This window comes from Chelonia mydas, chromosome 5, assembly GCF_015237465.2.
Source record: "Chelonia mydas isolate rCheMyd1 chromosome 5, rCheMyd1.pri.v2, whole genome shotgun sequence".
In the NCBI taxonomy this organism is placed as follows: domain Eukaryota; kingdom Metazoa; phylum Chordata; order Testudines; family Cheloniidae; genus Chelonia; species Chelonia mydas.
This window is the reverse complement of record NC_051245.2, coordinates 13,809,900-14,297,486: the sequence shown is the minus strand read 5'-3', so window position 1 is coordinate 14,297,486 and position 487,587 is coordinate 13,809,900. Positions and strand designations below refer to the sequence as shown.

Below are 487,587 nucleotides of genomic sequence, written 5' to 3'. Positions count from 1 at the left end.
CCGAGTGGGGTGGGGGAGGAGGGAAGGACAAGGCAACACTGCACTTCAAAACTTATTGAATGCCAGCTTTCTGTTGCTTGGACAGTCCTCTGGGGTGGAGTGGTTGGGTGCCTGGAGTCCCCCTGCATTCTTGGGAGTCTGGGTGAGGAGAACTTGGGGAGGAGGGCGGTTGATAACACAGGGGCTGCAGTGGCGGTCTGTGCCTTTCCTGCACCTCAACCATATGCCAGAGCATATCAGTTTGATCCTCTAGTAGCCTCAGCATTGCATCCTGCCTCCTTTCATCATGCTGCCGCCACCTCTCCTGTTGCTCCAGCCATCTGTCCTCGCGTTCATTTTGTACTTTCCTGGACTCTCCCATTGTCTGCCTCCATGCATTCTGCTGGGCTCTTTCAGTTTGGGTGGACTGCATGAGCTCAGAGAACATTTCATCGCGAGTGCGTTTTTTTTTCCTTCTTATCTGCGCTAGCCTCTGGGATGGAGATGCTAGTCGCAGCGTTGAAACATTTGCAGCTGTGGGAGGGAAAAAAGGAAAATTAAAATTGAAAAAGACACATTGGCCATTTAAAAGGAGGGGCTGATGTTTTCGGGTTAATGTGCATCACAAACCCAACTAACACTCCCCCCCCAATTCTCTGGAATGATCGCTTCACCCCTCCCCACACCACCTGACTAACAGCGGGGATGATTTCTTTTCAGCCACAAGCAAACAGCCCAGCAGGAAAGGCCACCTCTGAATGTCCTCTGAATAAAATTCCCCTATTTCAATCAGGTGACCATGAATGATATCACTCTCCTGAGGATAACACAGAGAGATAAAGAACAGATGTTGCTTGAATGCCAGCAAAAACTGGGACCACACACTGCCATGCTTTCTTATGCAATGATTGCAGACTATGTGCTACTGGCCTGCCGTGGTAAAGTGTCCTACCATGGAGGATGCAATAAGGCTGCCCTCCCCAGAAACCTTTTGCAAAGGCTTTGGGAGTACCTCCAGGACAGCTTCATTGCGATGTCCCTGGAGGATTTCCGCCCCAACCTCAGACATGTTAACAGACTTTTCCAGTAGCTGTACTGATTTCTTTTCAGCCACAGGCAAACAGCCCAGCAGGAACGGCCACCTCTGAATGTCCTCTGAATAAAATTCCCCTATTTCAACCAGGTGACCATGAATGATATCACTCTCCTGAGGATAACACAGAGAGATAACAGATGTTGCTTGAATGCCAGCAAAAACCGGGACCACACGCTACCATGCTTTCTTATGCAATGATTGCAGACTACGTGCTACTGGCCTGCCGTGGTAAAGTGTCCTATCCTGGAGGAAGCAATAAGGCTGCCCTCCCCAGAAACCTTTTGCAAAGGCTTTGGGAGTACCTCCAGGACAGCTTCATTGAGATGTCCCTGGAGGATTTCCGCCCCATCCTCAGACACGTTAACAGACTTTTCCAGTAGCTGTATTGGCCGCGAATGTATCCCAAGTCTTCAGGGAAAAGTAATAATTAAACACGCTTGCTTTTAAACCGTGTATTATATTTACAAAGGTACACTCACCAGAGCTGCCTTCTCCGCCTTCAAGGTCCAGGAGCCCAGGTTGGGAGGGTATTGGCTCCAAGGTGATAAACAGTTCCTGGCTATCAGGGAGAATGGTATCTCCACTTGCCTGGTGTGAGCTATCTTCCTCGTCCCCAAAATCCTCATCCCTGTTGCGTGAGACTCCCCCCTTGCAGGGGTGGGGCAGTGGTAGGGGCACCCCCTAGAATTGCATGCAGCTCATCATAGAAGCAGCATGTCTGGGGCTCTGACCCTGAGTGGGCATTTGCCTCTTGGGTTTTTTGGTAGGCTTGCCTAAGCTCCTTAAGAGTCATGCAGCACTGCTGCGGGTCCCTGTGATAGCCTCTGTCCCTCATGCCCTTGGAGATTTTTTCAAATATTTTGGCATTTTGTCTTTTGGAATGGAGTTCTGATAGCACGGATTCATCTACCCATACAGCGATCAGATCTAGTACCTCCCGTTCGGTCCATGCTGGAGCTCTTTTGCGATTCTGGGACTCCATGGTCACCTCTGCTGATGAGATCTGCATGGTCACCTGTGCTGATCAGCTTGCCACACTGGCCAAACAGGAAATGAAATTCAAAAGTTCGCGGGGCTTTCCCTGTCTACCTGGCCAGTGCATCCGAGTTCAGAGTGCTGTCCAGAGTGGTCACAATGGAGCACTGTGGGATAGCTCCCGGAGGCCAATACTGTCGAATTGCGTCCACACTAACCCAAATTCGACCCGGCGATGTCGATTTCAGCGCTAATCCCCTCGTCGGGGAGGAGTACAGAAATCGATTTTAAGAGCCCATTAAGTCAACAAAAATGGCTTCGTTGTGTGGACGGGTGCAGGGTTAAATCGATCTAACGCTGCTAAATTCGACCTAAACTCGTAGTATAGACCTGGGCTTTGACTCTAGAACGCTGATGGAGTCAAAAGGCTGCTGATGGGTTTAGGAGGCAGGACATGTATTCCGAGATCAGGGAGCAGCAGCACGTTCTGTCTGTCAAACACAGGGGTGTGTTTTACATCTGCTTGTTAATTTGAAAATAATCAGGGCCAAATGCGGTAACTGGTGAGCAGGCTAAGTGCTAGGTTGCTAGCTAGACTTCTCCATGAGGGTCGGAAGGAAACCTCCCCAGGAAGGCTGCAGGGGGGCAACACTACAATTAGTACTCCAACTTCTGTAGCTGGTGCACTCCCTCTCCATGGGGGAAATTGACTGGTGGATCCTCACAGTTGCTGATCCGCTAGCCCTGACTGCAAATCCTTGAGGCACGGAGAGGTGGGGGGCAAAGTCAGAACAGATCTTCATGACAAGCAGGCTTTGTGGATCCTTGGTGGTGTCTACAAATCCTGCCCCAACTTTCTGCAGTGGAAGCACTCTTCTGTGTCATTAGAGGAGGCTCAGGATTTGACTCTCCAGTTCTTTCTAATGGGAACCCCAATGTTTCAGTCCTAGGGTCCAATCCTACACTTAGTTATGGAAGATTTCTATTTAAATCAATGAGAGTTTTGTCGAGGTAAAACATTCAGCATCAGAACCCTAGTTTGGATAATTAGATGAACAAGGTTATCGGTACTGCAGCAGCCCCAAACCAGGATCAGAGCCCTATTGTGGTAGGTGCTGTTCACACACAAAAGATACACTTGAGAACAACATACCAAAAAAACCAGTGGCTTGATACTAAGTGTCTCTGTAAAATATGAGGGGAGTTTGTTTTCTGGCCCAACAGTGTTTGAAGATATTCTGGAAATGTCCTGGCTTTGGATTTAGGTATGAATAAAAAAACAAAAACAAATGACTGACATGAAGGATGGAGTATGCAGCAACTGCTTAATGTTAAAGTTCGGAGCACTCTGGTATGACTCATCATATGCTTACTGCTCTCTGAAAGCTGGAGGACAGGAGCGGAAGGAAGCGGAAGAGAGGAAAGAGGAAGGGAGGAAATTGATGACATTCAGGGTTACCAGATGAAGCTCAATGTAGGTTACTTTCTGACTGATTTGGGTAAACTTCACATGAAAAATAAACAAACTGTCAGATGCTCATCTTTTCTTCCTTTTGCAGCAGAGACAAATGAGTACTTGAACTAACCTGATTCAACAAAGAGAGGAGCTGTGGAGACTTATCAGCCTTCTCATTTTAAAGAATAGATAGGATTTATTTTAGTTATTTATCTACTTTCTGAGAGCCAAATCTTACTCTCTCTTGATGTACTCACAGGAGGTTGAAGAGCAGCCCAGGAAATTCTGCAAGAGTTACCTCATTGTGGCTTCAGGGGTGGCATTAGCATCTGCAGAGGATTCAGGGAGTGTAGCCTCCTGATCTTAAGATCCATGGAAAAGGACACATCCCACTCCCATGGAGGATCTTTTTCTCCATGTAGCTATTCCGCCTCCCCACACATCCTTTGTAAGCACAATCAAGAATCCCTGTACCAGGTAGCATCCACACACAAGGGACCAACAGCAGCAGCTGTTGCGAAAGAAACTCAGTGGGAATTCATGCTGCTCAAACATCCCTAACTCCCAATGAGATTTCCCATAAAAAACCATAAGGTCAGCAGGGAATAATGCGCCGGATAATGTCTATTTCCCTGCTCTGCCACTTTGCATATCTAGATCTACACACATAAATCTACACACATAGACAGAGATCTACACGCGTAGAGCTCACTGAAGAGCACCCCTGAGGGTCACCGTCTCACAGAGAGGTGACAAAGTTATAGAGCAGTGGCTCCCCTCTGACAGCAGGGACCTGGGGTATTTCATCTTCTCCATGTATGAGGGCTTCTTTAAGGGAACAGAGCAGTTTGTCCATCCTTCAGGTTTACTCCAGAGGGAGGGTGATTTCCAAAGTAAACTCTGCACTGCTCATTAGCCACTGTGAAAATCAGCAGAGCTGGCTGTACTGGGAATGGAAACGGACTGGTGCTGTTTTTGTCTGTGTTTGCAGCAGTTTGACCAAGAGACCCAAGAAACCCTGACAGAAATTGTGTCAGTCTGCTCTTTAATTGGGCAGAAGGTAATCATACCATCAAATATATTGGGGGGGGGGATTACATGGGGGGGAAAGAGTGATTTACACTAAAGGACAATAATGGCACAAGGAAAAGGGTATAAACTGGCCATGAAGAAATTCAGGCTGGAAATTAGTAGGTTTCTAACTATCAGAGGCAGGGGTGTGCAAAGGAATAAAAAATGTGGCTGCTTCTGGAGGAGCACTTTTTGTGCCCTCCCCACCACCCCGCAGCCAGAGGAGCTGCCTCCCCTCCCCCCGCCCCCATCTGGAAGAGCTGCCTCCTGCCCCCGCTGCAGCCCTGGCGCTGGTGGAACTGCCTCTCCCTCCCTCCACAGCCCCAGCAGCTGGAGGAGCTGTCATCTCCCCCCACAGCCCTGGGGCCGGTGGAGCTCGCTCTCCCTGCTCTGGCCCCGGAGGAGTTCTGTGCCCCTGCTGATTGGGGGATGGGGGGCATACCTTCTGGAACAGCTTTCCCTTAGGAGGCATGGAGGCAAACAAGCTAAGGAGTTTTAAGAGACAGCTTGATAAGTTTATGTTTGGGATTACATGAGGGTTGCCCCCGATAGCAGGGAATTGAACGCAATGACCCAGAAGGCCCCTTCCAGTCCAATGTGTCTAGATGCCTAAACCAAAACACAGCCATGTACTGCCACCTTCACCCATCCCTGCCTTAGGCTCTGCCATTGTGGAGCATGAGGGGTAAGTCTGCACCCAGGACAGGTAGCATCCCTCTCAGCATGGCTGCATGAATATAATTTTTATTCCTGGGCCCTTTCCTCCCAACTTTTCTTTATGTTTCCACTTCTCTTCTCTCTGCCTCCCTCCCTGCCCTCTGTTCAGTGAGCTTACTTCTGGATTAGTCTCCTGCCACCACGCTGTGCTCAGGCAAAATTCCCACTGGCTTTTACTCGAGCACTCCTGCAGTGAAGATTACAGGGTTTATTTTCTTATTATTTAACCTTTACATTGCAGTAACCACTGGAAGTCACAAGCAAGTCGGAGCCTCATTGTGCTCGGTGCTGTACAAACAGAGGAAATTACAGTCCCTGCCTCAAAGAGTTTACAGGCTGAAAGAAAAGACACCAGGAGGAGGAGAGAAACAAGTGAGAGGGGGGGAGAAGAGTGGCCAGGAGAACAGAACGAATAGGATGCTCTTGCACAGAGAGCTCACACGGGCAATTCTTAGCCAGGCAGTTGCCGCCAATCACAGCTTTACCACCTGCACATCCAGTACCCGAGGCCCATTTGCCCTGCACTGCGGCAAAGGGATTTGAAGGAGAATAACACGGTGGCTTTACAGATTTCGGCGGGGAGTTCCCCCAGGCCTAAGGGGCGGCACAGGCAAAAGCACAAAGGTGCTCAGGGTGGGAGAAGCGGGCAAGCCCGGCTGGTAGAGGGAAGGCGGGAGTCAACCTTGCAGCAGCAGCGAGGAGAGACAGAAGGGGGCTAAGCTGCGGAGGTCGGGCAAGGAGCCTGTGCTCGATGCGAAGGCGCCGTGCCCCTGAAGAAGTGGGGTTTTTACCCAGGAAAGCTTATGCTCAGATAAATCGGTTAGTCTTTAAGGTGCCACCGGCCTCCTTGTTGGTTTTTTTTTTTTTTCAGCCTGAAACCTGTGCCCCCCCCCGGGGTGCCCTCCGCGGGCCGGGTCAGCTCCGGCCGCCCCGGCTGCAAGGGGGAAGGTGCGGGGCTGCGCTGCAGCAGACGGGAGAGAGTCGGGCCGTAGCAAGGGCTCCCGCCAGCGGCCCCACGGGGCACCTCGCCCAGCCACTCACTCATCTGGGCTCCGCCTTCGCTTCCCCCCCCGCCCCCCACGCTGGCCCGCGCCCTCGGCCCCTGATTGGCTCCTTCCCGCGTCAGTCGGCCTGAGTTTATTTGGTCGCGTGGACCTGTCAAGTCCGGCGCGTGTGGTGGGGGGATGTGCCTTGACCGGCCCTCCCCGCTCCCACGTGGCAGGCTGGGCTGGCACCGGCGGCGCGTCCGAGGCCAGGTCTCCCGCGGCTTTTGCAGGCCGGCCGGGGGCAGCGGAAAGTCTGAATCAGCGCAACCAGGGATCCGGCCGCCTGCCATGAATCAGTGGGAACTTCCCCTGCCCCCCGCAGAGCGCTAACGGGGCCTCCCGCTGGGCAGTGAAATCCACCCACCCCGCTGGGACAGCCCCCCCTCGCTGTTAGCAATTAGCTGTGCAGATACCTGGGAGAGCCTCAAACCCCCTCCCCCCCCCCGTTAGCAATTAGCTGAGCAGATACCTGGGACAGCCCCCCCCTCGCCGTTAGCAATTAGCTGTGCAGATACCTGGGAGAGCCCCCGCATCCCTGGTAGCAATTAGCTGAGCAGATACCTGGGACAGCCTCAAACCCCCCCCCCCCCCCGCCGTTAGCAATTAGCTGAGCAGATACCTGGGACAGCCCCCCCCCCGCCGTTAGCAATTAGCTGTGCAGATACCTGGGACAGCCTCAACCCCCCCCCCCCGCCGTTAGCAATTAGCTGTGCAGATACCTGGGAGAGCCCCCCCCCATCCCTGGTAGCAATTAGCTGAGCAGATACCTGGGACAGCCCCCCAGCAATGCACGGGACCCCCGGCTGCAATGACTAAGGGAAACCCTGCGTGCCGCGCCTCCCGGGGAGTTCCTCGCGCCAAGCCCAGAATTGAGGGAACCCCTGGCGTGCAGTGACTCAGAGGGACCCTCCTTTCTACGCTGCGCTTTCAGGAGATTCCCTTGTTCCCACCCACACACCCAACCGCAGGGAAACCCCCGGGCCCTCCGGGACACCCCGGGGCTCGTCTGTTCGTTGGCTGCCTTGAGCGCGGGGTTCGCACGGGCTGGCCCATGTCCCCCCCAGCCCTGGGCAAACTTCTGCCTGCTCCGCGGGGAGGGAGCCCACCGGAGCCCCCAGCCGGCAGCATCCCCCACCCCCTGGGCCCGGCCTTGCCCTGGGTCGCCAGAGCTGCGCCCCTTCCTCCAGCCCCTGTGGGTGCCCCACTCCGGCAAGCCCGGGGGTGGGGGACAGGCACAGGGGCGGGAAGGGAGCGAGCCTCCGCAGGGTCTAGCAAGGGGTGGACGGCGCGCCTGGCCCCCTTCCTCCGTCTCTCCCAGCAACAGTTTGCCTCTCAAGCCCTAGAGGGAAGAGTGTGCAGAGGCGACACGCCGAGTGCATGTGTGAACGGGGGGGGAGGAAGAGGGGAGGGGAGGGAGCAGGCTACAGACATCCGGGCCCTTTGCACATTCCAGTCCCGCTGCCCTGTGCAGCCACCACCTCCGGGAGACGCTGCCAGCCGCCAGCAGAGCGAGCGCGGCAGGGCTCGAGCCCCGCGGTGCAGCAGCAGCGGCTGCCAGCGCCCGACGCTGCCAGCCCGGCCAGAGCCGCAGCTGGTGCCGGCTGCGCGGCGGGGAGACGCTGACAGCTGAGCCGCTGCCGCCTCCGGGCGAGCCTGACAGCCGCGGCAGCCGCGCGCCGAGTGAGGCGGGGGCGCTGCGCCCGCAGCTGGGCGGCGGGCGGAGAGGAGCCTTCCTCCACCACCCAGGTTGGTGCCCCGGCCGCGCTCCGCACGCCTTCCCCAGACCCCCCGCCCCCGCCCGCGGCTCTGTCCCACCCTGGGGTCTGGTGCCCGCCGGAGGGATGCTGCCATGCTTGCGGGAGGAGGGCTCGAGTGGTTCTTTCAGGTCCCTGGGGGAGGGCTCTGGGCTGGCATTAGTGGGCGAGAGGAACGGGGGATGGCTGGGAGGCAGGATCTTGCAGCTGGAAGCAGGGGAAGGTTGTGTCTGCAAAGGGCGGGGGAGGGGGGAGCATTTGCAGAGCGATCAGACAGGTGGTTTTCTTGGGAAGTTTTGCTGTAGTTTGCGTGGAAACCATAGTTTCCAGAAGTCTGCCTGGCATTTGGAGGCGATTTCCTGTCCTGCCCTATTGGAGTTTATTTATTTACAGAGGCTGTGCCGGAGCCATGGAGCTGCCTGCAGCTGGGCAGTGTAACAACAGCTCCTTGGGATGGCTAGTGGAAAGGTGGGGATGAGGGGTGCTCCTGCTGTAGTAGTGAGAGGACAAAGCTTTCAGCACGTCCCTGGGGTCCAAGGCACCCAACAGGCTGTAAGAATTGGCAACTTGTTACATTTTACAGCAGCAGTTAGAATTTTATCCTTAATTGTTTTTAGTGCAGACTTCTAGATGGGCAAAAGATGTATAGCGTCTGGTTTGGTGACATGAAAGAGAAAAAGTAAAGAACTAAGAAATTGCTTTAACAAGTCTCTCTTGGCTTAAAAATCACGTACTAAAACCAAACCCCAAATCTCTTTACCTACGTTGTTAATAACACCGTCAATTTTAAAATCTAAATGGATGTTAATTTTGTAGACAGCTTTACTTTTAGGATCTTATGTTCTAGTGCAATGCTGTATGTTTTGGTAGCAAACATTGGGCAGGGAGTGTGTGTGTGTTTAAACCCTATTTATAATGGTTTCTAAAAAAGAGTGAAAACATTTCTGTTGCTTTTAGTTTCTGTAAATTCTTGTTTTTACAAAATCTAAATTTTCAGCCAGATTTGACCCCAAGACTTACTGTACCTTTAAGCATCCACAATGTTCATGCCACAATTAGGAATGAAATGGAAAGATAAGTATATCCTTTCACTGATTTGCTCCATAACTTGATGTAAATGGTTAAAAGAAATCCATCAAAACTCTGCTAACGCAATGTGTTTTTGTACTTACAACAAATGGAGGAACAGTCTCTGATTGTAAATTTGTATCCAGAAGGGAAAGGCTGGGCTTGTGGTTAAGGCACTGAATGTGGCTCAGGAGACTTGGATTTAACTCCCAGCTCTTCCTGTGTGACCTTGGACTTGCTTCATTTTCTGTGCCTCAGTTCCTTCTCTGAAAATGGGTTTTAATAATATTTCCTTACCTCGTGGGCATGCTGCAAGGATAAATCTATTAATATTTGTGAGTGCACTCAAGATATTCTGGTGAGGGACCTGTGTAAGTAGATATAACTGAAATTGCATTTCCCTCTTGTCTATAATCTAATGGGATGAAGAAACATCATCAAATGGAAATCCTCCTAGGGGACTGTAGGAGACCATTGAAGTCTGTAAATTCTTGTTTTGTTTGGGCCTGAACTTGCAGTCATTGCACATGGAGGTTAAGGACTGCTGGGTCAGTGATGAGAGCTGCCTTGAGACCTTCTGGAACAGAACTTTGTATCGGGGGGGAGGGGGGAACTGAACACCTAGACTTTACTAGTTACTCCCAAGCAAAGCCCTTTAGAAGGAAGTCTTGCTGTTTCAGTATTCCAGCAGGGATTAAGGAACGTGTCAGCCTCGTGGATTAGTTTATTGTCGGCACAGATGTTAAATTCAAGGATTTGGACACCTTTCTGGATTCCTTTTTTGCAATAGTTTAGAAGCTTGCAGATGAAGAAAGATGGGGCTATCCTTTCACAGGGCTATTGTGGCTTTAGTTTATGTAAACACTTAAGTAAATCAACAGGAAGCATTATTCTCACCTGAAGATTCTCTGCTACTTTACAACAACTACGTTGCAGACCCTGAATCACAGATAGCTGAGAAGGCAGAGAACTCTTTTAGTTATGTTGTCCATCTCCCAGCTAGCTGAAAACTTGTTGCACCTTGCAGTATTCTTGAGTATTCTCCCTGAGATTCAGGGAGCAAGTAAGCAAGCCAAAGACTAGATTGAAGCTGACTAGGTAGAAGGTGCTCAATTTAACAGTGCAGATAACTAACCGTTGGAACAGGTTGCCAAGGACTGTGGTGTATTCTCGGTTTCTTGGACTCTTTAAATCAAGACTGGAAGTGTCTCTGAAAGGTAGACTGTAGTTCAGACAGAACTTATGGGCTAGATGCATAACACAAGCTATGGAATTTCACCCAGTGATTCCTGCAAGAGGTCAGACTAGATGATCCTAATGGCTTTAAAATCTATGATTCCTCCCCACCTTGATGGCCCAATCTGCTATCTTTATTGAGACAACACTCCTGCTGAAGTTGCTGGTAACAGTACTTAATTTAATAGCTCTTACACTCAAGCAAATATAACCTTGAATGAGAACGTCTGTTTCAGTTAATATAGCCTGCCATAGAGCAGCCTGTAACTTACAAGATGTTCTTTTACTACTTGTAAATGATACTGTCTTCCTATTTTATGCCCTCCAATTTTGTGTTTATGGGGAGGTAGCTCTGCTGCAGCAGATTGCTGCCATGAATTATCTATCACATCTCCTTTGCTCATCCTCTCAGCACTAATTTCACAAACTCGCTTTACAATGGAGGGGGCCCAATCCTTTTCTCATTGAAACCCACTGCAGGACTCCCTTTGACTTCAATGGGAACAGGACGAGAACCCTGTTTTGTGTACTAGCTTTTCAAATTCACTGCAGGCCAGATGCTTCCTTCTGGTTGTGGGAATGGAGGGGAGGCTGAAGCCATGGGTCTCAGCTGGGAGGCAGAGGGAGGGAGCGAAAGCTGCATAGTATTCCCTCCTGTGTAAGGATAAGCCTTGTCTGTGGGAGCTCATGGAGCTTCAGCCAAATGGGTAAGGTGGGGACTGGCTGGAGCAAAAAGGGGTAGAGGAGCAGCTGGACTCCACTGTATTCTTCTCCCCCTTCAAGCCCATAGGCCAAGCCTGTGCCCGCTACTGCTCTGTGCATGTACAAATGCAGTGGCTCCCCTCAGCTCTGCATGGATGCAATGACTCCTTGCTTCCAGAGTATCTTCTACAATGGACTGTCCCTGGAGCTCATGGAGAAGTAGGGGAGGTTCTGTTGGTCCAAAGTCCACACCTACGTTTACCCATAATGTCTAATGGAATGTGGACCCAGGTTGGGGTGGGGATACAGCTGTGGCTCATTAAATGGCAGGACCTGCATACAAACTTATTAGTTGACTCTTGTCCTGTAATTGGATCCATATGTGTGGAATGGTCAGTGGCGCTCAGCATGTGTATCGGGGCCCTCCTGTGTAGCTCTGATGGCTGGATTGCAGACTTGCATGGTAAATTCTTGGAGGCAGAGACGGTGGGTGAAATCCTGGCTCCGCTGCAGTCAATGGGAGCTTTGCTACTGACTTCAGCGAGGCCAGGATTTCACTCCTTAACTTGGGTACTGTGTATATATACAGCACCTAGCACTGTGGGGCTCTGAATGGAATCTTTGGGCACTGCTGAATTTCCAGTACTACTAATATTACTAAAAAGTGGAAAGGATTGGCTGAGAAGTGGAGTAGGGAAAAGACTGGACTCCTGCTGGACAGCGAATACATTGCTCTACTCTACCATGGAAAGGGGAGGGGAACTTTGTGGGCCGCTTTCAGTGCTGATGACGGAGGGACCTTGCCTTTGACAGGTCTGTTAGCATTCGCAATTACCAGGATGTACAAGCAGTGGTTAAAGTAAATTGGAACAGGAGGGGGAGCTCTCAGGGCATCAGTCAGGGAGGCTGGGGAGCTGGGAGGAAGCACTGCTTACACAAGCCTGATGTAGCTCTCTCTGCTTTTAGCAAAGGAGGGGCACCTGTGCTCCTCTCCCTCCCCCACCCAATTCCCCTTACTTTAACCTGCTGTATACTGAGAAATATTAGTCATTACCTTTGACTTTATTATTAAGCCTTAAGATGCAGGTTTTTTTTTTTTAAATCTAAATATTGCAGGCTATACTATGCCATTGATTTTTTTTAAGTCAAACTCCGCACTGAAATCATTAAAGCTTAAAAATTGATGGTACCATATGGCCTTTTATTAGCAACATAACTTTCTTTTTTAATCAACACAAAAGGGCAGAGTCTAAGCTCAGATTTGTGTTCCACATCTCTGCAACACTCAGACAATGCCCCCTCCTCTGCAGAGCAGTTCCATAGCTGTCAATGCAGCTTTACAAGGCTATTCTTTAGGAAAACATAAAGAAGAGAATCAATGTCTGCGAGGTCCCCTTTTCTATTCTCAAAAAGAAAAGGAGTACTTGTGGCACCTTAGACACTAACCAATTTATCTGAGCATAAGCTTTCGTGAGCTACAGCTCACTTCATCGGATGCATACTGTGGAAAGTATAGAAGATCTTTTTATACACACAAAGCATGAAAAAATGGGTGTTTACCACTACAAAAGGTTTTCTCTCCCCCCACCCCACTCTCCTGCTGGTAATAGCTTATCTAAAGTGATCACTCTCCTTACAATGTGTATGATAATCAAGTTGGGCCATTTCCAGCAAGAATCCAGGTTTTCTCCCCCCACACACAGACCCACTCTCCTGTTGGTAATAGCTTATCTAGTGGGTCTGTGTGTGGGGGAGAAAACCTGGATTTGTGCTGGAAATGGCCCAACTTGATTATCATACACATTGTAAGGAGAGTGATCACTTTAGATAAGCTATTACCAGCAGGAGAGTGGGGTGGGGGGAGAGAAAACCTTTTGTAGTGGTAAACACCCATTTTTTTCATGCTTTGTGTGTATAAAAAGATCTTTTATACTTTCCACAGTATGCATCCGATGAAGTGAGCTGTAGCTCACGAAAGCTTATGCTCAGATAAATTGGTTAGTCTCTAAGGTGCCACAAGTACTCCTTTTCTTTTTGCGAATACAGACTAACACGGCTGTTACTCTGAAACTTTTCTGTTCTCCTCTTCCAAGGCCTTAGAATGTGGGGAATGGTTCTATGTGTTGTTTTAAAATGAAAATAGGTGAACATTGACTTTAGTGTTCTATTATTTGTTATGTCTCTCGCTGCTCATGCAGAGACAGAGTTTCTGGTAGGAATGAACTTGCTATTTTAGTAACTGTGGCATTTTCCTCAAGGGAATCCCTCAGGGTTAGCCATTATGGTGTCGTACTGTAGCTCAGTAAAAAGATGGATTCGCTGGATGGATCTCCTCAGACATGATTCTTTCCAAATGGCAGGTTTCAGCTATTTATGCCTGCACCTGTTATAATACTTAGCACTTATATAGTGCTTTGCATGTTCAAAACCTTGCACATTCACTAGTTAATCCACACAAACACCCTCTGAGAGGTAGGTATATATTGGTGTCCCTTCTCAGCTGGACTGATCAAGGTCCAGGGTTGCCAACTGTTGTGATTTTATTGAGTCTTGTGATATAGTTGATTTATTTAAAGCCCCCACTCCTGGAGTCAGGTGAGCACATCAGAATCTCGGCTTTTATTATTTTTTAAAAATGAGTGTCTAACCACAGAAAACCTTGCAAATGGGACCTGAGTGCACCCCAAAAGGCTCAGAAGCCAGAAGACAAATAAAAAGAGCCCAAAATGTATTTTTTTCAAGTCTCATGATTTCTGAGGTGGGGAGATTGCAACCTTGAGGGTCACATATCTAGTCAGTGCCAGAGTAAGGATTAGAAATCACGAAGACTAGGTACTAACTTGCTGTGTGGCTTTGGCCAAGCCATTGCTGCTCGCTGCCTCAGTTTCCCCAGGTGTATAAAGTGTGTGTTATACATAAAATTGGGTTTCTAGCTCTCACTGCTATAGTTATGTGAGTGCTGCACGTTTCCTTGCCCTATCACCTGAACTGGCTCCTGCACTCCACTGTTCTCAGGGCTCCTAGTCTTCTGCTGGGCAGGGTGTGGTATACCTCCACCCTGAAATGCCGTCCTGCTTCCTGCCCACACCTGCTCTCCCATAGCAGGAGCAAGAAAATCCACCCCTGAGGTGACTGATGTAGCCTTTCTTTCAAAGCAGCTGGAATTGCGAGAAGGATTTGCTCTCTCCACTTGAATAGCAGCACTGGTTTCAGGCCTAACCTGCAGCTGGGGAAAATGCTGCCCCCTTCCAGTGGATAGTGGATGTGCTGTTCGTCTAGTCATCCTGTAGGATATACCCTGGGAATCGTGGGCTGTTTGGAACTGATATTCAATGTTAGGACTTGATTATGCTCAGGACTCTTAACTCCCTCTGATGTTGGCGGGAGGGGAGAGTTCTCAGTGCTTCTTAGGATTCGGGCCTTGGTTTGTGGTCTTGACTGTCAATTCCTGTCACTTTATTAGCACCTGGCTGTGAGCACAGTGGGCTGATAACTCTGATCTGGCTGAGCCAAGTGCAGGACTACATAAGGTAGAGCAAAGGTGGCCTTAATTATGCAGTGACTTGTGAGCTGGAGGCCAGCTTGGCTCCTGGTGCTGCTTAAAACAGAGGTGACTTAAGGAGAATGTGGACTCAATTGTGCAAACCTCGCTTATTGCTGGGAGTAACCCTTATTCATAGGAGTGGTCTGCCACTGCCTTCAATGGAACTGTTTGGGAGAATGTGTGTTTTTCACGAGGCTACGGCTTGCAGAATTGGGCCCTGTGTGAGAAATTCCTCCTTCAGAATGGAGGAATGCACACATTATAAAATCTGGGGACTATTTCACTGCCGATAGTCACATGCCCCTACAATCTGTAACTATTATAGAATACATCCAGACTGGGAATAAGGCATACGTGTTTAACAATGAGGGTAATTAACCACTGGAACAACTTAACAAGGGCTGTGATGGATTCTCCATCACTGGCAATTTTAAAACCAAGATTCGAAAAGGTCTGCTCTAGTTCAAACAGGAATTGTTTTGGGGGAGGTCTCTCGCCTGTGTTATGCAGGAGGTCAGACTAGATGATCACACGGGTCCCTTCTGACCTTGGAATCTGAATCACACTCTGTTACTGAAAATTGCAAAGCCATAAAGCAAGAATGGGGCTTGTATAAGCCAGGCTGTCTGGAAAACTAATGAAAAGTGTGGTGATGGCTTACTCAGAGTGACTTCTCTTATCTCTGTGGTAGGTAAATCTCCTAATAATGTTACTTCACTTTTTACAAACAAGAAGAAATACAAGTAAAGACGCTGGAGGTGTAGAGTTTTTTTTATCACGTTTTTAGGACTGTTATTTCCACACCTGATTATGCAAATGGGTAAGTAACTTTACTCTGGTGAATAAAGGCATGTGTGTGTTTGCAGGCTTGGGCTTGTAATCAGTATGGGGAGAGGTCAGAAAGGGATTTTGGAAAGTATGTAAGTGACTAAGGAGCACAGGACAATGGGAGTTGGGCACCTAAATCACTTCTGAACATCGCACCTCTTTGATTTTGACCCTTGAAATTATATATAAAAGCAGGATGAGATTTTTCATAAGTGTCTGCAGGAGTCAGACGCACCAGGCCATTGACTTTGAATGGGCGTTGAATACCTAACTTCCTTAGGTGGTCATGGAAGTCTGATCCTATTATAAGGAAAAGGCAGAATGAATTCTCCAATGACTTATTGCTCACCTGTACCCTGAAGATTACATGGTTTACTGCCCACTCTTCAGTTGCTTGCTGGAAACAAAGTTTCTTACCCCCAGTTAGAGTAAGCCAGAGATTTCACATTTCTTGGTCAAAATCTGCTGACGAAGAAACTTTTGAAGACAAAGTGAAACTGAGGATTTTAGAAACGAGGCCGAGGAACATAAATATCACTTTCAGCTACTTTTAAAACTTCAACGCCCACATTTGCAAACATGGGTGCTTACAGTTACGCACCTAAATCCAGATTCAGGCTTCTACAAGAAAGTGGCCTGATTTCTTTTCATAGGTGCTAAGTACCCCCAGCTCCTAAGGGACTCCGTGAGAACTGTGGGTGCTCACACCTTTGAAGATCAGGTCATTTATATTTAGGTGCCTGCACATGGCTTTAGAAGCCTAAAGTTAAGCACTAAGTTTGGAAAATTTTGTCTGGTATATCCTCGTTTACTGCCAGACCTTAACCACATTTGCAGTGCTGCCATTCTCCATCACCTGTCATTTAGATGAGGTTCACTGGAACAGACATTTAGTGATAGAACATGTGCATTCAACTAGAAGTACCTACTGTCATTGTTTTATTCTGTGTTTGTACAGCGCCTAGCACAACTGGATCCTGCTCTGTGACTGGGGCTCCTAGGTTCTAGGGTAATACAATAATAATAATAATAATAATAATACTTTATTGCAGTAAAATGGAGAGTTCTTCTTACTAGCTTATCTCACATGGGTGCTGTGAGCCTTAATTAGTCTTAGCAAAATATTTGGGATGATCAGATATACCATGCTACATACATACAAAATATTATAGTTATTGGTTTTAAAAAGTATCCAGGAAGACAGCAAAGCTCTTTAAAGGCCAGACCCAAGACCCATTGAAATCAGCGGAAGGATACCTGTTGCCTTGGGTAGGTGTTGGATCACGTCCTAAGAGTACATTTACACTGCAAAAAACAAACACACACACCCCTCTCCCCCCCGTAGCAGCGAGTCTCAGAGCCGGGGTCTGCAGACTTGGGCTCACAGGGTTTGCGCTATGGCGCTAAAAATAGCAGTACAGACGTCCCTGCTCAGGCTGGAACACGGACTCTGAAGCCTGGCAAGCAGGGTGGGTCTCAGATCCTGAGCTCTAGACAGAGAGGGAATCTCTACACTGCTATTTTTAGCAGTGTAGCGTGAGCCTCAGTCTCTAGACCCAGGCCCTGAGACTCGCTCCCACAGGTTTGGTTGGGTTTTTCTGTTTTTGCAGTGTAGATGTACCCTAAGTGTCTTACCTTACATGTGAAGAGCTATAGCCTATGCTAATTCTCAGGCTACCATTTCAGGTAATAAATGGAAAGGAGGAAAACCCCGTAATCGTTAGAATAGGGAAGTTACCGGATTATGGACTGTCATGTGTGCTTCTGTGACAGAGTGCTGGGCAAAAGTACCTGAGCCAGCACTCTGGTTACTGTAGCTGAATTCATTACACCAGAGCAGACCTCATTAAGAAGAGCCGTGCCTAACTGATAGGCTGAGGAGTACTAAAGAGGCTAATTAGACATTTAGGGAATGATACAAAAGGCACAGGAAGGAAATGGGATGGGAGGAAATTGGGAGATTGCTCTTCCCTGCTTGCTTCAGGAGCGGAGGACTCCCCAGGATTGTAGGTTCAAGGCTAAATAGCATACAAGAGTGGTGGAAACCAATATGGTTAATAAACTGCATGGGGTGTTTTACCAGCAAAAAGGTCGCTGAGCTGTTTGTGAACTTGAGCCAAGGCAGGAGCAAGCAGGCCCTGCCACATGCTGATATAATGCATTGTTTGTTTTTTCATTGATTTGTTTTAAATTAAATCGTACTAACTCTCCTAACAAAATAAAGAATAGGCCTTAGCCTGCATTCTTTCCATGCATGCCACTCCCACTGAAGGCAATGGGAATTCAGCATGCTTTTGGACAACAAGATCTAGATGGCGTATTTCAATGCTTTGTATTTCTGCAGTGCTTCCTATCTGAGAATCTCAAAGTGTTTTGCAAGCATTGCTGTGGTGCCAGATCTCCTGATTTATCCTGAGTCTTGCAACATTTGATGGTTTTCTTGAGGCCCCAGCTCCTGGAGTCATGGGAATATGAGAATTTCAACTTTCATTTTTTAAAAATGTTGTAGCCCTCATGGCTGTAGAGAAAATCTTGAAAATATGATCACAGTGTATCTCAAAGGTATAAAAAACAGAAGGTGGAAAGAACTTAACATATACTATTAACATTTTTTTAAAGCCAATTTCATGATTTTTGAATGTTTGAGTTTAGCAATACTGCATTAGTAAAGCCTTGTCATAACTCTTTCAGGCACTATTATAGCCATTTTACAGATTGGGAAGACTCGGGTACAATGGTGTTAAAAGGGCTTGATTCTGTGAGGCGCTAAGCGTCCTCAACACCTCACTTAGGCTCAGGCACTAAGATTTTCAATGCTTGGTGCCTCAATCCAAATTTAGGCAGCTAAATACAAGTGGCCTGAGTTTCAAAAGTACTGAAATCAGTGGGAGCAGATGAGTGCTGAGCACTTCGGAAAGTCAGACCACTTATGTTTAGATGCCAAAATACGGATGTAGGAGCCTAACTTCTGGCTCGTGTTTTTAAAAATCTTAGTCAAAGTGACTTGCCCCAGGCAATTCAGGGAGGCTGTGGAAGAGCTAGGAATGGAACCCAGACTATATGACACCCCAGGCTGTGTTGTTACCACAAGACCACTCTTTCCCTCTTAGGGCTCGTCTACACTTAAAATGATACAGCAGCACAGCTGCGCTGCTGTAGCTCTTCAGTCTAGATACTGCCTATGCCAGTGTGGGGGGGGGGGAGGAGGTGTTTTCTCCCATTGCTTTAAGTAATCCACCTCCCCAAGAGGCGGTATCTAGTTTGATGGAAGAATTCTTCTACATTGGACTTAATTCGGCTTAACTGTGCCGCTCAGAGGTGTGGATTTTTGGCACCCCACAGTGACGTTGCTATGCCGACCTAATGTTTTAAGAGTAACAGCCGTGTTAGTCTGTATTCGCAAAAAGAAAAGGAGTACTTGTGGCACCTTAGAGACTAACCAATTTATTTGAGCATAAGCTTTCGTGAGCTACAGCTCACTTCATCGGATGCATCTGTGTACATCTGTGTAAAGAAAAGTACTCCTTTTCTTTTATGAAAAGTGAGAAAGTTCTGCCACTGATTTCAATGGAAGCGGGGATTGGACTCTTAAATGTGGTTTGTTTCAGAGTAGCAGCCGTGTTAGTCAGTATTCGCAAAAAGAAAAGGAGTACTTGTGGCACCTTAGAGACTAACCAATTTATTTGAGCATAAGCTTTCGTGAGCTTCAGCTCACTTCATCGGATGCATACTGTGGAAAATACAGAAGATGTTTTTACACACACAGACCATGAAAAAATGGGTGTTTATCACTACAAAAGGTTTTCTCTCCGCCCACCCCACTCTCCTGCTGGTAATAGCTTATCTAAAGTGATCACTCTCCTTACAATAACAGCCGTGTTAGTCTGTATTTGCAAAAAGAAAAGGAGTACTTGTGGCACCTTAGAGACTAACCAATTTATCTGAGCATAAGCTTTCGTGAGCTACAGCTCACTTCATCGGATGCATACTGTGGAAAGTACAGAAGACGTTTTTATACACACAAACCCTGAAAAAATGGGTGATTATCACTACAAAAGGTTTTCTCTTCCCCCACCCCACTCTCCTGCTGGTGCCAAAAGTACTCCTTTTCTTTCTCCTTACAATGTGTATGATAATCAAGTTGGGCCATTTCCAGCACAAATCCAGGTTTTCTCCCCCCCAAAAAAACCCCACTCTCCTGTTGGTAATAGCTTATCTAAAGTGATCACTCTCCTTACAATGTGTATGACAATCAAGGTGGGCCATTTCCAGCACAAATCCAGGGTTTAACAAGAACGTCTGAGGAACAGTGGGGGGTGGTGGTGGGAAGGAGTAAACAAGGGGAAATAGTTTACTTTTTATAATGAATCAACCGTTCCCAGTCTCTATTTAAGCCTAAGTTAATTTTATCCAATTAGCTATTACCAACAGGAGAGTGGGGTGGGGGTGGGGGGAGAAAACCTGGATTTGTGCTGGAAATGGCCCACCTTGATTATCATACACATTGTAAGGAGAGTGATCACTTTAGATAAGCTATTACCAACAGGAGAGTGGTTTTGGGGGCGGGGAGAAAACCTGGATTAGTGCTGGAAATGGCCCACCTTGATTATCATACACACTGTAAGGAGAGTGATCACTTTAGATAAGCTATTACCAGCAGGAGAGTGGGGTGGGGGGAGAGAAAATCTTTTGAAGTGATAATCACCCATTTTTTTCATGGTCTGTGTATACAAAAACATCTTCTGTATTTTCCACAGTATGCATCCGATGAAGTGAGCTGTAGCTCACAAAAGCTTATGCTCAAATAAATTGGTTAGTCTCTAAGGTGCCACAAGTACTCCTTTTCTTTTTGCTAATGCTTTCATGTAGGCCAGGCCTGAGTGAGGAATTTCTGTTCTCCTCTCCCATAAGCATGGACAAAGAACAACCCTAAGCTTATACCATTTTCTCCAGGCAAGATTCTCGTAAGCTATTATTTTGGGTACATTGTTTGTTTGTTTGTTTTTCAAACAAGATAAGTTTTCATTGTGTTTGAAAAGCTCTGGGGTTTCCTTTTCCCCTCCCCCTCCTGGATAGACTTTTATAGACTCTGGCTATAAAAATGGGGAGGCTCCATCCAGGAAGTATTAGAATATAAAAGGAAATATTTCAGTTCTGTAATGAATGAAGCTTGGCAAGTCCAGAGAGGATGTGGAGAGAAAGGGGAAAAAAAAAAGTGGCAGGTGTGTTTAGAGGGAAGGGCGTGCCACCAAATATATTTTAAGCTCTGGAAGTTGTGCCACTCATTTTACTGCACTCTGGAGAAAAGAGATTTGGTTGCTTTTTTTTTAATCTCCTTGTGACACACTTTAAGAAACAACGTTAGCCGTTCTTTTATCTTGTTTCAACTCATCAAATGAATCAGAGCTTCGGTTATCTCTTGTGCTTTTCAAGGGAGATGCCCAAGGTTTATTTAACAAAGAGCTCTTGCCTTACAGAACACAAGTTTGCATTTTTGTAGGAAATGGCGTTTGGGGGAAATATTCTACCCATAAGGCTGCCCGCTTCCTCTGCTGGATCCCGAGGGAGTGGCTACAAAGGACCTGGGTTACAAAGGAAGGCTTCAAAGAGCAAGATGAAATGAGCAGCTCAGCCGGAACGGGGGAGGATTGGAGTTAGGGCACTGCTCCTGTTGAAGCTGATGAGAGAATTCCTAGGGAGCAGGATTGGGCCCTAAGGTTTTTGTCAAAGAAAAACTGTATAAGGGAAGCCAAATGGAGCGCAGGGTGCTCAGCACCTTGCAGGACCAGGCCCAAAGATGTAGGGAACCAGCTGCTTGTTCTTACATTCAAGTAGGAGAATCGCTTTCCAGTGTTTAACTCTTTGACGTTCAGAATACTGCAGTGAGGCACTTGCATGGGCTGATGGCATATGATCTGCCCATCCACACGGACTAAATCCAAATTAGGGGGAGGGGGCAGAGGAGGAGATGTGGCTAATGTGGGAAATATGCAGGATGTTGGGGAGAGATTCTCTAGTGTGCAGAGAACAATTATCCTAACGAGTGCAAAGCTGAAGAGCCTCTTTTTCCGTGACTGGGTTTGCAGAGCACCTCCCGGGGGGTGGACTGATGCTGTTGTACAGGTGAGTCGTATCATACGCGCATTTAACTTACACGAATTCAACTATACGCGCTCAGCAAAAAAAAAGAAAAATAACAAGATACCTGTAAATAGTGCGGGCGATTCCTCCCACCATTCCACTCAATGAGCGTATGCCCCAGAGTGAGCGTGAAATGGGAGACATGAATCTGGTGTTCCCTCAGTCGGTCTCAGTTCCCACGTGCCTGTCATAGTGTGAGCATCTCGCCGCGCTGAGTGTGATTCTAGTGTTTAAAGATACTGTACATATTTTTCGTACAACTTGGCCCCTAAATGCAGGCCAACTACTTCAACTGGTGCTCAACTGAAGAAACAGCGATCTGTTCCAACGTTGGAGGAAAAACTGGCTGTGTTGGACTTATTGAGAGACTGTATGTCGGTCTCCAACGTGGCGCGTAAATATGGCCGCAATGAATCTAGCATCCGTGCCATCAAGATTTGAGAGAGAGAAATTCATCAAACCGTGGCATCAAGTGCTCCAATTACTGCTAAGGTGACAAGCCAGGTGCATGATAAGACTTTAGTGAAGACTGAAAAGGCATTAAACTTATGGCTGGAAGACATGAACCGTAAACGTGTGCCTATCGATGCGAGAAAAGGCTCTTGGCCTCTTTGCGCTGTTAAAACCTCCCGCCAAAGAGGGACAACCTTCTGATGAGAAGGAATTCAAAGCCAGCCAAGGTTGGCTTAACAGTTTTAGGAACCGCTTCAACCTCAAAATGTGCAGACTACTGGTGAAGCTGCATCTGCCAATGAAGAGGCAGCAAAAGCCTACCCTGAACAATTAAAAGAAAATCCTAGAAGAAAAGGGCTACCTTCCAGAACAAGTTTTTAATGCTGACGAGACTGGGCTCTTCTGGAAAAAAATGCCCAACCGCACTTACATTTCGAAATCAGAAAGACAAGCCCCTGGTTTCAAAGCAGCTAAAGACCGTGTGACTGTTGTTTTGTGGCAATGTGGCTGGGCATTTAATAAAGCTGGGCTTGCTCTACAGGGCTGCAAATCCCCGTGCCCTAAAAGCCAAGAACCAATATCTCCTGCCTGTGTTCTGGCAATCAAATAAAAAGGCTTCAGAGTAACAGCCGTGTTAGTCTGTATTCGCAAAAAGAAAAGGAGTACTTGTGGCACCTTAGAGACTAACCAACTTATGCTCAAATAAATTGGTTAGTCTCTAAGGTGCCACAAGTACTCCTTTTCTTTTTGCAAATAAAAAGGCCTGGGTGATGGCAGCATTATTTCTGGATTGGTTCCACAAGTGTTTCATTCCGGAGGTCAAGCAGTACCTCGAAGAGAAAGGACTTGACTTTAAAGTGTTGCTGATCGTAGACAATGCTCCTGGCCACCCTGCAGCACTCCGGTTTGCGCATAACAATGTTGAAGTCGTCTTTCTCCCCCCCCAATACCACCTCTATCCTCCAACCTCTCGACCAAGGTGTGATTCGCTGTTTCAAGACCACGAGGCTTACGTTCTCACGGATACGTAGCGCTATGGATGCTGATCCCAATCTTAATGTGATGGAGTATTGGAAGTCCTTCAACATTGCCGATTGCATCACTTATATTAAACAGGTAATGGATGCAATCAAGCCTGAAACAGTCAATGCATGTTGGTGACACTGATGGAAAGAAAAGGAGTACTTGTGGCACCTTAGAGACTAACCAATTTATTTGAGCATAAACTTTCGTGAGCTACAGCTCACTTCATCGGATGTATACTGTGGAAAATACAGAAGATGTTTTTATACACACAAATCATGAAAAAATGGGTGTTTATCACTACAAAAGGTTTTCTCTCCCCCAACCCCACTCTCCTGCTGGTAATAGCTTATGTAAAGTGATCACTCTCCTTACAATGTGTATGATAATCAAGGTGGGCCATTTCCAGCACAAATCCAGGTTTTCTCCCCCCCCCCCCCCTCCAAAAAAACAAAAAAAAACAAAAAAAACCACTCTCCTGTTGGTAATAGCATTTAGCTGGAAATGGCCCACCTTGATTATCATACACATTGTAAGGAGGGTGATCACTTTAGATAAGCTATTACCAGCAGGAGAGTGGGGTGGGGGGAGAGAAAACCTTTTGTAGTGATAATCACCCATTTTTTCATGGTTTATGTGTATAAAAATGTCTTCTGTACTTTCCACAGTATGCATCCGATGAAGTGAGCTGTAGCTCACGAAAGCTTATGCTCAAATAAATTGGTTAGTCTCTAAGGTGCCACAAGTACTCCTTTTCTTTTTGCGAATACAGACTAACACGGCTGCTACTCTGAAACCTGTCATTATGATGGAAAGAATGTGCGAATGATTTTAAGGGTTTCCCAACCATTGAAAAAGAAGTGAAACGCATTGTTCAGGTGGCCAGGCAAGTGTGTGGTGATGGCTTTGTTGACATCCTTGAGGAAGAAATTTAAGAATTAATTGAGAGCTATAGAGAGACAATGACTAATGAAGAGTGAGAGGAACTGATCAAATCGTCTACAGAAGACAAAGATGATGACGACGAACAGGAAGAACCAGCAAGTTGGAATCTTCATAAATTTGCTGAAGTGTTCCAAGCAGCGAAACACTTGAATGATTTAATTTCTGAATACGATCCCTCTATGGAACGAAGCCTCAAAATCACACGTCGTATTACGGATGATTTGAGACCGTATCAAGACATGTTTGAGCAGCTCAAGAGACAACAGCGAAAGTTGCCGATCACCATGTTTTTCAAGGAAAAACAACCAGCAGCAGATGAGCCTATGCAATCAACTTCTTGAGCTGAGCAAGAGCCAACCACTTGGTCTATGACTCACTCTCTGTCCCTTCTGTCTCCTGGATCGACATCAAGCCCTGACGACCCCCTGTAATTAAAAATACAGTACTTTAAAATGTACATTTTGCATATGTACTCTTTATTATATACTGTACATTACTGTGTACATTATACATGCATACATATTACTGTACAGGGTTGTATACACAAAACCATGTACAGTATACTGTACTTTATGGGCGATTTAAGGGATTTTCAACGGTAATTTTGACTGTATGCGATTTTTGCCTTACGCACTGACTTTAGAACCTAACCCCCGCGTAAGATGCGACTCCACTGTATTGTTTGTGTCATAATGCTGGTGCTGTCATAACATAGGCTCATGTGTTGATGCAATAACACAGTACAGACATCCCAATATGACAGGACTTTGGGGCATTCTGACCCCCTAGTCTCCCTGCCTGAAATATGGACTCCATGCCAGTCACATGTGGAAGGACAGTCTTATGGTTAATGTATTGGACTGGTACTCAGGAGCTCTCGGTTCAGTTTCTGGCTCTGCCATAGCCTTCCTATGTGACACTGGGCAAGTCAGTGTCTTTTCTCTGGGCTCAATTCTCCATCTGTAAAATAGAGATAATCATACTTTTTTATTTGTCTTCTCTAATTACATTGCAAGTTCTTCACAGCAGGGACTGTCTCTTACTATTTGTGGGGATGGTGCCTGATACAACGTGGCCTCAATCTTGATTGGCACCTCAAGGAGCTACTGTAATACAAATAAATATTAATAAAGTAGCATTCAAAAGAGCAATGGGTTGAAGATCTTACATATACAGAGGGCCTTTCATCAGAAATGATGCCAAAGTGTTCACATAGGCATGAAATGCTGCTGCCAGCGCTGAAATGTAGCCATCTCTGGGGTGGAGGGCAGCAGCTACCTAACACAACTAACACAACAGCGTAGGACCTACAGTATAGAACGCTGCATCCGCTTGAAACGGTAGGAAGAATGTAGTTCAACCAATGTAATTAACCAGATTGGAATTTGGCCAGGCTACTACTGCTAATACCCAACTCTTGTGAAAAGTGTCACAGGATCTTTATTGCCTGTCGTTGGGCATGACATTGATTTTATGGATCATCTGACAGTTTTGACCTTCTGCAGCACAGTGATCCCTGCAGGGGCATTGGGTCTTTGGGATCCTGAGTGTCAAGCTGCTATATAAAGTGTGGAGTATTCTCATTTGGTACTGACTCACAGGGAAAAGTGCTGCCTTCTGAACTGCTGTCCCCACTTCCTGTAGATCTTGGGTTTTCCCCATATAGTGCACACCTAATTTACCTCTGCTTAGCTTCTGCAATCTGGTGCAGTCGCATCTCTTTCAGTCTCCCTAGTATGTCTGAGCTATAAGAGGGACAACTGTGCAATTTGAAACAGCCCTTAGCAGCTGGTCTAACATACGTACAGGGAGGGGTAATTGTTTTTAATGCCCAGTTTACTTAGGGCAAGTCTACACTAGAAACACTATAGCACCTGCACTGCAGCTGGGCCACCTTAGTATAGACATTTACACTGACGGAAGGGGGTTCTTCCATCGCTGTAGTAAATCCACTCTCTGAGAGGCGGTAGCTAGGTGATAGAAAAATTCTAATGGTGTCTGTAGTGGGGTGTAGGTTGGCTTAATTATATCGCGTCGGGCGTGAAATTTGTCACCCATAAATTTGCGTTTCTTTTCTTTGTGGCTATTTGACTGTAGTATTTTCTAGCCGAATGTATTATTTTTTATTTTACAGTTGTGCTTTGGTGTGGAGGGAGGGATATGGCCATGTGTGAATGCATAACTTCTGGTGTTAAACAGTAGCTGCGTTCCACTCCAGAAGTAGCTGCAGGAATATTGGGTGGAGGGATTCTTGTTCCATAAACCATGCATGGAGTGGTTTGGGATCTCTTGCTATATAAATCCAAATTACTATGTCCTGCTTTCAAATACAAGCTACTGAGTAATCACACAAGTAGGTACTTATTCTCCCCATAATGTTTATAACAGCCACAAAAAGAAAGAGACAGACTTGATGGTATTAATGGGGACCATGTGGTCCAGTTGCATGCTCTTACATGGAAGGTTAAAACAGCTGTAAATGGACTCTTATAAAGCAACCTGATCAAAAGGGCAGGCAAAGAGAAGACTGTTTTTTGTTTTTCATTGTACTTTTTTTTTTTTTTTTTACATGGGCTGGCTTTATGATAAACACAAGATTAAAATGAAAACCCCAAAGTAAAAATAAAAAAGGGTGGGCAGGAACACAGTGACCTCAAGTAGACCGTAAATGGGCTTGAGGTTAGAGTCCCAAAGGGCCTGAGACATGAAAGTCTGTGACTGTTTACAGTTTAAGGATTAAATTTCCTCTCTTGGTTTCCAGAAGTCAATCTCTGTGACATGAAGAAGGATATGAAAGAAAACATTCTGGGTATTCATTGTCACTTTTAAGCATGCTGATTGTCAATGAAATAGAGGAGAAGAGAAACATGACTGATGATAGTCACTTAAGTTGCTCAGTAGGGATTTGTAGCTGGCATTATTACTGCAGTGCCGTCTGCCAGCAGTCCTATAGTTGAGATCTGTCAGCATTTCCATTATAAATCTCTATTTTCAGAAGTTCAGAACCTGATGGTAAAATTTCTCTCCAGGCTGAAATTTGGTAGAGGAGACCTCAGTCTATCAGATTTCAAATGGGAAAAAAAAAGGGTAATTTTTAAGTTGTATAAATGCAAAAGTCAAAAGACTACATATATCCTGCTAATCTTTCTCATGTGAATTGACTCTGATCAGTGATGACTAGTGAATAGGACTTAGACGAGTGTAATGGATTTTGCTGCTGTCTTGCAACTTAAACATATCTTTGTTTTTTTACTTCTTTTACATGAAACTTCAGGCGGGCAAATCCTTCTTGGTGAATGTATTGAAAAGTAGGCAGCTGAGAGATGGAATTTAAAATAAGGAATGAAAATGGAATGAAAATTAACAAGTAACTTCATTTCTTGACAGGTTTTTTTATTACAATATTTCAAATTTTGGGTCCATAACATGCATGTAAATGCACACTGTTAACGACACACATTCATAACCTACATTTGGTATATCATAATGTATATTGTAAATGCGGTTATGTACGTTTATACACATGCGCACCTACACTTGAGCATACAGGTACAAACCATCCCGATGAGTCGAAAGAATAGTAAATATGGCAGGCCACCAGCTTGGCTTAACGGTGAAATCCTAGCGGATCTTAAACATAAAAAAGAAGCTTACAAGAAGTGGAAGGTTGGACATATGACCAGGGAAGAGTATAAAAATATAGCTCGGGCATGTAGGAATGAAATCAGGAGGGCCAAATCGCACCTGGAGCTGCAGCTAGCAAGAGATGTCAAGAGTAACAAGAAGGGTTTCTTCAGGTATGTTGGCAACAAGAAGAAAGCCAAGGAAAGTGTGGGCCCCTTACTGAATGAGGGAGGCAACCTAGTGACAGAGGTTGTGGAAAAAGCTAATGTGCTCAATGCTTTTTTTGCCTCTGTCTTCACTAACAAGGACAGCTCCCAGACTGCTGCGCTGGGCATCACAACATGGGGAGTAGATAGCCAGTCCTCTGTGGAGAAAGAGGTGATTAGGGACTATTTAGAAAAGCTGGACGTGCACAAGTCCATGGGGCCGGAAGAGTTGCATCCGAGAGTGCTAAAGGAATTGGCGGCTGTGATTGCAGAGCCATTGGCCATTATCTTTGAAAACTCGTGGCAAACGAAAGGCTAATATAGTGCCAATCTTTAGAAAAGGGAAGAAGGAGGATCCTGGGAACTACAGGCCAGTCAGCCTCACCTCAGTCCCCGGAAAAATCATGGAGCAGGTCCTCAGCGAATCAATCCTGAAGCACTTAGAGGAGAGGAAAGTGATCAGGAACAGTCAGCATGGATTCACCAAGGGTAGGTCATGCCTGACTAATCTAATCGCCTTCTATGATGAGATGACTGGTTCTGTGGATGAAGGGAAAGCAGTGGATGTATTGTTTCTTGACTTTAGCAAAGCTTTTGACACGGTCTCCCCCAGTATTCTCGTCAGCAAGTTAAGGAAGTATGGGCTGGATGAATGCACTATAAGGTGGGTAGAAAGCTGGCTAGATTGTCGGGCTCAACGGGTAGTGATCAATGGCTCCATGTCTAGTTGGCAGCCGGTGTCAAGTGGAGTGCCCCAGGGGTTGGTCCTGGGGCCCGTTTTGTTCAATATCTTCATAAATGATCTGGAGGATGGTGTGGATTGCACTCTCAGCAAATTTGCGGACGATACTAAACTGGGAGGAGTGGTAGATACGCTGGAGGGCAGGGATAGGATACAGAGGGACCTAGACAAATTGGAGGATTGGGCCAAAAGAAACCTGATGAGGTTCAATAAGGATAAGTGCAGGGTCCTGCACTTAGGACGGAAGAACCCAATGCACAGCTACAGACTAGGGACCGAATGGCTAGGCAGCAGTTCTGCGGAAAAGGACCTAGGGGTTACAGTGGACGAGAAGCTGGATATGAGTCAGCAGTGTGCCCTTGTTGCCAAGAAGGCCAATGGCATTTTGGGATGTATAAGTAGGGGCATAGCGAGCAGATCGAGGGACGTGATCGTTCCCCTCTATTCAACATTGGTGAGGCCTCATCTGGAGTACTCGCAAAAAGAAAAGGAGGACTTGTGGCACCTTAGAGACTAACCAATTTATTTGAGCATGAGCTTTCGTGAGCTACAGCTCACTTCATCGGATGCATACTGTGGAAAACGCAGAAGACATTATATACACAGACACCATGAAACAATACCTCCTCCCACCCCACTCTCCTGCTGGTAATAGCTTATCTAAAGTGATCATCAAGGCTGGAAATGGCCCAACTTGATGATCACTTTAGATAAGCTATTACCAGCAGGAGAGTGGGGTGGGAGGAGGTATTGTTTCATGGTGTCTGTGTATATAATGTCTTCTGCGATTTCCACAGTATGCATCCGATGAAGTAAGCTGTAGCTCACGAAAGCTCATGCTCAAATAAATTGGTTAGTCTCTAAGGTGCCACAAGTCCTCCTTTTCTTTTTGCGAATACAGACTAACACGGCTGTTACTCTGAAATCTGGAGTACTGTGTCCAGTTTTGGGCCCCACACTACAAGAAGGATGTGGATAAATTGGAGAGAGTCCAGTGAAGGGCAACAAAAATGATTAGGGGTCTGGAACACATGACTTATGAGGAGAGGCTGAGGGAACTGGGATTGTTTAGTCTGCAGAAGAGAAGAATGAGGGGGGATTTGATAGCTGCTTTCAACTACCTGAGAGGTGGTTCCAGAGAGGATGGTTCTAGACTATTCTCAGTGGTAGAAGAGGACAGGACAAGGAGTAATGGTCTCAAGTTGCAGTGGGGGAGGTTTCGGTTGGATATTAGGAAAAACTTTTTCACTAGGAGGGTGGTGAAACACTGGAATGCGTTACCTAGGGAGGTGGTAGAATCTCCTTCCTTAGAAGTTTTTAAGGTCAGGCTTGACAAAGCCCTGGCTGGGATGATTTGATTGGGGATTGGTCCTGCTTTGAGCAGGGGGTTGGACTAGATGACCTCCTGAGGTCCCTTCCAACCCTGATATTCTATGATTCTATGTGCAAAATATTGTAAATTCAATATTAAAGTTGCAAATTTAAAATCACAAAATAGTAAAGAAATATCAAAAATGAAGGTTCCAATAACAACATTAACTTGACCACATTGTATATCTTCTGTATTTTATAAGTAATACATTTTATGACATAACTTCAAAATATTAAGCTACCCGTTTAACAAAAAGAAAAAGCCAAGATAATCTTGATTTTTTTTGTGGTGTTAACTGTGCAATTTTTAATATTGCATTTGCTGATTTTTGCATTTGTGTGTGTGTATAATATATAAATGCATGTGTGTATAACATTGCATTAATGGAGTTTTTGTATGTAATTTCGTAGGCTTTTAAAAAGGAAAAAAATAAAATAAAAATGCCTGTACCTAATAAAGTTAGTATTTTAAGCGTCTTTGTTTAGAAGTTGCATGTCTTTGTATTACCCAGGTCCTCCATTCCACTATTGCCATCGTTCAACTAACTTTGACTCTGATGTTTTCTGTCTCATATTATAGCCCAATCTTGCAAACACATACTGTACTGTGTGCATATCAGTGATTTCACTTCCATGTCCCATTGATTCCAGAGTCATGTCTTTCAATTGGAGGACCTTTGGAGTCATGTGTACGGGATGGTTCCAAAACCCATTGACTTCAGTGGACCTTGGATCAGATCCTATAAAAAACTGCGACCAGATTTTGGGTGCTGTGTAAATCATAAATAATCATGAGCAAAAATGATCAGGAATGCAGTCTCCTTGAGAATCAAAGCCAACAAACCATTTAGGCCATCAGAGAATAGAGATCACATGCAAATCCAATACTTTAAAGGATTCATCTAATGAAGAAGCATCTAGATCCTGTTGCAGATTTTCAACAGCAACTATTCAAGCCTTTCCAATTCTTCTAGGGTTCTTATAATAAGAAAACAAAACAAAACAAAAAACCCAAATCCACCCTTCCCTTGAAGCAGTCTAAAATAACCAAGAGTTTACATATAAAAAAGGATGTTCTTGTGGTAAGGGACTGGGCTGAGAGATCTAGGTTCAAATTGAACTCTGCCACAGCCTCCATATGTGACTTGGGCAAGTCACTTAGCGTAACATGTTCAAAGTGTGTAAGTGATTTAGGAGCTGAAAAACTGTAACCCTTTTCTGGGTCTCAATTCCTCATCTGTAAAGTGGGGATAATCTTACATCCTTTCTCACACCCTCTGTCTGGCTTGTCTTTTTAGATTGTAAACTCTTTGGGGCAGAGACTGTATCAATGTGTATGCAGAGTGCCCAGCGCAATGGGGCCTTGTGTTCAGTTGTGGAATGCTGTATACTACAGTAATATTGCTAATAACAATAATAAAAGCTGGGGGAAATGTGCTGCTTGAGCCGCAGTCTGAGAGAATTTTACTTGAAGAAAATATAATTATCTTGGCTTGTTTGTTTGGTGAGAGAGACCGAGCTGGAAATGTGTCTGTCTTCCCTTGTAAAATACCTGTTTGTTTACTCTACTACCGACACATGAAAAGGAAAAGGAAGAAAAACTAACTTCACATCTCTGCAGAAGATCTTCCATTCATATCAGTTTGAGGGAAACAGAGGGTTGGGGAGGGGTGTGTTATAGGTATTCTAACCTCATGAATGGCTCAAATTTAAAATCAAGTAACAGCTCAAGCCCTCCCCCCCCCTTGCATTATGGCTGGAGTTTACCTCAAAGCCCCCTTGTTCACTATAAGTACCTGATCCTGCAATCTTTGGTTGTGGAAAACTTCCATTCAACTAGGTGGGAGTTTGAACAAGGGCCACGGACAAGGGCACTGTATTTGAATGGTGTATTCTTTTGTTATTTTAGTAAGAGCCACACAGTTGTAACTGTGGCTGCAAATGACAGCATTTTACGCATTTAAGCCCAAATCCTACCATCTGATCTGCCTGGGCAGACTCCATGTCCCTACGCAAAGGCCCACCGATGAAGTGAGCTGTAGCTCACGAAAGCTCATGCTCAAATAAACTGGTTAGTCTCTAAGGTGCCACAAGTACTCCTTTTCTTTTTACTCTCAGGAGTGCGGCCGTAGTTACTTGATTTTTGGGTGCAATCAAGTTGTGAAACCATATAGAGCCAGATCCTCAGTTGGTGTAAATTGGTGTAGCTCCATTGACTTTAGCAACGCTATGCTGATATACATCAGCTAAGGATCTAGCCCATAAATGCTGTCGTTTGCACTGACACTTAATTGGGGAAGCGAGTATGTGTGGGATCAAAACTGTGCCTGCAATAGTGGGAACTGGGCTTTTGGAGCTAGATTTTTCAAGGCTTTAGCAATCACAGTTGGAGCCAGATTTCTGAGTGCTCAGCAGCTCTGCAACACTTCTGCCCAGTTTCCTAAGCAGCTGTGCACCCAACATCTTGATCTCTTTCGACAATCTGGCCCATTTACAGCAGTGCCTAAAAGGGAGCTGAGCTCTTCTGAAAATCTGGTCACTGGACCACAGCAGAAATGGCTTAGCTACCAACTGCTTCTTCAGATGGGCACATAAAATGATTTTTGCTAAGTTAGGAATTTAACCCCTCGCAACCAAAACAGTGCAGCAAATTTACTGTGTCTAAAGCCTGGAGAAAGTGGGTATTATGTTATCTCATAATGATGATATTGGGCAGCTTTAGTTCCGAGGCCAACCCCACAGCAGTTAACATGATGATAATGTTATTTATCACATTACCTCCACTTCCAGTGGACGCATTGCCGTGAAACTAGATGGAACCTTAAACAATGTTTGCATTAATGATTTTCATCCCGTAACCAAGCTGCACTGAGGGTTGTTTGGTTTTGGGGGCTTCTCCTATTTTAAAATAATGCATAGAGTTTGTGCAGAGGATGATGCGATATCACTGGTTATTACTTCCTTCCCTTGTGCACCCCGTACAATGGGCAACCACAGAATGTTACCAGGATAGCCAGACCTTACATCAAGACAAAGCTTTCCTTGGATATTACCGGGCAGTTTGGATGAAGGATTTGTTCTTGGGAGTTGTGGCCCAAAGGCAAAAGCAAAGTTTAAAAAAAAAAAAAAAAAAAAGCCGAGGAGGAAGTTAAAGTAACCTTCCACTCTTAAGCTAGTTTCCTTTGTTGTGTTTTTTGGCAAGAATTGGTATAGCACTCAAGGGGAAATTTGCTGTAACTTTCCATTCTTGCTACCCATTGTCCTGCCCGTGGACACCAGATAAAAGGGACGAAGTGGGGGTGGAGGGTGGGGAATTGTTGGTAGAAATATCAGGAGATTATACTTCTTTTAACTCTCTGATGCTCACCCCATAACAGTGTCCAATTATGGGCAGATGGATCTCATGTTTGTTGCACACACCGTTTGCTTTTCAGGTTTGTACTGTTTTAAATGAAATTAATTAATTTGCTTTCCCAGGTCATGTTTCTATGAGAAGCAGGGGGCCTAATATCATGATGCTCCCTGTGGGAGGTGTAAAACTGGGGAGAGCTGGATACTCAACACAATCCCTCCTTTGCCCTAGGCCCAGAGGGAGCCCATCCAGCAGGGCCACCCCAGAACCCGAGATCTGTAGGTCAGGTTGGGCAGGTTTGGCATCTTCCCTTTCCCTTCAAATCTTTGGGGCAAAACGGCAGAGTCTGCTGTCACTGGTGCAGCTTTCCCCTCTGTAGTATTAACCCCCTTCCTGAGTCCCTGAGGCCAGGGGCCATAGAGAGCTAGTGTGTCGGACAGTTCTGCAGAGGCAATGGGCTTCTCCATGGGTAGGCCTTATCTTGGTAGATCCCCCGTGCAGATCTTGGTGGATCCAGAGCTTTAGCAGGCTGAGCCTCTGGTCTGTTCCCCAGATGTAGGAATACCACTCTGCTCCTGAGGAGAGCAGCCCAGGAGCCACAGTGGAATAGAAGTCCATTCCTATTTCCACCACACCTGGGCATTTTCAGCTGCTTTCTAGTCCCAGCCCCTGTGTTTCAGCAGCACATAGGGTTAATGTCGTTCAGTAATGAGCCTCTTCTCACCCACCTTAAACTGTTGCTGTGATTTTGGCCCTCTTCCCTTTTGTCTCTCGCCTTTGCCTCCTGGTTGCCTGGCAACCCCATTGCTGTTGATGGGACTTAGTCATTATATGTTACTCTTACTCCCTCTCCCCCACCCTGTACTTCTCAAAAATAGAAAAATGTCCCACGCTGGATTCCAGCTGCCTTTGAGGAACACTGCCCTGGGGAGTGCCGAGCGCCTGCGTGGCAAGCAGAGGTGACTTATCACATGTCCAGGTCAGCTAGAGGACTTACCTCTTCAGGAGTCACTAGCTAATCTTGGGCCACATGTTACGTCTCTGCAGGGGTTTCCCTCATGGGTCTTTGGAAGTGGCAGGCACTTCGTCTGCCTAAACCTACCAATGTCCTGAGAGCTGGATGGAACTTAGAGCACCTTACAAGGAGAGAAGCATCCACCTTTCCACAGCAACCTTGGCTCTTCCCTGCTCCCTGGGGAACCATGGAGCCACGTAGGGGGAGCAGTCACTGGATCTGCCCACACCTGAGATAAGCGTACCACAAAAAAACAGGTGCTTCGTGCCTCTTACCCATACTCCCCATTAGGCACGGATCTCCAATCCTGGGACGGGCCTCAGGGAGGTCTGAGATCAAGTGGGAAGAATGCAACAGAGCCAAACCTCTCCCCCTGACTTTCAGTGGCACTTGTGGTCCTTCAGCGCATCTAAAGATCCCACCTCGGCCACTGGCTTGGTGCAATTTGTCACCCTCCAATCCCGATAGTGAAGGGTAGCATGCCCCAGTCTGGCAGTCCTTGCCTCAAATGGAGTCTGTGGGGAGTTTTTTCTGACTAAGGGGTATAGAATCAGGCCTAGAGAGGGAGCAAGTGAGAACAAGGTTGCTGCCTGTTCAAAGCCAGTGGGGATGTCTTGTCTGTTTCTGACACTGACTGAGCACACAAAACACACACTATAAACAGTACTCTAGATGGGGCCTCACCAATGCCGAATAGAGGGGAATGATCATGTCCCGTGATCTGCTGGCAGTGCTCCTACTTATACAGCCCAAAATGCCATTAGCCTTCTTGGCAACAAGGGCACACTGTTGACTCATATCCAGCTTCTTGTCCACTGTAACCCCTAGATCCTTTTCTGCAGAACTGCTGCCTAGCCACTTGGTCCTTAGTCTGTAGCACTGCATGGGATTCTTCCTTCCTTAGTGCAGGACTCTGCACTTGTCCTTGTTGAACCTCATCAGATTTCTTTTGGCCCAATCCTCCAATTTGTCTAGTTCCCTCTGTATCCTATCCCTATCCTCCAGCGTATCTACCTCTCCTCCCAGTTTAGTGTCATCTACAAACTTCCTGAGAGTGTAATCCATGCCATCCTCCAGATCATTAATGAAGATACTGAACAAAACCGGCCCCAGGACCGATCCTTGGGGCACTCCGCTTGATACCGGCTGCCAACTAGACATGGAGCCATTGATCACTACCCGTTGAGCCCGACAATCTAGCCACTTTATAGTCCATTCATCAGTCCATACTTATTTAACTTGCTGGCAAGAATACTGTAGGAGACCATAACAAAAGCTTTGCTAAAGTCAAGGAATAACACATCCACTGCTTTCCCCTCATCCACAGAGCCAGTTATCTCGTCATAGAAGGCAATTAGGTTAGTCAGGGATGACTTGCCCTTGGTGAATCCATGCGGACTCTGCCTGATCACTTTCCTCTCCTCTAAGTGCTTCAGAACTGATTCCTTGAGGACCTGCTCCATGATTTTTCCAGGGAACGAGGTGAGGCTGACTGGCCTGTAGTTTCTCCCGATCCTCTTCCTTCCCTTTTTTAAAGATGGGCACTACGTTAGCCTTTTCCCAGTCATCCGGGACCTCCCCCGATCGCCATGAGTTTTCAAAGATATTGGCCAATGGCTCTGCAATCACATCCGCCAACTCCTTTAGCACTCTCGGATGCAACGCATCCGGCCCATGGACTTGTGCTCGTCCAGCTTTTCTAAATAGTCCTGAACCACTTCTTTCTCCAGAGAGGGCTGGTCACCTCCTCCCCATACTGTGATACCCACTGCAGTTGTCTGGGAGTTGACCTTGTTCATGAAGACAGAGGCAAAAAAAGCATTGAGTACATTAGCTTTTTCCACATCCTCTGTCACTAGGTTGCCTCCCCAATTCAGTAAGGGGCCCACACTTTCCTTGACTTTCTTCTTGTTGCTAACATACCTGAAGAAACCCTTCTTGTTACCCTTAACATCTCTTGCTAGCTGCAACTCCAAGTGTGATTTGACCTTCCTGATTTCACTCCTGCATGCCTGAGCAATATTTTTATACTCCTCCCTGGTTATTTGTCCAATCTTCCACTTTTTGTAAGGTGCTTTTTTGTGTTTAAAATCAGCAAGGATTTCATTGTTAAGCCAAGCAGGTTGCCTGCCATATTTACTATTCTTTCTATACATCAGGACGGTTTGCTCCTGCAACCTTAGTAAGGCTTCTTTAAAATACATCCAGCTCTCCTGGACTTCTTTCCCCCTCACATTATTCTTTGAGGGGATCCTGCCCATCATTTCCTTGGGGGAGTCAAAGTCTGCTTTTCTGAAGTCCAGGGTCTGTATTCTGCTGCTCTCCTTTCTTCCTTGTGTCAGGATCCTGAACTCGACCATCTCATGGTCGCTGCCTCCCAGGTTCCCATCCACTTTTGCTTCCCCTACTAATTCTTCCCTGTTTGTGAGCAGGAGGTCAAGAAGAACTCTGCCCCTAGTTTGTTCCTTTAGCGCTTGTGCCAGGAAATTGTCCCCTACACTTTCCAAAAACTTCCAGGATTGTCTGTGCACTGCTGTATTGCAGGATTATAACTGGGTGAAGTTCTCTGGCCTGTGTTATGCAGGTGGTCAGTGTAGGTGATCTAATGGTGCATTGTCGCCTGAAATTCTAGGAATCTACAAATTGATTAATACCCCTGTGATACAGACAAATATGTCATACCCTTCTCACAAGTGGAAAGCGAGGCACGGAGAGGTTAAGGGACTTACTCAAGGTCAGAAAGTGTTTTCCACCAGTGGTAAGGCTAGGAACAGAACCTAGGAATAGTTCCTTTAATCAAACCAATCAGATCATTTATCTTAAGAATATTTCCTTGAGAGTCATAGGGTTGAATTTAAAAAAACGCATGCTTGCAAAAATGCTTCTAATTGGCCAACTGCATACCCATTCATAGTAACTTTATATGCAGATTAAGTGCTGTTTGCATTCATTCTGTACATGCATTGCACAATCTGTCCTGCCAAATACAAACACCATGTGATACCAGCATTAGTCATAAATGAGGGAAAATTGGTTCTCCTGAAGACTGAAAAGTGTTGACCTATTGAAATACACAGGGATGAAAATGAGCCCATTTCTCCATAGGATCTGCATAGTCATGCACTTCCTCCCCATGCAGAAACTCATATATAACTGATGACCTGTGGGAAGAACTGTGACACCCATGAGAGATCCCCAGATGTTTTTCATTATTTAGGGAATGCAGGTCATTTTGTATTGCGATATGTAAAAGGGAGTCTGGAGGGATAACAGAAGAGGCTCCTCTTAGTCTGTTTTGTTAAGTGGACAATAGTTTTTTAATTTATGATCAGAATAAGCATAGGAAACTGCATAGGTCATGCATGCTTCATCTTAGGCCTCTTTGTTCTACCAAAGGAGGAGCATTTATACATGATTTACTTCCTATGTTATCCAGAACTACTGTTATTGATTTATGCTCCAGAGGTTGACACCAGGTTTAAACTATAATTCTCTGTTTCGAATTTCAGTTCATTGCATCTTGAGGCTTTTCCTTTGTAGGAGTCAGGGCTGCTCTAATGAGCTTTAAAATATTTCCCACCCTCTATTTACCTAATATACCTGCATTTGTATGGAATAATTGATGCTTTAGGGCTCACCAGTGATGTCTTGACTGGGCCACAGTTGAATTGTGCAGGTTATCCCAAACAATGCCAACAAAACCTTTCTGCCAACGCTGCGCCATCACACATTATGTGTGTGCCACTTATTTTACAGAGATCATTTTAGAAACTCGTCAGTGTGTTTGGATTTCTTATTGGTACAATTTCCACTGGGAAAGCCAAAAATCTCTGTAGAACTGTGAGCCCAACTGTACAGGGCTTGGAAGGAAAGGGAAATTATACATTTTGGACACCACTGAAAATTACCTAAAATAGATTTTCTATATATAATGATGATGTGGTTTTTAGGGTTAGGTATCTCGGAACCTGCTAGGGCTGGAAGCTAGTATCCCAGTGGAAAGGCAAAATCCTCAGCTTTCCGGTGAAGTCAGTTTCCCATTTTTAATCTTCATGTGTTTAAAGAGTCAGGAAATTCAAACTATTCCGGGGGCAAAGCTTACTGTTTTCTGTTGTCCCTCCTGTCCTTTAGGGCCTGTATAATTTTGTAAGAGAAAAGTCCATATTCAGGGGAAATCAGGAAACATTTTTTGGCAGGATTCTGTTTTCTTTAACAAAATTAATAGTTGTTTTGAAGTGGCTCAGACATTCTGAATGTTAGAATAAATTCTGGGGGAGATGAGTTAGTGGTCAGAGTGCAACTGATTTGTCAAAAGGGCATAATAAGTGTACTTTCACATGGGTCTGCAATTTATCCCCTGGATACATGGAATATATATTTATAAATTAATGGCACAATATCTGTGGTGAAACTGTGACTGCTTCCTACCATGCTGACCAGTTTGGTCTCATTGTTCCTTATGCTTTCCCATCTGCCTATCTGTATCCACTTTGGATTGTAAGCTCTTTGCGGGAGGGACCGTCTTGTGCTGTGTTTTTACAGCACCTGGCACAATGGGTTCCTGGTCTATGATTGGGGCTCCTAGTGCTACTGCAATACAAATAATTATGGTCTGGATCCACAAAGAGACTCAGGCATTGCAGTGCCGAGAGCATGCCTACCTGATCGGGCCACGGAGGCAAAATAGATGGGGCAATGGCTGTTTATCCCTTTATCCCTTGTTTGATGATTGTGTGGGAGCTGAGATGCAGTCTGCCTGAGGAGCAGAATCTTGAGCATCTAGGGGATTTTTACAGCCAAAATGTGGATGCTGAGTGAGTTTAGATGCCCACAGGGTTAGGAGGCAGCTGAACAAGGGTTTTATGGATCGCAGCAGTACCTAAAACTGGGACTTAGGCAGTAAAGCCCTTCGTTGATCTGGCCCAATAAAACTACAAATTTTGCAGATCCACGTGAACCAGTTTGGTTTCTTCAACTAACTAGAGTAGGTGGCTTTAATTGTATGTTTCCTACATGACTTTGGTACAGTAGAACCTCAGAGTTACAAACCCCTCAGGAATGGACGTTGTTCATAACTGAACAAAACATTATAATGGTTCTTTCAAAGGTTTACAACTGGACATTGATTTAATACAGCTTTGAAACTTTACTGTGCAGAAGAAAAATGCTGCTTTTAACCATCTTAATTTAAATGAAACAAGCACAGAAACAGTTTCCTTCCCTTGTCAAATCTTTTTTTAAACTTGTCCTTTATTTTTTTAAATAGTTTACGTTTAGGCCAGAACTGTATTTGCCCTTTTTTTTTTTTTTTTTTGGTCTCTGCTGCTGCTTGATTGTGTACTACTGGTTCCAAATGAGGTGTGTGGTTGAGTGGTCAGTTCACAACTGTGGTGTTTGTAACTCTGAGGTTCTACTGTACTGACGAACAAGCGTGGATAGGTGACTGAGATCAGCAGTAATACAATAATGATATCTGTCTCTGAGCCATGCAATGGCATTTTTGTGATTACCTGTATAGCATTACCTGCACACGCCCTTTGAGCTGATAGCATTTTACTGGAGCGCCACTGGCCACAAATTCTGTGTCTTTGTGAGTGACTGTTTTGTTTAAATTGAGGGAGCACGTCCTGATTCATACAAAGTACTCACAGCAGGGAGGGATATACCACCCGGTGCCGCTGTGACAAACGTATGGCTTTGGTAGCAATGCAGCAGGGAATCTGTGGAGAGGTTTGGAGAGGATATAAACCCTCATGCTTCAGGGCATGAGCTGACCACTCACTGCAGGATTTAGGAAGGAACTTCACCTATGGGCATGTTATTCCATAATTGCTCATTACAGGGTTTCTTTCATCTTTCTTTGAGACATCTGGTGCCACTGGGGACAGGACACTGGACTAGATGGGCTGGCACTCTGATCCAGGGTGCCTGTTCCTATTTCCCCTATCCTCCTAGAGATGGTTCTAGACTATTCTCAGTGGTAGAAGAGGACAGGACAAGGAGTAATGGTCTCAAGTTGCAGTGGGGGAGGTTTCGGTTGGATATTAGGAAAAACTTTTTCACTAGGAGGGTGGTGAAACACTGGAATGCGTTACCTAGGGAGGTGGTAGAATCTCCTTCCTTGGAAGTTTTTAAGGTCAGGCTTGACAAAGCCCTGGCTGGGATGATTTGATTGGGGATTGGTCCTGCTTTGAGCAGGGGGTTGGACTAGATGACCTCCTGAGCTCCCTTCCAACCCTGATATTCTATGATTCTATGATTCTATGGCAGGGGGGCGGAGTGGGTGGCTAGCCTGTTAAATGCCTGCTTACACTTCCACAAAGATCAGCTCTCCCTGTCCCCGCCACTTGCAATCCCAAGGGCGCCTCTTCCCTAAGAAGAAAAGTGTGTTGTTAACTAACATGAGGTAAAATCCTAGTAGAGACAAGAGACACCTTAATAGGTTGAGGCAAACGCTGTGGGGGAAGCCTGGGGTTTACCTTGACCTGCTAATTTGTTTGGAAACTGCAAAGTGCCTTGTCTTCACTAGGATTTTACCTCCTGTTAACTTGTGCTAAGGACACACCTTTTTTCCTAGGGAAGACAATGAGGAGCAGCCCTGCCTAATCTGAGTGAAAAATCAGAGGGACTCAGGCCAAGTTTACAATATAAACTTACATCGGTATAACTCTGTCACTCGGGGGTGTGAAGAATCCACACCCCTGCGCCGACCTCACCCCTGGTGTAGTCAGCGCTATGTCAATGGGAGGGCTTCTTCTGTCATCATAGCTACCGCCTCTCGTGGAGGTGGATTAACGATGCCATCAGGAGAAGCTCTCCTGTCGGCGTAGTTGCGTCTTCACTGAAGTGCTACAGCGGTGCCGCTGCGTTTTAAGTGTAGGCTCCTAAGCGGCGTTTGAAAATTTTACCCAAAGTGTCTCCGTGCCCTCAGGGTTCCATGTGTAAAATGCGGGTAATAGCGCTCCCTGCCTCCCAGGGAAGTTGGGAGAATAAATACACTAAAGATTGTGAAGCGCTCAGATACTACGATAATGAGGGCCATAGATAAATAGATACTTGGTGCAGATCTTGATTCTGTTTGTAGCTTACACAGCGAGGGCCTCAGTCAGTTCAGGAAATAGCAGGGTTTGGCTGCCTTTTGTGAATAGGCAGAAGACCAGCAAGGCCTGTTGCAGGACAGAAGGGCCCGGAGCCTCCGCTGGGCCCCCTCTGCCATTCCACAGACTTCAGTGGAGCTGCACTGGTTGACCCCCGCTGAGGGCCTGCCTCAGCAGACACCCAGCTGTGCAGAGTGCAGAGCAAGACCTGTGCTGTGGCGGAACGGAGCCCGGGAGTGGATGTGGGGGATCTGACATGATTTCTGTGTTACAGGAAGTTGTCTCTAATTCAGGCTCATAAATAGACTGAATACAGGTGGCTAGTTTTGCTTTGCTTGGTTAATTCTCTGGAAAGGTTTCAAGTCCCAGGTCTGAGCGTTGCCACGTGTGTGCGCTTGGGGAGGGGAGCTGTGCAGATAGAGTGACTGCTGTAGCTGGCACTTAGTCATACCCCCTTAGGAGCAACCAAAGGGCTCTTTACACATGAGAGTCAGTCATGGAGCATCACTGCAATACCGGGTAGGTGCCTAGTCCTGTAGCCCTCATTCACGTGCATAGTCCCATTGATTTGTGTGCGATGACTCATGAGAGCAGGAGCTAAAGGATCAGGCCCTTTGATAAGGGTGCTATTAATCTCTGCTAATGCAAGGTGCATGTTCCACTCAAGGTCGCTGTGACCCAATGTGATCCACTCGCAGGGAAGGGCAGGGGGTGTTTTCACTGCTGTGCTTCCTTGAAGTGTCACACTGAGCGAGGGCAGCTTTATGTTCCACTCCATAGGAACCCCGCTGGTGATGGGCTGCAGCAAGGATGCACTGATTGGGGGCATCTCCAGCTAATTTAGCAGGGGTCCTACCTCTGCCAGTGACCCCAGAGGTTACAGCTGTTGGCCCTTTGCATCTCAGCACCCGCTCTCTGCCGTGGGCCTTGCACACCTGCACAGACTCTAGAATGAATCTGGATCAAGTCAAGATTGGATGTTTTCCTAAAAGATGTGTGCTAGTTTGAACAGGAATTATTTCAGGGAAATCCTCTGGCCTTTGTTATACAGGAGGTCAGACTAGATGATCGCAACAGTCTCTTTTGCTTTTGTAATCTATAAATCTGTCTATGTTGTCAACTGATCTTTTTTTAACCGAGAGATTTTGAGATGAAGTGTGGGGAGTAGAGGACCAAGCCATGCTGCTTATGCTCCCTTGTTTGGTTAAAACCGTTTCAGTTTGTTCAGGCCGTTCACCACCCTCATCTTTGTTTCCCACTCCCAAATCCCGTTAGCAAATGAAGAACCTAGTCAGGATTACTTGTGGCACCTTAGAGACTAACCAATTTATATGAGCATAAGCTTTCGTGAGTTACAGCTCACTTCATCGGATGCATACTGTGGAAAGGACAGAAGATCTTTTCCACAGTATGCATCCGATGAAGTGAGCTGTAACTCACGAAAGCTTATGCTCAAATAAATTGGTTAGTCTCTAAGGTGCCACAAGTACTCCTTTTCTTTTTGCGAATACAGACTAACACGGCTGTTACTCTGAAACTAGTCAGGATTGTGTGTCTTGCGGGTTTTTTCTAACTGACTAATTTTAAAAAAAGCAAATGTGTTTGCTTGAGATTCTCTGCCACAATCAGCTTTTGTTTGTTAGTGTTTGTAAAACAGAAATAATCTGGAGGCTGCCTTTTTTTTTTGTTTTTTTAAAAGGGAAGGCACCTCTCTTGTTTGAGGTGAAGGGGGTGGGGGAGGGGGAACCACACAGTGGGACGATGTCTGTGGCTAAGGCCCAGAAGTGCCTGACATCAGCGCTAGTTTCAGTGCCCCTGACTCCCACTGTCTAGAGGAAGCAACTGACATTTCCTGTATTTTAAACTTTCAGACCAAATAATCACAGAAGCCGTTTTTCGAAACTCACAAATAGGGCACAACTCCTCCACGGTGTAAGTCTTGGTGGAATCGCACCAGAGATGAATTTGGCCCATGATATTCGTTGGCATGTCGTTCTCATGCTCTAAAATTCATCCCCTTGTTTAATCTCTTTTGAGCCCTTTTGAATTGCCTTTATGATGAAGCAGGAGTTGCTCAGAATTTGTCTACGAACAGTTGTTTAGTTTTGGTTCCTGTGGGGTCTTCTTTTTAATAACATATGCCATCCCACAGCAATGGAGATTCCGTCTCATTGCGTCTTAAGGTGGGAATGAGTTTCTGTTCTTTCTCTTGCCAGCCTTATGACTCTGAGTTATAAGTAAATTACATCCACGTCTAACTCCTGCTTATTATCATGGTTACAATGAGGCCAGAAGGGAGAAGGCCGTGGTAATAAAGGCAAGACCAAGATAATGGGCTAGAGTTATAGCACTGGGGATAGTAAGGCAAAGGTGAGGTTTTGCTTTACAAAGAAGAAGAAAGTGTCAGGCTGGATAGAGAACAGGAAAAGAAAGAGTGGGGTCAAAGAAACAGGAGATGGGGAGAATAGGGGGATGGTAAAGAAGGGAGGAGGCGAAGGAGGATTAGGAAGAAGAATATGAAGTTTGGTTTTGGGGAGGCTGAGTTTGAAGTGGGAGCAAGATGACGTGGGGGAGATGTCTGAGAGACAGCTGGGGTTGCAAGGCTAGGCAGAGGGGCGGAGGCTGTGAGAGGAGAGCTGAATTTGGGAATCATCTGTAAAGAAGTGACAGCTGAAACCAAGGGGGCAGATGAGGCTACAAAGAACCCTGTCCCCAACAGGTAGGGGAAGAAGAACAGCCATCAATGATGCTGCTGCTGGAGCCATCACCAAGGTGAGAGCAGAGTCAGGAGAACACAGACCCATTGAAGCCAAGGGAAATGGGAGTATACTGCAGCCTACTGCGTCTGGGGCAACAGCGAGACCAGGACCAGTGAGAATAGAGAAGATCTCTGTTGCCTCACCTAGGAAGAGGGCATTGGGGACACTAGAGGGAGGACAGGAGCCAGGCTGCTGGGGAATGAACCAGGAGCTGGAAGAGATGCTGTGGGAACAGACACGCATTTTAGGATTGTGGAGGCGATAGGAAGTGGGGAATAGGATAAGGATAGGAGACTGAAGGTAGCAAGGTTGTGTCTAGAGGGGAAAGGGGTCGAGCAGATACAGAGAAACAGATAAGGAGGCAGAGACGGAGCGAAGGAAGTGCAGAAGTGGGAGGGTGTGGAGCCATGGGGACAGGCTGGGCAGGTAAATGCAGATGGTAGTTGAGAGATCTCAGGGTCTGAGACAGGGAGAAGGTGGGACTGAGGGCCAAGGTCAGAAAGGGGAGGCCGAGGAGATTTCATAATGCTTTGTTCTGGATAAGCAAGATCTGTGGCAGGGCAGGGTGTGGAGGAGTGGCCTCGCTGGGAGGGAGCTTGCAGGAAGGACAAGAGGATGCTGCCAAAACAATAGACCCGGACCGTCAGACCCCGGAGAGGTGGGGAGCGACTAGCAGCTGTGTGCGCACATGTTATTGGTGAAGCATGCATCACTGAGCTTCTGACATATTCGTGCTCCAAGGAGAGGTGCGATTGGCCCTAGGAGAAGGAGAAAACCACACCCAAATCTGCTTGATGAACCTGCTCTCCCCCCCGCCCCATGATGAATTTGGAATCAGCCTCCATTCTCCCATCCTTTCTCCTGCCTCTCCAAAGCAGCGTCATCTTCCAGAGCAAGTCCTCTGGTGGAGACACTGCTGCTCCTGCACGGCAGAGTACTGGCTGCTGCTCCCCTTTTAACCGTCTGATACATGAAGTAGCTGGATGGATTTGTGATTCGCAGGCTGGGTTTTTGAAGCCTGCCATGCCCTGCAGCACTGGTCTCATTGTGAAATACCATCAAAGGGAAGAGCAAGGTGCTGCGCACAGCCGATGCCTTTAGTGTCGGCTAGTTGCCCAGTGGGAGGAGCCTGCAAATATGATGGGGCACATTGTGCCAGCTCCTGTATGGATTTACAAGGAGAGGCGGGTGCAGGAAGCCCTGGCTTCACTTTTACCCCCTGCTTGGCTGCTGGGCACAGTTACAGCCCCTACCTTCCATGTTGCTCCTTCCTAGTTCACCAATCACCACAGAGGATGCCAAGGCCCGGCTTCCCCTCCGTATCAACCATCAGGTCTTGCCGTCTGTGCAGCGTGGAGTATGCCAGGGTGTAGCTGCAGGTGTGACCCTGCTATGAGACAGTGAGCGCCAGGAAGGAAACTGGATGTCAGGGAGCTCAGGGGGCAGGGTCCACCCCAGAATTTCCCCCACTCCCCAAGCTTGCACAGTGGAGCCTGATGCCCTACTGACTACCCCAAGCATTCAAAAATGAGTCGGGTCCCTCTCCCCCAAAATTGTAAGATTCGCTTAAAAATCATAAGGTTTAAAACTAATTCATCTTGGCTCCTTTTTGTTTTCTTTCTGGCTTTGGGGCCTTTCAGGTCATGTTTTCAAGCTTTTCTCTGAAATTACAAGGGCTAGAAACTTTTTTTTTTCCCATGAAAGGTGAGATTCCCTCATCATCCCCAGACTCTAGGAGCTGGGGCTTTAAGCAAGACACTGACTGTTGCAAGAGTTGGCAACCCTGCCCAATGCTCACTGCCACAGCAGAAGGGGAATCTCTTCTCAATGCGGGGCTGCTTCAATGAATGGGGATCCCAGTTACTCGGAGAGCAAGGTCAGCATTATTGGGCCCTGCTTATTTGCTTTTAACTGAGCGTGAAGGGCTTTCATGGCTTGTCCTCTCTGCTGCGGCCACAACTTCTTGCACTGTGAAATGCTGAGGAGCTGGAGATATTTATTGGTCAATAATATGATGAATGTTCATTTACAACTAGAAGAATCAGTGACAATGAGTTCTCGGGGATGATTTCTAACAAAAGGCAACAAGAAGCCGCGCTTTCCTATGGAGGCCTGGGGGAAGTGTAAAAATATATAACCAGACTCTTGTCCTAACATGAACCTACAGGCACATATTACCAAGTATCCCTCCATCCATGTATGCAGGGGCTGCAGGAGGTAGCTGCATGCAGACTGCATGGGGCCACTGAGCCAGAATAATCCATTTTGGGTTTTGTTTTTCTGGACCCTTTTAATCTTACCCGTTGACAAAAGCAGGCTAGTACGGTAAGTCATTTCCTTTCCAGCAAGCATTCAGCGTGCCACCCCTGGGCTCTGCCTCCCCCACCCCCATGCCCCTCTGCACAGATCGCTCCTTGTTCCATATTCTGTACCACCCAGGGCTTCCTTTCCAAGTTTTCTCACACCCTTCTATATTTGTGCAGAAGAAATTTTAAACTTTTTTTAGACTTTTAAAGTCACAAAGCCTGGTAGCTGAGCATTCTAAAGGGTCATCTTAAAAACAGGCTCAATTCTCCACTGAGCTCAGGCGTGGTGGAGAGGAGGGTCTGACAGGGCATCCTTAAAATGTTTACTGCAGCCAGGAATTAGGCATAGGGGAGCCTTGCTATAGAATCATAGAATATCAGAGTCGGAAGGGACCTCAGAGGTCATCTAGTCTAACCCCCTGCTCAAAGCAGGACCAATCCCCAATTTTTGCCCTGATCCCTAAATGGCCCCCTCAAGGATTGAACTCACAACCCTGGGTTTAGCAGGCCAGTGCTCAAACCACTGAGCTATCCCTCCCCCCGAAAGGTACATAGCAGAGGATGGTTTCAATCCATCGACCTCTGGGTTATGGGCCCAGCATGCTTTGCTGCGCCACTCTGCTCTACAGTGCAGGGTGCAGTGGTGATCCCTCTACCAGGTTTACATCACCAGAAGTCCCAGGGCAATCTTTGGTTTCACTTAATGTTGGTTATGTAGTACAACGTGAACCTGGTGGGCCAGAGGGAGTTACCAAAATCACTTTGTGACATTGCTGGCCCTAAGGCTGCAGGCATTTCTGTTAGCAAGCCAGTTGGAAGATGGGAACAGGACAGGATTTGTTAGTGCATGCTAGATGAGTTGTTAATTATAGTATAGTAGTGCCTAGAATCTCCAGAGAAGATCAGGGCCCCATTGTGTTGTACGCTGTGTATATACACATCAGAGACAGTCCCTTACCTAAAGAATTTACAATTTGAATAGATAGTCTCATTATCCCCCTTTTACTGACAGGGAATTGAGGGCCATATTTTAAAATGTATTTAGCTGCCTAAAGATGCAGATAGGTAACTAATGAAATTTTCAAAGTGCTGAGTTGCCGTACTTTCATTGATTTCAACAGGAGCTAGGTGCTTAGAAGTTTTTGAAAACCCCACTAGGTGCCTAAATAGCTTTGTAAATCTGATCATGAGCAACATGCCCAAGGTCATGCAGAAAGTCTATGGCAGAGCTGGGGCTAACGCTGGGGTCTCTCAAGTCCCAGGCTAATGCTCTAACCACTGGACCATCCTTCCACTCTGGGCCCAACTCAGTGGTGACATAAATAAGAACATAAGAACGGCCATACTGGGTCAGACCAAAGGTCCATCCAGCCCAGTATCCTGTCTGCCAACAGTGGCCAATGCCTGGTGCCCCAGAGGGAGTGAACCTAACAGGTAATGATCAAGTGATCTCTCTCCTGCCATCCATCTCCACCCTCTGACAAACAGAGGCTAGGGACACCATTCCTTACCCATCCTGACTAATAGCCGTTAATGGACTTAGTGAGGATGTAACTCATCAGTCTAGTGCCTTAACCGTAAGACCCTCTTCCCATCCACTTTTATTGTACCTCAGTGCTGGCGTTTTTTTGAAATTTAGGGTTTGTGCTATTTTATCCTGTCCTCCTCCTGTTTTATAGGTTTAATTTCTGCCCTTTCCCCATCTTGTGTGTGTGAGAAAGAGAAGGGTGTGAGACTGAGAGCACTGTACACCTAAGGCCTTTGCGTATCCCCAGAACAGATGTGATGCAGACTTCCTCGCCCTGCGTAACAGGAGCTACCTGTTAAGTATGTGGAGATAGTTCAGTTTCCATGGCCCATTCAGACCTTGGTCTATCTCCTAACACTGCCGGGTATAACGGTGGTTTTGCCGTAGACACCTGGCCAGTAAGAATTAGAGAGAAACCTGAATTTCAGAATTCAGATCCAGATCCAGATTTTGACCCCCATGTGCTCCCCCAAAATTTGGGCTCTTCAGATACAGGGTTTGTCATGGGCACAACTCCAGTGGGAGTGGAACTGAGGCCATCAACTCATTTCACTGAATTCACCACGAAATATCTTTTGTTCATTACTGACCTAGGCTGGAATTAAGCTTAGTGACCTAGAAATGAAAGACTTTTAAATTAAAGTCTGTATCTAATGTGTAATATAATGTAGACTGTTCCAGTGTCTGAGTCCTTATTACTAATATAGCACTACCGTTATTACTCTTTCTTACTCTTTTATTGCTAGTCATTCTTTAAGTTGTATATTGCATAGATGAAAAGGCACAAGATAATTTCTTCACATCAGATAAAGGCTTATTGCAAACCTCCTTTGCTGAAATCTTTGTGGCCTACACTCCAAATTCCCACTCAAGTTGTAGACCGTGTTATTGTTAAACTGTAATTGGTTACTGAAATATTGAACTGCACAGCTACCTCTACCAGGAACAAAAATGAACACTTAACTAGCAGTTGTCTCAGCTGGGAAACAAATATAGGGCACCGCAAGCCCAATCCCAGAGGCGGAATAATTCTTCAGTCTGTTTTAAAAGGGTTTATAGTTATTTTGTGAATGGAGAAATCATGCAGTGGAAGGCTTCTACCAGCAATCTATTAACTGCTGCCTTTATAATTTGTAGCTAGACTACCTGAAATTTGTACTTTTTTAGGAAGAGGTAAAATAAATCAATTCTGGGTCCCAGAAAACTAAAGCCTGATCATTGTCCTTTGGAAATCAAGGGTGTCTCTTCAATGCAGAGTTAACTTGAGTTGTAACTCAAATGTTGCCCTAACTCAAGTCCCACTCACAAAAAATGATAACTTGAGCACGGTGGTGCTTTTCACTCAAGTTGGCTGGTCTGAGAGGGGTTGTAGGCTACAGCTTGTCAGCTGCTAATCTGACCATCGCAGAATCATAAAATTATAGGACTGGAAGGGACCTCGAGAGGTCATCTAGTCCAGTCCCCTGCACTCAAGGCAGGACTAAGTATTATCTAGACCATCTTTGATGGATGTTTGTCTAACCTGCTCTTAAAATCTCAGTGATGGAGATCCCCCAGCCTCCCTAGGCAATTTATTCCAGTGTTTAATTACCCTGACAAGAAGTTTTTCCTAATGTCCAACCTAAACCATCCTTGCTGCAATTTAAGATCATTGCTTCTTGTCCTATTTTTAGAGGTTAAAGAGAACAGTTTTTCTCCCTCCTTGTAACAACCTTTTATGTACTTGAAAACTGTATTACATCTTATGTCTTGCTTACGACCCTCCTGCTAATACACTCCAGAATGATGTTTGCTTTTTTTGCAACAGTGTTACACTGTTCACTCATATTTAGCTTGTGATCTACTGTGATCTACTATGACCGCCAGATTCCTTTCAGCAGGACTCCTTTCTAGGCAGTCATTTCCCATTTTGTACATGTGCAACTGATTGTTCCTTCCTAAGTGAAGTACTTGGCATTTATCCTTATTGAATTTCATCCTATTTACTTCAGACAATTTCTCCAGTTTGTCCAGATCATTTTGAATTATAATCCTATCCTCCAAAGCACTTGCAACCCCTCTTAGTTTGGTATCATCCGCAAACTTTATAAGTGTCCTCTCTATGCCATTATCTAAATCATTGATGAAGATATTGAACAGAACCAGACCCCAAACTGATCTCTGTGGGACCCCATTTGATATGCCCTTCCAGTTTGACTGTGAACCACTGAAAACTACTCTCTGGGAATGGTTTTCCAACAAGTTATTCACCCACCTTAGTGCAACTCCATCTAGGTTGTATTTCTCTAGTTTGTTTATGAGACGGTCATGTGAGATGGTATCAAAAGCCTTACTAAAGTCAAGATATACGTCTGCTGCTTCCCCCCCATCCATAAGGCTTGTTACCCTGTCAAAGAAAGCTATTAGGTTGGTTTGACACGATTTGTTCTTGACACATTCTGTCATGTGGATGCAGGCTAGCGCCACTCCAGTAGCTTCGTAGAATTCCTCCTGTGTGCCCAAAGAGGGCAAGCAAGTTCTCCCGCAGTTTACTAGAAAAGAATTCACAGAGTGGCTCCGTAGCACAACGAACCATGGGATGTGCCCCCAGAAGTCTTAGTGCTGTGACTATAATGGCAATGAGGGCACAGTAACTTGAGCGTTATAACTCACGATGGCAGCTCTCCCTTGAGCGAGGCTAGCTTGAGGGGAGTAATTTGAATGTAAATAGCTTAAGTTAATGCTGCAATGAAGACCTTCCCAATGGCAAAATTCTCCTTGACTTAAATGGGAGCCGAATTGTACCATAAACCTTTAGGGGCTGATTTTCAGCTTGGCCTTCACCAGGCCGTTTTAAAGTTGCACCTGCAGTCGTGTGCACATAGGCATCCTACTGACAGAAAAGGCCTCTGCCAAGAATTACAGCTGCAAAACTGCACCCACAGTTATATTTGTCCGCAAGTTGCTGGCACAAAAATCCATCCCTTCAGGTTCAGAGAGAAGTTTTTATCTCATTGGTGAGTACTAGCATTAACTCAGCAATGAGCCGGAACCATCGTTCATTTGGAACCGTTTCAGTTCCAACCCTGCTATGCAGCTTCTTCTGTCCTTCTGGTGACTCTGTGTGCAGGAGTGTCTGAGAACTGCCCTGTGACCCTTCAGGGTTTGCTCTGAACTGGACTGTGAAGTTTTCTCCTCCGGCTGCCGACATACATGACTTGTTGGTGCTGGCTGTGGCATTGGGGCAGTATGAAGTGGCTACACCTCTCAAACAATTCTGCACCGTGCTGTTGACCCTGTTCTCTTTTAATTAAAATGTGAAGATAAATAACTTTGCTCGAGCACTTGGGGAAAAAAGGAAATGAAGGTCATTTGTACATTGGGCTGCTGTCAGCCTCAAGTTAGACTCATGCAAGAGCCATTTATCCTGGATATTGCTTACTCCCAGCTAGGGTGACCAGACAGCAAGTGTGAAAAATCGGAATGGGGAAGGGGGGGGTGTAATAGGAGCCTATATAAGAAAAAGCCCCAAATATCGGGACTGTTCCTGTAAAATCGGGACGTGGTCACCCTACTCCCAGCTACAGTGCACGTGGCAGTTACCTTCAGACAAGAGAGTTTTTCCACATTTGTTTTTTGTTTGTGTTGCTCATAGAAAAATCTAAACACACCCCAGGAAGCTGGCTATGTATTTTAGGGACATACCTGGCCCTCATTACTTTATTATTGCTGTTATTGTTATTTTTTACTTGTATTACCATAATGGTCGTGTTGTCCACAGATTGAGAAAGGAGGTGGTGGGGAGGCTTGGAGGAAGAGATTGAGAGCTCTGTTTTAGCCATGTTAAGTTTGAGCTGACACCTAGAAATCCACAAGGAGAAGTAGTTCAAATAGTAATGATAATATGTGGGTATCTGAAGAGCCCAGGGCTTGGGGGAATCCCTGGCTGGCACAGATTTAATGTAGCACCCGACTGCAACATCCCCAGACCCACCAACCTAGCCCTTAGTAAGGTCACTGAAAACTAAATTAATGCTCAGTGGAAAGAAGAGTGGTAGTGTTTAATTGTTATCACTGTCAGTGCTTCTTTGCTTTGCTCCCACCCAAACTCTATGTGCTAGCAAAGTGAGATTTACTACAGTTCTTTTTCTGAAATGAAGCAAGCCCAATTCTGTTGTCAGTTACCCTGCTGTAACTCCACGGACTGCAGATTTATATAGGTGTAATTGAGAGCAGGATCCAACCCCATGTTATAGAACTTTCCATTTATACCTTTTGTGCAAAATTACTCTTCCTGTGTGGAGTCGGCCGTATGGCAGCTGTGGTTATAAAATCTATCTATCTATCTATCTCTTAATCTTTCAAATAAACTGCCGAGACCTAGAGCATTCATGACTTCCTGAATGAGTGATATACAAAAAAATCACAATTAACTTCAAAGCACAGAAGAGCAAATTAGTTTGAAGGCACACTTCACTGACACCCGACTTGGGATCAGGAACCAGTGCTTTTCTTCATAGCAAGTTAGCTGTGACTATTAAAACCCTAATAATATTTTTAATCCTAATTTGTAGCATGTAAATTTCAACAGAGATCAAATGCATGTGTAGTGCAAGGAAGTGGGCCCAAAATAATCGCCTGCTCCATGGCATTCTTTTTATCACACCGGTAGGTAAACAAAGTATAACAAAAGATCCAGCCTCCTCGGCACCATGGCTGTTTCCATCACCTGCACTTTTCTGGTGCTATCATAACATGGATGTTTTTACGTCATCAATAACACAGTAAAAAGGTATCTTATGCTGGCAGGTTGCCAGGGCTGAAAAGGTTGGTGGCATGACACCCAGGCTTGCTTTCTTAATTCCACCTTGATTGGCTTAGCACTGCATTTTCACTCACTGGATGCCCATATTCTACAGCTGTCCTGAAAAGAGCTGAAATGTTCACACCATTTCTATGTGCATCATGGATACAGACAGCAAAAAGGCTGGTTGAGTGCCAGAAAATGGGGTGATCGTAAGCGTCTATTCTTTCTCCCTCTGCCTGCCTAAGCAGCAAAGCTTTATTGCTGAAATGGATATTGCACCAGATCCTCAGCTGGCGAAGACAATGGAGCAACTCTGATTTCCACCAGCTGAGGATATGGCCTATTAGTAAATTGTTGATCTTTGCCTTTCATACTTTACAGACTGCTCTCATTTTAATGCGTATTAAAGGACCTGGTATACTTTGACTGAGCTACTTTCCAGCAAAGTAGAAACAAAGCAAAACAAGAAAGAATGATCAAATGAGAGTCTAGAATCTCTGGGCCAGATCCCCAGCTGGTGCAAATCAGCATAACTCTATAGAAGTCAAGGGAGTTACGCCCATTTCCGTAGCTGAAAAGCCGGTTCAGAGATGGAAAAGATGTATTGAGTCATTTAACACATCTTCCTGCAAGTGCAGAATTGTTCCCCGCAGTTTTCTTTAATCTATTCTTTATCTCTAGTTCACTATTCACTATAGGATTTAAGCACTATATTCTCCAGTGCTTTGTCCACTCTAGTTTCCAGTGACCCAAGTGATTGAGCTTCCATGACATCCCTTACAATTCTTCTCCTAGCTGTTGAAAGATGTAGTTTTGTGGTGATATCGTTCAACTGTGTACAAAGACTTCAAGAGTGAGAATGTAATGGGGGGGGGCACTTGCTACTGAGCGCCTCGTAGTGGCTGAGTCCTTTTCTCACCCCTGACATGCCCTGCAAGCTGCTGGCTCAGCTTGGTGGGTCTTCTGTGGGTTGGCCCTCTGGCAGAGTCACAAAGCCGAATGAACCCCTTGCGGGATAATAAAGAGTCCAGTAAATTAACTGTCTATTTGCCCTCGCTAGAGACTTCAGCTCCAGCTCTAGCTCTGGGCCCTTTAAATTCAGCCCTTTGTTTGGGCTCTCAAATAAACCCTGTCCCCTTTTTGGGGTTTATGCCACTGTGGCTGGTAGGGGAACCTGGGCCCACCAACTACTCCGAGTTCCAACCCAGCGACTCTACACGGCAGCCACGCTCTGTTCAACTTCAGTTTCTTCCTTGGGCCTCTCCCTACCTGGCCCCTTTTCGCTTCACCCATATCTCAGGTCTTCTCTTCCTGCAAATGGTCTGGGCAAAAATTACATTGGGGAAGAAAACTATTAGAGCCTCCCCTGGGATAGTGCTTGGGGTGTGCTATAGACCGCTGGGATCTAATTTGGATATGGATAGAGCCCTCTTTAATGTTTTTAATGAAGTAAATACTAACGGAAACTACGTGATCATGGGAGACTTTAACTTCCCAGATATAGACTGGAGGACGAGTGCTAGTAATAATAATAGGGCTCAGATTTTCCTAGATGCGACAGCTGATGGATTCCTTCATCAAGTAGTTGCCGAACCGACTAGAGGGGATGCCATTTTAGCTTGGTTTTGGTGAGTCGTGAGGACCTCATAGAAGAAATGGTTGTAGGGGACAACCTTGGTTCAAGTGATCATGAGCTAATTCAGTTCAAACTGAACGGAAGGATTAACAAAAATAAATCTGCAACTAGGGTTTTTGATTTCAAAAGGGCTGACTTTCAAAAATTAAGGAAATTAGTTAGGGAAGTGGATTGGACTGAAGAACTTATGGATCTAAAGGCAGAGGAGGCCTGGGATTACTTTAAATCAAAAGCTATCGGAAGCCTGCATCCCAAGAAAGGGGAAAAAATTCATAGGCAGGAGTTGTAGACCAAGCTGGATGAGCAAGCATCTCAAAGAGGTGATTAAGAAAAAGCAGAACGCATACAGGGAGTGGAAGATGGGAGGGATCAGCAAGGAAAGCGACCTTATTGAGGTCAGAACATGTAGGGATAAAGTGAGACAGGCTAAAAGTCAAGTAAAGTTGGACCTTGCAAAGGGAATTAAAACCCATAGTAAAAGGTTCTATAGCCATATAAATAAGAAGAAAACAAAGAAAGAAGACGTGGGACCGCTAAACACTGAGGATGGAGTGGAGGTCAAGGATAATCTAGGCATGGCCCAATATCTAAACAAATACTTTGCCTCAGTCTTTAATAAGGCTAAAGAGGATCTTAGGGATAATGGTAGCATGACAAATGGGAATGAGGATATGGAGGTAGATATTGCCATATCTGAGGTAGAAGCGAAACTCGAACAGCTTAATGGGACTAAATCGGGGGGCCCAGATAATCTTCATCCAAGAATATTAAAAGAATGGGCACATGAAATTGCAAGCCCATTAGCAAGAATTTTTAATGACTCTGTAAACTCAGGGGTTGTACCGTATGATTGGAGAATTGCTAACATAGTTCCTATTTTTAAGAAAGGAAAAAAAAGTGATCCGGGTAACTACAGACCTGTTAGTTTGACATCTGTAGTATGCAAGATCTTGGAAAAAAATTTGAAGGAGAAAGTAGTTAAGGACATTGAGGTCAATGGTAAATGGGACAAAATACAACATGGTTTTACAAAAGGTAGATCGTGCCAAACCAACCTGATCTCCTTCTTTGAGAAAGTAACAGATTTTTTAGACAAAGGAAACGCAGTGGATCTAATTTACCTAGATTTCAGTAAGGCGTTTGATATCCTGCCACATGGGGAATTATTAGTTAAATTGGAAAAGATGGGGATCAATATGAAAATTGAAAGGTGGATAAGGAATTGGTTAACAGGGAGACTACAGCGGGTCCTACTGAAAGGTGAACTGTCAGGCTGGAGGGAGGTTACCAGTGGAGTTCCTCAGGGATCAGTTTTGGGACCAATCTTATTTAATCTTTTTATTACTGACCTCGGCACAAAAAGTGGGAGTGTGCTAATAAAGTTTGCGGATGACACAAAGCTGGGAGGTATTACCAATTTAGAGAAGGACCGGGAAATCATACAGGAAGATTTGGATGGCCTTGTAAACTGGAGTAATAGTAATAGGATGAAATTTAATAGTGAGAAGTGTAAGGTTATGCATTTAGGGATTAATAACAAGAATTTTAGTTATAAGTTGGGGATGCATCAATTAGAAGTAACGGAGGAGGAGAAGGACCTTGGAGTATTGGTTAATCATAGGATGACTATGAGCCGCCAATGTGATGTGGCCGTGAAAAAAGCTAATGCGGTCTTGGGATGCATCAGGCGAGGTATTTCCAGTAGAGATAAGGAAGTTTTAGTACCGTTATACAAGGCACTGGTGAGACCTCACCTGGAATACTGTGTGCAGTTCTGGTCTCCCATGTTTAAGAAGGATGAATTCAAACTGGAACAGGTACAGAGAAGGGCTACTAGGATGATCCGAGGAATGGAAAACCTGTCTTATGAAAGGAGACTCAAGGAGCTTGGCTCGTTTAGCCGAACTAAAAGAAGGTTGAGGGGAGATATGATTGCTCTCTCTAAATATATCAGAGGGATAAATACCGGAGAGGGAGAGGAATTATTTAAGCTCAGTACCAATGTGGACACGAACAAATGGATATAAACTGGTCATTGGGAAGTTTAGACTTGAAATTAGACGAAGGTTTGTAACCATCAGAGGAGTGAAGTTTTGGAATAGCCTTCCAAAGGAAGCAGTGGGGGCAAGAGACCTATCTGGCTTTAAAATTAAACTCGATAAGTTTATGGAGGAGATGGTATGATGGGATAACATGATTTTGGTAATTAATTGATCTTTAACTATTCATGGTAAATAGGCCCAATGGCCTGTGATGGGATGTTAGATGGGGTGGGATCTGAGTTACTACAGAAAATTATTTCCTGGGTATCTGGCTGGTAAATCTTGCTCATATGCTCAGGGTTTAGCTGATCGCCATATTTGGAGTCGGGAAGGAATTTTCCTCCAGGGCAGATTGGAAGAGGCCCTGGAGGTTTTTCGCCTTCCTCTGTAGCAGGGAGCATGGGTCACTTGCTGGAGGATTTTTTGCTCCTTGAAGTCTTTAAACCACGATTTGAGGACTTCAATAGCTCAGACATAGGTGAGAGGTTTATTGCAGGAGTGGGTGGGTGAGATTCTGTGGCCTGCGTTGTGCAGGAGGTCGGACTTTATGGTCATAATGGTCCCTTCTGACCTTAGTATGTATGAATCTATGAAACCGAACTAAGCAAATGCAGCCAGAAACAGACTCTGGCTATCCTGTAAGCTCCTAAGGCCAGAGAGGAGCACCCCACCTTACCCCTCTGGCGCCAGTGAGGGACTGACCTGCTCGGGCCCTGCAGCGCCTTTTATCTGAGCCTGTTGGGCTCTGATTGGCCGCTTCTGAGAGGCCTGTAGGCAGGCCTGCAGAACCCACCCTTTTTGTTTCCTGGGACAGGGTGTAGTAGGACCTGGGGCCTCTGGGAGCCGCAAAGGCCAGCTATACCCCTCACAGAGAGATATAGGGCTGGATCCGTACCAGACTCTGCAATAGCTTCCGCCATCGTAGACATTAGTAGTGGGTCTTGGTGTGCCAGAGCCCCCCAGGGGATGCAGTTGCAGTGGCTGCACTCTGGCTTGTACCAGAGAGGAGGAAGTAGCTGCGATCACCCTTGCACCAAAGGGGCAGTTACTGCCCTCAAAATGAGTGACTCAGGCCAGGCAGGGTGTGCAGGCAGAGCTCTGTGACAGGCCTCCCTGCAGCAGCCTCTACCTGTGCCTCAGTGGTAGGAGTTACAGCTGTGCCCTCTCAGAGGAAACCCTGAAAGTAGTAAGCAGAGGCCCTGTGTGTGGCTGACCTCAGGGGGAAGCAGGAAGCAGGGAAGAGTACAGGCTGTTATCCTCTAGGTGTAGGGTGAACATGAGAGGACTGAACTGGAAGTAGGTAAAGAGTAGGTTGAGCACTTGGAGAAGAACAGTAATATTACCTAGCTTCTCATCGGTAGATCCCATTGTTGAGGTTGGGGGAGACTAGCTCAGGTGGGCAGAAAGCCCAGGTGCAGCTAGCCCAGGTGGGCAGAACGGGGAAAAAAAGTCCCAAGAACAATGGAGTTTGGATAGAACATGGGATGCTGGGATGAGCAAAAAGGAGAGCCCAGGAGTAGTGCTGGAGACTCAGGATGCCAAGGTGAGCTGGGTTGAGACAAAATGATCATGGAAATATGGCATTTGCCTTTATAAAACAGAACGCATCAGCCTGCCCTGCTAGCTTAGTATTGCTTATTGTTACCATATTAGTGTTCTGAGTCATAATAATGAGGGCTACCAACCCTCCAGCGTTGTCCTGGAGTCTCCAGGAATTAAAGATTAAACTTTAATTAAAGACTGTCATGTGATGAAACCCCCAGGAATACATCCAACCAAAACTGGCAACCCTAATAATAAGAGTAATGCAGCCTTACCATCTTGCCTTAGGCAAGCAGCTTGTTTTGGCAACCGTCGTGGCGGAGCAGGTTCTGTGCCTGGGCTGGCTGCAACCAGAACAATGTTGGACAAATGGGAACTTAGGGTGGATTGCTGAGTTGATGGGGGGAGAAGCAACAAGCAGGCAATGATGGGAGAAAACAGAATGAAGGAATGAAACTGCAAGTGCAGGGGGAGGGATGAAGGGAGTTGGGATATTTTAGATTTAAAAGGTGAATGTTGTGGGCCAACTCCTGGCCGCAGCTGAAGCTGACTTGCTGTTCTTAAGCAGCACAAATCAGTTGGGAAACCGATCCAGCCAGATACCTGGGGATTCCCCTGCCTTAGGGGAATTCCTGGGTGGTACAGGACTGGTGTAATGACTCCTTGGGCACCTCTACTCCTAGCCCATTGGGTATGAAATCTGGCAAAGGAAAAGGGCATGTGAACATGGTGCCTCTGTGCCTGGTTGATTCCTAGGTGCTGCAAGAACCCCCTCGGGTCCATTGGCAGCTGGCATAAGATAAGTCAGCCCTGAGAGTGCTGTGTGTTGTATTGGAGACCAGGGCAAATGCTTATACTGGTCATGGGATTGGGGCGTGACCAAGGTGGTTTAATGCCCCCTTTGCTGCTCATGTCCATGGACCTGCCCTGAGCGCACCCAGTTTGTGGGTGGGGTAGGGGATTGGGCCTTTGTCTTTAAATCTTATTGGTGACATAACACAGAAAAGCAAGGCATGATAAAAAACCAGTCACTGAGGTTACTCAAAGGCCCACGATGGTTTGTAATAACATAAGAACATACTTAAACCACATTTTGGGTATTTCTTCACTGCAGAGTTAACCCAGGGATTGGCACCCAGGTCTGAGCAGCCAGGTTAGCCTAGCCACTCTGCAAAGCCCTACTGGAGTTACGGTGTCCTCACTGGCATAGTGCTCACCCGTGTGTTGCTAGGACTTCTGAGGGCATATCCCACAGTTCTTAGCACTGAAATGAACTGAGGTGCTCTATTATTCTTTTCCCGTGAATTGGGGAAGAAATTTTCTGCCCTTCTGGGCATAAGGGAATTGTGGGAAAGCTCTGGAGGACTTCCAGAACTCAAGTGCTTTAGCCTGCATCCTCACTGCAAAGTGGGCGGGTTACCAGTCTGCCTCATTTGGACTTTAGCTTATGCTCTCTGTTGGGCCAGCTAGCTTGGCTGTAAAGTACCTGCAAACTTTGGTGAGAGAGTTTTGTGTGGACAGTAGCTGGGTTAGGGGTAGCACTTGAGTATGAGCCCACGTTAACTCTGCAATGAAATCATTCCCTGCAAGACAAGTCACCTTAAACTCACAAGCCTCAACAGGAACCATGCCAGGTTCTTTACTGTGCATCGCTTGGCACTAGACTCCTGTCTTAATAACTGTAAAGATCAGGGTTGCCAAGGTCTTTCTGTTGCTATAGTGAGATTAGATAGCACAGGGCTTCTGAATTCCGCCTTCCCCTATGCTGAGGAAAACACAATCAGTTTGCTTTGCTTCACCAATAAGATTTTCCCAAGCAGTGACTCCTAACTGCACCCGAAATTCATACTACATGCCTTTCTCTCTCTTAATATTAAAAAAAAATTACTTATAAAGGCATTTTCCCCTTGAATCAATTTAAAATTCTCTCAGGCTGAAATGAGTTTACAGCTACAAATTGTGAAGTTAAAATATGTATTCATCTTCATATACATGTCAGTCCAGCAAAATGCTTCCTATCTGGGTAATTAGTGAGCGCTGTGTTAGTCCAACCAGCAGGCTGCTCTGGGACACAGCTTTGCCTTTCAAGTATGGGCGTGGTGCGGAGATGATTTATGAAATGAATTTGAGTGCTCTGAATCTGGTGAGACTGCCGAGGGGAATTGCTATTGAAATCAAGAGCTGGAGGGGTTGCATGCAGAAAATCGGGGCACAGTTCTTATTTTACGACATTGCCAGCTGTTCGTTGTCTATTGCACATCATCAATAACAATTTATAGCATCTGGCCCAAGGATCAGTCAAGAGTAAGACACAGTTTTATTTTAGGTTTCAGAGTAGCAGCCGTGTTAGTTTGTATTGGCAAAATTTTATTTTAATTTTCATGGTGGCTCTGACTACTGTCCCCTTTGTGTATTTAACAGTAATTCAAGTGAGGTTCCCCAAATGCAGGATCATGCTGGGTAAGAGGAAATTTTTTCCCCCTGTTTGTGTTTGAGATGTTCTTTACAAAGCAACGAGATTGAACTCTATGTGACCTGGTACTAAGTGGAGTGAGGCACATCCATCCCCACTTCAGTGACTGCAGAGGACCCACTGTGTTTCTGCTGCGTGTGTGCAGGGGGAGGGCGTTTGCATGATGTCTCTGTTCAGTGTGGGGCTTCAGTTCTGTGCACACCATGGATCCCAGCTCTGCAGGGATGTCCTTGCATCTTTGCTTAGTGTGCCTTGGGGGAAGAACAAGGGCTGGAGTAATGCATCTGGTCTCCATTGCCCCCCAGGGAGAAGAGAAACAATGGGGGCTACTCAGGGCTGCAGTAGTGTCTTCAGGCTGGCTCCACTCCTGGTTTGTGGCCCAAAGAAACAGGCTTCCTTCCTCAAGAGCTTGTGGAGGATCCCCCTATGCAAAGCCCAGCTAGTCAGGCTTGGCAAAGTGGGTGTGGGAGGATTTGCCTGGAAGATAGAGGTCTCTTTACAAGAAGCATTGCTTTGGGTTTGGCAGTCTCCCCATGTCATATGAGGCATAGACGTGGACTAACGGAGAAACACATTCTTGAAATGTTCACTTTAGAGTTGGGATGCTGGTCTAAAGACTTAATTCTCTGACTCGGGTGGAAGGAGCCCGAGAAATTTATGTCATCAAAAATGTTCTGTACTCACTGAGCAGAGGGAGACGTGTTAGTGAGGGACAAACTAAACACTGAGATAAAGATATCACCATCATTTAAGACACTGGCTCTCAACCTTTCCAGACTGCTGTACCCTTATTATGAATCTGATTTGTCTGGCGTACCCCCAAGTTTCACCTCACTTAAATACTACTTGCTTACAAAATCAGACCTAAAAATACAAAAGTGTCATAGCACACTATTACTCAAAAATTGCTGACTTTCTCTTTCTTACCATATCATTATAAAATAAATCAATTGGAATATAAATCTTGTATTTACATTTCAGTGTGTATCCTATAGAGCAGTATAAACAAGTCATGGTGACATTTTAGTTTGTACTGACTTCATAGTGCTCTTTATGTAGCCTGTTGTAAAACTAGGCAAATATCTAGATGAGTTGATGTACTCCCTGGGAGACCTCTCTGTACCCCCAGGGGTATGCATACCGCTGGTTGAGAACCAATGATTTAAGAGACTGATTCAGGGCTGTTCCTTAACTAGCGTAAATGATCCAACAGAGCTTACACCTGCAAAGGATCGACTCCCGAGTTTTTATGTTAGAGAGCCCATTCACACTAATGACATAGACATGGATCCACATAATCATGAGTGCAAAAGCTAGATTAAACATTGCATATGATACAGCCAAGACCATTCCAGTATCATTCACAGTATCACCTACCTTGCGCTCTCAAGACTGTCAATAAAATGGAGCTCCTTGCTGGTGCGCACTTGCATAAAGTGCTTTGGGGTCTGGAGGTGAAGATGTGCCAGACATTCAGCACATTTCACAGGTGGAAAAATGGAGACACAGAGAACCTGAGCGACTTGACTTTGTAGCGTACCAGTTGATCTCTAAGCCAAAAGACCTGGCTTCAAACCTATTCAATAGATAGATATATCCTTAGAGCTTGTTGAAAAATGGAGTTTTTTCTATGAAAAGTTTCAGGTTTTGGTGGAAATTTGAATACTGAAATACTTTGGCTGAAAACTGAAATATTTTGACAGGCCTGATGCATCATAGGAACTGTCGTTTCATTGCTTCCAGCTCCCATTCTCTTCTATAAGGTGAGCTCCCTGGTCTGATTACATCTCCCATAGAGTCATATTAATATGGGGCTGGAAGGGACTTGGGAGGTCATCTAGACCATCCTGCTGAAGAAGGGAGGTGGTGTATCATGGGAGATGTAGTCTGACTGGGGAGCCTGTCCCATAAAGGAAAATGGGAACATGAGGCGACCGAACTACAACTCCTATGAAGCACCATGGCAGCTGTTATAAAGAGGACAGCGTTTAGTTGCTCTCCATCTCCATGAAGGTAGGACAAGAAATAAAGAGCTGAGCTTAATCTGCAGCAAAATAGATTTAGGTTAGATTAGCAAAAACTTTCTAACTATAAGTGCAGCTAAGGACTGGAATAAGCTTCCAAGGGAGGTTGTGTAAATCCCATCACGGAACTTTGTAGGGATGGGTTGGACAAACATCGGTCAGGGATGGAATAGGTTTATTTAGTTCTGCCTCAGCACAAGGGGCTGGACCTGATGACCTCTTGAGGTCCCTTCCAGCCCTACATTTCTATGGTTCTATTATTTCCAAATCAAATTGTACAGTATCTGTTTTCAAGAGTTTGTTTCTTCAACAAAAAATTCCAGAATTTCAATGCAAAACACATTTTTACACATACACAAGAACTGTTTTAGTTGAAAATCCAATTTTCCATCAAAAAACATTTTTGACAGAAATATTTCAACCATTCCTATTTATTCTGCATCTGACACTTGTCATCTCTGTGGCTATATTTAATCTCTTTGCCTCAGTAACCCCTTCTGTAAAATGGGGCTGTACTTCTGCATTGACCTTTGTTGACATGTGAGATTATCACAGATTTTTCCTTGCATATTGAAAGGGTTTTATTGTAACCACTCTGCATTACATGCATGGCTGCTGGACCACAGAATCCATATAAACACAGATCCCAACCTTATCCTTGATCTCACCACTGCTTTTTTCAGTGCTGCCCTTCCTGACTCATAGTCACTTCAGGGTGGAGCTCTAAACGTACTATGTTAACATATTTTTTGTTGGAACTGTCATGACTTAATCTTATCATCATTCGGTGGCAATGGCTAAATGGCACTAAGTATGTTAAACAATTATGGCTTGCATGAGCTCTGTTAAAAGGTTAAGTCCTGTTGGTAAATGTCATGCCCAGGAAGTCCAATTAAAGCTGATATTTATGCAATTGCACTCTCTGATCCCAAATGATTATTTAAGAAGCGATCGGGGGCCTGTTTCTTCTCCCACTAAAGTCCAGCTATTTTGGTAGCAGCAAGATTAGGCCCCAGACATGTTGACTTTTCAGATTTCTGGGGATTTTTATGAGCATCTTCCCTGTCCTTTTTCTACAGCTGGTTTCCACTGTTCCCTCTTGCGTTGCAGCTGTCATAACAAATGTACTTGGATTAAGAGAACATGGAACTTTTGAGGAAGCAGTTTTTACTTGCACACATTTAAGGCCAAAGAGAAAAGCTTAGTTAAATATTCCCTAGGAGGAGGCGCATGATCTGTCACTGTAGTATCTGAGCACTTCACAGCCATTAATGGACTCTGTTCTCACAACCAATACCCCACAAGGGAGGGAAATATTAGCTCGGCTTTGAGTGAGGAGCAGCTGAAGCACCATGTACAATAAAAGCAACATTTTCCAAAGTGCCTAAATCCCATTTGGAAAAGTGACAAAGGACCAGATTTAAAAATGGATGTAGGTGCCTAAAGATGCAGATAGGTCCCTATTAGGGGCAGTGGTGGGAAAGAATGAGGTGACAAAGAGGAAGCCAATACCAGATCCCTGATGGGAATGGGAAGGAGAGTAGAGAAAATGGAGTCCAACTCCAACCAGTGGAGCAATCCCGTAGAGAGTTTTCAAAGCAAGGAGAACAGTTCATAACTGGATTGTGAAATGAATGGAGCAAGTGATTGGATTGTAGTAAGAATCAGGCTAGGAGTCCTTAATCTTGTTTGCAATTGATAACCTGCTCTATTATACTAAATATAAGTGCGGTACATCATGCATTTTTCTTACTCTTTGGGAGGGTTGATTTATGGTGTTTACAGGCATATTTGCTTTGAACTGTTAATACCCTAAATGAAACTCTTAGGAATCTTTTAAAGCCTTCCATCCTCACCCTGGCATGATGAAGTTGTTTATTACACAGCTCACAGAGCACTGCAAACAGTTGGAGCACTTGATTGTTTTAATGTTCAAATGTTATTAACCACATCCTACAACATGTCAAGCTTATTCTGCTGGTTGTTAAACTAATGTTATACTTCATAATGAGCACTAACGCCAGGAGGCCTACATTATGTATGGCCACTAATGCTTTCACTTTGTTACTTTGGTGTACAGGAAAGTCACTGATGGAGATTTAGGGGGCCAGTAGCATCCGTGAAACCCTGATGTGAAGAGCAGAATTTGGCTTTTTGGGAGCCACTAAGTTTAGGAAGGGAACAGTAAAGCTTCAGCCCTATGGATCCTAGGTATCCAAATCCCGGATTTCATAAAGAACCAATATCTTAAAATTATTTGCTTGTATTTTTAATCCTTTGAGACTTTGAACAGAGCCTATGTTACATTGTTACTTCCTCTGAGCTAGAGTTTAACTAGCCTTTGTGTGCTTTAGCTTGTTCTAGTTGCTTAGAGGAAATATAGAACAATTTCTGAGTTTAGTTTTCTGTGCTGAACCAGACTTCTAGCTCAGCTGAGCTCTTCTGTAATGACAGACAATCGGAATTTAAGATCCCAGAAATTCCAGGCGTGCGCGCGCTCTCTCTCTCTCTGTGTAATTATCAAAGCTCCTCTGACAGTTTACACCAGCTGAGGATCTAACCTAGGATATCGGTGCAAGTTTGGAGCCCTGCACTACTTTTATACTGGACCTTAAACTGGGGTGCTTCAGCCTTAACAGTGGAGCATCTACCACCGCTCTTGTAGCAAGAGGGATCTTGATTGCAGCAGAAAGAGCCACTAAGGCTGCACATTTCGGTCACAGTACACGTGCAAAATGCCCTAGGGTTTCTAGTAAACGTATTCTCAACACCTTTCTGCTTTACACAGAGCAGGATCATTTCTCTGCTCTTCAAAAACAACTTTCCATAGGACTGAGTATAGGAGTGGGAGTGCTGAGAGCCATTGAACCAAACTGCAAATCCTGTTGGATAAATAAAGGGGGGAATAGTTCCCTTTGGACACCCAGCCAGTTAGCTGTAAAATTCCTCTTGGTAGCTGTTCTTTACCCTTGCTTTACCTGTAAAGGGTTAAAAAGTCCCCCACGCAAAGAAAAGAAAGGAAAAAAGTGGGCACCTGACCAAAAGAGCCAGTGGGGAGGTTAGATTGTTTTAAAATGGGGAAAGAGAATTTTCCCTTTGTCTGTTGTTCTCTGGGCTACAGGGAAGGAGTAGTAATGCTATAAGCAGAAATGCTGTGTAAAGTTTGAACCAGGTATGAGAAAATATTTTCCATACCTAGAAGGAATAATGTGGATAGGGAATGTTTAGTTAGATGCTAATAGGTTTATTTCTTATTTTCACTTGTGGATCTCCTCTGTGCTAACCCCTGATGCTTTTGTTTGCTTGTAACCTTTAAGCTGACCCCCCAAGAAGCTAGTTTGGGTGCTTAATTTTTGGAATTGCTCTTTTAAAAATCTAGCAAGTGCCTAAATTCCAGATGTATTTTCTTTCTTTTTGTTTTAATAAAATGTACTTTTTTTTAAAGAACCGGATTGGATTTTTGGTGTCCTAAGAGGTTTGTGCATGTTGTTTGGTTAGCTGATTGCCACAGCTAATCTTTGTTTTCTTTTTCAGCTCTTTCCCGGAGGGGGAGTGAAAGGGCTTGAGGGTACCCCACAGGGAGGAATTCCCAAGTGCTCCTTCCTGGGTTCAAAGGGGTTTTTTTGCATGTGGGTGGTGGCAGCATTTACCAAGCCAAGGTCAGAGAGAAGCTGTAACCGTGGGAGTTTAATGCAAGCCTGGAGTGGCCAGTATTAATTTTTTAAATCCTCGCAGGCCCCACTTCCTGCACTCAGAGTGACAGAGCGGGGATTCAGCCTTGACACCTGTATATGATGGAAACCCTTTCCAGCCAGTTCTAGCACCTATAACTGTAAAGCTTAGAAACTACTGTTTTGAGAACGTTAAAAAGACATAGATATAGTTAAGAACCCCTCCACCTGATCACTGGATGTATTGTCTGTCTAATTTAGAATGTCAGCTTCTTGGGACAAGGACCATGTCTTTCTGTTTTGTATAGGAGCAAGCAGGCTGATGATGATCATCTGATGACCATTTGAGTACACTGACAATATTATGATGCCAGAGTGAAACAGCACTAATTCCTGCCTGCACAAGCCCATGAAGATGTTAACGTGTGTCAGTGTGAATGTGACGATGAAACAAGGTGATGTCAGAGTTAACCGGTGGAGCCTGTGGTACAGTGTCAAGACAAAACGGTCTCAGCGCAGCTCTTTGGAGACTGGAGTGGGAGGACATTGTAACATCTGATGTGAAGCAGTGTCAAGAAAGTTCTGCAACAGCAATGAAACAATCACCATCCCTTCCCCTTCTCCCAGCACAGGAAATCTCATACACACTATATTTCAGCCACAGTATATTGAAGGCAGAAATATGGAATAGCACAGCCCACTAGCAAATGGTAAATCCCACTGGGATACATTCATTATGGAAGGAGCTAGAAGCAAATGGTTTTGTGCACTCCTCTACAGTACATTTTTGATCCTGCTTACCTCTGTAAACAACCCCAGGGACGGGTAACATTTGCTTTGGCTCTTCCTATTGTAACTGTCCCAAACCTGGTGTAACTTGATGCCGTGGGCCTGTACTTTATTTCCCAGTTTTTCTGTGTGTGTGTGTGCGCGTGTGTGTGTGCCAGAAGTGTACTTGACAATGTAGTTTGCACAAGGGTAATCCCATCAGTGCAGAACCTAGTGCCATGTTGTTTTGTAGTTGATCTCACCCATAGCAGTGGTGCCTGATGACCATTTCCCCTGTGAGCACTCCTATACTCAGTCCTATGGAAAGTTGTTTTTGAAGAGCAGAGAAGTGATTCTGCTCTGTGTGAAGAAGAAAGGTGTTGGGCATACGTTTACTAGAAACCCTAGGGCAGTTTGCATGGGTACTGTGACCGAAATGTGCAGCCTTAGCGGCTCTTTCTGCTGCAATCAAGATCTCTCTTGCTACAAGAGCGGTGGTAGATGCCCCACTGTTAAGGCTGAAGCTAGTTCCCCTTTACAGGCCTGACTGAATTCCCGTTGAAGCCGAAAGGCTGCCACTGATTTTGACAGCCATTAGATCAGGTCCTAGAAGCCACATTTTCAAACCACTCCTAACTTGCACCAATGAGAAACCAGTCATCTTGAATCTTTGCATGCGGTCTCTTTTCCCATAGATAGAGGCTTTCCGGGAAATTTTGGTAAAAATCGGACTTTGAGTTTTGAAGTTATGGTGCTCCGAAAATGCAGCTGTAGTCTGCTTTTTAAAAATTAAAACCAAACCCATGATTCTAATGCTCAGATCATGTCTTCAGAGCAGGGTGGATTGATTTAAATCATGATTTAAGTGAAAAGTCTCAATTTTAATCATTGATATGAATCAACTTTTCCATTTGTACTTCAGTTATTTTCAAAGGATAGGTGCATTCTCGTTGGTTGACATAACCATTCAATTTTTTGGTTTACAACTAAATAGAGACTTTATGCTAAATTTGGTACATCATTTTGCTACCTGGGAGGGTATACTGTAACTATAGTGCTTAAATAAATGTATATAGCTTAATGTTTTCAGATTCTTGTCAGTTAATTGTAAATTTTAGTATGCTAGAAAATGGTGAGTGATATATTATTTACTAGATAATTGGCTTTTTGCTCATGATTTGTGTCAAGCTTCCTTAGGATGGTAACTGGAATTTAATTAAACACACAACAGTATATAATTTTTATTTTTATTAAACTAAACAAGCCCTTAATGCAGTACGTGACCTATTGTGCCATATTTATAAAGCTTGACCTCAAAAGTTAAATTATCTCTTTTCCCCCTGATTCTGTCATTATCTGGAAAAGCAGCCTTTAACTCGAGTTTTGATAGAGATTCATGGATTCAGCATATTTTTAAGAGATTTTTTTAAAGAGATTATAATAAATTTAGGACTTAATATATTTCATATTTAAATTCAGATTTCATTTTAAACAGGTTTATGTTTAAAAAGAAAACTAACAAAACAAAAAAACATCCAGCTTTTATTTTGCTGGCTGTGCTAGAAGACCTATTACAATAGTTTTTGGAGAGTTAATAGGAAGGGAGATTAAAAAGCTATGAAAACTTGATGCGTATAAAGAGCAGCGCCTGTGGTGTAAATGTTCATGAATATGAACTGATCTTCTGGCACCAGCTGCTGGACTGAGGTGGGAGGAAAGCAGGGGGAAATGCGGCAGGGCAGGAGTCCAAGATGGGTATGGGGGAAGGGCAGGAAACCAGGAGGGACATGTACTGGAGGGGGTAGCATGAGGCTTCCTGGTCTTGAAATGGGGGCATGAGGTGGAAGAGAGGACTTTAGAGGAGCTAGGAAGAGGGGGCACCAGAAGGATAGCAGAAACTGGTGGGAGGGGTGAAGAGACTGCAGGAATTCCAGGTGTACAGAGGAGGGGAAGCACAGAGAGGAGATGGAAGGAGGGAGCAGGGAACTGGGGAAGACCTAAGTACATGGGTGCAGTTGGCATGTGGAAACCCAGAGGGGACAGGGAAAGGCAGAGCGTTTAATACTTCTGCTTTGAAGGCATAATTATTTACTAACATACGAAAGCCTGCTTCGGCAACTTTTCAGAAGTTCACAGAGCAGGGCTGTCCTCCTTCAGGCCTTTTGCACTAATCAGCCTCACATTTTGTTGATCATTTAAACAACAAACCAACCCAGGGAATTTCATAAATGAGAAACTTTGTTACAAAGAGTTAATGCTCACGGTTGGAGGCAGTGTGGCCTACTAGGTCAGGTATTGGACTGGATGGATCTGTCTTTGACCTTCTGTGTGACCTTGGGCAAATCACTTCACCTCTGTCTCCCCTACTTTGTCTTGTCTGCTTTCCTGGTCAGTGCAGGGACTGCTTTTCAAAATTTGTTTGTACAGGGCAGAGCACAATGGAGCCACAATCTTGGTTGGGCATTACTGTATTACAAACAATTAATAATGTTTTTCAGTAGAGTCCAACTAATGCCCAAAACCAATAGGACACTTCTTTTGTTGTTGTTTGTTGCAAAAATTCTGTGCCACTTGAAAGATTTAAATGTCCGGAAGCCACCTCTGCCATATAATCCTTCGTCACCTACTCTCAGCCCATCCAAAGTGCACTTTCCACCCAAATGTCAACGTTCCCTCTTAAGAACCTTTGCAAAAAATATATGCAAAGGGCAAAATAACAAATTGCTAGGGTTTTATCATCTTCTTGTCCTTAGCCAAAGGATCGTAGAAGTTTGTTGTTTTGACCTTTGCATCTATTTTTGCAAATTTTATTGGGAGTTAATGAGAAATTTGGCTGGGTTGTGTAAATCAGCTGGAGTGAAATAAAGTGCTGAGGGACTATATGTAGGCTTGGGAGAATTAAATTTTTTTCTTTTATCATTTTGATGGATTATCAGTGTTTTTAAGCATTTTTTCCCCCAATTTTATCAACTTAAATTTTCACAGCTGTGCAAAGTTATGGAGGGTAAAACTATCTGGCAGTCAGACAATAATTAAAGGCAATAGATGTTGAGATTCAAAAAGTTAAAGTTTAATAACTATTAAAACACAAATGATCAACATCACATATCAAAACATATGAAGTAAAGTTAACTCAAACTCTTAAGTTCTCAAGCAGTGTTTTTCTTACTTTGCCTATCTGTAACTTTTGATTATTATTGATGGAAATATTTTTTCGTTGGTCTGTGTGTGTACAGTGAAATCGACATTTACCAGTTAAAAAACCTAATCCTTCCAACTCTAATTATATGGCAACAGGGGACTAGCTGGATCTCTTATTGTAGCAGGCAGGCAGTGTTCTCCTGTTAACATGAACCGTTGCCAAGTAGTTTTGATTCTGCTAGGAGATGTTAATATGATCCTGCTGTGACTCACTGGTGCAAGAGGTTTGTAATTCTGCCTGCATATAAGGGAGATGGGAATGGTGCTTTAGAGCGCAGGGAGGATCTAGGGTGTGGGCTGAGCAGTCATGAGGGAGGAGCCCCCAGAGCCGCCAAGTCTGGAGCAAGGTTTGAGTGAATTTTCGTGATTTCTATTAATAGACACAAATGCCAGGAAGGGGTGAGTTTTCACTGCATAGTAGATGAACTATGTTTAAGAGTCTGGTGGGAAAGGCTCAGACTCAGAAAAGGGGATGACTTTATTTTTTCTTTTTAAACCTAATGCTGTTGTTGCTATCGCTACCTTTCTGCATCTGCAACATTCGCCTCTTTTTAGTGAGCAGGGTGGTCTTATGATTAACACACTGGACTGGGACTTAAAGTATGCATTCAATTCATGACTCTGCCACAAACTTTTTGTGTCACCTTGGTACTTAGGCCCTGGTCCTGCAAACTCTTGGGCACATGCTTGACTTTAACCACCTGAGTAGCTCCATGTGGGACTGCTCATATGCTTAAAGTTAAGTATGTGTACAAATATTTGCAGACTTGGGGTCTTGGTTTCTTTGCCCTCAGTTCCTTATCTGTAAAATGGAAATTGCAGTTTCGGTGTCTGTTATGTCTGTTTTTGCTCATTTGTTCTTTCATTATTGGGGTATATGACTACTTTGTAAATTATTGATTGATTTCAGGTCTTGCAGTTTTCATAGACAGAAACATTCACAATCCAAAGAAAGTCAGAGCTTCTGCTACGGGGCTTTGACAAAGTGCAACAGGCAAATGACCAAACGGAGAGTGGGGAAGGACAAGGTAACTGCAAAAACAAACACGTTTGTATAAACTAGTAGTAATAGTGCTCTGAGGAGACAAAAGTGAATCTCAGAAAACAAAATAATAATTCTAACTCAGAAGTGTGTGGGAACTGCGGAGATGGGGTGCATCTGCAAAGGGAACCAACAATCCTATATACCCCTTCATCGAGGGGCACCAAGCTTTCTGGCATAGGGGTCTGAAATAGCCCTCACCTGGGCCTCTGTCCAGCAAAATACTCAAGAATGTGCTTAACTTTAAGTCTGTGAGTAGTCCAGTTGGTTTCATCTGGATCTGGGCCCTGAATCAGGTCCTTGTGAATCACGATGGTAGCAGAGCTCCAGTGCACTGTGGTGTTGCTGGAAATGCCAAGAGGCCACGAGAGCCTTGTTTTAGGCAGTTGCTTATTTTCATTTTTAATAAAAAGAAATACACTTTAATTGAAAAATGAGCCAGCGCTACTCCCCACACACCCTTTACAGTTCTTCCTCTCCTTTCCGTTTCCTCCTCCCACCTCCTGTTTCCTTCTTCCCACCAGAATCCACTCCCTGTTAAATAACTCACCCTGTCCCATTTTTAGCCTTATGGTATATACATTCGCATGGATCCAAGAGTCTCCATTTAAAAATGTTACAGTGGCTGAAAATATTCATTAAAGCAACAGATGTTACTAGCCCAGGAGGTTGGTTGGAGTAATAGGGAAGGAGCTTAAACAGCCGTGTGCAGAAGGGGAGCTATGGGGAACTCCTTGTTAGAACTTTGTTATGCAGCTGAAATGCAGATTGGGATGATTTTCTTGTCTCTGATGGATTCCCCCCTCCCTGCCCTCTCCTTCCATGCATCTTCCCTGGGGACATGGGGTTTGTCTCTCACTAAGGGGACCATTTTTTCTTTTTTTTGTGTGAGTAACCTGTTAAAATGCCCGCCGCACATCCCTTGGTGTTAGTCACTCTTGAAAGTGATCCAGATTCTACTCTCAGTCACAAGGGTGCAACTCCCATTGACTTCAAGAGGCACTTCACCCATTTATGGTAACCGAGGCGTATCCAGGGGTTTTATCACTTATTCCAAGCATAATTTCCAGGTTGTTCAGTCTCATGTCAAAACATCAAAACAAGATGTTTATCCGCCTTCATGCTGCCGGATTGTGACTTGTAGTAAAAACAGTGTGCATAGATCTCTCTCCTCTTACCCAGCTGCTGTATGACGGTCCTGTTGTACACACATAGTACATGGGAAGAAAAAGGTGTACAAGAAGCCACATGGTAGGGAAAAGAAATGCCAGGTGAACCAAAAGATGAATGTTATGCTGAATAGCTAGTTCTCACTGAGATAAATCACTAGGCCAATTTGTAACCATAACTGAAGACATGCGTCCTATGTGACATTTGAGTTGTGTTGCAATGTGTGGGTCTCTGTATGGAATAATGTAAAGTGTATACAACAAGACCCTGCCAGTCAGTGGAGGAAATATTGCTTCTCCGGAGACTGAATTGAATAGTGGGGCTTATAAGACATGATGTATACTGGCCTGAAAACATTTCCTCTGAATGTGAAACCATATTGCAGCGTAGAAGAAGCAAGTGCAGATATGTTCTTGTCAGAGGAGAAAGGAGAGGGAAGCAACTCACGTTCTCTTTAATATACATGCGCACACACATGTTAGAGCTGCTTGGGAAATGGGGTGGGGGGGAAATAGTTGTTGAATTAGGAGATCTATGAAGCCAAGATTCTCTCCTTTGTTTTTGTACAGCACCTTGCACAATGGGGTCCTTATCCTGCTTGGGGATTTGGGGAGCTGCTGTAATACAAATACATTATTGCTGTTAATTATTGTCTTGTGCAAGTATTTCACTGTAGAGTTCCATTGTTGCTTAAAATTTAGACTGTGCAACTAGTCAGTGAAGTCCCGAGAGAGAATAATGGTTTAGGGCCAGGTTCTGATGTCCATCGCCCCAAGGTATTTGAAATAATAACCCCTTCAAAGTCAGTGGTGAGTTGCTATTAGTTGGAATTGGGCAATTGCAAGAGAGACTCAGTTCTGAGATACCTGAGTAACTCTATGGCAGTTATTGGAGATGCTCCGTATTTACAGCATGTACCTGGGATCTGGATCTGGCCCAAAGGGGGGGAACTGGCCCAAAGTTCTGGCCTCCACGTCTGCTTGTCCACCAAACTGCCAACTTACTTCCCCTTTGTAATAAACCGGCCCCCAACCGCTGAGATCATTCTTGAAGAGATGCAGAGCAGTTGCTTGGTATATGGACAGTAAGTTATAATCAGTTCCCAGTATTGTGTGAAATATTGGGTGCATGCGCATGCATGATGTTTTTGGCTGGTGAAACGTGATTTTAAATGTCCTTGTTTCCTGTTTCACTTTTCTTAAGTGAACGGAGCGCCATCCAATGTTGGCATGGACACAGGATTCAAGGACACTGCCTGCTCCCAAGTGAACAAGGGACTGACTTCAGCTTCATTTCCCTCAGGACAAAGGTTGTAAGAGAGGGGGAAGCATGCCTTTTGGAAGGTTGGCCTCCCCATCGGGGGCGGGGTTGGGGGGAAGAAGGACAGGCTGAACTCCCAATCTCTGCGAGCTTTTGGTTTCCTTTCTGCATGTTAACTTAGTTTGCTTCCAGGTGACAAATACTATGCCTAGAGGAAAAGACGTTGCTGTCTGTGTGTCTTCTACAGAGATGTTCCACTAATTGACAATCCATCATCTGTGGAGGGGCCCGGGCTGCGAGTTAGTGAGCACCCTCAATTCCTACCGCTCTCAATGGGAGTGGAGGACACTTAGCACCTTGTAGAGTCAGGCTCTTAAACATGCTTATTTAAGCATCACCTCATAACATAGTATAGTCACTATTCAGTGATTTATATTTGTGCGGCCAGAGGTCAAATGGGTTGGAAAATTTGCACTGGGGAGAGGCGGCTTTGCGAAAGAAGTTAGGTTTGGGGGGGGTGTGTGTGTGTGTGTGTTTTTGGTGGTAGCTTCTCACCTTTCCTCCTTGCCCTAGTCTCTGAGTATGCATGTATGAATATAAGAATTCCCTCTTCTTTCCTTCTACTCTGGCTGTTGGCTCCTGGACAATACAGCATTTGCATGTGCTTCTCCATGGCTGTGACTGACTTCCCAAGCAGCTGCAATCATGAGAGGCAAGCATACATCATGTCTCCAGTGCCACAGCACCTGCAGTTTTAATCTCCTGCAAGGCAATATTTCTTAACCATGAGTGGCAGGTGCCTTCATTATTTGTCAGTTAGATACTGATCAGCACTCTCTGGGTATATCTGCACTGCAACTAAACACCCGTGACTGGCCTGTGTCAGCCGATTCGGGCTTGCAGGCCTTGGGCTAAGGGGCTGTTTAATTGTGGTATGGACGTTCGGGCTCGGACTGCACCCTGAGCTTTGGGACCCTCCCGCCTCTCAGGGACGTAGAGCCTGATCTTTGCCAGGTGCTACAAATGAGCTACATCTTCCCAGCCAATGAGTGGAAATGACAACTGTGTTGGACTCCTAGCTCTAGCCCCCCAAGACAGGGGTCGTGTCCCTGGATTGCCCATGTGATACCATGTCATCCACGACCCACCACATCAGGTCTATAATTCTAAATAAAAGCTCCATATCCATTGCACCTACACTTTGGTTTTTTTCTACCTCAAGATTAGACAGGCTGTGAGTCCTGCGTGAGTGGCCTTTACAACAATGGAAATAGCTGGTAATAGATACAGGTAATAGCAATAGGTCATAAATAAAATAACTGCCAGACAAATATAAAGGTAAAGCCTGTAGGTCCTAATCAGTCTTTTTAAAAACACACAAAACTGGATGGGGCCTCTAAAATATCCTTGGAGACTGGTTCTTGTTCTCTGTAGATCATTTGTGGGGCAGGATACTGGGTGGGTAAAACCTTTAAGTCCTTTATTTCCTTTCTTTATAGCCTTGGGACTCAGACAGAGTCACAAAAGAGGGATAGTCCAGTGGTTATGGCACTAGCTGAGGACTTGGGGAAACCTAAATTCAAGTCTCTGCTCTGCAACAAACTTCCTGTGTGACCTTGGCAGATCACCGAGTATCTCTGTGCCTTAGTTCCCAATTTGTGAAATGGGGTTCATCTCACTTCCCTACCTCACAGGGGTGTAGCAGAAGGCTCAGACTTTATGGCAATGGGTGCCATGTAAGTGCCAAAGGTAGGTAGGTAAAGCTACAGTAGAGAGAATGAACTAAATATTCTTTCTCAACCCCAGGGCCATGTTCTTCTGCCATGCAATCTGTACAACCTAATGTCATTTCTGAGAAAATGTTCCTTCCCATCCTGTTGAGGAGACTGAAGGAGGGGGAGATACAGTGTCATTCCTGTCAGTGCGCTAGGGAATGCAGTCACTTTTATTTTGATATTAAAGACATATTTTAAAGAAATGTCAACTTGTGAGTTGTCACTTTTTATGATAAAAAAAGATGTTTTCGCCCCCATCCGCTCCCAGGGGGTGTTTCAGGAGTAGCAAGGAAGAATCTGTTGTGGGTTAGCAACCGAGCTTTTAATTAATTTTAATTATTTTGAAAATGATGTCCACTGTACTCTGATACTTAATGGTCAGCCTCTAAATTCCCCCTGGATTGGGATCTGCGCTCTTGGCAGTGGAGTTGGGTATTATTGCTCGAAAATATTGTTTAGTTTAATCTTTCTGGTAGATCTAGTCTCCAACTGACACAAGAAGCAGGAAACACTAAAGGCAAAATTCTCTTCCCTAAATCATCTGTGAACCTCTGAGATTTCTAATGAATACTCTGCACTCCCTCCCCAAGGAAATCTTCCATTGCAGTGAGTTGCATAGGGACTGAGTGGTACATGCCATGTCTGAAATAAGACACCATGTCCACAAAGCACTTAAACCCATGCGTAAATCCCACTGAATTCAAAGTTCAGGTTAAGCCTGTGCCTACATGCTTTGCTGAATCAGGGCTTAAGAGGGAGTGTGAGGAGGAGGTTTCCTGAATTTATCAAGAATCACAAGAGATTTCTCATCCAAAAGTGATGTGATTAGACCTGTGCTTGGCCCTCTGAGAATGGAGAGAGGTGTGGTGTAGAGATCAGCTGCTAGATCAGGAATGGCTGAAACCCCAAACACATCAGGGTAAATCCTCAGCTCATGCAAACTGTCACTGCTCCATCGATGGAGTTTTGACGATTGACAGCAGCTGAAGATCTGCCCTGGTTCCTAGCCCTATCCTGAGTGTGTTGTACTTACCTCTGACACATGCTGGTTTGGGGGGACACGGGTGTGTGTCCCTTTTTTACACTTTGGCAACACTTGTGTGGTTTGTGGTGCCAGTGAAGCTAAATTAAATAGCATGTGGGATATACCATAGAGATCTGCACCATAGTTCCAAGAAGGGAAAACTTGGCTGAAATGTGGCATATGAAGAGAGGATAGTGGATTTGGGACTGAATTCAATGCAGCCAAATTATTGTTTTTGTATTCTGGCAGTGCCTGAAGCTCCCCACCAGCTTGGGGCCCCGTTGCGCTAGGTACTCTACAAACATAGAATATACGGCAGTCCCTACTTTTGGGGAGCTTACATTGTAAAAGACAAGACTGACAAACAGCAAAAAAGCAACTTGACTCAAGTCCAGTTGAGTCCCTTCCTGGTTTTCCCATTCTCATACCAAACCACCTCCCCTGTGCCTGGCTGCCAGTCAAACTTCTTCATAGCCCGTGCTCAGCTGTGCCTGGATTCATACCCGTTTACAGCAGTGAGTAATTGGATCCTTTTATTTTCCTTGCTTTTCATTCAACTATTACTCTCCTAAAAAAAAGTACTACTGTATTGTCAGATTACCCCCTCCAGGTATTTTCCCTAGTTGAATTCTTTGGGGCTGATCCTGTGAGGTGCTGAGTGCCTTCAGCTTCCACTGCCTTCAGTAGGAATTGAGTGCTCAGTACCACAAAAGAGGTACTCAGGATCACACATCATCGGGCCTCTGCACTGATTTTTCTGACTTCCTAATTCTTTCAATTAAGACACAAAGCAAATATTTTCCAATGTCAGTACAGTATTGTTGGTAGCACCAAGGGAGGCTCATAGAAATGTAGGGCTAGAAGGGACCTCAAGAAGCATCAAGTCCAGCCCTTTATGCTGGCATAGGACCAGGTAAAGCTAGAACATCCTTGACAGGTGTCTGTCTAACACAATGGTGGGCAACCTGCGGGCCGTGGGCCACATGCGGCCTCTCAGGGTAATCCGCTGGCAGGCTGTGAGACAGTTTGTTTACATTGACCATCCGCAGGCACGGCTGCCTGCAGCTTCCAGTAGCCTCGGTTTGCCGTTCCTGGCCAATGGAAGCTGTGGGAAGTGGCGGCCAGCAAGTCCCTGCGGCCCACGCTGCTTTCCGCAGCTCCCATTGTCCGGGAATAGTGAACCGCAGTCACTGGGAGCTGCGGGCAGCCATGCCTGCGGACGGTCAATGTAAACAAACTGTCACACGGCCCGCCACCAGATTACCCTGACAGGCCGCAGGCTGCCCACCGCTGGTCTAACATGTTCTTAAGAATCTCCAATGATGGGGATTCCACAACTTCCATTGGAAGCCTGTTCCAGATCTTAAACTCTCTAACTGTAAGGGTAGTTTTCCTCATATCAAACCTAAAACTCCCTTGCTGCAGATATTAAGCCCATTACTACTTCTCCTACCTTTAGTAGACACTGAGGACAATTGAACACAGTCCTCTTTATAGAATCCCTTAACATATCTGAAGACTAATCAGTAGGGCCCTACCAAATTCATGATCCATTTTGGTCAATTTCAGGGTCATAGGATTTTTAAAATAGTAAATTTCATTATTTCAGCTATTTAAATCTGAAATTTCACGGTGTTGTAATTGTAGGGGTCCTGACCCAAAAAGGAGTTGGGGGAGGGCAGGGGGGTCGCAAGGTTATTGTAGGGGGTGGGTTGCGGTACTGCTACCCTTACTTCTGTGATGCTGCAGTTGGTGGCTGGTAGCTGGAGAGCGGCAGCTACTGGTCAGGAGCCCAGCTCTGAAGGCAGAGCCCCCGCCAGCAGCAGTGCAGAAGTAAGGATGGCCTGGTGTGGCATTGCCAATTTTTACTTCTGCCCTGCTGCCTGCAGAGCTAGGCCCTCGACAGCCACCGCTCTCTGGCTGCCCAGCTCTGAAGGCAGCAGCGCAGAAGTTAGCAAAGCTTTTGACACTGTCTCCCACAGTATTCTTGTCAGCAAATTAAAGAAGTATGGGCTGGATGAATGGACTATAAGGTGGGTAGAAAATTGGCTAGAATGTCGGGCTCAACGGGTAGTGATCAATGGCTCCATGTCTAGCTGGCAGCCAGTATCAAGCGGAGTGCCCCAAGGGTCGGTCCTGGGGCCGGTTTGTTCAATATCTTCATTAATGATCTGGAGGATGGTGTGGATTGCACCCTCGGCAGATGACACTAAACTGGGAGGAGTGGTAGATACGCTGGAGGGTAGGGATAGGATACAGAGGCACCTAGACAAATTGGAGGATTGGGCCAAAAGAAATCTGGTGAGGTTCAACAAGGACAAGTGCGGAGTCCTGCACTTAGGACGGAAGAATCCAATGCACCGCTACAGACTAGGGACCGAATGGCTAGGCAGCAGTTCTGCAGAAAAGGACCTAGGGGTTACAGTGGACGAGAAGCTGGATATGAGTCAACAGTGTGCCCTTGTAGCCAAGAAGGCCAATGGCATTTTGGGATGTATAAGTAGGGGCATTGCCAGCAGATCGAGGGACGTGATCGTTCCCCTCTATTCGACATTGGTGAGGCCTCATCTGGAGTACTGTGTCCAGTTTTAGGCCCCACACTACAAGAAGGATGTGGAAAAATTGGAGAGAGTCCAGCAGAGGGCAACAAAAATGATTAGGGGACTGGAACACATGACTTACGAGGAGAAGCGGAGGGAACTGGGATTGTTTAGTCTACAGAAGAGAAGAATGAGGGGAGATTTGATAGCTGCTTTCAACTACCTGAAAGGTGGTTCCAAAGACGATGGATCTAGACTATTCTCAGTGGTAGCGGATGACAGAACAAGGAGTAATGGTCTCAAGTTGCAGTGAGGGAGGTTTAGGTTGGATATTAGGAAAAACTTTTTCACTAGGAGGGTGGTGAAACACTGGAATGCGTTACCTAGGGAGGTGGTGGAATCTCCTTCCTTAGAAGTTTTTAAGGTCAGGCTTGACAAAGCCCTGGCTGGGACGATTTAATTGGGGATTGCTTTGAGCAGGGGGTTGGACTAGATGACCTCCTGAGGTCCCTTCCAACCCTGATAGTCTATGATTCTATAGGTAAGGGTGGCATGGTATGGTATTGCCACACTTACCTCTGTGCTGCTGCTGGCAGGGTGCTGCATTCAGAGCTAGGTGCCCGACCAACAGTCGCTGCTCTCCAGCTGCCCAGCTCTGAAGGCAGTACAGAAATAAGGGTGGCAATACCGTGTTGCGCCTAAAATAACCTTGTGACACCCCCCCCCCCCCGGAAACTCCCTTTTGGGTCAGGACCCCCAATTTGAGAAATGATGGTTTCCCTGTGAAAGCACACAAAGACCAGATTTTTCAGGGGTAGACCAGATTTCATGGTCCATGATGCGTTTTTCATGGCTATGAATTTGGTAGGGCCCTACTAATCAGGTATCCACTCAATCATCTTTGCTCAAGACTAAACATGCCCAGTTTATTTTAAATCTTTCTTCATAGGCCAGGTTTTCTAAACCTTTTATCATATTTGTTGCTCTCCTCTGGACTCTCTCCGATTTCGCCCTTTTTCCTAAAGTGTGGTGTCCACACAGTACTCCAGCCGAGGCCTCATCAGTAACAAGTACAGCATGACAGTTACCTCCAGTGTCTTACACATGACACTCCTATTAATATACACCAGAATATTAGCCTTTTTTGCAACTGCATCACACTTGTTGACTCATATTCAATTTCTGATCCCTTCAGTGATTAATTTGTAATGAAAGAGGTGCCAGGGCTCAAGCAAATTTTTTACTTTCATAACTGACATGGCAAACCCAGAGGTGCCATGGCTCAGCCGTGGCAAACCCTGGCACACATTAAGCACTGGATCCACTATAACCCCCAGATCCTTTTCAGTAGTACTACCACCACCCAGTTATTCCCCATGTTGTAGCTGTGCATTTGATTTTTTTTCCTTCCAAAGGATAAGTGCAAAGTACTTCACTTATTGAGTTTCATCTTATTGATTTCAAACCAGTTCTCCAGTTTGTCAAGGTCTTCTTGAATTTGAATGCTGCCCTTCAAAGTGCTTGCAACCTTCCCAACCTGATGTCATCAGCAGATTTTATAAGCATACTCTTTTGCTAGTCTCTAAGGTGCCACAAGTACTCCTTTTCTCTTGTCCAAGTCACTAATGAAAATATTGAATAGATTGGACCCAGGACTGACCCCTGTGTGATCCCACTAAATACACCACCTCAGTTGGAACGTGAACCTTTGATAACTGCTCTTTGAGTACGGCCTTTCTACCAGTTGTGCACCCATCTTATAATAAGTTTATCTAGACCACATTTCCCTAGTTTGCTTATGAGGGGGATTGTGTCAAAAGCCTTACTAAAGTCAAGATATATTATGTCTACTGTTTTCCCCCATCCACTAGACCAGCAACCCTGTCACAGAAGGAAATTCAGTTGGGGTTTAGCATGATTTGTTCTTGACAGATCCATGCTGGCTATTCCTTAATCCTGTTATCCTCTGGGTGCTTACAAATTGATTAATAATTTGTACCAGTTTCAAAGTTAGGCTGACCAGTCTATAATTCCTGGGGTCATCTTTGTTCCCCTTATTAAAGGTAGATACTGTATTTGCCTGTCTCCAGTCCTCTCACAACTTACCTTTCCTCTGAGTTCTCAAGATAATTGCTAATGGTACCGAGATTGCTTCAGCTAGTTCCTTAAGTACTGTAGGTTGAATTTCATCAGGCCCTGCCAACTTGAATGCATTTAATTTACCTAAACATTCTTTAACCTGTTCTTTCCCTGTTTTGACTTGTATTACTTCCCCCTTGTTGTTAATATTAATTGTTGAGTATCTGGTCACCATTAACCCTTTTAATGAAGGCTCAAGCAAAATAAGTATTAAACACCTCAGCTTTCTTGATGTTATTAGCTCTCCTTCCTTGCTAAGTAGAGGACTACGCTTTCCTTCATCTCTCTTCTAATGTATTTAAAGAACCTCTTCTTATTGCCTTTTATGTCCCTTGCTAGGTGTAACTCACTTTGTGCCTTAGCCTTTCTGATTTTGTCCCCTCATGTTTGTGCTGTTCTTTTGTACTCCTCCTTAGCAATTTTTCCATGTTTCCACTTTTTGTAGCATTTCTTCCTGATTTTTCAGGGTCATTAAAAAGCTCCTGAGGGAGCCATATTGGCTTCTTCCTATCTTTCCTTTGCATCAGGATGGTTTGCATTTGTGCCTTTAATGTGGTCTCATTGAGAAACTGCCAGCTCTCCTGAATGCCTTTTTCTCTTAGAGTTTCTTCAATTCCTCCCTGTTGGTCAGAATCAAGTCTAAAATGGCGGTCCCCCCCACCCCCGCGGACCCCCGTTTACTTCCTAAAAGCGGTCCCCACAGGCTCTACCTTTTTTGCCACCCCAAGCAGGGAAGCAAAAAAAAAAAAAAAAAGCGGCCACTGAAGAAGAAAAAATGAAAAAGCTGCCGCCGAAGTGCCACTGAGGAAGGGAAAAAAAACCAAAACAAAGAACGCCGGAGTGCCGCCCCGAGAACGGCCAGAGTGTCGCCCCTTCTGATTTGCCGCCCCAGGCACCAGCTTCGGGTCCCCAATAACTTATTGGGAATTTTAAGTTTTACCATATTACTTTTGCAACAGATATCTGGGTAGTTACAGCCGCCCATTACTACCAGGCCTTGGGTTTTGTATGTTTCTGCTGTTCTAGAAATCTCATCTACTTCCTCTTCTTGATTTGGTGGTAGACATTTACATGACATCACCCCTATTTTTCAACCCTTTTATCTTTAACCTTTACCCAGAGACTTTCAGCTGGCCTGCCTCTCATTTTCTTGTGGACCTCAGAACAAGTGTATATTATGTTGATGTATCATGGAACACATCCTCTGTTTTTATCCTGCCTCTTCTTCCTGGACAAGCTATACCCCTCTCTACTACTATTCCGGTCATCAGACTTATCCAACCAAGTCTGACACCAATTAAGTCATAATTTAGCTTATGTACTAATAATTCCAGTTCTTCCTGGTTACTCTCCTTCCATACTCCTTGCATTTCTGTATAGACACCTAAGATATCAAGCGTATTCACTGATTTCCCTCTTCTTGCTCGCATGACTATATTGTAATTTTCCATGTCTCCCCACTTCCCCACAATATAAATCCCTCTGTTAAGGTCACCTTTTTGGTGCTTACCTGTGAGCTTTTGTCACCCGTGGGCTCATGACACAAACATCCCTGATTTTCAGTTTGATAATGGAAACCCATTATGATCCATGGAAGATATGTTTAGGAAACAAACAGGGAAACACTCCAAGACATGGAAAATTAATGTTCTTTCTGTTACATTTAAGGTTCTGAACAATCTCTCCTTACTGATAGAGGAAGTTCAGCTGGGCTAAAATTGCTTGAAGGAGGTATTAAAATGATATCTTTGTGCAAGTTGCCATTATGCATAGGATACATTCGTTTGGGTGCAGATTACTGTTGACCTCTCATTGATGCTAAGGGGAAAAGGGATTTCATGTGTTTTTCGTCAGCACCACAATTTAGCTGCAGAGTAGATAAATACTAATGCAACTGACAAATACCCTATTAGAGCCCACTGATACTCTATTATGGTCTGGGACCATTTCCAATTTGGATGAAATCTTAACAGGTGTCATAAGGTAATATTAGTGATGTCATGCATTTATAGCACCTTTAATTTCAAAGTGCTTTACAAACTGTGCATCAAGAATCTCTTCACCCACCACGGAAATAGTCACTTCTGGCATAGAATACAAGAGCTGCTTAGCAAGTAGATCCTTTAAATCATTACTCATGGAAGTAGTCGCACTGAAGTCAGTAGCTGCCATGGAAACTTCATTACCACAAGTGGTCATCGTCTCCATCTTACATCTCCCCCAAAAGGTGGCACCTCCACCAAAGCATAACTTTTTCAGATACTATGCTGGTGCATTAGTATCTCAACTCATGCTTGTTAAATCAGTGGAATGATTTCCTGCACTACCTTGTGTTTTCTGTTGGAGGGCTACTGGCTAAGTGCCACCCAGGCCTGACCTTGTACAGAAAACAAAATCTGGTGAGTTTTCAGCCTTAACTGAACAGAGGAGAACAGCAGCTGTGCCTAGCATGGTTGTGGCCAGTCAGTGTGTTCCATTCCTGGTCTGCATATATTGGATCAGGGCCTTATTTTTTCCAGGCATTAATTCTTTACTAGTTGAATGGCCAACTTAGTTTCAAAGTTGTTTCATTTAACAGTGGGAATTGATTTACCCTGTCTCCCACAGTATTTACTGGGAAGCAAGGTTTGGAGGTTATCCATCAGTGGGAGGGCATCAGCCAAAGACAGAAAATACATGGGGAGAAAAGACCCGAAGAGAAGAAATCTGTTCTCTGTCCCCAACCTCCAAAAAGAAGCTGTAGAGAGACCCAAAGAAAGAAGAGAGGCAGAGAGGAGAGGGAAAGGAGACATACATCTACATTCTTTGTAAAGATTCAATTGCATAAATTATTCTTCACTTCCATCTCCTAAAAGCACTGTTGTCATGTTGCATTATGCCTCACCCATTCCACTCCAGAGGTGGCTGCACATAAATGGTGAATAATGCAATTAGTGTAGACACTGGGCCAAATTCTGAACTAACTTACACCCAGTGTGGCCTCAAGTAAATGGGGATCACAAGATGAGGGAATAAATCAGCAAGGAATGGAGTCCACGGTCTGTGAAGCACCTTGCTATGGAAGCTGCTATATAAACGTGGAAGTTACTCTTAGTCCTCAGTTCTATGCTAAATCCTTAGTTGCACAGTCTGGAGTGGAGAGAGGAGATGAATCAGTGCTTCAGATCTCCTGCAGCCCTGGTCAAGGGCCTCATTGGAGGAGGCAGGCATGTTTTCTTATTGAATCAGACTCTTAATTATAAATCCAGGTGAGTGGACATTCCTGTGGTTGGAATGTCCATTTTTCACAGTTTTATCAATTGGTGCAGTGTGCTTTCATTCGGCGAAAATTACAGTATTAAAAAACAAAACAAACCCGTGGTACTATCAGAGGAACGCTAAAATGGGGAATGGACATTGATAATAGTCAGGGCTCTTTATTTCTATTTCCTGCAATGGGAAAGAGTTAGGATTTTGCTGGGTGTCGTTGGGCCAGATTCTAATACCCGTAGCTCATATTCAGTAGTAGGCCCATTGAAATCATGCTCACATGGTGGAACCCAGAAGACCAACCCTGCAACTCTTCCAGTCCGTTTACAACCTAGCACATGGCATTTGGGTGCTGACTGAGATCACAGGCAAGAGGGTTACTCACATGAGTAGAGGTTGCTAGATAATACCCTTGATTGTCATTGCTGGATTATTCCCATCACTCAAAAGTCTCACAAATCTGTCAAGGCTTGATATGTTTGCACATGTGTGTTGGGGGGAATTATTGGAAAAACGATATTTATTATCTATGATTACTGGCAAATAAATAAGGTTCTGACTTCCTCTGCCGTGCGAATGCTGAGACAGTTTTCTCCTGTGCCTTCAAATCTGGTGATTAATATAACAATTATTCCTCACGAATGACAGCAGTATATTAAGAATGAACCCCATGTCAAAATAAATGGAGAGGTTATTTTCAGGTCATAGGCCAACCCTTCTCTTCGTATATAAATATATTTTTACAGGGCAGAAGTATTTCCAGACTTGAGACATTTCCAGTGTTTGGTGTTTAAGGCATGTACAGAGATAGATCAGATGCACAGCGAAGATTTAAAACATGGGTTCTCAGCCTGGGGGTCATGACCACCCCTACCGTGCCCTTCCTATGTTGTTAGATGGGAGGGGGATCCCGGCTAGGTAAGGAACAGGTTGAGAACCACTGATTTAAAACATAGCGGGAAGGGGGAGTGGGGTAATCCAGAATAACACTAAGAAGTGAAGATCCTAAAAGTAATATTTTGTGAAAGGGAGATAGACCTAGAAGTAGATTAGATGCAATATATTTCTGCCTCTTCTGGTGACCAGGTGTGTAAGGTAGAGATTATGGGCTTGACCCTCCCTGGTGCAGGTGCAGGGTGTTGCATGTATCAGCGCAAGGTGAAAATGGATAAGCAGCCCAGGGAACTTAATCCTGTATTAATGAGATGTGTAGCTGCCCAGTTACTCCCATCTAGTAGCAGGAAGAAGGTCAGAGAGGTAACACAGAGCTAAGCCCCTCATGCATGCCGAGGACTGCATTTGAGCCCAGACATGCCCATTCTTTACACACCCTACTACTCTTCTCTACAAACAGACTTGTAAGTATGGGAGAGGGTCCACACAGGGCTTGAGACTCACTCCTGCGTAGTGCAGAGGATAAAGCATAACCTTGCACATTCCCAACCCTAACCCCTGCTCATCTTTACATAGCTGCACAGGTACAGCTTGCCCTTCCAGCAGTGCCTTCCACAGTAACTTGCAGAAACTAGCCTAACAAATTGAGCTGCCTGGAATTTTTTCATCAAAATGGTTTTAAGACCCAAAATGGAGGGTTGGGGTTTTTTCTGGTGAAAGTTGAAACATTTTTTAAAAGTGTCAATTTTGGCAAAAAGGCGGTGTTTTGATAATGTTGAAATGTCCCATTTCAACATTTTCAGAAGAGAATGTTTCAATTTTTTGTTTCCAAGTGACTTTTTGAGACAATTTTTTTAATATAAAGTAGAAATTGGAGTGGAATGTTTCCATTTTATCAAAATGAAACAACTTGATTGACCCAAAATGGAAAAAAAATCCAAAACTTTATTTTGCGGGTAATTTTTTCTCTTTGTTCTGTTGTAGAACAGATTTTTTTTTTTTAAATCGCAGAATTTCCCACAAAATGGAAAACCTGGTTCCTTAATAACTGGTTAGAAAGTAAAGCCTTCATGTGTGATCCAAGCAAAATTCAGCACTTCTTTGATAAGGGTCCATCTTGATTCAGGAAATCTTAAATAATATGCAGAAACACTGAACTTTCCCCTTGTATCTTTCTAAGGTACTTATGACAGGTTTCAGAGTAGCAGCCGTGTTAGTCTGTATTCGCAAAAAGAAAAGGAGTACTTGTGGCACCTTAGAGACTACTACAGAGACTATAAGGTACTTATATGGCCCTGTAGACAAGTGGTCACCTCATGAGGCCCCCTGGTGGCCGCAGGGCAGCTGTGCATATAGTCCTTCACCTCAAGTTTCCTTTCTTGGATCCCCAAACTCCACACTGGGTTTTTTCTGTCCAGTCACAACAGCCCTCCTGGGGATCTGATTTAGTAACTTAAAGTTCAAAACTAAACATAAAAGTCTTCCCTTCAGCATAGCCCAAGCTCCCCTGGTCTGGTCTGGTCAGGGTTCCTTACTCCCAGCCCTTCCTAGCTGCAGCAGGTCTCCGGGTCTTCCCTGCAGGAGCCTGTCTCAGGCTAGTCTCACTACAGCCTCCTGAGCTTCCCCCCTTACAGCAACAACCTCCTGCTCTTTCCAGGAAATGGCCTGATTCCCCTCAGGTGGGACACATTCTGTAATCAGGGTTGGCGTGGCCCAAGGCTCTCCAGCCCAAGGCAAGCCACCCTGTTACAGGTCCACAGTGTCAGAGTATTTGGTACCTCACAGCCTTGAATGTATTTATCTTCCCAGTGCTCCTGTGAGGGAGGGAAGGGCTGTTATCCCCATTTTACAGAAGGGGAACTGAGCCCCAGAGAGACTCAGTCATGTGCCCCTGGTCACACAGGGAGTCTGTGGCAAAGTAAGGAAATTGGGTCTCCTGAATCCTAGCCTAGTGCCCTAACCTCTGTGTGATGCTACCTTTCAATCCTGAGGCAGGAGTTTCCCAGATGACTGCTGCCCGATGGCTCCTCCCAGAGGGAAGGGAGGGAGCCGTATTCTGACAGATCTTGAGAGGGAGTCATTCCCCTTTCTTTTATTAACTTGGTTTATTTGCATTAATTCCCCTTGCTGTTTGTTCCTGGAGTACCCTGGAAGGGGAGAGACTTTAATGTGACTTGGCTGGAGTGCCAAGTTGGAGGAAGAGGTGGACCACTGCAGAGGCGGAGCGCCCATTGGCAGAAGACACCCAGCCAGGGGGTGGGGGGAGGAGAAGAGCTGCTACACCACACCTGGCCACAGGGTGGTGCGAGAAGTGTGTCACCCCCTTCACACCTCCCTGCATGCTGTGACTGGGCAAGGCCAGATGGCTATAGAAAAGTAGTGGGTGGGAGATATGTTAGGTCCAGGCTAAACAAATCCCTGGTATCAGGATAAGTTAAGTGGCAGCTGCGCCAGGTCAATTAAGACACCTGGGGCCAATTAAGAACTTTCCAGAAGGCAGGGAGAATGTTAGGTTGATTGGGACACCTGAAGCCAATCAGGGGCTGTCTGAAACTAGTTAAAAGCCTCCCAGTTAGTCAGGTGGGGGTGGATGTCAGGAGCTGTGGGAGGAAGTTGCGCTGTTGGAGAAACTGAACAGTACACACCATATCAGGCACAAGGAAGGAGGCCTGAGGTAAGGGTGAAGTGGAGCTTGAGGAAGTGGGGGCTGCTGTGGGGAAGTAGCCCAGGGAATTGTACGTGTCATGTTTCTAAAAGGTCAGCTACCATAGCTGATACTATTAGGGTCCCTGGGCTGGAGCCCGGAGTAGAGGGTGGGCCCAGGCTCCCCCTTCCCTCCCCTCCATCCCCCAATTAATCACTGAGACTGGGAGACATCAGAGACTGTGCAAGGGAGGATAGCTTCTCCTCACCTCCCTTTCTGGCTTATGATGAAAATGGCTCAGTAGAGTGTGACCCTTGTCTCTAGAGAGAGAAGGGTTAGGTGGAGGGTCACAGTGAGCCTCTGAGGCTAGCAAAATCTGCCAGGAAATGCGGGACCCATGGAGACAAGGACAGAGCTTTGTCACAATGCTTAAAGCATGATTGTAAACGATTCACACTCCTTCCTGTGGATGAAGCTCAGGGGACTGCTAAGTAAAATGAAACATATCATGTGCTTTTCTGTGGCAAGCATTAATTATCTCAGGAAGTTGAGGGCCTAATCCTGCTCTCGCTAAAGTCAATGGCAAAATTGCCATTGATGATAGTGGGAGATGGCCAAGTCCTTAATTACTATTTTGAGAGAGAAAATGCTCGATCTGTTTTTCCAGAGCTTTTGGGGTACAGGATACCTGTTCTGGAAGCCTGGAGTGCAGAATCATAATAGAGATGGGAAAGACCTATCAATCCTTGAGATTCTCCCCTCACCTCCCTGGCTAGTTCCCATCAGTGCATTTCCTGGCACTATGTTGAGCATCATTTTAAATATCTCAGCTAAGTGATGGGATATGCATGACTTCCCTTGCAAGAATATTCCACTGTGCAATAGAACAGGCTAGGACTTCTTTCCCTTTGATATTCAACCTAAACTTTACTCTGGTTACTTTCATCTGAGTATTCCTGGTTATGCCCTCTGGCTTGAGGTGGGAGAGGTCAGGAACCAGAATCTAAACCAAGTCTCCCACATGAATAAGCTGCTCTTTAGATTCACCAAGAGAACCTGGTGTGAAGCATGCTCTGATGGAAAAGCCCTGTAAAACTCAATAGGGGTGAAACCAACCCACTCATACAGAAATGTATTAAGGTTCTACAAAATGGCTCTGAAGATTCCATAGAATTTCTTTAACAAAGCATGGAATCCTTTCTGTTGTGTAATTTTTTTTTATAACTATCTTTTGGAATTGTATTACTGGGACGTAATTCTCTGTTAAATTCTATAGGATGGTCCAAAAACCTGTAGAAAAGAAACATGCTCTAGGAAATTCTATAGAGCTTTTCTATAGGGGGGGCTGCAGCTTGTGCATCAGCATATGGAGTTGCTGAGCAAGCATGTTTGAGCAAAAGAGGAGATGTCTGTAAATCCTTAATTAATAGGCAAGCTGCAAAGCATCATCCAAAAGGTTGGTATCCAAGTTGGCTAGATAGGGCTGTCCACTAGTCACACCATCTAATCACCAGAGTCCCAGTGCCTACCGGCAACTCTAGAACTGACAACACCATGGCATATAAGACAGGCGTCAGGAACCTCTGGATGAATGTTTCTCACAGCTTGGGGCGTCAGCTGTGAGCCAAAGCAGAGGTTTGGGAATAGCCATCTGTGTGGTGGTGGCATCCTATTGCCTTTTGTTTCTTTAATTACTAAGGACTAGATTGTACCGTTTTCGGCACAGCCTTGCGTTGGTGACAGCAGCAGGGTCAAAATATTTAATCTTGTTGCCTTGGTTTCCTCATCCGTCAGCTGAGGGCAACAATACTTACCTACCTCCCAAGGTGCTTGTGAGCACTAATTCAATAATGGGGCGCTCTCTTGCTCCCTTTGAATCCAGTGATGGATCTCTCCTTGATACCAGTGGTGTCCAGATTGGGTCGAGTGTTTGTAATGCTTTGGAATCTGAAGATGTCACATTCTAGGAGTTCGATCCAGACCAGTAAGGGGTTGTCACCACCTGCCCTGTAACCCTGGGAGCTTTAAATGCTCTACTGCTCTGTGTCACAGCCTGGACACCAACAACGAGCAAACAAGGATGCAGTTACCCAAGTGTCGTATGTTGGGCTTTACCTACCGCAGCCTGCCGACAACAGAACAGCCTCACCGAGGTCTCCACCAGCCTGGGTTACTAGTTGTAGAGTGACCCTAACACATCTCCAGTTCTGAATTTCCTGAAATCCATCTGCCCTATAATGTGCAGATCTCTCCTGGAACATTCAGAGGAATAATAAGATTTGTTGCTCCTTTTAAAGAGACCAAAGCAGAGCAGCTGGTTGCTTGAACTGGAGTTAACAGTCTCTTCAATTCAAACACAATAAAGGGTTGGTTCAGATTAAAAGTAAAAGAAGTTTAACAACAGAGATTTTAAGTGAGTTCAGGTGCAAGGGATAAAGACAAAATGGTTACAAGCCAATAAAATACACTTTATAATGGCTAAGAAGTGCTGCAGCCTTGATTCAAGGTACATTTCTTACTGATCTTTTTTTCTCTCCAGCCACGGATGATTTTCACAGAAGTACAAGGTGCTACTTTCCTTTGTCTTTCTCAGTGAAGGGTCTTTGCCTAAGTAGGTTTCTCACCTATATTCAGTTCCCAGAGACTTTAACCCCCTTGGCTGAAGGACCTATCTTAATCAGCTTGCAAGAGCTCTGTCCCCTTGTCTGTCCAGTGATGGAAGCCAACACGGCTTCTTCTCTCTCTCTCTTCCCTTATGTCTTCCCAAACTCACTGTTTTGTCCCCAGACTCAGGGTGACCTCATGCTGTTCTTCCCTTCCTGTTGGTGGGCTTCCCCTCTCCCTGCTGATGTGTATGTAAATAGGGTTTCCATTGTTTTTGGTCACACTTGGTTAATTTCATTGGCAGTAGGTATGTAGCTGCCTTCCTCTTGTCTGGGTGAGTACTTGTTTCTTCCTTTGTTTGGCCACAGACTTTAAACCATAATATCAGTGAGTATCTATAACTCCTCGTGTAGTGCTAATACTTACCTTTCACAATGATATTTATCACCAGGGTGTCATTAACTTTCATAAGAGACGTTACTTGAAACACTTTTATAATACAGCAATACTGTATACAGTCAGTTGATTAAATTACTTATCATTTGAGATTCAGACCTCCTGTCTTTATAGTCCAGTAAGCCATTGAAATGTATTCTCAGATAAAGATCCTTTTCTCCTTCTGGGAAGAGACACCATGCAGCCTGGTGAAGACTTCATGCTGGTTCCTCCCTTACTGGCGACAGTTGAGTCATTACCTCTTCCCCTTGTTAGCTTGATGGCATTGTCTACCTTTTATGTAAATGAACCTTCATTGTCTGCCTGATGACCAGGCTGGTCAGCCATGCAAACACATTCCCTTGTGTAGGGTGGACTGGGCTTATGCATTGCTTGCCAAGCACTTAATTCTAACACATATTTATAACTCTTTTTGTATTCACCTTGTGCATACATCACACAAGAATATTAGTGATCAATGATATATTACATGCCACCTCTTGGGTATATATAATGACGACAGTGTGTTAAGTGTAGTGATAAGAGTTGCTGATGGAGTAGTGAACCACAAATGGGCTTCTGTGTCACAGTAAGTGTGATTTCCCCCCCCCCCCACCCCACTTCCCTGCCACGCTCCAAGAGCTCTTCATGCTGTGCTTCCACTGAGCTGAATGAGAGTTTTGTCATTGACTTCAGTGGGAGCAGAGCGAGGCCAATGTTGAGTGCCTTTGAAAATCCCACCTGGTAAGTGTTCTGGATTGATAGCTTACTGTGAGTCAAAATACTTACAGCAGGTGCCAAGAAGATACTGAGCCACTTCTGCTATTTCCTCGAATGATCTCAGCCTGAGCACCACATGGACCCTTAAAAAAACCTGTCTACCTTAAAATAAATAAGGCGAAACCGAAACAAGGGCCAACAATACTTGAGTTGGTCTTTTCTCTTCACCTCACATTTTTGGCTGACTCACTTCTATTTTTCCAGCAGGCTCCTGAGCATTTATGCACTTTCAAAATGGATTTAACAAGCACACAACCAGGACGCTTTAAAACCCGATTTCTTGTCACAGGACTCTGCTTCAAAAGACGCTCTCAGGGCTAGAAGTTACGCAAAGATTTTGGGGTTCTGAAATGTGGCTGCTTTTCAAAGAAGACTAAAGGCTAAGTTCTTTCATTTTCCCATTTCCGTCAATAAGGCCTTAACCCTGCAAACACTTAAGCATGTAATTAGTCACATTGACTATTCTCGTGCTTAAGGTTAAGTACATGCCTAAGCGTTTGCAGGATCAGGGCCTAAGATTCCAAACTTCTGCTTAAAAAGTTAAGCACATGCTTAAGTGCTTTGCCGAATCAGAAGAATAGCCCATTTGCATCAGTGGGGCAACTCATGTGCTTAGCTGTATTAAGGGCTAACCGAGGACAGAATTTTCCTAACAGTATTTAAAATGACTGCTCATAAGGGCCACAATTATACATTCTCCTAATTTATACTTTCCAGATATAGCAGTACAGTATTTGTCCCGAACGAATGCTGGCTTGTTTAGCTGAAAAAAATCACTTGTGTCTATTTTGAGTGCCTGTGATTTTTTTCTTTATATAGTGCAGATGGTGTGCGTCATTTAACAGTGCAACTCAGAAAGGAAAATGCTACCAAACATTTGCTTGGTTATTCCTATGTGTTGGCACAGCAGAGTTTTCAGAAGCTTGACTGTATGTGGGGAAACAAGCTTTCTGTTTCTCGTATGCAGGGTAAACAGCTTCACTTTAAAAAAGTGACTTGCCTTTCTGGGGTGCTGTACGTATGCAGGGCCTGATCCAAAGCTCATTCAAGTCAGTGGTAAAACTCCCAGTGTATGCCTACGCAGCATTTTGGAGCAAGCCTCCCAACCCAGGCTGAGAGATCTGGGCTAGAAAAACAGCTGTGTAGACAGATAGCACTTTGAAGTTGCAGCTCAGCCTCTGAAGCCTAGGGAAGGGGGTGGGTTTCAGAGCCCGAGCTCTCGGCTGAGCTACAGCTTCAAAGTACTGTCTACACAGTGATTTTTAGAGTGCGAGCCTGAGTCCCTCCCGGAGCCTGAGTCTGACCTGGGATTGGAGCCTTGCTTCCACTTACTGCAAAATGCTGTGTAGACATAACTGAATTGACTTCAGTGGGCTTTGGTTCAGATCCATATTTAGTGAAATGCTTTGTAATCCTTGGGAAAGAATCGTGTTATAGAAATGTAAGATCCTTACGAGTATTAGCCCTTTTAATGTAGAATAGTATTCAACCCATAATAACAAATAATACAGTATCTTAGATTTCTAAAGCACCCTTTATCCTGAAGTATCCCAAAGCACTGCATAAATTGCATCCATACAAATCACCCTTTCAAATTCCAGCTGTTGAGCTTACTCGTATAATAGTATTTTTGTAGCATTTAGGAGCCCTAGTTGTGGACCAGGATCCCACTGTGCTAGGTGCTATACAAACGCAGAACACAAAGCCTGTCCCTGCCCCCAAAGAGCTTGCAGTCTAAGTATAACTGGGACCAAACTTATGTAACCCACTGGTTAGTGTGTGTGGTACTGGGCCCCCTCTGTGCCCAATCCACGAATGATATGTGCCCAAGATATGAATCTGTTGTGGCTCCAACTACAGAGCCATGGCTTTTTAGCTCAAACTGTAGCAGTTCATACTTTTAGCTCTGGAGGCCCCCAGTTCAGTCTCTGATGAACAACATGCTCACCTCCTCCCCCTGTCTCCTCCCTGGCCAGTGCAACTCCCCAGTAATGGTCTTTGCTCAGAGGATCTACTACGTGGCAGCTGAAGTAGCAACTAGGGGCCCATGCACGACTCATATATCAGTGTTCAGGCCTGTGAAATTGGGCAGTGGCATGTTCCCTGGCCTCTTCCTTTTCCTGCTCCAGCCTACCACCCCTATACTGCTTCTCAGGCCCTTCTTTCTTGCCTGCAGAAGGGATGGCTGGAGAGCAGCGTTAGGCCATAGTTTGACGTTTCCGTTTACTAATAACACTGGGCCAGATTCTTTCCCCCTGTTCTGGTCTTCACTACCCAGCTTTTTCCTGGACTGGGGTCTTTGGAGCTGCCATAAAACAGCATAACCAGCCCAGAATAGATGATATGGCAGGAACAGGAAGGGATTTGTCTGGGCCAGGGCCAAGTGTGCCTGAACGCCACCATTTCTCATTGGGCGTAAGGTCCCATGGAAACCATGGCCAACTGATGCAAGCAAGAGCAGCCCCTAGACTCCTCTAACAGATGCCAGAGTTGGGGTATCTTGAGAATCCGGCATCTGTAACTGTTTCCCTAACTGCCCTCCCTGCCCCTCCCTTGTGCTATGTGGATTATAGCACAGGAGAGAATCCGGGCCCCTGGATCTAAATCTGCCCTCAGACACTGAGGGAGAATCCTGTTGGAGTAGAATGTGAGTCTCTGAGGGCAGAATTTAGCCCTTTGTTTCTTCACCCGTGGTAAAGGACTGTTTAGAACTAAAATCTTCTGCAATACAGTGTGGTATTTTACGTTCTATTTTACGTTCCAGGCAACTCTGTCTCGGTGAGCCGCCCAGTAACATCCAGAGCAATAGTGAGAATGAGGCAAGGTATGAAAATGCGGTTCAGGTTCAGCTATAAATTAGCCTCTGCGTTCTGCCTCTCAGCCTGGAGTGATTTCCAGATTCATAATGTACCTCGCCAGGAAGCGCGGAGCCCAGAGGTGTTTTAGCCTTCATTTTGGAATGACCAATCTGGCAGCTTCAGTCACTCTCAAGTGGCAACGCTAGGCTCCTACAGAGATAACGGCTCAGGTAATCACACAGGTCCCAAACTGTGCGCCGCCTTATGTTGTCAGGGCAATTTGAAAATCAATTTGATGTCTCCCACAGGACCAGAGTGACATGCTGGGTCCACTCATTAGAATTCAGGGGGCAGCATTTTGTGCGAGCCAGAGGCTTGTGCAGTATTTTTCTGGGAAAGTCATAAAAATAAAGCATGACAATCATCTCCCCTAACTAAAGGCAACAGTAGCACGGACCACATCCCCGGCCCCAGCCGGTTACACAGCTGGATTCTGTTTGGGCTTCAGAGACGGGTAAAGCGAAGTGCTAACCACAGAAAGTAGTGTGATGAGCAAGTAAGAAAGCAGATGCTGCTACCCCCTCATTTCCAGCACCGGCGTGAGGGGGACTCTTTGAACAGTGGTTTAGTCAAGCGGTTAGAAGATTTGAGGTCAGAGTCTGACATGGCTAGTGATGAATTTGAAGGCAATGGAAGAAGAGCAGCAAATGTTATGAGTAGGCTGCATAGACTTTCATGGACTGACTCCTGAGGAAAGATTAAAAGTGTTAAATAGCTCTGTTGTGGCTAAGTGACAGTAATAGGGGCATAATTACAGTCCACAAGATACTGGAGGATATAAGAACCAAAGATAAAGAGAGATTGTTCAGAGTTGGGGAGGATGGTACTATGAGGGGTAAGGGGATGAAACTAAGCAAAGGAAAGTACAAGCTCAATTTGCGGACACTGAGATCTGTGAGGCTTTGTAATCTATACATTATATTAGGCGCCTTCTACATCATCTGCTCTCATGTCATTCCAGTTTATCACCCTCTGTTTTCAGTATAGCTACAATTACCTAATAAAGGGCTGGATTCTCTTCTCATGGATACTGGGGCGAATGCAGAATAATTCCATTAAACTCAAAGAAATCATAGTGTAACTGACATCAGAATTAAAGCCCACAGGAGCAACTCCTTTGAAAAAAAACAGGGTTGCCTTTTGTAACACTTATTATAAGGGATGGTGTCAAACATATGGCTTGCTCCCTGTATTGATATTCAGGATAGTCAGAATCTCAGTAAGTACATTTCTAGACTTGAAAGTTGAGAGAGACTCTAGAGTTGCAGAGTTAACCTTACAAATGGGAGTGTAGCCGACACAATGTCATCTTCCTGAGTCTGCAGGCAGCCTGAGACAATAATGAAAAGTGTGAACTCACCTGCCCCCTATTCATCTCATTGGGAAGCCAGTGATTTAACTCCCTTCTAGATCATCATTAACTCTTTCCATGTTGATTATTTTAGTATGGGAAAGGGAGGCTAAATTTTCAATCGTTCTACTAATTTTGCATGCCTGACTTTCTGAGTTCCCAGCATGAGACAGAGGCATCTGGCTTTGAGAGGTGCTTGCCACTTGCAGCTCACATTGACTTCAGATAGAGTTGTGGGTACTCCACACCTCTGGAAATCAGCTCCTTAAAAGTGTTTCCATATCCCACAGCATGTATGTTACGTCTACTAAGGGCAGGTTACACACAGGTTTTTTGCACTGGTTTAAACCCCTAATGTTGATACACTTGAAATGTCTAAACCACCTCTAAACCAGTTTAGCTTAATCCAATAATTTCCTGAATTGAACTGAACACGTATAAACACTGCATTTTTGTTAGGGGTTTGAAATCAATGTAAAATCACTTTAGTTGCACTGGTGCAAGTTTTCTAATAAAGCCCTGAGACCCCCTTACACACATGTACCTAAATGAAACTTACACAGCATTACACATCGCATCTGGATATGGCCGTTTGACCCACCACTGAAATTAGGTCATCATTCTTATGGAAAATAAAATAAAATGAGCCACTCTGTTTCCTGCTGCACTTTCATTTTCTTCTTGGTGCTGTTGTAGCAATGTTTGCTAGGGCCTGTGCCCACTTTTATTTCAGAGTTCATAACGTGTAATTGTGTTCAGGGCCAAATATAGGGAATGGAATTCTAGGGTGGGCTGCCTGCCTGTCACACAATAAAGCCTCAGAAAGGGTGTTGCCTCCTTTCAACATCCTCCTCCATAACCACTTGATCTGGTTGCGTGGTAACCCAGTGATCGTGCACAATTTACCTCCCCACCCTCCTTCCTTTTAACCCCCAGTCACCGCAACTGGCCTGATTTAGCCACTCGGCCTCTCTGGTTAATGTCAAATCAGCAAATGATATTTGTTGAGTTCTGTATTTCCTTGCCGAGTTTGGGTGGGGTGGAGCAAGAGGAAAAAGTGATCCAAAATATGGAACGATCTGCTGCATCACTGCACTCACTTCTCTGCTGCTCTATAGAGGTGTCAAGGAATTAGGAAGAGACCGTGCTAAAGTTCTGCAAGTTCAGAATGCATGGAACTCCTTCTGAAAGGCAAGCAATGAGTTAAGAAGAGTTTAATAACTGCTGTGTTGACACAGAAAGTCATTCTCCATGCAGAAGCAACCTGACTCTCTGAGAGGGAATGCATTTGCAATGCAATTCTGCATTCTCTCTCATTTCTAGAATGCCCATTACCATAGTATGTAAGGGCCTGATCCTGCACATATGCGTGCGAGTAACCTTATTTCTGTAGCAATCCTGTAGATTTTGTGGGAGTAAAGTTACTCATGTGCATGTTGGCAGCATTTGGCCCTAAGTCAGAATGTAACTACACACACAGGCATACCCACAGCTATGTATATCCTGAACAGCTCAGCTAGGAGAATAATCCTTTATATGTGCCCAAGTAAATCTGGGATTTAGGGCTGGGAGTTTCAAAGGACCTAAGGGTGTTAAGTGCCCAACTCCCACTGAAAGTCCATGAGAATTGGGGACTGAATCCTTTCCTAGATCCCTTTTGAAAATCCTTGTCTAGGTGGTGACCGCTGCTCCAACAAATGATGGTAGGTGTAAAGAAGGAAGCTGGGTTTTCCAATTCAGGCCCACTGAAAGCAGCAAACGTCCGCCTTTACAATGGGTCCTGCCAATTGATTGTATTCCAATATGTTTGAAATGTACCGGAGGACATAGGCACCGACTCCGTGAGTGCTCCGGGGCTCAAGTACCCTCAGGGCTGGATTCATCTTTTGTGGGCCTTGGTGCCCCTGCTCCTCCCCTGCTCTGCCCTGAGGCGCCACCCCTGCTCGGCCCCTTCCCACCGAGGCCCTGCCAACGCTCCGCTCCGAGGCCCCACCCGTCGCTTGCACAGGGGGAGGGGGCGGAGAGGAGCACCCACCAGGAAAAACAAAAGTCGGTGCCTGTCTGGGAATTCTGTGCTGATTAAAAGAGTATAATGTACAACTACAGCCATGATCTAACGTGTCGGAGCAGGAGTCAAGAGATCCGGGTTCTGTGCTGGGCCATGCCACACATCTGCTCCGTGACCTGTGGCACGTTAACTGAATTTCTCTGCAGCTCCGTTTCCCCTTTGGAAAAATGGGGATAATACCCATGGCACAGGGGTGGGCCTTGGTTCATTACTGTTCGTAAAGGTGCCCGAGGGAATAAATAAATTGTTCATTATTAATGATTATATGATATTACTGTTTATTGGTGTTAAGATTTGCCAGGAGCAGAATTTTTCCCCAGCGTGTTGTGTAACTCACAGTGATTGCCGATGGGAATTGTTTGAATAACAAGAGCAGACAAGGAGCCTGCAAAGTGTTTAAAGCCAGGGGGAAAAATAAGACTAAATTGGACCAAACCTGACAAAGCGCCATTAATGAAATTCTACAGCGGGCAGTGGGAGGGCACCCCAACACAGTCAGCAAAAATGAATGTGGGAGCATACGACTGCAGTGTCCTCCTTTAGGGAGCAACTGAGCGTCTTGGGGGGGCCGATCCAAGTTTGAAGCTTCACGTGTTGACGTGGGGGGGAGGGGGAGAGAGCTTCCTCAAAGGCCTGTGACGTTGCTGTGATTACCACTACTTTCCACAGTCAAGCGGAGCGACCAGCTAGTCTCTACTACTCAAAGGAAACACATGTCTAGGAGCGCATGGGCGGCGTGTGACCCCCCCAACCTCTTCGGGGAGGCTAGCTCGCTGGCCCCACCCCTTCCACCCAAAGCCCCACCCATACCAGTTGCCTGATGCGGGAGCCCTGGCTGAACTGCCCTGCTCCCCGGGCTGCTGGCCAGCCCGAGCAGCAGCTGCCCAAGTCTTGGCCTGATTCCCGGGCTGCCGGCCCGACCCGAGCCCCCACTGGCTTTGGGGGAGAGGAGGACCAAGGGCGGGGCCTCAGGGCGGAGCATGGGCAGGGCCATGGCTTGGGTTTGGGGAGGCTTAGCTTCCTCTGGACTATTATACCCGTTGTGCATGCTAGGAGATGGGAGATTCTGCACTCGGAAACCTATTTTGGGAAGAGCTGCTCTTCCCACTAGGAAAACTCTCTGTGCCTCCAAAGTTGTGTGCGCCTTGGGGTTAGTGAACTCATGGGATGGGTACCATGCTACCTGTAGTAGTGCCCTTGCATCCCACTGCTCGGGGCCCTGATTCCTCCATCTGCTTATCACCTGATGTTTCTGAGCTGCCTGAAATGTTGGCCTCCTGGCTCCTGCTTACCTGGCCTCAATTCTCCTATGCCTTTGCCTGCTGCTCCCCTTCTTCGCTGGCTGCTCTGCCTTCTTTTTCCTGCGTACAGGCTGGCTGTTAGCCGTTTCCTTGCCTCGAGTGCTATCCCCTTGCTTCCTCTGAGGCTGCTGCTTATTCGTCCTCTTCTGTTTCCCCACCCACCTGACCAACCCCAGAGCCCCCTGTGTTCTGCAAGCAGCAGTAGATGCATTGGTACTGTATTCCTGGGGTTGGAGGAAGATTACAGTTGTTCATTGTATTTATTCAGTGTGTAATAGCTCATGGGCTCAAGCCACAAAATTCAGATCCAGGTTTCAAAAGCCTCAGAGTTCCAGGGTGCTTGGATCTAGGGTTTTGGTTCAGGCCTATATCTCTGATTTAAGGAAACAATGAGACTTGATGTCTTTCTTCTGTGGACCTCAGCAGGGAGCAAAGGCTGAGAACTAGAACTGTGCAAAATGTTCATAACACAACCTGAGAACATCCAGAAGTCATGGGGCTCTGTGTTTGCTGGCAACTCGTTTGGATGAGCTTCGTAGAACAGTGCGTGATCCCCACCTGAATGGTGAGGGGTTCCCAAATCTGGGCCTGTCTATGGTTTCTTGCCGAATTCATGCTTTAAATACAAAACCAGGTGGAATGGGCTGGTTTACCTGAATTTTGCGTTGAATTTTCAGATTCCATCAAACGAGACTCAGAGGTAAACTTGAGGGGCAGAGGGGTGCGTATGCACACACACCTCTGAGCTGGATTCCCTCCTCCTGACTATGCCCAGAACCCCCATTGAGTCACACCCCACACCCTCCTGTGTTGAGATGCCTTTCTGATTAAGGAGATCCTTGGTGCACCAAGGGGCTGCTCTGTATGCCGCTGCTCCTGTTCATTCCCTTACGCTTCAAAGGCTGTCCTATGGGAAATTCCAGAAGACTCCATTCGAATCCTTCAGCTGATCTCTGGGGGTTCGAACTGGCTGACCAGTAGGAGCCCCATAACCAGCAGCCGAACACGCCCATCCATTGATCTGTCCCAAAACCTCGTGGTGACCTGGAGGCAGTTGAAAATGTTGAGCAAGAATTTCCACTAGCAACGACCTTGCTTCTGATGAAGGAGAGATGGACGTAACCGGGTGGAGCCTATCAGAGCCACTCTGCACAGTGTTTCACGGGGGCATGAGTCACTGCTTCTTCCCCCCTCCCGCTGTAGTGAACACGCTCCCTCATTGGTCCTGCCAGCTGGGCATTTTAAAATTAAGCTTGGAACCTGAATTTGCCTCTCCCCACAGGAACACATTGGTGTGCAGTCTCTTGGGGTATGTCTACACAGCGGTGTAATTCCCAGCCTGGGTAGATAGGTATGCGTAACTCTGCTTGAGCTAGCACCTAAAAACAGCAGCGTGGGCAGCAGTGCAGACTAGCCGCCTGAGTGCAATCCCACCCGATCGCTTGGCTGTGCACTTGGGGGGCTAGCCCAAGCTACTGCCTCGAGCAGAGCTAGTGGGTGTACGTCTACCCACACCGGATATCACCTCTCCCAGTTTCTGTGCAGAGGTAGCCTTCCTCTTTAGGATTCCCAGCCTCAGACATTCTTCTCATCTCCAAGTCTAGGTCACTGACTGGCACTGCTTGTCCTGTGCTCCGGCTTTTAATGTCTCCTGTGATTTGTAGTTGATGCGGGTACTCAGCTCCTCCTGTTCCCCATTCTGCACGGCAAACTGGATGACATTCATATTGGGAGCTGAATACCAGCTAACCCCTGAATAAAGTATCACCCAAACCCATACAGTCTCTTTGCTCATCCCCAGTGTTCCGGGCTGGAATGGGCCCCTTTGCTTTCAGGCCTGGGATTTGTTGATTAAGCTGGTTGGCCAATGGCTATTGGGTGAGGTTTTCAGAAGCACTCAGCACTGCCTTAGATCTCAGGGAAGGCAGCCACCAACTAGGGCCTTCTTCCCTCCCCCGCCCCCCCAATTCTCTTTTCCACCTCAGTGAGGGCTTTGACTCATCTGACCTGCAATTTACCCCCAGTTCTAGCAATGGGTGGTGAGTGAGTGAAGACAAAGCTTAGTTGGGTTCAGAGATCCTTACCACTGTGTCTGAGCCCTTTGGCAATGCTCCGCTCCCACTCTTCACCAGCACCCATGGAGCTATAATGCTGACCAATTATGGATTTTGCTTCTGCCAGAAGAGGTGCAGCTGCAGTGCCTTGATGGCCAGCTGCTGTTGTCCTGGAGCCACTGCAGAGAAAGCAAAGGAGAGGGGAAATAAGTCGAAAGGAAAGCCAAAGGACATTTAAATAAAAGAATCAGCCATAGAGTTTCTGTTGCCTGCAATGAATCAGCAGTAGAAGGTTCAGACGGCGGCAACGTCTCGTCTTGCCTGGCCGGTGAACCCGAGGCTGCCCGGCCTCACTAAGTGCATTGCCTGTCAGTGAAAACAGAAACACTGAAAACTGACTGGCAGGGAATGACAATTAAAAAAATGCATGTGTCACGGAAAAGAGCTAGACCAGCTAGAAACGTAGCTTTGCCTTTCCTTCACAAGAGCCTATGAGTTAAATGAGCACTTCTGTTAGAATGTAACGCATGGCTGTCACGGTGCAGCACTCCACGGCCACTAAGAACTTTGCAGACAAACTATGGACTCCAGACCACTTGAGCTAGAGGAGAATCTCCAGTAGCTACCAACAGTATAAGGCTTTTATGACACACGGTAGAAAAGTTCTGATAAGCTTTTCCTCCCACACCCTCCATCTGTCCCCAGGCTTACAGTTGTGTGCCTTTGTGCACCAGGCAGCCAAAATATGGTTTAATTTGTAACCAAATCCAAATGCAGTATTCAATGTGAGGCTGTGCCATTAATGTTTATGGTGGCATTATGGCATTTTCTGTTTTCATCTCTATAGCTTTCTTACTAGAAGTGAACATCAGAGATGTAACTACACTGATATAGCTGCAAATGCATCAGTGTACGCCATAGCTTGTACTGGTGCAGTTCACCGGCACACGCACACACACGTATGCTAGCACATGCCCTTCTTTGGGGGATTTTGGACACTGCGGGGAAATAGTTAACATTTGGTTGTTTAAGATATTTCCCTGTTGTCTGGGGAGGTTTCTGTCTGTGCACAGTTAGAACAATTACACTCATAGGTCTGCTCTTGTTATGAGGTCTCTTTTTATGAGTGGAATTGTGTCAAATATGAAATTGCATAACTACTAACTGCGGTATGTAATCTATCAGTTAAATCACCCTCTGCCCCAGGTCCGTGGAGGGTAGTTAATGTAACGGCTATTTTTCAAAAAGGCTCCAGAGGTGATCTTGGCAATTACAGGCCAATAAGCCTAACTTCAGTACCAGGCAAATTGGTTGAAACTATAGAAAAGAGCAAAATTATCAGACATAGATAAATACAATATGTTGGGGAAAGGTCAACACGGCTTTGTAAAGGGAAATCATGCCTCACCAATCTATTAGAATTCTTTGAGGGTGTCTATAAGCATGTGGACAAGGGTAATCCAGTTGATATAATATATTTGGACTTTCAGGAAGCCTTTGACAAAGTCCCTCATCAAAGGCTCTTATGCAAAGTAAGCAGTCATGAAATAAGAGGGAAGATGCTATCAGTAACTGGTTAAAAGATAGGAAACAAAGGGTAGGAATAAATGGTCAGTTTTCACAATGGAGAGAGGTAAACAGAAGGATCCCCCAAGGACCTTTCATGAATATGTTGAACATCACTGATCTGGAAAAAGGGGTAAACAGTAATGATACAAAGTTATTCAGATATAGGGTGACCAGATGTCCCATTTTTATAGGGACAGATCCGTTTTTTGGTACTTTTTCTTATATAGGTGCCTATTACCACCACCCCCTGTCCCACTTCTTCACAGTTGCTATCTGGTCACTCTATTCAGATAGTTACCGTCAAATCTGACTGCAAAGTGTTACAAGGGGAATCTCACAAAACTGGATGATGGGGCAACGAAAAGGCAGATGAAATTCAATGATAAGTGCATTACTTTGCACGCTGGAAAACATAATCCCAACTATACATATAAAATGATGGGATCTAAAGTAGCTGCTACCACTCAAGGAAGACATCTTGGAGTCATTGTGGATAGTTCTCTGAAATTATCTACTCAGTGTGCAGCAACAGTGTAAAAAAAAAAAAAGCGAACAGAATGTTTGGAACCATTAGGAAAGGGATAGATAATAAGACAGAAAATACCATAATGATTCCATTATATAAATCCATGGTACGCCCACACCTTGAATACAGCATGCGGTTCTGATTGCCTCATCTCAAAAAAAGTTATATTAGAATTGGGAAAGGGGCAGAGAAGGGCAAAGAAAATGATTAGGAGCATGAAACAACTTCCATAAAAAGACCAGGACTGTTCAGCTTAGTAAAGGGACGATGAAGGGGGGACATGACAGAGGTCTATAAAATCATGACTGAGGTGGAGAAAGTGGACAGGGAAGTGTTATTTTCCTCTTCACATAACATGAGAATTAGGGATCACCCCACTGAAATTAATAGGCAGTAGTTTTAAAACAAACATAAGGAAGTACTACTTCGCAGAACGCACAGCCAACCTGTGAAACTTTGGATGTTGTGAAGGCCAAAAGTATAACTGTGTTCAAAAAAGAATCAAATAAGTTCACGGAGGACAGGTCCATCAACAGCTATTAACCAAGATGGTCAGGGGTACAACCCCATGCTCCAGGTGTCCCTAAACCTCTGACTGCCAGATGTTGCGACTGGACGGCAGGATGGATCACTCGAAATTGCCCTATTCTGTTCATTCCTTCTAAGGCACTGGCCACTGTCAGAGACAGGATATTGGGCTAGATGGAGCATGGGTCTGACCTAATATGGGCCTTCTTATGTAGTTATGTGTCTTTGTTTAATACTACCAGAGTTAGAGCTTTTATTGTAAGTAACTATAAAGGTTAGAAATACACATGAACAAAGGACATTCCAGGTTAAGGCTGAAACCTGTTCCTTAAAGGGAACCTTTATCTTATTTAGGCCCCAAATTTAGGTATTGTTTAAATAAAAGAGAGGAGGAGGGAGATATTTACAAAAACTAATATTCTCTGAATAGAAAATGTATCAATATATTAAAAAATACATACAAGAAAATAGAGCTGGGGTGATTTAAATATTCTCCTGTAGCATCAGACAACCCAAGAAGAAGAGTGTGTACTAGTGTGCCAGAACCAGAAAGTGAAACCGACTATAAACAGAAAATGAAACTAACCAGTTTAGTTTCAATATCACCAGTGAGAAAAAGTGCAATAAATAAACAAATAAGCAAATGCCAACAATGGTGAGAGGTAAATTTTATGCTTAAAATTATTTCAGCTTTAATCATCTAAGATGTTTTTACCCTTATGGAAAAGGCCTATAGGATTTAGTAAGGATAAAACCAGTGGATTCTAGAGAAATGCAATAGGGATCTGCAGAAGCTACTCTCAAAATTTAAAGAATATAGAAGAGAATGATCGCTATGCCATGGGTTTTTGAACCATCCTATTCTTTTTCTCTATTAAATTTTATAGGAAGGTTAAAAAAAACCTGTAGAGAGGTAAAAAGAAAAGGAGTACTTGTGGCACCTTAGAGACTAACCAATTTATTTGAGCATAAGCTTTCGTGAGCTACAGCTCACTTCATCGGATGCATTCAGTGGAAAATACGGTGGGGAGATTTATATACACAGAGAACATAAAACAATGGGTGTTATCATACACACTGTAAGGAGAAAAGGAGTACTTGTGGCACCTTAGAGACTAACCAATTTATTTGAGCATAAGCTTTCGTGAGCTACAGCTCACTTCATCGGAGGCATAAAAGTGGAAAATGCAGTGAGGATGTTTTTATACACACAGATCATGAAAAAAAATGGGTGTTTATCACTTCAAAAGGTTTTCTCTCCCCCGACCCCACTCTCCTGCTGGTAATAGTTTATCTAAAGTGATCACTCTCCTTACAATGTATATGATAATCAAGGTGGACCATTTCCAGCACAAATCCAGGGTTTAACAAGAACGTCTGAGGATATATCTATTCAGGGGACACCATCACAGGGCTTAATAACATCAGCCACACTATCAGAGGCTCGTTCACCTGCACATCCACCAATGTGATATATGCCATCATGTGCAAGCAATGCCCCTCTGCCATGTACATTGGTCAAACTGGACAGTCTCTACGTAAAAGAATAAATGGACATAAATCAGACGTCAAGAATTATAACATTCATAAACCAGTCGGAGAACACTTCAATCTCTCTGGTCACGCGATTACAGACATGAAAGTTGCGATATTACAACAGAAAAACTTCAAAACCAGACTCCAGCGAGAGACTGCTGAATTGGAATTCATTTGCAAATTGGATACAATTAATTTAGGCTTGAATAGAGACTGGGAGTGGCTAACTCATTATGCAAGGTAACCTATTTCCCCTTGTTTTTTCCTACCCCCCCCGCCCCCCCCCAGTTCCTCGGACGTTCTTGTTAAACCCTGGATTTGTGCTGGAAATGGCCCACCTTGATTATCATATACATTGTAAGGAGAGTGATCACTTTAGATAAACTATTACCAGCAGGAGAGTGGGGTCGGGGGAGAGAAAACCTTTTGAAGTGATAAACACCCATTTTTTCATGATCTGTGTGTATAAAAACATCCTCACTGCATTTTCCACTTTTATGCATCCGATGAAGTGAGCTGTAGCTCACAAAAGCTTATGCTCAAATAAATGTGTTAGTCTCTAAGGTGCCACAAGTACTCCTTTTCTTTTTGCGAATACAGACTAACACGGCTGCTACTCTGAAACCTGTAGAGAGGTGCCATCGTCTATGAAGTTTTATAAGATTTTCCCATAAAGTTGCTTACAAACAGTATCACTGATTACCCGATTGTGTAGCTGCGCCTACAGTGGCAGAATTGACTCACCACCAGAGCAAGGGTAGACACCACAGTCTTAAAAACACCTGCGCCCTGTCTACACCACAGCTACCCTTGTAGCCAACAGTAGTGCAGCTGCACCAATGGTGATTTACAAATTCTAATTTTCCTGGGGTAGATACAGCCTTTTCATATCTCTAAACTGCAATACAATATACAGCCCATGCAGTATATAGCATGTGTTATTGAGTTGCAATACTATAGGAGAGGCTGTGTGGTCTAGTAGTGAGGGCATTGGATTAGGACTCAGGACTCATCTCTGTGGTGTGACCTCACACAAGTCACTTCACTTCTTTGTGACTCTCTTTTCCCTCCTACCCTTTGTCTGTTTAGACTGTAAGCTGTTTGGGGCAGGGCTTGTCTCTCTCTATGTATACACGCAGGGCCTAGCCCAATGGGTCTCTGATCTCATTTGAGGCCTCTAGGTGCTGCTATAACCCAGACAATAAATAATATTAATTTCAGAATCTCTCTGATTTTGAGGATTTAAGGTGATCCCTAGGTATTCTCTCAACCTGTGGGGGTGTGATTTAAGTGTGATGCTGCTTTTTTTCCTCCACTTAGATTAAAAATGAGACCAGGTCCATAGCGCTGGTAACTCAGAGTTGTAGGGACCTGCACTTATTTTAAGAGCCTGTAGGGCTCTCTGATCCATCCCATTCCTTCCAGCTCCTACATGGCTGCTGAAAAGGCAGAACTGGGCAAACAACAGTAGCTTTTTATATTTTGATCTTGTAGTTTTGATGTGATTCAGAGAAAATAAATGCTGCATCTTTAAGGATTGGCCTGCAGCTAAGTATAAGGGTGTATTAACTCCACCCTACTGCTTTTTTTCCCCCTTTGGTGGTTCCCCCCTCCCCCCCGCCCTTCCTCTCAACCATGAAATAACCAAAGTTTTAAAGCAATGGTCCTTCAGCATGCAGGCAGAGTTATCTGACTACGTGTGACCCACAGAAAGCTAAAAGAGTGGGACCTAGTGGAAACCAAATCTCATCTTCGTGTAAGTATTGTGCTCCCTTATCTGGTGCTTATGCAGTTATAATGAAGAGCTTAACAGAATATGTTGCTGTACTGAAGATATCTCTCAGAAAATTCCAGCCTGGTGGTGTGCTGATGTTAGGTAAATCAGGTACAACTATTCTCTGCTTGCAGGTGAATAGCTCTGAGCAGATAGAACTATGGTAGAGACAGGTTTTTAATTAGAACTGTGTGCGTTGGTAAAAGCTGTGGCGCTCGTGTGTCAGTGTATTTTCAATCAGTATGCTTAACGGTTTAGTCAATTCAATCTTAGTTTAGTCTATAGTTTTCGGCTATTGAAAGACCAATTAATTCCCTCCTCCATCCCATTCTTCTTCAGCAAGAATCTGTTGATTTATCAGCTATCTTTTAAAAGTGACGTTTGCTCTGATGTGCATCCACCTGCTTTTTATATGGTTGGTTAAGGTGTGGGCTCTTGCTCATTTTGTGCAGTTTTTTTTCTCTTGATAAGCCAAAGAAACTGCGGGACTAGAGACTAAAAAGCGCAAAAAAACCCCCACATGCTGTGCTATTTTGGTAGCAGCAAATTATGCGTTCTACAAATTACAGTTGGTTTTGAACAAAATGTGTCTGTCTGTTACCATATAACAATGTTCTGCCTTCAGATGGCCACTAATATATTTAAACTTATGATAATACCGATTGAAATCCAGTGCCCTCTTTTTTCTGAGTTCTGATTTATTCCTACCCGCCAATGTCATACTTAATTATACAGCCATAAAACTTATACTTCACAGATTGTTAGGCATTTTATTAGAAAGGACGTGGAGTTTAGGTTGTTCCTTGAATAGCTGGAAAGTTTTAGCTCCCTGGTTCGTTCGTTCTTTCGTTCTTTCGTTCTTTCTTTCTTTCTTTCTTTCTTTCTTTCTTTCTTTCTTTCTTAACTGTGAGACTAGAAAAACAGTTTAAAACTGAGGATATATACAGGCTGTTTATTCTGAAACACACAAATGTCAACCCAGAGATACTGTAAGCATTCAGAAACCACAGTGAGGCATTTGATGTATATATCTTGATAGAAAGAAAAGGAGTACTTATGGCACCTTAGAGACTAACAAATTTATTTGAGCATAAGCTTTCGTGAGCTACAGCTCACTTCATCGGATGCATTCAGTGGAAAATACAGTGGGGAGATTTTATATACACAGAGAACATGAAACAATGGGTGTTACCATACATACATACCATACCTTGATAGACACATTATATTTGAGAAGTTGCCCCACCTAAAATAGTACAAATTGACTCTAGCATTTGAGGCTTAACAGGTTATCTACCAGCTGTAATAAAAAGTAGTAATTTTCATTTGGTTTTTTTTTTTCCTGCAGAAGCTGGATAAAACCCAAGCTACACATATTCACTTGCACTCTCTCTCACACACACACTTACAGAAGCATAGCAGATCCATTGCAAATTTCAGTAAATTTTCAAGTTGTAATATCGAGATAACTTCAAATTGCAAATTTCTAAATTAATCTTTAATTAAAGAACAGAGGAATTGCCCTTCCTTTCCTGCCCTGCCAACTTTCCTCAGAACAATACTCCATCCAGCCGGAACCTTGTCCCACTCCCATCACCACCACATAACCAATAGTCATCTAGCTTGGTACCCTGTTCTCACCTGCCTCTCCCATCAGACCAATGGTCCATCTAGGCTGATACCTTGTCTTCAACAGAGGCAGGTACAAGATGCTTCAGAAGAATGCCTGCCTGGGATTTGTTGTGAGGCATGCGGCTGAAGGTTAAGACCTACATTTTCCAAAAAGATACTAATCTTAGGTGCCTCCATTTCTGGGTGTCAAACTTGAGACCTGATTTCCAGAGTCACTAAGCAGCTTCCATTGACTTCACATGGAGCTGTGGCTATTCAGCACCTTTGAGAATCAGGCCCAACCTGTGTTAAGTGGCAAACTCAAAAATGGAGACACTCAGAATGAATGGACTCTTGAAATTGTAGCTGTAAATTAAAGCTGGGTGGGAATCTTTTGAGATTTCAAATGATCTTCCTGTGCCAAATTGGGACACAGGCAAAATCTCAAGAATCTGCGGGGGGGGACAGAATGTTTTGTTTTGATTTTGACCTTTTTATTTAATTTTCTTTTATTGTAAATGAACTTAAATTTTGAAGTGAAAAAACAGAACTTTTCATAAAAAATGTTACAACATCCCATTGACAATTTCAAAACAATTTTATTCAAAAAATTTTCATCAGAAGTCACCCTTTCCTGAAAAAAATTTGGTTTCAAAGAATCAACATTTTTCCTGATAAAAAATAGTAAGTTGAAAAATTCCTGTCCTACTGTACCCTAAATGGCTTCATACACCTCTGGGCTTAGCTTACTCCTTACAACAGATCATTGCTTTTATAAATAGAGAAAGGGTAGGTGAAACTATGGTAATATGGTTACTAAATCCTGAGCCAAATGATCATGTTCTCCGGAGCACTCCTTAGCCAGATTTCTTCTTCTATGAACCTCACTTAATTGATTTAGATTTAAATAGATGCAGATAAAAGAACACTTCTCCTAGTTTCTAGGCACTCTTGCCATCAGAAGACAATACAGTTATCATTCCAGATCCAAAAGAGCAGCAAAACATACTACAAGCCAAAACCCTGCTCCTTCAAATACTTAAACACATGCTTAACTTTACTCATGTGAGGCTAATCCTCGAGTCTAGACCATGCTCTATACATGTACTGAGAATGGTGAATAAACACATGCTGAAAATGTCACCGTACTATTAGCTACTGCCACTGCTGCTATTTGATCATACCAGCTATGAGTCCCCGGAACAGATCTTGTCGTCTTGTTCCACTTTTACACCACTCATGGTTTCCTTTCCAACTTCCCCCGACCCACCTTCTTCACAGACCGCATCACATTTTAAAAAGGAAAACCACACACGCTTTGGGGGCAGAGCTGTAACACACGAGAGAGGACAGGGGAGACAGGGTTTATTTGCCCTGACGTTTTCATTCAAATTACAGGTGCCTTTTGCCTTGGCGGATGTGTTTCTCTTACAAGTAAGCGCCTCGTCATCGTTTCCCCAGTGCTCTCCCCCTTATCTGGTCTGGGCTTTTTGCTTTCCCTCATCTGCTCCCTGCTAGCCCATTATCTGTACTTATTGGAGTGCAGGAGGTTGGCCATTCTGCTGACTGCTTGGAGAGAAACCTGCACAGTGGCCTTACTTCATTCTGAGCACCCTCACTGTGATCCAGGCTTGGCTCTGCATTTATATGTTAAGGCTGAATTCAAAGTCGAGGGGGAATTCCAGGTCCCTGCCTTTTGTTCAGTAAACTCGATGATCCTTCAGTCACTGGGACTCACTCAAAAGATATTATTTACATGGGTGCTTCTGATTTCAAAACTCACGTGCTCACAGGATTATTGGCTATGGGATTGGGATAATAAATCCAAAACCGGTCCCCAACATTATAACAGTACTAGGAGAAACTATTGTAACTGCAGCTCCTGCCTGTCTTTTTACGTCTTTCTCACTGCTTCCAGCAGAGTTCGGCAGCCTCCTTAGAGCTCTGTTTATTTCTTCCAGTGGTTTCCATAAATGCTCTGAAAATGGGTAATGTCTACTGCACTTCACAGAGTTTTGAAGCATTTCAAGATCCTCAGATGGTAAATGCTGTACAGATCTGTCTATCTCACCCCTCACTGTTGCGTCCTCATCCATGTTTGATGATGGTGATTTAACATTTATATTGCAGCAGCACCTAGAAATCAACCAGACAGGGCCCCATTGTGCTAGGCGTTTCCTGCCCTAAAGGTCCTACAGGCTAAAAGACAGGACGTAACAGGGGGATGAGACAGGCACATGGTGGATGGGGGATATGGGTTGTTGAAGCTGAGGTATTACTCTTATTCCATTCAGAAACGTGTGAATTTGATTTTTTATGTCTGATGCATCTTTTTAATACTGATGAATAGACTACAAGTTAGATCCTGCCAGCGCAGACCAGCCCTAATACCAGCAGATCCAGCCACAGGGTCTCTCTCCTGTGCAGGGGGATCTTTGGGTGGAGTAGAGCTGGTGCAGAGGCTCCTAAACCATCCCCATTCCTGTGGCTGGGGTATTTGCAGTCAGCGAATAGCAAGGGATTCCCTAATCCCCAGCTGCTGCAGTGGCCTCTTGAGGCTCATGCAGTTTAAAGCAGCTCTCAGGCTGCTCCAGCATGTGCTGGAGAACCAGCCCAGAAACCGACAGGCTCAGAATTGGAAAGGTCCAAATGAGGCATGAAGCCACTGTGACAGGGGGGCATTCGCCTCTTGAGTGCTTCCTAGCAACTGTGTGTGGTACTGCAATCTTTTTTTCCCATTCCTGGCACCCCCTGTAGGTTGCTGATCTCATGAGGCGGGTCTCCAGTGGCTCAGCCCTGCAACCAAGTCACACAATCAAAAATGGATCCCTTCTACCATGGCAAAGAGTTCCCCAATCGGCCTGTCCTCGCCAGGGACTTCAGCCCCATCTCTGGGCCCTTTAAATCCAGCCCTTCGCTTGGTCAGCTAAAGGAGCCATGTCTCCTTGGGGCTAGGGTGCCTTTGCCAGTGCCTGGTGGGGAACCCAACCAGGGACCCTATAAACAGCAGCCACATCCTGCCTCCTTTAATTAGTTGCTGCTGCATTCTTGGGGCCTCTTCTCACCTGGCCCCTTTACCTTCACCTATTACCTTAGGATTACAGTTCTCAGGGCCTCTCTCTCAGGTCAGTAAATGCAGTCCCGTCAAGCTCTTCTGATCACAGAGGAGCCCCCTTCCTCACTCCTCTGCTTCCAGCCAGGGACTGACTTGCTAAGATCCTGCAGCTATCTGAGCCGGCTGGGCTCTGTTCGGCTGCTTCTGTGCAATCATTCTAAGCAAGCCGGGGAGACCCATCTTGCTGCTTCTCCCTGGGGCAAGGTGTGGTGGGACCGCAGGGTCTCCAGCAGGGGGCCACGAAGGGCTAGGTGCACTCCGTCACAGCTACTTTGCACACACCCCTCCTCAGCTGTGCTTGTAGCTGAAGAGCTGGCCCACCATTTTTAAACAAGCTCTCCCATACCACTGTGGTTTGTTCCGTATCAGCGTCCAAGGCCAGCTTCTCAGGTGCCGTGTGGCCACTTTGCATGTGATTTGTAGCCATGGAAACGCAGCATTTTGCCCTGGGAGGATCCCTCCAGAGATGGCCAATCCCCTTGAAGCAGAGAGTCTCCTTCTGCTGGGACACCCCTATGCTATGCTGGGACACCCCTATCCGTGGCTGTGGTTTTGGCTCTGTGGTGGCATGGCATGTACCATTTGTAGGGTTAGGGGAGTGCAAAGATTAGTAGTAGTATTTATTTGTACTGCAGTAGCACCTAGGAGCCCTAGTCACGGGCCAGGACCCCAGTGTGCTAGGTGCTGTACAAACACAGAACAAAAAGACGCTCCCTGCCCCAAAGAGTTTACAATGTCAGTGTAAGACAAGAGACAACAGATGGATACAGAGAGAGGAGGGAGTGCAAGGAAACAGTGAAACAATATTGATCAGCATTATGAAAAGGAGTACTTGTGGCACCTTAGAGACTAACCAATTTATTTGAGCATAAGCTTTCGTGAGCTACAGCTTGCTACATCGGATGCATACTGTGGAAAGTGTGGGTGGGGGGCGGTATTTTTTCATGCTTTGTGTGTATAAAAAGATCTTCTACACTTTCCACAGTATGCATCTGATGAAGTGAGCTGTAGCTCACGAAAGCTTATGCTCAAATAAACTGGTTAGTCTCTAAGGTGCCACAAGTACTCCTTTTCTTTTTGCGAATACAGACTAACATGGCTGTTACTCTGAAACTGATCAGCATTATGCCACCATTGTCCACTCCCACCTGCATAACTTGCCCAGAGTTCTCATTGGTTGTGATTTACAGCTGGTAAAAAAAAAAATTGAATTCCCATCCCACGGGAAATTCTGGGAATCTCAGAATGTTTCACGAACTGAAATACTCCAAAATATTTCATTTCAACCTTATTGAAATGTTTCATTTTGACTTTATCGTTTCCACACAGATTAAATCAGAGTAGATTCAAAATGATACAGTCAAAATGAAACAGTCTGACATTCTCTAAATAAAACGTTTGGATAATTTCCCACCGAAAATCTTGATGAAATCTGTATGTTTCCACAACACATACGAATTTAATCGAATAAGCATTTTCAAATGTTTCATGGAAACCTATTGTTTTCGGGGAAAATTTTGACCAGCTGTAGCTATAATCATGGATTTGGCCTTTAGAGAGCTAGATTAGAGAGAAACAGGAGTAAAACAAGATGCCTAGCTGTCTTACAGTCGGAGCTGGTGAAATATTTTTTGAATGAAACATTTCAAACAAATGAAAAATGGCCTTTTTTCAACAACAAAATGTTTTTCAGAAAATTTTGCTTTTCTTAAAAAAATAATCAAAATCCCCCCCCCCCCCCCCGCTTTTCCCATAAAAGAGAAAGATGGAAATTAAAAAATGTGGTGTTTTTTTAAACCAAAAATCTTTGCCACTGAAATAGGAAATAAAAACACAAACTGATTTTTTTTCAGAGTAACAGCCGTGTTAGTCTGTATTCGCAAAAAGAAAAGGAGTACTTGTGGCACCTTAGAGACTAACCAATTTATTTGAGCATAAGCTTTCGTGAGCTACAGCTCACTTCGTCGGATGCATACTGTGGAAAATGCAGAAAATGTTTTTATACACACAGGTGTTTATCACTACAAAAGGTTTTCTCTTCCCCCACCCCACTCTCCTGCTGGTAATAGCTTATCTAAAGTGATCACTCTCCTTACAATGTGTATGATAATCAAGGTGGGCCATTTCCAGCACAAATCCAGGTTTTCTCCCCCCCCCCACACACCCCCTCCCCCAAAACCCACTCTCCTGTTGGTAATAGCTTATGTAAAGTGATCACTCTCCTTACAATGTGTATGATAGTCAAGGTGGGCCATTTCCAGCACAAATCCAGGTTTTCTTCCCCCCTCCCCGCAAAAACCCACTCTCCTGTTGGTAATAGCTTATCTAAAGTGATCACTCTCCTTACAATGTGTATGATAATCAAGGTGGGCCATTTCCAGCACAAATCCAGGGTTTAACAAGAACGTCTGAGGAACAGTGCGGGGGGGAAGGAATAAACAAGGGGAAATAGGTTGCTTTTTATAATGAATCAACCATTCCCAGTCTCTATTCAAGCCTAAGTTAATTGTATCCAATTTGCTATTACCAACAGGAGAGTGGGGTGGGGGGTGGGGGGAGAAAACCTGGATTTGTGCTGGAAATGGCCCACCTTGATTATCATACACATTGTAAGGAGAGTGATCACTTTAGATAAGCTATTACCAACAGGAGAGTGGAGTGGGGGAAGAGAAAACCTTTTGTAGTGATAAACACCCATTTTTTCATGGTCTGTGTGTATAAAAACATCTTCTGTATTTTCCACAGTATGCATCCGATGAAGTGAGCTGTAGCTCATGAAAGCTTATGCCCAAATAAATTGGTTAGTTTCTAAGGTGCCACAAGTACTCCTTTTCTTTTTGTGATTTTTTTTTTTTAGTTTTCATTAAAAAAATATTTTTTTTGAAGTTTTCACAAAACATCCTTACAATTTTTCTACCCGTTCTGCTTACAACAAGACCTAGTGGTGGTGATGTCGGGGTTATTGTTAGTGGGCCTGATTCTGATTTCACACACAGCAGTATAAATTAAGAGTAACTCTACTGAAAAGCCAGGTGCTGCAGAAATCTCAATCAGGCCCAATTTCTTTCCTCCTGAGGGTCTCAAAGTGCACTGGGCTGTGTACTTAGGGAACACTGATATACCACTGGAAAGCCACCACACAACAATAAAACTACAGTTTAAGAACAGGAAGAAAGGAATATTTTTCCACTGGAAGTGCAGGTGGAGCTGTAGGCATTGTGATGAGCATTATTTATGGAGTGGTGGTTGTTCCTCAAACCTATAAAACGATAAAGGATGGTACAGTGGTTAGGACGCTAGCCCGGGACTTACTGTGTGGGTTCAATTTCTTGCTCTGTCACAGACTTCCTGTTTGGCCTTGGGCATGTCACTTAGTCTCTTTGTGTCTCAGTTCCACATAATTCCCTACCTCCCAGGGATGCTGTGAGGATAAATACATTTAAGATTGTGAGGTGCTCAGATATGACAGTAAAGGGGGCCATATATGTGTCTTAGATAGATGGCCTCTGCCCACGATACTTACAAAAAGTAGCCAATTTAAAACCATTTAGATGCACAGAATGTACCAAGTGATAATGCTGGCTCAAGCTGGGCAAGTAATCTTGCAGTGATCATTGTTGCTTTGCTTTGCTTTGCTTTGCAGAAAGACTGTGTTTCAAGTAGGCATGAGAAGGAAAGCTATCCATTGTCTTAAATAGACTGTGGATCATAGTTTCATAGAGATTAAGGCCAGAAGAGACCATTAGATCGTCTAGTCTGACTTCCTATATAACACAGGCTATTAAATGTCACCCAGATAGCCCTGTATGGATTCCAATAGCTTGAGTTAGACCAAAGCATTTCAGTCCTGAGGAGACTAAATTGTTGTGTGCTGCAGGCAAAAACTAGGAGAGAATGAGGGGCCACCAACAGCCAAGACCCCTGCAATGGGCGGGAATTGATTACATAAGATGTGTCCAGGTACTCCTAGCAGGTGACCGAGGCCCCATGCCACAGAAGAAGGTGAAAACTCCCCAAGGTCCCTGCCAATCTGACTAGGGGAAAATTCCTTCCTGATCATACCCATAATGCATGGGTGCACATGTAATGCCGACAGATCCTGATCGTCGGCAGGTGGTATCGAACGTGGGACCTCTGAAGCTTAGCATATGAGCCTCTACTGCATGACTTATCTGTCTCTAGCTGGCCTAGGTGCCACGAGAGGGGGACAGAGCGCCACAGTAAGCAGGCATGGGTTACACACACGCACCCAGGAGGCCGGCGGCAGAGGTGTGAGAGAATGGGATGGCTTGGAAGAAGTTGTCAAATGAGATTGGGAGAAGCCTGCAAAGGGAGAAGCTTGGTCAAAGTGAAAGAGGCGAGAGTGTGTGATTCAGTCATGTCTAGCAGAGAACAGCACCACCTACTGAACTACCAGCATCGCTCCCTGAAGCACCTACGTCTTCCTTGCCTTCATGTGACAAGACCACAGCCCCAGGTGAAATGGAGTCCTGACATCACAAGAAAGCAGAGTGAGAATTAAAGAGAACTACTAGGATACAGAGCATGGGGAGAATGGTCAGACAAAACTCCAGGGCATTTAACTTCCCGATCAGATTTCCACTTCTTCATGGACCTGATTCTTTAGTCATTTTTTCACCTGGATAAATCGAGAGTGAGTCCACTGAAGTCCGTATAGTCACAGCAGTGAACCACTGGGCTAAGTGTCAGGAGAATCAGGCCCAATAGTTAAGACCTGGGTTCAATGTCCCAGTGTGCCACAGCCTTCCTGTGTGACCTTGGTAAATCAGTGAGACTTACGTGCTTTTGCAAATGTTACCCTTAGTTGTTCCAGTTGTTATTTGTGTTACCCTAGCACCCAGGACCCCACTGTGCTAGGCGCTGCACAAACACAGAATAAAACAATGGTCTGTGTCCCAAGGATCTTACAATCTAAGTATGGGATAAAAGACTACAGACTGACCGACGGAGTAGAAGGGAACAAGGACAGTAGTGCCAGCCTGATCGGCTGTGGTCTCAGTGTGGCCGAAGGGGGTGTTGTGAGGATGGATACCTTAGAGATTGTGAGGTACTCGAGTACTACGATGATTGAGGCCCTGGCAGCAGCTGGAATAGATTATCTGTGTTACGGCATTGGCAAAATCCACATTCTCCCTCCAGCAGCACTCAGGCATGGTTTGTGAGGCTGGTGGGCCAGGCTCTCTAACGCAAAGCTCTGTTATATAGATTTCACGGAGTTACAATATCACACTCCTGTTTTTGTGACTCCATGACAAGCCTCCCAACACTGTCCGTTGCAGCTTTTATCGTTCACGCTGCAAGGCCCTGCCTAGCGTCTGGAAATGCACGTGTGAGTCAGCGGAAGAGAGAGGGGCCCAAATTCTGCTCTCAGTATCCCCCAGTTTATCCCCATTGCCTTAATTTGACAGGTGAGGTATAAAAAATTGAAGATGTGCCTTTTGCATGGCAGCCTGGAGAGGCCGTTGGCATCCCGCTGCAGCGCTAGGGGCTTGGCTCATGGGGGTGGTGGAGAGGAACGCCAGGGAGATTGTGCCTCAGGCAGCCTCTTCTGTTGATGCTCCTTGCATACATGAGGCGCACGATCTGTTCCCCTTCACGGGTCAGTGCAAAGCAGGGCCACGACTCTGCCTCCTTCAGCCCCCCAGGGTGCAGTGTGTGCAGGCATTGCTGCACACACTGGATGCAGAAGACCCAGGTGCAGACAGACTGCAACTGGGGAGTGGCTTCCCACTTGCCCTGGCAGGCCCTCAGAGCAGAGCGGGCTGAATGGGCTCTGTTGCTGTGCAGCTGTACCTCAAGCCTAGAGTGACGCTAATGGCCAGGCTGTTTAGAGGCTTGAAATGAAGCGAGCTGGTAAAACCTGAAAGAAAAAGCCAAGTCACAGAGACAAGAGCACGTAACACTGGTCTCCTTCAGATCAGCAGTTAACACAGCACAGATAGGCCCCGGAGAGAACGAAGTGTAGACAGTGTTGCCAACCCCAAATGTTCAAAAATCATGAGTCAGGCTCACCAAAAACCATGAGATTGGCTTTAAAATCTTGAGATTTTGTAAAAATAATAGCGTTCTTTTTGTTTGCCTTCTGCTTTTTGAGCCTTTAGGGTGCACCGGGGTCACATTTTAAAGCTTTTTCCACAGCCACGAGGGCTAAGAACTTGCTTTTTCCTTAAGAATGAAGGCTGAAATCATCACCTATCCACCTGACTCCAGGAGCTGTGGCTTTAAGGAAAACAATAATTATCATGAGATTCATGACAAAGTCATGAGTTGGCAACACTGCATAGAGCAGAGGAGGGCAGGCCGGTGAGCCGCAGACTGGAGCGCGGGTTTCAATCCCCTGGGCAGAGGGAAGATAACATACGCACACTCGCAGCGGATCCTAACACCTGGCAATATCTGCTCAGAACAGCCATTTCGAGACCACATTGAAGCAGAGAGCAAAGCACTTTGGGGCAACAGTCCCATGACTGAGTGGCAAACATGGACGCTTTATTCAGCAGCTAAGGAGATGGCGTGGCACATGCTGGGGACTGCAATGGACCTATCACTAAGGCTACTTAAGAGCTTGCTTTTCCATGGTAGCCACAGCAAAGGGAGAGAATTCTCCATTGCAGTGCGTTGGTTTGGCAAGGGCAGATTCATCTGAGCTGCCCTTGTGGTAGCCAGCCAGCCAAGAAATGAAAGAGTGGAGGAGGGAAACCCAGGCTGCCACATCACAGGACCCAGGGAAATTTCTATCTTTCGTCAGGAATCTGCAGCCTTGCAGAGCAAATCTTTCAGGGGACTCTGAAAGGAGTCACAGGGCCAGATCGTCGGCTGGTGTAAATCGCCCTAGCTCTGTTTCATCAGTGGGGCGAAGCTGCTTTACACCGGACAGGGATCTGGCCCAAACTGACTTTAGTATTTATCAGTCTGTCCAACACTGCCAGAAAATATAAGAGAGATTTCCTAGGGCACTGCAGACAGCCATTGTACCAACACTGACGGTGGTTGTGTTTGCTGTAATCCTCCCCCAGGGTCTACCCGTGGAGGTGACTTCCATGCACGCATCTCCCCATTCCTGTGCAGGGAGTCGGGTGTTTCCGTGGCACAGTTCTCCCTTCCCAGGAGCCGTTTGAGATCTCTCTACCATCTGAAGAGCTGCATGTGGGGAGTGGACTGCAGGAGCAGTGTGAGGGGGATCAAGGGCTGTAGGGGAGGGAAGCTCAGAGTTCCCATTCCCAATGAACCCTCCGGGTAATCCACGGAATTGTCCAATTGAGTCTGCCTTAGTATTGTTACTGAGCCCTTTCCATTCTGGGGAGCCAACTCCCTTTGTAGAAGCTCAGGGGGCAGCTATGCTGGGGCAGCATAGTTTATTTGGAGCTGGTGTGGAGGATCGTAGCCACGCTGTGGGTAGCCCTGGGCTTCCTGGACATACCTGTGGATCTAGAATAATCTGGGGGTGTTTTGGCTCAACCCCCTCCTTCTTCCAAATGGCAGAAGTGGGGCAACCCTCCCCCTTCAGATGATTTAGGAGGAATCTGTGCAGGTGGAACCCCTGTCCTTCATCTGCTCAGTTTCTGGGATGTGTGTACACAAATCGGTCTCTGTCCATTGTTTGAACTTGGTGTGGTACAAACATTTCAGGGAGATTCTTGTTGGTTTAGGGTTAGCTGCAGTAGATGTTGTTAAAATGGAAGCTTACTGCCTCCTAATGAAACCAAAGCAGCATCTGCTTGCAAATTTCAGCACATATTCAATAGCAAGCCAAAAAGGGTGTGTATGTGTGTGTGAGAGAGAGAGAGAGAGAGCGCGAGAGCACTACCTGGAACGGCAAATCTCATTTAGAAACCCAAGTGAGCCCTACTCTTCCATGGTTGCACAGTATGAAATTAACTTGGTTCTGCCCTGCCCGTTGTTCCTAGCCATCATATTAAGTGCTGTGAAGACCCTTATATAGGCAGCTTCTTTCTGTTCCCAATTAATAATCCCAGATGCATGAGCTTGTTCATTTGTACAGCATTTGCTCTAACAGCTATCACCATTCACCAATCTGTGGAGCAGCTACTTTACAGAACAATAGGACAATCAGCACCCCTGCAGTCTCAAGTGCTCATATGCTGGCCTTGAAGTGGCAGAAAAGAATTAACTGGAATAATAGTTTGACCATTTAGGTTAATTGATTCCAGGGAAAAGCCTTGATGGAAGATCAGGGCTACATGGGGTGTGAATCATAGAAACAGAGGTAACCTCCGCTTGCAAAATTTGGATGTGGATTTTAATTGCCCGAGAGTTGGGGCGCGTTCAGAGCGGGGGTTTTGGTTTCACATTATTCTGGAGGTGGGGATCAGCGGAGAAATTCAGAGTCAGGTGTGCGTTTGGGTTCTGTGCCCCACCAAAGTCTGGAAGAGTTTGGCTGCAGGGGCACATCTCTAGGGGGAAGGAATGCTGTGTCTATGGGCCAATGCTAATCCAGTGTGTAACACTGGCTAGTGAAGGCACTGCCACTAGGTCCAGGAGAGCGGGGTGCAAATCAGGAGGTAACTTGACTATGTCAGGGGTCTAGGCCCCAGAATAAGACTTTGAACAAAGGCCAGTCATTATGAGAGCAGATTGTGGCTAGTCCTCGTATGTGAGCACATCTAGGCCTTCCTTCCCCCTGGACAGCCTGTGTAAGGGCCAGCCTCATACTTGGCCTTTGGGGAAGTTAGGGGATGGGTCCACTCCCTCTGCATCTTGGGACATCTGGGAAGCAATTCACATGGAATAAGGATGAAGTTTTAATGACCAATGTCCTGGGGAATTCCAGGGCTAGAAGCTAGGCCTGTGTGTCTCTGGAAAACTGGGAAACTCCTTTTTCCAGTGGGATAATACTCCTCTTTGTGGCCCTGAGATACAAGAGTGTAATCCTTTTCCTGGTCCAGCAGGGAATATTGCCCATCTCATGCCTCTGGCCATTTTTGAGGGCTCACAAGCCTCAACCATGGGCTCACAAGTTAGGCCATGACCATCATCCGGCAGCTCACCCAAACGACAGGAGAAGGGGGCTAGCCGAGCGCTAGCTCAGAAAGAGCCCCGCCCACAAAGCTCCTGACTGGGGGAGACATCCAGTCCCACTGATTGGCTGGGACGTACTATTTAAGCCAGAAAGAGGCACTGGAAGGTGTCTGAGCAACTAGGTGAATTCCTGGTTGGCTGCTACTATGGTCCCTGCCATCGTGCCAGACTCCAGAGCCCGGCCTTCCCTTCTGATCCCAGACCCCTGTCTGTTCCTGGATCCTGCTTTGCTGCCTAACTCTGTGTCCCTGCTCCTATGCCTTGCTTCTGACTCCAGATTCGACCCTGGCTTGGTACCTGCCTCTGACCCCTGCTCCAGTTCCCGGCTCCTGACTCTAACCATTAGGCATGGCTGCCCATGCCCCAGTCCCTGCACCAGGTCAGTTTTGGGAAAACAACAACACATGGGTGAGAATGAGGAACTGTTTATAAGTCTAGTAAATAATATGAGCCTAACAATGGCTTTGAAGTGGCTGTTAGTTCTGGTTTCTTATTCTCCTTTCCATCATTTTGCTCTCACCCTGTTCTGTAATGGCAGCATGGGCTCTTCTGAGAGTTCACCCTTTGGGCTACTAGGCTGGTCCCCACTTAATTAATTAAGCCTCTGCCCTGGTCCCTAATGACATCATTGATCAAATGTAAGGCCTTTTGCTCCTCCTCCTCCTCTGATCCCAACTCCAGCTTCAAATGTGTTCCCCCTTCTCACTGCTCTTCCAGTCCTTAACAGTCATGAAACTGCATGACATTTACAAGTCCCTGCACTATGTTACTTGCTTCAGCCTTTCCCTATCAATCATGTGCTCTGCCCCGTTTTCTGAGTCACATGTCAGTCTGCCTTCAAAGTTGCCATTGCCTGTTGGCTGGCCTGGAGCTAAAACCGGCCGGAAGCTACCCAAATGACACCGTACTGTGTGTGCCAGCAATCTCTGCCGTTTATTAAAACTATAAAGCTTTTGTGACTTAGGTCAAAAGGGAAAACTAAAATTCCATTTACTTGGATGGAAAAGCAGGAGATACTCCATGACACTAAGGCTTGAAGCTGCTGTGAAATTAGCACAGTGCATCTGGAGCAGAGAGGAACATTCGCTTTCCTGTTCCATGGCTCTGGTAAAGCTAGTGTTAGAGATTTGGATAGCACAAGTGCATCCTTTGTTTCTCTGTAGGGGTGACACTTGTCCAGGGGAATTGTAGGAGCATATTTCCAGCAAAAGGGTTGCTGTCTGATGGGTTCTGGAGAGAAGCATCAGGTGTGTGGTTAATATGATTGTTCTGTTCCTCCATCTTTGTATAAGCCTTTTCAGCCCACATTACATTCTGGCAAGGAAGAGTGTGGGGGAGGCAGAGGAAAGGAAATGCCTTACAAAGTTGTTGCTCTAAGTAAAGATGGAACTGTATAGAGAAACTTACAAGCAGGCCTCTAGTCTGTACATCCTTTCATTAGGAAAGATCTGTAAAGCCAGGGCATGGTTGATGGCTCTTCCTGACTGATATTCTGTTTTCAGCATGCACTGATGGGAACACTTTGGTGCCAGTCACATAAATTACAGGCATGCAGAACATAGACAAGAAAGGACCCGGCTCCACCAAGGCTCACCTTCTAGAGAGTCTGGGTTGGGCTATATTCTCCTGATTCTAACTGATGATCCCTGTTTGATGCTCCAGAGAAGGGTGAACAAGCCCCTGAGATTTGCACCAATGGGGACAGTCCTTCCTGCTCCCTGGAGAGGAGATTCTGCTGTGCAGGAGTGAGGGCAGGATGAACCATGGCGCTGTGCTTTGCTGGAACATTAAGGGTATAGGAGTCCTGGATGATCAATGGGGCTGCGGCTGCACAGATCCCCCAGCCAAACCTCCCTCTGTGCAGGAGCTCCAGGCCAGCAGCCTGGAGAATGCAGTGACTGCTGCAGCCTTCAACGGAAGATTCCATTCCCCTGCAGTTGAGCTCTCCTCCGCATGGTCTGTTTACTCTGGCTCAGTACAGGGAGCAGGACGGGGCCCAGTATTCCAGAGGGAAATTCCTTCTTGCTCCCAGATTTGGTGATCAGTTGACTCCCCCTGTGCATGTGAGCTGGAATCACGAAGGCTAAGTATCTCAGAGCAGAAAGACAGGTTTCAGAGTAACAGCCGTGTTAGTCTGTATTCGCAAAAAGAAAAGGAGTACTTGTGGCACCTTAGAGACTAACCAATTTATTTGAGCATGAGCTTTCGTGAGCATCCGATGAAGTGAGCTGTAGCTCACGAAAGCTCATGCTCAAATAAATTGGTTAGTCTCTAAGGTGCCACAAGTACTCCTTTTCTTTCAGAGCAGAAAGTTACTTTCTCCATGTGCTTATTGTGCTTGGTAGAAAATAATGGCCTCTTAAATATCCATTTGTGCTATTACGGAGATGCCAGCTAAAGTGTAAAGAAAGTCAGCTATTGCCATGGGAACTATTGGTTAACCTTCTAAAGTATATACATAACAAAGAAGAAAAGCTTTTATTTATTGGCAAGTCTCTTTTAAAAATAGATTCAGATTTTTATTTTAACTTCCCAATATTCATTTGGAAGCTGATTTCTTAGGAACATAGGACTGGCTGTAGCAGATCAGATTAGGGTCCATCTATCCAGAATCTTGTCTCTGATAGTGACCGGTACTGGATGCTTCAAAGAAACCCCATAATGGACAACTGTGTAATAACCTTCCCAAAGAGGAAGTTTTCTTCTTATCGCCATCATTTGGTTATGTCCTGAAGCTTGAGGGCCTATATCTGTTATTTTTTTAAAAATTCTGTCTGAAGTAACTATTAGAGCAGTCCAGGGAACTGAATTACGCTTCTGCAGAAAATGTCAAGGTTTTGGAAAAGTTTTCATCCCAAAAGGGGATAAAAAGCCAAAACCTCCACACGTGCCATGGAAATGAAATTCTACAATGTTTCATTTTGGAAATGCCGAAACATGCCAACTGCAGGGGTGTTCTGGTGTTTTCCAAAAAGAAAGATGCTCTGCAGGACCCTGGAAGCTTTGGAATCCCCCACTCCATGGCAGCCCATCAGGCAGGCTGCTGAGGAAACCAGCCGGGATTGCATCAGGAATTTTGTTGAAATCTACACATGCCCATGGAACGTTTAGATTTTGAGGAATCAGTATTTTCCTACGGAGAAATGTTTCATTAGAAACTTTCCTACTAGCTGAAGTATCTGTGGATATTCTCATGAGCCTTATAAATAGCCAAGCCTTTTATGAAACCTATTAAGCTCTTAGCTTCAATGTCTTGTGGCAATGAGTTCCATTGGTTATAATTATGCATTGTGTTTAAAAAAAAAAAAAGGATTTCCTTTTATCAGGTTTAAATGTTGCCTTTCAGTTTCATGGGATATTCTCTTTGTTCTTGTCCTTAGAATTGCCTGATTTACCTTTCCGAGACGATTAATTATTTTATATATCCTCGTGTTTGTCACCTGTCTAAACTAAACTCACTCTGTGTGTGTGCGTGCGTGCGTGTGTGTGTGTGAAAGTCTTTTCCTGACCCTACTCATTTTTCTTACTCTCCTGTGAAGAAAATCTCCTATATCTGCTGTATCTTTTTCTGAGATGGGGCCACCAGAACTATGTACTCTATTCCAGATGAGGCTGTGCAATTGATTTACATAAGGACACTTGCCGTGTCTTCTCTCTTATTCCTTAATTCTTTATTTGCTCTTTTGACTGCATTGAGCGGGGTTTTTCACTGTACTGTCTGCAACAGTATTTTTTTTCTGAGTGGTTGCGGATAGTTTAGAAAGCAGCAGTGTGTAGGCAGGGTTCAAGGGATCCATTCCCCTGGAAATTGCCTGGCCTTGGTCAACCATAAATTTACTCGGGCATACTGCTGCCCAGTTGCTTAGCTTTTTTGGGTCCCCCTGGAGCTGTTCACAGCCTTCCCTAGCCTTGAAGACTGGAACATTATTAAACACTGTGCTAGGCACCAATTTCAGTTAGGGATAGAAAAAAGAAAGCTAACATGCAAAGGAGCTGTTTGTTTAAGCTGCTTTTCTTCACAAGGGTTGTGGTCACCTTGCCAGCACCCAGAAATAAGTCTGGGCTAGATCACTCCATCCCACAGAAAAGTCTCTGGGGTAAGGTCAGAGGGAGGAAAAATCTTCAAAGTGCTCTTCATTGCCAGATCGTTCTATCGGGGGAGAGGGGTTGCATCCTTTGGTTCATCTCCCACAGCCTACACCCTGTGAAACCCCAGAGTCCGTTTGGATCTTTTGTGCCCGACCTACTGTTGGCCTCCCTAGCCGCATGACTCCACTGGAGTTGTGCTATCAGGGAATGCCCCACTGCCTCTGGGAGAACAGGTCCAGTGCGGTCACACTGCCCCCGGGGACCTGGGTGGGGTGTAGTGGTTCTGCAGTATAGAGGGAGCTCAGGTCAAAGCTTGTGGAGCTTCAGGCAATATCAGCTCTCTCCTGGAATTTCTGTGGGGTGGCTGGGAGTGAAATGGGTCCCACTAACTCTGCTCCCTTTTGCTTTGTCCCTTTTCCCCTCCTCATGCGTGGGTCCCAGCCCCTGCAGACCTAGTTCCTGGGAAAGGGAAAAGCTGATGCTGTGGAGCTGGCTGAGACCTCCCTGCTCTCTCTGCTCAGAAACAGGGAGATCCCTGCATGAAATTTCTCCTTTGCATGTGAATCACGGGGACATCATCTAGCCCATTATAAATCATTAATACGACTTTGAGGAATGTAGATTAGATCAGAAGTGCAACAATTTGCCCTCTCGGTAACTGAGAAATGTTTCTTTCCTTGCCCATTTCATCATTTCCTGTTTGATAAGAATTCCCTTTCCTTATGTTTCCTCTGGGGCACAAAACAAGCCACTCGTTCGCTTCCTTGTGTGTCAAATAGGACATGGGCAAAGATGCCAGTGGTGATAAGGTTGGTAGATAATTTGTGCTTCCTTTGCTGGCTGGAGTTCTAGCTCTGTAGATGTGGACACAAATTGTAGCTGCTACAAAAAGAATGACTATTTTTTTCTCACTGAAGCGTGAAAGAATATCTACATATTTCGGGCAAGGTTTTTGAAAGTGACTAGTGATTTTTGGGTGCCAAGCTAGAAGGGGCCTAATTTTTCAGAGGACAGGTTTCTAAGCCCTTTCTGGAAACCAGGCATCTTTAAGGTTCTCAGGTTGGACACTCCCAAATTTGAGGCACCCAAAATCACTAGTCCCTTTTGAAAATCTTAGCCATAGATGCTGGAGTAGTAACGTGGTTATCAAGAAGAAAAGGAGGACTTGTGGCACCTTAGAGACTAACAAATTTATTTGAGCATAAGCTTTTGTGAGCTACAGCTCACTTCATCGGATGCATGCAGTGGAAAATACAGTGGGGAGATTTATATACATAGAGAACATGAAACAATGGGTGTTACCATACACACTGTAACCAGAGTGATCACGTAAGGTGAGCTATTACCAGCAGGAGAGCGGGGGGCTGGCGGGGGGAAGGGGGGGAACCTTTTGTAGTGATAATCAAGGTGGGCCATTTCCAGCAGTTGACAAGAACATCTAAGGAACAGTGGGGGGTGGGGAGGGATAAACATGGGGAAATAGTTTTACTTTGTGTAATGACCCATCCACTCCCAGTCTCTATTCAAGCCTAAGTTAATTGTATCCAGTTTGCAAATTAATTCCAATTCAGCAGTCGCTCGTTGGAGTCTGTTTTTGAAGTTTTTTTGTTGAAGTATTGCCACTTTTAGGTCTGTAATCGAGTGACCAGAGAGATTGAAGTGTTCTTCAACTCGTTTTTGAATGTTATAATTCTTGACGTCTGATTTGTGTCCATTTATTCTTTTACGTAGAGACTGTCCAGTTTGAACAATGTACATGGCAGAGGGGCATTGCTGGCACATGATGGCATATATCACATTGGTAGATGTGCAGGTGAACGAGCCTCTGATAGTGTGGCTGATGTGATTAGGCCCTATGATGGTGTCCGCTGAATAGATATGTGGACACAGTTGACAATGGGCTTTGTTGCAAGGATAGGTTCCTGGGTTAGTGGTTCTGTTGTGTGGTGTGTGGTTGCTGGTAAGTATTTGCTTCAGGTTGGGGGGCTGTCTGTAAGCAAGGACTGACCTGTTTCCCAAGATCTGTGAGAGTGATGGATCGTCCTTCAGGATAGGTTGTAGATCCTTGATGATGCGTTGGAGAGGTTTTAGTTGGGGGCTGAAGGTGACGGCTAGTGGCATTCTGTTGTTTTTTTTGTTGGGCCTGTCCTGTAGTAGGTTACTTCTGGGTACTCTTCTGGCTCTGTCAATCTGTTTCTTCACTTCAGCAGGTGGGTATTGTAGTTGTAAGAATGCTTGATAGAGATCTTGTAGGTGTTTGTCTCTGTCTGAGGAGTTGGAGCAAATGCGGTTGTATCGTAGAGCTTGGCTGTAGACAATGGATCGTGTGATGTGGTCTGGATGAAAGCTGGAGGCATGTAGGTAGGCATAGCAGTCAGTAGGTTTCCGGTATAGGGTGGTGTTTATGTGCCCATCGCTTATTAGCACCATAGTGTCCAGGAAGTGGATCTCTTGTGTGGACTGGTCCAGGCTGAGGTTGATGGTGGGATCAGTGTGTAAGGTAACACCCATTGTTTCATGTTCTCTATGTATATAAATCTCCCCACTGTATTTTCCACTGAATGCATCCGATGAAGTGAGCTGTAGCTCACGAAAACTTATGCTCAAATAAATTTGTTCGTCTCTAAGGTGCCACAAGTCCTCTTTTTCTTTTTGCGAATACAGACTAACATGGCTGCTACACTGAAATCTGTGGTTATCAAGATGTCAGCTGGGTTGCTCAATATGATGGATTGGAGCCATGGTCCACCCCTCCCTTCCTTCCCGTTTAGTTAGTGTGTTTTCCCCAACTCTGTCATGTAGTTGAATAAAGCAGCATGTTCCCAGCCTGCAGTCCTGTAAGGAAAGTGTGTTTCTTACGCACTGAGCGGTCCCCTCACAAAAACTGGAAAATGTTTCCCTCCTGGTGCCAATCATTTTGAAGAAGATCAGTACAGGAGCTTAAACTAGAGGGTGGGACTTTGCAAGGCACTCAGCATTGCCCTAACTCTGCTCCCACTGAACTCAGGGGGGGTTTAACCTTTACTTCGATTGTAAGCTCTTTGGAGCAGGGACTGTCTCTGTGTTCTGTGTCTGTACAGTGCCTAGCACAACTGGTCCATGACTGGGGCTCCTAGGCACTATTGCAATACAAATAATGAATCATGCTAATTAAAAATGCCATTGACTTCAAGGGGGGGGCATGGGCGTAGTGAGGTCGATACTAAGTGTTTGGATAAATCCTGCCACCAGTGTCTCTTTAAAATTTGTGAAAGATAAAATGGCTGGTGATCACCTTGCTCGACCCCAGCATCACCAGCTCTTGTGGGATGGTTATGAGTCTTGCAAGATTTGGTGTTTTTCTTAAAGCCCCAGCTCCTGGAATCATGTGCAAACCTGAGAATCTCAGCTTTCTTTCTTTCACCCTTCAGCTTTTCTGCCTATGCAGGAAAGGCGAATTGTTTTTCTGCAATGAAATTTTATATTGAAAAATTGAATGCTTCCTTGGTGTGCCTGGATGGGGGGAGCCCTGAAAAGCAGAGCGTGCGCTGGTTCTAATTACAGGTCTGGAGAGGCTAAGTGCTACAGTCCGTCAGGAATTTATACCTTTCCAGATATACTTGAAAAGAAATAGCCTTCTTAACAAATTCAAAGCAGGAGCCCAGCCTGACAAGCTTTCTTTGATTTGTGCTTATGTTAATGCTTCATCTTTGAAAATGTTCAGAATGGAGAAAATGAGCCAGGCTGTTTTTAAATTGGGGGTCGACAAAATGTGGGTGTGCCCCAGTTGTACTTGCCAACTCCCCTTTCCCGTGCTGGATGTATGCAGGCTGGCATTGATGGGTGCACCTTTATTAGTGGCATTCATTAGTAGTAGTGTGCGTATTATGGTAGTGTTCAGAGGCTCCAATTAGGACTCGGGTCTCATAGTGAGGAAGGATGGGTTTGTAGGTAAGCCATGGGGCTGGGACTCAAGAGATTTGGGTTCAGTTCCCTGTTCTGTTGCAGACTCCCTGGATACATCTATACATCCCCCCTCCCCCACCCCCCACCCCAAAAAAAAACATAAACCCCGTACGGTAGTGAGTCTCAGAGCCCAAGCTGCCGACTTGGGTTTGTGCTACAGTGCTAAAAATAGCCGTGTAGACGTCCGACCTGAGCTGGAGTTCAGGCTCTGGAGCCTGGGGATGCAGGTGGGATTCAGAGCCCAAGCTCCAGTCCGAGCTGGAACATCTACACGGGTATTTTTAGCAGTGTAGTGTGAGCCGGAGCCTGTAGACCCAGGCTCTGAGACTCACTGCCACAGGGTTGGAGGGCTTTTTCCTGTGTAGACGTACCCCTTGTGTAAGATCATCTTTATCTTGCTGTGCCTCACTTCCCCACTTGTAATGTGGAGATAATAATCCTTCCTTTCTCCCACTCATTATGCGTCTCATCTATTTAAATGGAAACTCTTTGGGGTGGGGGCTCTTTTGCTGTGTGTGTTTGTACATCACCTAGCACAATGGAGGCGGATCTTAGCTGGGGCCACGAGGTGCCACAAACACATAAATAACCATCCTTATTCTGCTGAAGGGTGTACCGACAAGTAGTGAAAGACCATTCCTGCCCTGACGAGCTTCCAATCTAATTTAAGCCTAGTGGCTTTTACAAAATAGTGGAGTGAATGGGGGAGGGAGAACAATGATAACAGTGATAGGAAAATGTGATTCCATAGACTATTTGCACAGTTAGTCAGTTTAGGAATGACCAGAAGGAGCAGCCTAGCCATTATCAGCTGGCAGCTGACTCTAGGCATTGCAGTAGAAGTGAGTCAAGGTAAGTGATTGTGAAGGAGGACAGGGTGGCTTTGTGGACTAGCCCAAGGAGGGCATTCAGTGCGTAAGGAGCAGTATGGGAAGGGAGTGTGGAGACATTTGGGGGTACGAGAGGTAACCTGGTAACGTGGGCTGGCATTGTTGGGAGAAGGGAAGGAGCAGAGATGGCACGATGTACCAGAGCAGGCCTTTGCACACACACATCCATATGCATATGGTGCATGTGCCATTCAGCTTGCCAGTTTGGGTAATGTGGCCCCATCCTATAAGCTATATCACGTGACATTTTCATTTCCTGGGATATAAAATTAAGTATGAGAGCTCCAACCTGCTGGATCCAGCTGCTAAGATGGGCTGAAATCACAAAGCTGCCCATGTGGGCCCCATTTTGAAATCTGCATGCTAATGAAATACAGTCCAGCGGTCTCCTTTAGTTATATCGGGGACTTGCCGTGGTTGAAGCCAGGGTGTAGCTGCACCAGTGCAAAGCCCTAGTTTAGAAAGACAAAGCCACTGGATAAACTCCACTGGTGCAAACAGTGGCTTTGCCAGTGTATGCTAGGGCAGCAGTTCTCAAACTTTAGCAACCCAAGGATCCCCATTTTGATTTAAAAAAATTGCGGACCCCCTAAGCTCCCTGCTCAGCCCCAGGACCTGCCCCCACTCCACCTCTTCCCCCAAGGCCCCACCCACCCCACCTCTTCCGCCCCCGCTCCACCCCTGCGCCTCCTCCTCCCCGCCTCTTTTTGCCCCCTCCCCCGAGCGCACCCCGTCCCCACTCCTCTCCCGCTCCCCTAGCACCTCCAGTTCCCCAGCGTGCAGAAGCTACTCCAGGGGGTCCGCCGGCCCCGTTGGTCAACTCCTCCCCCTCCCTCCCTCAACTTCTCCCCCTACTGTTCCCCGTCATGCAGGGGGTGCTGGGAGGGAGGGGGAAGAGTTGATCAGCGGGGCCGGCGGACCCCCTGGAGTGCCCTTGTGGGCTCCCAGCAGCCTGCGGAGCCCGGTTTGAGAAATGCTGTGCTAGGGGGATGTACCAGTGCACTGACACTTGTTTCTGTCCAATGGCTGTAATAGATACTCATCCCAAGTGTAGGCAAGGCCTTAGTCACTGCTAATGTAATAATAATGCTACTCACAGGAACTCTACTGTGGAGGGAATGATGAGTTACCTACTCCCTAGGAAGAGGGAATGCCCCCATTTGAACTGGTTCTCGGGGGTATCACCCTATCCTTTGAGCTGCGTTTCGAGAAAGGCACCACTGGAATCATTGCAGAGATTTTAAGCGCTTCGCCAAGGAGTCGAGGAGGAGTCTTTGCAACTACTGAACCCTTCAGCAAAGGTTGGCTGTTCTGACACACACGGCAGATGTTAGTCATGCTGCTTCATGCTCTTGCGGAAGGTGCTTCGATACCATGGTGACGAGGAGGGCGGCATAGGAACCCAAACAGAAGAGAATAGCCAGGGAAGGAATTTTGACACACTCACTGTGTAGCTTGTGAGTGTGTAATGTGCCATATACAGTTCACAATGTGTAAACCCCATTGTAGTGCACAAAAGTGCCCATGGTCCATTGCACACATTATACAGTGGGCACTGAATAATAATACTGTTGCTTTCTAACACCTTGTAAGGTGCAAAAATTGTATGGGGATTGCTATTAGGATTGCAGTATCATCTTGGGACCCTTATCCTAGACCAGGGCCCCATTGTGCTAGGTGCTGTACAAACCCATAACAAAGAGAAAATCCCTGCCCCAAGGAGTTTACAATCTAAGACAAAGGAGAACAGTTGGATACAGCAAAAAGACGTAGCACAAAGAAACAATGAGACAAAACTAGTCAGTATGAAAAGCAGTGGTCACAGAGCACATACACAGTAGCACACAGTACTGCAAGATGCTACATATGTATATCTAAGGGAATAGAGAAAATGCATCATATTCTATTGTATTATTGAGAAATAGTGTGTAATCATGTAAGTAAAGGGTTGTGTTGCAACGGATACACCCCAGGGGAGAGTTAAGATTGCTTATAAACAACCTTAACTCTGGCATTTCCTAGCTCTGGATGGCTCCATCGTGCAATTTTAATGTTGTTCTAATGTAGCTTTTTATGGATATGTTGTAGTAATTGCCAAATAATTGATAATTAAAAACAAATATATTTTAAATTATAAATCCCAGAAGAAAGAGTTAAAGCTGAACTTTGCACTATAACTCTGCATTCTGTTTTTCAAACCTACCTACGTACTTGTACTCTCATCCTCATGTTGTCTGTGTGTTTGCTTTCTCATTCCCAAGACTGCTAAAATGCAATATTTTTTGCATGGAAGAAATAGCACATACACGGTATGTTCGCCACTAGAGTTATGTTTTCTTAGCCCAATCAAGGGTGAAAGAGCATATTTAATAGACACAAGCTAGAAGTAGTTTACAGCTCCTCAGCTGCATAGATCAAGGATTCTGTAAGGAGTGGTGCTGAACTACCTTTTGAGAGGATTAAGCTGTGGATTAATGAGAATAGGGGGAAGAGTTGGTACAGTCAATATTTTGATTTTGAAGGACAGCTTAAAAGCACAGACTTGTTCACTGTTAACATCAAAGGTGTAGGTGGGAGGCTATGAATGGTTGTGATCTAAAGGCTGAATATTTTACTGTAATAACCAAGTGTATCTGAGTTTTTCTCAGCTGTAACCTTGGATGAGCATCTTTTAGCATGACTTCGGCATCTGGAGGATTTCATTCAGCACGTGAGAACTGCGAGCACAGGGATGTTATGACATGATAGGAATAAGAGCAGAAATGGTTTATAGTGTATGGTTTATTGAAATTCAGCCTGGGGGAGGAATAGAAACACATTTTGGGCCATATCCTGTTCCAGTGTCACTCCACTGTCAGGGATGCATTTGGCCCATGATATGTTGCACTAAGAGGTAAGGTTGGGATTTCCAAAGAGCCAAAGGGAAGTGGGTGCCCAAATCCCACTGAATTTCAATGGGCGTGGGTGCCTAGCTCCCTTGGGCTCTTTTGAAAGTCCCAGCCTTAATTTTGTCCCTGTGCCAAGGGAAATCTGTGTCCTGACAGCTAGGCTTGCCAAAAGGGATCATCCTGGGACGAAGAATTTCCAGACTGCTGGGCAGCCACTAAGACTCCAGTAGCCCGATTGCCCCAGCCAATGTAAGAGGCAAGCTGCCAAATGGATCCACACAGCAGCCGATCCACCATTCCCTTCTTTGTCCCCTATCCCATTATGAGGCTTGCATGAGGATTCCCCATATAGCGGAGCTTTGAGTTCTCCTCCCCAGTCAGCTTCCCCAGATCCTGCCCCCCTGCTCAGCCGGGCTGCATTGTTTCCTGTGGTATCTCACTAGGTGCACCTAGCTCCCTCAGTTTGGGTTTGTAAGTTTATTCCTAAGCATTCCTAAGGTTCCTGTGGCGAATAGTCCAGACAATTCCCAGAATGCACATGGGGAGGGAGTGGCAAAGGAAAGGAAGAATGTGAGCTCTGCCAAAGAATGAGGGGAATTTACTTTACATTTGAGTCTTCCTCAGAAGGGTTCAGGTACAACGCAAACCGGCAACGAGCCTAAAAGAACCACAGAGGTGCAGAAATCTAACTTAGCGAAATGCCTCACGACTCCTGCTGCTGTGATCTGCTGTTGCTGCTCCCAGGGAAACTCCCCAGGCCTAACGCAGCTTGTTGAGGAGAGCAATTTACAGGGGCAATTCTTATTTTTTCATAATGCTCCTTTCCCCCAGCTGGCACGTTCCTCTGCAATTCTGAGTACCCCAGCTTGGAGAAAACCACAGAAACCACCCGACAAGTGGAAAGTGCCATCCACTGTGCTAAGTCACTTTTCACGACACCAGCCCGCACAGGCGAAGGCAGTCCAATACAAGACTGCAACCCGCAAAGCTCCTAAGTCTACGTCCTCGGTGCCTTTACTCTCCCACACACCACGTTGCTCCAGTGCTACAGATGTGGTGACAGAAGACAGACTTTCAAGGGTGTCCTTCCAAGAAATCAGTAAGCAAGAAGAGTAACAAAAAAGGATATTTTGCTGGAGTCTGTAAGTCTGCCATCAACGTTGTATCTGGAGTTCTCAGAGATGAGGATGATGGCCAACTGAATCCTGAGGGTGTTCTGAAGGTGACAGGAGATCACTGAGCACTCCACGCTGCCAAGTGCATGTCAGCGGCCATGAGATGAGGCTGTTAGCAAATTCTGGTTCATCTTACACTATAATTCTTAACCAGCTCCACACTGTGCTATTTGCCAGTTCCCAACCTGAGGTATGTCCTCCAGAGTTATACCCTGAAAGGTACAGGCGCCGACTTACTCAGATCCCAGGGGGTGCTTGACCCCTGCTCCACCCCAGGCCCCACTCCACCCCTTCCCCCAAGCCCCCACCTCCCCCTGCCTCTTCCCACCCCCTCCCCCTGCCTCTTCTTGCCCCTGCTGCTCCTCCTACCCTCCTCCCCCGTGCCTCTACACCGCTGAGCAGCTGATTGCAGCAGGTGGGAGGTGCTGGGAGGGAGAGGGAGGAGCTCATCAGTGGGGCTCCCAGCAGGCATGAGGTGCTGGGAGGAGGGAGAGGTGCTGATTGGGGGTGCTTCCAATGCGTGCTGAGCACCCACAGTTTTTTTCGGTGGTTGCTCCACGGAGTCAGCGCCTATGCTGGAGGGAATGGTGGATCTCCCCTCCCCATAAATGTCTATTTTACAGCTACCCTTAAGTACAAAGACCGTAATGCTCCAGGGAAAATCTGTGTAGTCCAAAACAGAGTTTCTATTTCAGGGTGGAATCATCAAAGGAATCTTCAGATAGTCTTAGATATGAATAGTACAGAACCTGTCTTGTAAACTGAAGATGGGATACAAGAGGAATCGTCTCTGACTTTCTAATACCACAGGTGTTGCAAAAAAGTTCAAGCACAAGATCCACCTAAAAACAATGTGGTGTCTGTACAGCATAAAGTGCAAAATGTATCAATTGCACTGAGACCACTGCTTAAGGAGGAGATTCTGAAATTATGCAAAGCAGATATCATTGAACCGACTGATTCATCAGAATGGGTTTCTCCTGTTCTCAGCAGGAAGCCTACTGGTGCTGCCAGCATGTGTTTGGACTTGAGAGATTTAAACTCCAACATTGTGGTGGATTGTCGTGCTCTAGCCAACATCAGTGAAATACTGCTCACCTTGAAGGAGGCAAGAGTCTTGATGACCCTTGGTTTATCCTCCACTTACCACCAGATCCCCTTAATGGAAGAATCCCACAAGTACACAGCTTTCATCATTCCAGAAGGTTTGTTCCAATTCAGAGAGGTGCCATTTGGGTTAGCCTCTGCAGCATCTGTATTCCAGAGAATGATGCATGGGATCTTTAGAAAGACCCGGGGGTGTTACTTACAAGATGACATTGCAATCTATGGCAAAGATGAGTCCAAACATGATATCATCCTTAAAAAAAGTTCAAGAAAAACTTCAATGAAATGGACTTTCCGCAGCAAGAAGAAATGTCAATTCCATACCAACTCAGTGACCTATGTAGGACATACGATCTCTCAGAATGGCATAAGCCAAAACCAGACTTAGTGAAAGCCACACCAAAGCCTGACAACAAGGACAAACATTGATCATTTTTGGGATTGTGCGAGTACAATTCCAAGTTTTTACAGCAATTTGCTATGAAAGTAATTCCTTTGCGTCATCTCCAAAAAAGGATGTGAGGTTTGAATGGGATGAAGCATGCACGCACAGCTTTAATGAGATAAAACATGCATTTTCCACCAGCCCAGCTCTTGCCCTTTTGATTCTGAGAAGTATACAGTTGTCACAACAGATGCTTGTGAGTATGATCTTAGTGCTGTCTTGACTCAGCTAAAAAATGGATGAGAAGTCACCATTGCATTCACCTCCAGAGCCCTTACTGATCCATAAAAATCCTATTGTGTCACTGAGAAAGAATCTCTGGCATGTTTCTGAGCAGTAAGATGCTTCAGAACCTACCTGTGGAGTAGGAGATTTATCTTAAGATCTGATCACAAAACTCCTTCAGCTTTATTCACCACATGAGGTTCTGGATGAGCAATACCAAGAATTGCTGAATGGGCCACCAAACTAATGGACTTTGTCAGGAAATCAATGTAACTGCCATGTGCCAAGAACAACTCTGCAAATTGTCCTTCTCACCTACCCATACCTTATCACGAGGGTGCAATAAAGATGATGAAGAGACTGTCATTGCACAGATCTCTGCTACAACTCAAGGAATGATCACAGTCTCAGAGTGGGCAACAGCCATGAGCGAAGATAAGGTATGTCAGGACCTAAAGACTTACATACTCAATGGATGGCCTTACAAGATAACACCAGAATACTTGCAGCCATATAGATAGTGTGACAGAGTCAGGCCAGATGGCTACTGAAGAGTGATAGAAGGCAGATATATAAGTCCAAGATTAAGTAGATCCCTTTCCCCTGAGTAAGGTAACGGGCAGTTCCAGAACAAGCAGGAACTTGCTGGAACCAGTCAAGGCAGTCAGGCTAATTAGGACACCTCGAGTTTTTAAGGTCAGGCTTGACAAAGCCCTGGCTGGGATGATTTGACTGGGGATTGGTCCTGCTTTGAGCAGGGGGTTGGACTAGATGACCTTCTGAGGTCCCTTCCAACCCTGATATTCTATGATTCAATTAAGAAGAAGTTGCTAGAATCAGTTAGGACAGGCTGGCTACTCAGGGCACTTGGGCTTAAAAAGGACCTCACCTCAGTTAGGGAGAGGCTCGTAAGGAGCTGGGAGTGAGAAAACGGGCTGCTGGAGGACTGAGGAGTACAAGCGTTATCAGACACAAGGAGGAAGGTCCTGTGGTGAGGAGAAAGAAGGTGTTGAGAGGAGGCCATGGGAAGTAGCCTAGGGAGTTGTAGCTGACACCCAGGTGTTACACAAAACACTGTAGACAGCTGCAATCCACAGGGCCCAGGGCTGTGAGTAGAGGGCGGGCCCGGGTTCCCCCCAAGCCTCCCAACTCCTGATCAGACACAGGAGGAGTTGACCTGGACTGTGGGTTCCACCAGAGGGGAAGGTCTCTGGGCTGTTCCCCGACCCACATGGTGGATCAGCAGAGACTGTGGGGGTTGTTCTTCTCTTTCCCCCCATGCTGGCTAGTGATGAGGTTATCTGAGTGAACGGCAGATCTGAGTCATGAAAGTGGCCAAACTGAGGGCTGCCGTGAATCTCTGAGGCGAGCAAATCTGCCAATAAGGACCCACCAAGGCAGAGGAGGAACTTTGTCACAATACACATCATATGAATGGTCCCTTGTAAATTAATGGATTTTGAGAATTGACCATCTTGTTGTGCCTACACTTCTGAGAGAATGATTCATTCACCTGAACATGAACGACATCTGGGGAAGAGTCTAATGAAAAGACAACTGCGACAAGACTTTTTGTGGCCAGGGATGGAGAAGCAGGTTGAGGAAATAAGAATTTCCTGGCTGGTGCTAGTAGTAATAAGTCAGAGAAAACCTTCAGCATCTGTTGCACACCTGTTAACTATTCCACTGTCCATGGGAGAAACTGACTCTCGACACAATGGGACCATTTTAAAAGCAGCCTGTTGCGCAAAGGTTTGCCATAGTTATGGTAGACTATCCTTCAAAGTGGCCAGAAGTCACATCCCCTGGAAAGGTTATCACTGAAATAGTGATTAAGTTCATGTCTAAGCCTTCACTTGAGAAGGATTTCCTAAGGAATTGGTACCTGACAATGAAATGCAATTGACCTCCGCTGAAATGCAACACTACCTTAGTAGCAATGGTATCAAGCACGAAAGGGTTTCTTTATACCATCTGAGAGCTAATGGTCTACTTGAGAGAATGAACAGATTAGTGAAAGAAAGTTTGCAATTTACCAGGTTGCAAGTGAGACCAGAGAAATCAGCTTTATATGAAACACTGTTTGCTTACAGGACCTCTCACCACTCAGCAACAGGAGCATCACCTTTTGAACTGTGAAGAGGATGCACGGCCAATATATGACTTGCTACCTGTCAAGGGCTTACACATTTTCCTTTTTAAACCAAAACTTCTAATGGAACTATTTGCAAATGTGTTAAGAACAAGCAGGAGAAATACAGGTAGTGTGTAGATTGTAAGAAAGGTGATAAACCTCAAGTTTCAAATTGGAGATTTTGCTTATGTGAAGCTGCCATAGAGAGTCAAAAAAGGATGTTAAAAATATTCATGTCCTTTTCAGATAACCGAAATCCAAGGTGATTCTGCTGTATTAATAGTAGGAAAGAAGTGGAATATTTCAAGCTCATCAGCTAGCAGCTGAAAAAGAGAATGCTGAACTCCACCTTGGACCAGAGAACGTCAATGACGCTGATAGTGATGATGGACAATCTATGGTAGCAGGAATTGCTCCACCACCTAGTCTCATTCCTGCCTCTCCAGGTATCAGGAGACATGTGAGACAAAGGGTACGGCCTAAAAGATTGGAAGATTTTGTTACTGGAGTCAAGTGACAGCGGGAAATGATTGTTTAAAGTTTTACAATGATTATTCTAAGGGGAAAGGGTGTGTTGTATTTAGCTAAGTGCAGATGGCTACTCTAGTTTGTGTGTTTCTAGGTGGTTCCTGTACCTTAGAGTCCAGGGACTACAATTCCCAGGATGCACCAGGGAGAGAGAGGAGGAGAAAAAGGAAGAACGTGAGCTGTGTGAATGAGGGGAATAAACCTTACCTTTGCTGTTATCAAGCCACTCGAGTCTTCCTGTAAGGGGTTCAGGTATGCAAGTTCTTTTGCATTTGGGGCCCTCTAGTGGATTTGCAACAACCAGAAATGAAGGTGGCATCCGAGTAGCTTGATGTATCAATCTGGTTAATCACCTGGCGAGAAGCGAATTGGATTGGAAGGTGAAATCCACAGTGCTGGTTGGTGGTTCTGTGCCTGCTACGGGAGGTGGCCATCTTGCTAAACTGAATCAAAATCATGATCTCTCTCTGCTGGATCGCGTTGCCTCCCATCCAGTCACAGGCCTATCGTAAGTCTCCCTTGGTGTGTAAGTCCCCATTCAGAACTGGAAAAGATTATGGAGCACTGCACTGATGGAGGTCGTGCAATTGTCCTTTTGTCGTGTGCTTGCTTTTTAAAATACCAGTCTGAAATTAGGAGTATGGAGACTGCAGCATCATAACTCACTGCAGAGCTACAGTATAGAGCCCTGATCCAAAGGCCATTGGAGGAGATGGGATTCTTTCCACTGACTTCAGTGGGCTTTGGATCAAACCCTAGCTTCTTCTCTGTTCATTAAAATAGCTCAGGATCCAGACAGGCTGTTATTTAGATCCAGCAAAGCCAAAGTCTCCCCTCCGCATAATGCATCTGTATCTAACTTAAAGCTCCTTGATAAGTAGGTCTGGCAACTCTTGCTACAGATAAAACCTCACTGGCCTCACAGCATCCTCTCCTGAGAATTCCATGCCTGCCTCCCTCCCCTCTCCCCCCCAGCTCAGGTTAGTCATGTTGGAGCAATAAAGGGGGCAGGTAGGATGCTTTTCCCCTTTTCTGCTCTGTATTGTGTTGTTGGGTGCACTTCACAAGAACATGGACAGCTTCCTTTCTTATCCTCTGTTTCCAACAGGACAAATTCATCAACCCCGGCCAACCCAGAGTAGTGGTTGTAGCAAACAATGAGTGTGGCTTATCTGTATTCCAGTAGCGCCCCTAGGTGTGATTACAAATGGCCAGTTAGTATGATGGCAGAGATGTTAGGCTGCATCTGCGCTAAGATGCTAAGGGGGGTTTCAAGTCATGTTAGCTAACTTGATTTGCAAAAGTGCCTCTTTTCCTCGTCTAGACAGACCCTTAGCCCACAGGGGAGATTTCTGAAGGCAGAAATGGCAGCGAGGTGCCTAACTCCTGTTGAAAGTCTGAAAACCTACCCACTTGTCTAGACTATTTTTAAGGTGTCTTGATAGAAAGTGTTAGGGTTCAGTCAACCAGTTTAGCACGTTAGTCTACTCTGCCTTGTCTACCCCTGACACTAGGACCTGTTCGGTGGAACGTGTTAGTTACCTTCTGATGATCCCCTACTCAAGAAAAGGCCTAAAAGGGACTCCAGCAAGACCTGATTCTCAGGGGTTGTGCATGTGTATCCCCACAGCAGGCCTTAATGTTTGGCCTGGTTTAGCCTCAAAAGACTCCAGCCATGGGGCTCTCACTGCTTCTGTCCTGAGTGCTGCTTTTCCTCTGGAATGAGGGAGCAGGGAGAATTCCCTGTTTCCTTTTTTGCTTTGTCTCCCCCTTCTTTCCCAGGCGTGTCTCAAGCCGTCCCCTGGCATTCCTTTTCCCGCCCACCCTCCTGCAGAGCAGAGCCCTGCTCAGACCCTACCTCCTGCAAGTGGTGGAGGAAGCTGAACGGTCTGAACTGCTCCCCCTGAGTCACTCCCTCCCAGCTCGCCCTCAGCACTTTTCAAGGCCTAGCACATTTGTTGGGAACTCCAGTCCCGCTGCCATAAATTTCAAATGCAGCTGGAGTTGACACTGTGCGATTGTCTGGCAGAGTCAATCCAGCATGAGGGGCCAATGTTTTCTAACAGCTGAAAAGAAGAAAAAAGACTTTCCAGTCTATAATTGCCGGTGCCCTGAGGAATCAAGAGCTCTGTGTGCCCAGTTCCCTCCCACTATGGCTTTTCACTTCCCTCCTGGCAGGCGCCCACCAGCCACAAACCCTGTCAGGGTTTCTGTTTGTTTGTTTCACAGCCTGCTTTATTTCCTGCTTAGGAAAAAGAAGCAACTCTAGGTTTTAATTTCTCTTTCAAGGCCTGCTCCTGCTCCACTGAAGTCCATAGGAACAGGATAGGGCCCACCAGTCTGTAATCAATGTGGTTGCTCAGAGACAAATGTCTTTTGCAGGGCTCACTGTTCCTTCCAACGCCAGTTACTTCTCATGTTCAGTGTTAGCAGTATTGCCAACTCCACGTGTTCAAAAATCAAGCCCCTAACCAAATCATGAGATTGCTTTAAAAATCATGATAGTTATAGTCAATAGTAAGTTTGGGGTTCTTTTCATTTGCCTGCTCTTGTCGAAACATTTGGGGTTCAAGTTTTCAAGTTTTCCTCTGCAAGGGCTAAAAACGTACTTTAAAAAAGAAAATGTAAGCTGAGATTCTCAGGTAATAAGATAATTCGAGCAGCTGCAGTTCTAACCAAAATCACGAATATCAAAAGACTCAGGATAAAATCGTGAGCATTGACAACACTGCTAGGGATTTTTGTCTTGGGTTTTTGGAATTGCTTACTAGTAGGGCTGAGCTACAAAAGCATTTGCACTGTGCCCAGTTCTGTAGCCCTTACTCACACTTAGAACTGCTCAAATTATTAACTCTCAGCAGATGATTCTGCAAACACAGCTTTTTGTGTTGTTTTTTGTGACTCATCCACAAGTGGGTCATGACGTTTTCTGCTTTGTTCGTCATTCTCAGCAGATAGTTTGTGTTAACAAATTCCAACCTCTGGATTGTTAACCAGCTGTTTTTCTTATTCATTGCATGGCCTGATTGGTCACCTCAGTCACGTGGTGTCGCCTCTGTTTCCTGGTTGGATGACCGTTGCTTTATAAGCAGGAGGTGTCTGCCTTTGTGTTTGCAAGCATTTGTAGTTATCTGACAAACCTGTTGCACAAATAATAATAGCTTTTCAAATGCTCTTACAACTGAAGTCAGAGGGAGTTGAGGATATCTAGAATCTTCCAGCAGGCATGGAGGGCTCTGTACAGAGTTAGACTCTGTGTCACTGGAGATGATGCACCAATAATTTACCGTACATGTTATTGGTGCAATGCTGTCCAATGGCTGAAGAGCCTGATGCAAGGCTGATGCTAAGGCTAGACTTGAGGTTGGATTTCTTGCAAGATAGTATGCTGTCTGGCCGGACACAGCATAGGGCCACGTGCAGTTGGATGCTACATACCCAGTTGTGGTTTCAAATATGATTTTGAGTATTTTCTTTCTGAATATGCTTTAAAATGCATCTCTCCAGGGGAGCAATCCAGCACACTGTGGGGCTAGATCCTTAGCTGGACGCTATGCCAATTTAGACCAGCTGAGGATCTGGCCCATTGTTCTGCCTTGTAGATAAAGCAGGATTTTGTGAATAAAAACAAATCTAAAACTTTGCAGAACAGTTTTGTGCAACTTGTAGTTTCCCAAACCATGGTCCTTGCTCCACCAGGGCTCTCTAGAATGCTTCCTGTGGTTTACAGGATTGACCATGCTGAGACCCAAACCATGGACGGATAGAGAAGAGATGGGTGGGAGAGAGTGGAGAGACAGAGAAGAGAGCAGTGGTGGCTGGAGAAGAGAGATGGGTCCATGAGAAGATCTCTCTCACTTAGTTATCCGCTGAATGTAAACTCTGGACAACCCTGGGTGTAACTCATTCCTTTGTGTGGACCAGATCCTCAGGTGGGGTAAATCCATTGATGTAAACAGCTGATGGTCTGTCTCATTATTTTAGAAGGTTTTTGTTATGTTCATATAACCATATCTATAAATGTAAACCATATATTTTTTAAAGCTATAGGGACAAACTCGTTCTCAAATTAAACTATTTCTACATCTGTAGAAACACTATTGACTTCAGCGGAGTTACACCGGATTGATACACTTTTGTTCATTTTTCAGTGCACGTTAAGTTGCTAATCACTGTTGATTAACCTTTTGAACACTACAGGCCAGGTTCTCAGCTGGTATAAATCTCAACACAGTTCAAAGGAGCTCTGCTGATTCACACCAGCCAAGGCCTACCTCTCTAGCATAATCATGACCTTCCTTTTTGTCAAATGTCCATCAGGATTTGGAGCATGTACCACAGTTTGTATGGACCCCAGGTTCTATTAGTGCCCCTTCAAGATATGTAGGCTGTACTCACTGGATCACCCAAGGAGGATAGTTAAATAGGTGAGAAGAGCCGTTCCTGATCAGGAGCTCAGCATGTATTCCTCTTTAATAAAATCAATTATATTAGTTTGGAATCCGTAGCCTTATTAAAATATTAAAACTATTCTAATATCCCAGCACATGGCAGTATCGCAGTAGGAATCTGTAGGATTTTGAAAAAAGAAAAGGAGTACTTGTGACACCTTAGAGACTAACCAATTTATTTGAGCATGAGCTTTCGTGAGCTACAGCTCACTTCATCGGATGCATACTGTGGATGCATCCGATGAAGTGAGCTGTAGCTCATGAAAGCTCATGCTCAAATAAATTGGTTAGTCTCTAAGGTGCCACAAGTACTCCTTTTCTTTTTGCGAATACAGACTAACACGGCTGTTACTCTGAAACCTAGGATTTTGAAGTTTTTTCTGTAGTAATATTTTTTGTGATTTCCCCATCCTCTTTTTATAAAGCTAGTGGTGGTGAAAATTCAGATAGTGGAGCTGGAAAAACACCAAGGCAACCAATAAAAACTCATCAGCCTTACTAAAGAGAAATAGATTTAGGACACTTCATTATTGGTAGTATTCCTTTGTACTCTCTATACTTAGCCTAGCACATATCTTGAATATTCCAAATCCTCAGGTTTATTACCACAATTATTTATTCAGTTATCCAAGCCAATTGAGCAAGTTTTAAGGGCTCTCCTTGTACTGTACTTTGCCCCTTTTGGGTAAGTTTGTTAAAACGTCCTAGCTCTCTGCATTGTGCATGAAAGCTCCCGTATTAACCCGAATGCAAATAAACCTTCCATGTTTGCCAGTATAAAAATATGCGACTACAAGGATCCCTAACGGGTTATTACATAGAGCTGAGCCATCACTTTGGAACAATGCAATGTTTCTTTAAATTAAAGAAATAATTTAAACACACAAACAGAGTTTCTGGAAATTAGAGCACAGTAAGAATGAGGAGATTTCTTAGGCTTCTGTTTAGAGCAATAGCAGAAGAGCTAGGAACTGCACTAACCAGTCAAGGGGTGGAGGGCAGGGAAGAGGGAGAAGTTTGCCTCCAAACAGGTATTAAAACTCCATTTCCATGGCTACTGGGTGATGGGACCTTTCTCTGAGCAAACAGCAACAAAATGGGCCTGATTCTGGTTTCTCACACAAAATGGGCCTGATTCTATTACACAACAATGTAAGTGGGAACAGAATCAGGCTCTGCATCTCTGGGGATGGGAAGGCCATCCGGGAACTGGTTTTGGTCTAGGCACTGTAAGTAGAAAATCCAAGCTGGTAACCGTAGTTGTGTGAGTGCCTGGACACAAATTCAGAGTGAGGTTCCCCACCATCTCCCCACATGCAGTGCTGCAATGCCATGGTTCCCTTTCCATGCTCTTCCTTTTATGTCCACCACCCAAAACGTCATTCTCGTTATGTCATCGTTTAGTGCGCCCTGGGTGACTCTCCGTCCACCTAGCCCTATCTCTCCCCACCCTGGAGGTGGCTTCTTCTCCTGTCCCTTCTGTGCCACATCGCTAATTCCAGTAGTTTCCACCTCTCCCCGTAACTGACTTCACTCCTTCCACTCCCTAGCATACCATATCCATTGCTGGCTCTGTGAAGGTGGTCTTTGGAAGACGCTCTGGCAATGCTCCTTAGACTCACAGCTCTTCCCTCCACTCCCTAGCTTCACAGAGGTGCAGGAGTGGGAGTTATGCCAGGGAATAAGTCAACGAAAGAAGCACTGTATGAGCTGCTTCCACCCCTACACACCTAACCCCACCTTTTCACTGTGGGGGACAGGCTGCGGCTTGATCAAGAAGGTTATGGCTCTGAATCTAGGATGCTCTCATGATGAGAATTTTCCCTTGCTGTCCTGTGTAATCCATGGGTATCCTAACACCTGTTGCAACTTGTAGTTGGTACCCAGCCAGAGGCAGAGGTGTGAAGCGGCAGCGGGAGAATGGTGAGGAAACCTGCCCTCTGGTTTAGTCACTTCACCAAGAATCTGGGTAGCACAAGAGATCCAAGGCTGATTTCTTCACATCGGGGAGGGGAAGGGAGAGAGTGGGGGCACTCATGCTTTTATCGTGCATGGGTGAGATGGCTTGTTTGACGCTCGCCCTGTGGCGTAGACTGTATCCCCCACGTATGAAGGTGAACGTTTCTGTAACAGGATCCAGGGGTGCAAACCCATTTCACATCGATCACAGCCAGTTGAGCTGACCTGTCTTTTCACCCCCTGTAGCAGAGGGATTAGCCTACGGCAAAGGTTCAGAGCACCAGCCTTTGTGCAATAGTACAATGTGTGTGTATTGTACTGCTTTGTGTGGCAAAGAGACACAGGGACAATCCAAACCTGTGTTGGTGGAGCAGGAAGTAGAATAAGGGGAAAACAGGATGTGGTAGCCTGGCAAGCTCAGTGTTCACCTGAATGTTGCTAGGGCACAGATATAAGGATAGTGGGACACTGCCAGGTTAAACATCCTATGTTAAAAAGGTATTGTGCCCGATCAGCCCCTTCTGTGGAAATAGCTGGGGCAGGAAGCCTGTGAAGAGGGAGGCAATCACCGTCTGGATATTCTTCTTGCAGAGTTTTTTCTCCAAGTCCTTCCAGGGGTAGGGATGGGAGGTGAGAAGAAAGGATTGTTTGCTTCTCAAATCCCTTCCCCTTTGAGAAAGAGAAGGGGGACTGGCCACTCAGAGCCCTGGGGGTATCCAGGTCACCCATGCAGAAACACCAGCACAAAAGCCCCCTCAAGCTCTCCCTCTGTTTAAAGTGTGCTGGGCTTCCCTACCCATGATGGTTCCCTTCAGTGGTGCTTTGCTAACTGAGTCTTCCTATCTGTGTAAGGTACTAGTATGGCCCTCATCACCACAGGATCTGAGTGCTTCACAATCTTCACTGGATTTATCTGCACAACACCCCGGGGAGGTCAGGCAGGGCTGTTATTTCCATTGTACAGCTGGGGAACTGAGGCACAGAGAGGCTGAGTGACTTGTTCCAGGTCACACAAGCAGTCTAATGGAGAAGACAATTGAATCCAGGTCCTATGCCATAACCACTGGCTCATTCTTCGTCTCATGGCCCGTCTAAAGGTTTCTTAGCTTCTTTTTAGACACTCAAAGAGGCACCGTCTATACTGAGTAATTTTCTTTCATATTCTTTGTGGAACAGCTATGGACATTTGACTCTCTTAGGTCCTGTGCAAACAAAACATTCTTGTATTAGTGTTATTTATATAGTATGAATTCAGCACTCATAAGAGGTGCCAGCGTGGCAGCTCTGAAGACAGAAAATAGCATCTGTACAGCATGAGCAGTTCCATGAAAGTTTTCCTAATGTTATCCCTCTCCCCCATTTCTCCAATGCCATTGGGTCTCAACCCTGAGCTAGAGAGACCACCTCAAGGACTAAGAAGCTACTTTAATCTCTATGGCCTATTTGATTCCAGGCCTCTCTTCTCAGATGACCAGCGAAGGAACAACTGATGTTGCTATTAATGTGTGGGGGTTTTTTTGTCATATCACTTCTCTGTTAGGGACTGGACTGAGACCACCAACTTGCTTTGCCTAGGCCATGAAGGCTAATCCTGCAAATGGTTTAGTGCTTCCAGAGATACTGAAACCAATGGAAATTGAGAGCTCTCAACCCCACTTAGGAGGCACTCAGTGTCTCTCAGGATCAGGTCCTCAGCAATTATTCTATTCTATTCTAATTCACTGCATGAATTATTGGGTGAAATTCTATGCTTTATGTTATGCAGGAAGTCAGATTAGATGATCATAGTAGTCCATTTTGGCTTTAAAACCTGTGAATTTATTCTATTTAGGTTCATATAGTCCAACCAGCCACTATGGGAAATTAGTGCCTCGGTTACTGCTGACTTGAGTTGTTTCAGACCTATTGACCTAGAGCTGAAAAACTCCAGAATTCGTCTTACCAGGACCCTGAGATGGCTGCCACATGGCATTAGAAATTTTGCATCTAATATTTAGATCCAAGGGCTGGATCCTGATTCTAATCTGAGCTGGTTACTCACTGTAATCTTCAGTATAACATATCCTTCTGCCTGCTAATCCGCCTGGAAATTGGTCAAGTTTAGGCCCTCACTAAAAACCAGATGCAGTCCGCGAATGGAACTTTCCTGGCTAAATTCATTTCTTTTTCTCAATGTTGTCATACTGTAGATCAGTGATTTGATGCTGTAATAAAAACTAGTGTTCCAAATTACAGCCTCAACGCCATCCAAAAGAATAAAATTAAATCCTTTACTTCCAAAGTGGGAATTTCTTGATCACTAGTCTGGCTGTGTTTTCGATGTGTCCTGTTTAGGAAAGAGCACTCCTGAACTTAACTTTCAGAAAGCTGTAAAAACATTTTTAATAAAACTATTTCACACCATCAAAAATAATCCCAAACTCAATGTGTCGGCTTTCTCTGGAGAAAAACCCCACAAGATTCAGAATTTTCAGAAGAGCTCAGTACAATCAGGGACCAGATTTTCAAAATAAAACTGATTCCATTTAGGCACCAGAATGTGGCTAGATACTTAAAAGGGATCTTTATGTTGGGGGCTGAGCCTATGTTGGGTGCCTAAATGGGAGCTTATCTGTCTTGAAAATCTGGCCCCAGATAAGGGTGTTGAACACTTACTCTGATTTCTTCTTAAAAATCTGCTCTAAGCTGCATAATTGGACACCAGAACATATAGGGGTCAATTCCGCCCTGCTTTGCACCATGTGCAGCTCCACTATTATCAGATTACTCCTGGGGGAATTCTGCGCAAAAAAATTAAAAACTCTGCACACAATATTTTAAAATTCTGCATATTTTATTTGTCAAAGTAACACAATATAATCATGCCAACTTCAATTAATTTGGTAATTTATTTCAAAATACCTGTCAGCAAGTATGTCTGTAGCAATGCAGACAAGAAAAAAGATTCAGGAAATGTTTTTGACAGATTCCTTACTAGGCATATTAATACAGAACTCTGAGTAATAATTAATTTAAACTACTATACAGAAATGTATTTCCCGCACCCCTCAGAAGCAGTGTAACGGCTTGAGGAAGTCAGGGGTAATGGAGGAGCAGAGGGAAAGGGAAGTAATTACTGGGAAGGAGCCTGGGTGTGAACTCAGAGGGTTGTTGGGTATGGGTGGAAGAAGTATGGAACAGGTTTTTTGGGGACAGGGAGGGATTGTTAGGGAGCCTCCACCATGCAGACCCTGGCTGACCTCTAGCCCCTCTCATTCAGTCAGGCACATCTGCCCCCATCCCCATGTGTCTCTGTACTCGCCCATCCCCATGTGGCCTTGCACCCCCTATCACCATGTGGCCCTTCACCCCACTCAGTCACCCCTCGACCCCATGTGTCCCTGCATCCCCACGCCCATTCAGATCCCACTCCAGTCTGCCCCCCCACTAGCCCTTCTGAACCCCACTCTGTGATCCCCCAGCAGCCCCATGTACCCCATGCTGTCCATTCCCCCTTTTCCCATGTCTCCTGACCTGGCCCCACAAGCAGGGCGCTGTGAGGAAGTCAGCCTCTTTCTCTTCCCTATCTGCAGCTGGGGCTACTGCTGCCTGGGAGTGGCTACTCTGTTCTGGTGCCACAATGGCCACTGGTGGGCGAAAGAAGTAACTGCAGTACCTTTCTGGAAGAATGTATTTTCTGTGAGAAAATTTTTTGCATGGCACATGAATTCTGTTCGTGCTCAGTGGGACACAATTCCCCCAGGAGTAATATCAGTAGGGCTGTATGGATTATGAGCATGGATAGAATTTGGTCCAGACTTTTTTCCATTTGAAGGGCCAGATTCTGCCTTCCACCTCAATAATCCCAAAATAAAAAGCCCACTGTAAACTGGAGCTAACTCTAAGGGCCTGATTCTGAAAAGTGCTGACCCTTTATGGAAAAGTCCAGCTGAATTTAATAGGGATGGAGCCAACAGACTGCTACAGAAGTTGCTCTGAACCCCAATCAAATTTAAGAGAAAATGAACTTCTTTCTGTAGGGCTTTTAGGTTTCAAACATCCAACAGAATTGTATAGCAGGTGTATCTGTCTCTCTTAAATTCTATATGATGGTTAATTTAAAAAAAAATCTGTAGAAGGTTATCATTTCTATTACATTCTGTAGGATTTTTCCACAATAGGAGGATTAATAACAGCAACTTCCCTTTGTCTTCAGTAGGACTTGCTGATGCTCAGCACCTGTCGGGATCAGCCCTTATTTTAGGAGACCAGGAATAATAGTGTTACAGCGGAATGAAACTGATGATGATGAAACTGGCTTCACAGTCCTGGAGTGGCATCCATCAGTACCACAAGACTGGTCCTATTCTAATTCTGGTGCAACAATGTACAGTGACATTTCCAGGATCAGGGTCGGAGGGTTTTGACTGGGGTGTGTCCTGTTTTGACAGTCTTCGTTACAGCTGTTATGCCCTGCGCTGTTTTTAAAAAAGAAATTACAGCTCACTGCCTTGTAAATCGAAGTGGGGAGTGGGGATGTAGCTTCCTGCTCAGGAGCCTTGTTAGTTTCCTGTGTGAAGAGAAAAGAGATGAAAGTAGGTTGAAAAGGACCAAGCAGGGAAAGAGGAAGGGGCGAGGAGCAAGAAAGGGAGTGAGTCTTTGTTAAGCAGCAGCACTGCAATTAGCTATTCTTTCACATCCCCTTTTGGGCTTGGTGTTTTTCTTGAATTAAACGAGCGGCTAAATTCATTTGCTCTGTGTTTTTAATGGCTCCTCTCAAAGCTTTGAACGTAATTGACGCAAAGATGTCCTAGGTCAGATGGTGGTTTTCCAATTGCTTGCTTTATTAGGATGTTGCAACAGAAACCTGTGGGAATAAACCACTGAGCATCCCCTCCCCAACCATGCACACACAGACTATTGGTCTGCATGCTGTCAGCTGTGCAGGTGTGAGTCAGGAATAGCTGTACAGCAATACTCAGGTAAAGCCCCTGCAAGGACTGGTTACCCACCATTTGAGCACTGAATTAAGCTATAGGGCACTCTGAATTTGAAATGAGTGTCCACATAAAAGATTTGTACCAATTTAACGAAATCGGTTTCTCATCCAGTTTAGCTCAAAAGGTGCAGCTTTTGTGTGGAGCCTTCAATGAGATCAGAACCAGGCCCCATATATTCAGGATGAAGGGATAAGAAAATCAGCTCCATGTTGAGGTAGCCTGGATGTGAATCTGATCGCACACTATGTAACTCCATTAGACCCCATTCTGATCTCATTTACACGGGCATAAATCCAGAATATGTACACCAATATAAAAGCAATCAAGACTGGGGCCTGTGCCTGGAAATGGGTTCTTATGACTCAGAGTTTCTTAGCTATGGGCCATATCCCCAGCTGGTATACATTGGCTACAGCTCCATTGATGAGCTGAGGATCTGGCCCTGTCTTTCCAGCACTTCCAAAACAATCAGCAATACCTCCAGTTAAATGAGAACTCATTTGGGCCTTATGGTCACAGCTCTACACTGTAGGAACACTAGGAGGCACAATACCTCCAGGAGATTTGGCAGGGGCATACCTGCTGCTACACTCCTTAAGCAGGTACAGTTTGCATTCCACTCCACAACTGGCTGTGACCCCTCCCTTTTTAGTGCTAGCCTCATATTCGGACCAGAACTAGCATTAAATTGTAGGAAGCTCCTGAGAAGGGGGGGAAAGGGGAAGAATCAACTTGTCTCCTTCCCCCTGCAGTGGTAGAAGACCAGACCACACCCTGGTCCTAATTTAGTTATAAAAGCAAAAGTGACTACATGTTACACAGCATCAGCAGAGCTGGTGGCTAGCTACACATTGATTCATGTACCTTCAGGGCTTTTAATGAGCTGTGAGACGTGACAAGACATTAAAAAAACACCTCATGAGTGGAAACTGAACAGAAGGTGCTATTCAATCTTCTCCTACCCTCACTCCTATGGATTCACTCTCTCTCTCTCACACACCCACCCACCAAGCATTCTGAGAGACTATCAAGGTAACTGGACCTCCAACTCCACTTCTCAGGATTCTTCAGGAATTGTCTTCAAGATTTCAACACAGCTGATTATTCCTCAATTTGTTATAACCTGAAAATAAAGACAGATAAAGGCAAAATGTTCTGGGAAGAATGCCAAGCCAAAGGCATTAAATTATTAAGTGATCTGTATCCAGATAATGGATTTATGGCCTTTAACAACTTTCAGGAAAAAATATGATGTTTTTCAAGACCAGTTTGGGAATTTCTTTAAAAAACAGGCTCTTCCTTTTTATTTTATTGCTATTAATAATAACCCCCCCCCCCCCCAATGAAACCATATAGGAGAATATAGTCTGCAGATTTCTATATAGGAATTGGAAATTAACAATGGGAAATGATCAACATATTTTTAAAGGCACTTTACAAGTCTCTCTGTATTGGAAAAGGTACAACTATCCATCAAAGCAAGGCTGGGGATAAAATAATTAGAAATCACACAACCATAGCAAGAGAAGATTAGTGCTAAAATTAGAAGGCATACCGTTGTTTTTAGATGATATTGGAATCTGAGCAGTGTTTTATTATGTGGCATTAGTTAAGGAAAAGCACAGCAAGAGGTGTGAATTGTCCAGATTTCGTTGTGTTAGAATAAAAGTGCTATTGCCACTTTTGCTTGAGATGATCTACGAGACAATATTGATTGAAATTCTGGGTTGTCACCTAACGTAACTCTACTTTTCCAACACCTGGGCTTGAAGAGAGGTAGAATGGTCTGGCAGTTAAGGAATTGGTTTTGGCCTCAGGAGAACTAGGGTCAATGTTTAGCTCTGCCACTGATTTTCTGTGTAACCTTGGGCAAGTCACCTAATCTTTTTGTGCCAAAGTTTCCTGTCTGTAAAGGGGAATGATTCTTTCTCCCACCCTTTGTGTATCTTTGGGCAAGAACTGCCTCTTGCTGTATTTGTAGGGTGCCTAACACAATGAGGTCCCTGATCCTAGTTGGGGTTTCTGGATGCTTCTGTAAATACTACTAATAATAATGATGGTGCTCTCACTTACATTGGTTTTATACCCATGTTACGCCATTGACTTCAATGGAGCTACTTCTGATTGACACCAGCGCCAGTGGGATCAAGATGAGGCCTATTGGCTGGTCTTGTGGACAGCTGTATAGAATGTTTCCAGTTTCAGAGAGTCCCTAGCTTCTCCCAGCTGAGTCCTGTAGGAGGAGCCTTTGTTTTTTTGGTAATATAAAACTTTTCATAGATTCTAAAGCCTGAAAGGACCATTGTGATCATCTACTCTGACCTCCTACAAAACACAGTGCATAGAACTTCTCCAAAACAATTCCTAGAGCAGATCTTTTAGAAAAAACATCCAATCTTGATTTAAATGTTGCCAGTGATAGAGAATCCACCATGACCCTTGGTAAATTGTTCTAATGGTTAATAGCCCTCACTCTTAAAAATGTGTGCCTGACTTCCAGTCTGAATTTGTCTAGCTTCAGACAGGAAATCAGGCGTAAATTTTAACAGGAGGATAGATACCGTGCATTGGGATCTGTATTTTAAATGGATCTTTGCTATTCAGGATCATGTTAGGTAAAGGCTGTTTGAGCAGCTATAAGGTGAAAAGTCCCTCTCCACTCCTTTCCAGTGTAATTGCTTTTAATCTTTAGACACTGTACTGCTCCTTGATGTTGACACACTGGGGAGTGGCACTGGCTTGCTAGTGCTGGGTGGGGAGCATAGCTTGGGAGGGGTGCTAGAAAGTGAGGAAAAGCTGCCTGGATAAATGCTGCCAACTGGCATAATGCAGAAGCTAAAATCGTAGCCTTCCAGTTTCAACGTTAAAAAAAAAATCAGCAAAGAAATGCATGAAATCTGAATCTCCAGAAACGGTTACTCATGGTTTGTTTTTCAGAGAGCCGAGGCCTGATGTTCCTGTGCATGTCCACACACGTTTGTGTGCCTACTTTGCATGCACAGTTACTGCAACTGCATGGGCATTCTAGGCATTTGAGCTTACAACTGGGGATGTTGGACTCATCCGTGCATGCCAGTGGCTGCTTTGCAGGCCCACTCATCACTCATCAGCACATCACTTTTAAGTATGTAAATAGTCCGACTGACTTCAGAATTCAGTAAAAACCATTAAGGAGACGTCCCACTCATTGGCTTCAATGGGACTGCTCGCCTGTCTAAATGTGTCTTCGTGCTTTGCTAGATCAGGCCCTTACACACTAAAAGGTGTCAGAGTAACAGCCGTGTTAGTCTGTATTCGCAAAAAGAAAAGGAGTACTTGTGGCACCTTGGAGACTAACCAATTTATTTATTTATCTCATGCTCAAATAAATTGGTTAGTCTCTAAGGTGCCACAAGTACTCCTTTTCTCTTTACACTAAAAGGTGGACACTTACAAGATAGGATGCAATGCGAAAAACCAGAGGTGGGGGAAAATTAATTGATTGTTTTGAGGTAGAAGAAGATTTAAAAAAATTAGTGCCTTATGCTCCTCTGGGCTACTTTAGACGAGTGTAACTGAGTGGAGTAACTTTTGATTGACACCAGCACAGGTGAGAAGAGAACCAACCCAATAATCTCACTCCTTAGGGGCCCTGTGGTAACTGTGAATGCAGAGCTGGCTTGCACATGTCAGCAGATCTTGGGCATCGACCTTCTCAAGATCAAGCCCTCAGTCGGAGCACAAGACACGTTATTACTTACTGAGCACAGACAGAGTGCTTGGCACTGAACATACAGGGGAAGAGAGAGCCCTTCCCCCAGTGGCTTTCAGACCCTGACAGCACAATTCGGACCAACGTAATGCATTGGGTGATGGAGTCTTGCAAAGATTGTTGTTGAAAGGCTTGGTGGAAATCTCCAGTGAAACATCTTGATTTTGAATAAAAACGTCGAGGATCAAATCCAGCCGAGGTGTCAGCCGTAGATTCCAGTGAAAGCAGCATGTGGGCCTCAGAGGGCACAACTGGGGTTTAAACATTGTTCTGAAAGTCAGAATGAGTTAGCACGAGGCCTGCTCCTGCATTCCTCGTACCCAAAAAGAAAAAATTCCTGTTGGCCCTGTTTCTCCATTGACCTGCACCTTGTATAGTCATTTACACTAGTGCAATATAAGTGTAAAACAGGGATAAAGTGATACCATTTTACACTCATTTTGCACTGCAGCGGGCAATGGAAAATCAAGCCCATTGTGTTCAGTGGCTGTTTAGAACTGCGCTGCAGGATTGGGCCCATTGTTAGCCCTGTGTCTTAGTTTAGTTTACATTATTGTGTGTGACTCATTAATGTACACACTAGCTATACATTTGTAGGTAAAATGGAGAACGGGTAAGGTGCCCATGCTCTGTGGCTTGGGAATGTTGCACAGTGAATAAACCCCTGACCTGATGCTAATGTCCACTGTGGTGGGCATATTATTTCTTTTGTGTATAGTCTCTAATGGGGAGGGAGGGAGGGCGGGGTAACATATTAGCTAGATGGTCACTAAGCACAAAGCAGTTGCTCTTGGCAATGAGATCGTAAAGCGAGATCCAAAACACAGATGGGTTTGGAACAAGGGGTTGTGTAATGCATGGCTGCTGGTCTGCGAGTTTGTTAGAGAGACATAAGGGGACTTCCTACATCAACGGAGAGGGTTTTGTCCCGTCTGGCTGTGTTAAAGCCGTGTACACCCGGGTTGTGATTTATTTATTTATTTTGGTTCAGAAGAACTTGCTTCTCTCCAGTATCAGGCCCTCGGACTGTATGTTTCTCTTACAAAAATCGTCCAATTTCAAATTGGGACCAATAGCTGCTGTCAGACACTCCCAACCCAGCTAGTCCATCAGCACTAATAACTCACCCACTCTGAGGCTCCACAACCCACCCTCTAATCAAAAGCCTGGGAAAACAAATAAACCTTTCCTGGAAATGAACAAACTCTGGTCCTGCCAGACCAAGGTGGGGATGCAAGTTCCAGAATCTAGGGCTCTCCACTGACTGTGCCCTTACACTGGCCTCCTCCCATTTAAAACTGGGGACAGTTAACTGGAGCATCCCAGCTTGATCCAGTGACCCAAGAGGACAGAAGCAGCCCTCTCTAAGGTACCCAGGACCCAGCATTCTGAGTGTGCTTTAGATTAAAACCAGCACCTTGAATTGCAGTGGACTGTGCAGAATGTGGGGTGTTGGTGTGATGTGTTCCATGGGAGATACCATGAGAAGCCAGTGCACTGTGCACCAGCCACAGTCCCTGCATGGTGGTGTTACCAACATTACTATTCATTTTATTTGCTGGGTCTGCACTGACTGTCTTGACCCATGGGTCTTGGACGTGGGTCCGCAGGGTGCCTGGGGGTCATCATGCTCCAACCCTCTACCTGATGGCTGATTGTCATCAGCTACAAGTGGGGCGCCTTGAAGCCCAGCTCAGCTAGAAGGCTCCGTCCCTGGGTCCTGATTGGTGGAACACTAGAGCTCCTGACCAGCCTGCTCCCCTTATTAAAGCCAGAAGGAGGAACAGGAAGCTGTCTGTACATATGGGCTCCACCCTACTTCTGGCTGCTCGCCCAGCACTACCTGCTACTGTCTCCTGGCCCTGACCTCTGGGTTTCCTGACTTGGTCTGATTCCTGGTATCTCACTCTTGGTTCCTGACCTCAGCTCCTGGTTCTGAACCCTGGCTGCTGTGGGGCCGCCGCCTGTGCCCTACACTAACCATTAGGCCCAGCCTATGCCCTGGCCCTGACACTGAACATTTGCTTGTCGCTGCATGGGACATGGCTCTAATGACACCCCCTGCTGTTGAAGGGCCAGATGGTGGCTGTCCCCTAAGCAACTCTACAAGGGGAAGGGAGGTAAGGGCACAGCAGAAGTCAGCTATCAGCTTCAGTGGAGTTACACAGAAGAATCAGGTCCTATCTGATAATGCCACTGGACCATGCAAAGCTGTGGTCACTTGTTTTAATGAGTTCGGATGCAGTCACATACCTTTTAAGTGGCTTGCCACCATGTAGGCACAGCAACCCGTGACGTACCTCACTACCAGTCATCATAGTGCTCTTTAAGCCATCCTGCTTTGTTCTGACTGCACTTGCAAAGGCGGTGGTGCTGGTTCTAAGCCAAGTAGCTTTTCCCTGGGGTGGAAGAGAGGAGAAGGTGCTACGTGCAGAGCAAGTATACACTAATAACCATTAGGGATGGGCTGAAGAGATGGACGATTCAGAGATGGGAGTTGGGTTTGAAAATCGAGAGTAGAGTCAAGGTCATCTGGGACCAAAATCTTGTAATGGCACCTGCCGGCTCAACATACTGACTGGGTCCAAAGCAGAACTGCAAAATAGTCACATTCCAGCTGTAGCTCTCACTTGGACCACAGTCATCAAAGCCCAATATGTGTCTATCAAGTGGTGACTTGATTATGGTGTATAAGTATCTTCACAGCGAGAAAACACGGGGTGCTAAAGGGCTCTTTAATGTAGCAGACAAAGGCTTAACAAGAACCCATGGCTGGAAGTTTAAAGCTAGACAAATTCAAACTGGAAATAAGGCATCATTTATCTTTTTTAACACTGAGGGTGATTAAATCTTGGAACAACGATCAAGGGAAGTGGTGGTTTCTCCATGTCTTGATGTCTTCAAATCAAGACTGGATGCTTTCTGGAAGATGTGCTTTATCCAAACACCAATTATGGGGCTCCATAAAGGACTAACTGGGTGACATTACTGGGTGCCTGCGATATACAGGAAGTCTAATTAGATGATCTAATGGCCCCTTTGGGCCTTAAAGTCTATGTATCTATGTATATTCAAATGCGCACCCATTTTGTCATAGTGTGGTTCTCTCTCACTCACTTGCACTGAGAGAGTTAAGTTTGACAAAATTGAGTCATTACCCCTCAAACACACTTCAAAGAGTCTTTCTACTAAGTGATGGCAAAAGTACTAAAATTGACTCTGTGGCCTTAGAACGTGGACTTTAAAAAGTGGATGTGGCAGAATTTTGCTAATTCAAACTAATGACTCCCTGCAAAATACTGAATTATGGGTACAGTTGGGTGCCTTTAAGAGATACAGACAAAAGATGCATGACAAAACACACTGTATTGTAATATCAAACAGAACAGAACTTGGTCTTATGGAAAACGTTTCATATGCAGTGTATTTCAAAGCACTTCACAAATGGAGCATTCATTATGTGCTTAACAATAGCTCACACACAGCCCTATAGAGGAAAACCTGTTTCACTGAGAGAGGGAATATTGGCCAGGACACTGCGGTTGTCCGGAACTCCTGTTTTGAAAAATACCATTAGATCCTTAGCATGCATTTGGACAGCTACCAGAGATGGTCAGAAGGGGCCTCAATTTAATGCATGCCTTGCCGGCGCTATATACAGAGATAGGTATATGCATGCATATCACTGAACACAAGTGGATCATTGTGAGCATCCTGGTGTGAGAGGGACTGAGCTGTGAATTTTACAAGGCTGTACTGTCTATAAAAGGATGGGGATGAAGGTAAGGAGTTTTTGCTCGAGTGGATGTGGCTGAGAGACTGTTGTTGATGCGTGTAATATAAATACTTAAATAGGCAGATGAGATGCTGGGAGTGGACGATCATTTTTGCCAGAAGCTGGGAGTGGACGACAGGGGATGGATCACTCAATGAGTGCCTGTTCCATTCATTCCCCCTGAAGCACTTGGCATTGGCCACTGTTGGAAGACAAGATATTGGGCTAGATGGACCATTGGTCTGACCCACTATGGCCGTTCTTATGTTGTTATGTTCTTTGGGTTAACCCCTTGTTCTCTGTGTCCCGTTTTGCCACATATTGCGGACGCCCTGCTTTGGAGGCTGCTGGACACTGGCTGTGTAATAATGCACAAACGCACATCTCCCTGTTTTTATTCTCCTGCCAGTTTGCATGACAGCTTCATTGGCTTAACTCATGACTATTCATTGTCTGTTCTCATTTACGGTCAGCCTTGCAAACCAGATCCCTGTATTGGAGTTCAGTGGTGTAGCTCACCCTTCGAAGGGAGGGACATTAGCTCTGTGCTCTGCAATCCTAAAAGGAACCAGTTGGACAAGATCAGACTCCTGTCATCGGCTTCTTAAATTGCCATACACTCAGTATCAGGCGCCTCACAACCAGGCCTTTTTTTGGTTTTAGTCTGGGAAGCACGGCATTGACATGGGCTAGCTGTCAGTGAACAGACCTCATATCTGGAGCGGGGAGGTGTCTGTTGCTCCCAGGAAGGGGAAGAAAAGGTTAATTCACTTCCCTGGAAGGGAGGAAAGGTACCTGCCACACCCTGAAGGGACTGTACAAATCTGTCAGTCCTGGAGGGTGGGGGCTGGCGGAGGGGCCTCATTAAGGAAGTAGCCCTTTGAAAGGGAAGAATCTGGGGCATGGGGAAAACCCTTGATCTCTGGGAGGGAACCTGCTAGATCCCTTCCTACAGTCCTCGTGCTAAACAGGGGGAGGGTGAGACCCTTTATTTAGACTGTATTTGGAATCAAAGGTAAATCTGTAATGTTCTCTGAAGTCCCAGGGTCACGTGTAAGAAACTAATCCCTCCAGGGATTGGAATAAATCCATGCAAATAGGGGTTTTCTTTGCTATAGTTATTTGTATTGTGGTAGTGCCAAGAAACACTAACCAGGATGAGGGCCCATGGAGGGAGGCTCCATAGAGGCACCGAGGAGGATCCAGTGCTAGGAGAGAGGAAGTATTATTGTTCCCATTTTACAGGTGGGGAACTGAGGTGCAGATAGGTCAGGTGACTTGCCCAAGGTCACACAGGGAGTGTGTGACAGAGCTGGGAATAGACCCTAATCTCTTTGGTCCTCGTAGTCCCATGCCTTAGCCAAAAGACCTATGTTCATCTGTGCAGCTTCTTGTTTGAACCCTGGTATTGGCTGAAGCCTGGGGACCTTACAGCTTCATTTGAGGATCATATAGTTGCTGGGATGGATTGTTGTCGTATTCACTGTGTTACAAACCTCTAAGCAGGAGGAGAAGCAGGAACCAGACAAACTGCTCCGAAGCGTGCATTTCCGTCACCGCTGTCTCCATTTTCATGCAGCCAGTGTTCACAGACAGGTGGAGACGATGCAGTAATAAGAGTTCGCCTCGTAGCCAATGCTGTCTGCTGTGCTGTCATCCTGGAGTAGGATTTTGATGATGTGCAGACTCTTTCCTTTCCTGTCTGCCTCCTGTTCGGTCAGGTCAGGTCTGCTTTCCAAGCGGAGGTGTCTTAAACCGCTGACGTGAGCAGCAACAGTAGCAAATGCAAATTGGCTGCCAGCCCCAAGCTCGTGTAGGTATTTATTGGACACCACTTGTAAATTAACTATTTCAGAAAAAAAGGGTGGTAACCCTCTTAGCTTTCGCTGTGAGCCAATTACCCTGCATTTAAGAAAAAGAAACCCCTGCACGATGGCACCGTAATGGATTGAAGCCAACTCCAGACAATTTACGGGGGTTGAAGGCTTGTCGTATGTCATGCATCGAAATTCAAAGCCGTGGCATGTGCATTGACACAGGGCATCACGTTGCATGCATGTTCATATCAGTTCAAAGCTTTGTCCCTCCTTACTTCAGCAGGGGCTAGGTTCTGCTAATCTTTGCTCATGGGAATGACCCTTACTCATCTTAGCAGCTGCTTTGAGCTTCATGGGACTTCTCGTCCGAGGAAGGAATGCTGTGGTGTGGAAGGGTTCGCAGGATTGGGAGCCCTGTTTGGGAGACAAGGATGATATAAAGGTTTAAAGAGAGATGATGTTAAAGTGTTACAACACTCCCAGTGACTGCGCTGGGAGAAGGTTTGGGATAATTTAAGTCCTGGTGGTTGAGGGAATAGCCCCCTCCCACCGCTTGTCTGTGAGCAGAATCTCTGCATGTGGATCTCATGCCTCCATGGCACTGTTTCTATATCGCCCCCCTACCTACTATGGACTCTGCACTATGCATCCAGGGTTTGCCCAGGGAAAGAATTGGGCCAGTTATCTGGCTTCATGGGGATTCTCTGGAAAGCCTAGCTGTGCTATCTTTTCTGTGGTCTCCAGGGTAGCCCGTGCTGGAGGGCTCTCTGTTAGTCTGGCTCCACTGGAGCTATGCCACTAAGGAGCAGCGTGGGAGGTGGTATCTCTAAGGAGTGGTGATCCTACCTCCTGTGAGATGGGATAACATGGTTTTGGTAATTAAATATTCATGGTAAATAGGCCGAATGGCCTGTGATGGGATGTTAGATGGGGTGGGATCTGAGTTACCCAGGAAAGAATTTTCTGTAGTATCTAGCTGGTGAATCTTGCCCATATGCTCAGGGTTTAGTTGATCGCCATATTTGGGGTCAGGAAGGAATTTTCCTCCAGGGCAGATTGGAAGAGGCCCTGGAGGTTTTTTGCCTTCCTCTGTAGCATGGGGCACGGGTCACTTGCTGGAGGATTCTCTGCTCCTTGAAGTCTTTAAACCACGATTTGAGGACTTCAATAGCTCAGACATAGGTGAGAGGTTTTTCACAGGAGTGGGTGGGTGAAATTCTGCGGCCTGCGTTGTGCAGGAGGTCAGACTAGATGATCATAATGGTCCCTTCTGACCTTAGTATCTATGAATCTATGAGATGCTAAGTAAACTCCGCTCCCATTGACTGACTGGCCATTTGGGGTGGACAGCATTGGGTCTCCAATAGAGTTCCTGGTCGTGGAATTGCAGAGAAGGGCTTGCAGCGAGCCTGGAGAATGTGTGCCACTCTCTGTCATGATTGATCTCAGCGCAGGGCACAATGGGGAGTTGTAAATGGCTCCTTCTGGCAGACGCTAGTCAAACCAAACCAGAAAGGTTTCGGATGTAGGAAAACGCCCGTTAATACAGTGACCAAAAGCTAGTTTCAGGAATTGGTCAGGGAACAAGAGGTGAATACAAATGTATGGAGAGGGGTCACACAGATGTGCATCCTGCACAGAACTTAGGCCAAGACTGCAGCATCTTGGACAGGCCTGCGCTGTCTGCCTTGCAATCCGAGGGTAAACCTCCTGCGGCGTGAATACACCCGTGGATAACCTGCGCTGTAATTATACACATCCAAGACAAAGAGACAATCACCATGAAATCCTCACACTGCAGAAATAAGAACAATGATATTCATATCACTGTCCACACCTTCATATATTAGGCCTTCCCACAGCCCTGTGTTATTATTCTTCAGGCTGTAAGAAAAATTGAGGGCTGCAGTTTTGTTGTGGAACGCCACTTTTACCACACGCCACAACTTTTGGTACTTGTCGCAAATTTGAGCGAGTGGCGTTCCGACCTGATCCTCAGGGTCACGATGCCACTGAAATTTGGCCCAGCCATCCTTTCATCTTGCTTGCCTTCAAGGGCAATGTCTCTTCTATGCTGCTGCCCTGCTTTGGAAAGCAGGCTGCATACCGTGGAAGAAGGTGCTGGAGCTTAGGTGTGGGTGAGTACCAAGGGCTGGTGCTCCTTGTAGGGGTACCCAGAGTTTCCATTTCCCATCAGGAAGCAGGTAATGGCCCACGGACCTGTAAAGTACCAGAAAGATTGAATTTTCTTACTGATTTTCTTTGTATATAAATGAATCATGTGTGTTTGTTTTGGATTTTTTTATGGTACTTGAACAGACCTCACCAAAACGGCAACTTTAACAAACTGTGGCCACTACTTTTAAACTTAAAATAATCCTTAGCCTAAAATCCACAGCCTTAATTATTCCCATTTTACAGCTGGGGAAGAGAAACACAGAGGGGCAAAGTGATTTGCTCAAGGTTACATAGTGAGTCAGTGGCAGAGCGGGGATTAGCACTGGTACTGTACTGACTCCTAGTTCCCTTCTTCCAACCACTGTCCAGCACTCCAGAGAGACCAAAACATAATGGGAAGCAATCAGCCAAAGTATTAATGATGCATATTGTAAGATTCTGTGTAAATGACCTTTTTCAGCAGAATACTCAACAGGGACACCAGGGGACAGGGTACCAGATCTTTGAACATGTACAGGAGGAGATAGAGTATCAGATCTTTTGTCAGCAGGGTCTCAGAAGGAATGGATTTAATGGGCCAGGCCCTCAGCTGGTGTAAATCAGTGTCCCTTGACATCAGTGATGGTACACTGAGAATCTTGGTCCAGTGTACATATTAGCACCTCTCGCTAACTCTTTGTAAGGAAATGCAGTACCTTGAGATTAGCCTTCTCATTGGGAGAATGCACTGTTCTTTCTTTACACTGCTCCTGGTATTTTAGGGACTATCATTCCCTCTGCAAATTGTTTTCCTTGGGACTTCAGCAATGTATTTCCTCATATACTAAGTGGAATTTCTCATGTCTTTAGTTTTTTTCATACTAATTTCATTCTTCCTCTCCGACTCTTCCTCTGCAATATCTGAAGCGCAGAAATATTTTTTCAACTGGATTTGGTTAACTTACATTTTCCTGTTTGTGAAAGGTTTCTCGGGGTCTTGATAACTGTTTCTGTTCTGCAACAGTTGTCATGGACATGTGTCTCTTTCCTGTGGACTGACTTCAGTCCTGCTGTGTTTTCTAACATCCCATAAACACATGGCTTCCATGCAAGCATTACTATTACATATGCACAACTGATGTAAAGAACATATCTCTATCAGGAGACAGAGAGAGCAAGCTAAAGGGAGCGTAAGTGATGGTTTAGATTTGATAGATTTATCTTCACGAGTGACAAGACAGATAATTTATGAGTGGCGTATTTACAGGTGAGTTATCCTTCTGGTGTCCCTTCAAAAGTGAAGGTTAATGCCAGGCCACTGCTGATCCATCATTATTTTACCTATAGAATTTATACTTCTTCTCATACCTTTTCAGCAACCCTTTTGAGCTTTTTGGATAAGGTCTCTTCGTCTATTTTCTTGTTCACCTGTTCTCTTGTTTTGTTTGCTTTAAAACTAGAAATGGAGAATTATCTATGAAACCCTTAAGGGTTTTTTACTGCCACCCGTCACTGTATTATCTGAACACCTTCCATGGGAAATGGATTAGCAGGAGTGAAATCCCTAGTGGGATTCATGGGGTCTCTAGTTCTTTTCCCTGTTCGGAGTATAGAAGCATTGCTTGGGGTAGGGTTAGTTTGTTTCTTAAAGTCTGTGAAGGCTCATAAAGGCTCCTGGGCAGTGCTGGTGGTAGCCAGAGTCCCTGTGACCTGGCTGGGGGGCAGGTGCAGGGGTGTAGCTGGTGCAGAGAAAATATCCTTAAATCGCAACATGCAGAAGCACTGGGCAGGTGGAAAACAAAACCAACCCCAGCCCAGGCTTCCAGAAAATCTACCCAACAGATATGACTGGACTGGAGGAGAGGAAGTGAATCTGAAAGCAAAATGACTAACAGTAAAAAAATAAAAATTGAAATCAATAAATCTCACATTTTAAAATAAAAAGGCAACTAACACAAGGGACAATTATACAGTATCAGATAGCGATACAACCTGAATTCCAGCAGGATAGGAAATATGAAGCAAAAACCACTCAGGTGCTTCTAGATACAGATAAGGAAAGCAATTCCCATTTACCCATAGAAATAAAAAAGAGGTCCTGATAAAACACTCCAGGACTGGACTGGATTAGGATTCTTGCTGTGAAAATTCATTACCGGCATGCAAAAGAATGAATATCTCGCAGCAGAGCTAAACTGACTACAAAACAACATTCATCTGGGAAATAGCCGATTCGTTCAGAATAAATAGATTTCTTTCAAAAGGAGGAGAGAGAGTGAATCTGTGGAAAACCTGTATCTCTGCCCTGACATTTATTATGCAAACAAGTGTACACCTCTCCAAAACTGGAAAGATAAGTACGTTTCCAAATACCGAATGTAACTGCTCAAACTAACTTCGGGCCAGATTGTGATATGACTCGTGCTTTATTCCACAAGTACTTAGTTGACTTTAGTGAGACTTCTTGTGGAGTGAGGTACTACTCAACATGAACATGTGTACTGCAAGCTTTAAAGCAAATCCAGGCCAGCAGAGGGCTAGAATTTTTGTATATATGAAAAGCTTATATTTGGTAATCTTTTGGGGGCCCATAACCTAGCATTTTTACTTTGGGCCAGATTTTAAAAGGTATTTAGGTGCCTAAATATGCAGACAGGCACCTAGGCTCTTTTGAAAATACCACTAGGTGCCTAACTACCTTAAAAAATCTGACCCTTAGTCCTTACTAAGGCAAAATTGCCATTGAGGTGGATGGGGAATTTTGCTTCAGCAAGAGCTTTCCACCCCAGAGTGGCAGGATGTGACCCTTAAACTGAATTTAGTGCTCAGCACTGAGGACTAAGGAACTGATCCTGTACTCTTGATGCACTTAGGCAGACACCTGTGTCTGCATGGAGCCCCATTGAAGACAATGGGGATCTGCCCACTGCAACAAATTTCAGGACTGGGGCTCCAGGCACAATAATGAGAGGCTGACAAATTAGTGTATGAACAGCTAATGGTCTTACTGTAATTACCATGGGATAAGCTTGGGGAGGGGGAGAACGTAGAGGGGGAAAAGGGATATGTATGTAAATAAAAATAACTTATTTTACTTTGTCTTTGTATTTATCTATTTGCATGAACAAAAATTCTGGCCCCACTGAAGCCAGTGGTGAAACTCCCGTTGATTTCAATGGACCAAGATTGCACTGAAGATTTTGAGCACACAGCTTGGAGCAAACAAGCTTTCCCAACAGCTCTGACCCAAACAAACAAAAAATCAGCCTTGTACCTGCAATAAGGTCATTTGCATGGCTGAATGGGACAGTTTGCATGTGCAAAAGGAGGTTCTGAGATACATAAAAACTTATTTGCCCCCAGAATATGGGGTGGGCACATCTTGGGCATCTTCTTTACCTTTAAGAGCTAAACTGAGAGATATCTGCACTAGTCTCTGGCCAGAACTTGGTGGTGGTTATTATTATTTATTAATCTTGTTTATTATGGTAGTGCATAAGGCCCAGTCAAGAATGGCACCCCGTTGTTCTAGGTGTTGGACAGACACACCGTAGTAGACGGGCTCTGCCCCGAAGAGCTTAGCAAGCTTGTCTAGCTTTGCCCTTCCAGCCCCTGTGACAGGGTTACACAAATATCTCCAGTTCATTAAGTGAGAGAATAGGTTTGAATGATGAGTGGCAGGGGACTGTGGGTGTCTGAGGCTGGTTACAGGCCGTGGGAAGGGAACAGCTTTGCATGTTCTCTTTGGCTAATGCAGGAGCCCTCTCTGATTTGTTTGGGGGCAGTCTGTGTTTGTTTTTCATCTGCTATGTTTATGCAGTGCATGAGAGTGCTGCCCTCTTGTACTTCTCCAGCATGGCTCTGCTAATGGGATGTGACCTGATGGCTTTGCATGTTTAAATGAATTAAACACAGCTGCTAGGAAAATACAGTAACCTGACGGTACCATGGCTCCATAGTCAACATTATAATTACAGCAGCACTGGCCTGAGAGTTCCACGCTCTCTGGTTTGTTTTGAAAATAACTCGAAACCTTCCCTTTGATCAATTGCTTCATCCCCTTTTTCTCCCTTCTCCTCTTCCTCATTTGGTGTTTAACCCTTATCCCACTCTCACTCCTCTGCCACCTCGTTCAAGCGCTTGTCTCCCCACTGCTTCTTAATCAGGCACATAGGCGGGTGGGTTAGCTATCCTGATTGGTCACAAAGAGTGAAACATGGCAAGCCCCCTCTCATAATCTGGGACTGCACTGGTACCCTGGATCTCCCCTGTTAGTGCTGAGTGTTGCCCTCTAGTTTATATAATACAACAATAATAACAATACCTATCTCTTCCACAGGACTTTTCATCAGTAGATCTCACAGCCCATCACAGTCTTTCATGTATTTATCCTCACAATACCCCTGTGAAGTAGGAAGTGCTATTATCAGCATATCCTTCCTCTTTATTGTACATATGGTAGTTTGAAGCTGACAGCAACCCCGTTGAGAATTGAAGGATTAAATATACTGTCCCCAAAGCCAAATCCTATACAGTGTTGCATTTATCATGTAGACATTTCAGAAACTATACATTACTTTCAGACTGCTAGAGAGAGGCATCTCAAAACATGCTGCTTCTCCTCTCATTTCAGCCCAAATACCTTTACACTAGTTCACAGATTTACATGCTTTGCTGTGGTGACATTTCAACAGGAAGCATTTACACAGGAAGTAATGCTAGCAGCCCTATTGATTTTTCCCTAATCAGTCGCAATGTTGCATCCCTGTTTGTAAGGACAGACAATGCCCACTAAGGATCAGAGGTGTTACATTTCCACAAGAACCAAGCAAAAAAGCCCCAGGTCAAGCAACACACGTCTGGTTTCATTATAAACTTGCACCAGGTTCACTGAAAGATCCACTCAAGTTTGAAATTTTGGAGCAGACCTAGGCCCAGTGAGATAAATTGTGGTTGCATATCAGAACCCAGAGAGGAGCTCAAGCTGCAGAATTTCAAACAGCTCCACACCTGGGTCTGGGGTGGGGGGGAGGGAGTGTTGGTGTTTGGATCCAGGATTTTTGTTCAGCCCCACACGCAATGTGCAGTTTCAGTCCGAAGGTCCTGAGTGTGTGCTCACTTCTCCAGTTACATCCCACTGCAGCTCCACTGAGTTGATGTCCCAGAACGGTGCTCAAGGCCTGCTGGACAGGTATTCTGGAATTCTGACTTAATGGACGTTACTGTCCTGCAGAGAACTATGGTTGATGCATAGTGCGGATGTACTCGTCCAATTCTGTGGATGCTTCTCATATCCATACGACTGTCATTGCACTAGTGTGGGTGGAGATTGCAGCGGGCAGATCTCTGGTTGTAATGATCACATCTCAGGTCCCATATGTTGTCTGCAGCACTTTTGTCATATATCTGTTTTGAGTTGCTAAACAAATGTCTATGCATTCAGTCTGAACCAATGAACTGAGTGAGTGTGATTGGAGTTGTAAACTTTATGAGCTCCTGCAGTTTACGGTAAATTTTAAATTGGCTTGCCAATCAGGGTACTTTTTTAAAGGAAAGTCATTTTGATGTGTTGCAGAATGCAATGTGGCAATTTCCACTATTATGTAGATGCTATCAACATTATGGAACAAAGCAGGTGCTCCTTGGTGGACTGGTTTTAATACATTCAGTTTATATAGTTCATACATATTTATCTATTGTGGAAAACCTGTAACTTTTTTCCCACTGGCTGTCCCCTTCCTTAAATTATTCTTGTTTGATTATTTCTGTTGTGGGAGTGCTGAGCTGTCCCATGCAGGTTTAGGGCTCCATTGTTCTAAGTGCTGTGAAAAAACACAGGAAGACATGATCTCTTACAGCCCATGGCTCCAGTCCTGCAATTGATAGCGTGCAGCAGACTGCTACGCCTGCATGGAGCCCCTGTCACTTCAGTAGGGCTCTGCCTGGATGCAGCAATTGCAGGATCAAAGCCTAAGAAATAAATCAGTAATAAATCCCCATAAATGCCTGGGGGAAAATGTAGAGATATGTTATAATGATAAATAATAATACCTAAGGAATTAAAAATCAATGACCAAGTAACAGTGCATATTAAAAATTAATTTTCAGAACTATTTTTGAGGGTTGGATTTTGAGAAGTTTATTTAGTGCTCAGCGGCCATCCTGTGCCTTAAACTGTGTCACTGGCCTGTCTGGATGGTGACTTCCTGTTTTGGTGATAATTATTATTCATTGCTGCTAATCCTTTGCTATTGTTACCTATAACGATAGGATTCTCCATTTCTGTTGTAGGGAGTAAGTGTTGGCAGAGGGCTGGTATATATGACATAGTGGGTCTTTTTCAATCAGTGTGCAGCAGCAGTCAAAAAAGTTAACAGATTGTTAGGAACCTTTCGGAAGGGGATAGATAATAAGACTGCAAATATCATAATGCCACTATATGAATCCATGGTATGCCCACACCTTGAATACTGTGCACATTTCTGGTCACCCCATCTCAAAAAAGATACATTAGAAATGGAACAAGTACAGAGAAGGGAAACAAAAATTATTAGGGGTCTGGAACAGCTTCCACGTGAGGAGAGATTGAAAAGACTGGGACTATTCAGCTTGGAAAAGAGACCATGAAGGGAGGAATCTGATGGAGGTCTATAAAACCAAGAGTGGAGAAAGTGACTAAGGAAGTGTTATTTACCTCTTCACATAACACAAGAACCAGGCGTCACCCAATGAAATGAATAGGCAGTAGGTTACAAACAAACCAAAGGAAGTATTTCTTCACACAACGCACAGCCAACCTGTGGAACTCTTTGCCAGGGAATGTGGTGAAGGTCAAAACTACACCTGGGTTCAAAAAAGAGTAAGATAAGTTCATGGTGGATAGGTCTATCAACAGCTATTAGCCAAGATGGTCAGGGATGCAACCCAACCCATGCTCCGGGTGTCCCTGAGCCTCTGACTGCCAGATGTTGGGACTGGATGACAGAGGATGGATCACTTGATAATTGTCCCGGTTCTTTTAATTCCCTTTGAAGCATCTGGCACTGGCCACTGTCGGAAGACAGGATACTGGGCTAGATGGACCATTAGTCTGACCCAGTATGGCCATTATTATGTTTTTAGGATGTTCATCACTCAAGTAGCTGAATGACTATTCTGAGCATGAAATCTTGACCCTAAAAAGGTCAATTGGGCTTTTCCTGTTGTCTTCACTTGGGGCAGGATTTCACCCCGTGTGGCTGATTTCTCTCTGTAACAGTCTTACTGTGTTTGCCTTTAACATCCTACCTTGTTAGCAGGTGTGAAACCTGTCGGGAAAGGGTTAAGTGGGTTCTGCTGACTTACGGGTGATGGTGATTCCTTCTGCCACCTGGCTATGAGGGAGATGGCAGTGTCTCTACAGACAGCAAGGATCTGGGACATGGGCAGAGTAGGGCTGAGGAAGGGACCCCAGGAACAAGCTGTGCCTGAGGGAAAAGTTTGAGCTGAATTCTGTTACCTTGGAGATTTCTTGGCTAATGAAGCAAAACCCCAAGAAAGTGCCTTTGTGTTTGTTGGCTTTAAGACAGCAATTCCCATTACTGGTGATGTTAGTGAAGATTAAAAAAACCTGATTTTAAAAGTGTTGAGCAACTAAAACGAATAGATGATAGTAACGTTAATGAGCAGAATGGAGACGCTGCTTAGCCAGCCTGCACCAGCATCTGCTTTCCAGTGCAGCGAAGGGTGTTAATACACAGCTGTTCAGTAACGCTGTCTAACCAGGAGAGGTTTACTTAAAAGATGGGGAAGATATCTCTGTCAGGGAGTGATTTGTGAGGTTTGTTTGGATGGCAGTAAATCCCCAGCCTCTCATTGTCAGAGCTGCTTTTTTATGATATTAGCTAACGCACACACACATTGCAATAATGCTCCGTGTGTTTGTGTACGAGTGCTGTTCCCCTTTGCTACATCAAATCAGAATTGCTTGTTTGTGTGTCATAGGCCTTTTCCTGAAAATAGCTGAAGGGGATCCTTCTTTAATTCAAGTAGGCGTCTTTGTCTCTGGAGCCGGGGAAATCTGAGTTTTATTCCTTGTGGCACCAGGGGGCTGCAGATTGGCCGGGTACTACAGCACACCAGCAGGCATGACACCCTACACGGCCGTCGACTTTTCAGTGTATTAAAACAGAGTCCCTCCTCTCCTTCCCAGTTCTTACATCAATGAGCTAAAGTTCTGTGTCCTATCACACTCATCAGATAGTCAAATAACACAGAGTCCTGGAAACTGCCCCATACTTTACCTTGTGGCTCAGAGAGGGCACCATTGTCTTTGCAGGCTTCATGCAATAGCAGCGCCTTCCAGCTATTCATGTCATACCAGGTGTCATGGATCCACAGGTCCAGTGCTCTTGAAAAGAGCCCTTCAGTGTGCCAGCCCCTTAGGGTTCCACTCTTTCACTAGGATAAGCCACTTGGCTTCACCGCCTCCTGGGACCGAACCCTGGAGCCTTCAGCACCCCTGCTTCATGCTGTGAGTTCCCATCAGTGAGTCCACCTGAGTTGGATGCCTGAGAGAGAGACTTCCACACCCAAAGGGAGCAATGCACCCCCATCCCCCCTTAAACTGCAGTGACTCTCAGCCAGTGGTGTAAAAGCAGCAGGGTTTATTAGATGTCTGGAACACAGCGGAGAAAGTCCTTCGTTATCACAGAGAACAGAAAGTTACAGCATAGTCCATCTCAGTCAACGCAGAGCCCAGCGCCCTCTGGTCCGTCTTTTCCCAGACCATGAGAGTCTTCTCCCTTCCAGCAGCCCCACACTAACTGCAGCCCCCCCTCAGTCCTTTGTTTTTGTCACCTGGCCCTCCTCTTCGGTCCTTTGTTCTCCAGCTGGTCAAACACAGCTGCCTTCCTAAGGAGCATGGGTCATCCATGGTTGTTAGATGCTAGGTGCCAAATGTCCTGGCACTTGGAGAGGCCATTGTCTTCTTGGACTCCCCATGGGCATGGGGCCAAGGCCCCAGATAGTTAGGCGTCCGTCACACCTGTATCTCTGGGTCTCTGCCAAGAGTAAACAACCTTTTCCCACCGCCTAGTTAGCCATGCGGCACATAGGAGAAACTGAGGCACACACAGTATTCATCAAGAAAAGGAGTACTTGTGGCACCTTAGAGACTAACCAATTTATTTGAGCATAAGCTTTCGTGAGCTACAGCTCACTTCATCGGATGCATACTGTGGAAAATACAGAAGACGTTTTTATACACACAAATCACGAAAAAATGGGTGATTATCACTACAAAAGCTTTTCTCTCCGCCCACCCCACTCTCCTGCTGGTAATAGCTTATGTAAAGTGATCACTCTCCTTACAATGTGTATGATAATCAAGGTGGGCCATTTCCAACCCCACCCCCCCTTCCTCAGATGTTCTTGTTAAACCCTGGATTTGTGCTGGAAATGGCCCACCTTGATTATCATACACATTGTAAGGAGAGTGATCACTTTAGATAAACTATTACCAACAGGAGAGTGGGTTTGTGGAGGGGGGGGGGTCGGGGGGGGGGGGGGGAGAAAACCTGGATTTGTGCTAGAAATGGCCCACCTTGATTATCATACACATCGTAAGGAGAGTGATCACTTTACATAAGCTATTACCAGCAGGAGAGTGGGGTGGGGGGAGAGAAAACCTTTTGTAGTGATAATCACCCATTTTTTCGTGGTTTGTGTGTATAAAAACGTCTTCTGTATTTTCCACAGTATGCCTCCGATGAAGTGAGCTGTAGCTCACGAAAGCTTATGCTCAGATAAATTGGTTAGTCTCTAAGGTGCCACAAGTACTCCTTTTCTTTTTGCAAATACAGACTAACACGGCTGTTACTCTGAAACAGTATTCATCCAAAATGTTACAGATGATTCCCACTCTGTCACCCCAGGCAGCAAGAGTACAGAGTTCGGTGTGCTAATGAGAGGCAAAGTCTTCCCTTATAGTAATTCTGTGACAGGAGGAATAGGTTCATGGGAGATCCGATGTGGCATGTTAATGATGCATTCAGGGTCAAAGAGATGAATTAGAAACCTGACACCATATCCAGTAGGGTGTGTTCGGTTCATCCAGCCCAAGTAGCTAAAAGGGACATTGTGGCTACAAGAAAAGCCACCATAGAGCCTGTTTACTTTACGTCTTATCTCGTTCAGGCTCCAAGAACATTTTACTGGGCTGGCTCAAAGCAAATGGCATCGGTCACAAACCATCCCATTTTGGAAGAGCGGCAGGAAGCTGCCCCTCTTTTGTCCAGCAGGCTGAGCTCTAGTTTGGTATTTACACGAAGTGGTTGCTTTGTTTACGATCTTCAGAAAACTTTCAGATCTACTCTTGAACTGTAAGTAGCTCGTCACACCTATTTAGAATTGAACTGTAATGCACCACAGCCCCTTGTATATCCCAATACATTTCAGATACTCTCTTAGGAGAGTAACAGCCGTGTTAGTCTGTATTGCCAGAGCAGCCCATTCCATGGGCTGGGTCACTGCTTCTTAGAGGCCCCGCTGCCTCTAGCCGGAGCCTGCTTGGGCGGCGCTCCACTGTCATCTTTCACCTTCATCAGCCGGGCCTTCCCCTTGATAGGGGTGGAGAAGGTGAGGGACGCTTTGCTGAACTCCGGGGGGAAGACCCCCACGTCCCCATCAAAGCGGTTCTTTGACACCTGCAGGTACCGCTTCCCTGGCCCCGTCACCAGCTTCCTGTCCTGGAGGATCAGCACGTTGTCGGCCTCCTGGCTGGCCTTCGCAGACCCAAATATAGAGGCCGTCTGAAGCTCTCGCTCTTCGTCCTCCTTCCGAGGGTGGATGACCAGGCTCATGTGACAACTGTTGTCCGTGGCAAACTTCCGGAAGGCACCCACGATGTAGTCTTGGACCGCAAGCCTGTCCACAGTGAGCTGCTCCTGCCCCATCGTGAACTGGAGATTGTCAATGACCACGTGGCTGATATCATACATGTACACTGCGTGCAGCATGGTCTCTATCACCGTCTTGATGCTTTGGTGCCCGTGGAAGGTCATGAAGTAGAGCGGCAGGTCCTCAAACTTGTCTGCCCACTCGTCGAACTGGTCCAGCTTATGCTCAAATAAATTGGTTAGTCTCTAAGGTGCCACAAGTACTCCTTTTCTCTTAGGAGACTCCTTCTGGTCTACAAACGATGAACCTAGACCTTATGTAGCCAGCCATTTTGTCTGTGGGGATTGTACCTGGGACCTTCATCAGCAAAAATCGAGGCCTCTGTCTCTTGAGCTAAAGGAGAATTCCTTTAAGAGTGATTAAGTATCAGGGTGTTATAGTTGCTGTTGTCAGCCACTAGAGGAAAACCTGACGTGAAATCCTGACCTTGTTGAAACCAATGGGAATTTTCACATTGTTTTTAACGGGGCTAAGCTTTCACCCAATGATCTCATGCACCAAACCAATCCATTGCAGGTACCCAATGACTTCAATGGAAGTTTTGTCTGAATATGGCCGCAGTAATAAGCCCTGTGGTTATGTTCACAATGGACCATATTAAACTCTTTGCCCTTTTGTTGTTGACTTTCTGCTATTTAGCACCAAATGAGCCATTAGTCCTGAGCAGAGTGCTTACTCATCAGCTAATGATCTGAATTGGGGATGGGGCTAGGACAGGAGGTCAGGCTTAAGTGCACAAGGTCAGAACAGCTCCAGATTCTCAAAAGCAAACAGCATCATTAGTGGCAGAGAAGGCTCGCTCTTGCTGTCCGATTATACCACGGGCTTTACAGTCTTTACTGTTAGATCACTGAACAGAGTGCAGCCAGGGGGCTGTTGCAGAAACCACTGTGCGATATAAAAGTTACCTGTGACTCCAGACATTGCTTACTACATAAATAAATATGCAGTTATTATTTAAGACCTCAGCTGCATGACAAGGGAAAATACAGAGCATTGAAGAGATTACTGGGGTTCTGTTCCCTTTTCACTACTTGAACTTGTGTAAACTATAGGTTTCAGAGTAACAGCCGTGTTAGTCTGTATTCGCAAAAAGAAAAGGAGTGCCACAAGTACTCCTTTTCTTTTTGTGTAAACTATAATTATCTCACACATTTAATAAAATAGTTAAAATGCTCAAAGCCCCTTATTATTGTATTCTGGGACATGAACCTACTTGTAGATCCAAAGAGAAAATGGAATTTGCACCATCCCATAAGATATGCAGGTCCAGGATTTCAGTAGAAGAGGAAGGAAGACTGTTTGAATCATTGAAATCAACCAGGAAATGTACATAAGCAGTCTCAGTAGTTTATTGTCTCAACACCTTAGTCTGAGTTTCCAGCTCTAAATGACTAATTATAACCATCATCTTTTATATTTTGTTGACATTTTCTAATTTAAAATTTAGAAAATATAAAAAATCAAATTTGATCTGCCCCTGTCAAATGTAAACAATTAGATTAAGCACAATACATGACTGCTTTCTCTATTATTTGAGTGACTCCAGCGTGGTTGCACTCTGTTAGATCCCAGAGAAACTGTAATTGTGTTGTATATTCATTGATTGTTGAAGATCCACTGATATAAAAAAAGAATCTTCCTTTTTAAATCCAAATTTTAGCCACGTTTGGGCTCAAATCTTAAACCTAATCTGGAACTGGGTTCTTAATCCACTTCTAGTGTCTCATCAGTTTTGCTTTCACTGCTGCCACAGTGCTGCTGTGTTTGGGTTTCACAAAACCGTGCAGGAAGTAGTACTCTCAAAAGGATTTTACCATGAAAAAAATGTATTTGGTTTGTTTTAGTTAAAATGCTTTTAATCTTACCAGGCCACATTTTGAAAAGGATCAACCCTGCGAGAAAGAATGTGCGTACAAAAGTGCACCTGTGGTTGTGCACGCAAATCCGGTGACTGCACGCGCAATATGCCAGTTGGGAAACAAACTAGGGCCCTGATTCAGGAAAACGCTTAAGCATGTCAAAGCAATGGGATTTCATCATATAACTTCAAGTGAAGACGATAACATTACCTACACTCTGTTCCAGCTGCTGTGTTGTGGTGGTTTGCTCATTCCAGTGCTACATTTCCACTTCAGCACAGCTACTGTCCACTTAGCATCCCTTGAATTAAAGTGTACCACATTTTAGCCTTTCTATATTTCATTAGTTAATCTAGCAGTTTGGTTACCTGTCTAATCTGATCCAATCACCCCATCCCTATGGCATGTAGGTGTTTTGTTCCCTGTTTTGAAATAGAGAGTCTATATCTTGATGACGTAAGAGTGCAACGTTTGCAAGTTATTTGTTGAGCTGTTAGCTGCTATTTTTTTGCCTTTCTCTTATTGTCACCACTGTATTATTAAACCAAAGACAATCACCAACGTAAGCGACCTGGCTTATCCCAACACCACGGTAATTATATTCACTGATGAAATATTACACTTAAATAGGTTTCAGAGTAGCAGTCATGTTAGTCTGTATCTGCAAAAAGAAAAGGAGGACTTGTGGCACCTTAGAGACTAAAACATTTATTTGAGCATAAGCTATCGTGAGCTACAGCTCACCTCATCAGATGGAATCCACTGAATGCATCCAATGAAGTGAGCTGTAGCTCACGAAAGCTTATGCTCAAATAAATTTGTTAGTCTCTAAGGTGCCACAAGTCCTCCTTTTCTTTTTACATTTAAATAATGTCAAGCAACATTGAGTTTAGCAACAGCCAGAGTATTCAAAGCTAAGTGGGACTTAAGGGGTGGGTGGGCCTTTTGCTAATGTAACCTAGTGGTGAGTGTGTGATTTAACCTGCTGGTGAGTGTGTGTTACAGGGCCCTTGTGTGCCTGACCTGTAGAGGATATGAGTCTTTTACAGCCCCAGGTAGGGTGCGTTAGCTGAAATTGTAGCAGCTCTTGCATTTAGTTCTGGAGGCCCTCTTCACAGAGGTGGATTTCACCCTGATAACATGTTGGATACGCCCACTTTAATTCAAGTCCTTGCCTTTTCTTATTTCACAACAGGATGGAGCATCCCACTTTTAAGACTTCCTGACATTTGCTGCTGTTGGTTTTATTTTATTTATATTGTAGTAGTGCCCAGAGACTCCAATCAGCCCATCGTACTAGGCACTGTATACACACGTAGGAAGACATGGCCCTGGCCTCCCACAGTTTAGAGTCCAAGAATGACCTTTTACATGCATCACAATCTTATCATTTAAGTGAATGTAGTTCCTGGTATGTGACTGTATTTGTTACACGGTGTTGCACTTGTTTTGATATTATCTGTTGCCACACTGTTAAGATTCAGGCTGATGTTGAAGGAGATGCCAGACCAGTTTAGGTAGCACCTCGGAGTCCATTATGTGATGCTGCTAGGTAATTTCATGCTACAGAACTACAGGCTTAGTTGTTGAGCACAAAGAGGGATAAGATGCAGGGAATCAGCTGATCTGGACATTGTAAGCATGATCCATCAGGCAATGGGTATGACATTGTACTATACCTTTACAATAAAAAAGTGATTTCATGAGGCTGGGGTGAGTGTTGTGAGGGTCGTAGGGCCTGATTCTGGTTGTCAGGCCCAGTATGCTGGTGTAAATCAGGAGTAACTCCGCTGTGGCCAATAGAGCTAAACCAGTTTACATCATCCTTAGCCTTCACCCTTAGCCAGATTCCCAGACTACTTGCAGAGTGAAGTGCTACTCAAGGGGACCAAGGGAAAGCAGAATGTGGCCATCAGGGTGATATCTTCAGGTTGATAAACCAGGTCTGATTTTTTCCCCCTTTTTTTAATTTTCCAGGAGATGGTCAAGGCTGCAAAGGGAACGTCTGCCTGAGATTTGAAGCCAAGACAAGGGTAATTGTGAGTATAAAGTCCTGCTACTTTGAGGTTGTTTATCTGCTGGAAGAGTGAGGGGCTTTTGGAAACAGGGCTAGTGGGTTTCCCAGAGAGACGTTAATGTCCTGACCTTTTAGCCACCTGAGGGATACGTTCTTGGGGCCTGATCTTGCAAGGTGCTAAGCATCTTCTATGAGATGCTGAGCACCATCAGCCACTATGGACCTCAATGGGAGTTGAGGGTATGCAGTGACTGCCAGTCTGGGACACTGATGAGTCAGTAGAAGCCCAAAACCCCTCCAAAAAAGAACAAATTATTTTTAAAAAAAGTAAAGTGACAGAACTGCAACATGTTGCTTTCCATCAATCTGTTGAGAATATTATTGTGCTTTATACATGCATATATTTCCTTGTACGTTGTAACCCTACCTGTAAGAAGCAGAAACAGATATTTTACCATCTACCCAGATCTATGATATGCCAAAGGATTTTTGTTGAACACTTTGATGAATGGCTTGCAGTTTCCTTATGACTTGTCCTAATGCAGACCTCCCTGGTGACAAAGGACTCATGGATCAGATGGTTGCCCAACATTCATTGATAGAAAGAAAGGATTTCAGATTTTTACGATTTAAATGAGCTGAAAAGTAGGGCCAGATCCTCCAGTGGTGTAAGTTGGTGTTGCTCCATTGACCTGAGCTACACTGATTTGCACCAGCTAGGGCTCTGGCCCCATATGTCACCACACAGCTGGATTGGTGGCCCTGTTGCTCACAACAGCTGAATCCTGAGAAGTACTGTGACCTTTCTGAGCATCTTAATAACAGTGGGTCAGGTTCTAATGTCCTTTGTCCAGGCCTCGTTCTGCCAGCCTTACACATGTTGAGAAGTGCCTTCGCTCCTGGAGTAGTCCCACTGGATTAGATTGGTTCTTGTACTGCATGCCTGTACGGGGGCATACGAGGGAGTAAGAATTCCCCTAGCATTCCTGCAGGCGCTGCTTGGACCTTGGGTCTGGGTGCGGAGGAGTAAGTGAGTGATGTATGCAGAAATGAGAATGCATTGCATGCATGAAACTCCCCCTCCATCCAAGCACAGGTAGGTGGGGAGGGGTATGGAATGGGGGCAGGACAGGTTGCAGTGAGCTGGTGCAGAGAGCATAGCAGTATAGGCCAGGAGCAAATTCTGACCCACCCATCTCCACTCCGCCGAGCAGTCTCTGGGATGCTCCTGGGACAGTGCAGCAACGTGGGTGTGGTATAATCTAGCCCACGGAAAGGAATGATGCTACCCATGGAGTAAAGAATTAATGGTCACGAGTCGGGGGGCAGAACTGGGGCCTTCGCTTTTCTCAGCCTTTACTCAGGCAATCTCCATATTGAAGAAAATGGGACAGTGCCTAATGCCAAGAGCCCCGCAGGTCCTGTCTGTGGAAATACCTGTGAGGAGTGAGTCTGGGGGGGTGGAGGGAGAAAGCACTGCCAGGATCCTGCTCTGTGTTCTCTGGGTTGCTCTGTCCGGGGTGGAGTTTGCCCACTCAACTCAGAATGGGTTAGAGGCTTTGCCCCTAGTCTCATGGATCTCCTGAGACCCGATCTGCAGGTGCTCAGCGCCGTCCGTGAGGAAGGGCTCAGGATCTGGCCGATTGACATGAACGAGAGTTGCAGATGATGATTAGAACCTGTCAGGATTCGGCCCAGTTTGTCCTCTGTTGCACATACTTGGATGGTCTCTAAATCGTTTTTGCATTTTTCCTCTCTCCTCGTGGTTGTTCTCAACTCCTCCCTAGTTGCCTTATGGTGTGTGACAAGCTGTTTCCTCCCTCTCCTGTATTGTTAATAAAGATACTAAAATAAGGTTTAACTCAGATTCTTGTGCTCCCTCCACCATTCCACACCTCCCACTAGCTTAGTACACTGTGTTCATTCTATCCCTTTGCTCCAGGTTCTCCAGTCCCCATTCATAGCCAGGCCAACGAGAATTGAATCTGAGCACTACGTTTTGTGAAGGACTGGATGGAATGATTTAATAAAATCCAAATAGATCCAGCTACCACTTGCCCTTCATCCACAACATGACAATTTCTACTAAAAGAAAGCAGCCCTGAAGCTTGTCTGGCAAGCTGTGTTCTTCAATGCCATGTCTTCTGTTGTTGGTGGCTACAGATGGTGACGCCCAATTCCCATTTCCACCAGCTATGGCTGATTTGGAGATGAGAAGTAGGACAACACCATCCACCTCTTGGTGCACGTCCTCTCATTAATCTGAGCACTAGTCTGATATAGGAGTAATGGTCTCAAGTTGCAGTGGGGGAGGTTTAGGTTGGATATTAGGAAAAAAAATTTCACTAGGAGGGTGTTGAAACACTGGAATGCGTTACCTCGGGAGGTGGTGGAATCTCCTTCCTTAGAGGTTTTTAAGGTCAGGCTTGACAAAGCCCTAGCTGGGATGATTTAGTTGGGGATTGGTCCTGCTTTGAGCAGGGGGTTGGACTAGATGACCTCCTGAGGTCCCTTCCAACCCTGATATTCTATGATTCTATACCAAATCCTGATGCTGCAAGCTCCCGAATTTTTACTGACAGAAAATAATATAGCATTGCTTCTTTTGCCTGTTTTTCTTACACCGCGTACCATTCCGAAACCAGTGTCACCCCTCTGCCAAGCAGTAGCAGATGGTGTCCAGCGTGAGTCCACTTCCCAGGGTGGAGAAATCAGTGATGTGGAGTCTGGGTATAGTCTAAGCGTAACTTGCTTTATTTATACACAGACAATGGGCTGTGGCATAGTCTAGCCCACGGGCAGGAACGATGCTGCCCATGGAGTAAAGAATTGATCATCGTAAGTGGACTAAGAGTTCAAATAGCATGCCTGGCAATCCCAGTCTCAGCCCAGTGCCAGTGCCTGGTCCGGGGACCAATTCTGTTTCAAGAAAAGACTCCAATCAGAGCCCAAGGTAGAGAGCAAATCTCATGCTGAAACACAGCTCCCTCTCTCCCACAGCTGTCTCTAAACAAACCTTTGCACAAACCAAAATTAATAACAACATACCATATCTTCCCAAGTGTCAAAACTTGCTCACACGCTAAGCAACGGAACTCAGAAGAGTATATGTAAGTGCCATCTGGTGCCACCTACCATAACAACAGTGTGTGTGCCCTTGAGATCTATGCACTTTGGTGCATAGACCTCTGCCTCCACATGAGAAGAGTCTCAATTAGGGAGCTGTGGGCTCAGCACCTCCCAGGATCAGTCTCTATTAATCTCTCTGTGTCTCAGCCCTTCTCTTTAAGGTGGGGATGGTGATGGTTCCCACTGTCACAGGCATGTGATGGTCAATGAATGAATAGATGTGAGGCACTCACATACCACTGTGGGGGCATTATATGAGAACCTAGATAGAGATGCAAGATCCTCAGTGGCACTAAACTGATTTACTCCAGATGAGGCTCTGTCCCTTAGCTCAGGGTGGCCAACCTGAGCCTGAGAAGGAGCCAGAATTTACCAGTGTACATTTCCAAAGAGCCACAGTAATACGTCAGCAGCCCCCATCAGCTCCCCCACCCCAATCCCAGCACCTCCTACCCACCGGCAGCCCCACCGATCAGCGCCTCCCCTTCCCTCCCCGCACCTCACCATCAGCTGTTTCGTGGCGTGCAGGAGGCTCTAGGTGTGGGGAGAGAAGCGAGGACATGGCAGGCTCAGGGGAGGGGGCAGGAAGGGGTGGAGTGGGGGCAGGGCCTGTGGCAGAGTCAGGGGTTGAGCAGTGAGCACCCCCCGGTACATTAGAAAGATGGCGCCTGTCGCTCCAGCCCCGGAGTCGGTGCCTCTACAAGGAGCCGCATATTAACTTCTGAAGAGCCGCATGGGGCTCCGGAGCCACAGGTTGGCCACCCCTGCCTTAGCTGAAACAGGCAACCAGAAATCATAAACCCTAAAAGCAGGTTCAGCCTATTAAACATACGTTTATACTATAGTTAGTGTTAAATAATTGGCATTTGTTGGCATATTTCACTTGGATACTGTTTAGTGATTTACCGAACTATCCATCAGTCTTTATAATCATCTCATGATCCTTTCTTGGGTTTCCAGGTATTTACTTTGTCCGGGGTCTGCAAATCTCTCCAAATAGATTTTTCTCCTGCAACCTTGTTCATATTTTTTTCCCTCTCAAAGGAGCCATTTCAGTCTCCTTACAATTTGCACAGACATTTCAGTAAGCTGCGACACAATCTTTCTGCTGACGAGGATGTGATCTGTCCTGTCTCAGCTCCCGCTATTCTTTTTTGGTGGACTCCCCATGAGAAGTAAAACTCTAATTTGCTGCGAAGAAATAGAATCGTTATCTAGATTGAAATAATTTCTTTTTCCAACCCACCAACTGATAAAACATCAAATTGGTGGAGTTTTCTTATCAGCCCATAGAATTTGTAGGACACAAAATAATGACCTGTCAACTTGCCTTGAGCAGGCCAGTTCTGTAGCTCTGCACCAATCACACGAACCCTACCACAAAATGTAGGACAAAATCTAGGGCTGTCTTGATGGTATTTTAATAAGGATATTTAAGAGGACTTCTGAAAAGCCTCACAACTGGATGGGTAATGTGAGAGCTGAGATTTTATTACAACCCCTTATTATTTTTGGTAGCTTTAGGTTATTGTTTTTACAGTAGAATCTACACTTATGCTAAGTTTAAGGCACTTGCATATCTTGTATGTTCAGGATCTGTTAACTAGAAAGAAATATGCTGGCTTGAGTTACTGGAGCTGTTACTTTTCAATTTGGTGAAAAACTGGCTGCTGGTAACCCGAGTTGCAGTTTGACCAATATTAGCGCCTGATCCTGCAAACTTCCAGTACAAAATTTTGTCCGCTCATTTAGACTACATCTATTTTGGGGAGCCCAGCACAACGGTGCTATTTTCCATGGGTGCAGAGGTCCCACAACTTCATTTGAAGTTAATAGACGCTTCAGATGCTCAGCCAGATCCAGGGTGTGTCAAGTTTGAGCCCTTAGAAACTGAAGGAGCCTAAATTAACAGATGTGTCTGAAAACCCTGTCTCTGCTCATTAAAGCTGCCCTTATAGAAGCAGTCCCATTGAAGTCAGACTCTCACATGAGTAAGGACCACTTACACATGAGAGAGTTTGCAGGATCAGTCTTTCCTGATGTGTGTTTTGATGCCATTGTGAAAGACAGGCTTGGATACTGCTCACTGGTAGGCTGGTGCAAAACAGCTCATCCGCTTTTGCACAGACACATTTGAAATGGGACTACGTTAATCTGAACCTGGTACCATTTAATTTGCTCTAGCAGGGTCTCCACTGGGGAATTACAGTGCAACACTTCAGTGCACGCTGGAGCTCACACCCCCGTAGTCCACATTGCAGGGCCATGTAGACATGCCTTAAGGAATCCTCTCCCTGGGAAAACAGGTGAAATCGCCCAACCGCCAATGGTTTCAAGACCTCCGACTTCATTTATGTGAGTCTGAAGGTATGTCCGAGATGGATTGACATACCTACATTAGCTTTTCCTGTGCTAGCATGGCTAAAAATATCACTGACATACCCAGGGAAGGTGAGATCCTGCACAGGATAGCTCCAGGGGAGTGATATGACCTTGTTGTAAATGTCAATGGGGGGGGGGGGGGTTCTGGAATACCGTCTTCGTGAAACTCCTGTGGAATTCTAGAGCCATTAGAAGGTGATTTCTGCGGCGGGCCTGGGAACTGACGTCATTGGGAGGGGAGAGCTCTCTCCAGTCCCCAGGATCAAGCTCCCACCACCCTTCAGGGTTAGTTCCTAACTGAGCTGCTCCCCTCTTTAATTAGACTTGTTCAGACAAGTCACTCTGCCTTGGGCTGGAATTTTACCCCTACACTTCAAGATTTTCTTTTTAAAGAAAAATTTGTAGTCTTGATCTTCAAATATCGGGTACTCCCATCCTTTCATTTGGCATTCAGATACATTTTTGTATTTCCCTTGAAGTACTTGTTGTATCATGGTAGCACCTAGAGCCCCATCATGCTGAGCACTGTTCACTGCATAGTGAGAGACTGTCCCTGCCCCAGTGAGCTTACAAGGTAAACAGACAAGACTGAGGAAGTATTATTATCCCCATTTCACAAATAGAGGTGCTCAAGGTATGTCTACTCTGCAAAAGACCCCCCACGGCATTGAGTCTCAGAGCCGGCTCAACTGACTCGGGCTCATGGAGCTCATGGGGCAGTGTAGATGAGCCCAGTGGGGCACTGAAACCCAGCGTGGGGGAGGGTCTCAGAGCCCAAGCGGGACCGCTACACTGCTATATTTAGTTCCGTAGCATAAGCCCTGAAAGCCCAAGTCAGTTGTTGTGGGCTCTGAGACAAACTTCAGTGAGTTTGTTTTATTTGCTGTGTAGACGTTCCCTGAGTCAGAGAGTGATTAAGTAACTTGCCACACACAGCCTGCAGCAGAGGTCTTCTGCTGTCCCAGGTCTTCTAAGTCCCAGGCCTGTGCCTTAACCGCAAGGCCATCCTTCCCCTTACACTGTTCTATCTGAGATTAAGGAACTGGTCTCGCTCCCATTGAATATAATGGTAGAGCTCCCATTGACCTCCATGATTATGCCCCAATGTAGCTACAGAAGGGAAACATGCAAAAATCTAGTTTAAAAAAAGAAAACAAATCTAGGTTGGACAGGGCTCTCGCCTCCTGCTGTGAATTACTCCAGCCCCCAACCAGCACAAGGCAAAGCAAAAAAGAAAAGCAACTCTGGAAAGGGTCAGTTCTTACTGCTCAATTGGTCAGCTGTCTGTAGAGCCAATTTCTGCAGCTTTCTGTGGCATGGCAGGCCCCTAGGTAATATTTGACTGAATAGAACTGTAAGTGTTTAAACTGTATTGATGGAAACAGCTGTTTTATCCTATGTGCCTGAGATTTCAGCCCATCAGACATGAAGCAGGTCAAGATTCTTATGTCGTGTGTATTATAGAAAAGAGAACAGAATACGCTTGATAAAAGTGGGGACTTAAAAGAGACTCTTCTTTAGGTATGAAACTTTCAAGTCGCACAATGCATCAAAGAGCCATAGTCCGTACATTGAAAGGAGCGAAAGACATTACCTAATATTTTTACAGAATGAATAATAAGCATCCTGCATGCCTGGAAGCTAATTTAGAAGTACAGCTTGCACTGTGTCTCCCCGGTCTGAATTGCTCCCCAAAAGAGTCCCTAGCAAAAGAAAATGCATTTGGAGACCAATTTTTCTCCATTTAAATGCCCCCTTTTTGAATGTCTCCTGGTAAGATTTACTTATGAAAAGATGAAATAAAGTCTGTGCTAGAAGCAGCATGTCTCAAAAGAAACTCGGGAGCCAGTAGGGATTCCACATCTCCCCTCCCCTACACACACATTTTTGTTCCTTAAATATTGAAAGCATTGCGTGCAATGTACTGTAATACGGTCCTTAGGATGCAGGGGCCATATATTAGCATCGGGCGGCGGGGGGGTTCTTATTCTTCTCAGGCCCTACATTCTTAGGGAATGGGGAGGTGTCTTAGGGGGAAACCACCCTACAAGCGTGGTCTTTGCTTTTGTTCCAGCAAAGGCTCCATTGTTTTGTTCGGACGCAGTACAGGATAACCTGTTGCTCTTTGCAGCAGGAGTTGGAAATCTTGCACACAGCTGAAGGTACCAGTTATGTTTCAGGTGTTGCTGTCATGCAAAAAATGCCTTTTTAAACAGTAAACTGTTCTAGGGATCCCTTGATTTATTAGAGGGAGCATTCTGTACCTGCGGTACCCAGCAATATAATGGAACTGTGCATGATAGGTGAGATTGGCCCTGTGCAATGGCCCAACCAACCCATGGGGGCTGAGTGGGATTTGAGTGGTGTTCGTGTAGGCCTGAATTTCACCGTATGTCAGGAGACTTAGGGCCCAATCCAGCTCTCACTGAAGTCAATGAGAGTCTCTCCACTGACATCAGTGGGGTTTGGATTTAGCCTTAAGCGCCCAAGCTTGAAGTCATTGAGAGTTTTGTCAGGGGCACTGAAGGAAGCAGGACCTAAAAATGAGGAGAGTGGAGCCCATCTTTTCTAGACCCTTAAAAATAGTTTACTTCCTGTGTCGTGTTCAGTCCCTGAGAGCTAAATCCTGTGAGATGCTGAATTTTCTCAGCCTCCACAATAGTAATGGGAGACGAACGAGTTCAGTGACTCTCTGGGGTCACCTACGCCTCACGGGGTCGATGCTTGTGAGAAGAAGTGTGGATGGAACCTCCAGAATCACCAACCAGAATGTTATGTTAACATCGAGACACGAGCTAGGTGATCTGGATGGGTTAGGGGCTTGCTGATGGGATTAGGGAGTTTATGACATTAGGGCTGCCAGTTGGAAACAGGATGAGATTGGTAATGAGCGGAAGTTGCTACCTGCAGGCTCTGTTGGCCTCTGTGAAATAAGCTGGTAGCCTCCCACCACATTCCACTGGACATCACAGAACCGCCCCAAGTGCCTCACCCTTGTTGACAGCAGAGAGACACGGATTGAACAGGCCCCAGAGACTGAACTAACCTTTCACCTCTGCAGGTTGGAGTTGAGATGCATTAGGGCTGCAACATGGGGGAAGCTTGCATTCCTGCATTGAGCAGGGGGCATCCATCTCCAGGATTGTCAATGAGGCATCTTACATGAACCTTTAAAAAATATACCATGGAAAGTGTCTGGGGAAGCGGAACAGAACAAAACGGGAAAGTGTGGCAGGAAGAATCACTATCTCACCATCAGCAAACGGGCAGCACAACAAGGCTGCAAAATTGTCCGACCTGGACAAGCCACAAAAATATCAAGGAAAGTGGAATCTACAGGTCAGCTGGATTTCTTTTCCCCTTTGCCTTGCAGAATGAGCGGCTGCTCCAAGCCAGCTCTATTTCCTGCTGCCCTCACTTGTCACATCAAACTTTATTTTTACCATCTGTGGAGACATAGTTAAATTTTAGTGCTCACTTATCTCCTTCTCCCCCAGGCCACAATTAATTGAGGCCAGGAGGCAGGCAGGGCTGCTCAGGCAATATTTACAAGAAGAAGGGAATGTTAATGGGTCACTTGGGCCGAGCCCTGTAGATGGGGGAGATGCTGTAGGTGGGAGGTGACAGTTGGCAAGGGAGGAAATCTTTGGAACCTCGCACAGGCCCCCAGAGTGATTAAAATTGCTGAGAATTAGGCTTTTTATAGCAATGAATTAAAATCCGCTCCCCACATTAAAATGCTAGTGCTGGGTCTCTTGTTTCTCTGGAACTCTTCTGGTGGCTGGGTAGCAGCGAGGCTGTGATGTGAAAGAGAACAAGGAGCCCGGAGGGAGAAAGGATAGAAGCTAAAGGAGCCTTTCGGAGTTATAAACTCCTCTGATGCTGCAAAACTTGAACGTGGGAGCTCATGAAGAAATGACAGCTGCTCCTCTCTCAGCTCAGCCTGGCAGCAGCATTCAGCTGATTATTATTATTTGAAGAGACAAGGTGGGTGAAGTAATATCTTGTATTGGACCAACTTCTGCTGGTGCAAGAGACAAGCTTTTGAGCTACACGGAGCTCTTCTTCAGGTCTGGGAAAGGTACTCAGAGTGTCACAGCTAAATACAAGGTGGAACAGATTGTGAAACATAAGGAGTTAACAGATGTTGCAAGAAACCATTCAAAATGAAGTGGGAAAGTAACACCCCTCCAGTATTAGGACAAAGGAGATTTACAGTTAGTGGTTTATAGACTGTTGTAATGAGACACAAAACCAGGATCTTTTGAAGGTGTTGTGCAGATTTCCTTTGAGGATGAAGACAGAGAGGTCATATATGGAGCGATCGTTCTGTGAAAAGTGTTTGCTCCCAGGTAATAGGGTGTCTTTGCCTTTTATCATTTTTCTGTGTGAGTTCAGATGAGAGTGAGGTAACTGTCTTGTTTCATCTACATTGCTGTTCTAGGGGCATTGGATGCACTGGATGAGGTACACCACACGTTGTGATGCAGCATGTTTAGAACCCAGGAATCTTGAAAGGTGTGTTGTGTGGGATGTTGATCATCATAGCCGCGGAGATATATCTGCAGGTTTTGCATCTCTTGTTTGGGCAGGGTCTGGTGGTGCTCTGAGTTGGTGTCTCCTGGTCTATGGGCAGCTTGCTTCTGGTGGTGAGCTTGATGAGGTTGCGGGGGAGGGGTGTTGGGCCAGAAGATGGGGTTCAGGAAAGATCTCTTTTAGGATGGGGTCCCCATCAAGTAAGGGTTGTAATTGTTTGATGATACCTTGTTATAGATTCCAGCGGGTGGTGGTAGGTACCACCTTGGGGTGTGTGGTCTCTGGATTTTATTTTTCTGTATTGAAGCAGTTTCTCTCAGGGTACATGTATGTCCTGTTCCAGGATACAATCTATTTCTCTAGTTCTTGTTTGGTGAAGGCAATTTTAAATGTGCTAAGGTGAGACTCAGCAGGCCAGGGTCCCACCACCATGCTATGTGCTGTTCATACACAGAGTGAATGGTAGTCCCTGCCCCAAAGAGCTTATGATATGAAATACAAGACCTAGTAGGTGGATATGAGAAACAAATTGGCAAGGTGGGTGCTGGCGGGGACCAGGGGAATACAAATAATAAGAGGTTGCACATTTCTTAGCTAAGCAGGAGCAGTATCCCAACATGCTACCTGCCGAGCTGTTATCAGTTGGGTTTCCTCTGCAAAATCTAAGGGATAAAGGAGTTCAGGAGAGCAAGCAGTCTCTCCTGGAGCCCATATTAAAGGCACAACTGCAAACCATCCCAATGTGAAGAAAAGATAGGAAGAAAATAAGAGGCTAATATGGCTCAATCAGGAGCTCTTTATGACCTGCAGATCAAAAGGGAATCCTACAAAAAGTGGAAACATGGATGAATTGCTAAGGTGCAGTACAGAAGAATATTACAAGCATATAGGGACAAAATGAGAAGGCTAAGACACAAAATGAGTTACATCTAGCAAGGGACATAAAAGGCAAAAAGAAGAGGTTCTTTAAATACATAAGGAGCAAAAGAAAGACAACGGAAAGGATAGGTCCTCTACTTAGCAGGGAAGGAGAGCTAATAACTGATGACATCAAGAAGGCTGAGGTGTATAATGCCTGTTTTGTTTCAGTCTTCACTGAAAAGCTTAATGGTGCCCAGATACTGAACACAATTAATATTAACAACAAGAGGGAAGGAATTCAAGTCAAAATAGGGAAAGGACAGGGTAAAGAATATTTAGATAAGTTAGCTGTATTCATGTTTCAGGGCCTGATGAAATTCATCCTAGGATACTTAAGGTACTCACTGAAGCAATCTTGAAACCATTAGCAATTATCGTTGAGAACTCATGGAGGATGGGTGAGGTCCTAGAGGACTGGGGAAAGGCAAACATAGTACCTATCTTTAAAAAGGCTAATAAAGAGGATCCTTGGAACTATAGATCAGTCAGCCTGACTTCAATACCTGGAAGGATATTGGAACAAATTATTAATCAGTTTGTAAGCTCCTAGAGGATAATAGGGTTATACAGAATAGCCAGCATGGATTTGTGAAGAATAAATCATGCCAAACCAACCTAATTTTCTTCTTTGAGAGGGTTACTGGCCTAACAGATGGGGGAAAGCAGTAGATGTGATATATCTTGATTTTGGTAAAGCTTATGACAGAGTCTCACATGACATTCTCATAAGCAAACAAGGGAAGTGCGGTCTAGATGAATTTATTATAAGGAGGGTGCCCAGCTGGTTTAAAGACCATACTCAAAGAGTAGTTATCAATGGCTCGCTCTTAAACTGGGAGGGTGTATTTAGTGTGGTCCCACAGGGATCAATCCTGAGTCTGGTACTATTCAATATTTTCATTAATGACTTGGATAATAGAGTGGAGAGTATGCTTATAAAACTTGCAGATAACACCAGGCTGGGTGGAGTTGCAGGCACTCCACTGGACAGGATTAGAATTCAAAAGGACCTTGACAAATTGGAGAATTGGTTTCAAATCAACAAGATGAAATTCAATGAAGATAAGTGTAAAGTAATTCACTTAGGAAGGAAAAATCAAATGCCCAACTACAAAATGGAGAATAACTGGCTAGGTGATAGTATTAGTAAAAGGGACTTGGCGGTTATAATGAAGCACAAATTGAATATAAGCCAACAATGTGATGGAGTTGCAAAAAAGGGCAATGTCATTCTGGAGTGTAGTGACAGCAGTGTCAGATGGAAGACACAGAAGGTAATTGTCACACTCTGCTCGGCACTGGTGAGGTCTCAGCTGGAGTACTGTGTCCAATTCTGGGTGCCACATTTAGGAAAGGTGGACAAATTGGATTGAGCAACAAAAATGATAAAAGCTTTTGAAAACCTGACTTATAAGAAAAGGTTAAAAAAATAGACATGTTTATTCTTGAGAAAAGAAGGCTATCAGTCTTAAAATATGTTAAGGGCTGTTATAAAGAAGACTGTGATCAATTGTTCTCCCCGTCCGCTGAAGGTAGAACAAGAAGTAATGGGCTTAATCTGCAGCAAGGGCGATTTAGATTAGAAATTAGGGAAAACGTTCCAACTATAAGGATAGTTAAGCTCTGGAACGTGGAATCCCATTGGAGGTTTTTAAGAACAGGTTGGACAAACATCTGTCAGAGATGGTTTAGCTTTACTTGGTGCTGCTTCAGCACAGGAGGCTCGAACTGATGACTTCTCAAGGTCCCTCCCAGCCCTACATTTCTATGATTCTGTGCACATGATAGAAGAGGTGAGTTTGGAGGAGTGACTAGAAGGAAGATAGAGGTGGTGGCCTTACAGATTTTGACAGGGAACTTTTCCCAATCTCTCATCCTCTCTTTGCAGAGGGCCAGTGTGAAGCCAACATTCCACTCACGTCCCACTTTAAGCCCTTCAGACGTGGCTCACATGGCACTTGTGTGGTGCCTGGGCCTCATGCCATCCCAATACACAAGGTAAATTTCACCCTTAATGTGCATAGCGAAAGTACAGTTAAGAAGGTCAGTGGAAAGTGGTCTCCAAATTAAAGATCCCTTTAAAGTTAACCATCCGTGAGTCAATCCCTTTAAAAACAAATGAAGGAAGAAGAAAAAAAAACAGAGCTAGCAGGAGATCAGTTGGAAAACAGACATCTGGCCTATCTTTGGGGGCTGGTCAGTAATAATAAATGGGGTGGGGGGAGAGGAATATGGCAGCACAGATTACAGGACAGGAGGCAGAGATCCACACCCTGCCTCAATGCTACTGCAGTTTCTGGCTTTTGAGCATTGTGCTTGATTTTTATACCCTGCATTAATTATATTTTAATTATTATTATTATGCCTCTTTAATTGTCTGTGCAGTGCCCTGAGCACCTTCGAGGGTAGGGATGCTTCATAAACGCTGACTGTTTTATTAAGGTCTGGTCTATACGTTAAAAACAGAGTAGAGAGAAGACGTACTTAGGCTCACACATCTCAAAGTGGTTTCTCTTCTATTGTCAGGTTCAGATGCCAGCTTTCCTTGTCTCCCTTGCCTTCCCATGCTGCCCAAAGAGGAAAACCTGGTTCTGCCAGTATCTTACCTTGGGCCAGTACTGTGCCTTAAAGGGAAATTTCACCCAGATGGCACAACCCATGTGGCAGCTTCCAGGGCGTGGAGTGCTTGTTGCCACAAATGAACCATGCAATGTTTGTTGTGAATTTTGGGGGAAGTTTCTCATTCTAACTGGCGTTTCTGAGCTGCTGCCAGAGGCAGCATCTGGCTGTAAAGCAAGGTCATTCGTGACACTGGGAACGAAAGACCCCTGCCCACGAGAGACTGTAAAGCAGTTTGCTATAGAGAGGATCCCAGCTGCAAAGTTTGGATCCAGATAGGTATACGTGGTCGGGGCTGGGCCAGCCCCTTCTCCAATTTCCAGCCTGCTTTTATAATGATGTGAAGGGGCTCAGACTGAGATTTTCCAAGAAGCGTAAGGGAGTTAGAAGCCCCAATTGGGTCTTGGGTGACTAACTCCTTTATGGTCCTTTGTCCTTGCTCTGTCTCCAAGATAGCGCATGAACCCTGCATTAGGGGGAAATTCACCCTTGTGCAAAGAGTCAGCCTGAAGCCCATGCTCTTCTGAATCGAGACTTGGGAATTCCACCCCTCGTGGCCAAACTCTGCCGCCTGGGGATTGGCTTTACTGGAAACTTGAAACCAATAGCATAAAACCTTTCCAAGGATTTCCCTCCAGAACCTCCCTGTCTCTGCTCCCTGATTCCCTCTTCCTCAATAGGCACTCCTCCCCTAAGTTTCCTGTAAGCTGCGCAGCGGCCTGTTAAGCTCAGGGAACCTGCCGTGCCGGGACCTGCCGTGGCCTCCCCCCACCCAAACCCTCAGCCCCGGCCCAGACCTGCCGCAGCTGGAGTGCCCCTCCCCCAGCCTATACCCTCCCCCGGCCCAAATCCAGCCCCAGCCCGGACCTGCCGCAGCCCGGGGAGGGGCACCTATCCCACGGCCCCAGCCCCAGAACTACCATGGCAGGGAGAGGCACCTCACGCCCCCCTCCTCCCCCAGCCCAGGTGCTGCTGTGGGTAGAGAGAGCTGGGGGGAGTGCTGTCTCCCCGCTGTAGCCCCAGGGCAGCCTGCACCCCAAGCCCCTCATCCCTGGCCCCACCCCAGAGCCTGCACCCCAACCCTCTGCCCCAGCCCTGAGCCCCTCATCCCCAGCCCCACCCCCGAGCGCACAATCCCAGCCAGAGTCCTCACACCTCTGCACCCCAACCCTCTGCCCCAGCTCTGAGCCCCCTCCCACACTCGGAACCCTACATGTCACAGTTTATTCGTGATGACACGTGAACCGTACCCTCTGAACTTTCAGACTTCTGGGCTGAGCAAAAGGGGTGCCGTTTCCCTCTGAGGCTGGCCAGCAGCACAGTTGTCATTGCCCAGGATTTTGCATGCTGTGAAGAGGAATCCGCATTTAAGTACGTTGGGGGCTCAGTGCTAGCTCCAAAGGTTGATAAACACTGTCAGCTCCTGTTTGGGCCTGGAGCTCTGAAGAAAGATCCTGCGAAGAGGGTCACAGTCTGAAGCAAGCTGGGGTCTGAAGTAATTGTGTTTTGTAATGGTCTGCCAGGTCGGTCAACCCAGTTAAGATTTTATTCTCCAAAAGCTCTTTTGATCACTCAGTATTAAGCACAGGATGTGAAATAGCAGCCTCCTGGAGAGACCCGCAGCATCCTGGGGTCTGTGTGTGATTACAGGTCCGGTAGCCGCATTAACTTGGCTAGTGCCCATGCTGGCTTTGTGGACAGGACTGCAGTTTATTACCCCTGTTTGTCTTGACATAGGTAGGCGAAGAGGAGTTTGATTAGCCTGCGGTGACAAAATAAATCAGTTTTCTAATGTCTGCAGCTGAGGAAGGGGACGTTATGGCAAAGGGGAAGGGCCACCAGGAAACAGGGGCCTGTCTATTATTACTAGAAATAGTCCACAGAGGTTTAGGCTCGGGTTTGGATTTGAGGCTGAGTTGCGTGCTATGGCTTGAATATCAGCAGTACTGAGTGCCCACAGATCCCGCTGAAATCAGTGGGAGCTGCAGGAGTTCAGCACTTTTGAATATCAGGCCAATATGATATATTGGCCCTTTACAATCCCGCCTAAGTAAAAGGCATCTGGGCTGACTCAAGAGCAGGGTAGGTTCTGAACTGTGACTCAGTCACAATTAAAGTCCTGGCTTTTCCATCTGTGCCAACTCAGCTGTGCTCGCTGATGCGCTGGGGATTGGGCTGTACACTCCCCCCATTCCCCACCCTTGTCTGCACACAACCGGTCCTCTTGTGCATATCTCTCTATCAGCTCTCTATAAATCATCCTGGATAAATATACACACAAGAAGTCTCTGGATCTGTGTGAGCGTGGGTATGTCCGTCTCCCTCTAGTCTATCTTCTGGTCCGACGTCCACTGATGTAAATGGCAAAGCTTCTATTGACTTCCATAGTGCAGGATCAAGCCCCATGTGTATGCCTGCTGCATGCGTTTTATTTAAAATGTAGCTAACTCGTTAGCGGAACTGGCCAAATTTTCGTCATCAAAATAGGTTTTTAACCAAAAATGCTTCCAACCTAAAACGAAAATTTTCACCAAAATGTGGGGGGAGGGGTTTGACCAAAACAAAGGCTGAAATTTTTTCAGTTTTCAATAAACTTATAAATCAAGTTCTTGATAAAAATTTACTTTTTCAAAATCAAAACTTTTTACTGAAAACTGATTTTATTTTTTGTTACTGAAAATGTTTTTTAGAAATCTGACTTTTTTGTGGTTTTGGTTTTTTTGTTGATATTTTTGCCCATGCCCTGTCGATGGAAAACCATGTGTCAGGAATGGTTTGGAAATGTGGCTTTCATCTAGGCAATCTGTGTAGGTTGTGCCCTTATTTATCTTGTGATGATCCGGTGACGGCAATGCACACCTTGTGACCTTGAGGCTTGGTTATTGTAATTCCTTCTTCTCTGGGTTATCGCGGAGGCTGATCCACCACTTACATTCAGAATGCAGCCGCTCATGGGTTTGAGGTCACTCTTCAGCCCACTATGCGTTCTTTACGCTGGCTGCCTATTAAGTGGCAGATTCTGTTTTAATTAGCCTCACTGGTTTATAAAGGTCTGAATGGGACTGGCTCCAGTTATATCTGAGACCTCCCCCTTGAGCCTCCATCTGGCGGGTTTCTGCATTCACATACTACCTGATATTTAGGGGATCCACCATTAGACCTGAAGTCAGAGGCAATCAAGCTTCTGCTTCAACAGGGCAGATAGCAAGGAACTCCTGAAATTCGGCTCATTCCATTTCTCCCCACTTTTATAAAACACCTACAAACTTTTTTTCCCCAGGGGAGTTTTTAAATGATGATTGCTGTTGCTGTTTTATTGTTTGGGATTTTTGGGTTTTTTTTTTTTATCCACCTTGTTTGTAATTTGGTAATGTGCTTTTATTAGTTAATGAGAAATTGTTTTATGCTTGTCATTCAGTTCCCGGAGTGCTTTTGAGGAGTGGATGCTTCATAAATATATTCTTTTATTATTATTTATTATTTATTAAAATGATTTTTTTAAAATCCTGTGAAAAATAATTGGCCTTTTTTGAGTAGCTTTGCTCTTTAGCGTTTTGTTTGGTGAGGTTTGATTATTCCAGAATAAATACAGACTTTGGGAGCGCCAGTCTCCATTTTGCTACACAGCGGAAGCTCCATTTCAAAATGGGAGGGGAATATTCCTCTTTTTCTTAACAAAATTATTAATTTTGATCTATGATGAAGAGTATTCATGTCCTGGTGTGAATGCTAGTAATTATCTTGTGGGTTTTACAAGCCCATACTGATTTGTCTTGGTGGTGCAGGAGATGTAAATATCTCTATGCTGTTGCCTATTATAAGTGAGTTTTGGAAGATGGTTTCAGTCTCATAGTCCATATAAAACTGTGGGGAAATGCCATTTGAAAGGCTGTTGAAATACAATTGCTCACTGATTTACACACTCAGGAAAGTGCCCCTTTGCTTGGAGCTGTGTGCTTAATAAAAGCTTTTCAAGTGGTGCTTTTACTAAATAGATAATGGAATGGCATTTTATTTTCTGCTTTAATCCATTATGCTAGTGTACGGAGGCATATCTATCTGATAGATTGTAAGATACCAGAACCAGAGAGTCAAACCACGTCCTTTTTTATTTCTCTGAAGCAAATTTTGTATTTTGGACAGGCGCCAGGCTCATGGCACTGGAAACTCAAATCTTCTGCAGCAAAATGGCGACAGCATGTACAACTCTGAATAACAGTGCAATGGTGTGTCCCAGTCCTCATTTGGAGCGGTCACAGCTACTGGTGAAAAAGCAGTTTGCACTGTGTGGCCCATTCAGTCTGTGTTCTCTCTGCAGACATTGCCAATAAAGGAGCCAGTTGCAATCTCTCCACCGTGGAACTGGGCTGAGAACTTCCTGCTTATGTCACAGGAGATGTAGAACAGCCATCTGTTGGCGATATTGCTTGGTAGAGAAGAAGGGTGGTTTGGATTAAGACATGGGCATCTGGGTTCAGTTCCCATCTATGCCTGAGCCTTCCAGTGTGATCTTGTATAAGTCTCTTAAGCCCTGATCTAGCAAAGTGCTTAAAGTTAAGTATGTATTTTAGTGCTTTGTTGGGTTGGCCCTTAGCCTCTCCATGCCTCAGTTCCCCAGCTGTAAAATGGGGATACTACTCAACTAGCTCACAGGGATGTTGCGAGAATATATTCCTTCATGATTTTGAACTGCTCAGTTACTATGGTAATGAGGCCATGCAAGCAGATAGGCCAATGCTAGTCAGCCATCACGAACCTCATTTGGAGTTGAACTGGTGAGAAAAGGCTTCCCATTGTATTTACCCATCCCCCGAGCCACTCGCTCTCCCACTTTTGTTCTGTAACATCTGTTATTTTTTCCTCCAGGCATTATTATCGCTGGTTTCTGTGAATTGCATTTCATGCTGGGCACCTAGGACAAGTCATCAAGGCCATAAGCGTGACATATCTAGGCACTGGAGTTACATTTTCCCCCCCAAGCGAGTTTTTATTGTAGGAGCAATGCTGTGCAGGTAGCATCTAACCCCTGGTAAGGTGGGCGGGCTCCTTCCCTCGCCTTAGTGTTGCAGCTTTTCCGAGAAACTGTAAACTGTGGAGAACAGAGAGAATGATCTTTTCTAACGTGCCATTCAGGATCGCCTGTAATTGTTAGCTGGAATGCCTGCTCAGAGAGCAGTTGGCTGCTGGGTTAGGAAAGAAACAAGAAACTTTGGGAACCAGAAAAGGGGCATTAATCCTGTTGAGACTCATCCTTACTAATTCTTTGTTTCCGTCAAAAACCCAGCACTTAGCTGCTTTCTTGAATGAACTCAGTGTCTGTGCCTCCAAAAACAACTTGGTCCAGTGAAAAATAAGAGCTGCTACTGTCTCGTGTCTGGTCTGAAATGCTTTTTTCTTTAACTTGCATCTGTGACCCATCTCTACAGTAAAATCCTATTTGTATATATATACACACGTACATAATCCCTGCTAAGCACAATTGTCCAAGGGTCTGATCCTGCAGCCCTTTGGGCTATTGAAGTCAGCTGGACTGGTCATGTGAGAAACAGCTACTTAGTGTGTAAGGTTTTCAGGATTGGGCCCAGAGAGCTGTACAGAGAGAGCTGATCAGAAGCCAAAGAGAATAGGAAAGTTTTAAGGAGAGATTTAAAGAGGGGAAGTGACTCAGTAGCTTGGAGGGAAGTAAAGAGGGAGGAAGGGAGGGTGGAGGAAGAGAGCTCCAGATAGACGGGGTGGTGGGGATGGGTGGGCAGCATGAATGAAAGGGTGACCCCTCCCTCAGCTCCAGGGAGCTGCTGGAAGGGGACAGACAGGCGGCCAGGACTGGAGGATCAGAGTGTGTGGGAAGTGGGGGAGGTGGATGTGACATTGAGGAGGCTCCCCATAACAAACTTTTCATAGTGTGGACCACATTTTAATAGGGAGATTGTCTTGCAGGCCACCTCCCCTCCCATTCACAATCGCATAGCATCTCCGGGCCAGCCCCAGCAATTGCTTGGATGGAAAAGCAGTATTAGGAAAGCACTTAATGTATTTTAGCTGTCTTCTAATACAGTTAAGCAGCTGGAAATGAGGAGAGCTGGCACCATGTCAGTAACCAGCTCTGCAAGGACTGTCCGCAGATGAAGGGCAAGAAGAATAATTATGGGCCTGGAAAAACTCTCGCATGAAAAAAGACTGAAAAGCTTGGGGTCGTTTACCTTAGAAAGGAAATGAATAAGAGAGGATGTAAGTGTGTATAAAATAAAAAATGGTCTAGACAAGGTAGGTCAGGAGCTTCTGTTCTTCCTGTCTCATAAACAGAAAAGGCAGCAAATTCAACACTCATAACAGAAAATACTTCTCCACTCAACATGTAATCAGACTGGGGAACTCACTGCCACAGGATGTCATTGAAGAAAGAACTTAGTAAGATTCAAATAGGGATTGGATGCTTATAAGTCAAATATCCAGAGTTGTTAATTACTGCAGAGAGAGAGTTTTGGAAGGGGTATTAAACTCATGCTTCAGGATTTAAACTGATCTCTAACTGTTAAGGATTAGGATCAGATCTTTATGGGGCAGATTATGCCACATCCACTATGAGGTTTCTTGTGTCTTTCTCTGAAGCATGTGGTGCTGGCAAAGATGCTGGAGTAGGTGGACTAAGGGTCTGATACATGTATAGCAATTCCTATTTTTCCTCTCTCTGCAAGCCGCCAGCTGGCTGCAGACCAGAATGTGAAAACCTCTGCAACAGAGAATTCTGAAAACTAGGAGGGCAGTTTTGAAGTGGACGCTGGGATGGATAGGAAGCCAAGAAAAAGGGAACAAGAGATAACTCCTGCACTGAGAGAGTAATCTGGCCAAAGCAGTTGGGACACCCTGAAGATTAGACAGAAGAAAATGTACAGCAGGAAGGCCATATAATGAGGAATTGTAGTAATCAAGGTGGAAGAAGATTAAAGCACAAGCAGAGTTACAGCTGAGACAGGCTCAAGGGAAGGAGAAAGTCTGGCAGTGCTCCAGAGGTGATAATAGGCAGATTTACTGACCAAAGAGAGGTGGGAGGCTAAAATAAAGTAATGTTGGAGGTCAAGAATGACTCCAAGTGTTTGGGCTTTGAAGCAAAGTTAAAATCTGAGCTAAAGAGGTAGGACCGTGGGACATAACATGTGATTTTTACTAAATACATAGATTTTTTAAAAATATCTAAAAATGTTACATTTGTTACCCCAAAATCTGGATGTGAGATCCGCAGCTGAGCTCTACCAGGTTGTACATTGGCAGATATGAGTGGGGTGTTTTTGGTTTAGAGATGACCCTGAACCAAAAACCTTTCATCTGGAGACCACTGAACATTAGGACAAAAAGAAAAGGAGGACTTGTGGCACCTTAGAGACTAACACATTTATTTGAGCATAAGCTTCCGTGAGCTACAGCTCACTTCATCGGATGCATAAAAGTGGAAAATGCAGTGAGGATGTTTTTATACACACAGACCATGAAAAAATGGATGTTTATCACTTCAAAAGGTTTTCTCTCCCCCCACCCCACTCTCCTGCTGGTAATAGCTTATCTAAAGTGATCGCTCTCCTTACAATGTGTATGATAATCAAGGTGGGCCATTTCCAGCACAAATCCAGGTTTTCTCTCCCCCCACCCCACTCTCCTGCTGGTAATAGCTTATCTAAAGTGATCACTCTCCTTACAATGTGTATGATAATCAAGGTGGGCCATTTCCAGCACAAATCCAGGGTTTAACAAGAACGTCTGAGGAACGGGGGTGGGGAATAGGAAAAAACAAGGGGAAATAGGTTACCTTGCATAATGACTTAGCCATTCCCAGTCTCTATTCAAGCCTGTGCTGGAAATGGCCCTCCTTGATTATCATACACATTGTAAGGAGAGTGATCACTTTAGATAAGCTATTACCAGCAGGAGAGTGGGATGGGGGGAGAGAAAACCTGGATTTGTGCTGGAAATGGCCCACCTTGATTATCATACACATTGTAAGGAGTGTGATCACGTTAGATAAGCTATTACCAGCAGGAGAGTGGGGTGGGCGGAGAGAAAACCTTTTGAAGTGATAAACACTCATTTTTTCATGGTCTGTGTGTATAAAGAAAAGGAGGACTTGTGGCACCTTAGAGACTAACCAATTTATTTGAGCATGAGCTTTCGTGAGCTACAGCTCACTTCATCGGATGCGAATACAGACTAACACGGCTGTTACTCTGAAACCTGTGTGTATAAAAACATCCTCACTGCATTTTCCACTTTTATGCATCCGATGAAGTGAGCTGTAGCTCACGAAAGCTTATGCTCAAATAATTGGTTAGTCTCTAAGGTGCCACAAGTACTCTTTCCTTTTTGCGAATACAGACTAACACGGCTGCTACTCTGAAACCTAACATTAGGACAGTTCTGATCCAGATCTGAATTGAGCAACTAGGTCTTAGCTGTATCATGGACCTGAACCAGAACCTGGAACCCATGATGTTCAGATCCATGGATGCAAATGTTGTGATTGGGACTAGTTCCCATGGTTAGCAGAGAGGACACTTCAGGCCATTCCCCTGTGTGTCCCATCTTGTCTGGGGGATAGTTTGGGAGATTTTTTTTCTTTCTCTTTTCCTACAGCAGAACAACAAACTGTTAAAGCTTGCCACAAGCAAGCATGAGGGACACTAGAGTTTATTGGAGCAAAGCTTCCTCCTTTTGGGGCAGTCCTACCAATGCAGCTCTCTGCCTGGCAAACAGTGTGCCGCCATCCTCAAACAACACGAGTGCCCTCTTTTGAAGAAATGGACGTGCCAGCCGCAAGGCAAAGAGATGCAGTAGGAACAAGGTGAAGCTGGGTGGGAGGCAGCAATCACTAATGGCCTGATGATATGACGATACATGTGGGCTGTTGTCTCCATCAATTTCTATTGGAATCACTAGGAACTGAAGATAAAGGTTGTTTTATTTTTATACTTTAAAGGGATTTACTTTCTCCGGTTTAAATTTAGATTTCTCTCCTCTCATTAGCAACCCCTTTTAGGAATAGATTATGCTAGAAAGAAAGGAAGTTTAGGACACTAGTCTAGAATTTAAGAGACCTGCACTCTAGTCCCTGCTTTGCTACAGACTTCCTTTGTGACCTTGGGCAAGTCCCTTAGCCTCTGTAATGCTTTCCTACCTCATAGGAGTGGTGTGAGGATAAACTACATTGTAAGGTGCTTCAATACTGTGGTAATGAGAACCATGTATGTATCTTAGATATATTTGGTGGCCTTATCCCAAATGCCCCAAATTCAGCCTATCAAGGCCTTGGATGGGGCAGCATGCCCCTTAAACAGCTGGTCTTCCTCCCAGACTGATCCCTCATAAAAACCTCTCCCTCTATCTGCATCCCAAGTGCAGTTGCAAAGGTTACAGAACGATAAAAGAAAGTAGCTCCCTTTAATGAGACTCCTTAGGCTAATGTAATTTTGAAATAGCAAACTGATCCAGCACACTCATTTCCAATAGCTGCAGTTTAAAAAGGTGGATGGAGATTTGATCCAAATATAGCCTCTGCCTTCTGGGTGCTCATTCGGTGTGAAATGTTAGCCCCTTCTGGACCTTATCATTCAAAATCAAATCTGTGGTTCATAGAGCGCTGACAGTCGTGCTATGATCAGACCGTTTGATCAGACCGTTGGCCATCAAACTTGGTATTCTGCTTACAGAAACTGACAACTCCTAATGTGTCAGAACAACTGACATCCTCCTTTTCCTACCATTCCTACTGAATACTCCCTACGAACCGTAAAAAGAAAAGGAGGACTTGTGGTGCCTTAGAGACTAACAACTTTATTTGAGCATAAGCTTTCATGAGCTACAGCTCACTTCATCGGATGCAAGTGAGCTGTAGCTCATGAAAGCTTACGCTCAAATAAATTTGTTAGTCTCTAAGGTGCCACAGGTCCTCCTGTTCTTTTTGCGGATACAGACTAACATGGCTGCTACTCTGAAAGCTACCAACAATGCGGAGGATAGGTGAAGAAAACGATTAGCTCACTCACTGACACGTGAGACTGGATCATCCTTGCTTAGTCTCCATAAGTAAAAATTGTATTGGTCATAAAATGATCCAGACCTTCGGAAAATCTGAAATCCACGGTACTGGTGAGTAGATGTTTGGTGAAGAAGTGTTTCCCTGTATTTGGTTTATATTGACCAGTCATTAGTTTCATTGACTGACCGCTTCTTCTTTTGTTATGGATAACTGCAAGGGGCCATCACTATGCCCCTCGTAACTTTGAATTGCTTAGTGAAGTCCCCACTAATTTTTCTCCCTACCTCAGTTTTTTTCATCATCCTTTCATTGTGCAACTCTGGAAATCTTTATTTCCCTTCTCTAAACCTTCACAGTCCTTGCTATCTCTTTCTTAAGATGAGACAGAACTGGATCCAGTGTTCCAGATGAGGATGTGGCATGACGGGCTGCAGTGTCATCTTAACCCTCCTTTAAATGGATTCTCTTTATATCCATTTTCTTCAATGCATTACAGGCTATTTAATGTTGATAATACCCAGCACTTACATGCAACTTCATGGGTTAAAAGCAATGTACAGCGAACTCTTAACTAATCAGTGACATCCAGCTCTCAAACCCTTATGGCAGTAGCTATGTAAGCTATCTAAGGTACTTTTAGATAGCGCCCATCACTGTACTATCTTAGCTCCCGCAGTCTTTAATCGATTCATCCTTCCAACACCCCTGTGAGGTCAGGAATTGCTTTTACCACCATTTTACAGAGAAGGAACAGAGTGACTAAGGCCCTGAAATCAACGGGAGTTAGGCCCTAAATACCTTTGAGCAATGGTTCTCAACCACGGGTCTGGGACCCCCTGGGGGGCTGCGAGCAGGTTTCAGGGGGTCCTCCAAGCAGGACCACTGTTAGACTTGCTGGGGCCCAGGGCAGAAAGCTGATGTCCCACTGCATGGGGCTGAAGTCTGGGGCCCAGAGCAACTTAGCTTCATGGTGTCCCCTGTGGCATGGGGCCTGGGCAATTGCCCTGCATGCTACCCCTTAATGCCGGCCCTGGATTTTATATGCAGAAAACCAGTTATTGTGGCACAGGTGGGCCGTGGAGTTTTCATAGCATGTTTGGGGGACCTCAGAAAGAAAAAGGTTGAGAACCCCTGCCTTTGAGGATCTGGGTCTAAGTGACTTGTCCAAGGTCTCACAAGAAGTCTGTAGCAGAGCAGGGAACTGGTCCCAGGTCTCCACAGTCCCACTGAAGTGCACTAACTACTTGGCAATTCTTCCTCCTGATTTCACAAATGGAAAAACTAAAGTGCACAGAGACTAAGGGACTTGCTTACGGTCGCACAGTGAGGAAGGGGCAGAGTCAGAAATAGAATCTAAGTTGAGTCCCTTGTTGTACCTACTAGACTATTCTGCTCCCCTGTATGAAGTATGAGACTTTCTTCAGCAGTTCCATAATAATAATAATACTTTGCCTTATATAGCTTTTTCCATCCAAGGGTCTCAGTGCACTTTACAAACATAATGAACTTAAACCTCCAAACATATCTCTGAGGTTGTAGATAAGTATTATTCCAATTTTAAGGGTGGAGGCAGGGAAGCTGAAGCACAAAGGAGCAAGTGATTTGCCCAAGGCCACATTATAAGTTATTGGTGATACCACCCAGATGTGTTCTCACTTCCTCTCTGCTTTACCCGCAGGACCTTCCTTCCTCTCTCTATGGTAAAGGCAGATTTGCAGCATTTTCGTGCCACCAAGCTGCTTTTTGTAAAGCTCAGGACAATAACAAGAGATCTGTGTCATTATAGTGGAATTGGTGCAAAAAGCTCTGTGAACGTTTGTCTGAATCCAGTGGGACAGGAAATTTGAAAGAATCATCCCTCCAACAGATTGGCTGGATTGATAGACCCAAACTACTGCAGTGGTTATAGTGAGGGAGGATGCTGAAGATCTGCTCTATCGCAAGCTGAATCAGGAATCCTGTCAAAACAGGGAGAAGCCCAGATCGTTATGCGTGCTGTAAAGTAATTAAATACATCAAAGAGATATACCCTATTCTTCTCTCTAATGACCAGGCATTAGAATTGACTTCTGTGGTTTGTAAGATCTTGACCCGAAGACATCTCACAACAGTGTGGGGAATGGATGGGAAATGTAGCAATAACGTGCATCTATAATGCATCTGGTTGTCCTCTAGTTTCTCTCCTTGCCATTGCTATGCCCATTAGCTCATCAGTGGAGGAGTTTTTGTATAAGTTAGATTGGAGCAGCAGGGCTGGGATGATAAGAGCCGGCATATGTGCAGCACGATACTGTTACCTTCTGCTGCGTATGCCAGTAAAGGAATGCGGGCTGCTGCTTCTTTGAATAAAAATGGTAAATTGGGAATTTAAAAATCAAATTAGTGAACAGAGGAGCTCAATAAATTGTTGGGGCTATAGACAAGTGCAGGAGTGAAATGGATTCATTAAAATACAAATTATTTAAGAGACCAACCTGAAATGCTATTATGCAGCGTGTCAGTGACTCATTTTCATTTCACTGAGACTCAGCTACAGTTTGCCTGCACATGATGAATGAGCACTTTTTACTTCTTTTTTTGAAACGTGGCACAATATATGCAGTTAGCGCCATAGTGTCTTTCACCCTGTTAAAATCAGGCCCTCGAGGAGCAATCAGAGTGAAATCTTCAAGGTGCACCTCACATGGACTACAAAGTTCAGCATAGTGAAGAAATAACTGCAGTCTAGCTACCCCGGCCTGTTTGGTCTGCGTCGCTACTATGCAGTACGTTCCCACACAGCTTTAAAGCAGTGCAGCTCTGCTTCCTCTCACCACACTCTGGCTTCCCCTATTTGGGATTTAGCTGAAGTGAGGCTTACGCTTTGTGGGCCAGATTCTGCGCTCAGTGACAACTGTGTAAATCTAGCCATTCCACAGAAGTCAAGGGATTTACCTCAGAATTAGACCCTGCTTAAGCATGCGCCTAACCTTAGTCACATAAAACCAGTGGCACCACGCCTGTGCTTTAAGTAAGGCATCTGCTTAAGTACCTAAAATATGCTTTAGTCAAACACAGGTTATTGGGCTCAGTATAGGAGTAATGTGCTGATGTTCTGTGACCTGTGCCATGCAGGAGGTCAGACCACATGAGTTAATGGTCCTGACTGGCCTTAGTCTATGACTCTACTGTGCTGAACTGGGGCCTTACACAGCAGCTTCTGACTGTACTATAAATCCAGTACTCTCTGAGCCTGATCTTTCAGTCACTGGGTGTGTTGTCTGGGTAAGGACTGTAAGATAAGGGGCCCTTGTCTCTGCAGATATTTTTCTCTCCTCTATATAGTTTGCTCTGGTTCTGGTCGTTCAATCCTTGCCTAGAACAGAGACGAAAATGTTCTGTCTCCTCAAGTGTTAATTGCAGCTGAATAAAGTTGCAGCTGACTCCCCTGTAACAATGCTTGGTTAGGAGATTGGCGCTTTAGCTGTGTGAAATTGTGTAGGAGAGGCTAAGAAAACCATTCCGGCCTAAGCAGAGAGATTGGGGTGGGGGTGCGGGGCGGGTCGGAGTGGGAGGGCCGAAGCAGAGAGTTGAGGTAATCTCTTTTTTAGAGAGACAGAGTGTTTGTGGTTATATCGCATTCCTAAATCTGCCTTCTCATGAATTAGGCTATGGGACTGGCAGAGAAAGAAGAGGTGGGGTGAGCCAGTCCAAACCGGCCTGGCAGCAAAAGGGGCGTTTTCTTGGCATGGTTTTCACCAAGCGTCCTGGCACTGCAAACCCTCTGAGAACCTCAAACAAAGCTCAAGCATTTAAAGGGACACCATCGGGTTAATGTTGGCCAAAAATCTGAAAAGAAAAAAAAAATCCTGAAAATCATTAATAATGTTTCCATGTGTTTAAATAGCAAGGGCAACCACTTTTTAAAATTGGTTTGGATTTGCAGTGTTTGCAAACAAGCCTGCATTGTGCTAGTGCATGAGAACCAGCAAGATGGGATGCTAAAGGGGGAACTGACTAGTTAATTTTCCTTGGCCAAGCTGAGAGAAATGCACAATTGGATTTTTAACCTGATTTTCAATGTCAAAAATATTTAAGGACCAGAGCATTTTTCACCAGTACACCTCAAAAGGCTAGATTTTGCCACCATAACCCATGCTGAGTAGAACCTTCCTTACTCCGTAACTTCTCCCATTGGCACCCAAGAGACAACTCATGAAATTAGGTATTTTTCGGCATGAGCATGGATATTGTAGTGGCACCCAGTGTGCTTCACAGCAGTTGGAAAGCATGATCACCCTCACTTTGCGGGTGAGGAAATGGAGGCACAGAGGGGTTAAGGCCAAAATTTTCAAAAGCGGCCACTGATTTTTCGGGTGCCTCTGTTTTGGCGGCTTTCAATCTTTGGGGCATTGAAAACAAGAGACAACCAACATCAGCAGCCACTTTGGAAGATGTGGGTCTCTGTGACTTGCTCAAGGCCCGACAGAGTTTAGGGACAGGGTGATGAAACATGTCTGGCAGAATGGAGTCATCTGACTTCTTTTCTCTGAGGATGAGATGGGTTTCTGTAATGTCCTGGCATTAGATAAGACTTTGATTTAATGCCTTATCATCACCTGAATTCACCTTCAGCGCTAACAATATGTTCTAATGCTGTGCTCCGGTGTGGAGGATAGATGGGGCCTTTTTGGGTTAAACATCTGGGCGTTGAATGGCTGACTGCGCTTTGTCCCTGAAGCAAAAAGCCCTCCAAGGAGTCCTTGAGCATGATTTTGAACAGAGAGTTTTCAGTCATTGTTTAGCAGCAAAGTCACATGTAAATGCAAGGTAAGAAGAGTGTGATGCTATTAGCCAGAGTTCATATTCAGAGCATCAAAGAGTTGCATAGAGTCCTTGTTGAACTCATAATGCTCGAGGACACATCTCAGGGAGCGCATACAATTCTGAACAGCCCTTTAAAAATGCCAGCACATGAAAAATACATTTGAGGCCAAATTCATCCCTGATGTAACTTCATTGGCTTCAGTGGATGAACTGGAATGATGAATGAACATAGGAATAATTAATGTTTTGCATTTCTGCAGAGCTTTTCTTCCAGGCCTTTGCTAGCATCAACTAATTAAGTGACACAGCCTGAGCTGGGCAAACCCTGCAGGGTTCAGTTTGTGAACCAAACCTACAAGTCACTGTACAAGGGTTGCAAGTGAATTCATCCCTACACTGAGTCCTCCATGAGAACATCCCATCCACCTTTCTCCTCCCCTCTGGCACATACTGGCCCTGGGGTACCTGGCATTGGCCACTGTCGGAAGACAGGATACTGGGCTAGATGGACCTTTGGTCTGACCCAGTATGGCCGTTCTTATGTTCTTGGTACCAATCTCCCTTCCAAGATACTACTGGGCATAGTAGCCTTCTTATTAAATGGAGGGGGTGCCATCTGGCTGCCTGCTATCTTTGCGGTGAGAGGATTCACAGCCAGGGCCACTGTCTGCGCGCGCACACACACACACACACACACATGCACACACGCAATCCAAGGGTCCTCTGGTGACACGAACGTGCCTGACGCCTCCAAGATAAAATCCTCCATCTCCCGCTGCAGCAGCGCTGTACTGAGCAACAGGGCCTGGTAGTGTCCCATGAGGTCTATTGATGTAGCTGAGGAACCATCAGGAGCTGAGAAAAGAAGACTGAGGTGGGTTTTAAGTCTTCAAATATGTAAAAGGTTGTCATAAAGAGGGCAGCGATCAATTATTCTCCATGTCCACCGAGTACAGGACAAAAAGTAATCAGCTTAGTTTGCACCCAGGGAGATTTAAGTTAGATATTAGGAAAAACTTTCTAACTATAAGGATACGTAAGCACTGGAACAGGTTACCAAGCGAGGTTGCGAAACCCTCCCCATTGGAAGTTTGAAGAGCAGGCTACACAAACACTTCTCCGGGATGGTCTTGGCTAAAGCTACATCTACACTACAAGCTAGGGGTGTGATTCCATTGCTTGTGTACACATACTCGGGCTAGCTGGAGTAAAAATAGCAGTGTAGCCACAGTAGCACAGGATGGTGTATGCCCAGGTAGTCTTTCCTTTGCTTGGTGGGTGGGGATTCTTGTGGCTGCTGGAGGCTAGGGTTGAGGGAATTTGGTCCGGGGAGGGGCGGGGGGGGAGAAAGCAGGATGAAGCCCTCTATTCTCATGGTTAAAGAAAAAGGAATTTCACAAACTATTTGAAATCCCTATTGAAATACCCTATCTGCCAAGCTTAATCTAATGGCCTATGTATTGTCACTCGGTGTAGATGAGATTTTTGGGGTGTAGGGAAAGTCCTCAAGCAAGTGGAACACGTGGCAGCAGCAAACACATGCTCTTCAGAGCCTGCTCACCATTGGTCTAGCATTGTACACCGACGTTGTAGCTTATAGAATAAAGCCTCATGCTGGTGGTTCAGGGTTCAAACCCTGCTGTCAGTCCATGTGGGGTTGTTTATATTCAGATCCCTGCCAGCCTCCTGCTGCAGAAGGGGAGCCTGGCAGCTTGTTCCTTTCAACCCTAATGATTGGCTTATGTTTTCAAGGCTGTCTTTGCAAGGAAAAAGGGCTAGGAACTTACTCTTTAGAAATTGAACTTCTCCTTCCCTTTCGGGAGTCCATGGGCCCCAAAAGCCAGCTCTGGGCACAATATAAATAACAATAATCAAATGAAATGAGACGTCATTCAGAAAGCTGGGAAGTGAATGTAAAGTCTTTGTAGCATCTCTGTGAGCCTGCAGGAACTGAGCGGAATTTCTCCAGGAGACGACTTGAACTTTTAATTGCATTTTGACTTTCCAGCTTGCTTCCCTTTAATCACCACTGTGCAGTTCAGTGGCTCCCACCCATCCTGGGAAGGTGAAACTGGAGCAAGACTGGAGACAGAGTGTGAACGAAGTCACACAAAGGGCTGCCAGGGTTGGTTGTCCAATGTTTAGACTGCGCTTATAAATTATGACCTCTGTGAGCACTAAATATGAACAATGCCTTAAATGAGATGGGACATGCACAGCCCATAGGAAACAATATTGTATGAGCCAGTCTACACCCAGGGATAAAGATAAAATAAATGATCTGTGTTTATATTGTAAATAGAGTACACTTCATGCGTGCTGTGCTAATATGGCACATCCAAACAGTATTCCCACATTTCCATCCATTATCAAACCATGCTGGGAGGAATTTTAAGGCTTATACTAATTTTGTTAGAAACTCTTCATAATGTATTACAGTAAAATGAAGGTCTGGAAAACATGCCTTATAATGAGAGAGTAAAGAAGCTCAAACTATTTCATTTACCCAAGAGAAGGTTAGGAGGTGAATTGATCATAGTCTACAAGAACCTACATAGAGAAGAGATCTAGCAGGAAAAGGCAAAATGAGATACTGTGATTGGAAACTGAAGCTAGACAAATTCAGACTAGAAATAAGATGCAAATGTTTACGAGTGAGGGTCATTAACCATTAGAGCAATTTATCATTCTCCATCATTTGAAGTCTTTAAATCTAGACTGGATTATTATTATTTAATTGTATTATTGTAGTGCCAAGGAGCCCCAGTCACGGATCAGGACCCCACTGTGCTAACTACTGTACAAACACAGGACAGGAGGATTATATGTTAGATAAAATAGATGCTCTAGTTCAAACAGAAGTTGTGAGCTTGATGCAGAAACTACGGGGTGGGGTTCTTTGGCCTGTGTTATGCAGGATTAGATGATTATTATGGTCCCTTCTGACCTTAAAATCTGCATATGCAAGAATAAAATAACCCTTTGTTTTGTATAGAAGATTTCCTGTAAACTGGATCCCAAAGCACTGTGTAGACTTAACTAACAATACAAGTTAAAGAGTTAAATACTAAATAACAGAGGGATATTAAGAGCTATGGACAAGGGAGGAAAAATATTTTCAATGACATTTGAAAAAATGTGGAGGGTTTTTGAGGCAAAGGAAGACAAACATTGCAGAGGAGAATGCTTTTGTACCAACAGAAGGAAGCTATCTGGTATACTGAATATTGTTAGGCTTTGAAGGATTAGATTTTTATGGGTAATTATTGGTAAATGTTGATTTTACTGTACACACACAAACCAACAACAAAAATTTCCATTGATGATGATGATGAATTTTACAGATAGGCACAGTAAGAAAAATACTACTTGAGAACTTATTAGAGTTTGAGTTACGGATATTTGCTTTGTATATTTTGACGTGATGTGAAGAATTTGTGTTTGAATGGTTATAAAGCTTTAACTTTTTGAACCTCTGAATGTCATCTACAGTCATTAGGTAATTATTGTCTGGCCCCCTATTTTCTGAGTCCCCCTCTAAGCTCCCACATGTGTGAAAATTAAAATTGATTAAAAAAATGTAAAATGCTTAAAACCAACAATTTGTTGCAACTGTGAAAATTTAGATTGATAAATAAAAAAGCTTAAAAATAAGCATTGTTATTAGCCATTGAAATGATAAAAGAATAACAATAGGACAGCTATTCCTATTATATAATGCAGTTGGAAGAAGAGGAGATAAAAGTCTGGATGTTTCCAAGGGAAAAAGAAATGACCCAAGATGTCAATTTCAACTGAAAGATCATACAAGTTCAACATTTTCATTTTTCACATTGTATGTTGTAGCAGTTTGCTGGGCAGGGTCAGGAAACAGATAATGAATCTGCAGAAATGCAGGTTTCAGAGTAGCAGCCGTGTTCGTCTGTATTTGCAAAAAGAAAAGGAGTACTTGTGGCACCTTAGAGACTAACAAATTTATTTGAGCATAAGCTTTCATGAGCCACAGCTCACTTCATCGGAATAGCTTCACTTCACGATAGCTTATGCTCAAATAAATTTGTTAGTCTCTAAGGTGCCACAAGTACTCCTTTTCTTTTTGAAGAAATGCAGTTATTTGTGTAGCTGAACCCATTAGAGCTAAGATTCTGTCAACTTTTCCATATGAAAGGACATTTTTTACCAGGTTGCGGCTGGGACATAAATAGTTTCATTTCAGACTGAAACACAGTCAGTAAGTTCTCAGCCTGAGAGCACTTTTTAAACATGATATTGGGAAGGAAATCAGGTCTATCACATTTTTAATGTGGGAGAAGCAAAATGACATGTTTGCCTCTAGCCATTAACATGAAATTCTGCAGGCATCTATGGCCTAGTCCAAAACCCATGGAAGTCAGGGGGAGTCTTTCCATGTATTCCGGTGAGTTTGGATGAGGTCCTTATTCCATAATAGGGAATAGCTGCTTGTGTACTGAGTCACAGTCTAGGCCTGAGCATAGGAGTAGTAGTTAGGGACTCCTGAGTTCTGATTTGAACTCTGATACTGATTCCCCTCTGTAGCTTTGGGGAAATCACTTAAAGCTGGATTGTCCTTGAGTCCTTGCATGGAGAGGGTGGAGTGGGGAGATAAGCAAAGAGCTGCGCTCTCATCTTGTGCAAGGGTCAGAGACAATTCGCTGTCCTCTGCACTCAGGGGAATCGTGATTTATGAGGCATGCCATATTCCAAAACTGCGTATAACAGTTCATTGGGAAGAGGAGGGCTCAGGGGCCATGACAGAAGCTACAGTGTTATGTAGTCCATTGGCAGGAAGGAAGGTCTTTTGGTTAAAGCACTAGCCGTGGGATTTGGGAGATTGGAGTTCAATTCCTGGCACTACTGCAGCTTTACTAATCTAACTGATCACCAGATGTGGGCGTGGGAAGGGATTTTCCCCCAGGTCAGATTGGCAGTGATCTGGGGTGTAGGGCAGGAATTCACCTTCCTCTGCCGCATGGTGTGTGGGTCACTTGCCAGGATTATCTGGATATATCTCACTTAATCAGAACCGGTGCTAGGCATAATCAGACTAAGCAATTGCGTAGGGCCCCAGGCAGCTCAAGGGGGCCCCCTATTAATTATTAGCACGTGTTGTGGGGTGTGTGGTAAATATTCCTGTGTAGGGCTCCCAGTGTGCTAGCATTTGGTACTGCAGGGGCCTTGGGCCGAGGTGTACCTCTGTTCCTGCTAGTCTCTGCCAGTGGCACACGATAGTCTAGTCTCCTGTGGGCTTTAATACATGCGTCCAGCTTCAGTAGTTGAGTTTAGTGTGCAGGTGCTGGGTAGTGTTGGTGGCCAGTGCTGTACAGAAGGCCAGACTAGATGAGCTGGTGATCCCTTCTGGCCTTAAACTCTAACTCTGTGACTTCCTGTGTGACCTTGGGCAAATCACTTAACCTCTCTGTGCTGTGGTCCCCATCTGTAAAGTGGGGTGGTAATACATTCTTTCTCCTACCCTTGGTCGGTCCAGTCCATTTAGAGCATAAACACTTTGGCAGGGACTATGTCTGACTATGGGTATGAACAGTGCCTGTCACTACGGGGCCCCGATATTGGCTGGGGCCTCTAAATGCTGCTGTCATGCAAGTTATGAATAACACTAATAATGAATGCTCTCATTTAAAATTAATCTGTATTAACATTCATTTTCAGTAGCGCCCACGCTCTCCTGGGGTAACTAACTGTTAACTAAGGCTGTAGAGCAGACTCATTTAACTCTCTCTCTAAGAGGTCTCGCTGCCAGTGGATGGGACAGAACACCACACCCAGAATGTGTGTGGGTTACACTGGCACCGTGTAAACACAAATGGAAGTGGACTCCCTGCCTTAAAGCTCTGACCCTCTAAAAACAAAAAAAGTACTTTAAGCTTTAAAAACAAGCAGAAAGAACTGGCTGCTGCCTAAGGAATTTATACTCTAGCAGGGTGATCTAGCAATATATCCAGTATTTATATAGGTATTCATTCAAGCAGCTATATATGCATTCATTTGATTTATACGGTGAATCGGTGGGAGCAGCAGTTGTGACCACTCTTCTCTCAGACACAGCCCTCACACTGTTTGTTATCCATCGGCTTTCTGGGCTCTGACTGCAATTCAGCACAGTGAAATGAGCGCAATCTTCAGTGCAGGGATTCACAATTCTTTCATACCTGCTTGGTGGTTGGTGGAGACAGGAAAAGGGTGAAACAGAAGGATGAATTTAATTTGTGATACTCAGACTTTGTGACTTATCAAAGCCCAGAGCTCCTCATGCTGCCACGTTGGGCATCCTTTTAGGTGTATGGCACACAGTTTGACTGCGGAATAGTGAAAATGCATCCATGTCCTTGTAAGTGGGGATGCGCCAGCCTCAGACAGGTCAGAGGTTCTTTTTGAATAAGCACTCCAACCCTGGTTTAGGAAAGCACTTAAGCTCATATTTAACTGTAAGCACATGTTTAAGTCCTTTCCTGAAGCAGGGTCTCAAACTTTTGAAAACTTATCAGACCTTTGAACTAGTTGGGTCTGCAGCATTCCCTCTCTCTCTAATGGCCTTATCTGGCCCCCCTCACCGAAGTAGCTGAGCGCCTCACAATATCCTCACAGCACCTGTGAGGGAGGGCCAGAGCTATTATCCCCATTATACAGATAGGGAAATGAGGGGCAGAGAACTTTGTTACTTGTCCAAGGTCCCATAGGAAGCCTGTGGCACATCAGGAAATTGAGCCCAGGTCTCCCAAGTCCTAGCCTAGTTCCCTGGTCTCTGATTATCCTTCCTCTCAGATTGGATGGTCAATCTCACCAGAAAATGTCTCCTGCTTTTCCTGCGCTCATTTATCCTAGAAATAGGGAAGGTGGGGAAAGTTATCAAAACATTTTCCAAGCAACAGTAAAGGTTTAATTCAAAGTTTGGGCAGAGGCTCTGCTTGGGTCTTATTTCACCAGCCCTCCTTAAATCCTATTTGATACTTAAGTGATGTGTCTCATTTCCAATGTGCAATGTCTTTATGCTAGACAGAGGTGTGGGCTGTGATCCTGTTGTCCCTTACAAGCTAAGCACAGTTGAGCTAGCTCAGTGCTGTGAATGATTGTACTAGGAGCGCTGTCATTTGTATAATGTGCACTAAAGGCCTCACCTCTTGTGATCACTGAAGAACCCATGACACCATTTTAGTAAGAGTGGAGGAGATAACCCCAGTAACCTGAGTGGATTCCAGTTTCAGTGATATTCTGCCTAGCCAACACTTTCTCTCAAGTTTTACTTGGCTAGACCATTCTTCTTCACTCTGTCTTAAACAGATCCAATGTGTTGCTTTACACTGTTGAACAGCTGGTGTGCTTCAGCCCAGAGGTGGCTGCATTTTGGTGGTTGTTGAAGTGGTACCCTCTATAGAGTTTATACTGTGTATTAATTTGAGGCAGATACTCAGCAAATGTAAACGACTGTAGTTCCAGTGAAGAAAGTGGGGTTTTACTGATTTACACCTGAGATTCTGCAAAAAGAAAGGGAGTACTTGTGGCACCTTAGAGACTAACAAATATATTTGAGCATAAGCTTTCGTGAGCTACAGTTCACTTCATCGGATGCATGAAGTGGAAAATACAGTGGGGAGATTTTATGTACACAGAGAACATGAAACAATAGGTGTTACCATACAGACCTTAACGAGAGTGATCAGGTAAGGTGAGCTATTACCAGCAGGAGGGGGAAGGGGGAACAAAAACCTTTTGTAGTGATAATCAAGGTGGGCCAGTTCCAGCAGTTGACAAGAACGTGTGAGGAACAGTGTGGGGGGAGGGGGAGGGAATAAACATGGGGAAATAGTTTTACTTTGTGTAATGACACATCCACTCCCAATCTTTATTCAAGTCTAATGTAATGGTGTCCAGTTTGCAAATTAATTCCAATTCAGCAGTCTCTCGCTGAAGTCTGTTTCTGAAGTATTTTTGTTGAAGAATTGCCACTTTTAGGTCTGTAATTGAGTGACCAGAGAGATTGAAGTGTTCTCCAACTCGTTTTTGAATGTTATAATTCTTGACATCTGATTTGTGTCCATTTATTCTTTTACGTAGAGACTATCCAATTTGGCCAATTTACATGGCAGAGGGGCATTGCTGGCACATGATGGCATATATTACATTGGTAGATGTGCAGGTGAATAAGCCTTTGATAGCGTGGCTGATGTGATTAGGCCCTATGATGGTGTCCCCTGAATAGATATGTGGACACAGTTAGCAACGGGCTTTGTTGCAAGGATAGGTTCCTGCGTTAGTGTTTTTGTTTTGTGGTGTGTGGTTGATGGTGAGTATTTGCTTCAGGTTGGGGGGCTGTCTGCAAGCACGGACTGCCCTCTCCCAAGATCTGTGAGAGTGGTGGGTCATCCTTCAGGATAGGTTGTAGATCCTTGATGATGCGTTGGAGAGGTTTTAGTTGGGGGCTGAAGGTGACGGCTAGTGGCGTTCTGTTACTTTCTTTGTTGGACCTGTCCTGTAGTAGGTGACTTCTGGGTACTCTTCTGGCTCTGTCAATCTGTTTCTTCAGTTCAACAGGTGAGTATTGTAGTTGTAAGAACGCTTGATAGAGATCTTGTAGGTGTTTGTCTCTGTCTGAGGGGTTGGAGCAAATGTGTTTGTATCGTAGAGCTTGGTTGTAGACAATGGATCGTGTGGTGTGATCTGGATGAAAGCTGGAGGCATGTAGGTAGGAATAGTGGTCAGTAGGTTTCCGGTATAGGGTGGTGTTTATGTGACCATCGCTTATTAGCACTGTAGTGTCCAGGAAGTGGATCTCTTGTGTGGACTGGTCCAGGCTGAGGTTGATGGTGGGATGGAAATTGTTGAAATCATGGTGGAATTCCTCAAGGGCTTCTTTTCCCTGGGTCCAGATGATGAAGATGTCATCAATGTAGTAAGTAGAGTAGGGGCATTAGGGGACGAGAGCTGAGGAAGCATTGTTCTAAGTCAGTCATAAAAATGTTGGCATACTGTGGGGCCATGCGGGTACCCATAGCAGTGCCTCTGATTTGAAGGTATACATTGTCCCCAAATGTGAAATAGTTATGGGTGAAGACAAAGTCACAAAGTTCAGCCACCAGGTTTACCGTGACATTATCGGGGATACAGTTCCTGATGGCTTGTAGTCCATCTTTGTGTGGAATGTTGGTGTAGAGGGCTTCTACATCCATAGTGGCCAGGCTGGTGTTTTCAGGAAGATCACCGATGGATTGTAGTTTCCTCAGGAAGTCAGTGGTGTCTTGAAGATAGCTGGGAGTGCTGGTAGAGCAGGGCCTGAGGAGGGAGTCTACATAGCCAGACAATCCTGCTGTCAGGACTTTTTTTTTTCCTCTCCTGCTGGTAATAGCTCACCTTACCTGATCACTCTCGTTACGGTGTGTATGGTAACACCCATTGTTTCATGTTCTCTGTGTATATAAAATCTCCCCACTGTATTTTCCACTGCATGCATCCGATGAAGTGAGCTGTAGCTCACGAAAGCTTATGCTTAAATAAATTTGTTAGTCTCTGAGGTGCCACAAGTACTCCTTTTCTTTTTGCGGACACAGACTAAGACGGCTGCTACTCTGAAATCTGAGATTCTGGCATTCAGTAAAGTCCTTAGGGATCCCTTAGGATAAATCTGGCTTACAACTATTACAATTTTGAATAATATACTCTGTAAAATCTTTTGAACTCCAGATAGATTATTTTAATAAGGACTTAATTGCCTTAATAAGGATTTTTGCTGGTTTGTTATAGTCCTGGCTTTTTGGTTAAGAATGTTTTGGCAGCACGTAACTCATGTTTTGAGTCAGATTCTGCATATAAACATAATATGGATGCCACAGAGAGTAATCTTCCATGACTCGGAATAGATAGCTTCTAATTCTGGCACTAGCTGGAAATGGCTCCTGACTCTGCAAAACAAATGGTTATTAGAAATTACATTTTTCCTTAAGACTCATCCCTTCCCCAATGCCCACAAGAAAGGAGCCAATAATAATGATTTTTATTAAAATAAAAGACAAAAATCAGCTACTGTCAATTGAATTGCCAGTATATGGAATCCCTAAACTATGATCACTTTATCTGTATGATCACTCTGTTACAGACTTTGTCCATTCTCTCCTCCACATCTCCTCCCTCCTGCTGTTTCCTTTCACTTGTTGCATCACATCTAAAATTAAGCCCAGCTCCTTCAAACACTTGTGCATCTGCTTGACTTTATTACCGTGAGTCCCACTGCTCACAGTAGTGAAGTTGAGTCTGTGCATAATGTGTTCACAGATCAGGGACTTAAGACTGTAAACATTTTGGGGACGGGAAACTTATATTTTCATTTCAGTAACAGTTTCAATAGCATTTTTTATTAAAAAAAAAAAAAAGAAGTCACCAAAATTAGTGAAAAAATGAAATTAAAATAAAAAGTTCATCAGATTTTCACACACACAAAAAAAAGGTCTTGAAAAAAGGCCTCTTTTGGACAAATTACATTTTTCTTCGAAAAATTTCAACCAGATGTGGGGAAGTGTTACATTTAAAATTGAAAGCATTACTTTCTCTCTGCAAGTAACACTTTCAATACTTTGTTACTGTTTTCCAACTGGCAAAAGTTGGAGAATATTCAGGAAGTGGGGAAAACCCCTCAATTGTGAAACAAAAAATTGCAAAAATTAAAAAAATCACCTTTTTCCTCTGAAATGTTTTGTTTTGAAAAATTTGTGAAAACAAAATGTTTCATCTTTAGTCACAACAAATAATTTCCAAACACAAATTTCACGAAACAACACCAAACAAAATTGTGGAAAACCAAAAACTTCAGAAAGCAATTTTTTTTGTTTTTCCCCTTCCCCGAAATTTTTTTTTCTTAATTTCCAGAAAACAAAAAATGTTGTTGAAAAAAGAATTTAATTTTCAATCAGCTCTAATCTGCTGCTGATGTGCAGGGGAGTGCAAATAAACTTAAACTCTAGGACTTCATAGGACTGCAGCTCCTGTTATCAAGAATGTCAGCCTTTTATATTACCTCTCTAGTTTTAGTAGACTATATTACTTTCCTAACTGTTGTTTCTTATACAGATGAACTACCTGTAGATAGGATCTGGCAGTGCATTTCTCTTCTTCCTTCTGCTGCTATGTTTCATGCTATGTTAGAAGTATTTAGTCTCTTGTAAAAGTCCTTTATAGATTGGAAGACCAGTTCATCCTGAGTAGGGCTGATTGCAAAAATGAGAAATGGATTTCATGAAAAAATTCAAAGTAGTTCCCATTTTTCAGGGTTCAAAATTGACCCATTTTCTATTTTACATGACATTTTTTGCAATATCTTTTATCATAATCATTTTTGAGATTTTTCATTTACCAAAATCCCTGTTTTCAGTAAGAAAACATGGGTTTCTGCAAATGAAAGAATTTGGAAATGATTCTGATAAAAATGTTGGTAAAATATTCATAAAATATCAATTAAAAATGTAATGGAAAAAGTCTTGAAAAACAGAAAATTGCAGTAAAGATAGTAATTTTTTTATTAACAGGTCAGAGGAAGAGGCCATTTTTTGACAAAAAGGCCTTTTGTGCAAAAAATATTGACCAACTCTAATTTGGAGCATACCTACTCTGGCCCTGTGTTGCTCCACCCACTCTGATTCCTCCCCTTCAGCCCCCATTGCTCAATTTTGTCTAGCAAATGACCCTCAGTCCAGCCCTCTTTGGCCACAGCTGCCAGTACTAAGAGAAAGGTGGGAATGGCCTCCTCTTCATTGTGCTTTGGTCTGTCCAGAGAAGAACTGAAAACACTGTGCCCAGAAGGGCTCGCATTCTTTGCTCATGCAACTCCATTGGGACTATGCCAAGAGGGAAATTGGTTCAGTGAGTTTGATACTGCATTGTTTGCACACCCCATACTCCCATTAGAAATCAGTGGGGGCGTGGGGTGTGCGAGGGAGTGTTGTGTTGGGTTTGGTGTGCAGGTGCTGGGTGGTGGTGATGGCCTGTGATACAGGGGAGGTCAGACTAGATGATCTGGTGGTCCCTTCTGGCCTTAAACTCTAAGCCCTATGACTCTGCAGGAAAAGCGGTGGTTGGCGATTTCTGTTCCTCTCTATTGCAGCATCGGGCTGGCATTTATTGGATAATGCCCAAGTTTTGCTTTTGCCTTATCTGGGGCCCCGTATATTGCTAGCACTGACTTCACTTATTAATTTACCCAGACACTCCCTAGAAACCGGGTAGTCAGAGAAATTGCAGATAGTAGCTTGGGTGTGGGGATGGAAGCCGTCTCATTTTTTGTCTAAATACAGAGGGCGTACAGTAAGTGTTTCAAAAGTCAACTTGTTCTAAGCAACAACCTCCTCAAATCAATGCCTTGAAAGCACTGTGTTGCCATCTGGGTATTTGACACTTGGTTTCACCTCTTATGTTAGAAGACTCACCCTGTATGAAATTTTTAATTCGACTAAAGCTGTGATTTGGGTTTTTTTTAATGTAATGTTATAGTGTAAACCAGCAATCCAAAGCTTTGGAAAGCTCCTCTGTTTTAAAAATATCTTCATAATACCTTAGGACAGACAGAAAAAAAGCTTGATTATCTATGTCTGTAGTATTTGGCTTGATGCACTGAAACTCACACAACTTACAGCTGTCAAGGAATGAAAGAATTTCAAGAATCAGAGTATAAAAGATACAGGTAGCTATGTAGATGGCAAGGGTTCTGACCTGAAAAGCCTGGCTCAAGTGAGCAGCAAGAAGTTCCACTCTAGCCACGAGAGGCAATGTGGTCTAGTGGCTAAGGCACTGGCTTGGGAGCCAGGAGATAAGGGTTTTACTCCTGACGCTGCCACTGATTTGTTGTGTGCCTTTGTGCAAGCTGCTTTACCTTTGCTTTCCTCCCCAACTCTTTGTCTTGTCTTGTTTATTTAGATTGTTAGCTGTCCAGTGCAGACGTGTCTCTTATTACATATTTGTACAGCGCCTGGGACAATGGGGTCTGGTCTCAGCTGAGGCCTCTAGGTGCTACTGTGATACTGTGTGTTGGGTTTAGTGTGCCGGAGCTAGTGGACTATGATATATAGGAGGTCAGACCAGGTGGTCCCTTCTAGCCTTAAATCCTATGACTCTGTGACACAAATAAATAATAATGGGCCTGGTTCTCCTCTCATACTGGTGTAAATCAAGAGTGATGCTAGTGAGATGGAAGTCAGACCCATGGGTAGGGTTGACAACATTATATTTCAAAATAATGGACTGTTTTCTTAGCACCCCTGCCCCACTCTTCCTCCCAATATTATTATTACCATCATCATTATTATTGCTATTGATGATGATAATTAAATATAATAATCAGTGCTCACTTACATTTGCCAGGGGTATTTATTGCTGCTTTTTGCAGCACTCTACAACTCCTCATCTTGTTGTACAGACATGAAAAATATAAGAGCCGTCCCATGGGCCTGCTCACGTAAGTCTACCGCACCTGAGGAAAACGATGCTGGATTGGCCCCTGATTCATCAGAACGGAACTGATGCAGCACAGCCCTCTGCATGAAGGCATATTATTCCGAGGTGGCTTTTGAACCCTCGACACAAACGTGGATTTCTGATTGTCTGTCGGTGATGTCATTCCTTTATTAATAGTGCCTGGAAATGCATGTGCCTAATTGTTCTCTCTCTCTCTGTCTCTCGCTTTACTATATGTAAATTCCATTAATGGCTCAGGGGAACTCCAGGCAGTGCATTTCGAGGGGATTACTGTGCCTGTTGATGGTTAAAGTCACTCAGTCTTCCACCTCATGCCTTACCCACCACCTGAGGTTGTGAGATAATCACCCAGACCAGTACCTCCTGTTGGGTCTTATTGGCTAAATAAAACCGCATTTATGTGCTCCTTGCCTCTGTTTTCCTTCCTGCTCAGCAGATTAATGGACAATACCTGATGCTTTGTTAAATTATACCCAGATCCTTTTAAAAAGAGGTGAAAACATCTAATCCCACCAGTTTTCCTTAGTTTCAGCAAGTTTCACGTTTAAAAATGAAGCAAAAAAACAACCACCACCCCCACATCCCCCTGAGAACTCTGATTTTAAACTGGTGTAAATGAGCACAGTTCCATTAACTCCACTGGAGGAGCTATGTCAGATTACAACAGGTGAGGATCTGGTCCAAAGGGTGTCAGGCATTAAGTGTATGCTATATCTATAAACATCACCTTTTAAAAAACAGAATCTTTCAAAGGAACTTAATTTACTTGTTTTGAAAACAAAGCATGAAAAGCTATTGGTAAAATTGGTCCATGTCCCACACACTGGTTAGATCTCAATAGTACAGGTGGACAGCTAGGGCTCTGTGCCAAATACTTTTGGTTTAGAGGGAGTGGTGGGAGTGAATTCTCATAACCGCTCCTTGAAAGGCTTAACTTTCCTCACACAAATCAATGACAATCTCCACTCTACTGCAGACACCCTCGGAGCAACGTTGCCAGTTTCCCATTAAAACAAAGCGGCGAGTTTTATGACAGACCGCGCACGGTGGGGACAAAAGGGGGAATACAAGAGGTGAAAAGGTGGGTTGGATGCTGCACTTTTCCACACTGTGGTGGGTTTCCAAAAGATCTGATTTTCCTTACAGCGTTTGTGGCTTATTTAATCAAGGGGAAGCAGCCTGAATTTCATGTGCCGAGGCTTATCTAGTTCATTTCTAAAAGATCTCCAGTGTGCCTAGAGCTCTGTAGCATGCTTCGGTTGCTGTCCTCTGTTATGATCTATCATGGCTTACATGAATTTTAATTGCTATTCAAACCAGAACCTGCGATTCTCTTTCTGATTTACTTGTGCAGCTCCTTGACTCTTTACCAGGCATGTAATGCAGCGTCTCAATTGGTGTGGTTTTTGCAAGTCCGGTTCAGATTTTTTGTATTTGTGTTTAAAAGAATCTGTTAGCTTCTCCTGTTGATTAGGCAGGTGGGTTCTGAGCACAGGCAAAATGTGTAAAATGATTGGCGATTTTATTTTATTTTTAATAATTTTTGTTTCAACTTTTGCTTGTTTGAAAATTCTAAGAGAAAAAAATCCTTTAAATGTCTTAGTAGACTGAATTCTTATGGAATAATTGTCATCAAGAACTCGTTTGGAATGTAATCCTTATTATACAGCTGCTTGGTACGGCTTTAGTGAAGTTTAAACTGATCTGCTTTATGTTGTCTGTGCAGAAAGCAGTAATTGTGTGGAGGAAACAAGAAGTACTTTATCCTAAAACCTTGAGTCATCCCTATTTGGAAACTCAGGTTAAAATACGAGTGAGTGTCTCTGTAGATCTTCTTGCTTCTTTTTTAGCAAGTCCGATGCTGATATGCTTCCAATGCAGTGTTACAGAGTTAACTTTTGTTGTTGTTTATTTTCTAAGTGCAAGTCAAAGTGCTGTTTTGATGGTTCAAAATCTCTCCCAAATCCTGGTAACAGGGATAGCTACACCAGAGAATGTGATGAGGGTAATTCCCATAGCCATGTGCTACATAACATTCCATATATTTGCATGATTTCTTGCTTATGATATTTGAGATGTTCTTATTAAAAGCCAGACTTGGCTATTTAAAGATTTTGCAGCCGGAAAAGGATTTTCAGTGCTCAGTGATCTTTGAGTTATTTGTCTCTTTTGTATGAAGTGTGCTTGTATAGACACAAACCAGTTCAGAAATTTCTTAGTTATATGATTGTGCAGAGAAATAGAATTCGTTCTGCTCTTGTATAAGCACAATACCACTATGGTCTAATCCCTCTAGTTACATTATTATGGGGGAATGCAAATGGTTGCGATAATTTTTTTTCTTCATTGGATTATGGGGCTGTTAGTGAATTGTAGCATAGTTAGGGGGCTACAAAAGCATCCTTATACATATGTGCCAGTACACCTCAGGCCAATCCATCACAGTCCTTTTTTAAGCAGAGCCACTTGTGTGTGGTTTTGTGAAGTGAATGAATGCCCACTAGGGGATAGTTGTGAAACTGACGTTGATGGTCCACATATTACCAAGTCAAATTTGAATCCAGGTCCCTGGAAATGAAGTTTGTGAGGGTGCTCTAGGTGATGAAACTCACTGTTGAAAACCTTTCTTGAGTTCTAATCCCAGACTCATTGCACCACGGGGCAAATCCTCAACTGGGATAAATTGGCATAATTCTGTATGATCCTATCAGAATTTACCCCAGCTGAAGATCTGCCACGGTCTGTCCCGGGCTAGTCATTTAACTTCTCTGTGCATCAGTTTCCCCTCCTGTGAAATGTAGATAATAATAAGTACTGACTTATTTCACAGTGATGTTGTGAGGATGAATTAATGTTTATGTTTGTGTTGAGCATTACTATTGAAAAGTCGGTGCATTTGGGACATCCAGCTCCCTCCGCACATGCAAGCTGCTCTCAGATTTCATTTTGAAAGATGGTTGCTTACTTGCACAGCAATGACTTATCATGAGTTGAACTGTGCATAGCCAAACGCCAGGTATGGATTTACTTACTACAAGAGACTGAAGCCATTAGAGTCTAGTATATACAAATTAGCACACGCAATTATATTTGCATATTAGCTAATGCTGTTCAGATTGAGCAGGTCAGTTTTTTCCAATTGTCCTGGGCCTGAACCATATGAAACCCAACACCTAAACTAGACGCAGTTGGCCTAGTTCAAAGCAGAATAGCTCCTTACCTTTGTGCCTGTGTCACAAATATATACGCCATTCAGGGACACATGAAACAGTACTAACACTTAGCACTCAACACCTGATCCTGCAAACTCTTTTTCATGTAAGTAGTCTTTATCAATGAAAGTAGACTTATTGAAATAAATGGGACTGAGCCCCTTGGGGCAGGGACCATCTTTTGTGTGCACAGCGGGGTCCTGGCCCATGACTGGGGCTCATAGGTGCTACAGTAATACAGATAATAACCATAATACTCGCACAAGTAAGGGACTGCTTCGGTGAATAAGGGTTTGCAGGATCAGGCCTTTATCTTTTGCTTTACATGCCTGTTTCTTTTCTTAGGGCAAGTCTACAATACAGAACTAAGTTGACCTAAGTTACTAAGTTATTAAGCCACTGCAGTAATTAAATTGCTTTTCCAAGTCCACAGTACATTCCTTGTGCCGGCGGTACACGTCCTCACCAGGAGTGCGTGCACCGATTGAACTATCAGTGGGGGGCATTGTGGGATGGCTTCTGAAAGGCAGAAACAGTTGATGTCAGCAACTTGGTGTCTACACTGACACTGTGTCGACCTAGCTACAATGACCTGAGCACAACGCCTCTCGCAGAGGTGGAGTTATTAAGTTGGTGTAGTCAGTGAGAGCTACATTTTAGTGTACATTTTACAGAGTTAGGTTGATGTGAGCTGCCTTATGTCGATCTAATTCTGCAGTGTAGACCAAGCCTCACTTGCACCACATTTAGTCACTTATGCCAGTGCAAAATGTGTGCAAAATGCTGCCATTCTCACTGAGCAGGGTTTGGCATCCACTTTGCATTTCCTTTGCCCAGATGGAAATGACTAATCAAGGTGCCAGGCAGTGAAGAATCTGGCCCTACATGTTTAAACACTTTATGAACATGTAATCATGTAAGGGTGGGATTTTCAATGGCGCTTATGGGAGTTAGACACCATCTAACCGTCTAACTCCCATTGGCCCCTTTGAAAATCCTACCCTACATAAATAATTAAAAGATAGATTTCACATATATATATAATAAAATCATTTGTATATATATGTAAAATATAATAAATGGAAAGGCATTCAACTATTTTTAAAGCAAAGAACGTCCTTTTTTCAGATTTTGAAGCCTCTGTGCTATTCCTAAAATATGTCACCAACGTAAAGATTTTTATAATACATGGTTCTCACAAATTAGATAACATAACAGTTTAAGATAACAAAGAGAGGGTCATAAACTAGTTCTAGCCTTAATAAATCCGGGGGTGTGATGATTTTAGTAAGCATTGTCAGGTCTGGTGTACTGAAATCTCCTGAGGTTCTAACCTCTCTCTGTTCCGCTGGACTCTCAGCTCCGTTCTAGCAAAGGGAACTCAGGCTGATTAAAATAATTACTAGCAATAAATATTGTGGATTGTTTTGCTTGATAACCTTCCCCTAGAATCACAAAGCGTTTTACATGTTCCACTGAGTCTGTCTCTAAAATGAATTGAAGTAGTAGAATGGTCAATCTTGGCTTTAATTTTAAAGGTCTAATCCCGGCAAGCCTAGTTCACGAGAGAAGCCCCATTCACTTAGCTGAGTAAGGATCACTCATGTGTTACAGAATGAGGCCTTAATACCATGCTGAATAATAAATACAGGCTTTGTTTTGCATGGACAAGTCAACTCCTGTTATGATGGCAGTTTTAGCCAGCACATCGGAGGTCAGTAGATCAGGTTGCACTTCATTTTAAATTCAGTGATGGCAAAAAAGTTTGATTCTTTCCCCCTTTCCTTTTAAATATAAAGATTAATACAGGGGAAAGGTTAGGCCACATATAGCAGGGTCCCGGAATCACACAGGTGTAGAATTGTATGGAAATGTTTGCTGTGTTCTGATCCAGCTCTGCGACAGTACAGGTTTAGTCAGTGAGACATCTGGATGGTTTATTTTCTTTTGGCTGTGAGCTTTAGAGATGACTATAGGAAGGAGATCTGGTGCTGGGTATTTCTGCCTAGAGCGATATGGAGGCTCTTTCACATTAGTTAGAGCTCTTTTATTTCTCGCTGTGTGCTCGATAATAACTTTCATTTAAAAAAAAAATTAACTCCAGTGCACAGCTTGCTTAAAAATGTATTTTTCTCTCATCTCTACTGATTGGTTCCTGGCAATTGTAAGCTCTGTCCCAGGGCAAGTCCCTCTCTCACTTGTGCCACTTGAGAGGGGAATGGTCCTGTGCCCTCAGCTCGGCTCTGTGAGCCAGAGACCAGAAGAGCGTCAGTGCTGCAAGGTTTGGTTCACACTGGTGTTTGCAGGGGCAGAGAACAAACACCTTCAGCTCTGTGTGAACTCACATCCCCACCTCACTCCTTTGTCAACCCCCAGCCTGGCACTAACAATGCTTGGGATCTCTGTCTCCTGATCGTTGCTGCCTGTCGGGGGCATTCCCTTTCTTGCTGCTTCCTGCTTGGGAGAGAATTTTGGGAGGGGGGCTCCCCTGAAGTCCCCCCAGCTGCCACGCTACACATACTTTAAGGCCCCTTTACACTGTCAGAGCTGTAAAAAGTCAGGCCCTAAGAGTTACGGCTGTATCTGTCCTGGTGCTTGGCAGGTGCTGAAGAGGAAGAGGGGATGTTTCCCTTCATGGTGGCCCTGAACAATGTGTTTGTGTGTAAGAGTGGAGGGTCAAAATATATTCTAGACTCCTCAGAAGACCCTGAGGATTTGGCCAGGAGTCAGTGGCTCTTTCTAATGGACTATCCTCCTCTCCCTCTCCCCTCCCCAAATATACAAGTTTGGGGAGTTGCCACCTATTGCCCACTGATGGCCCAACCCCAGGAGAGGGAGGAGACCATGGGGCTGGCCCAAAGACAATAAGCATAGAAATACTGGCGTTTACTGGGAGGAGACAGGGTGGAGGGATGGAGATTTGCCAGCTTTCCAGCTATGCAAACAGCCAACACCCATGTTAGCTGAACTTTCTGTTTATCCTCGCTAAGCCCATCACCATGGTATCTGGCACCTGTTGCGAAAGTGGGTTGAGGTTCCGAGAATATGTCTCACCTGGACCCCGGACTCCATTTGAATGGGGCATTTAGCGCTGCTAGGAGCTCCTGAGTTCTAATCTTGACTCTGATGATGCCTTTATGGCATGGGAGAAGTCACTTAGCCTCCCTGCCTTCAAGTCCTGACAAGAGCCAGGTAGTCCGTGTATTGTGACAGCTGCTTATTATGGTAATTCTAATCATCTCACTTCAGGGTGGATAAAAATTAATGATTTTTTTGGAAAAATAAAAATTTAATGGATTTTTAAAATATAAATTGCTTGTTTTATTTAAATCAGATTTTTTGATGTTGTTTAAATTATAATGACAGGTTTCAGAGTAGCCGCCGTGTTAGTCTGTATTTGCAAAAAGAAAAGGAGGACTTGTGGCACCTGAGAGACTAACCAGTTTCTTTGAGCATAAGCTTTCGTGAGCTACAGCATCCGATGAAGTGAGCTGTAGCTCACGAAAGCTTATCGTTAAATTATGATGTTTTTCTTTTTAAAAATAAACCTGTTTGAAATTAAATCTGAATTTACTACAAAATATATTAAGGCCTAAAATTTATTATACTTTCTTAAAATGCTTAAAAAAAAATAAATGTGCTGAATCCGTGGGCCTCTTTTAAAAACTTTGAGTTAAAGTCTTCTTTTCTGTATAAAGAAAGAATCAGGGGGGAAACATCGAACTCTTAAGGTCAAGCTCTATAAATATGGCACAATAGGTCACATACTGTATTTAGAGCTTGATCCTGTGGGGGACCCTACCACTGGGAACAGGAGACTGGCAAAGTCATCCCAGGCATTGGGACCCGGCCTCTGACTCGAGGCGATCATGTGTCTCATCAGGATCATCCACTGAGCCCAGCTGGGTGGTCTCACACTCCTATTTAATATCTTCTCCCTACCTGAGCTCTGATTGGCTCAGTTCTCAAATTATGAATATTTATGACTCCTCATTCACCATGGAAACTTACTTTCTAGTTCATGGAAGAACACTGATCTGCCCAACAGCTACCAGGGCTTGCTTCTGGATGGTGGAGAAAGTAAATAAGGAAGTGTTATTTACTCCTTCTCATAACACAGGAACTAGGGATCACCAAATGAAATTAATAGGCAACAGGTTTAAACAAACAAAAGGAATTATTTCTTCACACAAAGCACAGTCAACCTATGCAACTCTTTGCCAGAGGATGTTACGTAGGTCAAGATTATAACAGGATTCAAAAATGAACTAGATAAATTCATGGAGGATGGTCCATCAGTGGCTATGAGCCAAGATTGGAAGGGATGGTGTCCTTAGCCTCTGTTTGCCGGAGGCTGGGAGTGGGCGACAGGGGATGGATCACTTGATGATTACGTGTTCTGTTCATTCCCTCTGGGCACCTGGCATTGGCCACTGTCGGAAGACAGGATACTGGCTAGATGGTCCTTTGGTCTGACCCAGTGTGGCCAATCTTATTGTTCTGGGAACTTCCAGTAAATGAACTTGCTCTGCCTCATTGCACATACACAGGCAAAGGACAAACAGAAAGAAATCCATGAGTTTCTCAATTGCCTTTCTCTCTCTCTAAATAAATAAAATACTGCAAAAGGCTACACAAGCATAAATCTTGGATTGTTGGTAATTCTTTTGTTTTACTGGGGATGGGGTGGGGTCGGGGATTTATGTAACAAGGGAGAATGAGCCGAGTGTGCAATGCTGGTGTCAGCGCAGGACACTGTGGGAAGAAGGAGAAGCATTCTTCAGGGTGCAGCCTCTAGTACTGATTTCAACGCCTGGGATCTGGAGGAAAAAACCCTGCCATGGCTACAAGTCATAAAAAAGACCCTATTTGGGAATATTTTCAACAAATTCCTGTACCTCTGGGCAAAAAAAGGAACACGTGCCAAATGTAACAGTGCAACAAAGAGATGCAAGGTCTGGTTATCAGAATGAAACAACATTATGAAAAATTCTGCTCAGAAGGCAATGGCTTTGAAGATGATGATGTGGACATGTCTGAAAAATCTGGATCAGCTGGTTAGTAAACTTATTTTTGCACCATTCTTATGGACTGCCTGCTATGTCTTACTAGGCTAGTCAATGATAATTTATATTATTGTAATAAATTTGTGTTTCGAGTGGATTGCTTATGAATTTCAAAGTGTTTGTGTTAAAATGTAATTAGTACGTTAGTTTGTTGTGGGAGTATTTATCAATTAAATTTTTACTGCTGGACTTCTGAAACGATTTTTTATTGCTCAATATAATCAAACATCCTAGGTGAAGATTTCCTATTTAAAAGTAAAGTTTTATTAGGCATTTATGAATTTTAACATTTTAAAAAAATTTCAAGCTGTTTAGTATGTTGCTAGAGATAACATTTTAAATACATTTACACAGTCCTTATGATTTATTATTTTCCCTAGAAAACTGGCTTTAGAATAAATTGTCATTTAATCAGTGGTACAAACAGCTGCAGTAGAAGGAATCTTTCATTTACAATCTCATTTTTTTAAAGCAGTGTGCTGAGTAATACTTTGTGAGTGAAAGTGACTTCTTTTACCATTTTGTTTCAGAGTCCAGTGCAGACATAAGGGGTTCTGAACATCCATCTGCAGTGTCCACCAGCAGTGCTGCAACTAAACATATGTCAGATAGTAAATTATCTGTATTAAAAAAAAAAGATTTTCTTCATCATCCAATAAAACCATGGATGAGATTGTAATCAAGACCAGCAAATTCCTGGAAGACTCCATAGACGAAAAGATTGCTCAGTTCATTTATGCAACAAATTCTCCTTTTCGTCTTGTTCAGAACAAACATTTCATTGACATTGTTCAATCATTACGACCAGACTACACTCCACCCAGCAGAGCAGACATTCCTGGATACAGTGTATGAAAATGAAATTGAACCGGGTGCAAAAGACATTGACGGAAAATTCGGTAATCTGAGTCTTGATGCGTGGAGCAATATACACAAGGATCCAGTAATATGTGCTTGTGTGACAACAGAAAATGGGGTTGGCTGTCTTACAGAAACGATACGTCAGGAGATGCCCATACAGCTGAATACTGAAAAGAAGTAGCAGTAAAAGCTACAACAAACTGTGAACAAAAAGCCAAGTGTAAAGTGCATTAAGCTTTGTCACAAACCATGCTGGAAATGTATAAGATGAAAAAAATGTAGAAGAAGATAATGAAGGGAACTTGAAACGTATAACATATGGGCGTGATGCTCATTCGCTGCATCTTCTAGCCAAAGACTTAAGTACAACTCCAGGAATAAAGGAAAATGTTGAAATTGCAAAATACTTCTGTAACAACTGCTTTGCTTCACATTCACTGAAGAAAGCGGGAGGACACAAACTAATTCTCCCCCAAGATATACAGTGGAATTCGGTGGTTGACTGTTTTGAGCTGTTTATTAAGAACTTGCCTATTCTGATGAAAATTTGTGAAGAAAGTTGTGACAAAAATAGATAGAACTATGACAGCCAAAGTAGTCAACATTGGACTAAAGAGAAATGTAGAACTTACGTTGGATATACTGAAATCTATTTCCATCGCCTGGGACAAACAGCAGAAAGATTGCTGCTGCATTGCTGATACTGGTAAAATTCGGAAAGAACTTCAAGAGACAGTGAAGAAAGAAACACCCAACAACAAAGTGAAGTTGCAGGCAGGAAAGAAGCGGATGGATCAAGCACTTACTCCATCTCATTTTCTTGCCAATATTCTCGACTCAGAGTACCAGTGTAGATGCCTAACTGCTGAAGAAGAACGTGCTACTATGACACGGGGATCTAATCACCCATCAAGCATACCAACTGTAATACATTTCAGTGCTGGAGGCGAACCATTCAAGCAGTACATGTTTGTTGATGATGGTTTAAAGAAAGTCACGCCACTGAACTGATGGAAGTCACTAGCTAAGCAGGCTGGAACCATAGTTTGTTGAAGTGTTAAACCAGCTTTTCACAGCAGTAGCCTCTTCTGCAGGCCCAGAAGGAATATTTTCTTCATTTGGACTAAGTCATTCAAAGTTGAGAAGTCGATTGGGAGTTGAAAAAGCAGGATAACTTGTCTTTCTCCTCCAGTCAATGAATAAAAATGAGGAGAGAAGGGATGAGACTGACTAGATTTAAAAGTCTGAAGGACAGCCTGAGTAATTTAGGAGACTATTGTCTCATTTTCAAGAGACTTAGGTGAGTAGGAACTTAAGCTCTGGTCACTTTCACTATAGGCATATTTGAACATTTTTTCTGGCTGATCTGAAATATCAATTTAATTCACTGACTCCAGTTAATCCCTCAGTTCCTTTAATAAATCATTTAGTTGTAAATGTGAGACATGTTTTGATAAGAGATGTTTATGTATTTTTAATATTTAAAGTTGTTTTGTTTAATAAAAATAAATGTTACATGCTTTGTGTGCTTAATTAAATTACAGTTACGATCTTAATGAAGCTTGACACAAATCACGAGCAATAAGCTAGTTGTCTAGTAAATAAGCAATGTATCATTCACCATTTTTGAACATATCAAAATGTACAATTAATATAAGAAACTGAAAATATTAAACTATATCATTGCTTAAATATATATAGTTATATGTACCCTCCTAGGCAGCAAAAAGATGAACCAAATCTAGTGTAACAGTTATAAATCAATGTGTTTTAATAGTTATATCAATCAATGAGAATGCACCCTTCTTTGGAAAATAACTGAAGTACAATCAGAAAAATTGATCAAAATTGATTATTTAAATGATTATTTAATCGAACTTTGCACATGGTGATTTAAATCACTGATTTAGATTGTCTTGGTTTAAATCAGCCCACCCTGTCTCGCCGTCACCTTGTGCCACCCGTGTCAACCCACCGGAGAGTGGGTAGTGCTGCAGAGCTTTCAGTGGCCTGCAGTCACCATCCTGTTCCCAGTGGACAACTTGTGAAACCCTTACCTCATCTGGCGTAAATGGGCAGTTACAACAGAGGGCCCAAGGACTGGATGGACATAAGGACCTAACGATCCCCTCGCCCTTCAAAGTGGTCCGTCTGGCTTGTCTGTGTGGTCAACAGCCTGTCGATCCTTCAGCAGGAGTAGAGGTTGCTCAGAACCCTGCAGGAGGCACTCAGGACCTTGCATGATTGGATCCAAAGAGTCCCAGAAAGACATAAGAAACAACCAGTTGGGAGCTTTTTGAATGGATTTCTTTAAGCGGAGATCAGTTATAAATACATTCCCCTCGAGCTTTATCAACAGTGTTTTGAACAGTGGTCTTTGTTCTGCCACCCTCGCTCACGCTGAGTAACAAACCGCCTTACTGTGGGAATATTTACAGATTAAAGACTACTCAACATGAGTTAGTGCAGCAGAACCTGGGCCCTGTCTTTATTGATATCAAAGGGCAGTATAGTCAAGTGATTAGAGTTGGAAATCCTAGAGTCTGTTCCTGACTTGCCACTGGCTTATTGCGTGACCTTGGGCAAACTCCTAGATTTTAAGGCCAGAAGGGATCATTGTGACCATCTGGTCTGTTGGCGTGCACAACACAGACCATAGAATTTCACCCAGTGGTTCCTGCATCATGCCCAGCATATCTGGCTGAGCGAGAGCATGTCTTTTAGAAAGAGATATCTGGTCATGATTTAAAACCTTCAAGTGGTGGGGGAGCCACCATACTCTTTGGTAGCTAGTTCCAATGATTAATTATCCGTACTGTTAAAAACTCGCACCTCTTTTCTAGTCTGAATATGCCTAGCATTGGCTTCCAGCGAACAGATCATGTTAGCTCTTTTAGAGCCCTCGTCTAGATTTTTTTAAAAACCCTATCTGTGCCTCAGTTTACCTTGCCTGTAAAACCCACTTGAGATTCTTTTGAAGAAAAGTGGTAAAACAAATACCAGTGTGATGATATTAAAATATAGCTGTAAATTTCCTGCAGATATTATTTTTTATTATGTTTACTACAGTGGAGAAGCAGGATCGTTTTTAATATTCTAGCCTTTCAGCTGTGCGCAAGCACTTTCAGAACACTTTTGTTGCAATTAATTATAGTGTAATTAAAGCAGAGTGACTATGCTAACTGGGGGGCAAAATCTTGTGAAACAAAATAGTGCTTAGGTTGATTTTGTAATTGCTCCGGGTTCCCCAGATACAAATTAGAGTGTCAGGCTTTTTAATTTAAGAAGAATCACATACACAAGTAAATTAGGGTGAGGCTGCTGCTTGCTCTGCATGCCTCTGCAAGGGAGCAGTGGGTGCAGGGCACCTCCTTTCCCCTGCCTCCCTGCAAGAGCTACCCATATTGGTCCCTGGGCTAGGTTGCTGCTGCTTCTTCTGTGCAACTCAGCAGGAAGCTGGGGGAAGGGGGACAGGGAACAGCTAAGATTTGACTCCACCCTCCTAGCCCACAATGCACTGGACAGTGCAGCTCATCTGGCACAGAGTGGGAAATAATCTGTGACCAGGAGTGGATTGCTTCCCTGCCACCCTCAAAGCAAGAGGGAATTGGGCACCAAACTGGGACTCTGCGTTGCTTTTGGATCCCTGATCTGTTGCCCCAGGCACTGCGCTCTTGCTTACACAGGGCAGGTGGTCCTGTTTAGCCCTTAGAAAACCTTCCCTTACTGTCTTCAAAAAGTTCCCAGGTGACGCACCAGCTGAGGTTCTGCTAAAGAGGTTTACTACTTCTCAGGTGGATGACTACTCTTAATTCTTATTAGTCTATCGAGAGATAAAGCAGAGCTGTAGTGCACTGACTCATCTATTACAGGTAATCTGCCAAGGTCATAAAAAGGGGTAGTTCCCTTTTCTGCTTCTTTAAGGAGGACTGAGAGCTTTATTTTAGAGGTTCTTTCCCTCCTTTTATTTACCTTTGCTATATATCAGGAATATCAAGTCTTGTCTTCCCTGTTTTTGATGGAGGTCTACTTGGCAGCTTAGAGCAATGGAGTGGGCAATTTCTCAGCTTTAATTAAAAGGGCTGGAGTTTTGAATAAGGAGATATTTTCTCTCAATTGTTAATAAGACATTTGAGTTGGGTACATTTTAACAAAAGCAAACAAGACACAGAGTTTACAGTATTGCCAACTCCAAGTGTTTGAAAATAATGAGTCACATCCTGAGATTGGTTTTAAAACCATGAGATTTAACAAATAATACATTATGGGTTCTTTTTATTTGCCTCTGGGTGTTGGAACATCCAGGTTTCACATTTTCAAGCTTTTCTCTGCAGCCTTGCAGCTTAGAAACCTTTTTTTTTTTCTTTTTTTTTAACAAAAGCCGAGATTCTCTGGTAATAATGTGATTCCAGCAACTAAGGTTTTAAAAAAAACACCAAATATCATGAAATTCACAATTAAATTGTGAGAACCAGTGCCACTGAGTTTCAATCAGTGTACATAAAAATACTTTCCCGTCTCAGTTGCTCGGGTTTTACTTCCTTGTTACCAGTGATGTCAGAATCTTGCTGGTTCTCCAGTCATCTGTATAGTCTTCCAGGGGAAAAAAAAAGACTTTCAGTTTTTGATTAAACAGACAAAGAGGAACACACGTCTATTTTCCCTTTGGCAGAAATAATCTTGTGCCAAGGAAAAGGGATAGAATGATCCAGGCCTTTTGTAATGGGTCTCCAAAACCTTTCACTTCTAGGTCACCAATTCCAGTGTGAGCTAGGTCAGTAGTGATTAAAACCTGTTGCTGGCTAGTGGCTGGAAGATGTTCATGGTCTTGGTCCAGAGGCCACAGCACAGAATCTCCTCCTGTGATTAATACTGGGTGATAGACAAAGAGCCCCAGGACTGAAGTGAGCCTAGATGTTGAACTATTCACTCACTCTAGCATGTTGGCGGGCAGCGGGAGGACGCGTATAGTGCCAGTGTCTGCATTGTACTCGCTCTGTGTGCAAATGGGGAGCCTGAGTCTCCAGGACTGACAACCTGGCACCTGCTATGAATACTAAATCTACGACACGAATGTAAAGCCCTTACACTGATTAATTTGAGCCCATGATGCTCTTATCCTGGTTTCAAAGTAATTGTCTCTCTTGTCCACAATTTTCTCTCCTTACATTTCACTGCATATTTATTAGGTTTTGTGAGGCTATCTGCAGCCACATTAAACCAATTTACTCCTTGAAATGTCTGACCTTTGATCTGCCAACCGGATCCTTTCAGAGCCAGGAGAAGAGCCTTTAATAATATGCACATGAAAGGCTGGCTGTGGATTCTGTCAATTTCAAAACCTGGTCTGGTTAGTAAAGTATTGGATGAATCAGTTATTACCTAGTAATCATTGCTGTTATTTTTGTGCTAGTAGGGTATATTCCCTCTCTTTCTGGTAACTTAAAGGACCTTATAAGCTCATGTTACATAAAATGAATAGCCGGTCTGAATGCTGGTGCATGTATGCATATACAGTGTATATAATTCAAGCAGTTTCCTGATCCCTTTAGCCAGCTCTAGTCCTAACATAAATGGTCGCTTTCAGAGGCAGTAGATGAGTGAGGTGCATTTCTCTTTAAGGGTTAAATGTATGGAATGTTCATGTTACATTTAAAGCCTATCTCCTCCGCATGGGTTCTGGAAGGTCTTAGTCACTGCCCCATCTCTTTAGACACTGCGGCAGGCCACCATTCTGAGCCTGACCAGTGCTGCTGGGAAGTGCAGAAGAGGGGTGAGGCCATGGTAAATGATGATAATATAATAATTACCATCTGTAGATCTCAGAGCACTTTACAAAGGAGGTAAGTACTATTATCCCCACCTCTAAAATGGGGCACAGGGACTTGTGTGACCTGCTGAAGACCATACATCAAGTCAGGGCAGAGCCAGGCATATAATCCATGTCTCCTGAGTCCCACTGCACTGCTCTATCCACTAGATCATACTGCCTCATCATGACCTTTCAGAGTCCTTGGGTTTCTAAGGGGAGCATTGTGCTTAACCTCCTTACAGGGGCCATAAAGGGGAAGGGGCTCTCTGCAACCACTCTGTCCCTTGGGAAGGAGCCGAGGGACATTGTTCATAGATTCATATTCATAAGTTTACAGATTCCAAGGCCAAAAGGGAGTATTTTGATCATCTAGTCTGAGCTCCTGGATAATACAGGCCGTAGAACTTCTCAAAATAATTCCTAGAGCAGATCATTTAGGAAAACATCCAGGCTCGATTTAAAAATAGTCAGTGATGGAGACGTAATCCTTGGTAATGTTTTGTTCCAATGATTAATTACCTTCACTGTCAAAAATGTATGTCTTGTATCCGGTCTGAATTTGTCTAGCTTCAAATCCAGCAGCTAGACTGTGTTCTACCTTTCTGTGCTAGATTGAAGAGCCCATTATCAAATAGAAGTTCTCCATATAGGTGATTATAGACTGTATTCAAGTCACCCCTAAACCTTCTTTTTGTTAATCTAAACAGATTGAGCTCCTTGAGTCTATTACTGTAAAGCAGGTTTTCTAATCCTTTAATCATTCTCATGGCTCTTCTCTGAACCCTCTCCAATTTATCAACATACTTCCTGAATTGTGGGCACTAGAACTAGACACAGTATTCCAGCAGCAATTGCACCAGTGCCAAATACAGCAATAAAGTAACCTCTCTATACTCCTGTCTTATCCAGTCTCATCTATTTTATGATCATTTGCTGCTTGCATTATAGAAATGGATAGAGGCCCTAACTGATATGAGGGTCTTTTGTGCCAGGACTGTACACACACACACATGGTGAGAGACAGTCTGTGCCCCAAAGGGCTTACATTTGACATAAACAAGTCAGACAGCATGGGAGGGGAACCGGGGTGTAGCAACTTGGCCAAGGTTGGACAGCACGACAGCTGGGGATGGAACCCTGATGCCAATACGAGTGCTCTAACCACCCAACCATGCTGTCTCTCTGTCTGTTTCTGTATGGCATCCATCCCTGTGGTATCTAAGCACTGGTACTGTGAATAGTCTTTACTCTCGTGAGTAAGGGTTGCAGGATCGGGCCCTTTCCCGGTATTTTAAGAAATGCGTTACTGATATTGATATTGTTTATTTTTGAGGTGTCTGCACCTTCCATTCTACAGCCTATCACTCCCTGTCATAGCTTTGAAACCACTGAGACCAATACATTATTTTATTATTTATAGAGATCCATGGGGTATATGGTGCTTTACGGGTGAGCTCAAGACAGACTCCCTGCCCTGAAGAGCTTGCACTTTAACTAAAGGCCAGATCTTCAGCTGGTGTAAATCAGTGCGGCTCCTTTGACCTCAGTCAAGCTATGCCAGTTTCCACCATCTGAAGATGGACCTCAACTTTTCAGAGTAGATACTATGGGCCCCAGTCTCTGTTACCCTGCATCTTGTGCAGTTATTTACACCCATGCAGATTTGGATAAAACACCACTAAATCAGAATGATGGCTTTTGGTGCTCATTTTGCATGGGTTTGAATGACTACACACAGTGCAGGGCAATGGAGACGCAGCCCCCCATGCCTTATATATTTGTACAGCACCTAGCGCAAAGGGAGCCAGCTTCTAACTGGGACTTCTGGGTGCAAACACAATGCAAATAAATGATAAATAGTAATAGGAGGAGATGGCAAAGCAGAGGGGATGGGGAAGGAGTAGGACGAAGGTAAGGACGATAAGATCACTATGTCCAGTGTCACATGGCAGGCTAGTAGATTCCTCTTGGAGGCTACAGATTTTGTAAAGGTTTAATATAAAGGACTAAAGATTCAGCTGTGCCAATCAGAACTCCCTGCAATCCTGGTGGCAGCTGAGCTCTAGTTCAGCTCCTGGCAAAAACTAGAGCAGCCATGGAGCCTTTGGGCTACTCTGACGTGCACAAGCTCGTGGGCTGTTGTGCGGACAGAAAGTGCATCTACGATCTGGCCTTAGTTGTCTTGATTTGATGGGAGCTGTAGGCTCATGAACTGGTTTTCACCCCCTGCTGCCTCCATACGCAAGACAGTCCCAGCTCACTGAGTGCTCCCTGTAACTTTTATCTCCCACAGTGGAACATGGCTATGTGTTGGCTTGCAAAGATATCCTTGAATTGGCACGGCAGCTGGGTGTACTTGGAGCCGATGAAAGACCCTTAGGACCACACAATCCAACCTGCATCTGTGGCTTCACTGTGCCAGTAGGTGGAGAGACAAAAAACGCTTTCCTTTAAAATGTGCAGTGGATCACATTCTGCTCCTGAACTCCATTTGGCCTCAGCAGGGTGTTTCTTTAAATGGTCGATCACACCTATCATTATGGCATATTTTTGAAAGCGTGGGGCACAGCATCTGAAGCTTTTCTTCACACCCCCTCAGCTTCCTGCTCCAGTGACTGAAAAATCCCTTGATGGTGTCAATACACCGCCCTCGTCATTACCACTTCCTGGTGTGCAGGGTGGAGAGCGCTGATTAACTTTGGTCATCTAAGGCTGGCACTCTGTTTATTCCTTGGCTCTGTAACATTTGATTGTGATCAGCAGCCTGGGCAGTGGGTTTTGATCACGATTCAAAATGATGTCTGAAGCACACACATTCTGTTACGTAATATAGTGATCAATCCTGACCCTTTCAGTTGTGAAATCAGTTGTGAAACTGACGTTGATTTCAGCGGGAGCAGGATGGAGCCATGAAGTTTAATCACAGCAATTATGGTTTCTAACACCTGCTTGGATCTCCAATACATCACACTATGTGACAACATGTTGTACAGCAACTCCATTTCACTCAGTGTGGTGCAACATAGCAGGTGGTAATTTGGAAGTGAACTTGGGGGTGTGCAAATATATCTCAGAAGTGGCCTTGTCCTGCCTTTGAAACTCTGACATTTGTTTTTTTACTACTGCTTGTCATCTCTTACATGGGACCACAGCTATGATTTGTTTTTACAGAATGATGGCAAAGCTCTGATAAATTCAAAATGCATTAGAATGCTGGAGTCTCTTCCATCTCGTTTCATCTTACAGCAATGGCCTCGTGTATGCCGTATGGGGAGGGACTTACCCCTGCCATCCCCAGCTTGCAGAATGTCACTGCAGTGAAATATGGAGTTTCAGGGGAAGAGAGCCATCTGGACAGCTTTCTAGCACATCTGCGCTGACTGATGTAGCTCTGCGAGGGCCTGATTGCCCATCCTCTAGGATTCAAGTTAAGAATTTATGGTAATGTCTGCAATCAAAATGGGAAGTGGAAGGGAGGGGGGATGAAGAACAAGGAAGCTTGGAAATGTTGTAAACAGGCTGATATTTCCCTCACCCAGGCGTGCTTTTAGAACCATATCAATTCTGATCCTAAAATGGTTAATGTCGGAGGCCTGTCATAGGTTTACTTATCAGCATTCAGCCTAGGAAATGAACAGAATATTGCTGGTGAATTACTGAATCGACTCTAAATGGACATGCATCTAAAATAAACTGGGTGGGGGTGTTGGAGTCAGATTGGAGAGGGACCCCAGCTTCAGAATCCAGCTGGATCCTGATCCGAATTTTTAGAATCCTAAACGTGAGGGCTCTTTGGATCCAAGGTTCTTGTTCAGGCAAATATCAGCTTGAGACTGTGTTGTCTTTTGTGTATATGGAGAGCCACAGTGTCCAGAAGCTAGGCAGGCTACTGGGGCCAGAGCTGATAGGGAGGCACAGAGTTTATACTCTGATGGCCCTGTGTCCTAACACATCCCTGGGATCTGCATGGGGATTCAGATAGGTTTGTGGGCAGGGCCTGTGACATGTTCTGCACAGGGAGCAAACCTTCTTTCCCACCTGAGTCAGAGCTGTAAGGGAGGAACTCCATGAGGGGCTCCTCACAGAAATGTCCTTCCTCAAAGCCTGGTTACTGTGGGTTTCATCATGTAAAGGGGACAATCTGGGCCAACGTAATTCCTCTGGATTTACACTAGTGTAACTGAGAGCAGAATCTGACCCAGTACAGTGACAGTGTCGAGTTACAAATCATTTGCAGGTAAACCATGAGGTTTTTGAAGTCCTGTTCTCCAAATGTCTGGTAGCTGAAATTTGTTCTGGCTTCTGGATGTGAAACTCACTTCTAAACAGCATTCATTTTTCCAGAGCTCCAATTTTATACAAGATCCAGAGATCCCTGGAAACCTTCATAACATTAAGATTTACCTGCATGAAAAAATGTGCCAAAACAGATCTCCTTCCCTATATTGCTGACAGAATCTCAGGTTTTAAAATCTCATTTACTTTCCCCCTTGAATGTTGATCGTTTACTTTCTGTATTTGTCTCAGCTTGGCCAATGTAAACAGACTGGTTAGTATCACTGATGAGTCTGCTTAGTTTCTAGTCAATTTTACTTTCAGCTTTCATAGAGCTTAAGGCCAGAAGGGAGCACTAGATCATCTAGTCTGACTTCCTGATATCGCAGGCCATTAAATTTCACCCACTTACCCCCATATTGAGCCCAATGACTTGTACAAGCTTTTCTTGTTTTAACACAGTGTTTGGGTTGAAAACACACACAGCAGGGGAATGGTTGAGTCTAAACAAAAACTGTTTGCAGTGACATTTCAAAATCTGCCTAACATCAGAGACCGTTTCTTTTGGTCTTACAGTTTGTGAAAGTCACTTTCTACACAACCCTACGTTTTGGGCCAGATTTCGCCTTTGAACGTTTTCTGTAGGAATCAGTGAATTTGTTTAAGTCCAGCGTTTCCTGATCTGATGCCCTTGTTGTTGCTTTAGTTCTTTTCATTTATAGTCAAATCAAGATGGCCCTGAACTGAAACCCTGGATCTGAACTCTGGGCCTGTTTCTTCACTCGCTTACACTGGTGTAAATCATGAGTGGTTCCACTGAAGCCAATGGCCCTGCTTTGCACCTGAGCAAAGTAGGTGGAAAATGGTACCAAACTAGAATTCTCCACTCACCCTGGGGGTAGAATTTTAGCACTCACTTTGCACAGTTAAATGGCATCACGAAGGGAAAGGTGTTGAAGAATTCAGCCGAAGGGTGCTACACCAGTGTGAGAGGAGAATCAGACCCTCTGACCATTACTGCCTCTCTGCGAATTGGAGTTAATGCTTACTTATGTAGCAGGCATGTTATAAGGATGAAATAATTACGAGGCCAAATCCTGCTTGCCTTATTTACGCAAGCAGTTGCAGTGTTGCGGATTCTGATCTAACTTGCACTCGTTTTAAACTAGTGTTAACCCTGCTGTCTCCTATGTTGTTGCTCCTGCTTTACAGTGGTGTATGTGAGATGAGAATTAGACCCACTTGTGTGAGTAAAGGACCCAGAATTGGGCCCCAGACATGTGAGTAAGGGACCCAGGATTGGGCCCCGGACATGTGAGTAAGGGATGCAGGTTTAGGGCCTGATTCTCTTACCCAACCATAAAATCCCCATCTTGTAAAAGAAAAATGTTGCATGCACAGACAGAATAAAAGACAAAGGGAGAATAACTTTCCCTATATTTTTCTTCTTAGTCAATCAGGGCCTGACTCAAAGATGAGTGGGGTCAAGGTCAAAAGTCTTTCCACTAACCTCAGTGGGCTTTGGATCAGAACCTGAGGCTGAGATTTTGAAAGAAAGCCTTAAAGGTGCCCTATTGAATTACAGTAGGAGTTGGGCATCTAATTCCCTTAGGCTCCTCAGAGAATACCAGCCTCATGGGACAGATTGCAGGCAGGGCTCAAACAAACCCCAGGCTCAACTCCACTCCTTACAAAGTCTGTGGGAGTTTTGCCATTGATTTCAGCAGGGGCAGCATAGCGCCCCAAAGTCATGGCCAGAATCAGTCCTTGCAATTGCAAAGGGCTGAGTGTTTTGTAAGCACAGCAACGATATTTGTCTGGAGTCCTGAATGCTAAATCACGGCTTCTTGGCTGAAGGGAGCATCTGGGAGACTGCATCGTTTCAAGCCTTGCCGTGTCCTCTCTGCAAAGGTAGATTTGGTTTCAATTGATAAAAGGGTAATAGCACAGGGAATCTGGCTGCAGGATGGCTCACAACCAGTTACAGTTGTCTCTGGGTAAAGCAGCAGAGGCCATACAATTATTTCCCCTCACTGGCAGATACAGCGGAGCTGCACACCACAAAGCTTTATACTTAGCAACAGAGTAACAGGCAAGGGGCTTCCTTCAGCCTTTCTCCCTGTGCCTTAAAGACAAGAAAATCTAAACAATGGACCACATGGTCCCCTCGCTGCATGGCATAGGGGTGCTGGGAAGCCCAGAGGACTAATGAAGCGCCATCCACTTGACCCTCCACAGTAGCAGAGTCCCCTTCGACAAAGCCACCTGGTGGTTGTGGCTCTGCGACTTTGGGGAGGATCCAGGGAGCTGCCTTTTGGCAGGGAGCGCTCTTCTAGCAGTGGAATTGACATGGGAGTTACTCCTCTGGCGGGACTGGCATTATCTTCCCCACATCAGCATCTATCGGTCTGCGCCCGTTGGAGATGGAGGTTGCGAGTACAGCAGAGGGAGCGTATGGCAGCATTGAATCATGCTGTGAGGACGTATGGGGCTGTGACTAATGGAGAGGCAGGGCTTGGGACCCCCAGACTTGCAGTCCAGTTTCCCCATGGATCCTTCAGCTATGTGCTGCTTGAGGAACGCAGAACTTCCCCCCTTCTGCAAGACTGCAAGCCCCCTCCCCTCTAAGGGCACCATGCAGCAGCGAAAGCCAGAGCCAACGTTCTCGGACTGTAGCAAGCAGATTCCCCCACTCCTGGTTTCTCCCGCAGGGGAGCATGTGGCCCAGTGTCATCGCCTCCATTTACTAAAGGGATTAGGTGATTTAATTAACATCCTGCTTGACGAGCCTGGCCCTACAGTCCAAATAAAACAAGGGCATCTTGCGACTCCGGCAGCTGTTTCTAACTCCTAAGCTGATTGACACATCATGGAGTGCAGGAAGCCAAGATGGGCGAGACCTGTAAAATGACGTCCGTCAGGAACAATGTGCTGGGTTGCTAGATTAGCGAGGCTGAGCTGGGAGCATCCTCCTGATGAGGCAATGAGATTGCCACATGCACGGTCCTAGTTCGGTGTGGAACTCTCCCTCCATGGCAGAAGGGGGGATGGGAGGGCATGCAGCAATTTTTTTTCAATAGGGATTTACTGAGAAGGGCAGTAGTAACAATAAAGGAAGGTTTGCCCAGTGGTTAGAGTGCTAGCCTGGTGACTTGGGAGACATGAGTTCAGTTCCACCACAAGTTTCCTATGTGACTTTGGGAGAATCACTGTACCTCAGTTCCCCACCTGTCACTGCCTTACCCTCTCAGGGTGTTGTGGGGATCAATACATTAAAGATGCTCAGATGCTACAGTAATGTGGCTGTGTAAGTAGCATAGATAGAATAAGTCTTCGCACACCTGTTATTCACCTCTATGAAATCTCTACAAAGGACCTGCGCCAGTGACAGCTACTTCATGTCACCTTAAGTGACCACACTAAGGTAGAAATGGGCTTGAAGCAAACCTGCCACATGTGAGTACCTTGAAAACTTTGGAGAAAGCCAAACTTTGCAGCTGGCCCCTGTCTCTACAATGAAGTGAAAACAAAAGTTTGCATCAGAACAACCTCCCTCTCCGACTTTGGATCTGGAAGTTTGCAGAGAGATTCAGGGCAATCTCTCAACTACAACTTTCCCTAAAGCCTCCAATGTGATTTTTGTTTGACCTTTAGCTAAAAAGCACTCCTCCCAAAGAGCTGATTTTTGCCGGCCCTTTGCGCCCTCATTCTTTAGCTAGATCCTGTAGAGGTCGGTAGTTGGGTTGCTTGGTTGACTGATTTCACATTCAAATAACCAACAAGGGGAAAGGAGTAGAAGTGGTTCTCAAACTTTTCTGCTGGTGACCCCTTTCACATAGCAAGCCTGTGAGTGCGACCCCCACCCCCCTTATAACTTAAAACACTTTTTTATATATTTAACAACATTATAAATGCTGGAGGCAAAGCGGGGTTTGGAGTGGAGGCTGAAAGCTCATGACCCCCCAATGTAATATCCTTGCAACCCCCTGAGGGGTCCCGACCCCCAGTTTGAGAACCTCCGGAGTAGATTTTGTTCAGTCATGAAAAATGATGGCAAAGGGCACCAGGACCAGAATTGCGTCTGCTCACACCAGGATGGAATTTGGTCCTAGGGTGATTTTTATTTGAAAGCCTCCATGTTCGGTCAGGTAAAGCTGCCTGGAGGCAGAACTGACAAGTCTCCTGAATAAATAGCATTTATGTGAGCTGTTAAGTCTTTTTACTGTAACAGCAGTGGGCGAAAACAGTACAGAACTTCTCAAATGCTGCCTGCCTGTATCAAATGATGTATCTCTAAAGAAGGGACACACACACACACACACACACACACACAGAGCCCTTTGTTAAGTCTCAAGGGAAATTTGAGTTTTACAGTACAGTAAATGTATTGGCTCAGATTGTCTCGTTGGAGATGGCCTGGCTTGTAGGGGATGGCTCCTTACGCTGATCTCCTCTGGCCATATGGAAGGAGGGGCAGCACCTCTGTAATACTGTACCCCATAATTCCCTCCCGCTGAGAGCTCTCCGCAGGGTGGGGGATCCACAGCTGGGGAGGAGCCGGCTTGACTCATGGCCTCTCATACTCTGTGTCCTCGTACCTATTACTCTTAAAGCTGGACTCACTTCACTCATCCTACCTTCTCTCCCTAGTAATGACATCCACCCGTTGCAAAGCTTCACTCCATATTTTACCATAATTCCCAAGATATTGGATCACATTTATCTAGGTGTAACTACATGTTGGTGGGTGAGGTGGCCCTGGGGGAAATTGCATTTTGGGCAGAGCAGAGCTCAGGGAGAGGGAGGCTGGTGGTGGAGGGATTCTCACTCCTGCCTCCTTCTTAGGTGGGGAATATCTGGGCACCTCTAATCCCCCTTGCCTACAACCAGGAGCAGTGGTTGTTCCTTGTGCATGTGCCTGCAGCCTGACATGCCTAAAAATGCCAGGTGCCTCTGGAATGGGCCCAGGGGAGGCACTGACCAGCCTGCTGCAGCATCTCTACACTACACACTAAGACCAGGCTCTGACTCAGATTTGAGCCAAGCCCCTCTTCTGTCCACACACAAATCAGTTTGACTCAGGTCAGCAGGCACTCCAGAGCTAGGTCCTAGAAGCCTGCTGGGGAGCAGGGCGGGATCGGAGCCCAAGTCCTGCTGTGACTCGGGTCCAAGCTCTGTCATTTTGCAGTGTGGATGCAGCTCAAGCCACAGGTTTGAGTCAAAAGGTCTCTTGAGCCAGGTAGCATTGGCCTGGCTGTGAGACCCAAATCCAACAATTGTAAACCTAGATTTACAATGCAGAGATGATACACAACCATGGACTTAGAATCACCAAGTCTACAAGCCCGGGTCCCACAGACCCAGTTTTACAATGCAGTGCAGGCATACCTCTAGTGCTTCAGGATAAAGACAAAAATGCAAGTGATGCAAATCTGGTCTGGGCTTGACTGGGGAAAGAGCAGAGAAGGGGAGCAAAGCATTCCCCACTCTTAAAATAGGACCTAAGCACTGCTTAGTACTACTGCATCCCCGGTGCATGCTAGCAATGCTGCTTCTTCTGGTGGCTATTGCTTTTCTCTGTGCGACTTTGGGACTGGTATTTTTTACTGTCCCTATCCAGTTCAAGGATTCTTCTACCATAATCCTTCTATTCTGACCATTATTCAGCATGACCTCTATTTAGTGTAGTGGGCCAAATTCAGAGGTGATGTGTATGGTGCTATAAGCTAACAAGTCAGAGCAGCATGGTGTCCCCATTGAATTGCCCGCCCCCCAAATCAGTAGGTGGGTGTAGAAGGGTCTAAGTGAATATGAGGTGGAAGACAGCTGCTGTTTTGTAGTAAACAATGGTAGCACACAACAGTTTAGGACAGGAAGTCAAGCAGACTCTCCAATCCAGTCAAAACTTCCCGTGGATTTAGGTAGGCAGAATATAATTACTAGTATTGGAATGTGGCCAGGACACTGAGTCCAGCTTCCGATATAAAATTCCTTGCATTGCCATTCATGCAGATAATGGGCCAGATCCTCAACTGGTGTAAATGAACGTAGCTCCTTTGAAGTCAATAAATGTCAATTTATCCCAGGTGGGGATCTGGCCCAGTAGGCTTAAAGTCCTCCAGCTACAGCCGTCACTAGTTACGTATGTAAGGGCAAAGAAGAGAGGATGGGTCCTGTGGTTAGGTCTTGGGAGACCAGATTTAATATCCTGTTTCCTTTGGGACCTTGGCTGAGTCACTTAGCTTCTCTGTGCCTCAGTTCCCCGCCTGTAAAATGGGGATAATAGCACCGCCCTACCTCACTGGGGTATGGTGAAGATAAATACATTAAAGGCTGTGAGACGCTCAGATGCTATGGTAATGAGGCCAGGATAAGTACCTTAGAAAGACAGAAGACCTTTGCTAACTCTATGTAGATCTCCTATAACAAAAATATGCTTTCCAAGATACCAGATTCCACTGAATTGGTTATAGACTGAACTATTCTATAAGGGCCAATTACATCATTTTGACTCTTTTTTCTGAAAAATCCCACAGTGCTTAGGATGTGGAATTCACCTTGTATTTGTAATGCAGACTGGGTCATTTTAACTTTCTGCATTGGTTTATCAGCATCATATGTAAAGATATAAATGTGCATATGAATGAAATTAGTAGGAAGAGAAAATGCTTCCTTGGGATACTAAAATGGGTTTTATAGCTCTTATTCCAATCACAATTTAACCGGATAACTATAATAAATACTATTTCACACTAAACACTAAAGCACATACTTAACTTTAAGTATGTGAGGAGTCCCATGGACTCTATAGTTTAATTTACTTCAATGAGACTACTTGTGTGTTTAAAATTAAGCATGTGCTTAAGTGCTTTGCTGAATCAGGGCTTTTGTGTGGCTCCTCACAGGCCTGATGAGGTCAGGAGAAAAATATTTAAGGCATTGCTTTCAACATGTTAGCCATGTAGTGCATGAATGTGAGTGCAACCAGGACGTTTGCATACCCAGCCAGAATGACTGCAAATGCAAGTGTCCAGGTAGCCACAGTGCTCTTGATAAGTGGCGTTCGTGCATATTAGGTGTGCAAATGCGTATGGATTTTTGCATGCCTAAACATTTGAAATTGAGGCCCTCTAGGACTGCTTTACGATGACGCTCAGTGCCTGTGCCATTGTCGCTTTCCTGACTTTCATGGTGATTGATCATTTGTAGACATGATACAAGACAAATATTTGGAAAGGGTGGCTTTATGGACAGGAAAAAATCCTTTCTCTGAGGAGAGCCCAGATCTAGTTGGTGCTGTTTCAAATTAAGCTTTGACATAGGAATCCTAAAAGCAGCAGACAAAGCTTCACCCATTTCTCTCCTCACTATCATTAAAACTGAAGTGTGTTGTTTGGATTTAGTATCTTGCCTTTCCTTAAGAGCATCTAATCTTTCTAGAACCATTTTCTGTTTCTGTCTTCAGACTGTCGAAAGCCTTCTCCTCTGTGTAGTGAAATGCAACGCCCATCTTAAGCAGCTCCGTATCCTCTTCTTTTCCCACAAAGACAGAAGGAAAATTACAGCTTAACAAATCTGACCTGTCTGAATTTCCCTTACTCCAATTTGCCACTATTATTTTGAGTGCACCACTTTCCCTCCTTGCCACCCGCCTATTGCAGGGAGATTGCAAGGAACCTTTATTGTTTGCTGAACGATTCCCAGCAATCTGCTGTTTGCTATTTATTTGGGGCTTCTTTAATCCTTTTTACTTGCTACTACCTTATTTTTACTTCTCACCCAAGCTCTCATCTTTCCAAACTGGTTATGTTTTTCTTGTTTATGCTACTTCTTGCTGTACATTCTTACTTTACCACAATCATGTCCCTTCCTCAATTGAGGTTCTAAAGGGGATGAATTTTAGTTACAAGCCTCTTCAACTTTTCCCACTTTTCCAAAGCCGATCTCTCCATGCTGTTTGGGATTCCAGGGCAGTTTATTGCTTTTCCCATTTGATTTTGCTTCATGAAAATCCCAAATCTAACACCGGCCATTGCACTGAAATCAAAACGCCCAGTGATGTCAATGGGCCATACCCTGAAGTCTCTGCTCATTTTTGTTGCTTATCCATACTCTGGCAAAATCCCATTTACTTTACCGAATTCCTGAAATTTGTCAAAGAAAGGTCTACAGAATTGGACCTATTGTTTTTGATCTTGCTGTGGTCTGCTCATTGTAGAGCAAAATTCAGCCCTGTGCAGAGGGTCAATGGAAGATGGTTTTATAGTTAAGACAGTGGATTGTCACTCAGAAGTAACTTTGTTTCCTGGCACTACCTGTGTAGCCTTGGACAAATCACTAATCTCTCCATGCCAAAGTTCCTCATCTATACAAGGGAGATATTTCTTTTCGTCCACCCTTTGTCTATCATGTTTATTTAGATTGTAAGTTCCTAGGGGCAGAGATTGTTGCCTTCTCTGGGTTTTGTAATTGTACACTGTTTAGCACCGGGGTTCTCAAACTGTGGGTCAGGACCCCTCATCGGGTCACGAGGCTATTACATGGAGGGTCACGAGCTGTCAACTCCACCCTAAACCCTGCTTTGCCTCCAGCATTTATAATGTTGTTAAATATATTAAAAAGAGTTTTTAATTTATAAGAGGGGGGTCACACTCAGAGGCTTGCTATGTGAAAGGGGTCACCAGTACAAAAGTTTGAGATGCACTGGGTCTTGCACAATGGGGCCTATCCTAATTTGTTTCCTTTCGGGGTTACAGCAATATACATGCTTATTAAAGCTACCTTTATACATACCACTAAGGTTGTGCATAGCTCCTGTTTTCCCAGTCAATAGCTGTAGAATTACAATTCTCCCCTCCCTGGACCATAATCAAGGTCCTGGGAATTATTGCAGGACTCTCTTATCTGTACACACATTTCCTGATCTCTTCATGTTAACTGTCCTGAAGGCACATAGCAACCAACAGGAATCTTCTGACTAACCTCATTGTTCTGAACCTTTCTCCAAATTATCCCTTCTGCGTCAGCCACAAACATGATTGAATTTGTTTCTGCAGACTCCATCTCCCTCGCTAATATGGCGACAAGCACGCCCCTTGTTTTACGTTGCCTATCCCATTGGTCAGCTCTGAATCTTGGTATTTGCAGCATTCAGTCATTTCCTGGTTTGACCATGTCTCCTGTTCCAATAATATCATTCTGAGCCTTGGAAACATAACTACAGTTCAGAAGCCCTTAGTTACCTGTGCTGATTGGAATGTACACCATCAGCTTCCTTTCCCCTCTGCTTCACCAAGGCACCAAGGGCCTCCATTATCAGACCCACCGCCTCCTACATTATTAAACTGGAATTTAGAAAGATCCCCTGTCAGCTCCTCTTTTTCCTCATCACTCTTTGCTACTTTTAATCAGCAGGTGAATTTATGTTTGAGTAGCAAATCTGGGTTTTCTCCACCCACAGGTGATTAAGAGTCATAGACATGAAAATATTCTGTTGAGTTTTTTTTCTCCTTCTAAGACATGTTTTTTGTTATGGGTATAATCCTGGAGCTGCTGGTTTAATTAGCGTTTTCCTGAGCATCACTTTGCAATTACATTGTGTTTCAGGGGGAAAATCAGGATCTTTCTAAATATTAAACTGATCCGTTCCCCATTATCTTCTAAAAACAAAGAGGTTCTGCTCTCTTTATCCTTTAATAAACTGATCCTGCTACCAAACGGATCGTATTTCCATTGCCTCTTAATAAACAGATTGTACTTCCATTCCCCCATAGTGCTAAATGGCATTGTACATCTATTATTCCTGAATAGCAAATTCTGCTCCCACTGACTTTAATGGAGATAGATTTAGGCCTACACAATGTAAGATACTTGGCCTGGGATCTTGTCTGGATGTCCGTAAAGCGTAATCCAAGCATGTGGTGCTATATAAATAACCATAATCAAAAATCAATTACAAATTATTTTTTCTATAGTTTTAGTTTTGCAAATGATGAAAATATTGACTCACCAATTCATAGAAATGTGGGGCTGGAAGGGACCTCAAGAGGTCATTCTGTTCCATCTCTCCATTCTGAGGTAGGACTAAGTATCCCTAGATTATCCCTAACAAACATTTGTCTAATCTGTTCTTAAAAACCTCCAATGATGGGGATCCCACAACCTCCCTTGGTAATCTGGGCCAATGATTATACATCCTTGTCATTAGAAAGTTTTTCTAAATCTCCCCCGCTGCAGATTAAGCCCATTACTTCTTGTCCTATCTTCGGTGGACATGGAGAACAATGGATCACTTTCCTCTTAATAACAGCCCTTGGCATATTTGAAGACTGTTATTAGGTCCCTCCTCAGTCTTCTTTTCTCAAGACTAAATATGCCCAGGTCACGTGTTCCTCATAAGACAGGTTTTCTAAACCTTTTATCATTTTAGTTTCTTTCCTCCAAACTCTCTCCAATTTGTCCACATCTTTCTTAAAGTGTGTCCAAAACTGGACACAGCACTCCAGCTGAAGCCTCGCCAGACCTAATAGAGCAGAACAATGCTTAAACAACCCTTTGTTCCTTAAATAAAATTAGGGTTAAATGAAGCGTGGCTTCCTCCATGGAAAGAACAAAATGCATGAAATACTGAAATTGTTTAGATTTGCCCCAAAGTAGGTTCAAGTTAAGGCACATCTTCAGGGCTTTTTAAATGTATCTGAAAATGTCTCTGTTTTCTGGTTTTAAACAAAGTATTTGCAGTTCTTACACAGAGCTAGATTCTAATTGTAGTAAGAGATTTTGGGTGTGTGCTGATCATGACAGAATGTCCACGCCCTTAGGGTGGCTTGAGGTGTGGCATAGTCGATTGCCACACAAGGCATTTTAAGGGTGTGTTATTACACAATAGCGGCACACCGTGCCATGTCTCACTACGTTTCATTATGATGGGCCTGGACCAAACTCCCAATTCCAAGCAGCCCTAAAGTTTTGATGAATCGAGGTGTGCACCCAAAATTAGTAGCTCAGATGTGTCTCTGCTGGTATACGGTATCTCTGTAGCGAAAACCGCATAAAAAAAACCCCTCAAATATTTTACCATGGAGGAAAATCAAGGACAGCCCAACCCTACAGTAGGAGCTGAGGGTGCTTTAGTACCTGGCCAAAGATGTACAGACCCTCACAGGTACCCCCTGAGGGCCTACATTGGCACAGCTTCGTCTCTCGGGGATGTGAAAAATCCGCATAAGCATCTAAGGACGTAGTTAAGCCAACCTAACCCCCAGCGTGGACAGCATTAGATCTACAGAACAATTCTTCCATCAACATAGCTAATACCTCTCGGGGAGTTGGATTACCTACCGCGATGGGAGAACCCCTCCCATCACTGTAGTAAGCGTCTACACTGAAGCACTACAGAGGTGTAGCTACAGTAATGCAGCTGTGCTGCTGTAGTGTTTTAAGTGTAGACACAGCCTAATAAGTAAGCACAGAGCATTCTCTTTGAGGACAATCCATGAAGTCCACTAGGGACTTTACTAGTGCTATTGATTTTAGGTGGAGGGCACTTAGATTACCAAGAGGTCGAGAGGATTAAACACAAAGGGTGATATTTACCCCTGTGCAGAAGGCTAGCAGAGGGGGCCCTATTCTGAGGACTTGAGTTGGATTTACAGGGTGCACAGTCCTTATGCTGGCCTTCTGCAAGGAGGTGAATTTCACCTCGATTGAGGCATCTCTGACACTGGCTCATTGCGTGGCGTTAAGTAAGTCTCCTACCTCATTTTCCTTGTCTATAAAATGGGGATAATAGTACTTACCTATCTGTCTCACTGAGATATTGTGAGCATTAAATACTGATGCCTGCAAAGTGCTTTGAACATGTAGAGCATTGTGCCAGTGCTATGTGTTATTACTGAATTGAAGGACTACCAACTGAATAAGGACTATTCATGCAAATTATGGCTTGTGGGGTTGTGCCCTTAGGGTCTGGCTTGAAATTAGGGCCAGAAGAGACCACTGAGATCATCCAGTTTGACCTCTTGCATGGCTACTCAGTACTTCATTGCCACTAATGTCTTATTCATCGTTGCCTTAAAATTCTACAGGGATAGGGCCTCAGCCACCTCCTTTGCTAATCCATGTCCAGTTAGTCTCAGAGAGACACTCTTCAGTGTCCAGACTCTTTCTTCTTTACCGCTAGGTCATTACTCCTTGTCTTGCCACCCAATTCTGACTCCACAGATGATTTTATTAGACTAATTTTTAAGTGGTGTGGGGGATATATTTAAATGAAACACATCCAAGGTAAAGTTATGGAAAAGTCTTCACTTTCTCTGTGCCACATGATTGAATAGGGGGCAAGAGATGCAACCCCCTTATTAAAATAATATAATTTCTATCTCAGATAGGAACCAGGGATGTTTTTAATGACTGGGCTCATTAGACGGACTTTCCACTTAAAGTGTCTATCTGGCAATTAAGGCTGAAAAAAACATGACTGATGACCACACCTTCTGTGGCTTAATAGGGAGTCTGAAGGCTGATCTTATTATCACACTGATACAGTCTGTGATAAAAAAGAATTTAAGATACTCTCCTGAGATTTATTTGCCCATTAAAAAGTTGCTAGTGGAAGGTTAAGAGTACTTGTAAGGTCAAAACTGAACAGAGTACAATAATAAATGCTTGGAAGCAGTGTGGTCTGTTGGATGGTCCACGGGACAAGGATTCAGGAGACCTGGCTCCTATTCACTGACCGGTTCTGCTGGGTAACCTTGGGCAAATCATTTTACCTCTGTTTCCCCTCCCTCCATCTATTTTCTGTGTTTAGACTATAAGCTGTTTGAGGCAAGGGCTCTGTTTTAGTGCCTAACACAATGGAGCCTTGATCCCACCACTGTAATATAAATAATTACAATAATTGCTCACAGACTGAAAAGTACCAGCACTCGGAGTCCTGGGCATGCAGGATTCCCGGTCAAGAATTTTTTACTTGCACCCATTGCCCAACTGGCAGGAATTGCTGCTCAGAATAAATACAAGAGGTCACCTCCCCAGCTGGCGTAAATCAATCCGGGTAGCTCTATTAACATCAATGGAGCTATGCTGATTTGCGCCATGTGAGGATCCAGCCCAAGAGCTTTATTTTGCCCCATGTACAGAGCGATCCCTGGAATAGTCTAATTCAGTGTGAATTATTACAGATTTTCTCATGTTGATAATGAGAGGAGCATGACCATTGCAATTCAAGGGATTAAAATAAACACAAGGAGAAGCTACCTTTAGAAGGGTTAAAGGAAGGGGAAATCTGTTTGTTTGTTACCTTTGTGTCTTCAGATGGATCTTTTTTCCGTTTAGCAATGAATGATACTTGTACATTTTTTTAAAATGTTGCTAAGCTCTTGCACATGCTGTATAAGATACACAAATGCTGCTACATAGAACTGAGGAGATGATCACCCAGAAAACTACGTTTTTGCATTAAAAGAAAAGAAAGGGGTTTATGTTGTACAAAAAAACCTTCCTCATTGAGAGCAGATTTTTAATGGTCAGAGTGGTAAGGGGTGGCTAGAATTCAAACCAGGGCAGTTTGCAGAGAGGAAGGAAGGGAATGGTGAAGTATCAGCATTCCCCTCTAATGCCATCTTCTTGGACCCTCAACCATTCCCATGCCAGCCCCAGCCCCTTGAAACCCTGAGCAATGAACTCCCTCCCAAAGTTCCTATTTTTCCTTAGGTTCCCTCTAGCCACCCACAAGATTTTCACGTGACAGTTCTCCACCTAGCTCAGGAGGGAAGAGTGTGGCTTCCTTTGGATCCCATCAACATCATTTGGCCAAAGGCGTCTCTTCTGAGCATTAATCTGGTCCACCACTCTCAGTATGCTGCCTTCTCAGCACCTCCATCTCCCTCCAGCCATTGCGCAAAGGACTAGGGGTCAAATTTTCAGGAGCACCTAAGTAACTTGGGAGACTCAGTCTCATTGAAAGGCAGTGGCACTTAGCCTCCTAAGTGCCTAAGTCACTTTTGAATATGGGACTTAGGCTCGTAAACCATTTAAAAGCTTCTGAAAAGTTTAAGCATGCTTTATAAGGTAGCATGATCATTACACTTATAATTTTCAAGGCACTGGACAACCACTAACTGACTGATCCAAATAGCACTTGCATGACACATGGATGTGTTATTATTCCATATTCTAGGGACTAAAAAGAAAAGGAGGACTTGTGGCACCTTAGAGACTAACCAATTTATTTGAGCATGAGCTTTCGTGAGCTACAGCTCACTTCATCGGATGCATGCATCCGATGAAGTGAGCTGTAGCTCACGAAAGCTCATGCTCAAATAAATTGGTTAGTCTCTAAGGTGCCACAAGTCCTCCTTTTCTTTTTGCGAATACAGACTAACACGGCTGTTACTCTGAATTCTAGGGACTGGAGCTGAAGAAGAGGTGCTGGGCACCTGAAACTGCAGTTGAAGTCAGTGGGGGCTCAGCACTTATGAAAATCAGGGCCTAAATTACTTACTCAAGGCCAACGAGAAAAGGAGTGGCAGAGGGAATACTAGAGTTCAGGAGTTCCTGATTTCCTGGCCTCAGCTCAGTTGGCTAGTCCATACTCCATTCCTTCTATCATAGCATAATCACAGGCTTCTGCAATAGGTTATTTTGCTAATCGAAATTATTTTAGTGCCAATGGCTACAGTGACAATTACCATTAAGGGCAGAACTGATCAAAGAAAGCTAGTAACCCCCTTATGGCATCAGGATATGGTTGTGCAAATGAATTTTAGACAGTGTCTTTCTGTTCCTTCCAAAAAACAAATCCTGCCCAACACAGCCAAGCTGGGGACACCAAGATGACCCAGCAGGAAATTCTGGGAGTTCATCTGTTAAAACCTGGCTCATCCATTCACCTGTAAAGTAACAAGAAAATTGTACACATCTGTTTGCCTGGTGCAATTTCTAGCACCGTTTTATGGAGCACATAGATTTGGTGCTTGTACAGGTAAATGTTTGTGATGATTTTACAAGGCTGATCTGAGGTCCCAGCTCTGATGGGTCAGACATAAAAACTGGCAGCAATCAACAATGTATTGAAACGTTACATGAAAAGCTGCTCACCTTTGATTGATCTCGCCAGAGTACAAACAGGTCGGTTTCTACTGACACATCTCTGACTGAAACCCAAGCAGTGCATGGAATGGTGAACCAAATGATTCTGTTGTCATGGCAAGGGCTGGTGAAAGATCAACAAAATTTATATTGTAGCAACACAGAGAGTTGGAGAAGATGGACAAAAGCCAGAGGTTACGCAGGTATGGCCGATCGTGCCCTAAAACTGTTTGGTGGCTTATGTGAAATAAGTCAATGGGCTTGGTCCATTTACACATCACAAAAACCAACACTACAGTTGACACCCCCTGTTAAAAGCCTCAGCAAAAAGAATAGCTGCTAAATTGGCCATGAGGGTAAAAAAGCAACTCAAGTTGTATAATTCAAGAAGCGCTGCCTTCTACCAGGAAAGGAAGGCGCGTGAATGACTCCTTGAAGCCCCCTAGAGCCCTTGCTATGCAGATCTTACTTTGATTGGGAAGTGCTAAGTACTCCAGTGAAGGGGTAGGAAAGACGATCTAGGGCAGTGGACTGGGACTCAAAAGCCCTGGATTCAGTTATTGGCTCAGCCACAGGCTCACTGTGTGTCCTTGGCCAAGTAACTTAATTTACCCTGTGCCTCAGTTCCCTATCTGCAATATGGGGATAATACTGCATCCACTGATTGTGAGGTGATATATGAGGTGAGGTAAGTATATGGATCAATGAGTACTATGAAAAGCCCTACGATAAACTGAGGTATCCTCCCATCCCCAGCAGTGGTCCCTCCACAAACGGGAGGCAGCATATGTGGGTGCTGTCATTGCTCGTGCTGTGCACATGCTGCAGATGTAAATAGAAGATTTCTGTCTCCAGCATTGTCAATCCATCCCCTTTCACAAGCCCTGAACACAAAAGGAGTAACAAGAAAATAAAAGAAACACGGTAGCCCAGAAAGCCATTCTGTGTTTTTCACAATTATATAAATTATACCCTTCCCTTACCCTTTAATCACTGGGCACATAAAATGAGCTTGCAGCAGAATCAAATCCTTCCCATTAAAGTTTCGGAGCAGAAATCACGCCCCGTCTGCCTGTTTAGCAAGCAGCACTGTGCACTAGCCTTTTTCTTAAAATCTGCTTTACAACAGGATTTTTCACTTTCAAGGCTGGCCATTCCTTTTATTTCCCATCAAGGGGGGAAAATATATTTTCACAATTGGCCTTACCTTTATTACCTCAGCGTTCTTTGAAAGTATTTACTTAGTGCTTCCAAACTCAGTGCGGATGCTCTGATATGCCCCGGTGCACGAGACAAAGGTGGAAAGAAAAGACAAAGCTCAGTTAGGGCTCTGTTGTGGCTCCTGCAGGGCAGGTCTCTGCACTTGGGGTGAGGCATAGGCCCTGCCTGAGAAGTGGTGGCTGGCAGCAATTTATTGTTGTTGTTGTATACTATTTATTTGTATTACAGTAGCATCTCGGGGCTCACAAATGCTAACCCATGCCATCACCCATCCAGGCTAAATAAAACATTTCTTCATCCTCTGCACCTGCTCCCCAGTTGTGTTATTTTTTTTCTAATCTTTGCCTCTCTGGGATTTGTAAACTCCTTGGGACTGGGATTGGCTCTGCCTGCATCTGGTACAGAAATGTACATGCTATTGGCACCTGACACATTCTACAACTTCTATGGCTGCTCATTCTGCTGCTAATGATAATTTTAACCCACTGGTGATTGGGTGTTACAGGTCCCTGTGACAGGTTGCCCCCCCTTCTGGGGTGCCACCTGGGGTACTGGGGTACCACTGAGCCCGCCTGTTCCACCAGCTTGGGCTCCCTCACCCTGTCCTGCTAAGACAGACCGTCAAGCCTCCTCTAGCTCACACACAGGTAGGAACACACCCAGCTGCAGAAAGACACAGACACTGAAATCAGTACTGCATGGGAAGGCTTTCAGCTAAGGCAGAGGTTCTCAAACTGTGGTCTGTGGACCACAAGTGGTCCACGAACTCCATTCAGGTGGTCCTCTAAGGTGCACGCCTGGGTGGCCACACACGAGAGAATGAAGGGCCACCCACCTAATTAGTGGAGCCATGCCTAATTAGGTGCCTGGACCCTGGAGAAGACACACATGTCAGGTGAGGTGGTGGCCTTGGGAGGAATAGGGGTAGGTGGGAGGGGGCAGTGGGGCGAGAAGAGGAGTTGGGAGGAATTTGGAACGTGCAGGGCTGCGGCAGCCAGAGAAAGAGGCGACTTTCCCCAGCTCCAGGGCTGTAGCTGCCAGAGAGAGACCCCCCTCCTTCCCAACCCCAGCTCAGGGGCTGCTGTAGTGAGGGAGAGACCTCCTCCTTCCCAACCCCAGCTCAGGGGCATCTGTGGTGGGGGAGAGACCTCCTCCTTCACAGCCCCAGCTCTGGGGCTGCTGCGGTGGGGGAGAGAGGGAGAGACTCCCCCTTCTTCCCAGTCCCAGCTCGGGGGCTGCTGTGGCAGGGGAGAGAGGGCACATCCATCACATTAGAACAGTAAGACTACTGATATTAAAATGTGAGTTGTGTGCTTTTATTTGTTGAACAAAAAAAGTTTATTATTAATTTTTTATATAGCGCTTTTATCCAAAGCGCTTTACAATAGTTAACTAACTGTACAAACAACATTTGGAAAGATCATTAAGATCCAAGGCCATTTTCAAGTGGTCCACGAAAAAAATGTTTGAGAACCACTGAGCTAAGGAATTTCCCAGCACTCAAGTGCACTCCCCCCTGGAGAGTAAACCCAAAATTGCATTGTCTTGCACTGCACCGAGAACTGTACAGCATAAGCTAACTGAAATTCGCCTTCTCCTTCACTGTGGAGAGAGAGATGCACAGCTTTTTGACCCCTCCAGTTATGAATTACACAAACTGGGTTTAAAACAAAACAAGTTTATTAAGTACAAGAGGTAGATTTTAAGTGATTATAAGGGATAGCCAACAGATCAAAGCAGATTACTTTAGTAAATAAACAAAAACTGCAACTGAGCTTAACACACTAGACAGGATATAATTAGCAAATTCTCCTGAGCGATAAACAGGCTGGCAGATTCTTAAGGCAGAAATTGCTTTGTTTTTTTCAGGTTTTCATACACAAGCTAAAGATCCTTTTAGCCTGGGACCATCACTTCCCACAGTTTAGTCCTTGCCCCTCAGGTGTTTCCAGGTGTGTTGTTGCAGAGAGAGTGAGGTCCCCCCATGATGTCATTGTCCCCCTTTTATGTCTTCTTCCCACTTGCTGGAAAGCTCTCTTGCTGTGACCTGGGTCAAACAGTTCCCATTGTGCAGTGCTATCTCTGAGAGGTTTCTATTGTACACAGTTCCTGGGGTAATCCTTGTTTGTGTGCATCTCCTCAATAAACCATTAACATTGTTTGGCCCTTTTACTGTTGTACCTGAAAGGCTGCTTGTGGGTGTTTTCCACCTCACAACATGTTTCAGTAACACATACACAGCCAAACTTCATAACTTCCCATACGACAATAACACATACAATCGAACGAGATATTCATGTCTAGCAGATCAAGACTTTTAGAATGATACCTCACAAGGCATACTTTGTACAAAGCATATCCTAATTATATGACAGTGGTGAATATTGGGGTGTCAGGTTGTCAAAGTCTCCTTTTGTACTGATCTGCAGAGGCTAGGAGTCTTCCACTGCCCCAGTTTGAAAGAGTTGGCTCCTTAGCTCAAACTGTGGCAGCTCATGCTTTGGTAGTCTCTGGTTCAGTCCTTAGTCGGGTGGCCACTCATGCATTCCCAGAACATTCCGATATTTCCAGGATTAGGCTCACCTCCGCCACGGTGACAAGGTCACACTGCATGGAGAACACTATTTTGTAGAGTGCGCCTTTCTATCCCCACTGACGTGACTGCACACGCACATCATGCCAGCTAGGGTGGAGCAGCTTGCTCTTCAAAATGGCGTCCCCCATCTGATACTGGACAAAACCATGTCCCGGGTTATCTCAGTACCCGATAAGGCACAAGACACCCAAAAAGAGGACTGCCCCACTTAAAACTGGACTAATGGCCTGCCTAATCCTTAGTGTGTCTACCAAGATGGCGGCCATCACAGAATTAATAGCTCATCTGCGACAGTTCAGGACTCAGGGTGCGCTGCTTGGGCAATATGTGGTGGGCATTCAAGTCTCTTTTAAAGAACTCAAACTCCATAGTTTACAGGAAATTCTTTGAGATCCTTCGAGGAGCTGGACTGGACAACTCAATACAAGTTTTGAATGGACACATATGATGTGTCAGCATTTGTGTATGTAATCCCTGAATTTGTGCACGCAGGTTGCATGACTGATTGTCCCTTTGAGTACACAAACAGAGGTGCAGGGGGCAGGTGTACAAACGTGAAGGCTGAATATACAAAGGTGGAGGTTGTGATACACACTTGCTTTCCCCTGGGGTAAGATAGCCTGTACTAATTCAGATTTGTCCCAACAGGGCTTTCCCTTATCTACTTTCCATAGGTCTGTGTATTATTGCGGATTGATGTAAGACTCATGCAAATTACTAGTCTCCTTGTCTCCTGCAGAAAGGAGTGTCCCTCTTTTTAAAATAGGAACTCATTCAACTGCATTCAAAGCAGAAGGAATTTAAAGGGCCAGGCCTGTATGTTTTTATCTTGAGGCATAGAGATTTACACACGCACTCCCATTGCCGTTAAAGTTGCCTGCTGGAAGTGTAAATCAGATTCCACTATATTAGACTCCATATATTCCAGAGAGCTCATGTGAGACATCAAAAAAAAAAAAATACACTGATGATTTTGCTTTGGCTTTTAAAGGCTGAATTGGGCTATATATATTCAGTCAAATATGAAGTTCTAGTTACCCTCCTGATGCTTTCACTATGGAAGAGACTTTTTTTACCACCTAGAGCAAGAAGCTATTTGGTTTGATGTAGATTCAAATTTTACTTTTAAGCATAACATGAAAATACAGCAGAGGAAACCACCTTAAAATACACAGAAGAAAATGCACTTCCGAAAAAACATTCGCTCGTGTGAGTAATTTGCATTCACGACACACAAAAGTAGACACACAGGCGCACATGGCATTGAGGAACTTATGTATATTTAACTACACCATGTATTTTAATACACAAGCTGCTTTTACAAGGACTGAGAAAGACCTGGAGTTTATAAAGTCATGTACCCAATAAATGTGGGTAACTTGCCAGTAACTGTGTTCATTTCCTACCCAACCACTTCATTTGGGAGGCGGGTTGGAAAGCAACCTTACCTGATGACCCCACAAAACCTATGTAAATAAGCCTTCCAAACATCCTGCTACTCCATGAAATGTCTGGGATCCCTACCCAACAAAATATCTCCTGCTTCTCTGGGACTGGATGGGCAGCTGTCTCTCCCAGCCCCTCCAAAAATACTGCTCCAGACAGAGGAGGCCATTGTGTAAAGACCTGATCAAATACTCATTGTCTTCAGTGGTCACTGCATTGGGCCTTTAATCCCTAATTTTGTGGTCCCCAAGGATTGGGGGTTGGCCTGCTTGCCCTTAACCCCTGCAACAGCTCTTTAGTGAATCACCAGAAATGCCTGTTGATAGAGACAAATAGCAAAATACTGCTCTTGGTCACACCTCTGCAAACTCATTAGGGATGTACAGGTGTAAGTGAGACCAGAACTTGGCCAGCAGCTTAACTAACAGGTTCTTCTATGCCACTGACTGTATGAGCACCCCCTGGATAAAGTGGGAACATCTCAATCTAAAAGCATGAGCCTCTACTGCTTGAGGAAAAGGACTGAGGCCGATTCAGCAGGGTACTTAAGCCAGATATGTGACTTTAAATACTATTCTCTTGATTCTGCCCCACTGAATTCAGTGGGAGTGTTGTCCTTGACTTTGATGGGAGCAGGATCAGAGTCTGTATGCACAAATTCTGAGGTTGCTCAGGGGCTTGGATATTGCTTAGGAGGCAGAGGGCAAGTGAAGCTATAAAAAGGTATATAGTAAATGTATATTGCTCTGTAATAGATCACATAGTTCCTCAGCTTATCACACAGCTCTGCAGTTTGTCACATGAATAGTCCCTCTGTCTATGTGGTTTGTATGGGTGTACATTGTAGTTTAGGTTGATTTGATTTTTGCAGAGACAAGGTGAGTGAGATAATTTCTGTTATTGGAACAACTTCTGCTGGCGAGCGAGACAAGTTTTTGAGCTTGCACAGAGTTCTTCAAATATGGGAAAGGTCCTCACAGGGCAGAGCTACACTACACCCTTACTGCAGTATAACTCTGCATCACGCAGGGGTGTGAAAAATCCATACCCCTGAGCGACGTAGTTATACCGAGCCTAAACCCCCTAATGTAGCTATTGCCTCTCACAGAGGTGGAGTTATTAAGCCAATGGGAGATCTCTGTCCCATAGGCTTAGAGTGTCTTCACCAGATGTGCTACAGTGACACAATTGCATCGGTACAGCTGTGCTGATGTAAATTTCTAATGTAGACCTGCCCTGAATGTCACAGCTAAATACCCGGTGGAACAGATTTTTTAGCATACGTAGTTAACATATATTTCAAGGGGCCATTCAAGGGAGAGCGGGAAAGGCAGCTTCTGGGAGAGGGGTTTAGTGGGTTGTAGATTGTTGTAATAAGCCAGAAATCCAGTGTTTCTATTCTGTCCATGATTTTTAGTTTCTAGCAAAGTTATGAATTTAAGATCCCAGGCTCATCTTTTGAAGATGTTGGGCAGGTTTCTTTTGAGGATGAGGTCTGAGAGGTCAGATACAGGGTGATCGCTTTGTGAAAAGTGTTCACACACAGGTGACACGGTGTTTTTGTCTTTTATCGTTTTTCTGTGTAAGTTCATTCGAGAGCGTAGTGATTGTCTCGTTTCACCCACATAGTTGTTATTGGGGCATTTAGTGCAGTGGATGAGGTACACCATATGTTGTGATAGGCATGTGTAGGATTCATGGATCTTGAAAGGTGCGTTGGGTTTGATAATCATCATAGCAGTAGTGATGTGTCTGCAGGTTTGCATCTGTTGTTCTGACAGGGTCTGGTGCTGCTTTGAGTTGGTGTGTCCTGGTCTGTGGGGAGCTGGCTTCTGATGTTGAGCTTGAAGAGGTTGGAGGGTTGTTTGAAGGTCAGAAGAGGAGGGTACAGCCAGGAGGGATTTCTTTCAGGATCTTGTTCCTATTGTTGTAATTGTTTAGTGATACCCCCTATGGGTTTCAGAGGGGGGTGGTAGGCGACAATTAGGGGTGTGCGGTTAGAGCGGTTTTTATTTCTTTATTGAAGCAGATTCTCTCAAGGTATTTGGATGGCTCATTCCATGATATGATCTACTTCCCTGGTAGAGGGTCCTTGTCTGCTGAAGGCAGTTTCAAGTGAGTTAAGTGAAGGTATATATCCTTGACTTTCTCCTCAGAGCTCATTCACTGGTTTCTGAGTGCCTGGCTGTAGCTAACAGATTTCTTGGTGTGCTTGGGGTGGTTACTGGGTTTGTGAAGGTAAGTGTGGTGATCTGTGGGTTTCTTGTCTATAGTTGTCTATAGGGTTCCATTGTTGAAACTGATTGTGGTGTCCAGGAAATTGATGCTAGTGTGGGAGTGTTCTAGAGAGAATTTAATGGATGGGTGGTGTTTGTTGAAGTTGTGGTGGAAATCTATGAGTTTTGAACATATATATGTGTATATATATAATTATGGGTGTATATATATAATTGTGTATATAAATATATATATGTAATCAAACACACATACATCACACACAAATATACTGTAAATACCCACAAGGCAACTCTCTAATAATTAAGTTATTTTTTATCCATTTGGAACAATTTTGCTATAAACAGGGGTTAATTGTATAGTACTCAGCACATTGGAAAGCATTTTAGGACTTTTTTCAGGGTACAATAAGTGCGGTCTAGAGCAGGGGCATATATTTTGTAGGACACAGCCTATCCTCAGATATGTGGAAATAACTTTCATTGACCTTACATGAATCAAAGGATAGGATTCGCAAATATATATCTATAATTTGTATATGTGTACTTTAAACACAACACACAGGCCTTATGGTGACTTTGGTGGATCTCCTTGATGAAAAACAAGGAAAAATAAATTAAAATATTTTAAAGGTTATTGTGTTAACAGGGGGCCTAAATAAAACCAGAAAAGTGCATTAGAAATATCATAGATGGGTGGACAGATGGATGGATAGATCTTTCCAAATATCGCATTTTATGGTGGCTCTTCCTCTAAGGGACTTCCTCAGCAAGAGAGAACTCATCATAATATATTTAATTGGAAGGCAGAACAATCTATCCTGAGAGGGAACTCACAAGACAGTGAGTGAAAATAATAGGGGAAATGAGGTGAAATGCTGATGCTTTCACACTCAGGACAAAAACCACACCCATGAATTGCGTGAGTTATTTTACACTTGAGATAATGTCGTTTGGTGCAGGACATTCTGAACTCAGTCATTTCCCAAATACATGCAACACGTTCTTCACCCCTCAAAGCATTTCGTAGAGAGGGTGGACCGGACGTACGCACAGTTCCAGCTACATGACACTGTGTGGTTATGTTTCACATGCATGCAATGTACAGCGCTTGAGGTTTTGCCTTTTCTCCATACCAATATTTTTTGCTTCTGAATTTCTTTTCATGGAGGTCACCAAGAAAGAAACAGCTTGACAATTCCGGCTATAGATACAAAGGATCAAATGATGTGTAATGGGTGTAAGTCATGGCCTAGAGAGTCTACAGGGTTTGTCTACACACACAAGCTATACTGCTTTAAATATACCAGTATAGTTAAAGTGGTACAATCCTCCGAGTGTGGGTGCAGTTATACTGTTATCTAAGTGCTATACTTGCATAGCTATTCCCATATAGGAAAGGGAATAAGCTACCGCAGTATAAGGTATCTTTATAGCAGTGATTTGTGTCCACACTAGACACTAACTGTGTCCCCTCAAAACGATATACTTATAGTGGTCCAAAAAATGTGTCAGTTGGTGTAAATCATATGCTAAGGCTCTAATTCTGTGCCTTCTTTGTACAGACAGACCCTTTAGCCTGAGTTAAGGTTAAGTATCTTTGGGGTCCATTGTATTCAGTGAAGGTTTATGTATTATTATATGCTGGGATTGTTTGTAACCTCTCGACGGGGAGAGGTGGCAGATGTGAGACCTATGGGTTCAAAGGATTATATTGAACAATGTGCCAGACAAGAATGGACTTTTGGAACAAAAGGTATGAAGTGGTTTTCCTGGGGAATATGTAGGGAGAGGTGAATGCAAATGCCCCACCACCAGTTATGTAAAAACCAAGCCCTTTGAAGCTATGCTATGAGGAGTAGGCCTTCGTCTGCTGATCACTTGTTGGATAAGGCCAAGATCAAAGGCCAAATCTGTATAAAGGAAAGACTGAACTATTCATGGTGGTTCTGGTTCTGAATCGGAGATGGTTGTGAACTTGTAACTACGGGGAAAACCCAGTTGTGGGTTTTGAAGGACTGACAACTGCCAGAGCCTGAGGCTGGAGTTGGGATGACATCTGGTAAGCTTTGAACATGTGTATGGGTTCTTTTCTTGTTTTTAATATGTTTTTCTGTAATGCTTTTACCATAAGAATAAATGTGCTTGCTTAGAAGGAGTTGTGTAGTAACATATAACTGTGGGCAGCGATGCTGTTCATAGCCTCTGGAGAAAAATCAAAGCACTGGTGCTCTTAGGTGGTCTGGATTGCTGGAGATAAGACAGTGTAGGCAAGGAACTGTGCAGCCTGGAAAACTCCCAATCAGGAAGGAGGGAGACGTGGGTAGCTGCCCCAGAGAAGTGACAGCTGAGGTGCTAGGAACCTAGAGTGGGTGCCCTCAAGGGATCATAGAGGGGGAATATAGGTACAGTTGTCATGAACTGTGACAGGTACAACTTTCTTACTTTCAGTTACGCTGGTGTAAACCCAGAGTAACTTCATTTAAAGCACTGAAGTCACTCCATATTTGCACCAGTGTAACTGAGAACAAAATTTGGCCCAACAAAGCCAGAAGAACATGTGAATTACATCAGTTTAAATTCCTTTAGACTTGCTGGGTCTGATTCTGACCATAGTTAGTGTAAATCTGGAGTACCTCTATTGATGGCAAGACTTGCCCCTCTGAACCTGGCCTGAAGACACTGAAGCAGTTCCCACTTCCCCCTACAATCTTTTGCTGTAAAGCTCTTTATGAGCCATTCTAATTGATTTTGTGCATATATTTATGTTATGGTACCACACGTGTGATTTAATCTGACATTGTAATGACAGTGTGGTGAGTTCAAAATGTAGCGGTTAATAGAGCAGCTAGGGGAAAAAATTAAAAAGCCTTTATTCTCAATGGCTCTTTGCGTCATAGGAAGGATCCAGACAAAATCCAAACCCCATCAGCAGTTCTTGGGTTCCATCTGGAAACTGCCTGAGGTTCAATATATGTCAAACTAAATCAACAAGACGGTCTCTGTGTTCTACACAGTGAGGCAGCCCTTTTGTCTGTAAGGGTGGATTCTTCTAAAGTACCGAGAGCAGGTTTTGCTGCTTTCTTGCACTCAGGAACTGTGGCGTGAAGGGCCCGCCATGATCCTCTATCTGATCACAACATGGAGTGGAAGGAAGGGCTGCGAGTTAAATCCGAACTTGAGCCAAGTTAATTTTGTTAAGCCGTTGGTTTGCAATGCCATATGTAAGGGTCATTTGCCAATTCCATTATAAGCCTCATTTATAGCTCAGCTGTTTTAAATCGAATCGAGTTGAAAGTTGGCATATGCTAGTTGTCAGCTGGGATGCAGACTGGCCTTCCTTTAAAAATGTCATGAATGGCTTAGGGGCCCAATCCTGAAATACCCTACTCATGTAAGTAATCCTTCCTCTGTGAGTAATCCCACTGATTTTCAATTTCTTCTTTGATTCAGGGCTGCAAGATCAGGGCCTTAGATTTTTTTTATCCCCTCCCCCCCCCAACCCCCAACATCAGTTCTAGATTGTCTAAAAATCATTCTCAGGGTCCTTTTTCTTCTTGACTGTCAGTAGCTATGTATCCAATGCTACCAGCACTTGTTTGTGTGAGTAATCCTCACTTACATGACTAGTCCCGGTGAATTAAAGGAACTGCTCCAAGTCAGAAGAGTTTGCAGGATCTGGGACTAAAGGAACAGTTTAGCTACACTTTTGGCCCTCCAAAGGCCAGGCAGCCAAACCAGAGGCCTTCCTCAAAGGAGCAGTCAGGGTATAACTGAGATCAAAACTGACCTCTCATCTTTAGCTAAATCACACTGTAAATCTGGGGATGGATTAAAGTGGCCCCCTTAAGACAGGTACTTGCCCATTGGTCCTTAGTCCACTGTATATGGTCACAATAAAACATTACGTAAACCAATGGGCAGGCTGAAATCTGCAAGTCTGTGGCCTTCAGAGAGCTCATTAGTCAGTCTGTGTATATACAAAACCTAGATTAAAATATCATCACCATTCCCAGGCCTTCTGTGTTGGTGGGTCTGTCAGCATTTCCATTAGAAACCCCCAGTTGCAAGGGCGTTATAAACATCGTGCGTGTGACTGACATTTGGCACGTGAGGTGTGATTCTGGGATCCATCGCTTTGCAGAAAAATGGCCTGGATTGTTGTTCACGTTAAATAGGGGTGGGAAATGGATATTACCAATGACTCTATCCTGGATTTTGTTTCGTTTCCATACTGCACACTGTGAATTGTCAATGGGACTGCTTGCATATGGAAGGATACTCACATGAAGAAAAGTTTGTAGTATCAGGCCCAATATGCATTTCTCCTCCATGCCTGTGAGTAATTCCCTTTGGTGTCATGGACTAATTGCATTTGAAATGAAAAATAACTAGAGGACCCACAACAGGGAGATTTAAACTACAGAGGAGCCTGAATGAAAGCCCCATTTCCATACATCCCTGACCTTGCAAGCAGTTTGGATCCAGAGGTTTGGTTCCACTTCCGCCTCTAGCTGCAAGTAGGCCCCGCTCCAGACCTGAACTATGTGACCACTTCCAGCACTATAACATGCTGTTGCAACAAAACCCTGGATTCCGATATCCCCAAACTTTGGGGATCTTCAGCTCTGAATGCAAAAGGTGTGGTTCAGGCCAAGCTGCAGTTTTCAGGATGGTTCTTAGTGTGCCAGACCAGTTATCTCCTTTACGCGATAGCCCATGCGAGTCCAGAGGACTGCTGTTCTGGTCCAAAATGCTAACGTTCAGACGCAGAGGCCTTGTCTACATGGGGAATTGATTGGCATAGCTATTGCAGAATAAATTATCCTGCTACAGCTGTTCCAGAGTACCACCTGGGTGGATACTTTATTCTGAAATAAAAGTCATTTTCTTCTGGAATAGAGTGTCCACATGGGGCGCTATTCAAGATAGCGTCTCTACTACAGCTATGCTGGTCAATCTTCCATGTAGTCAAGACCTGAGATGACATTTTAAAAAAGAAACAATAACTGCAAAAAATCCAAAGGGAACCAAGCAGAAGAAATGTCATCTCATGGCAACAGAGGGACACGGTGAAATCTGCAAGTGGGGTTAACTACTTGACCCTCATTAGAGTCCATGAGACTGTAAAACCTAAAACCAAAAATGTCATGAAGCCACAAAAGCAAATGAGTGTAGAGTGAGAGGTAAGAGTCAATCCTGAGCTAGGTCCAGATATCAATCTTGGATCACTAGTCTCAGCTGTGAATGTCCTGGCTTCTGTGAATTTCAGTCACATCCCTGATCCTGTGAGGTGCTGAGCACCTTCAGTTCCTACGAAACAGAGACTCAAAAATGGCCACAGTCACCATCTGATAGGATTGGGTCAATTATCTTTCTTTTGCAGACAGGTAAACTGAGGCACAAGGCAGCAACATATCACAGTGAATCAATGCCAGAGCTGTTGGTAAAACTCAGGCATTCAGACACTTCCTCCTTGTAAACTGGTGGGATGGCCCAGTGGAAAACTGGTCCAAAGGGAAAGGAAAGGAAAACTGGAGTTAAACCCCTTCTCTACCAGAAACCAGGTAATGCCTCTGCAGCCTGTCACTTCCCCCTCTATGGGCACCACATTAATCAGACCATTGCAAGCATAAAGGTTTTGAGAGCTAAAAGTTGCAGCATTTCATCCTCTCGCCTGTCCCCAGTGATACAGAGGGCTCAGCAGCAATGCTAAGAAGCTAGGCACTCATGTTACCCACTGTTCAGTGTGTGTTATGTGTCCCCAATCCACAAAGGCTGTGAGGCTGTTACGGCCTTTTAGCTCAAGCCTTAGCAGTTCATGCTTGGTGGAGGTCCCTGGTCTAATCCTCAGTGTGCTGACCATGACAGTGCCTGTCACACCTACATCCCCTTGTGAAGCCAAACTGATGCCAGCTTTTATAAACATAGGACCTGGTTCTGATCTCATCTACAGTGGTACAAATTAGGAGTAACTCCATCAAGGTCACCTAGGTGTGAGGTTAGAATCAGGCCCTTGCTACTTTTAAAGGGGAATCACCAAAATACATACAATGGTTGGGACTCATCACTAGGGATGGAGGAAGAATTGTCAGGGAGGACTAACTAGGAATAATGGGATGAAAAGAAGCAAGTGAAAACTATGGGCTAGACATCAGGAAAACTTTCCTAACACAGTACGGTCAATAAGATTTCCCTTCCAAGGGAAGTGGTGGGATCCCTGAAGCTGGAGTTGTTCAGATTTATGCTTGAACAAGCATCTGAGCAAAGGTCTGCAGGGAATAACACTGCCCCAGCAGGGGGTGGAGTGGATGCATCTTTAAATTCCATGATTAAGGAGCTGCATTTCACCTTCTCGCCTGTCTGTACCTGCCACTAATCCCATAGTAAGCCTGCTTAAACAGTGCACAGCTTTCTGTTTGCATGGTTTCCTGCACCCTACACCCAGCACCGAAGCAGAGATACCCTCCGCCCCCTTCTTGGTGACTCAGGCTGACGGACTGTGAACAGCCGCCATGACGCAGATCCATCTGTTTCTGATTTAATGCTCTGACCCTTTTATTTTTACTCCCTGAGACCTTCATTTAGTGTCTTTAACTTTTAAGATTTTTTTTTCCCTTCACTTTTTCTTTAGCCCATGGGTTATTTTAGAGCTGAGTTTTCATGAAGAATGGTGACACACTGGCCTAGCATGCTGTCCAAATTCCCTTGGTCCTGTCCACTCTGGAGGGATGTGAGCCAAACCAGTTTTCCATGGTTAAACTGGGCACATCCTGTAATGTTTTCTGTCAGGAAGTAAACCCACCCAGTGCATGCTGCTAAATAGGATATTTGTGTTGTTATTATTCCTTTTCCTCTTTTTGGCTCTGAAGAGAGAAAAGGCCAGGGAGAGAGAGCCCTTCTTTCACACAGTGCTGAAATCAAATTAGAGGGAAAGGGAAGCTCTGCCAAAGATGTGAGTGAAGGCCAGCTTTGGGAGGGATCGATAGGATTCAGAAAGGAATTAAATACATCCAGACCGTACTTAAGAGTGTTTTGTGGGGGACTCCAGCCATGGCAGGGGTTGCTAGAGGTTGTAAATGTACCCCACTAGTAAATGGGTGTTAGGTTTTGCCCCCCTCTGTGCCTGATCCATAGAGGGTCTGAGTCTGTTACTGCCCTTACCTATAGAGCCTGGAAGTTTAGCTCAAGCTGTAGCGACTTGTGCTGTCTGCTGCAGAGCCTCCTGGTTCCGGCCCTGCGGCCGGTTGTGACACAAATATGCCATCCCCCCGCTATACACAGAGTCACTGGCCACAGTTAGCATACCCACTGCTTCTCCCTCTGTGTTCCAGTGCACAGAGCTTCACTCTGCTATGAGACATGTAGCTTGGCCCTTCTGCTCGCTGGCCCCACGCTGTGAGAGCATCCCATTTCTGGTGTGTTTGGAGCTTTACAAACCTGCCCTAAGATCTGTCTGCCTCTGATCTCACTTGCACCCTTGCGAATCAGCAATAACTCCATTGGAGACAGAGGTATCACACCAGCGTTGATGAGATGAGGATAAGGCTCGACCTGTCTGATGACTGGTGGTCAGCTATGAAGGTGATGTGAAAACACACTTCCCATAGCTTCAAGGCCTACCTTGTGTTTTTGTTCATTTTCACAGACACTCGAGGAGCACAGTAAAATGGTGACCAGGACAGTGAATTTGGACAGTTTATTTTTTGTAGAAATGTAACTCCCTGGTCAAGTAGCTGGGCAATTTCTCTTTCTACCCCCAACCCCCCGGAATATCGCGTGGGAGGGGACGTGCATCGCATAGAGTGTAAGTGAGTTTCCATTAATGTGGATTGGATGCTAGGGATAAATGGAAACTCAGTTACACAGTACATGACACACACACCCTGCCACAGGATTTTATATGCCATCTAAAAGAAAAACAGAGATCTTCAGATATGGGGATTGATTCTGATCTCAGCTAATCTTGGAGTAAATGTAGTCACCCACCGGCGAGGAGAATACCAGGTTTAACAACCAGTCTTGTAAAAAGAAATATTGAATCTTTATAGGCAAGTCTTGGTTTTAACTCTAACCTGAACAAGGGCATCACCAACAGTGCAGTGTCCTCTCAAACTGTGGTGGACACTGGGTTAGTAGTGATTCAGAAGGGGGAGGCCATGTGGATAACACACTGGACTGGGACTCAGGCGATGTGGGTTCTGTTCCCAGCTCTGTCACTGGCCTCCTGGGTGACTGTAAGAATGGCCTAACTAGGTCAGGCTGATGGTCCATCTAGTCCTATATCCTCTCTTCTCACAGTGGCCAGTGCCAGGTGCTTCACAGGGTATGAGCAGAAGAGGGGAATTGTCAAGTGATCTGTCATCCAGTCCCAGCTTCAGTAAGATTTGACTTCCAATTTTTAAAGGATGCCTTTTTGCCTCTAACCACTTCTTTTATTCTGTTGTTTAGCCATGGTTGCATTTTTTGGTCCTCTTTCTGTTGTTGTTATTTTATTTGGGGGTATTCACTTAGTTTGAGCCTCTATTGTGTTTTAAAATAGTTTCCATGGATCTTGCTGGATCTCATTCTTCTGACTGTTCCTTTTAATTTCCATTTAACCAGCTTCCTCATTTTTGTGTAGTTCCCCTTTTTGAAGTTAAATACTACCGTGGTGGGTTTCTTTGGTATTCCCCCTCTCCCATGAGGATGTTAAATTTAATTACATTATGGTCGCTATTATCAAGTGGTTCAGCTATATTCACGTCTTGGACCAGATCCTGTGCTCCACTTAGGACTAAGCCTCTCCTCTTTCGGGTTCCAGGACTAGCTGCTCCAAGAAGCATCATTAATGGTGTCTAGAAATTTTAACTGTACATCTCGTCCAAAAGTGACATGCTCCCACTCCCAGTATCGGGATAGTTGAAATCCTCCATTATTATCAGGGGTTCTGTGTTTGTAGCCTCTCTAATCTCCCTGAGCATCTCACAACCACCGTCCTGTAGTATACTTCTACTGCCATACCAGGGGTGGGCAAACTTTTTGGCCCGAGGGCCACATCGGGGTGTGAAACTGTATGGAGGGCCGGGTAGGGAAGACTGTGCCTCCCCAAACAGCCTGGCCCCCTCCCACTTCCCACTCCCTGACTGCCACCCTCAGAACCCTCCACCCATCCAACCCTCCTGCTCCTTGTCCCCTGACCACCCCCTCCCAGAACCCCACGCCCCAAACCGCGCCCCCCGGGACCCTACCCCCTATCCAACCCCTCCTGTTTCCTCTCCCCTGACTGCCCCCGGTCCCCGATAGGCCCCCCAGGACTCCCACGCCCTATCCAACCCACCCTGTTCCCCGACCCCTGATCGCCCCAGCACCTCCGCCCCATCAAACCGCTCCCTGTCCCCTGACTGCCCCCCAGAACCTCCTACCTAACCTGCCCACCACCGCGCATGCGCGTGCCGTCGCCACCCCCTTACCATGCCGCTCAGAGCGGCAGGAGCTCGCAGCTATGCCACCCACGCTGCCCGGCAGGAGCAGCGGGCCAGAGTGCTGCCCATGCGGCAGTGTGGCTGCGGGGGAGGAGGGACAGCGGGGGAGGAGCCGGGGTCTAGCCTCTGGGGCCAGGAGCTCCAGGGCCAGGCAGGATGGTCCCGCGGGCCGGATGTGGCCCGTGGGCCATAGTTTTCCCACCTATGTGCTATACTGTCATTATTCAAGCATGGAATTTCTATCCATACAGATCTTGTGGTGCAGTTTGATTCATTTAAGATTTATACTATATTTGACTCGCTGCTTTCTTTCACATATAGTGCCCCTCCACCAGTACAACCAACTCTGCCATTCCAAGATATTCTGTACCTTGATCTTACCATGTCCCATTGGTTATCATCATCGTTCCCCAAGTTTCTGTGATGCCCGTTTTATCAATATCCTCATTTAACACCAGGCATTCACGTTCACCCATCTGAGTGTTCAGACTTCTAGCATTTGTATGCAAGCACTTATAACATTTGTCAATATTTAGTTGTGTGCCTTCATGTAATTGTAATTGATGTTATTGAATGGGATCTTTTTCATTTAACCATTTCTCTTCAGTTCCTACCTTCATCAGCTTCTGTCCTCTCCTCGTTACTAGGATATAGAGTATCCCCTTTAATAAATCCTCCGCTAAGGGATTTGTTTGTCCAAACCACGTGCTCTTCCACACCTGTTGGGTTTCCCCAGCCTTTAGTTTAAAAAATCCTCTACAACCTTTTTAATTTTACATGCCAGCAGTCTGATTCCGTTTTGGTTTAGGTGGAGCCCATCCTTCCTATATAGCCTCCTCCTTTCCCAAAAGACCCCCCAGTTCCTGGTAAACTTAAATCCCTCCTCCCAACACCATTGTCTCATTCACATGTTGAGACTCTGCTGTTCTGCCTGGGGGAGCTGAGCTGACTCGGCCCTGGGTGGTCTGGCTATCAGCAGAAAAAGCACTTTGGATGGATGTGGCAATGACCAGTCATTGCTGAATCCAGTCAACACTGACCCCTCGCCCCCAAAGTGGATTTTATTAATTTTGTATCTTTACTTGTGAGTAGATGCAGCCCTTGGCGCACCATCTGGAATCTGGCTCTAATACACACATATCTCCACTAATTGTTCATGTTTATGTGCACGCTTGGTATCATTTATCTGCCTGACCACTCTTTGCCAAAACACTGTTCAGTGCATTGAATGTCCCTTGCAAAGTGGATCTCAGACTTCCTCAAGCTGTGTAACAGAAGTGACCCACAGGCACTGATTTCAGAGATTTATATAAACTTGGAAATTAGCAAGCGTGTGGGGTAATTAAAGCAAACCTGTAAGATGGAGCCAATGTGAAAAAATAAACCTTCAATTATGGAAGGCGCTGAAGTGTACAGGATTGCTGCTGGAGCTCCCGTCTGCATTATCTCAGGCTTGCATTCTTCCAGTGGAACTTTTGAGTAACTGGGAGAGTCCAGGGCTAGATCCTGGATGGGTATTATGGCACCTTTATGCCAATGATGGCCTCATAACTTAGAGCAGCCGTTGTGTGCCCATCATGAATAGAGCAGCTTTAATTATGACAGCTGGTAACAGCCCACAGCATGGTGCTCCAGGCACACCCTCTAGTATTATGCCAGCTTTATGCCACCTGGGGATTCCCCCGTGTAAGGGGAATCCCCAGTTAGCTGTTGAAGCCACTGTGCCATGCCTATGGACTGATGCAAAGGAGATGGGGGCAGAGCTGGTGATCTGACCCAAAATTTTCATAGCATTTGCTCTAACTGTATTATACATTGATTCTCTTTGATTTTAATGATTGTTCATGAGAAATATATGTAGCGGTAAGCAATCATTGGTGCATGCAAGATTTTCAGACAACTGCCTGATATCAAGGTGAGGGGCACCCTAGGAGAGGATAGACGAATGTTCATTGGAATTGCACATGTAAATCTCCATGCGCAGATGAAAGAATAGACACCAACTAAAATAAATAGAAACATGGGGAACTTTTGCAAAAATGCATGACCTTTACTCAAGTAACCTCAACTGTTTGTTACTGAGCGCCACCCAAATCCGGCTGCAGCCCGTGGTAATTGGGACACTTGGAACGTTGTAAGACCAGACTAGCCTCTTGCAAGATCAGACCCTTTTTTGTGTGAGTTGAGCAGGTTTTGGCTCATAATTTGCTGTTCCTCTGATTTTATCTTCAGATCATCTTTGGCCTTATTTGTGGCATATCTTGTGTGTAACTTGTATATCACACCGGATCATCTGCTGGTGATAGATTCATTTGCACATGTGTAATATTTGTTGCATCATCATTTTAACGAGCCTTTAAAGATTCCAAAAGATGAATTCATGAAGGGCACAGCAGATACATTTGTCTCCACACCTTAGTGAATGAATGAGTGGCATTTGTAATCACTATTTGTCGTCTTTAACAAATAGTTCTCGTGATACTTCCAAGGTGCTGTTATAATAGAAAAACCAGATCTTCTCCAATATTGACATGCCTTATGTCTACTCTACATGCATAATTTTTCGATGATGTTAGAAAACTGGACTGAATCATAGTCATTAAAGCTGAAAAGCAATTAACAATGTCATCGTTTGGATGAGAGAGACAGTCAAAGCTCTGACCAACTGCGTTCTTTTGAGGTCACGCTGTGCTTTTCAAAAGAACAGAGATCCTCACCCCGCTGTCCTGTTCTGATTCCAATTTGCGTAATTAGATTCTGCCTATCTACATTTCTCCATGGAATCCCAGATGAGTAGGCTACCTTTCTTCATTTCCTGTCCTACACTGCAGTGCATTGCTGTTGTGCATGGTAACACAGCTGCACACTCCACTGCAGAGGTGGCTGCATTTCAGTGGCAGGATAAAAATGTAAGGCTGTCTTATAAATAGCCTATACTTTATTTTGGGTATTACGATGAGAGTTGCTTGAGATGGACAGAAAATAATGTTCTTTTAACATAGTTTGTGTGTGTGTAAAGTGTATATCTATGCTTTTGGGTGGTATGTGTGTGTGTGTGTATATATATATATATATAAGGGTCTACTCTAAAAAATGACTATGTTAAAACAGTGCTGCGGGCTTCCATGTTGTTTGTATGTCAATTACTTCCATATCAGACATGCTGTTTACCATTTAGAAAGGTGTTTTTGAATGCGCAGCCCAGACCACTCAGGCTAGGCTACGAGAGTCCATGTGAGTTCTTCCCTTGGTGCATCATCAACTGTGAAAAAGGTCCTGTAGGCCAAATGATGCCTTCGGCGACACCTGTTTTACCTTGCTACTTTCACTGCATTTGCAGAGCTGTCACTGGATCTTAGGAAACCGTTCTGTTGATGGTGTACAAAAACAGTGTGCACAATGAAGATGATGCACAAGAACCAATTAACCATTGCAATAGCTTGCCTAGGAAAATGGTGGATTCTCCATTGCTTGCAGTCATTGAATGGACAGATTTCTAAAAGACATGCTGTAGGTCAAACAGAAGTGATGGGCTCAATGCAGGAAATACTGGGTAAAGTTCTTTGATTTGTATTATGCAGGAGGTCAGCCTAGATGTCCATAATGGTTCCTTCTGCCCGTAAAAGCTATGAAACTGAAAGAGGGAATCGTATCCAGGTTATACGCTCTCTCTCTCAGCTGTGTTGGCTCTGCAGGGCTAACAGGATTAAAATATAATACACAGTTATTTTTGTCTTAAATGTCAGCAGATTGGATTCTGAAGAGACACATTAAGAAGCAAGGGTTGAGTGAGAAGGTACCAGATTTGCATAGTAACTTTTCAGAGTTGACTTTAAAACCCTTTACTCCAGCAATGCTGGGGGTTCCCATCCCCTGAATACCCTGCCTTCCTGCAAAGTGAATTTAAGCTCAGGAGAAAGGCCAGGAAGAAGGCATTTGAAAGTAAAGGACAGGTCTGATACAGACAGTTGTAGTATGATCTCACCCATACTGCTCCACCAGTATGTTCAACCCCGACATCTCCTGGGCCACTCAATCTTTGGCCAATGGTGCCAATTAGTGATGGAAGTTTATGTGATGTGACCACACCCATTATTATTATTATTATTGCAGCAGTGTCCACTGGTCCCAGTCCACACAGGAAAACAGAGCTCTGCCCCAAAGAGCTTGCCATACAAGGTTATAATCATGCGCTTGACTCTCTGTGGTTGGACCCATGTACCCATTCACTGGGGCTGTGCCTAGGTGCAGAGGCCAGCCATGTGATATTGGTCACAGGATCAGGACTTCAGCAACTGGCCTGCAACTGCCAGACTCATTCTGCGCCTGTTGCAGGTTAGAAGCAGACTGAATGCTTTTCCCATTGCAGCAGGGTAAAAAAAAGAAAATGGAGACAAGCATCTCCTCTAGCTGACCTGATGCTTTCTCTTCCTTTCTTTCAAATGCATTATTTCATGTGTCTCTATTTCCTCTTCCCCTACCCTCCCCGATGGTAAAGCCTGTGAGCAAAACTCTAAAATTCATTTTGCTTGACCTAAATAATCGGGTGGATGAGCCTTGAGTTTATTACATCCTGCATGGGGGAAAAAAAGATGAACTGGTCTTTGTGGGGGAGGCTGGGCTATATTATTACAGTATCTTTAGACTGCTCTCTTCCAACCCAGCAATAAAATTTGTGGTAGTGCATCTAGCAATATGCTGATTTAAATGCAGCTTTCCACGTCCGTCTCCCCCCCCCTCCAAAAAACCTCTGTCTTTTTGTTTGATCAGTCCCTTTAAAAATCTGATTCTTATGCTGTGAGTGGGACGATGTTGTATCCCATTTCTTTTCTTTGTCGTTTCAATCATACAGCGGGTAAGTGAAAAACAGGCAGGTAGTGCTTTCTGCACCACCTTCTTGCCTTAAGGGGAAAACAGTAGGTATTAGGGTGGGTGGTTTTAATAATAGGCTATCCTGGAGACAAGATGTTCAGAAGGGAGGTGTGCTCAAGAAAATATTTGCCTTTTTGGGGTTTGTTTTTTTTTTAAATAAAAACTTATATCTTTCGTAGTGTGCATTTTAAGATTCCGAGCTACTTTTCTGCAAGTGAAGAGATGCATTTTGGGAGGCTGTAGAAAGCAAGGGACAAGGGGAGCTTTGTCATTTTAGCTTTTGAAGGACAGAGGGCCAGCTTCTTATCTGGTGTAAATCAGTGTCGCTTCATGCCGTGACACCTGTTTACACCCAGTGACAATCTGGCCCATACTTACGAAAATTGTCATCCGATGATTGTTCATATCACTTCTGTGGCACCTTTCTTCTAAGTATTGTATTAATTATCCATTGCAATCTACCTAGCTACATGTGCTTAGCCCTATTTGTTCAGAGGGGCAAACTGAGGCAGGAGAGATGAACTGACTTGCCTGAGATCACCCAACAAGTCACTGGCAGAGCTGGGAATAGATCCCCAGAGTCCCCATTCCCACAATCGCCCACCTCTCCCAGACAATGGCATAGCTAATACTGAATGTGATGACCAGGAATTATTAAGCATCGGTTAGCGTATCTCTTAGAAGGTGGCTGCTGCAGTTTGACAGATTAGCCTACTCTCGCATGCACATCTTAATTGCCTCATTACCACGATGCACAAATAAAAAATCATACCTTTATGGGCTGATTGATGTAGCAGGGAGCGATGCAAAGGGACAGGCAGAGTTGGGAAACAACCCTGTCTGCAAAGGGAACCATATAAGGGGGAGCATTCAGAAAGTCCGGCCACTTCTACATCCAGCTGTCAAGTTTGACACGGGAGGAAAGGCTTTGGAATGAGGGGCACATCCCCAAATGGCAGAGCCAGGACGATGGAACTGCCCCTATTATTGTTATTTATGGGGCACAACCAGCGTCCCCAGCATTGCACAGTCGTCGGTGAAGCGTGGCGAACATAGAGCAGCTCCCTGCCCAAGGAGCTAGGCAAACAGCGACAGGACGGTACAAGCCAAAGCCAGTGTGAGAAAGGTACATTCTAGGCAGATTTCAGAGTAACAGCCGTGTTAGTCTGTATTCGTAAAAAGAAAAGGAGTACTTGTGGCACCTTGGAGACTAACCAGTTTATTTGAGCATGAGCTTTCGTGCTATGCATCCGATGAAGTGAGCTGTAGCTCACGAAAGCTCATGCTCAAATAAACTGGTTAGTCTCTAAGGTGCCACATTCTAGGCAGAGTGCTTCGGCACATCGGGGACCTGCTGATGAGGTGGGACTCGTTTCTCTACTGCATCTATACTTGGGGTTTTAGACCTGAAACTTGCTGATGCGGGATTTCTAAATTTCGGTAACTGAGAATGATTGATGGTGTGTAGAACAGTGACAAGACTCAGCAGAGAGAACATAATCAGCAATATCTTCTCCTCAAGGGACATTGTTTAATGAGAAAAGCAAAGCAAGTAAACACGAGTAAAAAAAAAAGAGAGAGAGAGAAATTCCCCCACTGAAGCTGGGGATTCATCCCAGATCTCTGACTTCTGGGTATGGACCATAACCTTCCCATGGACCATAACCAAGCAGCCAATGTATAGCCCTTCCCCTTCATGCTGGGGCACGGGGAGGGTGAAAGTTAGCTGAGTTTAACCCCTTGTTCAGTTGGGACCACATAGTGTCAGTGTCACACATTGACCAGGTGTGACTGGGATTGGGTGGAATTTGGGTCCAAAATGATGGCCCATCTGCTTCAACTGAAAAATGATTTGTCCTTATGTCTGGAGAATGTTTTGATGCTTTTGAATTAGCAGTGAATCGGGGGAGGGGGTAGGGCGGGAAGAAATCACAAGAAACTTTGGTTTTGCCAGGAAGTATAATTTTGACACTTGCTAGCAGATGATGATCTGATGCAGTCTAAGGCTCTTTTATACGGAACACAGAATTCAGAATGAGCAGGAGTGCTGTGACCAGTGGGTAACATCTCACTCCGCTGGTGGTTTTGCCTTGATGCACAGAATGTATTCTGTAGGATGTGGTCTCTTGGAGGAATATTCACTGACAGAAGAACATCTCATGACAAACTGGTTTCTATCTAATTGCCGTCTTCTCAAAAAAAAATGCTCCCAGAACTAAACAGCTGTCAGCACTCACAGGATCTGAGGGGTAAAATTATAGCAAACAAGAAGCCAGGAAATATAAATTTGGAAAAGGGAATTCTTGGACAATTGTTTTTGCAAATAAAATGCTCTGTATTATAATAATATTACATGCAAGCATGCAATTACGTTTGAAAATTGCAAGCTTCCACCAAAGAGTCAGGCAGTTGGAGTTTTAAGCATTGTGTATTTAAAGGGACAGTTTTAGAGATTCAGTACTGAACCTGCCCTGCCTAGAGTGGATGGATGGCTAGAGAGGCAGAATTTGGGCAAGTATGAAGATAGACAGATAGATGCATTTTATAAATAAAAAATGAATACAGTCCCCCAATCAGAAGAACATAAGAATGGCCCTACTGGGTCAGACCATCTAGCCCAGTATCCTGTCTTCCAACAGTGGCCAATGCCAGGTGCCCCAGAGGGAATGAACAGAACAGGTAATTATCAAGTCATCCATCCCCTGTCACTCATTCCCAGCTTCTGGCAAACAGAGACTAGGGACACCATTCATGCCTATCCTGGCTAATAGCCATTGATGGACCTATCCTCCATGAATTTATCTAGTTCTTTTTTGAACCCTGTTATGATCTTGGCCTTCACAACATCCTCTGGCAAGGAGTTCCACAAGTTGACTGTGCGTTGTGTGAAGAAATACTTCCTTTTATTTGTTTTAAGCCTGCTGCCTATTAATTTCATTTGGTGACCCCTAGTTCTCGTGTTATGAGAAGTAGTAAACAATACTTCCTTATCTACTTTCTCAGCACCAGTCATGATTTTAGAGACCTCAATCATATCTCCCCTTAGCCATCTCTTTTCCAAGCTGAAAAGTCCCAGTCTTATTAATCTTTCCTCATACGGGAGCCGTTCCATACCCCTAATCATTTTTGTTGCCCTTTTCTGAACCTTTTCCAATTCTGATATATCTTTTTTGAGATGGGAGTCAGCTATTGTGGGCATGAACACATGGGGATGCTGTGTACTGTTTTTATACCCTGCCTGCTTCTAGGGTTGGACCGGACAGGCAAAGTGGAGGGATGCAGGGCTCACAAGCCATGGCACATGGATGAAGCGTCTCATGTGAAGTCTGCCAGCCTTGACGGTGCTCCTGAGCCAAGCCAAGCCATTGCTGCAGCTTTTTGCTGTAACACATGCTGTGCATTGTATTTGAATTCCTCCTGGCAGCCTTTTATCTCTGCCTAGTGTCTGGCTTCCCAGGGTGTGGTCCCCCAGAGATGGTGAAGATGGCGGAGAAGATAACAGAGGAGAATGCTGAAGTGGTGCTGTTTAGCCTGTATGCCACTCACACAGAGTTAGTCACACAGAGCTGCTCGTAGTCAGTTATTGGCATTTTCACAGCTCCACTTTGGGAGCAATGGCCTGGCCTGGTGCTAGAGTGCTACTGAAGATGGATACATCCTGCAGATTAGCCCAAAGCAACTCAGCGCTGAACTTTGAGGGAACAACCCAAAGCCCTGCATGTCAACACCCCAAGCTTTGGGATAATTCAGAGGAAGGTTTGAATTCTGACAGAGCAGAACAAACCAACAGCTACCTAGGACTTTTGCATATCAGGGCCACTCTGAAGCTCTTGGTGGTAGCAGGGATAGAACTCACATCCTCCTGCTTCTAACATAGCCTCTGATCACTTGACCTCAATGAGACCCCCCCCGCAGTTATTTTTACTTTTATTGGCTGTATAGGGCTTATGAGACATGGGTGATCAATGCCGATTCCATCCATTAGAGGGCATTATACTCAAACACACTAGCCAGTTCATTGCTCAGCCTCCTTGAAGGAAAATAAATCTTCTTAACATAACTAAGGAAATGGACCAGTTCCAAGTACCCTTTCACAACACTGAGCAATTTAGTCGTCCATGATTTACCAGGTACCATTAACGATGAATGTACAATCTTGAAGAACACAAGTGGGATGTCTCATTATCACCTATTTGGCAGACTCTGCAGAGTAACCTAGACTTTCATTTCACCTCTCAGAGTCCAGACCATTTGTACCACTACCGCTTCGGCAGGGAAGAAACATTCCTGTTGTCTAATATTAACATTAGTGCATTCTGACATAATTTGTATTATTTCTTTTTAAATGATCCAAATGCTAAATGGGCATTTCTCTCTCTCTCTCTCACTCTGAGGTCTCTTTTTTCTGCATTCTTGTTTTCTCTATGGCATAATTTACAGTGGAGAGTCAAAAGTTAAAAGGAGGAGTGGGAAGCAAATGACCAAAAGAAAATCTTTTAAAGAGTAGACTGCAAAGCTGTGATCGTCGGAGCCAAGACATGGGCTTGGCTGCGCTTTCACAAATATAGCTTCTCGGGTGTGGCTAGGGCAGGTTTACAATCAGCGGCTTGGCTGGAGTTCTGCGTGCTGAAAGGAGAGACAATCGCTAGCCTTCACCGCCAGCTCTGCCTGTGTTTGTGTGGCAGGGTGGGAGGCTTTCACTGCTATTGCTCTGAAGGGGGTGCAGGAGGTTCCCGAGCCAAAGTCTGCCTCATTTGGAATGCTTTGAAACCTGAGGGCAGTGGGTGTCTCAGCAGATTAATGGCCTGTGGGGTTTCCCATCGCAGACTTGAATTTCAGACCCAAGCCAGATCAAACGGACCAGAAATTGCTGATGGTAGCAATTTCACAAATGGCTCAGGTAGTCCCCACCCTGCTCCCTCTTAAATCAGAATTAAAAAATCCCCCCAGCCACTATGAATGCTGGGCTCTGACGCAGCAGACTTTGCTTTTGGAGAGGCCTGGACTGTGGAGCAGAAGTGGGGAAAGGTACCTTGACAGCCAGGGAAGATTGAAGGCCTGCCTGGCATTCAGCGTCCTGCCCATGAGAGCATTACTGCTGACCTTGCTTGGAGATGAAGCTTCTTTGCATCACTTCTAATGCACACTGACACCTTTGGAACAGTAAAGCACAGTGTACCACAAATGCAGTCAGCCACAGTAGATATTATGGCTTCTGCTAAGCTGCCTTTACAAACCCTGTATCTAGTATAAAATAAACACTTGGTTAGTACCTTCCAGCTGAGGATCATAATGCGCTTTACAAAGATGGAGCGGTATTATTCACCCCACGGTATAGTTAGGGAAATTAGTTTAACTGGGGCATATAGAGTAAGGGCCCTATTTTCAGACTTGGCTATGCCTTTGATCCATGAGGCATCTACATAAGTGGCCTGATTTTCAGAGCCCCTACAGCTGCCATCAAATTGGCCACTTTTGGCCTAAGGCCCAGATCCTCAAGGTGCTTAGGTGCCTAACTCCCATGGGAGGACTGGGGCCTAAGTGACCTCCCCAATGTCAGACAGACAGTCGGTGCAGAGTGAGGAACAGAGCCCAGGTCTCCTGAGTCCCAGTGCACTAACCACTAACCATACTGCCTGTTAGTGAAGTGATGCTGGTTCTCATCCCACAGTTGTCTGAAATTGCCTGCCGCCCCTTAGCTTCCTTTATTCCAAGTCACTTACATTCTTGCAGGAGAAATCTTTCAGCCAGAAATCAGTTTGGGAAGCATCTATAGGTGCTAAGGTGAACATTGAACGTATTATTACTTTTGAGATTTGGGTACTATAGAGCCCAGCCCTGACTCACATGAGTGCTCCCAGTGGAGTCAGACCCTTTTTAATACAAGCCATTCTTCAGGGCCCAGGGCTCCCTGGGTGGCAATGCACCTGTTTACACCAGGGAGAAAATTTAGTCCTGTACATGCAACATGTTATCATTATAGAATTATGCTTAGAAGCTGAGCTTTTGTTGTAATAAAATGATGAATGAGTATTGAGCACTCTCATAAATAGAGTATTTGGAGATATCACTCAGAGCTTAATTGGAATGCAGTTATTTTAGGCGGCCTACCCACTATTTTTACAATGCTATAATTTTCTATTATAAAATGTATTTTTCTGTTAAACTCCATGTAATCAGTTTTTGGTCTCTCACTCTCCCACTTCCTTTGTGTGTGCACGCTTTCATTTCTTTAAAGGGGTGGCATTCATCGTTTGGAATACGTGCTGAGGCTGCTGATTCTATTTTTGGATCTGTTATTCTTGGAGAAAACACCCTTTAATTGGGGTGGGGGTGAAAGAGGCGGGAATAGGAGGGGAGCTTTAGGAAGGAAAGCGTTTAGCTGAAAGCGTCAACTTCAGAACGCTTCCAGCTTGTGTCAGTTCCCCCGGGGGGCATGAGAATCTTAAGGTCATTTCTAGGATTGGTGTCCTGTATAGCAGTGCAGAACTGCACAGCTGTCAAACTACCAGGCTGGATAAGAGTGCCCTTTCTACAAACTTACATACATTTTTTAAATTTAAATTACATGGCTCCCCTTCAACTCTGCCAGGATCCTGAAATGTTATCAGCTTTCCTGCATGCTTTTGGTAAAGCAGAAACAGAATGAAGCTTGAGAGAAATGCAGCGTTAAAGTAAATGAAATCTAGTCTCTTTCCAAAAAGTGAGTTATAAGTAGTTTCAGGTACAACATCTGCCCCTCCATCCCCCTGCTAGCTTTTATAGTTTTACAATCACATTTCCCCTATCTTTGAATTTTTTCACTCTCTTCCTTGCTGCTACATGAAAGACCTGCACAAATAGGGAAAACTGATTGACTGTCCGGGAGATACAGTGAGATTGACTACACACAGTGTGCTGTGAAATACACCGCAGAAACAACCTGATATATGTTCTTCCAATCTCTCTCCGTTACAGTGATCTTGGTGGTTATCAATTGTAGGTTAAAAAACATTAGACAAATGTAATTTATAAGATGATGGTGTTTCTTTAAAACAAAACGTTAAAAGATAATGCGGCAAAGGAAATGTCATTCCCTATAACTGTTATTAGGATGCAAATACCTAAGAAGGAAGTCATCTCTTTGCAGCCACCTTAAAAGTTATTTATTATCTTACACCTGCTTGGATGACTTGGCGGATTTACTTTTTTTTAATGGCTACTTTAAACGGCTATTTTGTAGCATGTCATATGGGATCTGCTGGGTTAATTGTGAGGAAAGTTAGTTAGCTGAACATGGTTAAGCCCAAAACTATGTAACGAATCAGTTTGTTGCAAACAACAGACATGGATCAGGCTGGATCAGACACACATCAAGGGATCTCGGACGAGAACCCTTATTCTTCAGCTCTAAAAACGAGCTTCAGTCACTTGAGCTAACCAAAGCCTCTTGTAGCTACTTGTAGTATTAGGTCCTGTTTTCTCTTTTTGGCCAGCCTCTTCAGAGCAAAATCATTCACTCAGTCCTACATACAAGTCAGTGTGTTACAACCATCACTTTCAGCCTTTAAATCAAGACTGGATATCTTTCTAAAAGAGGTGCTGTAGCTCAAACAGAAGTTACGGGGCTGACGCGGAAATTCCTGTGTGAGGGTCTACAGCCTGTGTGACACACAGGGTCAGATTAGATTGTCATAATTGTCCCATCTGGCAGTAAAGTCTATTAACCAGAAACCAGGTAACCTGGATTTTATTTCCAGCTCTGACAAAAAGTTACCGGCTTAGGGCAGTCACGCTCACTGTCCCTCAGTTTCCCTGTCTGTAGAATGGGGACAATGGTAGCAGTGTTCTGTGTCCCAGCTCACTGATGCATTTAAAGCCCTTTGGGATTCCGGGAGGGAAGATGTGTCAGCACTGCACAGTAACTAGCTGGTGCATGTGCACCACTCCCTGCTACTCATGTCATCAGTGCTATTCTGTGTAGTGAAAGAGGTTTTCCTGTAGCTCAAGTGGAAGGGGCCTATGTTTTTGGGGCAGATGGAACTCAGTTCTATCCCCACTGTCACCAAGAGGCCACAGTATGGTGACAAGAGTGAAGTGCTACATGGCTATAGATTTTTGCAGTGAGAGTATAGCACTCTCCTAACTGGCAGTGCTTTCACACGGGCTGACCGTTTTCTGCGATGGCTTTTGTTTCACGTAGAAAGAACAGCCCTGCATATAAACAAGAGTTCTCGAGGACGTGGGGGATTTGCCTGCTCCAAAACAGGCCTTGGAGAGCAGGCTGGCTTGCGCTAAAAAGTGACTTAGGGCTGGAGGTAGCCCCGAGGCAGCTGTTTTGTGCTTAGTAGCGATGTCATCGTTTTCCCAAGGCCTTGGCTTGCCAGCTCCCACATAGTAACCACCAAACAATGGCTTGTTGGGCATGGGGGTGGGCAAGGAGGGGAGAGATAACCACAAGGTCTCAGCTGGTTATTGATCTTCCCTGGGTGGGAGGAGGAAAGCAGCATTGCATGAGAATTCCCCAGCCCACAGGGAGACACGCTGGAAAGTCTGATCCCTGGGTTCACACCGATGCTTTCCCATCCCAAAAAGCAATGTTTGGTCAACGTTTAGGACGGTCAGATCCAGCTGTCCTTCCTCAGGAAAAGCCAACAGGTTTGGTTTGACCAGGGGTTTGCTAACCAATTCAAGCCAACATCCTGGGACAGCGAGGAGAAGGAGGCGATCCAGCTTCTGCTCTGATGGCCGAGTTCCCCCCCCCCGCCCCCCGCTACCCCGGCTAACCACCTTCAGCCAGCCGCAGCCCCACCCTCTCAGCTATATGACCCCAGGAGCAGGAGGTGCTGTGCTGGGTTGGAGTGGCAGGCAGCAGGGACCCTGGTACTCCACATGGCAGCTGAAGAGGTGCTCAGCCTATCAGAGAGCTAAAGGGGGGGAAATTATGAGGAAGGGGTGGGGGGAATAGAATGTGGGGAAGCAAGAAGAGAGATCTCGAGGCTGGATGGAGGAGAAGAGACAAGGGGTGGGGAACAGGTTGCAGGAGAAATCCAGCAACATGAGAAGCCAGAGCAGGCTGGGTGGGAAACCTCCAATCCAGCATCAGCATCAGGGGAGTGGGTTAGCCGTCCCCCCGATTGTCCTCCCCTGCCTGTGCTTCTTTGGAAAATTACCCATAGAAAATGGTATAAACTGCACTGGTAACTGTGCAGTGGGAGTATTGCCTGAGTGAGGACTGCAAGGTTGGGGCCTTGGGGATGAAATGGCATTAACGCTCTCTCTTTGTGTGTCTCTGGCGTTCCCAAGGGGTTAATAGATTCAACGTGAGTCTGGTTGTTTTAGAAGTCTCTTTTGCATGTGACAGTGTTAATATATCCCTAGCCAGCTGGAGGAAATGTCTCCTGTTTTCTGGGATATCGCAAGTGGAGGCTCTTTTGGGACCGTTTGAAAGAGGAAACATCTGACAGATAACACTCGGAGGAACCCATTAATATCAGGTTTTCGATTTTGGGTGTAGGCTTTTTTCTTCCGAATCCCCTTTTGAAGCACAAGCTGCACCGGGGGGCGGCCTTTGAACGGTAGCAAAGTGGATTTGATAATACTCTTGGAGATAAATGTGAGCGATACAACCATTGCATCAAAGAGGCAAAGCCGTAAGTGTTAGACCCCCGCACATCCACGTCGCAACTTTGACCCCAGTTCTTTGCACAGTTGGTTCTAAACATGGTCAGTGCCCACAAGCCACATGGCTAATACTCAGTTACTGATGATGGCAGCTAACCATGTCTCACCTTTGTAAGCACAGTAGGTGATGGGATCACTTAACTGGGTTTGCTGCTTAGCCAGTTGGCCAGTCCTCCTAGCTCTCTGTTCAGTAGGACATCCCAAACATGCTGTTGTTTGCTCTCTATGTGTATGTCCCTTGGATCGTCTATCCTATGCCAAGGCAATATGGGATAGCTGTGTTACAGCGCTAATAACACTGCATGTTAGGAAGGAAACTGGTCATGCCATGTCATTCATTGCATACCGGGCATGCTTTTATTATTCTTATTTATTCAGATAGTGATGTAAATAGTCATAGTGCCTAGCAAAACACAAAGAGCTTAGCATGTAATTCAGGCAACGCAAACACGGGCAATAAATTGGGTGTGGGAGGATGTGGGAGACATCACTGGGGAGAAATCAGTGGGAAAGGATTCCTGGAGGGATGTGGAGGAGGAAAGAGGGAAAATGGGGATAAGAAACGGGAAGCTGTCCCAGGCATAGGGAACAGCCTGAGTGCAGGCCTGAAACTGAGAGTGGAAAGAGGGGACAAAGGGAGAGAAGACTGAGAGAAGGAAGTGGAGAGCACGGGGGAAGTGGAGAAGAGATCATGGAAGGCTTTGAGGAGCTTGAATCTCACATAGCTCCATAATGTGTAGGGAGCAGTGGATTTTGTGAGCAGCATTTTGGAGAGAGGAGAAGTAAGAAGTAGGGAAGCAGGAGAGAAGAAGGTTACAGTGTTTGAGATAAGAGGTGACCATGGCACAGTCAGCTTTACGGATACTCAGAGACCTACTCTCTAATTCCTTGCTGTCTGTATTTTGTTCTAGGGCTCTAAATGAGAATATGGCCAATGGCATTGAAGATCTTATTGGGATCCCATTCCCAAATCACAGCAGTGAAGTCCTTTGCGGTTTAAATGAACAGCGGCACGATGGTCTACTCTGTGATGTCATCCTCATTGTCCAGGACCAGGAGTACAGGACCCACAGGTCTGTCCTTGCAGCCTGCAGCAAGTACTTTAAAAAACTCTTCACTACTGGCACTTTAACAGACCAGCCCTATGTTTACGAGATTGACTTTGTCAAGCCTGAAGCACTTTCTGCTATCCTAGAGTTTGCCTACACTTCAACCCTCACCATCACCACCTCAAACGTCAAGCACATCCTCAACGCAGCCAAGATGCTGGAGATCCAGTGCATTATCAATGTATGCCTTGAAATCATGGAGCCTGACAGAGAAGCTGAAGAGGAAGATGATAAAGAGGATGAAGATGACGATGATGACGAAGAAGATGATGATGATGAAGAGGAGGAGGAGGAGGAGGAAGTGGAAGATTTTGTGAATCAGGAGAACCTCACAGATGTCCAAGAAGTAAGCTGTCACCAAAGCCCTTCAAAGTCTGACCTTACCGAAGAAACATACACAGAAGCACCTAGAGACTTCCCACACCATTACCCAGCCCATAGCTCTGCCGGCCACTTGGGCATGATACGAGACTTTTCCATCGAGTCATTGCTAAGGGAAAATTTGTACCCTAAAACAAATATTCCAGAAAGGAGGCCAGCCCTATCTCCCTTCACACCAGGCTTCTTTCCCCACCTGTGGCATGGAAATTTCAGTTCCTTTTCCCAGCTAGAAGAGCAGCAAGTGGACAATGGCCCTTTGGACCTGGTGATCAAAAAGAGGAAGATTAAGGAGGAGGAGAAGGAGGAGCTCCCTCCGGCTCCTTTCCCTAATGACTTCTTCAAGGACATGTTTGCTGGCAATCCAGGAGGTCACCTAGGGCACATTAAGGCAGAGAACGACTATAGCGCTTATCTCAATTTTCTAAGTGCCACCCACCTGGGAGGAGTGTTTCCTCCATGGCCCCTGGAGGAAGAAAGGAAGATAAAGCCCAAGGCATCTCAGCAGTGTCCGATCTGTAACAAAGTCATCATGGGGGCAGGGAAGCTGCCACGGCACATGAGAACCCACACAGGAGAAAAGCCATACATGTGCACTATCTGTGAAGTTCGCTTTACCAGGTGTGCATCAGTTATTACTGTTGGATTTAGCAATGCAGCTACAAAAGGGGGATGGTGCCCTAGTAAAGCATTGATGGATTTACTGAGTCCAGCAATAGAGGTTGCTAACCATAAATGCTATTTATAGAGATCACTTACTACGCGTGACCCTCTGGCAGGTTAGGGCCTTAGTAGACAACGAGAAAGATCTCAGTGAAGCTACGCCGTGGAGACATAGGCATTTAAGCAATGTCTCCTTCCACTTAAGAGTAAAGTGAATATCAAGGAAATAGGGGCCTGACACAAAGCCCATTGAAGTCAATGGAAAAACTCCCATTGATTTTAATGGGTTTTGGATCGTCTATCCTATGCCCAGGCAGTATGGGATAGCTGTGTTACAGTGCTAACACTGCATGTTAGGAAGGAAACTGGTCATGCCATGTCATTCATTGCATACCGGGCATGCTTTTATTATTCTTATTTATTCAGACAGTGATGTAACGGACAGCCTGTCGGTTATCCAGGTAGCTACTAACCAGACAAGAGTGTAAATAAAGGTAGGTAACATTTTCCAGCTGGTCATTGTTTACCAATGTGGAATCCACTGTGGAAGCACTGCAGAAAAGGGTGTGTGACCAAGACCGGTGAAACAAATCAATGGATGTTTCTGGCTAAAATGTTTTTGGCTGTCTAGATAATCTAGGGGCTGACTCAAAACTCACTGAAACCAATGGGAGTCTTTCTGTTGGCTTAGTGGAATTTGGATCAGGACTCTGTTTTCTTGTAGTTCACTGGCAAGCCTTGTCTATGCATTGTGTTAGAAAGCCCATTAACTAGCCCCGGATTAAACATGGTTTTGGACTGGGTGTGGACCACAACCAGCTGCCACCTGTTTAAACACAACTGTCCTTGTCCATTCTAAGGCTGAGAATATGCTAATTATAACATTGTTTTCTGTGTTGTTGTAGCCGTGTTGGTCCCAGGATATTAGAGAGCCAAGGTGGGTGAAGTAATATCTTTTACTGGACCAACTTTCTGTTGGTGGAACAGGCAAGCTTTCGAGCTACACAGACAGACTTCTTCTTCTTCCCAGACCTGAAGAAGAGCTCGGTGTAGCTGAAAAGCTTGTCTCTTTCACCAACAGAAGTTGGTCCAATAAAAGATATCACCACACCCACCTTCTCTCTCTAATAACATGTTAGTTACCAGGTTTTCTAACAGGGTGCATGTTCCCAGTGGAGACAAGGATGAAATCAGCAAGCCTGGGTCCAAATTCTGTGCTGGTTTACACCCTTTGCACCTCCATTGACTTAAGCAGGGCCCTGGGAGGATATAAATGAGCACGGATTAGGCCCATTGTGCTCTAAGTCGGCGACACAGATCTCTGATGCAGCACCATGCAGCTCGTCTCTGAAAAGCTTGGCCAATTAAATCCACGAGCAGAGAAAAACAGATTCCTGGATCTGTTCTTGCTGAGTATAATTAGTATCTAACAAGTAGAATCTTTACCATAATAAAGATTTCTGACAAGAGCATGGTATTTCAGCTTCTGGCTGTGAGGGAGAGAAAGCCCTGTTAGGCTTGGGGGAGCGAGCTGTTGAAAATAACATGAACAGTCGGAAGAGCAGAGCGCCTGACAATGGGCAGATACCTGGGGTGCATCAGCACTCAGCCTGCCTTTTCTTCCTTTGTCCCTGTGATAATATTCAAATGCAGTCTATGCAGATGATGGGGATTTGACCTGAAAATAAATGTCCATGCCATGCTACATTAGCACAGCTGATACCGCATTCTAATATGTTGCACATTGTACCGCAGGCCAGTGTAGACAACGTGATCTGGCTAACCCTGATGTTTAAAGGGAAAGGCCGATTGCCTGTGTTAATTTTAATGACTGCAGGTAATTTGTTCCTACTGTCGCTGTCGCCCCACCCCTATTTACATGTAAGTGCTATTGAAAAACGCTGTATGGTTTGCACTGGACACATACAACTTCCATTTAGCTACATAATAGGGAGCAATAGTGCAAACTTCCCAACCTGCCCTGCAAGTATGCCTCACCCCTGACCTGTAGGGACTGTTTACGTTTTCATGCCCATGCAGTGTTTGGCAGCCTCTCTGTTGAGGCCACTGCCATTAATGCCAGTTACTACCAGGTGTGGTTGCGCTGGTGCTATGGATAACTGTCCATAGGGAAAGTAGCTAAGACCACAGACACACTTCACACGCACCCTCAGACATACCTTGCTCTTATATGGCATTTTTCATCCATATTATTTATGTGATCATAGCACCTAGGAGCCCCAGTCATGGACCAGGACCCCATTGTGCTAGGTGCTGTACAAATCATAGATCTCAAAGCACTTTACAAAGATGGTCAGTATCATTATCCCCATTTTACAGATAGGGAAACAGAGGCTGTCCAGGAGCAGACTAGGGAATAGAAGCTAAGGGTTCTGCATCCCAATATAGTGCTCTGACCACTAGGTCATATTGCAGGTTGAACTAACAGCCTGCCAGTAAGAAGCTCCATATTGCATTGCCTATCTGTGTCTCCTTCCAGTCCTCTCCCAAAACTCATATCTATCTGCAACCAGCTATAAGAGTATAATTGACAACTGAACCTAATTGGTATGCTGTAGCTTGTGGCAGCTTATGTGCCATCCAGGGGACTTTGTTCATGGAGAAGATGCTACATTAGAAAAACATTCTGGAAAAAATTCTGATCTGGGATGCACATGTGGTCCCCATTGACTTCAGTGGGAGCTGAGCGTACAGCTGAGACAGAATTTGTCCCTTTAGCGAGCAATTCCCGTAAAATGAGAAATGACACTTAATGGTCTCTTTATTGTTATTAATCATTTATATTGTGGTAGCAATTAGAGGGCTCAGCCAATTCCACGTCCCAGTGTACTGCATGCTGCACGTGTATTTATATTAGCTCCTTCCAAACTCACTTGAATATGGATATAGCTTTTCCAGAAGTTGTGGGGTGAGATTTTCAAAAGTGCTCAGCTTTGATCTGACTTTGCTCTCATAGAAGAACATAGAACAGAAACAGAGTTAGGCCAATGCAGGATGCTTTCCACCAACTGCAATGAGAGCAGAATTAGGCCAGGGCCAAGTACTTTTAAAAATCTCACCTGTCCATTTGACGATGAAGGGCAGATTTCAATTTGGGCAGGAAGGGCCTGATTCTGAATACCCTCTGGGTGTACCACTCCCACTGAACTCAGGACTTGGCCCCAAGTGTTTTCTTATGTCATATTGTGTGCAATAATATAGACAATTGAGAAGATATTAAATCCGGAGATGGACAAAACAGAGACTGGTTTGGTTTTGTATAACCACCACCACAGGTGGTTCTGATCCAGGACCCAGTTATCCAAACTTCAGAGTTCAAAGAGGATTGGATGAATGGTTCTGATTTTGTACCACTGCAGTATAAGGGTACTGTATTACACATTCTGCTTTCACACATTAGATAGTCTATATTACATGATTTCTAAATTCATACCCAAGAAGCAGAAGCTAGAAAATGGGTAGCAAAGAAAGTCAAGCAAAACTAAAGCCCTAATCCAGCCTAGAATTATGCAGGTATGTAACTTTACCGCCATTGACTGCTATTCAGTTGAGTAAAGTTCGCATGCCTACGTTTTTGCAGGATCTGCCCCCCTGAGATCATACCATCTAATCACACAACAGGAAAGCCTTTTTTCCCCTTTCTGATACACTGAACAAAGTGGGCATTTAAAACCTTGAGATTTTCGTAAAGGGTTTGAAATAGCTTTAATGCGCAGGGGGAAGGGTTGTCTGTTACAAAGAAGGCCAGGTATGTTTTTACTGTAATATTGGTTTAATGGTGATTAGTTGTGATTAGTTTTTAAACCCAGACTATTGTGGTTGTGATGCCCATGGAAGAATTCCTGAGCAAACATCTGCCACGTGTTGCTGCAGTGCTCTGGGAACACTGCAGAACTCCGGGAATCCCCTCCAGCTAAAGAATAGATTAAGGCCCCAATTCTGCAGCTGGATCTGTGAACTCTTGTTCCTGTGTAAATCTGATTGCAAGAAACAGGGCTAATTTAACAGGACAACAATTTAACAGGACGTTGTTGTTGTTTTGTTTTAAATGAAGATTGCTTAGACTCTAGTCTGGTTTTTGAAAGTTTGGAGGACTAGAGAAAACTGACAATGTGTTAGCTGTCCTGTTCGCTGCATTGTAGCCATGTTGGTCCCAGCCAGGCCCACAGTTCTCAAGGAGAGAGTCTTCAAGCCAGAATGACTCCCTTTTTTAATTTGTTGTTATTATTGGTGTTGTGGTAGCAAACAAGGTCCTAATCAGTATCATGGCCCTTGTGTGCGAGGTGCTGTATACACAGATGAGATAAGAACTGGCCCTGCAGGGAAGATGGGGGAGTAGATTGGGACAAGAAACAAGAGGTAGAAGAGATACTATGATGCATATGCGCCCACATTCCACTTCCCCGCTCCTCCCAAGGCCCCCACTTCACCCCTTCCCCCAAGGCCGCATCCCTGCAAAGCCTCTTCCTGCCCCTGTTCTGTCCCCTCCCCTGAGCACACCCTGCCCTCGCTCCTCCCCCTCCCCCGCAGTGCCTCCTGTATGCCACTGAACAGCTGATCGCAGTGGGCGGAAGACACTGCTGGGGTGGGGGGAGCTGATCAGTGGGGCTGCTGGTGGGTGTTGAGCACCCCCTTTTTTTTTCCCCCCGTGTGTGCTCCAACCCCGGAGCACCCACAGAATCAGCACCTATGCTATGACTGGAGGCTGATAGGAAGGAGGAGGAGAGGGAAATGGACTGGGAGTTGGGATGGAGGGAACTGGGACTGACTGGTCAAGGAGACGGGGGCTGAGAACCAGTGTGGGGGGGGGGAGACAGATGTGAGGAAGAGCTGGGGTGTGGGGAGAGAACTGGCATTGGATGGGCAGAGACACTCAGTCAAGGATTTGTGGAGGAGAATACTGAGATTGAATGAGAAGCCTAAGGAAGGAGATTGGCACAGGGACCCAGTGGGGATGGAGAGTGTGGGAGGAGGGGAGATCAGATGAGGGACAGGGAGGGGGAGACTGAAACTAGCTGGACAAAGACGCTGGACACAAGGAGCTATGGGTTTACAGAGGTGGGGGAAGCTGGGAATGGCTTGGCAAGGAGACTGGGAGTAGGGGTGAGACTGAGATAGGGAGTCCAGAGGGGTGAATCATAGAATATCAGGGTTGGAAGGGACCTCAGGTCATCTTGTCCAACCTCCTGCTCAAAGCAGGACCAATCCCCAATTTTTGCCCTAGACCCCTAAATGGCCCCCTCAAGGCTTGAACTCACAACCCTGGGTTTAACAGGCCAATGCTCAAACCACTGAGCTATCCCTCCCCCCCCAGGGTGAGACTAGCCTGGCTGGGCAAAGAGAATGGGCCTCGGATGAGAAGCCTGAGGAGTGGAGAGTGGGACTGGCTAGGTTTAGAGAATGGGACTAGGACAAGTAACTGGGGTGGGGGGTGAACAGGACTGGGACAGGGACATGTTGGAGGGGACTAGGCAGAAGTGGTCACCTTTAGGGGGAAATGGGCGGAAGATTCTGTGCCCACTAGAACACACTCCCCTCCAGAGACTGTGACAGAACCCAAGATTCCTGAGTGTTACCATTCTTCTGCTGTCAGCAAATATCTGTGAAACCCACTGGCAAAGAAGCCGTACCCCTCTAGTGCTGACCCACGTGAGGATGACAACTGACTACCAGGGGCCTCACTTGCTAGGGCAAAAGTAGTGTTGGTTTGTCCCTGACTTTGGTCTATATGCTCTGCTTTTTGTGCCCCCCCCGCCCCCTCCCCCACACTTTGCACGATATAATATAATCACATATCATGTTCTATACGCTGACATAACTTTGTCCCCTCCCTCCCACTAAGAATTTTTCTGAAATGACGCCCCTGTCAGTCACTGGTTTCAGAGTAACAGCCGGGTTAGTCTGTATTCGCAAAAAGAAAAGGAGTACTTGTGGCACCTTAGAGACTAACCAATTTATTTGAGCATAAGCTTTCGTGAGCTACAGCTCACTTCATCGGATGCATACTGTGGAAAATACAGAAGATGCTTTTATACACACAAACCATGAAAAAATGGGTGTTTATCACTACAAAAGGTTTTCTCTCCCCCCCATCCTACTCTCCTGCTGGTAATAGCTTATCTAAAGTGATCACTCTCCTTACAATGTGTATGATAATCAAGGTGGGCCATTTCCAGCACAAATCCAGGTTCCCCACCCCCACCCCCACCCCCACCCCCAACAAACCCACTCTCCTGTTGGTAATAGCTATCTAAAGTGGTCACTCTCCTTACAATGTGTATGATAATCAAGGTGGGCCATTTCCAGCACTGGAAATGGCCCACCTTGATTATCATACACATTGTAAGGAGAGTGATCACTTTAGATAAGCTATTACCAACAGGAGAGTGGGTTTGTGGGGTGGGGAGGGGGAGAAAACCTGGATTTGTGCTGGAAATGGCCCACCTTGATTATCATACACATTGTAAGGAGAGTGATCACTTTAGATAAGCTATTACCAGCAGGAGAGTAGGGTGGGGGGAGAGAAAACCTTTTGTAGTGATAAACACCCATTTTTTCATGATTTGTGTGTATAAAAACATCTTCTGTGTTTTCCACAGTATGCATCCGATGAAGTGAGCTGTAGCTCATGAAAGCTTATGCTCAAATAAATTGGTTAGTCTCTAAGGTGCCACAAGTACTCCTTTTCTGTCAGTCACTGCTATCAATTACTCTCTTACCTCACCCAACCTTAATTCTGGCATTTCCTAACTTTCTGAGTGCTTGACTTTGCAGCCTTAATAATGTTCTTTTAATGTAGTTTTTTTGTGTGCATATATAAATATAATTTAAATCTTAGTCATGTTACAAACATTTTAGATAAAACTGAAGGGATTTCAGAAATCAGATTTACTTTCTACTATTATGCAGTTTGTTTCCTTTCTGCCTTTCTCTTCATTCTGGACAATTGAAATTGGCTAGGCATTTTCACTTTTTAGGATCTCAAGCTATGCTGCAATGTTGAGATTTGGAAACACTGTAGGAGAATGTTCATTTGTTTGAAAAAATCAATTGGATTTTTTAAAAAATCATCGAAACATTTCCACTGGTCTTAGACTTTTCCAAAAAATACTTATTTTAGAAATAAATGTTATTTGGCTACTAAATCCAATAGGTGCTTTTAAAAATCTTCACCAAAATCTAACTTTGGAGCTGCACAATATCCCTTTAATTTAGATAGTGTATGTGCCAAACTGTAAATCTTTGTGTAAGTCCCTGGGATATTACTGTAAACAACTAACTAGTGTAAAATGTACCTATCCATATTCTGCAACGATCTCAAAATCTTAACAAGTTGAAACACCATATTTAAAAGCAAGCTCGTGTGACACCTCGTGGTCATTGGGTGTATAACAGAAAGGGAAGATTTAGCACCAAATTATATTTCACCAAAATGCACTAATCAGCAATGCCAGTCTCACCAAATGTAGTTGTAGCCATGTTATTCCGATGATATTAGACAGACAAGCTGGGTGAGATAATATCTTTTACTGGACCAACTTCTGTTAGTGAGAGAGACAAGCTTTTGACAGTGGCTCGAAAGCTTGTCTCTCTCACCAACAGAGGTTGGTCCAGTAAAAGATATTACCTCACCCACTTTGTCTCTCTAATCTCACCAAGGTCATCCTATTTCCCAGTGGATGTTAATCTCTGGTTTTGATGATAGGAAATTATTTAATTTTTTGCTTGTTTTTTTGTCAAACAATTTCTTTTGACTGCGTAGGGGACCAGATGCAGGATCTGAAAGTAGAAGGGTGTGATCGTGCGGCTTTTAGAAGAACATGAAATAACTAGAAAACAATAAGTGCAAAGTACACTTTGGAACAGCAAGGGAAAGGCAGAATTTCATAGACAGAGTCGGTGGTAATGGGGCAGAGCCAAACCTCTCATCTGTTGCATGTGCAGTGCTAGAGAGCCCTAGGGGGATTGAACCTGGGACTGTGGGATTTTAAAGCCTCTACTTCTTGAACTCAAAGACCCCGTTAGCTAAGGCTGCAGCAGGCTCAATCTATATGTGGCCCAGCCACCACTAGAGGGGGACAGAGCACTGCACCCTTTAAAAAGATGCATGTGATCTGCTGCAAGCTTGGCCAGCCCTGCTAGCCAGAGCAAAGGAGCTGGGGGCCATTTGCTCTGGGGTCCCCCTCCCCCCTTTTGATTTTTGCCCCTATGGGCACCAGGAAGAAGCAGTCCCTGCCCCCATGGGAGCCCACTGACTTGTGAGCCGCCCCGAATCTGCCCCAGTGGTTGCTGGTGATCAGTACAGCAGCCTGCCTCTGGAGAGCACACTCCCTTCTCAGAGCTCTTAGCCACAGCTAGCCCGGGAAGAGAAGATCAGGAGCAGGATTTGAATCTGGGGCACACACGTAGCAATATGCAAAGCATTATCACCACACTAGCCAGGGAAAGTCCCTTCGAAAGGGCCTGATCCTGGGAGCTGAAGTCAATGGGAGGTGAAGGCTCCCAGCGTCTCTCAGAAGGTGTTCAGCATTTCCCAGGACTGGGCCCAGAAGCTGTGTGCCGTTGGCATTACCCGGCACCGCTGGCAGGGGTACGGAAGCTCTCCATCGTGCCGTGGTTGATGTAGATCAGTGGGGGCAGTAGGGAGAAATCTGCCTGTGCTACGCCTCCTTTGTAGCTAGAGACAGCCTCAGTTGCCAGGGCAGCAAATCTGCCGCCTTTCGCCAGCACCACATGCTCTGGATAAAGGGAATTCGAAAATTGTTCCCAGCTAAAATTCTACTGCTTGAGTTCCTTGGGCCGGGTTTTGACATGGGTGCAACACAAGGAAATTCTCCCCACCCCGTTGCATCACTTGCCCAAGGACCTGGCACAATTGCAGTCCCTGACCTCAGGGGACTTCCCTCATCCACCTGCCCTGAAGGGGGCAGGGAGGCGGCAGGGCCATGACACCAGTCCATGGAGCAGGCCAGCTGCACTGGAAGAAGCAGGCGCCCCGTCCCTCCCTGAACTTGTCCCTGTGGTGGTGTGGCTCTGTACTGCCCCCTGCTGGAGCCAGAGGCTAACTGTCTCCTTGGTCTTGTGGGTTAGAGAGCAGATGGTTCTGTGGATGCCATTAGATGGAGCTTCCTGAAGCCTGCACGGAGCTGAAAGCAGCTGTGCCGAAGGGACCCGGTGTAGCTGGTGTTATGGGATCTTCCCTTTCGTCAAATAGAAGTGAGCATGGTCGGCGTGTTTGTTAGGATGGACCTTAGGGCTCATCTATACAGGAAAGCTATATTTAAATTGGTAGAGTTATACCAGTGTAATGCACCCCCTGCCCCCATGGGGACACTCCTATTCCATTATAACACACCCACACGGCGAGTTATACCATATAACTACAGCTGTTTAACCATACTGATATCATTATATGGCCATCACTGGAAACATTTCCCATGGAGATAAGCTCTTGTGCTGTAGGGAAGCTTGGCCCACCACTCCCAGATAGCGATGTGCACCATGCTATCTATGGCCATTGGAATGAGAGGCGGTCAGGTCAGGGATCTTACATGGCTGCCTCATTTGTGGCAATGCCGCCATCGGGGCTTAGATCCCAAGGTGATCGGTGCCTTGGATACCACTGCAGCCATGTCAGCGGCTGTCTGCCGTGTCACTGCGTGCTGTGCCTTATGGACTGTAGCTGGGGAGTCAGCTCAGAAAGTTAAATATCTGCCCCCTCCTGGGCAGAGATGCATGGACAGCTGCACCTCTTGTGTCCCCAGGACTACTGCTGCAGGACCTATGCTGCCACAGATGTGTCCTCCTGATGCTGCTCAGTAGAGGCTATTTGGGAAGTTGGGAGGAGATAGAACTAGGTAGGTTTACTACCACTCCATGCTAGGGGCTCAGATCTGCTCTGATGTGTGATGGCTCCATCCCCAGCCTTCCCCACTACACCTCTGCTGAGCCTCAGCGGAATGTCTTCCTTAGGGAGCCTGGGCGTGCATCTTACATCTGTACACCAGCCTACAGAAAGCCTGAGTGAATGGGGTTCACGTGAGGGAGCAGTGCAGGGATTGGGGTGGAACAAAATCTGACCCACTGGCAGGGCCTGGGGTAGCTCCACAGCCCCTCCATGGTGGTTTTTCCAACTCCAGGGCTGGAAAAGTCCATACCCATAGATGTGGGTTGTGGCCATTGGTTCTCACTAAGCATGGACCCAATGGCCATGCCTTTGCTCCTCCCCAAATGGCCTCTCTGTGGTGGCCTATGCAGAGCTGGCATAGGCTCAAGTCCAAGGTATGCAGGTCGTGGAGACCCTGAGTGTCTTCTCCATAGCTACATACCCTGCCTGTTGGAGCCACGCGCCGGTCTGACCTTCTGTAGATGGGTGAAAGTTCACCCTTCCAGAGCAGACAGTGTTGCCATGTTTTTTCCCAGAAGGCTGTGCAGCTCGTCTCACCAGGTTTGGGTGGTAGATGCTGTCCAAGGCAGGGACTGTAACTACCTCTGTGAACAGCTGACAAGTGAGGATCAGCAACATGCAATGGCTAGGGGGAGGGAGTCCAGCCCCAAAGCATCTGATATACATATGCAGATCTGCTAATTTATTTTTTTAAAATTTGTAATTACATAAATATCACTCTTCCCCTGCTGTCCCTAAGCCTGGTCATTAATGCTGGGTGATTTCTTGGATCCATCATTGTAGAAATGGGTCTTATTTAATTTGTTTCCTCCTTTAGCATTTAATGTTAAACTTTTGATTGTCAAATAACCCAAGAGACTTGCACGTATCACAACATTTTGGATACAGAGTTGGAGCCAAATGATCTCCAGCCTGGAAAGTGAGAGGGTGGAGTGGAAACACCAACTCATGTTATCTGTAGCAAGTGGGTGGGTGGATTAGTTCTAGGTAGGGATGAATTTTAACCTACCTCTCCGGGTACTTATGTGACCCTTCATCACTTTGTCTTAGGCCCAAATCCTCAAAGGTATATAGGTGTTAAACTCCCATTGAAATCAGTGGGCATTAGGTGCCTGCATACCTTTGAGGTCTGGGCCTTAGTGCCTCCCAAGTATCTCTCCTGACAATATCCTGGGGTGGTAGAGAAGCATGAGTATCCCCAGTTTACAGATGGGGAAATGAGGTAGAAAGAGATTAAGTGACTTGCTCAGGTCAAGAGGAAGATGATGGCAGAGCTAGGATCTGAGTGCCAATCTCATACCATAACCACAAGACCATTCTTCCTCCCTGGCACTGGCCTTTTTAATATTATGTATATTTAAAAAAAATAAAGGCTACATGGGGGGCTTAATGTGACAGCACCCCTTTAAGTGTCTATGCTCAAGTGATAACAGGTGGCTGTGACGTTTGTTTTTCAGGCAGGACAAGCTAAAAATCCACATGCGGAAACACACGGGAGAAAGGCCATACCTCTGCATACACTGCAATGCCAAATTCGTGCACAACTACGACCTAAAAAACCACATGCGCATTCACACGGGTGTCCGGCCTTACCAGTGTGAATTCTGCTACAAGAGCTTCACTCGCTCCGACCACCTCCACCGCCACATCAAGCGGCAGAGCTGTCGAATATCCAGGCCCAGGAGGGGGCGCAAGCCCGCAGCCTGGAGGGCAGCCAGCTTGCTGTTCGCACAGAATGGCCAGCCAGATGAAAAAGGCTTCATGATGCCTCCAACTCTGGAGGAAATGAGCAGCCATCTTGGCACCACGGCCATGTGCCTTCCAGGCCCCAGCCACAAGCACTTCATGAGTGGGGCCAAGAACGCTCTAAACCTGCAAGATCTAGAGAGCCAGTTCGAAGAAACCCAAATGAAGCTGTTTGGGAGGACGCACCTGGACATGGAAAGGAACAGGGGCATCTTTGCCTTTGCCCTGGGCCATAACGAGAACATCTCGGCACGGCCATACTTCCCTCTCCCTGACCCTTGGAGCACAGGATTCAATGGACTGCCTGGACTAAACCATGTGGCCCCAATTTCTGAGGCTAGCAACTAAACCAGTTCTACCCATGCATTGGGTGTGGTACGTTCTGTACCATTCTTAAAGAGTGAACGACTCTCTCTGATTCTCACCTGCTGTCTCTCCTCATCTCATTCCAAAGAAACAATTGGTCACCCATGTGAATCTAGACGGTGCCGTAGGATGGTAGGCGGAGCCACACCCGAGCAGACAATGGACATTCTTCTGAATGAGGTGCTGCTGTTGGTATTATTCTGTGATTGTACTAGGAAATGTAGGTTGAGTTTGTCAGTGACTCCACCAGCACAATCTGCTAGGGGTGTCCTTTTAGACCATTTTTAGGACCCTTGGCATAAGACATGACAAGCTTGTCTCCTCCCAGCAGTAGAGCCTCCCCTTAGTTCTTGGAATCCAGTTTTGAGGGAGTGGAAAGGGTCAAGCTCCAGGATGCAGATGGCTCATCTTTTGAATGCTTCTGAAAACATCACTTGCCTTAGTTTGGAGGTCAAGACAGTGCTTCGGAAGGAGATTTCCATTGCTCTCCGTTCGTGATACCAGATGGTTAGCTGGACATCAGTGAAGATGGCAAACAATTTTTTTGCCACTTCTAAATTCCTTGTTTTTTTAACCCCGTAATCAAATGACCAAAACAGTCTGAAAGGGACTCGACATGGGCCAGATTCTTAGCTGGTGCAAATGAATGCTGCTCTTTGCAGCTATGCTGATTTATTGCAGCTGAGGATCTGGCCTAGGGTCATTACTAATTACTAGCAAATATGTCACATGTCAGAATCCCTTGACGAAATGCTGAGCATACAAAGACCCTGCTGTATAGGATCATCTGGGAAAAGGATTCGGATATTGCTCAGGGGATCCTGATTGAAAATTATTATACTAAAGAGTCCACAAAACACGACTGCCACTGAGTGCTAGTAGAAATCATACTTCTTCAGCATTTGTCAGCTCAGAAATATAGGGCTTACAACATAAAATATGAGATACTCCACTGAAAGAAGGCTTTGACAGCAATGTGCTTCTATTTTCCCCCTTTAAACAGTGGGGGTAACTTTTTAACAAACAGTCTACTGATGTGACCTGCAGTTAGTTTGATGCAAATACAGAGACTGGTTTTCAGTTTAATCAAGGCTCAAAAATGTAAATTTTAAAAACTATGGCATGCTCTCTCTTTTTTTTACTGTTATCTTTTGGTTTCAGCAGAATCAAAGAGAACCAGAGGACCATAGTTTCTTTTTTTTTTTAATTTCAGTTCATCCATTAAAGGTACTGCTCTTCAGTCACAATTCAAGGAGGGTTTCTCTACCGGACCACTGATGTTGCTACATCCATGGGACAAAATGAGCACCCTCTTCGAAGTCGCTCTCACATATGATTCCCTTTGTCAAGAAGCACTTCGAGCATAAATAATTCCTTTCTGCTTTGAGAACACATGTAAAAGAATGATCCTGATGAACTGCCTGATTCTAGCTTCCCCCTGCCCCCCAAAAATAAATTCACAGAGACCCTGTGTGCAATGAAAAGTGGGGACTGGAAAGAAAAGTTTTTAAAACTGCATCAAACTTTTTTTTGTATATGTACCAACTTCTTTTACAAACTACATTTTACAGACAACTGGTTATTTCAGGTGTTTTTGTCTACAATTTGGAGTCATGTAAAGTATCCAAAGATGCTGAGTACTGTATAATCTACAAGAACTTGAAGCAAGGTGTGTTTTTGTTTTTAATTTTGTTTTTGGTTTTTAATTTTTTTTCCTGTTTGTGCGGAAAAAAACTTTGGACGTTTTCTATTTATAACTATTTTTATGTGATTGCTTTATGTACAAAAAAAAAAAAAGAAAGGAAAAAAAGATACCCAAACAAGTTTGCCTTAGTTAATCATGGGACAATCATCCTTAACTTTTGTTGAACCTATACATTTTTTAAAAAGACAAGCTACTTTTACATACTTATTAAACAGTATTAATTGAGTCTCTTAAATTATGAGCAGGACTTGGTTCTTGTGTGTGTGGCAAACATTGGAAAGCCAAACAGTTCCAGAAGTCCAACCAATGGCAAGTTTTCACAGCAACATTTAAATGCCAATTTGTTTGCAGAATATACAAATTTGGCGATTTCCAAAGGCTTTTTGTAAAATATTCGCTCCCTATTTAATTGTCTAGCTGCAATGTTTATGGTTAATGGAAACCATTGTTGTTATTATTACGATAAGAAGTTAAGGTTGATTTTCCTGAATGAGCTCATTTTGGTTGTATGTAGCTGGCTGAGATCATTTCATGGTGGAAGGAATATAACAGACTCTATTTCTGCCTTGCAGTTTCTTTACATTTCAGTGTTGTGCGGTGATGTTGGGCCACAGGTATATATACAGGTGTGCATGTGTGTGTGAAACATTGGAGGGAGCATCTCACTGTGCATTCTCCATAACCCTTCCATAACTCGGCCTTGCTCTCCTAATCATGAACTGCATGTCAGCCGTGACTGTCAATGACGTTCTTTTCAGCTGCTCCCTGAGAGTCTGAGGCTGATAGCATTTATAGCAGTATAACTCTATTAGTTGCAATGGAGTCCCTTCTGATTTCAACTGGTGTGAGATCAGATTCAGGCTTTTTGCCTGGAAGGAACTAGAGATGGCCACATTCTCTCTGAGCTACTGGTGAGGTGTAGGGTGACCAGATAACAAGTGTGGAATAGTGGGACACTTTTTTGGGGGGGGCTGAGGAGATGGGGGAAAGGTAATATAGTTGCATATATAAGACAAAGCCCCTAATATCGGGACAGTCCCAATAAAATTGGGACATCTGGTCACCCTAGTGAGGTGGCATCTTCTTCCTCTTCTCATCATTTTTAATTATGGCCCAGATACTAGAGGTGCTTAAGCATATGCCTAATTTTAAGCACTTGTGTAGCCCCGTTGACTTCAGGGCCTATTATTCTTGTCACAGTTGAAGAACGACATAGCTCTCAATTTTTTAGAAAAGTCCAGAAGCCTGAAAAGTGGAACTAATACATTAAAAGACCAAAACCAAGAGAGAGTTTAACTTTCCTCATAAGAGCAGTGACTAGAAATCAGACAGGAAACCACATACAACTCTATCCACCTGGTAGAGCCCCAGTAAGTCACCTTGAGACACCAGATGTTTGAGTAGCTACATGTTCAATTAATCAAATGAAAGGATAAGTGCTAAGCCCTGGTCAGCTTTCCCAGTTGGCCACATATACCTACTAACGGATAAGAAAACACACAGTAGTTCAGTTATATTGTCTGGTCAGACAGCCATCATCCCCGGTACCAGAAAGATGTGGATAAACTGGTGGATAATTCCCACACACAAAATATATTTGCCCTATATCCACACACACGGGGGACATGTCATTCTGTCATCATGCATGCACTAATAAGTGATGTCTACACTGCAGCTGAGTGTGTCTCCCAGCCCGGCTGGCTCTGCTTGAGCTAACGCACAGTTAAGTAGCAGCATGGACATTGTGCCATGGTCTAGCCGCCTGAGTCCAAGGCTGCCCAACCTCCTGGGTCCATACTGAGGCAGCTAGCCCACACTGCTATTTTTAGCGTGCTCGCTTGAGCAGAGCTAGCGCATGTCTGTCTTACCCGGGCTGGGAGACATGCTCCCAGGTGCAGTGTAAACCTACCCGTTCCGACCTTAAAGTCTATGAGTCTATAGGGGCCACGATTTTAAAAATCTGGTGCTGCAAACATATAGGGAGCCAGTTTCTGCCAAATTCTGAGCACTCTCAGTTACAATTGTCAGGCTTAGGAAAATAATGTCGTCCCCTTTCTTTTGTCTCTGTGCAAAGGCAAAAGAGAGAACGTACCTTCAGAATGTTTCATTCTATACAGACAGGAGAGCAGGAGTTTCTTGTGACCCCACAAATGGGCAGGGACAGCTGGAGAACGGAAGCAGCTCTGCCTCCAGTCCCCTTCCCTATTTGCTGGGGAGAGTAGCTGGCTGGGTGCATGAGGGTAGAAAGCTACTGCACAGATAACAGGTGAAGGAACCAGTGTTTCCAACTCTCATTATTTTATCACGAGTCTCAAGATAGTCAGTGTTTCACTTGAAGCCCCAACTCCTGGAGTCAGGTGATTACAGGAGAATCTCAGCTTGCATCAAAACAGTAAGTTTATAGTACTCATGCTTGCAGAGAAAAGCTTGACAATGTCCCTTGCATGCAAGGCTCAGAAACCAGAAAGTAAATAAAAAAGACCCCAGCTTTTAGTGTTCTTTTTAAATCTTGTGCTGTTTATGCCACACTTGTGATTTTGGGGGCAGAAGGGGGGCCTGACTGAAAGGGTCAAAAATGCTAAGCTTGAATATGCTTACTAGGCGCTTTCCCACTCTCTCTCCCCCCACACCTGAGAGAAAAATGTAACCACCTCACAGCACAGTGTATAATACCTGTGGCCTGGAAATGCCTTTTTAGTTGTTTTTATGTGTCGAACCAATGTTTTACTTGACTTGCACTAATTGCTGTAGAGCAGTATATGGTTAGATTTCTTTGGTTTGATTTATTTTTTGGTTGCAATTCCTATTAGCTAATGAGCTGGCAGTCCTATAAACATACCTGTTGCACATTTTACACCCCTGGACAAAATAAAATATAACCTGAAACAGCCAGTGTCCTAGATATTCTGATTGTAGCCACTTTGCATCCCAATGCCCCAGCCGGCACCATGGAAAATTCTGCTTCCTTTTGCAGAGCATTGAAAAACCAGCAACACTTAGGGCTTGAGCTTGCAAGTCTTTGCTTGGGGTTCAGCCTCCAGTGAAGGTGCAATGGATGCTCCATGTGGGCTGCAGTAGAGTTAAGTGCTAGGTGAAGTCCTCTAGGCTATGGGTTTGTCTACACTTCAAATGCTGCACCGGTGCAGCTGCGCTGTTTTAGTGCGTCAGTGAAGACGCTGTCTACGCTGACAGGAGGGCTTCACACATTGGCATAGGTAATCCACCTCCCTGAGAGACATGAGCTATGAGAAGTCCTCCCACGGACTTAGCACCATCTACAGTGGGAATTAGGTCATTATAACTGCACTGCTCAGTGGTGTGGATTTTCCACACCCCTGAGTGACATAGTTACACTGACATAAGTTGCTAGTATAGACCAAGCCTTAGTGATCGTAAACCCCAAGCTCCCTGCAAACCCAGGCCCCTATTCAAGAAACCATCCTTACTCTGCAAGGTACACTGACGTATGTTCATGAATTGAGGGGCCACTGCATACTCACGTGTGCAGGATACAAAAGGGTGGAGTGGAGGCAAGAATCGGTGTTTCTGAGGGAAACTAGTCCTCAGGATCATCCTCACGTTCATCCGGCACTCAGATCCGGATTTTGAAAGGTAGTTAGGCATTGCAATGAGAGCAGTGCGTGATTTTGCAGATAAAGCTAATTTCACAAAAAAACACAGTTTAGGATCAACCAAAACATTTTGTGACTTCACATCAAATTCGCTGAATTGCTTCGGTCAACAACAAAAAATTAGGAAAATTCAAAAAAATAAAAACATTTTGTTTTGACATTTTCTAAATGAAACACTTCCATTTTTCAATTTCAACAATTTTATGGTCAAATTTTACTTCAGATTTTTTTTTCAAAGGTTGAAAAAAAACCCTAGAAAACAAAAAGATCCGTTCAACTTGAAATGAATTTTTTCTCCTTTTTCGGTTTGCCAAAAAGGTTGGAAAACATTCACCTTTAAACACCACAAACCCTGCATCTTGGCAGGGAGTTAGACTAGATGACCCTTGCGGTCCCATCTATCCCATGGCTCTATGATCTTGGGTCACTCTGAAGCAATTTTGTTTTCCATTGTCCAGTCTGGCCATCCAACCAAGAAAATTGGTTATCGATGATTCACATATCTCTCATTGCAACGTCGAGCAAAGCTTCAGTCTCTAGGAGTTAGAAGCCAATGGGACTTAGGCTCCGGTCAAGGTTCCTTCCCCACTCTGAACTCTAGGGTACAGATATGGGGACCTGCATGAAAAACCACCTAAGCTTATTTTTACCAGCTTAGGTTAAAACTTCCCCAAGGTACAAACTATTTTACCTTTTGTCCCTGGACCTTATTGCTGCCACCACCAAGCGTCTAACAAAAATAACAGGGAAAGAGCCCATTTGGAAATCCCCCCAAAATCCCCCCAAGCCCTACACCCCCTTTCCTGGGGAAGGCTTGATAAAAATCCTCGCCAATTTGCATAGGTGAACACAGACCCGAACCCTTGGATCTTAAGAACGATGAAAAAGCAATCAGGTTCTTAAAAGAAGAATTTTAATTAAAGAAAAAGTAAAAGAATCACCTCTGTAAAATCAGGATGGTAAATACCTTACAGGGTAATCAGATTCAAAACATAGAGAATCCCTCTAGGCAAAACCTTAAGTTACAAAAAGACAAAAACAGGAGTATACATTCCATTCACCACAACTTATTTTATCAGCCATTTAAACAAAACAGAATCTAACGCATATCTAACTAGATTGCTTATTAACCCTTTACAGGAGTTCTGACCTGCATTCCCCTTCTGGTTCTGGCAAAAGCAACACACAGACAGAGAGAACCCTTTGTTTCCCCCCCTCCAGCTTTGAAAGTATCTTGTCTCCTCATTGATCATTTTGGTCAGGTGCCAGCGAGGTTATCTTAACTTCTTAACCCTTTACAGGTGAAAGGGTTTTTCCTCTGGCCAGGAGGGATTTAAAGGTGTTTACCCTTCCCTTCATATTTATGACAGCTCCCAAGTCAGTTAGGTGTTGCACCGCTGAATGGAGCAACGCCTAAATAGCCTTGCTCCCTCTTGAGCCTGACTCCTCTTGCTAATAGGCAGGAGTCACTCGGCAGCTGCACAGCAGTGTGCTAACGCATGCAGGCTCGGATTGCCCTGCACTCCATCTTCTGCACCATGCTTTTACTTTGCTCTTTGGCTCCCAACTGACCACACCTCTGCTGCATGGGATCAAGCTCTTATTGAAGTATTGGGCCTGTTCTAACTCTGGTTTAAGGTAGGTCTACACTTGTGGCTACGTGTTGAGTACCTACACAGCACACTGCCCTCGGCACGGGTATAAATAACGGTGTAGATAGTGAGGCACTGCTCAGGAGAGTGGCATACAGCTACACCAGAAGCTTAGGGTATGTACCTGACACGTGTCTCTGCACCCCCAAGCAGCACCTCCCCTGTCTGCACTGCTATTTTAAGCTCTGTGTTGTCCCGTCACCTGCCTGCTTGCAGAGTGTTTCCCCGCTGCTTCCTCTCTGCCAAAGCCTTTCACTGCTGCATGGAGCTACCCACCGCAGTGTGGACTGGACACAGTGTACCTTTTTCACTGTGGCATCATGGGATGTAGCTACACGTACCCATCACGCCACTGCCAGCATAGACCAAGTTGCTGTTGCAGTCCACACTAACCCAGTGTGGATCTTTGGCCCCCCTCAAGTGGCTGATGGATCGAGCCATTTACAATCTATTCTCATGCACCCAGATCAGGTGCTGTGCAAACACAGCTAAAGAGACAATGCCTGCCCTGGAAGGCTTTCTCCAACATGACAGGTAGCATGGCCCAGTGGATGGAATCAATAATGTGGGAGTCAAGAGATCTAGGTACTTTTCCTGGCTCTGCCGCTGACCTTGTGTGGGAACTTCAGCAAGTGTCTTTTTCCTTCTTCTGTCTTGTCTGTTTAATCCGCCAGCTCTCTGTGACATTGTCTCTTACTCCGTGTTTACACAGTCTTAGCAGAACGGGGGGGCCTGATTTTCTGTAGGCTCTCTAGGTGTTACTGCTATACAAATAATACACTACTAACTTCTACACGCGGAGGGGAGCCTGTGGCTCTCAGTGGGTGTGCGTCAAAGGAGGGAGCTTACCACTGCTACAGGATGGTCTGCCCAGTCCCCACAGAAGCCTTGTTACCGTGGATCATAGAATCATAGAATCATAGAATATCAGGGTTGGAAGGGACCTCAGGAGGTCATCTAGTCCAACCCCCTGCTCAAAGCAGGACCGATCCCCAATTAAATCATCCCAGCCAGGGCTTTGTCAAGCCTGACCTTAAAAACTTCTAAGGAAGGAGATTCCACCACCTCCCTAGGTAACACATTCCAGTGTTTCACCATCCTCCTAGTGAAAAAGTTTTTCCTAATATCCAACCTAAATCTCCCCCACTGCAACTTGAGACCATTGTTCTGTCATTTGCTACCACTGAGAACAGTCTAGATCCATCCTCTTTGGAACCCCCTTTCAGGTAGTTGAAAGCAGCTATCAAATCCCCCCTCATTCTTCTCTTCCATAGACTAAACATCGCCAGTTCCCTCAGCCTCTCCTTGTAACTCATGTGTTCCAGTCCCCGAATCATTTTTGTTGCCCTCCGCTGGACTCTTTCCAATTTTTCCACATCCTTCTTGTAGTGTGGGGCCCAACACTGGACACAGTACTCCAGATGTTCTGCAGGGTTCCAGCTCGAAAGGAGAGGGCAGGTGAGGTGAATGTGTGTGGGGGAGGGGGGAGCGGCATAGCCAGACTCTGTGGCTCCCAGCAATACTGCAGGAGGGTCCTGGTTTTGGGGGCGCTTCTAGCCATCCGGATTCTGTGCTGTGCAGGAGCCGCAGTCAGCCAGGAGGAGGAGGAAGCAGTGAGAGGCCCTTGGCCTCCAGCATTGCTGAGCTCTGTGGGGTTTGGGCTTGGAACCTCCAGCCTCTTTGTGAGGTGGTGGGGACAGAATCCCGTTCCCCTGACAGAACCGTGCCAAGAACTTGTGTGAGTTCGTTGGGTTTCTACTCTCATGTGCGTGACTGCTCTGGGGGAGAGAATGGTGTCCAGAATTAGGCACTGTGGTGACCCCACCTCTTCCCTCCCACACAGGGAGCCAGCACCGTTAGGCCTACCCCCCATTTCAGCAATAAAAATGTCTCTTAAATGGGACTTAGGTGGTGGCACATAGGCAGGGGCTAGCCTCCCTGCATCAGGACAAATGTCACCCATGGACTTTAAAATGTGCCAAACAAAATGCTGACACCCAGTGGCAAGCACAGTACAAAGAGCAGGCTAGGGTTACCACCTTTGAAATGTTTCAGAGTAGCAGCTGTGTTAGTCTGTATTCGCAAAAAGAAAAGGAGGACTTGTGGCACCTTAGAGACTAACCAGTTTATTTGAGCATAAGCTTTCATGAGCTACAGCTCACTTGAGCTGTAGCTCACGAAAGCTTATGCTCAAATAAATTGGTTAGTTTCTAAGGTGCCACAAGTACTCCTCACCTTTGAAATGTAACCCCCCCCCGATTTCCCCCCCCAAGGCATGCCTGCTGCAGCTCCACCCACAAGGCAACCCCCCCTTCAACAGTCATTAATAGTATCTCAAGAGATAACACATATATTAGATTGATAACATCATTTCCTTATTTAAACTGCAAACGTGGGAACCCTGCAGCATCTTTAGCTGGACACAGAAACTTCTCCCATTAGATATCCCAGTGCATTGTGACAATAATGCAAATCTTTAGATCCATGTAAAAAAAACCTGGCAGATTAAATTATTTTTCTGGCAACTGGCAAATCCACAAAAAAAACCCAGCCAGGCCAGTCAAATCCCGGCCAGATGGTAACCTTAGCTCCGCTGGCTGAGAAGGCTGGGGCTAGAGTACAACAGATGTGCTTTTCGCTGCAGCTCGCTGGCAGTCGTTTCAGCATCTGCCCTGTCACAAGAGTATCCAAAAAGAAAACAAATGGCTTGTGGATACTGCACAACACCCCTGTCTCCCCACACCCACCCACAATGGATAAAGGGAAAATAACCACCTTGTTCATTATTGTTTCCCTACCGCTTCCAATGATTCTCAAACTCACACGCCCCCGTGTGGTGGCCTTGTGTTACTACACCGCCATTTTAAATAAAACCTGCGGAATTCCTGCCTGTTTCCAGGCCTGCTAAAGGTTTTGTATTTTTTTTCCTTTTCTTATGCTGCCTGAGCTTTTATCTGTCGTTGGGGGGAGGAGTATTGTTTGTTCCTCATCATTATGTGCCTGATTTTCCACTGTCTTACATTTTGTGTAGCTGTCTGCACCTATCTATGCAAAGTGGGTCTAGCTAGCTATGTTTAGGCCCAGAGGTGCAAAGGTATTTTTGATGTCAATGGAAGTTAGGAGCCTAAAGATCTTTGAGGATCTGGATCTAACTACACAAGCTACAGCGCAGTGGAAGATCAGGCCTAATATAAAAACATGCGGAAAGGGGAGATTTGGATCTTGGAGTCTACCACGTAGGTGCAGCAGGGCTAATCCTACAAAGTGCTGAGTACCGGCAACTCCTATTGCCTTCGGACAGGATGGAGTCTTAGGCCTGGTCTAAACTTAAAACTTAGGACGACTTAGCTATATGAACCCTGGGCTGTAAAAAATTTTGCATCCTGAGCACCATAGTTAGTTCTTGGTTCTAGCTCCCATTGACGTCAGCAGAACCAAGAACCAGACATTGCCAGGTGGATGGAAGAATCCCATTGACCTAGCTACGGCCTCTCCGAGAGGTGGGTGAACTCCATCAATGGGGAAACCCCATCCCTTGACGGAGCAGAAGCTACACTGTCGTGCCATAGCTTGCAGCACAATGGTGTTGCCGCTCTAGCAGCTGTAACTCTCTTGGGAGCTGTGAGTGCTCTGCATAGTGCAGGATTTACTGCAATGTTACTGGAAAACTTTGGTTCCTAGAGGCTACAGTGATGGGTGCCTTAAAAATGCTAGTCAGTAATAACGACACAGGTGTGGATGAGATCCAGTTGCAAAGGATGTGACTAAATGACCTGACCAAGATCTGGTGTGTAGCTATTCAAGCTTCCAAGGTGTTCTTGGGCAACTTTTATATTCACTTGCAGCTCCAGAGATGATCAGGCAGCAACTATACCTATGCAGAAGTAGAATGCATTAGCGGGTTAAAAAGAAATTTGGCCTGAGCTCAAAAAGATTGTAGAAAACAACAGAAATGTTATTTATAAAGCTCACAAGAGGCCCAGGGAGAGTGATGTGTTTCGACTGGATCACTTGGGCTATGGGACATCACAGTGTAATGAGTTCTGTTCTGTTCTTTACAGGCTCATACACTGCTTTCATCACCAGCTCTTTGAGGCAAGGGCTGACTTTTTTTTTGTTCTGCCTTTGTACAGCACCTAGCGCAATGGGGTCTTGGTCCATGACTGGGCTTCTAGTTGTACTGCAGTGCAAACAAAAAGTAAATAACAATAGTATCTGTGTATATAAACCACTGCCTTCCCTGAACCGAATCAGAACTGCTGGAAAGTCTGTTCTAAGCCTGTGTCTCTACATGCTAACTCCAGCTTGTCAGAAAGTTTCAAAATTCCAAGTAACTTTTTCCATTAATATTTTGATGAGAAGATTATTCAAAATTGTGTCCAAAGTTACATTTAGGATTTTTGAGGGCCAGGGTGTCGGGGGGAATCATCTACAGAGCAACAAAATTTTGGATTTTGGGACACAAACACAAACAAAACCACGCACAATGTTGGATCATATTAAAGAAGTTCTGTATTAAAATCACAAATGAGTTTGATTCCCCATAGTTTAAATTCCAGGGTATTACTAATTAAGAGGTCTCTTGGTTTTTGGTACTGTTTCTCTCCCTCTGTGTGTGAAACTTGCAAGCTGCTAGTTGTGTTAGTACATTCTAAGACAGAGTCTGTTCTCAAAGCAATTCACAGAGACTCAAAGCAATACTCTAACAATAGAAACAGCACCCAGAGACTCCCCGCCCTTTTGTTGTATTAACAATTGTGATTAAAATAGAGATAGAGGATGTATGTGGATGGATGCTTGGTGTGGATAATAACTGAATGATCAGGGAGGTGCCAGCCTAAGAATCCAGTGTCCATCGGCTGAAGAAGGCATCAAGTGGAAATAACCAGAGGACCCCCGGAGGGCAGACTGGAATCCACCCAACAGCCTCAAGAATGGGAGAACCAAAGAACAAGATAACATCTAGGAGCCGTCAGGAATGTGCTATCTGCTGATTGATTCAGCAACAGCATGATGCAGCAATTCCCATAGACTGGCATAGGAAGAAATTCCTATAAAAATAGACTCTAAAAAGTGAGAACTTTGGGGTCTGATTCTGCAAACCAACTTCCAGGAGCATCAGATGAGCATCTGACAAGGCCCTGCTCCCTCCTCATGTCCAGGCCACCTGGCCAGTGGCTTGGCATGAGCAACTCTAAGGCTGGTAACTATGATAACAACTTTGCAGAACCTGTGTGTGTGTGTGTGTGTGTGTGTGTGTGTGTGAATAAATATGAGATTGAATGGAAAGTTATAGCTATAACTAACTGCTTACTATGATAACAACCTTGCAGAACCTGTGTGTGTGTGTGTATGAATGAATGAATGTGTGAATAAAGATGAGATTGAATGGAATGTTACAGCTGTAACTAACTGCTTACTATGATTCTTTCTGTATTCACAATAAATGTGGTATTTTGCCTTTTTCCCTTTAATAAGATCCTGCTGGTTTTTATTTTATTGGTATAACATTTTGGTGGAGAATTGCGAAAGGGGGAATATTGGTAAAAAACCTCAGTTATTGTAAATATTGGTGTGCACACCGCCAGCTCTAGTGAACTAGGCATTTCTATTAGGTTAACCAGACCTGCTGGCCTCCGAGAAGGTAGCAGGGGACCTGCTGGCCTCCGAGAAGGTAGCAGGGAAGAACAGATTAAACCAGACCTGCTGGCCTCCGAGAAGGTAGCAGGGGACCTGCTGGCCTCCGAGAAGGTAGCAGGGAAGAACAGATTAAACTAGACCTGCTGGCCTCCGAGAAGGTAGCAGGGGACCTGCTGGCCTCCGAGAAGGTAGCAGGGAAAACAGATTAAACCAGACCTGCTGGCCTCCGAGAAGGTAGCAGGGGACCTGCTGGCCTCCGAGAAGGTAGCAGGGAAGAACAGATTAAACTAGACCTGCCGGCCTCCGAGAAGGTAGCAGGGGACCTGCTGGCCTCCGAGAAGGTAGCAGGGAAAACAGATTAAACCAGACCTGCTGGCCTCCGAGAAGGTAGCAGGGGACCTGCTGGCCTCCGAGAAGGTAGCAGGGAAGAAATAGGTTAACCAGACCTGCTGGCCTCCGAGAAGGTAGCAGGGAGAAATAGGTTAACCGGACCTGCTGGCCTCCGGGAAGGTAGCAGGGAACCTGCTGGCCTCCGGGAAGGTAGCAGGAGAAAAACGCATAGATTAAGCTATGATTTCAGAATCTAGGCTGTGTCACTTGCTAAGTAATACCATCAGTGACAAAGAGATTGAAATATCCATGTTAAGATGTTTAAAAGAAAACAGGGTAAGCCAGTACCAGAGGGAGGAATGGAGTCAGAAGGAACTCCAACCTCACCTTTTGTTAAAGAAATTACACCTTTTAAACAAATCCTTCAAAAATTTGGCCACAGTCCTTGGACTAAACAAGCCCTAGCTGATGTCTGCACTATTTCGGACCTAGAGGATAGATTGGCTCAGTATATCCTCATATACAAACCTTCTAGTGCTGCCAAAAGAGATGCAGCAGCAATTTGGTTGTTGTGGGAGGCATGTAAGGATTCTTCCCTCCGCTTGTCTTCATGTAAAGAGGAAAAGGCACAAACGGAAAAGGGAGCAGACAATTGGAAGGTGCTGGCTACAAATACCCAAAGCCAGCTGAAAATAGTGAAAGAGGCACTCCAGGAATAAAAAAAAAAAAAAAAAAAAGAGTGAAAAAGTTAACTCTGCAGAGGCTGGAGGGAAGCAGGTAAAGGGGGAGAAGGTCCTACGTACGGCACCCCCAGGCATAATTACAAAGAGAAAAGAGAGTAAAAAAAAAAAAAAAAAAAAAAAAAGTTAACTCTGCAGAGGCTGGAGGGAATTAAGCAGCTAAACTTTGTGAAAATGTTAAAAAGGAAAAGTTTTAGAGAAAGAGCATTCTTGGTTTCTTTGCAGCCATTCTGAAAGAAAAATGGGCCCTTTTCCAAAGGAATGTCTGTAAATTAGCCAAGCAAAAATAAACTATCTGATTAAAATCATTTGACTGGACAATTTAGTCAAATTTGCTAAAAGAACATAAGAGGCTTCTATTGGAACTTAATTGCCTCAAATGTATAAAGGGAATGTAAGATGTAAAAAACAGAGCAGTGTGGAAGGGATGTTAAGGAAAAGAAAATGTGTATGTATCTGTCTGTGTGTGTGTAAATATGTAAAGTTCTAAGGACCAGTTGGTTTTGTTTTTGTTTTAAATAATGCCACTAAAAATCCATTTGACTCTTTAATTCAAAGTTGCAAAACTGATAGACCTTTTTGCTAGACACAGGTAATTAGTGTTATTTGGCTTTGGGATTTGGCATTTAACCCTTAAAAGGTAACTCAATGCTTTACAAAAATTAAAATGTTTTTAAGTTGTGGCTGCAGCAGGGCAGTCAAAATCAGGAGAATATAAAAAAAAAATTCTGGATTCTTTTTGTTTGTTTGTTTTTTTGTTTGTTTGTTTTTGTAACAAAATAGCAGATGAGAGTTGTAGAAAAAAAAAATTAAAAAAAAAAAAAAAGAGACAGTGCCTCTCTGAAGCAACAGCAGGGGTGAGGTGCACAAAACAAGAAGAAGCAATGTTAGAAACACTGAGTCGTAAAATGGCTCTGAGTAATCAGACTGTCACTTTGATAAAGGTACATAAAAACTCTGTAAGCAAAAAAAGAAATAGTGACACCTTATGTAAAAATGGATCTGGATAATGTTATAGAAGTTAAACTATGGAAGGAATGTGCATTTGCCCCAGAACATGTGCAGGGTATATTGTAGAAGGGGCAAAAGAAATGCAAAAATACCATGCTACTTAATTAAAATGCTATTAGGGCTCCAAAGGGAGCCACAATAGGTTGGGTTTTCTTTTTCAGATTGCTGTGTGTTTTGGAAGCAGAAGTTAAAAGTAATCAAAACTCTGGTGAAAGTTGATTGTGTCCCTTTTAAGATAGAGTCTCTGAGCTGCTGATGGCTTTAAATCCAAAAGCAGGAAGCCTCTGTGAAAATGCAAATTACCTAAATGATAAAGGAAGGAAAGAACTAGCAGCACAAAGAAGCTGCAGATAAAGGACATACCTGGTCAGCAAACAAATTGTCTAAATAAAAGGCATGGGATAACAAGATAATTTTAATAAATTTAATGATAATAAGTATCCCTGTAACAACGTATAGTGTGTATGATTTTTGGGAAAACCCTTTAAGGTCGTATGGTAATGATGCTTCTCAGTTATTACCTGTAAATAAAACTTAAAGCTTAACACAGCAGGAAAAACATTATAAACTTGGTCTGGTGAATAAGAAGGAAAACTCAGGGATTTAATGACTAAACAGTGGGATAATTTCCCCATAACCCTTAAAAGATAAAAGCCATTGAAACCTGGCCTGCCTATAGAACAAAAACAGGAAAATGTGGGGGCAATTCCTCTGTCTTGCCTGCAATCAGCAAGGGTATTTGTAAAAAATATTTTAAGCAATAATCTGCCACCCCAAAAGGGGTAGAAACATGTTCTTTTTGTCTTTCAGAAAATCGGGAAAAGCTGATGCCAGCTGAAAAGAACCCAATACCATGAATCTACTGTCACAATAGAAATTGTGTTTTGTGTTCTATGTTTTGTCTTGTTGCTAGCACTGTTGTGTGTTTAAAAAAGAAAATACTGAAGACCTGCAGGAACTTAAAAATAAATTAAGCTTTCTGTCCCAACTACAGGACAGCCTGATACAAAAACAAGTACATGCCAATGTAGACTTGGTCCAAATTGGTCTGGGTAACCTAAAAGGCCGATGGAATCTTTAGTAATGGCTTAATACTATCACATGGCTTATCCATAAGAAAAAAAAAATATTAGAAATAGGAAACTACACAGCCATAGCTATGGGACGCACTGAAATGCAGATACTTGCACTAGCTACTTTGGAACACAAAATGTTCTGGGTCATATTGGGAAATATTATGGGTTTGATGCATTTGTTAAAACAAAGAAAGAGATCATTGTTTGACACTTATCAATATGAATGGATGCAATATGTTTCCAGTATTGTAAAACCAGACTTGTTAATGGGAGAAATTGTTGTCAAAATTGCACACCAACAATCCCTGGAGGCAAAGGTATTGAAGGTTAGCCCACTCCCCATATTACACATGGGATCCTTCTGCCTACCCTGGACCTCGAGCCAGTGGGCTGGGGAGGGAGTGAAGCTATTGGACACTAGAGGTTGTACCGAATGGACTCCTCAAAAGTGGGTGTGCCTCACCTTGCCTGTTGCCCCAGAACCTTGTAGTAAAGATACATCACTAGGATCGTGTATGTGGCATGAATTGGAATCACAAACTCAAATTGCCTCACAGTACTTTCTCTTGAATAGGCTACATAGAAAGTGACACTGACGATTATAAATCTTAGTGTCAAAAGGGGGATTATGTTGGATCATATTAAAGAAGTTCTGTATTAAAATCACAAATGAGTTTGATTCCCCATAGTTTAAATTCCAGGGTATTACTAATTAAGAGGTCTCTTGGTTTTTGGTACTGTTTCTCTCCCTCTGTGTGTGAAACTTGCAAGCTGCTAGTTGTGTTAGTACATTCTAAGACAGAGTCTGTTCTCAAAGCAATTCACAGAGACTCAAAGCAATACTCTAACAATAGAAACAGCACCCAGAGACTCCCCGCCCTTTTGTTGTATTAACAATTGTGATTAAAATAGAGATAGAGGATGTATGTGGATGGATGCTTGGTGTGGATAATAACTGAATGATCAGGGAGGTGCCAGCCTAAGAATCCAGTGTCCATCGGCTGAAGAAGGCATCAAGTGGAAATAACCAGAGGACCCCCGGAGGGCAGACTGGAATCCACCCAACAGCCTCAAGAATGGGAGAACCAAAGAACAAGATAACATCTAGGAGCCGTCAGGAATGTGCTATCTGCTGATTGATTCAGCAACAGCATGATGCAGCAATTCCCATAGACTGGCATAGGAAGAAATTCCTATAAAAATAGACTCTAAAAAGTGAGAACTTTGGGGTCTGATTCTGCAAACCAACTTCCAGGAGCATCAGATGAGCATCTGACAAGGCCCTGCTCCCTCCTCATGTCCAGGCCACCTGGCCAGTGGCTTGGCATGAGCAACTCTAAGGCTGGTAACTATGATAACAACTTTGCAGAACCTGTGTGTGTGTGTGTGTGTGTGTGTGTGTGTGTGAATAAATATGAGATTGAATGGAAAGTTATAGCTATAACTAACTGCTTACTATGATAACAACCTTGCAGAACCTGTGTGTGTGTGTGTATGAATGAATGAATGTGTGAATAAAGATGAGATTGAATGGAATGTTACAGCTGTAACTAACTGCTTACTATGATTCTTTCTGTATTCACAATAAATGTGGTATTTTGCCTTTTTCCCTTTAATAAGATCCTGCTGGTTTTTATTTTATTGGTATAACAACAACAACCAGGGATGTCACAAAATTGTCACCAAAAAGTTGCCCCGTGATTTGATCAGCCCTAAGACCCTCAAAGGCCCTTTTTAGCTCAAGCATTAAGAAGCCCGTGTCTGTGGAGCTGGGGGCACTGCATTCTAGCCACAGTGCTCCTGGGAAGTTCTGAGTGGCCATCGTGCGAAGTACCCTGGCAACCATTAAATGCCAGGTGGTCACAAATCTGGTGCAATGTATTTGAAAATGTTAGAGTAAAGGCCACCTTCTGAAAGCTTAAAAAATAAAAGTCACAAAGGGAGGGTAAGTAATAAAAGGGAGCAGGTCATAAATACAGGGCACCAGTGGCTAGGCTAGAGAGAGCCCCTTGGTGGGAGGAAGTTTGAAATTGATTTTTTAAAATGGTGAGAGATGGACTGAGCTGGCAAAAGCCTGACATAGCCTATTGAGAACTCATACAGTGGTGGGATCACCAGCACCGTCTTAAATTCAACCTGCTCATTTACAGGCAGCCAATGTGAAATGTTCTAGGCTGGCATAATATGCCCTGGGTAACTCAGGAGGCAACGGGCTAGTGTATAGTGCACTAGCCTGGGATTTGGGAAACCTGTGCGGGGGGTCCATGCTCAGCTTTGTCACTTACTGCTGTGTGCCTCAGTTTTCCCATCTGTAAAATGGGGCTGAGAAGACCATCTCCTTTGTAAAGCATTTTGAGATCTGCTAATGAAAAGCTCTATGTAGGAGCTACATATTATTATTGTTTATTAACTCAGGCTAGCTAGCAAACAGGACACTGCATTTCTCAGTGTTGCCAACTCTTGCTATTTTATCCTGAGTCTCGCAATGTTAGTGTTTTTCTTAATGCCCTAGCCCTGAAGTCATGCCTGTTCCAGATTCTGTACTCTAGTTTTAAAAAGTAAGTCTCTTGCCCTCATAGGTGCAGGGATAAGCTTGAAAACGTGAACCCTAAAAGTTCAAAAGCCAGAAGGCAAATAAAAAGAACTCCATCGGTGTTTGTTTTTAAAGCCCACAATTTTTAAGCCAGTTTCACAGTTTCTGGGGCCTGGCGTGGATCAAGAGTTTGAATACTTAGGGTTGGTGACACCGCAGTCTAAACATGCTGCATGTGACAAAGCTGCCCTTCTGTAAGCTCTAGCTGAGTGGGGCTAATACACACATGGAGATTTTAAGATGAGATCTGGGGGGGGAATGAGGCACATGCTGGACTGATGATGGCACACAGGCGTCCGCAGAGAGCTGGCAGAGCTGAGGGTAATCAGTACTCTCGCTGAGTTGTGGCTCAGGCACACATTCGGTTTCAACCCAGCTGGATTTGCACTCTACGCATTTTGTTTACAATACGTACCTTCCTCTTATAGAGCACTTGTCCTCAGTAGATCTCAGTGTGCATTACAAAGGAGGTCAGTATCATTAGCCCCATTTTACAGATGGGGAAACTGAGGGGCAGAGAGGTGATGTAACTGGTTTCAGGCCAAGCAGAGCCTGGATAGAACCAGAGGTGCCAGAACAGGGGTTGTGGGGGAAGGAGCCATGGCCCCATCACTTTTAAAAGTGGGAGGGCTGCCAGCGCCAGTCGTCCTGTCCACACACACACTTTTAGAGAGCTTCCGCCACTCTGGGCTAGAACCCATATCTCTTGAATCCCAGTCCAGTGCTCAACAGGAAACAGAGTGGAAACCACAGAGTTTCATTAAGTTTCCTTGGCAAAACCAAGACTTTTGCATGAGTTGGTAACAACAAGTTTCACTTGCTTTCAGATTTTGCTTAGAGAGGGCCTAGGCTGAAGAGTTCAGATCTAGAAGCCATTCTCTCCACAGGCTGGCTGTGGAGGTTTAGCGTGACCAGCTCTAGAGGCAGGAGCTAGCTGCTAAGTCCAGTTTGGAGCCAAAGTTTGGGAGTGTTCAGGTGTGGGGGTGTTGACTGAGGCCCGAGTTGAGTTCTGGTGCAAACATTCCCTTCTGCTCTACTAGGCCGAGCAGCGTCAGTGAGAGTGTGATGATCCTGCCCCAAGCTGAAAGCACATAAACAATCAGGAGTCTCTCCCACACTGAATAAAGAGAGAGAAGAAGGAAATGTTTTCAGATGATTTACTGGTGGAGACCTTAAAGCAAGCAACGAAGAGAGAGAGGACGCTGCGCCGCGATGAGTCAAAAAGCTAACGTGGGAAAAATCCATTTCCCGCTGATATTTTGATTAGCAGCTTCAGCCACCATCCCAGAGCAAATCCCCAGCAGCTGGGCACAGAGTTCAGTGTCAGCTGCCTGACAGCCTAGTTGGGAAGGCATGTTAAAAGGTTAGGGACAGATTCACATTGTCCTCAGGAGTTTTTTGTTTGGCATGAACAGGCAGCACTCCATTCTGAAGTCCAAGAAGCATCATGCCAACTACTCTTTTAACTCCCCACGTGCCAAGAAACGAGCTCACTTGTGAGCCACCCTACATTAACTCAGAGACTGACCCTATAATTTTTAGGAGAAGGAACCTGACAGCTGAGCACGTGGGATCAGGTAAATTACAGAGCTAGTAGGATGGTGGGGATGTTTGGAAATGGGGTCTCGAATGAAGGACCACGGTGAGGGGGTATATCTGGTTTCTGCAGCTCCCTACGGAGGCCCAGTAGTCCTACTACACCGCACCCCAGGAAGCTGCTACTTGACTGGAAAGATGCAGCAGGAATTGGGTGAGACTCGTTGACCTCTGTAATGTAGGTCAGACTAGATGATCATAACAGTCCTTCCTGACCGTGGGCACTATGAATCTATATGTCCAAATGAGTAGAGTGGGCTTTAAAGGCCTAGTGCCAATGACACAGCAGGAGAGAAACACAGACATCTTCCAATTCTGCAGCCCTTCCACGTGCAACTTGCCCCCTGTCTGAGCACAGGACTGGGGAGAGGAACTCGAGTTCTAATCCCAGATCTGAAGTCCTTTTGGGCAAGACAGTTCATCTTTCTGCCTTAGCTTCCTCATGTGTCAAATGGAAAGAATGACCTTATTGACCTGTGCGCATTAGTATTTAATAGGTGACATTGCAGCACTTTGAGATGGTAACGCTTTACATAAGAGATGAGTATTAGTCATATTGGTTTCAATGACAGTTACTGACTATTGCTGTGATTGGCCCAAGGTTGTTGTAGGACTTCTGAAGGGCCAGAGAGGTGGTCAGTGCTATTGTTAACGGGAGGGCAGATGTCCATAGGTCAGTCTCATTATTAAATGTTGTCCACACTATGATGAAGTTTGGAAACCCCTGAGCTATCATGTGTACGCGCACATGCTTTTCTATCAGCATGTTAAGTCACAGTGAGTCCATTGTTCAAGTGTTTCGTGGAAAGTGTCTCCTTATTTTTGGCTTAGTTCACAAAAAACATGACTAATCAAATTATATGCTGGCAGGTTTCAAAGGAATGGCCCTCGCTGGCAGTTGCAGTGAAAGATCACAAGCCCTGACGATTCTGGTTGGTGGGGAAATAGAACAAATAAAATAATCCAGCAAAACTGAACAACCCAATAAATCATGTATCAGGCACTTGTATAGAACAGGGAGGGTGAGCAACTTGCCCTTTATACAGTAAAAGACCAGTGAAGCGCTTTAAGGAGTAGAGTGATGTGGCAAGAACGGACGATGACTGAAGAAGTGGCACTGCACTACAGTGAAGAAACCTGGAGAGAAGATGGTAATGATAGTCAAGGGGAGAGAGGGCCAAATGGATGGGCCTGGGTTTTATTAGCAGGGATGATAGTGAAAGAAAGGATTTTTAGCAATAGAGGAAGTCAAAACTCTTCCATTATGAAGAGCAATGGAAGGGGTGGAGTGTAATTGAGGGAGAGGAAATAAACAGCACAAAGCCAATGGGCCTGATTCTCCTCTATTTTTCACCTGGTTTAGTTATTTACATCAGAGAAAAGCAGTTGTACATTTGCTACCAAATCAGAATGGAAACATTTAACTGTCCCGTTTTGTCATTTGTAGATGACAACACAAGATGCAAGGCAGGGGGAAACCAGGCTAAGCAGCCTCCCCCATGCTCAAATGAGTTTATTTTCATCTCTTCTCCTTAATGTTGTCCTCAGAGTACTTTTTCCTGTAGCCAAGAACTCAAGTGGCCACAGAGAAGGTGTGTGATGGAGTAAAGAAGTAAAGAATCTCCAAAGGCTACACAAAGTAGGAGAAGGTTTTGAGAACATTGCAGATCCCATTCTGAAGCAGACCTAGGCTTGTTCTCCACTGTCACCCCTTAACCTTCTCTTTGTTGAGCTACACACATTGAGCTCCTTGAATGTATCACTTTGAGGCATGGTTTCTAACTCTAGTCAGAAAGGAAAAGAGCAGTTCAGATGCTTGGTGCTGATAAACCAAGTGAGAAGCAAAGACACAGTGCACTCCGAAAGGATTTTGCCCGGTACGGTGTATGGCAGGATTGGGTGCAGAGGAAGGAGGCATGTCAAAACGTGACGCAACGGCCACCGTGAACTCTGTGGGAGATGACCTGGATACATATGGTAAGGTGCTTTGGAGATGATGACCAGTCTTTATTAAAGTCTGGGCCTGGGATTCAGGAGACCTGGCTCCAATTTCCTCCTCTGCTACTGCCTCCCTGTGTGACCTTGGGAAAGCCACTCTGCTTTGGTTCTCCATCTGTAAAAAGGGGACAATAAACTTTTTCTTCTGCTACCCTTTGTCTGTCTGGTCCATTCAGGGCTAGATCACAACATTACAATCTAGACCCAAGCGCTCTGTTGTTGGGGCAGCCTGGAGTCACAATCTTTGTCCCAGTCTCCCCGTTGCCCTGGGGAGGGTGTACACTGTGACAGGTCTATACCCACACTCCTTGATATGTCAGTGGTGTATTGGAAGGTGTAGTTCATATTCCACCTCTGCCCCACTTTCCTGTCTATCTGCATGAGAGGGGATCATTATAGTTCTGGACAGCCTGTTTTCTCGTGTGTGTAGGAAGTGCCTCTACCACACATGGGAGAAAGGGGGTGCTGTATGCCTCCTTACCACCTGGGACTGGCATGCAGAATGGGCCACAACCTGGTCATTAAACTGGAAGCTCCATAGGCCTGGGATTGTCTATAACTACGTATGTACAATACCTCGCACAATGGGGCCCCGATCTCAGTTGTGGTTTCCAGGTGACACTGCAAAATTAACAAAATAACTAAACATGGATTATAGTCCATGACAAAGCTCCCATTTTTGTCTCTGCTGATGCAGGATCAGGGTCTAAGAGAATCTGTGGGCAGAAATTGCTCTCACTGAATGTCTGAAAAAAGCTTGCAGCAACACTTTTAATGCTGCCTTTAAAATCGGATACAGAGGGCAGTGATTTATGAAAGATAACTGGCTTGTGTATGCTCTTCTCTGCCAAAAGTAATTGCAGCTGTATTTGTTGTTCAGGAAAGTGTAGTTAACAGGATCTCTCTGATTAGGCAAATAAATGGATTTATATGATAAGGCTCAGGCAACCTTGACATTTTGGGGACTGCTCTTGGTTCTGCTGACGTCAATGGGAGCTAGATCGAGCCTTAACCCTTGTGTAGAAGGTGCTGTCATCTCCCGAGCATCTCTTTGCATCTGAGTGTGGCTCTTTTGTGGCCTGCCTCAGTTCCCCCTCAGTGATATAACAATGAGTTCACTTTAGCAGCCTGGTCAAGGAGAAGCCAAACACTCTACAGCAGTGTATCTCCATTTAATAAAACCTTCTGACAGGAGCACTTGTACCAGGGTTTCAAGGCTGTTACCTCAGAGACCAGATAAAACTTAAAAGTCCCCACACAAAAGGCTCTGGGTTCCAGCAGTGGTTCCTTCTGCTGTAAGGCCTCAGGCTTCTCTGCTGCCTGGAGAGCGCTGCAGTCTCTCCCCAGCTTGGTCAGGGTCTCTTCCAGGCCTCCTTGCCTGAAGTGATTTGTAATTCACTCAGCCCCCGGCTTTAGGAGCATGGCCTCTGCCTCATTCACACTCCCCTCCTTCAGAGCCTCCTTTCCTCAGGAGGTCTCCTAACAGAGCTCCCCTAAACCTTTTATTAGGCCCAGGTGCTCTTACTTAATTAGCTGTCTGCCAGCTACTCAGGCAGTTAACTATCCCCAGGTGGACCTTGGTTGGCTAATGAGGCTGGGCATTTGACTCCCCTTCGAGGGCTAGCCCCAGGACACCTTGCTTTACTATTGTTTATGGCTTTAACTTCTGTAAACAGACAATCCATATTCACAGATTTTAGGTCTAGAGGGGGCCATTGTGAGCATCTAGTGAAGTCTGACCTCCTCTATAACACAGGCCAGAGAATTTAACCAAAAATGAGAGCGGCAACAAGCCTATAACTTCTGGTTGAGCTAGAGTGTATCTTTTAGGTCTTGTCTACCCTACAGATGGCCCCTAGCGTAGATGCAGCTTATGCTGACAGAAGATGTTTTTCTGTCAGCATGGTAATATCTCTTCCCCGAACAATATTAGCTATACCAGCAGAAGCGCTCATCTGTCGGCATAGCTATGTCTACATTGGGGGTTTTGCCAGCATCGCTATTTCAGGAAGGGTCTGGGGTTCCCTCCCACACCCCCACTGATGTAGCTCTGCAGGCCAGATCTACTCTGCAAAGTTTGGTCAAAGAAACGCATCCATTGCAACGTGCTATTCAACTTAACTATTCAAAACAAAACAAGTCTCTGCTAGGAATGGGTGATTCTCCTTCCCAACTGCTTTTTTTGTTCATTAAAGGACACTCAGGGTATTTCTACACTGCAATTTAAAACCCATGGCTGGCTGATGCCCACTAGCTCGGGCTGGGGCTGCGGGGCTGTTTCATTGCAGTGTAGATGTTCAGATTCGGGCTGGAGCCTGGCTCTAGAACCCTGCGAAGTGGCTACACCATAACTGAACAGCCCCTTAGCCCGAGCCCAGCAAGCCCGAGTCAGCAGGCGTTGGCCAGCCGCGGGTTTTTAATTGCAGTGTAGAAATACCCTGAGTGTCCTTTAATGAACAAAAAAAGCAGTTGGGAAGGAGAATCACCCATTCCTAGCAGAGACTTGTTTTGTTTTGAATAGTTAAGTTGAATAGCACGTTGCTCCCGACCCATCCAACCCCCTGCTCCTTGTCCCCTGACCACCCCCCCTGGGAGCCCCTGCCTCTAACCACCCCCCCGGGACCCCACCCCCTATCCAATCCCCCCCCGCTCCCTGTCCCCTGACTGCCCCGACCCCTATCACCCCCCCCCACCCCCTGACAGGCCCCACCAGGACCCCCAACCCATCCAACCCCCCCCCGTCCCTTGACTGCCCCCTCCCGGGACCCCTGTCTCTAACTGCCCCCCCTAGGACCCCACCCCCATCCAACCCCCCCCCCGCTCTTTGTTCCCCCTCCCCGGGACCCCTCGACTCCCCGGACCCCACCCCTATCCAACCCTCCCTGCTCCCTGTCTCTTGACCCCCCCCCAACGAACCTTTGCCCCATCCAACCGCCCCCTGTCCCCTGACTGCCCCCAGGGACCTCCTGCCCCTTATCCAACCCCTCCCTCCCCCCGCCCTCTTACCATGCTACTTAGAGTGGCAGGACAGGCTTATTGGAAAGCCTGGGTGGTGGGCGGGTGCAAGCCACGCTGCCTGCCTGGCAGCATGGCTGCGGGGGAGGGGGAACAGTGGGGGAGTGGTCGGGGGCGAGCCTCCCCAGCTGGGAGCTCAGGGGCCGGGCAGGATGGTCCCATGGGCCGGACATGGCCAGTGGGCCGTAGTTTGCCCACCTCTGGCATAGAGACATAGGGCTGGGAGGGACTTCAAGAGGTTTCATAGATTCCAAGGCCAGAAGGGACCAATGTGATCTAATCTGACCTCCTGCATAGCACAGGCCACAGGACTTGCTCGAAACATTTCCTAGAGCATATATTTTAGACTCCACCACAACCAATAGTTATTACCCTCACTACTGTAAATGTACACATAGGTCATCTCATCCATTCTCCCCTTGCTGAGGCAAGACCAAGTGTAACTAGACCATCCCTGCCAGGTGTTTTCCCAACCTGTTCTTAAAAACCTCCAGTGATGGGAACTCCACACCTCTCTTGGCAATCTCTTCCAGTGCTTAACTATCCATATAGTTAGGATGTTTTTTTCCTGATATCTAACCTAATCTCCCTTTCTGCAGATTAAGCTGATTTCTACTTGTTCTACCTTCCGTGGACATGGAGAACAATTGATAACAGGCCACAACATATTTGAAGACTGTAATCAGGTCCCCCTCAGTTCTTCTTTTCTCAAGACTAAATACGCCCAATTTTTTAAGCTATCCACATAGGTCAGGTTTTCTAAACCTTTTATCATTTTTGTTGCTCTCCTTTGGACTCCTTCTGGTTTGTCCGCATCTTTCCTAAAGTGTGGAGCCCAAAACTGGACACAGTGCTCCAGCTGAGGCCTCCCGAGCACTGAGCAGAGAAGAACAATCACTTCCTGCTTCTTACATACAAAACTCCTGTTAATACACCCAGAATAATAATAGCCGCTTTTTTTTTTTTTGCAACTGCATCACAGTTTGAATATGAGCCAACAGTCATCCACTGTAACGCTCAGATCCTTTTCAGCAGTACTTCTGCTGAGACAGTTATTCCCATTTTCTATTGCTGCATTTGCTTTTTCCTTCCTAAGTTTAGTACTTTGCACTTGCCTTTATTGAATTTCATCTTGTTGATTTCAGACCAGTTCTCCAATTTGTCCAAGTTATTTTGAATTCGAATCCTGTCCTCAAATGTACTTGCAACGCCCAGCCAATTTGGTTTCATCCACAAAATGTATAACTGTACTCCCCTCTCCATTATCCAAGTAATTAATGAAAATATTGAACAGTACTGGGATCCAAGACAGACCCCTGTAGTACCCCACGAAGATACCTCCTCCCAGTTTCACAGTAAACCATTGATAACTACTCTTTGACTACGGTCTTTCAACCAGTTGTGCACCCACCTTATCATAATTTCATCTTGACCACATTTCCCGACTTTACAAAAATGTCATGTGGGACTGTTACCAAAATCAAGATATATCACCTCTACTGTTTGCCTTCATCTACTAGGCCAGTAAAACTGTGAAAGAAGGAAATTAGGTTGGTTTGGCATGATTTGTTCTTGATAAATCCATGTTGGCTATTACTTATCACCCTATTATCCTCTAAGTGCTTACAAATTGCTTGCCTGATAAACCCTGCAAGTATCTTTTGCCCAGGTCCTCTTTGTTCCTCTTTTGAAAGACAGGTACTATGTTTGCCCTTCTCCAGTCCTCTGGAACCTCACCTGTCTTCTGTGAGTTCTTGAAGATAATAGCTAACAGTTCCAAGATTCAGAGTGGTAGCCCTGTTAGTCTGTATCAGCAAAAAGAACGAGGAGTACTTGTGGCACCTGAGAGATTAACACATTTATTTGAGCATAAGCTTTCATGGGTGAAGTGGGTTTTAGCCCACAAAGCTTATGCTCAAATAAATTTGTTAGTCTCTAAGGTGCCACAAGTACTCCTCGTTCTAGTTCCAAGATTGTTTCAGCCAGTTCCTTAAGTACCTTAGGGTGAATTTTGTCAGGGCTTGCTGACTTGAATACATCTAACTTATCTAAATAGTCTTTAACCTGACCAGCTTTGCCTCCTTGTGCTCTGAAATGAAACTGGAGCAAACTAATCTGCATGTATTTGTGTCCTTCGGCTGATCTTTTATTTCACAGAGGGAAAAAACGTAGTGGAAGTCAGAATCCGCCACTTCAAAGGCAAGCTGGGATGGTAATATGTGCTAGCTTGAGTATTACCGGGGAGATGTTTTCAATTATCTGAAAAGGTAAAACACATGGTTTTTACTGAACAGAAAAACCCTTTGGTAGCTCTCTTCTAAACAAAGGAAGGACAGTTAGTGAGTGGGGTTGTGACGAAGCGGGACTGTTCTTAATGTTTCCTCTGAATATTGTGGGGCTGCCTCAGTTTCCCCTATGCAATTCTTAAGTATCTAGGTGGTGGGATAAGGGTGTATGATCGTTGCAGAGCCCTGGAGGGCAGGTGTGTGCAGGGTCTGGACACAGAGAATGGCCGACACCCTGTTTCCTGGCAACTGATGGCCTGGACCTTCCCCCCTGCAAGGTGAGAGCTAAAGGGTTGGAGAACAAAGGAATCAGGTGACCTTCTGGCTTGGGAAAGGGACAAAGCCGAGAGGAGGAGGGGCTGGAGAGAGTTTCAGTTTGGGGCTGGCTGGGGACATGGAGTGAAGTGCAGGCGTGGTTGTCTGAGCTCACTGCCCCCCAAAATGGACCCAGCTGAGTGGTCCTGTTCTGTGTACCTACAAGCTCTATTTTAGACCATGTTCCTGTCGTCTAATAAACCTTCTGTTTCACTGGCTAGCTGAGAGTCACGTCTGACTGCGGAGTTGGGGTGCAGGACCCTCTGGCTTCCCCAGGACCCCGCCTGGGCGGACTCGCTGTGGGAAGCGTACGGAGGGGCAGAGGATGCTGAATGCTCCGAGGTCAGACCCAGGAAGGTGGAAGTTGTGTGAGCTGTGTGTCCTGAAGACAGTCTGCTCACAGAAAAGAGATTTCCCCAGAGTCCTGATTGGCTTCGTAGGGAGCAGTTCCAGAGCATCGCCCGGGGACTCCGTGAAAGAGGGACACTGGGATTCTCAGTAGAAACTATTTGGGTCCCTGGAGGAATAAAGGCCGCTTTATTTTGGCTGATTGAGGAAATTTTCCTGTTTTGTGGAGGTTTTTATAAGTGAAGTTATAAGTGTATTAGAGAGCTGCCAGTAAAGTGTGAGGTCAGCATTTTGAGCTGGTCAGAATACTTCCAACCAAAAGTTTTGCCATCAGAAAACGATGATTCATTGAAATTTAAATGTTTTGCAGAAACGTGTAGATTGCTACAAAATTTGACTTGGCGGAAGGGGGTGTGTGTGACAACAACCCAGAATGGCACATTCTGATAAAACCAGAGTGGAATGTTTTGACTTTTCCCTTTCAAAATGACTTTTTGACTCAATTTTCCAAAAAAATTATATTATATAATATTTTGACAATTTCAAAACTGAAACATTTGGACCAGAAACTGCTTTCTGAGTTTTGCTTTGTGGAAGATTTTGTATTTTTTTATTCCCTTTTGGAATGGAATTGTTGAATATTCATCAAAATAGAAAATCTGTTTCCTGCCCAGTTCTGGTTAGCTTTATTATCCTCATTCTGTGGATGGGAAAACAAAAGCAGAGGGTTTAATGATTTGCCCAACTACCAAGAGAATTAGAATGGCTAAGGGGTGGGATTTTTAGTACTCCTTGGCCTAACTCTGCTCCCATGGAAGTCAATGGTGCTCTTGAAAAGCCCACTTAATTTAGTGCAATTTATAACATTATAAATATTGACCAAAACATGTTAGAACAACACTGCCTGAGAGATCTCTGTTCGCTAAGCAATATGCATGCTGCATGGATGTTTATGCCATGTGGCCTGAAGCTCTAGGGGGTGGGAGCTCTCTGCTCCCATGTGTTGATTAACAGGGCTACAGAAAACTGCATTTGCAGAAACTTTCTACCCAGAATTCCTCCAGTGACATTTTGACAGTCCCCATAATTGTACACCAACTCAGAATTGGTAGAGTATTGGGACTGCACTGCAAGAGAGGAAGAAGAGCTCATCCCTGATGGTAAGGAGTGTATCTTGATCACAAATACTTTACTTAAGGGTTTTATGCTACTGGTTCCCTTCCAGTGAAACTCCCATCTAGAAATCCTCTGGGAGAATTTCTTGAAGGTGCTGTAGAAAATAACAGCAGAGCGGAGTGAACTTTGAGGTTCTGTTGTATAGATATTGATTTCAGAGGCCAGAAGAGTTAAAGGTGTTTATAAACTCCTATTGCTGTTTAATGTTAGACAGTGAAAGTAGGCTTGGGGTTATTTTAAACAGAGGCTTTGGTTTTACTTGGTTACTTGGCAAACACTTAAAAGCATTAATTTCAATTAAAAGTTTATTGATTAAACACAAGAAAGGACAAGACATCAAAACAGACATTTATACTGAAATTGGTTGAGTGATTATGCAAAACAAACAGTCAAAACTTTTAAAGTTTTTCTCCTTTTGGAGGCTAAATATCAGTTTCTCATTTTCAGAACAAACTTTTTTTGAAGAAAAGGAAAGGATTAATTTTACTCTCGGTCCTGATGTGTAGAGAGCATTTACTTATCTTGTTGTTAATAAACAGAGAGACACAACTTAGAGGAGAGACAGGATAGCAAAGATGGGCGAAATGCAGGTTTTGGTGACATTTTTGGAACACTGGATCGCTGCTTAGTTATGAGTGGGTGCTTTTGGTTGGCAAGTCACGACACCTGTTGCTTGGATCCTGGTTTACAATCTGGTTAGGGACATCATCTGATTTGTCTTGTTTAAGAAGAAAAGAGCCAGCTTGGATGAATACAGCATAGCTGACTTCAGCATTTGATGAAAAGCCAAGAGCGTGAGAGAGAGAAAGGACAGAAAGGGAAAGGGCAGAAAAAATCACAAGGCAAGGGAAAACAGTGCAGGATCTTACGTGCCTCTGCAGTGCTGGTCATTAGATATCCTGTCTGACGGCCGAGGACTGGAAGTCATGACAATGTGGTGATTTTCAGCACTTGCAGGTGAAAACAAAGTTTTTTTGAAAAAAAGACATCAGCAGTTCAGCTCTCCTACTCATCTCCCATTCCATCCCATCTCCCAAACTACCAGGACAGCAATTCATCGACAGGACATTTCCCTGAGAGGAAGGTCAGCTGGCCTTAATCTTGTTCAAAGTCTCTTTTTAAGGACCCCAAACTGGGGGGAGAGGGGGAGTCATAGTTCATTTTCCTCATTATTTTGTCCACCAATTAGGCTTAATATCCGTCATGCCAATTTTGGTCTATTAACTTCCAGTTCCACATATTCTGTTTTGATTAAGCATAATTTCAGTAGTCCTTGGATTATATCAAAGTGGCTTTTTGGTTTAGACTAATCCAGCTTCTTTTGTACTTGTTACAACATTCAACATCATAAACAACTTGACCTATTTTTCATGGTTATTGTAACATCTTATAAACTTTTACATACTTTTTACTTTTGAGCTCACAGTTGGGGGTATGGTTTGTTGGCCCAGTAGTCACAACAATCCCTCCTATCTGGCCACTAAATAAAGCTGAAATCACTAGTGCTGGGCTAAGAGTTGGAGCCTCAGGACAGAACGAGGCAGCATTTCCCAAGGAATTGGAATCCAGCCTGCTTGAGGATTCTGGGGCTGCGACCCACGAGGGGAGTGACATACTAAAGGGACATTTGCCTATTGGACATTCACACCAACAGGTGGGGAACCAAGTTAACAGACTACTCCCAAAGTTACCCTGAGGCAGTGCTTCATTTATCATTCATATAGATGTATTGTTGCTGTGTTCCTGTTTCCTCTAACAGAGTCTTTCCTCATTTCATACACGGACTAAGGGCTTGCCTATGCTACAACGGCAGAGCTAGGGTACTGCAGCTGTCGTGCCATAGTGTAGATGTTTCCTACAGTGACAGAAAGTGTTTTCCCATAGATATAGTTAATTCACCCCTCAGAGGCGGTTTCACAGTTGAGGACAACTGCATCTGTATTTCCCCTCAGTGGTCCAGCAAGTACACCCAATCTCAGGCTTCCAGCTGTTGCTTCTCTTAGGTTGAGACCCCCGTCTGACTGCCTCCTGACCAGGGAGTGTCAAGGCTGAACAGTTCCCTGTGATCACTGTGTCACTCCCAGCAAAGACAGGCTACTAAACAGACCTGTTGAAGAGACTGATAAGAGAGATTGCTACAGATATAAGTTACCACCTGGTTCTTTCTAAACAAACCTACTTTAGTCTTAAAGTACAAAACATTACAGAGAAAACATATACCCATGCTAATCAGCTTACCAGAGTTCATCCCTACTCTCATGTGGGCTGTGGCAGGAGCAGTCTTTGAACACTCCACTCTAGGGGTTTCCTTGTGGTTACGAGTTCATCACAGCTTCAGCTCAGACCTACCATTCAGTAGGCCAAGTTCTTCCAATCCTTCCCTAAGGACTGGGGCCCTCTGTGGGCCAGAGGTTCTGTCTATTGGCTGGATCAGAAAGAAGGCCTCATTGACCATGGTAACCCCCAATCACTTTCCTTAGAGAATCCTTAATTTGAGTTGAAACCTCAGCATATGCCATGTCCCCTTTTCTGAACTCCCCAAGACCTTCTCCTATATGCTTCAGGGATCAGTCTACAAAAATCATACTCTTTATAATCCTTCACATAAGGGGGGGAAATTTCCAAGGCCTTCATCCCAGACAATAGTGGAGCCAGGTTATTTACCATGTCACCCTTTGCCGCTTTATTCAATTCACACCCCATTTCAAAAGCCTATCCATATCATCCTCTTCCCTAAAGCAAGGAAGTAATTTGGAGTCTGCACCACCTACTGGGACAGGTCCCTGAGGACTAGCTCCACCTACTAGTCTATGGTTCTGCTGGTGCTGTTTCTCCATCTCGATCTGATATTGATGCTCCCTGTCCTTTTCTTCCTCCTCATGCTAACACTGCTTCTCCTTCTCTCTCATTCTGATGCTGTTGCTTCCAGTCTGCAAGCGGCTGGATTTCCAGACACAGGATCCTTCTCCGGCTGCAGCGTCTCCTGCTTCAGCGGCTGAGCTGTCCACACTCCTGCTGCAGTGGTGTACTTGGTCTGGATGGAACCTACTTGCTGCATTTGTTAGCCTCTTCCCTGTTTCCTTTGAGGGCGTTGGCTCCAAGACTCCTCGCAGCTACTGGACCCTCTGCCAGCAGTCTGGAGGTTCTCTGCAAACCTGGACCATCATTCCTTGACTGCTCATTAGAATACAGCAAATTTACTAGCTGTGATTTCATCCAGTCCTCAGCATTGATCTGCCTTTCTCTGAGTAACTCAACCAGATGATATTCCTTCAGCTGTTCATAATGCACTTTCCTGTCTGTCATTTCACTATTCCTTTCCTGAAAAGACTCTCGAGACCTTTTTCTTCATGCTTTTCCTTTTGGAGTCTTTGCTTTCCCTGTTTTCAGCACACATGCAATTCAGTTACAGATCCCACAAACCTGGTACCCAGAGGGTAGCTAGGTTGACAGGAGAATTTCTTTTGTTGACCTAGCCATGTCTTGACTGGTTGCGGGGGGGAGTAAGGTTGACCTAAATATGCAAAAAGAAAAGGAGGACTTGTGGCACCTTAGAGACTAACCAATTTATTTGAGCATGAGCTTTCGTGAGCTACAGCTCACTTCATCGGATGCATGCTGTGGATGTGAATGCATCCGATGAAGTGAGCTGTAGCTCACGAAAGCTCATGCTCAAATAAATTGGTTAGTCTCTAAGGTGCCACAAGTACTCCTTTTCTTTTTGCGAATACAGACTAACACGGCTGTTACTCTGAGACCTAAATATGGTGCTCAGGGATGTAAATTTCTCACAGCCCACTGTTAGGTATATCTAATTTTTCAATATAGGCCCATGCTCAGCATTTATAAGTGGGGAAGTATCATCTATTAAGGGTACCTCAGGAAAGTGTTTAGTGATCCCAAAATTTCTGGACGGGGTCTTGAGGCAGTGGTGTCTGTTAGCCTTAAAAGGGACCTCCCAACTGTAAGAATAAGGCCTTTGTTTCCACTGGCAGAAGGGTTACATAAGCATGAGGGGGCAGGTCTTTGAAGAAAACAGTATCCTGCAACACCACGTTCTTGACACACAGTGTGTCAGCACCCAAGAAGTGAGCCTAAAGATAACTTGCAAAGGAAAAAAATTGAGTTATGCCTCTTTTTTCCCCTTCATTATAAAGTATTTTTAAAAGTTCTGAATTTTTTCTTGTTTTATTTTAAGGATTCAGATTTTGTCTGCCCTGGGAAACTCTCTGGTGACTAGAGAAATGGCAAAATGACGGCTTCCTAACTACTGAGGCAGTGTAACCTGACTAACTGAGATGGGGACTGGTTTTGATTCAGACTCTTTGGGTTCTGTTAAAACCTAGTTAATTGAAACACTAAGGAGAAAGACAAACCCTCAAAGACATTCTACAGCGGGCACTGGGCCCAGTCACAGCCAGCTGTGTCATATGGCTGCACTGGCGGCGGAGGCCTAAGCCAGGTGCACACTAGAAACTTTTGCTGGTCTAGTAGGGTTGGTTAGGGATGTGATTCTTTCTTTCTGTTTACTTACAACATTTCTAGACCAACAAAAGCCCTAGTGTAGGTGCATTGATACCAGCTTAAAAGTGCTTTTTGCTGGTACAGCTTATTTCATTTGGGGAAGCTATACCCGCAAAAAGCTTTTTAAGCCAGAATAACTGTGTTTATACTAGGAGGGTTTGCTGGCACAGTTCTACAGGTATAGCTATACTGGCAAACTTTTTCTAGTGTGGAACAGGAAAGACACAATTTGCTCTGGTTCAGGAAAAGCTCCACCAGGGCAAACTGCAGCTTTCCCGGTCTACACTTGGGGTTGGCACTGGTGTAGCTACGCCCAAAGGCTAATTGCTGCATCAGACGAGGCCTGAGATTCAGCAACCCTCATTCTTTGATTATGGCACGGGGGGAGCTCACAGTCCACATTGCTGAGACTTCAAGCAGAACCCGGAATGACAAGTCTTCACATTCCTGACATAGCTAAATACAAACAGCCGAGGAAAAACCCACCCAGCCCCCTTTTTAAAAAAATTACAAAACAGTTTGGGTCTATTTTGCCCATCATAAGAAGCAGAAAAGGGCACAAGCTCTTTTTATTTTCTTTTTTCCCTCTGGTTTGGCCAACTTGCACTTGGCAGAGGTGACTGAATGCCATCACTGTACGTCTTCTTTCCCCTGCAAGATCACCAGAGCTGCCAGGAGGCCTAGTCAGCCCTTAGCTAGGGCTGCTCTGACTTAGGCCAGCTAGTAAAAGCTTTCATGGAGACTGGTCAGGGATTGCTGGAATGCACCATCCCTCTGTCCGGGTCCCCTCCCTGGACCTGCCCCTGGCACCCCTGCCACTAACCATATGTGAGTTGGAGGGGGTGGCTATTGCAGCTAAGCATTTTCCCTCCCACACGCACCATGGGAGGGAACTGGGCAGCTCTGTGGGGCAAAGAGTCTCTAGCATGTGTCAGGACCTGGCCTCCAGACTCACTCCATGTGCAGCTTCCAAATCCTTCTGCCTCATTCCTTCCATTTCCCTGGCCTCCTTTCCTGACTCTCTCCTGCTGCTACTCTGAAACCTCTCCTCTCTCATCGTTTCTACCTCCCAATTAGTGAACTCTTTAAGCACAACCATTATCCTGTCCTTGAATAGCTGTGTAGTCTAACAGCATGCCCGGGAGTGGTTTACACTAACCAGAAAATAATAAGTCCCAGATTTTTGGATATAGAAACTGTAGATGGACAGTAAGATTAAACAGCGTCAAGACGTGAGACTGTTCCCCTTTAGTTAGCCTCCCAGGCTGGAGCTAGCGATGAGCCACAACTTTCTGATCTTCTCCAAAGTTTGGGAGTGTTCAGACCGGAGCACAGAGGTGTGCATGAGCAAAGGCAGATGTGCTTAGCAGCTGTAGCGCTGCTTGCCTGAGCCAGTCACTACGCACACGCAGACCTTCATGCTAGCAGAAGGGAGAGCATTCTTACCTACTCTGGGGCTAGATTTCAATGGTAGGCACATCCCTGAGCAAGGGATGTTGCATGAGCTGCGCTAACCCAGAAGTAGCCACAGGAGGCATTACGCCATGGACGCACTCACTGAGTCACAATTCCTCCCCTGTTTCCTCTTTGCTCCTGGGTGATTTTCTGCTTCCATATACCAACATTAAATTACTATCCCCCATTGGGTGGCTCCCATACTCTGACTCAACCTCATTTACTTGCTGGCCAAGGCTCCACCCATTCCCCGCCCCACCTGCTCAGGGGGGGGGGTAAGTCGGTGACTAGCTCCAATTACTCAAATGCCCCAGGTTCTGGTTTTCATTACAGAGTTCTATCGGGGGTATCTCCTTTGATCAGGCCCCATAATCAGAGTCAGAATCTAGCCCCCAAAGAGATATGGTAAAGATGAATTAGTCAGGAGTGCTCTGGGAAGTAGGATACTGCTTAATGTAGTGGTGGCGGATCTGAGTCATTAATGTTTATAAAGCTCTTTGAAGAACTAAGCACTTTGGGGCAGGGACTGTCTTTTGTTTTTGTTTGTACAGCACCTAGCGCAACGGGGTCTTGGTCCATGCCTGGGGCTCCTAAGCGCCATCACACTACCAACGATTAACAACTCGAATCTATATGCTAGGTATTATTTAAAAAAGACTTGTGTTAGTCAGTAGAACCACAGTAAAAATAAATTTGTTACACTTTTTAAATTTATGGAACAGGAAAAAATGTCCAGCTGAGTTTCAACACCAAGTGCCAGCCGGAAGCAATTTGAAGAGGCCAAGCTATTAAATCGACAAATCAGGGTCTGAAATAAGAGTATAGGTTTGGGTTTTATTAGTACCACTCTCCACAGTGAGATTTACAATAGCCAATGTTAAAGGGTTAATGCAATTTTTTTTTAATCAGCCAGAATAAGAGGTTTCTAAATTTAAACTGTTAAAATTGTCAGCATTTAAAATAATGTTCCAATGAAAGGTGGTGAAAAATAAATCTATTCTCAATGGCAGAAAGAGAAAAATGAAGTAATCACTTATCCAAATCATAATTTCATTCATTGTTATTAGATGGTTTTAGATTGCTTGCTCACGCCAGATTAGGGGCTTGAAGTAAATGACTGAAATCCTCTTTAGAATCCCGAATTGCTAAATCCTTGGGTATTTCTCCATTATCATGCTTTGTTTCTGATCCATCTCTATGTTCAGGACTTAATCTTAATTTATTTGCGAATGAATTCTTCTTTTCTCTTAAACACAATCTCCTACTTTCTCGTAACAGCCATTTCTTTCTTAAAAAAAACAAACAAAAATATCTCCAAGGCAAACACTTATGCACACATCATTTTTGCTCATTTGAGTAGCCCCGTGGTATCTTGACAGGTCTACTCCCGTGAGTAAAGTTAGGCAGGTGCATAGGTCTTTTCCGTTTTGAGGCCAAAGAACCAACTGATTCCATAAATCAGTGGTTTTCAAACTGCAGTTCACAACCCAGGACTGGGTCGTGGAGTGTAAGGCACTGGGTCACGACGGCTCTGGTCAGCCCCACCAACCGGGCCATTAAAAGTTCCATCAGTGGTGCTGCCCAGGTAAGGCAGGCTAGTTCCTACCTGTTCTGACACTGTGCTGTGCCCCGGAAGCGGCCAGCAGCAGGTCCGGCTCCTAGGCGGGGGGACCACGGGTCTCTGCGCGCTGCCCCTGCCCTGAGCACCAGCTCCGCATTCCCATTGGCTGGGAACTGGCCAATGGGAGCTGGGGGGGTGAGGGTTGCCTGCAGGTGAGAGCTGTGTGGAGCTGCTTGCGCGCCTCTGCCTAGGAGCCGGACCTGCTGCTGGCTGCTTCCAGGGCATACCGTGGTCTGTGGTGCCAAGACAGGCAGGAAGCTTGCCTGTGCACCCCCGCTGCACTGGTGACCAGGAGCTGACCAAGGTAGGCCTATACCCCAATCTCCTGCCCCAGCCCTGAGCCTCCCCCCAAACCCGGAGCCCCTTCCTGCACCCCAAACCCTTCATCCCCGGCCCCACCCCAGAGCCTGCAACCCCAGCCCAGAGCACTCACCCCCTCCCAGACCCCAACCCCCTGCCCCAGCCCTGAGCCCCCCCCAAACCCGGAGCCCTCTGCTGTATCCCTAACCCCTCATCCCCAGCTCCGTTGGGTCACCGGCTTCAACAATTTTCTTCAACTAGGTTGCCAGAAAAGAAGTTTGAAAACCACTGCCATAAATGATATTACTCTTGCACGTTCTCCATTCATTTCAGCTGAATTCTCAAAAATGGTACATACAAAAAAACTGGGAGGGACTAGGAGGGGAAAATCATTAGTCCCCACTTAAGCACATTCTTCATGCTTTGCTGAACTGGTTCTGATCCGGAATGGAAAGGTTTCTATTGACTTCATTGCACTTTAGATCAGATCCCTTAATAATTACAGCATCTTAGATTGTTAAAATTCTAACAATCAGGGTATAATCTAAATGTTCATCATGATTGCTGTTGGCCTGCCTTTTGTAAGGCTCCTCAGGCCTAGAGCCCAGAGTAGCTGACATGCCCATATTGTCACCAGGAAACCACACAACAGTATCTCCAAGGAGCATTGTGGAGATTAGGTGGCACAGGAAGTGCCACCCAAATGGTCCAGAGTGACAGCACCCTGTGACCTTCTGATCTGCCCATGATCACTCTTTAACCCTGGAGGGTGGCCCAGGAAGTTGGCTGGGCAACCATGCGGACTTCTGGTCTGCTGAGACTCCAGTCCTCACCTTGCTTTCTGATCTCCAGTCTCTTACCCAGCCTCATTCCAGGCCGGTAACTACCTCTGATCTCTGGCCTCTGACCCTTACTCTTGCCTACTGATCCTGGGTCTAGTGATTACTCTGATCCCTGCTTGCTAACTACCGCCTCATGATTGTCCTTGACTTGGGGACACCAATCCAGCTGAGACCGGTAGGCCAGACTGCCTACATCCTGTTCCCTTACAGTTTGTCTAGACCACTTTTGATGCCCTCTGTGGAAGTCCCTTAGCACGGATCTGGAAGGGGCAGGTCTTTCACCACCACCCACCAGACCTCACGGAGCACCGGATCTGTGGGAGTGGTTTGCTCAACTCCAAGCCAAAATTATGTGCTTTGGGCCCAAGTGGATCAGCTCCCAGCAGAAAATCAGATGCTCTGCACATAGCTAGCATGGTCCCAGGAAGAGAAGGCCATGCTCCAGGCTTGGGTTGGGCCGCTGTTTTGAGGGGGTTCCTGAACCCATGCTGTCTTCTCTTCCAGCTCCACCCTCGAATTTATCCCACTGACCAGGCCAGGGTGGGACTAATGGTCAGCTTGTTAGTTGGAAATGTGCTGGATTGGGCTCCGCCGCTGGAGCAGGACAGCTTGGTGTTAACCAACTGGCATGCCTTCCTGAGAGCATTTTCTGCAATTTTTGATGACCTTCATTGCAGTTGCTCAGTGTAAGTTGCAGTATGAAGGCTCCTTTCCTGATCTGTGCCAACAGCTGCCCCTGCAGGCCCAGGTCCAAGGGCATGAGGAATATATATGGTCCATGCTATCCTCAACTTTAAACTGCAGAGGGGGAGACTGTACTACTTTAATAGATGGGGAGGAATATGTTCCTGAAGAGCGCTCCTGGGAACCTGCTGCCCATATCCATGCCCCGTCCTGATAAAAAGGTTTCATCAAGACAAACCAGCCCCAGCTCCAGCCACGAAGAAGAGTGCTCCTGAAGGTGGGGAATAACATAAGGATCCACAGGGCGTGGTGCTCCAGGAAGTTGGGTGGTGGTCCAGGAAGTTGTCCAGGCAAACGTAGACTTCTGACTTGCTGTGATGACAGACCTCGTCTTGCTTGTTGATCTCCAGTCTCTGACCCCAGCCTGACCCTGTCTTTTGCCTATTGATCTGGCTCTAGTAATTACTCTGATCCCTTCTTGCTGACCACCACTTCGTGAACATCTTTGACTTGGTGAAACCACCCCAGCTGTGACCACTAGGCAAGACTACTTACATCCCAGTCCCTTACACCATTTCTCTCAGCTTGGGCAATGCAAATAAAGGTGTGCTTTGCTTATTTTTTTTAAATAGCTGGTTTCTAATCAGTTTTGCTTTCTATTTCTCATGCCCTAGTGCTGTGATTTAATGTTACATTTACAAACTATGCAGAGAACTTTTTTTAACTACTACTTCTGGGATTAAAAGCAACAATGAAAACATTTAAAACACTTTTTTTTTTTTTAGCAAACCTAAATTTGGACCAAATGTTACTTGAGAGATCTCCATTTAATAGTCTGAGTAGTACCACTTTAACCCAACTCTACCACACTGCCCGTCTCTCTTCCCTTTAGCTCCTGGCTAGCAGAAGGCTCTGGAGGTTATCAGACTGAGGGATGTGTGAAGAAAAGGGAGGGGAGTGCCTGGCATTCCATGGAATGCCAAGTCAGGGATTCTGGGCCAAATCCAAAGATGCTGTAAACTGGCATAGCTCCATTTAAGCTAATGAAGCTATGGATGCTGACATACAGCAGCCAAGGAGCTGCCTTTATTGGGATGGGAGTTAACTTAATACTCCTGGGGGAATTCTGCACCAAAAAAACTGTAAAAATTCTGTGCACAATATTTTAAAATTCTTCAAAATTCTGCATATTTTATTTGTCAAAATAACACAAAATAATCCCACCAGTTTCAATTATTTTGGTAATTTATTTAAAGCTATCTGTCAGCAAGTATGTTTCTAGCAATACAGACAACAAAAAAGATTCAGGAAATGTTTTTTGTCAAATCGATGTCCTTAGACATAGTAATACAGAACTTTGAGTAATAATTCATTTAAACTATACTACCGAAACATTTCCCGCCCCCCTCAGAAGAAGTGCAAAGACTTGGGGGAGTCTGGGGTAAAGGAGCAGCTGAGGGACAGGGAAGTAATAGTAAACCTTGGAGGATTGTTGGATGTGGGTGGGAGAAGTATGGAACAGGTGTTTTTTGGGGGGAGAGATTATTAGGGAGTTGGGGAGCCTCCCACATGCAGACCCTGGCTGATCCCTAGCCTCTCCCATTCAGTCAGACACATCTACCCCCATCCCCATGGGTCCCTGCACCCCCACTCAGCCACCCCGTCCCCATGTGGCCCTGCACCCACACTCCCTTTCAGCCCCTGGCTCAATGATGTCACCCCACTAGCTCCTGTGGCCCTGCCCCAGTCAGTCGTGCCCCTCAGCCCTTCTGAACCCCAGTCTATATGACCTCCCAGCAACCCCATATGCCCCACTCTGTCCATCCCACCCATATCCCGTGCCTCCTCACCTGCCCCCGTGGGCAGGGCAGTGTGAGGAATGCAGACATTGCCCTCTCCCTATCCATGGTTGGCTGTTCCGACCAGTGAGCCCATGGCCCTCTGTTCTGGTGCCACAGCAGCCCCTGGTGGGTGGAAGGTGTAATTTCAGCCCCTCTCCAGCAGAATGTGTTTTCTATGGGGGGGCGGAGAAATCTGGGGGGCATAGGCACCGACTCCGTGGGTGCTCCAGGGCTGGAGCACCCATGGGGAAAAAGTGCTGGATGCCGAGCACGCAGCGGCAGCCCCCCTATCGGCTCCTCCCCAACCCCCCGCCCCAAGCCTCCTGCTCGCCAGCGGGCCCTGTGGATCAGTGCCTCCCCCTCCTTCCCCGCGCCTCCCGTATGCCACAAACATCTGTTTCAGAGCATGCAGGAGGCTGGGAGGGAGGGGGAGGTGCAAGGACGCGGTTGGGGGAGAGGGGTGGAACTGGGCAGGAAGCGGCAGGGTGGGGGTGGAGCGGGGGTGGGAAGAGGCGGGGCAGGAGTGGAGTAGGGGAAGGAAGAGGCGGAGGGGGGTGGGGCCTTGGGAGAAGGGGCACTTTGGAAAGTTGGCACCTGTGCTGTGGGGAACATGAATTCTTTGTGTGTAGAATTCTCCCAGGAGTATTTATATTAGTGATTTTTTTCTCTGTAAGTAATGAAATTGAGGAATTCCCTGAAGTTCTTTCCTCTGTTTTTGCTCTGCACTTGTCTTGACTAAGAAAAAAAGGGTGGTCTTAGCTCACGTTAGCTAACATCTGGTAATTAACACAAGCTGAACTCCAAGTAAAGACAAAGTAGTTTTAACTCAAGTGAGCAGGCTGAAGGTAAAGACTAGTAGGGAGCCTAGCATTTGCCTTAACCTGCCAATGCATGTTAACTGCAAACTACCTTAACTCACCAAAGATTTTACCTCCTGTTAGTTACACCATCTTTAGCTAATATGAGGTAATTCCAGTGAAGACTGTTACTCAGAGGCCAGGTGTCTGGAGGATATTGCTTAGACAGCTCTGAGATGGTGACAACTATTAATTTTCCCATCAGTGTAGCTGTAAATTAATTGTTTACTGTCTGTCTAAAGTAAAAATTTAAAAAAAAAACTGTATGAACAAATATGCTTCACCTGCGCAAATGTGCTGCTTGCCTGGAGCTAGAATTCAGGATGTGACTGAGAGTCTGCCAAGACTCATCAAGCCTTCAGACTACTACCCCTTCCTACTTATCCACATGGGCACCAGTGATACTGCCCAGAATGATCTTGAGCAGATCACTGCAGACTATATGAGTCTGGGAAGAAAGACAGAAGAGTTTGGGGTGCAAGTGGTGTTCTCATCCATCCTCCCTGTTGAAGGAAAAGGCCTGGGCAGGGACTGTCAAATAAGGCAAGTAAATGGGTGACTGCAGGTGATGTCGGCAAGAGGGCTTTGGCTTCTTTGACAACGAGCTGATGTTTCAGGAAAGAGGATTACTGTGCTGGGATGGGCTCCATCTATCAAAGGCTGGGAAGACCATCTCTGGAGATTGTCTGGCTAACCTAATAAGGAAAGCTTTAGACTAGGTCCTATGGGGGATGGTGACAAAAATCCAGCCACTGTACATCTAGGTTCAAATAATGAAGACAAGAGGAAGGGGCTAATTTTGGGAGAAGGGTCTAGAAATCAAAACTGCATTAAAAAGGCAAGAAAAGCAACAACAGGGCAGTATAGAAAATATCTTTGACGCCGTATACAAATGCAAGGAGTATGGGGAACAAGCAGGATGAACTGGAAGTCATGTTATATGAAGAAAATTATGACTTAATTAGCATCACAGAGACTGCTGAGAAGGATCTGGGAGTTGTGGTAGATTACAATCTCAACACGGGTCAACAATGCGATGCTGTTGCAAAAAAAGCAAATGCAATTTTAGGTTGCATTAACAGAGGCATAGCATGCACGTCATAGTACCGCTCTGCTCGATGTTGTTAGGCCTCAGCTGGAGTACTGTGTCCAGCTTTGGTCACCAATGTATGGAAAAGGATGTAGAGAAACTGGAAAGGATCCAGAGGCGAGCGATAAATATGATCAAAGGGATTGAAGGCGTATGAGCAAAGGCTGAAGGAACTGGGTATGTTTAGTTTAGAAAAAGGGAGATTAAGGGCGGGGGACATGATAGTGGTCTGAAGATACTTGAAAGGCTGTCATAAAAAAAGATGGAGAAACGTTGTTCTCTCTTGCCACAGAGGGCAGGACAAGAGGCAATGAGTTCAAACTACAGCATAGCAGATTTAGATTAAATCTCAGGAAAAACTTCCTAGCTGTAAGAACAGTAGGACAATGGAACAGACTGCCTAAGGAGGTTGTGGAAGTTCCTTCCTGGAGGCTTTCAAAAAGAGGCTGGATAGCCATCTGGCTTGGATGGTTTAGACACAACAAATCCTGCATCTTGGCGGCAGGGGTGGAGGTGTTAGACTAGATGACCCTTGCGGTCCCTTCTAACCCTATGATTCTATGACAGGGGTCGGCAACCTTTCAGAAGTGGTGTGCTGCGTCTTCATTTATTCACTTTAATTTAAGGTTTCGAGTGCCAGTAATACATTTTAACGTTTTTTAGAAGGTCTCTCTCTATAAGTCTATATATTATATAACTAAACTATTGCCGTATGTAAAGTAAACAAGGTTTTCAAAATGTTTAAGAAGCTTCATTTAAAATTAAATTAAAATGCTGATCTTACACCGCCGGCCCGCTCAGCCCGCTACCAGCCTGGGGTTCCATTCGCTTAGGCCGGCAGCAGGCTGAGCGGGGCCTGTGGCCAGGACCCCGGCTGGCAAAAGTCCAGCAGCCAGAACCCCAGACCGGCAGCGAGCTGAGCGGGGCCGGAGACTGGGACCCCAGACCGGCAGTGGGCTCAGCGGTTCAGCCCGCTGCCGGTCTGGGGTTCCGTCCGCCAGTTCCTGCCAGCCAGGGTCCTGGCTGCCGGCCCCACTCAGCCCGCTGCCAGTCTGGGATCCCAGCCCTGCCCATATAGAGTGGGTACCTACCTTCTCCCTGGTTCTATCCCATTCTCTTCCTCTCTCTCTGCACTGAGCTGAGGGTGGGAGTGCACTGAGCACAGGGCTGGGGGTGAAGGAGCAGGCTGGGGGTTGGGGTGTAGGGTCTGGCCAGGAGCTAGAATGAGGGAGGGGGCTCAGGGTTGGGGCAGGAGGTTTGTGGGTGGAGTGCTTACCTGGGCAGCTCCCATTTGGTGCAAGGGGTGCAGGTGGGAATGTGGGGGAGGGGTGGGGGGGGTGCAGGAGCTCCCGTTTGGTGCGAGAGGTGGGGGTGGGAATGTGGGGGGTGCAAGAGTCAGGACATGGGGTGTGGGGGGGCGGGTATGTGTGGGGGGTGCAGGAGTCAGGGCAGGGGGCTGGGGGTGTGTGAGGAGGGTGCAGGAGTCAGGGCAAAGGGTTTGGGGGGCTGGGTATGTGGGGGGGGTGTTGGAGTCAGGGCTGGGATTGGGGGGGGTGCAGGGGTCAGGGCAGGAGGCTGGGGTGTGTGAGGTGGGTGCAGGGGTCAGGGCAGAGGGCTGGGTGTGTGTGAGGGGGATGCAGAGGTCAGGGCAGAGGGCTTGGGGTGTGGGCTGGGGTCGGGGGGGTGCTCCCAGCCCCTTGCCCTGAGCAGCTCATAGCAGGGGGCTGGAGGGGATATGCCCTGATTCCACCCCCCTTCCCCAAGGCCCCGTCCCCACCTCTTCTCCACCTCCTTCCTGGAGCAGGGAGCGCTGCGCCTCCCTTCTCCCCCTCCCGCGAAAGGGCCATCAGCTGATGGGCGGCCGGGAGGGAGAGGAGGAGGGGCAGGAACCCCGCATGCTGGGGGAAGAGGCGGGGGAGGGGGGAGCTTGCCTGCCCTGCAATAGTAGCCGGCAGGACCACGCTTCTTCACCCTGGCCCCATAGGGGTGGGGGCGGGCGGAGAAGAGCGGGCTGGGGTGGGCAGGATTTTTAATGGCACACTGCTGCCTGCTGGGGTCCCGGCCTGGGTTCGGCAGCGGGCTGAGAGGGGGTCGGCGGCTGGGACCCGGCAGGCAGCAGCGTGCCATTAAAAATCGGCTTGCGTGCTGTCTTTGGCCCGCGTGCCATAGGTTGCTGACCCCTGTTCTATGGAATAGCCCAGTGAGAGAGAGAGGAAGCATATGAGACAACTCTTAGAAAACCAGTGTGCTAGAAAATGTTTAGCTGTTTCAATGGTCAAGTTAAAAAGGGACTACAACTTGGCACCCCTCCTAGAACTCCTCATAATGGCAGTTATCATTTAAATAGTCAACTCTTTTCTACCGTGGCTGGATTTCCAGCTATTGCTTCATTTCACTGAACTGTTCTTTACTCGCCTGGCATTTTGTGCATGTGAAATATTTTTGGTCAGATTTCCTTACACAGGGAGAAATATAAGGCTAGTTAAGAACAGACAAGTGATTAAGCCTTAAGTGAGGTTTAATCCTCCTTAATCGCATTTACAGAGCTGGTGGTTGGATATAAGATTAAAGCTCTTAACAGGCGGACACTAGAGCATATAATTTCTTTATCTAACAAACACTGCTGTTTTTATTTAAATCTGGACTCTTTATGCATAGGGGCTAAATACAGACTAGAGGGATAATCCGCTCCTCCCTCCTACTGCAACTCAAACATTCTGGGGTGTTGTAGATAGTGGTGGTGCTAGGAGCTCCCTTCCACTCAGGGAGCACAAATGTCAGCATTCTGGTGGGTGGCCGGTCGAAGGAGAGAAAGGTCTCCTGGAGCCCATTCACTTCAGTGCTCTCACAGTCGGGCACCTCTAATATGGCCTTGGGTTGGTGGAAAAATTAAAGATCTGTGTAAGGCAAAGAATTCTGTGCCAATCCTTTCATCCCGCAGGATCACTGAACACGTCATCAACTGTATGTACAGCACTACTGAAATGCAGGCAGCTGTGGGGTGAAGGACAGGAAGCAGGTGGATAACTGGCACACAGGATGCTGCATAAGCATGACAGGAAAGAAGTCTTTGGCTGAAAGTTCTTGGCCAAACTCCTGTAAAGAGAGTGCCATAAAGTTTTACAGGCACACATGGCCACTTTTTAGAAAGTCTTATACAGGAGACTCACACAGAATAAACTTCACGGTGTTCACTAGAGCTGGTTGGAATATCATTTTTGGTTTAAATTTTTCGAGCCTAATGCTCAGTTATCTGTTTCAGAGGGGATGAGGGACTGAATCAAACCACTGGGATTTGAACTTGTGATTCTAGGGAATTTAATATATGCCTAGCATGCACAGACACTGGCTTCCAATTGTCCCAGGGGGTGCTCAACCCCAGCTCAGCCCCAGGCCCGCCTCCACTGGGCCAGCAGGAGGCACTGGGAAGGAGAGGGAGGAATTGATCAGTGGGGCTGCCAGTGGGCGGGAGGTGCTGTGGGGGGAACTGACTGCTGGTGGGTGCTAAGCACCCAGCACCCACAGAGTCGACACCTATGCTAGCATGTTGCTAACACCATTTCTCTTCTCCAACTTATATAAAACATATCCAGTGACCCCTCCCCACACGTGAGCCTATCAGGTACCAGGCTGTTCCAGCCCCCCTCTCTGCCTTATACAGGACAACCCTTTCCTCTTCCACAATCTTTGGATGAGTGAGGGATAGCTCAGTGGACCTTTTCAAAGGAACTTGGATTTCCTTCAAAAGGCAGATGAATTATAAGATGCTAGGAGAGGAATCATGGGAGCTGTTTAGTTTAAACCTAAGTCCAAGAATTCCAGTAGATTTTGGTAAGGATCACACAATGTGCTGTGAGAAAAATCACAGAGTGCAGAGAATCTAGGGGCAGAATATTTCACCTTGGGATATTTGCCCAGAATGCCGTGTGGTTAGTTTGAAAAAGGACAGAGCTGTGTGGACACAGTGATTCACAAGATAAGTGTCTTAAACTGGCATAAACAAAATGCGCGGGTGTACTCTTTTGCTGTTGCTATTCAACATTAGTTATAGAAATAAATAAAATAAATCCAGAAAAATCTTTACTTTTAGAGAAGGGCTAACTCTGGCCTTTGCCACAAGGGTTGACCGCAGTTCCACTGATCTTCCATATCCACAGGTTTGTATTGTCTCAGGCAAGGGCTATGCATTGTAGCTCCTGTCACTTAACACCCAGAAACCTTTCAGGTGATGCCTTTTATGGTCTTGAAAAAATAAGCAGCCTGATGGCTTCCCTGGGCCTGTTCCAGCTGTGACTATAATCAGGTATGTCACAGCTCATGATTCGTTAGCCATGTCAGTTGCTACTCTTATCGTTGTGCTCATTAAAGGGCAATAAAAAAGATTCCCCCACTCTGATAACCTTATCTTTATTGAATTTTAAATGATTTTTGAAACCTTTCTGGCAGTTCAGTCTTCTACTGTCTTCTCTCCTTTGAAGATATTGTAGAACTGGGAAAGAAACTGATGAGTCCGAAACTGTTTCAAACAGCTGTTTTTCCAAGCAACTAAACTTCATTTCCAGATCAGAGCTGAGCATAAAATACCTTGGCTCTGCCTCTGAATTCATCTAGCAGCAGGAGACCATTATCCACTGATATTATCTGTTAAATAACTGCAAAATACCTGTTGATAGCCGCAATATGCACGTGCTTAGAGAATCTTTGGCAAGTCTGAGCTTTTGCCCTGGATGCACTTAGGAAAAAACCCAGAGCATCTTAAAAAGAATGAGTCAATGTATAAAGTCACTGTCCTCTGAAAACAGCGTACCCACCACTATCACAAGTAAACTCTGAGATGATGACTTGAAGAGATTAGAGAGAAAAATAGTTTTTGGCTTTTCATTTTGTTCCCTTTCTGCATTTGACAGCACTTCATTGTGCCTAGATGGTTCCAGAGGTTAGCTGATGAGCAGTTGTTTTGCCCTAGTCATGCATGCTTCCTGGGGCATTTACACATACTCTTCTCCAGCTTCTGCAAGACTTGTTTACCAGTAAAAGAAACAGCACAACTGAAAGTTAAAAATCAGCAGGCAGCTCTCTGTTCAGAGAGGAGGGGGAGGCAGGCACCACTACATCTGCTGGTTTGGCTCTTGGACCTGCTCAGTAGCTCGGGTAAGGCCAAGTCTACACTAAAAAGCTAAACTGACCCAGCTACGTCACTTGGGGTGTGAAAAATCCACTCTTCTGAGTGACATAGTTAAGCTGGTATAGAAGGTGCTAGGTTGTCTGAAGAATTCTTCAGGCCACGTCTATCCTACAAAATTATGTCACTCTAACTTATGTTGGCATACAGTCACTGCAGTTATTAAATTGCTTGTCTGTATGCACACTTGGCATCAGGAGTGCTTGTAGCGATTGTATTGTCAGCGTGGGGCATTGTGGGACGGATCTTGAAAGCCAATAACAGTTGACATAAGCAACCCAGCGGCTACACTGACACTGTGTTGACCTAATTATATCGACTGTGGCTCTACACCGCTCGGGGAGGTGGTGTTGCGAAACCGGTGTAGAGAGGCACTTACGGTCGGCATGAGCCACATTTAAGCGAAGACACTTCCACAGCTAGGTCAACACAAGGCAGTTTATGTTGATGTAACCATGTAGCGTAGACCAGGCCTCAGTCCTGGGGAGCCGGAATGGGGGGGAGGGTAGGGGGCCATGGCCCCATCACTTTTTACCTGCCTTAAGGGCGAGCAACAAGGTAGAAGGGGTGGAGAGGAGCGAGTGTCGGGGGGGCCTCAGGGGGAAGAGGCAGAGCGGGCGCAGGGCCCCAGGGGAACGAGGTAGAGTGAGGGCGGGTTCTTGGGGGAAGAGGCGGGGGCGGGAAGGGTGGGAGTGGGATCTCAGGGGAGGGGCAGAGCATAGGCAGGGCCTTGGGGCAGGGCCAGGGCCATGGTCCAGGTGCCAGTTCTCCCCTCCCACACACACACTTCTAGGGAGCTTCCGGCGCTCCTGCCTCAGTCAACCTAGCTACCGCCTCTCAGGGAGAGTAGATTAACTACAGTGATGGGACAACCCTTCCCATCACGGTAGTGAGTGTCTACACTAAAGCACTACAGTGATGCAGCTGCAGCAGTTTAAGTGGAGACAACCTAAGAAAGTGCTGTCACCTACTACAGCATTGCAGCTACCATCAACCACCATTCCAGCTACCGGGATTTGTGTTGTAATTTTATTTTAGGCATACTCCCACCTTCAAAGACATGACAGAATGAAACTTGAGACCCACAAAATTGGTATAGTAGAAGAGATTAAGACAGTTCCCTGGAGATGATTCTTTTGGTTTTACTTTAATTTTCTTCAGAACTACAAGAACCAGCTTCTGTAGTGGTGTTGTTTTTTCTTCTCCTAGGAGGTCAGAGGAAAGTGGGGTGTCATAGGTATCAAATTTAAAATGTTGTACCAAATGTGAGGCTCTTTAAGACTTTGCATTGTCATAATGCTGAGCACCATGATTACTTACTTACTCCCCAGTGGCAAAAGGGTCAGAACTCCAATCAGCCTGCTGCAAAAGCACCGGCACCTCTCAGCTCAGTTTTAAGGATGTTTTCAGAACCACCCACCAATCCCACAGGTTACCTTACAAACCTAGCAAAGCAGACACCCACTGCTTGCTGCAGCAGACAAAACCACTGCTGAGTTCAGATCCAGTTACCATAGAAATGGCACACACAATGAGCTGGGTCTATTATCCATGTCCTTCTGCTCCAAAAACGAGGTCTCTACCATCAGACTTATTTTCTACAATTTTGCAGTAATCTTTAACGCTAGAAGAAGAACTAATGTCATTCTGACATCTGAATGGCTGAGCTGGGGGCCTTGCTAATGTTTGAAGTTTTTACTTGTGCAAACCACTTTTCCCTTTATGCTTCAGAACCCCAACCCAGTGGATGATGGTGAAGACGAACTCGGATGCATCTGATGAAGTGAGCTGTAGCTCACGAAAGCTTATACTCAAATAAATTGGTTAGTCTCTAAGGTGCCACCAGTACTCCTTTTCTTTTTGCGGATACAGACTAACACGGCTGCTACTCTGAAATCTTCCAACAGTTCTAATGCTTTCAACATTTGTAGCTGTTTCTTTGATTCTTTGCTGCTGTGGCATGTGTCAATGACTTGATTTAGTTCTAACTCTGATTGCTGCATGCACAGTTGTAGCTGTGTTGGTCCCAGGATATTAGAGAGACAAGGTGGTGTGAGGTAATATCTTTTATTGGACACTTTTCACAAAGTGAGCACTGTATATCTGACCTATCAGTCCTCCTCCTCCAAGGAAACCTGTACAGCACTTGTGGAAGACGAGCCTCAGAGCTTAAATTCATAACTCTGCTAGACACTGAAAAGCATGGACTGAACAGAGATACTGGATTTATCCCTTAACAATCTGTAAACCATTAACCCCCTCTTTGTCCTATGACTGCAGAGGTGTTAAAGGGCCACTCTGCCTTGAATGGTCCCTTAGAACATGTGCTAACTACTTATGTTAAACAGTCTGCTTCACCTTGCATTTAGCTGTGACTCTGGGAGTACCTTTCTCAGACCTTCCTGAAGAGCTCTGTGTGGCTGGAAAGCTTGTCTCTCTCACCAGCAGAAGTTGGTCCAGTAAAAGACATTACCTCACCACCTTATCTCTCTGATTGTTTCAGCAGATGTGTTCTGGCTTCATTATCTTTGGTGCCTAAAACTATGTGATCTTTTATAAGTCTGTCTGCAAGTGTGCCAAATTTGCATGAAGAGGCTAAAGAGCATAGTCCTGCTGTGCCCTGGTCTAGAGCTTCAAATTAGAAAATACACTTCTCATGTATGACATCTCTTTTAGGCACAAAGGGCTGAATGCACAAAAAGAGTTAGGCACCTAAGTCCCCTGTATTAGGCTCCTATGCTGCAGTTTTGGCTCCACGGTGATGCACAAAACTCCTGCCTAATCCTTACACGTGCCTAAACTTATTCAGGGTAAAAATTCCCAGGATACTTATTTCAGAGTAGCAGCCGTGTTAGTCTGTATCCCCAAAAAGAAAAGGAGGACTTGTGGCACCTTAAAGACTAACAAATTTATTTGAGCATTAGCTTTCGTGAGCTACAGCTCACTTCATTGGATGCACGCAGTCATACTTATGATTAGGATACTTATGGTTCTGCCTCTGGGCATGAACACTGCTGCTTCTCTGTGGCATCCAGATGCCTAGCTCCTGCCTAACCCCCAGAGTGCTTCACCAACTAGGGGAAGACAGACGTTCGGCAACCTAAATCAAACACAGGGCCTGATCCGGTACATGTGCTCAGGCTATTTATCCACAGCAGAACAGTCATATGATCAGAAAGAGAATGACTCAGTATATAGGGTTTAGGGCACCCCGCTGGGAGGCACCTAACTAAAAAAAGGGTTCCTGGCTGAGAGCCACTAAACTAACATAAGCAGGCACCTCCCTGTACCCTGCATTTAGATGCCTATCTCTGAGAGAAGGGTGGGGCTTAGCACCACCCCGGTAATTGGCATCTCCCATGGGCTAACTTAGATGGGGTGCCGCCTAGCATGCTGGCTTTTGTGAATTACAGTCTAATTCAGTCTAAGGTGCCTATCTGTCTCCATTCATTGTATAGGGCTAGCCTGGGGACCTAACTCAGGCTTTGTGAATCACACTATTGTTCCAGTGATTTTTCTAGGCTGTGTCACACCTAACTTCTTTTGTGCATTCACCCCAAATTATCTTTCTAAAGCATCTAAGATTTTAATTCCATCTTGTCTTTTTTCATCTGCTAGCTGTAAGTGCTGGTCCATCAAAAGCAGCCCTTGCCCACTGCTGTATTCATAATAGCCACGCTGAACACCATGCTTTCTTCATGTAAAAAGAAAAGGAGTACTTGTGGCACCTTAGAGACTAACAAATTTATTAGCGCATAAGCTTTCGTGAGCTACAGCTGCTCATGAAAGCTTATGCTCTAATAAATTTGTTAGTCTCTAAGGTGCCACAAGTACTCCTTTTCTTTTTATGGATACAGACTAACACGGCTGCTACTCTGAAACCTTGCTTCATGTAGTCTTCGTAGTTTGTCTACGAGGCCCTGAAGAAGCACCGGTTTTCAGAGACTCCGCTGTGCAATTACATTGCCTGCAGGAGTGGAATGCTGCTCACAGCCATTACAGCCACAACAAAATAAAAACAGTAAAAAATATTTCACTTGTGACACCATTCTCAAGAGAGGTTTCAGAGTAGCAGCCGTGTTAGTCTGTATTTGCAAAAAGAAAAGGAGGACTTGTGGCACCTTAGAGACTAACCAATTTATTTGAGCATAAGCTTTCATGAGCTAGAGCTCACTTCATCGGATGCATTCTCAAGAGGTTATACAAAAAGCAGCCACAAGAACCCATTTGCAGTGTACAACAAAAAGTTTTACTGATCCTACAAAACTGAGGAACTATGCTACATAGTCTTGAGCACAGCTACCAACACATCTATTAACGAACTGCATATATCAGTGGTTCTCAAACTTTTGTGCTGGTGACCCCTTTCACATAGCAAGCCTCTGAGTGCGACTCCCCTTATAAATTAAAAACACTTTTAAATATATTTAACACCATTATAAATGCTGGAGGCAAAGCAGGATTTGGGGTGGAGGCTGACCGCTTGTAACCCCCCGCCCATGTAATAACCTCGCGACACCTGAGGGGTCCCAACCCCCCAGTTTGAGAACCCCGGCATATATTATATACAGGCATCTGCTTGCTAGAATACTCTCATAAAAGTAGCAAAGCCCTTACCCTTAACAGTGACCTCATATTTAGGCTATGTCTAGTCTAGAATAAAAGATTTTTTAAAATGTTCACTAGCATATTCTCAGATGATTATCGGGGCATGTGTACCATGGATTAAAAACTGTGTAACTGATAGATCTCAAAGAGTAATTGTATATGGGAAAACGTCATGCAATGCGAGTATTTCTACTGGGGTCCCACTTGGCTCTTTTTGGACCAATACTATTAAATACTTTTATCAAAAATGTAAAATTATTTCTGGCAAAATTTTTGCAGATGATAGTTTGGTGGAATGATAAAATAATTATAAGGATCGGTCAGGTCTTTGGATTACATAGTAAATGGGCCCACTTAAACAACATGTTTTAATACAGCAAAATACAAGGCCATACATCTTGGACTCAAGAATGTATGTCAAACTTATAGGATTGGGGTAGAGGCATCATTTTCTATGGAGCAGGAGGGGCAGTTACCCCAACCTTGGTTTGCCCCACCTCCCAACTTGTCATAGGCATATATGCTCCACTTTTTGCACCCCTCTACCTGCTCCCCCGAGATTTTGAAAACTATAATATAAGCACATATAATGTTCTATGTCGTGACACTATACTTCCCCCACTCTGCCCAGAATTTTTCTGAAATGGTGCCCCTGGCTGGTGGATTGTATTTTGGAAAGCAGTGGCTCAGAAAAGCATTTAGGATCATTGTGTAATAACCACCATCAACCTCAGCCTGGACCAGTCCACACAAGAAATCCACTTCATGGACATTACAGTGCAAATAAGCGATGGTCACATAAACACCACCCTATACTGGAAACCTATTGACTGGTACACTTACCTACATGCCTCCAGCTTTCATCAACACCACATCACATGAAGAAAAGGAGTACTTGTGGCACCTTAGAGACTAACCAATTTATTTGAGCATGAGCTTTCGTGAGCTACAGCTCACTTCATCGGATGCAATCCGATGAAGTGAGCTGTAGCTCACGAAAGCTCATGCTCAAATAAATTGGTTAGTCTCTAAGGTGCCACAAGTACTCCTTTTCTTTTTGCGAATACAGACTAACACGGCTGTTACTCTGAAACCACATCACATGATCCATTGTCTACAGCCAAGCTCTAAGATACAACCGCATTTGCTCCAATCCCTTAGACAGAGACAAACACCTACAGGATCTCTATCAAGCGTTCTTAAAACTACAATACCCACCTCCTGAAGTGAAGAAACAGATTGACAGAGCCAGAAGGGTACCCAGAAGTCACCTACTACAGGACAGGCCCAACAAAGAAAATAACAGAACGCCACTAGTCGTCACCTTCAGCCCCCAACTAAAACCTCTCCAATGCATCATCAAGGATCTACAACCTATCCTGGAGGACAATCCCTTACTCTCACAGACCTTGGGAGGCAGGCCAGTCCTCACTTACAGACAGCCCCCCAACCTGAAGCAAATACTCACCAGCAACTACACACCTCACAACAAAAACACTAACTCAGGAACGTATCCCTGCAACAAACCCCGTTGCCAACTCTGTCCACATATCTATTCAAGGGGCACAATCATAGGACCTAACCACATCCGCTACACCATCAGGGGCTCGTTCACCTGCACATCTACCAATGTGATATATGCCATCATGTGTCAGCAATGCCCCTCTGCCATGTACATTGGTCAAACTGGACAGTCTCTACGTAAAAGAATAAATGGACACAAATCAGACATCAAGAATTATAACATTCAAAAACCAGTTGGAGAACACTTCAACCTCCCTGGACACTCAATAACAGGCTTAAAAGTGGCAATTCTTCAACAAAAAAAACTTCAAAAACAGACTCCAATGAGAAACTGCAGAACTGGAATTAATTTGCAAACTGGACTCCATCAAATTAGGCCTGAATAAAGACTGGGAGTGGATGAATCACTACAAGAACTAAAAAAACTAACTTCCCCCTATTGTTACTCACACCTTCTTATTAACTGTTTGACATGAGCCACTCTGATTACCACTACAAAAGTGATTTTTCATCCTGTTGATAATAGCGCACTTTAATTGAATTGTCTTGACCCCTTACTTGATAAGGCAACTCCCATCTTTTCATGTACTGCTATATATATCTTCCTACTGTATTTTCCACTCCATGAATCTGATGAAGTGGGGTTTAGCCCAAGAAAGCTTATGCCCAAATAAATTTGTTAGTCTATAAGGTGCCACAAGTACTCCTCGTTTTTTGTTTTTTTTTATTTAACGTGAACATGATCTCCTAGTGTCATGTGGTGGTTAAAAGAACAAATGAGATCCTTGGATGTATAAGCAGGGGAATATTGAGTAGAAGCAGGGAGATGTTATTACCATTGTGTGCAATTTTAGTGAGACCATTACTGGAATACTATGTTCAGTTCCAGTGTTCACACTTCAAAAAGGATGATAAACTGGGAAAGATCCAGAAAAGAGGTACAAGAATGACTTGAAGTCTGGAAAACTTACCTTGCAGTGAGAGACTAAAGGAGCTCAATCTATTTCGTTTATCCAAAGGAAGGTTAAGAGGTGACTTGTTCACGATCAACAAGTACCTGCATGGGGAAGAGATTTCTGATAGTGGGCCCCTCTTGAATCTAACAAAAAAAGACATGATCCAATGGTTGAATGCTGAAGCTAGATAAATTCCCAGCAAAAATAAAATTTACATTTTTAATGGTGAGGATAATTAACCATTGGAACAACTTACCAAGGGAAGTGATAAATTCTCCATCACTTGAAGTCTTTATAGAAGATAGAAGAACTAACTCCATGTAACTGGGGCTGTAATAGACTCATCAAACAATGCAGGGAAGATATTTTTGAGGGTCTCTGAATTCTCATTTGATGGTCTCCAGATCTTGTGCCCAGGTTTACAATGTATTCTCAGAAATTGCTGGCGTTTGAAAAATAAACAGAACATACAAAAGCTGCAACTAAAGTTTTGCACCACTAAGAATATAAAGGAAACACCATAAAGAATTTTAAATACTTCACAAACTACTGTACGTACACAAAGATCCCTTCTCCATCCACCTCAACTACCAGTCTCTCCCAGATGGTATAGAAAATTGGGGTAAATCTCATTTAGACTAATCTATACAGACATATGCTTAATTAGCAGAGTGTATTTTACATGCTATAAAATGGAAACAGACTGTATTGCAATAACTGACTGATCACAGCATAAATTGGTTTATTCTGATCCTTCCGACTGAGGCACAAACTATTTCTTTATCATATAGACTTAATTGTAACTATTAATTAAACCCAAGTCACTGAAGGGAACAATAGAAAAGCAATAAAGATGAGATAAAGATTAATCAAGCTAAAGCCCTGATCATGCCAAGATTGATGCATATGCTTAATTTTGTGCATTTGAGTAGTCTCACTGACTTCAGTGGGATTACTTATGCATGCAAGTTAAACATATGCATAATTATTTGCTGTATTGAGGCCTAATATTATTTCAGAAAAGAAGCTATTGTCCCATAGGCCCTATCTACACGCAAATCTGCATTAGTTTATTAAAGGAGATTTTAGGTAAACTGGTGAACCCCCCTGTGTAGAGTGAAATCGAAATATCTAACAGTGGTTTATTTTGATTTAGCATAAACCCATTCCCTGTTGACTTAAAATGAATCAAAATAAACTGTTTAAATAGATTTAAAGTGTCCACACACATACCGTTGCACTGATTTCACAAAATAGGTTTGAAGTCACACTTTTAGTTAATCCAGTACAACTTTGTGCGTAGATGGGGCCTTCGGTATTAAGTTATTTGCATATCTTAAGATGGTTGTATTAATTTACCCATGAGAATTTTACAGTATGAACTTGGAATGTGAATAAATATACTCAATTATTTTAGCTACATTATGCCTTTCTTTTAATAAATGCCACCTTTTACGGATAATGTCTGGCTGTTTTGTCTAATATGTTGATATTCAACAATTCATTTCCTTTTTTTTAGGGCTTACTGTACATTGTTAGTCTCCAACTGGTTCATATTTTAGAACTTCAGTGAAGTAAGTATTTGTTTTCTAAATACACACAATAATAATGAGACAATTAGTAAAATAAAATAATATTTATTATTATTAATAATACTTTTAATATAGTGCTATTTACATGTGCATGGTGCTTTATAGATAAGGGGAAGGCATGATTTTATACTCTCAAAGGGTATAATCCTGCAAAAAATTTACACAAGTATGTAACATTACATCAATTTAGACATAAATAGGAGAAGGGGCATCAAGGCTTAGATAAGGGTTCTCAATTTTTTCACTGGGTGACAGTTTCCATCCCATCTACAATCACATGGACTACCTCGTCTCTCGTTTGCAATCGTATAACAAACTTATGTGCAGCTTCAGGAAAACTGATCACATGAAACATTAGGAAAATATTTATATACATTTTAAAAACAGTTGGTTTAACACAATGTTGCAAACTCTCATGAATAAGGAGATTTGGGCCCCTGCCACAGGTAGTCCTGTAATAACTTGAAACGTTCCAACCTTCACACCACTGGGAGGGAGTAAAGAGAGAGAGATTTTTCTCACATAATTCCAGCTCTTCCAATAAATGACGTCAATGTTTCTAGGTGTTTCACAAGCCTTAGCAATCTTTGGGTGGGGAGAAATTACCTTTCAACTCTTTCACAGATAAAATAACGGAGAGCTTCCCTAACATCATGTAAGTCAAGTAGATCCTGTCTACACTACAACTTTGTCTGACACAAGTTATGTTGTTGAACAGCTGCAGATGTTTGCATATCACTCAGGTGCGTGAATGCTTATCTGCTTGCATCAGTGCTGCAAATACTAATCTCGAGTGCTTGCGTCGATGTAAAGAGCATTGCACCACAGGTAGGTAGCCCAGTGTGCCACGTACCATTGTCAAGTAAAATGCCTTTTGGGACATATTCACAGTGTTTTGTGGGATAATAACCATTCACACAGGGATGTTCCGAGCATGCAAGTTTCTCTACCTCATAATACATTCCACATCCCGTAATTTTTGTGCTGTTTTTTGAAAATCCCACAAATCTGCACAGTGCTTTTCAGTTTCTGCCATCTCTGCCAGAAGCATGGAGCCCGCAGAGCTCATGTTATTCTCAAGAACATTCCAAATTCAGGAGGCATGATTTTCCTGTTCTTTCAGACCTTCAGGAAGTACCACATTGTCATTGCTATGAGGGTGATGAGGATATCTTTGAGGACATAGCCAAAAACAAAAAAAAAGTTCCAGGTTGCTAGTATTGTTTGTGGAGCACAGCTTCTGGGCTTGAGAAATGAGCAGTGACTTGTGGGATTGCATCACAATATAGATCTGGATTGATGAGCAGTGGTTGCAGAACTTCTGGATGCAAACGGCCACATTCCTGGATTTGTGTGCTGAGCTCAGCCCAGCCCTCCAGTGCGGGGACACTAGAATGAAGATGCAATGTCCTGGGTCTATGAAGCAAGGCCTGGGAGTTCCTAGAGAGCTGACACATCCTAGGTTCCACCCAATAGCTACTGAAACCAGCTGGGAAGCTGCTAGGGCTATAGCTCTAGCCAAGAGACCACCCACAGGAACTCTGGAGGATTGCCTGTCTCCACCAATTGGTCCAACTATGCCATTTAAGCCAGGAGGAGGAACAGGAAGTTTGTGTGAGCAGCAAGGTGGTTTCCTGTTGTGGCTGCATTGGACCCTGTTTGTGCCTGCCTCCTGCACCCAACCCTGTTCCTGGTTCCCACTCTGCTCTTTGCTCCTGCCTTCATTCCTGCTCCCACCATGTTCATACTCTGTGCTTGAGCCTTGCCTCTCCTCCTACCCTTACGCCTCACCTTAAATCCTCAGTGATCAGTCCTGGCTCCAACTTCTGACCTTGACCTGGCTTGACCCTTGCTCTGGCATTTGGTATTTGACCTCAGCACTGACTCTCAGCTTCAATTTCTGGTTCTGACTCTGGCTTGCCCCCGGCTCTGGAAACTGGCAGTTGACTCTGGTGATGACCCTTGGCTTCATTCCCCACCCTGGATGCCTGCTCTGACTACTAGGCCAGACTGTCTGTATATTGGTCAATGACAGCAAGGTGCATTGACTGTGGCGAAGCAAGTGGAAATCACAGTCTGGAAGCTTGTAATGCCAGAATGCTATGGGTCAATGGGAAATCATTTTGGAGTTGGAAAATGCACAGTCGGAGCCATTGTCATTCAAGTGGGTAGGGTCATTAATCATCTTCTTCTACACAGGGCGGTGACTCTTGGCAATGTACAAGAAATAGCGGATGGATTTGCAGCAGTGGGGTGACAGATGGAACACATATCCCTTTTATGGAACCAGCCCATCTTGCAACTGTGTACATCAACAGAAAGGGATAATTTTCCATAGTTATGCAGGCATGAGTGGATCACTGGAGATGATTCACCAACATCAATGTTGGTTGGTCAGAGAAGATGCATGACACTCTGTCTTTAATAACAAAGGATTGTTAAGAAAGCTGCACGCAGATAGATTATGTTATCAGTGGGTTACCATGGTTGATATGGAAATGCCAATAGCATTTCTGGGAACCCAGCCTATCCTTTGCTCCCCTGGCTGATGAAGCCGTATACTGGCCATCTTGACAGCGCCAGGGAAAGCTTCAACTAAAGGCTCAGTAGGCACAGAATGACTGTGGAATGTGCTTTTGGTAGGTTGAAGGGTTGCTGGTGTTGTTTACTCACTAGATGAAATCTCAGCAAGAAAAATATCCCAATGGCTATAGCTGCACATAGTGTACTGCATAATATATGTTAGGCAAAGGGGGAGAAGCTGCTTCCAGGGTGCAGATGGAGCAGCAGGCTGCTAAATTTGAGCAGACACTAGGGCTGTTACAGGAGCCCAGGGGGAAGCCATGCATTTGAAGGAAGCATTAAAGTTTACACCAGTGGTTCTCAACCTGCTTGTGGCCCAATCAGCACAGAGCTGCAGCCCATGTGACATCCTCAGGGCCATATGGGTAGTATCGGCGGTGGCCTACAATGGTAAATAGGTTGAGAACCACTGGTTTACACAGTCAGCCACAGTAGTGTTCTGCCTTAAGATAATATCTGTCTTGTGTTATGGGTTGTTGTTTTTTTTGCCATGAGTATCTATTCTGTTGTGCCTGTTGCAGGTGATAAATACTGCTGGGGCTAGGGCTTTGCCTGCCACTATGAATTATGTGGTGCTTGCAGTACACTTATGAATATGACTGAGTGTTTTCCTGAGGCTACGAACTCTGTGGGGCTGGGTGTGCATTTATAAGTACTGTTTGATTTCTTGATTACTGCTATGCATTCTTAAATATTTGTTGTGAGCTAACAGAGATTTTGATTTTCCAAAAATATAAATTTATTGAGTGGAAAAATGCAACGCACACAAAGTGCAGACAAACATACAATGTCATACAAACTTCAAACTACTTTACAGGTTGAAACTTTTAAAATTCCTGTTGAAAAGGAAGTAAACACTTATGTCCAGAAAGGTCATTCGATGTAGTCCATTATGGCTATAGATACAATTTCTGGTTTTCACTGGTCAATGTATCACACATGAAGCTGTGGTTTTCCTGGTTGTCCTCCCTAGTCATCTTCCTTCTCCATTTCCTCCTTGCTGCTCATGGAAGATTTCTCCATCTTAGACATTTTAGAGGTAACTGCAGGGTGCTGGTGAGGTCACTGCCAAGTATGGCTTGCAGCTCATTGTAAAAGCAACAGGTCTGTGGGATAGCACCAAATTTCTTGGTGTGCTGCCTCACCTCGTGGTATGCCTTGCATAGGTCCTTTGCTTTCATGCAGCACTGCTGATGAAACCTGTTAAGGCCCTTTGCCTGCATCCCTTCTGCAATCTACTCATACAAGTCCATGTTTCTATTGCTGTTCTGTAGCTGTGTTTCTCAGCCTCTTCTCTCCACAGTCCAGAAGCCCCAACACTTCCTGCCTGCTTCCCAGTGTGCATGGAACCGGCATGGTCAGTTGGACTTAAACAACATAGGAGGGCTACTAGGTGTGCTTACCAAGGTGGGCAACCAGAAAATTGCATTTCAAAAAATGCTGGGTTTTTAAAGTGTGTGTGTGGGGGTGGATTTCTGGTCTCTGTGACCTCCTGGGCAGTGGAATTTAAAATTGTGGGCAGAGCAGTCACGGCTGCACCAACTGGGGCATTGTGGGACAGTGGCTGGACAACTGTTAGGCCTTGTCTAGACTACAGGGAAAAGTCGATGTGAGTTATGTGAATAGCGTAACTCAAGTCGACGTAGCTTAGATCTACTTACCTTGGGGTCCACACTATATGATGCTCTCCCGTTGACTCCCCCTACTCTTCTCGATCTGGTGGAATACAAGAGTCAATGGCAGAGTGATCTGCGGCCGATTTAGCGGGTCTTCACTAGACCCGCTAAATCGACCGCCAATGCATCGATCACTGCACGTCGATCCCCTGGTAAGTGTAGACAAGCCTACAGGGTTGACACAGATCATAAAATGTCTACTCTGGCACTGTATTGACCAAAGTAGTTCAACAATGGCTCTGTGCTATTCAGGGAAGTGATTTTACTGCGTTGCCATAATGGGCTGCCTAGGCTGACTGGAGACAAATTTGAATGTAGACACATGCATAAATAGGTTGACCCAAGGTGACTTAGGTCAACCTAGCTTTGTAAGTAGACCAGGTCTTAGGGATAGAACTGAGGTCTCTAATATTGCTGAACTAATGGTATGTCTACACTATGGAGTCTATGCCAGCATAGCCTACGCTGTCCTACCTTACTAGTGCAGCTGCAGCTGACAGTGACAGGAGTTTTTCTGTCAGAATAGGAACATCACTTCTTGAATGCTGTTAGCTATATCAACAGAAGCCATTCTTTGTCTACACTGAGGGTTTTGTTAGGATTAGTTGGTCAGAGGTGTATTTATTTCAGAAACCTTATAATAAATCCACCCCAACTAATATAGCTATGCTGACAAAAATCCCAGTATAGAGGCAGCTATGTTGATGGATGAGTGCTTCTGTCAATGTAGCTAATGTTGTTCAGGGAGATGGTGTTCATACACCTATAGGAATTTTTCTGTGTCTAACCTAGGGGGACCTGGCTATGCTAGCTTGGCTATGCTAGCATAGGTTCCCTAGTGTAGATCCTTGGTTCCCAAACTTGTTTTTCCCAATGACCCTTTTGGAAAGTGTCCAGATCACTTTCATTTTCAGTATTACCAGAATGCCCCTGCCAGCGTGGGAACGCCTGTGTGATGTTTAGCTGTCACTTTCTGTTCACAGATTTGCAACAGTGTTGCAAAATATACAGTCTTGGCCAGGCAAGCCAGACTTTCTTTAGACAGAAAGAAAAAAGAGAGTGATCGGAAAGAGACGGACTTAGGTAGGGAAGGAAAAGAGCACACAAAGTGTGTGTGTGTATGAGAAAGAGACTCACATTCCAGGTGGTATTCGGGATTTGCCACTTTCACTGGCTAATGTCATCTGGTTCCCTCTCTTTGGCCCAGTATGGTAGGGACATCTTTCAGAATTAGGATGAAGATGGGCTGGGGTCTCAGGAGACAGTGAAGGTGGCAGCCATAAAGCTAAAGCTTGCTGCAGCTGTTGTTGACAGACGGCTGCTGCGTCTGCCAGTTTTCCCTAAAAGTCTTTTCTTTTTAAGAACTCCCCAAAGGGATTGTTGGGCAGAATAGTCCATCTTCTCATTATTTCGTCCACCAACAGGCCTAATTTCCGACAAGCCAATTTGTATTAATTGATTTCCGGTCTTCTACTCCTCTTGTTTACCAGTCATAATCTTCGGACGGTCCTTGAGTGGTATCAGTAAACCCCTTTCTGTTTGGACTAATTTAGTCTTTTTTTTTTTTTTTTACAGTCAAACTCACAATTAGGAAAACTTTGTAGCTCCATTTATCACACACGACCTAAACCCGACTGTAGACACACCTATGGCAATGGAAGAATGCTTCCATTGATGTAGCTACCATTGTAGGAATGCCACCTCCTCAAACACCAATGGAAAAACCCCTTAGGTCAGCATAGGCTGTGTCTACACTACAGGGATACACTAGCATAGTGATGCCAGTGTAGTCTCCATCCTGTAGCTATACCCTGTAAATTTAGATCAATCTAGCTACATTACTCAGGATTTGAAAAATTCACACCTCTGAAAGCTATAGTTAAGCTGAGTTAATGCCAGGTGTAGATGTGACTAGATCAATGGAAGAATTCTTCTGTGAATCACTGCAGCTTTGTCACTGTAGTGTAGACATGCCCTTACTGTCTTTGAGAAGGAACATGTCAAATTAGGTGCTTCTAGTATGGCTCTATCACATTTAAGCAGCTGCACCACATATTAAAGCTTATGACCAGGGCCCTACCAAATTCACAGCCATGAAAAACGCGCAATAGAGAGTTAAATCTGGTCTTCCACCGTGAAATCTGGTCTTTTGTGTGCTTTTACCCTATAGTATACTATACAGATTTCACAGGGTAGACCAGCGTTTCTCAAATTGGGGGTCCTGACCCAAAAGGGAGTTGAAGCGGCCCTTCAGAGCTGGGTGGCTGGAGAGTGGCGCCTGCTGGCTGAGGGCCCAACTCTGAAGGCAGCAGCGCAGAAGTAGAAGTTGACAATACCTCACCAGGCCATCCTTACTTCTGCGCTGCTGCTGGCGGCGGCTCTGCCTTCAGAGCTGGGCTCCTGGCCAGTAGCCGCCGCTCTCCAGCTGCCCACTCTGAAGGTAGCGCTGCCGCCAACAGCAGCGCAGAAGTAAGGGTAGCAGTACCGCAACCCCCCCTACAATAACCAAGCGACCACCCCACAATTCCTGTTTGGGTCAGGATCCCGACAACTACAACACCATGAAATTTCAGATTTAAATAACAGAAATGAAATTTACGATTTTAAAAATTCTATGACCGTGAAATTGACCAAAATGGACCGTGAATTTGGGAGGGTCCTATTTATGACTCTGCCACTGGTTTGTAAGAGAACTGGTTCTTTACCTCAATTGGTATAGAGGCTTTTTACATCCCTAGGTCCCAAGTTCAGCCCCACATTTGACCCAAACAGGGATGTTCCTACATTTGGCTATGCTGTTTGTAATGACTAGATCACAATCTGCTCTCAGAGCCAGGAATGGAAACCACATGGAGGATAACAGCATGCTTTCCCCTGAAACCAGTTACTCCCAGAGCTGAAATAGTAGCTGTCTATGTGGTAGATCTAAAGGTGTGAGTTTAAACTTCACACATGAATAGAACTGGGCAAGAAACTCATTTCCTGTCCAAATTTTTTTTTGAACTTCCCCAAATTTTCTCATTCTACACTGGGACAAAACTGAACTTTTGATGTATTTAATGAAAGATATATTAGCTAGAGAGCCCAAAGTATCCAATAGCGTAGGAGTTATGGCACTCACCTTGGATGTGGAAAACCCAGGTTTACATCCCTGATTTTGGGATTTACGTGGGATGTCAAAAACCTGGATACAAGTACCCTAAGCCTCTGGCTATTGGCTACTCCGGGGCAGTTTTGGTTCAGTCTCTCCTGTTTGAGCTGTTCCACTTTGTACAAGTAATTAAATATTGATGGAGCCAGAGCGATTGACTCTATGGCCTGGAGGTTAGGGCACTCACATAGGTGTGGAAGAACTAGGTTCTCTCCACTGCTCAAATGAATAGTCTAGCCTCTGTGGGTTGTCATATTTTGATTTCATTTTGGTTGTTGGGTTAGCATGCTGGTGTTGGTGGCCTGTGCTATACAGGAGCAGGCCTTAAGCTTTGACTTTAATATTTAGCTTTTGTAGTTTGGTTAATGAGAGCTGTCTCTTTAAGAACAGGGTGTGCCAGACTAAGGGTATTTGAGAGCAGCCTGTGTATCCAGCATTGAAGACCCTGTTATGTGTAAGCTTGCAAAGGTCAGAATTTGATTTAATACATTTATCTTTCAAGACAGCAAGGCTCATTCTCAAAGGTGTTACATTTGGGTCTATGGGGGGACCATATACATCTGGGCATTGCTAATTAGCTGTAGAGCCTTTCACTGTAGGTCCCTAGTGTAAATCCTGCCCAGCTCAACACAGATTAAATGTTATTGTTCCTATCTAATGGATCTCATGCAATTTAACAAGATTCAGAAAGAGCCTGGATGCTTCCCTGGATATCAAGAATAGCCAGGCTTATCGTAATTAATGAGAACAAAGTTGGAGAGCAGGATGAGGAGGGAGGCAGATTATTCCACATCTGCCAAGAATGGGAGTTTTACACCTTAAACCTCGGGGTCAGAGACGAGATGGACTTTGGGTCTGATCCACTGTAGCGATGCCGGTGCTCCTAGGTGGTCACTAGAGGAGATGAGTTGGCCGAGTCCTGGTTCCATCTCCGGTGGCACAAACTGCCCCCCCGCCCTGTTGGGCACTTGCCCGTCCCAGGGCAGCGTGGCCTCCCCGTCGGTAACGTATTTCGAAACTCGCCACCGCGCCTTGCGCGAGCCTGGCACCTTGGCAGGGCAGGGGCTGCCCCTCGAGGGGGTCGGGCAGCATCCGGCACCGCGAGGCGGGCCCCCATCCTGGAGCTTGGGCCGGGGCCTGGCTCAGGGGCTGGGGCCTGTGTGGGGTGGTGAGGCCGTGTGGGTGCCACAGGTGGTGGTGGTGTGTGGGGGAGTTTGGAAAGCACAAGGCCCAGGCAACCCCCCCCCATTTAATCTGTGTATGTGGGGGGGGGGCCTGACTCCTGGGCTTTTAACTCGTGCAGTGCCCAACGCTGTGAACCCTCCCCTCCCTTCTACCCCTGAGTCGGCCACGGTGTGTGAGGGGAGGTCGGCCCCCCCTCGGTGTGGGGGGAGGGGTATCAGAGGGCGCCGACCCGGCTGTGGGACCCGAGGTGGTTGGCGTAGTGACGGGGGAGGAGGAACTATTTCTCTCTGCTGGAATCCGCTGCCGCGCGGAAGGTTACTAGTTCGTTATGCGAACTCGGCGACCGCTTGGCGGAAGGATCAGCGCCCCAAGTCACGTTCGGTCGGTTGTTCTTCTTTCTGCGCAACCTCCCCCGGCGGGGAGTGACACCCTTGTAGGCCAATCAGCGACTGCCGTTCCCTTCGCGCTGATCACGCACTCCGTCGCGAGGGCTCCATCACGACGTTTCTCGCCGCCTTTCGCCGATTGGGCTTAAGGCCCGCCAATCACTACGTCGGGCGGGACGGAAGCCTCGGTCATCCATCCACCGCCCGCTCTCCCTACAACTGACCTAAGGCAGAGCCAACCAAGGGGGTCGCTGCGTGCGCCGCGTCGCCCTCATTAACCAATGGCGGCCGCAGTGGGCGGTGGTAAAGAGGAAGCCACTCGCCAGCGAGAGAGGCAGCGGTAGCGGCGCAGCTAGGCGAGGAAGAGGTTGGTCTCTGGCCGGCTTTGGTGTCGGCCAGGCTGGGGCGGGGGGTGGCCTCGCCAGGCAAGGATGCTGACTGGTGGCCCTTGCCTGTGTGTACTGGGGGGGGGGGGCGCTCAGGCCTGGAGCTGGCCATGGCAGGGGTGCTCCCCCCCCCTTTGTTGTGGTGAGAGGTGGCGGCTGCTGTGGGAGGCTTGGCTGGTGGCGGGGGGGGCTGAGGCTGGCGGGCCCTGGGGGGGGGGTTGGGCCCTGCTCTTTACACTGGGCCCGATCCTCTTTTGCCTCCTCCTCGTCCCCAGTATGGTTAGCAGTTGGGCCCTCTTCTCATCCTGTTCCCAGGAGGTAAACGCGGGTCGGGGGGCGCCTGCTTCTGAGTCTCGGGCACCCTCTGAAGCGTGTGGGGCTGGGGTTGCAGGTCAGTATCATTTATCTCTCTCCCACCCCAGCCCCCCCAAAAAGTCTTGGAAAAACTCAAACTTTGCCAAACAAAAATCTTTATCCAGATTAAATGTGGAAAATTTAGAGCCTGAGAAGCCAAAGTGTGTATAAAATTGTGAGCGAGATGAAAAGTAAAGTTTTGGGTGGGGGGGGGGTGGGATGGAAAGTGACTTCCAGCCTTAACTCTAGTGGGTGTTACCCAGGGGTTGACCCTCTCTCCCTTGCTTGTAGGCTGAGAATGCTTATGCTCTTCACCTAGATGTAAGCAAATATCTGTGAAGGATATAATCTCATACACGAATAAGCATACCATTACAGTACATCAGTTATGGCACCAGCTGGCTATAAAAACTGCAAATAGTGGTCATTTTAGCAATTTTGCAAAATTTCCACTTGTAGCATTGTGTATAAGTGAAGGGAGGGGGGGATAGCTGAGTAAAATTGTTAGTTTATACTCTGTATAAAGGGTGGTTGGGTAAGAAGAAGTCTTACAAGGCTGTGTGAAAGTTGAGTTTGGGATTCAATTTCAAATCTAAAATTATTCTTCTTGTTTGTTGTACTTTCCTGCTTCACAAACCAAGCTTGTAGCTTTTAGGAAAATGTTCTTAATAATTACAATATGGAAGTTTAGCTAAAATCTACTCCGGATAGATTTAGATATAAACCTTCACCAGACAAATCTTGTTTGCATATTGTGGGTGACTGGAAACATTTCCTTAAACTATCTTTTGTGAGTGCTGAGATGTGTATATATCTCTCATGCAATTTTTTTCATGCTGTGATAAGCAGCTCTGAGTGTATACAAATAATGAGGATACATTTGTATCAAGAAATGAAATAAGCCATTTAGATTACAGCATTTGATCAGAGGGTGTCTTTAAAAAAAAAAATCTGAAGCGAACCTCTCATTTAACAAATGGCTGCAGTAAAAACAGCTTGTTATACTTCCAGTTGTTTATAATTGGCAAACTGATTGTGGGGTGGTTGCACTGTCAAAGTTAACAAAATGCAAACTAAAAAAGTGTGTGTGTGTGTATATATATATATATGTATGTATATGTATATATATTAAAAAAAAATGCCCCCCCCCCCCCCGACCACTCGTTTTTTTTCATCCCAAACTGATCAGGTTCCTGTAGCTGAGAGAGAGGCGTTATTTCAATCAGATAAGATTCCTGTTTGAAATGATTTGTAGACTTTCCTTCATAGGTGGTTTTGTTCCTTCTCTGGCATTAGAGAAGGAGAGGATTATATTTTGCTCTTCAGGGGTTATCTTAACCTGTTGCTTCCACAAAATTATTAACTGTCTTGCAAGTATCAAGGGAGGTAAAAATCAGTTTGATACATTACTCTAGTTATATTCTTAAATTGCTAAGATTGCTGTTGTGGTATTAACCTCATGATGAAGTTAACTCTATAGTAAGAGGTAGTGTAGAAGTGAAGTTCTTGGTCGTCCCTCACCCCCCCCCCCCCCCCCACACACACACAAACCAAACCAACTTATGGTGCACACTCCTAACTCCCCCCCCCCCCCCAAAAAAAAAAAAAAAAAAAGGCAAAGGTGTGATAAAGTATTAACCCTCGATGACATTCAATTCTTAAAGAATTTGATTATTTAAATCCAATTATAGGAATTTCAAATTAATGTTTAACAATGTATTGGAAGATATGATAGGCTACCACTGCACTGGATTTCCCTTCTGAAGCCCCATACAATTCAGACTCAAAAGTGCAGATTAGCAAAAATGGCATGCAGAATTTCAAACAATTCTTCTGATAGCAAAGAATATCCACAATTCTAGTCTCTGTGTCAAACTTACAGCAGGAATAATCAACTCTAGTGCGGCTTATAATGTCAAATGGTAATTGAAAAGGCTTACACTTTGTAAGAGTTTAGTTCCTGTCTAAATTGACCTCTTTCTCTCCCCCCTGACACCCCGGTTGGTTTTTAATTTGTTCATACAATGAGAATTTCCAAACTAAAGGCCCTCCTGGATTCTTTTCAATCCTCTTATGTCAACTTGATCTTTCCAAAGTGCTGAACACCTGTAGTTACCATTGAGTTTAATTGCAGCCTGCAAATGCTCAGTATTGCTGAAAGCTTGGGAGATGTAAACTCTTCCCATCTCTTCCTAACTTAAAAAAAAAAAAAGTTTGGGAGAACCAACCTTGCAACATCTCTGAAGGGTGAGGAATTTGAGCTCTGTACCAGAGGGAGAAGAGAATTCCAAATTCTGTCTCAATAAAGAACAGTACATGTTGAAACTTTAGTTACTGTAAAAGTATTTTAGGTTTTCAGATGTATTAACACTGCATTAATGGGTGCTGTGTGTAAATTCTCTATAATTGAAAGCATCCATTTATGGGACTGACTTACTAAGTGAGCTATAAATTCTGGTTTTCAAATTGGATGTAATGACTTTTTTTTATCATAAAGCCACAAACTGCTTGTGAACTGTGCTGAGAGGCAAACAATACCTAAGCTTACTTTGCCAAAATATTTGTAACTGTTAATTTGTTAAACTGAATTGCTGCAGGTCATGCGATGGGATTAGTGGTACAGACAGTCCTGTGTTCAGTACTGTCTGGGCTAGAAGAAATTGAGTGAGTGCAGGTAATAATTCTCAGTGCTGAAAGTTGAAAACAGCTGGTTTCTTTGAAATGTCCCTGTAGAAAGTGCACTACACAGGCTAAGGTTTCGTTCCTCCTGACATTTTACTATGGTTTATGGATAACTGACAATAGCACTAATTATACTCTGCACTACAAGAGAGCAGTTAAGGGAGTGATTTCTTGCTCTCTGAGCAGCTTAGGTTGGAACTTCTGTTTCATCAACAGATCTCATCTATCTATAAATGATGACTGAAGACTCAGTCACTTCAGGACTGTGTGTGTGTGTTGGTGGGGGGAACTTCTTAAAGATAAACCATAAACTTTATTACTCTCTTTTGTATCCTTCTGTTACTACATTTTGTTGGCAGACTGCTTGACTTGTATGAAGAACTAGGTGGCGTTTTTTTTTAATATTACAGTCTGCATTGAGGGGGACTTCAGTGAACCCTGCTTACTAGTTGTCAGCATTCTTCTGGTTTATATTTTATAGTAGAATATTTATATAGCTTAGCAGACTTTTTTCTTCACTCTTGATTTCTTTTGTTGTTTTGATAACTCTTGTTACTTCTAGTGGCCATTTTAAACATGTTTCTCTGTTAAACGTGCACATTAATGTATTTTTAATAGTCAAACTGAAATTTGAATAGAAGGCATAAAAGCCTCCATGTACCAGGCAGAGTAAATATGAAAAAATACTCGCATAATTGCCATAGCATTTGGAACCATAACTCTGCTTCTGCTGAAATGGGGGGTGTGTGTGCTTTGCTATCAAACAATGAAATTCTGATAAACTTGCTTAGAGTATTGGGTATACATGCAGTGAGTAACTTAAAACAGATGAAGTGATTAACTTAGTGATGTGGAATCCTTGATAATTGCTCTTTTTGTAACTTTACCTAGGTTGCTAAAATACTTCTGCTCTGTTACTCATATGATTAAGGGTATGTCTATACTTAAAACACTGCTGCTGCACCACTTCAGTGTAGACTCTGCCTACTCCAATGCGAGGGGCTCTCCTGCTCGTGTAGGCAATCCAGCTCCCTGAGAGGTGGTGGTTAGGTTGATGGAAGAATTCTTCCATCAGCCTAGTGTTCTCTACATGGGGATTTAGGTTGGTTTAACAGTGCTGCTCAGGATTTTTCACACCCCTGACCGATGTAGTTAAACCAACCTAATTTTGTAGTGTAGACCAGGCCTAAGATCACTAAAAGTGACTCTTCTCCTTTCTCCTGCCTCCAGTTTTTAACACAGCATAAAAATGGTCATTTCTATCAGTACATTAAAATTCCTAATCGTTAACCCTAGCTTTCAACTCTAACTCCACATAAGACCTGACAATGTAGCTAATAAAACAGCAAAGGAGAAAATTTAGGCTTATGTCTTTAATACTTTAACTTGTATTAGCCCTTAGTATTTGAGGAAAAGATCTGGCTTCTAAAAACTTTCATAATTCCATAGTAGGCACTTGAGTCTCTCATAATATACCTAGAACGAAGGTATCAAGTCCATGGGGTCGGACGTGTTGCATCCGAGAGTGCTAAAGCAGTTGGCGGATGTGATTGCAGAGCCATTGGCCATTATCTTTGAAAACTCATGGCGATTGGGGGAAGTCCCGGATGACTGTAAAAAGGCTAATGTAGTGCCCATCTTTAAAAAAGGGAAGGAGGAGGATCCTGGGAACTACAGGCCAGTCAGCCTCACCTCAGTCCCTGGAAAAATCATGGAGCAGGTCCTCAAGGAATCAATTCTGAAACACTTAGAGGAGAGGCAAGTGATCAGGAACAGTCAACATGGATTCACCAAGGGCAAGTCATGCCTGACTAATCTAATTGCCTTCTGTGACAATAAGATATGTCATATGAGATAACTGGTTCTGTGGATGAAGGGAAAGCAGTGTTCCTTGACTTTAGCAAAGCTTTTGACACTGTCTCCCACAGTATTCTTGCCAGCAAGTTAAAGTAGTATGGGCTGGATGGATGGACTATAAGGTGGATAGAAAGCTGGCTAGATTGTCGGGCTCAACGGGTAGTGATCAATGGCTCCATGTCTAGTTGGCAGCTGGTATCAAGTGGAGTGCCCCAAGGGTTGGTCCTGGGGCCGGTTTTGTTCAATATCTTCATAAATGATCTGGAGGATGGTGTGGATTGCATCCTCAGCAAGTTTGCAGATGACACTAAACTGGGAGGAGAGGTAGATACGGTGGCAGGCAGGGGTAGGATACAGAGGGCCCTAGACAAATTGGAGGATTGGGCCAAAAGAAATCTGAGGTTCAACAAGGACAAGTGCAGAGTCCTGCACTTAGGATGGAAGAATCCAATGCACCACTACAGACTAGGGACTGAATGGCTCGGCAGCAGTTCTGCAGAAAAGGACCTAGAGGTTACAGTGGACGGGAAGCTGGGTATGGGTCAACAGTGTGCCGTTGTTGCCAAGAAGCCCAATGGCATTTTGGGCTGTATAAGTAGGGGCATTGCCAGCAGATCGAGGGACGTGATCGTTCCCTTCTATTCGACATTGGTGAGACCTCATCTGGAGTACTGTGTCCAGTTTTGGCCCCCACGCTACAAGAAGGATGTGGAAAAATTCGAAAGAGTCCAGCGGAGGGCAACAGAAATGATTAGGGGACTGGAACACATGACTTATGAGGAGAGGCTGAGGGAACTGGGGATGTTTAGTATACGGAAGAGAAGAATGAGGGGGGATTTGATAGCTGCTTTCAAGTACCTGAAAGGGGGTTCCAAAGAGGATGGCTCTAGACTGTTCTCAGTGGTAGCAGATGACAGAACAAGGAGTAATGGCCCCAGTTGAAGTGGGGGAGATTTAGGTTGGATATTAGGAAAAACTTTTTCACTAGGAGGGTGGTGAAACACTGGAATGTGTTACCTAAGGAGGTGGTGGAATCTCCTTCCTTAAAAGTTTTTAAGGTCAGGCTTGACAAAGCCCTGGCTGGGATGATTTAATTGGGGATTGGTCCTGATTTGAGCAGGGGGTTGGACTAGATGACCTCCTGAGGTCCCTTCCAACCCTGATATTCTATGATTCTATGATCAAGCTTTATAAGACTTTCTAAGTTGTTTCATGAAATAAGGTAAACAGGCTGTCTTAATTCTCAAAAAAATCAATGTTATGGCAACGGTGGCTCTTGAACTCTACATAGTGATGAATTTTAACTTTCATACATCAGGGGGTAGCTGTGTTAGTCTGTATCCACAAACAACAAGGAGTCTGGTAGCACCTTAAAGACTAACTTTCAAACACCTTTTTTTTTTTTTTTTTTAAAGGCTTGTGAGGCATGTACGTACTACATAAGTGTGTAGTGTGTCAGGTAGATGGAGATATTAATGTCTTTATGATTGGAGAGTAGGTTAAAGTGTGACATAGCAGCAGGGTTGGGATTGACTTGTTACTAATTAGCACCATGGGGTGAGCTATCTAGAGGGATGACATTCATGCATCCTCAAGAGTGGATTTGCTTTGGAGCTTTGGCAAGTCACTTAAGATATGATCCAACTGTACAGTTTGCTTAACAGGAGATGGGGAATGTGCTTCGAGACTCTCACAGAAGCTACAAAAGTACAGTGTTTCTAATGATAAACATGTATTTTGGGAGGTATTCAATGCTCCATTGTATAAGAATGCAAAACTTGCTTTTAAACGGGGTATTTAAATTGGTAGTACTTGCAGAATTATACCTTTAGTTACCCTTAAGTAAAATTGTCTTAAGACCGGGAGGGGTCTGCCTTAAGCTTCAGCAGCTGATGTGAAAGCTGAGCAGGGTCCTTGGCTCTGCCACTTGGGGCACTGGCCCATTTAGCTAGCCAGATGGAGCTTCTGACCAGATGGAGCTTGTTGGGAGGCGAGCAGCTTTAGAGCCACTCCCCACTGCTGGCCTAATTGGCTGAAGAGCTGAACTGGGGCTGGAACTGAGGCTATTGCTCAGCAGGCTGGATTTCTCCCCCCCCTGCAGTGGGGAGGAGAGGGTGTGCAACTGCTCCACCTGCCCAAGACATAGTGGGGAGGAGGGGAGAGAGCTGAGGCTTTTGCTTAGTACATGAATCTGTTCTTGCATATGCATTTGCTCTTCAGAACGTAAGCAGCAGCACTAGAAGGAAGCAGGCTGAGTTTCCCATGTCATGAATCCAGTGTTGTATTAGATCATGCCCACTTCACCTCTCCCTTATTGCATATGCTAACTAGTGTCCCAGAATTCCAGAAGTAGTGGGGGAAGATAGATGTGAATTATCTGGCTCTAGGGCTGAATTGTTTCTTTGGTATCCAACTACTGACTATTGGTAGTCAAACTGACCTTATTCCTTTCTGGAAGTGCAAAGAGTGTCTTCAGATTAGAGGCTCCTTTCATTTCAGTTAGTTTGGTGCAAAATTCAAGTTTTCTACAATCGAAGGGGAATGGAAAAACTTTCACAAATTTTAAGGCCATGTGTTCCTAGTCGAATTTAACAAATATCTTCCTTGTTTGCGATACTAACATGGCTCTATGAACCTGGAAATCAGTCTTATGTTTAAATGACTCTTCTTTAAGGTAAGATTGAAAAAAATATGATTATCACTGTTTACTTTTTGCAAGCTTCTCTTAATACTGTATTAACATAAGATATATTGTAAACATTTTCCTTTGTTGAATGCCCTATTAGCCTACATAATACTGAAAGTTGAGGTGTTAACTAAATTATTTTTAACTATTGTCTTGCATATATTAAGCTTCAGTTAATTGTGGCATTGTACTGAATTAATAATAAAGTTGACCTATGAAGGGAATGGGAGCTGCTGCTCCTCCCTACCCCCCTGTTTTTTATTAATTGAAAGAGGCCTAAAACTTGGAAAGCTTACTTTTAACATTAGAATGTGAGGCTTTGTCTATTGTGGTCTTCTATAAAAGACTGATCATATGACATCACAAGAGATGAGAAGGAAAATGGACTCTTAGCCTCTCAATCTTTTTTGAGCTCCACAATGAGTCTTCAGCAAGATTCTTTATGGTGGTGCTCAACACCCTTGCTGCCTTATCTAAGGGTATGTCTACACTAGTGCTTACTTTGGTATAGCTTACATTACATCATCCTAAGTGATGGTGTAGACAATGCTGTATTGGGGGGAGAGCTTCTCCCACCGACGTAGTTACTGCCACTCACGTGGCTGGAGTAGTTAAGTCTGATTAGAGTGGTTACATTAGACCAATGGCTCTCAACCTTTCCAGACTACTGTACCCCTTTCAGGAGTCTGATTTGTCTTGCATACCCTCAGGTGTCACCTCACTTAAACTACTTGCTTACAGAATAAGACAAAAATACAAAAGTCACAGTACACTGTTACTGGAAAAATTGCTTGCTTTCTCATTTTTACAATGTAATTCTAATTTACTTCAATTGGAATATAAATATTGTAGTTACATTCAATATAGTATATAAAGCAGTATAAACAAGTCATTGTTTGAAATTTTAGTTTGTACTGACTTTGCTAGTGCTTTCTCTGTAGCCTATTGTAAAACTAGACAAATATCTAGATGAGTTGATATACCTCCCTGGAAGACCTCAGCATACTTCCAGGAGGATACGTACCCCTGCAGCTCTGCTGCTCTAAACTCTCAGTTCTCAGACTTTTGTACTGGTGACCCCTTTCACACAGCAAGCCTCTGAGTGTGACCCCCCCATATATTAAATTTTTTTTTATAAATTTAACACCATTATAAATGCTGGAGGAAAAGTGAGGCTTGGGGTGGAGGCTGACAGCTCACGACTCCCCCATGTAATAACCTCGTGACCCCTTGAGAGGTCCCGATCCCCAGTTTGAGAACCCCTGCCTTAGAACTACAGTAAATCTTCCAGTAAAATGAGGGAAGATCAGATTTTATTTCATCTTTCTAAGATGAGCAAGCAGACTTGTGATCTGAAATGTTTTCAAACCTTGTACATCATGAACAAAGTGCTTTTATGTTTCTAGAACACCACTAGGGCTACTATAAACAGATTTTCCAGACATTCAAGCAAGTACAGCCTTTGTCCTCAGGATTTTAGTCTTTTGCATGTCAGCTGTAAGGATTCCTCTTCATCTTCTATGTTTGGTTGTTGCCAGGATGATTGACTTATCCTTAACACATGTACAAAGGTATTGCAGCAGAATTGAGTAAATTAAGATTTAGAATAGTAAACTTGACTTCAAAATTATGACTTAGAAGTACCACAATTAACAGCTTTTAGTCTGCACTAATTCATGTGCACATCAGAAAGCAGAAATATACTTGCAGCTAGATAAAACAGGTGTTATTTCAACTCCCCATTAAAGATGGATAATTTACCTCAAGTAGGCTAACTCTCCTGGTAACCTGTGTTTACAGCACATAGCCTTGTGGAGTGCTTGCTATTACAGACACATGCGTGGAGTGCTACGTCCTGCCTACATAGCAAGATGGTCTCATACCCTTAGATTGCAATTTCTGGGCTGTTTGCATTGCAAAGAAATGCTCTGAGACTCAGCACCAAGCCTGAATCAATTGACTTGGGCTCACAGGGCTATTTTTAGCCCCATAGTCTGAGCCCTGTGAGCCCAAGGCTGGAGTGTGGGCTGTGAAACCCACTGAGGGGGAAGGGTCTCAGAGCCTGGGCTTCAGCCTGAACCCAAATGTCTACAAGGCTGTCTTTTTAGCCCTGCAACCAAAGCTCCCTGAGTCGGTTGGCCCCAGGCTCTGACACAGTGTCATGGGGTTTACTTTGCTGTGTAGACATACCCTGAGATGCAACAGAAATGGCAGCCTAAGACACAACGTGCAAAGGATGTGGAGAGGAACAAAATAATTAATATAAATTGCTTATTCCTAATTTCCCCTGTGTCTAGCCACTGTTAATTCAGTAATTTTGTTGTGCATATTTCAGAAGTGCATCTAGTGATTTGATGCCTCATTATAGGGAGGGTATTCAATGTGTTGGGGTAGTGTCAGTGTGTAGATAGCTATGTCAGAAGAGGACAAATTTTGAGCATGTAATGGTGGGAGCTTCCTTGGCTTTTGGTACGCTTACCTGAGCTCCTTGATTTTTGTACGACACTGCTCTGTTTCCCTGGAGTAGCCTCTTTCCGTCATGGCCCTGCAGACTTTAGCGTACATATTTGGTTTTTTTTTCCCTTTGGGAACATAGTTCTGCCATAACAGATTCGTCTCCTCAACATGCGATGAGATCCAGTACCTCCTGTTCAGACCATGCTAGAGCTCGTCTGCAAATCCGGGACTGTGTGGTCTCTTTTGATGGTGGACTGTATGGTCGCCTGTGATGGTGGACTGTGCTGATGGTCGCCTGTGCTGATGGTGACCAAACAGAAAATTCAAAAGTTCCCTGGGCTTTTACTGCCAACCTGGCTAGTGCATCGGACTTGAGTGTTGTCCAGAGGTGTCACAAGGGAGCATTCTGGGATAGCTCCCGGAGGCCAATAATGTTGAATTGCGGCCACGGTACCTGTAACCTGGAACTGCAATCTTGATTTTAGTGCTACTCCACTTTGCAAGGTGGAGTACAGAAATCTGATTAAAGAGCCCTTTAAATCGAAAAACGGTTTGGTTGTGTGGATGGAATCAGTTTTATTTTGAAGTAACTTGGCTAATTCCGAAATAACCGCGTACTGTAGACCAGGTCTTAGAGGCAAACAAGAGTATGTAAGATAATGAATTGAAGGTAGGTTGTTTGCAGACTGTCTTGTAACACAAGAGCAGGGGAATATTCAGTGCCTTGAAAGGTAGGATACATTGGTTTAAATCAAAGCAATTAAAATTGGTGATTTTATCATGATTTAAATCAGCAAGCAAAAAACCTTGATGTAAATCATTCATTTCGGTCTTATTTTGCATGTGTATTTTTTCCCCTAAAGAAAGGTTGATTCTCACTGAGTAACCAAAAAAGTATTGATTTGCAACTAAATACAGCCTTTATGCTAAATTTGGTGCTTCTTTTGGGTAACCAGGACAATGCATTCATTCATCTAGTATATAGCTTAGTTTACTTTTATTCAGATTCTTAATCTTTTTAGAATTTATTTGTTAAATGGTGAATGATGGATTTTTATTGTAGTTTGTGTTACTGTCTAGTTGGATAGAAATAAATACTCAAATACATGAGAACACTTTAAAACTCCTTATTAAATAAAACTATCTTAAATGTGCCATAAATTTTTAATTCATCAGGGCTATGGTTTGCATAGCTAGCTAACTGATTGATGGAACAAAGGAAATAGTTAATGAATTGAACAGGTTGTTTCTGGTGGTCCCGTTCAAGATTTTAGAACGTGTAGATCTTATCCTCACACCTAATTTTTATGCATATGTTGGAAGAGGAAAACAGGATTTCCTGTCTTTTAAGCTCCCTATTGATTTCTTAACTTTGAATGAACTAGTCATTGAATTGAACTAGTTGAATAAACTGAAGAGATTCTCTTGGCAACTGCAACAGAATGTATAGCTGTCAAAACAGCTGCTTTAATACTTCCACAAGCTCTGGTTCCTGGTGCTTAGCCTATGACTCCCAGCAATTCTGTGGTTTGACTTTCTTTAAAACTTCAGCAGCAAACATGTATTGCTCAATATTTTAAGTTATTAGTCTAGTAAATTTAGGCTTTAACATCTTCATATATACCTTTCTTATACAGAGCTCAGTGTGTACAAGCCAAAGTTTGAAGAGGGGGGAGGGTTCTTCTCAAATCTGTTTTCCTCAGTGAAGTCAGTGGAGCTAGTCAATGATACATGTGTAACTAAGATTGTAATTTATATTTTAAGTGTTGGGAAATTGATCCTGGGGAATATTTCCCAGGATCAAACAGTGTTCAAAAATTATAACTTAACCAAAAGAAAATGCATGTTCCGTGAAAGCAACAGTTCTGTATCTCTGTAAACTCACATTTTTTTTTTTTTCTTTTCAAAATTTGAGATGTGAAGCTTTCATATTGAAGCATGAAATCAAACAAATATGGTCGGTAGCTCACATGGGAGAAATCTCGATTTAAGTAAAATCTGTTTCCCCCTAATATAAAGGAAGTGGGTGTGCATGCAAGCACTGGTTGGGGATGTAGATTATCTTAAAACCTCTGATTTAGTGGACTGATTTTTTTTAGGTTTGGGAGCCAGGAGGAAATACTGAAGTCCCACAGCTCTCTGTGAAGTAAACATTACAGGTGAGGGAATTGAGGCTTGACAGTTAAGTGGTTTGTTGAAATTCAAACAGCAAGTCCCTGCTGGAAACGCAATTAGAGCCTGTAGCTTCTGACTTTCCAGTCCCATGATTTATTCACAAGACTAGAAGTACCTGTGGCACCTTAGAGACTAACCAATTTATTTGAGCATAAGCTTTTTTTTCACTCTGAAACCATTCACAAGACTGCTGTCCTTAGGAAAGTCACAGCACTTGTTTATCCCTCCCTCCCTCCCCCCCCCCCCCCCCCCCCCCCGAAGTTGGTTCTGGATTTATATGGATTATCCAAAATTACTAAACAATAATAGAAATTAAGAATTCTTTACAATAGTTAAAGCAGACACACAATAGTCAAACGGCATCAGGCAGGGTGACTTCTAAGTAAGGCGTGTATTTCAGTGTCCTTTCCAGTCTTGCAGCTATATAAACCCGCAGACATCCTGTTGACTTCTTTCTGAACTGATAGCAAATATGAGATGAAAGACCGTATGATGCAAAAATAAATCTAATTACTTCTGTTGCAAACACCAATGGACAAAAGCTTGGATTAAATACAAATAAAGTTCTTGGTATTCTTATTGAATTTTGGAAGACTTCATTGCCAATGTTTACACACTTCAAATAGCTTGCAGAAAACCAGTACTATGCCTCCCCTGTTAAATATCAGTTTAAAACAAAACAAAAAAGTAACTTCAAATTGACAGCATCTCATGTGCAAACAAAATTTGGTAGCCATTTAAATATTCTGGTATGGCAGCAAATGGCTAGCTAAAATGTTGGCAGAAGACTTCTTCTAAGCAACAATGATCGAGTGACCTGTCCAAGTCACAAATTAAGTAAGTCACGTTTTACTCCAAGCTGGGGACAAAATGTGCACCATGGTATATATCTTTGTCAAATTTATCAAAATTTAAAGTGAACAAATGAATTGGATTTGCATAATCTGCTCAATTTGGAGGATTATCCTGTACTATGTCCCCTTAGTAGCATCTAGATGAGTCACTCTTTTAAAACTCTATTGTATTGAACAGCTAACTGTAAAATGAGTGGATTAACTTTTTTTAATTAACTTAAGCAGTATCACAAGCGGGAAAACTATAGATCTGATGCAAAAATTGTTTTCTGGACTAGTCACAGACAAGTTCTTATAGAACAAGACATTTTTCTGTTTAGAGCCCTTGCTTTTTTTTAAACTGAGCACAGATGTGTAGTGTGTATTGTGACTTGTAGAACTTTCACAATACAGTATAGGTACATGGTGTGCGTTTGGAGTGAGAGGATGGATGGCTTGCTACTGCTTGCGTATTGGGGGAAAAAGGGAGAACTTGTCCCTAACTGGAAGCTAGTCTGTGAAGCTAACATAGAAAGTTAATGTCTTCTAGTTAAAACAAACACTTCAATTGTTGGACTAGGTATTCTAGAACTTCCCCAAGTTCTGCTGCCTTTGGGGGTAAAGAGTCTTACCAAGGCATCTGCCCCACTAAAAACTAGGTGTTAATGTATCATTCTTTCTTTCCCTAGATTGGATAGGGAAGTTAACTTACTGGACACAAAGTGCTGTTTCGGAGAAAATGTCATCCATATTGCCATTCACTCCACCAGTTGTGAAGAGACTGCTGGGGTGGAAGAAATCAGCTGGTGGTTCTGGAGGGGCTGGTGGTGGTGAGCAGAACGGTCAGGAGGAAAAATGGTGTGAGAAGGCAGTGAAAAGCTTGGTCAAGAAGCTCAAGAAAACAGGACAACTAGATGAGCTTGAGAAAGCAATCACCACTCAGAACTGCAATACAAAATGTGTCACAATACCAAGGTAAGTGCTGTCTGGTTTGAAATTATTTCAAACTATTTAACGAGTGACTGATTAGACACCTATTTTTTAAAATCATCCCTACAGAACATTAACTGTGTAAGTAACATGCTTCAAAATATTTAACTTTTTTCTTTGAAAACTAGTAGCTTAACATGGTCTAGCAGTTCTTATTTTAACCTTTACAGTTGAACAATGTTCTTCATAAAGTCTCTAAATCTTCAGTAGGACAAATATTTTAAGACATGCCAATTAATATTACTATCTTGATCCCCACTTATGCAGAATGGTTCTGTGAGCTGTTAGTTTTTAGCATTTTCTTGGATTCTTTCAGTTAAGAGCCCTGGAAGGGCCTACAGAACCTGCACTTCTTCTAGTGTAAAATTGACTGTTTTTCCTTGGTCAACACTTCAGTCAGCTAATTGTGTGTAAAGGTCATCTTTAGGTGTGTGGTAAACTCATGTCCGTTGTAGAATCTGCAGCACCCACACCCTCTTGGATGGGAAATCTGAGGCATTTTTGCTGTGAGAACAACTTACTGTGTACTACTACTTCTTCTTCATTACCAGTTAATGAAGTTAATTCCTGTTAACTTCGAGTACATCTCTTCTGCTTTATATTGATATATAAATGAATTACTTGCATTTCTTCCTCTTTGACTTTCTCAACTTTAATCATAGCAACTCCTGTGTGAAATGATCATACTTCGTTGTAGATCTTAGTCTGGCCTACTGTAGATCCATATCGTGCATAATATCATACCACTGAGGCATGTGCCTTATTTTCATTAAACTCTTTTCGGAAAGTAAATATGGGAGCAGTTCTTGAGTGCCTTGTTTTTCTTCTGAAAAACTTACTACAGGATCTTACAAAATGGGAACTCTCTCGGCACATAGGAGCTATATTAAGACTAAGGAGCTGCTTAAGCAAGAGTGTTGCTCCTGTTTTTGAGAGGTTGAATTCTGTTTGTTTAGGACGTGGGCTGGGATATAAACTTAAAACTGCATGCAGACCTTAATGCACAGTAGAACTTTGACTGTTAATGGATGGCTTTCAAACCTCAAGGGCAGATTATAGCCATTATGTTGTAATAGCTTTAACATCCCTTGTTGCATATGGCAGAGCCTTTTGGGAAAAGATGTTCACTTTTTAGCGATACTCCTATTTTTGCCCCCATTCTTCTTTCTTCCCTGCAGCAACTCACTTCTGTGGACTTCATTCCCATCCCCTTCCTCATGCAATCTAGTCTAATGAAATTAAATATATATTGCAGACATGTGTTCTCTATTGGCTTTAGTAGGCTGGGGTAGAATTCACACCCTTTGGAGCAATTAGGTTAGTTTTTTAGGATATCTGTTTGTTTGCAAATTGGCAATCAGTTAACATTTGGAAAGTTCTGCTACCACAAAGCTTAGAATATAAATATATATATTTTTTTTAAATGAAAGCTCAGATTCTTTTAAAATCTGATTATGCCATATGGGACTACATTGATAAAAGGTTGGATTTGACTTTTGGCCAAACTGTTAATCTTTGACACTTCTCCTCCGGTAAATTTCTAGAAGGCCTAACACTTAAAACATAAACTAAGTTGTCCAAACCTCTTGAACTAGCTTACATTTTCTAGCATTGGTTTTATGTACTTTCATGTAAGAGGAGTATTTTAAGTAGCTTGTCAATTTATCACTGCATTCCTTAGGCTGTGTTTGCACCCCCATTCAGATAACTTCTCATGTTTGTGCAGACTGTTGGGGCAGAGTAGTTGAAATTAATCAGTGCTTAATGAAATACCATGGTAACACTAAAAGAAAAGGAGTACCTGTGGCACCTTAGCGAAGGTGCCACAAGTACTCCTTTTTCTTTTTGCGAATACAGACTAACACGGCTGTTACTCTGAAACCATGGTAACACTGGATACAAAATATATAGGAATGGCAAAATAAGTTGTGCTGGTGGGGCAGTGGCACTCTGCTTTCTTTTAGATAATCTTAAATGAATCAAGTGGTGCCATAGAATCTCTCTAGCCAGAAATTACATGCATAAATGAGTACAGCAGTAGGAATATGCTAGTGACCACCTGACCAGGATGGTGATTGTGAAATGCACCGGGAGATTAGAGGCGCTACAAAAAACAGAACACCCAATGTGGGATTTCAACTATCACCATATTGACTAGGTAAATATCACCTCAGGACAGGATGCAGGGAACAGTTCTAGACACCGTTAATGACTGCTTCTTGGCACAGCTAGTCCTGGAACCCAAAGGGAGAGGCAATATTTTGATTTAGTCCTAAGTGGAGCATAGGGTCTGGCACAAGAGGTGGAGATAGCTGAACCATTCAGTAGAAGCAGCCATATTGTAATTAAATTTAACATCCTTGGAGGGGAAGAAACCCACCACAGAATCATTTAGCTTCAAAAAGGGGGACTACCAAAAAATGAGGATTCTAGTTAAATAGAAATTGTAAAGTGAAATGTCTGCAAACTGCATGGAAACATCTTAAGAATACTGTAATAGAGGTTCAAACTACATGTATACACCATTTTTAAAAAAAAGCACAAGAAGACTGAAAAAACCACAATAGCTAAATAGAGTAAAAGTGTTCCTTTGAAAATTGGAAGTTATTTCCTAATGTGGAAAACAGAAGGGAGCACAAACTCTGGCTCTTGAAGTCTGAAAGTATAATTAGGGAGGCAAAAAAAATTTTCTTTTTTGCTAGTTGCTCTTCACATTCTAACAGCAAATTTTAAGTACATCAGAAGTGGGAAGACTGACCAGTCAGTGGGGCCACCAGACAACTGAGGTGCTAAAAGAAAAGGAGTACTTGTGGCACCTTAGACTAACCAATTTATCTGAGCATAAGCTTTCGTGAGCTACAGCTCACCTCATCGGATGCATCCAATGAAGTGAGCTGTAGCTCACGAAAGCTTATGCTCAAATTGGTTAGACTCTAAGGTGCCACAAGTACTCCTTTTTCTTTTTACGGATACAGACTAACATGGCTGCTACTCTGAAACCTCTAAATTAGCTCTTAGCACTCAAGAAAGAGATCCTGGAGTCATTGTGGATAGTTGTATGAGAACATCTGCTCAATGTGCAGCATCCGTCAAAAAAGCTAACAATGTTAGGAACCATTAGGAAAGGGATCGATAAGACAGAAAATATAGTGTCCCTGTCTAAATCTACAGTATGCCTACATCTTCAATACTGCATGCAGTTGTGGTTGCCCCCTCTCAGAAAAGATACCAGAATTGGAATTGGTGCAGAGAAGGGCAACAAAAATGATGAGGGGTACAGAAGATCTTCTGTATGAGGAGAGTGAAAAGACTGGAACTAATCATCTTGGAAAAGAGACAACTAAGGGGGAGTATGATGGGGTCTATAAAACTTTGAATGGTGTGGAGAAAGTGGATAGGGAAGTGTTTGCCTCATCACATAACATAAGAAGTAGGGTTACCCAATGAAATTAATATAAAGAAGTACTTCACACAACACAGTCAACCTGTGGAACTTGTTGCCAGGGGATGTTGTGAAAGCTGAAACTATAACTAGTTTAAAAAAAGAATTAGAGTTCATGGCAGGTTGGTCAGTCAGTGGCTTAACCAGGATTGTCAGGGATGCAATCCAATGCTCTGGGTGTCCGTAAGTCTCTCACTGCAAGAAGCTGGAACTGGATGACAGGGGATGGATCAGTTGATGATTGCCCTCTTCTGTTCATGCCCTCTGATGCATCTGGCACTGGCCAGTGCCAGAAAAGAGGGTACTGGGCTAGCTGGATCGTTGGTCTGACCCAATATGTTCCTGTGTTCTTAATCTTTTGTTCCCTTAAGCAGTCGTCATATCAAATTAAAGTGCAATTTCTGTATTACTGATACCTGGCATATTCAGAATGTTCCAAGTCTGTTCTTCAGAGTCCTGCCTCTGTGCCTCCTTGTTGCCCTAGCACATCAACTCAGAACTCACTGGGAAACAGCATCCATGCGCTCAACATCTTCTTTGCTTGTCTGACTGTAAAAATAAATTAAGACTGATGCAAACAGCTGCTTGGTCCCTTCTGACTACCTTAGGAGTAAGAATCTGGAACCCAGAGAGATGTTTCAGTCTTCTCTATTACTGTTTAGTTTTCTAAACCCAAGTTCTGTGAAGTACATGTGGCCCCTTCACTTCTGGGGCTAGAATCATAGAATATCAGGGTTGGAAGGGACCCCAGAAGGTCATCTAGTCCAACCCCCTGCTCGAAGCAGGACCAATTCCCAGTTAAATCATCCCAGCCAGGGCTTTGTCAAGCCTGACCTTAAAAACCTCTAAGGAAGGAGATTCTACCACCTCCCTAGGTAACGCATTCCAGTGTTTCACCACCCTCTTAGTGAAAAAGTTTTTCCTAATATCCAATCTAAACCTCCCCCATTGCAACTTGAGACCATTACTCCTCGTTCTGTCATCTGCTACCATTGAGAACAGTCTAGAGCCATCCTCTTTGGAACCCCCTTTCAGGTAGTTGAAAGCAGCTATCAAATCCCCCCTCATTCTTCTCTTCTGCAGACTAAACAATCCCAGCTCCCTCAGCCTCTCCTCATAAGTCATGTGCTCTAGACCCCTAATCATTTTTGTTGCCCTTCGCTGGACTCTCTCCAATTTATCCACATCCTTCTTGTAGTGTGGGGCCCAAAACTGGACACAGTACTCCAGATGAGGCCTCACCAGTGTCAAATAGAGGGGAACGATCACGTCCCTCGATCTGCTCGCTATGCCCCTACTTATACATCCCAAAATGCCATTGGCCTTCTTGGCAACAAGGGCACACTGCTGACTCATATCCAGCTTCTCGTCCACTGTCACCCCTAGGTCCTTTTCTGCAGAACTGCTGCCTAGCCATTCGGTCCCTAGTCTGTAGCGGTGCATTGGATTCTTCCATCCTAAGTGCAGGACCCTGCACTTATCCTTATTGAACCTCATCAGATTTCTTTTGGCCCAATCCTCCAATTTGTCTAGGTCCTTCTGTATCCTATCCCTCCCCTCCAGCGTATCTACCACTCCTCCCAGTTTAGTATCATCCGCAAATTTGCTGAGAGTGCAATCCACACCATCCTCCAGATCATTTATGAAGATATTGAACAAAACCGGCCCCAGGACCGACCCCTGGGGCACTCCACTTGACACCGGCTGCCAACTAGACATGGAGCCATTGATCACTACCCGTTGAGCCCGACAATCTAGCCAACTTTCTACCCACCTTATAGTGCATTCATCCAGCCCATACTTGTTTAACTTGCTGACAAGAATACTGTGGGAGACCGTGTCAAAAGCTTTGCTAAAGTCAAGAAACAATACATCCACTGCTTTCCCTTCATCCACAGAACCAGTAATCTCATCATAAAAGGCGATTAGATTAGTCAGGCATGACCTTCCCTTGGTGAATCCATGCTGACTGTTCCTGATCACTTTCCTCTCATGTAAGTGCTTCAGGATTGATTCTTTGAGGACCTGCTCCATGATTTTTCCAGGGACTGAGGTGAGGCTGACTGGCCTGTAGTTCCCAGGATCCTCCTTCTTCCCTTTTTTAAAGATTGGCACTACATTAGCCTTTTTCCAGTCATCCGGGACTTCCCCCGTTCGCCACGAGTTTTCAAAGATAATGGCCAATGGCTCTGCAATCACAGCCGCCAATTCCTTCAGCACTCTCGGATGCAACTCGTCCGGCCCCATGGACTTGTGCACGTCCAGCTTTTCTAAATAGTCCCTAACCACCTCTATCTCCACAGAGGGCTGGCCATCTCTTCCCCATTTTGTGATGCCCAGCGCAGCAGTCTGGGAGCTGACCTTGTTAGTGAAAACAGGGGCAAAAAAAGCATTGAGTACATTAGCTTTTTCCACATCCTCTGTCACTAGGTTGCCTCCCTCATTCAGTAAAGGGCCCACACTTTCCTTGGCTTTCTTCTTGTTGCCAACATACCTGAAGAAACCCTTCTTGTTACTCTTGACATCTCTTGCTAGCTGCAGCTCCAGGTGCGATTTGGCCCTCCTGATATCTTTCCTACATGCCCGAGCAATATTTTTATACTCTTCCCTGGTCATATGTCCAACCTTCCACTTCTTGTAAGCTTCTTTTTTATGTTTAAGATCCGCTAGGATTTCACCATTAAGCCAAGCTGGTCGCCTGCCATATTTACTATTCTTTCGACTCATCGGGATGGTTTGTCCCTGTAACTTCAACAGGGATTCCTTGAAGATTGCAGGCTTACAGGCACTGAGGGTGCCCCACTCCCCAGAAATGTATTCCTTACTGGAAATACCTCCGGTCACCCAACCTACTAAATGTAGTCATCTTAGAGTACCAGAACACTGCAGTTGCTGAGATGTCTGAATCAAAAAAACTAGAAGATTATAATTAAACTTCTGAATAAGAATTCCTGTCTTCGCAAAAAGAAAAGGAGTACTTGTGGCACCTTAGAGACTAACCAAGGTGCCACAAGTACTCCTTTTCTTTTTGCGAATACAGAGTAACACGGCTGCTACTCTGAAACCTGTCTTCTAAAAATTGACATTCTGAATTCAGCTGTTCTGTCTTCTGTGATCTCTACCACTACAATGTTACATTTCTTCACTGCAGTGAATGGTAACAACCTCCTCTGCAGAATTTGAATTAGAAATCTGGATCTTCAACTTTAAATTGGGGAATAGGATGACTACCTCTTTACACACTGATCTGTAATGTGGAGGAAAAGCTGGATGATTTTGAGGGGGATGTCAGCTTGAGTGATATATGCTGAAGGTCTCATGTGGTCAGTACTAAAATATCTTTGGAATTTCTAAACATTATAGATGTTTCCTTATGCAAAACATGTTGTAGCCAACACAGGGGAATTCTTTATTAGACCTTGTTTTAGCAGATAAATAGTAACTGATCAGAGTTAAAAATAAACAGTATCTATCTTAAGCACAAGCGAATAGGACTCGATCACATATATAATGTGCAAGTAGAATAAAGTCCAGGCCACTAATATGTGTACTTTGTGAAACTGGGTGTACTAAAACACCAACCTGAGAACAATTGAGCCAGATTAGTTGGGAGGAAGAACTTATTCAGAAAATGCAAATAATTGGGAATCGCTTAACACCTACCTCAATGCCCCACAAGCCACAGTTGAGGAGGAAGGAGGTGGCCATACTGGTTAAACTGACTGGGGTTAGAGGGGAAGTGAAAGCAGCTTTTGGGAGTGTGTGCTGGGAGGGATGAGCGAAAGGTATGTAACAAATGTAAGAGAGGGGAAGTAATGAATATAAATCAGAAATTGGGAATTAATGAAGATTGATGAGGGAAGCCAAGGGCCCCAAGGAGAAATCTGACCACTGGTCCACTGCAGTGCTTGCACAGCCTCTTCTTTCCATAGGCATAGGAGATACAATATCTCCTGTCTACTCCAGATGCCCTTTGGTTTGGCGCATGTAGTTGGCATCATTAGTTGGGCAGTTGCTAGCAACCGAGAGCTGCTAGCTGTGTTTGCCAAGCTGGATAATCGGGAAAAGGCATTTCAGAAATGTGCTGGGCTTTAAAGGGGAGAGGTACCTTCTGGTGTCCAGGACCTCTGGGTAGTGGAGTTTACAATTGTCAGTTAGGCGTGATACAGCTGCTGGAGGGCTCTTAAGTTTGACATCAGTAACACACTGTACTCTGTTGCTGTGTTGACCTCAGTACATCAGCCATGGCTCAATGCTGTTTTGGGAGGTGGTCTTACTGTGTGTGTAATGGGATGTTCACGTGGGTGGGAGACATTTTAAGTACAGAAACGTGCACAACTAGGTCAACGCAAGGTGGCTTACATCAGCCTAACTTTGTAGTGTAGACCAGGCTGAGTTTAAATAACTTGGATTTTTGTTAAGTAGTATCACAAGACTGCATACTCTTCTCAAATCTTAATGGCTCCTAGAACCAATTTTAATTCTTACATCTGGTTTGTCAAGGCGGCTGTATTCTAAATAAACTTACTGTATATACTCTATCATAAGCTGGTTAGTTTATAAGCTGACCCCTTCCCCCCCGCCGCCCCCCAATGGATAAGGAAAAATGGAAAATTTTTATGACCCATTCATAAGACGACCCTATAATTCAGGGGTCAGCAAACTTTGGCTCCTGGGCCACCAGGATAAGCTGCTGGCAGGCCGAGATGGTTTGTTTACCTTGAGTGTCCGCAGGCACGGAGGTAAACCTACGTAAATAAGTAAACAGTGTCCCAGTGCACTAGGTGCTTAACCTGATGGGCCGGGACAGCAACTGGTGGAGTCTTTTGGGGGCGGGGGGGAGGGGAAGCTGGGGATCAGGGGAGTAACCTCTGTGACCATCTCCCACATGACCCCACACTCTCTCCCCTTCCCACCTTATCTGGGGAGGGCCAGGGGAGGATGTCTCTGGCCTGGTTGGAGCTGCTCTGGCAGGCCAGACCAGGCAGTGCAGCTGCAGCATGGTCCAGCAGGCTAGGCCAGGCGGCATGACTGCAGTCTGCTCTGGTGGGCGGGGCCGAGCGGCAGGGCTGCAGCTTACCAGCCCCAGAGCTGCAGCTGCTTCAGAGGCTGGAGGGAGAGATTCTGGCCCCACCTCTTCCATTCTGGCTGTGCTGCCTCTCCTTGCTCCCTCTGTTGGGGGGAGGGGCTGTGTCCCACATCTCCCTCTCTATACCCATTCATAAGCTGACCCCCTTCTCTGATGCTTCCCTTTTTTACTAAAAATTGGCTTATGAACGAGCATATACAGTACTTCATATGAGTTTTATAATATACAATGTTCAGTGAAAAGCTGTTCGTGTAATTTAAGTTCTGTCATGCAGTATAAGAATTGTTCTGAGAAAGCAGAAACACATGGAATGCATGTTGGGATTGCACAGCGGGGATGCTTAGCCTTTCTTAAGTGGGTCAGTAATCTAGAGCAGAGGCTAAGTAAGTGCAGAGTTCCTTGTGATGCTAGCAACCTAGTAATTTGTGGTTAGCTGGCTGAATATTCCAAACAAATCAGTGGGATTTTAATCCCTTTCGTCTTCAAGAAAACAGTGGGTATTAAATGTTGCCACCTGTGATTTTTTTGTTTTCTAAAATCCATAAACATGTTCTGCTTTCAGGAATTTAGTTTAAAACTACCAAGCCCAGGCATATTTGTAAACCGATGTCAAATAGCACAATGTAGTACAAACAGTAGTAACTGTACAAAGGAATTCCAAAAGATGAATTTTATTTGGAATCCTTGTGAAGAAGCAGTTTTTTCCTGGTATTCAGAAAGACTTAAGTGACATGGGTAATTTTGAAACCCATTGTCATAATAACATAAAAATGGCTATAGTGGGTCAAACCAAAGGTCCATCTAGCCCAGTATCCTGTCTTCAGACAGTGGCCAGTGCTACATGCCCCAGAGGGAATGAACAGAACAGGTAACCATCAAGTGATCCATCCACCTGTTGTTCATTTCCCAGGTTCTGGCAAACAGAGGCTAGTGACACCATTCCTGCCCATCCTGGCTAATAGCCATTGATGGACCTATCCTCCATGAATTTATCTAGTTTGTTTTTGAACCCTGTTATGGTCTTGGCCTTCACAACATCCTCTGGCAAGAAGTTCCATAGGTGGACTGTGTGTTGTGGGAAGAAATACTTCCTTTTATTTTAAACCTGCTGCCTATTAACTTCATTTGGTGACCCCTAGTTCTTGTGGTGTTTACTACTTCTCATAACACTTTCTGTACACCAGTCATGATTGAAGTCTATATCATATCTTCCCTTAGCAGTCTTTTCCAAGCTGAAAGGTCCCAGTCTTATTAATCTCTCCCCATATGCTGACTAAAACTGAATCCCTTGTATAAGTGTTAGCTATAACTGAAATCAAACCTTTAACTAACCAAAGCATAATGCATGGTGAACAGTCAAATAGCTTATTCCCCTATCTAAACTCAGTATAGACTCAGTTGGCACTATGCTGCAACTTCAGTGACCGGTCACAACAATAGAGGAATGGTCAAATCTGAAATTATTCAAAGCATAGGATTGCCCCTAGGGTACTGTCTGGTTGTCAAAACAATTTGACAGAATAAATGTCCTTGAGAGATGTAGAACAAGCAAGAATATTTCTGGTTTCAAGGATTTATTTTATAAAACTGAGCTGTCTATGCATCAGCAGAATTCATAGCACCAACATCAAAGTGCTTGATTAAAGCAAGCTGGTATTTCTCTGATGGAGACTCTCCATCTAATCAGAACTCTTTCAAGAGTAGAAATCTACAGTGGGACTTTAAAGGATGCCATCAAACCAGCATTGCTTGGTATCTGTTCCACTGCAGGCTCGAGGAGGTGGTGGTGGTGTACTTAGGGTCTACTCAGGGTAGCGTTTATTGTGCTCGGGGATTCTACTTTTTGGTTTCTAAACTCGTTTTCCCTACCTAGTCAGTATTACATGACTTTCTAGAGGCAGTGGAGAAGCACTATCATAGTAGGTTCCATGGCTTTGAGATTACACAGGATTCTAAGGGAGTGTCAGCTGGTCTGGTACAAACTTAAAAGTAAACCTCCTTTACTTAAGGATTTCCCAGTAAGTAGCAAAGCTAGCCATTGCAGACAAATTGAAGTAGGTTTTATAGAGTACTAGAGATCCATTAGAACCAGGAAGGCTTTGATCAAATGTCTCAAGAAGTGGCACTAAAGAATAGTATTTTACAAGTAACCCTGTAAAAATGGCCACTGAGGCTCTTGTAGGACTCTGTTTACACAATCAAGCTGTTAAAAGTATTTATAAGTCTCTTTTCAGGATCCTGGTCTGAATATAAATGTGTGGAGTGTGTGGGTTTTGTTGCTAATAGTCACAAGCTTTGTGTGAAGTAAATCTAGGCATCCAGAAGCTTCCCAGAACCACACTTGTCTTGAATCTCATTCTAAACATGTGCCCTTTTTCTTCCAGGCACAGATGTTGGTTCATTATGATAGCTGAATGTTGTAGATCAGAGATTAATGTTTCACCTCCTGTTCTGTGAAGTCTCCTCTTTATGCAGAATGTGGGGGTTTTTCGTGGAAGTTTAAGCCAGTGCATTTTTATTATGTTGTATTTCTAATATGCACTATACAAGGGTTCATTAGCTAAGAACTGTAGAATCTGGCCTTGTTCTCAAGTATGTGAATTAATTCAGACAATAACTATCCAAAAATCTTAGAGTATGCAATAAGTTCTCAAGCACGTGTATGCTGGTACTCTACAACTGTAGTTCCCAATGTCTCCCACACTGCAACGTTTATCCCCTTCCAAACTGGAACCCTTTGCCTTCTAGCTGTGATACATCCCTTCCTTCCCATATTGTCAATTGACAGGGTTGGGGAGAGGAGGAAGGGGAGGCTGGTCACTCCCTTGACACCTGTAGCTGAGTCCCAGAGTGAGATCCTATGTCCTAGCCTATTCATGTGGAGAAGTGTCTGGAGCAAGCAGTGATGGTGTGTGATAAAATCATAGCCTTACTGCTTTAGTCCATTTCAATGCAGGTGGTGGGGAAGCCCTAGTCAGGGAAAGGTCATGTCTCTGGTCTCACTCTCCAACCACCCCAACCAGAGGGGCAGGGATGAATACACACAGCTGATGAACAAGCCCCTCCTGGCCTCTGGGGGTGGGTGGAGAGATGCATGGCTCGCAAGTGAGCCCCTCTTGGTCTAGGGGGGAATATACATGCAGCCGGTGAGTGAGCCCTCCTTGCACCGGGATGGGGTGGGGAAGAGACGCACAGCTGGTGAGCAAGCCCCCCCTGGACCCTGGAGGTGGAGATATACATGCAGCAGGAGAGAAGACCATCCAGGCTGGCGCAGAACAAGTGCAGCTGGTGAATGAGCCCACCTTGGCCCTGGGGAGTGGGTTGGCAGGGAACATGTGCGGCTAAAGCATTATGCTCTGGATTGCAGCTTTACTCAAGTTCAGTGCATTTTTTTTTTTTTTTTTGTCCCCCATCCTAATCTCCTTCTACAGAGGGGCAGATGTGCCAAAAATAGAGGGGCACTGCAACAATGTGGGCAATGTAGCAATGCCCAGAGCTGGCACCACAGGAGCTGATGCTGAAGGGATCACAGACTTTTTAAAAATTAACATTACTCTGAACATGGCAAAATTGCAGCCTTACTGATTAGTGAAATATTCATATGAGCAAGGGCAGAGTTGCATTTGGCAAGGCAGAATAGTCTTTACAATTAAACAAGCAATTTAGAACCACCATGTTAGAGCCACAAACTTCTGGTATGGAAGAGGTACTTGTGGTTCTGAGTGCCAACTTATTCACATTTATGGTGGAGAAGAATGCTTATAACACTTAGTTTTAGTGAAGTTCACAACTTTTACAGCCTTAAAGTGCCTCTTGTCACTCCTAGCGCACTCTTGTGCCGTTCACTAGGAAGCTTTGTCAGCCAAGTGGTCAGATGGCATGGGATCCTATAGGCTGGATTCTCATCACAGGGGTGCTATTGTCATGTCAGTTTGGGTACCATGAGTGCAAATGAGTCTACAGAAAGTACCAAGGCTTGTAACTGGGGTAATAGTTTACCCCCTGTGTCTTGATGTTGTTTCAGAATCTAGTGTGACCAACAAAGTCAAAACTGTCGTCTATCCTGTCCCTCCCCACTCTGTCACCTGACAAATTCATGACATGATTGTAAATGTCTGAAGATAGCAATTTAGAAGAATTCAGGAGAGCCAGTGGCTCTCATTACAACTAGATGTTGCTACTAATATACACCTTCTGCCCAATTTAAGATTTGTTGAATAGGAAAGTTTGACATATGAGGACTTTATGTATTGTTGTCCACTGACGGGATGCATTTTGGGAAGGAATCTTTGGAGCCTTCCAACAATCTGTTCTTGCAGCTAGACTAGATAGGTACGTCATGGATGCTAGCTATGGTGTTTGGAGAACTTCACCATAAAGTGGACACACAAAACATTGGGTACCCAGTTGCAGCAAAATGGCCAGTTCCATGGCAAAAATACTGAATTATATGGTGTGTGTGTGTAATGCCAAGTTCCATGGCTGCAGAATTGCATAATCCACAGGACCTTCATTGACATGAATAGAGCACTTAACACTTTTTTGGACCTGCTGTTTCCGGCTTTTTTCAGATTCCGGTGAGGCATCATTGCATTGGTTTACGATCAGCTGATCTGTAGCACTTTTTAGCAGTGAAGAGAGTTTCAAACAATCTTTTCCCTTTAAATTTTTGCGTAAGAAAGGGATCAGGGTGGTCACATCTCTTCTCTCCCCTCCCACCCCCCTTGCAAACAACCTTTTCAGTATTCTCTGGGGGCATCATTACACACTGATTGAAAACATACTCCAAACTGCACTGTAGGTTACATGTGGCTGGGTGACATCTGTGACCAAATGCACCCCTACATTCACACCCCACACACTATTGTAATATTTGTACAAAATATGCATTGTGCAGTATCACTTGAAAATTTATAACTTCCTGGTCAATAATATGGTGAAATGTATGTAGCAACATGTGTAAAGTTTATGAACATAAACTGAAACTATGACTGACTGATATGTGGTTACCAGACAAGTCTGGGGAGTGGATAAACCTGTTTCTCAAAAGACAGAGGACAAACTGAGACCTCTAGTCAGGTGTCATCAAAGTTGATAGGTGATCACCTGTCAAGTGGCCATTCTTTGGCAAAGGGGAGGGGGCAGTAACAGATCAATCTACATTTTAGGGAACAGCATGGAACCTCTTTCACTAGAAGACTCCAACCTCACAGCAGGAATAAACTTTATCTAGGGATAACCTTCAGGAAAATGTATTTCAAAGGGTAACTGGACCATAAAGTGAGGGCAAAAACAGCCCCCCCCCCCCCCCAATATTATCACTTTCACCTAAGAAGACAAAGGAAGGAGCCATTTGACTCTGGGGGAAAATCCTCAACTGAGAATTAGGTCAGTAAAGCTGCTGGGAACCTGTCGTAAGAACTTTACTTTGAACCAAGTTTAGTTTGTGTTTAGTTACTAAAGGCATCTTATCTTTATTTCTCTAGTAACCATTTCTGACTTTAATGCCTTGTACTTGCTTAAAGCCTTAGGTTTTGAGTACAAGTATATCTTTTTAGTTAAATTTATTTTATGCTTGAATCAAAACTAATCCAGTATCTTTAAACTGCTACTTTAAATGGAGTTACACACAGTTCAAACTGTTGTACATTGACTCTTCATAGGGCAACAGACGTAAAATATCTGAACAGTCCAGGATAGGGCTGGACAATGCAGAACACATTTTTGGGGTGGGGGGAGAAATTCAGAACTGGGGGTGTTAGGTTCACCCTGAAAGTGACAACCAAGGCTGGTGGAAGTCAGAGTGACTAGAGTGTGCTGGCAGGCTGCAGCTATACACAGACGCTTGGAATGTGCACTGCCTGCTCGTTGGCTGTTTGAGCAGCCCCTGTTGAGAGCTGCAGCAGCAAAGCTTTGAGAGGCACCCCAGGTTGCAGGGTAGATGGTGACACAACCCCTCTCTGGTCTGGATTGCACCCCAGCATGTGACATCATCCGTAAATGCTGAGTGGACATTTGGTAGGAACTCCGTGCAGTCTTCTATATCAGGTTTTGCCTTCTAATCTGCAGGAAGCTTAAATTCTGAATTTAAGTGACCATTATGGATCTGTTGGGGAGAAGATGCTTAGAAATAAGCCCAAGCATTTGCAGTTCTTCCTCTGAAAGGCTGTAAAGAAACTTGCATGCACCCTTGCATTTCAAAGCTACTTAAGGTTTTTGTTGTGTTTATGAAACTTCCTCTATCTCAAAACGGAGACTCTTAAACTAAAACTGCAGTAAAAATTTTGGTGTAGAGGAGTCTCAAGGGGTTGGTATGCTAATTCGGGAACTTACTGAGTGAACAAGAGCTTAAACAGGTTAAAATGAAGTGAAAATAACCACATGGGGAAATAATTGGCGCAGCTGGCACTAAAATCCCCAAACTGTAATTTTTCAATGGCTTCCTGAAGTGTGAGGATCCTAAAATTTCCCAATGCCCTTGTCACCTGAAACTGCTTTTAAAAAAGCTGCAAAATGGCACTGTTGCAACATTCCTTTGACAAAAAACTATGTTTGGAGTATGCTGCCATTGCAAATGGGTCAAAACGTGTTGGCAGGGTAAAAAGCGTCTGGAATTGGGACGACAGTATAAGCTTTCATACGTATGTTGCTACGGCTAGCTTCATACTTCCACCTTTTGGTGTTTGTCACAACCCTAGCTGAGCTCTCCCTTCTGGACACTTACCAGGCTGCTGTGTTTGGTCCCAACACACTAGATCCATATGTTTTCTGCTTCCTGAGGTCTGAGCAGAATCCAGACGTTTGCCCCCGCCTCTTAACCGCATGCACTACTCCGCAGTTAGACACTCCTGCTTGGCCTGAGCAGCTGACTCCGGCTTATGGGGCTTGGCTAAAGGGCTGTTTAATTGTGGTGTAGTCATTTGGGCTTTGGCTGTAGCTTGGGCTCTAGGACCCTGTAAAGTGGGGGGAGGGTGGGGTCCTAGAGCCTGGACTCCAGCATGAGCTCGAATGTCTACAGTGCATTTAAACAGCCCCTTAGCTCAAGTCTCACAAGCCTGAGTCAGATGGCGCTTGCCATCTGAGTCTAATTGCAATGTATACATATCCTCAAGGTGCAATTCCTTTTGTCTAGTCTTTTGTAGCACCCCTTTTTGAGCTGAAACCTGTCCCTCCCTAGTCTTGCTGCCTAGACCTTGTGACTGGCCTTGCTTCCATTTTGAATAGACAACCCTCCATTGTGTCACTACCTGCTGGAATTTCAGTCTAAGGTGGAAGTAAAAAAAAGCCGAGAAGGCAGACCCACCTAACAATCGAAGTGGAGTTTGTAGTCTGCTACAGGTACATAGTTAATAAGCAAAATCCATAAGTTGTACATAGTTCTCCAGTCATCACATCCCTCTATTGCAGTCATTCCTAATATTCAACCAGTTTTCCCCATGGTACAGCTAAAAGTGGCCCTTGGTGTTCCCTTGCAGGAGGGGTAGATTTTACTCCAGTAGCCTCTGACAAGAGGTCCGAGATTGTGAAGGTAAAGAACAGGAGGCATAAGTAGATACCACCAAATGTCAAAGTTCAAAACTGCATCTGGGATGCAGGATCCTAGGTGCTGACTTGAAGAAATTAACTCTGGCATCAATATCTGCAGTCTACTGTCTTCCTCACTTGTGCTATTTTTTTGGTTCTAAACTTTTAGTGGCCACACAGGAGGGGGCAAGGATGTATTGGGTGCCCAACGCTCAGAGTGGGAACACCTGACATTAAACTTAGTTTTTAAAAAAATCTAATCCAGATAGGCACAGACTTCATGAAAGGAATGCCATCTTTCTATCAATTACATCTTGGTTTCCTGTCTTCTCTGCCAAGGTAACCAGTCACATTAACTGTAGTCCAAAGTTAAGTGTTTGATCTCCATTATGGTTACCTGATTCATTGGAATGTTAGTGCTTACACACAGGTGTGTAACAGTGTTCCTGCAGCAGGATATTAGTCTCTCATGCCATGTTCATTTTATTTTCCTCAATCATTCACTATTGTAATTGCAGACTTTGAGTATGTATTTTCATTTCCTTATTTTTCTGTACACCTCTTGGTGTATTTGCCAAATACACCATCTGGACCACTTTATAATAGGGCTTTCAGCCTGATGAAACAAAGCAGAGGGGATATGGATTGAGGAATTGGACTTCACAGTGCAGTAGTCAAACCATGCATCCTTAGATGGTGAGTTGTAAAAAATTGTGCAGTTTTATAGGCAGGCTCAAAAGCATTTTTATTGTAACAGCCATTAGAATTAAAGTAATGCTGTCTGCCTAAAGATATTCTTTCGTTTTGGTTCTGTGCAAGGCTATGGCTGCAATTAAGGTTCTAATCTTGTCTATTAGCTGGAACTGTTGAATCCCCTATAACAGGGGACCATTACAGTTTAGGTTACAGCATCATGTAACATCACTGTTCAGGCAGTCCTTCAAAAAAGAAAATCTTTGTTAAATAATCAGGCTGAAGTCTGCCAATTTTAAGATCCTGCTATTCAAGAAGTCGTGATTTAACCACAACATCTGCTGCAGTGTTCATAGATTTAAAGGCCAGATGGGCTAGTATGGTCTTCTAATCCAGTGGTTCTCTACCTGTCCAGATGACTGTACCCCTTTCAGGAGTCTGATTTGTCTTGCATACCCCAGAGTTTCACCTCACTTTAAAAGCTCCTTGCTTACAAAATCTGACATAAAAATACAAAAGTGTCACAGCACACTATTACTGAAGGGTCTTACTTTCTCATTTTACCATATGATTATAAAATAAATTAAATATAAATGTTATATTTACACTTCAGAGTATAATATATAGACCAGCATAAACAAGTCATTGTCTGTATGAAATTTTAGTTTGTACTGACTTCGCTAGTGCTTTTTATGTAGCCTGTTGTAAAACCAGGTAAATATCTAGTTGAGTTGAGATATGCTTGAGGGGGTACATGTACCCCCTGGTTGAGAACCACTGGTCTAGTCTGACCTGTGTAATGCAGGCCATAGAGCTTCTCCAAGTTGGTGTACCAAGCAAGCAAGAAGGCATTGGCATGTCAGTTAACCTTCATTGTATGCAAATATATTTTAACTCTATATAAACTAGTATTTAGCTGTCTTACCTTGTACTATTCACAAAAAAAGCTTGTATTTTGAGTCAGTTGGAAGCAAGGATCTGATATTTCATAGTAAAAGATTTAGGGTTTTTGCCTCAAAGGTGAAGTACCAGTTCCTGTTCCTTTTAACAAAGAAGCTTTGAAGTATTAGTGGTGTTTCTGCCTCATATGACTGGGAGTTGCTTGTAGAGGGAGGACTCTCCTATTTGAAGAACCCAAAACTTTCCCAGACTTAGCACAGGTGGCAGTCTTCGCCTGGGAGATGAGAGGATCAACAGTATTTTACATTAGTAAGGAGGGTGTTCAGAGACAGGAGAAACACAACTACATTTGGTATCTGTTTGACTAACAAGGTGGTCTACTGAAAATATAAAGGAATTGCCCTGTGTCTTCCTGTGCAAGTAAATGCTTGGAAGTGGCTAGGTATAAGAAAACAAATCACAGCTCCACTCAGATTGATGCAGTAACTGCTTGTGATTCCATTAGTGGAAAGTGTCTTCCTAACAGATGCCAGTGAAGGAGTTATACTGTAGCCAAGAAGAAGCATAGATGCAGCTTCAAGCTACAACTAACAAGGTCAGTTTGTCACTCAGAAGTTGACTACCATGGTTTAAAGCCCATACTGAAGCCCCAAATTACCCCATAAATAACACTTGGTTATTTTGATTCAATTTGGGATTGGATCCTTATTTTTAATGTGCATCTACACTAAATATCTGTATCCTAGCCTTAACCATGCACTTAGTCTGATATGAAGACACTAGTGTAGATAGGATTCTTGTGTTTTTACTACTCTGCCATGAAAACCAAATCATAAGATTTTTCATGATACCATGGCAAAAACTTTTGAGTGCTATCTGTGATGTTTGCTTTCACTTGCATGGATGCATTTAAAAATGTTAGTGTGTCGTCAAATCTTCCCAACTCTAGCTCCATGCAAGTTAGGGTTAGTCCACACTACAAGTGTTACATGGGCGTAGCTGTGCTCATGCAGCTGCGCCATTGTAGCGCATCTCATAGCTCTCTCCCATCAGCAGAGTCTCTCTCCCATTGGCATAATAAATCCACCTCTGTCACAGGAGAAGCTCTCCCACCACTGTAGCCCTGTCCACACTGGTGCTTAGGTCAGTGTAACTTGTGTTGCTGAGTGGGGTGGCTTATTCACACCTCTGAGCAATGTATGTTTGAAGTGGTAGTGTACCCTGACCTCAGGTTAAAAAGGAGCTCTAGTGTAAACAGGGCACAGGTATTTTTAGGGCTGCCAGACTATTAAAAATTTATCTCTAATTGCATGATTGATCGCACTGTTAAACAATAATACCATTTTAAAATATTTTTGGATGTTTTCTGCATTTTCAAATTGATTTCAGTTACAACAGAATACAGTGTACAGTGCTCACTTTAAATTTATTTTTGATTACAAGTGTTTGCACTGTAAAAATATTTTCAATTCACCCAATACAAGTACTCTACTGCAATCTCTTTATCATGGAAGTTGAACTTACAAATGTAGAATTATGTACAAAAAATAACTGCACTCAAAAACAGAACAGTGTAAAACTTCAGAGCCTATAGTCCACTCTGTCCTACTTCTTCAGTCAATCGATAAAACAAGGAAGTTTGTTTACATTTACTGAAGATAATGTTGCCCTCTTACATAAGAATATAACAGCCATACTGGGTAAGACCAAAGGTCCATCTAGCCCAGTGTCTTGTCTTCTGACAGTGGCTAATGCCAGGTCCCCCAGAGGGAATGAACAGAACAGGTAATCATCAAGTGATCCATTTCCTGTCTCTCATTCCCAGCTTCTGGCAAATGGAGGCTAGGGACACCATTTCAGCACATCCTGGCTAATAGCCGTTGATGGACCTATCCTCCATGAATTCATCTAGTTTGTTTTTGAACCCTGTTATGGTCTTGGCCTTTACAATGTTCTCTGGCAAAAAGTTCCACAAGTTGCATGTGCATTGTGTGAATAAATACTTCCTTTTGTTGTTTTTTAAACCTGCCTATTCATTTCATTTGGTGACCCCCACTTCTTGTGTTATGAGAAGGAATAAATACTTCATTTACTTTCTCCACACCAGTCATGATTTTATAGACCTCAGTCATATCCTCATTAGTCATCTCTTTTCCAAGCTGAAAAGTCCCAGTCATATTAATGGCTCCTCATACAGAAGCCGTTCCATACCCCTAATTTTTGTTGCCCTTTTCTGAACCTTTTCCAATGCATCTTTTTTGGGATGGGGCAACCACATCTGCACGCAGTATTCAAAATGTGGGCGTACCATGGATTTATATAGAGGCAATGTAGTATTTTTTTTGTCATCTTATCTATCTAAGCCCAACAATCTGTTAGCTTTTTTGACTGTTGCTGCACATTGAGTGGATGTTTTCAGAGAACTATCCACAAAGACTCCAAGATCTTTCTTGAGTGGTAACAGCTAATTTAGACCCCATCATCTTATATGTATAGTTGGAATTATGTTTTCCAATGTGCATTACAATTTATCAACACTGAATTTCATCTGCCATTTTGTTGTCCAGTTACGCAGTTTTGTGAGGTCCTTGTATAGCTCTTCACAGTCTGCCTGGGACTTAACTATGTTGAGTAGTTTTTGTATCATCTGCAAATTTTGCCACCACACAGTTTACCCCTTTTTTAGATCATTTATGAATATGTTGAATAGGACTGGTCCCAGTACAGACCCTTGGGGGACAGCACTATTTACCTCTCTCCATTCTGAAAACTGACTATTTATTCCTACCCTTTGTTTCCTATCTTGTAACCAGTTACCAATCCATGAGAGGACCTTTCCTCTTATCCCATGACAGTGTACTTTGCTTAAGAGCCTTTGGTGAGGGACCTTGTCAAAGGGTTTCCAAAAATCTAAGTACACTATATCCACTGGATCCCCCTTGCCCACATGCTTGTTGACCCCCTTGAAGAATTCTCGTAGATTGGTGAGGCAGGCATGATTGCCCTTTACAGAAACCATGTTGACTCTTTCCCAACAAGTTATGTTCATCTATTTGTCTGACAATTTTGTTCTTTACTATAGTTTCAACCAGTTTGCCCAGTACTGAAGTCAGGCTTATTGGCATGTAATTGCCGGGATCACCTCTGGAGCCCTTTTTAAAAATTGTTAGCTATCCTCCAATCATTTGGTACAGAAGCTGATTTAAATGATAGGTTACAGACTGCAGTTCTGCAATTTAACATTTGAGTTCCTTCAGAACTCTTGGGTGAATACCATCTGGTCTTGGTGATTTCTTTGTTTAATTTTATCAATTTGTTCCAAAACCACCTCTAATGACATCTCAATCAGGGGTAGTTCCTCAGATCGGTCACCGAAAAAGAATGGCTCAGGTTTGGGAATCTCCCTCATGTCCTTGATGCAAAGAATTCATTTAATTTCTCTGCAATGGCCTTATCTTCCTTGAGTGCTCCTTTAGCATGTCAGTTGTCCAGTGGCCCCACTGGTTGTTTAGCAGGCTTCCTGCTTCTGGTGTACTTAAATTTTGCAATTACTTTTTTGTCTTTGGCTAGCTATTCAAATTTTTTTTTGCCTTCCTAATTATATTTTTACACTTCATTTGCCAGAGTTTATGCTCCTTTCTATTTTCCTCACTAGGATTTAACTTCCACTTTTTAAAGGATGCCTTTTTGCCCCTCTCTGGTTTTTACTTTGTTTACTCTTCTTATAGACAGTGTCACCAGAAAGTGAGAACAAGCTTTTGGATGGCACTTTTGTAGCCAGCATTGCAAGATGTTTACATGCCAGGTACGCTAAACATTCATATGCCCCTTCATGCTTTAGCCACCATTCCAGAAGACATGCTTCCATGCAGATGACACTTGTTAAAAAAAAATAATGCGTTAATTAAATTTGTGGCTGAACTCCTTGGAGGAGAATTGTATGTCCCCTACTCTGTTTTACCCACATTCTGCCATATATTTCATATTATAGCAGTCTTGGATGATGACCCAGCACATGTTCTTCCTTTTAAGAACACTTTCACTGCAGATTTGACAGAATGCAAAGAAGGTACCAATGTGAGATTTCTGAAGATAGCTACATCTCTCGACCCAAGATTTAAGAATCTGAAGTGCCTTCCACAATCTGAGAGGGACGAGGTGTAGAGCATGCTTTCAGAAGTCTTAAAAGAGCAACACTCCGATGTGGGAACTACAGAAACCAAACCACCAAAAAATAAAAATCAACCTTCTGCTGGTGGCACCTCATTCAGATGATGAAAATGAACATGCATCGGTCTGCACTGCTTTGGATGGTTATTGAGCAGAACCCATTATCAGCATGGATGCACATCCTTTGGAATGGTGGTTGAAGCATGAAGGGACATATGAATCTTTAGTGCATGTGGCACATAAATATCTTGCAATGCCGGCTACAACAGTGCCATGCGAACGCCTGTTCTCCCTTTCAGGTGATGTAAACAAGAAACAGGCAGCATTATCTCCTGCAAATGTAAACAGACTTGTTTGTCTGAGTGACTGGCTGAACAAGAAGTAGGACTGAGTGGACTTGGAGGCTCTACAGTTTTACATGTTTTGTTTTTTGAATGTAGTTATTTTTTGTACATAATTTTACATTTGTAGGTTCAACTTTCATGATAGAGATGGCACTACAGTACTTGTATTGGGTGAATTGAGAAAAATACTATTTTTTACAGTGCAAACACTTGTAATCAAAAATAAATATAAAGTTAGCACTGTACACTTTGTATTCTGTTGTAATTGAAATCAAGATATTTGAAAATGTAGAAAACATCCAAAAATATTTAAATAGTATTCTATTAACTGCGATTAATCACCATTAAATTGCTTGACAGCCCTAATTTCAATTGGTATTCTATTTAACAGTGTGATTAAAAATGCAATTAATTGCAATTTTTTTGAATTAATCACGTGAGCTCACTGTGATCGACAGCCCTAGTGTTTTTACCACTGGGAAATACTGGAAAGACACCAATGACTGTCAAAAGCACAGACAGGCCAATCTTCCCCACTATCTAATTTTGCTCATAGCAAACCTAGAGCACTGACTATGAGCTGCCTTTTTATTTTTATTTTTAAACTACAATGTTTTTGCCTACCGCTTGTTTAGTTGCAATGTTCACTGAGGGAAAACTTTAAAGTTCATTGGACGCAGGGCCTGAGTCCTATCATCCTGAAAGACTTAATCTGTTTTCCTGTCATTCAGCATTGTGTGAAAGAGGTCAACAGGATGTAAAAAAAAAAATTATGAGCTGCAATGAGTTCACACCTCATTGTATGTTTTAGTTGTATCAGAAGAATCAAGTTGTGGAAATAACCCTTAGAAGAATACAGCATAGTAATGTGACTTTAGAGTTCATGCAGAAGACAATGCACAAAATTTTGTGCAGGTTTTTGTTTTTAAAAAAAAATATAGAATTCTTCAGTAGCCATTTAAAGGCACAGGTGGTGGTTCCCAGTTTAGGTTTTGTGTTAATCCGTGAAGGTTTTTTGCCTTTTAATTGTAGAAATAAGAATTAGGATAACTTATTATTAACCAGAGCACGGCAGCCCCCGGGCCAACTATTCTCTCCCAACTTCCTCCTTGTTTTTCCCCTGGCAAGGTCAGCAGTGGGAAGCCAGAACCTGGCACTGCAGGTTGGCTGCTGCTGTGCCTGGTGCCATGGAGTAGGCAGGTATAGCGCTCCCCATCTCCTCTTGCTGGTGCCTGGGGCTGCTCCTTAGCTCTCAGCCCCCTTTGAGTGCTCATGCAGCTAAATCCCTCACTGCACATATCCCCTTGTTACTTCCTCCTTGAACCAAAACTTCACCCCTCATACATCACACTGAGCTACCCACTACCTCTGTGCTCTGAGTAGTTTTCAATCTCTTTGAGCTGAGCACGCCCATTTGAGTTGTAATTTTGGTTGCAGACCGCCCCCTACCCCAGACAGGCTGGGTGGCCTGCTGAGGTGAGTCGGGGATGGAAGGGCCCTTCCTGCCCCGAAAATGGAAGTCAAACTACACCTGTGCCCGAGCACCAGTGCCCTGTAGGGCAGAAGGCTTGGAGTCCCAAGAGGGCATGCCTCCCCCTGCCCTGCTGAGCCCTGGAGTTTTTATAACATGGATGGGCTCAAAAGAAAAAGGTTGAGATCAACTGTGTTAGGAAATATAAGGTAATAAGTGCCCCAACTGGGGTTTTCATCCGGTTTAGTTAAAACCACAATTTGTTTAGGCCTAGGACTGTCATTGACCTCAGAGGTAATTATCTCCACTTCCTCTTGGTTTGGAGGCGTGCCCTCCCCATCCCCACCAGTGAAGTTTAGTTTACATGAACTAATTATAATCTGTAACATAGGCTTTTAATTCTTCTAAACAGGAAGAAGGTTGACTAAATGACACTTGGAATCTTTGCTTCAGCTGCTGATGGCCTTCCACTAAAATACAAAAGCCAAGTCCCATAACTACCTGGTGTTTCCCTGAAAAGGCAGATTTAGCAAGGACTCTGAGCAGATTACTAAAATGCCACTTCTGAAACGACTCTAACTGCATTTTCAAAAAGTACAGATTGTTGACCATATCAAGCATTTACATGGTCCTGAGCACTATCATATATGAACACCTCAGAATTATTAATGTAATTTACACTCTCCCAACTCTGTGAGGTAGGAAAGTATTACCCTCACTTCTAGAGATGTGGAATTTGAAGTAGAGACCAATTTGCCTAAGGCTACATAGGATGTCTGTGGCAGAGCAGGAATTGAACCTAATCTCTGAAGTCCAGTCCACGGCCTTAGCTTCAGTGCCATCCTTCTGACTCTGGCTTAGTACAGCTGGGGAGAGGGGGTACAAAATTCCTCTGATTGTAGCATTGTCTGGTTGCTGCATGTAAACTAAAATAGCCATATGACATGTTCTTTCGGTAGCTACCAGCAGCTTCATAGGAATTGTCCTGGCTGTTGGTATCAGAGCACAGAGAATGTCCTTAGCAGATGGAAAATGGGACTAGATATAGTGTCTCATGTAGCATAGATCTGCTACAGGAAGCTAACCTTATCTTATAAATAAAATGCTAATAAAAAGTTCATGACATCTAGATAGGGAAAATGAGAACATGAATTAAATTCATAGGATGTGGCATTTCAGGCCAATGTGGCCTCTTCTGTATTGCAGAAACTGAGAACTAACTAGTGTTTAGTTCTCCTACCTCTCATGTCAACACACATGCTCCTAAAGGTACAGGTGTTGCTTTGAGGACCTTTAGTCCTTAACTGTTGTAATGTACTTTATGTTAACTCTGGTGGAACATTTAATCTCCCTACTGCTGTTCCACAGTACGCTGCTCATTGCTTAAGGTGACCTCTCTAATTTACTTTCTGTACTGCACCAGCTTCATTTGGACCTGAGGCCACTTAACTGTACGAATATCACTGCATGCCTCATGAAGATCAATTGCATGCTGTTTTCAGAGATCGACTCTTTTGGGTTGGCTGACATCCATTACCTTTGTTATCTGGGACATCACATAATTCAGTGGCTCTCAGACTTTTGTACTGGTGACCTCTTTCACATAGCAAGCCTCTGAGTGTGACACCCTCCCTTATAAATTAAAAACACTTTTTAATATATTTAACACCATTATAAATGCTGGCGGCAAAGCAGGGCTTGGGGTGGAGGCTGACAGCTCATGATCCCCAGGTAATAACCTCGTGACCCCCTGAGGGGTCCCGACCCCCAGTTTGAGAACCCCTGACATAACTGAAGACACATACAGATGCTGGTGGCTGTTACGGAAAAACTATCTCACTAGGAGGGTGGTGAAGCACTGGAATGGGTTACCTGCGGGGGGGTGAAATCTCCATCTTTAGAGGTTAAGGCCTGGCTTGACAAAGCCCTGGCTGGGATGATTTAGTTGGGGTTGGTCCTGCTTTGAGCAGGGGGTTGGACTAGATGACCTCCTGAGGTCTTTTCCAACCATAATCTTCTATGATCCTATAGGAAACTAGGAGCTCAAAGCCCAGGTGAATTGTCATTTGCAATACTTTCTCATATGACCAGCTGGTTGAGATGTTACTTGGAGCGACAAGCAGTAACAGGATTTGAAGATTCAGTATGATAAGGTTGGGACAATAACAGTAGTTCCAACTTGTTACCCACACAAAATTATTTGATTCTCTCACTCTAGGGGCATCCACCCTTGCCCTTCCGTGGGCTCAGGGCGTAACCTTTACACTCTCTGGATTTGCATGGTCTCTTACCAGTGAAAGAGCCTTGCACAGTAATATCCTACTTAACCTCTATTTATTAACAATTACCAAAACCAAGAATGCATACACTAAATGTACAATGCTCACCACTCCCACTCCCATTAAGGCAGATTAACTTTTCTTGATGACCAGTCAGGATCAGGTCATCTGGCGGAACTCCAGTTTCTGCACAGTGTCCTTGGCAGAGTGAGGTCTGGCAGCTCTGATCTTGGGGCTGTGTCCTCGAGTTGGTTCCCAATAACTTCCTTTTAGACTCCAGTTTATATTGTGAAATTTGAGTCCTGCTTAGCTGTACCTTAATCAATCATCTTACTAAAATTTGACTAACAAATCCTAACGTAACACAATTCTCTCACTTAATCGTACCCCGCCACCTTAATTTACACCTAGCAAAATTAATTATGTAACAGATGCAAAGAACCAGACAAAGATCATACAGCCAAACAATAGAGAAATGGGGACCATAAAGATAAAACAATAAAGAAATGAAGATTTCACAACCACAACTATTAAGTGATTTCTTGCCAGACTGAATGCTATCAAACTCAGTTTTCTTTAACCATCTTAAGATGTTTCTTTATCTGGTGATGGTGGGCACTATTAGGATAGGATCACCTTCTTAACAGCCTGATATTAGTTGTTTTAATGTAATTTAGATGAAATGTGAGGATGTGACTTCCTGCTTCCTAGTTCATGGCTGCAGACAAAGGTTACCATATGGCTACAGGAAAAGCCCTCATCCTTTCAAGCTCGGGGCAGAAAAGGTGAGAGCTAGACTCCATTTAGGACTATCTCTTCCACCCAGAGGTGCTTTTGGATAGCATGGAGGCACAGTGGTGACTGACTTGGAGAATGCTGATGCCAGTGCACGGAGTGGACCAGCGGGTTAAAAAGCTGGAGCAGGACAGACCACACATTGTGTGAGGATCTCAGGATCTATTTTCAGGTAGCAAGGATCAAGAGAGTGGCCCAGCTGTGTTGTCAGGAAGGAGTTTGGATACAAGGGGTATGCAACTTTTTATGTAAGTGGGCTGACTTTTGCAGAGTGGTTTTGAGTTGTTGCTTCTTGAGTTTGTGCGCTCTCAATAGCTCCTTTAGTTCATAATCTTCTCCCCCTCCATCTCTGTCCCACAAGTGGCACTTATAAAACTCCTCACCCCGTTCAGTCAGTCGCCGCCACCCCCCCCCCCCCCCCCCCCCCCCCCCCCGGCTTGGCATACCCCATGGCAACCTCCCTTTCAGCTGTATGGGTTGCTGAGCGATGACAGATGTACGGATTTAAAAAGGAATATTAAGATGAAGGGAGAGGTTTATACTTGGTAACAACAATTTTCTTTTCTAAAATCAAATATATGGCAAGAAATTATACTGATCACTGTGGACAAAGTATTTAGTGTATAGTTTTTAGCCCACATGAGGAACCGGAATATAATTAGCATCCATCTGTTCTTCCTGGAATTAAATTTCATTATCTTTCTATTTAATGTATGAAAATAGGCCTAAACAGATTTTCCAGGCAAGCGATGTACAAATAAACCACGAATAAGAGCAATAATGACACTACTTTATGCCTGTTGTCAGAGATGACTCAGGCTTCTATAAATCTAGTACAACACCAGTTGGTTATGGTTACTATCTTATCTCAAGTCTTGGGAGTTACAGCAAACTCAAAGCAAGTTCTCCAGCACTACAATCAAATTTTGGAGAAATGCCCTAATACAGTAAGTACAGCAAACTAATCAGCTTTTCCATTACTCTGACAGTTGTTTCTCTCCCTCTCCCCCATTAAGATGTGAGGGTTCTGTTTGCTTTCAGCAAGTAACCTCTGTTAGTTCAGATAAAGTGACAGCCACAAGCCTTATCTCTGTTCTACTATTGCAGTAATCTAGCATTCCCATGTCCCAACTCATTACAAAGAGTGTGAATTCTAATGCCCTTACCATCTCTGGTCCAGTGAGTACCCTTCAGGAAAGAGTAGAATGAGAACTTAAACAAGCTGTTACTTTCTTTACTGTCTCCTAGTATTTAAAAGGATGGATTGGGTATTACTATGGTTAACTTAACTTATTTTTCATTTCCATTGCTGCTTCGGAACAACAGATGACTCAGAATAGGTGTGGTGACAGGCAGACTGGATTCACACTGGTGGAAAGGCTCATGGACCTAATGTCTGGAAAAGTAAAAGCCTGCAAGAACTGCTCTTGGGACATAGAGACAGTGTACGGGTTCAAGAAACACAAAACGAGTGTCACCTCCAAAGGATATGACAAGTTCAGGCATGAGGATAGGGAAATGATACAGGACTGTTTCAGGACCAAGAGAAATGCAAATGGACAACACCATTCTGAAGTGAAATTTAACAAATAAGCATCCTGGGAAACTAATTACTACAGAGATACAGCTGGCCAGTATGTGTGTCTGTCCTCCCACTCAGTACTGCCACTTCAGCTAGAGACAATACTGCCTGTTGAAGTGTCCCTACTCTCCAGCTCCCCTGCAACCATTCCACTCCTTTGCAAGACTGTGACAAGGAAAGTGGAACCCAATTATGCCTTTCATGAATGTTTGAGATCTACAGTCCATTGTAGTCTACTTAACTTATTTGATGTGGTAGCTGTCCTGCAACCTCATACAAGTATAACACTTCTTGAAAAAGAGGCTCTCTGTTGCTTGCACCTAAAGTGTGCTGGGTTCTAATACCAAAACCACCATATTCTTGCACCTCAACAAATCATAGTTAAAGCAAAAGATATAGAAATGCTTAAAACCATCAAGTCAAATGCTGCCACCACATCAGTCTAATGATGGCATGTCATGCCATCAACTCATGTTGAGTTGGATTGTCACTTCTCATCATTTACTCCACACGGTCCTTACGGTTTGATATACATGATACTTAACAAGAGACATGTAATACCCAAGGAGAAATCTGCCACCAACCAAACTATGACGATCACTGCCTCCTCCCAATGCTTCACTGTCACTTACACTTACGTCAGCACTATGCTGACTGCAGGCTCTTTTAAAAGTAATAGCCAAGATGCATCAGCTTTTCTGTCCAGCTGTGCACAGGAAAGTCCTGTTCCCTCACTCCATAATTTGTAGTCAGGAACTGATATTAAAGTTGCCACTTGGTGGTGGCAATCTCGAAAAGCCCTAAAGTATGGTGGCAGGTTCATCAAAATTTTTGCATGCTTCCAACTATTGATATGCTAAGAATTACTTCAGGTTTTTTATCCTGCTAATTGCTCTTCCATATTCTCTTTTCCCTACTAACTTATCTCTGCTTGTTACATTCTGTTGGTTATTTATTTGGCTGGCTTTTAGTCATTAAGACTCCTGTTTGGCTCAAATTTTATCTTATGTCTTGCCATTTCATCACACTCTCCTTTATAGTTTTTGTTTAGGGGTGTATCTACTCTCCAATTCTTATAGCATGGAGGTTTCTTGGACATGTTAAATTTAAGGATTTTAACTTTACATTCTACTTGACCAGTTTCTGAAACCTCCTCCCCTTCTAAATTGTATGGTCACAGCACCAAATACTAGCATGAGCCTTCTTGCAGGATGCTTACTAATTACTGCTTGAAGAAATTCCTGTGTTTACAGCCAATGTATATGCAGATACTTGAAGTTGCCCATTAGATGTTTCTGAAAGTGCCTGTACTGTGCACTCTTCCAAATGAAAGGCAACATATTCTGCCTTGAAATAAATGCTAAAATTAAGTTTTTGTTTTTGTGTTTAAAAATCCCTCAACACTGCACTCAGTCACTTTTTTCCCCTGATACAGAGCCTGGTAGGGTATGACCCTACTAGAGTATTTGGATTATGACCAGGGTTTGGAGCCAGATGCTCTATGTATGGTCTGTTCCATTCCAGAACTTACACTGGAGTCTGTGGACTCTTTGGTAAGAGCTGCTTTGCAACCTCATACTAATTGCTCCTTTCTATATAGGTTATATCAGGTAATGTAAAATAGATTTCTGAAACATGATGTAGGGCGGTATCCCTGCCCACCTCACTGAATGACAAGAGGCATCTTTGCCCACCTTACCATTATAGGTCAAACCACAACTGTCCTCTCCCGTTATCCCTATTTGTAGGTAAATCATTCATCATATTCAAATCGGACACTAATCTCTTCCAGTCCATTGCACTTCTACAAGTCCACTGATGCAGACTACCAGTTGTTTCCATATTGTCCAGATTTAGGCAATACAGCCAATGAAAAGCTTTTTCTTACCTTTTCTAGTTGGGCTCTTCCTTTACCCACTCCTCCTGCACTATATTCCAGGATACCTTCCTCACTAAAAGTAGCAGCTTTGGCATTCTGCCACAGATTTGTGGAAGCTTTACTGCAATTGTTGGGTCCATTTGGACAATTTCGTGCCCAGAACAGCTTCCTTTAGAACTTTAATCTCCACTTAGGAGGAAATGATGAAATGGAAGGGCTGAAAGCACACTGCCTGTGGTAATAGAATGAGGATCACACTTAAAGAATCTCACTGCCCTGGCCACTGTCACTTCTGGTAGTCAGAGGAAGAGACAGCTTGCAAATCCAGCTGATGCAGCTCTCTGTGTGGAAAGGTTTGGGCATCCAAAGATCCCCAGCAGAAGCATGTATTGAATTCTGAGTTAAAGAAGGGAGATCTTGAGCTGAAGGGACCTAATCCTTTATCTAGCACATCTGTCCTTAAGGGCTGTCATGCAACTCAACTGGGTAGCTTCCCTCCATGATGGAGATTCTCAATTCCATCTGATGCAGAAGAAGCAATATCCGTTTCTTCAAGGAGGACTTTCCATGAAGGCTAAAAGACATATTTGGCAATTCTCTAAAATCCAGCCAATTTCAAAATCATGAGGAAATGAGCTCAGCTTCTGCCTGTTTACAGCTACATTTCTGAGTAAGGGTGACTATACAAGGCCTTATCAAAGCTCTCATGTAAGCAGTTATACCACTATAGCCCCTGTGTGGATATTTTTATTAAGGTACAAGAGTGCCTTTTTTGGTTTAGCTTAAACTCCTTCCCAAGAGACAAACTAAACTGAAAAAAGTCACTCGTACTGGAATGTGTCCACCTGGGTGCTGGTGCTTATTGGTTTAAATTCACATCTTAGGTCATACCTACATAGAAAAGTCATTAAGTAACTGTAAAGAGAATATGGGAGTGCTAGAAAAATGCCCCAATCTCAACCTAGGATTCATGTATGCAATCAGTTTACATTACCCTTTTAAGAGTCGTGTTACAGGGGTGATAACAGGACTGTAGAAAAACAAGTGATTTAAAAACAACTATTGCATTTTGACTAATGTATATCTCAAATCTTATGGGGGAGGGGGAGATGAACCCACCTCATACCGAAAAAGTGAGGACATCAGAGTCAAATTAAGTGGTTAAAACAAATATGGATCACTAAAGCAGTGGAGTGTTTGGTCACAGCTCCTTTGAAATGCCTTTTTTCAAAAAGGCACTCCTACAGAGGACAAAGCCCATACCAAGCTTGAATAATTGGTTTTTAGAATGCAGTATGCCTTCCAAAGGAACAAATGTCTTGCAGTCTCAAATAGTGCAGTAGATCATTCCCTGTTCACTGAGAGTGATTCTTCATCCCAAAAGAAGTTTATGGGAAAGCTGACACTGAAAACACCGGCTTAAACTGGAATGGCCCAATTTTATTTGTGGGGAGTGAGTCTACTTTTTGGCATTGGAGCCAGGAAGGCTAGCAGATTGGATTATCTCAGATTTTTATTATCAAGGCTTGCTTCAGAATACAGTCTTTTTTTTAATGTCTTCCATTTTGAAAGATTTTTTCATTCTGTTAATCGGTTTATGTAGAATAAAAACGAACATTTAAAATCTTATTCCATTGATTGGACTGGTGCTTTTTTTGAATGCCATCTGGTCTGAAAATCTCTGGGTGGGGCACAAAAAGGGAAAATGCTCTGGATCTGGTTAGATGGTATGTCAGTATAGGTTTGCCACAGTGAGCAGTAACAAATATGGCAATGCTGATCTACTCTACTGATCATATAAGTTGGTTTCAAGCGGGTTCCATCCACACAAATCCATAGGTTTCCTTGACTATATTTGTATCAGGACATCTACATCGGTGGCTTGTCATAGATGGTTGGAGTTGAGGTGAAGAGCCAGTGTAAGTTAGCCCTAAAGCTCGTGTTGGTGTTACCTCTGTTCTAAGCAAATGTGTGCCCTGGCTCATAATGGGTGACATACTGTCTGCACTCTGGACCTGTTGAAAGATACTTGATAACGTTTGTGATTAAGTATTCTCACGTTTTGAATAAAAACATCCTTCCCTTCTTAAACAGTGTTCCAGGGTTCATTGCAAAATACAGTGTTGTGGTGATCAATCGGGAATACTGTTTGCCTGAGATCAGTTGACTAATACTGTTTGCCAAGCCACTTAAGATGAGCTAACAACTTGGTATCTCCACAAGTGTTTGGAATTAGTCCTTAGCCATTTAGACTAAAGTGCTGCTTGCATTTATCATGTTCTAAGTAATCCATTCAAACCTTACACTAAATTGTAACATTACTGCTGTGTTTGAAGGAGCCATATCTCAAAGATAACCAACTCCAATCATAAAACCATAAAGGCTTCATAGGTCAATTAATACCCAGCCCACAGTATGTACTAATGAGTCTTTAGACCCAGGCATCTTAGCAATAGTGATGCATATTAAAGGAAATGATCTAGCCTAAAGACTGCAAAATTTTATTAGTAAAGCGTCTAAGGGATCACCAAACCAAAGGTGATCCTTCACTCAGGTTCCTTATCTTGTTGCTTTTCCATGACACACAGATGCTAAATAAAATTCCCGTAAATTGAATTACCCTTGGTTGTAAATGGTATGTATGTGAATGGTTGCTGTTTGAGTTTCTTTATGCAAAATAGAGAACTCCTATACAAACCATTTGTGCGAAAATGAAACGTCCCATTTTATTTTTAAATTGCTCATTAGCACTTACCTCTGACTTCTTAGTGTAGGATATTTTACGCTAATTTTAATAAACGTTAAATATCAAAGCTTGAGCTTGTAAATAAGGGTTTGAAGATCATGAATTTCTGGTCTATAGTAGCATTTTAAAGATGTGTTAATAACTTCCGCAAGCAAACTTCAGACTGCTTTATAACTGGCACTTGGCATTTCAAAGCATTGTATCCAAACATTAGCATTCTCTTAAGTTTCTGAGGAGCAAGGGTTATTCTGTTTTTATAGATGGGGAAAGCAAAATTGTTGAGTGACTTCCAAAGCCAAATTGTTCTCTATGAGAGAGAGTCTGATAGAGCTGGGTATGGAACATCGAATACCTCGCTCCCAGAAACATGCTGCCCAGTCTGCAACATCACATTGTCTCCTCTTCGCTTAAAACTGTTGTAACTATTATTGTGGAGGCTCTTTTTTCACTGCTGCAATCCATCCATTAGAATCTCAAAACTGATTTAGCAAAAAATACTGGCTTTCACAGAATGGTAAGGGAAGGTGGGGGTTTCCCCCTCCTCTGCGGCTTATTTATGGTTTTGGTAGTCATTAGTTAAAATGTAACTCTAAGATGGGCTACTTTGAAGTTATTGTGTTAGACTGTATTCTTTTTTGTATACACTGTGGCAGCAGAAAATAGTATTTGATATGTGCTTTAATTAAGATATCTCATCATTTTCTGTAATTGTCTTAACGACAAGACAGGCACTCTTCTGAAATGAGTTGCAGTTTTTCTAACTTGGAAAAAGCAGTAAGCTAGCATCTGAATGGAAATATCAGATTGGTCCTTACATGGTGATGTCTAAAAGTTGTTCTCCTTATGCTGTAGCAGTTCAACTTAAGATGCACATGGCCTTACTTTATGAACTCCTTAAATAGGTTTATTTAAAAAAATTAGTTTTTAAAATTAAATCTTGTTTACAGCCAGGTTGATGAAGTTTTGCGTGTTTTAAGGGACATTACAACTTTGTTGATTTCTTAAAGCCAGAGAAATTGTTCACCTTTTTAAAACATTACCATTTACCTTGAGTCACATGTTCCATTTTATTGGCCTCCTTCATATAGAAAATAGAGCATTTGTGTTAGGTTTAACTGATCTCTAATGCTATATCTTCTATGTGAAAGGAAGTATTATGTACACTTTTCCATGTTTTACATCATGGTATTTTGAATAACCATGTTTCCATATTCACATCAATTTTTTTGTTTTTTGTTTTGTTTTCAATTTATGCACAGCACTTGCTCTGAAATTTGGGGACTGAGTACACCAAATACGATAGATCAGTGGGATACAACAGGCCTTTACAGCTTCTCTGAACAAACCAGGTGAATATGCTGCCCTCTGTCTCATCATAGAGATCTTGTGGGAGGGATTGGCTTTGGAGGGTCTGTAGAGGGATGCTTTTGCCATAAACTATACTAAAATGCTTCCTAGTCATCGTATGGTACAGCACTTCAAAAACAATTGCTTGCCACTATTTTGAAAAAAAAAAGTTCTCAGCTGATGTTTTGACCAATGAAAATTCTAATTCTGGAATAATCCTCCTTCCACACCAATGCCATTGAAAGAATGGGAAGACTTGGAAAATGCAAGCGCTAATGTGTTTTGGTATTTATAACAACCAGGTTAGCACACTTAACTCCTCAGGCATAATCGTACAAAGTTTTAAAATTCCTTTGTATGCCATAGATTTTTGAACTAGTAGCACATATCTGATCAATTAGCAGGATTTAAAGAATTATTCTTAGAAAATTAAATAGGCTTTTCTTCATGTCACCTTTACTTTGTGTATCGAGGTTTGTCTCTCCCATCCCATAACAATCATAAACATCTGCATTTGTGTAAGCTTATGCAGTCTGTCTTAAAACTAGCAAAACACTTTCAACTGGTAGCAAGGTACATGAATACTCAAGTATATAATTAAATTGCACACTTTTACAAGATGTGTTCTGATGCTTTTTGCATTACTGTTATACTGCCATGTGGATCACCTGAGCAGCTGATTGCTTTAGGTTTATTTGAAGTCCTCTGGAAATTACTCTGCTTAAAGCATCCATGCTACAGCGTAGTCCCGAGGGGTAGAAATTGAGGGAGTGTTAATGGTGTGCAATGTGAACAAATATCTTGTAAATGTCAAATTCATATGAAGTATTCATCTTATGTGCTTAGAGGTGTAATGGCTTTTTTAATGAATCCCAAACTCATTGGCATTAACTTATTCTAGAGCTTCTCAAGTTACTTTAAAAGTACTACCTTCTGAAGTTCTCCAGCAACAGCAATTTAAATATTATAATCCTTTTTGTTTTCTGAGGGGGTAGAGAAAACTCAGCTCCCCCCCACCCCCCCCCCACCTCCCATTCCCCAACCTTTTGATTATGATGATTTTTAAGATACAGCCTGTAAAATATTTTTGAACATCTTCCCCATATAGGTCTCTTGATGGCCGTCTACAGGTATCTCATCGTAAAGGATTACCCCATGTTATTTACTGCCGCTTGTGGCGCTGGCCGGATCTTCACAGTCATCATGAACTTAAGGCAATTGAAAACTGTGAATATGCTTTTAATCTTAAAAAGGATGAAGTATGTGTAAATCCTTACCACTACCAGAGAGTGGAGACACCAGGTAGGAAGACTGCTGGTCGACATTTTAAAGAAGCCCCAGTACAATGTTTACCCAGAAAATTCTTAATAGATTAGTTGGAGTCTTAGTAATATTTAGGGTGCAAAAATGAGCAGAATAAGGTTGTCCATGCTGTTTTGCCAAAATGGCAAGATTTGGATGAAAAAATAGCATGGATTTTGCAACCTCAAATAATTTGACTATTAGGCCATTTTTCAGTTGTGGTAATGTGGTAAAACTTCTAAAATGTATATATTTGTGTTGTGTTGGACAGTTTCAAACCCTCAGTTTAGCATGAAAATGTCTGCAATTAGTGTAGTGAAATCCACCTACCTTTGACTACTAAAAACATAAATGACCATGTTCAAAGCTGGCTGATATGGGATAGTCTTATTAAATAGACTTTTTACAAATCTGATACTTCTGATAACTAATTTAGAACTACTCTGTAATTGCCTGAGTTTCAAAACAGCTCAGTATATCTGAAGATCTGGTTTTCACAGAACATAGAGAAGTAAAATAGATATTTACGGGATCTCACTAATGTTTTATATTCTACTTTCCCAGTTTTGCCTCCTGTGCTAGTGCCACGACATACTGAGATTCTAACAGAACTTCCACCTCTTGATGACTATACTCATTCCATTCCTGAAAACACTAACTTTCCAGCTGGAATTGAACCACAGAGCAATTATATACCAGGTATCTTTCTTTCTTTAAAAGAGACTCTCTTTATATTAGTCGTTAATGTCCATGTAATAAGTCAAAGATGGACATTAAATTTAAATCTGTAATTGTTCAGGTTACTAGAATAACAAACTCAGGATATGCTTTCTAAACTTCAAAGTGAGGTTTTTTTGTAGCTACAGTAATTCCAGTGAAAATATTTATAAATATGCTTTTTGTACAAAACAATTCTGTATGCTTTTACTAAACTAATAAACCAGCTTTGTTTCATAAAACACAAATATGACAGTGTATGTATTTGTTTTTATTAGACAGCATGTCTAGGATTTGAGATGCTGTTGAGAACAGTGGTCTAACTAGATAAATGATCTGGAAAGGGGGTAGGTGAACAGTGAAATGGCAAAATTTGCAGACAATACAAAATTTCTTAAAATTTAGGTCCAAAGCTGACTGCCAGGAGTTATAAAGGGATCTGACACTACTGGGTAACTGCATGACAAAATGGCAGATGAAATTTTGTTTTTGGTAAGTGCAAAGTAATGCACATTGGAAAACATAATCCCAACTATACGTTAAAGGTGATGGGGTCTGAATGAGCTGTTCCCACTCAAGAAAGAGATCTTGAAGTCGTTGTGGATAGTTCTGTGGGAACACCTTCTCAGTGAGAAGCAGCCACATCTTGAATACTGCATACAGTTCTAGTTGCCCATCTCAAAAAAGATATATTAGCATTAGAAAAGGTACACAAAAGAAATGGTGACCGGGGGGGGGGGGGGGGAGAGATATGGTAGAAGTCTATAAAATCATTAATGGTGTGGAGAAAGTGAATAGGGAAGTGTGTTATGTGAGGGGGTAAATAACAAGAACTAGGGCTTATCCAGTGAAATTAATAGGCAGCAGGTTTAAACCAAACAAAGAAGTACTTCTTCACCCAACACAGAGCCAACCTGTTGAACTCATTTGCTAGGGGATGTTGTGAAGGTCAAAAGTATAACTGGGTTCAAAAAAGAATTAGGTAAGTTCATGGAGGATAGGTCCATCAATGGCTATTAGCCAAGATGGTCCGAGGATGCAACCCCATTCTCTGGATGTTCCTAAACCTCTGACTGCCAAACAGTAGGACTGGGCTGCATGATATGGGCTGCATGACCTGTCAAGGTTGCATGTATTTTTCTAAAGTTACAGCACGTGCAGAACTTCAGATTTCAAACTGTCTAGTAATGAGGGTCTTCAATACCAACCTTCAGCTTTCTGTTTTGGGCCGCTTTGGTGCTAGGTAGGAGATCTGTGTTCTGAGGCAAAGACCGTATACAGAAAATTTGAATGACAAAGGTTGAAGGTTAGCAACTGAGAACAGGAGGGATGGATTAGATTAGAAACAGTTATTGATCTTAACCGTAGCTGTTGGCTCAACTGTAATGAATGCATCAGAGGTGGGAAGAGTCCACTTTCACAGTGGATTGTGTTATGGAGTTACCTTAATATAAATAGAACAGGAGTACTTGGGGCACCCAGAGACTACCAAATTTATTAGAGCATAAGCTTTCATGGGCTACAGCCCACTTCATCAGATGCATAGAATGGAACATATAGTAAGAGCGCGCGCGTGCACACACACACAGTGGAAGTTGCCATACAAACTGTAAGAGGCTAATTAATTAAGATGAGCTATTATCAGCAAGAGAAAAACTTTTGATGATCAAGATGGCCCATTTAGACAGTTGACAAGAAGGTGTGAGGATATTTAACTTTAGGGAAATAGATTCAATATGTGTAATGACCCAGCCACTCCCAGTCTCTCTTCAAACCCAAGATAATGGTATCTAGTTTGCATATTAATTCAAGCTCAGCAGTTTCTCATTGGAGTCTGGTTTTTGAAGCTTTCTGTTGCAGAATTGCCACCCTTAAATCTTTTACTGAGTGGCCAGAGAGGTTGAAGTGTTCTACTGGTTTTTGAATGTTATGATTCCTGATGTCAGATTTGTGTCCATTTATTCTCTTGCGTAGAGACATGGTCCGGATTGGCCAATGTACATGGCAGAGGGGCATTGCTGGCACATGATGGCATATATCACATTGGTAGATGTGCAGGTGAATGAGCCCCTGATGACATGGCTAATGTGATTAGGTCCTATGACGGTATCACTCGAATAAATATATGGACATCGGGCTTTGTTGCAAGGATACGTTCCTGGGTTAGTTTTTTGTTGTTGTGTGGTTGCTGGAGAGTATTTGCTTCAGGTTGGGGGGCTGTCTGTAAGTGAGGACTGGTCTGTCTCCCAAGATCTGAGAGAGTGAGGGATCATTTTTGAGGATCGGTTGTAAATCTTTGATGCACTGGAGAGGTTTTAGTTGGGGGCTGAAGGTGACCGTGTGTGTGTATATAATTTTCTTACTAATATGTTCCATTCTATGCATCCGATGAAGTGGGCTGTAGCCCATGAAAGCTTATGCTCTAATAAATTTGTTAGTCTTGAAGGTGCCACAAGTACTCCTGTTCTTTTTGCGGATACAGACTAACACAGCTGCTACTCTGAAACCTTAACATAAATGTGGCTAGTAATCATATGTAATGATAGTACAGTTCAGAAAATAGTTACCTTGGGTACTTTATTGTGTGGAAACAGAACGTTCATTTCTGGTGTCTACAGCTGCGATCCCATAGAATACGTGTGAAAAATTTCCACAATACATGCTAGTTTTTTGACTTCATTGTAAATTTTGTCTGGTATCTGTGAAAGTTGAATTTCCTGTATGACTTAGTCTTGTTAAATTCCTTTGATCCCCCCAAGTGCAATCTTGGATTAGTGCATGACTTTAAAATCTTTTTGCAATACTTATTCTAAAAGTAGAAATTCAGAGTTTAGGGCTTTTTACTATTCATTTAATTACAATATTAACCATCTCTCAATTACCATGGTAATACATCTATTTTAATAGCAATCAAGTGCCCTCCAGCCATTTAAGGTTCAGTGAAGATATTTAAATCATTTCCCTTTAGTTTGTAAACCTTAAAAAGGGAAAGGCCTCAATAGGTGCCTTGACAGCAAAAGGCTTGCCTGGCTCAGATTTTGTATAGAAAATGGCTGCCTGAAGTGCAGTGAGTTAATGCCTTCATAGCAGTTGAGAAAATACATATTTTCGGGGGCAGAGGAAGCCAACCGTAGTCTCTTGTGGTTTTTTTAAACTCTTGACACGCTCTCAAATTAGACCCCACTTCTAGTATCAAAAACCCTCTTAAATTCTTTATGTAATTAGTAGGGCTGTCGATTAATCGCAGTGAACTCAGGCGATTAACTAAATTAATTGCACTTTCAATCGCACTGTGAAACAATAGAATACCAATTGAAATTTATTACATTTTTGGATGTTTTTCTACATTTTCAGCTATGTTGATTTCAATTACAATACAGAATACAAAGTGTATAGTGCTCACTTTATATTTTTATAATAAATATTTGCACTGTAAAAATGTTAGTAGTATTTTTAATTCACCTCCTACAAGTACTGCAGTGCAATCTTTATCATGAAAGTGCAACTTACAAATGTAGATTTTTTTGTTACGTAACTGCACTCAAAAAACAAAACAATGTAAAACTTGAGAGCCTACAAGTCCACTCAGTCCTACTTCTTGTTCAGCCAATTGCTCAAACAAGTTTGTTTACATTTGCAGGAAATAATGCTGCCCGCTTCCTGTTTACATCACCTTCATGCTTCAAACAGGAAGCGGGCAGCATTATTTCCTGCAAATGTAAACAAACTTGTTTAGCAATTGGCTGAACAAGAAGTAGGACTGAGTGGACTTGTAGGCTCTCAAGTTTTACATTGTTTTGTTTTTTGAGTGCAGTGTTATATTTGTACATAATTCTAAATTTGTAAGTTCAACTTTCATATTAGAGATTGCACTACATTATTTGTATTAGGTGAATTGAAAAACCCTTTTTTTACTGTGCAAATATTTGTAATAAATAGTGATATTATATAATACTGTACACTTTGTATTCTTTGTTGTAATTGAAATAAATATATTTGAAAATGTAGAAAACATGCAAAAACATTTAAATAAAAGGTATTCTATTTAACAGTGCAATTTTTTAATTGCTTGAGCCCTAATAATTAGTTAAAATTTAAGATTGAAATTTTCTTGACGCTAAAGAAGGTGATAAGCATAAGAACTTTTGTGGTGCTTTGAAAACAAGTTGGAATTGCCTAGAATCCGAGAAGGGAACTGGCATGGATGGGATCATTGTCTATTGGAAGGTATAGCTAGTGAATGAGATAAGCTTTCCTTGGATGTTGAAGAGGGAAGTGGGTGGAACTGTGAACTGTTGTAGTGAGGGTTGGCTTTCTGTAATGTAGAAAATTCTAAAATGTGGGCAGGGTAACTGATTACATGGCTCTGTCCTACGTGAAGGTGGCTAGTTCATGGGGTTTTTTTTTCAGTGTTGAATTCACCAAAGGGCTTCTCACTTTTAATTCTAGTAAATGTGAAAGCTGCTGATCAGTATTGCAAAATTCTGCAACTGGCTGAAATGCAAGTGTGCTACAAACAAGAATTGTGTGTGTATATATAACTTCATATGCATTTATGTACTGAACACTTAACAAATGTCTATATATATATATATTTTTTTACAAGGTTACGCACAAATTTCACCTAGATAAGGCACAGATTTAGGGCTAGAAGGTATTGCAGATGCTGCTGTGACGAATAACACTCACCAATACAAAGTCCTAACTCCCTGCTCAGATAGTGTATGGCGCAGACTGTCTAGAATGAAAATCCTAAACTTAATCTTGTCAGCATTCAGTGAGCTAACGTATAGAATATTGACACAATTTGCTCTTGGCAGAAACGCCACCGCCAGGATATATCAGTGAAGATGGAGAAACAAGTGACCAGCAGTTGAACCAAAGCATGGATACAGGTAAAACCTATTAATCTCTTCACTATGTGTGCAGCGTTGGGATTTCTAGCACAATGGGGTGACTTCTTTCAACCATGGTTGTAATAATGTAAGCCTAACTATGGAAAGTGGGTAGAGATTCATAATTTGCTACAGTGACCTGTTATATAAAATTGCTTTAAAAAAATGTTAAAGGGTGAGAGGAACTGAATTAGTTTAAAAAGAAATGGTTTACTGATACCACTCAAGGACTGTGTTTGATTGAATGGTAAGAAGAGTAGGGGGCCAGAAAGCGATGAACCAAAATTGGTACTTCAAAAATTAGGCCCACTGTGGCAAAATAATGAGAGGATAAACCATTCTTCCCATCATCCTTTTTGGGGCCCTTTAAAAAGAAGCTTGAGGAAAAAAGAACTTTTACCATCCCCATGGCAGAAGGAAAAGGATTGTTGCTGTAACCAGACCTTAATACTCCAGTGAGGAAGCTTGACTATCATCACCTCATCAGAGGGGAACTCAGCTTGATACATGTGAGATCCTGCTGTCTTGCCTCCCTCATTTGTCCTTTTCCATACCCCCACTATCTTGCCACCTGTCCTACGTCTTCCTCTCTCTTGACTTTTCACCTGATTGTAAAATCATCTGCGCTGCATGGCACCAGCATAGCGAGATGTGATGGCCCAGCCAGCTCTGCTTGGCTGAAGGATCAGTGAAGGAAAGGATCTAACCAGATTATGATGTTGGCGAGCGAGGTGAGCTGGGGTCCAGAGGTAGCCAATCTGCCAACCAAAAGCATCTGTCTGAATGACTAGCTGACTTATATCCTGAGAACATCAACAAAAGCTGTATTTCCCCCCCATTTATACTATCCTGTCTCCTGTCTATCTTGTGGCTGTTTTGTCAAAAGCAGGAAAGGGACTGTCATTCCCAACTCAGAGTTGAACAACAGAACTAACCCTTTTCCGCCCACTAAGGAGGACTGTTTGGCAGAATAAGAGACTATAACCACTGTTCATCCATTTAAAAAAAAAAAAAACTGTTAAACTTCGGATCGTTTCAGGGTCCTGCTAACACGTTTGGCTCTTTGGGCCCTTTATTCCATCTAAATTAACAAAACACCTTTTCACTACAAATCATGGTGGCATTCCCCTGGTATATACAAGCATATTGTTCCAATCTCTTCTGAAATTTCAATACCAATTTAGTATGAACAATAACTATATGGAAATGACTTTTTACGAAAGAGCGTAAGACTATCCCAGGTAGTTTCAAGGATGAATCATACTGGGGCATTCTTGCCAATATCCAGACTATCCTGGAAAGAGCATCTTGTAGATAAGTTTATATTAGCCAAAGAAGTTGACACATCCTGCTTTTGTTTCCAGAAGTCTAGAGGGTTGCTTGATCTGATCTGCTTAATGAAATAGTATGACCATTTTGAAAACCTTATTCTATGTAACTTTTTTCCTGTTGTGCTCATCACCATAGAATCATAGACTGTCATGGTTGGAAGGGACCTCAGGAGGTCATCTAGTCCAACCCCCTGCTCAAAGCAGGACCAATCCCCAACTAAACCATGGTGTGAGAGCCTCAGCAATGAATCTGTCTTCACAGGTACCTCTGATGTACAGAAGTATTCTCATTTGACACCTAGGGAATGGAGGCAGATATTAAGTGAATTTGGCCAAAGTCACACGGGAAGACTGGCAGAGCTGAGAGTAAAACTGATCTCGTTGGTCCTGGTCCATTACCTTAGCTGTAAGATTCCCTGACTGGCGGCTTGATGTCCCCCTAACTTTGCATGACTAGTGCTTGATGCTACCGGTGCTGGGGACAGAATATATGTAAAATCAATTGCAAAAGGCAATTGCTGATCTTGTTTGGCCAGTAACATTGGGCAAAAGTCTAATCCAATCTTGCTTACTGTGTACTCTTGGGGGAATTCTGTGCCAAAGAATGAATTCTGCACACAATATTTTAAAATTCTGCATACCTGTCAGCAATTATGTCTGTAACAATACAGACACACAGAAATTTTCCCCAGGAGTAGAGTTAAAGAAACCCCTACAACAACTCAGTTCCTGTTCCCGTCACACATCACCTCCATATTGGTGCACATAACAAAATTGATTCCGCACATGGACTTAAAAAAATTAGAGGGAACCCTGGTCAGCACTGTTACCTCTGGATGAGAAGCTCCTGCTGACAGTGGGTACAGATAGTCTATCTTGGCAGTCTGTGTTTAATGTTGGCAGTCTTTCCACTTAAATTGGACTCAACTATGCTAGTTTAGATAAGGGCTGCAGTGCCTCACCAGGAAAGCACGATGCCTTAGTTAGAAGGCTAACTTGCTAGAAGCAACCTTGTGTTTTGTCTTTGCTTCTTTCCCCTGTATTTCTTCTCCAGTCAGTAGCAGGCTGTGCAGGAGAGTTCATGTTTCTTTTCTCAGACTTTCTTCATCCTTCCGTAAAGAATAGTCTTTTAAATATATAATCCAAGCTGTGTCATTTCCAGTGATATGCTCGGTCTCCAGTGAGAGTTTGGATCTCAAAGCTTCATGAAACCTCTGTATTTGTCACATCTACCGTCTCTTCTAGCTGCCCTCACTGGAAGTCAAGCAAGAAGCCACTGGTTTCTACAGTCGATAAAAATAAACAAAATATGCATGAGGATATAAGATATAATCACATGCGGTGAATGTAATGTGAGTTCCTGCCAAGTACTTAAGATTTCAACATTAAAAGTGTTTAATACAGTAGATCCTCAGTTATGAACATCAGAGTTACGAACTGATCAGTCAACCACACACCTCCTTTGGAACTGGAAGTACGCAATCAGGCAGCAGAGACCCAAAAAAAAGCAAATACAGTACAGTACTGTGTTAAGCATAAACTACTAAAAAAAAAAAAAGGGGGGGAAGGTTTAAAAAATTTTTTTGACAAGGTAAGGAAACTGTTTCTGTACTTGTTTCATTTAAATTAAGATCATTAAAAGCAGCATTTTTCTTCTGCATAGTAAATGTCAAAGCTATATTACGTCAATGTTCAGTTGTAAACTTTGGGAAGAACAACCATAATGTGTTGTTCAGAGTTACGAACATTTGAGTTATGAACAACCTTTATTCCCGAGGCCTTCATAACTCTAAGGTTCTACTGTACTAACAAAAAGCAAAAGTAGCTTCTAAAATATGTATACAGTTGGGCAATTATGTGTATTGATATTTTAAACTAAGGATAAGCCACTTCATTTTAATCTGGAAAACTGGTTGCAAGATATCAGACGTGTTTGTAGTTCGTTACAAAGAATAATATCCTAATATAATGCTAGCATATGGAGAAGCATGGTCTTCTGTAATCTAAATGAAACACTCAGAAATTATCTAAAATATTCTGAATTATTTCTCCAGGATCTCCAGCAGAGCTGTCTCCTAGTACTCTCTCCCCAGTTAATCATAGCCTGGGTAAGCTGGAAATACTTAACTTTTAACTGTTTCCTAAATTGTGTGCTTCGTATATGTATCATAAATCTTTCTCCTATTTTTGGGTGCTGATTATTCACAGAAGGGTGGAATCTGTATTAGAAGGAAGCAGTGTCATGGTTAGCTCTCATTAATGGTATCTTCACTAAAACTCTGGTTTAATTGCAAAGATGGTAAATGCAAATAAGCGTGGTACTTTTTTTTTTCTTGTAACCGTTGGGACCTTAGCAAAGGGAGAGTAGAATGGCTGAGGGTATGCAAGAATGATGGGAACAGGAAGGGGATTTTACTTGTAAGAATAAGGGCTTGTCTACACTACCTGCCAGATCGGCGGGCAGCGATCGATTCAGCAGGGGTCTATTTATCGTGTCTAGTATAGGCGCAATAAATAGACTGAGCACTCTCTCCATTGACTCTGGTACTCCACCAGAATGAGGAGTGCAAGTGGAGTCAACGGGAGAGCGTCAGCTGTCGACTTACCGCAGTGAAGACACTGTGGTAAGTAGATCTAAGTACGTTGGCTTCAGCTACGCCATTCATGTAGCTGAAGTTGTGTATCATAGATCAACCCCGCGTGGCCACAAAGGAACAGCTGCTTCCCTCCACCGCTTCTTGCTAAGGTGTCTTCAGCTGTCTGCTGCATAGCTATTAGGAAGAACTGCAAAGGATCACAGACTCGCTTGGCTTGGCCAGGCGTGGGGAAGGGCATGTGGCAGGAAAATCAAGAGAAGCTGTGTTGGGAAGAACAACCTCTGAAAGTGAAAATGGGAAAAATAACTCTGGGGGATGACTTGGAAGGTACAAGGGAAGAGATTTGGGTGGTGAGGGAGAGGCTAGAAGGGGGAAAACTAACAAGCAAATGGGACAGTGTAAAAAGGCAAGGGTTTCTCCCTAAGACCCCAATATCCTTATCAGTGGCCCTGTGTTTTGGACATACAATTCAGAATTGTAAACTAATACTCTACTGGATAAAATTGTACCCCACTCTTTATTTCCTCAGTTATAAACGGCAGTTGCTCAAATCTACTGAGTAAGTGGTGATCATGTGAGGGTGTTCCCTCACCTGGAATAGAGGGTTTAGAGATGGGTGAGAATGAGTAGGGACATGGAAAAACTAATCTAGAGAGATCGAAGGGACTGGGCTTGTTCTTGGAGACAAACACTCTCTACGTTATAAAAGTGTACAAAATAAAGATTTTTCTATGGAAGATACATTGGGAGCTTCTGTTATCCTTGTATTATGAAAAAGGTTGAGGATATTAAATTTAAAAAGCAATAGTTTTAAAACCGATAAGGCATTACCCATTCATATGGATAACAGGAATATCCCAGTGTTACAGTACATACTGGGGGGGAGTGGGGGGGGGGAGGTGGTGGTGGTGAAGGGATTTTAAAAACACTTGCTTCAGGACATAACCACAATAGTTAGAGGTTGACTTGAGAGGAAACTTTTCTTTGTAGTCAGGCTATTGCATAACTATTTCTGTAGCATTTGTTACTTGCCACTCAGTGACAGGATACTGGACTGGATAGACAATTGGTCCAGTATAACAGTCTTTATGTTCCTTTGCAGAATATGGGCTGTGAGGAGGAAATTCTCTCTGCATGAGCTATGGAAAATGAAAACTTAGTTACTGATTGATTTTATAGCTCAGACCTAGTGCCAAGACAAATCAATTTGAATCAATAAATATATATTTTTAAACATCTGTTTCATTATCACAGGAATTTTCACTTTTTTTTCTTTTTTTTCAGACTTGCAGCCCGTCACTTACTCAGAGCCTGCATTTTGGTGTTCAATAGCATATTATGAACTGAATCAGAGAGTGGGAGAAACCTTCCATGCATCACAGCCTTCATTGACTGTAGATGGTTTTACAGATCCATCAAATTCAGAAAGATTTTGTCTAGGTTTGCTCTCCAACGTTAACAGAAATGCCACAGTGGAAATGACAAGGCGACACATAGGTATATTCTTAAATCTTGTAACTATCTCTTTAAGGGTAATGGCACTCAATTGAATAGATCTGGGTGGTTTTTGCTAAGTTCTGAGTGTGTTACAACTTAAATTGGATCAGCACAGGATTGGGAAAATATTAAATCAGCACAATAAACTAAACAAGCAATATTTAATAAAATACTAGCAGTACCGAATTGTGTTGTGCTTTCTTGCCTACCTTTGGAATGTAAAATGACAATTTACAACTTCCAGATAAAGCTGAAACTAGTCTTAACTGTGCTAATTTGACATTGTAAAAAAATTTCACCTAACAGTTACTGAAGTTTGCAGCATACCATCTTGACTCTGGCCTTTCAGTAGAGCTGTTGGAGGTGGGGGAGGGGCAGAAGTAGACTTGCAAAACTTAAACTTCTGTTTTGCTGGATTTCAATATGGATTTTTTGTGAAATCTTTCACATTAAATCAAAACTTTCAAAAAGCAATTGTGGTTTAAAAGTCAGTTCTTTAAAAACTTTAGATTTTTGGCAACTTCCAACATACAATTTAACTGCTCAAGCAAAACTGTCAATAGAAAAAATCCAATTGGGAACCCCTAGAACAATAAGCAAACATTTTTTTTGAAAATGGAATTAAAAAAAAATCACTTTTCATAGTGCATCTCCTTTCTGAATGAGCTATTAGAAATAGCTTGCCATTAGAAATATCTCGTATGTTTTTTTATACGAAAAGAACTAATTCAGATCAGGTATTTTTCTAGCCAGGAGAGCTAGTTCATATTAAGGATGAGCAGGAAGAGGCTGCCTTTTCATAAGAGCCAAATGAAGTCCTCTGGTGCCTTTGTCTAAGGAGTAAGCGCACACTGGGGTAGGGGTGGGGCAGGAATCTATGCGGTGTGAGGAAGGCTTTGGAGGTGAGAGGAAGAAGCAGACTATCCATGAGCCTTGTTCTTCTTAACCTGCCACACTAGTATTTATACGAAAATGAACAGGAAAGTTAATCTACTTGTTTTTATTGCAAGTATTACTTCGAGAGGGAGTATGTGCGGAATCAACTTTACCTTCAAACTTTGATTCTGATTGCTTCGTCTCAAAGTACTAAATAGAAGGAAGGAAGAATTTCTTGTCAAGAACAGACTTTGTTCTCGTTCAAGAACACCACATTCTAGGGTTGTGGGAGGAGGAATTCTTCTGAGCAACATCCTGCTCTCACTACAGTTGTCAGCTGGCAATATGGCCATATTGCCAGCTTAACTGATTCACCTTGCAGTTCTGAGTGTGCGGGGGGGAGTTGGCCCTCAGTGAAATAAAGCAGTCTTCTAATATGTCAACCAGTTCAGATCATATCATAAGTGAAGCTTCTACTAATCTTGTTTCAGGAAGGGGAGTGCGTCTGTATTACATTGGTGGGGAAGTTTTTGCTGAGTGCCTAAGTGATAGCGCAATCTTTGTTCAGAGCCCCAATTGTAATCAAAGATATGGCTGGCATCCTGCAACGGTATGCAAAATTCCACCAGGTAAGAGCACAAGTACAAGGCATACTAATCAAGAAATTGAGTACATTTAAATGCATTGTCTTCCTATTAACTTCTAGAAGTTGGCTCTTCACATTGCCCTCATAGGAAAGCCTACAAGTATACATAGGCTGTAGTTTTCTAAACTTTTTTCTCTTCATAGGATGCAACCTGAAGATCTTTAATAACCAGGAATTTGCTGCTCTTCTGGCTCAATCTGTAAATCAGGGTTTTGAAGCAGTGTATCAGCTAACTAGAATGTGTACCATAAGAATGAGTTTTGTTAAAGGATGGGGGGCTGAATACAGGTATGAAACATTCATTTTTACTTTTACATTTACTCTAATCAATTTTCTCCCCTACCTCCTGTCCCACTAATGCCTCCAGCTTGAAAGGCAGATAATTAGACTGCCACCAGCTTTACAAATACACTGTCAGCAAATAAAACAAGAGAATGCAATTGTGTTTCCATGGGAGTGAGTGTGTTCTAAAACCCTTATGGATCAATGTTAATTTGTCTCACATTCCGGGAAACTAGCTATTCTGCTAAAAGTGTGGTGGTCTAGATATTAGAGTTAACTTTTTACATCTGATCTTACTTACTCTCCACCATCTAGTGGCTCTGAAGTTTGTGCTGTGATTACTTGCCTTTTGTAAGATCTACATAAAACCATTGTGTCTCAGTGCTGCTCCATATGGAGTGTAATGAGCTGCTTAAGATGTGATGTTGGTTTCAAATGATGGTAACCAAGGAATAAATTTGGAATGACTCTTTCAATAAGTATATTATAAACAATAAAACAGCTAGAGAATGCACGTTTGGGAGGTGGGTAAGAGTTTGGAACTCATTGTGGAAAACTTAACTATGCCAGGAATATAATAACTTTGATTGTGTTCGTGTAGTAAAACTGCTAAGAACAGTTTTACAAATGGAAAAAGTTCCTTTTTATTCATTGTTGAATTTATTCCAGTTACGCTCTCTAATAGGACTATTTAAATCTATAGAGGAAAGGGTTCTTTATAAAATCAGGAGGAACAGCATCTGACTTATGAGTTGAGAAGCTATACAGAAAAATTTGGATTACTTTGTCCCTGGGGAGAGAGGTGTGACTAATCCCCCCCTGTGTCTGAAGTTTTTTCCACAGAAAGTATAGGGAATTGATATATGAAACATCTCTACAACATGTAATTACTGGAAAATGGAATTATTTCAGGCTCTGAAGGTGTATATTTAATGCTGCTTAGGTTCTACTGATGCTTTGTCACCATTTGGGTTTAAAAATGGATCCATCCCAAGTTTCAGGTCGGGATCTGAGATAAAATGAGGACTTTGAGTCATGGAATAAACGGGAAGTGCTCTGTTAGCAAGAGGTAAACTAGAGGGAAAACTGGCCCAAGCTTTGAGCTAGGGGAGTTGGCTCAAAGGGATTGTGTGTACACTTAAGAAAAATTAAATACAACATTAAAATCAGTATAGCTAAATGAAATTAAAAAGTGTTCAAACTACAGAGTGCCAAAACTTGAAGCATGCAGAGCTTCATAAAGAGAGAAGGGAGGGCAGAAGATTGCAGTGGTAAGGGTTGTGTGTGTGTAATTTTAGATGGCTAATAAATGTTGGGTCTGCAAGATCCAGTGGAACTATTGGTAGAGTGGCTAAGTAACTATTCCTTACTGAAAAGGAAAGGATGATAATCTAGTTTTTCTGCATCTGTATGTTTGACGGAGAATGTTAAATTCTTGATGTCTTGTGGATAATAAACAGGATGAAGTGGAAGATTCTGAGATTATTGAAATACTTCTAGGCAAGATAACTGGCTAATCCATGTTGTCTAGTAGAAAATTTAAGCCATTGTCGGTTTTTTATGGGCTAGTTAACAAAGGTGAGTTAGGACTATTTGTAGGTAAAAGTGAAGACAGGATTGTATGTAAATGATTGGTCTTGGAGAAGTCTCTTGGGGTTGTCTGTAATACTTAAATTATGAAACTTGTAGCTGACACTAAAATGGTGTGGTTAAGGCAGGAGGATATTTACAGCTGTACAGGATAATCTTGATTCAGGTGAGTGGTCTGAGGTACCTAAATGTAAGATGATGAAATTAAGTAGAATTTATCAGCCTTGTGAAATGTCCAAAATTACATCCCTGGGAAGGTCAAGGTAAGCAAGGATGAATCAGTGCCTAATCTAAGTACAAAAGCTCGCATTAACGCATTTCCGTCTGGTAGTAGGTCTGGTTGTTTTGGTAGGTGAAATGTTTGTTCTTTGCTTGATATGATGGTTTGTATGTGTTGCATGAATCCAGAGAAGCAGTTATAGGGCCCAGGTTAGAACACATGAACTTGCTGTCCAATTTTAGTACCTTTTTATTTGAAGAAAGGTAGTCCAGTTGGGGAGATATAATAATGGGCTACATGGAACTTCTGTTCTGTTTTAAAGAGGACTTTGGACTAAATGGATTGTATTTCCTTGAGAGGAGATTTTTATGCCAGGAACATTTTGTTCTGGCATAAGTATTATAGTATCAAGATGGCAAAGTAGTCCAGAATGCACTCTGATAGAGGGTGGACACTGCCTCATTTCTTCTACAGAATGTAAAATCACAATAAATACCACCTCGTTCTGTTGGGATGCTGGTCTAATAACTTTTTTCTGCTTTTACACTTCCTCTTATTTATACAAATAAAGATTGATAAAAGCATGTTGTAAACTGGTTGTGGTCCTAGTGACAAAAGTAGAAAGCATCAGGATTGCTTGCTTAACTGCTGGCTCTGTTGCATTATGCCGCCTCATTTTGAGTGTAAGGTAGCTATAAATACCAAAAAAAAAAAAAAAAAAATCTATAAAACTACTTAGCAACAGTGGACCTAATCCTGCAGTCCTAGGTCAGGAAAAGTCTCTTGGATTTCACTGAGAGTCTGGCCCCCCACCCACTCAAGGCCTGATCTCCTACAGACCTGTAAAGTGAAATAACTGCTTCTCTCACATATAGTACATCCAGTACTTTCATACCAACTTTTTCTCTTAAGAAAGTACTTGAGAGAATCGCTTTTGAATAGCAAGTCTCTAAAATAGGAGTGTTGGGGGTTGAAATTATTACTTTAAAAATTTAATGAAGCCTCAGCAACAATGTGGCTTTTTTACAGAGTGCCATACATAAGAAGCTTGCCATGTGGAAAAATAGTTATATAATAGACGAGGGTAATGTGTAAAATTTTGAAGTTGTTTGAGGAAATTACAATACACTACAGAGAAGTTACAGGAAATCAGCAGAGGAGATGTTTGGTGTTTCTGTAAGATAACACTTAACCTATGTAACCACACGCTCAGTTATGATGCACTTGTTTCTGACAAAATCTAGCACAGCTTCCTTAAATTTTTCTCTGCAGCAATTTTTATAATCAACAGATCTGACTCTTTTTCTTTCTTTTGGTTACAGTATTACTACTACTTAGCTGTACTGGCTCTGTTGTTCAATTCCTTGTGCATAAATAATAAAATAGTTTGTCAAGTTCCAGTCAACTACCTGTGCACCCCTTTGAAGGCAAGGGGCTTACTTAAGCTTTTTTCTGTTTACTTAATGTCACCTGCAGCACTTATTTAACTTTTCAGGCTCACTAATATTAAAAATCAGCTTGACTCAAATGTGGGTATCAGGTTGAGTTTGTAGGGTGGACAGTCTGGTTTTAAAAATCTATATACAACTAAAGGTGATCTCCTTTTAATGTGACAGTTGGAGCAAAAGCCACAAAGCCAGTTTAATCTTGGTGCATGTGGAGATTAATACGAACCCCTAAGGTACAGGTGTATCTTGTACATATTTGGAAAGAATCTGTCTGCAAAAAGTTTCATTACTGTAGTGCTTGAGTCTTCTCTTTTTTATTTTTTTAATATTTTTATTTTTTAATCACACCCATATTGGCTTCCAAAGTCTCTTGGTAACTTCTTTTCTCCTCTTTCTTCTCCAGACGGCAAACAGTAACAAGCACTCCTTGCTGGATTGAACTGCATCTGAATGGACCTCTACAATGGTTGGACAAAGTATTGACTCAGATGGGCTCTCCTTCAGTACGCTGCTCCAGCATGTCGTAAAACACCTTCCTCTGTTACCAGTGGGCTAAATATAAAGTCCAGTCAACAGACTTAATATAACAGCTCGTCTGTCTTAGTATTGGTGTGTGGTTCCCATGAACTATTTACTATTCAAAAAGGTTTAAAAACAACAACAAAAAACAACAAAAAAAACAGCACTTGAGGTCTCATCAATTAAAGCACCTTGTGGATTCTGTTTCCTATACTCTGATACTAGATGAAAATTTAGTGTATAGAAACTCCACCTGAAGGAGGAAGGGACAGTTCTAAAGACTCTTAATGGTGTTTTCATTGGGTGTATAATTGAGTGTCCTAAAGGTTTATCAATAACATGAATAGTTGCATATATGTACATCTAATGTATCATGATCTCCAATATCCCAGTATTGTGCTGTTCTACATTTTTAGTATCCATAAACAGATGTGTGCTCTTTTTAATTTTGGGCATACTTCTGGTAAAATTCCAAGTTCTCTCTAATCCTATATTCTTTTTATATTTTTTATATATGCAGGTTTTAAAGATGTCCTTTAAAAAAAAAAAAAAAAAAAAAGGGCGGGGGAGGGGAGAAACCAACTTTCCTTGTAGAAAAAAGCTTAACTTTTTGCTGCCTTCTTGAAAATCCCTCCTTTGGAAGGGAAAGAAATGCCTGAATTTCATCTCTGAAATCATAAACACTTTGTATACTTAATGGGGCCCAAAATGAATTTATATTGTAAATTCTGAGTCTACCCATCACTCTAGGAGCCTACTTCTCCCTCTCCCCCTCCCCATCCAAAGTAATGCATCTGTTGCCGGCAATAGATGCATTGACACTGCCGGCACTGAGGCGTTTGTGACTTTTTTTTGTACTTCAAATCGTTAAGAGCAAATACTTTCTTTCATGAAATGAAAATTTATAGTAGCATTGAATAGGCTTATGGAAACGTACAAGCTATTGGCTTACCCCTTACACCTATATTTTAAATCGACGTCACTTAAATTTTGAGTTTAATTTTTGAACCCAAATACCTTTAAACAGCTTCCCCCAGGGATAAACTAGACTTTTTTCCATGTAGGTTTTAAATAGATGCAGCTTTTTAATATATTTAGTGATGGAATGTAAACTCCTTGATCTGAGTGGTGTTGTATGGCTTAGTGACAGACCAGATCATACGCATTCATTATGAAATAACGAGCCTTGTAAAAGTAGGTGCTTCTGCAAAAGCTCTAGGATAGTGGTTGCTCAGGTATGACCAGCAGAGGAGGATTTTTAGGTTCTTCAATACAGTGCATGTTATTGTGAACCCTTGGACACTACATCTGCACCATACTAAAAATATTCTGAATTATATTCTACAAATAAGTCTGGGTTGGGGAAGGGTTGGGAAACTGTATAGAAGGGTTATTCTGACTTGAAAAATATACATCTTACTAACAATCTTGTGATCTAGCTGTCTGTCATTCTTTTGTTATTGTGGCAGTAGCAGGATTGCCTTTGTCTGTCCCTGTCCCCCCCCATTGTTTCATTCATTACACTAGTACTGTACTTTGTAAGTACAGCTAGTGATTAGTTAGCTTTGAGAACAAAATGTGGCCAGTGTTACAGCTTTTAATCAGTTGACTGAATCGAAGATAGTGATGGATATTTTTATGCCATAATGAATAGGGCATATAAGCAATACCAAAAATTAAGCCTTGAAAAAGTGGGCCAGGCAACTTTTAAAAATTGGAAATGCATTTACCAGTTTGTGGTAGTTTTACCAGTAGACTAATGTATTGGTAGAACTTGTGAACCTAAGAAATAAGCTTCATGCGTGTTGCATTTGCCTAATATGTGAATACACTAATAAAAGTTCTAATTCTCATGATGGTGGTTTTTATTAATGTTTGACAGCGGCCATATCCCACAACCACTCTACTTAGTGAATTATCTTATGGAAGAGAAGTCATTTCAGTCTCAGCATACACACTGGCCCAAGTTTGCTCTAATTCATTTTAGAGTTTTCTGCCTTACCTCCCCTTCTGGGAGAAAATAAAGTAATGCAGCATTCAAAATGAGTTCAAAAGCAAAATTACTATCTTAAGTATTGTGTTGAGGGGGAGAACTAAATTAAAGGAAACCAGAATTAATGGTAGGAAAATTTTCACGATGAGAGATTAGATAGATATGTATTAGACAGTTAAGGTAAATCTGAAGTAATATCTTTTATTGGACCAACTGTCATACTTAATCATGTTTTGTATTATCTGCTTAGAACTTTCAGACTTCTTTTTAGCCTACATTTAACAATGAAAACTTTCCAAACTGTAAATAAAAGGGGAAGTCACTTTTTGTTGCAAATACAAATTGAATTATAAGTACTAGGTCAGATGTTGTCTTTTTCCAGAACGGTAGCTAGAGAAGAGTGACTCTCTGGGTGAAAGACAAGATGTTTTTGCCAACACATAAATTGCACTTATGAGTAGTCTGAAACTTGGATAAGCTATGTGACCTGATGCTAAGGTCATACGCTATGCGTTTTGTTTTTTTCCATCCAGCTTTGTTGACACAACTATTGCTCACTTCGTTTTGAACACTACAGTAACCCTGAATAGCCTTTTTTGGGGGGGGCACATCCTCCCATCCAGTGTACAAGGAACCTACAAATACTTATCAGTGGACCTATGGAGCTGAAATGAAAGTTTAGACTTCCACATACTTACATGATTCCAGTAACTTCAAGAAAAACATCAAATATCCTGAGACTCACAATTTAATTTGTAAGCACTGGCAACACAGTGCCTCTGTTCCGCTCCCTTTGTATATGTTGTCTCTTTATATTGTAAACTCTTTTCAGCAGGGATTCTCTCGCTATAGCTTTCTATAGCGCCTTGCTCAAAGGAGGGTCCCTAGTTCTTATCAGAACTTCTAGGGGTACGTCTACACAGCCCATGGCAAGCAAGCCTCCCAGCATGAGTTGACTGACTTGGGCTTGCATTTGTGCTCTAAAAATGCCTGTGTAGACAGTGCTTTGAAGTTGCAGCTCAGGCTGCAGATTGGGCTTCAAAGCCTGAGCAGCAGCCCAAGCTGCAGCTTCAAAGCTTTGTCTACACTGGTATTTTCAAAGCACCAGCGCAAGCCCTGCAAGACCAAGTCTGTTGATCCAGGCTGGGAGGCTCGCTGCTGCGGGTTATGTAGACATATACCCTAAGTGCCACTCTAATGCATATAATTTGGAGCATGATGGAAGTTTTTAATGGTGTCTTGCAGTTAAGGCACTGGACTAAAACTGAGGACAATTTCTGACTCACCCAAGGACACAGCCTGTGGATGTTACGTAGTCATTGTGCCTTAACTTCTAAACATACAGGTGTTTGTAAGATCACCCATGACCGTAGAATCTGAGCACCTTCTCACGTGTAAGAAGAAAAGAGTAATCTTAGGTTAATTCATATAACAGAATCTATATTATGTATACATAATATATCTCACTAAACCTCTTATTTTCAAGTATCCAACAACTCCATATTGAGAGGGCCTGACATTTGCTGGGATTGATCTATTACATAATCGTTCTAAACTGTGGGCTCAGTATGCTGAGGGGAAATGGTATGTTTTAACTATTGATCTTTCAAACTTAGTTGTGGTGTCAGCTTTTTTTCGTACCGAGGTTTTATTGCAGCTGCATTTTGAGTTAAAGTATTGTGAAATCAATTTTCAACTTTATTCCACCCAGACCAAATGTTTATTTTTATTTGAAGTACAAAATTTGTTCCAGTAAAGGTAACGCTGCTTGAATATAACCTAATGCTGGATACTTGAATATTCAAGAGTTTATCTCGTTATGTGAGTTTTAATAAAGCACTATTTCACTGGAAGAAATCTCCATTTAACAGATAACATGCATGCCATATTAGAAAGCACTTCTAGGAAGATATACTTGAGGAATTTATTTTGACGGCTTCCAATTTGATGGCCTATTCGTAGCTATGAAATACATCAGTGAAATGTATATCTCCTAAATCTAAGCATGTGTAGTTTAGAATATGCACACTACTCATATTTTAAAATGTTCTTGTTCATATAACCAGTGATCACATTGTACGTCCTACTTGATATCTTGTCTGTCTTCAGATTGTGATCTCCACAAAGTAGGGATTGTGCCTTCTGTTTGGCAAGCACCTAGCTCGTAGAAGTTACTGGAAAGTTCACCAGATCTACGAAGAATGGAACCGGGGCTCCAAAACTGAAAACCGTTTTTGCCGTGGCCTGATGGGCCGCATTCAGGACACAGCACAGGCAATTGCAATAAGAAAGGCAGATGATAACCTTTTGGTCAAACCTCTGCTCTTTCTGGTCAACCACCGTATCCTGCTGACCGACATAGAGGTCTTAATGGAAGTGGATGGCAAAGAACCAGATTGGCTCCGACTGCTCCTTTCAAATAAATGCCAGAGTGGTGAGGGATAGCTGCTCTTAAAAAGACTGGAGGCTCACAAGGATCAGTCTTGTTCCTTCTCCTTTCAATGTGTGACCCTTGTGAGGTGTGGTAGTGATAGGTTAACTGCCAACAGCTATACGTTTGTCTAAAGCCATAAAAGAAGGGCACTACTGGCAGCAATGGAAGTACCTATAAGAAAATCCCAGCTGGCAGCTGCTCTGCCCAGAGGGGAGACAACTTTGCAATGTTGTCAGGAAGAGGAGAAACTCTTAGAGGAGTTGGCTTAGAACCTGCCTAGGACTTTCATAGAAGGCATCTGTGGTGTATAGCTGTCAAGCAGAAGCGTAGCACTGGCTTTGCTAGATCAATTGCTGCTCCTTGATGATCAAGTAGTGGTCAAGAAGTAATTCTGGATTGGCAAGAAAAAGGTTTGTTCCTCTTGGATGGGCTTTTCGGAACAATGATCTCCATTCTGGATTGTATTTCTGCAGCATGTCTCCCACAGTTCTGATACATGTAGGCTTTTCCGCTCCTGTCTGCAGTTTCTGGAGGCAATTTGAACCTGTAGTACAGCCCGTGCTAGCCATGCCCCTGCCCTCTAGCTTGCTGCCAGAACTGCCTCCTAAGTAGTGGTTCACTTGGCTCCTCATGCCGGAGCCACAAAACAGAGCTGGGAGGGCAACGTGTGTCCTGCCTATTCTCAGGCAGCCGGTCCTGGCACTGCTGGAGCATGGGGCTCTGAGTCAGACAGGCCTGTTGGGTCTCCCCCTGCCCCCAAGAAGTCATGACTCCAACACAGAAAAGCCCGAGCAGGAGCTGCAAAGCATATAGATCAGTCCATAGATGAGGTCTTTGGCTAGCCAGGCTAGGGGGTAAGTCCTAGGACGGTACAGGACCCGAAAGACAAAACCCTTAAAGGGCACCACATCCCCCTCCCATAAGTACTAAAATGGATCCTAAATTCCCTTCTTCCCAAATCAAATCAACTCTAGTAATGAGACCCTATCCCCCAGGGCAGGGGGAGTGGGACTCTGAAGGGGAGGACACTGAGGGAGACTCATCCAGAAGGCTGAAGCTGCTGCATAAAACAAACTGCAAGAGACCACACCCTGGCCACAGCTGGGTGGCAGTGCCCATTGAGTAGGTCAAAATGGCTTAAAAAAAAAAAAAAAATCCAAAAAGCTGTCTCTCTTCTCTTCTCTTCCCGGCCCCTGCCCCAGGTGTTCATCCTTGGGCTCAACCCCCCTCCTCCTCCCTCCAGTAAGGAAGGAGAGCTCTCTCATTTAGGCACTGAGCAGAACATGGGTGGGTGGGAATGCAGCAAAGGTTATTCCTCCCTCCTCCCTCATTTAAATGTTTGAAATTGTGTGCAAAAGGGTTGTATCCATAGTCCAGATCCAACCTGAACAGGTGCACAAGGACAAGCCTAAAAACAAATATCGGCCTTCTAAATCCTTGCCTGAGACAGCAATTTTGCTGCACCCATCCTTTGAGAATATGATCAGGCTCAGAAATGGGAAAAATCTGACACCAGTAAATGCATAAGCAGGCATGCACTTAGATGTTACAAGTTATGAGACCCAAAAAAATGCCATCACAGTTATACCAAATATCGATGCTCCAGGGACATCTCTCCCAAAGATGCAACTGAAGGGAAGCCCCCTCAGAAGGGACTTGAAGGCTTTTTCCGCCAGCCTTGCCCCTAACTGCTACATACTGCACAAGCGTGTCAATGTCCTGGCTGGACGATCGTAAGGCCATGAAGGATAAAGATCTTCCACCTTTCTGGTCTACACTTAAGAAAATTTACCTAGCAATAGCCTTTGGGGCAGATGGCACAATGGATGCAATGAGATTTCCAGTCAAGGCCATGGCATCCTGCTTAGCCAGAAGCTACATCTGGGTTTGCCCCGGAAGGTCAATGCTCTGGAAACTACAGACTGGGGGGAATAGTCCATTTTTTATCAGAATTGCAGAAGATGATGCTAGCAGAATTGTAAATTTCTTACCTGATGATTTCCTTTCTCCTCTTCTCCCATCCCAGCTCCAGGAGTGTCCAATGGGGAGGAAAACCACAGCTACTAATTAGCCAGGCACATGGGAGAACCGGTGGGCGAGAGAACACCTTCATAATGAGGTAAGAACATGTGCTTAGACTCAGAGGCACTGTGCAGTGTAGGAAGCGAAGCGTGGGAGGTGAGTCGGCGTTGGGGACTAAAAAGGACTAACAGAACGGTGAAGGAGTGGAGTGAAGGGGTTGAAGGAAAGGAGAGAGAAGGTGGTGTAGTTGCTGGAAGAAGCTGAATGTTTCAGAGAGTTTCCTGCAGCAAGTCTGTGCATTTACTATCTCTGTGCTATGCTCATCGTAGAGGTATCCAAGCATCTTTTCCGGTAGCTAAGCGCCTTTTAAACTGGCATGTACTAGTTACAGAATTAACAAAGCTCATCTTTTCAGTGCTGTAACAACTGGAATGTAGCTCCTAAAACAAGAACAATGTTAACACAAACTAAAGCAAACGGGGGGAAAAAAATCTACATTTTTCTCACTGGTACGCCCAGTGCTGTCTGAGAGTGAAAGCCAAAGCTAGCAATAGAAAAATGGGTAAGTATAGTCCTCTTAAAAACAACTTGCACTAATTAAAGAATGTAGAACCAGTACAATTGTAACTTGCGATTGGAGTATAACTTTGGAATGGAAAGCATCTGGTACACATCCTAAGCAGAGGGTTTTCATAAAGCATCCGTCCCAGGAAAGGGACAGTGTGAGGAGAGGTCTGGTTACAGTCCTCCATGACCACTGGTTCTGAAGAAGAGGATTTTGCTGTCGCTTTGCCTCGCCAGAGTGCGCTCAAAACAATCATCCTAGTTCTTGGAAGAATTCCAACACTTGCCCAAATGAGACTTTTCTTATTTGTTTATAAATATTTCTCTTAACATGGGGTTATCATAGAATTGTAGAAGAGGGACCACGAGGTCATATATTCCTGTCCCCTGCACTCAGGGCCAGATTAATGCAGGGGCTTTAGGGGCTGCAGCCCCAGGCTAAGGGGGGCCACGGCATGCAGGCAGGCATGCCGTGGCCCCCATGCCACTCCCAAAAGCGGCTGGCTGCTGGCATATCTCTATAGCCCCTGGTAGGGGGAGGGAGGGAGGTGGCTCCACATGCTTCCCCCATCCCCAGCACTGTTCCCGCAGCTCCCATTGGCTGGAAACTGGCCAATGGGAGCTGCAGGGGTGGCACTTACAGGCGGGCATGGGCAGCACACGGAGACATGCTGTTCCCCTCCCCCAAGGGGTACGCAGAGACGTGCCAGCGGCCAACCGCTTCCGGGAGCGGTGTGGGGCCACCTGTGGTAAGCGCCTCCCGGCCGGAGCCTGCACCTCACACCCCCTCATGCACTCCAACCCTCTGCCCCAGGTCAGAATCCTCTCCTGTACCAAACTCCCTCCATAGACCCTGCACCCCCTCCTACCTCCCAACCCCCTTCCCCAGCCTGGAGCCTTCTCCTGTACCCAAACTCCCTCACAGAAAGAAACTAATACAATAGCTGTTCTAAGGTAAGAAGTAGGCTATTTTGAATTAACGTAACTATATTCTACATGTTTTAAAACTGAAATGTAACCACAGAACGGCTTTGTTAATTATAAGGCAAGTTTAGTATAGCGTTAATAGCCTCGATGCCATAATTGTGATCATTTTGTTTTAAATTAGGAAAAAGAATTTATACAGGGGCCCCACAAAATCTTTATACAGGGGCCCACAGGAGAGTTAATCCAGCCCTGCCTACACTCAAGGCAGGACTATGTAATAAGTAGACCATTCCTTACAGATGTATGTTTGTCTTAAACCTTAGACCATTCCTTACAGAGATTTGTTCTTAAAAACCTCCAATGATGGACATTCCACAACCTCCCTAGGCAATTTGTTCCAGTGCTTAACTACCCTGACAGGAAGTTTGTCTTCATGTCCAACCTAAACCGCCCTTGCTGCAATTTAAGCCCATTGCTTCTTGTCCTAACCTCAAAGGTTAACAAGAACATTTTTTTCTCTCTACTCCTTGTATGTACTTGAATACTGTTATGTCCCCTCTGTGTCTTCTCTTTTTTCCAGACTAAACATACCCAGTTTTTGCAATCTTCCTTCATAGGTCAGGTTTTCTAGACCTTTTAATCATTTTTGTTGCTCTCCTCTAGACTTTCTCCAATTTGTCCACATCTTTCCTGAAATGTGGCATAGAATATTCCAGCTGAAGGCTAATCAGCATGGAATAGAGCAGAAGAATTACTTCTCGTGTCTTGCTTACAACGCTCCTGCTAATACATCCCAGAATGTTTGTATTTTTTGCAACAGTGTTACACTGTTGACTCATATATTTAGCTTGTGATCCACTAAGACCCCCAGATCCCTTTCCGCAGTACTCCTTCCTAGGCAGTCATTTCCCATTTTGTATGTGTGCAACTGATTGTTCCTTCCTAAGTGAAGTACTTTGCATTTGTCCTGATTGAATTTCATCCTGTTTTTACTTCAGACCATTTCTCCTGTTTGTCGAGATCATTTTGAATTTTAATCCTATTCTCCAAAGCACTCGCAACCCCTCCCAGCTTGGTACTGTTTGCAAACTTTATAAGTGTCCTCTGTGTACCAGAGGTACTCAACCTTTTCCTTTCTGAGCCCGCCTTCCCCAACATGCTATAAAAACTCCAGGGCCCAGCAGGGGTGTGTGTGTTTTGTGTTTGGGGCGGGAAGGGGGGCAGATAGGACTCGGAGCTCCAGCCACCGGGCAGGTGGGCAGTCCCCCTCAGATATAGGTGTAGTTTGATTTCTATTTTGGGGGATGGGGCCCAGGGAGGGAGCACTATCTCCATCCCCTGACTCATCTCGGCAGCCCACCCAGCCTGTCTGAGTTGTGGGGGGAGGGGTGCAACCAAAAATTCCAGTAGCTGGCAGCCTGGTACCCTTGGGGGTTTACCCAGCCTTCGCAGGCCGTCTGGTCAGTGTCAGGGGCCTCGGTAGCTGTTGGCCTCGGCATCCCGTCCTCCTCTTGAGGTAGAGGCCCCAGAAAGGAGGACCCCCCAGGCCAAGGAGGACTCAGGGGAATAGCCGGCTGGACCACCGGGGGACATGGCAGATCCCACTGCACCAGCTTCTTCCACCTCGTTGCCAGATGAAGCTATTACGGATCCCCCTCACCCAGTTCCACAAGATGATGCTAAGGCTCATCAGGAGCTATTGAAGAGGGTCGCCTCCAACCTGGGGCTCCAGGCTGAGGAACTAGAGGAGCCATCGGACTCCCTGTTCGATGTCCTTTGCTCCACAACATCTGCTAGGGTGGCTTTGCCCCTACATGAAGGGGTAACAAATTACTAATGCCCATGGCAACACCCCCCCCCTTCCTACCCTCCATTTCAAAAAGGCTGAGCGCGAATACTTTGTGCCAGCTAAAGGACACGAGTACCTGTACACTCACCCGGTTCCAAACTCCCTCGCAGTTGAGGCTGTTAATCAGTCAACCCAGGCTATGCCCAAAAATAAAGACTCGAAGAGACTGGATCTGTTTGAGCAAAAAATTTATTAGTCTTCCAGCCTTCAGTTGAGTGGCCAAACACCAAGCCCTCCTCAGCCACTACGACTATAACGTGTGGCAGGCCATGGCCAAGTTCGAGGCTTCGCTTTCCGAAGGGTCCAGGAAGGAATTCCGGGCAATCCTAGAGGAGGGCGTGGCTGCAGCCAGAGCAGATCCTCCTGGCAGCTGCAGATGTGGTAGATTCCACGGCTCGCACCATGGCCTCTGCCATCTCCATGCGACAGGGCACCCTGGCTGCTCCTCTCTGGCCTGTCAACTGAAGCTCAGCAGTCGATGCAGGATCTCCCCTTTGACAGCCAGGCCCTGTTTGCAGGGCACGTGGACGGTAAGTTGCATGGACTATAAAAATTTCCCGCACGACCCTGAAAACTCTAGGGCTGTAAGGTGCTTTTCCATTTGCTCACGTAACAAAAAGATGGGGGTCATCCTACTGAACAGTAACTTTGGGGGAAAAAACAGGAAATGGTTTGTATTTTTAAAGGCTCTTTCCCAAGTACCAAAGGCCACCCTGATTCTCCTAACACGCAGGGATTTTCAGGAAACAATTTCATACGACAAGTCTGAAAAGCGAGTTAGGTTGTACTTCATTTACTTATTGTGGACCTGGCCAACCGCTCTTGCTATTTAAATTAGATTTGATTTGAAGAAAAAATGGTGGTAGCCCCGGGCCATGAAAATTTGGAATCAAGAAATATTTTTACAAAAGGAAAAACACAGTGTGCAATTTGCAATGCAAAAGCTAATGAAATCCATATTCCATGGAGCATGTTCACTGAAATTTCAGTGAACATGAAAGGAAATGTTCAGAAGTAAGTTAATACTCACTGACAGAGGAAGATTCTCTCTCTGCCACTGTGGTCCAACCTGAACAATGCACTGTTTGATGCTGTTGGCTAGGAACTGATATTTTATGTCAAACAATATTTTGTTTGTATTTAAAGCAGTTCATTCCAGCACTCAAAGGCTAGATCCTGAGCTGGGGAAAAATTTGCATGGCTCGACCGAAGTCAATGAAGCTGCACCAATTTGCACCAGCTGAGGATCTGGCCCAAAGTGTTCATAGGATTTTTTCCACTAACAAATGTAAATCTAGTTAGTCTAATGCAGTACTGCTTCTCATTGCATGTGGAAGGCTAAAGTAAATATGCCAAAGGTTTCCTGGGAAATTTCCTACACTGCAGAATGATGAAGCCTTGAAACGTACAAGCGTTATCAGTGCAGTGTTATGGATGGGAGAAGCCGTCAAACACAGCTAAATGCTAGTCAGGAGAGGTGATTTTAAAAATTCTTGTCAGCTGGGACAAAGTTGTGTCTAGGCTTTCAATGGCCTTGACGAGCAGCCACAGCCTGCAGTGAAATTTACATGTGGCAATACCGCATAAAAACGTACCCGCTCCGATGGCAGTAAATTAAAGGAACAGGTTTGATCGTAAACCTCCTGGAAAAGAGGAGGCTATCAAGGCAGGCGGGATAATTAGCATAATTACATCACAGCAAATGCAGAGGAGATCATATTAAGGGATATTGTATTGCAGGAGCTCTGCTTCAACTGGTCGTACATGTTGAACGAAGGGCGAATAGACTGCTTCAGGGAACAGAGCAGTAAAATCTTGTTATGAATTTGTTTATCAAGAATGCAGAGATAGGAAGGAACAATGAGGGCAGTTAACGGGCTGAATTATTGCTTTTTTAACCTTGCTTTCCCCTGATATTCTTTTCTCAGTGCCCCAGCACCCTGTTTGATTGGGAGCAAAGGAACAGCAAGAGCCAAGAGTAGACTATAGGGCCCAGCAGCAATTTATACACCAGAAACTAGGAATCTGCTTATATCGATGCATCTCTCCTGCGGTCTTCCCTTGATCTCCTTACCGTTATTTATGCTGCTACCTTAATATTAATGATTTCAGCCGTCTCTCAGCTACCCTCTTGTGTGTAGAAAGCCAATTACACCAGCTTACATGCCCCTCCCCTGTTCTGCTTTAGTTCATTGTCTCTCTGGGCTGAGCCCTGCTCATCTCATATGATGTACTGAGAAGGGTCAAACAAGGTCAGATGGGAGAACTTCAAAGCCAATGAAAGAAATTTAGTTGGTGATTCACTGTTCCCTTGGAGTCACTATTGAGCGTGGGATGTTTTGCTGGTAGGAGGTGCTCTCTTTCCGATGAGATGTGGAACCAAGGCCTTTACAACATGAGGTTGTTCAAAATCTACTTGCAGAAAATGAAGATGGTTATCTTATGTCCTGACCAGTTTTGTATAATTATGCCATTCTGTCTAACTTAAAAAAACCAACCAAACAAAAAACACCCTCTTGCAGTATTAAGTAGATAGATTTTCCTTCACTTCCTGTCACAGCTGCTGCGTTCCATCCCACAGGTGGCTGCATTTTGATGGTGGGTAAAGTGAAATGTCTAGATGAGTAAACCAATAGGTGTCCTAGGGATGCTATACAAACATATAACAAATGATAGGCCTTGCCCCCAAAGAGCTTAGTCTTAACCCCTTCTAACCTATGTTCATAAATCACACCATATCTTAAACTTGCTTTGTTCATGTGAAAGCAAACCCAGAGCCCAAGTCCAAGAAATCCACCTCTCATTCAGGAGAGGGCTAAAATCAACAGAAATGGAAAAACTGATGGGAATTTTAAAAAATAAAATTCTGCAGCTTTCAGATGAGTGAAATGAAACAGCCACACGGTGGCAGCAGAGAATAAGGAATGAAAAGTTCCTGGGTTGGCTTTACAATGGAGTGACACCACGCTAGGGCACAAAAAGGTCAGTGGTCACATATACATCTACAATTTTCTTAAATAAAAATAATCTCGATCCCATAACTTTTACTTTTAATTCTTTCTTGCCTGAAAAGTAAATGGATTTCATGTACTGGTTGAGTTCACCACCAGCAGAGGAAACTCCACACACATGCTTTCCCCCTGCCACTAGAGAGAAGTAGCTTATTCAGACTGGCCGGTAGGAATCACTGGCTGGCAGGCTTTCTCCATATTTTCAGATCTCTCAACAAATTTGTGTCCATCTCAAGGGCTTCATGGTTGTTTCTGCATTCCACAGTGACTATTCAGAACTTCCTGTTGGCAGCATGGATAGAACTCTGCTCCTCCTGCTCCAAGAGCATAGGCCCCAGGCTCTTGAGTTAACAGAGACTCTCTAATAGAGCACAGTAATGTGGGATCTGTGGCCCACAGAGCAGTTCTGATTCCATCCAGCGGAAGGCAGGTGGGGCACATACTCATCAGTCCAGTACAATGCAGTGAACATAGCAAGGGTGACTTGAGTCTAGATCACATTCGAGGACTCATTGGGTTGCGTTTGGCCCATGTGGTATAAACTGGGCTCCCCTGTTTTTTTTTATGCCTTCTTGTGAGAGGCTGAACAAGCTCAGTCTGTTTAGTTGATCAAAAAGACGTAGAGGTGGCTTGATTAGTATCTTAGAACAGTGTTTCTCAACCTTTTTGATACCAGGGACCAGTTTGCTGCCTTCCTAAACCGTGTCAGGGAGATCTCAGGGACTGGCACTGGTCCACGGACTGATCATTGAGAAACACTGTATCTTCGAACACATAATTGAGAGAAAATACTAGGTACTAAAGGGCTTTATAATCTAGCAGAGAAAGGCATAACGAGGACCAACAGCTGGAAGTTAAAACTAGATCAAAAGAGTTCCTTGCACAAACCTTACGGACAAAATCTTCAAAGACAAGGTTATGTCTGCACATGAAAGATCAGATACACATTTTGTAGAGTTCTTAGCCCAAATTCCATCTCCTCAGTTATTCTGTAGTGTGTGAGCTGGTTGCTACTCTCTGCACCAGAAGTGGCCCTGTCCCAGTGGTGGATTACGTGTATATTTTGCTTTGAGGTCAAAAGTGCTGTAAGTGTAAATTATATATTATTTATTGTCATAGTGGAGCTTTCAGGACTGCCTGGTGGTCATGAAAGTTATCTAGGCATGAATGAGGACCTATTATGTAAAAGGGAATTGATGCAAAAGGGGGAATGGCCTCGTGGTTAGTCAGGAGAGAACCCAGCTTGTCTGACTATGATGCAAGCTTTCTGTATGGGCTTGGGCAAGTCACTGTGCCTCAGTTTCCCCCTCTGTATAATAAGGTCGATGTGCTTCTCTAGATGAAAGGTGCTATGTAAGTGGAAAGTGTTAATATTGTTGCTTGTACCCCACCTCCACGCTTTTATGTATGTCTACACTGCACACTAAGCCTGCTTACAGCATTTTGAAGATTTGAACAGGAGTACAATAGCCCCCAAGTGGCCTGTTTCAGGTAGTGGTTCTAGTTGGCCCCTCCATAGTTCTTTTGGGCCATTGGGAAATGCTTAAAAAGGAAACTGAGTGGTGGGTGTGGGTGGGTGAGAGAGAAGGGGGGAAACAATCTAACTACAACAAAGAGATATGCTAGGATAAAAAGCAGCAACAGATCTGATAGTGGTGGCAGATAAGGGGAGTTCAGGTAGCACTGAAGACTTTCCACTAGATCCAAACAATGCCTGAAGCTGGATCAGTATCTTCCAGAGGAAAGGATCCTCATGCTGCTGCTTCACGTTTACCTTGAAGACTCTCTTTTTTAATTCTCTTTTTAATATTTGCTTATTGTAAGTTGCACCGATAGCCAGTTGCATGTTCTGAATGAATGCTGACGGGAAAGTTGAAATCTCTAACAGCTGGGCCATGTTAAACCTTTCAGAAATAAGGGGGCAAGCAGGCCCTTTCATACGACTGTCTGAGCCTAGAAAGGCCCCATCACTTGAGGCAAGCTGTGCTATCTTGTGGTGGCTCTTTACGTAGTTCCAAACAATGCCGTTAGGTGGTGGTCACTCCATTCTAGGAAGGGTACCGCTCCCTTGTTTGTATTTGTGACAGCAGCCATATCCTACATGGTGTTTAGTGCATGATAGAAATAAACTGTCTTTTGTAATAATATGATTGGATTGTGGGGGACAGAGAGAAAATAATGACAGCTAGTGCCATAAAGGGCTTAGTCTGAAGCAGTTCCAGCAAGAAGAGCGGGTAATGAAAATCTACAATATCCATCCCCTCCTTCCACGTACAGCAGATGTGTTTCAGAGCGTAAAAGCAGTTCTTCTCTTTGACAGACATCCAATCTCTGATTAGCCCATGTTTAAGCATGGCACCATTCTGAATGCTCCCAAGGATTGTTACAGCGCTGTTCCTCCTAATTCCCTTCTTAATCATACAGGGCTAGGCTGCACAAGCCTTCCTCGGGCAGATGACGGCTTCCTCAGAGGAGTAATCCCTGATTTCCAGGGCCGGCTCGAGGTTTTTTGCTGCCCCAAGCTGAGGTGGGGCCGGGGCTCGCAGGCGGCGTGGGAAGTGGAGGGAGTGATGTCACCTTCTCCCAGTGCCTGCAGGGGCCTTCCTCCCCTCGCTCACCCCCGGCCACGCAGAGAAGCCGTGCTATACTCGCCCTCTCCTCCCCAGGGAGCGACTGGGCCCTGGCAGCTCAGCATCCCGGGGCTGGGGCTTCCCCTTCCTGCCGCAGCCGGGGGCGCGGAGCCCTCGCCCCGTCTAAGTGGCGCAGCTCCGAGAGCGCAACTGCCCCAGGGAGGAAAAAAAAAGGGTGGCCAGAACGCCGCCCCTGCAAATGTGCCACCCCAAGCACGTGCTTGCTTTGCTGGTGCCTAGAGCTGGTCCTGCTGATCTCAATAGCATGGCTCCTGAGAGTAAGTGCTAACCAACTCTTATCAGAGTGCCACAATCTAGCCTAGAGCGTTGCCATAAGAAGAACTAAAATCTTTAAGGAGAAAGAACTTTCCACTATTCTCCAGTGCTTCCGGAATATTTCCATATGGAGTTTCAGCTCGCTTGTCATGGATTATTAATTTGTTACTCAGCACCCTAAAGTGTGCTCGGCCCTGTACAGACAGACAGATACAATGGTGACGGGTGGGAAAGAATAGACTAAACAAGGGTGGGAGCATTTACAAGCTAGAAATATAAAGACTTCTTGTGCTCAGAGTGCTGTTTGACCTTCACCCGACGCAGGCAGCAAATGGTGTGACTTTTACACCCGGCCTATGTGTGTCAGAACTAGGGAACTAAGCTTCCCAGACTCAAAATCTATCTTCAGCAATGTGTGAGAGATTTTTTCTTGGCACAGGCCTGATTCTGCCACTTTTGCTTGTGTGGAATAGTCTCTAACTCTGAGTTTAGCAGGGCTACTTACAGTTTAAGGTGCTACTCACTAGGAATAAGGTGGCAGAATCATGCCTTAAATATTAGCTGTTTGAGTGGAAAGGGACAAAGTTTCTTAGTCTCCGCAAACCCCCACAAAATGAGGGCACACAAATTGGACCATAAATGGTGGCCAAGTATTGTGTGTATGGATATGTACACCCAGAAATTTAGTTGTCACATTTTTGGGAGCAGTATAGTTGTAGCTGTGTCTCTAATATTTTTGGGAGTCTCTCTGAAAACTGTAGAGAGGCAGCATAGATGGTCCAGTGGTTACAGTGCTAACCTGGGACTTGAGAGATCTTGGTTTGTTCCTGCTCTGCCACAAACTTCCTGTATGACCTTGGGAAAGTCACTTAGTCTCCCTGTGCCTCAGTTCCCTGTCTGTAAAATGGGGATAATAGCACTGCCCTGCCTCATATGTGTGCTGTGAGAATAACATAAACACATTGAAATGTTATGAGGAGCTCAGATACAATGGTGATGGGAGATGGGGTAATGGACTGGGAGTCAGGAATTCCTGAGATCTGCTGCTAACATGCTGTTTGATACTGGGCAAGTAATTTAGGCCAAAGAGAGAGAGACAGAGACACGTCAACACTCAAACTTGGTTGCCGAAAGTGAGACATCTAAATCCAGATTGAGGCAGTTAATTGAAAGTGGTACAGAGCGTCAACAATTTCCATTGATTGCTAACACACTCAGGCCACTTCTATTTCAGGGTCTAAGGTAGTGGAGGTAGGTGCCTTATTTCAGACATACAAGTTGACCTTAACTTCTCCCTCCTTCACATTCCCCATCTGCAGCCAGAGATGACAATTCTTACCTCGTCCATAGGGGTGTTGGGAGCCCAATTCTTAATGTTTGGAAAGTCCTTTGAGAGTCTTGTATGAAAGGTGGATTAGAGGATTGATGTATTCACAGTAACGTTAGAAAGTGCCAATCTTTACTGGGACTTTTATTTACTTTTGTTTTGTTTCAATGCATAGTAAGTAATGGTGCACGAGGATCAATTCAACACAATGGATGAAATCTTGGCCCTAGTGAAGTCAATAGCAAAAGTCCCATTGATCTCAAAGGGGATGGGATTTCACTCAGTGAGAAACTCAAGGGAAACATCCCTTCATCCAAATTATTCATTAATTCTTTCTTTAATCCAGGGTGAAATGATTAAAAATAAAAAGGAGACAGTGGTTTTGGGGTGAGGGGAAACACTGTTCACACGGAGCAAAATATAGGGCCAAATTCTGCTCAGAATTACACTAGGGTAAATTGAGAGCAAATCCACTGCTGTTGATGGAGTTGCTCTTGGTTTACATCGGCGTATTTAACTGCATTGTCATAGGCGTTTATATTGCTTTGTACATCAGTATAAATGAGTCGAATTTTGTCCAAAATGCTAGCCTATTGTTTTTCCAATGACATAGATCTGCGTGGCATTTTAAAGGCAATCTAGTAAGAACAGATCGCTTGGGATTACAGATTTCAGTTTCTATTATTCATTTTCATTCCTTATTTGGGCTACTTTAAAGCCCCGTAACTTTCTAGAGAGAGCATTTTGTGTAGGGTTATTGGAATTGTGACTGTATAAAGCTGAGCAGAAATAGTTTTACTTTAGCAATAAAATAAATGCAAAATCTTACAAAAAAGACCCCAAACCCTATATGCTTTAAAAAATAGTTTATTATTTGCATCCTTTGTTTCCACATTGTAAGCAAACACAAAGAAGTGCTGTCTATCCTCCTCCTGCTACACATGGCCAGTGGGTAAACCATGGGTGTGTACAGGAAGAGCAATCTGAGCTGTAATTTTCAGAGGATAAGAATCCAATTGGAAGTTCCTCTAAAGGAACTTTGCCATTTTCTGTCTTTCACTCTTTTCATTTTTGAAAATTTCTTTCTGAAACATTACCATTAATGCCATTTCACCGCTGGTTCTTAGTTTAAAATCTGAAAACAAATAAACAAAAACACCTAAGGGCTGTAAAACCTCAAACTTCTGTCTCAAACCAACCTCTGGGTTGAGGAATAAATGTCACACATTGGGCAGATTTACAACATAATTGACCATTAGGGGGTCTCTTGTTCTTTCCTTTGAAGTAGAGCTGGTCGGAAATTTTTTGATGACTTGTTTTTTTTTCCCTTGAAAAATGCTGATTCATCAAAACAACCTGTTTGTGAAACTAGGTTGGGTTCAATGAATTTCCTGATCAGAAGAAATGTCAAGAATAATTCTTAAAATGGTCTCTCGTTTTGACATTTTTGATTCAAAATGCTAGTTTTCTGGTTCAAAACAACTTTTTCTGTCAAAATATAAGTTGATTGGGCTGGGAATTTTTTTTAAAAGGTCTGAATTAAAATAAAACACTGAAATTATTGAAACAAATTTTTTATTGACCCAAAATAAAACAAAAATTTTTTTTGGTTCATTAATATTTTTGAGATTTTGACTTTTTGGCCCAATTTCAGGCAGGGAAAAATGTCGACCTCTTGAATAGTCACAAGATGGGGAAAATGTTTCGTGCTCAGCTCACCTCTGAAGCACCTGCTAGCAGCAGGATCCTTGACTAGATGGATCCTTGATCTGATTTGGCAATTCCTAGGGTCCTATAACTGTGTGTAGATAAGACAATGAAAGAATGGTGGAGAGACATAAGAAAGGAAGAGGGATATTAGAGATGCTCTCTAAGGCAGGGGTGGGCAAACTGCTGGATCTGGCCTGTGAGCTGCACCACATGACTCAGTCCTGCTTTGGCGGGGGTGCAGGGTTCGGGCCTCGCCATGCAGCTTGGCCCTGCTCTGGCCGGGGTGCAGAGTCAGGGGCCACACCACGTGGCTCCCAGAAGCCGCGGCATGACCCTGCTCCAGATCCTACATGCTCCAATGGGAGCTGCATGGGCGGCGCCTGCAGATGGGGCAGTATGCAGAGCCACCTGGCCGCACTGCTGTGTAGGAGCCGGAGAAGGGACATGCCACTACTTCCGGGAGCCGCTTAAGGTAAGCGCCGCTTGGAGCCTGCACCCCCTGAGACTCTTCCCATGTCCCAAACCCCTGTCCCACTCCTGATACTCCACCGTTCTCCAAACCCCTTGATGCCAGCCCAAAGCACCCCCAAATTATATGCTGGGCATTGATTTCAGAGGGGGATGTCTTGTGCATTTTAAATCAGGGCAGAGTTTAGACCATAGTCTGAACAATTTTTCCCAGGACACATCTGACCCCTCAGATTAACCAATGTGCACTTGCATATGGCACTTATCTCGGGGGGGGGGACAATACCACACACACAAAACCCAACACAGGGTATCATGGGGGGTGGTGGTCCCTGCCTGTACGCAGTGACAGGGCCAGTGGGCTGAAGCGGAGAACCAGACCAGCCCTGCAGGACAGGAGCTTGTGTGAGGTGGGTTTGCTTTCCAGTACCCAGACTTGTGGTCTCCCACCCCCTTGGGGGGCAGGACCTGACACCCCCCTCTGCTGGGGGCCCCCACCCTGTGGGAGCAGGGAAGGCTGGGGGGGCAGGGGCAATTGCCATTGTGCACAGGGCTTCAAAATTCTCTAGTCCAGCACTAGATGCCAGTGCCGATCTGAGGACTGGCTGGCTGGCTGGGAGTGATGTGATGAGCTGGTGAGGACCTTGGCTGGAAGGACAGCCTTCTGCTGAAGTGAATATTCTGTAGTGCACATTGAGTTTCCTCATCGATGACAGTACAAATCATCTTATCCGTTCAGGCTTTGACACTTGATGAACCAGGCTTTGCCTGCGTCTGAATCTTAGCCCTGGCTGAATGGTTAAGACAAATGGAAAGTGTTCTGAATACCTGGCCCAACTGGATTCAATGGGAGGATCAGGCCCATTTAGTTTAACATTTTGGTACTCAGATATTTATTTGTAGCATAATGATGCTAAATTGTTGCATCTAATTACATGCTCAGGCACAATAGGACAGGAGTAATCAATTTTTTTTGTCAAATTTCTTGGTCATGGTATTGTCAAGGTCCAGACTCCAGTGAAAATAATACAAAACCAATAACAATACTGATAAGTAAATAAAATGTTATGGTCCGTTCAAAAGCATCTGGTAGTCCGGATTTGGCCCACGGTCCGCCTATTGACTACCCCTGCGGTAGGAGAATTTGAATAGTGCCCCAAACACCCAGTATTAACAATAACTTTGGAGCAGAGATGGTCTTTTTACTCTGTTTTTACAGCACCTACCACGCTGGGGTCCTGGTCCATGACTCCAATCATTTACCAATCTCAAAGGTAAAACTTGCTTTGGTTTTTCATTGCTTATTAATGCAAATTTCTTGAATGTGGGAGATATATGTGAGGATTTAATTAATCTTTGGGAAATGAAATCATGTTTAGAATCCCAAAATGAGGCCTTGTCCAGAATCGAAATCACAGCTTGATTACAGAATCCAAAATGTTAATTGGACTAGAATCCAAAAACTGGCCTTGACTCTGAATTCAGATGGATTAGAATCCAAGAACCGGACTAGGATTTCAATTCATGTAATGCTAGAATGCAAACCTCACGCTGGACTGCACTCTAAATCTGAGGCTTGGTTAGAGCCAAAATGATCAGTTACAGGCAAAATAATTCAGACTCCAGGTGAATTTAAAACCGAAAATGCTGGTTGTGATTATTGCTGCTAATATTCGCTTTAAAGACCACACACAACTTTTGTCCAGGTAGCATTCTGCCATTTATCAGAATAATCTGACTGATTGAAAATGATATTCCTATTTATAAGTGCCCGCTCAGTGACCAAGTGATCAGAGCCACAGCACAGTAATGATTTGGTTTCCGATGAAATGTTGTTGACACAAATAAGTCTGAGCTCAAAGAACTTAGAAGTAAGGACCTTGAGGGCAATGTTGTTTGAAGACCAGAGAAAGCAGAACAAGCTGATTTAAAAGATAAGGTTATTCTGCATTCAGAACAAACCTTTAGCTAATAATACTAAATGGCAACAAAGGAGAACCTGGTCATTTACGGGTAATAAACTATTAATTAGAGCTTGGCCATAAACTATTCCCGACCTCTGAGTCAAGACAATAACCAATCTTGAATCCTTTGTTTCTGTTCTCATGACTCCAGCAGTGTCAAATGTTGGATACAGGTGAGTTGAGTTCTTCTCTCCCTTCAGGAAAGGTGAAGCCTGGTAACTTGAGGATATTCACCAACTTAAAACTAATTAGTTTAAAATTAAATTTTCCACTCTGGCAGACCAAGCACAATAAGAGGGATCTTAAGACACAAGAGGCCTTTGGAAAGGAGGAGGGGGCGAGGGGGAAATAAAAGAATCAGCATGCACTTCAGACGTATGCTAGGACTAATTATCTATAGGCCAGATCCTCAGGTAGTTTATAATCCAGCTGATTCCAATGGAGAAATGCCTATTTATACCTGCTGAGGATCTGGCCCCTCTTTTTTTCTCCCTCCCCTCCCCCCCTTACCTCTCTTAGTAAATGTCAGCCAAAGGAAAAATAACACTGCTGATCTTTCTCTTTGGTGTCATTCGCATGAAACACACTGAGGCCAGCAACTCAGCTGTCTGCCTGCAACAAAAGAGAGCTCAAAGTTGCCTCTTGGTATTTTATGTATCTGGTTTTGGAACTTTCTTGATGAATGAATAAATTAGGAGAGGGTAAATCTACTACTAGACTTCAGCCTCAATCCGCCTGCCCTTCATAACCCTCTGCCTCTCCACCTCCTTCCTTCCCCAGTCCCTTTCACCTCTGTTTTTCCTTTAACCCCTTCCCGGCTTTGCTTCTCTCCCACCCTTGCCCTGTATACGCTTAATAGGTAGAATAAAATGAAATAGTAAAATAAATAACCATAGTGGTGCTAATAAAGATACTGTTCCTGGTCAGCTGAGCAGATGAGCCCGAGAGCGTGTGGTGGTGGTTGAACGTGAGAGGAACTGTAACTGTTCATGAGCAATCGTAGCCCTTCCCAAAGTACAGTATTGATTTAATGGATCATTAAACCAAGATAAATAACGCTGAAGTGTACACGAAAGCAACCAGGATTTAAACATTATTACCCAAGGAGACTTGGAGCTTGGTTCTCCTCTCATTCATGCTGGGGTACATCAGGAGTAATGCCCCTGAAGTGAATGGAGTTGCACGGATATAAAACCTGGGTGATCCTTGGACTCATTGTTCCACAGTACATCCTTTCTGTTTACTGGAATAATTCTGGGCCAGATTCTGAATGCTAAGGTGGAATAACTCCAGGGACATTACTGGAGTTACTCAACTTTACACTGATGTCAGTGAAATAAGTCTGTCACTCTGTTTTTAGTTTTACCGTTTTAGGAGCTGCTTTAAGGCCACTTATTTAAGATTTAGAATGTCTGGGCTAAGTTTTGTATATTTCCATGCAGTCCTGGTTCTGTGTGGAGTTTGTACATTTCAAGATCTAAAAGGACCATTGTGATTTTCTAGTCAGGCTATCTACATGATCCAGGTTGTAGAATTTCAGCCAGGGATTCCTGGGTTGAGCCAAACTTAAGGACTTCAAGTGATGGAGAATCCATCCCATCCTTTGGTAACTAGTTCCAATGGTTAATTAACTTCGCTGTTAAAAATTTGCACAAATTCTAGCCACAGTTGCAATTATGCAATGTAATTGAAATCTCTGTGGAATTACAGGGCAGAATTTGCCCCTAAGACCCCAGAGGAGGACTTGAAAAATCTAATTAACCACCTTAAGAGATTTAATTCACCTAAGCTAACTGAAACTGCATGAGTGAACTGGAGAGGAAGAATTCCAGACCTGCTTACCATACATTCATTAGCAGGGTATTAAGTTTTATGCCACCATAACAGAGTCCTTTAAGCTAATCATACCTTGAGGTTATGACACTGTTACCTAGCAACTTCTGAAAGTTCCTGGTATTACAAATTAAGCAGCCCCCTTCACTTGGAACAGCTAACCAAGACAGATACCTTTTACCTGAGTTTGCAGAGAGTCTGAAACAATTGTTCTTAGATATGAACTGCTGCATTTGTACCAACACTTGTTAACTCAGATGCAAATGATGGTACTCTAAATGTCAACACTGATAATCCAAGTTCATTTTTTTTAAAAAAGGAAGTACTATAAAGATCCTGAACACTGCTGAAATGAAGAAACAAAGCACAAAGAGTGACTTGCACAGGAAGTTTGTGGCAGAGCAGAGAATTGACCCCAGGACCCGCCCCCCCCGTCGCAGCATCTCCTGTCCTGTGGGACTGGGTATGGCTCCCCACTCTGGGTGCTGTGACACAGTGCCACATGCACAGTGTCTGAGTGACATCTTTGTGATGAAAGGGCAGCTGGGCCAAATTTGAGTGGTATTGCAAGTTGGTGCACAGCGTCGCTGCACTACTCCAGTTTGGCACGCTTGGTTTCATTCTTTCTGTGGATGCAACTGAATCCATGAACTCGTGCTAAAGCTGCCTCTGATATTTAGGCACATATTTAAGGGACTGGGACTGGATTTTCAGAGGGACCAAGCAGCAGATCCCACTGAAGTCAATTATCTCAACTTTTCAAAATGTGCTGGTGTCAACCGGGCTGATTTGAACAGATTTTTCACATTTAACTAGGAAATACAGCAATTGTATTATCCATTTTTTTATTTTATTTATTGTATGGCTGGAAATTTGCAATGCTAATGTGAACCACCTGGACCCTGACTACCTCCCGTCTCCTCTTATAAAGTCAGTTGTTTGGACACCAGAGGGTCTCTCCCCACCCCCCCATGGGATGAGATGACTTTTTTCCCCCTGGACCTCAAGAGGGCAGCAGAGAAAAGAAAAGCTGACTTGGCTAGGAGCTACTGTATGTGGTAGGAGCAGCTGTGTTTCAGTATCCAAACACACTTCTCTGTTAGGAGGGTAATTTAGAGCAATTACACCGATTATTATTGCTTTTCTAATTAGTGCTTTTCCTACAGAATTAGCTGAGTGTTTATTAGGAGCCGCTTGTTGCCAATAGCTTAACTGCTTCAGCACCAGTTTCTATCAAACGTTAGTGGGTTTTTATTTTTTTCTGTGTGTAACTGTTTTTGTTATCTGGTTTCACATAAAAGCACCGATTAAATATTCATTTTGCTTTGTTACATATAGTATTAAATTTTTATGAGCTGTATGTTCTCCTTGAAGTCTTTCTTGGGGGAGATAGCCAGAATCCTTTTTGTTTGTTTGCTTGGGTAATAGGGTTCCTGCGGGTATCAACATTTGGGATTGCAAAGAGCCATTGTCAGGGACTGCTGAGTCTGCCTTAAACTCAGGCAGGTGGAATCACTGCCCCTCATCGTACCCTCTTGTGTGTATGCTATGCAGCACAACGCTGTGAGATGAAGGTTGGTCCTCCATGTAAGGTGCTGGGTTGGGACTTGGAAGAACCTAGGTTCGATTCCCAGCTCTGCTACAGGCTTCCTGTGCCCTTGGGCAAGTTTCTTGATCTCTGTGTGCCTCAACAATTCTTCCTTTGTCTATTTCGATTGCAAGCTCTTCAGGGAAGGGATTCTCCCTTATTATGTGTGTGGACAGTGCCCAGCACACGGGGACTCTGATCTTGGTTGGGGCAGTACAAATGTAAGACTAATAATAGCTACGACAATAAAGTACATGAAATCCCCCACTGCAGATCCTGGCACAATGTGGTGATTTAAAGAGCTTGGTTGTGATTCACTTCCGTGGTGTATGAAAGTTGCACTCGCATGGGTAGCTTGCCTCCCCTCTGGCAGAATTTACCCTACCAGAGGGTTGTAATCCAATCTGTATTCCCTGGGCAGGGTGACCAGATAGCAAATGTGAAAAATCAAGATGGGGCTGGGAGGTAATAAGCATATAAGACAAAGCCCCGAATATCGGGACTTTCCCTATAAACTCGGGACATCTGGTCATCTTATCTCTGGGGCTTCTACTAAGGCCTTGCCTTTGCTAGGGTTTTACATCACTTAGCTAACTCAAGTTAAGAACACCCTTTTTTTTTTTTTTTTTTTTTTTTTTTTTGTAGTGAAGAGGTCTAAGAGAGGACTGCTGCAGTTCTTCAGGGGGTTCCATAAGACCCCACTGGTGGAGGCTGCTGGGTGATGAACTGAAACCATGTATCTCCTAGTTGTCCTGGCTCTGTCCTCTCCCTGGCCAGCCGTGCCCATTTTGTGAGTGTGAACAGCTGTAGGCCCCTAGGTGGAGTGGGAGGAGTTGGTGGCTTGCATCACTGCTTCAGATTAACTCTGTTATGTTGGTTCTGCTGGAGGGATGGGACTTGCACAAACTCTGATTTTCTTGGCTGCAGTGGGTTCAGATCACTGCCTTCGTGTTAGCTCTCTGAGGTATAATGGGGTAATGGTGACAGGACGGATGCATTCAGATAGACAAGCTAGATGCACAACTATATGGCTTCAAGACTATTCCTATTCAATAAGGTATATGTAAACCAACAAACCAATAAATTAGTTACCAGACGTTCCTCTGGGCCATCTGCCCCACCGTTCTCAGCTGGCAGTAGATCTGAATGAAGAACTGGAAGAAACAACTTGCAGACTATTTCAAACTTTTGCAGTCGTTTCCAAGGCTTTGAAATGGAACAATTTTTAATGGGGGGGAAACAAAAGTTTCGGAATTCTAATTTTTCTTCCTTTCTGCCCCCCTTTCCGGCACTGTGTGAGACAGAGTGCCAGCAGCAGCACCCTGATCACTGACGTTGCTTGCAGCATACAAAAGGCTGCCAGCTCAGCTGGAAGTAGTTATCCACTTTGCGTTGGGGGATTACGAGCTGCTGGACGGTAATTATTAGGCTGTTGATGCTGTAAGTGCGAAGAACAGGAAGGAAGAGCTCAGAGGGTGAGCTGTGTGAAGGTCAGAAGCTGTGTGGGAAGCTCTTGCTGCACTATGTCTGTGCCTTGTTCTGTTTGCAAAAGAACTGGAATAAAAGGTACACATGGTGCAAGGAAAATAGCCTTGGTGTTTGACTGTGGGCTGACCGAAACAGGCAAGAGAGCATAGGTGACAGGATGAAAATCTGCCCCTTGATGTGTGTGGTCCAGTTCTAGAGAGAGAGAGAATGAAGATTCCTTTTCTGTGCCACAAAGAATGGCACAAAGAGGATCCTTTTCTGTGATCATCACACAGCTCCTGCCATGCAGCTCTCCATACCAAATCGGAATGAAGTTACAGGACAGTGCAAGGTCATGTTGAATTTATTGTACGGGTTATATAACCAATGCTGGAACTGTTAAGACAAAGGATTAGTGACTTAGACACCAAGATGAGCCCTCAACTGTTGTAGAGTGGGATGTAGGCAGTCAGAGCAGTGGTGATCAGGAGCCAGAGGTCAGAGCTGGAGTCAGTAGTGGGGGTGGAGGATAGAAGCAGGGACCTGGAATGGGCAGGAACAGGACAGAGAGGCAGGAATCAGGAACAAAGCATCGCTCAGGAGTTGGGTGAGAAGGCATTGTCCAGTGTAGCAGCCAGAGAGGCCAGACATCTCCAATTGGGAACTTTGCGGGCTGTGTCTACGGTGAGCTAGGATCTGCTAGCCCACACTGCCTGCTGGTACCAGAAAGCTGATGGGTAGTGACTGCGGTCTGAGGGCTCAATTTAAAGAGAATACTTACTGTTGGATCAAACACATTTAGTGTCTGTGTATTAGAGCAGCACAAGTAAACAAGCCAGATGTACGGTCTCTGTGTTCCTATGAGTTTTTATTTTTTTAAGGCTGCTGTTTCATGTTTTCTCTTAGATACCAGAGCCTGTAGAATAACTACATTGCAAAACATTGAACAGAACATAAAATCCACAAAATTACATCATACGTATGGGTTTCCAAAAGCTAGCTTTGCAATAAATTCCCAGGGATAAGTCTGATAGGAAATACACAAGCTAATGTGTGTCCACACACATAGTGAGCAAAGCTGTTCCCCTAATAGTTTAAATAGAGGAAGGTGGAAAGATAAATGAAATTCATAGTCAATAGATCATTTCTTATCTCCCTCATCCCCCTCTTGGGGGAAAAGGGTTCAGCGTTTCTATAGGAAGAAGTAACGTCTATAAAGATGTTGCTGGATGTGAGAATAACAGAGGGACTGTAGGATATTGTGTTCTGACTATCCAGGATGCATTTTAAGAAGTGTGTGGAGCTTAGTGTCTCTGGAGCTGTATGGATGTTAAATTCATAACTGACTTTCTTGTGCACACACTTTCTTGTGCTCGATACTTCAGAGGGGATTTTTTTCCCCTCTACTCCCCTTTATGTTGAAGGCTACTGTAAAAAAAGAAAAATGCTGCCGAAAGTAAATCCTAGGGTCATTTCCATAGAATCCTAGAAAAGAGAGATGGAAAATATCTATCAGGCCGCCTTCTCTAGTCCGTGGGATCAGAGCCGGGCTCTGCCCTCTCCTTGTCCACTCCCGACCTGCTCCAGAGAGTGGCATGCTGCATCCAATCACTTCTGTGCACCCAGGGCTGGGCGGCTTGGGTACAGATTACTAAGGCTATGATTTAATCACGGGTATTTTTAGTAAAAGTCATGGACAGGTCACAGGCAAGAAACAAAAAATTGTGGCCTGTGATCTGTACATGACTTGTACCATAAATACCCCTGAATCAGGGAGGTGCGGGAGAGGGTGCTGCGGGGAGGGGAAGCCTATGGCACCAGCTGCGGGGGCAGCCCCAGGGGGCCTGCTGCTGGTGAAGGGAGCCCCAGGGTGCCCAGTGGCTGCTCCGCCCTCCCCAGGACTACTGCCAGGAGCCACCAAGCTGTGACTGCTCCCGCTGCCCCCGGGACCACTGCTCTGGCAGTACCCGGGGCATGCCACATTGGCCGCTGCTTGGCCGGTCCCCAGGACAGCTGCCCGAGGCCACCAGAGCAGCGGCCGGTGCGGCTGGCCTTGGGGCCGCTCCAGCAGTGGTCGGTGTGCTTGTCCCCAGGATCGCCCGAGCAGCTGGCCCTGGGGTCAGCCACACGGGCCGCTGTAGAAGTCACAGAGGTTGCAGGAAGTCACGGAATCCGTAACTTCTGCGATCTCCATGACCAACAGGGAGCCTTAGTTATTACTCTATCACAAAGAAAACTATTAAATCATCCTGCAATAGCCCAGATGTCTCCCTCTACAAAGTATTTACACCGTCTTTTCTATTAAAAGACAAGGAATTGTGGCTTTCATGACTAGCTGTCCCCTGAGGAGTCTTGCACACAGGACTGGTCCTGCCTCTGCTCTGCATATGGCCCTTGTACTGTTGTAGCTGAGTTGGTCCCTGGATATTAGCAAGACGAGGTGAGTGAGATAATATCTTTTATAGGACCAACTTCTTTTGGTGACAGAGACAAGCTTTTGAGCTTCGCAGAGCTCTTTTTTGGGTCAGAAGGACGTGCAGCTCGGAAGCTTCTCTCTTTCACCAAGAGAAGTTCGTCGGATAAAGGATATTACCTCCCCTGCTTTGTTTCTCGGTCTATGACAATACAGTTCAAATCAGGACAATAACCACAGCCAAGGCAGCAAGCGGTAGCTGGCTGATTTTTTTTAAAGAAAAAGTGGGATTTTTGTTTTGTTTTGAAAATGGCCTTTTGTGTGTGTGTGTGGGGGGGGGGGGGAATTGCCGACAATGTTTTTCGTCTCTTCCGACAGAAATGTTGTGCCTTGTTTTTAATTTTTTTAGGGGGAAATGTTGATGGGAAAACATTTAAAAAATGATCATGAAAAACGGTCTCTGGTCTGCCAAAAACGTGGATAATGGTTTTGATTTAGAAAAATTGAGTAAAAATTTGAAAAAGGAGTCAGTTTTGAACATTTTTCATTTCCCACCCCCCTCCCCCCAGCCAAAAAACCAAACCCAAGAAACAAACCCCCACAGACCCTGAGGTGGCTGCATTTTAGTGGAGACTGCAGTGATTTGTACAGTGCGTTGGCTTCGTAACATGGCTCAGTCGGAGCGGTTTTATATGAATGTAAGATACGAATAGTGACCCTAATCCCCCTCACTCCCATCCTCTCAAAGCAATCCGCTGATTCCTAGGCCTGACTTAGTGACTTCCTTGTCATCCTTTCGCCTCCTATAAGCTTTTCCTCCTTTTTGTATCTTATCCTTCCTGTATTCTAAGGGGGGAGTACTTGTGGGAGGATGGTGTGTCGGCAGAGGGAGTTAGACAATAGCGCAGCTACAAGGCAGGGAATGCTTAGCCAAACTTTTTCCAAATATTAACGTTTGGGGGAAATGGTGGAGGTTTAAACTGACTGGGATTTCTCAGACCTGGGTCTGTCTATTGTTTTCATAGTGAGCTGCTCCCTGGTATTTCCCAGCTGCTCATTTGCAGACCCTCACTTTGGTTCCTGTGTATTTTTTTCTACTGTAGAATAACTACATTGCAAAACATTGGCATAAAATCTATGGAATTACATCATACTTATGGGTTTCCAAAAGCGAGCTTTAGAATAAATTCACAGGGATAAGTAGGAGAGGAAATACACTGGCTAATATGTGTACACGCACACAGTGAGCAAAGCTGTTCTCTGAATAGGTGGAAGGCCGTAAGAGAAATTAGTTTTTAAGGTTTCTTGCGCGTCCTATTTTTATAGGAAAATATGGCTGGTTAAAGATGTGTGAGATGTGGTGGCGGTCCATTTCAAGGCTACAGTTTTGAAATGGCTCCATTGGATTTGGATAGTACAGTATATTTGGTCATCTAGTAGAGGATTTCTATCAGTGGGATATCTAGCTAGTGACTGTTGTCCTTTCAGAATGCTTGTCTGGGATTGGAACCCAGGGTAACATGAGGAAGAGAGAGTGTTGAGGGCCAGCAGAGGACATTTGTAAAGGCCATGGTATTATGATTAAAAGGGCATTATGGGCTTCATGCAGGAAGCACTAGGTGAGGTGCTGTGGCATATGTTATACAGGTCAGACTTGAGGATCACAATGATTCCTGCTGGCCGTGAAATCTCTGAATGATGTAGCTCGTTGAATACATATTTTGGGCAGTATATATTATTGATTTCAGTATGGTAACCTATGAGCCTCTTGTGACTTTTGAGACTGAGGGTCTGATCCTGATCTCACTTGCATTGCTGTAATTCTGTGGATTTCAACAATTCACTCCTGATTTGAGTGATGGAGCTCAGGACAGAAGCACACCCTCAGATGCTCTGGTGGGCTTTTCAAAAGTGCTAAGGGAGATAGATGCAGAGCTTGGGAGGCACTTTGGTCCAGATCCTCAGTGGTATTTAGGTGCCTACTCCCATTGAAATCAGTAGCAGTTAGGTACCTACATACCTGTGAGGGTCTGGGCCACGGGTACTTTTGAAAATACCACCCCAGCTCCCTAATTCTGCTTTTTACAAAGTCAATGGGGGCTTTGACGTTGTCTCCAATGGAAGGAGGATCGTGCCCCATTGGTTAGCCGCTTTGTTTAACCATGTGATCATTGCACTATTCAAATAAGAATGTATCCCTATGATCCATATCTTTTTAGGATACATGTGTAAATCCCATTTGAATTAATGGGATAGTGTGGTGCACACCCATGAAGAGGCCAATCTTAGCCTATAAAATCTCAAAACCAGGCCCTGCCACGTGATCTGCAGAGAACGAAGATGCAAGTCATAAAATGTGCTAGTCCATGCTAATAATAACAATAAATAAGATTCTGCACTTCTGTAGCCTGCATCTCATCCCAGTAGCTCCAAATGCTTTGCAAAGGAAGATAAGTAGTATGATGTGTAGGGATTGTCTACTTGTTATATGTCTGTATAGTGCCTAGTTCCAGTGGGGTCCTCGCCTCTAATACTACTGTCGTACAAGTAATAATTAATTATGGGTAAGTAACATTATCCCTATTTTAGGAGGGAGAGATTGTAACTGGCCCAAGGTCACTTGATGTGTCAGTGACAGAGTTGAGACTTAAAACCACATCTTCTAACTTTCAGCACCATGCCCCAACCGCAAGATGGCTCTTGTCATTCTTTTCCTTTCCCTATAAGAAGTGATAATTGTCATGTAATACCCATTTAGAATACCCTTTCATTCAGAATACCAGAATATCAGAAGTGATAATTGTCATGTAATACCCTTTCTTTCAGAAGGATTCTAAATTTTCTGGGCCATATGTAGTAAAGGGTGCAACTCCAGTTCAGTCCAGTGGACGCTGAACATGCTTACTCCAGGGCAGAATTTGTCTCTCTGTCGGCTGAAAGGATCCACATTTATGCATACACAAGAATCGCTCCTCGGACTGAAATGCAGCCATCTCTTAGGAGGAACCTCAACACCTGTTTTGCTCTGTGGGAAGACTATATGTGACAAGTTAGAAGAGGAAGTGGAGTGGTATGGGTTCTCTAATAATGATGCGAGTTTTGTATCTCCTCTTAACCACCCAATTCCTATCAGGCAAACACTCTCACTGCTTGACAAAAATCGAGGTGAGTTAAACACAAATAGACTCCTTGTGGGAGTTGCATTTCATCACTTTACTGTTGGAGAGCTGTGAAAATCAGACAGGGTCCCAGCCGGGTTTGGGCTGGTTGTAGGAAACAGAGACAGGCTTTCTGGCCTGTGTCTCGTGGTTTCATGACATAGAAACAGAAATGCCCCAGCAGATTAAGAACATCCTCTTTCACCTAAAAGATAAGGGAGAGAGCAGGGAATCAAGGAAAAGAAAGAGCAGAGCCATTGAATAATTGATGAGCTGCAGACCAATCAATGCTACAGCAGAGCAGGGCTAATTAAAGGTTTCTAAGGAATCCCTGTAGTAATTTACTCAAATGTAAGAAGTTCATTCTCGCTCTCTTTTTTTCTGTTCTTAGGAATTCCAGTTTTAGGCTTCGGCAGTCTCTAACCACTGTTCGCTTTTCCCCTCCAGGGGGGTGTTTGCTATGGAAATATGCAATTAATATTGCAGCTATCATAATTGCTAATTATTAAAACAACGCTACCCCCTTTTTCGTGGCCTACTTTCATGTTTAAAATCATTTAAATAACAGGGAAAAAAAAAGTTAGATGGAAGCAGAGTGACAGGGCGAGAGAAGTGTAATCCACAAATGCGAAGCCCCAAAGCCTGCTACCCTTTGCTGCGATGTTACCGGCTCTGAGCCGATCCTACAGTATCAGCATTAAAAGCCAATATCGCACATTTTGGATACAGGATGTTTCTTGAAATAACCTTGCAACATGCTGAGGAAATGCTTTAAGACACCAGGAGTAATTCTAACCTGTTTACAGAATAGAATGCATGGAAGCCGGTTTGCCTGCATTTCTAAAGAACCCGTGACTGGTATCCAGGTGCTAGCGATTTATATGGAATATTTAATAGTGATGAGAAATGAACTGGCAGAAGTATACAATATACAGGGAAACATGAATTGCACCAGGCTAGATTCTCAGCTGGTGTAACTTGGCATAGCTCCATAGGACAATGAGGATATATACCAGCTGAAAATCTGGCCTTGTAGCATAAATCCATTTAACCAAATCCAGCTCAACAGATGCCGTTGGTTAACTGAAACTCTGTTCTGTCCCCAGAGCTAGCACTATGGTCTCATTAGACTCCAGGTTGCCCACCACTGCAACCATTGAAGAGGTGGGTGTGACTTTCCTGAGATCAGCTGGCTGAAGGGAAAGGTAGAAACTAATTTCCCCAATGTCAGTGAACTGAGGTGAAGCATTTTTGCTGTCTCTGATTGCCAGCTGGCCTTGGGGGAGAAGAGGCTGCATTCCAGCTGTCCTCAAGCCTGAAGTACAGTGCAAGGCCACCTGCTCCAGCTCAGCCAGGGTCTTCCAAGAGTGTGGTAGGTGGCTCGACCCCACCACACCTACACAAGGCAGTAAGGAGTGGACAGTCTGCTGCCAGCACTTCCTGTTGGAATTAAAATCCCAGCAGCTTTTGTGTGGTTGCTAGGGTATAGTCAGCTGTCCCTGGAGTAGGGCTGGCCCTAGGTGTGAGGGGCCGTATGCAAAGTAGATTCAGATCCTTTCTATCTCCATCAACAGCTATGACCATTATTATTGTTTTACCTAGTATTGCCTAGAGTTGAGATAAGGCCCTGTTGTGTTAGGTACTGCACAAATACATACCGAGGTGGGCCCTATCCCCAGGAGCTAACAATCGAAATAGACAAGATAGGCACACGGTGGCAGAAAGGAAGGATAGTTATCCCCATTTTGCAGATAGGAAACTGAGGCATAGAGGGATTATATGTGTCCAACATCACACTAGGAAGTCTGAGACAGAGCTGGGAATTGAACCTAAATCTCCGGAGTCCCAGTCCAGTGCCTTTACTGCAAAACCAAGATCTCCTCATACTCCCAGCAGCCCCCTTTAGCTGACTATTGCTACTGTGGTGACGATACCTCCTCAACTTGAGTCTCTGTAGCATCTAATAAAATCTCTTTGCGGATGGGAAGCCCCAGGGTGTGATTAAAGTGCAACTTTCCAAGCAGGGAGGGTAACCATAATTGGGGAAATTTAGCCTGCAACCTGCCAGTGTGTCTCAGAAAAGGCCATGGCTGGGATACTGAAGAAAGGGCTATGGCTAGCAGGTCAGGTGTTGTGTGTATTGCAGGACTACTGGAACTCAGGGACCTGACATGGCTGTACTGATTGCATAGAACTAAGGCTGTGACTTCATTTGACCTAGTTTTCTGGTGCACTCCATTATTCTATAGGTGTCATGTTGGTGAGATACGGTACAGGGAGGAAGCTTGTAGCTAGTTCCTGGGGGACTCCGCTCATGAACGTCTTATTACTTGACTTTATTCTACTCTATTGTTACATTCATTTGAAGCTCTCCTGAAAGCTAGATTTCGGAAAGCTGTAAATGATACTTAAAAATAATGTAACCAAGACTCCCTGAGAGATGAACAGCATGAGCATCAACACCGCACAGTAAAAAGAGAGGGAGAAGTAAACCCCACCTTTGAACATGCTGGAGGTGTATTACGCCCATCTGCATGTGTGCTAAACATCAAACAATGGAAACAGAGAGGTGGTCCTTTTTCCCGAAGCAGGCCTGGTGTTTGTAGATATAAGGTTAAAAATGTCCCTTCGTGTGCTGGCAAGAGAAAAACCTCCATTTTCTTCCACACATAAATGAAAGCAAAAATCAACAGGGTTATAATAAAACATGAAAGGCTTATGTGTAAGCTGGGAAGCAAGGCTTTGAATGGGTTCATGGTGGTCTCAGGTGGTTGAAGGTATATCTATAATACAGAAAGCAATTAGAAATAGGTTTTCTATTAACTGGCTTACTTTACTCACTGCTTTGATGAAACTGACCTTTCCTTCCCCCAGTTCTGGAGAAGGCAACAGGTGTTAGGCAGACAAACCCTCACATCCAGAGGTTCAACATGGACATTGATTCTCCATCTCTTAGCTTATCTCACCGGCAAAGAATGATGCTGCAACCTGTTTCTTTGTTTGTTTTCATGATGTCTGAATCCTGTCTCTAATTACTGCTCTCAGAAGATCTCTTTGAAAGTATAAAACAGACTGGCCCAAAAAGCAAGAGGCCAAATTTTGTTCCTAGTTCCTTTATTCCTAGTTCACAGGTACACCACTTATTCAGATGAGCAGAGAGCAGAATTTGGTCTATTTTTAGGAGGTTAGGGCAAATTAATAGCCTCTGTTTCTCACACTATGGGTCATATTTTACCCTTAAAATTCCCAGAGATGTCAATGGGAGTTTTGCAGCAACATCAAGGATACAATATGGCTCACAGGGCTTAGGTTAGCCCTGGTGAAAAAAGAACAACTCCATGGAGTCATTCCCACTTACACCAGGGTTGAATTGAGCCCCTGGTAGTTTGGAAGAGGGCACTGGTTTTCTCTTATGAAAAGAGTTGGGAAACTTTCGTGTTCAGGCAGACCAGAAATGACCTCGGTTTTTGAAGGCCTTAGTTGAATGATTCCCCCACCCCATTAAATGTATATGGAACTTACTTCACTTTAGAAGGCTGAACGGACACTGCCAAGATTTGAATTTGTTGTTTATAAAATGTGTGGTGGCTTGATCCTTCCTGTTACTTTCCTCATGGCTGACAGGCCATGCTTTTAACTTCAGCAGCAGGAAGAGGCAGAGTCCAGCTGTGGCTGATGTTACTGTATTCCTGTGCTGACCCATGGTGACGGTTCAATCAGTGGATCAAACATTCCGACGGGAAGACTGCCTCCTCTAGTTGAGAAGCTCTAAAACGATTACAGGATTCTATCCAGGTGACTTTTTTGTATCTTGGGAACTAGAAGGCTGAAACTTGGCACGGAAGTTCTTGTATACCTCTACAAACAATATTTGCTGTCTATTTCCGGAATGCGTGTGACATTCCCTGGGGTACAATCTGGCCTGATGGACAGCTGTGTCCCCTCAATTCTCCAACCTGGGGTGTCTTTTATACTGCATTGCTTTGAGAATGACCACTCCTAGTCTGTTCACACACAGCCGCTAGCATGAAAAATTACTCCCAGCTGAATTATGAGAGTGCTTCTAGCTAGCCACTCCTGCAGAGCAACACCAGCAAGCTCCCAGTCCCAGACTTGTCGCCAGAAATGTGTGTCTTGTACCGCCCAACGCCCTCCTGGACAAGACAAGCTCATAGAAAGTCTGCCATTTTGTGAATAGAAAATGAGATGCACAAACCCTGTAATCTCAAATGGAAGTTCCTAAACACTTCGGTCCAAACACACTGCTTAGATAAAACAGTAAAGCAAGTTTATGAACTACAGAAAGATAAGATTTTAAGTGATTTCCAGTAATAAGGCATGAAAGCCAGAATTGGTTACAAAGAAATAAAAGGTTAAACTCAAACTAATACCTAACTTAACAAACTAAATGAATTTAAGGAAAAGTTTTTTCTCTCCACATGCTTACAGCAGTCTGACTGGAATTTCAGCCAGGACCCCTACTTCTGTTCAGTGATGCTTCTTTTGTCTTTCCAAATATTGTTGACTCTGTGAATAGAGATATGGGGGGAGAGGTTATTTGGGGCCTTTGTTCCTCCTTTTTGTATCTTTTCCTCCCCTTTGAGACTCAGTTCCAGCTGGGGTTCAGGCAACAGCCAGTCCGTTTACATGGGAACCCCCAGCAGTTCCATTCCATATAAAGTTCTGGCTTACCCTCTTCTTCCTGCCAAAAAATGACCACTGAACCAGGTGATAGTCCACTTGATTTTGTTGACACCTGGCTGAGGTGTTGGCTAGCCTTTTGTCTCTGGGGAACTGGTCTGAAGCTGTTTTTCTAAACTTGGAACATCTCGATAACATCATATTGTAGAATCTTATAACTTTACATACAAAGTTGACACATTTTACCAGGACAATAATGTTCAGCACATTGAGTTTTCAAATACCTGGCAAGGCATACTTGGCACAAAATTTATCCTGGTCTTGTAAAAAGGATGACCATAGGGTTGCAGACTACCACAGTGGGCTGATAGCTCAAAACCTTGTGATGATTTCAGCTGTCATGGTAAGACCTAGGGAAAGAGGTGCTCTCTGATAGCAGGGCCTCTGTCCTTTAGGACTTTGAAACTCTACAAATTCCTTCTGGAAGTCAACCAGTAGCCAAAAGATGTGATGTACTTTCTAGCTGAGAAACTGCTTAGCAAATAGGCTACTTTGTTCTGTATTAGCTGAAGTTTCCCAGTGGATTGATGGCGCCACCCCATGTAGAACAGATGGCAAAGTGGGAAGTGCCACGGGCCTGCATAACCATGACAATGTTTGCCTCAGAGTAAAGGATGCAATTTGGTTGCCAAAGGTGGATGAGAAGCTGTGACCTTGAAAAACTGCTGTTACCTGGAAATCCAGAAGCAGCTGCAGATTCTACCCCTTCCAGATTGAGAACCTTAGAAATACGGGATTATTAATTATGAATGTGTATGGTGTGTATTAATTATGAATGTGTATACAATAATGTGTATGGTGGTAGCAGTTAGAGGCCAGGAACCCATCGTACTTGCCATTGTGAAAACATAACAAAAAGATGGCCCTTGCCCAGAAGAACTTGCAGTCTAAGAACATGATAGGCCAGACTCCACTAATAGGCATGTGGATATGCTTCGCACTGTCTCTGTTTGCTTCTGTCCTACAAGGGCTTGTCTCATTCGTGTCTGGGATGAGCCTCAGCCAGCAAGTCATCTTCCATGGCCCAATGTTTGTGAGAAACTGACAGATGTTGCACCTTCAGCTGGGTCATCAGCCTGCAGAAGAGACCTCCCCCCCCCCCCCCCCCCCCCCCCGCACTCAGACTATGGCTACTAGCCGGGATGGTGTTTGCCAGAAGCTGGGAATGGGTGACGGGCTGGATCACTTGATGATTACTTGTTCTGTTTGTTCCCTCTGGAGCACTGTTGGAAGATAGGATACTGGGCTAGATGGACCCTTGGTGTGACCTAGTATGGCTGTTTTTATGTTCTTCCTTGCTAACATCCCTAATAGCCCCTATGAATTTGAACAGGAGGAGGAACAAAGGGGTATCACAAGGCTCTGACTGGTTTCCACTGCTCAGCATTTGCATGAAGCAACTGGTTGGTCGCACAAGGTCCTCTCATCCGTTGTTTCCATTTGAAACGTATGTCAGACAAAAATTACTTGGCCAGTCTCTTTCCTCTATAAAACCTTTTGGGCTCATGAAACAAGCACTGAATGGTGGGATCGTATCATCATGCAGGTGTGGGATGATGAGCAGTGGTGACAGAACTTTTGGATGCGGAAAGCCACCTTCCTAGAACTGTGCACGGAACTCACTCCAGACCTGCAGCGCAAGGACACCAGAATGAGAGCTGCCTTCACGGTAGAGAAGCATGTGGCAATTGCTGTGCGGAAGCCGGCAACGCCAGACTGCTACTGGTCAGTCACGAATCAATTTGGAGTGGGGAAGTTGACTGTTGGGGCTGCGTTAATGCAAGTGTACAGGGCAATAAATCGCATCCTGTTACGAAGGACCTTGACTCTGAGAAATGTGCATGAAATAGTGGACGGCTTTGCAGAAATGAGTTTCTCTAACTGTGGAGGGTCGATAGATGGCAGACATATTCCAATTTTGGCACCAGACCACCTTGCAATGAAGTACATCAATAGGAAAGGGTACTTCTCCATGTTGTTGGAGGCGCTTGTGGATCACCGTGGGCATTTCACTGACATCAGTACGGGGTGGTCTGCGAAGATGCAAGACACATGCATCTTAAGGAACACCAGCCTGTACAGAAAGTTGCAAGCGGGGACTTTCTTTCCTAACCAGAAGATTACAGTGGGGGGTATTGAAATGCCCATAGTGATCCTGGGAGACCCTGTGTATCCCTTACAGCCATGGCTCATGAAACCTTACACGGGACGTCTGGACAGCAGTAAGGAGCGGTTCAACAACAGGCTCACTAGGTGCTGGATGACAGTTGTGTGCCTTTGGCAGATTAAAGGTGCACTAGCGATGCCTTTCTGGAAGTTTGGACTTCAGTGAGGATAATATTCCTGTCTCATAGCTGCATGCTGTGCGTTGCATAATCTCTGTGACGCTAAGGGTGAAAGGTTTGCTCAGGAGTGGAGTGCTGAGGCAGACTGCTTGGCCACTGATTTTGAGCAGCCAGATGCTAGAGCTGTCAGAGGAGCCCAAGGGGGGGCTATTTGAATCAGGGAGGCTTTGAGGCAGCACTTTTACAATGACCACCAGTAACATATATTTGGGTCTGAGTTGCTTTAATGTTCCAGGACATGTAGTTTTCCTAGGGGGCAATGGTGACATTTGGGGCCTTATATTCCTGTAATAAAGTGATTAAAATGCCTGTGTATGTATTGGCAGTGCCTGCAATTTCACTTTGTTTACCTGGTTGCAAGGCAGTAGAGTTCAAACTGCTGACCAGAGTGGTCAGGATGGGCATTGTGGGATACCTCCTGGAGGCCAACTAAAGCAATGAAGAGAAGCGTGGTGTCTATACTCGCACTTTGTCAACAACAATGTAGAGGAAAAAGACGTAAATCTGTTGTGACGGTGGATGTATTTTGTTGCCAAAACCAGGCATCTTCCCCTGACAAAAGTCGCCTTGCAGTGTGTACGCACTCACTGTTTGGGTCGACAAATGGCAGTTTTGGCGACAAAACTTAGTAGTGTAGACAAGGCCTCAGACAGGGGCCCAGTCTGTAAAGAGAAATAACTGGAACTCTAATCTACAGAAACTCTGCAACTTGCCTAAAACATTTAGGGTGAGAAATTACATTTTGTAACGTGTTTCTTTGGTATATTAAGCTTATTTTGTGTGTTTTGTTTTATTTGCTCAGTAATCTGCTTTATAAGGGATAGCAAACATATCAAACACTTAAATTTTACCTTTTGTATTTAATAAACTTATTTCTTGTTTATTACACAGCCCAGTTTGTGCAATTCATATCTGCGGGGGGGGGGGCACGCAGCGTGGGAAGGGCGCGGGGCAAGAAGTTGTGCATATCTCTCCACACATTGAGGGAGAGGGCAATATTTATGAGCTTCTACTCTGCAGATCTTTCTATACAGCGCAAGACAATATTATTTTGGGTTTACTCCCCAAACGGGGTGTGCACGTGAGTGCTGGGTGAATCCCTGAGCTGATTCCTCCCACACAGAGCTGATCTCAGTGTCTGTGTCCATTTGCAGCTGGGTGTGTCCCTACCTGTGTGTGTGCCAGAGAAGGCTTGAGGGCCTGGCAGAGCGGAACAGGGTGAGGAAACCCAGGCTGGTGGAAAGGACGGAACCGGTGGGACTCCAGCACATCAGACCCAGATGGGGGAGGGCTAACCCATCACAGTGGCATAGTCGAGCAGGATAATGCACGCAGCTTTTTGCTCATAGACACTAATGGTGATTCTAAGTGAGTTTTAAGTGTGCTGGCTAGAGAACAGACGAAGTGGTTACTGGTTTGTTGTTTTCTGTTTGCTTATTTTGGGTAAGGGAAATAGGGACAGGAAAAGTAGGAAAATGAGTGAAAGTGAAGCGACCAAAAAGTTGGAGCTCTACTGGTTACAAGTAGAGGAGAGCGAAAAGATGCACAAGAGACAGATAGAATTAAAACAGATGGAAATTGATGAGAAAAAGGCTGCACATCAGAGAGCCCTGGAACTGAAAGCCAAATAACTGGAGGAAAAAGAAAAAGAGAGGAAGCATCAACTTGTCTTAAGAGACAGAACCCCACACCAGGGGCTCCACCCAGTGTTGCTTCTAATTTTTCCCACCCATGTGCGGAATGAATTTTGATAAAAGAACATACACGTGGCAGGGGTGGGGTTGAGGGGTTCGGAGTGTGGGAGGGGGCTCAGAGCTGGGGAAGAGGATTGGGTGCTGGGGGTGTGGGATCTGGGGTGGGGCTGGGGATGAGGGGCTCAGGGCTGGGTGCAGGGGGTGAGGGTTCCAGCTGGGAATGCGGGCTCTGGGGTGGGGCTGGGGGGTTTGGGGTGCTCCAGGGCTATGGCTGGGAGAGAAGACTCCCCCCAGTGCTCTCTCCCTACAGCAGCATTAGGGCTGGTGGGGAGAGGCACCTCTCCCTGCCGCAGGAGCTCTGGGGCTGATGCTGCAGGATAGGTGCCTCTCCCCTGGTCCCAGCAGGTCCAGAATGGGGGAGGGCCGCCCCGGCTGTGCCTGGGTCCAGGCCAGGGGAGGACTGCTCTGGCCATGCCTGTGGCTGAGCCACTCTGGGGTCATGCCAGGTCGTGTCACCCCCACCACACCTGGGGCCATCCCGGGCTGCGCCACCCCGGCCATGCCTGGGGCCGGCCCAGACCACAGCTGGACCTAATCCAGCTGGGCCAGGGCTGCTCCAGCCATGCTTCCCCAGCTGCAGCAAGTCTGGGCTGCAGGCTGAGTTGGGACTGGGGGAGGGGGCCAGGTTAGATGGGGACCGGGGCGGGGTACTCCTCCCCTGGTCGCAGCAGGTCCCCGAGTTGATTCCCTGACCACCTGTGCGGTGCTAAATAAGCTGCTGCATGGCCACGCAGCTTACAGGGAATTTAGGTTCCACTCCTCCAAAAATTCACAAGTGGGAGTGGTTGTGCCCAGCATACAGTGAGTCTGGGGACATTGCTGAATATTTCATCACCTCTGAGAGGCTGTGTATGCTCCACGCAATGCCTGAGGATTTCTGTTGCAGCTAAACCAGGGATAGATCCTGCTCTAGGGAGCACAGAGGGGTGTGTCTCAGAGAGGAACCCAGGGAAGGGTGTTGGAACCTTAGACTCCACAGAGGAGGTGGGCGAGGGTTCCATTGGCACTGCAGTGCAGGGTGGCAGTGTGCTTCCAGGTGTGGGAGAGGCGGGGTCAGGCCTCTGCCTGACTGAAAGCCACAGGTTCCCCAGGGGCAGGAGAGATGTCAGTGTCTGAGGACGTTATCCAAAGTATTAGCTGTCAGGAATTTGCAGCTAAGCTAAAGGCAGACCCCTCTCTAGACAACATAAGGAAGTGGGTCCCAGAGGGAACTCCAGGAAGGGGTGTATAGAGAGGCTCCTGTGGGAAGGAACAGAGGCCCCGGGCAACCCTATAAGCAGTCGGTTGTTCCCAGCCAGCACCTGGGGGGAATTAATGCTGGTAGGGCACGATGGTCCCTTTGCTGGTCACTTGGGGGTACAGAGGAGTTAGGACAGGCTAAGGAGGAATTTCTACTGGCCAGCAATATAGTAGGACCCCACCCCTGTCATATAGGAGGCATTCCTGAGGGTGGCAATGGACATTGTGGGTCCAATGCTGCGGCCCACTTGGAGGGGGAACAAATATATCTTACTGGTGGTGGATTTTGCCACTAGATACCCTGAGGTGGCCACTGTGTCTAATATAGAAGCCGAGACAGGGGAAGAGCCCTGTTCACTATATTCAGCACAGTGGGCTTCCTTAAGGAGATTTTGTCTGATTGGGGGGCAAAGTTTGTCACAGTTATTCAATGAGCTATGGAAGGTGTGTGGTGTGAAACAACTTAAGACTGCCCCCTATCACTCCCAGGTCAATGGGTTGGTGGAAAGGTTCAGTGGGATCCTAAAATCCATGCTGGGAACCTACGTCAGGAAAAGGGGCCAAAGTTGGGATGAGTTATTGCCGTTCCTTTTGTATGCCTACAGGGAGGTACCTCCAGAGTCCACAGGGGTTTCTCCATTTGACCTTTTATAAGGGAGAAAAGTATGGGGACCTCTCAATGTCATTAAAGACTCATGGCAAGGGCACAATGAGGTGAGGGAGGAACCTGTGACTGAGTATGTTCAAAGGTTCAGAAGGGAGTTAAAGGACATGATGGAAATTGTCCAAAACAACCTCCAACACAGTTGGGCCAAACAAAAGGTGTCATATGATAAAAATACTTGTAAATGTACTTTTGACATAGGGGATCTGTTGATGGTACTCAGCCCTGCAAAAAGGTTCAAAATGCAAAACTCTTGGGAGGGGCCCTTCTAGGTGGTAGAAGTGGAAAATGAGGACATGTATCAAGTTAAAAAGCCCGACGATGATACTGTTTCCCAACTGGTACACATGAACTGGCTCAAATACTATCACAGTAGGAGGCCGGGGTAAACATGATATGCTGTTTGGAAGGGGAAACTGAGGCACACCCACTCACTGATTTGATGGCTGAATGCCAAGATGGATCAACTCCGGAAAGCATTAACATTTGTAAAGAATTAACCCCAGTCAAAAATGGGGAGGTGGTGTCAGTGCTGCGGTGAGGTGTTTTCCAGAAAACCTGGGAGAATGCACTTGCTGTCCCATAAAATCCTCACAAAAGGGATACAACCTCAGGATGTGCTAAGCCAAGTCAAATCCCTCAGTACTTTTTGATCTGACCTGAGCTGACTCATGTGTCACAGCTGCTCTAAGACTCTATAACTTGTTCCCCTGTATTTCCAGAGTCTGTCTTTGCTTGAGTAGCTGCTCTGAGCCTACTTCTAGCTTCCTTCTGGTTCCTTTGCTCTCAGTGGGCCTCTTTGTCTGCTCCTGCGGCTCCCTGGACTTCTTTATAGTCTGCTTTGGTTTGGAGTCACGAGATAAATAAATAGTTTCCCTACAGTTCTGGCAGTCGTTGGTTCAGTCATGTGTGATGATGATACCACTGAGGAAGAGAAGTTGATTCCAGAAACCAGGCCATTGTTCATTTTGTAGTGGATAAACACCTGGGAAATTGCTTTTGGATGGGGAATGACAGACATGAGCAAGAGCAGTGAGGAGACACTCTTTGTCATGGCCTGCCCAACCCCTTCTTCCACTTGACACCAAGACTCATCTAAAATCCCCAGAGCTAGTCCTATCTCACTGAGTTCAATGGGAGTTTTCCATGAGTAAAGCTGAGTAAGAAACTCATGGTTTGGTCTGTTAACTCCAAAAGAAGTTTTTTCTAAGTGAAGCATCCAGAATTTGGCTCTGATGAAATATTTATCATTATGTTCTCCTGGGTTTTACTTTTGAGTTTATAAATCCAAAGCACTGAGCGAGGCTTTGCCATGCCACCAGCCCACTTATGCCCACGTCTACTTGGGTTAGACATACAATGCTCAGCAAATACAACATGTCTAATGATGTTCACAAATAGTTGGTTCAACTGATTGTTGAATAAATTATTTGCAAATTAATGTTTCCACTATTTGACCTGCTCCAGAGAACATTGAACCATATTTGACAAATAAACAAGTTGATTTTTGTTGTTGGCAAATAATGGGTGAAGACTGTTAGCAAAAGATGGGAAAAGAGGGGGCAATTCCTAGGAGCTGCTTGGGACTGTGGGAAGCCAGGGGCTGGTTGGTTTTTTGCTGCTGTTGGACAAGGCTATGTTCACGCTCCTTCAAAATGCGCTCCCCATACTTCCCTCACTCCATTCCCCATGCCCTTTGGGCACATCTTCCTTATCTGGAACTCTTTTTAATGACAAAACTGACCAACTGCAAATTTCCCTATTCCCATCCCAGGAGGGCTTGTCTCTATCTAGCCAACTGGCTTCTGTAGAGCACATTCTGATAGAGATGGACACACAACCAAATCCTGAATCTGAACACTTTCCCCCCAGATTTTGTGAAAGTCAGGATTCAAATCCAGATGAGAATCAGGATCGATCGTGGCTGGCTCATGGACTGAACCAAACTCCTGGATCCAAAACGCCAATGAGTTTATGGGGTCAATCTGGATCTGAATTCTACAAGCCTCAGGCCCATCACTCCTTTTCAGGAATGAATCCCAGCACGGCTGAGACCTAGAACTCACCAAGCCTTGCACGCAGAATGAAGTGCTGACAGGACTGAAAATGCTAGGAACTGACTATGTTCCTGAAGAGTGGCAGATGGTCTAGCAAACTAGACCGTTAATCCAGCCAAATTATGGCAACAGATGTTTGAAGATGTTTGCATTCAAATTCAAACTGTTAGCCCTCTTGGATGAACCATACAGAACAAGGACGTTCACTCTCCTTATTAATTAAAAGAAAAAAAAATTCACATTGGTGATTGTGCCAAATTGCTGAAGCATTTTTCACCTGCTGTAATTGAAAGCGTTGCTTTTCCCCTTCAGGTGTAAAGGGAGATCCTGCGCTAAAGAAGGCCGAGAATCTCGCCAGTCTCTCTCCCAGCTCTGCCAGGCTGGACATTTTTAAAGGCCACAAAATAGTTAAACACGCTCCTGAGTAACAGCAGGATCCACTGGAAGAACTGTGAAAGATTGGCGGACTGTAATGATGTGCGCTCGCTGTATGGAAATGCCCACCAGCCATCTGCAGTGTCCTCTCCGCTACACATAAGGGGGATGCGGCATCAACAGGAAGAGGGAGCATTATTGATGCTCTTGCCTCGGGGAGGGAAGCAGATAATGGATGTGGGATGTAGGCCGTGCTTTGTCATCAAACGAGGGGCCTGAAAGATGGTGCACTGGAATATTATCAGTCATTCCTTGATCAAGATGTAATACTATCAAGGTCCTTTTCTCTCTCTCTCTCTCTCTCTCTCTGCACTGCTGAGTGCTTTCATATTGGAGGCTGCTCTAGACTTTGACCTGTTTGGGCTAGTGCGCAGGTCCTCCAACTCCCTCCCTCTTTTAACCAATGAGACCCCCCCCTCCCAAAATCTGAAAGCGATGTGAGCTTTATTCGATCACACACAGTCCTGATCTATAAGGACCCAGCTTGAAAACATCTTAGCAGTAAAAAAATAACCCTCTGACTTCCTCCACATGCCAGACTCCCACCCTCTCTGTATCTTTATATAATGTGTCTGCATGCGCATGCTTAAAATTTTATTTGTACGGTGCTATTGGCAGGAATAGCACTTTACAGACAAATAAAAAGGTCAGTTCCTGCCTTGAGATTGCCATAACATGGCCAGGGATGGCAAACATGGGGTTTTATCACTTCTCACCTGTATTTAGGCAGATCAAATAATTACATTTTTTACAGCACTCTATAAGGGCTTGATGCAGCCAAATGAGACCTCCCTCCCAGGGAGCTTAGGCGGTATATTAGCTTTATCACTTAATGACTCATAAAATGGTGTGCACCCCTTAGTGATTACCTGGCTTGCTCGACACATCTCTGCAGGGAGGATATATAAATGTTTGCATTATCAGTTTAATAATGTAATGGCCCTTCTCATTCGCTTGTGAAATGCGGTGGCTTCCCTATTCATATAACCATTGTATAGAGGAGTAAACTGAGGTACAGAGGTATTGATTGTCTTGCCCAGGGTTTCTCAGTGAGTGAGTGGCAGAGATGGAATTAGAACCCAGGGCCTCTTGACTTCCAGAGTCTCAGACACTCTGTTAATTTAAAAAAAGAAAAGGAGTACCTGTGGCACCTTAGAGACTAACCAATTTATTTGAGCATAAGCTTTCATGAGCTACAGCTCACTTCATCGGATGCATACTGTGGAAACTTATGCTTATGCTCAAATAAATTGGTTAGTCTCTAAGGTGCCACAAGTACTCCTTTTCTTTTTGCGAATACAGACTAACACGGCTGTTACTCTGAAATCTGTTAATTTAGAAGCTGTTTCTAGAATGGTAAACCAAAAGGTAGCAAAAGCAATGATAAGCGCTCAAAAAGTATTTGTTCCACTGGGACCTTAAGGGAGTAAGAGCAGTTCATTGCACTGCCAATGAAATTATTCAGATCCTTGTTTCTGTGAAATGAATGGAGGCTGGTTGGGATGAGATGGAGGAAATAAGAATGGCCATTCTGGGTCAGACCAATGGTCCATCTAGTAGGTTTACAAATGTGTTCATTGTGCTCAGGAACTTGACAAATAGTTTGTACAAACAAATGTCAGTCTATGGATTGTTTTCAAAATGAGTCATATGAGTAGTCATTTATGTGCAGTGTGTGATTTGGTTCCTTAAGTCATGTGGTATTGTTTCCAATTCCTAGTTGGATGACCTAGGATTTATAAATGGGGATATTCCTTTTTTTGGTTCCCAAGTTGTGATATTCATAAGTTATTTGAAGAAACTTTTGTGCAAATATTAAAATGAGCTTTTCAAAATGGCCATGAACATACTTCTCATATGCACTCATTCCCACTGGTGACACACATGAATTCTTGTGAACAAAAATTCACTGGAACAAATACTTGCAAGTAAAACTGTGTGTGAATACCAGCAAAGTGAAGGAATGGGTTTCATTATGAAGAATGTTTATCCAATATTACAAACACTGGGAAACAAGATAGAAAACCAGTGCAGTGGCAGCAGCTTTTGAGAGAGTAACAGTAACAGGAGGGGAAGAACCCTACAAATTTGACATTTGGGCCAAGATTTTTGAAAAGTGGCTATTGATTTCTAGGTGCCTTGATTTTTGGATGCCCAACTGAAAAAGCCTTGTCAAACGTGTGTGTAACGCCGACAGACCCTTGTCATCGGAGGGCAGGATTGAACCTGGGACCACGGGAGCTTAGTGCATGAGAGAAAAGCCAACTGGCTGCTAGGTAAGGCTGTAGCGCACACTCATTAACCTGTCTCTCTAAGTGGTCTTGGTGCCACTAGTTGGGACAGAACACCACACCCAGGAGGTGTGTGAGTTACATGGGCTCAGCAATTTCTGAAATCAAGCCTTCAGAAGGTATGAAGATGGGCTCCAAAATTCCAAGCATCCAAAAATCACTAGTAACTTCTGGAAAATGTGTCCTTTATTTTGACAATTATTTCAATCCCATAACTATGGAATGCTCATGGTTGGGGAGGGCTGTTACTGAGCCTGGTGAGATAGTTATATGATGATGTCAAAATGACGATTTCTTCTCTTTGCCCGATATTTCTTCTGTCTGACATGGTACTTTCTGAGTACGCTCTTTTCCTGCTTTCCTGTGGCTTCCTTCTCTTTCATTTGGTGCTTTTCCTACAATGTACAGCAGTGAACCAATGAAAATTATTATTTTGGAACAATGAATAGCAGTTGATATTATTCCCACTTTTGAATTTTTTCTTATTTTATAACTGCTGGTGCTTCTTTTACAGCTGCTTCATACAATATATTTCTTAAGGTTTTGTGCCACTCTTCTCAGGAATGTGTGAATTCCTTCCATGCCAAATAGCTTAGCAGCAAAGTTGGTAATCGGCTTCTTGCAGTATCTGGGTCTTCCTCCTGATTGTGTTCTAGGAACCTCTGCTTGTAATGAAACAGAGGAGGCAAAGACAGGAGCTGATGCTGTGAATGTTGGTTAGGGTTATGATAGGAAAAAAACATATTGCACAGATATATAATTACAGTTTATACATATATATTCTATATCTGTAACATATATATATATATACACACACACACACACACACATCTTTCTATATAATCTGTAACTTTTTTGCTTCAATCATCCAGGTTTGATCAATACAATCCAACCAGTATGGCTGCAATTTGCTTCTTACAACTGACTAAGCAAATTTTAGAAGGAAAATTCATTTTCACCTCGGTCTGCAGATTTCAGAATGGATCTTAAGATTTAGTGTTCTAATCCCCAAGGAATCCAACAGGTTGTTGTTTCTCCAATTGCAGGTGAATTGATCATGTAAAACAGGCATATAGTGGGATAAAAGAGAAGAAAACGCTCATTTTGGTTTAAAGTTTACCAGCTATTTGGGTGAACTTGTAATCACTTTGTGGCCCAAATTCTCTCTGGTTTTGATACTCAGCGGCAGTGTAGTCCAGCAGATCGGGCACTGGACTGGGCAGCAGGAGACTTGGATTCTGTTCCCAGCTTACCACTGACCTGCTCTGGGACCTTGGGTGAGTCACCTCTCTTGCCCCTCCCATCCTTTGTCTATCTTTGTGGTCTAAGTAAGCTCTCTGGGCAGTGTCTACACTGCATCTGGGAGCAAGCCTCCTTGGCCTGGGTAGACAGGCACATGTCAGCGTGCTAAAAATAGCTGTATGGACATTGCAGCACCTAGGTGGAAGCTTGGGCTAGTCACCCGAGCTCACGTTCATCCTGCCTTCTGGGTCCAAGCTCAGGTGGCTAGCCAGAAACTCTGCTGGTGCTGCAACATCAACATAGCTAGTTTTTTGCGCACTAATATAAATCTGTCTGCCCAGGCTGTGCCGCTTGCTCCCCGATGCAGTGTAGACGTACCCAAGGAGGCCCTGATCTTGGCTGGTGGTAGTGGGATACAAATGAGTAACAATAACTAGTCACGGGAGAAACTCTTGATTTACTATCAGTGTAAGTAAGACCAGAATCTGGTCCATAAGAGATCGTTTTAAAGAAGCTCAAATACACATTGAGAGCTGGCAATATGATTGATCCTTACTCAAGTTAGTACAACAGTTACCCTGGATGCAGGTGTTCCAGGGCATGGGTTGGAACATGAAATCACTCTCTCCATGAGGGGTTTTATTGCAAGGGTTCCTGTTGAATCCAAATGAACACCAGTGTGGCAGAAGCTCTCCAAGCTCCATGCAGTTTTATGAGCACTAAACCAGCAAAACACAAAGTACAAAGTATATCGGTAACTCCTACATTTCCCCACATCTCCCTGTCCCAGCTTCCTTACGGCGCTTCTCTCATCTCCCTCTGGTGACAACAGGTCCTTCTTTTACAGTGCTGGACTTCAACAGGCTCAGCTGCACTTAATTAGCTCTGAACTTCGAGCACTTCCCTGAACTGCCTCCATCCTGATGGGAAATTAACTCCAATACACCAGGTCAATACGTGGCTTGGCAGACCTTCATCCTCGGACCAGCACAGTCGGTGTGGGTACGTGCAGCAGAACATTGGGCGGTGCCAAAAGACAGAGGCACCTTGTGACACCAGGAAACCACTCTCAAGATCCATTTGGATCTCTAATTATTACTGGGTGCATCCTCAACCAAACGGTAGCTAGGATTTTTTTTAACTAATTCTGAAACTGATAGAATATCCCTAGTTTCTATCAGCTGCTCTTATAAATCACAGTGACATTTCCATTCTCTCTGTAGGGGTGTAATAAGCAGATGCGATGAAGAGTTTACATGGCACTGCAATATATCATCTATCACAGCGGATGTACACTGAGCAGATCAAGAGTGAGATTTACTCCCAGGAGCACTCCCCAGAGAGAGCTCTCAGGGCTTAGTTAAAGATCATTGTCTCTATTCATCATCTCATCACTGATTTCGGCATCTCTTTAATCTATATATGATTCTGTAGGGAGAGCAGTCTGATAATTAGAGGAGCTAGGACTCCTGGGTTCTACTCCCTGTCTTTTGCCACTGACTGGCTAAGTGACCTTGGGCAAGTCACTTAATGCCCTTTGGGTGACAAGCAAGGGGTTCAGGATATGGTCTAGGTTTGTGTTTGGCCAAGCCTAAGTTGTCTGAGAGCCTGGTGGCTGGATGGGGTGAGGTATGCCCTGATGGAACAGCTATCAAAGGAATAGCTTCAGAAAAGTCCAGGGAAGTTAAAGGGCTGCTCCAGCTACTCAGAGGCATGACTAAGCCAGGACAAGGCACAGGTTCTGGTGCTTAGAGCAGAAGCCCTATGCTGCAAGGGCTGTACTCTGACACAGATAGCACAGAGTAAGGGCTCCTCCCCCATGCCCATCTGGGAGCGAGAGAGAGAGAAAGGGACAGATGGGCAGGATTTACTGAACATTTACGGGATTAGTATGGGGAGGAGGAAGGTTGGGAGTAGGGTGAGGGCGGAGAGGGAGGAGGTGGGTTAGGGTTAGGGCTCCCATATCGGGGTTCCAAAAGAAGGGGTGACTAGAGGCTAGGGGGACAGCACTATGGACAGGCTGCAGAGCCGCACCTGACCATATTGGGGCCATTCATTGTGAGACAGCTTTGGGGAGGGAGGCTTGGAGAAAGGAGTTTCCTTTCCCTTCCTAATAGGAAACTCTTGCAGGGCCGTCCTTAACCTTGTAGGTCATAGAGATGTACAGCCATTCAGTACCTCGGTAAGAAACCGAATGGCCAGCTAGGGGGGCCATGCTAGTGGAGAGCCACTCCATCCCAGCCAGGGTTTGAAGTGCACTCGGCATCCTGGCTGCTTTTCAAAGGGCCACCAGCAACACAGCTTGCACCCCCATCCCTCTCTAGGGCCCAAGGAGGAGCAATGCAGTTGACAGAAATAGAAAGCATACCTGTTCCGTTGATACAATACGGTTACGTGTAATGCAAACATGATGTAAATGGTTTTGGTGGCCAGATACCCAGGATCAAGCTATGTCTTGCCCTGCAGCATTTCCTGGTTAACACACTGTATACAGGAAGGAGAAATGGATCTGAACAGAAATCTTGCAGCCAAGGGAAAGTCTGGATCCAGATGCAAACTTTGCATCTCATAGAATTTAAGGCCAGAAGGAGCCATCATGATCATGTAGTCTGATCTGCACATCACAGGCCACAAAACCTTGCCCACCCACTGCTATCAGAAGCCTATATCTTCTGGCTGGGTGACTGCAGTCCTCAAATCTTGATTTACAGATTTCAAGTGACCGAGAATCCATCTCAAGCCTATCTCTAATAGAAAGTGCTTGCCACGGCAACGAAGCCACCTCTGCAGTGAAACACAGCAGCTGTTTAACTGCGCACAGCAGCGCTGCACAACAGTGGGTGATTGGGAGGTTAGAAGCTCAGGGCTATGACTGAGATACCTACTGTCCATCGTTTTGGCCTTCCCCAGAAAGGGAAGGCTTGACGCGAGGTGGCGGTGCCTGGCTGCGTGGGAAGGATAAACTTGTCGTGGTGCTTCACCCACTTGAGCAAATATCTGTGGATTCAAGTTTTGTTCTTCAGTGTAAGTTTTGTTGTTGTCAAGTGCCATTAGTTTGTCTTTCAATGGCTCTGTGGTCTAGTGATGAATTAAGACCTCTGTGGACCACATTTGCTCCTAAGTACATGCTTGCAAATCCTACTTTACTCAAAGGTCGTTGTATGTGTGCATAACTAAGGGTAGATTTTGACCTTGGTTTTAAATTGAAGGGAAGGTTATTTGCTTGCTTTTTTGGATTTAAACATCCCGTGAAACTTCTTAGGATTGCTCACTTAGTCAAAACATGCTTTTTCAAAACCCTCTATGTTCACTAACCTGACCTGGAAGCGAGCAGTTTTTGCACTTCCAATCTAATCCCGACCCATCGATCTGTACCTTAAACATTCATCCTGCTTTGTGGAACGAATTCCATTGAATAACACAGATTTCTGGAAACAAGCCCCTCCCTTCCTGTGAGACTGGAGGAATGGTAAAGTACCAGGACACTATCTATGTACAGTGATGCTGGAACAATTTTTATAGTGGGAGTTCTGAGAGCCATTGAACCAAACTGTAAACTCTGTATATAATGGAAACCACGTCAAGGCAAGGCAAGGCAACCCCCGCACCTCCAATTCCAACACCTATGTCTATGTATCCACATTTCTAATATACCCATCACCATATGGAGTGACTTCTCTTATAGCTCTTAATTTTTCAGTTTGCTTTTGTATTTCAAACACAACAAATACAGACTTTAAGGGAAATGTCTTCTTAAACACTATTGTCTCAGGCTTCAAAATACACCTCTGTCCAAATGCTTCTTAAATCAGGATTCTATTTTGGCTTTGACAATTCTTCTGTGGCTTCCAAGATATGTAGAGAATAATGCATGAGGGCTGTGAGGATCTACTGTAGGTGTTAATGCATGGAATAAATTCCTAACTATTCTAGTCCGTAAATCCCGTGTGATTTACAGTGCTACATTCACGGTTAGCACACTGTCATTTTAGGAAATGACAATCCTGTTTAACTACCTATACTGAGTACGCAGACTGGTATGTTCAGAGGAACCTGCTAATAGTGAAAGTCTGTTTATATTGGAGTAGAATGAATAAATTCAATGAATTTCAATATGTAAACTGCAATTTTGGTTATTGTGAAGCCTTCAATTAAAGTGAAGCTGTCCTACTTATTGATCATATTGACCTAAAATTCTGCATAAACTTGATGTTTTACAATTGGCTATATAAAGTGGGCTCATGTAAGCCATGTAAAGTGGGCTCAAGGTGTCCAGCCTCAGGGCACAGTATCCTTTGTTTTTTTTCTGTAGTGGCTTTACTCACCTGTAATTTCAATAGAAGATAGGAGCCAGAAGATATTTCTCTGCAGACGAGACAGTGGTTGTGGTGTTATGGTATATTATGTTACTTTCCATTAGACCAAAAACTTTTCATCTCTAACCCTAGGAGATGACCTATAGTAAATACAGTGTCATATTTAGCTTTTGTAAATAGCTCAGTGCTCATGAATGTTTTATAGTGGGGGTAAATATCACGTTCTCTTCACTTATTTACATCCTCACAGCATCACAGAAGACTTGTTGGTATTAAATATTAATCGGTAGCTTCAGTGAATCTATGCTTTTGTCAAAAGTGCATCAGGCCACACATCTTTTTTGGCCTCACACATTCAGAAACCGCAGGATCTTCTGAAGAAAGAACTGGAAGTGCATTACCAGTGTCTTACCCAACTGTCTCTCAGGGTGGATGGCCACAGTTTCCACTGGCTGGTCCCTCTGATGCAACAGAAGGATGGGAAAAAAAGTCACAAGCCCTTCACTGGGCCATTTGAGAGGTCAGTGGTGTAAATGCACGTATTCAGTGATATCCTGAAATTCTTCTACCTCCCAAACCCGCCCCCTCTGTAAGGATTTCATAGATTCATAAAGGCCAGAAAGGTCCATTACAGCATCTAGTCTGACCTCCTGTATATCACAGGCCATAGAACGTCACCCAGTTCCTCTTGTATTGAGCCCCATAACTCGTGTTTGGCTAAAGCACATCTTCCAGAAAGGCCTCCAGTCTCGATCTGAAGACATCAAGAGATGGAGAATCCACCACTTCCCTTGGTAGATTGTTTGAAAGGTTAGTTGCTTTCACTGTTTAAAAACTTGTGCCTATTTTCTAATTTGTATTTGTCAACATAAGAATGGCCCTACTGGGTCAGACCAAAGGTCCATCTAGCCCAGTATCCTGTCTTCTAACAGTGGCCAATGCCAGGTGTCCCCAGAGGGAATGAACAGAACAGGTAATCATCAAGTGATCATCCCCTGTCGCTCATTCCCAGCTTCTGGCAAACAGAGGCTAGTGACACCATTCCTGCCCATCCTGGCTAATAGCCATTGATGGACCTATCCTCCAGGAATTTATCTCATTCTTTTTTGAAACCTGTTATGGTCTTGGCTTTCACAACATCCCCTGATGTGGGAATGGAGCCAGTGGGGGAATGGGAGGAGGGCTGCTATGATGCAGAAGAGGAGTGTGATGGCCATGGGTGAGTGGCAGATGGATAAGATAAACGAGAAGTGGAATTTGAAAAAGGCTGTGAATGCCCCTTCTCCTCTTGCACCCCTTCCCTCCCCCTCGCATTACACAGCTAGAGTGTGCTGCCCTGTCCTGTGTGGGTTGAGGAAGAAGGTGGCCAAACTCTGGCAGTGGGAGGAGCTGGGGCAGGGTGGAGGGATGACCCCAAGGCAGGAGAGTCCCCCTGGTGCTTGAAGCAGGTGTTGCTGCCTGCAGCCTGCTGCTCTCACACGCCCTTTGTCTCTAGCATCCTTTCCCTGGTCAGTACAGATCACCCTGTTGGCCGAGTGCTGATCTGGCTCCCTGCCCTTCCGAGGCGTGACTTGTCACTCAATCCTTGCTCTGAGTGGGATTGGCTCATTACAATATGCTCAGCCGGGTTGCTTGACCAAGGGTAGTAAAAGTGCTTGTATAATGTATATCTATAAAACCAGTGTAGCACCTGTGATGTTTGCATTAAGCTTTCAATTTGTTCTGCAGGGGGTGGAATTGCTAAATCAACCAGGTGCCAGCAAACAGTGCACATCTGATATATGCTATCATTGCTTTCATTTACCAACTGTTAGAGGCAGGTTGTGTTTGCCTTCTACCTTAATCAGTGTTAAATTAAAGCAAAGGCAAAAAGATCATTATTTTTTTCCCATAAGTACCTGATGGATAAGATTTTCCACTAGTGATTTTTGGGGTGCTTCCATTTTGGGGTATCTAAACCTTAAATGGGCCTGATTTTTAGAGATGCATTCTCAGCACTTTCTGAAAATCAAGGGGCTTGAAGGTATCTCAAGGTGTGCACCCAAAATCACTAGTCACTTTTGTATTGATTTCGACCATTTCTAATTTTTTAAAAAATACTGTACTGTGATTATCTTAAATTTTGAAACAAACGGGTGTTTTGTACCAGAAAATCAGAATCTTTCATTTTGAAATGGTCAAAACAAACTATTTTGACCATTTCAAAACTTTAAAAAAAAAAATTTCTTCAAGTAGAATAATTTGTTGAAACTGATCCATTCCCATGAAAAGAATTGTCATTTTCTGATCAAAAAATGTTTTGTCAAAATTCCCAACCAGCTCTGTTGTAGGTCCAGGTCCAAATTTAGATATGGGTGAGATTTTTAAAAACGCTCATTGTCAGTCTAGCTCTGCTCCCATGCTCCCGTTTAAAAACAACAACGAGCACGTTTGAGAATCCCATTTGATGTGGTTCTTACTTACAACATGGGACATCATGGCCTGCCCCAGCTTCTGTTCCAATCATCAGAATGACTCCGATTGACCTGAAAGGAAGATGGAGCAAGATCTTGGGGATTAAGCCACTGAACTAAGTGATTCCTTCCCCAAAGCACAGAACAAGCAGCCGGGGAGCATGGGTTGACAAGAGTACCCTGCCAAGTCCAGGGCCATGTATAAGCAGATAGCTGGGTGTGGAGCAGGAGGAATAATTTATAATGAATAGTTGCCTTGAAAATGCCTTTTGGAATGCAATAGAATATAATAACCTTTTGGTAGGCTTTTGAAACCATTCTATAGAATTTAATAAAAAATCATATCCTTGCTATAGAATTCTATAGGATGGGTGAAAAGCAACAATAGAAAGATCTCATTGTCCATTAAATTTTCTAGGAATTTAGAGCAATGTCTATAGAATTTTATTAAATTTCTACAGAACCCTCTTGGTTTCATCCTATTAAATTCTATAGGACTTTTCCATAAGGATTTATTTGATGAATTTCATCTTTTTTCTTCCTGTTCACGCATTGTCCGTGAACATTGAAATCTAGGGAAATATCGTGTTCAGGAGTATTTTTTGAGTAAGGAGGGCTCAAGATTTAGATACTTTAGACACCTGAAGAAGTTTGCACTAAGATCTTGATTCAGCAATCTACTTAAGCAGGCATGCAGCTTCTAGCACATGTCTAGTCCCATGGGCTTCAGTGGGTCTGTTCACAGGCTAACTGTTACTGCTCTCAGTTACACTAGTATAACTGCACTGATTTCATTGGTGATTCTCATGGGTGTGAGTGAGTGGAGAACCAGGCCCGTTGTGTGTAATAGCATGTTTGCTTAGGGAGATTATGTACATGCAACCAGTAGAGAGGGCAGTAAATTTGACAGTGTGTGTACAAATTCAAAGCTGCTACACTTTTAAAGTATTTATTTGTAAAGGATCTGTTTGTGTTTTGCATCTGCAGAGATGACCTCCATCCTTTTCTTCTGACTCTAAGGCTGAGTGGGGTCATTGACTATGCCCTGGTGTGTATCAGAGAAGTGGTTACTTTGGCATAGAGGACAGGTGGTGGAATGACGTTTAAAGGCATTGATTTTACATGGACGATGCATTCTGCCCTATATAAACCCCATGAATACCTTATTTAAATGGCCAGTGTCTAATTTGTTTTATGAGATGTTTCCCAATCCATCCAACCAAAAGACCAAGCAGACTAAAAATATACAATAGAAAAGAAAGTCTTTTGGTTTCATTAACTGTCTGTTTTTCTGACATAGGGCCTGCTCCATTGACTTCAATGGCTCTTATTTGGCAAGAAATACCCTCGCTGCCCCACATGAACCAAACCCATTAAAATGATTGCCAATCTCTGAATGAATAGCGATATAGACATGAGCTCGTCAGGTAACCATTAGCCTGGAGAGGCAATGTGGTTATTTGTAAACAGCTAACAAGTTTTGCAACATCCATTATGCTCTAGGATAGGCCACTACCGAGGACAAACCTACAAAACAACTAAACTGCATTATAGGACCTTTAAGCCCTTTAAAATTTCCTAACCTCTGAAATCTCCTCTTCGGATCCAGTTATGGCATCACAAGGTCAAGCACTAATCTCTCCACTAAAGCCTTTTCACCTATTTCCTCAGCTGCACACAATGTATGTATTTAGACAAAAGCAGCGGCTTTCGGAGCCATTAAAGGCTCAGGCCAAAAGTAAAGATGATTTTCTTATGCCCGAGAATGTCTGGCAGCCAGGGTGGGAAAAGACAGCATTCTTTTGCTGACCTTTATTTAAAATAATCTGTGAGTGTTGGGATTACAATGTTGTGGCTAAGATTACTGTGGTATTTAAATATCATGCTATTAGCCAAATGCAGGCATATATAAACCGGTGATAATTGTCCCTCAGTATTTGCTGTTAGTGCTCTGGTTTTAGCTGTCAGATTCAGCTCACAGCTGGTCCTTTAAAATATCCTCCTCCCTGCTTATAAACAGTTATTTATATTTACACCATTGAACAAAATCTTTCTTCTTTTGTTTCGTGACCTCGACACACTTTGCTTTAATTTACTGATCAGTGACTTACCCTCCTAATTAAATGAAATATGTTCCCTTTTCAGGAGGTCATGTTGTATTTTCATCCAGCCTTTCCAGGGTGCATCCATGTTCAACAGAACTATATTTCAATGTCTGTGATTTATTCCATCCTGATTTTTAACTGCACAGATCCCAGAACTGTTCTTTCTTCCTAGGGTCCATAAATGAGAAGAAAAATGGGGCTCTGTCTTAAGCAAAGGAAACTGGGTTTACTACTTTGCTGATAATCGTGTGTAAGAAACATCGAATTAAGGGACTGATCCTGCATGCCTGACTCACCCCAAACCTTCAGTGTTTCAGTGGGAGTTTTCCCTTTTGATGGACTGTGGGATGGGACCTCAGATCATTTTCAAGGTGGACGTTTTTGCTTTGTAATGGACCTAATATCCCATTGCCTTTGAGTCACATACACCTCTGTGACGGGAGAGCAAATGA

The 487,587-nt window shown here is 44.3% G+C and overlaps 3 protein-coding genes across 11 annotated transcripts; 2 read left to right on the top strand and 1 right to left on the bottom strand.

Moving 5' to 3' along the window:
- The first annotated feature begins 7,637 nt into the window (after positions 1-7,637).
- On the top strand, positions 7,638-302,722 carry ZBTB7C (zinc finger and BTB domain containing 7C). 3 transcript variants are annotated; one of them, XM_037902487.2, is made up of 4 exons: positions 7,638-8,086; positions 176,177-176,238; positions 284,851-286,047; positions 297,475-302,722. In XM_037902487.2, the coding sequence occupies exons 3-4, from the start codon at positions 284,867-284,869 to the stop codon at positions 298,109-298,111; spliced, it is 1,818 nt and encodes a 605-aa protein (XP_037758415.1). In that variant the 5' UTR covers positions 7,638-8,086; positions 176,177-176,238; positions 284,851-284,866; the 3' UTR covers positions 298,112-302,722. The 3 variants fall into 3 exon arrangements, with proteins under 3 accessions (XP_037758415.1, XP_043403288.1, XP_007055224.2); XM_043547353.1 differs by lacking the exon at positions 7,638-8,086 and adding an exon at positions 107,171-107,280; XM_007055162.4 differs by lacking the exons at positions 7,638-8,086; positions 176,177-176,238 and adding an exon at positions 219,082-219,205.
- LOC102943833 (twinkle protein, mitochondrial-like) lies at positions 171,905-178,850 on the bottom strand. Its single transcript, XM_037902458.1, has 2 exons — positions 178,839-178,850; positions 171,905-172,495 (listed from the first exon to the last, which is right to left on the bottom strand). The coding sequence occupies exons 1-2, from the start codon at positions 178,848-178,850 to the stop codon at positions 171,905-171,907; spliced, it is 603 nt and encodes a 200-aa protein (XP_037758386.1).
- A 60,798-nt stretch (positions 302,723-363,520) lies between the features above and the next one.
- Positions 363,521-431,752, top strand: SMAD2 (SMAD family member 2). Of its 7 annotated transcripts, none has more exons than XM_037902482.2 (12): positions 363,540-363,665; positions 375,820-375,879; positions 377,418-377,703; positions 411,892-411,981; positions 413,088-413,281; positions 413,846-413,980; positions 418,819-418,893; positions 422,279-422,332; positions 424,106-424,318; positions 425,686-425,823; positions 425,984-426,128; positions 429,784-431,752. In XM_037902482.2, exons 3-12 carry the CDS (start codon positions 377,468-377,470, stop codon positions 429,905-429,907), a joined length of 1,404 nt encoding a protein of 467 aa, XP_037758410.1. In that variant the 5' UTR covers positions 363,540-363,665; positions 375,820-375,879; positions 377,418-377,467; the 3' UTR covers positions 429,908-431,752. The 7 variants fall into 7 exon arrangements, with proteins under 7 accessions (XP_037758411.1, XP_043402685.1, XP_037758410.1 ...); XM_043546746.1 differs by lacking the exon at positions 375,820-375,879 and adding an exon at positions 363,799-363,826 and having other exon boundaries at positions 363,651-363,750; XM_037902483.2 differs by lacking the exon at positions 375,820-375,879 and having other exon boundaries at positions 363,521-363,665.
- Positions 431,753-487,587: the final 55,835 nt, after the last annotated feature.

What these genes read in the sequence shown, in the direction of transcription:
- SMAD2 (XM_043546746.1), top strand. Translation starts at nt 363,730, where the DNA reads ATGCTGACTGGTGGCCCTTGC. An exon ending in CCAGAGAGTGGAGACACCAG is followed by an intron (nt 413,282 to 413,845) that starts GTAGGAAGACTG and finishes CTACTTTCCCAG; the next exon opens with TTTTGCCTCCTGTGCTAGTG. An exon ending in GGTATGCAAAATTCCACCAG is followed by an intron (nt 425,824 to 425,983) that starts GTAAGAGCACAA and finishes TTCTCTTCATAG; the next exon opens with GATGCAACCTGAAGATCTTT.
- ZBTB7C (XM_037902487.2), top strand. Translation starts at nt 284,867, where the DNA reads ATGGCCAATGGCATTGAAGATCTTATTGGGATCCCATTCCCAAATCAC. An exon ending in TGTGAAGTTCGCTTTACCAG is followed by an intron (nt 286,048 to 297,474) that starts GTGTGCATCAGT and finishes TTTGTTTTTCAG; the next exon opens with GCAGGACAAGCTAAAAATCC.